Source organism: Capricornis sumatraensis, chromosome 2 (genome assembly GCF_032405125.1).
Source record: "Capricornis sumatraensis isolate serow.1 chromosome 2, serow.2, whole genome shotgun sequence".
Taxonomy (NCBI): Eukaryota; Metazoa; Chordata; class Mammalia; order Artiodactyla; family Bovidae; genus Capricornis; species Capricornis sumatraensis.
Window position 1 is genome coordinate 158224702 of NC_091070.1, and position 576716 is coordinate 158801417.

At 37.6% G+C, this 576716-nt stretch overlaps 2 protein-coding genes and 1 non-coding gene across 5 annotated transcripts in view; all 3 read left to right on the forward strand.

The window, feature by feature from the left end:
* Positions 1-19530: 19530 nt before the first annotated feature.
* TRNAV-CAC (transfer RNA valine (anticodon CAC)) lies at positions 19531-19603 on the forward strand. Its single transcript has one exon. It is a non-coding gene; the product is annotated as a tRNA-Val (tRNA).
* Positions 19604-76125: 56522 nt separating this feature from the next.
* On the forward strand, positions 76126-454260 carry COL24A1 (collagen type XXIV alpha 1 chain). The gene is made up of 59 exons (XM_068961180.1): positions 76126-76297; positions 102715-104066; positions 111672-111725; positions 115803-115856; positions 140356-140409; positions 143680-143733; positions 161356-161400; positions 168969-169022; positions 170207-170251; positions 177947-178000; positions 181457-181501; positions 199760-199813; positions 201841-201885; positions 207811-207864; positions 207941-207985; positions 208229-208282; positions 208537-208590; positions 213366-213419; positions 236576-236629; positions 256446-256499; positions 257696-257740; positions 260698-260751; positions 267158-267202; positions 301301-301354; positions 307568-307621; positions 309182-309235; positions 310438-310491; positions 316507-316560; positions 316827-316871; positions 316990-317034; positions 329452-329505; positions 341859-341912; positions 346416-346469; positions 346987-347040; positions 348336-348389; positions 348551-348658; positions 361256-361309; positions 362929-363036; positions 366576-366629; positions 366874-366927; positions 367824-367880; positions 375153-375206; positions 381790-381843; positions 381954-382007; positions 387144-387197; positions 388336-388443; positions 413513-413620; positions 415255-415362; positions 415458-415511; positions 416176-416238; positions 419139-419192; positions 424082-424117; positions 435279-435314; positions 435421-435447; positions 442707-442772; positions 443401-443569; positions 448455-448564; positions 451156-451371; positions 454114-454260. The coding sequence occupies exons 1-59, from the start codon at positions 76126-76128 to the stop codon at positions 454258-454260; spliced, it is 5178 nt and encodes a 1725-aa protein (XP_068817281.1).
* A 99327-nt stretch (positions 454261-553587) lies between these two features.
* ZNHIT6 (zinc finger HIT-type containing 6) overlaps positions 553588-576716 on the forward strand; it is a 57626-nt gene continuing 34497 nt past the window's right edge. For 2 of the 3 annotated variants that reach the window (XM_068965228.1, XM_068965230.1), the window contains exons 1-5: positions 553588-554275; positions 555397-555462; positions 555548-555654; positions 555743-555828; positions 563379-563482. In XM_068965228.1, the coding sequence (XP_068821329.1) occupies positions 553623-554275; positions 555397-555462; positions 555548-555654; positions 555743-555828; positions 563379-563482 (1016 nt within the window). In that variant the 5' untranslated portion in view covers positions 553588-553622. The remainder of the gene's footprint in view (positions 554276-555396; positions 555463-555547; positions 555655-555742; positions 555829-563378; positions 563483-576716) is intronic. The other variant, XM_068965229.1, reaches the window with a different exon arrangement.

Sequence of the window (576716 nt, forward strand, 5' to 3'; positions counted from 1 at the left end):
TCTCTTTTCACTTTTTGGTCGATTTGGTCTGTTTTTTGGTTTGTTTTGTGGAGGGTTTTTTGGGGTTGAGGGGAATCCAATAAGCTGGTAATGATTTTCGAAAGTAGATTCCTATTTGGTTAATAATGCATGATCATGGCCAAGTTATATTCTAAGAGTTTTGCGAAGAGAACACATTGGTCATAGCAAACACCCTCTTCCAACAACACAAGAGACAGCTCTACACATGGACATCACCAGGTGGTTAATACCAAAATAAGACTGATTTTAATCTTTGCAGTTGAAGTTGGAGAAGGTCTATGCAGCCAGCAAAAAAAGACGGAGCTGACTGTGGCTCAGATCATGAATTCCTTATTGCATAATTCAGACTTAAACTGAGGAAAGTAGGGAAAACCACTAGGCCATTATGTTTGACCTAAATCAAATCCCTTATGATTATACAGTAGAAGTGACAAATAGATTCAAGGGATTAGATCTGATAGACAGTGCCTGAAGAACTACAGGTGGTTTGTGACATTGTATAAAAGGCAGTGATCAAAACTATCCCCAAGAAAAATAACACAAAAAGGCAAAATGGCTGTCTGAGGAGGCCTTACAAATAACTTAGAGAAGAAGAGAAGTGAAAGGCAAAGGAGAAAAGGAAAGATATACCCATCTGAATGCAGAGTTCCAAAGAAAAGCAAGGAGAGATGAGAAAGCTTCCCTCAGTGAACAATGCAAAGAAATAGAGGAAAACAATAGAATGGGAAAGACTAGAGATCTCTTCAAGAAAATAAGAGATACCAAGGGAACATTTCATGCAAAGAAGGGCATAATAAAGAACAGAAATTATACAGACCTAACAGAAGCAGAAGATATTAAGAAGAGGTAGCAAGAACACCCAGAACTACACAACACAAAAAAGATCTTCATGACCCAGATAACCACGATGGTGTGAACACTCATATAGAGCCAGAAATCTTGGAGTGCAAAGTCAAGTGGGCCTTAGGAAGCATCATTGTGAACAAAGCTAGTGGAGGTGACGGAATTCCTGCTGGGCTATTTCAAATCCTAAAAGATGATGCTGTGAAAGTGCTGCATTCAATATGCCAGCAAATTTGGAAAACTCGGCAGTGGCCAGAGAACTGGAAAAGGTCAGTTTTCATTCCACTCCCAAGAAGGACAATGCCAAAGAATGCTCAAACTACTGCACAGTTGCACTCATTTCACACAAAACAAAGTAATGCTCAACATTCTCCAAGACAGGCTTCAATAGTACACGAACGGAGAACTTCCAGATGTTCAAGCTGGATTTAGAAAAGGCAGAGGAACCAGAGATCAAATGGTCAACAACTGTTGGATCATAGAAAAAGCAAGAGAATTCCAGAAAAACATTTACTTCTGCTCCATTGACTATGCTAAAGCCTTTGACTGTGTGGATCATGACAAACTGTGGAAAATTCTTAAAGAGATGGGAATACCAGACCTCCTGAGAAACCTGTATACAGGTCAGGAAGCAACAGTTAGAACCAGACCTGGAACAAAGGACTGTTTCCAAATTGGAAAAGGAATACTTCAAGGCTGTATATTGTCACCCTGCTTATTTAACTTATATGCAAAGTGCAGTATGTGAAATGTTGGGCTGGATGAAGCAGAAGCAAAAATCAAGATTGCCAGGATAAATATCAATAACCTCAGATATGCAGATGACACCAGCCTTATGGAGAAAGCAAAGAGGAACTAAAGTTATAAATCAACCTCTTGATAAAGGTGAAAGAGGAGAGTGAAAAGGCTGGCTTAAAACTCAACATTCATAAAAATGGAGATCATGTCATCTGGTCCCATCAGTTCAGTTCAGTCACTTAGTCGTGTCCAACTCTGCGATCCCATGGACTGCAGCACTCCAGGCTTCCCTGTCCATCACCAACTCCCAGAGCATGCTCAAACTCATGACCATTGAGTTAGTGATGCCATCCAGCTATCTCATCCTCTGTTATCCCCTTCTCCTCCTGCCTTCAATGTTTCCCAGCATCAGGGTGTTTTCAAGTGAGTCAGTTCTTCAGATCAGGTGGCCAAAGTACTGGAGTTTCAGAGTCAGCATCAGTCCTTCCAATGAATATTCAGGGTTGATTTTCTTTAGGATTAACTGCTTGATCTCCTTGCAGTCCAAGGGACTCTGAAGAGGCTTCTCCAACACCACAGTTTTGATTAGATGGACCTTTGTTCGCAAAGTAATGTCTCTGGTCCCATCACTTCATGGCAAATAGATGGGGAAACAATGGAAACAGTGACAGACTTTATTTTCTTGGGCTCCAAAATCATTGCAGATGTTGACTGCAGCCACAAAATTAAAAGATGCTTGATCCTTGGATGAAAAGCTATGACCAACCTAGACAACATATTAAAAAGCAGAGACATTACTTTCCCAACAAACGTTCATATAATCAAAGCTATGGTTTTCCCAGTGGTCATGTATGGATGTGAGTGTTGGACCATAAAGGAGGCTGAGTGCCAAACAATTGATGCTTTTGAAAGGTGGTTTCGGAGAAGACTCTTGAGAGTCCCTTGGACAGCAAGGAGATCCAACCAGTCAATCCTAAAGGAAATCAGTCCTGAATATTCATTGGAAGGACTGATGCTGAAGCTGAAGCTCCAATACTTTGGCCACCTGATGCAAAGAGCTGACTCCTTTGAAAAGACCCTGATGCTGGGAAAGATCAAAGCAGGAGGATAAGGGGACAACAGAGGACAAGACGGTTTTATGGCATCACGAACGCAATGGATATGAGTTTGAGCAAGCTCCAGGAGATGATGAAGGACAGGGAAGCCTAGCATGCTGCAGTCCTTGGCGTTGCAATGAGTCGGACACCACTGTGTGACTGAACAACAAGAAAAAGTTATATTCTCTCTGGACTTCAGCACTAATAATGAATGTATGCAAAGGCACTTACCCACATGATGAGTATCTCTTTTCTTTCTTCGGTTCAGATTCACTGGGAGAAGCAGCATGTTAAGTCACAGGGCTTCCCAAATGGCTCAGTGGTAAAGAATCCACCTGCTAATGCAGGAGGTGCAGGTTCAATCCCTGGGTGAAGAACACCTCTTGGAGAAGGAAATAGCAACCCACTCCAGTACTCTCACCAGGAAAATCCCATGAACAGAGGAGCTGACGAGCTACAGTCCATGGAGTCACAGAAGAGTCGGACATGACCTAATGACTAAACAACAACTCTTGCAGAGCTTCTTTTATTGAACTGAGCATTGGTATAACTAGGTCTAGACTGAGACACGTGGAAGCCATGGGTAAGACAGTCATGTGACACCCCACCAAACCAATGTTTTAAAAGGATATTTTTAATAGTTATTTAGTGAAAAATGATTTCTAATAATGGAAGTAAAATGCAAACGACTTTCTGTTTAAAATAAGGAATTTATAAGATGTATTTATTACATTCACTTTTTGGAATTATACAACTTCTTTGGAAGTATGTTAAATGATTTAACTTGTGAATAAAATAAATCACTCCCTCCCAGTAAATGCACCAAGTCCACAAATTTTTCAGATTTAGAATTTCAGCTTCAAGTTTCTGAGGGATGACTAGTCTCCACTGTAATTGTACTAAAAAACTTACAGCTACCACAAAAGACTAAATTAAACTATAGATAAGGTGTGGTTTTTCACCCAAGGGCAAATTCCCATTTGGTAAGTTTAATTCATTTTTTACCAGATACACCTGAAGTCAAATGTAAAAATCCAAGTCGACTGACACTAAGTTTCCAATTTGTCAAACACAATGTTTTAATGATTCTTGTAAAGTAGTGACCTTGGAAAATGTCTAACAGGCTTGACCCCTTACTTTAGCCCTGGGTGTGATAAATTATAGTATTAGCTATACTGAGACCTGAACCTTATCTTTGTGAGAACTTTTCTAAATGATATTAAACTGTGTCATCTTTGTAGGGACATAAGAGCAATTCCATTTTTGTTTTAATCTATGAATTACTTTTGAGCAATTAGCCTGTTTATACTGTTCAAATACTATGAATTGGGCAATTGATTAGATTTCTCTTTTAGTGCTTATTACTTAAACATTGAGCCAAATTACTAACCTAGTTACATAAAACTCATAGGGCTTTGTGGATAGAAAGAATCCTTTAAGGCCTTATCCCTGGCTTCATTTTACATTTCTACCATTTTTTCTTTTTTTTCCTGCTTTCACTTAAGCTATCTTGCATTATTTTAGGTATCCGCATAAGCAGCCCTTAATCCTTTCTGGAAGGAGAAGAGGTGTATATAAATAAGTCACTGCAGTTGCTAACTTAGTAACGACCTTGTGTATTAAATTTGCAGAGGAGTAGAGTTCTAAATGGCACCCCACTCCAGTACTCTTGCCTGGAAAATCCCATGGACGGAGAAGCCTGGTAGGCTGCAGTCCATGGGGTCGCTAAGAGTCGGCCACGACTGAGCGACTTCACTTTCACTTTTCACTTTCATGCATTGGAGAGGGAAATGGCAACCCACTCCAGTATTCTTGCTTGGAGAATCCCAGGCATGGCGGAGCCTGGAGGGCTGCCGTCTATGGGGTCGTACAGAGTCGGACACGACTAAAGCAACTCAGCAGCAGCAGCAGCAGCAGCAGCAGCAGCAGCAGCAGCAGCAGCAGCAGCAGCAGCAGCAGCAGCAGCAGCAGCAGAGTTCTAAAGGCGGAGAAGGCAATGGCACCCCACTCCAGTACTCTTGCCTGGCAAATCCCATGGGCAGAGGAGCCTGGTAGGCTGCAGTCCATGGGGTCGTTAGGAGTCAGACACGACTGAGCGAGTTCGCTTTCACTTTTTACTTTCATACATTGGAGAGGGAAATGGCAACCCACTCCAGTGTTCTTGCCTGGAGAATCCCAGGGACGGGGAAGCCTGGTGAGCTGCTGTCTCTGGGGCCGCATAGAGTTGGACACAACTGAAGCGACTTAGCAGCAGCAGCAGAGTTCTAAAGGAACAGAATATTATTTCATGAGAGTTGGAGGGAGGCTTCCAGGGAAGCGAGCAATGATTTGGGCTTTTGCTCAGTAGGGAGAAAGGGGGCTGACTGACCGAGTGGAGGGATAAGGACTCTGAAAGTGAAGCTGGCACAGCACAGATGACTAACTTGACCTATGTTACAAGTCTGCAGAGGGCAGGCCCTTGGAGACACAAAGCCATCAGAAACATTAAATTACTGGAACTGCTTGTGGAAAATTGTTGTTTGCCTTAATTCTAGTAGAATCTACTCTTCTGTTCGTTTCTACTGCTCTCCAAGATATACACGTGGGGTTAATTATATCGAATTACTACTAACACAAATGGCTTATGATCCTCCTTGTCTGATATTTCCCTTCCCCCTGATATATTTCCCTTCCCTCTGTTCTGTCTGTCTGCTGAGAGCAGATCAAACCCACTGTGGACCCCTGATCAGATTCTCTGTCCTATGAGGGTAAAGATGGGACGGAGAGGGGCTAGTTGCAGTCTGTTCATTGCCTGAACAAAAATATGTGAGCTGAGAATCTAGTTCTGTCGCAGCTTTGCTTGTCCACAGAGATAGAAAACCAGTCTGTACTGAGAGGCCAGAATAAAAGTGGGCACAAAGAGGAATGGGAAGGATTCCAGTGGAGTTCCAGAGCAGGGTGACTTCCTGATTTTCATCCCATAGGAGGTCCAGCTATGACTCGTGACTCTTGTTTCTTGGTCAGTATTTTCAGCCTTCTGTGGCTGTGGTAGCTTAGGTAACTGACCACCACTCAAAGGTGAATGAACCCCAACTGAGACGTTAGGTGTGAAAAAAAAATGTATCCAGTGGAAATCACCAAGGACATGCTTAGAGATTTAAATGCTACACTCATCCATTCAACATGTATTTGTTGAGGGCTGCTATGCTTATCCTCACTTGAAATAAACCATTGGACTAGGTATATTGAGTTAATTACAGTCTGATAGAGGATAAATTCCTAAAGTTGGTTAAATGGCAATATGGAAACGTGTTTACTGGCAAAAAAAAAAAAAAAAAAAACATGTTCCTAATAAGTAGTTAAGTGAATAAAGGAATTTATAAAACAGTATGTATAATACATTTGCAGAACCGTGTATATGTGTATACATTTAAATACATGTGTATATGTGTGTGTGCTTAATTGCCAACTCTTTGCAACTCCATGGGCTGTAGCCTGCCAGGCACCTCTATCCATGGGGATTTTCCAGGCAGGAATACTGGAGTGAGCTGTCATGCTCTCCTCTAGGGAATCTTCCCAACCCAGAGATTGAACTCAGGTCTCCCACATCACAGTCAGATTCTTTACCATCTGAGCCACCAGGGAAGCCTACATGTGTATATACATATATGTAAATATATTTTTTCTTTTTCAGTCTGTGTGTATATATTTGATATATATATATCATGCACATATAAGGTATGTGTACATGTTGAGAGGAAAAAATGAAAATAATATGAGGGCTTAAAGAATACCAATATGTTAAAAGTAGTTATCACTCTAGTGAGATGATCATGGGTATTTTTATTGCCCTACTTTTTCCTATCTGCATGTATGATTTTGAATAAAAAATATGAATACTTTAGAATGTACTCTTGGAAGTCCTTAAAATAGTATACATTTACCAAAATTTGTCTGCATACATGCAATAAAATCAATAATTAATTCAAATGTATGAGGATGAATACTGGGAAACTCTAGATATAAAAATGTTCTTCATTGTAATATTTTTCCAACCAAATTACGTTGTTAATAAGTATAGATGAGTTTTATTTTGTTGTATCATTTAATAAGCATTTATTGAGCTTTTCCAAGGTGCCAGGCCCTTTTCTAGGCTCTAGTAGCACATCAGAGAATAAAACTGACAAATATTCCTGTTCCTGTGAAACATACATTCTTTTAGTGGCAGTCTTTTTAGAAATGCAGAAACTTTCCTGGAATATGGGAGACATCTCCTTTGAGTGTCAGGTCTCCTGATCCCTCCCTGTCTTCATTTCTATGTATAAGCCACAGTGCTGCCATCATGACAGATTCTTGCACTCAGGCATCTTCCTCTCAGAGAACATACAAGTAAGTAAAGGACAGGGCTTCATATATATGGAAGCAGAGGGCCAATGGGAGTGAATAAATGCCACACCTATTCTGGACTTCATGTTGGAGGTAGTTGATGGCGAGGAAGATGTTGCTGGTTGGAGAAGCTGTCTGAGTGAGACCTGAAATACAAGTGAAGTTATCTAGGTGAAGAGGCTGGAAGAAGGGCATTTCAGGGGGAAATAGGACATGTGTCTGGGAACGCAAGTGACGCAGTGTAGCTGGAACTTAGTTTGCGGAGCTGGAAGAAGCAAGAAATGGAGTCAAACCGGTCAGAGAGACCATATATTGTTTAAGAGGCAATGTTGTATAGTCAAGGGTGTGGCCTATGAAGTCAGACTCTGCCACCGTTTAGTTGCATGACTCAGGGAAAGTTACCTAACAGCTCTGTGGGTCAATTTTCTCACCTGTATAATTGGTTAATGGTATATAAGCTATTGTAAGGACCCCATGAATAGTTCTACATGAAGTGCTTAGACAAGAATTTAGTAGATGGTAACTGCTGATTATGTCACAGGGCCCTAGTGTGCCATGATAGAAAACTTGATGTTCCCCTGGCACCTGGACAGTTTCTCATTCAACTTGATAGCTAAATAGTGCTATGTAAACAGAAGCAACTCTGGGGCTAGCAAAGCCCTAAGAGAAGGTTACATATGTGTATTTGTTATATATGTTATATTTTTCTGAAGTTGCTGAATTTATGTTTTCATATAGATAGAGTCAAGTGTTCTTGTCTCTCCAGGAGGAGATAATTTTGTAAAAGTCATATCTTTTTTCATTAATTAAAAATTGGCTGATTTATTGTATCTGAATATATATGTTGCTCATATAAAATGTTATAACATCTGTTACCATGGTTTTGCTCTGAGAGATAAAGTAAATTAATAAGTCTGTTAGTGACTGAGATCTGACAGAAGGAAGTTACTCATGATCCAGTAGGTCTAGGAGTTAGTCATGCTCTTTGAGAAGAATATAGGTTGCCATAATTCTCTTTGCAATAAAGTGATGTTGTACATTTTGGGTTTTATGTAGCTATAACAGCTTTTTTCTTGTTCTAAAGAAGTATCTGGCAGTGGCCAGTTCAGTGTTACTAATGAAGCATCCTCAAAATATAAATAACTCTTTTCATTAAAGCTGAAAATGGTTTATACAAAGAGCATATGTCCCAACAGTGCAGGAACGAGTCCCTATATAACAATGCAGTCATTCTCATTCATGTCTAGTGAAGCTCCTGTGTATGTGAGGTTCTAGCTAGTTGGCTGGTTTCCTTCATGGGAAAGCTACTTCTCTATTTGCAGCAGGTATCAAGAGTTGACCTCCAGTATCTTCTTGTCTTTAAATTTTAGCTGGGCCTGTGGTTACCTAGTTAGAGACTACATTTTCCAGCCTCCCTTGGAGCTAAGTGTTGCCATATGATTGAGTTCTGCTCCATGGAATGAGAGTGGAAGTCATGGGTGCATTCCCAAGCCACGCCCCTGAGTTCCTCTGAGAATGGACGTGGTTGTAAGAGCCAACTTTGACCAGTAGATGAAGGCTTCACCCTAGGGGATATGAAATCAATCAGACAGAGAAAACCTTGGTCTCTGGGCAACCCAAGTATGAGGTATGACCCTGTTCCATGGACTATAGTCCACCAGGTTCCTCTGTCCATGGGATTTTCTAGGCAAGAATACTGGAATGGGTTGCTATTTTCTTCTGTAGGAGATCTTCCTGATCCAGGGATCAAATCTGTGTTTTCTGCATCTCCTGCATTGCAGGCAGATTCTTTACTGCAGAGCAGCCAGAATACCTTTTTTTTTTTTTTGGTGGTGAGATGAGGACATGACGTAGATGTCACTGATGTAGATGTCACACATACCATGTTAAAAGCAGAATGTTTTCAGAGCAAAGTGATTGGAGGGCCCCCATCAGTGAGCGCTGTCATCTGGAAGAAGTTTTTAGAGCAGAGCTGTGTCTGCCTTTTTATTGCATTCCCGTTATTAGGAGCAGTGCCAGGCATATAGTAGTAGCCCCTCATAGATTATTGCTGAATAAATGAATCACAGATCCAGAGCAAACCAAACAAGACACACCAAACCAGGGTGGAAACTATCTAGTATAAAAGAAATAAAGAAGAAAAGTTATGACCAACCTAGACAGCATATTAAAAAGCAGAGACATTACTTTGCCAACAAAGGGCAGTCTAGTCAAGGCTATGGTTTTTCCAGTGGTCATGTATGGATGTGAGAGTTGGACTATTAAGAAAGCTGAGCACAGAAGAATTGATGCTTTGGAACTGTGGTGTTGGAGAAGACTCTTGAGAGTTCCTTGGACTGCAGGGAGATCCAACCAGTCCATCCTAAAGGAGATCAGTCCTGGGTGTTCATTGGAAGGACTGATGTTGAAGCTGAAACTCCAGTACTTTGGCCACCTGATGCGAAGAGCTGACTCATTGGAAAAGACCCTGATGCTGGGAAAGATTGAGGGCGGGAGGAGAAGGGGATGACAGAGAATGAGATGGTTGGATGGCATCACCGACTCAATGGGCTTGGGTTTGGGTGGACTCCGGGAGTTGGTGATGGACAGGGAGGCCTGGCGTGCTGCGGTTCATGGAGTTACAAAGAGTCAGACACGACTGACCTACTGAACTGAACTGAACTGAGCAATGGAAGCAAAAGAAAGGGAATGCAAATAACAATGTTGGCGTTAATGAGAATTAATGCCTGACACTGTAATAAAAGTTTTCTGCTAATTTTAATCTCCACGAAAGTTCCATGAGGTAAATATTGCCCTCACTTTACAGAAGGGAAAATCAAGACTCGGAGAGGTTGTATCTACAACAGAGCTTAGCCAGGACTTGAACTCAGATCGCTGAACTATGCTACATGCGAATGCACTGAAGTTTATTCCCAAACCCATGACGAACGCGGTTGATACAACCAGTAAAATCTCTTCCTTAGGACTTATAAGGATGAAGTGTTTTATTGAGGACAAGGGGTATTTATGACCATGAATATATGTTTAGGAGTTCAGAGGAGGAATATTATGCTTGAAAGTATGGTGCTCTACAAAAGAAGTCTTTTGTTTATTTGTTTTTTAAATTTATTTGACTGCTCCAGGTTTTAGTTATAGCACATGGGATATTTGATCTTCACTGTGGACTCTGGGCTCTTAGCTGAAGTACATGGGATCTAATTACTTGATCAGGGGTCAAACTCAGGACCCCTGCATTGGGAGCATAGGGTTTTAGCCACTGGACCACCAGGGAAGTCCCTAAAATAAGTTGTAATACAAACTTCCTTAAGTTTTTTTTTTTTTTTTAATATTGAGACAGCATAGGGTATATAAAGCCCAGAATGAGAATAAGGGTTTCAGTTTGACCTTGATAAGGGCTTTACATTTTTTGAGACTTGGCTTTCTTTGCTGTACCTCAAAAGACTAGACCAGCTGGCCCCTCAGGTCACAGTCACTACTAACTCGCTTGGTGCTGGATCTGCAATGACCTTCAGGAGGAAGAACATAAGGGACCCTTAGGTGAGGCTGGGCTTCTTCAGGCATGTATAAGTCATTTGCCCACTTCTATGACTTGTGATGAGAAATTTAGGGGCTTAGACTTGTGGTTAGCTTGAGAAGTCAAGCAAAGTTGATTTAGGTGCTTTCTCAATTATCTTTCGTTTGGCCACCTTCCTAGGTTCCCCCAGATTTCCAGTACCTTTCTCCCACTTGTGTACACTGCAAAATTCTTAGAGTTTATCAGAACATTTTTCCACGATGTCTTCTTTCCCCAGGCAATGCTTGAGCATTCAGGCATTTTCAAATCTATTCCCCAAGCATTTGAGTTTCACTTTCATCATTCCCCAGCTGCAGAAACTAATCGGCCCTGGGCATAATGGTTGGAAATTACCTCATTCCTTCTCATATAACATGGACCCTTCAGAGACAGACTTTGCCCCAAGAGTCTGAAGGGACATGGATAAAGGAGCTTTTGGGGTTTTATTTAAGACCAGATCTGGATGAAAAATGTACATACTGACAGAGAGTTTTCTTCAATTCAAGCCAATGTAACAGATATTAATTAAATGCAACTGTGTGGCAGCCCTTGAAGTTTTTTACTCTTGTGTAAACTCTAGTTCAAATCTTAGGATAGTTCAGAAAAATGTAGGACTCATTTCTAGAAAGGGTTTCTACACTCCTCTGCTGCCTCTTTTCCAAGTTGGATAACCTGGCTAATATAAACTAGATAGAAACCCAAAGTCTTTGTTACTTAGCTCTGTCTTAGATCCAAAGCAAATCCCAAGAGATCAGCCTCCTGCTTCCAGTTCTTCAGGACCCCTCTTAGAGCTGCAGAATCACAAATATTTCCGAAGGGAAAATGCCTCTGACATCAAAGGACAGAAAGGAATAGAGATGAGAAAGTGGCACAGTTGCTTACAGTGTATGTAATAAAGTTACGTATTTCTTTGGAAGTAGGGGATTATAATATGATAAATGTCACACAACATTTATACATTAATTGTCTTGTTGCCACTGACCACAAGGTTTGGAAGTGTTCGCAGAGTTGGTGATTTTGAACTGGGTTTTGAAGACTGAATGGGAGTTTATCAGTTTAAACAGTGAGGACATTCCAGACTCTGGAAAGTGCGTGAGCAAAAGCCCATAGGTGTGAGCATGCAATGAGTGCTCATGAAACATGGAGTGGTGGGGGCTGGATCATAAAATATATGAGACAGTAGGACTTATGTATCTGGGCTGAAGACATTGAATAAATGGGAGTAAATGGGAGTGACTCTTAACATTTTCTGGGACTGCTGCTGCTGCTGCTGCTAAGTTGCTTCAGTCGTGTCCGACTGTGCGCAACCCCATAGACGGCAGCCCACCAGGCTCCCCCGTCCCTGGGATTCTCTAGGCAAGAACAGTGGAGTGGGTTGCCATTTCCTTCTCCAATGCATGAAAGTGAAAAGTGAAAGTGAAGTCATTCAGTCGTGTTGGACTCGTTTGTGACCCCATGGACTGTAGCCCACCAGGCTCCTCCATCCATGGGATTTTCCGGGCAAGAGTACTATATGGGAGCCTAATGGATAATCTTAGAATACTTGGAAAATATAGACTCTGATCCTGGTTTGTCCTAACCAAAGTCATTTAGTGGTGGATTGCTCATCGATGGTGTAGAATCTGGAATAGGTGACCCTCTCTGCCATTCTCCGTTTTAAGGAATGTAACGCATAAGCTAATATCTTTTTGTAATAGTGCTACTTGTGGCTCCAGGATGTGACAAGGTGATTGTTACTGATTTACCATTATTTGTCTCTGCCTGAATCACCTTTAGAGTAGTGACTATTTCATTTTACTTTCTTTTCTAACTCTCCAGGAAACATTGGCCAATTCAAAGTCTTATGCTTCTTTACTGGAAAGCACTGACTGTTTTATTGACGTATATGACCTCGATCCCAAAGTTTTAAGAGAAGTGTGTGTGTATGTGTGTGTGTGTTGTTGTTGTTGTTTAGTTGCTAAGTCATGTCTGACTCTTTGGGACCCTATGGATTGCAGCACACCAGACTTCCCTGTCCTTCACTATCTCCCAGAGTTTGCTTAAACTCATGTCCATTGAGTTGGTGATGCCCTCAAACCGTCTCATCCTTTGTCATCCCATTCTCCCCCTGCCTTCAATCTTTCCCAACATCAGGGTCTTTCCCAGTGACTTGGCTTTTTGTATCAGGTGGCCAAAATATTGAAGCTTCAGCTTCAGCATCAGTCCTTCCAATGAATATTCAGGGTTGATTTCCTTTGGGAGTGACTGATTTGATCTCCTTGCTGTTCAAGGGACTCTCAAGGTCTTCTCCAGCACCACAATTCAAAAAAATCAATTATGCAGCACCCTGCCTTCTCTATGGTCCAGCTCTCACATCTATACATTACTAATGGAAAAACCATAGATTTGACTGTATGACCTTTGTCAGTAAAATGATGCTTCTGCTTTTTAATACACTGTCTAGGTTTGTCATAGCTTTTCTTCCAAGGAGCAAGCATCTTTAATGTGTGTGTGTGTGTGTAGAAACCAACATTATGTCTTCGAGTCACTCGGATAGTTGAGTTAAAGTCCTTCTATAGCCTGGAAATAAGTGTGGGATCTGTTTGGGGTAGGAAGGAATAAAGAGAGGTGCAGTTGGTGGTGCCCTTAACAGACACAATACAACTAGGGCTGTATTAGATGTTTATACAGACACCTTCCTACCATTCTGGAATTGTAACCAAATCCATATGTGAATACCATACTTTACAGAGCAGTCCCTGCCACATAGGGAACTGTGGCAGTCAAGCTGTCTTGAAAGAAAACTCCAGCTTTGCTCATATTAGCTGTGTGATTTGAATAAATTGCTTCACTTTTGAGAGCTTCAGTTTCTTCATCCATAAGATGACTCTTCTTAAGGTTAGTATTAAGATAAAATAGCAGTCAAGTATGTGAAAATGCCTGGCTCATTGCCTAAGTGTCCAGTCAACTTAGAATTATTTCCTCCTACTGAGTCATACATAGCCCTAATACATCTTGCTCAGCTTCTCTTCTTTAGAATAAATCATCCCAGTTCCTTAAACCCTTTGACCGAGCCTTGTTTCCTAGCTTCTTATTATGTCTACAGTTGTCACAGATTTTGCCCTTGGTTCTCCTTTGGTGATGCTTGAGAAGAGCCCAGCCTTAAGGAGCTGACAGCCACAGCTACGTGCAGTTTCTTTCTTACCAATTACACTCCTTCCACTTTCCTTCCCTCCCTCTGGGACAGAGGTTAAGCTGAGAAACTCTTAGCCACCCACCTTCTAAGTGAGGGTGATGACAGGTCTTCATAGCAGTGGCTCCTGAGACAGGCTCTTGGAAAGGCTTCAGCTGCTACTGAGTCTTGAATCCTGCCCCTGAAGTTCCTTACTTTCTGGGGATGATGCTGTCATTAAAAAAAGAGAGACAGTCTCTCAGTTTCAAATCCACCTATAACATTTGTAATACAGCAATGGATAGTGACTCTGGAGAAATTATTTGAGGGTCCAGAATTGACAGCACTGCCAAACAATCCTTCATTAATGCATAACTAATACAAAACGAGTGCATGGCTGGACTGCCAATCCTGGATAGTTATTTCAGCTGGAACTGAACTGAAATACCAGTTGTGCTAACTGCTGAATAATGTAAGAATCTGAGAAAGTTTTCCCCATTATGTAAAAGCAATCACATGTTTGTTTAATATTTTAATTAGACATTCAAGTGCCTATTGTGTGTCACTATGCTGTTGTCACTATGTCAAAATGCTATTCTTAGGGCAGTAATATATGTTAGGGCTTCCCAGGTGGTGTAGTGTTAAAGAATCCACTCGCCAATGCAGGAGATGACAGAGACGCAGGTTCGATTCCTGGGTCAGTAATATCCCCTGGAGTAGGAAATAGCAACCCACTCCAGTATTCTTGCCTGGAAAATTCCATGGGCAGAAGAGCCTGGGGGCTACAGTCCATGGGGTTGCAAAGAGTTGGACACGACTATGCATGCATGTATGGAATGTATGTCATTCCATTAAATGTGAATAGTTGTGATTTGTGTTTAAATCTCTTAGAATATTGTTTATTTTTCACAAATGTCAAAATGGAGGCAACTACATTTTTGCCTTGTCTGGAGTAGAGTCAAATCCCATGAATGGAGTTTTGAGATAAACCTTTTATTTATATGTAGCACCATAGCCTTCATGGATTCCAGGTTAGGGTAATGATCTAATTTCCCAATCAAAAATGTTTTAGAATTACCACCACCATCTAAGTTTCATTAATCCTTATTCTTTCAACTTAACAATATGCTTGAGTGCTAAGAAAGTGCTTGACACATTATTTTGCTAAGTTCTATGTCTTTTCAGAACATTCATAGCATTAAAATGGTGGTGTGGCAGTCATAATGGTAAGATGAGACTCAGAAATGAAACTTTCTGCAATAGATCACTGAAATTTGTCATACGACTAGGAGAGGACCTGCAAACTTAGTTGCTTGGCATATTTCAATCTTTAAGAATAAAGTTAAATTTCACTTGAAAATGTCAGATAAGAAAACTGAATTTGGAAGTCCTTTTTGAGACTGTCCATTGCAAAATTCCAGTTCTCCATTGTATACTATTATTGTGGTTTCCTTGAGTTTGCTTTGTGATTCCTAATGTAATTCAGTTGATAATTGGATTACATTTCAGGTAATGCATTCCATGAGTATTTTAACACGCATTCTAAGTGCAAGGAACTCTTAAGAAACTGAAATGTTTAACTCATATAGTTTTAGACTCCTGACTTTTTTTAGTCCACTTGTTTAATTTTAAATTGGCATGTCTCTGCTCAAAACTATAAATCTTTTAAAAGAATTCTTGTGTTTTCCTTCCTTCCCTCTACCCTGAAAATGAAGCAGTCCAAACAAGCAAACAAAAGTTCTAAAATATTTGTGGAGCTAATGAACAGAAGAACAAGTCCTCTAAACTCTATTCAGGTACCGTGGGGTCGGCATGAGTCACAGCACCAGTTCTGGAGGTCAGTGATTCTGCTAATTTTTCCTTGAGTAAAGAGTCTGTGCTTAGGGGTGGTCCCTCAGTATAGATTATGATGTGACATTTCAACATGAGGACTTGTTTAAAGAAGACTTCTTTACATTTGCAAAAATGTTCATGGTCTCTGAACTAATCCAGGTGATCTCTGGATGGAAATTTAATTCAAGTATGTCCCCTTCAAATGACTAGATAGTTGGACAGTATAAATGGGTTCTCCTTCCTGCTACAGATGCTAATTTGACAAGACTTTTTCTTTCTACTGTTTCCCACCCCCAGAAATAAAATGGTATGTGGCAGTAAAAAGACCCTTCTCACTGTTTCCTTGCTCCCACAGCTTCTCTGTTTAAAAACAACAACAACAAAAAAGCATGTGTGGGGAGGATATTAAGTAGAATATTAAGGAGGATATTAAGTAGCCCAAAGTAGAATTTTATTTTTCACTTCTTCCCCTCTCTGTGTTGAACTAGTTGATTTTTCATTTTCTCCCTAGAGAAGAGAAATTACCAATTTCTCTTTGCTGAAACTGCCAGGCCAATTAATTGACTGATAACCAAAATGGTTTTCTCCTGACATGTTTTGTTTTTTCTCTCTTCTCATTAACCAATCATTTCAACAAAGTATATCTCCAACTGTTAAAAAGTACAGTTCTTATCACAAATGCCACATGACTTCATACACAGAATATGAAAACATAATCTTTGGTTTTCATATCTTATAATTGAGCTGAATGTGGACAAATTTAAATGGCAGAGCCTGAAACTCTGAGATGGATCCATCTGTTGACTTGGCCACCAAGTGTTCGAGTATGCCAAGGGAAGGAATTTTGCAGATATATCAGAGAAACATAGATAGATAGATAGTCTTTAATTTATTTATATATATACACATATATAAATTTATATATACATATATACTTATATGTATATATTTATTTATATACATATATAAATAACAGATATACATGTATATATTTTTGCTTAAAAAATTGACTTGTGCAAATTATTGGGACTGGCAAACTTGACATTTGTAGAGCAGGCCAACAGGCTTGAAACTCAAAAGGGAGTTAATGCCATAGCTGGCAGAATATCTTTTTTTATAGAAAAGCTCAGTTTTTTTCTTTTTCTGCCCTCCACTGATTGGGTGAACCTCACCTATGTTATTGAAGATAATCTTCTTCTACTTAAAGTTCACTAATTGTAGGTGTTAACCACATCTACAAAATATCTTCATGGCAACACCCAGATTAGTGTCTTATTAAATAACTGGATACTATAGCCTACCTTGGTTGCTACATATAACTAACCATATGGCTGCTGCTGCTGCTGCTGCTGCGGCACTTCAGTCATGTCTGACTCTGTGCAACCCCATAGACAGCAGCCCACCAGGCTCCCCTGTCCCTGGGATTCCCCAGGCAAGAACACTGGAGTGGGTTGAACCATATGGCAGGTAGGGTGAAAAACACCTTGGACTCAGATTACACTGCTTCACGCCTCTGTGCTCTTGCAGAAGCTGTAACCATCATCTGGTTGTTACAACAAGCTGTAACCAGCCCTCTCGTGTTGTCTGCTCATTTTCTGAACAAGTTTCCTTGTACTCATTCAGATTTGACCCACTTAGTAAAATATGGGCCATAGAGATGGAAAGAAGTTGGAAGATTTAAGAGTTATTTAGGAGGGAGAATCAATAGGACTTTGTGACTGATGGATTTTGAAAGTGAGATAGGGAAAGAGAATGTGAGATAATAGCCAGGTGCCTGCCTTGGGCAAGGTGACTGGTGGTATTCACTGCTGCAGAAAGTAGAGGAGGAAAATAGATCTGGCTGAGAAAGGATCATTTAAGTTTGGGAACATTAAGTTTGAATTATCTGTGAGTCATGGTGAAAATGTGTAAGTGAAAGATTGTGCTTAGGTCAGAGATCTGAACAAAGCTTACAGATCTGGACTGTGTCTTATGTAAATGAGAGTGGAAACAAGGGGAATGAAAGGGGTCACATAAGAAATTTCATGGAGTGAGAAGAAGACCAAGGGCCAGAATCCTGGAAAAACATTAACACTGTGGAAACAAGTAGAGAGATGGGCCAGTGAAGGAGACTGAGAAAGAATTGTCAAAATAGAAGGAAACCAGAGAATGTAGTAAAGGCAACCAGGCAGGGTCAGATGGAGCAGACACATCACATCAGATGAGGTCAACATGCTATGTATTAGAGTTAACAACAAGAGCATTAGCGATCCTAGAGAGGATATTTTCAGTGAAATGGAGGGGGGGGGGGGGGGGAAGGGGAGGCTAGAGAGCAGCAGGATGAAGACTAGATAGGACGTCAAGACAAGGCAGCAGGAAATGTAGACAAACCTTCCATTGACTAGACCCATTCTCTCTGTATAAATAAAGAGATTAGTTCTTGGATTCTAGCAGTCTGGATTCAACTGGGAGAATGAAGCCGCACAATAATTTAAACAGGGTTCAGTTCAGTTCAGTTCAGTTGCTCAGTCGTGTCCAACTCTTTGTGACCCCATGAATCGCAACACGCCAGGCCTCCCTGTCCATCACCAACTCGCGGAGTTCACCCAAACTCATGTGCATCGAGTCGGTGATGCCATCCAGCCATCTCATCCTCTGTCATCCCCTTCTCCTCCTGCCCTCAATCCCTCCCAGCATCAGGGTCTTTTCCAATGAGTCAACTCTTCTCATGAGGTGGCCAAAGTATTGGAGTTTCAGCCTCAGCATCAGTCCTTCCAGTGAACACCCAGGACTGGTCTCCTTTAGGATGGACTGGTTGGATCTCCTTGCAGTCCAAGGGACTCTCAAAAGTCTTCTCCAACACCACAGTTCAAAAGCATCAATTCTTTGGCGCTCAGCTTTTTTCACAGTCCAACTCTCACATCCATGCATGACCACTGGAAAAACCATAGCCTTGACTAGATGGTCCTTTGTTGGAAAAGTAATGTCTCTGCTTTTCAATATGCTATCTAGGTTGGTCATAACTTTTCTTCCAAGGAGTAAGCGTCTTTTAATTTCATGTTTATCATAAAGAATGATTAATCTGTGATAGTAGAGTAACTTTGTGTATAAGAATACTCTTTATGGTATCCTGAGGCCAAAGGAGATGGACAAACTTGGGGAGGGGGCCCTCTCCCTGAGGCTGCAGTTCATATCTTATTGGAGAAATGTGGTTTTGAACCCACTGGATGGCAGGGAACTTGGCTGATTTGCTGGCCAGAGCTGGTGTTCAGTCAAAGATGAGCAGTAATGGACCCTCTGGAGTGCCAACAGGGTGGGCGAGCTACAACTGGTCACCACTGCATGGGTGTGCTGTGCGGTAGGAGTGGGATGCCTGGCCTCCTGCAGTCCAGGCCGAGACCTGCTGTCCCTGTGGAGGGGATGTGTAGTGGGGAGTAGCAGAGTGTCGAGAGGACTATGGGAAACACGCCTGGGGAGGTGATTGAGTGCAAACAACCAGGGAGTCAGTGCCAACAGGAAGCCCAAAGTCTATATGCAGAGGGCAGCACAGATGACCATCAGGCCACCATGGGGCTACTGTGTCCCTGAGGGACAGTGCTTCTAGGTGAATGTCTAGGGCCAAGTACCACCAGATGTTCTCAGCACACTTCATCCACCATGCCACAGTCAGGGACCACCAGAGAGCGCCTTCCTCCTGCAGTGCTGCTCCAGCACGCTCTAATGAGAGAGCTTAACATCATGTTCACTCCAACAGACAAATGCTTAAAGCAATTCCATCCACTGTCAGAGAGCATCTATTTTAAGGGTGAGTTGCAGCTGAAAGGCAATCAGTTTATAGGGGCACAAACTCCAGGCTCCTTGCTACTTTGTTTACTAAAGACCTTTCTTTCCATCTCCAGTAAAGATGAATGAAATTGATTAGGAAAATGGATCTGGCAGAGAAAGGATCTTCCCTGGTGGTCCAGTGGTTAAGATTCTGCACTCACAATGCAGGGGGCCCAGGTTCGATCCCTTGTAAGGGAACTAGATCCCACATGCTGCAGCTAAGTGTTCGTGTGCCACAACTAAAGATCCTGCATGTTGCAATGAATATTGAAGGTCCCTTGTCCCACAGCTGAGACCCAAAGCAGCCAAATAAACATCTTTTTTTAAAAAGATGAATGAGATTGAATTGAGGAAGCTGAGAGATCACAAATTTTTAACAGTTCCACTTTGCAGAGTGGTTTGCTTTTTCAGCAGTTTTAAGATACTTAAAAGTATAAGATCCTTCAGTATAAGATAGAGAATACAAATAAAATAATGATCTGTATTTGGGTTTTTTCAGGTTGGGGTAATAAGGGAGATAGTGAGCTGTGTACCAGAGTCTTCAATCAGAGAGTGAAACCTGCATGCGTGCTAAGTCACTTCAGTTGTGTCTGACTCTACAACACTATGGCCTGTAGCCCGCCAGACTCCTCTGTCCATGGGAATTCTCCAGGCAAGAATACCAGAGTGGGTTGCCATGCCCATCTCCAGGGGATCTTCCTGACACAGGAATTGAACCTGTGTCTCTTGTGTCTCCTGTGTTGGCATGTGGGTTCTTTACCACTAGTGCCACCTGGGCCTCCAGGAGACAGTAAAGGACATTGCCAAGGAAGGATGGAAAGGGGGCAGTGGAGTAACAGACTCAAGAAGGAGAGACTTTTACTAGAGCGGTTGAGCCTGCAGTTTGGAAACAACTGAGGGAGGCCAGGAGAAGGCCAAGTCCTTCTCTAGATCCAAGGGTTTGAAGAGATTGAAGATGTAAGGGAGTGAGTTAACAATGGAAGAAAGGTCCAGAGACCATAGTCAGGGAAGGGGCTGGTCTCCAGCAGACTGTGCCTGAGTGGAGGCCTTCCACAGGAGTGAGAGTGTGACGGGAGGTTGCCTGCCCTCTCAGTAGGGTGTGTGCATGCGTGCTCGGTCACTCAGTGGTGTCTGCCTCTTTGTGACCCCATGGACTGTAGCCCACCAGGCTCCTCTGTCCATGGAATTCTCCCGGCAAGAATATTGGAGTGGGTTGCCATTTCATACTCCATGGAAGGAAATAGCAACCCACTCCAGTACAGTTGAGATAAAAATGAGATGACAGTGACTCAACTCAAATATCCTCACTTTGTCTCAAGTCTTTTATAAATCAGAAGTAGTCTCAGTGGTGTGATGAGGGTTGCAAGATCACAGAGAGGGTCCCCTTCTGGCAGGGCTTTCTCAGTGTTCAGGGGAGTGGTCAGGGTCCTGATTAAGGATCTAGGATGTTTGTGCATTTTTAAATTAATTATTTGTTTTTACCTTAGTTTTTTTTTCCATGTAAGAATAATATAACTACATTGTAGAAAATTTGGAAAGTAAAAAATAAAGGAAGAAAATAATAATTCCCACCCTAATATAACAATTCAAAATTTCTCCTCTTAGGGTTTTTTTCCCCATGTACATTTAAAAATATTTTTATACTCTTAATGATACACAGTTTTGTATCTTTTTACTGAACAAATCATAAGCATTCTTCATGTGATTGCATGGTCTTCACAAGTATAATTTTAAAGGTTTGCATAATAGCTCATTTGTTAGATGCATTCTCATTAATTTATTTCTCTGTCATTGGACTGGTTTTTTTAGAATTGTTAACAAGTTGCTCAATGACTTATGATTTGTGACTGTGACTGCATATGACTGCTCATTCATTTTTGTGCCAGAGTCAGAACTTCTTAAATTCTGGTTTCAGAATCATAGCTATTCATTAAGTTTCCTAGGCTACATTTTTAATTCAGTATATCTTTGATGACATCATGGTGGAATGTCTTTTGTTTAAGAGGGAGGTACATAACTCTCTCTGATGTTTCTTTGACTCAGCATCAAAGGCTTTTGTGCATTTTTGGTCTTTTATAAATCAGAAGTGAAAGAAGATAAAGGAACTCAATGACTTTAGAAACAATACATTTCTATAGAGGCTATAGATCTGGAAGCTTATTCATTACGAGCATTTCTCACACTACCCCCATGCCTGTTGTCCCCAGTTCAACTGTAACTGCCTCTCTCAGTGATTCAGTTCTCACCTGCATAACTGGATAAAGCACTAGACTAAAATATTAGGCTGTGTGTTTTGGGATGGATTTTAGTTGCCAGCAAGCCAGTCGTTGAGGAGCCTGGCTATTCTTACAGTAGAACAAAAGAAGAAGGCCAGGAACAAGGGTTCAAGGAATCCTGAAGAAATCTGTGCTCAGTCAGTGAACCCTAAAGTGTTTGTTCCCTGGGTCTAGGGACAAGATTAATCTCAGAATCTGAAATGGTGTCATGCTCTAAGATTGGGGTTAAGTGGTCTTACCTGTAAAGGTCAGAGAAATGCAGGGAAATAGAACTAAGTAGCTGCCCTTCCATTATCACTATAAAACCAGAGCTTGGTTGGGGGTGTGCTGGAGCTGACTGGTACGAGTTCCCAAGAGCTGATTGTTCAATTTTTAGGAATTTTGCAGCTGGTTGACTCATGTTGGTAGTTTGAAATCAGTTGTCATAGAAGTATTTACACCATAAAAATGACCATCGCAGAATTAAACTGCAGAAGTGCTATAAATCAGACTCCAGAGATCTAGTGTTAAACACACATCAGCATGTCTCCGATGCTACCTCCATCTTTATCAATAGATAGCTTCACATCTTTTCTTCTGGTTGAAGAGTCAAGCTTTGTGAGCCTCAGTGTTTTCATCTACAAAATGTGAAACCCTGTATTTTTATCTGACAGATTTTAGAAATTATTTACCCAACCTTTTAATTTCACTAATGGTATTAGCTCTGACTAGAAAGTGGTAGATTTTTTTCCTCACAGACAGAAGCCATGGATCCTGGTAGGATAATAGGCATGACCCACTCAGTCTGAAGCAGGACTTTTGGCAGTCAAAGCCGGAAGCGTTGCAGAGATTGTCATGGTGATGGGATAAGCAGCACTCAGAGCCCAGGTGGGCCAGTGGGATCAGAGGAGAGTTAGTCGGTCATTCTAGGAAGAAGCAGGTGAGTTCTTGTGGTTTGATGGATTAGGATGATGTACTGAGGTGGAGAAAGAAAAGGTCCAAACCCAGGCTAAAATCAGGGTGAGACAATCACCTGACAAAGTCCAGGTGGTAGGACAATAGATACCAAAAAAAAAAAAACCACCTGTTTTTCAGAAATTGATGCTTTGGTTCAGGGGGAAAAAAATCTAATCATTGATAGCACTGGAGAATCCAGGCTCTTCTTCAAATTGCCTAGCACACACACTATACACACAATATCAAAGTGTGCCATTTGCCAATATAATCTTCTAGAATGGAAAGTCCACAGTAGACTTTGCCTCGATGAGCTAGAATCTTCATAAATGGTCTTGGTTCCTTGTCCAAAAAGACCCTTGAAAGACATGATAGGAAAAAGTGGGGAGACCTCATTTTCCCCTTAGATTCTTCTCTTCTTTTTATGATGTTAACCTCTCCTTCCACATTTTCTTTATTCCAATAGCTATTGTGGTTACTTTGATTTCAGAAACTCATCTCAGAATTGGCTTGCTGCCTGAAGACCAGACTGTGTAACTGAGTTCACTAGCCTTTCTTTACATGTGAGCTATCAAAACAGCAATTAAACCATGTTTAGACTGAGCAATTAAAAACAATAAATCTCTTGTCATTTAAGTAGAGTTTTCAGGTGAAGGAATAGAACATCATAATCAGATAAGGACCAGCAACAAGCTAGAAATCTGGTCTCTGAGGAACAGGAACTGATGGGGAGACAGTTCACAAGAACTTGATTAGGAGTTAGAGTCACTTAGGGGTCAGCATGAGAGCCCGTTAGTGGGAACTGGAGTTTTAATTTCAGAGCAAGATTCTCCAGTCACCTTAGTAAGAAACAGCATTACTCTAAGAACATAGGGTGAAAATGATTCATCACATAGTGTGGATTTGGGGGAACACCATCAACTATGTTATTGTAGAGGAATTGGTTTAGAATAGTCTTGTTTTTTGGGGTGGTGCTAGTGGTAAAGAAGCCGCCTGTCAATGCAGGAGACATAAGAGATGTGGGGTCCCTGGATCAGGAAGATCCCCTGGAGAAGGGCATGGCAACCCACTCCAGTATTCTTGCCTGGAGAATCCCACGCACAGAGGAGCCTCGGGGGCTACAGTCCATAGGGTCACAGAGTCGGACACGATTGAAGTAGATTAGCACACACACATAGTCTCATGTTTTAGTAACTTAGTAGTGGAAGGGAGGTGTCATGTTCACAGATATCATTAATAATAGCCAATGAATACTATCCTTTCATGAAACAGAAGTCATTTGCCATAGTTTTGTCATTGAAAGTTCTCTAATACTGATGTCAGAAGTCTCCATCTTACAATTTTGACACAAGGAAGCACCCAGAAGTTTCTTTGACATAAAGCTTTTATGTGATTTCTTCCATGTTGGAAGGTTTCATCATCTCAGTTGTTTCCTGATGTATCTTAATTTATCCTAATTTTTGCCAGTGTCACTTTTATTTCCTCTCTGTTGCCAAATTTATAGATCATACATTTATTTGAAACTCCATTAATTTCTGTTTAATAGGGTTAAATTATCTACAGCATGCCAAATTAAGCAGTATCTGCTAAAATTTATACCTAAATATAAATTATATAAATTTATATCTATACCTATATATATATATATTTAGTTTTAGCTTGTATTAGAGGAAATTTGACTTGTTGAACTTTTATGGTATTTGATGAAAATTTATTAGACATTTTATAAGCTAAATCATACATCAACTGCAATTTTTTTTTTTAGAAAACCAATGAGTTTCTCACAATATTTAACCTTTCGGCATTATGAGATACAGGGTGCGTTATGAGACTGCTGATGTCGTGGATTTACATCATCAGCTTTTCCCTGCAGGCTTATCTACTCACATATATGCATGACAGAACATGTTTTCAGCCTATTCAACCATAGAAACATAAAATTTAGATTAGTGAGAGTCCCAGAGAGGATGGTGGAGAAAGGGGTGGACGGGGCCACAAGTTCTATCTTACCATCCACAAAACAATTCTAAATCTGTATGACCAACGTGCTAATTATAAAAGATGCCGTCTGTGATGTTCACTCAAGGAAATAGGATTTGGGTGAACTAATAAAGTTGAGATGAGGACAGGACACAGCCTGCAATTAGGCATGGGGTATTATTAGTCATGGGTGCTAAAGGCAACCAGAAAAAAAGATGTATTAGTGGGGAAGAGGAAGGTACATGGCTAGTGTGGAATACTGCTGGCTACAGAGTGAAAACCATTTGGTCTTAAGAAAGCATATCTTATCAGGTCCTGTGGTTGTTGAGAAATTGGAGAATTGATTGATTACCCTTCACGACCGATGGACTGTGTGGAATGTACCAGATGAGCATTGATGTAAAACAGCTGTTTGTGTATTCCAACGCCAGCATCTAGGAGGCCAAATACAATTAAAATGCTCTGCCATAAAACAAAGACATCATTGTAATCATCAGGATGCTTTTTACACATTGTCCAAAGATCATTGTGTAATTGTCTGACCCTCCTGATAAATTCTTTTCTGCCACTGAGCCAGTTCTTCTGAGAAATTAAACATGATTTAATCCTGAGAGACTGAACGACTTACACGTTAGTAGCCATGCAAGGCAGGCCTCGGTGGCGAAAGAAGGCGTACTGCTCCAGCACTGCAGCTCAGTAGCCTCTCCGTGCCTTCTTCTCTTGTTCAGTGGTATCACAACATCCTCACCACTGTCCCCCAATACCACACTTTAATCCCTGAGGATGTTAGAGAAATTCTAAACTGCTTGTTGTTGTCATTACTTGTGTTTCATAAAAGTTTCTAAGATGTTTCTACAACATCTACATAGTAAATCAGCTAGCTTATAGTCAGCCTCCTTAATTATAGCCCACAGGCAATTGAACAGAAACCTTTTTCAGGAAGAAAGATTCTGCAATAAATTAAGAATAACTGGGTTTATAAAAAAGTCTTGATCAGACTAATCTTGGTTAAACCAACCTAGTCAAATTTTCCTTGCCTTTAAGTGTTTTCACCTTATCTTTTGAAGTTTGAATTCTTCATTAATTAGAGTTAGAGTGGAAATTTAAACTCCAGACCAGATGAATGTATAAGTTCCACATTCTCTAGCAGGCAAAGCACATTTGAACCTTTTATCCTTAATTCAGCTCTCCAACACCTTTTACAGGTTCTGTTGTTTATTTGAAGGTAATAGGAAACTTTCAAAGATATTACCTGGAAAACCATTTGTAAAAATCTGCTGTAAATTTAATATTTAATTCAAAGTATTTCTGTCCTTGGATTTTAAAACTTTTTGTTTAGGAGAAAAATGGGTTACTTTACATTTAAATCATTTTAATTTATTTTTTAAAAAAATAACCGTTTGTCTATGAAGTTTCAGCAAGTGCTAGTGAGGTGTTACTGAAACCAGATTGTCATGTAAAAAACTGACACATCTTTGTACGAGTTTAAGACTTTTTGCAGATCACCTCTCAATCATCTACCACGATAAATAGGAACACTAAAACTCATGGTAATTTCTGCTACTCTCTAGCTGTGTCAGGGAAAGGGTTGCAGTGTTTGTGATGGACAGATGAAGCCCTTTTCTGTAACCAGGAACCAAGAAATTTGGTCACTGTTTGGGGAATGGAAAAAAAGTTGTATCTGGTTGAGAGTAGAGAAGTAAAGGGGAATAAAGCTGTAGAGCTTTATTTATCTTTAAAGCTAAAGGTTCAGTGTTTGGTTTTCACTCGATAGAAAGGTGCAGATTATGGTTTTCTTCTGCAGCTTCAGATCCACTGTAACAATGGACAGGCCTGTGGAGATTTCACCAGCAATTCCTAGGCTGTCATCATGAAATGCAGAATTGGGGTAATATCGGTAAGATGGTTTGACTTAGGGTGGAGAAGTACTGTACAGATGAAGGAATAAGCTCTCCACCCACCCATGTTTTTAACCTAAGTAAATTCTTTAATACTATATGTTACATTCTTTTATCTATGTAATACCATGGTTAGAGGGAATTTTTTTTAATCTTGTATGAATGCTTACTAATTTAGCAGTTCAGTTTCCTAAAATATATGTGTTTTCACCTTATATGCACCTTTAATTGCCTCAGAGCATTTTCCATTGCTTTCAACCCTATCTGTTTCAACTTGAACTTAGATACTATTTTTAACCCAAGTGTTAATTGCCTAATTAATACCAGAGGACTTCTCCAATAGCAATTCATGGCTCCCATGCAGCAATTAATTTATCCTGGCCTTAAGTGAAGAGGAACTAAAAAGCCTCTTGATGAAAGTGATAGTGGAGAGTGAAAAAGTTGGCTTAAAGTTCAACATTCAGAAAACGAAGATCATGGCATCTGGTCCCATCACTTCATGGGAAATAGATGGGGAAATATTGGAAACAGTGTCAGACTTTATTTTTTGGGGCTCCAAAATCACTGCTGATGGTGACTGCAGCCATGAAATTAAAAGATGCTTACTCCCTGGAAGAAAAGTTATGACCAACCTAGATAGCATATTCAAAAGCAGAGACATTACTTTGCCAACAAAGGTCCATCTAGTCAAGGCTATGGTTTTTCCAGTAGTCATGTATGGATGTGAGATTTGGACTGTGAAGAAAGCTGAGCACCGAAGAATTGATGCTTTTGAACTGTGGTGTTGGAGAAGACTCTTGAGAGTCCCTTGGACTGCAAGGAGATCCAACCAGTTCATTCTATAGGAGATCAGCCCTGGGTGTTCTTTGGAAGGAATGATGCTAAAGCTGAAACTCCAGTACTTTGGCCACCTCATGCGAAGAGTTGACTCATTGGAAAAGACTTTGATGCTGGGAGGGAATGGGGGCAGGAGAAGAAGGGGACAATAGAGGATGAGATGGCTGAATGGCATCACTGACTCGATGGACTCGAGTCTGAGTGAACTCTGGAAGTTGGTGATGGACAGGGTGACCTGGAGTGCTGCGATTCATGGGGTCGCAAAGAGTCGGACACGACTGAGCGACTGAACTAACTATCTACCTAATAGTTTCCTCTGGTCCTCTTGCATTCTCCACCTCTCCCTAAAGGAATGACCATGCCTAGCCTCAGCTGCTTTTAATTCTTTCACTTATAGCTGTTCCCCTTGAGTGAGGGTTACACTCACACTTAAAGGACACAGATTCTTATTATTTAGGAAACAATTTTTAAAGGACAATACAAAAATACAAAATACACGATACAAAATCTCATTACATAGTTCAAAAGATGGTGAGTGTGGTGAGGGTGAAAGACAAAGCTCTAACATTTGTGGAGCCCTTACATGCATCAGAAATTCTGCAGAGCACTTGTCATATGCTCTCATATTTAATGTTTACAATACTTACATTATCCCATTTTAGAAAAGAGGAAATAGAGGCACAGGCTCACAACTTATAAGAGGAAAACCTAGGAACTGAGTGGAGATCGCTCAGCACTAAGACTTGCACTGTTAGGAGGTAAAAGAAAGAGGAGATTCAGCATTGAGTGAGAGCAAGATGACTTCTGGACAAAATAGGAAAGAGAGTGGAGCTGATGCTATGTTCATATCTCGGAGCGAGCCTCTGTATTTCATCATTTGTGAGTTCGGTACGGCAGGTTCAAATATTATTTATTGGAAGGCAAAGGTCTATAGGCAAAACAGTGCTATCCCCAAAAAAACTTCCCAAGGCTTTTCTGGAGAACCTCACATTCAGAACAAACAATTGAGGACAAAAATTTAGGCTTGATTGCAGGGATTCCTTAGAATGATATGCTGGACTTTTAAATTTAAAGGACCTTTGATCTCCTTCCCACTTCAGAAAAGCTTTTAAGGCGCCAAAAAGGATTGCTGAAAAAGCAAAGATTTGAGTAAGGTCCGTCCTACTGATTTTTTCATTAATTCTAATGAATCACCCCCGTAAAAACTCAATTCTGTCTCTGCTTTTGATAATTATTTGAGATAAGATTTGTGATCAGATATTTTAAACTAAAGTAAATGGCATTGCTCTTATAAACACACAGTGGATACACTTAATGATCTCATGTACTAATTAAAAAGCTTGAAAAACCTAGACAGGAAAATATGGTTCAACAGAACACTTTGAAAGGTTATTTTAATAATAATGATAATGGCAGCTAATACTTATCAAGGGCTTTCTACATACCAGGGACTTTTTGAACTGGTTCAAGTGTATAATTCTCTTTAATCCTTATAATGTCATACATGATATACATGGTAAGTACTAGTATCCCTACTTAACATATAATAAGTGAAATAAATTCTCCAAAACAAAACTGGGTTCAGATCCAAGAGCCTTCTTAACAACTATGCTATGCAAGAACGCAATTTATTTTTGTGCATTCAGTTAATTAAGTCTTCAGGTTTATAAAGGTCATGGTTTCTCTAATATGGAAAGATATCTAAGCATTCTGACAGAAAAGAAATTTTTAAACAAATTGTCAGAGCCCTAAAACTCCTTGGAAAGAATACCACATGATAGTCTGGAATTCTTCTGTAAAGCAAATATTTTAGGTTTTGTGGGTTACACAGTCTCTATTGCAACCATTTGGTCATTGTAATACAAAAGCAGCTATAGACTGTATGTAAACTAATGACCATGTGTATTCCAAAAAACTTTATTTACAAAGGCAAGCAGTGGGCCATAGGGGACCCAAGTGCCATAGTTAGCCAACTCCTGATCCAGAGGATTGGTTTTCATGGCATGATCAGGAGCATCACAGGGCATGTGTTAGAAATTTGGGACCTTTACTCTAGACCTACTGAATCAGTTACTATGGGGATATGACTTCTATGTTTTAGCAAGCCCTCCAGGTGGTTCTGATTCGTGCTACAGTTTGAGCACCACTGTTCTAGTGAAAGGGAACTAACGTTTGTTGAGTGCATCCTTTGTGCCAGTTGCTTCCAGTATTTTATTCTTGTTGAGTCCTTACAATGATCCTTTCAATTAGGTATTACTCCTTATTTTACAGTTGGTGCCACTAGGGCTCCAATAGGTTAAGTGACTTGGCAAAGATTGAAAAGAAATTAAATAATAGAGCTGAGATTCAAACCAATGGCTGCCCAACTCCAAAACATACCATTGCTAACATAGCTCCAAAATAATTTTGAAGATCAATCCATTCCCACCTGCTGAATTTACAGTTGAAGTTATTATGAAGCAAATGAACTAGAAAGATTTATCCTAGCCTATTACTCATTGTCCCCAGTTCAGTATTTTTTCCTTGAACCATGCTGAAACTTAAAGCAAGCAGAAATCTCCTTTAAATACTAGGCCAAATGTGATTACTCTTGAACAGGCAATGGCTCTGCCTGGAATGATAGCTTCTGCTTCTCCCAAGGAAAGTCTAACAAGTTCTGTGCTGCTAAGGCAGATCCTAGAATTTCCTAGCCATTGCACCATAATTTGGATCTATGAGCATAGTTATAGAGTTTTATCTAGCTTCTTCTCAGTTCCTGCATGTAGAGACAGAGAGGTGATTTCAAATGTGTGTTTAACATACAATGGAGAAGGAAGAAAGGTATTTATTGAACTTCTATGAATGCTAGAAATTATTCTATCCACTGTGTATATTTTAGCTCAAATAATCCTTCAAGAACCAGTGGAGGTAAGAATTATCCTATTATAGAGGTAAATAAACTAAAAGGTAAAATAAATGTAACTGAATTGGCTAATGTCCCTTAACTATCTGCACTTATGTAACTTCAGAGCTCTTTCTTCTTTCTCATGTTGTCTGCTGCCCATATTTTGGATACTCCATAGGGCTTCCCTCGTGGCTCAGACAGTAAAGCATCAGCCTGCAATGCAGAAGACTTGAGTTCAGTCATTGTGTCAGGAAGATCCCCTGGGGAAGGGAATGGCAACCCACTCCAGTGTTCTCGCCTAGGAAATCCAATGGACAGAGGAATCTGGCAGGCTACAGTCCATGGAGTCATAAAGAGTCGGACATGACTGAGCGACTTTCATTCACTCTACTAAATGACCTTAGTTGTGTTTTCATAATGTAGGAAGGTGGTCATGTGTCATCTATCCTAACTAGTACTGTGATATCTTAGAAAGTACTGTGAGTTTTTGAAAGGCTTTGTGCTGAAATTTTGATTTTTATTTTCAAAGGAGATTAAAAAAAAAAAATTAAAACCAACTCTGAAAATGTGAACAAAAGCAATTGATTAGGAATCAATTTGAAGGATGCTTATTAACACTCCTCAGAATTTAGCATTTTATACCTTAATACAAATCACTTTGTTATGACATATTTCCCTTCTCCCAGTTTTAGCATTTTTTCATACATAACACTTAAGAGTCCCAGCCAGAGACCCATAAAGCAATATTTTCCCCCATGTAATGGTTTCCTGCACATAGAGCTCAAAAACCTTGTCTCCTGGAAAACATTATAAAGAACTTCCACAGTATTAGAATATAACTTTCCCTCCTTAAAGATCAGTAATGTTGATCATATCTTGAACATATCCCCATGTTTAAAACACCTCTTCCTGTAGTTGTCTTTCCATAAGTTATAATATCATACCCCTCCAAAATATTTTAAAAGGAAAATGAAGTGTGAAGTTCCTGCCTACAAACCATATATTTTGAACAAAATCCAACTAAGGATATTTTTAAAGCTTTGTTTCACAATGAACTTGAAAAATGAAGAAAATGCCCTCCCCACTTTCTGTAAGTTAATGGGTTAGTTTCCCAAGGTGGCCATAATAAAGTATGGAAAATTATGTGGCTTAAAATGACAGAAATGTCATTAACAAAATGAAAAGACAACCCGCAGTCTGGGAGAATATATTTGCAAGTGATGCTACCAACAAAGGATTAATTTCCAAAATACACAAATAACTCAGAAAGCTTAATATCTAAAAAACAAACCACCCAATCAAAAAATGGGCAGAAGACATAAATAGACATTTCTTCAAAGGGCACATACAGATGGCCAACAGGCACGTGAAAAGATCATCAACATTGCTAATTATTAGAGAATGCAAATCAAAGCTGCAATGAGGTTATCATCTCATACCAGTCAGAATGGCCATCGACAAAAAGTCTACAAAGATTAAATGCTGGAGAGGATGTGGAGAAGGGAAAGCCTCCTACATTGTTGGTGGGAATGTAAATTGGTACAGCCATTATGAAAAACAGTATGGAGATTCCTCAAAAAATATGATCCAGCAATCCCACCCCTGGGCATATATCCAGAGACAATTCTAATTAAAAAAGGTACATGCAGTCCAATGTTCACAGAAGCACTATTTACAACAGCCAAGACATGGAAGCAACCTAAACGTCCATTGGTAGGTGGATGGATAAAGAAGATGTGGTACCTGTATGCAATAGAATATTACTCAGCCATAAAAAAGAATGAAATAGTACTATTTGGAGCAACGGGGATGACCTATATGTTATCATACTAAGTGAAGTCAGTCAGACAGAGAAAGACAAACCTTGTATGATATCACTTTTATGTGAAATCTAAAAAAAATGATTCAAAACGAATAAAAGAGAAATAGACTCACAAACTCAGAAAACAAACTTATGGTTACCAAAGGGGATAGCAGGGAGGAGGGGCGAGATAAATTAGGAGTTTGGGATTAACATATATACACTGCTGCTGCTGCTGCTGCTGCTGCTATACAAAGTAGGTAAATAGCAGGGACCTACTGGAGAGCAAGGCTTCCCTGGTGGTTTAGAGGGTAAAGAGTCTGCCTGCAATGAGGGAGACCCGGGTTGGATCTTTGGGTTGGGAAGATCCCCTGGAGAAGGAAATGGCACCCCACTCCAGTACTCTTGCCTGGAAAATCCCATGGACGGAGGAGTCTGGTCGGCTATAGTCCATGGGGTCGCAAAGAGTCGGACACGACTGAGCGATGACACGTTTGACTGGATAGCATGGACTTCCCTGGTGGCTCAGACGGTAAAGCGTCTGCCTACAATGCAGGAGATCTGGGTTCAATCCCTGGGTCAGGAAGATCTCCTGGAGAAGGAAATGGCAACCCACTCTGGTATTCTTGCCTGGAAAATCCCATGGACAGAGCAGCCTGGTGGGCTACAGTCCATGGGGTCGCAAAGAGTCAGACATGACTGAGCGACTTCACTTTCTTTCTTTCACTGTATAGCATAGGGAACTATACTCATATCTTGTAATGACTTATAATGGAAGAGAATCTTATAAAGAGTTTTATTAACTGAATCACTTTGCTGTATACTTGAAACTAACACAACATTGTAATTAACTATACTTTAAAAATGACAGAAATGTATTCTCTTACAGTTCTGAAGTCTTCAAGTCCAAAATCAAGATGTAGGCAGGCCCATACTCCCTATGTGAAATCCTAGGGAAGAATCTTTGCCTCTCCCCAGCTTCTAGGGGTTTTGCTGTTCCTTGCTTTCAGCTGCAGCACTCTAGTCTCTGCCTCCACCATCACATGCCCTGCTTTGCTGTGTATCTGTCTCTGTATCTGACCATCCCTCTCCTTTTTCATGTACAGACACCAGCCATTCTATTTAGGGCTCACCCTAATATGCTTCATTGTAACTTGATTATATTTGCAAAGACCCCATTTCCAAACAAGGTCACATTCACAGGTACTGGGATCTAGGAATTCACCTAGCCTCTTGGGGAGACACAATTCAGACAACCACAGTTATCAAGTAAATAAATATACGTTCCTTCAGCCATGAGAATACCTCCAAGTACTTCAAAGTCATTGCTTATACAGGAACTAATTTATTATTTTCTAAAAGAAAAACTTGGTCAATAGTCAGATTTTCAGTTAATAACTGACTTAAGGTGTACTTACTGCATCTGGTTGGCATGTATGAAGCTACTGTTTGGCATTTTAAAGCATTATCGTTCCTATTAATTAGTCTCCTTAAAATTGTTCAATAACAACAATAATAGTTTAATAATATCTATAGATTAAAATCTTATGTGCCCAGCACATATGCAATGCTATTATTCTTTTAATTCTTGTGATAATCCTATGAAGTCAGTACAGTTATGACTCATACTTTACAAATGAGAAAACTGAGGCCCTGTGACATTGAGTAGTTTGTCCATAGTCACACAGTGAGTAAACTTATGAGGCCAGGATTCAAGTTTCAACATTGGCTGACATCTGTTTCTTTGGTGAAGAGTACCTGTTTCCTCCCACTGAGGCAGGTGAGCACGCAAGGGCAGTTTGGACTGAAATGATGGGGTGCCAGCAGGGTACCTTTCTGCAGAGTCTCCTGTGCCAAAGTAGCTGGAACAGGTGTGTTTTCCTGGTGTTCATTCAATAGCAGAGGTGTGTTGAGCACACTTTCCATGGGTTAAGTACCAGAAATTGAAGTCAGTCAATCAGTCAATACACAAACAAGTAAATAAAACACAGACTCTAAAGCAATCTACTATCTAATGGTCACCAACCTAGCTAAAAGAATTACGAATTATTTCACCTTTTGCTATAACCTTCAAGGCACATGATAGCACTTTTAAAAACATATGTTCTGTAACCAAAAAGAAAAACTAAAGTAGAACAATGTGGATGGATCACCAAACCAACTGAGCAGGAGACAGGCAAGAGAATATACAGTATATGGTTCCATTTATATGAAGTTCTGGAAAAGGTAAAACTATAGAAATAAAACCAGTGGCTGCCTGGGGCAGGGAAGGGAGGGAAACTGACTGTGGTGGAGCAGGAGAGAATTTTCTAGGGTGATAGAAACATTCTATACCTCTGGGGTAATGGTTTTACAGGAATATGCGTTTGTCGGAAAGGTCAGATGGTATACTTAGAATGGAACATTTAAAAACTTGTCTACGGAATCCATTCTCCTCTGCTTAGTAAGTGGCAAATCCAGGTAGCTTGATCACGGTTCAGTTTCTTTCTAGAATGTTGTACTGATGTGTGTTTTCCTGGTGTTTATTGACCACTTGCACAAGTATTTGTTTATTTAGCTTTTTAGTACATACTGATTACTATTTGCTCATCTTTCATCAGGAAGAAAACTTCTAGGAATCACACAGAGGTGGTTACTAACAAAGAGTTACTAAAGTTTCCCTGTATTTCTGAATTTTTCTCAAGCAAATTTCCATGCACTGGAACCATTTGGCTTATTTCTTAGCAAAGGGAATACTGCAGTGGTTTTTTAAAGTGAAGTTTCATTCCTGAGAAAGTAACTTTTTCCCTAAGTAATGAAGAGAATTGGAGAAATTTATAAATTTTTCGAAATATGATTTCAAATCGTTGTTTTGGCACTTTATGTTTTATTTCAATTGCTTTGGCCATTCTTAAGCAAACATTTGAGGATTCCTGTGAAATACAACATGCTGTGGCTATTTAAAAGTTGATTTTATTACATCATTCTTCTCCTAATCATCTTGGGTTGATGATTTCATATTTGATTTGGAAAATATCCCAGTTTACCCATTTAGATAATAATGTCCAGGCACACTGATATTGATATTTTCTTTTTATTCCCTTAGTAGACTTGCCTACTTATTCTAAAATTCACATACAAGCTTTCACTTATGTATGGTTGGAAACTATTTAATCATGACATTATGACAATTCTGTTTGGAAAATGTTTTTACTTAAAAGTCACACATTGAGTTATGTTTGGAAAATGTCGAAGTTTAATATGAAAAAATACAGTCTATTTTGAAATATTCCTTAAGAGACTGGATTAGGAAAAGGACTTGTTGAGGGACAGCTAGGGTGAGTATTGAGAAAGGAATAGGTGAATAATCTTTAAAATCATTTGAATATAAAAGGAATCCTAGACAGAAGATAAGCTGGGAAGCACAGAGAAAATAAGACATGTGGCAGAAGAAAGGACGCTTTCAGTACATCCTTTCAATACATGCTTTCAGTATGAAGCTCTCCCTTGTAATTTCTTAAGAAGACTGTCATGAGGATAGCTATCCCACTTGAGGAAGGAATCTAATTTGTTATAGGAAACATTACATTTCTGCCAGCATCCATTAAATTCTGAGCACAGCATGCCCAGTTCTCACTGTTACTTATTTCAACGTCACATTCATCTCCCGCAGTGGTCCCATCCCTTGGTGAGCTCTATCTTCTAAAGTCCCATAGCCTGTGCTGTCTGCAGCACTCATGTAGCATGCAAGATGAGTCTTTGTGGTAAACTTTATGGTCTTTGGAGGCCAGCGATGGTGATTTTTCACATTTGTATCCCTGGAACCTAGGATAGTGTTGACATAGAGCAGGTCCTACTCAGAGATGATAAAATGTTATCAATAGACTACAACATCTACAGTGCCCCTACATCTTCCCACCCAGCGGGACAGCACTTCGTCTTTACCGCTCTGTAGGGTAGTGGTTCATTTACAGGGTAGAATTCTGCTCTAGGCTGGAAGATTCTTGAGGGTGGAGATGTTTTATTCACTTCCTTCCTCTCAGTGTCTAGCACATCGTAAGGATCTAAGAAGTATGTATACAAATGTATGAGTGAGGGAGCTGAATTGGGAGAGATGGATTTTGTTAGTCCTCTACAACTGTTTGTTCAAAAATATTGAGCAAATGACCTAACATCTCTGTGTCTCAGTTTCTTTATATATATATATATATATATATATATAATGAAGATATAGGATTTGATAATAATTAATCACTCCTTCCAGCTCAAAAAATATATGATTTGATGATCATGGTAATAGCTTAAAATAGGAAAATGTTCCAATTCAAATACTGTTAGTAAGCTAGATGATATCAGTTCTTAGAAATTGGTTTTCTCCTGGCTGCAAACTTCTCATCACCTGGAACACTAAGGACTCCACACAGATGAACTTGCTGAAGACTTGTGGGATGACACTATATCATATCTGAATGATCTAGAGGTTTTCCCTACTTTCTTTAAGTCTGAATTTGGCAATAAGGAGTTCATGATCTGAGCCACAGTCAGCTCTCGGTCTTGTTTTTTCTGACTGTATAGAGCTTCTCCATCTTTGGCTGCAAAGTATATAATCAATCTAATTTCAGTACTGACCATCTGGTAATGTCCATGTGCAGAGTCTTTTCTTGTGTTGTTGGAAAAGGGTGTTTGCTATGACCAGTGTGTTCTCTTGGCAGAACTCTGGTAGCCTTTGCCCTGCTTCATTCTGTACTCCAAGGTCAAATTTGCCTGTTACTCCAGGTGTTTCTTGACTTCCTACTTTTGGATTCCAGTCCACTATAATGAAGAGGACATCTTTTTTGGGTCTTCGTTCTAGAAGATCTTGTAGGTCTTCAGTGAACTATTCAACTTCAGCTTCTTCAGCATTACTGATCGGAGCATAGACTTGGGTTACTGTTATATTGAAAGGGTTGCCTTTCAATTATACAGTGGAAGTGACGAAGAGATTCAAGGGATTAGATCTGATAGACAGAGTGCCTGAAGAAATATGGACAGAGATTCGTGACACTGTAGAGGAGGCAGTGATCAAGATCATCCTCAAGCAAAAGAAATGCAAAAAGGCAAAATGGTTGTCTGAGGAGGCCTTACAAATAGCTGAGAAAAGAAAAGATGTGAAAGGCAAAGGAGAAAAAGTAAGATATACCCTTTTGAATGCAGAGTTCCAAAGAATAGCAAGGAGAGATAAGAAAGCCTTCTTCAGTGATCAATGCAAAGAAATAGAGGAAAACAATACAATGGCAAAGACCAGAGATGTCTTCAAGAAAATTAGAGATACCAAGGGAATATTTCATGCAAAGATGGGCACAATAAAGGACAGAAACGGTGCAGACCTAACAGAAGCAGAAGATATAAAGAAAAGGTGGCAAGAATACACAGAAGAATTATACAAAAAAGATCTTCATGACCCAGATAATCATGATGGTGTGATTACTTACCTAGAGCCATACATCCTGGAATGCGAAATCAAGTGGGCCTTAGGAAGCATCACTACGAACAAAGTTAGTGGTAGTGATGGAATTCCAATTAAGCTATTTCAAATCCTGAAAGATGATACTGTGAAAGTGCTGCACTCAATGTGCCAGGAAATTTGGAAAACTCAGCAGTGGCCACAGGACTGGAAAAGGTCAGTTTTCATTCCTATCCCAAAGAAAGGCAATGCCAAGGAATGCTCAAACTATTGCACAATTGCACTCATCTCACACGCTAGTAAAGTAATGCTCAAAATTCTCCAAGCCAGGCTTCAGCAATACATGAACCATGAACTTCCAGATGTTCAAGCTGGATTTAGAAAAGACAGAGGAACCAGAGATCAAATTGCCAACATTTGCCAACACTGCCAACTGGATCATCAAAGAAGTGAGAGAGTTCCAGAAAAACATCTATTTCTGCTTTATTGACTATGCCAAAGCCTTTGACTGTGTGGATCATAACAAACTATGAAAAATTCTGAAGGAGATGGGAATACCAGACCACCTGACCTCCCTCCTGAGAAATCTATATGCAGGTCAGGAAGCAATAGTTAGAACTGAACATGGAACAACAGACTGGTTTCAAATCAGGAAAGGAATACATCAAAGCTGCATATTGTCACCCTGCTTATTTAACTTATAGGCAGAGTACATCATGCAAAATACTGGGCTGGATGAAGCACAAACTGGAATCAGGATTGCTGGGAGAAATATCAATAACCTCAGATATGCAGATGACACCACCCTTAAGGCAGAAAGTGAAGAATTAAAGAGCCTCTTGATGCAAGTGAAAGAGGAGAGTGGAAAAGTTGGCTTAAAACTCAACATTCAAAAAATGAAGATTATGCCATCTGGTCCCATCACTTCATGGCAAATAGATGGGGAAACAATGGAAATAGTGAGAGACTTTATTTTCTTTGGCTCCAAAATCACTGCAGATGGTGATTGCAGCCATTAAATTAAAAGATGCTTGCTCCTTGGAAGAAAAGTTATAACCAACCTAGACAGCATATTCAAAAGCAGAGACATTACTTTGCCAACAAAGGTCCATCTAGTCATAGTTATGTTTCTTCCAGTTATCATGTATGGATGTCTGAGTTAGACTATAAAGAAAGCTGAGCGCCAAATAATTGATGCTTTTGAACTGTGGTATTGGAGACTCTCTCTACTCTTGAGAGTCCCTTGGACTGCAAGGAGATCCAATTAGTCAATTCTAAAGGAAATCAGTCCTGATTGGAAAGACTGATGCTGAAGCTGAAACTCCAATACTGTGGCCACCTGATGTGAAGAACTGACTCATATGAAAAGACCTTGATTGGGGGAAAGATTGACGGCTGGAGGAGAAGGCGACAGCAGAGGATAAGATTGTTGGATAACATCACTGACTCGATGGACTTGAATTTGAGTAAGCTCCAGGAATTGGTGATGGAGTGCTGCGGTCCATGGGGTTGCAAAGAGTCGGACACAACTGAACGACTGAACTGAACTGAACTATAAATAGTTCATCATCAGGAAAAGACTAAAGACCCTAAACTCTGGAGAACAGAAATGAGAAGGTAGTTCACTCCAATAGTTCAGCAAATGAAGCAACTTATTTAGACTTTTAACCAAAGGTTAATTTTCTAAGTACCCTCAGTTATCTTTCATTGCCTGCTCAGGAAGAACATTAGTTGGTTTGAGAAATTCTTTAAACTGGTAGGTAGAGAAACCTTGCATATCCTGCATATGTTTGCTAAGCGCTATGTACCCAGACTGTTATAAGCTCTTTGTGTATTATAACTTATTTAATTCTTATAACAGCCTCATTTGACTGAGGCAAAGATAGCCAAGATTACACAGCTAATAAATGAAAGAAAGTGTGAAAGTGTTGTTTGCTCAGTCATGTCCAATTCTTTGTGACCCCATGGACAGTAGTTTGCCATTGGGAATTCCATGACTGCTTTCTCCATGGAATTCTCCAGGCAAGAATACCAGAGTGGACTGCCATTCCCTGCTCCAGCGGATCTTCCCAACCTGGGGATAGAACCCAGGGCTGTGCATTGCAGGCAGATTCTTTACCACCTGAGCCACCAGGGAAGGCAGGGTTCAAATCCTCACTGATCCCAAAAGGATGTTAAAATGATGCAGCTTTTATAGAAATCTCGCTTTCTTAGGTGTGGGTATGGGGGTGTCAAAAATGATTAATTTACACTTTAAGACAACAAGGATTTATCACCTTCATTCCAAACAGCTCTGAATATGAGCAGACTATAAAGATGATTTCCAGACTCTTTGCATTTGTTTGGAAAGCCAGTTACCATTCCTCAGAAACTGACAAGGGGATTGCCCTAACGGATGATCTGAACTTTATCCAGGTATGGCGGGTCCCAGGAGCAGATCTTGTCTGACAGAATGTAGCTGTACTGTCAGTCAGCCTGTTGAGGCAGGGTGGACCCTATTATGAGTTACAGAACTGAGTAAAGGACTTACAGGAGAAGGTCACTCTTTCCTCCAGACAGAAGAGGGAGTATTTATCAAGTGGCTCGTTGGAGAGGTTTTTCTCTATTGCTTTCATTTTCCAGAGATTCTGTAAACCTTATGATTTGGGACAAAGAACAAGAGTAATTATGGTGTATATTCTTATTCATATTTCCTTTATAATATGTTCCCATATTCACATTTAATAACTGTAAATAAAACTATCACACACAGATCGCCTTTCTTTGACATAAGCGGAGTTCTCTTCCAAAGTGCTGGCAAGCCTTCTTACTCCTCTTACTGGAACCAAAGTATTTTGGCCAGTATGTCTGAGTCTTTCAGCAGTATTATTTATAAGAGAATCACATTTATTATTTTGGCTTATATTCCCAAAATATTTGCAGCAGTTTCTGAGTGGGATATGCCTACCCCTTGACTTGGAAGACTAAAAAAGTCTCATGTGTTTCTCCTTAATGAATTCAATCAGTTCTGGAAACCTCAAGTATTAAATAAGTAAAGATCTCCCAGAGTTTTGTTAATTCGTGTTGTTTTCTGATGAAACAGTTGAATTTTCTAGTCATTAAAAAGTATATGTTTGGTATGGAAACCAAATCCTCACCAGGGATTGAATCCCTCCTATGACAGCTAAACAAGCTGTTGTCCAGCTTCTGACAACAGCCACAGGGGCTGGGAACTCATTTTCAAAAGAAGAATTTTTCCCCATTTTTTCGGCCAACTCATTTTTAGGACGTTCTTAAGCTGAATTATTTCCTTAGAGATCTTACCTTCATGAATATTCTTTCTTGCTCTTCTTTGTGGGCTCCTCTTCCTTCACCAAGCTCATAAATTTTGGTGTTTCTCAGAAATCAATATACTTTTCTTATATCACATACTGTCCTTTGACAACCTGTGGTTTCAAGGCTCACCTACATTTTGATAGGTACGTCTCAAGCCCAGCCTTTTATGCTGAGTTCCAGGTCATATCTACCTGGCTAACTCACACTTAGCTTATGTTCATTTTAACCCAAGCTTGTTTTGCTCTTCGTTAGACTTCTGAATTTGGTGAATGATGCTACTACCATCCACTCAGTATTCCTGAGAAGCCAAGAAGTTGTCTTGGATTTCTCTCAGTCACAGTCTATCAATCATATAGCCCTTTTGATTTTTCCATATTAAAGTCTCATATATTTCTCTGTTTCTCCAACTTCACCACCAAAGGTCTTCATTGTTTCTTGACTGATAATTATATTGTCTCTTTGCTTCAGGATTCACCCCTTGAATCTTTCTCCTTAACTTCTTCACCCTAACCTTTAAATTTCTTGACAGCATCGGCTCAGAATTCCTAAATGATTTTATCTTATGAGAGCATAATGCTAAATGCATTTGATGGCATTTACAATCATATAGACATACCCATTGGGATGACTATGTATAATATACTAAGAACTGCTACAACTCCAAAAACAACCAGTCCAATTAAAAAAAAAAAATTAGGCAGATTTGAAAAAATACTTTCCAGAGAAAATATACAAAGAACAAGCAAGGGAAAGATGAAGAAAATCACTAATCATTCAGTTCAGTTCAGTTGCTCAATCATGTCCGACTCTTTGTGACCCCGTGAATCACAGCACACCAGGCCTCCCTGTCCATCACTAACTCCCGGAGTTCACTCAGACTCATGTCCATCAAGTCAGTGATGCCATCCAGCCATCTCATCCTCTGTCGTCCCCTTCTCCTCCTGCCCCCAATCCCTCCCAGCATCAGAGTCTTTTCCAATGACTCAACCCTTCGCATGAGGTGGCCAAAGTACTGGAGTTTCAGCTTCAGCATCATTCCCTCCAAAGAAATCCCAGGGTTGATCTCCTTCAGAATGGACTGGTTGGATCTCCTTGCAGTCTGAGGGACTCTCATGAGTCTTCTCCAACACCACAGTTCAAAACCATCAATTCTTCGGCACTCAGCTTTCTTCACAGTCCAATTCTTGCATCCATACATGACTACTGGAAAAACCACAGCCTTGACTAGATGGACCTTTGTTGGCAAAGTAATGTCTCTGCTTTTGAATATACTATCTAGGTTGGTCATAACTTTTCTTCCAAGGAGTAAGCGTCTTTTAATTTCATGGCTGCAGTCACCATCTGCAGTGATTTTGGAGCCCAAAAAAATAAAGTCTGACACTGTTTCCACTGTTTGCCCATCTGTTTCCCATGAACTGATGGGACCATATGCCATGATCTTCGTTTTCTGAATGTTGAGCTTTAAGCCAACCTTTTCACTCTCCACTTTCACTTTCATCAAGAGGCTTTTTAGTTCCTCTTCACTTTCTGCCATAAGGGTGGTGTCATCTGAGTATCTGAGGTTATTGATATTTCTCCTGGCAATCTTGATTCCAGCTTGTGTTTCTTCCAGCCCAGGGTTTCTTATGATATACTCAGCATATAAGTTAAATAAGCAGGATGACAATATACAGCCTTGATGTACTCCTTTTCCTATTTGGAACCAGTCTGTTGTTCCATGTCCAGTTCTAACTGGGATATAAAATACAGGCCTGATTAGTGGCAAGCCATCAATATTAAGGCTTCCCAGGTGATGCTAGTGGTAAAGAACCTGCCTGCCAGTGCAGGAGATATAACAGACCAGGAGTTTGTTCCCTTGGTTGGGAAGATCCCCTGGAGGAGGAAATGGCAACCCACTCCAGTATTCTTGCCTGGAAAATTCCTATGGACAGAGCAGCCTGGAGTGCTATGGTCCTTAGGGTTGCAAAGAGTCAGACATGACTGAAGTGACTTAGCATAGCACATCAACATTAAAACAGGAATCATTACCATTTGGGGAGGTTTGATGGTAGATGCATCTCAGTTTAAACTGATAGCTTAAGTAATTGCAGCATTTGTTTCGTTTTGTCCTCAGGTAAGAACAGGGCTTGCTAGAGAAGAGAGCTTTTTCTCTCTGTGAGAGGACAGTTTATTCCCTGCCTTCAGTGTAAGCTTCATAGGGTTGTGGATAAGAAGCAAATTTCAAATGTGAGGAAGGAAAGGGGTTAATATTTAATGTATAAAATTAATTGCTGGAATTGAAATCTACAGTCACTCAGTATGTTCAATTCAAGAAACTTTTGCCCTGTTTCTTTACTGTGGTACAATGAATGAATTCAGTTTCCTAATAATGTACACCATTTGTGACGTATGTTTAAGTCTTAGAGTAAAATATCGAAAAACCAATGAGCATGAGAGTCATTATCTAATAATAATAATGTTACTACTATTATTATTATTATCATCATCAGAAACACCTGCAGTCTTAATGTGACTCTGTCAGTCACTGGCTCTGTAACTATAGCTTTATCTTCAAGTCTGTTTCATAATGTATTAAATTGGAATAAACAGTACCTGGACTGCAGATGTCACAGGATGGTTGGGAGGCAGTAACATTTGTTGAGCATGTGCTATGTACCTTTCATAGATTATTTCATTTAATCTTCATAGTGCCCACATGAGCACAAATAGTAGTATTACCCTTATTTTGCAAATAGGAAAACTGAAGCTGAGAGAGATTGTATGTATCTGAGATCCCATGGCTTTTAAGTGGCAAAGCTAGGATTTGATTCCATACTGGGCTAAGTCACTCTACCTGTGGCAAGCACATGTACCTTTTCAGCTATAAGCTGTAGACCTACCTACACAAATATATGTACATGAAAAGAGCATTGATTCTCTCTTTCAGAGAAGAAAGGAGATTTTACAAATTCCTGTGGATTTCCTAAAAAAAAAAAAAAAAAAAAAAAACCTATGTGATTTCACAAGCCAAAAGTAACAGAGTTAGCAGAATCTTTCATACATATCATATAACCAAGGTGAATTCTGTATAATACTAAAACCATCACCCATTATTTCCATAAATGTGCTGAATATCACAACATATTTAAAAGAAGCTTTCCACACAAAGAAGATATTCATTCATGTTATTCAAGTGCTATTCAACTTTCACATAATGGAAACAATGTTTTATACAACCTGGTCCATGAGCTTAAAAATCCTTGCTTTTATATGCCTTCATTTATAAAATGCTGATAGGGGGAAATTCACCTACTGTCATCCAACACTGTTTTGCATTTTATTCAAATGAAGGATTTTTAGCAAGAACATCCATCTTTCCTAGAATTAGCTGGTTATCCTTGAAGACACACTCTAGCTTTTTCCATTTCTTATATTTCCTAAATATTTTCTGTCCGCACATAGTATTTATTTAACCAAAGTAATGCTCCATGCTTTTGTGCTGGCACTAATGAAATTCTAAATACTTTCCCCTTGATTATATATTCTAAAATATACTATCCTGGCCCTAGGCTACAAACATTTTGTTTTACACATTGGAAATAGTGGTAATGAGGGTGGGGAAATTTTAAAAAACTAAATAATCTCTGAGAAGAAAGTGATCAATGATGAGAGTGGGCAGATGCTATTCCAAATCCCTAATTTTGAGACAGTTTAAACATCAAAGTATTTTTACATTTCATTTAGTTTTATTCAGTATTAACACAAACTATTCCATTAATTTAAAGAGCTGTTAGAGCTCTTAAAGAGTTTTTAAATATGACTGAAATTTCCTCTGAGAAGAGAAATGCTTTATATGTGATCCAACTAATGCCTTTCAGTCAATTTATTTCCTAATATTTAAAATGTGGAAATAGCTGAATAGACAGACTTAAATGAAGAGCAGCAATGAAAAGAGAAATTGATTCTTGAGTCTTACCCCTCCCCTCATTCCACACATACACACACACACACACACACACACACACACACACACACAACAGGTGCACAGCAAAAGAATTTAGATTTAATAATCTGTGTGTGAACATGACACAAAATAAGATAGAAGGGAAATAACTCTAATGATTAGTTCATATAATTAGTATAAGCTTTCATGTTTTCTTGAACAAAATAGGAGACATATTATATTACAGTAACTATTAAAGCCTAAGAATTTTATGCCAGGAAAAATAATTCAATAAAGTGCAATTCAAAGGGTAAATTTAGAAAATTTCATCTTGGAATTCTTGCCAACCTGAAACTTGCAATCTTTGAATAAGTAAAAGTGTGACTATGTTAGAAATCTTATTTTAGAGCATAAAAGGGTCAAATATAATCATTTGGTTTCAGTTTTCCTATTGGATGAGAGCCAGTGGAATCAACAGTAGTTATATTGAGTCCTGCTGTTAATCACACCCTCCTCTTACTTTCAGGTTGGCCTGGAAACAGCTTGACAGACAGATAAGGCTGGCACCGAGAGATCAGAAATGAGAGAGCCATTTCCAAGCAAAGACCTAGATGAGCCTCCGAGAAGCAGCCATGGACAAACTGTAGAAGCGTTTGAAGCTAAAAAAACAATGCATTTATTTTTAGCGGGGAAAGAAACAGTCTTTCACAAAGCTCCCTACCATAAGCCTTTGAGTAAATGGTAATTGTTTATGTACTTGCCAACAGATTCTTTAAGCCTAAATCCTAAAATTGTTTTTAAACATCAACAATGTACCTAGGGTAGAGGGAATGTTGATGGAGGGAAGTGGGACACACAAAAACTTAAAAGTACTAATAATGTCATATTTCTTATATGGTACTGTTGGGTTTTTTTGAAAAACTTACATAAGCACATAGTGAGGCTTCCCTGGTAGCTCAGTTGATAAAGAATCACCTGCAGTGCAGGAGACCTGGGTTTGATCCCTGGGTTGGGAAGATCCCCTGAAGGAGGGCGTGGCAACCCACTCTAGTATTCTTGCCTGGAGAATTCCCAAGGACAGAGGAGCCTGGCAGGCTGCAGTCCATGGGGTCACAAAGGGTCAGACACAACTGAACAACAAGCACAGCCCATGCACATGGCACGCTCACTTTCAAGAATATATTTCTTGATAAAATTTCTTAGCATTAAGAGATGCCATTTAGTGTGCTAATATGGTTCTAAGCACCTCAGTTATCTGTTAACATACCTTAAAACTATTATAAGAAGTATTTTATTTATGTACATATAGAGCGGCGTCACACTCTTCTTAAACGATGTAACATTAAGTTATTTTTCCAGCAACTTTAAGACTAGAATTTCATCCTATGAAAAATGAAGGAAATTGCCAGAGGAGAGTCAGGAAAAGTAAATCGGAGTAGAAATTTTCCTTTCCCTCCTGAAACCTGTTATTCCCATTAAATGGCTCCATAACAATAGTTCTGTAAAGAAATTTATGCGGAGATAGACTAAGATGGTTAGAAAATATATCTTTTTATGGAATTCTCCCCCATTTAGTCTCGCTTCTATCTTCAGCATGCTACCAAGTTTGGTATCAGGAGCACATTGTTTGCGGCAATTATTTTTTAATAGAAAGAAGGAAGGGTTGGGGAAGAAATCCCTAAAGTTTTGGAGGCAAATTCCAAAGTTTCCATTTTGATTTAACTTCATATATTCATTTGAAAATTAATGGCTTTCTACTAATGCTGTATCTTTTGGAATTCATTCAGAAAGGCTTTAAAAAATGGAAATACTGGCAGATTGTGAACTTCAATGGCACCAATGGTGCCACTGTAACACTTGATTACATAAAGCAAGTTGCTATTGTAACAGATATCCCCATGGCCATATTTAAAAAAATTTTAAAACTGTGTACACACGCACATACATACCTGTCTGAAGGGCAGACCAAATAAAATATCGAAATACTTAGTGGGACAGTCTATTGTACGTGTGTCCCTTTTATCTTGTCCAGTGTTTGGACTCAGATTATCCTAGTCTCTTAGCTATAACCTTAAAGCTGTTTAAGGTTCCCTGCCAGAAAGAAGTGACTTATCTTTCCAGTGGTAGCTTCCATTTAGTTCACTTTCTCAAAGGACCAATATAGAATCTATGCTCAATAACTAGAATAATGATGAGCCATTACATTGGAGGAGTGAGAAACAGGCACCTGGGATAGCAAAGATAATTCATAATAGACAGTGGGCCCATTTAGGTCTTGGTACTTCCAGGTTGGTTTAAAAAAAAAATTTTTTTTAACAGGAAGCTGGACTACAGGAGATGTGAAATGATCCAATCAGATTAACCTTGAGATTCTGTTCAAAGCGAGTAAGATTGTATGGAATTAGAATGGTGAACTCTTAGTATTATACAAAATGTGTCTAGAGTGTATGTGTTTCTGATTTTAGGTTTAGTCCCAATAAATATATTATATTCCCCACAAAAAGTCAGAATAAAACACTCTTCAGGCACCACATGGCTCAAAGCACCTTGAAGAACCTGGGTATCCACTTGAAAGAACCTATTATGTAGAGCTTACTAGCTTCTGGTCCAGCAAACCAAGAAAGGAAAATCATTCAAGAGTCCCTTGGACTGCTAGGAGGTCCAACCAGTCCATTCTGAAGGAGATCAGCCCTGGAATTTCTTTGGAAGGAATGATGCTAAAGCTGAAGCTCCAATACTTTGGCCACCTCATGTGAAGAGTTGACTCATTGGAAAATACTCTGATGCTGGGAGGGATTGGGGGCAGGAGGAGAAGGGGACGACCGAGGATGAGATGGCTGGGTGGCATCACGGACTCAATGGACGCGAGTCTGAGTGAACTCCGGGAGTTGGTGATGGACAGGGAGGCCTAGTGTGCTGCGATTCATGGGGTCACAAAGAGTCGGACACGACTGAGCGACTGAACTGAACTGAACTGAACTGTATCAAATGCACATTTGAGTAAATTCATGAGATTGAGAATAGGACAAGAACAAAGGAAGAAAAATCCTAGCATAAATAGTCTGGGGAAGGAAACAGTGGCAACAAAAATCAACAAAGTCTGAGTGATAAGAGACAGGAAATCTATACTGGATCAGAACTGAAAAATTTTCTCACCATCCAACCTGTTTTCATCAGTTTCCCTAGTGAGGAGGGATTGAGGATTTTATCATTTGTAATCTATTGTATATAAACATGCATTAGTTAGCTATGTGACAAGTATATATGGTTATCATCCTAAAGTGCTTATTCAGTTACTTTTATGCAACTTTTTGTTGCCTTCTCAAAGTCTGCAGTTAAAGAATCGTTCCAGCTATTAGCCTAGGGCTCCCACCTGGTTATTGCAGCCAGAGTGAACATCCCTATTACCTTAACAGATTCTGTGTCCTTAACTAAGGTGCATCATGTTCTAAACACAAAAGGAAATCAAACTCTAGAACCCATCTTTTAAAGTAATCAAAGTTTATCTCTCAAATATTTTCTCAGTTTCCAAGGAATGATGGCCATTTGCAACAATATAAAAGACACTTCTGGACTAGTGGATAGAGAAGAAAATTAGGCTAAATCCAAGTTCCTGAAAGATGCTCTGTAATCTTTCCAGCCTCATCTCTATATTGTAGCCATTCCAACTGGTCATGCGCCAGAGCCTTTTGTACCTCAGCCTGCATTGTTACTTCCATCCAGACTGGCTTGAACTTCCTTGTCTATTTGGCAAATACTCATTTTTAAAGATTTGAGCTTTACACGTCCCCATTCATTCTCAATAGAATTATGTTTTATCTCCTTTGTGCCTCAGCTACCCTATATCACCAGTTGATTTTTCTTTTTTCTTTTTTTCTATCAACTGTCAGTTGGTTTTTCTTACTAGATTCTATCCCGAGCAGGTTATAAGCTCCTTAAGAGTAGTAATTGTGTCAGATATCTTCATGACCCTTGAAAGTGTTTGTTGCTCAGTCATGTTCAACTCTTTCGTGACCCCATGGACTATAGCCCATCAGGCTCCTCTATCCATGGAATTCTCCAGGCAAGAATACTGAAGTGGGTTGCCATTCCCTTCTCCAGGGGATCTTCTCAACCCAGTGATTGAACCCAGGTCTCCTGCATTGCAGGCAGATAGATCTGAACCACCAGGGAAACCCTCTTGACACTTGGTCTTAGAATATTGCCTAGAATATAGTAGGCATGCCAGCCACTCTTTTATTATTCATTCATTCATTCATTCAATAAATATCTAAACATGGAATTTTAGTTAAGTCATAATTATTCTGTCCAGGTACATATGAATAAGAGCACTTACTCATGGAAAGATTTTACAGGCATTCAATAAGTACTATGTTCAGTAACTAAGTCAAGAATGATTGGACATGGTAACATATGATAATAAGCTTATCTACATCACAACTGTTGGTAAACTTGTTAAAAATTCATATTCCTGAGTCCCACCTCAAACATACTCACAGTCTCTAGACATAAAGTTCAGAAATCTGCAATTATAAAAGGAACTCATGTGACTTATATACATCCTAATATTTGGAATCATTGGATTCCAAAGAGGGCAGATTTCAGAATTTGATGGATCTGAAAAGGGTTCCAGTTCTACAATTTATTAGCTATATAACCTTGAAAAAGTCAATTAGACTCTGTTTTTGTTTTTGAATTCTTTTTATTTTATTTTTTTAATTTAAATTTTATTTTTTTACTTTACAATACTGTATTGGTTTTGCCATACGTTGACATGAATCCACCACAGGTGTACATGAGTCCCCAACCCTGAACCCCCCTCCCACTACCCTCCCCATATCATCTCTCTGGGTCATCCCAGTGCACCACCCCCAAGCATCCTGTATCCTGTATTGAACCTAGACTAGTAATTCATTTCTTACATGATAGTATACATGTTTCAATGCCATTCTCCCAAATCATCCCACCTTCTCCCTCTCCCACAGAGTCCAAAAGTCTGTTCTTTATATCTGTGTCTCTTTTGCTGTCTTGCATATAGAGTTATCATTACCATCTTTCTAAATTCCATATATATGTGTTAGTATACTGTATTGGTGTTTTTCTTTCTGGCTTACTTCACTCTGTATAATCGGCTCCAGTTTTATCCACTTCATTAGAACTGATTCAAATGTATTCTTTTTAATGGCTGAGTAATACTCCATAGTGTATATGTACCACAGCTTTCTTATCCATTCATCTGCTGATGGACATCTAGGTTGCTTCCATGTCCTGGCTATTCTAAACAGTGCTGCGATGAACACTGGGGTACACGTATCTCTTTCAATTCTGGTTTCCTAGGTGTGTGTGTCCAGCAGTGGGATTGCTGGGTCATAAGGCAGTTCTATTTGTAGTTTTTAAAGGAATCTCCACACTGTTCTCCATAGTGGCTGTACTAGTTTGCATTCCCACCAACAATGTAAGAGGATTCCCTTTTCTCCACACCCTCTCCAGCATTTATTGCTTGTGGACTTTTGGATCGCAGCCATTCTGACTGGTGTGAAATGGTACCTCATTGTGGTCTTGATTTGCATTTCTCTGATAATGAGTGATGTTGAGCATCTTTTCATGTGTTTGTTAGCCATCCGTATGTCTTCTCTGGAGAATGTCTATTTAGTTCTTTGGCCCATTTTTTGATTGGGTCATGTATTTTTCTGGAATTGAGCTGCAGGAGTTGCTTGTATATTTTTGAGATTAGTTGTTTGTCAGTTGCTTCATTTGCTATAATTTTCTCCCATTCTGAAGTCTGTCTTTTCACCTTGCTCATAGTTTCATTTTTTGTGCAGAAGCTTTTAACTTTAACTAGATCCCATTTGTTTATTTTTGCTTTTATTTCCAGTATTCTGGGAGGTGGGTCATAGAGGATCCTGCTGTGATTTATGTCGAAAAGTGTTTTGCCTATGTTCTCCTCTAGGAGTTTTATAGTTTCTGGTCTTACATTTAGATCTTTAATCCATTTTGAGTTTATTTTTTTGAATGGTGTTAGAAAGTGTTCTAGTTTCATTCTTTTACAAGTGGTTGACCAGTTTTCCCAGCACCACTTGTTAAAGAGATTGTCTTTAATCCATTGCATATTCTTGCCTCCTTTGTCGAAGATAAGGTGTCCATAGATGTGTGGATTTATCTTGGGGCTTTCTATTTTGTTTCATTGATCTATATTTCTGTCTTTGTGCCAGTACCATACTGTCTTGATGACTGTGGCTTTGTAGTAGAGCCTGAAGTCAGGCAGCTTGATTCCTCCAGTTCCATTCTTCTTTCTCAAGATTGCTTTGGCTATTCGAGGGTTTTTGTATTTCCATACAAATTGTGAAATTATTTGTTCTGGCTCTGTGAAAAATACCGTTGGTAGCTTGATAAGGATTGCATTCAATCTGTAGATTGCTTTGGGTAGTGTACTCATGTTCACTATATTGATTCTTCCAATCCATGAACATGGTACATTTCTCCATCTATTAGTGTCTTCTTTGATTTCTTTCATCAGTGTTTTATAGTTTTCTATATATAGGTCTTTAGTTTCTTTAGGTAGATATATTCCCAAGTATTTTATTCTTTTCATTGCAATGGTGAATGGAATTGTTTCCTTAATTTCTTTTTCTGCTTTCTCAATATTAGTGTATAGGAATGCAAGGGATTTCTGAGTATTGATTTTATATCCTGCAAATTTACTATATTCATTGATTAGCTCTAGTAATTTTCTGGTGGAGTCTTTAGGGTTTTCTATGTAGAGGATCATGTCATCTGCAAACAGGCGAGAGTTGTACTTCTTCTTTTCCAATTTGGATTCCTCTTATTTCTTTTTCTGCTCTGACTGCTGTGGCCAAAACTTCCAGAATTGTGTTGAACAGCAGCGGTGAAAGTGGGCACCGTTGTCTTGTTCCTGATTTTAGCGGAAATGCTTTCAATTTTTCACCATTGAGGATGATTTTGCTGTGGGTTTGTCATATATAGCTTTTATTATGTTGAGGTATGTTCCTTCTATTCCTGCTTTCTGGAGAGTTTTTATCATAAATGGATGTTGAATTTTGTCAAAGGCTTTCTCTGCATCTATTGAGATAATCATATGGCTTTTATTGTTCAATTTGTTAATGTGGTGAATTACATTGATTGATTTGCGGATATTGAAGAATCCTTGCATCCCCGGGACAAAGCCCACTTGGTCATGGTGTATGATCTTTTTAATGTGTTGTTGGATTCTGATTGCTAGAATTTTGTTAAGGATTTTTGCATCTATGTTCATCAGTGATATTGGCCTGTAGTTTTCTTTCCTTGTGGCATCTTTGTCAGGTTTTGGTATTAGGGTGATGGTGGCCTCATAGAATGAGTTTGGAAGTTTCCCTTCCTCTGCAATTTTCTAGAAGAGTTTGAGTAGGATAGGTGTTAGCTCTTCTTGAAATTTTTGATAGAATTCAGCTGTGAAGCCGTCTGGACCTGGGCTTTTGTTTGCTGGAAGATTTCTGATTACAGTTTCAATTTCTGTGCTTGTGATGGGTCTGTTAAGATTTTCTATTTCTTCTTGGTTCAGTTCTGGAAAGTTGTACTTTTCTAAGAATTTGTCCATTTCTTCCACGTTGTCCATTTTATTGACATATAATTGCTGATAGTAGTCTGTTATGATCCTTTGTATTTCTGTGTTGTCTGTTGCGATCTCTCCATTTTCATTTCTAATTTTATTGATTTGATTTTTCTCTCTTTGTTTCTTGATGAGTCTGGCTAATGGTTTGTCAATTTTATTTATCCTTTCAAAAAACCAGCTTTTGGCTTTGTTGATTTTTGCTATGGTCTCTTTTGTTTCTTTTGCATTTATTTCTGCCCTAATTTTTAAGATTTCTTTCCTTAGACTAACCTGGGGTTTTCCATTTCTTCCTTTTCTGCTTGCTTTAGGTGTACAGTTAGGTTATTTATTTGACTTTTTTCTTGTTTCTTGAGGTATGCCTGTATTGCTATGAACTTTCCCCTTAACACTGCTTTTATAGTGTCCCACGGGTTTTTGGTTGTTGTGTTTTCATTTTCATTTGTTTCTATACATATTTTGATTTCTTCTGTGATTTGTTGGTTATTCAGAAGTGTGTTGTTCAGCCTCCATATGTTGGAAGTTTTAATAGTTTTTCTCCTGTATTTGAGATCTAATCTTAATGCATTATGGTCAGAAAAGATGCTTGGAATGATTTCAATTTTTTTGAATTTATCAAGGCTAGATTTATGGCCCAGAATGTGATCTATCCTGGAGAAGGTTCCATGAGCACTTGAGAAAAAGGTGAAATTCATTGTTTTAGGGTGAAATGTCTTATAGATATCAATTAGGTCCAACTGGTCTATTGTATCATTTAAAGTTTGTGTTTCTTTGTTAATTTTCTGTTTAGTTGATCTGTCCATAGGTGTAAGTGGGGCATGAAAGTCTCCCACTATTATTGTGTTGTTGTTAATTTCCCCTTTCATACTTGTTAGCATTTGTCTTACATATTATGGTGCTCCTATGTTGGGTGCATATATATTTATAATTGTTATATCTACTTCTTGGATTGATCCTTTGATCATTATGTAGTGGCCTTCTTTGTCTCTCTTCACAGCCTTTGTTTTAAAGTCTATTTTATCTGATATGAGTATAGCTACTCCTACTTTCTTTTGGTCTCTATTTGCAGGTAATATCTTTTCCCAGCCCTTCATTTTCAGTGTGTATGTGTCCCTTGTTTTGAGGTGGGTCTCTTGTAGACAACATATATAGGGGTCTTGTTTTTGTATCCATTCAGCCAGCCTTTGTCTTTTGGTTGGGGCATTCAACCCATTTACATTTAGGGTAATTATTGATAAGTATGATCCTGTTGCCATTTACTTTATTGTTTTGGGTTCAGGTTTATACACCCTTTTTGTGTTCCTGTCTAGAGAATATCCTTTAGCAATTGTTGGAGAGCTGGTTTGGTGGTGCTGAATTCTGTCAGCTTTTGCTTGTCTGGAAAGCTTTTGATTTCTCCTTCATATTTGAATGAGATCCTTGCTGGGTACAGTAATCTGGGCTGTAGGTTATTTTCTTTCATCACTTTAAGTATGTCAACTAGACTCTCGAGGCCTCAGTTTTCTTACACAAAAAAATAATATAATAACATCTCCTCATTGGGTGATTGAGATACTTATAACATTAGATATGTTAAAGTACCTAGCATTGTGCCCATTACATAGAAGCTCTTGGTAATATTAGTTCCTTTCTTGCCTTCCTACTCCAGTCTCACTTTGCTCCTCAAGGTCTCATCAACAATCAGAATATGTGAAAATAAGCACTATACATGTCCCTAGTCAGCCTCCATGCAGAATCCAAACAATTTTGGCATCATCACAATAATTTTGAATATGACTGCTTGAATTCCATGCATATGCTAAATATTCATTTTGCTTTTTCATCTCATGGATCTCTTTAGACTTTGATGCAGCTTATATTAAATTTTTACTTTGGCAGAAATAGATATCCTCTTTCTAAACTATGCCAAGACTTGCAATCATGTGACAGAAGCTATAGGCATTTGTTGTTGTTGCTGCTGTTTTGTTGCTAAGTCGTGTCCAACTCTTTTGCGACCCCTTGGATTGTAGCCTGCCAGGCTCTTTTATCCATGGGATTGTTCAGGCAAGAATACTGGGATGGATTGTCATTTCCTTCTCCAGGGGATCTTCTTCACCCAGGGATCAATCCCACATCTCCTGCATCAGCAGGGGCAGATTCTTTACCACTGAGCCACCAGGGAAGCCTCATAGGCATTTATTATTTGGGGGACTGGTCTGGCAAATTGACTTTCCTCCACTTCCTTGGAATAACAAATATTTCTGTGATCTTTCATAATATTGCCACGGTTGTTGCAAGAATCTTATTTCACAATATGGAAGAGTCTGTTCTGTTTCTATACCTCAAAAAATACTCTTACCATTAGTTTATTTTGCCTTTTTTAAAAAAAAGTATAGGGGCTGTATCCACTTTTAAATTGTTGAACAAGATAAAATAGATACAATTCAAAATTCCATATTGAATTTTTTAATATCCTTAGTAAGGTAAGAGGAATTTAAACTAAAGGTGCTGAAAGAGAATCCTAAGTGTGAGTTGGAGTTCTAATGTGCTGCTGCAGATGGACAGCTATTCACAATCACTTTTGATGATGGTATTGTATCACTGGTTTCTATAAGTTAGGTTCTCTGTTAAAGTAGCATTTTGTATGAATATTCATGTAAGATACACTAAATATATGATATGAATTGTTAGAAAATTGTACTGCTGACTCTGATGGGGAAAATAAACCTTATTATGCTGCTGCTAAGCTGCTAAGTCACTTCAGTCATGTCCGACTCTGTGTGACCCCATAGACGGCAGCCCACCAGGCTCCCCCGTCCCTGGGATTCTCCAGGCAAGAACACTGGAATGGGTTGCCATTTCCTTCTCCAATGCATGAAAGTAAAAAGTGAAAGTGATGTGTCCGACTCTTAGGGACCCCATGGACTGCAGCCTACCAGGCTCCTCCATCCACGGGATTTTCTAGGCAAGAGTACTGGAGTGGGGTGCCATTGCCTTCTCCGAAACCTTATTATAAGACAACCAAATACATAATGAAATTCAAGAGAAGCAAGGCATTCTATTTGGCCCTTTAATACTTTCAAATGATAGCTATTCAACTAGTTCTAAAGGAAAAGTATATATCATGTCTTGCCTTACATTTAAAATTCAAAGATCTAGATTTTTTTCCTCTACTGTCTTCTTTCCTCAGCTTCTTCACTCTTAAGTTACCTTCTAAATCAGATTCCATCTGTACTCATGCAAACATTTGCCAGTTGCTGTGCAACTATTTCACCTAATTGTGGATTCTCTGTAGTCCGCTTTCATCCAGCCTATCCTTTTCATCAGTAAAATAATGTTTCCCTTTATAGTCACATGATTCTGAGAAAAATAATATCCAGTTAATAGAAAATTGGTCTCAAAAGAACTGAATATGAAAAATGTTTATTTCTGGTTAGAGGCATATACACTTATTTTATAATTTCAAATATAAATTCTACCCTTGCTAGAAGACCATTCCAGTAGAGGGCTCCAACTTGCTTTTACATGTTATAGAGGGAAAATCCCCAAGAGGTTTCTGAAGACTGACTTGCAACATTACACTTAAAGTACAGAGTTTTCTCCTGACATAACTATGCAAGTATGTATCTAAGTACCTGTTTGGTTGTCCTAGAGCCCAGCTCAGTTTAAGGATCTGCCTTTCTCTAGCTACACAAACTCATTTTAATCCATTTATTTCAGCTTTTAGCTTCTTCCCTAGCATATTCTCTAATGTTCATTATTTTAAGCCATCCCTAGTCCAACTATCTCCCTCAATCTTGAAACCTTTATTACTTTTTTCTCTGATTTCTGTTCCAGCTTTCTTGCATGTTTAGCTTATGCTTTGTGAGTGCATTGCTATTTACCCCCATGAAATCACATGTACAACACTCTGCTTTGTAACTGGACTTGTATTATCACGTTTTTCTGTTACCACCCATTTCATATTAGCTGCATGGTTAGTCAGCTTATAATTAAATTAACCGTGAATCATTTTAGTGGCCTGTGAAGTGGTAACTAGTCCATTTTGTGGTCTTTTGACACACTGTTTTTATAATTTGCATCATTGGCTAATTAGTTGATATTTAAAATTCTTTGACGATTTCTCTGTGGTTTCATGCTTGATTTCTTCCCAAATATTTGTAAAAGAACAGTTCTGTATGTTTTCCTTGCTGTTGGAGTTCTCTGATGGTGTGTCTGCTTTCATCATTGGTTTTGATTTCCTGTCGCATCCTGTTGTCTGCTTAGTTGTCCTCAATCCAGACCACCCCCCCACCCCACGCCCTCGAGGCTATAGTTTACCCATCCATCTCCCCTCCCCCATCCCCTCACTTACTCTGGTCATAGCCTTTCTGTGGTCCACAGCGTGTGTCCCCTTAGGATCTGTGTTTTGTCTTCATGTCTCATTAAATGGTGTTTTTCCCCCATAGCAGTAAGTTGAATTGGTGTATCATTATGCAGTTACAGGAGAAGGCAGTGGCAACCCAGTCCAGTACTCTTGCCTGGAAAATCCCATGGACGGAGGAGCCTGGTAGGCTGCAGTCCATGGGGTTGCAGAGTCGGACGCGACTGAAGTGACTTAGCAGTAGCAGCTGATTTATGTAAATAATACATGCTTATTGTAAACAAAGATAAATAGAAAAACAAAAGAAGGACAAAGTTTAATTCATCATTACTGATTTTACCATCCAGATATTATTTATACTACTATTAATCCTTTGGTATACTTCCCTTCAGTCTTTATTCTAAGATATGCAATACATACTATGTACACCAATATATTTTGTATTGTAAATATTTTTGCATCTTGTCTTGAAATATTTCAAGATTTTTTTTGTTAGGAAATACCTTTCAAAACATTATTTTTTCATTATTGTATAATATTACAGTATATGAATGTACCCTAATTTATTGAGAAATAGGATAATACTGTGATGATCATTCTTTTGCATGTGTTTTTGTGGGTGAATGTGATTATTATTTCTTTGGAATACTTTTCTAGAATCAAATCACTGATCAGAAAATATAGTTTTTAAAGGTTCTTAATTCTAATTGGCAAATTTCCTCTAGTTTTACCTAATTTACAACCTTCTAGCTGGTATAAAATTACCAGTTTCACTCTATCTTCATCAACATTGGATGTTATCCTTTCTCTAAAAATCTTTGTCATTTGCTTCCCTCTCCCCCCCGCCCCCCAGTGGGGTCTTAATTACTTTAACATACTTGAATTGAGTTCATTAAATATTTTAATGTGTTTTGGGTCCAACTTTAGCATATTCCCTTTGCCCATTTTTCTACATTTCTATATTTATCTCTTTTCTTGTTAATTATTAAGAATTATTCATGCATCAAAGGTCTCAATATTCTATTTAAGGAGCAACCTAACTTTTTTGAAAGTATGAAGGTCATTAAGTTACCAGCCATGCCAGATTCCCTGGGTCTGAGGTGTTCTTTCAGGACATGACAATTTCAGGGCTAAAAGCAGGAAATGGAAACCAGGGTAAATAGGGATGAATTGGTCACCCTAACTAAGGAGCCGTTCCATGGTAAGGGAGACTGCTGCTGCTGCTGCTGCTGCTGCTAAGTCACTTCAGTCGTGTCCGACTCTATGCAACCTCATAGATGGCAGCCCACCAGGCTCCCTCGTCCCTTGGGATTCTCCAGGCAAGAACACTGGAGTGGGTTGCCATTTCCTTCTCCAGTACATGAAAGTGAAAAGTGAAAGTGAAGTTGCTCAGTCGTGTCTGACTCATGAAACATGTGATCTTGAAGCAGGAAAAATAAAGGTTTACTATCATGTAGAGAGAAAACTGGTGAAACTTGACTGGTCTGTAGATTAAAGAATAATATCATCAAGACAGTATGGTACTGGCACAAAGACAGAAATATAGATCAATGGAATAAAATAGAAAGCCTAGAGATAAATCCACCCACCTATGAACATCTTATCTTTGACAAAGGAAGCAAGAGTATACAATGGAGAAAAGACAATCTCTGTAACAAATGATGCTGGGAAAACTGGTCAACCACTCATAAAAGACTGAAACTGGAACACTCTCTAACACCATTCACAAAAATAAACTCAAAATGGATTAAAGATCTAAACGTAAGACCAGAAACTATAAAACTCCTAGAGGAGAACATAGGCAAAACACTCTCCAACATAAATCACAGCAGGATCCTCTATGACCCACCTCTCAGATTATTGGAAATAAAAGCAAAAATAAACAAATGGGACCTAATTAAAATTAAAAGCTTTTGCACAATGAAGGAAACTATAAGCAAGGTGAAAAGACAGCCTTCAGAATGGGAGAAAATAATAGCAAACAAAGCAAATGACAAAGAATTAATCTCAAAAATATACAAGCAGCTCCTGCAGCTCAATTCTAGAAAAATAAATGACCCAATCAAAACATGGGCCAAAGAACCAAACAGACATTTCTCCAAAGAAGACATACAGATGGCTAACAAACACATGAAAAGATGCTCAACATCACTCATTATCAGAGAAATGCAAATCAAGACCACAGTGAGGTACCATCTCACGCCAGTCAGAATGGCTGCTATCCAAAAGTCTACAAACAATAAAAGCTGGAGAGGGTGTGGAGAAAAGGAAACCCTCTTACACTGTTGGTGGGAATGCAAACTAGTACAGCCACTATGGAGAACAGTGTGGAGAGTCCTTAAAAAAATGGAAATAGAACTGCCATATGACCCAGCAATCCCACTGCTGGGCATACACATCGAGGATACCAGAATTGAAAGAGACACATGTACCCCAATGTTCATCGCAGCCCTGTTTACAATAGCCAGGACATGGAAGCAACCTAGATGTCCATCAGCAGACAAATGGATAAGAAAGCTGTGGTATATATATACAGTGGAGTATTACTCAGCCATTAAAAAGAATGCATTTGAATCAGTTCTAATGAGGTGGGTGAAACTTTAGCCTATTATACAGAGTGAAGTAAGTCAGAAAGAAAAATACCAATACAGTATACTAATGCATATATATGGAATTTAGAAAGATGGTAACAATGACCCTATATGCGAGACAGCAAAAGAGACACAGATGTAAAGAACAGTCTTTTGGATTCTGTGGGAGAAGGCAAGCATGGGAGGGTTTGAGAGGGTGGTGTTGAAACGTGTATATTATCATATGCAAAGCGGATCACTGGGATGACCCTGGGGGATGGGATGGGGAGGGATGTGGGAGGGGGGTTCTGGATGGGAACACATGTGTACCCATGGCTGATTCATGTCAATGTTTGGCAACAACCACTACAATATTGTAAAGTAATTAGCCTCCAATTAAAATAAGTAAATTGATTAAAAAAAAAGAATAATACCATATAAATATTAATTTCCTGATTATGATCATTGCACTGTGGCTATGGAAGAGAATATCTTTGTTTTTAGGAAATACACATTGAAGTGTTTATGGATAAAGAGACATAATGTCTGAAAATTATTCTCAACCAATTGGGGGAGAGAAAGAGAGAGAATATAATAAAGTTAACGTAGTAAAATGCTAGCAATTGGGGAACATAGAGGGAAAGGTATTTGGAAAGTCTTCACACTGTTTTGTAACTTTTTATAAGCCTATAATTATTTCAACATAAAATGCTTTATAAAAAGAGATTAATTGCCTGCTATGCACTACAAATATTTCCCCCAGTTTTTAATTTATATCTTCACTTGTTTATATTGTGTGACATTTGTATTTCTTTTTTACTTTACCGCTCACAGATTTTACATCATACTTCTTTCTGTTTTTCTGAAATACTTCTAGTCCTAGAGAGCAAGCATGAACAGTGTCTGAAACCTCTTGCTGCCCAATAAATAATAAATTAATAAGTTAATTTTACTCACCTCTAAAGAAGATACATTTTTACATATAATTACTTCTAAATCTTCACTGTTAAATATTTTTATAAACCCATTAATGTTATGTATTGGAATTTACTTTGGTTGTACCTCATGAGGTGGAGATGAATTTATTCTCTCCTTAAAACTAGTAGTTTTAACACTATTTGTAAACCAGATCTTATTTATGGAGTTTTGAAATATACTGAATCATATACTGAATTTCATCATATACCACTGTCATCATATACTGAATTTTACATTCTTATGAAAATCTGTAGTAGAAGCTTATATTCTGTTTCAGTAGCCAGTTGTCTTGAAATGGTTTTCTCCTGAGGAGGGAGGGAGGAAGAAAAAATGAAAGGAGAAGGAATTATTGAGAACATCAACTTTATCCAGAGTTGGCATGGTTACATGTTGATTAGCAGTTTTCTGACCAAGCAATTTAACCCTTTCTCTGCATTAATTTTCTCCTCTGTATAAAAAGGATAATAAGTAGTACCTACTTAACAGGACTGATAGAGAATAAAATGAGTTAATACATCTAAAATAATTAGACTGATTCTCATGCAGAATAACGGAGGAAGCAATGGCACCCCACTCCAGGACTCTTGCCTGGAAAATCCCATGGACGGAGGAGCCTGGTAGGCTGCAGTCCATGGGGTCACTACGAGTCAGACACGACCGAAGCAACTTAGCAGCAGCAGCAGCATGCACAGTAAGCACTGTGAAGGATTTGCTACATAATTACTTTTTGAGTTCCTGTGAGTGAGTGTGAATTGCGCAGTCGGTCTGACTCTTTGGGATCCCATGGACTGCAGCCTACCAGGCTCCATGGAGTTCTCCAGGCCAGAATACTAGAGTACGTAGCCTTTCCCTTCTCCAGGGGATCCTCCCAACCCAGGGATTGAACCAGGTCTCCCACATTGCAGGCAGATTCTTTACCAGCTGAGCCACCAGGGAAGCCCCAAGCTCCTGTTCTCTTATTTAATAATGCTCTATGTATTTTATTCTTGCTCCTTCAGTTCCACATTGTTTCCTCCCACTTTCTGTAGTTTCTGTCCTTGACTCTCTGTTCTCCATTAAAATGTTCACATCCTTGAAAACAGACTCTACTGTCAAGGCTTCAAATACCATTTTAGGCAGATGATGAAGATATCTAAAACTCTAGCTCTAACATTTTTCTTCAACTTTAGCTTCAACAGACCTAAGTCTAACTCCAACAGATCTCTGGATAGCTCCAAAACAGGGTCCTACCAAGATCTCAATATAGTGTGTCGCAGATTGAGTTAGTTGTCTTCCTTTTGCCATTGGACAAGTGGCATAATTTATTAATCTTTCAGACTTGAAGTTTCATCTATATCTCCTCCCTTCCCAATCTAAGAAGTTTTTAGATCATCTTGATTTCTTTTAATAACGATTCTCTTATTTATCTTTTCTGTTGTTCCTACCATAGTTCACGATATGCTTATTTCAACACTTAAACCAAACTTCCTCTCGTTCCAATCTTAGCATCTGATGTTGATCAGTCTTCTTAAAATGGGAATTTAAAACATAATCATTTATGTTTAAAATTATTTAATTTGTTTTCTATTACCCACAGATTAAATTTAAATAATAAAACATAATCTCCATGAGGGGAAGAATTTTCAAGCATTTTTTTTGCTGATGTAATTTAGTGTCTAGAAGAGTTCCTGGTACATAGTAGGTGACACAGTAAGTGCTTACTGAATGACTGAGTGAACTTATCCTGGCATTCAGGGACTGTCATAGTTTCCCTCAACCTCGATACAAATGCACAAACCTTAAATCCAAGCTGATGAATCTACTCCTTTCCCCTAAATACAGTTCATGTATCTTCCTCTTGTCCAATTACTGTTGGTCTCCTGTTCTCTATTTCTAAGCATGCTATCTTTCTCTTCTCCACCTATATAAATCCTCTTGACTTTTCAAGGCCCAGCTAAATGCCATGGTCTTCGTTAAGCTATATAGATTAATTAGAAATATGCTAAACTCCAGCATCGTAAAAAGTCTATATCATTGCAGCCTTACATTGTTTATTTTTTACTGGGCAAATGCTTCCTCTCCCACAATCAAATATATTCTATTTGAAGGTATGCATATTCTTTGGATGTTTCTGCAAGGAAAGAACTTTACTAACCCTAACTAACAAATATTTTCTTTTTATACTCAAAAAAATTTAGATACATTTTAATGATAATTCCATTTAATACAGCATTCAAATATTGACTCAACATTGCGAACAAAGAAATATTTTTAATCCTTAAATAATTGAAGGGGAAATAGAGACGCAAATTTTTGACCAGTAGTCAAAAATAGAAATACTATAGGAACAGAATACTGTAGAAATTATTAAAGTTAAGAATGTATATCTTCCCTTGGCACTGGATTTCTAGGAGGTTTCCAGAAGGCTGTGGCTATTTGTTACAAAAGTGAGGAAGGGGGCTAGTTACAATGGCTATTTGGCATATAACATATGAACTAGGTGATCAAAGTTAATATAAATAATAATAAAATATATCAGTGTTATGTTTGCTCAATATGATGCCCCGAGAAAGGCACAATATCATCTCAGTGGTGTTTTAGCTGAATATACAAACTCTGAATCATGAGAATACATAACCCAAAGCCACATTTGGGGAACTTTTACAAAATCACTGGCCAGTGCTCTTTGAACACGGAATGCCACAGATGGCAGGAGACTAAGGAGATATGGCAATTTATTTAATATCTTAGTTGATTAACTATGGTTGTTATTTAGTCGCTCAGTCATGTCCAACTCTTTGAGACCCCATGGATGCAGCATGCCAGACTTCCCTGTCCTTCATTTCCCAAGGCTTGCTTAAACTCATGTCCATTGAGTCAGTGATGCCATCTAACCATCTTGTCCTCTGTCATTCCCCTTCTCATCCTGGGTTCAGTTTTGCCCAGCCATCAGGGTGTTTTCCAATGAGTCAGTACTTCCCATCATATGGCCAAAGTATTGCAGCTTCAGCTTCAGCCATCTGTCCTTCCAATGAATATACAGGACTGGTTTTCTTTAGGATTGACTGATTGCATCTCCTTGCAATCCAAGGGACTCTCAAGAGTCTTCTCTAAGACCACAGTTCAAAAGCATCAATTCTTTGGCACTTAGCTTTCTTTATGGTCCAACTCACATCCATACATGACTACTGGAAAAACCATAGCTTTGACTAGACAGACCTTTGTGAACAAAGTAATGTATCTGCTTTTTAATATGCTGTCTAGGTTTGTCATAGCTTTTCTTCCAAGGAGCAAACATCTTTTAATTTCATGGCTTGCAGTCACCATCTGTGGTGATTTTGCAGAGCCCAAGAAAATCACACAAAAAAGTCTGTCACTGTTTCTATTGTTTGCCCATCTATATGCCATGAAGTGATGGGACCAGATGCCATATTCTTAGTTTTTTGAATGTTCAATTTTATGCTAGCTTTTTCACTTTCCTCTTTCACTTTCATCAAGAGACTCTTTAGTTCCTCTTCACTTTCTGTCACAAAACTGGTATCATCTGCATGTCTGAGATCATTGATATTTCTCCCAGCAATCTTGATGCCAGCTTGTGCTTCATCCAGCCTGGCATTTCACATGATGTAGTCTGCATATAAGCTAAATAAGTTGGGTGACAATATACAGCCTTGACATACTCCTTTCTCAATTTGGAACCAGTCCATTGTTCCATGTCTGGTTCTATCTGTTACTTCTTGACCTGCAAACAGGTTTCTCAGGAGGCAGGTAAGGTAGTCTGGTATTCCCATCTCTTGAAGAATTTTCCATAGTCTTTTGTGGTCCACACAGTCAAGGGTTTTAGTGTAGTCAATGAAACAGATGTTTTTCTGGAAATCTCTTTTGCTTTTTCAATGATCTAAGGGATGCTGACAATTTGATCTCTGGTTCCTCTGCCTTTTCTAAATTCAGCTTGAACATCTGGGAGTTCTCGGTTCATGTACTGTTGAAGTCTAGCTTGGAGAATGTTGAGCATTACTTTGTTAGTGTGTGAAATATGTGAAATGAGTACAATTGTGGGGTAGTTTGAACATTCTTTGGCATTGCCTTTCTTTGGGATTGGAATGAAAACTGAGGTTTCCCAGTCCTGTGGCCACTGCTGGGTTTTCCACATTTGCTGGCATTTTGAGTGGAGCACTTTTACAGCATCATCCTTTAGGCTTTGAAATACCTTAGCTGGAATTCCATCACCTCTACTAGCTTTGTTCATAGTGATGCTTCCTAAGGCCCACTTGACTTCACACTCCAAGATGTCTGGCTCCAGGTAAGTGATGACACCATGGTGGTTATCTGAGTCATGAAGATCTTTTTTGTATATTTCTTCTGTGTATTCTTGCCACTTCTTAATATCTTCTGCTTCTGTTATGTCCACACCATTGCTGTCCTTTATTGTGCTCATTTTTTCAAGAAATGTTCCCTTGGTATCTCTAATTTTCTTGAAGAGATCTCTAGTCTAGTGTTTTCCTCTATTTCTTTGCATTGTTCACTGAGGAAGGCTTTACCTCTCCTTGTTATTCTTAGAAACTCTGCATTTAGATGGGTATCTCTCCTTTTCTCCTTTGTCTTTGCTTCTCTTCTTTTCCCAGCTATTTGTAATGCCTCCTCAGGCAACCATTTTGCCTTTTTATGTTTATTTTTTTGGGGTATGGTTTTTATCACCATCTCCTGTGCAAAGTTACAACCTCAGTCCATAGCTCTTCAGGCACTACGTCTATCAGGTCTAATCCCTTGAATCTATTTGTCACTTCCATTGTATGATTTGATTAATTATTTAATTAACTAACTAAACTATCCTGGATTAGATCTTGGACAAAACAAAGAACATTTGGGAAAACTGACAAAATTTGAGTGAGATCTATAGATTAGTCGTATTGTATTGGTATTAATCTCCTGGTTTTGATAATTTACATGGTTATGTAAGATAACAACATTAGAAGAAGTCAGATGAAGGTTATATAGGAATTCTCTTTACTTTTTAAGCAACTTTTATGTAAATCTAAAATTTCAAAATAAAAAGTTGAAAAATTGAGGAGGATGGATTAAACTCTATGTTCTTAAAGGAAAAACTCTCCCAATTTCCAAGGGCCACATCAATTGTTTCCATCATTAATATAGTCACCTAAGCTCAACATTCAGAAAACGAAGATCATGGCATCCGGTCCCATCACTTCATGGGAAATAGATGGGAAAACAGTAGAAACAGTGTCAGACTATTTTTGGGGGGCTCCAAAATCACTGCAGATGGTGACTGCAGCCATGAAATTAAAAGATGCTTACTCCTCGGAAGAAAAGTTATGACCAACCTAGATAGCATATTCAAAAGCAGAGACATTACTTTGCTGACTAAAGCCCGTCTAGTCAAGGCTATGGTTTTTCCAGTAGTCACATATGGATGTGAGAGTTGGACTGTGAAGAAGGCTGAGCGCCGAAGAACTGATGCTTTTGAACTGTGGTGTTGGAGAAGACTCTTGAGAGTCCCTTGGACTGCAAGGAGATCCAACCAGTCCATTCTGAAGGAGATCAGCCCTGGGATTTCTTTGGAAGGAATGATGCTAAAGCTGAAATTCCAGTACTTTGGCCACCTCATGCGAAGAGTTGACTCATTGTAAAAGACTCTGATGCTGGGAGGGATTTGGGGCAGGAGGAGAAGGGGATGACAGAGGATGAGATGGCTGGATGGCATCACTGACTCGATGGATGTGAGTCTGAGTGAGCTCCAAGAGTTGGTGATGGACAGGGAGGCCTGGCATGCTGCGATTCATGGGGTCGCCAAGAGTCGGACAGGACTGAGCGACTGAACTGAACTGAACTGAAGCCTTTGTAATGTGTGTGTAATGTGAGGTGCCTTTGTGGAAGGGTCATTAGCTGTGGATGGTGTACAGAATAGACAACATCATTTCTCCAAGATATGATATTCACTGTATACAGCAGTCATTCATTAAACAGACATAACAAATAGTATTTGAGATGCTGAAAATACAATGATGAGCAAGATAATAGATCCCTGGCCACCTGGAATTTCCAGTCTTATTTGAGGAAGATAAATCAGAACTTAATTTTTTTTTTTTTTTTGGCAAATCTTGGAAGTAGACTTCTCAATATGAAAAAAGGTGTTGAGAGAATGGGACTTAGGTCAAAAAAGAAACTTGTCACAATCCTTGGAGAAGGTATTCAAATTGGTAAGGGAGTGGTGTGTTCCTGTGCTTTTCATGTGTAACTGCAGACCATTAGTCCATGATTGTATAGGAGAGAAGGGCAGAGGGCAGAAAAGTGGATTACAGGAAAGAAAAATCAGTAGAAAGTAATACGGGGGGCCGATTGAAAGAGTGAAGGTGAGAAAAGGAATTAATGAGAACATTTGCTGTTAGTTTATGATTTAGGCCACAAGCATAGCTGCAAAAAAAAAAAAAAAAGGCAAGAGAACTGGAGGAGAGTGAAGGACTCTGCTGAGTTTTATACGTGATTTTAGAACGTGTGTATGAAGAGGACAGAAAAGGGGGGATGGGAGACAGCAAGAGAGAAAACATCAAATGGGAGAAAACATCAAATTGGAGACTGCTGAAAAAGGAAACGGTACACGGATGCTTGGGAGGAAGGATACTAGTCACCTACAAGCCCGGGAATGCGTGGGAAGCGGGAGTGTCTGGGCGGTGCCAGTGGCTGCGAGCTCGCCCCAGGGCCCGAGAGCTTGAGGACTGGGGCGCCCCAGCTAGGCGCGTGGTAGGGGGAAGGTTGCGGGGTGGAGGGGGAGGTGTGCACTGTGTTTGGTGATGTCATTGCAAGTCAGGGAGCGGTGAAATTTAACACCGGCCGGATTTGCTGGGCTCCTCTTCTTCCAGGGGAAGCAGCCGGCGGCAGTCCACGCCGAGCGCCTGCAGTTGCCACCGGCCAGCTCGCACGGACAAGATTTCCGAAGTGGGTGTGTGTACTTGTCTGACAAATGTTCCAGCGCGGGTTGTTTCCAAGGACTTCCTCCCCCACTTCATCTCCTGCCCTCCCCCCACTCCTTTCTCCTCCCAGGCCCAAAGCGGAGGACTCCACTGGAGTCACGGAGTCGCCTTTGAACCGCAAGTGAACTCGAGGGCTGCGCTCGCAGCCGAGCTCCCGCTGCTGCCGGCGTCCTGCAGCCCGCCAGTGAGGTGTCCCTCCTTGCCCGCCCTCCCAGGGGAGCGCTCCCCCTCACCCACCCCGGGCCTGTCCGCTACCGAGCTGGGGCCCTGGGCAGCCTAGCCGTCTACCCGCCCGGTGCTATTTCTCTGCTCTTCTTCCATCTGTCCCTCCCTTTTTTGGTTATTGTTGAGGTTTTAGAGCATCGTTTTCATGTGATTTTTTTTTCCCCCCTTTTTCATGGACAGTACCTGCACACTTAGCAGTTCGGAGTTGGCTTCTGTTTTCCGTTAGCGCCCCGCTGTAAGGACAAATGCATACAAATGCATTTAGGAGCCCACAGGACAAGGCGTGGACAGGTCTCCCACACGGCAAAATCGTAAGTAGCCCACCCGCGGGGCAGGGGTTAGACCAGCAGCTCTCCCCACCCCCTGGATCCGCTGAGCCAGTTAGAGATTTGCGCCCTAGCTACTTGGCACTTTTTTTTTTTTTTTTTAAGTTGGGAGCCGGCGAACAGCCGCAGCATCCTCCCCTTGTCTCCTCAATTTGTAAAATACCGTGCTTGAAAGGAAGCCTCCTGCCAGCGGGTCTCTCAGACAGTTTATGCTAAAGAGATCCTGCGGCTCGGGAGGAACAGCTCGCTGGCTCACTTCCCGAGGCCGGTGGTAGCGGCTCTTGCAGCCCCGGAGCTGGACTCGTTGACGCCCGCCCGGGCTCCAGCTCCCATTGCCCTCGCATCCTCCTTCCGTTCTCCTCCCTCAGGGTCCTGGCTGAGGTCTTGTTTCCCCTCGGTGCTCCTCTGGCATCCAGCCTGGGAACTGCTGGGGTGCTCGCGGTCCCCCTGAGCTCTGTGCGCGGAGCCTGAACCATGCGGCAGGGTTGCCGAATGGGGGAGAGGGTGCCCACAAAACCTCGGACATCACGGAGCTCCTGGAATCATGAGACACAGAGGCAGTTGCCTCTAGTCGTTAGGAGGCCAATAAACGTGCTGCCCACCTGGGGCCCAGGCTGCCCCCTGCTCACTGGAGTGTCATTGGGGAAGGGGCTGGACCCCGGAGGGGAGGGCGGGGGGCCCCCGGGGCTGCTGCTCCCAGGGAGTGATCTCACCGGCCCTCCCTGGCACTCCATCTGCTCTTCGGGCATTGTACCGGCTCCCACTGCCTCAGTGGGAGAAGAGTGTGGATGAAGGGTAGGGGGCGCGTGGCCTTGGCTGGCTGTCCTGGCGCTTCTTGGAAAATGTCAGTGGGTTATAGAAGTTTGGTTTTGGCCTCAGGGGCAGGAGGGACGAGGGCGGCTGTGGTCATTCTCTGCTACTAGGCTGCAACGGGGAGAGTAGGAAGGAGGAGGACAGGGGGGCAGGACTGAGGGTGCCAGCTAAGGGCAGGCGGAGGCGGAGTGCAGAGAAAGACCGCCTTGTGGCAGTGTTTGTATGAACATGTGCTTCCCAGCCGCTGGCAGCCGAGCCTGGCTGGGGCTCGCGCACTCTCTCCTTCCACCTCTGGAAGCCTGGGCGGGCAGCCGGCTTCCCCACTGACAAGGATGCACATACCCACGAGCCCGCTGCAGAATGAATCAGTGAGCGGGAAAGCTCAAAACCTCAGCCACCACGTGCGTCCATGCAAGGATGTGCCCAGGCCCCCCGGCGCAAGGGGGAGAGCGGGATTCCTGACACTTCTCCTCCAGGGTCCGAGAAGAGGTTAGTCCCTGCGGGCCGCTGGACCCAGAGCTGCTCACGCAGGGCTCATCAGTTTTCCAGACAGGTTTCTCGCCACTTCTCTCGATGAAAGCACCTTGCATGGACCTGCCTTGGAAAGCAGGGTAGGGAGTGCAGCGGATCCTGAGGACCGCTGGACCAGGGTGAGAGGAACGGTAGAATCAGACTTGGGTCTCTGAGGCTCCAGAGCCACCCCGAGAGATTGGATGAGGTCCTCCACTTCCTGTTCCGCCGCTCCAGCGTCCCCCGCCATCCATTGCCCTCCTTGCCCTCCCTGTTCCCCTGCATCCATGTGCCCTTCTTGCCCTCCCTGCCAGCTCCCACCCCTAGGGCTTTCCCTTGGCCCCAACAGGAAGCCCACATTGCTGACTAACATTCCCCTTGGCAGTTGTGACCAACCTCGCAGATTACAGGAGATCTTCAGCTCCTTAGCCCTTGTCTTGTCTGGTTTACAATTCCCTTCCAGACGCTCCCAGAAAAGGTCCTGCATACATTCTTGGGCAGTTTGGGGTTTGTAAATTGGGTCCAGATGATTGGGGGGAGGGAGGCAGAGAAACCAAACAGAATGGATTACTCCGAGGAACTTCTGAGGAAAAGTTAGACTATGAGTAATTAGGGAAAAGAATCTTCCTGGAGAGGCATCAGATGGGTAGACGATCCTGTGTGAAGGTCCTCCTCTCTCCTGTTCTCCAAGCAGCCTCCAGCCAGGGGCCTTGCATACTCCTGTGATATCAAGTTTGTTCCATGACAGTTCCCAGTGAGGGTGAACTGCAGAAAATTGAGGGTAATTCAAGATTATATCAGATTGCAACCCCTCACAGCTTCAGCCACACGCATGTAGAGTGGGGAAACGTAGTTACCAATTGAGCTGAGAAAATTGTTTCTTGAAAAAAATCCAGTTTCCATAAAGAATTCAGAGTTCTTCAGTTTGAAATAAATGCTACCAACCTCATAGGAATAGGGACTTAGGGACAAGCAGCTGATTAGCTGATGATAATGTCAGGCCACTGAATTAAACCTTACAGTGCCTAATGTAACCCCTGAGGTTTTAATTTTCCACCAGATGTTTTGTAAGAGCAGAGGTGGTTTTTTAAAAAATCACAATTCTGATTAGTCACCCAGAAATATTTACAGTTTTAAAAATAAAACTAGATCCTTACAGACATTTTATTTCAGAGAGCTGCTTTTATTTTGATTCACATTCCTAATGTGAATTTGTGGAATTAATGAAAAAAATTAAAACTAGAATGATAAGTACATTGATTTCTGTAAACAAAAGTGTAAACAAAGTTTGGGATATAAAGGTCTATTTCCTAGCTTGCATGAAATTCTGTTTTTAAAGTTGCCTCATTATCTTTGTGTTCAAATAAATGTTTAAAACAAATGGATGTCTTAGGAAGAGGAATTGTAATTTATAGAAAGTAATTTTGAGTTATTTATACATTGTGCTTGATAAACTGTCAAGCTACAGAATGATAAATCATATTATAGGAACTAGAATAGCTGTACTAGTTTTCTAGCCATGCTTTGCAGCTCTGACTTATTTTAGAATTTGTAATTCTGAGTGAGAAGTGAAGATGATTTCATTTTCATTCTCATAAAAGGCTAATGTTCCATCATTCATTCACTTATCATTCATTTACTGATTTATTCAGCAAATGTTCACTGAGTTCACTATGTGTCTAGCATGATTCTAGGCAGAAGGGATACAATGATTGAGTAAGACAGAAGCACACTTGCTGCCTTCCAATGTGCCCAGTTAATATAGGAAACAAAAAATGAAACAAGCAAGTATAAACAATGAAACCAGCAAAAAAATGACATAAGGATATATACAGAAGGACATCTAACTGTCTTGTTAGTTGGGGAAGATAGGGAGGGGTAGTATTGGAAGGAAAGGCTAACCAGAGGAAATGAAATCTAGACTGAGACATAAGTGGAAAATGCATGGAACTTTACAGACAGAACAGTAAAAGGCTCAGAGGTGAGACAGCATGGTGCATTTGAGGGGCCAGAAGAAATGAAGTTGGTTGGAACACACTTTCTAGGGGCAAAGTGGTTGAAGCAGGATCTGGAGAGAGAAACAGAGACTAGATCATGAAAACTCTTTACTTCCTGAGCTAAATAAATGGAGGTTAGATGACCTGACTTCTTGATCTTGGGTTCACCGTGCAGGTGGAAAATGTCAGAGGAGTTATATATCAGTTGAAACTCGAGACAGCTTGATAATTTCATTGACTGAAGATGTGATGCATTCATTCATTTAAAAATCTTTTACTTAACAGTAGTGTCAGTTCAGTTCAGTCGCTCAGTCCTGTCCAACTCTTTGCAACCCCATGGACTGCAGCATGCCAGGTTTCCCTGTCAATCACCAACTCCCAGAGCTTGCTGAAACTCATGTCCATCAAGTCAGTGATGCCATTCAACCATCTCATCCTCTGTCATACCCTTCACCACCTGCCTTCAGTTTTGCCCAGCATTGGAGTCTTTTCCAGTAAGTCAGTACTTTGCATCAGGTGGCCAAAGTATTGGAGCTTCAGCTTCAGCATCAGTCTTTCAAATGAATATTCAGGACTGATTTCCCTTAGGATGGACTGATTTGATCTACTTGCAGTCCAAGGGACTCTCAAGAGTCTTCTCCAACAGTTCAAAAGTTCAAAAGCATCAATTCTTTGGTTAGCTTTCTTTAAGGTCCAACTGTCACATCTATTCATGACTACTGGAAAAACCATAGCTCTGACTATATGGACATTTGTTGGCAAAGTAATGTCCCTGCTTTTTAATATGCTATAAAGGTTTGTCATAGCTTTTCTTCCAAGGAGCAAGCATCTTTTAATTTCATGGCTGCAGTCACCATCTGCAGTGATTTTGGAGCCCAAGAAAAAATGTCTGTCATGGTTTCCATTGTTTCCCCATCTGTTTGCATGAAGTGATGGGATTGGTTGCTATGATCTTAGTTTTTTGAATGTTGAGTTTTAAGCCAGCTTTTTCACTCTTCTCTTTCTCTTTCATCAAGAGGCTCTTTAGTTCCTCTTTGCTTTCTGCCATAAAGGTAGTATCATATGCATAGCTGAGTTTATTAGTATTCCTCCTGGCAATCTTGTTTCCAGCTTGCGCTTCTTGCAGCCCAGCATTTCGCATGATGTACTCTGTGGCTCAGCTGGTAAAGAATTTGCCTGCAATGAGGGAGACTGGATTTAACCCCTGTGTTGGGAAGATCCCCTGGAGAAGCAAAAGGCTACCCACTCCAATATTCTGGCCTGGAGAATTCCATGGACTGTATAGTCTGCAAAGAGTCAGACATGACTGAGTGACTTTCACTTTTCACCCTGCATATAAGTTAAATAAGCAGGGTGACAGTATACAGCCTTGATGTACTCCTTTTCCAATTTGGAACCAGTCCATTTTTTCATGTCTGGGTCTAACTGTTGCTTCTTGACCTGCATGCAGATGTCTCAGGTGGCACATCAGATGGTCTGGTATTTCCATCTCTTGAAGAATTGTTCAAAATTTGTTGTGATCCACACAGTCAAAGGCTTTGCATAGTTAATAAAGGAGAAGTAGATGTTTTTCTGGAATTCTCTTGCTTTTTCTATGATCCAGTGGATGCTGGCAATTTGATCTCTGGTTCTTCTGCCTTTCCTAAATCCAGCTTAAACATCTGGAAGTTCTCGGCTCATGTACTGTTGAAGCCTAACTTGGAGAATTTTGAGCATTACTTTGCTAGTGTGTGTGATGAGTGCAATTGTGCAACAATAGTATGTGCCAGAAACTTTTCCAGGGAGTAATCAGTTTAACAATCTCTGTGGTATTTAAAGGAGAGACTATATATATATGTGTGTGTATTTCTTCCCTGCTACTGACTGGACTCTAGGTATTTTGATCACTTGAAATCCTTAAGCATTTATCTTCTTTCTATTTCAGAAGTTGCCAGTATGTTTGGAATTTAACCAAAAGTTCTAATATGTTTCACACTAGGTTAGGTATACAAGTACTTATTGAGTTGAATTCATTTTGTGTAAGTTACTGACAATATTTTATTCCCTGAATCATCCAGCTTTATCCCCACTGCTGGGATAAGAACTGTTTTTCCATTACTTTGGGAACAAAGGATAGAAATTTTACTATTTCTGGATCTTAGCAGCTAGTAAAGAGCAAAATCTGTAAAGCTGTCATGAGGTGGAGAATTTTTTGGCTTGTAAATGTACTGTGGTGGAAATTGTTGAAATTCTTGATGTATATTACAAGTGTGTGTTTTTCAGATTAGTTTACTTTTTCCAATTGGTTTAAATGAAAATCTCCAATTCACTTTTTACAAAAGTTCCTTATCACAAATTAAACCTGTGTAGGAATGACCATCAGTAGCTTGAAGACATATATCATAAAACCTGGGGGTCTCATGAGTATCCTAAACAAAAGGATGCCTGAAATTCCCCTAAGGTAACTTAGACCCTTCAGATAAAGAGAAAGTTGAATAGCTCTAAGAATTATTTAGGGAAGATGCCTGAAGGTGGATATTAATTCCTTAAATATTCTGAGTATGGTCTTTGGATATCTATTTCCTGCTTGATCTCCTCTAGGACTTCACCCTTCACATGTCTGGTTATGTTTTCACTGTGGCTTATGTCAAACTGAAAATGTGGCTAGCAGACCGGACACACAGAGTATTTCACATTTTGTTAGATATCCTCCAATATTAATATTATGGATTATATTTCTGAACATTTATTGAATATCTCCTACTATATTGTCAATTTTTTTCAGACCTAGTCTGATTTTATTAAATGTGTAAGTACATGTACTTCTGTTACTTTACATTAATGACACTTAGTCCAGACATACAAAACAGTGAACAAAAACAGGCATGATTTGAATATTTGAAAAATATTCATGTTTAATATACTAACTAGACTTTTTGTTCTTGTTGTTGAGTTGCTCAGTCATCTCTGACTCTTTTGCAACCCCATGGACTAGCCCACCAGGATCTTCTGTCCATGGGATAGTCCGGGCAAGATTACTGGAGTGGATTGCTATTTCCTCCTCCAGGAGATATTTACTTCACCTTAAGAAAAAGAAAAAAAAAAAGGGAGACTTTGTTGCTGCTGCTGCTAAGTCGCTTCAGTCGTGTCCGACTCTGTGCGACCCCATAGATGGCAGCCCACCAGGCTCCCCCCGTCCCTGGGATTCTCCAGGCAAAAATACTGGAATGGGTTGCCATTTCCTTCTCCAATGCATGAAAGTGAAAAGTGAAAGTGAAGTCGCCAGTTGTGTCCCACCCTTAGTGACCCCATGGACTACAGCCTACCAGGCTCCTCTGTCCATGGGATTCTCCAGGCAAGAGTACTGGAGTGGGGTGCCATCGCCTTCTCCAGGGGGACTTTGTTAGGGTTAACTAAATATATGAACAAATTAGCAAATTTAGTAGACTATTTTAGGTTACTTAATTAAAAAAAGAATTGGCCAGGACTGTAAGAGGACCTTTTCCCAGTTGTGGCTAAACAATATGCCCTTTGTGTATGATGATTTATAGAACATTTTGCTAAGAGTGTAATTTGATCTTTGTCTTCTATGCCAGAATATTAATAGGAGCCTACCATACACACAAATTTTAGGCTTTTATATTTGGAATTTAAAATATAAAATTTATATTGTCATCACATAATAGATGAGTCAGCTAATACTCAAAACCTTGAAATAATCTACCCAAGCTCACATAATGAGTTTGAAATAGATCTAGGACTAATCTTTTGACTCCTAGTCCATTGTTATTTTCTTATTAACCATGTTATTTTCTCTGCAGTAACTTAATACAGTTTTAGTTTTAACTTATTTAAGGACTCCAGCATGTCTAGTACAATAAGCACAGCACAACAGGGTAGAAGCGCAAAACACTGCTACCCTTGAGAACGCGTATCATTTGCTAATGTGGAAGTGTGATAGTTTTTCTTTATTAAGTAAATGTATTATAAGTGTAAAATCATTGGGGGACAGTGCAAAAGCAAAGAAATAAACAAGTGCAAACTTAACTAGACACAGAAAGCTTGGATTCGTCAAACATCATTTTATTCATTGATAGAGTTGGGCTCTTTATCAAGCTGATTATATCAATTAGGTTTGATCTCTTTGTATTCCCACTTCAAAGATGAGAAAAACAGTTAAAATGAAAAAGAAGCCTTCCATTTACCCTATCACAGAAGATTTTTTTTTTTAATTCTTCTTTCTCTCTTTGGACATCTAACTAAAAGTGCCCCTATTTTACTTAACTTTTCCTAAGTGTTAAAAGAATTAGGTGCATAGGGAAGAACTAAATTCCTCAGTCTTACTATTATTCTGTTCCTGTTTTAACATATCTATTGTGTCAGTTTTATGTAAGAAAATGACAAAAGGTGAAGACCTGTTACTTGCTCAGATCTTTATTACTAATTAATCATAAACGATACAGCACATATAGGCTATACCAAATTTATAATGAAATCATCAAGAGTGCAAAGGGGAGGAAAAGATGCAGTCCTCTCTAGGGATGATGGGAAAAATTCATGGAGCGGGTGTTCACATTAAGCTTTGATGATACTTAAGATTCTGGTAGATGGAGACTGAGATCTTTTCAGTCACTTAACAAAGTTTGTCCATAGAATAGAGAAAAACATGGTGTGGCTGGAGCTTTGGGGTGTCAGATGTAACTGGTCCCTATTTATTACTTTAAAAAAAAAAAAAAAGAGGAGGTTGGAGCTGAATGATAAGGACCCTGAACACCTGGTGAGGAACTTAAACTGTTCCTATTCTTCCTTAGTTGTATGGTTAGGCCATTCAAGATGGCGATCCTCTTGCTCCCTGTCTGTCTTCTGCTCCACCAGCTCCTGCTTCACTCTCATGATTATCGAGTCTTCCTAACTGTAGGACTTAATTAGTAACTGCCTACCTGTTTGCCCCTGCCCCCGGTTTCCCTGGTAACTGATGAGCCAAGCTGACGGCAGTTCTGCCCCATGAATGGCAGCCTTCCCGTCCTCTGGAAGGTTACGGCCGTGTCCTGCTTGCAGTCTGCTGGGCACGGTGGAGGTATTGCTCCAGGACTTTTTTTCCCTTCAGGTTCTTAAGACCCCTTTTCAATAAGCCGTTGATGTCTCTCTCTCTGTTTCTGGGCTCTCGGTTTAGTGGCTGGGCATCTCTAAGGCTTGCAGGCCTCTGGAGTACCACCCAGCAGTTGGCTCTGTTTGGAGCAGAATTAGAAAAAGATAAAGAAAATCTCTTCTATATCATTGATCTCTACTTCTCTGTTAGTCATCAAGTTAGTAAGTAGGTACACTTATATAAGGTGTGACTCAACTGACTTGTCATAATCTCCTAAAATCACCTGGCTAAGGGATGATATTTGATGTGTTCAGGTTTTCCTGCCTCACGCCAGGAATAGACTTGTTAACATGTCTAGAAAGAACTCTTGTCTTCCATTTTTTCTCCCCTGAGGTCACTGGGGAAGTCCATGAGTTGACTGAATTGCCTGGTGAATAGTGCTAGTTGTACTTTAGCTGTATTTGGAATGGAACAGTGCCTTTTCCGTTGTTTCTAAACTCTCAGTGAACTGGATTACTTTGGGCAGGTGAGAAGTGCTTCCTTTCATGTTCCATTTTCTATTAAAACAGCATAATCCTGATATACTCTCCTTCAGTGACTGGAATCCTGAGCTATTTTCTAGTCTTACTGATGCACACGCTGCCAGTTGAAAATACAAATTTGAAAGGAAAAGTTCCTTCTTTTACTCAAATTCTAGAGGACATTATGATTCATCCTGGAGGATCCAAGGAAATCATTTTCATTTCACACTGCTGTCCTCAACTTTCCTCATTAGAATCATCTGCTGCTGCTGCTGCTGCTAAGTCACTTCAGTTGTGTCCGACTCTGTGTGACCCCATAGACCACAGCCCACCAGGCTCCCCCGTCCCTGGGATCCTCCAGGCAAGAACACTGGAGTGGGTTGCCATTTCCTTCTCCAATGCATGAAAGTGAAAAGTGAAAGTGAAGTCGCTCAGTTGTGTCTGACTCTTAGCGACCCCATGGACTGCAGCCTACCAGGCTCCTCCATCCGTGGGATTTTCCAGGCAAGAGTACTGGAGTGGGGTGCCATCTGGGAAGTGTTTAAAAATCCCTGTAACAACAAACTAAAGTCAGAATCTCTGAGGGTGGGGTTGGGGAGGGCAGAACCCAAGTATTAGTAGTTTTTAGAAGTCACCAGGTGAGTCCACTAATCAGCTATGGTAAGAAGCTGAAAAACAAGTAGGCCTCACACCATCTCTTGAGCATCACCTGTTCCAGAACTGTGAGTATGATGCCCCAGATCTGTAGCATCAGCATTGCCCGGGAACTTGTTATAACTGCAAATTCTTGAGCTCCACCCCGACCTACTGAGTCAGAAACTCTCAGGGTGGAGCCCAGAATCTTTTGTTACATGCTCCTGTTTGAAAACCATGATCTGGAGTAGCAGAAAAGAATTTTTTTTTAAAGGTCAAATCTTATTTGTGTCATATTATAAAATTAGATATGTGATTTAAGCAAAGTATTAATATTAGATTATTTTAAGTACAATGTAACTATTAACAGTAAATATTCTAAATTGTGTTTTCTCAGAGTTTGGTACATACACAGTCAGTATTAGATCACTTGGTTAAAAATGTGTACATGCTGAGGATCCACTTCAAATTTATGAAGTCTCTGGGAAGGCCCAGAATCTGGATTTTCCACAAAAACCCAAAAATGTTGGCAGACTAACATTTGAGAAACATCTCATGGATGACACCATATATGGGAAACTATTATAGGCTTCATTAAAATGGATGGTTCAACTATTTGCACCTATCAGTTGAAATTTCTATGATTTAAAATTGATTTGTATAGTTAATAACAGTTAAGTATTTTATCAAAGTCTATTAAAAACTGTTCTGTTCAAATAGTATAATTTTATAGTATACATTTTATATACTGAAGTGAAATCACTCAGTCGTGTCCGACTTATAAATAAATAGTATAATTTTCTATTGGCTCACTTTTTCACATTAACATGTTCCTTATTCTTGTTGACAAACGTAAAAACATAGATTTGGTGATATATAGAAAATGTACCAATTACTGCTAGCCCAGCAGGAACCTAAAAATGATTTTCAAAGGGCTTTGTCATCACTCCTTGCAGAACTGTGTTTTCAGAAATATCATTTGGGGAGTCTGTGGGTTAGACTGAACAGAATCAGAGTCTATATTAGCAAGAAAAACTAGATCATAAAATATTTTCAGCATGCTCATTACTTTTTGAAACTATCTCTGATTTTCAGCTGAGAGGTAGATAAAGCCAATTATGAAGACTAATCAACAAAATCTATGAAAAGTTTGATTAAGCTAAAAAATTGTAAAGTATTTTCTATGTCACTAATCAATGTGAATGAACATTTTGATTTGTAGTTGGTTTGAGTATGGTGTTTACAATTATGCTAATCACAGTGGTCATTGCTGATATCTACAGGTTGTTATATTTTTAGAATCAGTCATGAATCTAGTACAAGTGATTTGAATATAATTTTCACATAGATCTTATGTAAAAATGTTTAAACAAATAACTGATCCCATAAATTTATAATAACTGTAGTTAAGTGACTGTAAGTTGTATTTTGTGCCAATCTGTCAATAATTTTACTTTGTGTAAAATTGCATTTGTGGTGATTTGACATAATATATACCACTTATAATAATTTCACCTGTATTAGTTCACATTTACTGAGTTTTTCCTCTGTGCCAGGTACTGTTTTGGGTACTTGAAATGAAGCTTTTTAGTTAATCTTCAAAAAACCATATGAGATGGATTTAATGAATGGAAACACTAGGGCACAGAGTGATTATTAAATAGGGTGCCCAAGACACATAGTGACAAAACCAAAACTTGAATTCAGGGCTCTTGCTTTTAATCAGTATTAGTGTTAAAATACTGTGTTAATTAAAAATAGCTTCATTCTTAATCCTTTACTAAGGCAATGGCACCCCACTCCAGTCCTCTTGCCTGGAAAATCCCATGGATGGAGAAGCCTGGTAGGCTGCAGTCCGAGGGGTCGCTAAGAGTTGGACACGACTGAGTGACTTCACTTTCACTTTTCACTTTCCTGCACTGGAGAAGGAAATGGAACCCACTCCAGTGTTCTTGCCTGGAGAATCCCAGGGATGGGGGAGCCTGGTGGGCTGCCATCTATGGGGTCGTTCAGTCGGACACGACTGAAGTGACTTAGCAGTAACAGTAGCAGCAGAGTTTATTTCGGGTTTTATAACTTACAGGTCATAAATATCCAACTAAGTTTTCCCCAATTTTTTCTTTATTTTTAGGAAACTGCTTCTTCATTTTATTGTACTATGTGTGTCAGGGGGTACTGTTCATGCACAAGATCAAGGTAAGAATGTTATCTTGTTACTTATTTGTCTATGTAAAAAATTGGATTCCCGAAAGCAAAAGTATATAACTTTAAAGTCATTATAACCTTAAATTCAGCATTAAGGAATAAAAAATTCTTTACAGAGTACAATGAGAATGTAAGGGTGAAAAAACCAATTTTGGGGGAAATATGACCTTTAAGAAATTACTCATATCATCTGTCTGTGAAATTACTTACATTTTTAAGAAAACTCTCTGTAAAAGGGAAGTTTTGTATAGTAAAAAGACTGTTTGTGACTTCATTCTAAGTGGGAGTTATTGGGGGTGGCAAACTGTGACTGAATTACCTTTGCACTTCTTGAAACAACGCAAGCATATGCTAAATGTTCCATCTAGATTTACATCATTAAGAAACAAAATTTTGCATACTAGTGGGCTTGGGATTTCATTTAATTCAAATGGAGAGATTTGGAAAATAGTTCAAATTTTGTTTTTGTTTGGTAGCTAGTTGCTCTGATAGTATGGTGATAGAGTTTCTGGTATCTATGTTTACCCTAATTTATTCATTTATTAAACAGCATTTAAATAATATTTTCTGTTTACCACATAATATCCTGATTGCCAGCGATTGAAATGTGAATAAAATAATGCCTCTGGCTCCAAAGTGAAAAAAAAAAAAAACATGTGCCCTTGTCAAAGGGTAAAAAAAAAAGTGCTCACTTGATAGAACCAACTTTTCAGTGAGCAAGGAGTCACTTGTCAATTTGGTCAATTTATTGAATAATATTAGTAAAATAGCTGTAGGTAGAAAGAGCACAGAGGGGGTGGTACTCTGACCAAACTGATAGGTGGACAAAGGTAAGTATTCTGTCAAGTAACACAAATATGGATTAAAATGTATCACAGAAGGCATTTTCTAATTGTCTTTTACGGGAAGGTCATTAAATCAGGTCACATGTAACTTCATGAAGTGCTATTCTTGACCAAGTCATTTGTTACTTTAGTTTGCTAAACTAAAAGGGAAAGTTTGAAGGCAGGAGGAGAAAGGGACAGCCAAGGATGAGATGGTTGGATGGCATAACCGACTCGATGGACATGAGTTTGAGCAAGCTCTGGGAGTTGGTGATGGACAGGGAAGCCTGGAGTGCTGCAGTCCATGGGGTTGCAAAGAGTCGGACACAGCTGAGCGACTGAACTGAACTGAACTGCAGAGAGAAACTATGTTTCAGTTTCTTGTTTTTATTAGTTAGTTTCTGAGAACTTGTTAAGTACCAGTCACTGTGCTAGCAGGATATATGTTTTCTTTGTCACCACTTCATTGCAGGGTTTTTATAATTACGCCCATGAATTCCTGAGTTCAGGGTTAAGAAGAATAAATAACTACCCCAAGGGTTGCAGGCTAATAATAAATGGGAGAACTAAGATTTGAACTCAGGTACTTAGACTGCAGAGTCTACAGTCTTTAAAATTAAGCCTCTTGGACAACAGAGAAGATAAGAAAAGGAGAATTGTCATTATTAATATCTATTTCATGTGTTGTCCTTTGCTGAAACTTTACATATGCTATTCTAATCCTCATAATGAACCAGTAGGGTGATTATTATAGATGAAGAAACAGGCTCAAGGAAGGTGCTGGTCCAGGCTTATATAGCTAAGATCTGAATCTGGGTCTGTCACAGCTGCACCATTCCTGCCCCCTGCCCCAAATAAAAACAAAAACCAAAACCAAACCAAAAAAAAACACCTCTTTCCAGTATAAATCCCGTTGCTTTACAATTGCCATCTGTTAGTGTTATGAGTTTAATAATTTATAAAATGTGTCATTATCAAAATATTGAAAACCTAAATGAAGAAGGAAAACTGAATATTTATGAATACATTTTTAAAAATTCAGAACCAGTGAAGGGAGTATATGAAAGAAATATCTTTCTTTTAACCTTAAGATTTCATTTATAGAATACAAAATGTGCTGTTTTTTTTCAGGGTGAACACCTTTTAAAATTTCACATATCCGTACCATTTTATTTCGAGTTCTCAACAAAAAGAAAAATATTTTAAAAACTTCTTTGATTTTATAAAATTGAATACTTTTGAGCACAAAAATGAAATGAAAATTGTGGTATGTTATCAGAAACTTAGAAGTACTATTTTCCTAAAATTGTTGTTGAAATAGGATGATACAATGTCTAAGCAGGAGGCTAGAAAAATATTTTCAGAGAAATTGTGATTTGATAATGGTTACAAATATCATTTGTAACCTTAACACTGCTGAAGATGCCTCCTTGAAAGAGATGATCCCAAATTAGAGTTTTCAGAAACAAATATATTTATCGGTGCTTACAGTAGTTTCCAAAACTTAAAGTATCAAAGTATTAGTACAAGTATACAGTTTAAAAATCAAGTTGAGCTGCAAAACATGTAACAGAAAATAATATTCCCTGGCCTTATCTAATCCTGCAATCCTTTACCCAAACTCTTAGCACTTTCTTTTGGCTTTACTATCCATAGTTCTTAATAATATGCTTGTATATTATATTGACTTCCTTTTTTTGATGATGAGTATTTAACATTTTTATACTATCCCATGCCCCTCCTTCATTGACTTAGACAAGGCTGTGGCCCATGTGATCAGACTGGTTAGTTTTCTGTGATTGTGGTTTTCAGTCTGTCTCCCCTCTGATGGAGAGGGATAAGAGGCTTATGGGAGCTTCCTGATGGGAGAGACTGACTGAGAGGGAAACTGGGTCTTGTTCTGATGGGTGGGGCCATGCTCAGTAACTCTTTAATCCAATTTTCTATTGATGGGCAGGCTGTGTTCCCTCCGTTATTTGACTTGAGGCCAAACTATGGTGACGTAATGAAGATAATGGCACCCTCCTTCAAAAGGTCCTTGTAGGCACTACTGCACTCAGGGCCCCAATCCTACAGTAGGCCACCACTGACCCACGCCTCTGCCAGAGACTCCTGGACACTCACAGGCAAGTCTGGGTCAGTCTCTTCTGGGGTCATTGCTCCTTTCTCCTGGGTCCTGGTGCACACAAGGTTTTGTTTGTGCCCTCCAAGAGTCTGTTTCCCCAGTCCTGTGTGAGTTCTGGTGGCTCCATGGTGGGGTTAATGGCGACCTTCCTCCAAGAGGGCTTATGCCACACCCAGGTCTACTGCACCCAGAGCCCCTGCGCCTGCAGCAGTCCACTGTACCTCTACAGGAGACCCTCAAACACAGTTCTGCTTCAGTCTCTGTGGGGTCTCTGGGTCTTGGTATGCACAAGGTTTGTTTGAGCCCTCAGAGTGTCTCTGGCGGGTATGGGGTTTGATTCTAAATGCAATTTCGCCCTTCCTACCATCTTGCTGGGGCTTCTCCTTTGCCCTTGAATGTGGGTTATCTCCTCAGAGCCGCTCCAGTGCCATGCAGATGCCACTCCAGTGCGTACCGTCTTGCTGGGGCTTCTCTGACCTTGGACGTGGGGTATCTCCTCAAAGTCATTCCAGGGCCATGCTCCACTATATAGCTACTAGCTGGCTCCTAATTAGAGAAAGAGAGTGTCTCAAAATTCCCAGGCCCCTCACCCACAACATGCTTTTTGAGATAACATTGGCACAAGGTGAGTTGTCCTGGGAGTACATCAAGGCTGTATATTGTCACCCTGCTTATTTAACTTGTATGCAGAGTACATCATGCAAAATGCTGGACTGGATGAAGCACAGGGTGGAATCAAAATTGCTGGGAGAAATATCAATAACCTCAGATATGCAGATGATACCAAACTTATACTAAATTTATGGCAGAAAGCAGATTAGAACTAAAGAGCCTCTTGATGCAAGTGAAAGAGGAGAGTGGAAAAGTTGGCTTAAAACTCAACATTGAGAAAATGAAGATCATGGCATCTGGTCCCATCACTTCATGGCAAATAGATGGGGAAACAGTGGAAACAGTGGCTGACTTTATTTTCTGGGGCTCCAAAATCACTGCAGATGGTGACTGAAGCCATGAAATTAAAAGATGCTTTCTCCTTGGAAGAAAAGTTATGACCAACTTAGACAGCATATTAAAAAGCAGAGACATTTCTTTGCCAACAAAGGTCTGTCTAGTCAAAGCTATGGTTTTTCCAGTAGTCATGTATGGATGTGAGAGTTAGACTATGAAGAAAGCTGAGTGCTGGAGAATTGATGCTTTTGAACTGTGGTGTTGGAGAAGACTCTTGAGAGTCCCTTGGACTGGAATGAGATCCAACCAGTCCATCCTAAAGGAAATCAGTCCTGAACATTCATTGGAAGGACTGATGCTGACTCTGAAACTCCAATATTTTGGCCACCTGAAAAGGTGACTCATTTGAAAAGACCCTGATGCTGGAAAAGATTGAATGCAGGAGAAGGGGATGACAGAGGATGTGATGGTTGGATGGCATCACTGACTCTATGGACATGAGTTTGAGTAAGCTCCAGGAGTTGGTGATGGACAGGGAAGCCTCGTGTGCTGCAGTCCATGGGGTCACATAGAGTCGGACATGATGGAGTGACTGAACTGAACTAATGCCCCCTCTTCTTCTTCTAGTCTCTCAATTTTCTTGTTTCCTCTTTTTTTTGTTGTTGTTGTTGCTTTGTGTTCTATGGCACTGTCACTAATTCTCAGATATCCCAAAAGAGTTTTAAAACTTCTTTGAAAAATATTTTTTTAAAAATGCACCACATACTCTAATCATTTGATTTTTTTCCCACCCTTGGAGATATTTCTTCTGGAAACTAACATTCTGTTGCAATGGACTGAGAGCTGTCTAATTGTTTGTAGAATTGATGTCTCTCATCTGTGTTAGATCCAGTGTCTTGGAACTCATTTTCCTTTTTCATTGTCCATTACCTAATTTGAGTGGAGCATATCATCTGGTAGCATCCTGAGAATGTGTACTTAGATGGTATACTCCTTGTAACATTGCATTTCTGAGATTTTTTTTTTTTTTTTTTTGATTTTACTCATTTTCTTGACGGGAGTTTGGGTGGGTATAGAATTTTAGGCTATAAATAGTTGTTGGTCGGAATTTTAAACTGTTTTTTGCATCAATTGTCTTTTGGCTTGCAGTTAAGAAATCTGATGTTTTACTAATTCTTGATTTTTTTATATGTTACCTTTTAACTTTCCACTTTAAACCTTAGGATCATGTTTATCCCCAATATTTTACAGTTTTGCGATAATGTGTTTTGGTACAGGTCTTTTTTCAATATATTCTGATGGGTAGTCATTAGGCCTTTTCAATGTAATAGAAACATCTTTCATTTTCTGGGAATTTTCCTGTCTTAGTTTTGTCTCTCTGACATATTTATTTCTTCTCTCTGCAAGTTCTGTTGGTCAGATATTGATCTCCTGGATTGAGTGCCTTATTTTTATTTATTTATTTAGCTCTGATTTTCCATTTTTATTTTCTTTCCATTTTATATCAGATTTTCATTAGTCACTATTCTCAAATATTTAAATTTTTTTACTAATGCTGTATTTAAATTTTTAAGAGATTTCTCACTCTGATTGTGCCTTAAATTTTGTTCTTATTTCTTTGATGCAATATCTACTCAGCTCTCCAAAGATAAAAATAATTTTGTTGAAGTTTTGTTCTGCTCCCTGTATTATCTTTGTTTCCCACAAGTTTTGGTTTTCTTTAATCTGTCTTTTATGTTGGAAAAGTTCTTAAGTCTCTAGTACTTGTGTTTTAATTTAAAAGCAAGGCAATAAAAATATGCTTGGAAACTCATTTTTCATGTGTGGGCTTTTTAACTGGCATATTTTACCTAGAGTGTGAAAAATTAGGAGCTTTGCTGGCCAGCTTGTTGTTGGACTGCAAATGTCTAAGGCTATCCAGTTTGTTCAGAGGAGAATCCTCCAATTTCTTACTTGTAGAATATAATCCTGGTTGCCACTATTATTGGAGTTAAACAATATAAAGAGGTTCTTATGAGGGGAAAAGGGGGTGGTCTCACCATTTACTATGTAGATTTTTACTGAATTCACTTGTTCTCATTATGGTACTTCTCTTCCATCTTCTGCTAGGATTTATGCAGTGTCTCGTACATAAGTAAGCTTTAATCTTCAATTTTACTCTCAAAGCTTCTTATACAGACTCTCAAGCCCTCCCCCTCCCACATATGATGCCTTATGCTGAATTCAGTGATTTGGTGCATTTGGTTCTTGAGCTTTGTCAGGACTTTGCCTTGTGAACTGGCCTGCCTGTTATTATTTATTGCTTCTGTAAGCCCTTAGTGTTCAGTTTTCTCAGCTCTGCTAATTCCTTCCTCTGTTTTTCATTTTTCAAAAATTTGTTGATGTCTCTTACCTGCTGTTGTCTCTTCTACCCTTTCACTTTGCCCATATGGTTTTAAACCACATTTTCTTATTCTCATTTTAGTGAAATTTTAAGACTGAGCAGAGATAAGCATCTGTTATTTTCCAGGTTTTATTATTCATTTACATTTTAGCACAGCTAAGACCATTAAAGTATTATATTAATAAACATAAATCATTTGTTTTATAACCATAGTTTTGGTATAACCAAATGAAAAAATGATTCTATTATACTTCAAAAGAAAATTGTTTAAGATTGAGTCTTCTGAGAATTTGGCAGATAATGATCCCTTTTCTTACATAATACAGTCTACTTTCCTTATGCTGTTGGTGGGTTGGTGGCCAGGGAGATAAGCATAGTTGCAACACCTCTACATAATACGTTACACCATATGGCATGTAAACTAATTGTCAATATACACAGCATTCTCCAGTTCATGATTGCTTGGTGTGCAAACCACATGTGTAGAAATCTGTGTAAAATACTTGTCTCCAAAAGATATTTTCTGTGGAAGTATTAACCCAAAATGTGTCTGTAGGGAGCAGCTCATTCTAGTTGCAGTAACTCCAAGCATTTTCTGTGAAAACCCCGACACTTAACCAAAAATTTTTCACATAGATAGAGCTTCATTGCTCATTTTACAAATTGCTGTTGTTGTTTAGTTGCTAAGTCATGTCTGACTCTTTGCAACCCCAAGGACTGTAACCCACCAGGCTCCTCTGTCCATGGCATTCTCCAGGCAGGAATACTGGAGTGAGCTGGGCTGCCATTTCCTTCTCCAGGGGATCTTCCTGACCCAGGGATTGAACCCAGGTCTCCTGCATTGAAGGCAGATTCTGTACCACTAGTCCACCAAGGAAGCCTGATTTTATAAATAAGTTGCTTTTATTTCTTTACCCAAAATAGGTGTATTTATATTAAGAATACTTTTTAAAGTCACATCTCCTTTTTGAACATACCCAGTGATTGTGGTGCAGGTGCTCTGGAACCAGCAGCCTGGGTCTGTGCCCAGGTTCTAGTGCCTATCAGTTATATGACCTGGATCAAGCTTCTTACATACTTTGAGCCTCGATTTCAGGACTTCAAAATGAAGATGGTAATAATTCTTACCATGTAAGAAGAAGGTCATTGTGTGGATAAGATGAGATAACACATGTAAAGTGCTTAGTGCATAGCTGTTATATATATGATGAGTATATGATAAATTCAGTAGGAAAAAAAATACTCTGAACAACTTCCTTTTTCCATATACCAGTAGTATGAAGAAATTAAAAGTTGGTTTTAAACAATGTCTTTAGTTCCTTAACTCAGTGAGCTGGAATCCAGGAAGCCTATTGTGAAAATTAAGTTTTATATGAGGACTGAAGTCTTGGAGAGACACCATTTTAGACAGCTCTGGGGAACTGCTGCAAAAGAGGCAGGAGGAAGGTCAGTTCAGTTCAGTCGCTCAGTCATGTCTGACTTTTTGCGACCCCATGAGCTGTAGCACACCAGGCCTCCCTGTTCAACACCAACTCCCGGACCCTACCCAAACTCATGTCCATTGAGCAAGTGATGCCATCCAACCATCTCATCCTCTGTCATCCCCTTCTCCTCCTACCCTCAATCTTTCTCAGCATCAGGGTCTTTTCAAATGAGTCAGCTCTTCGTATGAGGTGGCCAAACTATTGGAGTTTTGGCTTCAACATCAGACCTTCCAATGAACACCCAGGACTAATCTCCTATAGGATGGACTGGTTGGCTCTCCTTGCAGTCCCAGGGACTCTCAAGAGTCTTCTCCAACACCACAGTTCAAAAGCATCAATTTTTCGGCACTCAGCTTTCTTTGTAGTCTAACTCTCACATCCATACATGATATATACATAATTTTGATGAAGGGGAAATACATGCAGTCAAGCATATATTTTTTTGCAGAAGGCTTCTGCTAATCATGAACATTTGTTACCATGAAGGACTTTACTGCTTTTCTAGACATGAGGAGATACAAGAATTAGGCTCATAAAATCGGCTTCTGAAAATATCTAGCTATCTGATGACCTGTTCTGCCAGTTTTTCTCAGAGCACAAAAGGGCTCATTTTTGCTCTCCACCCTGAATTCCTTTCAGAGGGTGTTGAAGATCAGCAACTATAGCAGAACATGGTTAAATCCTTGTAAAGGTAGATGGCAAGTGCCCATGGAAAGTGTCAATTTGTAGTTGCACTATCTTTGAGTCTTAATTCTGGCAAGACAATTTGGCTGAGATTATACAGAACAGTAGAAAGTGGGTAGTGGGTGCTTACCTAGTTAATCCAGTCAATTTGGGTAATTTGCCAAGGAAAAGTATATTAAGGCCTGTATTATCTTTCTGATTTACAACTCTGATTTTATTTTAGACAATCAGTTTATTTTTTCATTCTTACAGACGAAAAAAATATAGCTTTGGAGACTTAATTGACCAACATATATGAAAATTTTAAACAGTGAGAACTTGTCAAAATTAAGTGCTTTCCTGGTGACCCAGTTGGTAAAGAATGTGCCTGCAATGTGGGAGGCAGGGGTTGGATCCCTGGGTTAGAAAGATCCCCTGGAAAAGGAAATGGCAAATCTGCTCCAACATTCTTGCCTGGAAAATTCCATGGACAGAGGAGCCTGGTGGACTGTAGTTCATGGGGTCTTGAAGAGTCAGACACAACTGAGCAACTAACACGAGTGCTATTTTATATTAATTAAGTTATTTAATAATGAGTGAATACTGTATTTTATTATACTCCATTAAGTGAAATTACTCATAACTTGTTATCTGAAAATTGGTAACTTTCTTTTAAATCTTTTGTGTTACCAACTTCTAAGAGATGTAAGAATTTCTACATTTTGGAAGATAAACATGATGCTATCCTTGTTCCTCCAGTTTGTGATAGAGTATTGTTGAATGTTGACAGGTGAAAGGTAAAATGGGTCTTTGGCGCTTGTGTACTTGAGATGTAAGCTGTGGGTTCAGTCCCTGGGTTGGGAAGATCCCCTGGAGGACGGCATGGCAACCCACACCAGTATTCTTGCATGGAGAATCCTATGGACAGAGGAGCCTGGTGGGCTCTGGTCCATAAGGTCACAAAGAGTTAGAGGCGACCGAAGTGGCTTAGCACAGCACAGGATTTGAGGAAACAAGTATAGACATTGACTCTCCTTGTCTGTTGGTTTAGACATTATTTTCTACACCATAGAGTCAATTATATAGCCACTGGAGTGAGTTACATGCTTGGGTATGAGTCATAGTTTTAGCATCTACAGAGATGCCATTTCTCCTTTTTTTCTCCCTCCCCCCACTTCCTGTCTATCTCTCTTTTCATCTCTCCCTCATCTTCCCTCTGCCCATAATTCTTTTCTCTTAACTAGTGATAATATCAATACTGCTTATTATACAGGTTTCAAATGAAAGGCAAGTAGGGTTGAAATGTCTGTGTTTATATCTGGCATTAGCCTTGCAGGCTTAGAAGACTGATTTTTATTCAGTCAGTTCATTCACTCAGTTGTGTCCGAATCTCTGCTACCCCATGGACTGCAGCACACCAGGTTTCCATGTCCATCACCAACTCCCGGAGCTTACTCAAACTCACATCCATCAAGTTGGTGATGCCATCTAACCATATCATCCTCTGTCGTCCCCTTCCCCTCTCACCTTCAATCTTTCTCAGCATCAGGGTCTTTTTCATGAGTCAGTTCTTCACATCAGTTGGCCAAAGTATTGGCGTTTCAGAGTCAGCATCAGTCCTTCCAATGAATATTCAGGACTGATTTCCTTTAGGATGGATTGGTTTGATCTCTTTGCAGGCCAAGGGACTCTCAAGAGTCTTCTCCAACACCTCAGTTCAAAGGCATCAATTCTGTGCTCAGCTTTCTTTATAGTCTAACTCTCACATCCATACATGACTACTGGAAAAGTGATAGCTTTGACTAGATGGACCTTTATTGGCAAAGTAATGTCTCTGCTTTTTAATATGCTGTCTAAGTTGGTCATAACTTTTCTTCCAAGGAGCAAGCATCTTTCAATTTCATGGCTGCAGTAACAATCTGCAGTGATTTTGGAGCTCCCCAAAATAAAGCCTGTCCTGTTTCCATTGTTTCCCCATCTGTTGCCATGAAGTGATGGGACTAGATACCATGATATTCATTTTCTGAATGTTGAGTTTTATGCCAAATTTTTCACTCTCCTTTCACCTTCTTCAAGAGGCTCTTTAGTTCTTCTTTGCTTTCTGCCATAAGGTTGACGTCATCTGCATATCTGAGGTTTTTGATATTTCTCCCGGCAGTCTTGATTCCAGCTTGTGCTTCATCTAGCCTGGCATTTCGCATGATGTACTCTGCATATAAATAAGCAGGGTGACTATACAGCCTTGACATACTCCTTTCCCAACTTGGAACCAGTTCATTGTTCCACGTCTGGTTCTAACGGTTGCTTCTTGACCTGCATACAGATTTCTCAGGAGGCAGGTCAGGTGGTCTTGTATTCTCATCTTTTTCATAATTTTCCACAGTTTATTGTGATCCAGACAGTCAAAGGCTTTGGTCAATAAAGCAAAAGTAAATGTTTTTCTGGAGCTCTTTTGCTTTTTTGATGATCCAGTAGATGTTGGCAATTTGATCTCTGGTTCCTCTGCATTTTCTAAATCCAGCTTTAACATCTGGAAGTTCATGGTTCATGTATTGCTGAAGCCTGGCTTGGAGAATTTTAAGCATTACTTTACTAGCGCTGAGATGAGTACAGTTGTGTGATAGTTTCAGCCTTCTTAGGCATTGCCTTTCTCTGGGATTGTAATGAAAACTGACCTTTTCTAGTCCAGTGGCCACTGTTATGTTTTCCAAATTTCCTGGCACACTGAGTACAGCACTTTCACAGCATTATCTTTTAGGATTTGAAACAGCTCAACTGGAATTCCATCACCTCCACTAACTTTGTTCGTAGTGGTGCTTCCTAAGGCCCACTTGACTTCACATTCCAGGATGACTGGCTCTGGGTTGGTGATCACACCATCATTATCTGGGTCATGAAGATCTTTTTTTTATAGTTCTTCTGTACATTCTTACCACCTCTTCTTAATATCTTCTGCTTCTGTTAGGTCCCTACCATTTCTGTCCTATATTGAGCCCATCTTTGCATGAATGTTCCCTTGGCATCTCTAATTTTCTTGAAGAGATCTCTAATCTTTCCCATTCTATTGTTTTCCTCTATTTCTTTGCATTGATTGCTGAGGAAGGCTTTCTTGTTTCTCCTTGCTATTCTTTGGAACTCTGTATTCAGATGCTTATATGTTTCCTTTTCTCCTTTGCTTTTTGCTTCCCTTCTTTTCACAGCTATTTGTAAGGCCTCCTCAGACAGCCATTTTGCTTTTTTTGCATTTCTTTTTCTTGGGCATTGTCTTGATTCCTATCTCCTGTACAATGTCGCAAACCTCTGGCCATAGTTCATCAGGCACTCTATCAGATCTAGTCCCTTAAATCTATTTTTCACTTCCACTGTATAGTCATAAGGGATTTGATTTAGGTCATACCTGAATGGTCTAGTGGTTTTCTCCTCTTTCTTCAATTTCAGTCTGAATTTGGCAATAAATGGACATGGAACAACAGACTGGTTCCAAATAGGAAAAGGAGTCCGTCAAGGCTGTATATTGTCACCCTGCTTATTTAACTTATATGCAGAGTACATCATGAGAAACGCTGTGCTGGAAGAAGCACAGGCTGGAATCAAGATTGCCAGGAGAAATATCGATAACCTCAGATATGCTGATGATACCATGTTTATGGCAGAATGTGAAGAAGAACTAAAGAGCCTCTTGATGAAAGTGAAAAAGGAGAGTGAAAAAGTTGGCTTAAAGTTCAACATTCAGAAAACGAAGATCATGGCATCTGGTCCCATCACTTCATGGGAAATAGATGGGGAAACAGTGGAAATAGTGTCAGACTTTATTTTTTGGGGCTCCAAAATCACTGCAGATGGACTGCAGCCATGAAATTAAAAGACGCTTACTCCATGGAAGGAAAGTTATGACCAACCTAGACAGTGTATTGAAAAGCAGAAACATTACTTTGCCAACAAAGGTCCGTCTAGTCAAGGCTATGGTTTTTCCAGTGGTCATGTATGGATGTGAGAGTTGTGACTATAAAGAAAGCTGAGTGCCAAAGAATTGATGCTTTTGAACTGTGGTGTTGGAGAAGACTCTTGAGAGTCCCTTGGCCTGCAAGGAGATCCAATCAGTTCATATTAAAGGAAATCAGTCTTGTTTGTTCATTGGAAGGATTGATGTTGAAGGTGAAACTCCAATACTTTGGCCACCTGATGCAAAGAGCTGACCCATTTGAAAAGACCCTGATATTGAGAAAGATTGAGGGCAGTAGGAGAAGGGGATGACAGAGGATGAGATGGTTGGATGGCATCACCCAGTCAATGGACATGGGTTTGGTAGCTCCGGGAGTTGGTGATGGACAGGGAGGCCTGATGTGCTGTGGTTCATGGGGTCGCAAGGAGTCAGACACGACTGAGCGACTGAACTGAACTGACTGCATTTTGGACTCTTTTGTTGACTATGATGGCTACTCCATTTTTTCTAAGGGATTCTTGATTCTTGCCCACAGTGGTAGATACAATGGTTATCTGAGTTAAATTCACCCATTCCAGTCCATTTTAGTTCACTGATTCCTAAAATGTTGATGTTCACTCTTGCCATCTCCTGTTGGACCACTTCCAGTTTGCCTTGATTCATGGACCTAACATTCCAGGTTCCTATGCACTATTGCTCTTTACAGCCTCTGACTTTACTTCCATCACCAGTAACATCCACAACTGGATATTGTTTTTGCTGTGGCTCCATCTCTTCATTCTTTCTGGAGTTATTTCTCCACTGATCCCCAGTAGCATATTGGGCCCCTACCCACCTGGGGAGTTCACCTTTCACTGTCCTATCTTTTTGCCTTTTCATACTGTTCATGGGGTTCTCAAGGCAAAAATACTAAAGTGGTTTGCCCTTCCCTTCTCCACTGGACTACATTTTGTCAGAACTCTCCACCATGAGAAAGGGTCTATTTGTCATTATGCAAATCTGTGCTCATACATACACATATGAGTTGTGTCTTGCTCTTTGCTACCCCATGGACTGTAATCCTCCAGGCTCCTCCATCCATGGAGTTTTCCAGGCAAGAATACTGCAGTTGGTTGCCATTTCCTACTACAGAGGATCTTCCTGACCTAGAGATCAAACCACATCTCTTGTCTCTCCTGTGTTGGCAAGTGGGTTCTTTTCCACTAGCGCTACTTGTGAAGCCCCCTATTTGTCATTAGTTTGTAACAAAACAACAACAAACCAAAAATTGCACTGATGCCTAAACAGGAGGTATCATCTGAACTGTCTTGTCAGATGAGTAAATTTGGCATGAAGGGACATTCTTATCAGGACTCTGAAAGAATGCATTTTTTTAAGCTTTGATATAGCAAGAAATTAAAGGAAAGTTAAATGTCAAGGGTAGAAAATATAGAATGAGAAGATAAATCATTGAGAAAAAATGCATAAATTAGTATAAATTAGGGGGCAGTTGCGAAGACCACACTTCCTTTGACACCAACTGCAAATTTGAGGATCCCAAAGACCATTTTCAGTCTCAGCAATGCTCTAGAAGGATTCACAGAACTCAGGGAATTCTTTTATACTCTCAGGTATAGTAGATGTCAGCAAAAGGATACAGATTAAATCAATCTGGAAAAGATACTCAGGGAGAAGAATCTAGGAAAGTCCCATATGTGGTGTGTCCAGTTATCCATTCCTAATAGAATCATGATAGTGCCAACCTCCCCAGCAATAATATGTAGTAATATGCACAGAATATTGCCAAATGATAAAGCTTGCTAGGAGGGTATGAGATGTGAGATTAGAAATGTAGGCAGGAGGTTACATCATTAAGGGCCTGAGGGCTGAACTAAGATGAATGAGTTTTGTACTGAAAGCTAGAAGGACTGCTGATGCATTATAGGAAGGAGTGTCATGAACTAATCTTCGTTTTGTTCTGTACTTTACCAAGCTTTCTGTGGTAGCAGTGTGGATGAGGGGTGGGACAAGGATGTCATACAAGACCAGCTGAGCTACAGGAGAAGTCTAGGAATACTGGAGTAGGTAGCCTATTCCTTTTCCAGGGGATCATCCCAACCCAGGAATTGAACTGGGGTCTCCTACATTGCAGTTGGATTCTTTACCAAATGAGCTATCAGGGAAGTCCTAGAAATCTGTTAGGAGGCTAATGTTAAATCTGGCTAAGTAAAGAGAACTCAGCTAAGGGTTGTGTTGGATGTGGTAATTGAATACAAAATGGATGGGAAGAGAAGTATTAAAGCTAATTACCAGGTTTCTGGGATAGATGATTGGGTTGATTAATTCATTCAAGAAATACTGTGGACCTACTTTTTTTTTAGTCATTGTCCTAAATGTTGGAATATTATGATAAAACAATATGAAGTTCTTCTCTTAGGTACTTACATTTCAGCCAAAGAGCCAAGTAATAGGCAAGTTTATATACACATATATTTTCTCCTAAATTTTCAGTATTACAAAGAAATAATAAAGCTCAGTGAGTCAGTAGAGTTAGAGAATGACTGGGGCAAGGAGGATGACTATTTTATAGTTTATGTAATATGGCTAGGGAAAGCCTCTCTGAACAGGTCATATTTGAGCCTAGATCAGAATGAATTAAGGGTTTAGAGCATTCTAGGCAAAGAGAAAAATGAATGCAAATACTGTGAGTTAAAAATGAATTCAGTGGCTTTAAGCCATAAGAAAAGACCAGCATGGCTTGAGCAGAGGTGGGATGAAATGAAAGGACAGATGAGATAGGCAGGAAGTGACCTGTTGACATAGGTTTCGTGCATCGTGTCAAAGTTTGGATTGCATTTTTAGTATGATGGGAAGCCATTGAATTTTGCTCAGGAGAATAACATGATATAATTTGCACTATGGAAACATTACTCAGACTGATGGTGTGGTGTGGTAGTGGGGATCTTCACTGAGAAAGACACTAATGTAAGAGGAACAGAAGTGGGGTAAAATGTATTGAATTAGAAGTGCTAGTGGGATAGCTAATCTCTAGTGGATAAATTGAGTGGGTAATTAGTTATTCAAACCTCAGAAGAGAATTTTCTGAGTCAGCATATGTGGTTACTGCAACCATGGTTTAGATGAAGTCATTATGTTTGATGTTTACAGTAAAAAGAGCAAAGCATTGTCTTGGAAACACCATAATGTATTTTCTATTTAAGAAGCAAATTGGTGGAGATACAATCAGTTCTGCCATTGGGCCACCACATATGCATTCCTGAAAGTTGTCATGCTAAAAGACTGGCTCCAGAGGACTGCCTGCATTCAAATTCTGCCTCTGAACTTTCTAGTTGGATGACCTTGGGAAAATTTTTTAAATTCTCTGTGACTTGTTTTTATAGCTCTCAGATGGATTAACAGTAGCACATACTTCATTATGTTACAGAAATTACCTGGCTTAATATAGTAAAATTCTTAACATAGTTCTTGGTACATAGAAACAATTTAATTAATGCTGCTATTCTTATTCTTTAAAAAATTTACACCATCTAATGAAGTGCCTGATTGATAATAAATATTCTTTAAATGGTAACTAGTTTCCTAAGTGACACAAACTCGATTGATTTCCTGGTTAGAGTTAACTCATGAAACAAGTAACTTATAGACAACTGAGATTTTTCTTGCTCTATTCATCAGTACCAATTATCTAAATTTAAAATTGCAATTTGGTGGTATCTAGGGCTAGGCATAAATTAATGTAAAAAGTCTGTCCTATGATAGAAATCTTTTTCTTTTTCCTCCTGTTCTCTCCACCCCTCTTGTCTGTGACTTTTTATCCTTAAAAACTCTCTGCAAGCATGCCTCATTTTATTACACTTGGCTTTATCACATTTCTCAGATATTGTGTATTTTACAAGGTGGACATTTGTGGCAACCTTATTTTAATCATGTCTGTCCAGTGCTGTTTTTCCAGCAGCATTTGTTCACTTTCTACCTCTGTGTCACTTGTGGGTAATTCTTGCATATTTCAAACTTTTTCATTTTTATATTTATTATTGTGATCTGTGATCTGTGATCAGTGTTTCTGGTACTGTTGCAAAAAGACTCCAATTCTCTGAAGGCTCAGATGGTGGTTAGCACTTTTAGCAATAAAGTAGTTTTTAATTAAAGTATGTACATTATTTTTTAGACATAATGCTGTTGCATACTAAATAGACTACAGTATAGTATAAACATAAGTTACTATGCACTGGGAAACTAAGCAATTTGTGTAACTCACTTTATTCCAATATTGACTTTATTGTGGTAGTTTGTAACAGAGCCTGTAATATCTCTGAGATATTTCTATATGCTCTCTTTAGGCATCTACTCAAAACATTTGCTAAACATTCACGATGAGATGAGAATGGTTAAAACTAGAATAATAATTAGAGTTCACATCAGATACCAGCTCTGGTGGCTACCTAGAGACTGTTCTCCACTCAGTTTTCTGTTGGGGAAATAATCCTGCCATGATTAGTGAGGCTTTCCAAGGGCAACGAGGTGGTGTGGAGAGCACCGTGGCTAGAAGGCACTGCGGAAGGTAGACGCTGAAGATGTTAGACTCTGAAGTCAGTCTGATTGTGCTCAAATTCATTTCTACCTTTTATCAACTGTATCCTTGACCAAGTTACTTAATCTCTCTGGACCTCATATTCTTCATCTATGAGATGAGTATTGACTTTAGTATAAACTTAAAACTCTAAGATACTTTCTTTTTTCTGTTTCGGAATATCATACAAATGAGATAAGGTGAATGAAATAGTAAAGGAACCCAAAGACTGCATTTCCAGTAAAACTAGGTACTGATATAATCTTCAAACTCCCCAGTTCTGCTGAGAAAAGCAGATGCTCTGTGGAGTAAAGTCAATAGAAAGATTTCAGAAAGTAACCGCAAAAGCCAACTTCCAGAAAGTGAGGAGCACACCTAGAAGTACTTAACCTTTGAAAAGTGAAAGTGTTAGTTGCTTAGTCGTGTCCAACTCTTTGCAACCCCATGGACTGTAGCGAATACTGGGGTGGGTAGCCATTCTTTTCTCCAGGGGATATTCCTAATCTAGGCATCAAACCTGGGTCTCCTGCATTGCAGGCAGATTCTTTACCTTCTGAGCCACCAAGAAAGCCCCGTTGTATCTAACAAGTGCCGCAGGATCTGGGGAGAACCAAGGCTGCCCAGAGGGAAGTACAAGAAAGAAGCACAGGTAAAAGCTAAATGGCTCACTGGGACAGATCTCAAAAAAAAAAAATGTAAAAAATCTACTTCCTAAGGTGAAGGATTCATTCTGAAGCGTATGTCAGTGGGAGTGATTACAGGGAAGGAGAGAGGAGTTGTGCACAGAGCTGGGTGTAGTCCTCCTAGACTAGCTTTGGTTCAGAGAAGGTGGGACTGTATCAAGGAGCCATTTGAGCAGGAAACTCCGATAATGCTGAAACAAAACCTCTGCTTTTGAGATTTGGCAGGAATGGCTCTCCACTTTCTCCCAGCATCCTTCTAAAAATTGCTTGGATGTAAAACCATAAGAAACTAAAATAGAAAAACACAACAAGCTCAAATGTAGGGGAAAACAAGCAAAAATGAGAATGTGCACACAGAAAAACAATCCCTTCTATGGGAGGAAGATCATAAAGCAGAAATAGAAGAGCTCAGATATATTAAAAGGATATGAACTGTGAGCTTGTAGAACTCAAAGGAAGTAGTAAGGGAAAAAACCCTTTTACAAATCAAAATGAAATTGGAACACAAAGAGATTAGACATTATAGGAAGCAGAAGATATGAGAAAATCAAACAAATGGAACTGAAGATAACATTTACGGAGCAATGACATAGAGGACAGCAATGGAGATTCAGCATATTTATAATAGGAGTTTTTGAAGGAGAAAATCGAAACTATAAAATACAATAAACACTCAAGAGAACATAAGATTCGCAAGAACTTAGCAGTAAAAAAAAAAAAAAAGATGAAAACAGGGAAAAGAATCTCTACAACAAATGGGCATACTATGTGCCAGACACAGAGACATTACTTTGCCGAATAAGGTCCATCTAGTCAAGGCTATGGTTTTTCCAGTGGTCATGTATGGATGTGAGAGTTGGACTGTGAAGAAAGCTGAGTGCCGAAGAATTGATGCTTTTGAACTGTGGTATTGGAGAAGACTCTTGAGAGTCCCTTGGACTGCAAAGAGATCCAACCAGTCCATTCTGAAGGAGATCAACCCTGGGACGTCTTTGGAAGGAATGATGCTAAAGCTGAAACTCCAGTACTTTGGCCACCTCATGCGAAGAGCTGACTCATTGGAAAAGACTCTGATGCTGGGAGGGATTGGGGGCAGGAGGAGAAGGGGACGACAGAGGATGAGATGGCTGGATGGCATCACTGACTTGATGGACGCGAGTCTGAGTGAACTCTGGGAGTTGGTGATGGACAGGGAGGCTTGGCGTGCTGTGATTCATGGGGTCGCAAAGAGTCGGACACGACTGAGTGACTGAACTGAACTGAACTGATGTGTCAGACACAGTTATCCAGAATGATCAATATGAAGCCATATCCTAATAAAAAGTCACTGTACTTTGAAGATAAAGAACATAACACATCTTTGGGGTGTACTGGTTTAAAAACAAAAAAATTGAATCACTTAGAAGGAGAAAACTGTTAGCTGGCTTCAGATTTTTTGACCCTAACGTCAACACCTAAGGCCGGTGGAAACATAATTGTAAGATATTCAAAGAAAGAAAATACCAACAAAGAATGTTACATTCAGTGAAACTTAAGGTACAACATTACCAATCATTTAAAAAAGTCAGGAAAGGTTCTCATGAACCCTTCTTAAGGAAACTAATAGAGCATAGACTTCAGCAAAGAGAAATGACTACGAAAGACTGGTTCTATTTAACGGAAGAAGATATGGGAATGAAACAATATGAATAGCATATTAACTGGCAATATAGAACTGATACAGCCACCAAAAAAGGGGGAAGAAAAAGAGGAAAAAAAACCCAGGAAGTAGATTAATTTTGCTGATTGGTTCATCAGAAGCTGAGAATTAAATATTATCTGAAGCAGATAAATTAAATAGAAAACACTGTAAGGATAGTACTTAATGAAAAGGTAAATACTAAGAAAGATTATCCTGTTGACTAATATTAGGTGATAAAGGAAAAAGGGACAAAAAGGAGAAAAAATAAAACATTGTTCACTAAAATTAATAGCTATGTCTAAAATGGACTAGGGACATTGTATGCACTTACAACTTTAAAAGTAAACTTTAAAATAGAGAAACCTTTCTTATCTCAAAAGAACTATATGCAATAGCAAAGGAAACACATAGTGACTTTAAAAATTAAAATGGGAAAGCAAAATATGACAGATTAAGCAAACTATGACATCAATGAATGTAAATAGATTTAATTTTATATTCAAAGAAAAAATTTTCAGACAAACAAGTCAAACTACTTCCACTTAAGACAGTACTTCAAAGTGGATAAAAATAAAGTATATGCAAAGGTTATCAGATAATGCAAACAAAATGTGAGGGCAAAGGGGCTTCATACCAGATAAGGCAGAGGTCATAAACAAGATAGACATTACCCCTTATCATTTGAAAAGGTGCAATACCCAGTAAATATATGAATATTATGACTATCTCTGTATAACAACCATAGCATTAATATTCATAAAGTTAAGGCCACATGAGATAAAAAGCCAAAAAAGATAAAATAGTGATGAGACTTTGTTAATCTTTTACTCCATGATAGATTAACTGTATAAAAAGGAGGGTATAAAGGATATAAAATAAACAATGAGGTTCAGCCAACTGGTTTTAAATTCTGTACCTTGAAAACCGTTGTAAGTACTGATCAAACACTAAAAAATTAACCATTTATTAGGCTAAATTTCAAAAACAAAAAGTGCAACCTAGACACCATTTCTAGTCACAATGCTGTTAGGTTTTACTAAGAAAATCAGAAAATAAAACCTAACTGGAAAATTTTGCATTTCTTCTTAAGTCATTTGGGTCATTGGGAAAAATACAAGTAAAAATTGCATACTTTCTAGAAAACTGCAAAAATGAAAAATCATACAAAATGAAAAGTATACATCAAAAATCTATGGGATACAGCTAAAACAGTATTTAGAAAATGTACTGCTTAGGTACTATGAATAAGTGTTCATCTCTAGAAACTAGAAAAAGAAATCAAATGAAAGTAAGAAAAAATAATAAAGATAGATGCAGAAAATGATATAGAAAGCAGACAGAAAATAATAGAAAGGATAAACAAATACAAGGCTCTACTTTTGAAATAAGCAATAGTTACCCTTAAGAACATAGACCAAAATATTTAAAATTGGAAATTTTAAGAGAGAATCTGAGGTAGGGAAACAAAAATAATTTCAAGGGAATATTATGATGATTTCTGAATAATACATTTGGAGCCTAAAAGGAAGTTATTTCCTAAAAATATAAATTTTAAAAATTGATTCAAGAGATAGTTGAAATTTTGCATAGATTAACTGACATGAAAGAAATTAGGGTGAATGAAGAGCTATCAATGAAAAGGCCAACATGATAACCTTGATTTACAACTGAGTGTTATTTAACTTTTGAGAAAAAAATTTAAAGGAATTTAAACTGTTCTAGGCCATAAAAAATAAAGTCCAACATTATAGTTGTATAAAGATAGTATAAAAATGGAAAAACCACAGACCAGTCTTAATGCAGTATGTCTATATATAAAATACTCAACAATCAGTAAGGTATTAAAAGAATAAAATACAATGATCAAGTAGGTTTTATTTTAGGAATGTAAGGATGGTTCAAAAATTAAATTTTTTTGATTATTAAATGCTTAAAAACATTTGATTTTTACAAAGCCTAGCTATGTGTCATAAAAACTCAGAATGAAAGGAAGTATACATGTATTGTATATTAGAATTGAAGGAGGCATTTATATTATGTGTATATGAATATAAATATTGAAAAGATGTATACTGAAGTTTTAAAATAATACTTTCTCTAGTATTTCATTCTAATAGAATCAGAAATTTGAGGTAGTAGATAGCAGGGGTTAAATACAAAGATTGGTTTTCTCTGGGCAAGTAGCAGCCCTAGATATCATACCACTTAATTCTGACTTTTTGTTTGTGGAAAAGTAGCTGATCTGGCATCATAGAATGATAACTTTCACACACTTTATTATTATATATACTTCAAGCATTGTGACTTTCATATTAGCAGTGTTTCTTCCATAGTTTATTTCTTGAATTGAGAATACCCTTAGAGGCAGTTAGCATTGAGAATACCCAAAGTCACAGATAAGCCCTTATGTTTCAGAATTGTAAATTTTTGTTGAAGATTGGGAATGATCTAGCTGGCAATTCATGTCTTATATTAAAGCAAATAGCCATATTATGGAATAAAATTAAAATCTGTTATGAATTATTTTAAAACATAAGACATCAACATTTTTTTGCATGTTTTTATGGGGCCTCTTTAAAGTATTTCCCCAAATTCCTGGAGATGCATATAATTTATAACTGCTGTCAGGAATATTTTGGTGGACATCTGCTACTGTATTTGCAGTTTGTAATAAACATGAGTTATCAAATATCTACTAATCTCTTATGAAAGGAAAACTAAGATGATGTGTAATCTTGCTGGCTAATCTTCAAAAATCTTAATTTTTCCTCACTTATGGTTATAAATAAATAGTTCTTTAATGTACAGTGATACAACTGGGAAATTTATCACCCAAAGAATAACAAAGATCACATGACTATTTAAGCTGTTCTGTATCTTTGAGAAGATTTATTATTTTTTACAAATGGTATATAATTTTGTTGGACTCTAGGGGTACATGTTACATCTGATCAGATTTGGGTGGGGCAAATTCATTCATTCAGAAGTTATAGAAAAGTTTGAAGAGAAATATAATAGATAATATAATAAGTATAATAAATATTCTAAGCAGACATAGAATCCATCTTCCAAGAGTTTATAATTGGATAAGGGAGATAGGCAATATACTATCAATAATATTACAATGAAAACTAGAAAAATCATAATTATAAAATATATGTAAAACCTATATTTTAATAAAAATTATTAAGAAAGTCTATAAATTACAGGGAGGCCTGGCGTGCTGCGATTCATGGGGTCGCAAGGAGTCGGACACGACTGAGCGACTGAATTGAACTGAACTGATAAATTATTTGGATTAAGAATTACTGTGGAGGACCCAGACAAAATAGAAGAGAGAGGAACATGTAAGGGAGAGAAAAATATACAATGATCAGCAACTGTAAGAATTTCAGTTGTCTTGTCCAGAAGTTTTCAGGGTACTGGGTACTATATGTGTAGCACACACTTAAGGAATTAGGCATAGGGAGGGCTCTTATGTAACTTGCAAATTATTGGAAGGCTAAAGAGAAAACATTCTGAAAAATTATAGTTTAAATGGGTGTGTGAACTTAATTTATAAAATGGTTTCCAAACTTAAAATTTCTTTTTGTAAGTCTGTCTCCAGTTTCTCTTTATCACAGAAGTCATAAAATTTTAAATTCTAAATTAAAGAAGTAAATGACCGTCTGGGAATCTTTGAACATATACATTCATTGGAGTAACAAATAAGTTTCCTAACTGGAAGAATGAAGGAACATTTATTAAACTTTGGGCATAGGGATATTGGGGTGTGTGTGTTTCAGATGATAAAGAGTAACATTTTACTCTCCCTTTCCATACCTCTCATTACCTAGAAATTAGTTATTGATAGAGCATGTTTATTTTAGGGATTACTGTTGATACCTACAAGGAAGATTTTCTTACTCAAACATTTATATGAACACATGAATGCCTAAGCTTCTTTCTCTCTTTCTCTCTCTTTTTAATTTCCAGGCATAGATATTCTTCATCAACTAGGCCTTGGAGGCAAAGATGTAAGACACTCTTCATCAGTGACCGCTGTACCACCATCATCTACACCATTACCTCAGGGGGTCCATGTAACAGAATCAGGTGTCATTTTAACAAACAATTCCTGTATTGAATCACCTCTTATGAAAATTTTACCAGTCAACTTAGAACAGCCATTTACAATATTAATTGGGTTACAGTCACATAGAGTAAACAATGCATTTCTCTTCAGCATTAGAAATAAAAATAGACTGCAATTAGGAGTACAGTTATTACCTAAAAAATTAGTGGTATACCTTGGAGGAAAGCAGTCTGTTTTTTTCAACTACAGCGTTCACGATAAGCGATGGCACTCATTTGCCATTGCTGTTAGCAATCAAGATGTCTCAATGTTTGTTGAATGTGGAAAGAAATATTTTAGCAGAGAGACTCTTTCGGAAGTTCAGACCTTTGATTCTAACAGTGTGTTTACCTTGGGAAGTATGAATAATAATTCTGTCCATTTTGAAGGAGTAGTATGTCAGTTGGATATTATTCCTTCTGCAGAAGCATCTGCAAACTATTGCAGATATGTGAAACAGCAGTGTCGCCCTGAGACAAGCCTTCCTCATACAACTATTGTATCAACTAAGATACCAGAAAACTCTCTCCTGCCCAAAAGATTGGGTGAAAAAGTACTGTCACAGGACACACTTACTGAAAACAAAAGTGTTCTAGATTTCACAAATAATGATTCTGTGGCAGTGAATAAACAACAAGAAAACCAGATATCAAGATCTCAGTTAACTTCTCTTCATTCACAGAATGTCTCTGCTATGGATCTTGTGAACCATGTGATTCAGACCAAAGAATTGATCACTGAGCAACTTATTCAGGCAAATTTAAGCCTGCCAACGTCCCATGGTAGCCTCAATGAGCCAAGGAAAAAAAACAAGGATAAATTTATTTCTCTTCTAAATGCGTCGGACAATATCACACAACATAATGATAAAGTAACTGGTCTGTCACCACTTAAGAAGATATCATCCAGTCTTCCACATATAAAACAAGATGCAGTTAAGAATCTCAAGAAGGCTATCACAGCAAATTTGCATACTAATGAACTTATAGAACTGCAGCATATTTTAAACACAACCTTATACAGAGTGCCAGATGAGCCATCTGTGGATAATCACCTTGATCTAAGGAAGGAAGGTGAATTTGATCCTGATGCTACTTATCCCATCGAAAATAGCTATGAAACTGAGCTTTATGATTATTATTATTATGAGGATCTTAATACGGTGCTCGAAATGGAGAATCTAAGAGGGCCAAAAGGGGACACTGGACCTCCTGTAAGTTATTATTTTTAAAATATGTCTTAATGCACTAATTTACCATCCATTTCAAAAAGAATTCTCTGGGCTGAACAATATAGAACAGATTTGTCTTAAGTATGTAGCCTGGCTTACTGTGAGTGCATTCATGGTTGCTATAATATATCCAACCAGAATGCTACTCTGGCTCAAATGTTGTACTTTTAAAAAATGCTTGGGTGGCTCAGAAGGTTACTTAATTCTGGCAAAGTGGTGAGTAAGCTATGTTATTCTTGTTCAGTTAAAATTCAATCAGGAATTGAGTTGCTAAATACAGATCAGCATTCTATTTTATTGAAAACCTGTAGACTTAATGCATAGTCATGTTAGGAGAGAATATTAAAGTTAGAGTAGACTAAATAAAAATATTTTGAATACATTATTAAATGTATTTTCAGCAAAGTAATATCATATGAATTAGAATATTACCTTTTAGATATAATTTTATAGTGAGTCATTGGGGAAAAGCAAACCCTTATATTATAGAAATTAAAATATTTCACTTAGGATTATAAAGAGTAACATTTCATTATATCTTCCATGATATGACCAATTTACATTTATAAGTTAATAGAAGTTCCATCTACCTCATGCAAAAATAGCCACTCAGCAGTCCATCAGTCCATTCAGTAGGAAAAAAGCCAAGTCACTTCCTTAGTAATTCATTAACAAAGCTATGAGATAATAGATTGATGACTTTAGCTCTGAAATTCTTTTGTCACGTAGGTGCAGTTACTGATGGATGATTTTTTTAAACATTTAACACTCATTTAAAGCTATTTAAAATCACATTAGAGACATGTTTTTACCTTTCATATTTTGAATACCTTTAAACAATAAACATATATCTTTAGAAATCTTTTTTTTAATTGCAAGCAGAATAAAATATATCTTAAGATATTTCTTGATTTGACGGAAGTAAAATTTGAGACATTTGTTTAGTTCCAGAAACCATAGAACAAGAGATGATGCCACTTGCTTAGCTTGTGTTTCTTTCATGGTTATTACTCAAAGTAACCTGATAGATATTGAGCAATGCTTAGAGTGAATGTTTAAAGGATTTAATAAAATCAGAAGAATATATTATAGAGAAATAGTTTTTCAGCTAGTAGTAAAATTGAGCCACTAGGCAGGTCATATTAAACAGTTAAGGAAGCTGTTTAGTTTCTTCAAAAAATGTCAGAGATGACTATTAATCTCTGCTCTAAATCCAGAAACAGTTATTTCGGCAATGGTTGGTGAAGCAATAATAGTCCACAGATACTTCCTTAGTCTCTCCTATGGGCAAAGCAGAAACATAAATTGTGTAAAACAGAGTCACTGCTCAGAAGGAGCTTATGCTGTGGTAATAGCGATACAGAAGTACACTATAACCTGTCTCATGGTCAGGTAAGATACATGACCCTGAGAGATGCAAGTGAAACATGTGGAGTACACATTTTCAAAGGTAAGAAAAATTTTTTGAGGAGAACTCTTTGAAAGATCACTTAAGGCTGAGCTGTTCAGGATCGGTTCTTGTGGGCAAACTTAGAACCTAGACCTCAAATAATGGATAAGATTTTGATAGGTGAAAGAAACTGTTGTATCTTTTATGTAGGAAAACCAGCAAAATAGCTATAATTTATTGAGATTTTTTTACCTGTGGCAGGAACTCTGCCATGCCCCTTATGTTCGTTATCTTAGAAAAACTTGATAAGTTTGGTATTATTACCCTCATTTTTCAGGTGAAGAAACTGAAGCCCAGAGTAATTTGTTTGCTTGCTCATAACCACATGCCAATAAATGATAGACCCAGGATTTTGACCCTAGAGGTAGGTTTTCTGCCTCTAAAGGTCAAACTCGTTCACAATATGAGGCTGAATAATGGTAGATACATGTAAGGCCAGGGTACACCTATACAGGTTGTAGAGGTCTCAATTTGCAAACTAATAGTTCTGACTTTATCTTGTTCTCAGTGGGGAATTTTATAGGTTTCTAAGCAGAGGTATGAATAGGGAAGTCAGTCTGTGGCAGTGCCCAGAACAGACAGGAAATTCCTGTTATCATCTGGATGTTAAAAAACTAGGACATTATCTAGAATGACAGCAGTGAAAATGCAAAGGAAAAGTAGCATTCAGGGGAGATCTTGAGGGAAGGTTTGGTAGAACTAGGAAATTAATTGGACTTAGGGACCAAATGAAAAGAAAGAGGATCAAGGTGGCTCTAAGGTTTTAAGCCTGTGGGTTGAGAGACTGGTGATACCAATATAAAAACCAGTAATTAAGACAGGAAGTTGATTTTAGGAGAAGAAACCAAGTTAAAACATTTAAGGTGCTGTTGGCAAATCAGTAAGCTGTTCAAAGAGTTGAAGAAGGTGAAGTGAAAAGAGAAGTCAAAGTAGGGGGGTATAGATTATGGGAGTTTTCCCATTAGTGTTATAGAGTCAAGAAATTTGCAAGGAAAGGACTTGGCATAGAGTCAAGAGCCAAATTGTAAGGAATGTTTGCTTTGTGGTTATAGAAGGAAAAATAAAAAAGCAGAAATGTGACGGGATAGACAGATGGGACAGAAAAATATAGTTAGCGTTAGTCACTCAGTCGTGTCTGACTCTTTGTAACCCCATGGTAGCCTGCCAGGCTCCTCTGTCCATGGAATTCTCCAGGCAAGAATACTGGCATGGGGAGCCATTCTTTTGTCCAGAGGATCTTCCTGACCCAGGGTCAGGATCAAACTCGGGTCTCTTGCATTGCAGGCAGATTCTTTACCATCTGAGCCACCAGGGAAGCCCATAATACCGTCTCATAAAAGCCAAAGATGAGAGTTTTGATCAGCGGTGCTGAAAGACTGAGATAAAGTAGAGGAAATCCTTTGGATCTTCTGGTGGGAAAGTTGTTATTGAACTTTGATAATGATTTCAGCATAGTGTAGAAGTCTAAAGGTAAATTTTAGAAAGTGTATGAGAGAGTAAATGGTGATGAAATGATGAACTTCATAGAGATTTTGCACTGCTTCTTGAAGTGGATTAAGCCTGAGGACAGCCTGATCTTTCCTACTTGTTGGTGCCTGTCTTTCATCTACATACCCTTGATGTTCTTTTGATATCTTTGAAGTTCATTTCACTAAAGCTATTAGGTTCTGTGTCAGTTTTTTCTGGTACTCTTTTGATCTGAGTGTTTTGTTTTGTTTTGTTTTTTTACTTACTAAAGAAACATCTCTCCTTATATTCTCAGGTATTTTTCTTATCCACTTTTCTATATTCTTCAGGCACACCAGTATACACATTTTAAAAGTCCTTTGTGATGATAGTATTTATTATCTTCTCTACAATGATGTCCATGTGTTTGCTTTTTTTCCGTTTTATTGTATGTAAATTCAGTTAAACTACATCCATATTCCTTGACTGATTTTTTTTCAGTTGTGGTCAGCTATTATTGCTTCTGATGTGGATTTAGTCTATAATTCTTTCTTATTTTGCTGTTTCAATCTTGAAGCTCTTTTGGCTCACATTTCATTACCTTGGTTGTTATTTTTGTCTTTTATGACTCTTCTTGGAGCTTTTTGTAGAAAAACAGCATCTTGAAATTTTTTGGGTTTATAATGAACTCTATGAACTTCTTTCTCTGCATGGAGTAATCCTTTTCTGGTAAGAAATTTTCATTTACTTTAATTTATGTTTCTGTCCTCACACTCCCCCCAGCCCCTCAAAATGTATAGGTCCCTTGCTGGTTTCTTTCTGGTTATCGCTCATTTTTAAAATAGAGACACCACTGTTTGGGCCACTATGTGTTTTAGCATGGTGCAGGGACAGGCAAAAGGGAATAATGTGGAGTAGAACACAGCATCAAATTTAAGTTGCTGCCTTCAATGCCATCTTTCAATATGTATTGTATCCTCTACCTAGAAATGTATCTCCTCTCATTTTCATGTGCATGAAGCCCTCTGTATCGATCTAGAAGTGATTTGATGATTTATGCTCTTGTCTTTTACCTCCTCCCTGCACCAGAAATTTCCTGAGGTTAGGAGGTTTGTTGTAGACCATAAAAATGATGGGTTCTTCCTTTTCAGCTCTGCCTTCCTTGCTCTTGGTTGTTTGAACTGGATCTTTGCAGGGTCATGAATTAGATTCCCTGTGGCTTTACCATTCCCTTGAACTTAGCTATTGTCATTAAAGGATCATTGGCATGAACTTTCTGGACTGATATACTGTTAGATATCTGTAGTCTGTCCCAGGTTTGAGGTCTGAGGAGGGTTTTTTGTTTTTAGTCATCTTTCAGCATCTTTCCTTATTCCAAAATGTCTCACTATTTGAAAGATAATTTTCATATTTTGTGGTTTGTGGTTGTGGTTGTTTCTTTGTTTCATCAGAGAGGTTTTTTTCTTTTGGTATTTTTTGTTGTTTTCAGAGGGTTTTTGAGGGAAGGAGAGTAGCTTTAAAAATGTTCTCATTCTGCTATCTTTTATAGAAATTCTCTAGTGACCCATTTTAGAATGTAAATTAGATCATGTCGTTTATCTGCTTAAGACTCTTCAGTGACAGGAGAGTATAGCAATTAGAATAAATTAAAAAGTCTTTATCATGACCCATGCAGTCATATATCATCTGGCCTCTGTTTTCCTCAGCAACATCATCTTGTTCCACTTTTGCTTACTTCCACTGTTGGCTTTCTTTTAGCTCCTTAATAAGATTGTATTTTTTGTTTGTTTTATTTTACTCATGCTGTCATTCATTTTATTCCTATTTTCAAATTTTATTTTCTCTTCTTTCCTCATTCCTCTTCATTTTTTAGGTCTAATTTAGAGCTTCCTCAGAGACACATTCTCTCATAGAACAATATAAATTATGTGCACTCTGTTGATCTCTCTTGGTTGCTTGTTCTTTTCTTCATGTCACTAAATAAAATGCATATTATATGTTTATTTGTTAGTGGATGTCTTTTTATCTCATTGTCAGCTCCAGGAGGCTTTGATGCTTACTAATGTTTATTGAGTAAGTGAATGAATCAATGAGTGAGTGAACTATAAAAAGAAATTTAGATGCAAGACTTCCAAGATCAACCAGACATTACTCTCTTACAAATATTGGATACATTTACTTCAGTATATTACCTTAGTAATAATAATATTGTACCTAACATTGAGTACTACTTGTGCTCCATGCATACTTTTAAAAAATTGCTCTGTAGTTTATGGTTAATTACTCTATATCAGACGTAGTTACAAGTATTTTATATACAATAACTTTAATATCCACTATAACATCATCAGTGTTATAAAGATGAGGAAACTAAGTCTTAGCAAGAGTAGCTGACTTGTCTAAGGTCATTGATCAAGTAAATGATTGAAGCATGATCTGACTGTAGACTGGATGATTGCCAGGCTTCCCTGGTGGCTCAGACGATAAAGCATCTGCCTACAATACGGGAGACCCAGGTTCGATCCCTGGGTCGGGAAGATCCCGTGGAGAAGGAAATGGCAACCCAATCCAGTACTCTTGCCTGGAAAATCCCATGGATGGAGGAGCCTGGTAGGCTACAGTCTATGGGGTCGCAAAGAGTCAGACATGACTGAGTGACTTCACTTTCACTTTGAATGATTGCCATAGCATTGCTCTTTAACTGAATTATACTTTCTCTTAATAATTGATAATCTGAAAGTTAAAGTGCCTTTTCTAGTACTTCTTTTATAGAAAATAATTCATAAAAAAGTCATATCATATAAAATTGCTTTCCTTCTCTGGTTTCTAGGAAATGCCTATTAATAACTTATTCTCAAAGATATAGAAATAAAAAATTGTGAAGACAAGTTAAAATTTATTTTTACTTATTGCTAATTAATTCAAATATTTTAATCACAGCATAAATATACTTTTTTCCCCCACTTCCACTATCTACTATGAACTGTAATAATTGCTTTTTCAGTGTGAATGTAGTAGTGTTTCTTTTGTCACAAAGTAGCATGATAGGGCAGTAAACCAAACTAGATATTTAATTTTTCATGTAATTTTTTATTTTTAGAGTCTATTTTAGAGGACTTAAAATCATCAGCTGTTAAATTCTGAGGATAAAAGTAGAACCAGAACTAATTTAAAAAGAGTTTTAATTTTTTTTAAAAATAAGTGAAAGTCAAGTTTTGATGGAAGCCAGTGATATAGTAGTAATTCTCAAAATATTTGAATAGTTCAGGATGGAGAATAGAAATATTACTTTTATGTGATTGAAAGAGAAATATTACTTTTTTAATTTTAAGGAATACATGAAAGGTTTTTGTTAAGGGGTATAAAAAGGCAAAATAAAAAGGAAAATGGACAGTTTGAAATATACAAAGAACATTAGAAAACTGAAAAAAAATGAAAGAAAGCATCAATAAAGGAGAACATTTCAAAGAGAAAAATGTTACATGACAATGAAGATCAGTAGGTCATGCTATATGTTAATGGTAGGGCTAATATATTAACTTTGACATGTTTAATATCAAAGTTCATAGTATTTTTACTGGAGTAATGAATGAATGTTTGTAAAACATTGTATATAAATGTAAAACATAGCTATCTGTATGCTCTGAGACATCAGGAATAATGCCATGGCAGCAGAATGCTCAGTAACAATGAAATGAACAGGCAGATGAATGAATGAAAATGTATTAATCATATCCCAAATGAATATTTATTCCTCTACCAGTTGATTGTTAAAATAAGTTAAAAAAAGATAATATAAGGCATTAATATGTGGAAGCAAAGTAGTAGTTTCCTATTTCTTATTTTATATATTTCAAAAATGACATTTAAAGAACTCAGAATACCTTAAAATTGATCTGTTTTTACTTTTTTACTGTTTTTACTTAAAATTGATTTTGTTTTGACAAAACCATTTAACTCTATTGACCTCTTGGTATGCTGCATTTTGTGTAGGGCAGATATATTACTGAATATACTAGCTCAGCTGGTAAAGAATCCATCTGTAATGCAGGAGACCTAGGTTCAATCCCTGGGTTGGGAAGATCCCTGGAGAAGGGAATGGCTACCACTCCAGTATGCTGACCTGGAGAATTCCACGGACTGTGTATAGTCCATGGATTCGGAAAGAGTTGGACACAACTGAGCAACTCACATACTAGAAGGATCTCATTGTAACAGTTTAACACATTACACAGATCTTTGGTATAAGTCTTCTAAAAAAACATAAAATGGTCAATGCTTTACTTTTTCAAGGCAAGTCTTCTTTTGAAAAGTGTTTGGAAAAAAACCAAAAAAACCTGTAGTTGTTGGTCTCCAAACCCTAAATTGAATTCCTCTTTCAGTAGTAAAAGTAAACTTAGGTAAAAAACTACCCACAAAACTACTAGTTATGGTCCCTGTAAAAACCAGATACAGTGGCTATAACCATAAGTCACAGAGTTCCTGATGCCATATCTGACCAGATTAAAGAGGACGTCTGAATTTCAACTCTCCCTCCTGCTGATTGAGGTGAGGGGTTTCATGTTATTTTAAAATCATCATCAGCTAGTAACTGGGGATCAAAAAAGAGCCATGGAGTGAAATCTTCACAAGACTTGTGAGAAACGATGTGTCTATTCTCTTGTCTAATATCTCAGCATTTGTTTTCCAAGGGTCCCCCTGGCCCGGCAGGCACCCCAGGTCCATCAGGAAAGAGAGGTCCACGGGTAAGTGGATGGGCTCCATTTCTCACTTGCTGTTAGAGTTGGTAGCTTTCCTGTATGCTCTTCCTACTGTTGTACAGTCTGTACTTCCTCTGGAAATCCGCCTGGATTGTCAAACTTAGCCTGGCCTTTGCCGATTCAAGAGAAGCTTGGGAACACGTGCCACTTATTTATTTGAGTGTAAACACCCAGCCAAAGCATTCTCTGTGAACATGCCCAAAAAGATAATCAGATTTGTAGATTCGTGATTGTTTTGGTGCTACTTGTAGCGTTATTCTTAGTTATAAAGTGATCTCATCTGTAGTTGATAGTCCAAGGTGGGGATCATTTACTTTGGGAAATGAAGAAGAGTGGGCAGCCTTAAAACAGTGCATTCCTGAATTACATAGTGGAAAATATTGGAATTATAAACTAAAAAAATAATTGTCCAGAGAAAAAAAGCTTCCTCAAGGGTAGCAGTAGTTTTTCACATTAAACAGGTCCAACAAAAGATTTATTGCTGTGTTAGAATTCATTTCTTTCAAACCTCAAAAAAAAAAAAAAGTGAACTTTTACTAGCAGAAATTCTTCAAAGAGCTAGAAAAGGAATTATGATTGTATGTTATAAAGACAAATGTAAATACCATATATAATCCACTTTCATTCCTAATTTTTGCTTATCATATAAACAAATTAATCTAAAACTCACCCTAAAATGCTAATTTAAATGGTCCATATTCACATCAAGCTCTTGCTGATGTGAGGCTCAAGATGAATGCTTACTCTGCTCTAGCTGTTTAACATTTTTTTTCTTTCTCTGTACTTGATGACCTACCACATTCCTCTCAAGAGTGTTTTCTAAACTTCTCCACTCTCCTCCAGCCAGCAAACCATTTCTGTCCTCGCCCTCCTCTGTCAGGAGACCCTGGATTTTGCTTTCTGAGGGACTGAGTCCCCTTTGCATTAATTATATTCCCTCTCCACTGCTAAGGCTGTTCTTCCACAACTTAACCTTTTCTATCCCTAGATTTTATCTTATTTGGCAACAAACAGCAAATTATTATTATTATTTTTTTTTAAGTACGAGATTTCACTGATGCTAATTTTTCCTAAAGTTATTGTCCTTGCTCACTCTTGCACTAATGAGCTCTGTGGAATACTTTATACCCATTGGTCCCACATCTACATCAACAAGTCATTTGTTAATCCTCATAAATTTTCCCACCTACTTTTTTTTTTTTAGTTTTTTTTTAAAATTTTTATGTTTACTTTATTTTACTTTACAATACTGTATTGGTTTTGCCATACATTGACATGAATCCACCACGGGTGTACATGCGATCCCAAACATGAACCCCCCTCCCACCTCCCTCCCCACAACATCCCTCTGGGTCATCCCCATGCACCAGCCCCAAGCATGCTGTATCCTGCTTCAGACATAGACTGGTGATTCGATTCTTACATGATAGTATACATGTTTCAATGCCATTCTCCCAAATCATCCCACCCTCTCCCTCTCCCTCTGAGTCCAAAAGTCTGCTATACACATCTGTGTCTTGTTTGCTGTCTTGCATACAGGGTCATCATTGCCATTTTTCTAAATTCCATATATATGCGTTAGTATACTGTATTGATGTTTTTCTTTCTGGCTTCCTTCACTCTGTATAATCGGCTCCAGTTTCATCCATCTCATCAGAACTGATTCAAATGTATTCTTTTTAACGGCTGAGTAATACTCCATTGTGTATATGTACCACAGCTTTCTTATCCATTCATCTGCTGATGGACATCTAGGTTGTTTCCATGTCCTGGCTATTATAAACAGTGCTGTGATGAACATTGGGGTACATGTGTCTCTTTCAATTCTGGTTTCCTCGGTGTGTATGCCCAGCAGTGGGATTGCTGGGTCATATGGCAGTTCTATTTGCAATTTTTTAAGGAATCTCCACACTGTTTTCCATAGTGGTTGCACTAGTTTGCTACAAAGCCACAGTCATCAAGACAGTATGGTACTGGCACAAATACAGAAATATAGATCAATGGAACAAAATAGAAAGCCCAGAGATAAATCCACACACCTATGGACACCTTATCTTTGACAAAGGAGGCAAGAATATACAATGGAGTAAAGACAATCTCTTTAACAAGTGGTGCTGGGAAAACTGGTCAACCACTTGTAAAAGAATGAAACTAGATCACTTTCTAACACCACACACGAAAATAAACTCAAAATGGATTAAAGATCTAAATGTAAGACCAGAAACTATAAAACTCCTAGAGGAGAACATAGGGAAAACACTCTCCGACATAAATCACAGCAGGATCCTCTATGATCCACCTCCCAGAATTCTGGAAATAAAAGCAAAAATAAACAAATGGGATCTAATTAAAATTAAAAGCTTCCCACCTACTTTATTGAAAAATTTATTTTTGAAGACTACACAAATGAGTGAAAGTGAAAGTGAAGTCACTCAGTTGTATCCAACTCTTTGTGACCCCATGGACCATAACCTACCAGGCTCCCCTGTCCATGGGATTCTCCAGGCAAGAGTACCTGAGTGGGCTGCCGTTTCCTTCTCCAACACAAATGAGAGGTCATGAAATCTAATTTTTTCCCTTAGTTTTCATCTTGCTAGATATACTTCCCATGTTTGTATTGCTATCATTCCTCCCCCTTCTGAAACACAATGCTTTATTAATTCAGAAGTGAAAAAAACCAGATAAATATTAAGTATTTCTATGTTAAGATAGAGGTATAACTGAAGGAAGAGGCTTCCCTCATAGTTCAGTTGGTAAAGAATCTGCATGCAGTGCGGGAGACCGGGTTCAATCCCTGGATCAGGAAGATCCCCTGGAGGAGGAAATGAAAACCCACTCCAGTATTCTTGCCTGGGAAATCCTAGGGACAGAGGAGCCTAGTAGGCTACATTCCATGGGGTCGCAAGAGTTGGACATGACTTAGCAACTAAACCACTACATAGCCAAAGGGTACAGAGGTGGGTTCCAAGCCCAAATGAGTATAGACGCCTTGGAGACCTGAAAGGCTTTCTGGGGATGAATCCTTGTTCTTCTATTTGCTGATTGTATGAACCTAAGTTTACCCATTTGTAAAGGGGAATAAATAACCACCCTGCAGGATTGTTATATGGATTAGTAATAATAATAATAAAATAAAGCAGTAACAGTTCCTTGGATATGGTAGGTATTTAGTAAATAGAAGCAGTTATTGAATTCAAATGGACAAATACCACTTTTTTCTTACATTCCCCACACTGCATGGCTTGTGGGATCTCAGTTCCCCAACCAGGGATTAAAACTGGACCACAGGCACTGAAAGCACCAGATTCTAACCACTGGATCACCAGGGAATTCCCTAAATTGACAGATATTCATTGGGAATCTGATATGTGCTAAGTATTACACTGGTGATATTAAAAACAGCTGCTTTTCAAAGAATTTATAATCCTAGAACTAAACAGCACATGTCATGAAGTTAAAATAGCAATAAAATATTAATAGAATTGTCCCAAGGCAACATATAATTAGTTGCAAATTAATTTTATATGCAGCAGTTTCTGTGGGATTGAGTAGGAAAGAGAAATCACCTCATGCTAGCCAGGATTTAAAGGTGGTATCTCGGTTGACACTTGAACATGATTTGAGCAGGTGTAGGAGAGGCATGGTTAAATGAGGTAAGTCTTAAGGCACGCATCATAGCATAAACAAAACCCAAGTGCAGAAAGGGTTACTGGATGTTGAGAGGAGAGTAAAACAATTGCACTTTGTTATTTTTGGGCTTCTTACTCGGCACAACTTTTAGAAGTAGTGCTGAGCAATGTGGCTGGAGATAAGAGGTGATAAATAAGGGACATAAATACCTCAAAGCAGTGTTTTGAAGCAAAAAACAGAAACCACAGTTCTGTTCTGTAATTGGTGTCTTTTCTAAGACTGAAATATCCAAGACCTCAGAAGAGATAATGAACTTTGTAAAATAACATGTCCATTTTAATGAATCATGTAATATTTATTTGAATGTTATAATAAACACTTACTTGTATCTAGATCTAAGAATGATCTGAATTTTTTTTTTTCTATTTGTAGGGCATACCAGGGCCACATGGAAATCCTGGGTTACCTGGATTACCAGGTCCAAAGGTGAGTGCTTTGAATATCACGTGATTTTCGGCACATTGCTAAAGAAGGTCTTTAACTTTTAAAGTCAACCATGGAATATTAGGGATCTCTGTCATCTCCAGAGCATGAGTCTTCAGCAAGATTGTCATAGGGTGGCAGATGGCCAGGTTCTTTGAGAGCCCACCACGCTTGGATTTATAAATAGCTAGTGGTAAAGGCAAGCATGGCCCTGCTTTGATATTCCAGACTTTGTTGTCAAAATATGATGGCAATATATGGAAACCTCTGCAGTGTACAGATTATGATTTGAGTAACTGACCTTAAGTCAAGACTATTTTAATGTATAAATAAATAGTGAGGAAATAAAACATCATTTATTTCCCTGTTTCATACTTCTCTAATATTTTCACTTGAAAAAGTTCTATGAGGATAATGCTTATAGGATATACTCATATTTTTATGAAAACAACTAACCTGAAAACCTGTAAAAATATGAGCATACATATTTGTGTGATAGTAGTATGACAGATAGTAGGCTGCTGCTGCTGCTGCTGCTGCTGCTAAGTCGCTTCAGTCATGTCTGTTAAACAGATGGAAGTATATATACCAGGCTGGTTACCTTCATAGCAGGTATGGAACTGAAAATATAAGTAAATATACGTATCTATACACACACATGTACATGTGTATGTAAGCATTAGGGTTTTGGTTGCCAGTAACATCATGAATATTTCAGGGTCATTAATAACCACTCTGCTTATTAATTATCTCACTCAAAAGTAATCAAATAGCTGTTACCATGCAGATAAAGATTAAGATAGGATAGAGCTTAAGGACCCAGGTTTTGGAGTCTAACTGATTTGGATTCAAGGTTTAGCCGTCTTGATTAGTATATACTGTGTTTAGTCGTGTCTGACTCTCTGTAACCTCATGGACTGTAGCCCGTCAGGCTCCTCTGTCCATGGAGATTCTCGAGGCAAGAATGCTGTAGTGGGTTCCTGTTTCTTTCTCCAGAGGATCTTCCCAACCCAGGGATTGATCCAGGTCTCCCACATTGCAGGCGAATTCTCTACCATCTGAGCCACCAGGAAAGCCCCTTGATTTGTGTGACTAGAAACAAATTACTTGCTTTGCCCCTTTAAGCTTAATTTTCTTCTCCAAAACAGGGAAAACCATAGTATGTCCTCCTCGGGCTGGAATGAAGGCTAAATAAATTGTGAGCAAAGCCCTTAACAGAGCTAACACGTCATAAGTAATACCATTATTAATAAGTAATAATGACTCCCTCAGTTTCTCATCAATCTCAACAACTTTTTGAGTTTAATGAAATGTCTCAGAAAAAAAGCTTTTAACTACTGGATGTGTACGAGATAAAAGACAAATGCCTTCTCAAGAAATTAGAATTTTGTTTTTAAATTTTTGATTCTCTAGCCCTCCAAGCTTTCTCTGGGGACTTCAAGGATATTTAGACTAGTAGAAGGCTAGTGTAGTTGTAAAGACCCAGCTCTTGTTTCTCCGCAGAGCTCAAGTCCTAGGGGACTTGCCAACCTACTAACAGCCTCATCTCCACAACTCGACGGAAGACAGAATAGAGGTGGGGTTTCCACACGGCTTCTGTCATGCTTCTCTTTTCCTGCCTCAGCCAATAACAAACATATACTTGAAGAAACAAAAAAGATGAAGAATAGGGTGGGGAGAGATGACAGAAATAGTGGAAAGCCTTTGATTTCATTGACTTCTTAAAATGTGTGTACTTACGAGAAAATACTTGAGAAAATGACGTCTGTGTCTAAAAAATTACCTTTGTCCAAAGATTAAAAACTGAGTATTTTTCAGTGTTGACTAATATGAGTGTGTGCCTTCAATAAAATGTTCTAGGAGAGATGAAGTCTTAATCTCAAGATTTCTCTTTAATATCGTACCTAGTAATATAAATATAATTTTGACTATAACTATTTACCAATAACATATTTTATGAACCCCTATATTAGGGATTTTGTAAGCTCTACTTAAAATTTGCAAGCAATTAACTGAACCTCTTGGGAACTTAATCATATAAACCTGAATATTAGTCTTAGTTTATATTTGAATTTAATAATTTGATAACCATCTTTCAAAATAGCCAAAACTGACCATGATTTGTTTTAACTGCACATATTTGTGGGGACAGTAGATTGGACTTCCCTGATGGCTCAGACGGTAAAACGACTGCCTACAATGCAGGAGACCCGGGTTCAATCCCTGGGTCAGGAAGATCTCTTGGAGAAGGAAATGGCAACCCACTCCAGTATTCTTGCCTGGAAAATCCCATGGATGGTGGAACCTGTTAGGCTATAGTCCATGGGGTCACAAAGAGTCGGCCATGACTGAGCGACTTCACTTTCACTTTTCACTTTCAGGCATTGGAGAAGGAAATGGCAACCCACTCCAGTGTTCTTGCTTGGAGAATCCCAGGAACAGGGGAGCCTGGTGGGCTGCCATCTATGGGGTCGCACAGAGTCAGACACGACTGAATTGACTAAGCAGCAGCAGCGGCTTAGCAAAACTAGTAGTGTGGTTTATGAAACCAATTTTCCTAGGTATTTAACATTTTAAAGTAATACACACTTTAAAGTAATCAGGATTAATAGAACATTCAAGTTTTATACTTTGTAATCCTCTCATAGTATTTATTCAAGACAATGCAATAAATATGCAGATTTCATGCTCTCAAGGATAAATTTTGACATGTAATCACAGGATTTATTTTCCTTCGAGAACAAAGATCCCTTTTAGGTTAATGGGTTTTACAGTATTAAGACATTTTCAGAATTTTTCTATTTTCAATTATTATTTAGCAAGAATAACATAGAATTATTGTTCTTTAAGAAAATTGTATAAAAAATCTTGTCACTTGTATAAGAAATTGCACATTTCAAAAGCGGTTACCTGAACCTTTGAAAAGACCAAATTAAGATAATTGCAAGTTTAGAGAGATTTAACTGCAATGGAAAATGCAGTGTATTATGAAATGTTTATATAATCATATTTGGATTAATATATTTTATAAAAATTGTTAGAACTGATACCAACCAGACAGGGTTCTTGGCCTTAACCAGTCAATAGAAATTTCAGATTCCTTATGTGGGGTGAGGAAATGGGTGTGTTCAGGGGTTGGACCAGAGGGTTGGTTTAGATGTTTTCTCACCCCTTTGGTGGTGTTGCGTATAGTGAAAAAGTGAAAGTGAAAGTCCCTCAGTCATGGGCTATACAGTCCTCTTGGACTGTACAGTCCATGGAATTCTCCAGGCCAGAATACTGGAATGGGTGTAGCTGTTCCCTTCTCCAGAGGATCTTCCCAGCCCAAAGATTGAACCCAGGTCTACTGCATTGCAGGTGGATTCTTTATCACTGAGCCACCAGGGAAGCCCAAGAATACTGGAGTAGGTAGCCTATCCCTTTTCCAGGGCATCTTCCTGACCCACAAATTGAACTGGGGTCTCCTGCATTGGAGGTTGCATATAGAGGTATAAGCAATGCATTGCTTTTGCTCTGACCCCCTGTTTTGGCTCTCAGCTCTTCAGAAGTGGCAGTTGGGTGTTGGTTTTTTTTTTTTTTTTTTTTTTTTGGTCTTTTCATTTGTTTGTCCAGAGATGCAACTTTTACTGAAAATATCATATTTATTATTTGTTACATAAAATAAAAAGTCTATGTCTCTTAAGAATGAATATACCTTAAGATAGTATAGAAATATGTTCTATTTATGAGGCTATTTTACAGTTTATAAGAATAAAGCTTATTTTGCAAACATACTCTAGATTGATGCAAAATCTAGCATTTTATTTTCTGTTATACTTTTACAATTAAGTTAGTATTTACCATAAAGGACAAAGAATGTAAACTTATATTTGGTGGTTCTCAACTCTGTTCAAGCAAAATAAGTTTTCACATGTTGTCTTCCTTAATAGATTCTGAGTTATTTGAATGCAGGGGCCAGATCTTATCCCTCTTTGCCTTTGTATCTATCCCAGTGCCTAGCATGTGTTGGGCATTCTATAAATGTTAAACTGAAGTAATAAATAGACAACGTTAGTAATAAGGCACTGGCATCATAAGGGAATGAGAACTAGCACTTACTGAGCATCTAGCATCAGTTGACAGTATTTTACGTTTGCCATCTCATTCAATTCCACTTCAATTAAGAGTACTATTCAGAGCAGGCTTTATTACCTTCTGCTTTCCATAGAAGAAAACATATTCAGAGAAGTAAGCACTTAACCAAGGTAACACAGTTTAACTGGCATCAGAATTAGATCTGTTTTACTCTTTACCGTACACCTATTTGTCTCTACTAGCATAGTGAGTGGTTCACTATGAACCTTGAATGTATGAAACAGCACCTTAAGGAGGAAAGATGAGGGTGGGGTAACCTAGTGTAATTAAAGACTTTCTGAATTCATTTAGTAAGTAATAGTAACAAAATATGTCCATTCCAAGTTTCCAGGTAATCCTTTGGATGCTAATAATATATAAACACCATAAAGAGTGAAACTGAACTCTCATCGCTTAGAACTGTGTTGTTAGATTGCTAAATAGTAGAAGAACAAAATGCCACACAAAAATTTTGTGGGTATATAACATTTTTCAGCAATATTAAGACTAATTTAAAATAGAGGTAAACTATTGAGTTCTTTAGCTGAAATCAGTAGACTTCTTGTAGAAATATTGTCTTTCTAAGAAAAAAAATCTTTCTAAAAAAATATCAAGTGAATTCTGCTTCTCTGTTTGCTAGAGAGAAGGACATTTTTCTTGCCACCAAATACCATCTAGGTCCACAGTTCATCATATTTACTTATTTAATATAAACTTTATTTGCAGGGCGCTGGAAATTCTTATTACTATTAATTAATACATGATCAATTATGCAGTAGATCTTCAGACATGACTCTAAATGAAGAATCTAGATCTTCTACTTACAGTTCTAGTCCAGGCAATCTATTTTTGTCCAGATAATTTCTTTCCCAAAAATGCTTCTTAAAGGCTACTTAAAAACTTTCCATGGATGTTAATTAGTAGCATATATTACTTTAGTCAAATTCAATAGCTTCTTCAAATTTAATCCCGTTCGATGAAAACATCTAACCTTAGTAAGCTGCTATTAACAGTGTCCTGTTAGTATTGGCTTGGCCAAAATGTTCATTTGGGATTTTCTTTTAAGATCTTATGGAAAAATCTGCAAGAAGTTTTTGGCCAACTCAATAATATTAAATGAAATGCAATTAATTAATAATATTAAATATTGAATTCCAAAGAGTATATCTTTGTGCTATACTTTATTTCTGGTTTTGGCCCTCTGTTCCCATGTTTCCGTCATGCTCCCATTTTCCTTGCTTGTGAATTAAATAAATATGTTACGTATAGATGCTGACCCATTCTAAGAACTTTTTTACAGAGTCAGATTGCTATGAAGAGTTTTCAATCCAACATTCTGACAAGGTAAAGTATGATAAAATGTGAAGACTGAGGTGGTCCTGATGTTCTGTACAGCATAAGGACCTTTATGTAAAGGACCAGACAAATATGACAAATACATATAATTTTTTTCCTTCTAGCCATCAAAGACTATTAGGGTCACATCAAAAGGATTCAGAAGGCCATCTGAAAAGCTTCTACTAGTCAAAGATTGGTATAATTTGAATATCATTAAGAATATTAAAAAAAAAGAATATTAACTGTAGTGGATTAAGTCACATCTAATATCTCTAAATCCATGAGTTTACTTTGTAGCTAAGAACAAAGAAGCCCTCATTGGTCACCTTTAGAGGATGCTAGGGAATTGCATCTATGAGATTGTATATTCAACAATTCAGTTCAAATCTGACACTAACTACCCCAAGCTAGTGTCAGACTCCACAGATTTAGGGGCTCCATCCCACATGACTCCCCACATTTGAGATGCTAACGGAACACTTGTGCCTGGCTGACTACGTGTCCAGGGCTTCCCACAATCTCTTCCTTTCCCAGGTTTGATATTTTGCTGGAATAGCTCACAGAACTCAGGAAAACATTTTAATAAGGCTTACCAATTTATTATTAAAAAATAGAACTCAAAATAACTGAAAGGTAGAGATGCATAGAGCAAAATAAGGAGAATAGAAGCCTAGAGCTCCCATGCCCTTTCCCAGGTACATCATGCTCCCAGTGTGTTCACCTACTGGAAGCTCTTGGAATGTCGTTAAGAGTTTTTATACTAAATCTCTACCACCCATTCCTGTCTCTGGAGGTGGGGGAGGAGATGGGGCTAAATTTTACTACCCTCTAATCGCTTGTTTGCCTTTCTGGTGACTAGTTCCCATCCTGAAGCTATCTGGCTCCCTTTCTCCAGTCACCTCATTAGCATAAGCTCAGATCAAAAAGGGCTTGTTATGAATAACAAAAACACTCCTACAACTCAGGAAATTCCAAGGGTTTTAGGATCTTTGTGCCAGGAACCAGGGCCAAAGACAAAATGTATACTTTTAGAATGTGGTCCACTGGAGAAGGGAATGGCAAACCACTTTAGTATGCTTGCCTTGAGGGCCCCATGAACAGTATGAAAGGCAAAAAGATAGGACACTGAAAGATGAACACCCCATGTTGGTAGGTGCCCAATATGCTACTGGAGATCAATGGAGAAATAACTCCAGAAAGAATGAAGAGATGGAGCCAAAGCAAAAAACAATACCCATTTGTGCATGTGACTGGTGATGGAAGCAAAGTCTGATGCTGTAAAGAGCAATATTGCATAGGAACCTGAAACATTAGGTCCGTGAATCAAGGCAAATTGGAAGTGGTCAAATAGAAGATGGCAAGAGTGAGTGAACATTGACATTTTAGGAATCAGTGAACAAAAATGGACTGGAATGGGTGAATTTAACTCAGATGACCATTATATCTACCACTGTGGGCAGGAATCCCTTAGAAGAAATGGAGTAGCCATCATAGTCAACAAAAGAGTCCAAAATGCAGTATTTGGATGAAATCTCAAAAATGACAGAATGATCTCTATTCATTTCCAAGGTAAACCATTCAGTATCACGGTAATTCAAGTCTATGCCACAACCAGTAATGCTGAAGAAGCTGAAGTTGAATGGTTCTATGAAGACCTACAAGACCTTCTAGAACGAACACCCCCAAAAGATGTCCTTTTCATTATAGGGGACTGGAATGCAAAAGTAGGAAGTCAAGAAACACCTGGAGTAACAGGCAAATTTGGCCTTGGAGTACAGAGTGAAGCAGGGCCAAGCCTAACAGAATTTTGCCACAAGAACACACTGGTCATAGCAAACACCCTCTTCCAACAACACAAGAGAAGACTGTACACATGGACATCACCATATGGTCAACACCAAAATCAGACTGATTATATTCTTAGCAGCCAAAGATGGAGAAGCTCTATACAGTCAGCAAAAACAAAACCGGGAGCTGACTGTGGCTCATGAACTCCTTATTACCAAATTCAGACTTAAATTGAAGAAAGTAGGGAAAACTACAGACCATTCAGGTATGACCTAAATCAAATCCCTAACGATTATATCTACTACTGTGGGCAGGAATCCCTTAGAAGAGATGGAGTAGCCGTCATGTTCAACAAAAGAGTCCGAAATGCAGTACTTGGATGCAGTCTCAGAAACGACAGAATGATCTCTATTCGTTTCCAAGGCAAACCATTCAATATCACGGTAATCCAAGCGTATGCCCCAACTAGTAACACTGAAGAAGCTGAAGTTGAACGGTTCTATGAAGGCCTACAAGACCTTCTAGAACTAACATTCCAAAAAGATGTCCTTTTCATTATAGGGGACTGGAATGCAAAAGTAGGAAGTCAAGAAACACCTGGAGTAACAGGCAAATTTGGCCTTGGAGTACAGAATGAAGCAGGGCAAAGGCTAATAGAGTTTTGCCAAGAGAATGCATTGGTCATAGCAAACACCCTTTTCCAACAACACAAGAGAAGACTCTACACATGGACATCACCAGATTGTCAACACCGGAATCAGACTGATTTGCAGCCAAAGATGGAGAAGCTCTATACTGTCAGCAAAAACAAGCCCGGGAGCTAACTGTGGCTCAGATCATGAACTCCTTATTGCCAAATTCAGACTTAAATTGAAGAAAATAGGGAAAAGCATTAGACCATTCAGATATGACCTGAATCAAATCCCTTATGATTATACAGTGGAAGTGAGAAATAGATTTAAGAGGCTAGAACTGATAGACAGAGTGCCTGATGAACTATGAAATGAGGTCCGTGACATTGTACAGGAAACAGGGATCAAGACCATCCCCATGGAAAAGAAATGCAAAAAAGCAAAATGGCTGTCTGGGGAGGCCTTACAAATAGCTGTCAAAAGAAGAGAAGCAAAAAGCCAAGGAGAAAAGGAAAGATAAAAGCATCTGAATGCAGAGTTCCAAAGAATAGCAAGGAGAGATAAGAAAGCCTTCCTCAGCGATCAATACAAAGAAATAGAGGGAAACAACATAATGGGAAAGACCAGAGATCTCTTTAAGAAAATTAGAGATACCAAGGGAACATTAAGATGGGTTCGATAAAGGAAAGAAATGGTATGGACCTAACAGAAGCAGAAGATATTAAGAAGAGGTGGCAAGAATACACAGAAGAACTGTACAAAAAAGATCTTCACAACCCAGATGATCATGATGGTGTGATCACTCACCTAGAGCCAGACATCCTGGAATGTGAAGTCAAGTGGGCCTTAGAAAGCATCACTATGAACAAAGCTAGTGGAGGTGATGGAATTCCAGTGGAGCTATTTCAAATCCTGAAAGATGATGCTGTGAAAGTGCTGCACTCAATATGCCAGCAAATTTGGAAAACTCAGCAGTGGCCACAGGACTGGAAAAGCTCAGTTTTCATTCCAATCCCAAAGAAAAGCAATGCCAAAGAATGCTCAAACTACTGCACAATTGCACTCATCTCACATGCTAGTAAATTAATGCTCAAAGTTCTCCAAGCCAGGCTTCAGCAATATGTGAACCATGAACTTCCAAATGCTCATGCTTGTTTTAGAAAAGGCAGAGGAACCAGAGATCAAATTGCCAACATCTGCTGGATCATGGAAAAAGCAAGAGATTTCCAGAAAAACATCTATTTCTGCTTTATTGACTATGCCAAAGCCTTTGACTGTGTGGATCACAATAAACTGTGGAAAATTCTGACAGAGCTGGGAATACCAGACCACCTGACTTTCCTCTAGAAAAACCTATATGCAGGTCAGGAAGCAACAGTTAGAACTGGACATGGAACAACAGGCTGGTTCCAAATAGGAAAAGGAATACGTCAAGGCTGTATATTCTCATCCTGCTTAAGCTAAGTCACTTCAGTTGTGTCCAACTTTGTGCGACCCCATAGAGGCAGCCCACCAGGCTCCCGTACATCATGAGAAATGCTGGGCTGGATGAAGCACAAGGTGGAATCAAGATTGCTGGGAGGAATGTCAATAACTTCAGATATGCGGATGACACCACCTTTATGGCAGAAAGTGAAGAATAACTAAACAGCCTCTTGATGAATGTGAAAGAGGAGAGTGAAAAAGTCGGCTTAAAGTAATACATTCAGAAAACTAAGATCATGGCCTCTGGTCCTATCATTTCATGGCAAATAGATGGAGAAACCGTGGAAACAGGGGCAGACTTTATTTTTCTGGGCTCCAGAATTACTGCAGATGGTGATTGCAGCCATGAAATTAAAAGACGCTTACTCCTCTGAAAGAAAGTTTTGAACCAACCGGGACAGCATATTAAAAAGCAGACATTACTTTGCCAACAAAGGTCCGTCTAGTCAAGGCTATGGTTTTTCCAGTGGTCATGTATGCATGTGAGAGTTGGACTATAAATAAAGCTGAGTGGTAAAGAATTGATGCTTTTGAACTATGGTATTGGAGAAAACTCTTGAGAGTCCCTTGGATGCAAGGAGATCCAACCAGTCCATCTTATAGGAAATCATTCCTGAGTATTCATTGGAAGGACTGATGTTGAAGGTGAAACTCCAATACTTTGGCCACCTGATGCAAAGAGCTGACTCATTTGAAAAGACCCTGATGCTGGGAAAGATTGAAGGTGTGAGGAAAAGGGGACGACAGAGGATGAGATGGTTGGATGGCGCCATTGACTCGATGGACATGAGTCTGAGTAAACTCCGGGAGTTGATGATGGACAGGGAGGCCTGGTGTGCTGCAGTCATGGCGTCACAAAGAGTTGTACACCACTGAGTGACTGAACTGAACTAGAACTTTTATTATACCACAGTCATTATTTTAAAATATGGTAAACAGAAGAAAAAAAAGAGAAAGAATAAATTTTTGTTATGAAATTGACTTACCTTTCTTAGAATTAAAGCTTAGTTCTGATGCTGAAAACTCAGCTTCTCTGTATACTGGTGCCAAATTTAATCTCAGAGACAGAGTTTTGAGTGATATGGAAAAGGATAGCTTTATTTCTTGCCAGGAAAAGGGGGATACAGTGGGCTCATACTCTTAAAAGCATGTGTCCCAACTTGGGGGAAATAGAGACAAGTTTTATAGTAATTATTCAAAGAGGACAACATGATTAGCTCATGGACATTCTTCTGAAGGGTTAGTGATGAGGTAAGTTAGGAGTCTACATTGTCACCCTTCAGGTCCAACTGGTGTGAGGTCTATATACTTGTGGGTAGCATACCATCATTAATCATTAACTTCTCTCACCTGGGAAGAGTTTCAGTATCTGCAAAATAGCTCAAAGATACTGTTGTGTGTATCCTTTGATGGGGGAAACAAGACCTTGCCCCAAGGCTCCTCTTGACTGTTTTTTTTTCTCCCTGATCTCACATCACCTCCCTTCCCCTAATTTACAATTGCTTGAATCTGCCCTCTGGAACTCGGGGAACATCATGGAGGCTGAAGGAAGTCTGCCTCCTATAATCAAAGAAATGGGGGACACAGAAAGTCCTTGTGCCCAGGAGCCCAACAGGGCCCTGCACAGTATTAGTACAATCAAGTGGTTGATGAAGGGAATTTTCTATTTACAGAAAAATCTAGCAAATTAAGAAAGAATACTAGAATTGAAAATCACCCTTTTTGCCATCCTGATGAAGAAAAGGATAGAAAACAGAAACAACTCAGGAAGTCCAAAGCCCTTGAGGCAGGAGGATGCTTGGCAGGCTTTGAGGAATAGCTGAATGAGATCAGTGGTAGGAGATAGATCAGAGAGGTAGTAGGAGGCAGATTAGTTCAGACCTTACAGGTAAGAATTTTGGTTTAAATTTTACTGTTGTATATTTGTTGGAGAGTTCTAAGTACAGGGAAGCCTGGTGTGCTGCAGTCAATGGGGTTGCAAAGAGTTGGACATGGCTGAGCGACTGAACAAGAACAACAAGTAGAAAGATGGCGTCATGCAATTTATGTTATAGGAGGATGGTTCTGGCTATCACAGAGAATAGACTGGCTAAGGGAAGAGCAGGAATAGGAACACCAGTTTAGAGACCTCTTCATTGGTCTACCCAAGCTCATGCCATGGATGAGGGACGAGAGTGTTAACAACTGTGACAGTGTGAAGTGGTCAAAATCTATACATATTTTGAGGTACAGTCAACATAATTGCTGCTGAGTCACTTATATGGTGTGAGAGAGGAGTCAAAGGTAATCTAAGGCCTAAATAGTTGAACAGCTGGTATTGTGGGAGCTGCCATCTACTGGAATGAGGAGGAACATGATTCTGGGTTTTTATTGGTTTTGTTTTTGCCTGGGATGAAATCAAGGGTTCATCTTCATTAATGTTTTCAAAGAACCAACCTTTGCATTTGTTTATTTTTTCTATGGACCATTTAGTGTTTAGTTGATTTTTAGCTCTATTCTATTTAGAGCTATGAATTCTTTCTAAGGACTGATTTCCCTGGAAAAGAAAATGGCAACCCACTCCAGTTTTAGGGGAATCCCATGGACAGAGAAGCCTGGTGGGATAAAGACCATGGGGTTGCAAAGAGTTGGACACGACTGAAATGACTTAGTGTTGCAGAACCCAGTACTTGAGAAACCAAGCGCCACACTTGGAGAGTAGAAGAACTTGGGTTTATTATGCCAGCGGGCCCAGAGGAATTAATACTCCAAGCTGTGAGCCTTGAACAAAGGGATTACAGAGTTTTTAATAGACAGACTATAGTGGGCAATAGGCTGGTTTAAACTAAGGATTTCACGTGTGTGGGAACAGCAGTCAAGATCGGGAGGGGGATGCCTGACCTTTACACAGACAGGAGTGATTAAGCAGGTTTGCAGAGGCTGGGCAATTGCAAAGAGCAAGACAAGGGTGAGTGAGATAAGCTCCAGTTCCTAGTACTTTCTGAGACTATGTGACCTATGTGATCCAGACTGCAAGGAGCAAGCTGAGATACAGAGGCGGAAGGAGCAAGAGGTTATGTAAAATTTTAACTTTTCCTCTTCGTTAGTATGCACATGTGCACATTTGATGTGTTGTGTTTCCATTAAGTTGAAATAAATGCTTTCATCTTCACTCATGGGTTATTCCGAAGTACATTGTTTTGTTTAATGTTCATCAATCGGAAGCTTTTCTAGTGACCTTATTGTTACTGATTTCTAATTTAGTTCCCTTGTGGTCAGTACACAATGGAAGAATTGAATCTTTTAAAATTTGTTGAGGCATTTTATGGCCCAACAGGTGATCTATCTTGATTAATATTTCACATGAACTTCAGAAGATTGTGTATCTTGTATTTGTTGGGTATCAGTTCAGTTCAGCCACTCAGTCCTGTCCGACTCTTTGCAACCCCACTGACTGAAGCATGGCAGGCTTCCCTGTCCATCACCAACTCCCGGAGCCAACTCAAACTCACGTCCATTGAGTTGGTGATGCCATCCAACGTCTCATCCTCTGTCATCCCCTTCTCTTGCCTTCAATCTTTTCCAGCATCAGGGTCTTTTCAAATGAGTCAGTTCTTCTCATCAGGTGGCCAAGGTATTGGAGTTTTGGCTTTAGCATCAGTCCTTCCAGTGAATATTCAGGACTGATTTCCTTTAGGATGGACTGGTTGGATCTCCTTGAAGTCCAAGAGACTCTCAAGAGTCTTTTCCCAACACCACAGTTCAAAAGCATCAATTCTTTGGCACTCAGCTTTCTTTATGGTCCAACTCTCACATCTACATACCTTGACTAGACGTACCTTTGTCAGCAAAGTAATAATCTCTGCTTTTTAATATGCTGTCTAGGTTGGTCATAGCTTTTCTTCCAAGGAGCAAGAGTCTTTTAATTTCATGGCTGCAGTCACCACTTACAGTGATTTTGGAGCCAAAAAAGTCTCTCACTGTTTCCATTATTTCCCCATCTATTTGCCATAAGTGTGCTATAAATGTCAATTCGATTAGGGTGGTTTGTGGTAGTCAAATTTTCTCTGTCCTTACTAGATTTTTTTGGTCTAGTTGGGGTCAAATTTTCTCTATCCTTACTAGTTGTATTTGTGTTTAGAAAGTGTTTAGTTAGTGTTTGCTCCATGTATTTTGCAGCAGTGTGTGATGCATGGACATATAAGGTTGATTGTTTTCCTGATTATCAGATATTTTTATCATTATCAAGTACGTTTAGTTATTCTCCTCTTTTTGAAGTCTAATGTGTTAGTAATACAGCCATACCAACTTTTTAGTGCTTTTTGTCTGTCTACTATATAAATTTCCTTTCTGTTACCTTTCTATATTTAAATTGCATCTCTTATAGATACTGTATAGTTGGATCTTACAAGTTTATCCAGGCTGATGATCTCTGATTTTTCATTAGAGCATTAAGTTCATTTATACTTGTATAATTTTGGTATGATTGGGTCTTGCTCTTCTGCATTGTCATTTCTTTTCTATTTATCCCATATATTTGGCTCCTTTATTCCTTTTTTCTACCTTTCAAATATTTTTTAGAATTCTATTTAATTTCTCTGTTGGCATTTCAGCTGTATCTCTGATCTTTAGTCATTGCTTTAGGGATTACAATATGCATTATTAATTTATTGTAGTTTACTTGGAATTAATATGGTAATATTTCATGTAGAATGTGGCTCATACAATTATTTACCTGTTATCCTCCCATATTTTGTGTTCTGTTATTTATTTTGCATCTATATCATTATAAACCCAATAGTACAATGCAATAATTTCTGTATTAAGTAATCAGTCTTTTAAGGAAATTAGAAGAAACAAGCAGGGGATTTATTTTCATTTCCAGAGCTCTTTATTCCTTCCTATAGATCTGAGTTTCTATCTGGTGTCACTTCTCATTAGCTAGAAGAAATTCCTTCAATATTCTTGGAGTACAGTTCTACTGGCAATGATTTCTCTAGGTTTTTGTTTACCTGAAATTTGTCTACATTTGTTTGAAGGATAGTTAAAAATTTATTGAGTAAAGAAATCTTGGTTGAGAATGTTTTTTTCACGTACTTTACGCATGTCTGCTATTCTCATCCTTTGGCTTTTACTGTTTCTGATGAGAATTTAGCCAACATTACTTCTTTCAATATGATGTGTAATTTTTCACAGGCTGTCTTAAGGCTTTTGTCTTAATCTGGCTTTTAGTAGCTTTATTATGATATATGAAGGGTTTGTTTCCTTTAGATATTTCTTATTTGGGCTTCACCGAATGCCGTTTAACCTATAAAGATTTTTAAAATAAATCTGGGGCATTTTTGGCCATTACTTTTTCAAATGATCTTTCTGTCCCATTATTTGTTTCTCTCCTTTCCTTCTGGGACTCCATTTACATGTAAGTTAGACTACTCAGTATTGTCCCATAGGTCACTAGATCTCTGTTCATTTTTGCCATGTATTTTTTTCCTCTTCTTCAGATAATTTCTATGGATCTACTTTTAAGTTCACTAAACTTTACTTCTGCCTTCTCTAACATGGTGTTAATACCATCCAGTAAATTTTTATTTTAGATATTTTATCATCAGTTCTAGGTTTTTAGTTGATTTTTTATATAGTTTTCATCTGTCTGTTGATAATTGTTCACTCATTATGATCATCCTTTCCTTTAAGTCCTTGAACATATTTATAGTAATTAATAAAATCCTCAACTGCTAATTCTAACATCAGTCCTCTTGAGGACCTTGACCCCTTTTTGTCTTTGTGTGTGCTTAGTCATGTCCAACTCTTTGCAACCCTTTGGACTGTAGCCCACCAGGTTCCTCTGTCCATGGGATATCCTAGGCAAGAATAGTGAAGTGAATTGCTATTTCCTCCTATGGGGGATCTTCCCAAGCCAGGGATCAAACCCACATCTTTTGTGTCTCCTGCACTGCAGGAGGATTCTTGACCTGCTGAGCCATCAGGGAAACCCTTTTTTGTTCTTTGGAGACTTGATTTTTGTTCTGTAGGCACTGAAATAACTGGCTCATCACCTTAAACTTTTACGGGTTTAGAAACACTTAAAGGGCATATTTCAGTGTTTGCTTGCAGTGTTAGTGCAAGTCCATTAGTCCAAGAATATAGTATTTGCTTCTAAAGTATAACTCTTCCTCAGTTTTAGGGGAAAGGTGTTCAAATATTTACCATGTTCCTCTAAAATGATGTGGATCAAACCCCAAACTTTCCTCTGTAATGACCAGCAGCTGAACTTTGTTAATTCTCTTAGCCCTTTAGTTGTTGCCTTCTGCAAAGCTTTTTGGAATCTCTCTCATGAAAATGCATGTCAGGATCAGCCAAGAATTGAAGAAAGTCTATATTTAAGTTTTTGGGGAAGCTGACTTTCTTTCTAGGACTTTATCCCTTAATTTACAATCATTCTGGTACTCCTACACTCTGTCTTCTGATACCATTAGCCAAAAAGTTTGTTTTTCTGCTTCAATTCCAGCTACTCCATGCAGACTTGGAAATGTCCTTTAGGAGAAAGGGTATATAAATGTGTATTACACCAAGTGTGGATTCTTCTTTCAAAAATTGAATACCCTCCAGCCTTGTTTTTTTTTAATTGTTCTCCTGTGTTTTCGTGTAGTTGTTTTATGTATCTTGTTTTGAGTTCATAGTTATAATCTGCAGGAGGATTAACTGCAGATGTGCAACCCTGACACTGTCAATTCCCAAGAGTTCCTTTTTGATCATACTCTATTTGAGATGACTAACATCCAAGTGGAGATATATAATAAGAGTAAATGGATTTGGAGCTCAGGGAAGATATTGTAGCTAAAAGTATACATTTCAGAGTCATCAATGTATATATGGAATTTAAAGCTATGGAACTGATGAGATCACATGGGGATGAATGTAGACACTGAAGAGAAATGTCCCAGGACTGAGTCTTGGGTTACTTCAGAATTCAATTAGGAAGATGAAGAGGAACTGATAGAGGGAACTGAGAAAGAATGATCAATAAGGTAGGGTAGTAATAGGGACGAAAGCCTGAGTAGAGTAGATCTAAGAAGGAATGGCAGGAGAGGAAGTCGTCTAGTTAACACAGACAACCTTCTAGGAGTTTTCTCTAAAAGGAAACAGTATAATGGAGCAGAGAAGGGAGATATGGGCTCAAGGAAAGTTGTTTTTTAAGATTGGAGAAATTACATTGTGTTTACATGGCAACAGCAATTATCTTAGATGTAAAAATTAAAATAATGTAGGGAAGTTCACCAATGATGTCTTGGGGAGTTTGGTTGTGATGGCAGAGTATTTTGGAACAGATTAAGGAGAGATATAGTGGATTTGGTTACGAGAGCTTATCAAAGCTAAAAGCAAGATAATCAGCTGAGAGTGAAGAGAGAGAAGTTAGGAAATAATCATCTATGAAAAATGGGAAAGTGAATTGACTATGCAACTACTGAACACAGTTCAGTTCAGTTCAGTCACTCACTGTGTCCAACTCTGCAAATCCATGAATCGCAGCACACCAGGCCTCCCTGTCCATCACTAACTCCTGGAGTTCACTCAAACTCACGTCCATCGAGTCAGTGATGCCATCCAGCCATCTCATCCTCTGTCATCCCCTTCTCCTCCTGCCCCCAATCCCTCCCAGCATCAGAGTCTTTTACAATGAGTCAACTCTTCGCATGAGGTGGCCAAAGTACTGGAGTTTCAGCTTTAGCATCATTCCTTCCAAAGAAATCCCAGGGTTGATCTCCTTGCAGTCCAAGGGACTCTCAAGAGTCTTCTCCAACACCACAGTTCAAAACCATCAATTCCTCGGCACCCAGCTTTCTTCATAGTCCAACTCTCACATCCATACATGACTAGTGGAAAAACCATAGCCATATGGCCAGTCCCTGGTGGCTCAGAGGTTAAAACATCTGCCTGTAATGCAGGAGACCTGGGCATGACTAGACATACCTTTGTTGGCAAAGTAATATCTCTGCTTTTCAATATACTATCTATATCTAGGTTGGTCATAACTTTCCTTCCAAGGAGTAAGCGTCTTTTAATTTCAAGGCAGCACTCACCATCTGCAGTGATTTTGGAGCCCCCAAAAATAAAGTCTGACACTGTTTCCACTATTTCCCTATTTATTTCCCATGGAGTGATGGGACCAGATGCCATGATCTTCGTTTTCTGAATGTTGAACTTTAAGCCAACTTCTTCATTCTCCTTTTTCACTTTCATCAAGAGGCTTTTTAGTTCCTCCTCACTTTCTGCCATAAGGGTGGTGTCATCTGCATAACTGAGGTTATTGATATTTCTCCCGGCAATCTTGATTCCAGCTTGTGTTCTTCCAGTCCAGCGTTTCTCATGATGTACTCTGCATATAAGTTAAATAAGCAGGGTGACAATATACAGCCTTGATGTACACCTTTTCCTATTTGGAACCAGTCTGTTGTTCCATGTCCAGTTCTAACTGTTGCTTCCTAACCTGCATACAGATTTCTCAAGAGGCAGGTCAGGTGATCTGGTATTCCCAGCTCTTTCAGAATTTTCCACAGTTTATTGTGATCCACACAGTTAAAGGCTTTGGCATAGTCAATAAAGCAGAAATAGATGTTTTTCTGGAACTCTTTTGTTTTTTCCATAATCCATCGGATGTTGGCAATTTGATCTCTGGTTCCTCTGCCTTTTCTAAAACCAACTTGAACATCTGGAAGTTCACGGTTCACGTATTGCTGAAGCCTGGCTTGGAGAATTTTGAGCATTACTTTACTAGTGTGTGAGATGAGTGCAATTGTGCAGTAGTTTGAGCATTCTTTGGGATTGCCTTTCTTTTGGATTGGAATGAAAACTGACCTTTTCCAGTCCTGTGGCCACTGCTGAGTTTTCCAAATTTGCTGGCATATTGAGTGAAGCACTTTCACAGCATCATCTTTCAGGATTTGAAATAGCTCCACTGGAATTCCATCACCTCCACTAGCTTTGTTCATAGTGATGCTTTCTAAGGCCCACTTGACTTCACATTCCAGGATGTCTGGCTCTAGGTAAGTGTGAGTGATCACACTGTCGTGATTATCTGGGTCATGATCTTTTTTGTACAGTTCTTCTGTGTATTCTTGCCACCTCTTCTTAATATCTTCTGCTTCTGTTAGGTCCATACCATTTCTGTCCTTTATCAAGCCCATCTTTGCATGAAATGTTCCCTTGGTATCTCTAATTTTCTTGAAGAGATCTCTAGTCTTTCCCATTATGTTGTTTTCCTCTATTTCTTTGCATTGATCACTGAGGAAGACTTTCTTATCTCCTTGCTATTCTTTGGAACTCTGCATTCAGATGCTTATATCTTTCCTTTTCTCCTTGGCTTTTTGCTTCTCTTCTTTTGACAGCTATTTGTAAGGCCTCCCCAGACAGCCATTTTGCTTTTTTGCATTTCTTTTCCATGGGGATGGTCTTGATCCCTGTTTCCTGTACAATGTCACGATCCTCTGTCCATAGTTCATCAGGCACTCCGTCTATCAGATCTACACGTGGACATCACCAGACATTCAACACCAAAATCAGACTGATTATATTCTTTGCAGCCAAAGATGGAGAAGCTCTATACAGTCAGCAAAAACAAGACCGGGAGCTGACTGTGGCTCAGATCATGAACTCCTTATTGCCAAATTCAGACTTAAATTGAAGAAAGTGGGGAAAACCACTAGACCATTCAGATATGACTGAAATGGTCATACAGTGGAAGTGAGAAATAGATTTAAGGGACTAGATCTGATAGACAGAGTGCCTGATGAACTGAACACATCAAAAGACAAAACAAGACAAAATCAGTTTAAGTCATGAATTTAATGTGAGATATGTCATCGTGATTGTTTTCTCTTACATTTACCCACTCTGGGTAGGGTTAGAGTAAGTGGAGTTTATATTTAAGATTTTCCAGGTAAACTATGACAGAGAAAGAAACAGGCAGTGGTGTTACTTATGTATGCAAGGAATTAATTTGAGTATAAGACACTGAAATTTAGGCTTTTTAGAGATGGAAAGTGAGGCCACATAGGGGATGAGAGTGAAAATGTAGTGGGAGTACATATTAGTTGTTCCAGTGGGTCAAATCATTGCTAAAGTTATAAGGGCTTAGAGTGAGCTATAAAGAAAAGGTGTTATTACAGAGCATAGGCTTAAAATTGAGATTATAGAGCTTATGTAGTTATTGCTAACATTAAAGCCAAGAATATTCAAGTGGTGCTACCTCAGGATCATGTCATTTAATGTTTTCTTTATGATACTCTCCCAATTTAGCTTATTCATACTCTGAAATTTTACACTCCAAATTATTTTCAGTATTTCTGCTTCATCAGTAATTCACTCAAGTGTTCTCTGCTTTTCAAGATGGCCATAATTGTAAACATTTTTACAATGTTTGTGTTTACCTTGTGTTACAAAAATTGTAAACATTTTTAAATGATTGTATTTACTACTGTTATTTTTAATACTAGTAAACACTATTCTGACATCTTTATGGGCCTAATATCTTAGTTTGATTATTTAATTTATAAACATTATTTTTAGTTCCCAGGAGTTTGTGAAAAGCCAATCAAGTGTGGCTAGAAGTGTTTCAGGAATTGTAGAATAAATACAAAATGAGAGGAAATAAGAAATTTTGGAGTGTTTCCCTTAAATGCAGAAAAGTATGTCCTTCTTCCTTGACATTTCAGACAAAATTTGCATGTTCAATAATTTCTTTCTTATGCATTTTATACTAGGATCAGTGCACAACTGGCCAGGTTAAAAACATTTTCTTCATGCTGACTTAAATTTCTGGTTCTAGAAAGTGTCTTTGTGTGTCAGTAAAAGAGCTTTGACATATCTCTTTAAATATGCTGCCAAGATGTATAAAGCTTACGAATAAGAAAACAGTTTGTTTTTACATCTGGTTTTTATTGCTTAATTGATTACTTTCTTCCACTTTTCAGTGTTTTTTTAATTGGAAGATGAAATGTCAGATTAGAAGATGATGTCAAGAAAGTTGAAAGATAATTATATTAAGGAAGTTGGTATATAATAGAAAATTCAGGGCTTACCTGATAGCCCAGTTGGTAAAGAATCCACCTGCAGTGCAGGAGACCCCGGTTTGATTCCTGTGTTGAGAAGATCCGCTAGAGAAGGGATAGGCCACCAACTCCAGTATTCTTGGGCTTTCCTGGTGGCTCAGCTTGTAAAGAATCTGCCTGCAATGAGGGAGACCTGGGTTCGATCCCTGGGTTAGGAAGATCCCCTGGAGAAGGGAAAGGCTACCCACTCCAGTATTCTGGCCTGGAGAATTCCTTGGACTGTATAGTCCATGGGGTCACAAAGAATCAGACACAACTGAGTGACTTTCACTCTCAGAAAATTCAGATTGGACCTAAAAATAAGAGTTTTTAGTGTTAGAATTAAATGTAGGAACATTGGCCATAGAAAGTTTTATTCAAATTTCTCAAGGACTGTCATTTAAGTTCTTTTTAAATTTTTTGTAAATATTGCCTCAAATCAATTAGTTAGGCTTTATAATAGAAAATTAAAATGTGTAAAAAAAAATCAATACAATTTTACTTTAACAGATATTGTGATAATGAGAAAGAAAATTGACCCAATTTATTGATACTTTTGTAGACAGTCTTAATTCAGTTAATATTTTTGTACTTTTGTACCTTATTGCTTTATCTATAAAGGGATTGACTAGATAAACTCTAAAATTTCATGAGTTCTAAGCTTCTTTTTTTTAGATGAAGAGTTCAGTTCTTAAATACTAAGAAAACCCTAAAGCCATTTCTGAGGTCCTATAATTTTGTAACCAGTGATCTAAAATTTTGTTAGTGGTAGAAGTAGTGATTAGCTATGAAAGGGAATAGGGCAGACTGGAAAACAACTTTTTCCTTAAACTTTTTTTTTTTTTTTTTTGATGCTTAAATGAAAATATTTTACGCTTTTTGGACACTTCTGCCAATGAAGACTTGTTTCTAATCTGTAAAATGAAAGAACTGATTGGAGAACATGAAGGCCTTTTTGTCTTCCTTTTGTTAGTTTGAGTGCTATTTGAAAGCATTCCTCCCTTATCCACTCCCCGCCTCTAACTTTGAGCTGTAGGCCTCACATTTTATTTCAATGAGAAATTAGAAGCAGTCAGATGAGAATTAGCTCTGACATTTTTTCCCATTACCAAGGCTAGTGACCTAGCATTTGTACCCATATATTCTACCTTTAGAATTGTTGTTTGAACTGGATTAATTGTCCCTACTGAAATGTCTCTGCTTGGACCCTGGATCTGTGAGGCATACTCAAGAGAAGTACTTATTTCTCCCAACTTATGCTCAACTTTCCTCTTTCCTAGATCATTCCCATCAACAAAATAGCTTGATATACTAGTTTCCGTGTTAAAAAATTTTGAAAGCCTAAGGCTTCCCTTCGAACTCACATCTTTCTCACAAAATAACGTGTACTCGCCTTTTTTCTCTACTTGTCTTATTAGTCAAAGCTCCTGTCTTACCAGCCATGACTTTCACATATTCTTGACCACTCCACAGCCTTCTTAATGATTAACTCTCACATCCGTACATGACTACTGAATAAACCATAGCTTTGGCTAAACAGACCTTTGTCAGCAACATAATGTCTCTGCTTTTGAATACTCTGTCTAGGTTTGTCATAGCTTTTCTTCCAAGGAGAAAGTGTCCTTTAATTTCATGGCTGCAGTCACCCTCTACCGTGATTTTGGAGCCCAAGAAAATACTTTGTCACTGTTCCCATTTTTTCCCCGTCTATTTGCTGTGAAGTGATGGGACTGGATGCTGTGATCTTCACTTTTTGAATGTTGAGTTTTAAGCTAGCTTTTTCACTCTCCTCTTTCACTATGGTTTCACATACTATTTATATTCTGGTGACTTTTGATTTCCAGACTCAGCATCCAACAGTACACACAGCATCTCCACTTGGAAATCCAAGAGACACCTTGCTTTTAACATGTCCAAGAGAGAACTACAGCTGATATCCAGTCCTACTCTTCTCCGTGATCTTTTCCATTAGTCATTTTCCCATTGTATATGGACTAGATGACATCTGTCTCTTTCACTTCCCATCCTGGGAAAAAAAATTCTGTCAGCTCTGCCTTCAATATGTGTTTTGAATTTGCAACTCCCATAATGTCTCTTCAACACTATAGCCAATGGTATATCAGAAGATAGATCTGAGTAAAAGCCAAGCCACAAATAAGGCCTACTCATTCCTTTTGTGTTCCAGCCCCATTTGTCTCTCTGAAATACACACCTCCCTCTCTCCCCTTTGCTCCTGTTACATTGGGTAGCCTGCTGTTTTTCAGGTAAATCTCAGGCCATTTGCACATACTCTTTTCCTCTGCTGGGGATGCTTTTCATGATCTTCCTCCAGATATATTTACAACTCCCTCCCTTACGTCTTTCAATTCTCTGGTCAGATACCCTTCTTGGGGATGGTTCTGCCCACTGTACACAAGAAGGGAGCCCTCAAAGCCCCTGCTGGTCACAGTTCCCTTCTCCAGCTCCTGCTTTCTCTCTGATGCTTATCTATACAAGAAACTGTATTTTAAACATTTCTTTTATAGATATTTGTTTATTTATTTATTTTTTTTTCTCACAGTGTAGTGTCAACCTAAAGAGGACAGATAATTTACCTGTTTTGTTCAGGAAGTTGTTCAGTAAATATCCGTGGAGTGAAAGAAAAAAAAAAATCCCTGAATATGTGAAGGAAGACATAACAGTTTCCCTGTTTCCCATGGGGTGGAAATAAAATTTAGGAATGGAAAATTATCTATTGTTAGCTGAGAATGGTAGTGAAGACAAAATTTGAATGATAATCTCAATTCTGTATTTTATGAAGAGTGAAATAGAAAAGGAAATATTTTTCCTAGTATGTAATAGTCAAATAGGACTGAGCAACTAAACAATGATGAATAATAAAAAAAAGTTGATTTTACTATTGTACCCCAAATTTTAGATTGGAATATGAAGTTATATTTCGATTGGAATACGAAGTTATATTTCTCTTGAAATATAAAAGATTTCCAGAGTATGAAAAATATCTGTTTTATAAAAATAAAAAGAACTTTGCCAGCTAGAGGGTTTTTTTTTTTTTTTTGGTTTATTTTTTATTGTAAAAGTAATGCATGTACTTTGGGCTTCTCAGGTGTTTCAGTGGTAAAGAATCCACCTGCCAATGCAGGAGCCACAGGGAAAGATCCCCTGGAGGGAAAAATGGCAACCCGCTCCAATATTCTTGCCTCTAAAATTCTATGGACAGAGGAGTGTGGCAGGCCACAGTCCATGGGGTTGCAAAGAATAGGACACAACTTGAGTATGCACACAATGCACGGTACATTGCAAGATTTTGGAGAATATTTAAACTTGGAATGATGTCTTGAAATTTGGAAAATTAGTATAAGCAGTTTTTTTCCCACTAAAAATAACATTTCCCCATGCTAAAAATTATAACTCAATATGTCACAAAGGCCATAAAGAAAGCTGAGCACTGAAGAGTTGATGCTTTTGAACTGTGGAGTTGGAGAAGACTCTTGAGAGTCCCTTGGACTGCAAGAAGATTGAGCCAATCAATCCTAAAGGAAATCAGTCCTGAATATTCATTGGAAGGACTAATGATGAAACCTGATGCAAAAAGCTGACTCATTTGAAAAGACCCTGATGCTGGGAAAGATTGACGGCAAGAGAATGGGATGACAGAGGATGAGATGGTTGGATGGCATCACTGACTCGATGGACATGAGTTTGAGCAAGCTCCGGGAGTTAGTGATGGACAGGGAGGGCTGGCATGCTGTGGTCCATGGGGTCACAAAGAGTCAGATATGACTGAGTGACTGAACTGAACTGATGTCACAATATGTAGTTCTCATAAAGAAATGTTTCAATGATTAGAAAAATTAGCTATATCTGGGAAATTTCTAGGAATTTTCTCAACATTTAAAATTAAGGTTAAATGAAATATACATTAAAAAGATAAGTAATCTATACTCATCTTAATTTAAAATATGTAATTGTATTCAATACCATACAAACTATATATAGTGCATGACATTACATACAACTGAGGAAGTATGATATATGTAATTTATGTTTCATCAAGTGTTTTATAACTATTTTATTTAGGGCCCTAAAGGAGATCCAGGTTTTTCCCCAGATCAAGCTCTTTCTGGAGAAAAGGTAATTACTTGTCCATGAAATAAAATCTTGTTGATATATCTTAAGCATTTAAAAATAACTTTTACTTTTTAAAAAATACAGATTTTACTTGATTTCAAAGTGTGCAATAACTATTGGATTTTAATGAAGAAATATTTGAAGAATCAAGTAAATGGTGTCATCAGCCTAACATATCAGTTAAAATTATATAATTAATCTTACTGAATGTCCATTCTGGCATGCTCTTGTGCTTCCTGCCAACTAGGAACAGATGGGGCAAAAAATTAAAACAAGATGTTTTTGGTCCTAACCTCAAGAATGTGGCTGTTAGTATGGATGGTATTATAAATTTTAATGCCATTTTACACCTTCTTTAGAATGGTTATATGTACTTTATCTTGTTTAAGTCTCACAGTAACAGTGACGGAGGCTGTCGTCATTATTTTTTTTTTCAGTTAAGAAAGAGGATTTATAGAATTTAAATAGTTAGCGAGTGGAAGAATTAATGATATATCTTAAATTTCTAACCTTCAATACAGTATGCTTTTCATTTTTTAATGCTCTTAAACACACACACATATTCCTTTAGGTAAAAAGAAACTAATATTTCAAAGTAACAATAGCAACAAAAATCTGTTTTAGGAGGAAGATACTGTTTTCCTGTGAGAATGAATACAAGTTGAGTATTTAGGAATATATCTGGGAAGCTTTATTTAGTCATGCACTTGATGAATGTGATACAGTTATAGAATGTTTTGTTTATGTGGTATACATTCACAAACTTTTAAAATCCTTGAATAATTTTTGTGGTTCTTGGGTTTTAATCTGATCTTTTAATTGGTTTACAGAAACTCTTGTAAATTTAAGAAAAATTACCTCACATTAATGGACATTATACTAACGAATTATCAAGTTTAATCTAGAGTTGTAAGAATTTCATTGCTGTAATGGAACTGAGTTCACTGACTAAATAAGTTAGAAAAGGAATGGAAGATTATTTTTTTTAAAAAAATAATATTTTATTTATTTATTTGGCTGCACCAAGTCTTATTTGGAGCACATGGGATCTTTTGTTGCAGCATGCGGGATCTAGTTCCCCGACCAGGGATCGAACCTGGGCCTCCTGCCCTGGGAGCACAGAGTCTTAGCCACTGGACCACTAGGGAAGTCCTGGAAGTTTATTATTAAAAACAGTATCTTCATTCATCCCTTAATTATGAGGAAGAAAATTCTTCAATCTGAGAAATATAGATGCCATGTCTAAAAATGTGTAAATATGAGATATTTGATTTCTTAAAATTAAGAAACTAGACATCCACTCTCTTTTGGTGAGTGCATTAAACAATCTCCCCAAATTAAGCATTCAGATTTTATCAAATGCTTATTTTTAACATTCGCTTGTGGCCTCTCTGTATAAAATATAGGGTGGTTCAGTGTATGTACAGTTTCTGTACAAAATATAGGATGATTCAGCCTGTGAGTTGAGACTAGGGAGTATGTCAGTCTTCTTTTTTTTAGTTTTTGAGTTACTCATGTACAAACAGTACTATATAGGAAAAATGTCATAAGATTTAAGACTTCATGTTTTCATTAAGGTTTAAGTGAAATCCAACTTTCAAAATAAAAGATATTTCTAAATTGGTAAAATTTTAAAATTTTTCTTAGAAATCATATTTATATAAAGTTAGGTTCAGTTATATTGAGGAAGCAGGATATTTATACATATACAATATGAATTCAAATAAAATATGAACATTAAATTGGTGTGAGTATAGGGGGACTGGGACCCAATTGAATTTTATCTTTAAACATTTAGCTATTTTTATAATAAATAGTCAATGATGAAACAATATAAGCAATGCCGAGTCTAGTCCTTCAGCATGCAATATCCAGTAAGTAACACCTCTCATAGAACACACATACATATTTAATTCCTTGTGGGACCTTAGTGGCAAACAAATTAGTTTAAATAGTGGCAGCTTTTCCTTTCCCATAAGACAAATGTGATATTATTCTTATTCTCAGCTTTCAGATGGAGGAATTTTGAAGGGAAATCAACTGATCTACCCTTGACCAGAGCTAGTCGGGGATGAGCCTCCAGTCTTCTGTTTCCTAACATAGCTCTCTTTTCCTTCTATCAGAGTAATAAATATAAAAAATATATGTATAAACCCATCACGCCATAACAAATGGATGCCATGTTAATAAAACATTGAACAAGAACATAAAATATTAGAACAAATGGAAAAACACTTGATAGTTAATAATCAGAAACATTCTTTTCTGTTTATTTAACTTGATGACATTAAAGTAGTTAATGCAGTGAAACATTTATGTACTATGAATAGTCATTATGGAATTTATTTAGGATTATTAACTAAGTATTCCTTTCCTTTCAAACAACATACTTTTTTTCCACGCACAATAAATTTGTTACAGCAGAAAGAGGGAAAGGAACAGCGGTAAAGAAAAAGCGTACCTTAAGTTAACTGGTTTAAGATTTTACCCCCATTCCTTTTTGATATGTTTTGTCCTTGTCATTCACACATCATCTGCTGTGTCATTGTCACCTCTACCCACTACAGACACTCCTTGCCCCTCACTGGTGTAATTCCTCCTCCTACCCTGCTCTGCAAGCCCTCATCAAATCTGGGGGAAGGGATGGGGACAGAAGGCCCTAATTTGTTAAGTTGAAGTCTGTGGACCAGCACAGTCGTCCCCAAAATTTTCGCTGCAGTTACTCTGGTTACTACAGTGGAAGGCACCAGGGCAGCCCTGGAAGGGGAAGTGCCCCTTTCCCTGCTCCAGAGTCCTAGTCCTGGACCAGGGAAAGAACCTAGTCCTGCTCCCCATCCCCCAGCTGTTCATTGATGTTCCACGTGGGAGTCCCACCAACCTGTGAGTCGTCACCTAAAAAAGGCAGACCTGAGCCCTCTGCAGCTGTATTATAAAGTGCTGGTAGGATTTTTAAATAGATTTCTTTACATTTTTAAAGCATGGCAAGCCTCGGAAAAGGTGGAAATTTGGGAAGTAAGGGTGTTTCTAGAGAAAAGAACATCAGAGAAAAAGCAGCAGGGCCACGGACAGGATGACGTACTGTCCAGGTAATCAGTACTGAAAGATATAAGGGTTGGGAACCTCAGGAAGTTCTCAGAAAGCAGGTGGAACTTGAGCCAGATTGAGGGGATCAGTAAATAAGATCTTGACAGCCAAGATGAACTCCTACAGCGTGGGAATCATACTTTTCAGTTTTTTCATAATATTAAACCTCCATTTGTGTTTTGTCCTTAGGGTGATCCAGGACTTTCTGGATTAATGGGGCCCCCTGGTATGCAAGGTGTGAAGGTAAGATGTAGTTTTATTTTGACATGTGTGGGTACCATGTGGATCTGGGAGTTCTCCAACTCCTAAGATCTCATTCTGAAGTTAAGCCCAAAGTCAATGTTTTAAATTCCTTTTCTCAGCAATAGGAATTAGGATGCTGTCTTAATCCAAGAAAGTGGTGCCCACCAATGACAGTCTTAAGAAAATATAAGAAAACCCTTCTGATAACAAAAGGGACAAAATTCATATGCAGAAAAAAGTCACTGATAGAATATTGAAGCTTTTCTCTGTTTTTACAATTATATTAGGGCAGTAATCTACTTCTGAAACATTAAAGTCACTTTGTGACTTTTATATGTTCAAAGTGAGGTACCCTTGGATATAGGTAAGATATTTGACTTTTTTATTAAAGAGTTTCTCCTTTTATTAGGAACTAATAACCTCTGCCATGACGTATATACAAACGTGAAGCCTGAAGCTTAAGTAGAGTAGAAGTGAGAGCTGGGGATAGGTAGTAAAAAATAGTAGTCATGTGCATATGAGTAGGCTTTTTCTGAAGTAAAACGAAATAGTAACACTGCTGCTATAATTATTTTTATAAAATATGGTATGCAGTTTCATAAATTAACACAAGTATAAATTCTCCTCTATATAGTCAGCTTGTCTTTTTCCCAAACACTGAGTTCTTGGTTTTCTGCAGGGGATAAAGAAGATACAAAATTTTTGTCTAAGGTAGTAAAGGCACCAGAATATTGGAGAACAGTATTTGAGTTCATGTAAATGTCTGTTGTTCAGTCGCCAAGTTGTGTCCAACTTTTTGTGACCCCATGGACTACAGCATGTCAGATTTCCCTGTCCCTCAGCATCCCCCAGAGTTTGCTCGAGTTCATGTCCATTGAGTTGGTGATGCCATCCAACCATCTCATCCTCTATTGTCCACTTCTTCTACCTTCAGTCTTGCCCAGCATCAGGGTTTTTCCAATGAGTCAGCTGTTTGCAGCAGGTGGCCAAAGTATTAGAGCTTCAGCATCCGTCCTTCCAAAGAGTGTCCAGGGTTGATTTCCTTTAGGATTGGTCGGTTTGATCTCCTTGCTTTCCAAGGGACTCTCGAGTCTTCTCCAGCACCAGGTCAAAAGCATCAATTCTTCAGTGCTCAGCTTTTTTTTTATAGTCCAACTCTCCCATACATGACTACTGGAAAGACCATAGCCTTGACTATACGGTAAAGTGATGACTTTGCTTCTTAACACACTATCTAGGTTTGTCATAACGTTCCTGCCAAGAAGCAATTATCTTCTAATTTCATGGCTGCAGTCACCATCTGCAGTGATTTTAGAGCCCAAGAAGAGGAAATCTGTTGCTGCTTCCACCTTTTCCCCCTCTTTTTGCCATGAAGTGATGGGACTAAATGCCATGATCTTAGTTTTTTAATACTGAGTTTTAAACTGGCTTTTTAACTCTTCTCCTTCACCCTCATCAAGAGGCTCTTTATTTCCTCTTTGCTTTCTCCCATGAGATTGGTATCATCTGTAGATGTCTAAATACATTTAGTATGTATTTATGTATTTAGACACCTATCATCATGTAGATCTCTAAATGTATTTAATAATGAACTGTGTTGGTGTCTTATCCTGTGTTGGTGTATCATATCCCTTTCCTCTTGGGAGATTTGGATTGAAGATGGTATTCTAGGTCTGGTTTAGATCCCCTCTTCCATTTTCTAGGTTTCATCAACCTTGGGCAGGTTACTTAACCTTTCTAGGCCTTAGTTGCCTTATCTGTAAAATGTGAAGATAATACTACCTACTTCATAGGGAGTTGTTGGGAACATGAAATGGGATAATACAGTGTCAGAAAAACAGCAAGCTGTTAATATATCTTAACCATAAGCCGTTTTTCTGGATTTGAAAGGCATACTGACCCCATTTGCTTCCCTCCTAATTGTAAATTGATTAAAAGCATTTTGATCTCTTAGAGTATCTTTCCTTCCATGATCATACCACACCATTATTCTTATGGCTTTTAGACTAGTCTTCATCCTAGATAGTTCTTGAAATCTGACAAGTAGTTTGAGGTTATTGGTTGCTTCCATGAAACTGCAACGTGATCATTTCTACTGAAATTGATCTTATTATACAGTTGGGAGTCTGTTTGATTAACGCTACTTAGTATGCCTTTGACTGCTGAGTAGACCCCTGAGGAAACTGTACTGATGCATAACATCAAAGAAAATCTTATGGAAATTACCGTACTAATTTTACTTACTGTTAAATATACAGTTATTGCATCCTGACAATGACATTGTATATGAGACAAAGTAAACTAATTGTTATTTTCCAAGGTTAATAATGCCTGTGGTTCATGAAATTAGCGTTCCAGAAAGTGAAAAACTATTGATAAAGGGTAAGTAGTTACTATGTAGAGGAGTGTACAAAGAAATACTATATAGAGAAATTTTTAAAAGACTGATTTTAACTGTTAGAGCAGATTATCACTTTTAACTCTGAAGTTTTACTTAAAGCAGAAGATACTATCTTCCAAAGACTTATGCACATATTATGAGTCTTGGCTCATCAGTATTTTAAAATATTAAGAATATGTAACTTTTGGTCTGTATAAGTCTAGTAAAGTGAGATAGTGTGAAGTTAAATTGGATCATGGATTACATATCTTTCACAGACTTCTTTTCTCTTATACAGTTTGTTCAAACTTTAAAAATCTAGCTTGTAATGTTAATTAATAGAAATAGACACTGTAGAAGTTTAGTATCTTGCTATGTTATCAGTTACTAAATTTTCTCTAGAGAAGGTTTAGTTGAAAATATTTAGAAACCAAATTACTTTGTGATAAATGAAGCATCCATAGTTCACTATGTTTTGACAGTAGTTCTAAACAGTGTTGAAATACTTGAGATGATTTTGTAGTTTTTCTGAGAATGCATCCCCTCTCTTCAGAGTATGCCTAATAATGGAAACTGTATACAGACTTTTAAAAAAACAAGTATGCCAGGAAAGGGACATAAGTACTCAATCTAAACCTAAACTAATTCTCCACATAGCAGGCTTGGAACAAGTTTCCATCACACTTTCTATGTGCATGCCTTACTTTAATAGGAATGTGTGATAGAAATACATTCACAGTGAGCTTGGTAGACTGTTCTTGTGGTTTGTATGAAGTAGGAAAGGACCAGACTGAATATTGGGTAGAACATTTAGGTAGGTTATGAGCTGCTTTATGGAATTTACTAATTTGAGTTCATTTTTTTAACGACCTAAGTCATTCTCAGAATTACTTCCTGCAAATAGGATCCATGCTGGGAGAACCTAGAATAACAGTTCATATTTGTTATAACCCAGAATTCCTATTCCTTCATCCTTTCAGTTCTACTGCTAAAAGGCCACAATAATTCTTAAGGTCAAGACAGGAACTTAAGTTATTCATTCTGTGTAAATTTAACCTAAGCCTAGAGAGGAGAAGGAAATGGCAACCCACTCCAGTGTTCTTGCCTGGAGAATCCCAGGGACGGCGGAGCCTGGTGGACTGCTGTCTATGGGGTCACACAGAGCCAGACACGACTGAAGTGACTTAGCAGCAGCAGCAGCAGAGAGGTTAAGAGAATTAATTGTTCAGGGTGACTCAGGATGATAGCAGGATTGAGAGATAAAACTTACTAATACTGAATTCATTGTGCTTTTAACAGTCTATGCTTATTATGAAAGATGAATAAAGTACTTGGGTTTTGATTAGTATGAAGTTTATTACATATTTTATCAAACTATTTTTGAATTATAATTATTATTGTAAATATTAATAGCTCCTTTATTATGTGTAGTGTAGACTTATCTGCTGAATCTTCTTTTTATCTTAAAAACAACACACATTGAGACAGACACTATGTTCAGTATTCATAAATAAGTTAATTGAGTTATAAAATGGTTAAGTCATTTATTCAAGGCCATATGACTACTAATTGACAGGACTCAAATCCAAGTCATGACTTTTCTCTTAATAACTTCAAATACTATTTCCCCATTAATATTATTCATTATACCAATATTTGTTATATGTGTGTTTCACTACTTTTGTCTCAAGCAAAGTAAAATTTTGTTTTTCCTGAAAGCCAAGGAAACAAATATATTTTTTGGTTAACAAATAATAATGAGTTAATTATTCCTTTTCTCTAGAAGTATCTGAAAATATTTCAATCCTTCAAGTAATCTTTGAAGTACCTGCAAGAAAATTGTGTGTAGAAATATACACAGCTCATGAAAATTTGAGATAGAAGATTAGCATAAGATGTTCTGAAAACTAGAAATAATATTGAGACAGAAATAACAAAGCAAGTAAATCAGCAGCAATTTTTCTTCACTCTACTGGAGATTTTTTGGGTTGGTTTCTGCCTTTTCTGCTTTTATCTCTCACCCCTTGACCTTTTATAAACCAGTGTTACACCTTGTTTAACAAGCCGTGTGTTTCCCCAGATTGACTGGTTATATTGCTTCAATTTAGCCACCTTAATATAACTCTTATTTTCCTAGGAGCTGAAGTATGTTTTCACTTCCTGCTAAATGTCTAGGCTTGTGCCAAAAAGCAGATAAGTTACATCGAGAGTGCATGGTGGGTTGGATGGAAGACAAGAGTCATAAATCTGAGCTTAGACTCCAGATGAATTTTTAAACTGGATTTTAATATAGCTGATCAGTTGCTACATTAATAGTGGAAGTCTGCTATTTAAAATTGTAAGAACATTACCAGTGATTTCAATTGAAGTCATTTTTCTAGAATCAGGAGGATAAGTCAGATGGGAGCAGTTAAGCACATCTTAACATGAAGGTATAATTCAGAACAATTGTGAAATATGAGGCACACATTTTAAAACAGATTGTTAGGAATAATGTATGGCAGTATTTTTCTGCATGTCCAAAAATTCGACTACTATGTTTGTAGTAATAATTATAAATCAATGTGCATTCTTAGGAATTAGTTAAGTTACAAAAGATCTTTCCATTGCATCTCTCCCTTTCCAAGTTGGAAAGGCTGAGAGAGCTGAAAACATCAAGTGGACTGCATTATGATTTATCAATCACTCAAAACCTATACAGCTTTTCACAATTATTCAAAGCAAGGACAGTACTAAGGAGGTACAACAATACTGAATTTTGATGAGAACAACAATAAAAAGAAAATCCATGCCTGGAGAGAGAAGTAAGGAGAATTCTTATGTTCCATAGCTTATAGATCATCTCATCTGCCCAGTATTCCTGTACAAATCCGCAGTCACATTTTCACTTTGTGTAGCTTAGCACTGAGAGTCTAATAAAAAAGCTGCTGCCTAGGGGCTCTGCTGTCACCACTTTGGGCATCTCCTCTGTGCTGTGTCTTCCCACTAATGGTAGGGGAAGCTGAGAACAAGGCGACACATACTGAACTCCCCTGCAGGCAAGCCCTGGCCTACCAAGTGGTGTAATTTGTGGCACTTCAGAAATGTTCCTTTGCCCAAAGTTATTTCCCTCTTGTGATTGACATTCTAACATTTGTGATAAATTCATTTGGCTCTAAGTATTTCAGTTTCCAGAAAGTTTAAAGAAAAAAAATTCTGTCTTCAAAAAACAACTGTTGTCAGTCATATAGCAGCGTTCTAAGAGTTAGTTTGTCCTACTCTTTTTCTCCATGAGAACTAGTTGAGAAGGACTACAGCTAGACTTGAAGGGGGCTGAAGTAAAAACTGAGTATTAATGAATGGAGGTTGTTGTTGATGTTTAGTCACTAAGTCACGTCTGACTATTTGTGATCCCATGGACTGCAGCCTGTCAGGCTCCTCTGTCTATAGCATTCTCCAGGCAAGAATACTGGAGTGGGTTGCCATTTCCTTCTCCAGGGGATCTTCCTGTCCCAGGGATTGAACCTGAATCTCCTACATTGCAGGCGGATTCTTTACCACTGCGGCATTGTAGGTCAGTATTGTGAGGAGTTTGGGACAGAGGTGGGCAGGAGTCTATTGTGGGCATGAGGGAAGTATGTTCGAAGAAGGAGAGGAGAGAGGTAGATTAGAGAGGTTTGCACAGTCTTCTTCTTATGATTTGTCTCAATCTCCCCACTGTATAATCATAAGGGATTTGATTTAGGTCATACCTGAATGGTCTAGCGGTTGTCCCTACTTTCTTCAATTTAAGTCTGAATTTGGTAATAAGGAGTTCATGATCTGAGCCACAGTCAGCTCCTGCTCTTGTTTTTGTTGACTGTATACAGATTCTCCATCTTTGGCTGCAGAGAATATAATCAATCTGATTTCGGTGTTGACCATCTGGTGATGTCCATGTGTAGAGTCTTCTCTTGTGTTGTTGGAAGAGGGTGTTTGCTATGACCAGTGTGTTTTCTTGGCAAAACTCTATTAGTCTTTGCCATGCTTCATTCTGCATTCCAAGGCCAAATTTGCCTGTTACTCCAGGTGTTTCTTGACTTCCCACTTTTGCATTCCAGTCCCCTGTAATGAAAAGGACATCTTTTTTGGGTGTTATTTCTAAAAGGTCTTGTAGGTCTTCATAAAACCATTCAACTTCAGCTTCTTCAGCATTACTGGTTGGGGCTAGTGAAGTAATGCTCAAAATTCTCCAAGCCAGGCTTCAGCAATATGTGAAGTGTGAACTTCCTGATGTTCAAGCTGGTTTTAGAAAAGGCAGAGGAACCAGAGATCAAATTGCCAACATCCGCTAGATCATGGAAAAAGCAAGAGAGTTCCAGAAAAACATCTATTTCTGCTTTATTGACTATGCCAAAGCCTTTGACTGTGTGGATCACAATAAACTGTGGAAAATTCTGAAAGAGATGGGGATACCAGACCACCTAACCTGCCTCTTGAGAAATCTGTATGCAGGTTAGGAAGCAACAGTTAGAACTGGACATGGAACAACAGACTGGTTCCAAATAGGAAAAGGTGTACATCAAGGCTGTATATTGTCACCCTGCTTATTTAACTTCTATGCAGAGTACATCATGAGAAGCGCTGGACTGGAAGAAACACAAGCTGGAATCAAGATTGCCGGGAGAAATATCAATCACCTCAGATATGCAGATGACACCACCCTTATGGGAGAAAGTGAAGAGGAACTAAAAAGCCTCTTGATGAAAGTGAAAGAGGAGAGTGAAAAAGTTGGCTTAAAGCTCAACATTCAGAAAACGAAGATCATGGCATCTGGTCCCATCACTTCATGGGAAATAGACGGGGAAACAGTGGAAACAGTGTCAGACTTTATTTTCTGGGGCTTCAAAATCACCACAGATGGTGACTGCAGCCATGAAATTAAAAGACGCTTACTCCTTGGAAGAAAAGTTATGACCAACCTAGATAGTATATTCAAAAGCAGAGACATTACTTTGCCGACTAAGGTCCCTCTAAGTCGAGGCTATGGTTTTTCCTGTGGTCATGTATGGATGTGAGAGTTGGACTGTGAAGACGGCTGAGCACCGAAGAATTGATGCTTTTGAACTGTGGTGTTGGAGAAGACTCTAGAGAGTCCCTTGGACTGCAAGGAGATCCAACCAATCCATTCTGAAGGAGATCAGCCCTGGGATTTCTTTGGAAGGAATGATGCTAAAGCTGAAACTCCAGTACTTTGGCCACCTCATGCGAAGAGTTGACTCATTGGAAAAGACTCTGATGCTGGGAGGGAATGGGGGCAGGAGGAGAAGGGGACGACCGAGGATGAGATGGCTGGATGGCATCATGGACTCGATGGACATGAGTCTGAGTGAACTCCGGGAGATGGTGATGAACAGGGAGGCCTGGCGTGCTGCGATTCATGGGGTCGCAAAGAGTCGGACACGACTGAGTGACTGAACTGAACTGAACTGAACTGAACAATCTCCCCAGTTACCTGGTTTCATTTTTCTATATAATTTTTTGCTTATTCTCAAAACTTCAGGAACATTATTGCCTTACCTCAAGTAGTATCAGGTTGGTGAAAAGGTAATTGCAGTTTCAGATCGTGAGTGTTATATCATTATAACTAGGCTCAAACACATCTTTATTAATCAAAATAAGAACCATTACAATCAACACATTTTTGCCAAAGAGAAATAAGTTTGTTTATTCCTGTAGAGTGAAAATCTGTCCTTCAAGATTTGACAAATTCTTGGAAAGCATTTGCTGCTTCCTGCTTTCTATGGAAGCCTTTTTCCGGCAAAAAGTAGTTGAGATTCTTGAAGAAGTGGTAGTCAGTTGGCAAGAAGTCGGGTGAATATGGTGGATGAGGCAAAACTTTATAGCCCAATTTATTCAACTTTGAAGCGCTGGCTGTGCGACATGTAGTGGGGTATTTTCTGGAGAATTGGGCCCTTTCTCTTGACCAATGCTGGCTGCAGGTGTTGCAACTTTTGTTGCATCTCATCAATTTGCTGAGCCTACTTCTCAGATAACATGGCTTCACTGGGATTCAGAAAGCTGTAGTGGATCAGACCAGCAGCAGACCACCAGTAACGAGGACCTCTTTGGGGGGGCAAATTTAGCTTTGGGAAGTGCTTCCGAACTTCTTCTCAGTCCAGCCACTGAGCTGGTTGTCACTGGTTGTCATATAAGAGCCACTTTTCATTGCATGTCACAGTCTGATCAAGAAAAATGGTTTGTTATTGCATAGAAGAAAAGATGACACTTCAAAATGATGATTTTTTTTTACTTGCAGTCAGCTCATGAAGCACCCATTTAGCTAGCTTTTTCACCTTTCCAATTTGCTTCAAATGCCAAAAGTCGGTAGAATGGTCAGCATTGAGGTCTTTGGCAATGTCTCATGTAGTTGTAAGAGGATCAGTTTTGATGATCCTCTCAGTTGGTCATTCTCAGTTTACGATGCTGACCACCACACTCCTCATCTTCAAGGTTCTCCTCTCCTTTGCAGAACTCCTTGAGCCACTGCACTGTACTGCAAGTTAGCAGTTCCTGGGTCAAATGCATTGCTGATGTTGTGAGCTGTCTCTGCTGCTTTAGGACCCATTTTGAATTCAAATAAGAAAATCACTTGAATTTGCTTTTTGTCTAACATGATTTCCCTAGTCTAAAATAAATGTATAAAAAAGCAAGTAATAAGTCATTAGCAGAAAAAGCAAGAAATGCACATTAAAATGACATATAACATAATCACATTAAAGAATGTATTCCATCATATCAAACTGCAAAGTTCAACAATGCAAAACTGCAATTACTTTTGTACCAACCTAATACATGGTTGTTGATTTTTTTAAAATCTTGTTATGATTTCTTGCTTAAGACTTCTTTTTCAATCAGCTATGGCTGGTTTATCACTATTTCTCATTTTTGCCGTAGGTTTCCCTGATTATTTTGGCCAAACATGGCTATAAACCTTTGTATTCCTCTTGGCATTGCTGACATGAGTCCTGTAGAGTGTGACAAATTATTAGATACTTGGACCTAGTCTGTAGAGGAATGCTATTATATTGTAGAAAATGAAATTTTAATAATGGCCTTCAGATAACAGTGCATTAGGAAATAAAAGGAAATTTATGTGTGATTTAGGGGTCCCTAAGTGCAAGGACTGTGTTTTATTCACTGTGGTATTTCAGCACAGTGAATGCCACTTAGCAGCCATGCTATTAGTGAATGAATGAATGCTGCTTGTAAGTTTTTTAATGGAGCATAGTTGCTTTACAATGTTGCATTGTTTGCTGCTGTACAGCAAAGTGAATCAGCCATATATGTGTGTGTGTGTGTATCTGTGTGTGTGTGTGTCTATGTGTGTGTGTTTATATATCCCCTCAGCAGAGCACTGAGTTTCCTGTGCTATTCTGTAGGTTCTCATTCGTTTTCTGTTTTGTAAACAGTAGTGTGTATATGTCAGTCCCAATCTCCCAATTCCCCCCTCCCTTTCCCACTTAGTGTCCACATGTTTGCTTTCTACAACTGTTTCTCTATTACTGCTTTGAAAATATGTTCATCTGCACCATTTTTCTAGATTCCATATGTGTATGTTAATGTATGATATTTGTTTTTCTGATTTTCCTGTGTGAAAGTCTCTGGGTCTGTCCACGTCTCTGCAAATATCACGGTTTCATTCTCTTTATGGCCGAGTAATATTCCATTGTATGTATGTGCCATGTCTTCTTTATTCACTCATTTGCCGATGCTGTTTATAAGTTTAAGTGACTGTTCCCTTTCACCTAGTTCTTGTGGTTGTCTTCTTCTTGAAAGAGTGCTTCTCAAGTCAGTAACCCTTCTTGCCTGTCTTATTTTCCCCTCAGTCCTCCAAACACCCTCCATCCCATTTAGGTAGAGTGAGTGGAACTAGTTAACCTGCTACTAATATCTCAGTGATGTTGCCTTTCACACGATCATGTATAAGGATAGCCCACCTTTGCCTCAGCTTGCAGAGACTAGACAGAAACAAAAGATAGATACAAGGAAGTTGCTTCAGACAAAAGGGTGTTTTTAAGATAAAGTTTGTCACTAGAATTCTGCAGTTGTTTCAATCACATCATTTTATCCTATAGTTCATTCAGGAAACCAGTATTAGGTAAACAAGATATAGTTCCTGTGTTCAAGTAGTTTACTGTTTAAAAAAGTAAGTAGATACTAAAGTAAATCACAAAGGTATATTAGTCTATAACAAGTACAGTGATGAAGATGTGAAAAAGTTTTTGTAGCAGTGATTGAAGGTTACCTAAACTTCTTAAGATTGTAGGTAGGGAAAGTGTTCAGAGAACACTCTGATGTTGCTCAGAGGCAACATCTGAGCTGCATCTTGAGGATAAACAGAAGTTATCATGATGATACCGTAGTTAGCAGACATGTATGCTATCTACACACAGGTGATGACATAAACCAAGGCTTGGAGGCAAGAAGCAGGTCCTTGTTTGGAGATTATAAAGCATTAGTCAGGGTGTGTCTGAAAATAAGGTGCATTCGGGGGTCAAATCATGAAGGAGCTTGGATACCATGGTAGAGCATTTATCATATGGTAGAGAGCTACTGAAGGGTTTTAAGAAGAGGAATGCCAGAGGCAAATCATTGAGTCACCAGAATTTCCTTGGTGTTTTTGTGGATTCTAGAGAGGAATGCTCCTACTTTTCTAAAACCTAAAGTTTAGGTAAGGAGGCTCAAGATAGGAAAACAGAGTTGATAATGCAGAAGTTGTCTTATACCATAGGGGGTACTTTCTCATATGTAGGAAAAATCTTTATTTTAGTGAATATAAGTCCTTCCTATTTAGTGGAGGAAAAAACTTAAAAAAAAAACCCAGTCATATATAAAGTTGACAACATAGAGATATCATTGAGATTCTTTCTCAATACATATATACAAGCATTCCTCACTTTGTGTGGTTCCGGTATACACAGCTTTCACTTGCCATGGTTTAATTAACACCAGTCTCCAACAACATGGTTCAAATTTCACTTACCACAATATATGAACTCTGATTAGCTGCATAAAGTATAAACTTTGCTACTGGCTCTTCAGCTTACAAGTCTCTGCATAAATAGGAGATATGCATCACGATCAGTGACCAGTCACATCACTTCACTCAGGATCTGTTGGTGATTGTACTGCGCACATCTGTTAGTTACTACATAGACAGCAGAGTGTGTCGCTATGTTGCTTCCTTCTCTCTGTGATGAACTCATGTGACATTTTACACAGATGGATTAAAAAAAAAAAAAAAAGCCTGGTAAAGAAGATGACAGTACAGTGAAATAAAGAAATAGTGATAACAGAAATTGAAATTAGAATTGAATATAGATGGAATTATAGAAGAAATAGCTGATCCTGGAACATTGTTGCCACTTGAGTTAACTAGATATGCAGAGAGAAGAACTTAGTAAAGGTGAATTTTTGACATAAGAGGAAAGGGTTGTGATGAATAGGACAGAGATGTCCAAGAGGAGCTTACAACGGCAAAAAAACAAGAAAGAAAAATCTTCATATAAGAAGAACTCTTGGACCTATTTCATGACACTGAAAGTGCAAAGGATGAAATGTTGGAAGCTGACCTATGCTTAGAAAGAAATGTGACAGTTTGCCAAACCATAGGATATATGTCTGCTCAGTATGGTTCTTTATACAAGAAAAGCACACTATTCAAACTACTCTTCATAAATTTTTGCTAAGAAATGAAACCTTGATTTTCCCTGTTTCTAATGTTTTAAATTACACTGTACTAAATTAATCTTAGTTGAACATTTTTTTCATTTCCCTATACAAGTGTAACTGACAGATTTTTAACACTGACAAAAATTTTCAAAGATCACAGACTTTTCCCCATTATTAATATTTCTTGCATGGTTTCAGCCTATATGCTCAGTTTTATAGATATCTAGTACCATGCAAGGCAAGGATGGTTCTGTATGTAAATGGCTCCACTATTTTCCTTGTGGATAAATATTTTATTTATTTGTCCAAAATTTAGTTACTTGGGGAAGTTCAGGTATACACTTGAAGTTTGTTTCCTTTCCATCCCTTAACATTTCTAATTTTGATTCAGTTGTATCTTTCTTTTTTGTCCTGTGTGGTCATATATTGATAACCTATTTGTTAGGATTCAAATTAGTGTTAAAAGAAGTATTAAAATTAAAATCTCTATATTAAAATTAGATTCTAAGCCCCACTTAATGGAGTTTTTAGCAAGGCAACTTTTCATCACAACAAAAGTCAAGACAACCCTATAACTCTTTACATTGAGTTTTTAAACTGTTTTAAACAATTTGTAAATTTTTCTATTGTTACTTAAGAAATGCTTTCATTTCAGTTTCAGTATATTTATCAGAGAAAAATCATATGTTGTTAGTTACTGGATCTTTTTTTGTTCTTCCTATATGGTTATAGGAAGAACAGTGACTCAAATATTTTCAAAAGACTACGATATAAACAAATTTTTAAAAATAAACTGTCCGGGTCTTAGCTAGGAGCTATGTCAAAATTTGAATTTAGGTATTTTTCCCCAGGAACATTATTTCCTTTATTGTTTAAAAAAATGTTACTGATTAGTATTTAGAAAACAAATGAGGCCTATAGTCACAAATTAAGGAATAGGGAGACTTATACAATAATGGTGCTAACTCCAGTATATTACAGTGGAATAATATTACATTGAAAAATAGCAAAAAAGATATTTTCTCCCACTTAGAACCTTTCATTTCAATATTAAGAGAATTGAAATATCATATTAAATAATACTTAGAATCTATTTTCCCCCAAATAACTTAAATTCCTCTTCGTCTTTACATCAATTCATTTATTCATCCAGATCTTTCCATCAATTAATTGACAAGCACTTACTATGTTCTAGACATTGAGTATACTGTATTAAAATAGTTCAAGAACTTAGGTTTAAACTCTTTAAGGGACTCATATACCATCTCTAACTCCACCCTCAAATCTAATTTATAATCATGTCTCACCTAGACGGTCGTAATAGTCTCCTACCTGATCCAGTCTCTTTCCCTTCCACTCATCCCAGAGTCCCCATCTTTGTTTCAGATCATATGCCCATGGGAACCTGAATCTGGTTTTCCTCTGATACATATATCAGTGTTACTTAAATCCTTCCTATGCCTCAAAACCTGAATTGCCTCTTATAAATGCCTTTGTTTTTCATTCAATGCAGGGTGAAAAGGAGAAAATGAATTTCTTAACAGATTCTAGTAATTGCAGAATCCTAGCAGGTTAAAGGAAATCTAGCAGTAGTTGAATTCAGTGCCGTCATCTCACAGATGAAGACTTTGAAACTCATGATGTAACTAGCTCGTGGCAAAACTGGGTCTAGGGTTCCATGTGCTTGGTCTTTTCATTATTAGTAGCAAATCAAACCAAACCAAACCAAAACATTTTGTGCTTTGCTTAGGCTCTTTTGATTGCAAAGAATGGAGACATAGGCTATCTCAAGGAAGAGAGAATTATTTCAGTCCTCTCTACAGCATTAAGGGAAACCGGAGACCCATGGAATCTAGACATATGTATTGTAATGTGACTTGGTCTCATGGAGACAGGTACTGATTCAAGGCAGCGCTGAGTATCTTAGCAGCATTAGTTTCTCTTTTGCTATACTTTTCTGTTAGTACTTCTGCTCCTCTCCTCTCTCTGCATCTGCCTTTTTGTGTTACCTGGTTTTCTCTCTGACAACTTTCTTTCTCAATATAGTTTCTTTTCACAATAATTTTTTTAAGTTGTACTTTGGCTTTCTTCTCTTTCTCTTATCTTTCCTTTGTCAGTCTTTCTAGCTTTAGCTAAGTACCTAAATGAGTCTTTCCTTCCTTCTATTCCCTCCTTCCTTCCTGTTGAACTTACTTTTAAAAAGATTTTAATTGGCCCAGCTTGACCCTGCTTATGAGAAAGTCTCCATTCCAAGTGTCTTTATAGGCTACTGGCCAGACTTGATATTGGCTTCCCTTAGATTGTGCCATCACCTGTGGCTGAGGTGGAGTAGGAGTGAGCTCATGAAGAAAAGATCATGACTGTTTGGGGATGCCCTCTTATTAAAGGCTGTTGATGACAAATAATCTCTTAGGAGGGAATTGTAGGTTTAGAGGATATTATGGTCAATGTGCCTAGTTCACTGTTATAAACTGCTTCAGGGAAAGTAAGCTAACAAATCAGCACCACTCTTTCACCGGGGCAGAGGAGGAAGAAACAGATAGTGGCCAAAGAAAGGGAAGCATATAGTTAGACTCAGCAGTACACAGAAATAAAAACAAGGAAGTAAATATTTAATACACGTTTTTTGTTTGTTTGTTTGTTTTTAAAGAAAAGGAGCTAGGCCCATGGTAGAGAATTTCTCTATCTATATGCCTCTCACGCCGGCTCCCCATTTGTCATCTTCCTGACAGTCTCCTAGGAACTACATCTTTCTAGAGCTGCTGCCTCATCCGGGGGAGTTGCAGCCACTATTTTAGTGCTGAGGACATTTCTTATTTCTCAGTATTAAAAAAGTGAAAAGGCTAGGTTTGTGGATGTTTTTTATCTATAGAATCTTTAACATTTGAACAGCTGAGAACAGTGTCCCTGTTTTGTATTTAGGCTGGTATTTTGCTGTCTTGATCGCATGTACACCCGTGGTGGATTCATGTCAATGTATGGCAAAACCAATACAGTACTGTAAAGTAAAATAAAGTAAAAATTAAAATTAAAAAAAAAGTATAAACTCAGAGTGAAACTGTGGGTGTATTAGAGGCCATTGGTAAATGTGTAACTTTAATAATTCCTTTTGTTGATTTGATGCTAAAGCTGAAACTCGAGTACTTTGGCCACCTCATGCGAAGAGTTGACTCATTGGAAAAGACTCTGATGCTGGGAGAGACTGGGGGCAGGAGGAGAAGGGGATGACCGGGGATGAGATGGCTGGATGGCATCACTGACTCGATGGATGTGAATCTGAGTGAACTCCGAGAGTTGGTGATAGACAGGGAGGCCTGTCGTGCTGCAATTCATGGGGTCACAAAGAGTCAGACATGACTGAGTGACTGAACGGAACTGAACTTTGTTGATTTGTCTTGGTTATCTACAGTTGAACATTTGATGAGAATGAGACTATCCTACATTTGAGTTTAAAACAAATATAGGCTTATAAAGTAAATAGAAGGGCAGGTTACTAAGCTCATGATGAATCTGTCAAACCAATATGATTCCACTTTACTACCTACATGGCTTTGGTCATATCATTTAATTTCTCAGAGAATTTTCTCATCTGTAAAATTGGAGAAGGAAATGGCAGTCCACTCCAGTATTCTTGCCTGGAGTATCCCATGGACAGAGGAGTCTGGCAGTTTACAGTCCATGGGGTCGCAAAGAGTTGGACTAAAAAGCCTCTTGATGACAGTGAAAGTGGAGAGTGAAAAAGCTGGCTTAAAGCTCAACATTCAGAAAATGAAGATCATGGCATCCAGTCCCATCACTTCATGGGAAATAGATGGGGAACAGTAGAAACAGTGTCAGACTTTATTTTTTGGGCTCCAAAATCACTGCAGATGGTGACTGCAGCCATGAAATTAAAAGACACTTACTCCTTGGAAGAAAAGTTATGACCAACCTAGATAGCATATTCAAAAGCAGAGACATTACTTTGCTGACTAAGGTCCGTCTAGTCAAGGCTATGGTTTTTCCTGTGGTCATGTATGGATGTGAGAGTTGGACTGTGAAGAAGGCTAAGCGCCAAAGAATTGATGCTTTTGAACTGTGGTGTTGGAGAAGACTCTTGAGAGTCCCTTGGACTGCAAGGAGATCCAACCAATCCATTCTGAAGGAGATCAGCCCTGGAATTTCTTTGGAAGGAATGTTGCTAAAGCTGAAACTCCAGTACTTTGGCCACCTCATGCGAAGAGTTGACTCATTGGAAAAGACTCTGATGCTGGGAGGGATTGGGGGCAGGAGGAGAAGGGGACGACAGAGGATGAGATGGCTGGATGGCTAAACTGAACTGAACTGAAGCGTCTTGGCATGGCATAAATGCGGAAGATACCTGCTTCATAGGATTGCTATAGAATTAGCCGCTTCCTTGGTTTTATTAGTTTTATTAGTTCAGTGAAGTTTCTTTGTGCCTTCCTTCCTTCTCCTCCTCTTTTTTCCCGTATTCTTTTTTGTGGCCACTTCTCTGATTTTTAACAGTCTAATCAGGAAAGAACAGAGCTCCCAGAGGACAGGCCATTTCCTCTGCACTCTGGTTTTTTCCTTCTGTGACTCCCTTGTTACTTATATGCTTACATTTACAGATAACACAAAAATTTTGCCTCCAACTTGCTTTCTTACATTTTCTGATCTTCACTCTGGTTCCCAAGAGTCTCTCTACTTAAACATTTACTTATGCTTTAAGTTTATCATCTCAGAAACTGCTTAAATCATTTCCTTATTTTTCAAATAGGCACTTCTTCTAATTTTCCCATTGTCTAACCAGAATATAATTTCCTTCTCTAATTCATGAATTCATGTTCATAAATCCTCAGTGATTAATCCTGAATGACTCTCTTCCCTCTGTTAGTCTATATCCTGAAACCCCAAAAGCATATCAGTTTGCTGTACGTTAATTTGAAGTTTCAGATATTTGTAAACTGATTTATTTCAGATTTTTGAAGTTTGCTTAGCATTCAGAGATTCTTTTAAAAAGGAATTTTCTTTTGTTCTTTTATATACAGCAAAATCGAGTAAATAGCAGGTTGATTTACTGACTGTTAATTAGAGCTGTATAAATATGCTGACTCTTTGTTCCTGTCTTTTTTTTTTTAACCTTCTTTCCTTTTGCTCATAGAATATCTTTCTAACATAAATATTGTTATCTCTTTTATATCTTTGAATGTTGATGATAGAGATTAAAATTTGACTTTGGTTCTTATTTGGAAAATCTTTTTTGTTACTAATGTCTTTTTTTTGTAAACGATGCTGTTTTTTTATTCAATACTATGTAACCATTTTAGTTGCCAACAACAAATCATTCAAATAGCACTCAAAATTGATTAAGAATAATTAATAAGAATTTATTATTTAATAAAATTAAATTTTTATTGAAAGGATAACATTTAATAAGAAATAGATTAGTAATAATTACATTTGCGTTAATGAGAAAACCGGAAGTTGGGGTGAATGACAACTGTGGCTAGTTATTGGACTCACATGGGTTTACTTTTCACAGCGTGTCTTCACCTTTACCGTTGCAGGGTCTCAAAGGGCATCCAGGACTCCCAGGACTCCAAGGGGAACAAGTAAGTATTCTTCCTCTGTCAGACTTGAATCTTCTCCAGTGAAAAAAATACACAGTGGGAAACTCCATTGAGAGATTATTTTTCCACACAACTCTTTCAGTTTTTCTTAATGCTTTTAAGGAAATGCTTTTTTTAATGCTTATTTTTTTCTTAATGCTTTCAATTTTCTTAATGTCTTTTTCCTGTCAATTTTTCTTAATTCTTTAACTCTTTTTAGTACAGGAAAAACTTCTGATTTATTAGCTACTAAATTTTGTTGGTTTTTTCGTATCTTAGACTTACTTTCAACTATCTGCCTAATATGCTTCAGAACGGCTGTTTTAAACTTTTGTTATTCATAAACTCTTGTGAGAATCTTATAAATGTTGTGAACCCTGTCCCCGGATTATCCATGCATATGCACACGTGCACACGCACACACTCTCTCTGATTTTCTTGTATGTTTCAGGGGCTTGCCTGTTCTCCAAAGTCTATTCACAGCTGTTAGTTCCCTACCATTGTGTGAAGGAATGCAAATAAGTTTGATAACAATCCAAATTCGAATGGCAGTATGCTATTTTTTGTTCATTCTATATATACGCACATATGTAAACGTCAAATAGTTTGGGAACTGTTTAGTTTTTGATCATGTTATTTCTTCTTTCTCCCACCAGAAAATAATATATCATATGTCACAGGAAAAAATAAAGTCAAATCTCTTGTTTTCAATACAATGTGTATTAGGCCAGAATGAATAAATCAGTGGACGTGAGTCTGAGTGAACTCCGGGAGCTGGTGATGGACAGGGAGGCCTGGGGTGCTGTGATTCATGGGGTCGCAAAGAGTGGACACGACTGAGCGACTGAAGTGTACTGAACTGACTTAAGGTGGCAAATCATTACTGGAGATTTAGCAAAGAGCCTCAGGAAGTCCTAAGAAGAGCTCCAGAAAGAAAAGTGATGGATTATCCCTGAGGGAAAGACAAAAAAATAAATAAAGCTTTGTTCATTCATGTTAGAGGAACAGTAAGCTCTGTTAGGGAGAAGGTGATGGCACCCCACTCCAGTACTCTTGCCTGGAAGATCCCATGGACGGAGGAGCCTGGTAGGCTGCGGTCCGTGGGGTCGCGAAGAGTCAGACACGACTGAGCGACTTCCCTTTTACTTTTTACTTTCATGCATTGGAGAAGGAAATGGCAACCCGCTCCAGTGTTCTTGCCTGGAGAATCCCAGGGACGGGGGAGCCTGGTGGGCTGCCGTCTATGGGGTCACACAGAGTTGGGCACAACTGAAGTGACTTAGCAGCAGCAGCAAGCTCTATTAGGCTTCCCTGGTGGTTCAGATGGTAAAGCGTCTGCTTGCAATGCAGGAGACTTGGGTTCGATCCCTGGGTGGGGAAGATACCCTGGAGAAGGAAATGGCAACCCACTCTAGTACTCTTGCCTGGAAAATTCCATGGACAGAGGAGCCTTGTAGGCTTCAGTCCATGGGATTGCAAGGAGTCAGATACGACTGAGCCACTTCACTTCATTTCTTCTAAATTCTATTAAGTCCCTGAGGCACAGTTTTTCAAGATTACTAATTACTGGACATGGCAAGAAAAGCGATATATGTATTTGTTGCAAGTACAATCTCAGTTTCTTCAGTACTTAGCAATCTCAAGTACAAGATCAAATGAGTGCTGAAAAGCATTTGAGCATATGTAGAAAAAAAAAAAAAACAACAGAAGGGCAAGAAGGAAAGAAAGATTAGATCCTGGGGAAGGAAAAAAATTCCTAGAATACTGCTTTGGCAGAAATGTGTGGATTCCAATGAAGAAAACCTGCCACATCACAAGTAAGTGAAAAAACTGACCGTTTGTCAATACTGACCAGTTTTCTCATAACTGCTCTATTATCTAGTTCCATTAGTATACATGTCCCTGTTCTGAGGGTGATATGCTTGTGAGAAGAGTCTAAAATCCGTTTTAAAGATGGAACACGTATTATTGGAATCAGTTCTATTTTATGTGATTCCAGAAGAAAAAAGACAAAATTGGTGATAACTGTGAGGAACAACTAAAATCATTTTGCATTTTAACTGTTGGAAACACTGTGAACATTAAGAGGAGCATGACTAATTTGCTAGGAGACATTGCCTTCTGGAAAATTTGTAAATACCTATTAACTGGCCAGAAACATTTAGGAAAGTAATTGTATCATCTGTATAAGCTCTAGTATTAAGAGCTGTCATTTACTGAGTCTTTATTAGTTGCCAAACTGTACTACTGTTAACTGGAACTTCAAGTAGTATAATTGTGTATTGAATATTTCCATATGTTAACTCATTTGATGCTCCACAACACTAAGAATTATTATAGTTACGCCAGCTTTTAAATATGTTTTCCCACATTGTTCTATTTTCTCTACATTATAATCCTGTGACCTAGTATTACCATTGTATTTTACTCATGAATAAATGAAGACATAGGGAGGACCCATGCTGACAGTGCTTGGACTCTCAGTGAAGTCTGACTCAGAGCGTTGGCTTTAATTCTTGAAGTGAGAAGTGGGATTGGGACAGGTTTACTATTCCTGATTTTTCCAGGAGTAGAGGTATAACCCTGTGTCTAAATTACTCCAATCTACAGATTAAAGTGAGCCATTATTTAAATGCAGAATGAGTGAATTACAGTATTTCTTTTGAGTCTTTTGAGCTCTGTGGTTGTCCAAGTGATTTTAGGGTGTGGTTGGCTTAGAGTATGTTTATGCCACATACGACTGCTGAAAGCTTACTTATTGACTTTATTTACTGTTGTTCCAGTAGAGCAGGATTTAGTCATCGAATAGAGTCCTTTTATGTATTTCTCTGTGCAGCTGGAATGTGTTATATCTCTACATGTTGTCTTAACACTCTCTATGACAATCTGTTAAAATCAGATTTCATTTATGTCTTAGATTGCTTTTTAATTGAGGTTGATTAACCTAATTCGGCTAGGAAACTAATGAAAGGGATAGTGGTTGCCATTAACCAGAACATACAGAATTTAAAAAGCGTTTTATCTTTATTTCACTCATTTCTATTGGCATATCCAAATATAAGGTTTTTGTGGATGTCTGGATATAGGCCTGTGTGTTTTAGAATTGGATGGGGAATTGAGGAAGCATTTGTAAATAGACTGAAGCAAATCTCGTAATTAGAGGGCTTTCCTTTGAGTACTACTATAAGTTATTTGCACTTCAAACCTCCACTAGGGAGGCAGCCTTGAATGGTGGTCTCTGGAGTTAGACTTGCTAATTTAAATTCTGGCTTTCTAAATAGCTGAGTGACTTTCCACTGGTGGCAAACACTTTGTGTCTTATTTTTTGCATCTGTAAAATAGGGATTATATCTACCTTATAGGGTTTGGGTAGATAAAATATGATAATACATATAAAATACTTGAAATTGTGCTTGGCATATCAGTGCTCAATAAACATTATAGGGATAAAATATATACTATGTATAATGTTAATAAGGTAATTTCTAGCACATAAATATAGTTTCTGAAATTTTAGGATATAATCTCTACATGTAGATGAGAATTTTCTGTAGTTCTCAGAAGATCGCTCTTTATTCACATTCTATTAAATTGTTCATTGTCATGTGTGTGTGTGTGTGTGCATATACACATGTGACAACTTTTGTCAGATCACCTGGTTTTACATTCAGGCTCTGCTACTTACTATGCCATCTCAGGCACACTTTCATAACTTCTCTGTATCTTTCTTACTTCAAATGTAGAATGAAGAACATAGTATCTATGAAGAACATAGTATCTATCATACTTTATATCACAGATACAGAGTAGCTGTAAATCACATTGCATGGCGATGTGATTAGCACATAAAAACGTGTTGAAGTGAAGTGAAAGTCACTCAGTCCTGTATGTCTCTTTGTGACCCCATGGACTATATAGTCCATGGAATTCTCCAGGTCAGAAGGAGTGAGTAGGCTTTCCCTTCTCCAGGGGATCTTCCCCACCCAGGAATCAAACCTAGGTCTGCTGGATTGCAATTGGATTCTTTACGAGATCAAACCCAGGTCTCCCACATTGCAGGTGGATTTTTTACCACCTAAGCCACAAGGGAAATCTAAGAATACTAGAGTGGGTAGCCTATTCCTTCTCGAGTAGATCCTCCTGACCTTGGAATTGAACCCGGGTCTCCTGCGTTGCAGGCAGATTCTTTACAAACTGAGCTGTGAGGGAAGCCCAATACACAGAAAAATGTTAAGTAAATAGTAATTGTTGAAGCAAGGAAAGGAAGGGGGAGAGAAAAGGGAGAAAACAAAACGAGAAATGTATTCTGAGAAAAGTGCAGAGAAGGACATATTAGGAGAATACAAGTCTAATAGAATGGAAGGGTGAAAACTTTGAACTGTGATCCTTTATTTGCCTCTTCCTTAGACTGTTTTTTCTCTAGATTTTTCAAATTTCAGGAATTTTATAGTGTTTCTATGGTTAAACTAGAGAAATTAGCACAATCTTCTGTATACTTCAGAGCAGAGGGGCAAAGGACTAGTGTCCTTTGTATTAGTATTATTATCTAATACAAACAAACAACAGGAAAATAATTTTTACAGAATAAAGAATCTATGAAAATTATCACTGCTATCATCATTTCAGTTCAGTTCACTTCAGTCAAAGAGTGTCTGACTCTTTGTGACCCCATGGACTGCAGCACACCAGGCTTCCCTGTCCATCACCAACTCCTGGTGCTTGCTCAAATTCATGTCCAAGTCAGTGATGCAATCCAAACAGCTCACCCTTCTCCTCCCGCCTTCAGTCTTTCCCAGCATCAGGGTCTTTTCAAATGAGTCAATTCTTCACATCAAGTGGCCAAAGTAGAGGGGTTTCAGCTTCAGCATCAGTCCTTCCAATGAATATTCAGGACTGATTTCTTTTAGGATTAACTGGTTGGATCTCCTTGCTGTCCAAGGGACTCTCGAGAGTCTTCTCCAACACCACAGATTAAAAGCTTCAATTCTTTGGTGCTCAGCTTTCTTTATAGTCCAACTCTCACATCCATACATGACTACTGGAAAAACCATAGCTTTGACTAGATGGACCTTTGCTGGCAAAGTCTCTGCTTTTTTAGTATGTTGTCTAGGTTGGTCATAGCTTTTCTTCCAAGGAGCAAGTGTCTTTTAATTTCATGGCTGCAGTCACCGTCTGCAGTGATTTTGGAGCCCAAGAAAATAAAGTCTGTAATTGTTCCCATTGTTTCCCGTCTATTTGCCATGAAGTGATGGGACCAAAGGCTATAATCTTAGTTTTCTGAATGTTGAATTTTAAGCCAACATTTTCACTTCTTCCTTTACTTTCAACAAGAGTCTTTTTAGTTTTTCTTTGCTTTCTCCCATAATGGTGGTGTCATCTGCCTATCTGAGGTCATTGATGTTTTTCCCGGCAGTCTTGTTTCCAGCTTGTGCTTCATCCAGCCTGGCATTTCACATGATGTACTCTGCATATGAGTTAAATAAACAGCATGGCAATATACAGCCTTTATGTACTCCTTTCCCAATTTGGAACCAGTCTCTTGTTCTATGTCTGGTTCTAACTGTTGCTTCTTGACCTGTATACAGATTTCTCAGGAGGCAGACCAGGTGGTCTGGTATTCTCATCTCTTTAAGAATTTTCCACAGTTTGTTGTGATCCACAGAGTCAAAGGTTTTGGCACAGTCAATAAAGCAGAAGTAGATGTTTTTCTGGAACTCTCTTGCTTTTTCAGTGATCCAATGGATGTTGGCAATTTGACCTCTGGTTTCTCTGCCTTTTCTAAATCCAGCTTGAACATCTAGAAGTTCACAGTTCACGTACTGTTGAAGCCTGGCTTGAGCATTACTTTGTTAGCGTATGAGATGTGTGCAATTGTGTGGTAGTTTGAACATACTTTGGTATTGCCTTTCTTAAATATTTTTTTGGCATTTCCTTACTTCACAAGTTATGTATTAGACCTAAATGAATAACCTAAATGAGTGAATGAATCATGTATCAGTGGGAGAAAGTAACAACATATGGAGATATTTCTTCTCACTTTTCCACAGGGTTCTGCAGCAAGTTCCCTTTCTTATGTGTTTGAGCCTCCATGTATCAGCCTTCCTTGAGTAAACTGGGTTTTAAATCAGGCACAGAAAGTTGTCAATTCAAAGTGAGTTTCCCATTCAAAGTTGCTGTGTGAATTTTTAGATATACCTATGTCATAATACAGGTATTTAACACTTGATATCCATCTACCTATGTTCTGAAACTTGTGCTCTGAGAGTTAAGGCGAGTTGCAGGATGGCTGAGACAAGGAGTTCAATCTGTAAAGATACTGGTTATTACACAATGTATCAACTCTTTCTCTAATGTAAATGCTTTTTAAAATTCATGTATCACTGAATTTTTTTATCCTATGTTTATCTGCATCTATCCTACATTTAATAATCAGTATCTCATTTAGGTCCCTAATCTAATAGTTGTATTCATTTTTATTTAGCAATTTATCTCATTTTCTTTTTTTTTTTCAATTTGAAAGCAGTCAATGTTACTTAACTGATGAGATTACAAAAATAATCATGGTAGATACCTCAGTTCATCCTTCTATTAAGCCTGTTAATATGGTCTTCCCTGTTGCCAGCATCTCCAGCTTCTACAAAATGCATGGCCCTTTTCTTCGTCTCACCTCACGGAGAAGACAGTTTGAAGGCCCATAAGAAGTTGCTTCTTTGAAATATTTCCCAACAGTGTAGATCTCATGAATCAGATGACCTTCATGCAGATAATGCTGTATTTGCCAAGAGACCAGCGATCAACATATTATCTGTCAGGACAATTTGCTGCTTGTTGATTTTGATCAATTAATTTACTGTCTTCAGGTTTGGGTACCCCCATGCAATGTATTCTTGCCTTGAGAATCCCATGGACAGAGGAGCCTGGCAAGCTACAGTCCATGGGGTTGCAAAAGTCGGACACAGCTTAGCAACTGAACCACATGCTATGTATGGTTCTGCCTTTCTCAGCATGTTAATTGAAACCTTGTTGAGCTTCAGGAGGTGCCATTGAACATCTGACAGAGGCAGAATTGCAAGGCCTTTCAAATCTTTGATACCTCTGTTCCTGATGACAAATGCCAATTTGGGTTCTGTGTGCACATAGAAGTTGCTGGCTTTTCTTCCCATCCTAGCCATTCGAATTTCAGTTCTATATATCTGCTTGTCTTCCTTGTGATAGGGCTTAGCTTTTTCATAGATGAACTTTTTGCCTTTTGAAGCATCTTTTAGGCAAATTATTTCTCAGCACTTGATCTCAAGCTCTGTGCAATTCTTTTGCTTTTTCTTAAGAATTTTTGGCATAGCAGAAACCTTTTATTCCTTCTCTTCTGCACCCTCCATGGTTTCAGCCAGGAAAGAGGCCAATTTCATTTTAAATAGATGACTTCAGACAGATAAGCAACATGCAGGACTCTTCATATTTTTATATAGGAAAAATATTCTTTCCAAACTTGGGTATTATGAATACACCAAGTTTGCTTTCTTGGGCTTCTTTGGACTTTGCTGTATTTTTTATTATTTTATTTTTCATTTTAGGGAATTCCAGGTTTCACTGGTAATATTGGTTCACGTGGTTACCCTGGCAGGCAGGTGAGGTAACTATATTTAAACTTTTCTTTTTATGTCTCTCTTGGTTAAGCATTGTATGTTCCAATTTCAAGACAATATTCAAATGATAATTGGTTTATTTTATTAAATAGTGAATTACTCATAGCAAAATAATTCCAAAAAATTCTAATACCAAAATTGTAAAACTTCTTCAAAAATTTTATTGCAGAAAAATTTTACTTAAAATCAGAGTGGGATTTTTAAATAAGTTTGATATGATATTCATTGGAACTTTTAAAATTAAAATGGCCCAGTAGGCTAATAAAATGTTAACAGTGTTGCCAGTAATTTTACAATATTACCACTGACTAAAATGAAGTAATGATATAAGTTAAACTCTCTTTGATATGCAACATTTTTAATAATGCAATTATGAACACTTGGGACACAGTTGCCAGTGCTACATATACCACTATCTGAATACTTTTTATCTAAATTGGATTCAAGTCTTGGTATACTGTTTCAAAAATTAATTTTAATAATTTCATATTTATTCCCCTCTAATTTCTAGCTTTCTCTAGCTATTTCATATAGGCTAATAAGAGAAAAAATTTTCTTTCTTAGGCTTTCATTAATTACTTACTCTTGAAATTAATTGTTCATTTAGAATACTAGAAAACTTTATTTATATAAAATATCTTTTTTATTCTCTAGAATTAGGGAATTGAAAATGCCAAAAGATAATCTACTGTTAATAAAATTCCATTTTTAAGCCTTTAAAGTATGTGGAGAGTATTACATGAGTCTTACCACCAAGTAAAGTTTTGTGTTTATCTGAAAAACTTATAAATACTTAGACGTATGGAAATTTATTTGAAGTTAAAAAATGTACTTATTTTTTTTAAGTAGGAATATATTTTAGATAAGTGAATTAGAAGTGTTCTAAAAGAGCAGGGTTTTCCAATGAAAAATAAATAATTGTGTCTGACAGTTGTGTTAATCTACTTTATTTAGAAATCTAAAATGTATTTGTGTATAGATTATATACAATGGCTTTTTTGGTTCTGAAATTCTAAAATCCCTAAAATGTATATGGTCTTTACTAAGTATACAGTTCTGAAATTTATACTTGTAAAAATGATACCTTTTATTTGCCCCTTTTTATTAATTATCAGCAACTCTTTAAAAAGTACTAGAGTATAATGGTGATGTCTTGTTTGCACTAGGGTTTAGCTGGACCAGATGGTAATCCAGGACCTAAAGGTGTACGAGTGAGTAAGCATTTTCATCATTTTGTTAAGTATGCTTAAATGTAGTAGAATGATGTATACAAAATACTTATTTTCACACTTCCACACTTCTATTACTTAAATGTGATGCACGTTTAGCCTGGAAAGAAGTATACTTATTTGATATATATCTTTATTGTTAAGGCCACAGAGAGCAATCTTACAGTGGTAGTTCTTGCTCATTCTTTGATAGCTCCTACATATATATTATTTATATTATTTTTCTATCCCCTTGCAAAATGGTATGTTATACCATTTCTGGTATGTTAGAAATACACTCTATAAGCATTTGTAGTATTTTTTATATGTGACTATATGTAGACTTAAGAAGTCATGATGAAAGAAATGTGAAGAGACAAAAAAAATTTCTATTCAAGGCTGAAGTAATAATACAAAAACTGTCTGGACTAAAGAAATAGCTGCAAGAAAGAAACTTACATGTTCAAGAACATCCTTTTGCACTTCTAACCATTAAAGGAGTTGTTAACCACTTTTAATCATAAACGGAGTAAAAAAAAAATTACTATGAAGTGTTATGTAGTGTGCCACAAATTAAAATCAGAGCTGATTCTAGGAAAAATTTATAAAACTAAAATTTTTCTTTTTAAATTCTCTATTTAATAGCCAGTTATTTTCCAGAATCTGTATCTTCTTTATATTACCTAAGATAACTTTTAGAAATAAGGAAAACAAAAAATACATAAACAGTATGTGCTATTGTTGTTATTTAGTTGCTAAGTCATGCTCAGCACTTTGCAAACCCATGAACTGCAGCACACTAGGCTGCCCTGTTCTTCAGTATCTCCCGGAGTTTGCTCAAACTCATGTCCATTGAATCAGTGATGCCATCTAGCCATCTCATCTGCTGTCGCCCCTGTCTCCTCTTGCCCTCAGCCTTTCTTAGCATCAAGGTCTTTTCCAAGGAGTAGAGTCTTCACATTAAGTGGCCAAATTCTTGCAGCTTCAACTTCAGCATCAGTCATTCCAATGAATATTCAGGACTGATTTCCTTTAGGATTGACTGGTTTGATCTCCTTGCTGTCCAAGGGACTCTCAAGAGTCTTCTCCAGCACCATAGTTTTAAAGCAGCAATTCTCTGTTGCTCTGCCTTCTTTATGGTGCAACTCTCACATCCATACATGACTACTGGAAATACCATAGCTTTGACTAGATGGACCTTTGTCAGCAAAGTGATATCTCTGCTTTTTAATACACTGTCTAGGTTGGTCATAGGTTTTCTTCAAAGGAGCAAATGTCTTTTGATTTTGTGGCTGTAGTCACCATTCACAGTGATTTTAGAACCCAAGAAAAGAAAATTTGTCACTGTTTTCCCCTTTTTCTCCATCTATTTGCTATGAAGTGATGGGACAATGATGCCATGATCTTCGTTTTTTGACCACTATGTTTTAAGCCAGCTTTTTACTCTCCTCTTTCCCCTTCATCAAGAGGCTCTTTAGTTCCTCTTTGTTCTCTGCCATGAAATTAGTATCGTCTGCATATCTGAGGTTGTTGATATTTCTCCCAGTAATCTTGTTTCCAGCTTGTGATTCATCCAGCCCGACATTTCACATGATGTACTCTTTGTAGAAGTAAATAAGCAGGGTGACAACATACAGCCTTGATGTACTCCTTTCCTAATTTTGAACCACTCCACCGTTCCATGTCTGGTTCTAAATGTTGCATCTTGTCCTGCATACAGCTTCTCAGGAGAGAGATAAGGTAGTCTGGTGTTCTTGTCTCTTTAAGAATTTTCCATAGTTTGTTGTGATCCACACAGTCAGAGACTTTAGTATAGTCTATGAAGCAGAAGTAGATGTTTTTCTGAAATTCCCTTGCTTTTTCTATGATCCAGCTGATGTTGACGATTTGATCTCTGGTTCCTCTGACTTTTTTAAATAAACCTTGAACATCTGGAAGTTCATGATTCACATACTACATAAGCCTAGCTGAAGAATTTTGAGCATTACTTTGCTAGCATGTGAAATGAGTGCAATTGTACAGTAGTTTGAACATTTTTTGACATTGCCTTCCTTTGGAATTGGAATGAAAATTGACCTTTTCCAGTCCTGTGGCCACTGCTGAGTTTTCCAAATCTGTTGGCATACTGAGTGAAGCACTTTATCAGCATCATTTTTTAGAATTTGAAACAGTTCACTTGGAATTCCATCACCTCCACTAGCTTTATTCGTAGTGATGTTTCCTAGGGCCACTTGACTTCACATTCCAGACTATCTGGCTCTAGGTGAGTGACCACACCATTTTGTGGTTATCTGGGTCATTGCTGTTGCTGCTGCTAAGTCACTTCAGTTGTGTCTGACTCTGTGCAACCCCATAGATGGCAGCCCACCAGGCTCCTCCGTCCCTGGGATTCTCCAGGCAAGAAAACTGGAGTGGGTTGCCATTTCCTTCTCCAATGCATGCATGAATGCTAAGTCGCTTCAGTCATGTCCGACTCTATGCGACGCTATGGACAGCAGCCCACCAGGCTCCTCTGTCCACAGGATTCCCCAGGCAAGAATACTGGAGTGGGTGCCATTTCCTGCTCCATCTGGGTCATTAAGATCTTTTTTTATATAGTTCTTCTGTGTATTCCTGCCACCTCTACTTAATCTCTCTTTGGTCCTTGCTGTTTCTGTCCTTTATTGTGCCCATCTTTGCATAAAGTATTCCCTTGGTATCTACACTTTTCTTGAAGAGATCTCTAGTCTTTCCCATTCTATTGTTTTCTTCTATTTCTTTGCATTGTTCACTTAAGCCTTTCTTATCTTTTCTTGCTGTTTTCTGGAACTCTTCGTTCAGTTGGGTATATCTTTCCCTTTCTGCTTTGCCTTTTTCTTCTCTTCTTTTCTCAGCTGTTTGTAACGCCTCCTCAGACAACCATTTTGCCTTTTGCATTTCTTTTTCTTGGGGATGGTTTTGATCATCCTGAACAATGTTACAGACCTCTATCCATAGTTCTTCTGGCACTCCATCTACTAGACCTAATCCCTTGAATCTGTTTGTCACCTCCACTGTATATTCATACGGGGTTTGATTTAGGTCATACCTGAATGGTCTAGTGGTTTTCCCTACTTTCTTCAATTTAAGTCTGTATTTGCAATAAGGAGCTCATGATCTGAGCCACAGTCATTCCCAGGTTTTGTTTTTGCTGACTGTGTCTAGTTTCTCCATATTCAGCTGCAAAGAATATAGTCAATCTGATTTCAGTATTCACCGTCTGATGACATCTATGTATAGAGTTGTCTCTTGTATTGTTGGAAGACAGTGTTTGCTATGACCAGTGTGTTCTCCTGTCAAAACTCTGTTAGCCTTTGCCCTGCTTCATTTTGTACTCTAAGGCCAAGCTTGCCTGTTATTCCATGTGTCTCTTGGCTTCCTACGTTCGTATTCCAGTCCCCTGTGATGAAAAGGATATCATTTTTTGTTGGTAGTTCTAGAAGGTGTTGTAGGTCTTCACAGAACCATTCTACTTCAACTTCTTTGGCATTAGTGGTTGGGGCATAGACTTGGATTACTGTGATGTTGAATGGTTTGCCTTGGATATGAACAGAGATCATTCTGTCGTTTTTGAGACTGCACCCAAGTACTGCATTTCAGACTCTCTTTTTGACAGCGAGGGCGTCTCCATTTCTTATAAGGTATTCTTACGCACAGTAGAAGATGTTATGATCGTTTGAATTAAATTCGCTCATTCTCGTCTATTTAAGTTCACTGATTCCTAGAATGTCAATGTTCACTCTTGTCATCTCCTACTTGACCACATCCAAGTTACCTTGATTTATGGGCCTAACATTCCAGGTTCCTATGCAGTATTGTTCTTTACAGCATTGGACTTTACTTTAACCACTAGACATATCCACAGCTGAGCCACATTTCTGCTTTTGCCCAGCCTCTTCATTCTTTCTGGAGCTATTTCTCTGCTTTTCCCCAGTTGCCTGTTGGACACCTATCAACCTGGGGGGCTCATCTTCTGGTGTCATATATTTTTGCCTTTTCATTGTGTTCATGGGGTTCTTAAGGCAAGAATACTGAATTGGTTTGCCATTCACTTCTCCAGTGGAGCACGTTTTGTCAGGCCCTGACTAGGAGGTACGTGCCCATCAGTAGCTCCGTGTAGCCAGAAACCATGTGTTTTAATGTATGTGCTATAATGATGCCTTCATTTTTTAAAAATTCTTAAACATTTTCAAATATTTCACGTGTATTTTCTTCTTTAATTTTGCTATCAATCCTGTGAAGTAGGAGAACACATATATTGTCTCCATTTTACAGATGATAAAACAGTAAGCTGTGGAACTGGCATGATTTGATCTAGTCCTGGCAGAACTCAAGCCAACATCTTCTCACCTTTAGCTCTGTACTCTTCCACTATCCTGTGCTGTCTCTACCCTTGCACTAAGTGAAAATATGTATGGAAAATGTATGTATGAAAACATGTATGGAAAAGTGATGTATATTTTATTAAAGCTGCACTGAAAGCACATACCTACTTGGATTTGGAAAGCAAGGAGAGATTACTGGATAAGAACACGGGCTTTGGCGTTAGACAAGACTGCTTCCCTCCCACCACGAACCCCTCGTTTACTGGCTTTGTGACTTTCAATGCCGTTAATCTCTTCTGTGTCTCATTTTGCTTAACTTAGTAAAAGGTGAAAATGAAACTTACCTTTAGGTGCTTATGAGAACTGCCTGAGCTTAATATTCTTAAAGCACAGTGCCTACCACATGGCATGCACTTTCTCTGCAGATTTGATCATTATTCTGGAATTTGGGAGTTACTTGTGTGTGTGAGCTAAAGTTGTAGACCTGTTATTTGGCGCTGTGCAGTTTTCTTTTACTACATTTTCTCATCTTGCGTCTGTGATTCCTTTAACTTTTCTAAGTTCGCCTTTGTGTCATTTTTGTATATTATCTATCCTTTTGTTCCTTTCTTCCCCATTTGTGTTGAAAATTACTCTGTAGGGTATAACTCTTTTTAAGTTTTTTTATGTTTTGATGGCAACTTCATGAAAGCATTAAAAAAAAAAGTAATCCTTTTCTGACTAATAGAATTGATTTAATCCTTTCATTTTCCTTTGCAATTGAGGGAAGAGTCAGCAGAGCCATTTCTCTAGGTTTCATGTTCACTAAGAGTCCAAATGTAAACTTTGATATTATTAATAACTACAAATGTTCAAAAAACAAAATTTGTTCAAAACAAATTTACACTGACAGGATTATATTTTTTATTTAATTTGTGCCCTATTACTGGATAATATCACATGCTATATATTGTAAATTAATGTTTTTATAAATCATGTGATAATTATCTTTTGAGTGTCCCTATTGTTTGGTTGAATTTTTTGGTGTTAAAATAGTTATTTTTAAAATGTAATTGTTTTTCAGCCCTTCTTTGGTATCTGTTTATGTAATAACCGGCCAGGTATCTCAAAAAGTAGAAGTAGGTAGGCCTCTCCTGACGTTTTCATTTGCGCTGATGGTGACAGAATTGCCTCTGTCTTACGCAATACAGAATTGCCTCTATTTGAATATACAAACTTCAATCCAAGAAGCAAAGCCATCTGTATTAGTATTATGTTTTTTATGCTCCTTGTTTCTTTACACCCTAAACTCCAGTTTAGTGGCAGTGTTTTCAGAATGATGACAAGCCCATATGATTTCTTTGTTGGATGCTGCTGACATTTTATTTCTAATTATCATAATAATTATCAAGAAAGTTTTCTGAAACACCTACATAATTATGCATAGCATTATTTCCTTTAAAATCTTTATTTCTAAAATGTTGTGCTGGTTCTGTGCAGACTGTGTTGAGTAGAGGTCTGACTTTTTAGCTCCTGAGTTTTCAGCAGAGTTTTTAGATAAATGTACATCAGTTAGAGTGTTTGTTCTTTTTATTTATTTATTTATTTTTCTTTTTATTTTATTTTATTATTTTTTTTAATTTTAAAATCTTTAATTCTTACATGTGTTCCCAAACATGAACTCCCCTCCCACCTCCCTCCCCATAACATCTCAGTGGGTCATAAGCAAAATTTCAGTTGTGTATGTTAAAGCAACAGTTAACTTTTTTTAACTTGAGGCCATCTGTAGCTGATGATTCTGAAATACATGTAGCTTGCCATCATAATCCTAAATGTTTTAGTAATCAGAAATACTATTGGATGCTTCATTTTTAAAGAAAGTTTCTCCATCCTCCAGATGCTTGACTTTTAAGCAAACAAATTGTAGATAGGTTATCATCATTAAAGTTAAGTAGAAGGAAACCAATTATCTTTTCCTTTATTTATTGCTTGTTCATAAAGGTGTTTTTCCTTGTCAGAGAAAAGTGTTCCTCCTACCATGGTAATGCCCAACTATTTATCACCCTGCTTGGAATGCCTTTCCTTTCCTTCAAGACTCAGCTCAAAAGTTGCCACCTCTATAAAGCTTCCTAACCCTTCCCTGTAGGCAGTATTGGTCATTCTGCCAGTGAAAGTTTCTGTGTGTATTGTGTTTGTCTTATCACCTGTCACATAATCATGTCACAGTTATCTTATGATATGACAGTTATTTGTATGCCTTCTTCCTAATAAACTATCAGCTTCTTGAGGACACTGATTTTCATATTCATTTTTATAATCCCAATTCCTGGCACACAGAGGGCACTAAAATGATGTTTTGTGCATCAGTGACCCAGATTCATGTTCTTTCAAATATGGACCATTGCAGCAGTATTCTAACAAGATTTCCTACATTCAGTGTTTCCTGTCGGGGGTATATTCTGTATTTTGTCAACAGCTTAATATTTTAGAGAAACAGCTTAACATCAGGTCATTACCATACTCCCTCAAAGCCCAGTAATTTACAGTTATCTAAAATGTAAAGTCTAAAATTCTGAGCCTGAAACTTAAGGCTTTCCTTAATCTATTCTCTAAACTACCATATACTTTATTCATTAAATTGATGAAACAGGTTATTATTTGCCACAGGTGAGATGTAACTAAGGTGTGGTAGTACAAAGTAGCTTGTGTTGTTACTTAGATGCACCCCTTGTTTCTCAGACCAGTGGGAACCTCCATGAAGGCAGTGTGGGTCTGCTTTTCTCCAGAGCACCTATGGTTACTCTGTTAACCATTTACAAGCACTCCTGTAGTTCTCCTGTCTTGTCTCTGCTTACTGTGGTTCTGCCTGAAGTGTTCTTGCTCCATTATCTGCTTATCAATATTTCACCTACTCTGTAGGCCTATCTCAAGTGACAGTCTTCCCTGAAATCTTCTTTGATTGTCTTTACCTCTTGCCACAAGAGGTATGGTATGGTATCTTGCCACAAGATTCATTCTTGGAATGAATCTCTCCCTCCTCCATATTTCTTATTCTTGGATACCTCCTTTCTGCCTTACATTTTAGTTAATTGTATCTGTATTTTCTGCCCTTTGTAATATTCACTATAGAAAAGAGCTTGAGCTTGTTGATTTTTATGAGCCTAAATTATACTTTCTAAATTATATTTCCAACTTTTTTTTTTTAATGAAAAGATGGATCTGTAACTCTTAGGAAAAAAAGCAACAAGGTTATTATACTGTTAAGCCTTATAATTCATACTACTATGAATAAATTTTAAGTATCTCTATTTAGAATTATATACTTAATGGTGACTATTTAAATGAAATAATGCAAAGATTGTTTGATTTCTTTCAGGGTTTCATTGGCTCTCCTGGAGAAGTAGGACAATTGGGACCTGAAGGAGAAAGAGTAAGTCTGTTTCCTTCAAATATTATTTCTAATGTGGTATACTAAGGGTAAAGTATAACAGTGCTGATAAACCCAGACTTCAGACAGGTAATCTTACTGAGTGAAACAAACCAGCTTTAGGAAAAATTAGATGATGTTTTCATTCTATCATGCAAAGAATTGAACTGCTTCTTTTTGACCCAAAGGAGTACATGGTTAGTACCCTACCTAGAAAAGCGTGCTGTTCTGTAAATAGAGTTTGTTTATAAATCCAACAGAGTTAGCCTAGGTGCCCAACTAACACAATCAGCTGTATAGTACTGTACTGTAATAGGCTGATAATACTTTTCACACAAATAATACATTAAAACAAACACAAAATAAAAGAGTTTTAATCTTACAGTACTGTACCTTGAAAAATATAGTCATCCAGTACAACAGCTGGTGTACAAGGACTGGCATAGAGTGAACAGGCAAGAAGAATTACTGACTGGGGGAGGGAGAAGAGGGGGGAGATGGTAGAGCTGAAGGGTCATCAGCAATAGGAGATGGAGGGCAAGCTGTAGTTTCTCTCATGACTGATGTTGATGGCATAGGTTTTGGTTCTTTGCTGGAACCAGATGTACATCCACATCTTTGAAGTTTGCAACTTGAAGGTTCATATGTAGGGGACTTACTGTATACAGTTCACATTGTTAATAACTCTCCTGCTTATGATACAGTCCTTTCCATACCTGTTGGCATGAACTTATTTCTAGTAATTGATGTAATAAATAAACCAAAGTTATATGTTCTTGCAAAATGTCATCATCTTGGATTTAAGGATCCCAGTGACACTGACCATCAATAGGCACAATGTCCTATTGCTCACCTTTGAACTCTGTTGTCAGTACAGATATTACATGAGTATTTTTGTCAACCACTGTTCAGTTGAAAGTAAATGGATTACTTCAACCATTGATATCTGCTAACTTATCTGCATATGCAAAAATCCCAAGCTACATAGTTCTGACAGATTTCATAGTCTCAAGGGCTTATAAAAGTGATTTCTCAAGGGGTTATATGAATAAGTATGCTTTAGATTATGAGTGACACAAAATTTCATTTCAAACTGGCTTCAAAATGAGAAGATTTTAAATAAACAATGATAACAGCAAATGATTTATTGTAATGGTTATATATATGTAATTCACTATGTAATATTAACTCATTTAATCTTACAATACCCAATGAGATAGTATTATAATCCTCACTATAAGTGTTAAGTGTTAGTCACTCAGTCGCCCGACTCTTTGCAACCCCATGGACTGCAGCCCATCAGGGTCCTGTGTCCATGAGATTTTCCAGGCAAAGATACTGGAGTGGGTTGCCGTTTCCTTCTCCAGAGGATCTTCCCAACCCAGGGATCGAACCTGGGTCTCCTGCACTGCAGGCAGATTCTTTACCGATTGAGCTACAAGGAAAGCCCCTTGTAGCTATAATTCTCACTGTAGATGAAGAACATGAGGCACACAGAGAGATTTACCTAAGACTATACACAGATACTAGAATGAGGATTTAAACATAGATATTCTGGCTGTAAAAGCTGAGTACTTGAGTACTGTGTCCTGCCACTACTTCTTACGACCAGAAACAACAGGTTAGGTGGAATCTAGGCACAGTGTGATCCTGTGAGCACAGTGAGATCATTGTCTTCTCCACTTGCCTTAACCAATATTGGCTTTATCATGAGCCTGATTTCTCATATGATTGCAAGATTCCCAATGCAAGGGCTAAATATGCCTTTGTTTATGTTCAGCCAGAGAAACAGGGAGACAGGTGGTAATTGTCTGTTGGGTACAGAAAATAAGATTTCTGTTTGTCTGATTGTACCAACTTTGGTTACATACTACCTCTTGACAAATAATTATCACCAGATGAATGGCAGGATCCTATTTGGAAATACAGATGGGATGGATTTCTGAATAAAATCAAGATTTTGTTACGAGGAAAAAAAGGGGCCACTTAAATTAGTATATTGACACTCTTCTAAATATTACTGCAGCTTAAAATATAATGTATTTTTCTCTTTTTCATACTCCATAAATTGATGTTTGAAAAAAATAACTCAGAGATAACTTGATTTGATAAATGTTTATTTTTTTGAAGTATAGCTGATTTACAGTATTTTAGGTACATAGCATCTTGGTTCAATATTTTGATGAATTATGCTCCATTAAAAGTTATCACAAAATAATGGCTATACTTCCCTGTGCCATAGAGTATATTCCCTATTGCTTAGGTATTTTACACATACTAATTTTTATCTCTTAATCCCATAGCCCTATCTTGCCCCTCCCCCTTCCCTCTCTCCATGAATAACCACTAGTTTGTTTTCTGTATCTGTGAGTCTGTTTCTGTTTTGCTATATATATTTATGTGTTTTATTTTTTTAGATTCCACATATAAGTGGAATATTACACTGTATTCATCTTTCTCTGCCTTATTTTACTAATCATAATATTCTCTAAATCCATCCACTGCTGCAGATGTCAGAATTTAATTTTTTATGGCTCTATAATATTATATACACACATACACATATACACACACATAATATATGTGCATTTATACATACATACACACAGATGTATTTATCCATTTATCTGTTGATGGACCCTAGGGTTGCTTCCATGTCTTGGCTATTTTAAATAGTGCTGGTATGAAGGTGTCTTTTCAAATTACTGTTTCCCAGGTTAGTGATTCCCAAACTGCTGAATCATATGTAGTTCTGTTTTTAGTTGTTTGAGAAGCCCCATTACTGTTTTCCATAGTGGCTGTATCAATTTATATTCCCACTGACAGTGTAGAAGTGTTCCCTTTCTTCCATGTCCTCACCAACATTTGTTGCTTGTGTTCTTTTTGTACCAACTTTGGTGGCCATTCTGACAAGTGTGAGGTGATATCTCATGTAGTTTTGATTTGTGTTTCTCTAATAATTAGCAGTATATAGCATCTCTTCATGTGCTTCTTAGCTAACTGTATGTCTTGGATGCTGGGAAAACTGGGCAGCTACATGTAAAAGAATGAAATTAGAACATTTCCTTACACCATTCACAAAAATAAACTCAAAACAGATTAAAAATCTAAATGTAAAACCTGAAACTGTAAAACTCTTAGATGGGTACATAAGTAGAACACTCTTTGTCATAAATCATAGCAATATTTTGGGGGATCTGTCTCCTAAGGCAAAAGAAGTTAAAGCAAAAATAAATGAATGGGACTTAATTAAATGTACAAGCTTTTGATTAGCATAGGAAACCATCAACAGACAGAAAGACAACCTATTGAAAGGGAGATAATATTTTCAAATGATATGACTGACAAGGAGTTAATAATATCTAAAATGTAAAAATGGTTTATGCAACTCAATGTAAAAAGAAACAACCCAATCAAAAAAGGGAATAAGTATTTACTTTTGACTTTTTTACATTCTAGGGTGTTCCTGGGATCCGTGGAAAGAGAGGTCTTAAGGGAAGACAGGTAATTAGATTCTTGTTTTATGAGGTTTGATTTAGAGGAATATAATCTAATTGTATGTATGTTTCTCCCCTGTTAAGCTAGTTGTTGTTCTTGTCATCCATAATCCATCTCATTCAACAGAATTTAAATTTTGCCACTTTAACAGCCTACCCAATAATACCTGAGAATATGAAGAAATATTTAGATTAAAAAGTAACTTGGAATTTAACACTTCTAACCCACTTAATCGGAGAAGGCAATGACACCCCACTCCAGTACTCTTGCCTGGCAAATCCCATGGTCAGAGGAGCCTGGTGAGCTGTAGTCCATGGGGTTGCTAAGAGTCAGACACGACTGAGCAACTTCACTTTCACTTTTCACTTTCATGCATTGGAAAAGGAAATGGCAACCCACTCCGGTGTTCTTGCCTGGAGAATCCCAGGAATGGGGGAGCCTGGTGGGCTGCCGTCTCTGGGGTCGCACAGAATCGGACACAACTGAAGCGACTTAGCAGCAGCAACCCATTTAATATACCAGTGGAAGAGACCTTTATCCTTACAGTGGTGGTTTAGTTGCTAAGTCGTGTCCGACTCTTGAGACCCCATGGGCTTGTAGCCTTCCAAACTCCTCTGTCTATGGGATTTTCCAGGCAAGAATACTGGAGTGGGTTGCCGTTTCCTTCTCCAGGGAATCTTCTGGGCTCAGGAATTGAACCCGAGTCTCCTGGATTGCAGGCAGACTCCTGTATTGCAGATAGATTCTTTACCAACTGAGCTTCGAGGGAAGCCTTATGAGAAGGTCCTAAAATTAAAATGTTACAGAAAATACATGGACAATTTAACATACTAATAACAGCATTACTCACCCTTCTGCTTTAGCGATTTTAAAAATGCCCACTTGAGATGATAGCTCAGAAACTAGGTTCTTATATATTTAGATTTTTTTTTTAAATCAAGTGAATTTTGCTTGATAATATAATTTGAGAGATGGTTAAAAATTGTGACATTATCTAATACCCCTATATTTAACAAGTGAGAAAGTTGTGGTTCAGAAAAGTGTTCTTGGGTTATCCTGGCTGTGTTGGTATAGCTAATTTGTATGTGGTGTTAGTGACTCAGTTGTGTCCGATTCCTTGCGACCACATGGATCCTGCCATGCTCCTCTGTACATGGGATTCTCCAGGCAAGGCTACTGGAGTGGGTTGCCATTCCCTTCTCCATGGAATCTTCCCAACCCAGATACTGAACCCGGGTCTCCTGCATTGCCGACACATTCTTTACCATCTGAGCCATGAGGGAAGTCCAGATAGCTAGGTAGCCACCTGCTTTTCACTTGTGCTGTTTTTGTTACAATTCAGATATTTATTAGGATAAGACATTGTGTGCTACACTGTGCTGTCTACTCTATGAGGAAGAAAATTGTCTGTCATAACACCTTTTCTAAAATTTTGATGTAGAGATTGGGTTGACCCAAAAGTTCATTCAGGTTTTTCTCTACGCTGTTATGGAAAAAATCAAACAAACCTTTAGGCCAACCTAGTAATTAATATCTTACTTGTAATGCTAAACAATTGCAATCTTACCAGAATATTCATTTCCTTTTAAAGTATTTTATTCTTTGAGCTTTGCATTATTTCTTATAGATTAGAATAGGTCAGTATCACCATTATATGGGTGAGGAGAACAAGGCCAGTGATATTAAAAGTCTTGCTCAGGATCACATAGTTATAAGTGGTAAAATAAAGAATTGAACCTCACCCTCTTTGAATATAAATCCAACAGCCTTTTTCTTACTACTTAGATATTTCTACTGTCTATCTTCTAACTCTTACTACTTAGAAGAACACTATTTTTTTATAACATAGGGACAAAATGTGTTAAAGTTTCACTTTAATGAGTTTAATATATTAAGATAAACTTATGAAACTAAGAAATAAAAAGTAAGGCAAACATTTTGTTTTCTTGCAATTACATTCAACATTAAAGCTAATCTTATAACAATTATAACAGCAGAACCTGTACCATAACCATTACCATCATCACCATTTTTTATCTGTAAGCATATTATTTCTTTACAGTTTATTCCTCATACCCATACGTCAACAGAAATACCTCTCATGTGTCAAAATTCTAATCTAAATATGCAGATATATGCTGTCTCAAAATTTGTATTAAGTGAAGTTTATCTTCCTTATTCTTGTCTTCTCTGTTTTATGTCTTATTTTTTTCCCATCCATTCCCTAGCAAAGTATGCTGTCAGTAAAAGAACTAATTAATTTATTTATGCTACTATATTACTTCCAGTGTTTAAACAGTTACCTTACCTATTAATAATTATATTTTAAATATAGTTTAAGGCAAAATAAGTAATCTTTAATGGTGGAATTTTAGATATTGCTGAGAAAATATTTTCTCAGAGTCTCAGTGTTATATCACTTAAGTGGCTACCATCTTTATTAATTTAGCTGGTCTTTTATATATATATATTAACTTTATCTTGACAATATATGAGTATTATTTACTTTCCTCCTCCATAATGAACTGTAAAATTGTCCATGGAAGTTTTTAGATAACTTCTGGTTTCTTACTCCATAGGGAATTATAAAATTATCCAATATGCTATTGAGTTCAAAAGAGGAGTTCAAGAAAATTGTGGAAAAATAGTGAATGGAGTGATCACTGTGTTCTTTTTTTAAAATTGTGCTATTTTTTACATTACAAATTTTTTGAAGTTTTATTGCTTTAAAAATATATGCCTTTTTAAGAGATTCAGATCTTTGGAAAATTGTATTCAAAAAACATATGTATCCCATTTTTCCTAAATGGTATTTATTATAGAAAGTCTGTCTAGTGTTTTACTGTGTCATGTGTGCTTTTTCTTTTGAACCAAAAAAGTGATTTGACTATGTTTATGAGGAAATCTCTGTACTTAAAACTAAGATACAGTTACAACCACAAGTAAAATTATGCCAAGATTGACCTCAGCGACTGTTGCAGAATATTATCCTATGCATAAATGCTCCACTACGTTCTATTTACTTTAAGTAAAATCATCTTCAAATAGCTTTGACATTAAGTAAGGGCAAATATATTAGCATGGGGTATTACGTATCATGGGACACATATTTCAATTTAGATGATTAAAATTCCATGAGAAGAATGGTTACTTATGACAATTTTAATAACAGTAAATGGAAAACATCTTTTGATACCATTTCTGATCTCTTTGATGTGGAAAATATTAGCCATTTTAATACAAACATGGCCATTATCTCTTGGTAATTTATTAAATTATGTATGCTATTTGTTATATGTGAGGTAGATATTCAAATACAGAAGCAGAATTAAATGATCCAGGCCAACATAAAAGCTGACAGAAAGCATACATGTGAAAGAAAATACAAAAACCTGGAAAGGCTGAAGTCTAAAAAGAATCTATATTTAATAAATTTTTGGCTATGCATATTTTAAAGACTGTTATCTCCAATTTTCTGCTGGTTTCATAGCTACTTAGAAGGGTGGATTGATGCTTCATTAAGGTACAGCTATGTTGATCCCATGTTTTTTCATTTACTGTCCTTAAGTATGAATAAGATGTACCTTATTGTACTCACCACTCCCTTCTAATTAATTTAATTAGTCTTGCATTGTAAATGAGCTTGTTTCCTCAAGTTTTATGTAGATACAATTACTCAGTCTTTGCACATAGAATATGATTCAATTTTTTAATTGAAGTATAGTAGATTTACAGTGTTAGTTTCGGGTGTGTAGCAAAATGATTCAGTTATACATATATATCTATATTCTTTTTCATATTCTTTTCCATTATAGGTTATTATAAGATATTCACTATTATAAGATAGTTCCCTACGCTATACACTGCTTCCCTGGTAGCTCAGACGGTAAAGCATCTGCCTACAATGCAGGAGACCTGGGTTCGATCCCTGAGTTGGGAAGATCCCTTATGGAGAAGGAAATGGCAAGATCCCTTCTGGAGAAGGAAATGGCAACCCACTCCAATACTCTTACCTGGAAAATACCATGGACTGAGGAGCCTGGTAGGCTACAGTCCATAGGGTCACAAAGAGTCGGACATGACTGAGCAAATGGAATCATTTGAATATTCAGTGTGTCTATTAATCCCAAACTACTCATTTATCTCTCCTTCCCTTTATCCCTTCCTCCTTCAGTAATTAGTTTGTTTTCTGTGTCTTTGAGTCTTTACTTGTTTTGTAAATAAGTGCATTTGTATCATTCTTTTAGATTGCACATATACGTGATATCATATTTGTCTTTTCTGTCTGACTTTACTTAATATGATAATCTCTAGGTCCATCCATGTTTCTTCAAATGGCATTACCTAATTTTTATGATTGAGTAGTATTCCGTTATATTCATGTATGCATTTGTATATATATATATATATATATATATATATACACAAACACATCCATACATGCATGCATATCATGTCTTTATCCATTCATCTTGTCAGTGGACGTTTAGGTTACTTCCATGTCTTGGCTATTGTAAATAGTGCTGCTATGAACATTGGAGTGCATGTATCTTTTTGAATTAGAGTTTTCATCTTTTTTGGATATATCTCCTGGAGTGGGGTTGCTGGATCATATGGTAACTGTATTTTTGTTTTTTAAAGGAACTTCTATGCTGTTCTCCATAGTGATTGCACTAGTTTACAACAGTGTCGGAAGGTTTTCTTTTCTCCACACTCTCTGCAGCATTTATTGTTTGTGGACTTTTTGATGATGGCCATTCTGACTGGTGTTAGATGATACCTCACTGCAGTTTTGATTTGCATTTCTCTGTTAATTAGCCATTTTGAACATCTTTTCATGTGCCTGTTGGACACGGTTCAGTGTCAAGTAATTATTATAGCATATAATTTGTAGAATAACAGTAACTGTTTTTAGATAATTCCTTAAATTTTGTGTAACATATTACACTTATAGTTTTAGAGTCTTAAAATTACCAGAAACTGGTAAAAATAAATTACATAACTTTTTGTATTATAAAATATGAAACACTCTGATAGTCAAAATAGTAAAGACAGTAGGCATAGAAAACTTCCAAATCCAAGTCCAAGTCACTATAAATATGATCTTTGGATTACTATTTTTTTTAACCTGAATACTAAAGCTCTATGTTTGATATGAGTAATTTTAAAAAGTATGAAAATGTATATGTATTAACATGGCATATATATGTACACCACAGAAATTTATGGAGAAGTAGTAAAAGTTCAGTCCAAAATTGTTAGAATATTGCTAAGCTTAAAGTTTGGGAAGATATTGTCATAAATCATATGCCCATACTGGTTGCCAAAGAATCACTTATTTCCTTGAGTAAACACCAAGTATGGAATTAAGTTGTTGTGAACCAACTTCCTTAGTGATGTCTGTATTATTTTAATGAAATTATAGACTTACAAGTAAGAGATACCTTCTCTTAGATAGTATAAATATTATACGATGCTACTGAAATGGATACATTTTAAAATAACATGTTATTTTGGTTGTTTGAATTATTTATTATTTAGCTTCATATTGGTATTTTAAAATCAGTGTTTCTGTTTAAAATTATTTCATTTTAAATTTTACCAGAAAACTTACTTCACCCAAAATAAAACATTGTATTTTATTCAGTTTGCAGATAGAGTTGATATTTGTAACACAATGTTTTTGGTTTTCAACCAGAAAAGTAAAAAATTGTTTTTTTAAAGGGATTTGGTGTATTTCAGGATCAGGCTGTGTTAAAATTGTTTTATTAAAAAACTCATTTGTTCCTTAGGCTTAGATTGTTGACATTTGAGAAGTGGTTTTCTTCCAAACTACTTTTGATTTCAAGATCTTAGTATTAGGTACTTACTAATCAATTATTTTTAAAGACCTAATGTAATCACTTACATATTAGTCAACATTTGTGTACTCATGCTTTTGGATACTGAGATAATGTAGTTCTTACGTCTTCCTTTTTTTCCCTGCTGCACTCTACAGTGTCACAATTGGATCAAAATCCTTAATGTCAGTTAATATTGGAGATCTTAAAAACAAGATAGTAGACAATCTTTCAGAGAAGGCAGTGGCACCCCACTCCAGCACTCTTGCCTGGAAAATCCCATGGATGGAGGAGCCTGGTGGGCCGCAGTCCATGGGGTCGCTAAGAGTCGGACACGACTGAGCGACTTCACTTTCACTTTTCACTTTCATGCATTGGAGAAGGAAATGGCAACTCACTCCAGTGTTCTTGCCTGGAGAATCCCAGGGATGCAGGAGCCTCATGGGCTGCCATCTATGGGGTCGCACAGAGTCGAACACAACTGAAGCAACTTAGCAGCAGCAGCAGACAATCTTTATTAGCTGAGACTCTTAAACATGATAGGGCTTCCCTGGTGGCTCAGAGGTTAAAGTGCCTGCCTGTAATGTGGGAGACCTGGGTTCGATCCCTGGGTCGGGAAGATCCCCCAGAGAAGGAAATGGCAACCCACTCCAGACAGAGGAGCCTGGTGGGCTACAGTCAGGTCGCAAAGAGGTGGACATGACTGAGTGACTTCACTTTCACTTAAACATGATAGAACTACTGTTCTGTTTTATATGTCTTACTGTTTTTATTTGAGAAGCTTCTTGGAGCATATGATATGATATGATAAAAGCATAACGCTACCCGCTGATTTATAATAGAAAAGAAGAATGCCGTTAAAAAAAAATGAGCAATACAGGGAAAGAGGATTTATGTATATGTGTTAAACTTATTTTATTGTTCTTGTTCAGTCACTAAGTTGTGTCCAACTCTTTGTGACCCCATGGACTGCAGCAAGCCAGGCTCTCCTGCCCTTATCTCCTGAAGTTTGCTCAAATTCATGTCCACTGAGTTGGTGATGGTGTCTAACCACCTCATCTTCTGCTGCCCCCTTCTCCTTTTCCCTTCAATCTTTATCAGCATTAGGGTCTTTTCTAGTGAGTCAGCTGTTGGCATTAAGTGGCCAAAGTATTTGAGCTTCAGCATCAGTCCTTCCAATGAATATTCAGGATTGATTTTCTTTAGGATTGACTGGTTGGGTCTTGTAGTCCAGGGGACTCTCAAGAGTCTTTCTCCAACACCACAATTCAAAAGCATCAATTTTTCAGCACTCTGCTTTCTTTATGGTCCAACTCTCACATCCATACATGACTACTAGAAAAACATAGTTTTGACTATATGGACCTTTGTTGGCAAAGTGATGTCTCTGCAATTTAATATGCTGTCTAGTTTTGTCATAGCTTTTCTCCCAAGGAGCACGTGTCTTTTAATTTCATAGATTCAGTAACTGTCCACAGTGATTTTGGAGTGCAAGAAAATAAGATCTGTCACTGCTTCTACTTTTTCCCCTTCTATTTGCCATGAAATGATGGGACTGGATTTTATATATGTTACTAATTCCAAGTAGCTCTCTTTTTAATGCAGAGTTCCCAAACTTCATTCTGTAGTGCCACAGGAAATTCTACAGCTCCATTAAAAAAAAAATTTTTTTTTTGCAGGGTCACAGTAGTGTCTTACAATGTCTTTATCCATAGTCTCTTACAGTAAGTTGAAGCAAAATTATATAGATCCGTGGCCTAAAATATCTATGCCAAAACTGACTTTTCCAGGATCGAAGATAACATATTGGAGATTGGATTGGCTCTGAACAATACCTAGAAAATAGTTGTCAAAATGTAGAAGTTTTTTTCCTGAGGACTTTTTCAGATCTGATAATAATAGGTTATAAATAATCAAATCATATTATAAGTGAAGTTTGATTAAAAGCAAAAGAGTATTCTGTTTTCTTCCTATGAACATCAAAGTATCACAACCTAGAATAGTGGGGAAAATAACACCCTTAGGCACTGGGACTTCAGAGATGTTTACTTTTCTAAGTATAGAAAATAGTATCTCCTCTTCTGTTCTCAGACATCTTTCTGCTAGAAGAATCTATTTTAAGTAAACTGTATTTTGGCTTCTAACTCCAGTGTTAGAATTTCAGAATATAAAATCTTCTGTTAGACATCTGTTATTAGTTCTTTCTTTAGCCCCAAACAATCTTAAATATGTACTGCAAAGCCATGTTTCAAATACATACATTTTATGGAGAATTGGGAGACAGTGTTTTCTTTGTCCCAGGAAAAGTTTGAGTTAAATTATAGAAAAAGAAAGGACTAGAATTGCTGCTACTGCTAAGTCACTTCAGTCGTGTCTTACTCTGTGAGACCCCATAGACGGCAGCCCACCAGGCTCCCCCGTGCATGGGATTTTCCAGGCAAGAGGACTGGAGCGGGTTGCCATTGCCTTCTCCGAGTATTGCTAGAGCACTACAAAAAATTGTCACTAATTTTTCAGTGATTCTACGTCTTTCAGGAAAACTGTATTTTCTGGATTCTGCTTTACTGGGTTAGGCTGTAGTAAGTAGGTTTGGCTAACTACAGCTTGACAGGAGGGCTTCCTATGTGGCTCAGTGTTCAAAGAATCTCTGCCAATGCATGAGATGCCAAAAACATGAATTCAATCCCTGGGTTGGGAAGATCCCCTGGAAAAGGGAATGGCTACCCACTCCAGTATTCTTGCCTGAAAATCCTAGGGACAGAGGAGCCTGGCAGGCTACAGTCCATGGGTTTGCAAAGAGTTGGGCATGACTTAGTGGTGATAAGCTTGGCAAGAAGAGCTCAGGAGTTTGAATTAAACCTACCTTCAAGGTCAAGTCACTCCCCTGGTGACCCAGACAGTAAAGCATCTGTCTGCGATGTGGGAGACCTGGGTTCGATCCCTGGGTTGGGAAGATCCCTTGGAGAAGAAATGGCAATCCACTCCAGTACTGTTGCCTGGAAAATCCCATGGACAGAGGAGCCTGGTAGGCTACAGTCCATGGGGTCGCGAAGAGTCGGACATGACTGAGCGACTTCACATTCAAGGTCAAGTCAGTTACTGACCAAGAAGAGAGATGCCCAGTGAACACAATTAGTAAATTTGAGGAAATCCAGGCAGAGCATGAATTCATGAGGGTATGACACCAGCAAGTAGAAATTTAGGCAGGCATTTATTTTCAGGGTGAAAAACTTCAGGGAGAACTCGAGAGTCTCTTGTAGGTTATAAAAATGAGGAATGTGAAAATGTGAGTGCAGATATGGAAGTGAGATTTGGCTTGGGTTCATGATCTGTATTCTCCTTGTGGGAAAATTTAAGAATAAGGTTGGCCTTTATGATTGAGGGATAATGTTATGTGTCAAAAATGGTTCTTGAACACAAGAATAAGGCATATTCTTGTTCCTAGAACTAGAATACAAGTGATAACCAGTCTTTAACAACAATACAGGAGCTTCAGTCTGAGAACTGAGGCCCAGGCTGCTAAGTCTCGTCATTCGTGTCCGACTCTGTGTGACCCCATAGACGGCAGCCCAACAGGCTCCCCCGTCCCTGGGATTCTCTAGGCAAGAACACTGGAGTGGGTTGCCATTTCCTTCTCCAATGCATGAAAGTGAAAAGTGAAAGCTGCTGCTGCTGCTGCTAAGTCGCGTCAGTCGTGTCCGACTGTGCGACCCCATAGACGGCAGCCCACCAGGCTCCCCCGTCCCTGGGATTCTCCAGGCAAGAACACTGGAATGGGTTGCCATTTCCTTCTCCAATGCATGAAAGTGAAAAGTTAAGGTGAAAGCTAGGTTAATAATAAAACCTGATTTGATGCTAAATCTCCAAGAATTTGGCTGAAACCCCTTAAATTCTTACCTAAGTTTACAATTAGTTTCAACTGTTACGGAATGGTTTATCATTGAAATGTGGATCAAATTGTCTTACCTATGAGGAAAAGAAAGAGGCAAAGACTGAATTATCACCAAGTACTTTATACTCTAATTTTCCTTACAGTAAAGTGTTTGTCTTTAAAGGACTTTAAACTATCAGGATTTTCTGGTAATATATATTCATGTGTAGAATGTATAAACTTGACCTGTAGGTTTTATTATTTTAGTATATTTAATCCTAGACAATTTGGTGCAGTCTCCTCTTTTTATTTCTTCCTCTTGGAACAAGTTGAATTTCTGTTTTTATTGGTAGTGACTGTTTATCAGTAATACCTGTTTAGTGTATGTATCTTTTATGATAACTTTTATTTATCTCTACTTTAAGTTGAACTTTTTTCTAAACATTTGTTGTTTAGAAAGAGTAAAATGGGTTCACAGTTCATTGTAGTCTTTAATAGAAGAAGTTTGCAATGATTTTATTTTTTTGATTCCATAAGTATAGTCATCAATGATTTTATGGTTTAGTTCTAATCTTTCTCTAGTTGTTTTATATTCAGTATTTTTTAAATGTCTTTGTAGAACTAGGAAAATAATTATCTTCCTAGATTCCAAAAGGGTAAGTTTTCCACTGTTTCATGATACTTAGCTTACTACCAAGTGTAGTCTCTATGTGTAGTCTGTGGTATTAACGCCACATATGTATTCAGGCACACCAAGTCTAGAATACTTCTTTTGTTCTTAATGTTTGATAACTACCATATTTGATAGCAGTAACATCAGACCCAAGCAAGAGAGAAGCTTGATGTGGGTTCTGCATTTTGGAGGACTCTGCACTTCAAAAACAATTAAAATAAATGTATTAAAACACACACACACACACACACGAGTCCCCCATCATTCAGGATCCAGCCTTTAGCACTGGCATTGTATGACCCGTAATCCTAGACATCCATTCATGTTGTTATGTATTAGGTACCTATTGCTTATTCCATGTTAGAGGTGTAAAAAACAATAGATATATAGTATTTCTTATAGTCTCTGTGGGTTAGGAATTTGAGAATGGCTTATTTGGGTGGGTTTAGCTTAGGGTTTTATATGAAGTTATAGTCAACATTTGCTAGCTAGGTAATGCTCAAATCCTTCAAACTAGGCTTCAGCAGGACATCAACTGAGAAATTCCAGATGTATAAGCTGGATTTAGAAAAGGCAGAGGAATCAGAGGTCAAATTACCAACATTTGTTAGATCATAGAAAAGGCAAAGGAATTCCAGAAAAACAACTAATTCTGCTGAAGCTTCAATACTTTGGGCCACCTGATGTGAAGAGCTGACTCATTGGAAAGGAGCCTGGTGAATATTGAGGGCAGGAGGAGAAGGGGCTACAGAAGATGAGACGGTTGGATGGCATCACTGACTCAATGGACATGAGTTTGAGCAAACTCTGGGAGATAGTGAGGGATAGGAAGGTCTGGTGTTCTGCAGTCCATGAGGTCATGAAGAGTTGGACATGACTGAGTACTGAACAGCAAGGAGCCCCTCTACTCACTGTTTTTTAAGGGAATTAAGCATAGGGAGGCTAGGTCACTTGTTCAAGGTCACCCACACCTATAGGGGAGTCAGGATTTGACCATATAGATCTGGCTCCACTGAACTGACTTGTACCCTGAGCATGGATACAAAGTTGTTTGTTGAAATCATTGTAAAATATATTTCAATGAAAATTCCTACCTGATAGTCCAGTCATCTGAAGGCTTGAGTGGGACTGAAGGATCTTATTAAGGTGGCTCGCTTACTGGCTGATGTGAAGTCTCATTCCCTCCCGATGGGGAGCTCTCCACATGGCAATTTGAGTGTCCTTTTTTTTGGTAAATGTTTAATTTTTTTTTTTAATTTTTGGCCGTGCCGAGTCTTCCTTGTTGCACATGGGCTTTGTCTAGTTGTGATAAGTGGGAGCTATCTTTCATTGCAGTGTGTGTGCTTCTCATTGTGGTGGCTTCCCTTGTGGAGCCCAGGCTCTAGGCGCGTGAGCTTCAGTAGTTGTGACCCATAGGCTTACTAGCTGCAGCTCATGGGCTCTAGAGCATGCAGGCTTCCGTAGCTGTGGTATTAGGGCTCCATGGTTGTGGCTCTTGGGCTCTCAAGTGTGGGCTCAGTAGTTGTGGTGCCTAGGCTTACTTGTCCCATGGCATGTGGAATGTTCCTAGACCAGGGACCAAGCCCATTTCTTCTGCGCTGGCTGGCAGATTCTTATCCACTGTGCCAGTAGTGTAAGTCCTGTGTGTCTTTACACCATGGCTGCTAGCTTCCACCAGAGCAAATGGTTAATGAGAACAGGATGAATGGCTAGTGCCTTTTGTGACATATCTTTGGGAGTCACATACTGTCATTTCTATGTTCCGTTAGTCACATAGACCAGTCAGAATTCAAAACAGGAGAGAATACACAAGGGCATTGATACCAGTGAAAACCCTGAGGATCCATCTCTGAGGCTGGCTACCAAGGTATTTTAATAAAATTCAAGCCTAGAGAAATTCTTCTCCACGTATCTTGCCTATAACCTCACATCTGAATACCATAAAGTTTTGTAGATGGTACCACTGCCAAAATGAAACATGGAAACTGCTTGATATTATGATGAAGATTGAGCAGCCAGTAGAAGCACTGAGGTTGAGGAAAGATGAATTAATGTATCTTATTCTCCTTTCAGCATGAATGCAATAGGATCTTGTGTAATGAAGTACTGTTTTGGTAATGCAAACCTTCTATTTTCCTGCTTCTCTTTGTGCTCTGATTTTTGGTTTCAGAGGTAGTAGAATGAGTATAGTATTTATAGTAGTTATACCATTTTGTAGTATTAAATAATTCATATTACTCTTAAATTTGTATTTCATAGGTATAGACACAAAATTCACGAAGCAGGATAAAAATTGTTTACATTGGCAAGTAGATGCATAGGAAATGCTAGAATAATGAAAATTTCAAAATATAGATATTAGATTACATTAAAATTTTAAATAAAATATAAAATTTTAAATTTATTGAACCAGTATTATTATTCATTATTTATAATTTGTATATAATATAATATATTTATAATTTATAATAGAAAATAAAAATCAGTAGAAAATTTTGAAAGAGATTATTTACTTAAATTTTTAAAATCTAGAAATAGTGCAAGTGGTCTTACATTGAGCATTACCATAGAGTAAAATTTGCAATTGGACTATGTACTCTAAAATGTAAATTAAATTACCAGTTTTGTATAAGTTTCCTATCTGTTCCTACATAATAAATACTACAAACGTAGCAGCTTAAAATAATACTCATTTATTATCTCACAGTTTTCGTGGGTCAACCATCCAGATACTACTTATCTAGGTCTTCTGCTGAGGGTCGTGAAGCGGCAGTGTCAGCTGCTGCATTATTACCTGGAGTCTTGGCTGAGCAGAGTTCACTTCCAAGCTCATTCAGGTTGTGAGAAGAATTTTTTTCCTTGAGTTTGTGGAACTGAGGATTCTGGCTTTTTGCTTTTCTTTTTATTTGAGGGGAGTGGGGTAGCCCACCTTCAGGCCCTATGTCCATAGTTCCTTGAGGTCATTCACAGTTCCCTGCAACGTAGGCATCTCCAACACAGCTGCTTGTTTCATCAAGCTCACATGGGAAGATCCTAGCTCCAGACTGCTGCAGTGGACTTGTGTGTGGTATAGCATAATCACATCAGTGACATCCCATCATCTTTACTGTATTCTAGTTGTTAGAAGAAGCAAATCATAGCCCCACCACACTCAAAGGAAGGGTTTGGACAAAGATGTGGACACCAGGAGGTAGGAATCATGAGGCGTCACCTTAAAGTCTGTTCACGCCAGTGATCAAGCAGTGGAAATGAGCAAGAAAATTATTCACAACTTGAAGAGATCAAGTGAAATCCCCTACAAAATAAATCTTTACAAAATAAAATTTTGTAACTGATCAAAACAATAAAAATGTAAGAAAGAGAATTATGTTCACAGAAGCAACAGTGCAACTCTGGTATGCCCATTTAGAAGACGATAAGAAATTGCCATTTATGCTAAAACGCCATAATGCCAACTTGCCATTTGTGAAATTGGCAAGTTGAGCAAAAAGGGCAAAAACGCAAGCTTTCCTATGGATGATAACCTGCAAATCGGCCATTACACCCTTTGGTAGGAAAACTCAATTTGATTAAATTAGTGGTTATAATTTTCCACAAAGTAAATATGAGGGAAATTTTATTTCATTTTGCAATGTATTTTTTCAAGGAGAAAAAGAAACTGTAGAAGCTCCTTTGTATTCTAAGTTCAAAGGCAAAGTGTTTTGTCACTATTGTTCCACATTTCACAATCAATATTTCAGATCTTTTTTTTTTTACAATGAAGATACTATAGCTGCAGACACTTAGGTTCATTTTACTAAAGGAACTCAGAGCTCTTCCTGCATTAGAAAAGAAAGAAAAATGCATGTAGTTGGCAGAATTGAAATAACAACTGAATAAAGGGTGAACAAGCAGGGGCATATGCAACATTATGAAACACTGGCATGATTTTCTTCGAAAGAAAATATACGACCAATATAGCCAAATGATGCTTTTCTGTGACATTAACTGTACTATATTTCATAAAACAAAATGTCTAGATGTAATAGCAATTATTTCAAATATTGGTAACACAGTGGTCAATAAACAAAATGGATAAAAACAATAAATTATCTCTGTCTAGAACAGAAAAATTAAAAATGGAGTGGAATGCTTAATGGGTAGCAAAGTGAGAGGAGAAATAATACATACAAATTTTTAAAGTAGGTATAGTTTCAGTTCAACTAAATTTTTTCAGGGGCAAAGTGACATTGGGCAGCTAATATTTATTATATATATTGTTGAACTACCAGAAGAATAGAAAGTTGAAATTAATAAGTACTTATTCCATTGTTTTTATGCTGTTCGTAGGGAATACAGGCTTTGTGATAAGGGGAGAGCTAGTCACAGGTCTCTGCCTTCTCCCCAGGGAGAAATCGTTAGTTGCGTGGGAGGCTGGACTGGAGAGCAGCCTCCCCCACTGGATGAGAGTAGGGGGCCAATGGGTTTCAAAGATCACATCTTCTAGGCATCCTGAATGATTCCCCAAAAATGATTTTAGCAATCTGGCTTCTTGTTTAGACCAATTGCACTTTAAAAAAAAATCATTAACATATAATTTACATTCATTCGCCCCTTGAAAGTGTGCAATTCGGTTGTTATTAGTATACTCACAGACTTGTGCAGCCATCACACTGTCTAATTTTAGAACATTTTCATTATCTCAGAAAGAAACTATACGATGTCACCCCCCAGTTCTTCACCACATCACAAGCTGCAGGCAATCATTAATCCACTTTCTATCTCTGTAGATTTACTTGTTCTGGACATTTCACATCAGTGGAGTCATGCAGGGTGTCCCCTATTGTGTATTATTTCACTGAGGTTTCTGGAAAACTTACTTAGGATCTGTCTAAAAATATCAATCGTCACTTATACTTCAGATTTATTACAGTTTTTTAATTCTACTCTTTCCATTACCTGTATATCATAAAAACTTTCAAATGTCCATAATAATTCATACTGAATGGAATGATGTACTATAGATTTTTAAGCCTGTTGGCAACAGCATTTGACTTCCAAGGACAATGAAAGCAAATCCCTGCGTGAGCTTCAACTGATTTTAAAGGGGGTATAGCTGCAATATGTTTGACTACACAGATGAATTTTGCATTATCCTCTAATTACAAAATAAGGGAAACTGCTTCTAGTAGGAATTAACTATGTCTTAGAAACTTCTTCCTTTTTTTTCCCCATTCTTAAAACATCTTTGCAATTTAGTCCATTCATGTTTGTATTAGTGAAGCAGTGATTTCTGGCAGTTTGTTAAACATAATATTTAATACTGGCTTGCCTAAGTAAAAGATTATAAAAAATCTAATAATGTGCTTTTATTTTTGTTAGTCTTGCCAGTTTTTATAAATGAATGCTATCAAACTGTTGGAAATAAGTCTTACAAAGCATTTTGTAGTCGTTAAAAAAAATTATTTATCTTTGGTTGCACTAGGTCTTTGTTGTAATGAGACGGCTGTTTCTAGTTGCGGCGAGTAGGGGCTATGCTTTGATGCAGTGTGCAGGCTTCTCATTGTGGTGGCTTCTCTTGTTACAGAGCACAGGTTCCATGCGCGTGGGCTTCAGTAGTGACAGCACTCGGGTTCAGTAGTTGTGGTGCCAGGGTTAGTTGCTCTGAGGCATGTGGAATCCTCCCAGACCAGGGACTGAACACGTGTCCTCTGCATTGGTAGGCAGGTTCTTATCCACTGCACCACTGCAGTGTCCTTGTCGTTGCTGTTGTTCTTGTTGTTCACTCACTCAGTTGTGTCCCAACTTTGTGACCCCATGGACTGCAGCACGCCAGGGCTCCCTGTCCATCACCAACTCCCGCAGTTTACTCAAACTCATGTCCATCGAGTCGGTGATGCCATCCAACCATCTCATCTTCTGTCATCCCCTTCTCCTCCCACCTTCAATCTTTCCCAGCATCATGGTCTTTTCAAATGAGTCAGTTCTTCGCATCAGGTGGCCAAAGTATTGGAACTTCAGCTTCAGCATCAGTCCTTTCAACGTATATTCAGGACTGATTTCCTTTAGGATTGACTGGTTTGATCTCCCTGCAGTCCAAGGGACTCTCAAGAATCTTCTCCAAAACCACAGTTCAAAAGCATCAGTTCTTTGGTGTTCAGCCTTCTTTATAGTCCAACTCTCACATCCATACATGACTACTGGAAAAATCATAGCTTTGACTGGACAAACCTTTGTCAGGAAAATAATGTCTCTGCTTTTTAATATGCTACCTAGGTAGGTCATAGCTTTTCTTCCAAGGAGCAAGCATTAATTTCATGACTGTAGTAACCATCTGCAGTGATTTTGGAGCCCAAAAGAATAAAGTCTCTCATTGTTTCCACTGTTTCCCCATCTATTTGCCATGAAGTAATGGGACTGGATGCCATGTTTTCTTAATGTTGAATTTTAAGCCCACTTTTTCACTCTCCTCTTTCACCTTCTTCAAGAGGCTCTTTAGTTCTTCTTCGCTTTCTGCCATAAGGGTGGTGTCATATGCATATCTGAGATTTTTGATATTTCTCCTGGTAATCTTGATTGCAGCTTGTGCTTCATCCAGCCTGGCATTTTGCATGATGTACTCTGCATATAAATAAGCAGGGTGACAATATACAGCTTTCATGTACTCCTTTCCCAATTTGGAACCAGTCCATTGTTCCATGTCTGGTTCTAACTGTTGCTTCTTGACCGGCATACAGATTTCTCAGGAGGCCGTAAGGTGGTCTGGTATTCCCATCTCTTTAAGAATTTTCCACAGTTTATTGTGTTCAACCCAGTCAAAGCCTTTGGCATAATCCATAAAGCAGAAGTAGATGTTTTTATGGAATTTTCTTGCTTTTTCTATGATCCACCGGATGTTGGCAATTTGATCTCTGGTTCATCTGCCTTTTCTAAATCCAGTTTGTAAATCTGCGCCACTGGAGAAGTCCCGTAAAGTAGTCTTTTTAAAAGCGAGGTTGAAAGTTGATAAACTCAGTGATAAATCACTGGTGAAAACTTTAATATGTAAAGTAAGAGCTAAGTAATTGAGTTATTTCACAATAGAAGTTATAATTAGAAAGTATGTTAATTTACTGCCCTTAATAGTTTTACTCTAAGGAATTCTCAGCAGGCATTTAAGAAGCCTATATTTCAGTGACATCTCATTTTGTATTTGCAATATTTATAGACATTTTTCTTTTTCTTAAATGAGTTCTTACATGTTGTATCATATCTTGAAGTGATGAGTTATAGTATTCATATAGACAGTAAAAAGAGCTCTGCAGTCAAACTATATCCATTCAAATCTTGGTCCCAGCCATTACTAGAAAGTGCAAGTGACTTAACTCTTCTACCCTGTAGTTTCCTCAGCTGCAAAGTAAGGATATTTTACTCACTGATTTGACCTTTTGTGAAGATGGATTGAAGTAGTGTATATGTAACAATGTGCGTAAAGCCTTTTGCACAAGATAAGTGTACTAAGCTTATGCTCAGTATTATTAGCCATTTCATTTTCTGTGGTGGGTATATATGAACAACATGAAATAGTGGATGTAACTAATGGATTGGTCAGTTGGAAATCTTGATTGTATTTCCTCTAATTCAGTGATTCTTTATATAATGATGAACACATTTCTATTTCCTCCAGCTTATCTTTCTGTATATATTTTGTGGTATGTAAAGTAATCTTTATAAAATATAGAAATAATGTACTTAAAAATCAGTGACATTTTATGCAAAACAAATACACATTTTTGTTGCACTACAGTTTATAGATTAGGAAATAAATACTTCCTATTACTAAGTTCCTTACCTGAAAACAAAGCAAAGATGAATTCCTTATTTTGGTCTTAACAGCATTTCTTTCTTTTTCCTTGGGTTAGGGTTTTCCAGGTGACTTTGGAGACAGAGGCCCTGCGGGTCCTGATGGCAGTCCTGTGAGTAAAGAGTGAAGGTCCATCCTTGCATTCTAGCGTCATTTGGATTCCATAGCATCCGTACTTGTCATACTCATTACCACATTCCTGACAAGCACTCTTGACCAGACAGTTGTGATACCACTGAGCACATTCTATTTTGTGATTTTACAACAAGAGAAGTAAAACAAAGTGTTATAATTCTGTCTTGAGATGATCTTTACAATTCAGGATCTTGACTATGTTATACACTACTAAGTAAAATATTAGAAGTATACAATCACAATATTGACTTGTATATTTGGTGGGGGGGGGTGGGCGGACATGGGAAAGAAGCCTTTCATATATACATCAAGGTACTAACAAGCCTCATGTAAAAATTGTGCATTTAGTGATTGTTCTTTGGGACTCAAACCTATCATTGATCTACCTTACTTTTGGGTAATTTATAGAGAAGTCTTTGAGGGCGTCATTTAGATATCTGTGTTCAGATCAGGGAATTAAAATGCTAAAATTAACATATTATAAAAAATGATGAAATGCTGTTTTGCCTGAATTAGGAATAATTCCTATATTTAGACATCTGTAAATAAAATAGTGTTTGAAAATAGTTTCCTTTTATTTCATTTTCTAAGGTATAAACTATATTAGCTTATGCATTGAATTTAACAAAAGTTTTGTTATAAGGCTTGGAAGATAAAATAAGAGTAGAACTGATTTTGAAGAAAATTGTTAAAAAATCGAATCATGTCTTAAATAAAATGTTTGTCGTCTTTTTCTTGCCCATGATTCCGAGCAGCTTCTCATTTCAGGCATAATAACGTTAAACATTATTTATATTTTTATTTTATACCATTTATGTCTTTATACACTTAGTATGAAACCATCTTGTCAAATATACATGAAGTTTGTTAGAGTTGGACTCCTACAGTATTTAACATTTTACCCTTTGAAATTTGCTTTTTATATTTAAATTATACTTTTTGAAGGCATTTTGAATCATCTTTAAAATAAACTGGATATTTTCAATGTATTGGTTTATAATTCTTTAAATTTTATACTACACCTCTGTTTCAAAACAGTGTAAATGCAGAAAAAAAAGGAAGGCTTATTCTTATATTTTGTGCCGTTAAATGATATAACACTGACGTGGTATAGATTAGGAATTATCACAAGGACTGTAATGATGAGGTCAAAAGACTGTCACAAAGGCTCATCAGGAAGCAACTGTAAGAATGATAGTTTAAAGCCTCATACAAATAATTTAACCAAGTTGGTAATTTCTTACATTTGTATAGTGCTTTATGAAAATTTTCAGAGTCTTTTATATAACAGTTTTCATTGTGTTCTTTACAAAATAAAAACAAATATTATTTCTGTTTTATAAATGAGAAATTTAGAAAATTTAAACAAAGTACCTCGAAAGAGCTGACAGTGTTTTAAGTCATCTGAAAATGTTATTCTCCCCCAGCAAGTTGACCACCCTGTCTCTTCTCACTACATATAGGCTAATTAAGGCTTCCCTGGTGGTTCAGTGGTAAAGAATCCAACTGCAATGAAGGAGACGCGGGTGTGATCACTGCTGGGTAGGGAGGATCCCCTGGAATAGAAGTGGCAACTCAGTCCAGTGTTCTTGCCTGGGAAATTCCATGGTCAGAGGAGCCTGGTGGACTACAGTCCATGGGATCACAGAAGGAGCCAGGCACAACTTAGAGATTAAACAACAGCAACAATAGGCTAAACAACAGTAGGCTAATATTATGTCTATAATGCTGGTTATTATGAGACTTACTCACATAACAGACAGAGAAATCTATTATCCCAGGCTAGGTGGTAGTCCTGGCATCCAAAAGCATGGAACCAGGGCTACTTTTATAGAACATTAGCTGCCACCAAAGAGGATGCAAAAGAGTAGGGAAGTTGCAGAAGTTAGCTAGAGGAAGGTAAAATTTGATATATTTTTTCCTAGAAATTTTTGTCTTCACCTTTAGAAAATTCACTTAGTTTGGAATCAAATTTAACCAATTTTGCACATTTCTGTTATATAGGGACTTATAGGTAGCATTGGTCCTCCGGGATTTCCTGGGCTTAGAGTAAGTATCAAATATCATCCTTTAAAATCCTTTTGTATGTATTTATATTTGTTCAGTGTGTTTTACAAAATTTAGAATAAAGAAAATTTTTAGTGTCAATGTTGAATATCAACCTTGCTCACATGTGTTTTCCTGCCAGATATGTGAATTTAATCAGTAATATGAATCTAAAAATGAATTATACTTTATGATAAGCTGAAATAACAAATTTTTACAGGTTAATGTATAAGTGTATTTATCTATTTCATTGAAGGATACTTAATCAAGATTCAGTTTCTCCTGAAGTATGAGACCTAGAACAGCCACTTCTTTTCTTTGAGGTAGTCTTTCATACCATCTGGTCTGGAGAGACAGATAGGGCTAAACAAAAGCACATTGTAACTATAGGCTTTATGAGATAAAATTAAATAAATGACTAGGAAAATTATCCTGAACCAAAGGGAGGAGCCAGACTTCGCCAGTACCACTGAACATTTTCATACCTCATTTATTTATTGTACTTAAAATAATAACTATTATTTGTTCACTTAATTTTTATATGGTAAATTCAACTCTTAAATTTCACTAAAGTTTCTGATGTCATCAAAGTACAGTTTAGTAAAAGAAGTTCTTTCATGGCTAAAACAATCCAGTCCAGATACATGTCTTTCTGATACATTTTTGATTATTAATTTGACTAATCAAACTGTCATATGTATCTTTTGATATGTCTTCTTAAAAATATATTTGTCTTATCCAGACTTCTGGTTCATGACAGGGATATAAGTTACAGATATGGTATATTAATTTAGAGCCATGTGCTTTAACATTGAACTGAACTAAAAGCAAGAATGACATACTTTTATGAAATGTAAGAAGCCTAATGAAAATAGAATCTTAAAGGTAAGCCTATTTCTATTCACATAAAAGTAGGGCATGACCATGGCAGAGGTAGAATTTCCTTTAAAAATCAATTTAGAGCTCGCTCTAGTATGTAAAGTAGGTAATTAAGACTCCAGAGTTTTAGGCCATAAATTATAGCTACAGTATTTTTAGCTTGAACTTGAACACAGGTCTTCTGACTACAAATTTAAAGTTTCTCTCCCATCTTAACTTAACCCATGGCAGAAGGCGGTGGCCTGGCCAAAGGAGTATCTTTCAGAAGTTTAGCTATTGAAACTGTGATAAAAATCAGCATAACAGATTTTAACTTTCCCATATGGGATGTCAGGAAGATAGAACTGAGAGTTAAAAAACTACAGTTAGTCTAAGACCTTTAGACTTTTCTCTTGTATAATATTGTTAGTAATTATAATAAAATTAGCAATAACAGCTCACTTTCATTTAGTATTTTCTATGCACCAGTCACAAAAATCAGGTAATTTAATTCTCAGAACTGCCTAAGACCGTTTAGCTTATAACTGTTGAACTCGGATTTGAAGCCAGGTGATGTACATCCAGAGTTCAGAATTCTCCCCCTTGTGCTATACCATTTCCTTAAAACTTCTACAACCTTAAAATATGTATTGTATCTCTTAAGAGATTTCTTTAGATGTCATGAGAAGCCCTCTGTGAAGATAGAGCCCAAATGACCAGTTTCTTTTCTCAGAACGTAGACTAGGGCTGTACCTGTAAGTGGTAGTCACTGGCCCTACCAGTGGGGAGAGACAGGAAGCAGGGGAGGAGAACTGGACACCAGAGACAGACTTTGTGCATTCTTCATCTGACCTATTAGCATTAAAGTTGGTAACTCCAAAGTTTCCATTATTATGTTTTAAGACCCAGACCAATATTCTTAACATGGCCTAAGATGTCTAGGCTTTTGGTTCCTCTCTGCATCTTGAGAATATACTCTGCGCATAAGCCAAGCTGTTCATTCTTCAGATGCAGCCTCCTTACTACATGGCCTTTGCACTTGTTTGTCTGCCTGAAATAAATAAGCTCTACTTTTCTGCCCAATAGTTAACTGTACTTATCTTTCAGTTCCAGGACTTAGCACAGTGCATGACACATAATAATGCTCGATAAAAATACCTGGGTTTTCTGTCCTTTTTCTTCCTCTGTTCACCCTTTGGTAGGTGGGAAGAGATTCTATAGAAATGAAAATGGCTCATGAAACTAAGAGTCATTTTCATAGTGCTCACTGTTCTGCAGTAATAGAGATGGTATTTTATACTTTTCAAAGTACTTTCTTTCACATGGATCTAATTTTTAAAGTAGATAGAACAGGTGTTATTACTTCCTCTCTTGTACATTTATTGTGCAATTATTACAATTTTAATCAAAAGAGTGGGAGTACCATTATTATTATCATCTAGTTCATGAATGCTGAACTAGATGCCAGGCCTAAAAAGTATATATAAACAAATTAAGATTCCTGCTTCCTGGAAATATTATAATCTAATATGACCTCAAGTCAAGCCACGCCACTGAAAATGGAGCAATTTATCTTAGAAAATCAGAATGGCTTCACAAAGGAGATGTCTTTTAAGCTGTTTTGTTGACTGTATGTGAGTGGGATGAATTGGGAAAGGGGCTCTTGGGCAGAAGAAGGCTGTGTTCAGATGCATAGATGTGGGGGGAAATGGAATGTTTTGGAAATGAAAAGAGGAAGAGTGGGCTTGCGGCCTGGGAAGTATGGGGTAATGGGAGAGGAATGGAAGGGGGTGAGCGCTTCCCTGGTGGCTCAGAGGTTCAAGCATCTGCCTCCAATGCAGGAGACTTGGGTTCAATCCCTGGATTGGGAAGATCCCATGGAGAAGGAAATGGCAACCCACCCCAGTACTCTTGCCTGGAGAATCCCATGGACGGAGGAGCCTGGTAGGCTACAGTCCACGGGGTCACAAAGAGTTGGACACGACTGAGTGACTTCACTTTCACTTTCACTTTTTCAGGAAAGATTATGTGAACTTTGGTGTTCCATATTAAACAGTTTATCTATTTGCCCTGAACTGTTGCTTTTCATGTGTTCCCTTCCAGCAGGGCAGGTATAGCTCCTGTTAAGAAGTGACACTGCTTTCTCTAGATTATTTTTTCCATGCGGTTAATTGTTACTGTCATTTGCCTTCTCAATTAGTAACAGTGATTATTGCCTGGTAGTGTGGCTGGGTATGGTCGAAAAGCCCAATAATGGCATTCACAATCTTTTTGGCGATATGTTCACTCATGAACTATAATTAGCTAGTGGCTGCTACTTTGGTAAGAATCTGCCCTTGAGTCTCTCTATTTCTTTGACTGACTTTGACTCAATCAGAGAAGGCAATGGCACCCCACTCCAGTACTCTTGCCTGCAAAAATCCCATGGATGGAGGAGCCTGGTAGGCTGCAGTCCATGGGATCGCTAAGAGTCCGACACAACTGAGCGACTTCACTTTCATGCATTGGAGAAGGAAATGGCAACCCGCTCCAGTGTTCTTGCCTGGAGAATCCCAGGGATGGTGGAGCCTAATGGGCTGCCGTCTATGGGGTTGCAGAGAGTCATTTGTCACTCTGTGCGGGGCTTTTTTGCTTCTATTGCTATATCCCAGACACCCTCTGCTAAGCCCCAGTGCATGAAATTATTTCTTCTGTCTGCTTCATCTGCTTATGGGAATGAAGTGTGGTAGGTAGGGAGTGTTGAAGGACCTTCAGGTTATCTTTATGGAACTGAAAACTGTTACTAATCTATCATTAATCAATTTCAGAGTATGTAGATTTTTAGGAGTAGGATTTTCCATACAGCCTGTGACATACCACAACATATTTGATGTTTCTTGGAAGTTTCTACACCCATATCATTTTACTTTCAAATTCTTTATTTTACTCAGTCCTTTATAATGACTATGTTTTTTGATACTTCTGAAATTTACTATTTTGTGATTTTTCTTTCAGAGATACTAAAAAGTAAAATAGAATATTGTACATGCAAGGCATATTCATCTGAAGATGCCAGACTATGCACCGTAGTATATTTACTGAAATAAGAATTAAGGATATTGTCAATAGAAAAACAACAGGACAACGAAGAAATATTTGTTTTTTATATTCCTTTCCATTTCTTACATGAATTAGTGCTGTGTAATTTCCAAACAGAGACATTTATTGTATTTTGAATGACTATCAGAAGTTTGAAAACTATGAACTTTGAATAAACTAACCACTGTAATTATAAGAATAATTATTTCCCACCAATGGAATTTGTCAATGATGTATTGATGCTGTGTTTCCATTTGTTAAGTTGGAAAATATTATTCTGCCTCTCACAGTCTCATATTTTTCAGGATTAAAAATGTTGGGAATAATTTATCTTATGTTTCACAGACTATAGGACTCACCCCAAAGTAAAGATGTCATATTTTCCATTCTGAAATCTGTAGTATATAAATGTGGACTCTTAGAAATACACTGTTATGTCAGCACTCTAGAAATCACTGTTTTAAATTTAAAGTTGATTTCTTCCTCCAGTATTCATTCCACACTTCATTTCAAAACTATTATGTGCCAATTATTATGTTGGGCTTGAGATATAAAAAAATGAATAAAACATGCTTCTACACTCACAGAATGCACAGACTAGGAAGACAGGGGAAAAACAAACAAAAAAGGAAACCAACCAAAAAAAAAAAACCAAAACAGTGCAGTATATTTAGTACTGTAGCAGAAGCATATTCCATTAGTGGTTTTCAAAGGCTTGGAGCATGTGAGAAGGGAGAGTATGTTCAGACTAGAAAACAGTTCATTGTGTCCAGAATGTTGGATTTAGAGGAGGGAGAAGGAAAAGGCAAGTAGGAACAACCGGAAGAAGGTGAGATGGAAGGTACTGATGGAAAACTAGTCGTGAGGGTCTGGAATACTGTCCTAAGAAATATGGATTATAACTAAACTGAGCAACATTTTCAGCATTGTCACAAATACACCTTTAACAATTCCTAAACATTTGGGAAGCATAAAAAGAAGGCTGAAAGCAACTCTTTGAGGATGTAGGATGATGTGTTAGCCAGGCACAGAGAGGTAGCAAGAGAAAGAAGGAAAAGAGGTAGTAAGAGAAAGAAAGAGGAAGCAAGAGAAAAGAAACAAGAAGGCATCGCTGACACAAAAATTAAGTGATCTCCAAACAATCAAGAGATTTCCACTATTTTTTTCAAATTTTACTTTCAGAAACTTTTATCGTCGCTATTGTCCTTTGAATTTTAAGATGATGTGCTGAAGTTTTTCTGGGTTTCTTGCAAGAGATTATAGTGGTAGTTAATGTTTTTGAGTAATCTTGCATTGGAGAAGTTAAATTGAAAAGCTTGATATTGGTGACTGTGTCTTTTTCATGTTTGTTTCCTCAACACTACCATGCAACACTACTACAATGTTTGATACATTTTCTGCTCAATAAATGTTAAATGACGAATGAATGAGAGAAACCCAGAAGAGCAGAGCCTTTTATTTACTACTCAATAAAGTAGCTTTTATTTACTACTTTACCGTAAGTTCCCTGAACTTAACGGTAAATTTTGTTATCTGTAAGTTGTAGATCATGAAGTCATTCGAATGCCTAGGACATAGTAACTGCCCAGTAAATATTTGCTGAATAAATAGGTGAAAGAAAAATCTAAGAAAATCAAATGAAGTATTTTTTGAACACTTCTTGGGAACATGGCACTAAAATATTTCCCCTATCGTCAAGATATCTCTCTGGAGAAATATTTCAAAATGAATCCTGTGGATTAACTATTAGAACTCAAGGAAGAGAAGGATCCTAGTAGATTAGATCAGTATGAGTAGGCTTAAGGATGCAGAATAGACCTCACTAAAATTTGAATGATTGGTATGATTTATAAATGTAAAGAGGAAAAGAAATTGTTAGACAACAAGCATGTGTTGGAACTTAGTAAGATGAATTATTTCATTAAGTTTACCATGTTCTCTTTTTAATCCTAGTGGTGCTCAAGGATACCTTTCTTTCTTATTGCTTTCCAGGGCAGTGTTGGCCCTGTGGGACCAATTGGACCTTCTGGAATCCCTGGCCCAATGGTATGGTTCTGTTTCCATAATGGATATTTCACTTTGATTTCTCTATAATGTCACAAAGTATCACTTTCTTTTTTAGGGTCTTTCGGGCAATAAGGGCCTACCTGGAATCAAAGGTGATAAGGTGATTTAAATATTTACATTGTCATAGAGATAATTTTTTTTATCACATTTACTTTTCTTTTGAGTCAACACCACTTATAAAATACTTTTTATTAAAATATGGGATCCAATCTGTAATATCAATTATATAAGTTTTCTCAAAAGTAGGAAAAATAGAGAAATTATTCTCGTATAACTTGTATTTGCCTTCTTATCGCCACATTTGCATTGCTTAAGTGTCTTTGTATGAAACTGTGCTCCCCAGGGTGAACAAGGCATTGCAGGAGAGCAAGGAGAAACAGGGTATACTGGAGACAAGGTACCATTAGTTTTATATAAATACAAAAGAAAAAAACAGTGAAAATGTATGCATTCTTTAAAAAGAAAGGAGTACTCATTATTTCAAATCATGTATTTTTTTAGGATATAGTATCAATTTGATTCTGCATGTCTTGTTTGAAACATTTTCTCAATTTTTTTTTCAATAATTCCATGACTTCTTTTAATTGTTCGTAAGTAGAGGCATATCTGCTTTCTGTGGTGTAATAACTTCTCTCTTTACTGTTCCTTTAGGGTGCTGTGGGTTTTCCTGGACCGCCAGGGATAAGAGGAAAGCCAGGACCTTCAGTAGGTTTGAACTTTTGCTTGTCCTTTCTGACTCATGGAGTGCACACTATGGCATGACTCTTGATACCTGTTGGTGTTCGTGGAGTGTAAGAAGTAGGGTTTAAGTCTACCAGGATGGCATTTTCTCTCCAGTTTTAGAATACAGCTAATCCTTGAAGTTTTCCACTTACATCCCATAGATTATGGGACCTCACCCTCCTTACCTCCTCCATCCCAGTCCAAAGCCAAATTTCCATGAGCCTTAAAGATTTTGGTTAATCTATTATAGATAGAATTTAAACTAAGCAGTAGATTTTAAGCCAGAAAATATAAAGCAACCTTAAATAACACTGTAATTTATCCAAATAGCTGTTTCACTAAGGAAACATTCTGAAGAAAAGATAGCATGTCATTCTCTCTTAGGGGCCCAAATATTCTAGTTCCTTGTCTTTTTAAAATCTTTGAGGATCAATTAATTGAAATAAAAGGATACTATGTATCATAGTTAACCTGAAGCCTGGTAAACTATAAAACTAAAGTTACTGAATAGTTAAAAACATTTAAATAGAGTGGTTAAAACTTGAGTTAATGGTATATATCTACATATTAAAAATCATAGTAATGATTATATCTAAAATTCACAGTGTTTACAAAATGCCAGGCAGCTTCCCTTGTGGCTCAGACGGTAAAGCGTCTGCCTACAATGTGGGAGACCCAGGTTCGATCCCTGGGTCAGGAAGTTCCCCTGGAGAAGGAAATGGCAACCCACTCCAGTATTCTTGCCTGGAAAATCCCATGGACGGAGAAGCCTGGTAGGCTACAGTCCATGGGGTCGCAAAGAGTCAGACACGACTGAACGACTTCATTTCACTTCACTTCAGGCAGTATTCTAAGACCTATGCTTCTAGTTTAATCCTTAAAACAGTCATATGAATTTGGTACTATTCCTATTCCTATTTTACCTATGAGGAAAAGTGAGACACGGAGACTTAAATAACTTGCCCAAGGTCCCATAGTTAGTTGGTAGTCACCCAAGGAGACCTTGGTGACCACAGATGTCAGAGTCCATGTATGTAGCCACTGTGCCATAGTGTTTTATGCTTCAGTGTTTTAAGATTGTTTTAGGGTTTTATGCAACTCTTTGACCATGATTGTAGATCCAAAATGAAGTGAAAGTCGCTCAGTCGTGTCCGACTCTTTGCGACCCCATAGATGATACAGTCCATGGAATGAATTCTCCAGATCCAAAAATTAGATATAAAATTATAATTTAGTAATCTAACATTATAAAAGAGTGTTGTTTTCCTGAGCAATTTCACCATGTTTCTCTAACTCCACCCTCTCATCTTTAGATTGTTTATTTTTGCATCAAAGTAAGCAGCATTAACAGAGAAGGCAATGGACACCCACTCCAGTACTCTTGCCTGGAAAACCCCATGGACTGAAGAGCCTGGTAGGCTGCAGTCCATGGGGTCGCTAAGAATCTGATACGACTGAGCAACTTCACTTTCACTTTTTTTCACTTTCACACATTGGAGAAGGAAATGGCAACCCACTCCACTGTTCTTGCCTGGAGAATCCCAGGGATGGGGTCGGCGGCGGGGGGTGGGGGCGGTGCCTGGTGGGCTGCCGTCTATGGGGTCGCACAGAGTCGGACACGACTGAAGCGACTTAGCAGCAGCAGCTAGCAACATTAACTTACGTAGCATTACGTCACCATTCCTTATGACTTCTAACAGTGACAGCATTTTATATACATTTCCCAGGAATCATTTAATCCAAAGAGCAGTTGTTGGCATCTGTTTATCTAATGATATGTTGATGGTGAGCTTTGCCTTTACTACTTTTCACTCAGTTGACAGTGTACCCAGACTTGTGCCATGGATGTGAATCTCATAAGGGCAGGAGAATGGGTCAAGCTAACAAAAAGCTTCTGTTTTTCAAGGATGATTTGAAACCATGTAAAAGAAGCTTAACTATCTGCAGTGTTAGCAAAATACTTCTTTTGATAATAATGAAATGGTATGACATATTTTCTAAGGCCAGTACTAAGTAATAAATGGCATTATTCTCATGCTTTATAATTAATTACTTGAGAAAACTAGTCATATCATGCTTATATCAGGTAAACCTTTTTAATGCCTTCTTTACTCTTTGATTTAATTTACAATGATTGCATATTTATTGAAATTAGGGAAGGCTGGATAACTGGTCAAAATAACAGAGATGTAGATTTTGGTTCCAGCCTTGACACTGACCTGCTGTGACATTGGATATTTAACCACCATGGTATCTAGTTTCTCATGTTTAAAATGAGTGTCAGACTATATCATATGTAAGGTTCCTTGCAGCTCTGTGACTTTTTAATATTTTCCTCTCTTAGTAATAATGCTTATCAGTGTTTCTCTAGTCCAAGCTAAAGCAAAGACTTCCTGATTCACCTTTAACATGTTGTCTTAAAACCTTTAATTTTTTTCCTTCTGGAGTCACTAGACACTCTAATGTGGTACTTCCAGGCAGTGATTCAGGGAGCATGAAATGATGAGAGTGAGGCTTTTACTTATTCATATTATATGTTTCTGTACTATTCTAACAAAAAATGTTAATATCAGCAGGGATTACTTTGGTCAGAGACAGCTGATTATTTTTTGTTTGTTTTATCAAATCTTGAAAAATATGTACTTTGGACTAAAGATAGGATAAGAGACAGGAATTATTATCTGTGAGACCACCTTGACTTTAGACTCTCCCTTTATCACTTGTTTGTATCTTACTATTATTTAAAAAATTGTAGATGTTTGACTTAGAAACCTTTCCTAGTTATGGAAAGAGACACTTGTTTAATGAAAAATTTCTTACAAAAATCAGCAGCTATATTAAAAATAAATTGTACAAGGTGGTGTCTTTCTAAGGCATTTGCTCCCTATCATGCAACGAATGCCAAAGTCATGAATGTCTTTATTCTTTTATGTCTCCGACTTTTGGTTTTCTGTTATCTACAGTGTTAGTGTCACTGATACTGTTTTCAAATGGATCTAGGTTGTAACATGAAAGAATGTTTTCAAGATAAAAGAATGGTCTGATCTAGGAGGTTTTTAACATTCTGAAATAGGGAAACTTATACTCTGCAAGTATTTAAAAACTAGCGAAAATTACCTATCTGAAGTTAAGAAATATTGTTTTTTTAAAGAGAAAAAACAAAGTCAATTATGTCCTTTTCATATTTTAGGTAGAAGTTGCTACCATTTATAGAAGTTTACTTGGTCATTATTCAGTTCTTTACATTTCTATAAAGGTAAATTGACATTCAAGGAAACTTGCAGTTGAAGTTTTTCAAAATGAAAATTTTTCTGAAGGATAAATAAAATTATCCCACAAGTTCATGTTCTTAAATATCAGGTTGTGGATCAACTTTTCTGATAACAAAGGCCTGCTGTATTCCATTTTTTCCTCAAGCTTGTAAATTTAGCGTCTTGTTTAGATTTTGCCACTAGAGGGCCTCAGTGAAAATGCTGTTTCTATCTGAGGTACTTTTCATTTCAAGAATTTGACTCCCCTAGATATACTCACTATGGAGTATGATTTTGATTATTTAGGGGAACTTAAGTGAACTTCTGCATAAGATTTGACTACTTTTCTCTAGGTTTATTTGTAGGTGTACTGTGTACTGCTTAAGTCCAGAGACTGTAGCACTGTATGAGGAAGAATTTAGTACACATGGAAAACTATGCTTTACTTCTTGGAAACTGGATACACCCATGTACAGAAGAGTTTATTGTTAATAAATTCAAGAAATTTTATATATTCTTTGACCTGTTGTCAGATTTGAAACTCACATAGAAATTTAATATGACAAAAATAATGAATTCAGTTGTTCTGATGAAAACAAGGATATCAGACTATTGGCCGTCCATGTTCTGTAGTTTCACCTCTTGAGAGCATCACCAACCCTCTCCAGGATCAGGCTTTTACTCTTCTTCTCCAGCCCTGATTTCACATTGTTAATCTGAATGTCAGAAAATGGCTGCAGAGATATAGAAATCAAAACTTCAGAAGTTTAATCAAAGGATCAAAGCAGTCTAGGAATTCTAGGTAACACCCAGGAGATGAGCGAGGATGTGAATGGGAGGATTAATAGTCATAAAACTGATCAACATTTAATGAGTCCGTTCTGTGTGCTAAGCACCGTGCTTATCACTTTACATTTGTCTCATCTGTTTCTCACAGTGACTGTAAGACTGTCAGTAACATTATTATTATTCCTGTTTTATTGGTGAGAAAATAGGCTGAGAGAAGTTAAGCTACAGGTGTTTAAACCCAGGTGATTCTTAATTACTAAATCAGGCTCCTTATAGTTACCAAAGGAGAGAGAATTTTTCAAAGGCAATCCTAGAATTCTAATTGTTCATGAAAGCAGTTCCTATCTAGAGTTTCCTACTTTGTTAAATCAAACTTTATTCTCTTATCTTTGGATAACACACACCCACACCACAATTATTTTCCTTCATTTGATTTCCATTAAATTGTATCTCTAATATTTAGAGGTAAATATGTATAGATCTATATATATATATCTTACATATTAAGTTTCATACAATGATGATGATTTTAAGTCTTTCTGAATAGTCATTACAACTTTGAAATAATATATCAACTGCTGTTTGCCAGAAAGTCATTACAACTTTGTGTGACATAATATATTTAGTAGTTTTTACATACTATGTTTCCTTTTTCAATCATATTTATTAAATTAATGTTTATACTTTGATTTCTCTCCCCCAACCTCCACATTGTAGGGCCAAACAGGTGACCCAGGACTCCAGGGGCCATCTGGCCCTCCAGGACCAGAGGTAAAATGTTGGTGGGAATGTAATTTATTTAAATAAATGTCATAGCAATTAAACTTGATTAGTTAAGCCTTTTATATTATAGGCTTAAGCAAGATTCTCTTTAAAGTTTATATCTTTGTAAACAGTTTGGACTAAATGTTTTCTGTTATGTCTGGAGGTATGCAACAGTGATCTCCAGAAAATAGAAAAGGTATAGCCACATAGTCCTGGTTAGATCACAGTTGATTTATTTGTTCTGCACAACAACTACTAGTAACACATAGGTGGGGCTTGCAGTCAAATTTCAGAACATAAATGCCATTGAATTTTTAATGCAGACTGCTTCCAATTTTTTCATGTGTGCATATCATTTGGATCTCATATTCTGAAACAAACATGAGTGAGTCTGTAGTACATGCATAAGATTTGCTTGTATAGTATATTCTTTGAAATTCTTACTTTGGCTTAATCCTTGATGTAGAGGGGCTTTTTCTTTTCTGCAAGACTACATATGACATAAACTTATGAGATGAACATTTAAGTTTTTAAAAAAAATCATTTAATGAGTCAAAGATATACTACATGGAGATAAGTTTCTGAAGCTCACCCTAGTTCAAAAATATAAACCAAAATATAGGCATACATAAATATATAACCCTGTAGTCCATGGGGGAACAAAGAGTTGGAACAACTGAGCGACTAAACAACAAAACATATAAATACACATTCACATCTAATTCAGAGTCACAGATGCAGCAGTAACACTGAGAAAGTAGATTTGGCTTCACAATAAATAAATTAGATCAATAAAGTCTCCATAGTGTCAAAGCAGTAGGCGGAGTTTCTAGGAATAGTGCTATCTTGATGCTTTCTCCTTCTCTTTGTAAACTCTGTTTCTTACTCCACAACTGTCTTTCAGAATTAGCTAATTTCTTTTAGCAAATGTCTATTCTTACTGACTGTCTAATTTAAAAACATATTAGAGGTTAATGGTTCAAAAATCAAAACAATATAATTGCATCTAGTTTTAATAATAGGTAATAGGAGGTAAAATAGAGCAATGTATTGATGTCATAATGCTGGGAGGAATGAAATTGTTTATAGCAATAAAATTTATTATTAACAGACAAAATAGTAATTAACTGATTAATCTATTTATCTTTTTTATGAGCCTGCATGCTTTTAATCATTTGTCATAAAAACATTCCTGGAATGAATCGTATTTACCTGTCTTCATCATACTGAGGATATAGAATCTAACTAATCTTTTATTATCTTTAAAGGTTATTTTTATGAACATGGATTACTGTATTGTAATTTTAGTTACATATGGTATATATCCTAGAAGGAGTGTGTCATCTCCTTGCTATCAGTGTGTTTAGAATTGTTTCCTTTTCTTTATAAAGCCAGGTTAAAGTATGCATGGGCCATGTTTTCACTCATCACTTAATTTTCCAGAAATTATTTTCTCTGTTGCTTTTGAAATTTTATGATTTTCAGTCACCATTCAGAGCATTGCCTAACTGTCTTTGAGTCCTGGTAGGTACTCAGTCCCAACATACACCAGTTCTTCCTCCTTTTGTTGTTCAGTTGCTAAGTCACATCTGATTCTTTGTGACCCTATAGACTTCAGCACGCCGGGCTCCTCTGTCCTTCACTATCTCCCAGAGTTTGCTCAAATTCATGTCCATTGAGTCAGTGATACTATTTAACCATCTTGTCCTTTGCCACCCACTTCTCCTCCTGCCCTCAATCTTTCCCAGCGTTAGGGTCTTTTCTAATGAATCGGCTCTTTGCATCAGGTGGCCAAAGTGTTAGAGCTTCAGCTTTAGCATCAGTCCTTCCAATGAATACTCAGGGTCGATTTCCTTTAGGATTGATTGGTTTGATCTCCTTGAAGTCCAGGGGACTTCCACGAGTCTTCTCCAGCAGCACAGCTAGAAGGCATCAATTCTTTGGTGCTCAGCCTTCTTTATGGAACAACTCTTACATCCATACATGACTACTGGAAAAGCCATAGCTCTGACTATACGGACCTTTGTCGGGTGCTTTTTAATATGCTATCTAGGTTTGTCAAAGCTGCTTTCCTTTCAAGCAGGAAAGGTTAGTCATAGGTTTCCTTTCTTTTAGCTTCATGGCTACAATCACCATCTGCAGTTATTTTGGAGCTCAAGAAAATAAAACCTGTCCCTGCTTCCCTTTTTCCCCCTTCTATTTGCCATGAAGTGATGGGACTGGATGCCATGATCTTAGTTTTTTGAATGTTGAATTCTAGGCCACTCTCCTCCTTCACTCTCCTCTCCATTTTCACTCTCCTCTTTCACCCCCATCAGGAGACTTTCTTTAGTTCCTCCTCACTTTCTGCCATTGGAGTAGTACATCTGTGTATCAGTGGTACATCTGCTATTTCTCCTGGCTGGCAGTCTTGATTCCAGCTTGTGTTTCATCCAGCCACATTTCGCATGATGTATTCTGCATGTAAGTTAGATAAGTAGGGTGACAGCATACTGCCTTATCATATTCCTTTTCCAATTTGGAACTAGTCAGTTGTTCTTGACTGGTTCTGACTACTGCTTCTTGATCCACATACAGGTTTCTCAGGAGGTCATCTGGCATTCCCATCTCTTTACAAATTTTCCACAGTTTGTTGCGATCCACACTGTCAAAAGTGTTAGCGTAGTTGATAAAGCAGAAGTAGGTTATTTTTCTGGAACTCTTTTGCTTTCTCCATAATCCAGTGAATGTTGACAATTTGATCTTTGGTTCCTCTGCCTCTTTGAAGCCCAGCTTGTTTATCTGGAAGTTCTTGGTTCACGTACTGCTAAAGCCTAGCTTGAAGGATTTTGAGCATAACCTTCCTGGCTTGTGAAGAGAGCACAATTATATGGTAGTTTGAACATTCTTTGGAATTGTCCTTTTTGGGGACTGGAATGATAACTGACCTTTTTCCAGTCCTGTGGCCACTGCTTACCTATTTTAAATTGTTTATGAGGCTAAAGATGCAACCTGTGTTCTCTCAATAAGTGGTGCAAGGTTGTTTTGGGAAATGGAGCTAAATCCACAGATCATAATTCCTTCTTGATCATAGAAATATAATATGTAGGATTTCATATATAAGGCAGCACTTCTGTTTAAATCCTTCTTGACATTAGGCTCTTAGTAGAATTGTATGTCCAAGAATTTAAAATAGCATGTTTAACCATATATCAAGCCTGAAAAGTTTCTTGTTGGATAGCAGATGAATTTTCTCAGGTAAACAATCATATATGTTATGCTATATTTAGACTTTATCCTGTAGACAATGATCAAAAAATTTTAACCAAAGGAATACAATTATCAGAAATGTATTTCAATGTGTAAGTGGTAGATGGAACAAAGAAGAGAAGGAGACCGGGAGAGATGATAAGGAGGAGAAAAAGGAGAGGTGGCAAGACTGTGGCTATTTGGGAGGATAATGCAAGGCCAAGGGGCTAATGATGAGGGCCTGTAAAAATAGAGAGGAAAGGACGGCTTCAAGAGATAATTAGGAAATATGATTCACAGCACTTGAATCACAGTCCAGTTCATTCAACTCATGTGAGAAAGGAATAAAAGATGCATGTAATAATTTTGGCTTGAACAGTTGGGGAGAATGTAGATCTTCATTCTAAAAACAGAATAAAAAAGGAGGAAGATATTTAGGGTGAGTGGAGATAATGCTTTGGTTTTAATTTTGTTAGGGCTAAAGTGCCTGTGGGATATACAGGAAATTAATCTTATAAACTTATAGAAAATTGTAGACTTGAAACTCAGAATGAATGAGAATTGAGGAGGTAGCCTGAGTACCTTGAGCAAATTACTTGCTTTGTGTGTGTGTGTGTGTGTGAATATTGCAATATATATGCTTAAGTTTATCTTTTATTAAATGGCTTCTCAGTTGTCCCAGAACCATTTGTTAAGCAATTTGTATTTGCAGCAGTGATTTTAAGATGTCACTGTTATCATATACTAAATTTTCATGGTTTTTGGGTCTATGTCTGAACTTTGTTTTCTGTTCCACTTGAATGGTTGTCTGTTCCTACACACTTGTCATGTTGTTTTAATGATAAGAAGCTCTATGATATTTTGTAACTTCATTGAAAAATAACTGGGAATAATCAGCAAATAAATTATATTTATAAAAGTATACAAAGTGATGACTTGATATACATTGTGGAATTATTATCATGATCAAGATAATTAGTACATCCATCACCTCATGTAGTTCTTTTAAATTAAAAAAAAATTGTTATTGGAGTTTAGTTGACTTACAGTGTTGTGTAAATTTTAAATGTAAAACAAAGTGAATTGGTTTGCATTTACATATATCCACTCTTCTTTAGATTCTTTTCCCATCTAGGTCATTACAGAATATTGAGTAGAATTCCATTGCTACACAGTAGGTCCTTGTCGACCTATTTTATATACAGTAGTATGTATATGTTAATCCCGAATTCCTAATTTATCTCCCTGCTCCTCTCCACTATCCCCTTTTGTAGCCATAAGTTTATTTTCTATGTCTGTAAGTCTATTTCCTTTTAGTAAAATAAGTTCATTGGTATCATTTTTTTTATATTCCACATATAAATGACGTCATATGATGTTTGTCTTTTGCTAACTTCACTTAGCATAAGAAACTATATTCATTTTGCTTCAGATGGCATTATTTCATTCTTTTATGGCTGAGTAATATTCCATTGTATATACATACACCTTTCGTTTGTTGATGGATGTTTCAGTTGCTTCCATGTCTTGGCTGTTGTAAATAGTACTGCAGTGAACTTTGGAGTGCACTTACCTTTTTGAATTATGCTTTTCTCTGAATATATACCCATGAGTAGGATTGTTAGATCATACTGTAGCTTTATTTTTAGTTTTATAAGGAGCTTCCATACTGTTTTTCATAGTGGTTGTACCAATTTATATTGCCACCAACAATGTTGAAGGGTTCTCTTTCCTCTACACTCTCTCCAACATTTATTGTTTGTAGATTTTTTGATGATGACCATTCTGATCAGTGTGAAGTAATACTTCACTGTACTTTTGGTTTGCATTTCTCTAATAATTAATTGTGTTGAACATCTTTTCTTGTGCTTTTTGGCCATCTGTATGTCTTCTTTGAAAAAATGTCTATTTAGATCTTCTGTCCACTTTTTTTTATTGGGCTGTTTGTTTGTTTTTTTTTATGTTGAGTTTCTTTTCATGTGCTGTATCAACACTGATTTTTGGCCTAATAGGTCTGTTTGTTTTAATGGGATGTACTACAGCTGTTGTCGATCCAGTTACATTGGGGCCACAACTGGTACTTATTTCTCCCTCCTTCACTATCCATTTCAAATCCCTTTCACTCTCACCTTCTTCTCAGTAGGTCTTGGTGACTTGTCTAGTGGCTAACCTGAACCGAGGGCATGAGCTTTTGTTTGGAGTTCCATTGTATCACCTGTATTCCACATAAATCCCTTCCTGCCTCTTTGGGATGAAGCAGTCTTTCCTCCTGTTTCTCCTGTTTTTCAGTCAATTAACCATGCCAAGTTGGTGACCTCTCTTTTTGTTTGCTTATATCTTGTCATAAAAAATCTAAAGTGCAGTGGTAGAAGCCATAATTTTTAGCTTAAGAGCTTTGCTGTGTCTCCTGTCAAGGGAGAGCCCCTTTGGGTATCAGGATCTCCATCCCTGTGAAGTCCAAGATTGTGGGGACAGAAAGCAAAAATTATCCTGTTTTACTAGAAGTGATGGCAGATAGGACCACACACACTTCTACTTCTTGGTTTCCAAACTTGTGTATCCTTCTTATTAGAGACAAAACATCCTCTGGGCTGGTTCTTCAGTTATAACTTTAGAAGGCAGTTCCAATGTTCCATGAGACTGGCTACCTCTAGATGGTACAAGGTGGATTAAGACAAATGGATCGTATCGTGGGGGTCACTTTTATATTTCCTTCAATGTAGAGATGCTGTGCTCTGTGGGCATCCATGCCTGTGGGTCAGGTATTCTGTAATTCCCTGGACAGTGGTGCTAGTTAAACCTATAAAGGGAGGAGAGGCACACTTAACTAAAATACCTGTCTCTGTAAAGATGAACTGCTAATACTTCTAGATTGAAAGGGGCCCACATGAATGTAAACTACCTTTCAATCTCTTAAAAATCATAAATGAAAAGGGTGCATTTGCCAGATCAGTGATTACACACCATGTGAAGGGGGTCTCAATCATCTGCTTGGGTAATAATATTATTCAATACATCTGACACAGCAGCTGCAACTGGGGCTGTGGTGGTCTACAGTCATTCTCCAGAATAAAACTGATCTCTGTAGGGGCTAGTCTGACAAATTAAACCATGCTCTAATAGAGAGCACAAACCCTACATGTTTTAGATCTTGAATGATGGTACTAATCTCGGACATTCTCTCCACATACAATTTTATTGGCACTTACGTGGATGTGTATTGTTGTTTAGTTGCTAAATCACATCTGACTCTTGTGACCGCATATACTATAGCATTCCAAGCTCTTCTGTCCATGGAATTTCGCAGACAAGAATACTGGAGTGCATTGCCATTTTTTCCTCCAGGGGATCTTCCTGACCCAAGGATCGAACCCACATCTCCTGCATTGGGAGGTAGATTGTTGACCACTGAGCCATCAGGGAACCCCATATAGATATTAGTGACTGGCTGATCCTTAGAACCAAAGGTCCATGTAACTATAGGAGTATCCTTGCCTTTCTGGCTCCTCTTTAAGAGAAAATCCAAATAAGTTACTAATTTTCACAGATCCTTTAGAGATGCCTACTTTTAGTTTATTTTATTTGTTTGGCTGCGCTGACTCTTCTTCGCTGCTCGCGGGCTTTCTCTGGTTGCAGAGAGCGGGGGCTACTCTGGTGTAGTGTGTGGGCTTCTCACCTTGATGGCTCCTTTTGTTGAGGAGCACAGGCTCCAGGCACTAGAGCTTCAGTAGTTGCAGCTCACTGGCTCGGTGGCTGTGGCACTCAGGCTTAGCTGCTCCATTGTAGGTGGAATCTTCCTGGACCAAGGATCAAACCCATGTCCCCTGCATTGCAAGGTGGATTCTTCATCCACTGTACCCCCAGGGAAGTCCTAGAGATACCTATTTTATGTTAATCACTAAAACAAACAAAAAAAATGGTGAATTAGATTAGGTCTTAACTTCAAAGAGCTTGAACCTGAGTTTGAGCAAGCTCCAGGAGTTGATGGACAAGGGAAGTCTGACATGCTGCAGTCCATGGGGTGGCAAAGGGTCGGACACAACTGAGCGGCTGAACTGAATACTAAATTCAGACTGTGTAAAGCCCCCACTGTCTCTTTTTCCCAAACATCAAGATTAATTAGGTTTGATAAAAATAGAAAATCAGGTCATTCTTTAATAGTCTAGGATCAGTGTAGTTCTCAGAGAAAATTAAGAAATAGCCAAAGAATTTCTTTCCTGAGGCCTCTGGTCTCTCCTGTGTATATTGTTTCCCTCTTGGGCATGAGTTCTTATCTATTTCAAACAACCAGTGTATCTTTTTCCTTCCATAATTTACCCTTCTTGTCAAAGCCTAGTTTTAGAGAAAGACCTGATAAATATATCTCACTTCCATCATTAACTGATTAACAGCTAAGGGCAATATAATTCCCTCTCAAGGATATTTACATTTCAACACTAAACAGAAAGCTGAAACTAACACAATGAATTTTGAGTTGTAGAATTTGACATTGGCATTGAAAAAACTATTCATCATTAAAGATCATCTGAACAAATGTCACTTCAAACTACTTAAGTTTTTTTCTTGCTTCTTAGCATTTTGCTTATTCCAGGTGAATTATTAAATTTCTGTAACGAAGTAAATATACCTGTGCATTCAGCTTTTTACAGAATTATAAATATTAGAGGTATCTCAAAACATGTACTTTTAAAACATAGTTGTTTTTTCTTTCCTTTGTTTTTTTTTTAATACTTTATTTTACTTTACAATACTGTATTGGTTTTGCCATACATTGACATGAATCCACCACAGGTGTACATGCGTTCCCAAACATGAACCCCCCTCCCACCTCCCTCCCCATAACATCTCTCTGGGTCAAATTTTTTCCATAATAGTTCTTTGTCTTTTATAAAAATATATGGAAAATACTATGCCAGACTGTTTTCTTTTTCTTTAACCATAATAATATCAGTTTTGAGCACTGACCTTATGCTTCCTCCCAGTTCTGGCAGTGAACCACCTTCAAATTTGGTAGCAGGATAGTTAGAATGTTTGTTTATTCAGCTGTTAACCTCCCTGGGCTACAGCGATTTCCAAGTAGTTGAATTTTGGATGATGTTCTTGGTAAATGAAGCCAGTTGTTTACAGCACAAGTGACCACTAATCACAGAGATACCAGAAGTGGACATGAAGTGGGCCCTCTTTTTCTACCAGGGTGGTCTTTATTAGAGACCAAAACTGAAGTTCATTTGGAGACTCTGCTCATATAAAGTCAAGCTGTGCTTCTAAATGTCTGTTTTAGCACTTTAGTGAACTTAACCAGAATAAGGCCGCCTGTGGCCAGCTATATGAGTTGAATAGAACTTAGTGCTTATGAATTCCCATCATTTAAACCAACTAGATCTTTGGCGTCTTTTACCACCTGGGTTTTGTTGGGTTAATTTGGTGTTCCTAGTTGTTACTCAGAAGGTAATGCTGAAAGAAAATGTGATTAAATCAGTCAATAAAAAAATTATTTCTTGAGTTCCTACGGTGGGCATGGTTGTGCCTGGTGAACACAGTAGGATATATTTGAAAATGTATGTATTATCCATAATTTGGGGAAATTTACAGCCTGCTTGAGAAAGACAAGATATGTACATATACTGTTACATAATGATAATGGCATCATGTGAGAATTAGAATAGTTAGTATAGTTCAGTGTTAGTAGAAAGAGATTAACACGAGATAGGATAATTAGGGAAGAGTTCATGGAAATGATGAATCTTGAATTAGATTGTTGATGAATAAGGGCAGGAAAGCAGGAGGGCGGTACAGACAGGGTAAATCGCACGAGCAGAGATGGACATCTAGGTACTGAACCATATTCATGGTGGATGTACGGACAGTGCTTAAAACTGGCTAGCTGATACAGAGTCCTTGTGTTGGTACAGAGTGACAGATAAAATTGTAAAAAGTAGATTGGTGCCAGTTGAATAAGGCCTTTGATTCCAAGCTGTGTCAGAAACAGTATTCAGTAGCCAGCCAATCCTAATGTCAGTGGTATTGTGGAAAAAAATATGGAACCTTCCCCCTTATCTCCCAGGTAAACCAGTGATAGTTGTATTGATTTGCCTGCTTTCTGCCCATTGGTCAGTTCGGTCGCTCAGTAGTGCCTGACTCTTTGCGACCCCATGGAGTGCAGCACATCAGGCCTCCCTGTCCATCACCAACTCCTGGAGCGTACTCAAACTCATGTCCATCGTGTTGGTGATACCATCTAACCATCTCATCCTCTGTTGTTTCCTTCTCCTCCCTCCTTCAATCTTTCCCAGCATCAGAGTCTTTTCTAGTGAGTCAGTTCTTCACATCAGGTGGCTAAAGTATTGGCGTTTCAGCTACAGCATCAGTCCTTCCAATGAATATTCAGGACTGATTTCCTTTAGGATTGACTGGTCTGACCTCCTAGTCTTCTCCAACACCACAGTTTGAAGTATCAATTCTTCCGTGCTCAGCTTTCTATATAGTCCAACTCTCACATCCATACATGACTACTGGAAAAATCATAGCTTTGACTCGATGGACCTTTGTTGGTAAAGTAATGTCTCTACCTTTTAATATGCTGTCTAGGTTGGTCGTAGCTTTTCTTCCAAGAAGCAAGCGTCTTTTAATTTCATGGCTACAATCACCATCTGCAGTGATTTTGGAGCCCCCCAAATTAAAGTCTCTCACTGTTTCCATTGTTTCCCCATCTATTTCCAATGAAGTGATAGGACCAGATGCCATGATCTTAGTTTTCTGAATGTTGAGTGTTACGCCAAGTTTTTCACTCTCCTCTTTCACTTTCATCAAGAGGCTCTTTAGCTTTTCTTCACTTTCTGCCATAAGGGTGGTGTCATCTGCATATCTGAGGTTATTGATATTTCTCCCGACAATCTTGATTCCAGCTTGGACTTCATCCAGCCTGGCATTTTGCATGATGTACTCTACATATATGTTAAATAAGCAGGGTGACAATATACAGCCTTGACGTACTCCTTTCCTGATTTGGAACCAGTCTGTTGTTCCATGTCCAATTCTAACTATTGCTTCTTGACCTGCATACAGATTTCTCAGGAGGCAGGTAAGGTGGTCTGGTATTCCCATCTCTTGAAGAATTTTCCACAGTTTGTTGTGATCCACACAGTCAAAGGCTTTGGCATAGTCTATAAAGCAAAAGTAGATACTTTTCTGGAACTCTCTTGCTTTTTCGATCCCATTAATGTTCACAAATTTCTATCTTTTCATACTCAGTTTAGATGGTAGTCCATGAATGGAATTTTCTGCCAATCTAGGATAAATCTTATCAGTTACTGTTAATAATAGTACTGTTGTCACAGTGAGTTAGACCTGAGGCTACTCAACAGATTAATGAGGATATCTTTCCACCCAAATAAGAGTTAACAACAACTAAGTCAACTGTCTCTGAAGGTGCTTCCTACTCCCAGTACTTGGTCTATAGCCATCTTTCCCAGTTCCTCCTCTTAGCAGGTGGTATAGTTGGGGACAACTTATTGCCTGGCTGACTGTACAGTTTGGTCATGTTCACTGGCAGTTCCCATGAATTCTTCCCATATCCCATCCTGTTATCATTTCTGGTGAAGCCCTCATACTTTCTCTTCCAGAAAGCTCTCTCTCCACCAGTATTCCATTCCCATCCCTAGAATCATCAGGGACTGTGAAGGATCTGATATTTTATCCTATTGGCAAGACAACAAGTTAGCTTAACCACTTCATAGATTCTAGGAGAACACACAAGGCTCCTGGGACAGAGACAAAGGATCATTTATTACTCTCAGCAGTAGTAGTTGCTGGAGTATCAACATTTTTTCACTGACTCAGTGATCTTCATTTCTCAGAGGGTGATGTGAAGAGAGCTGGGTGCTATTTGCATATGCAGTGGGTTGCATTATATAAGAGGAACTTTGAGCTGAGGTAACCTAGATCTTTTATAATGGGCAGCTATAAAAGATAATGGGTTCCAGAGAAAGACATTATTATCTGGACAGTAAGTATTGCTGCCTGTTACTGTAGGGGAAGACATTGTCTCTTTACTATGAAAAATTCCCTGAAGAGAGACTTGTAAGAGGAAAGCCAAGTACCTCATTTGTGTAAGGTGCAAAATTCGAGACTATGGAGCATTGTCTTCAGCAACATATTAAGTTAAATGTTGGAGGTATAAAGATGAGTGAGAGACATTCATTTCCCTCCCTCAGCTCACATATTGGAATAAAGAAACACATCCAAATTATAATATAGTGCATTAAGTACTAAAAAGTCATGTTAATAGTTATGTAGGAATATAAAGGAACAATGTTGGTGATTTTGACTAAGAGGAACTATGATAAGCTTCACAGATCATGATATAATTGAGTTGGTAACAAATTGTGTGATGAAGGAACCTGGGGCAGGGAGGTAAGACAGACTTCCAAGAAGATTGGCTGATGAAGAAATAGTAGCAACTTAACCAAATGCAAACATAGGGTAAGGATATTCCAGAACAGGTATATGATGAAGCTGTGTGTATTTAGAGAACTGCAGATAGTTCAGTGTTTTAGTCAGATCTATTTCCATTAAAAATGACAGAAACCTAACTCAAACAATTTTCAGCCAATTTTCAGGACTGGCTGAAGTAGTCAGGAAGTCCAGCAGTGCATGTGCCAAGAGGTTTCACTAGATACAGGAACTAGAGGAATATAACCAAGTTACCCTCATCTCCTAGTCTTAACTTATCTCTATTGGCTTCATTCACAACATGCTGTGGCAACAGTGGATTTTGGCAACTCTGGGATTATGTTGCTCTCAGAGTGATCGATTTTAGCAAAAGGAAAGCGCTCTTCTTTCTGCTTAGCTCTAGCAGAAATTCTAAAATGGACTGCGGCCAATCTGACTGGGATTAGGTCATCTTTAAATCAATCACAACATCCATTGGAACGGGAATACTGTAATTGGCAGGATTTGGATCATTTACCTACCCCTAAATACTGCGATGGGGACCAGAAGCACACACACTACAGATTGGGGAAGAGGGTCGTTTCCCAAAGAGATGGTGAGCAGATAAAAAGAAATGTCCTCTACATTTTATGCCTTTGGTTCCCTATATACCCTTCTTCCCACTTACATAGTTTTTCAAATGCCTTTGGTAATATGCTGCAGCCATCCACATAACTGAAAATACATTCCTTTTTCTCCAAAGAAAAATAACCCAACCTATTGGTCAGTTGTTGCTTTGAGCTCCAAGGCCAGGTTCTTTGGGTGAGGTGGATTCTCAGTGAGGCACAGATGTAAGTCTACATCTTAACTAGTCGGTATATGATATTAGAGAAAAGCAAGATGGCCACAATATTCATTCCATTTGGAAAACAAGAGAATGAGAAAAACATAGACTGCCCCAGGCCCATGGGTGAGTGTGAGTGTGTGTGTATGTGTGTGTGTGTGTGTGTGTGTGTGTGTGTGTGTGTGTGTGTGTGTGCGCTCAGTCATGTCTGATTCTTTGCAACCCTGTGGACTGTAGCTCACCAGGCCCCTCTGTTCATGGGATTCTCCAGGCAAGAATACTATAGTGGGTTGCCATTTCCTTCTCCAGGGGATCTTCCCCACCCAGGGATCAAACCCACGTCTCCTACATTGGCAGGCGAATTCTTTACCATTGAGCCACCTGAGAAGCCCCTGGCCCATAGTTATGTATTTAGAACAAATATGGGCAATTGATATAAACCAGTTCCCAGTAACAATATAAATCGAGTTTTTAAATCACCCAGCTTCTCACTCCCTACCACAAATTTACAATGAAATGAGAATCTAAGGTGAAGAGTCTTCAAAATATACATTCTATGAAACCAGGGAATATCTTCCTTCTCTAGTACATGTTCAGTACCAAGAACAATGCCTGACACATAGTAACTATGTGTTGAAGGAATGACTAGATACTCTTTAAGGTGCTCATAAGAATTCTAAATGAGTTAAATACATAGACAGTGAGTACCCACAATGATATTTATCTAAAGGTAAGTATTAAATCACAGTCATGTTATTATCTCCAAAACATTCTGAAGTCTGAGTTTCGCTGATTTTTATTTGAGTACAAATTTTCTGAGGTTCTTTGAATGGTTGACAGCTATTGTTTACCAAAAAAAAAAAAGGTGGTTATATAAAATATTGCTTTTTGTTTTACAGTTTTATTGAAGTATAATTTATATACAGCAAAGCTGCATATAGTTAAATTGTATAATTTGATAATTCTTGACATATGTTTACCTTGTAAAACAGTCACCAAAATCAAAATAGTGAACTTACTCATCAAACCCCAAAATTTCTTTGTTCACCTTTGTAATCTTTCCATTTTGCCCTTCATGTTCCTCCCTTCCCGAGTCTACTACAGAACTGCTCTTTGTCACTATAGGTTATCCAAACTTAAGTATCAAATAATGATCAAAATAATTTATTTAAAATTATAAGTTTAGTGATAGTTTTCTATAGCTTTCTGTAGAATAAAAGACTTGCAGCTGACTTTGAAGGGTTTATTTCGTGTGTGTGTCTTCAAACACTCTGTAAATACTATTTAAGCAAAGTTTTATTCAGGAGACAGTGTATGCTATCTTGTAAGGCATTTTATCATCTTTGTGGATTTTCTCTGCTGAGTTTTTAGAATATTAAATATAAATGGAATTTAGAGTTCAGCTGTGCTATTTTTACTGCTTAAATGTACAGAGTTGCAAAAGGGAAAAATATAAATAGCAATAATCATTTGCAAAGATTTTCATCAGTATCATAATGAAAAAAATCTGGTTTTGATGGATTTTTAGATCTAAAACAGCAAGAAAATGAAAGCGAGCCAGATACTTGGATGAATTCTTTATTCTGCATTTCTTTTTCCAGAAGCTCATGCTTTCTGTTTGTGGTTTTCTCAGAAGACAGAGCAGTTTCTTAATTTGCAGTTACACACTGTGTTACAGTTTAGTTTCTATAATTTACTGAGAAACTGATTTTTTTACTTTTGTCCTATCCAATATTTTTCTTGGCATTAACTTTTGGATGGATTATCCTCACTCAGAAAAGATCATTTTAATCTTCTTTTATTACTTTCGTACTTGGACTCAGTATATTCCTTGACATGGCATGTACTTCCACAAATGCTAAAGAACAAAATCTTATGATTGTTTTTTGGATCCATTTCTCAAACCAGATTACCCCCTTTCAGAATCTCTCTCCCTCTGAATGCATTCATTTCTTGTTTGCATATGTAAAATTTAAACCTATTTATAGAATATATACTAATTGGTGATTTTTTCAAAGGGTAACTTTAGAAACTGCATAATTGAAAATATAATTATTCAAATAGAATTTGTTTTTAATGTGTTCATCAATTCCAGCCATCAAATATTTATTTATTGTACTGTGTGCCCAGCACCAGATGAGGATTTGCATAACTTTGCCCTCTACTACTACTAAGTCGCTTCAGTCGTGTCTGACTCTGTGCCACCCCGTAGATGGCAGCCCACCAGGCTCTGCCGTTCCTGGGATTCTCCAGGCAAGAATACTGGAGTGGGTTGCCATTTCCTTCTCCAATGCATGAAAGTGAAAAGTGAAAGTGAAGTCGCTCAGTCGTGTCCGACTCTTAGCGACCCCATGGACTGCAGCCTACCAGGCTTCTCCGTCCATGGGATTTTCCAGGCAAGAGTACTGGAGTGGGGCGCCATTGCCTTCTCCACTTTGCCCTCTAGGAGTTCATAATTTGTATGTTACCCTATTTTAAGTGATTTTTTTATTTTATCTTTTCTCAACATGACTATTTTTCAAAGCAATGCCTTCCTCTTTGTTTAGACTTATAAACTACCCAGAAGATAAATTTAAGCCAAATCACATTGTATTATGTATGTAATGCACAATGTATATAGAAATCAATGAAAAAATCTTGACAGTTAAATGACATAAATGTCACTCATCTGTAATAACAGAGTATCTAAAGTAACATTACAAAAAAATTATTTGTATCCCTGGAAATGCTTAGGCACCATGTTAAAGAGAAGTGAATAAATGAGCCCCAAATTCGCCCCAAAATTATTTAAAAAATAAATAAAAAATAAAGCTATATTATAAAATAACATAAAAGTGGAAATTTCCCCAAATATATGCTTTATTTTTAATCTATTATAATTGAATGTGCTATTACTTCCAAAACTATTCAAATTCTGAATTTGACAAATTTTATCTGGGGCCGGGTTCAATGAATAAATTCTGTTTTCTTTCTTTCAAATCATAACAAACTGTTGCTCACCAAAGAGCAAATGATTTTCTAAAACACCCAATACCAATTAGCTTTTATTTGTATAGCTTTATATAGGTATAATCGAGGTGTATATTTATCATATGAAAAGTGAAAGTGAGAGTCCCTCAGTTGACGTCTGGCTCTTGGCATCCCCATGAATGGTAGCCCACCAAGCTCCTCTGTGAATGGAATCCTCCAGGCAAGAATACTGGAGTGGGTTGTTGTTCAGTCCTTCAGTCATGTCTGACTCTTTGTGACCCCATGAACTGCAGTATGCCAAACTTCTCTGTCGTTCACTCTCTCCTAGAGTTTGCTCAAATTCCTGTCCATTGAGTTGATGATGCCATCCAGCTATCTCATCCTCTGGTGTTCCCTTTTCCTTCTGTCTTCAATCTTTCCCAGCATCAGGGTATTTTCTAATGAGTCAGTTCTTCCCATCAGGTGGCCAGAGTATTGGAGCTTCAGCTTCAACATCAGTCCTTTTAATGAATATTAAGGTATTTCCTTTCGATTGACTGGTTTGATTTCCTTGCAGTCCAAGGGACTCTCAAGAGTTTTCTCCAACACTACAGTTCAAAAGCATCAATTCTTTGTGCTCATCCTTCTTTATGGTCCAACTCTCACATCCATACATGACTACTGGAAAAGCCATAGCTTTGACTAGAGGGACCTTTGTCAGCAAAGTGATATCTCTGCTTTTTATTACGTTGTCTGTTTCTCATAGCTTTTCTTCCAAAGATCAAGTGTCTTTTAATTTCATGGCTGCAGTCACTGTTTGCCCTGATTTTGGAGCCCAAGAAAATAAATTCTCTCACTGTTTCCATTGTTTCCCCATCTATTTACCATGAAGTGATTGGACCAGATGTCATGATCTTAGTTTTTCAGATGTTGCATTTTCAGCCAGCTCTTTCACTCTCCTCTTTCACTTTCATCAAGAGGCTCTTTAGTTCCTCTTCACTTTCTGCCATAAGGGTGGTGTCATCTGCATATCTGAGGTTATTGATATTTCCCCTGGCAATCTTGCTTCCAGCTTGGGCTTCATCTAGCCCAGCATTTCGCATAATGTACTCTGCATATATACAGCCTCAGTGTACTTCTTTTCCAATTTTGAACCAGTCTGTTGTTCCATGTCCAGTTCTAAATGTTGCTTTTTGATCTACATACAGGTTTCTTAGGAGGCAGATCAGGTGGTCTGGTAGTCCCAATTTTTTAAAGAATTTTCCACAGTTTGCTGTGATCCACACAGTACTGAGTTATACAAATAACCTTTTCTATCTTCATCTGGTGATGGTTTCACAGGTTACACATATGTGAAAAATTATGAAGTTGCACAATTGAAAATATACACCATAGCTCAGATGGTAACGAATCAGCCTACAATGTGGGGGACCTGGGTTCAACCCCTAGATTGGGAATATCCCTTGGAAAAGGAAATGGCTACCCACTGGAAACTCCATTATTTCTCTTAGTATTTGAGATTTTGATGTTTCCCCTAAAAATAAATCTTACTTCCAGAATCTTCCATTTTTCCCTAGTTTTCATCTTCTGACATAAGGCTGCTTCTGCACTTTTTCCCTACTCGGTCCCTGTAAATTGGCCTTACCAAGGAGGTAGAAAACATTTATTGCTGTTTATTGACTAACCTGGTAAGAAGTGCTCCAGAATATCTCCATGTGCCTAACTATTGTAAAATATAAATGAAAGATAGATAGCCATTCCCTTCACCAGAGAGTTTTCTCAACCCAGGAATGGAACCCAGGTCTCCTGCATTGCAGGCAGATTTACCATCTGAGCCACGGTGTATATTTTAAATTGTGTAATTTCATAATTTTTCATTTATGTGCCACCTGTGAAACCATCACCAAGATCAAGATAGAAAAGGTATTTATCAAACTCAACACTTTCTCACATTTTGTAATCCCTCATTTTGTTTTCCTGCCCCAGTTCTTCCCAGGCTACCACTGATCTGCTTTTTGCATTTTAGATGAATTTGCATTTTTCCAAAGTTGTATGTAAATGAATTCACACAGTATGTACTCTTGTTTGGTCTGACTTCTTTTACTTAGCATAATGTATTTGAGATTAATCCAGGCTGCCACATCCAGGTTGTTTCATTTACCAATATACCATAATTAGTTTATCCATTGAATTAATTATTGTGGATTATTTATCCATTTACCATTTTAAACTTTTTTTTTAACCTAGAAGAACTATATATTTCAAAATAAAACAGACTTACTACTCCTATTAAAGAGGTACTAATGTGCTCAATGGATACCATAGAACATTATATTTATCCTATTAGGACACTTTGCCAGAGTAGTAAAGACAATGTTTTACTTTTATGACTTAGGAAACTAATGGAATCTGTTAGTGCTTTAATTTTCATGCTTTGCTTTAAAAATGGATGTGAATTAGGCTCCAGCTTTTAGTGATCAGAGAATAATAAAACATTGTTTTTACTGGAGAGAATGCTGAATCACTCTTCTCAGTACAGTAAACAAATGTTAGAAGTCCAAAAATAGAAGACACATTTTACTTATTATTTTTAAAGCTTCTTGACTTTTCTGCTTCTTGATAAAAAATGGTGATTAAACTATTTCTATTAAAGAGGCACCAGATGCAAAATACAAAATCAAGATACAAAAAATCAGTTTTCTTTTTTTTTTTCAGTTGTCTCAATACACTAATATCAGAATGAGACCTTAAAACAATCCCATTTGCCTCAAAACAAAACAAAACAAAAACCTAGGAATGAATTTAATCATGGAGCTGAAAGACATGTATACTGAAAACTGTAAGACATTGATGAAAGAAACTGAAGGAGACACAAATAAATGAGAAGATATTCCATGTTCATTGACTGGAAGAATTATTAATATTGTTAAAATGTCCATACTTGTCTAAGTGATCTACAGATTCAGTGCAATCCTTATCAAAACTCCAGTGGCATCTTTCACAAAAATGGAACAAACCATCCGACTCTTTGTGACCCCACGGACTGTAGCCTACCAGGCTTCTCCATCCATGGGATTCTCCAGGCAAGAATACTGGAGTGGGTTGCCATTTCCTTCTCCAGTATGGAATCATAAGTGATAACAAATAGCCAAAGCAACCTTGAGAAAGAAGAAAGAAGTTGGAAGCATTATACCTCCTAGTTTTAAACTACATTACAAAGGTTTAGTAATTAAAATAGTATGATATTGGTATAAAAACAGACACATAGATTAGTGGAACAAAATAGAAAGGAAAAAAAGAAAGATCAGAAATAAACCCATCCACATATGGTCGGTTAATCTATGACAGAGGAGCCAAGAGTATATACAGTGAGGGAAAGGACAGTGCATATAGTAATGGTTTGGGGAAAATTGAACAGCACATGCAAAAAAAATAAAATAAAATAAATTTGACCTCTATCTTACATTATTCACAAAAATTAACTCAAATTGGGTATAAAGCTTGATTGGACTACCTGAACCATAAAACTCATAGAAGACAACACTGGCAGAAGCTCCCTGACATTAGTCTTGGTGATGACTTTCTTTTTCTTTTACTCTTTGACACCAGAAGCACAGACAACAAAGGCTAAAATAAACCAGTAAGTAAGTAAGTCATAGGAATGTAATGTATAACATGGTGGGATAGTTAATGATACTGTATTGTATATTTGAAAGTTGCTAAGAGAGTACATATAAAAAGTTATCACATACACAATTATAACGATGGTGATGGATGTTAGCTAGACTTATTGTAATAATCATTTCTATGTATATACAGGTGTTTTACCCTGAAAGTAATATGTTATATATCAATTATATCACAGTCTTTTTTTAAAGAAATCTCCAGAAATCAAACTCCTAGTCCTTTTCCTCAGTAAGGTGTTATGTTTTCAGTTGTGATGTGACCATAGAGATAGTGAAGTGCATTGTGGAAGAAACCATTTTGACTTTTCAATATTTACCAAAATATTTTAAATGAAAAAATCAGAATTAGAGCGTTTTATTATATTTTTAAATTTTCTTTCTATATAGTTTCATGCCAGTATAGTTTTTTAAAATGAAAGTTATAGACGCTGAACAGTGTATTTTTAAATCTTTCAATTTCTAAGCTCTTTGAAATTTTGCTACTTGGCAATGGTAGCCGTGTCCTGTCATTTGATTAACAATTTCAACAGTAAATTTGAAAGTTAAAGGATATCTTTTATAGATATATATTATCGTTAAAATACAGTTGACCAAGGTTAACTCTGATTTTTATATTTTAAATATATTATTATTTAAAAGGTAAGATCTTTACCTGATGGTAACCCAATCCATACCAAAAATTCAGGTATGGAATTTTTTATATAATAAAAATATTCTCTGGCCAAGTTTCTGAGGTATACTATTTGAAGAGCATTCCCCCCCATGCCCTCTTTTTAATAACTAAATTGATGTGCTTCTGAACTTTTAAATAAAGTTTTAATTTTAAAATAGTCAACTTAAATGGCTATAATATAGGATCCAATTTTTTGACATCTTTTGTCTCTTATTCCCTCATCTTTGGTACTTTTGTCTTTTTCACATTCCTTTACTATAATTTTCATGTTTAAAAGGAGCCGATGTTCATGTATATACTCCATAGTCCAAGTTAACCCAGAAGCACAATACCGTTTTTTTTTTTTTTACTGTTCTATTGAACATAAATTTCAGCCACTGAAAACTATATAAAACAAATGTACAGCACAGGCATTTATAAGACAAATGCTCTTACAACTAATACAAAGTTTAGGAATGAGACTGCCGGTTATCCCCAGAAACTTTTATCGATACCAACCCAGCCACGAGCCTCTTTTCTCCTTCCGAAAGTAAGCAGTTCCTCTTTTATAGTTTATCACTCAAGTGCACATCTTTTAAAACTATTGTTTAGTCTTTTTTTTTTAAGTCTTGTTTCTTTCAGTTTAAAAGTTCTTTTTCCATTGTTTTTTCCCCACTTTATAATCGTTGAAGATCCCCTGTCATTTAACGTGTAGAGTTTCCAACAGCATGGGTTTTGCTGATTATAGTCTCATGATGCAGATAAGCACGTTTTCTCCCTCCTCTGTATTTCCTGCAAATTAGTAGTCACATATAGAGGCCTGACCAAAGTCTGTTTTGCTTGTTTGTTTTTGGCAAGACTGTGGGTGATATTGTGTTCTTTCATCAGGAAGCACAAATCAGTAACAGTTGTGATGCTTCAATTCCCTATATATTAATACATTAGATCATGTAGGGTATTGCAAAATGGTGATATTCTTGCTCTCTCTCTCTGGGTTTTTTTTTTTTTTTTGGTTTATTGGCTTGACTACATCCCCTAATCTGCTCTTTGGTTAGTTATAGTGTGTATAGAAAAGGTAGAATAAACATTTGATTCTTCACCTTTGTTTACCAGTTTTGGAAATGAGTTGGCTCTCTTTCAGCTTCTAAATGTGAATAATTTTTTGTTACTGTATCATTTTGAACTTTTTAATTTAAACATATTTGACATGTTTCATTCCATTGCAATTTTTATCCTTATTGAAGTTCATATTATCTCATATCTGGCTGGTGAGATCCTTTTCAGACTCCCAGAGTTCTTTTAACATGACAAATTTTATACCTTTTACAGCTTTCTTTCAAGTATAAGATGGTGTTCTAGGCTTATCTTTTGAATGGATGAGAATTATGAATTTATCCATGAGGACGCTGTGAACCAGTGGTTGTAAACTGGTACCAAGGGGCCAAAAGTAGCCACTAGCCATGTTGTCATCTTTTTTTTGGCAAAAAAACCCAAACACGTCATTGTTCAACAACAACAAAAAACAAATAAAAACTTTTTAACATTTATTATGTGCCAGGTGTTTTACTAGTTTCTGGGAATATGGTGGTTAGTAGAGATAAAATTGCCCTCCAGGAATTTATTATATATGTAACATACATAATTTATTATACATACCTGTGTTATAATCTGATGAGGAATAGCAAACCAGCCAGGGTTAAGTCACCTTGTAGGACCCTAGGATGGTGTGAGGGTCTTAGATGGGACCTAACTCAGGGTACTGGAGGTCAAAGAAAGATTTTCAAGTAATATATTATTTAATCTCTTATTTAAAATGTAAGTGTTGCAGATGAAGATAGATAAAGAAAAATTACTCAAGGCAGAGAAGGGGTGTGTGTGTATGCATGCTCATGTGCGCACGCTCAGTTGTGTCCAACTCTTTGCGATCCCATGGACTGTAGCCTGCCAGACTCCTCTGTCCAAGAGATTTCCCAGGCAAGAATACTGGAGTGGGTTGCTATTTCCTCCTCCAGGGAGAGAAGGTATAGGTAACCCTGATTTCCCTTAGAAAAGCAATGGGCATGTCTGAATCGAATGTGTTCTGTTCCAAAGCTTCCAGAAATCTGACCTTGTGTCCAGTCTTTCTGTTACCACTGCCTTTTCTCTTGGCAGAAACATCCACAAGTAATATTTTCTCCACAGAACCCAAGTTTAAATTGGAATCAAGACATTTCTTTCCTAAGCCATACCGGATGAATTGGTATCACTTAATTTCGATTTTTTTTTTCCCTAAAATGAGTTTTCCAGAATCAACCTTGCTAGTCTATCTTATTAGTTGGCACAAATTATCATATTTATCCCTCCACTGAACTGTCTTTTCTAGCTGATATTCATACTTAATTGCAGCCTTCTTAACTTTTAAAGATATGATTTTTCTACTTGTCTTGCTTTTTATTGCTTTTTCCATGTCAAAAGAAAACACTAAAATAACTATCTGTGACAAAATATAAGGAAAGTATAATTATTAGCTTATTATCAATATTGAAACTGATCCTGATGAATTTCATTCTAATGTATTATTTGAGAAAGAATATTGCTCTAACATTTTAGAGCAACATTCTTGGCTTTATCTCAGCATAGACTTATTTAACACTGGTCCATTTTTCTTGAAACAACTGTTTTAGACTGCTAAAGTATAATTTCGAATAAGGTAATATTATGATTTTCAGGCAAATATTAAGTAAACATAGGTCAAAGATTTTATTCAATCATTAACTAATGATAGAACCAGTAAAATGTCAAAATAAATTCAAAGAACATTTGATCTATTTATAGACAGTTGAATATGGGAATATTAGAATAAGATAGTTGAGTTTAATGTAAAACTAATTAGTATCCTGTATATTAAGCTGTAACCTGTGGGTTGTTTTTTTTTTTTTTCTTTTCTACCAAACAGAAGAATTCATGTGTAGTTAGTAAACAATGAGTCTAACAAAGTACATTCTCTTAATTATTGGGTGACTCTGTGTCCCATATGACACTTAAAAGACCTGTTACATATATTTTTGTCTTCTTTTTCAAGTTTTGAATGATTCTGAATATGATTTTTAAAATTTCTTGGACTAGATTAGAGAATTTTCTTTGGGTCTAAGGATTGTTTGTGAATAATTGATGAAGTAAGCTTTATTTTAGTATACTTTATAAGTTTTGCATTCCAGTATCAGACAACTGCCTAACAATCTTTAATATTGAAAGGTATTAAATTAATTAATTTTGAGGAGAATAAATCATTTTAACTGGACTTCAAAGAAAGGCAAAAGGAATTTTTGTATGCTTAATAAATTTAAAGTAATTTTCTATGGAATAAACTCCCTATATTATTTGTGTTCCCTAGGGTTTTCCTGGAGATATTGGGATTCCTGGACAAAATGGCCCTGAAGGATCAAAGGTAAAGAAAAAAACAAAAAGAAAGGAAAAAAAGAAGAGCATGGTATCTGTAGTTTTCTACTCTCAAATCTCCATGAATGGGTAAAAAATACTTTAGAAATATCAAAACATTTCTGGATATTTTTGAGCTGTCTCGAGTGCATTTTAAAAAACCTTTTAGATCATATTTCAAAATAATCAGGAAGTAGTTTGCGTGTCTGGTTGTTTTTTTGGTGTCAAAAGACATACTCCTAGAGTAGAAGTATGTTTATACAGTCTCTTGGGTTCAGGTTATTGGAAATGATTTTCCTGGTTTGGTCTAGGCTTAGATTAGGGTGACAGTATTTGCAAAGCTCACAAGTAACTGAAAATGGATTTCTTTTAAGAGGTGAAAAAATTTTAAAAAGCCAGAAATCTATAGCATACACAAAATAGGTGAGAGTATTCTGACCACTAAAACCAGGGAAGTATTTAGGGCCTGTAAAATATCCACTGATTAAAATAAAGAAAGCCTATGCAGTTCGAGAATTTATACATAGCACAAACTACCAGAAAAACCTGGTCATTTCTAACTTCCTTTACTGTTACTGTGTATATATACTAGATATTATCCATAGCAAAACTTTAAATGCCAGGCTTTCCAAGCAGGCTGACATAGAATGAGCATTGTAAACAAATAAAGCATTGCGAATAAATACACAGAATGATGAAACAGCCAGAAGTTTGGAGAACTGGCATGTTTTGAAGTATAGCTGCTGCAGAAGGTTATTAGTGTGAGTAGAGAAGAAGTGTTAGGGAATGAAGCTGGAAAGGATATTAATATAGCTATATTTGTTAGTGTACTATAGTGGCAAGTCCTAAAGTTCTATAGTAAATGTTTTGGAGACACCTCCTTTAATCTTCACAGCAGTTTTATGAGGTAGATATTACCCCTATTTTATATATAGTTAACTTATTCCCTCACAGTCACATAACTTTTCAAGTGACTAAGACAGGATTCTAATCCAGACATGATTTCAAAGTCAGAGCTCTTAACCACTTAGTTTGGGGATTAAATTGTGGGAAAGATTTAAGACCATGTTGAAGAGTCTCTCCTTCTTCCATGGGTATCATGAAGTAATCAACAATTTTTAAGGAGCAAAGCATTGTAGGTGATTTATGTTTTATAAAGATACCTCTTATGTCGCCATGGAGAATGATTTAACAGGAGAGAAAATGAAAGCAAAGAGATGAGCTAGAAAAAGCTGGAAAAGAAGTTATGAAGATCTGAAGTGTAATAAAACATTCATTCAATCAACAAATATATACTGACTGCCTCTTACATGACATCCATTGTGCTAGATGAGGGCTACAAAAGTGAAAAGTCCTGCTCCCTGTTTTCAAGAAACTTATAATCTAGAGGAGTATAAGTAGGAAATCCTTTATTATAACCATGTAAATAGCATATAATATGTGATACTGTGTGAGTACAGGGTTAGGGGACTCAGATTGCACTTTGTAGAGAAGGTAGCACTTGAGCTGACATAATGAATGAATAGGAATTTGCAGACAAGTATGCATGCATGGCATTATATATAAGAGATGTATGGCATTCAAGAAAAGGAAACTTGTGAGAATATGAAAGTACAGTATTTGAAACATATTGTATTTAAAAGTTATTCACTGTTTATGTGAAGTTCAGATTAACTGGACATGCCGTGTGTTATCTGGCAACACTACTGGCTACCTGTCAACTCCCCCCATATATACACAACCATATTTCCTCCTCCCTTTCTGTCTCCATAGAAGAGGTATTCCTCCCCTTCCTCAGTATTCAAGTTTCATACACGTTTTGTATCAAACCCTCTCCTGGCTCCTGAATGACTTCATACCATCAATTATCACCTTTATCCTGATCTCTACTATGACTCAAATTTCCCCACTTTGCCCTTGAAGCCATTTTCATTGCTAATGTTTTAGTTTAGGTTCTATTTATTCTTCACCAGGACTACTGTAGTTCAGTTCAGTCACTCAGTCGTGTCCAAATCTTTGTGACCTCATGGACTGCAGCACACCAGGCTTCCCAGCTTGCTCAAACTCATGTCCATCGACTTGGTGTTGCCATCCAACCATCTCACCCTCTGTTTTCCCCTTCTCCTCCTGTCTTCAATCTTTCCCAAATTCAGGGTCTTTTCCAATGAGTCAGATCTTTGCATCAGGTGGCCAAAGTATTGGAGCTTCAGCATCAGTCCTTCCAAAGAATATTCAGGTCTGATCTCCTTTAGGATTGACTGGTTTGATCTCCTTGCAGTTCAAGGGACTCTCAAGCGTCTTCTCCAACACCACAGTTCAAAAGCATCAATTCTTCGGCACTCAGCTTTCTTTATGGTCCAACTTACACATCCATATGTGGCTTCTGGGAAAACCATAGCTTTGACTAGACAGACATTTGTCAGGAAAGTAATGTCTAATTTTTAACATGCTGTCTAGGTTGGTCATAGCTTTTCTTCTAGGGAGCAAGTTTCTTTTAATTTCATGGCTGCAGTCACCATCTGCAGTGATTTTGGAGCCCAGGAAAATAGTCTGTCACTGTTTCTGTTGTTTCCCCATCAATTGCCATGAAGTGGTGGGACCAAATGCCATGATCTTAGTTTTTTGAATGTTGAGTTTTAAGTCAGCTTTTTCACTTTCCTCTTTCACGTTCAGCAAGAGGCTCTTATATTTTTTTTTTTTTGAGGCTCTTATATTTTAAATATAGCAGTGCATACTTGTCTGTCCCAAACTCACAATCTATGCTTCCACCACACCTTTCCCCTCTGGTAACCATAAGTTCATTCTCTAAACTTGTGAGTCTGTTTCTGTTTTGTAAATAAGTGCATTTGTATCATTTTATTAGATTCCACATATAACTGATATCATATGATATTTGCCTTTCTCTGACTTACTTCATTTAGTATGATAGTCTCCACGTCCATCCATGTTGCTGCAATTTGGATTATCTCATTCTTTTCAGTGGCTGAGTCATATTCCACTGTATATACATACCACCTCTCCTATATTATCTGGACTTCCCTGATAGCTCAGTTGGTAAAGAATCCATGTGCAATACAGGAGACCCTGGTTAAATTCCTGGGTCGGGAAGATCTGCTGGAGAAGGGATAGGCTATTCACTCCAGTTTTCTTGGGCTTCCCTTGTGGCTCAGCTGGTAAAGAATCTGCCCTCAATGAAGCAGACCTGGGTTCGATCACTGGGTTGGTAAGATTCCCCTGGAGACGGGAAAGGCTATTTACTCCAGTATTCTGGCCTGGAGAATTCCATGGAGTCCATGGGATCGCAGAGGTGGACACAACTGAGTGACTTTCGTTCCATGGACATTTAGGTTGCTTCTATGTCCTTGCTATTTTTTTAAAATTTATGTATTTTTGGTTGAAGGATAATTGCTTTACAGTATTGTGTTGATTTCTACCAAACATTAACATGAATCAGCCATAGGTATACCCATGTCCCCTCCTCCCTGAAAACATGTCCTGGCTATTGTATGCTGCAGTGAACATTGGGGCACATATGTCTTTTTGAATTATGATTTTCTCCAGATATGTACCCAGGAGTGGGATTGCTGGATCATGTAGTAGCTCTATTTTTAATTTCTTCGGGAACTGTCATACTGTTCTCCACAGTGGCTGGAACAATTTACATTACCAAACTCTGTAGAAGGATTCCCTTTTCTACACACCTTCTCCAACATTGTTTGCAGACTCGATGGACGTGAGTCTGAGTGGACTCGATGGTCCTTCTGACTGGTGGGAGGTATTGTCTCATTGTAGTTTTGATTTGCATTTCTCTAATAATTAACAATATTGAATATATTTTCATGTGTCTTGGCCATCTGTATGTCTCGTTTGGTTAAATGTCTGTTTAGATCTTCTGTCCATCTTTTGATTTTTTTTTTTTTAATTGAGCTGCATGTGTTGTTTGTAAATTTTAGCGGTTAATCACTTGTTGGTCTCTTTCTTTGCAAATATTTTCTCACATTCTGTGGGTTTTCTTTTGGTTTTATGGTTTCCTTTGCTTGTGTAAAAGTTTTTGAATTTAATTAGGTCTCACTTGTTTATTTTTGTTTTTATTTACATTACTCTAGGAGACAAATAAATATGCTACTGAAATTTATGTCAAAGAATACTCTCCTTATGTTCTAAGAGTTTTATAGTATCCAATCTTACATTTAGGTCTTTAATCCATTTTGAGTTTATTTTTTTGCATGGTGGCAAAGAATGTTCTAATTTCACATTTTTTACACATAGCTGTCCTACTTTTCCAATACCACTTATTGAAGATACTGTCTTTTCTCCATTGTATATTCTTGCCTCCTTTGTTGTAGATTAGATGACCATAGGTGTGTGGGTTTATTTCTGGACTTTCTACCCTGTTCTGTCAATGGATGTTTCTGTTCTGGTGACTGTAGCTGTATTGTATGGTCTGAAGTCAGGGAATGTGATTCTTCCAGCTCTGTTTTTCTTTCTCAAGACTGCTTTGACTATTCAGGGGGTTCTGTGTCTCCCTACAGATTTTAAGATTTTTGTTCTAGTTCTGTGAAAAATGCCATTGGTAATTTAATAGGGATTGCACTGAATCTGTAGATTGCCTTGATAGTATAGTAATTTGACAATGTTGATTCTTCCAGTCCAAAAACATTTATATTTTTTCCATCTGTTTGTGTCATCTTCACTTTCATCAGCATCTTACAGTTTTTGGAGTACAGGTCTTTTGCCTCCTTATATGGGTTTATTCCTAGGTATTTTATCCTTTTTGTTGCAGTGGTAAGTGGGGTTGTTTTATTAATTTTTCTTTCTGATTCTTCATTGTTAGGGTATAGAAATACACGAGATTTCTGTGTATTATTTTTGTATACTGCAACTTTGCCAAATTCATTGATGAGCTCTAGTAGTTTTCTGGTAGTATCTTTAGGATTTTCTGTGTAGTATTACGTCATCCACAAACAATGACCATTTTACTTCTTCTTTTCTAATTTAGATTACCTTCATTTTTTTCCTTCAGTAATGGCTATGGCTAGTACTTCCAAAACTAAGTTGGTTAAAAGTGGTAAGTGTGGAAATCCTTGTCTTGTTCCTGATTTTAGAGGAAATGCTTTCAGCTTTTCACAGCTGAGTATGATTTATCTGCAGTTTTGTCATATGTGGCCTTTATTATGTTGAGGGATGGTCTCTTTATGCCCACTTTCTAGAGAGGTTTTTTTAAAATCATAAATGGATGTTGAATTTTGTCAAAGGCTTTTTCTGCATCTATTGAGATGGTCATATGGTGTTGCAATTTGTTGATGTGGTGTATCATACTGATTGATTTGCACATATTGAAAAATCCTTGCACCCCTGGGATAAATCTAAGTTGATCATGGTGTATGATCCTTTTAATGTAGCACTTTTTATTTTTTTATACATAGTAGTTTGTACCTCTTAATTCCCACTCCACCTTGCCCTCAACTCCTTAATTTAATGTTTTAAATTATGCATATCATACTAGGTGAAGAACACAGGATAACTTTGTAAATCCTCTTCAGTTTGTAAATTGTGTTTCTCTTAAATTTTCATTAAGAAAAATGTCAGAACTGAAGAAAGCCAGTTGACGTCCTGAATACTATTATAATACTAATATTTAACTTCCTTGTTGTTACTTTCTTCAGTTTTAAAATTACAATATTTAAAAGTGTGACACAGACCTGAAGGCAAGACATTTTAATGAATATTAATGGTTGAATTTCCAGTGAGTAGTAATTACTTTTTGGATAACTTTATCTAATTTTTTTCAATAATATGACTTATGGCCTCATTAGCACCAACATTATGAAACTAACTGTTTTTCTACACATCACTGAATTTTAATATCTTAGATGATTTAATCAAGAGAACCAGAAAATTTTAAAAGAAGAGGAGTATGATTTTATGTTTTCTAGGTTGGGAAGGGTCTGTTTTTGTCTCGTTTTTTCATCTTTCCTATTTGCCTTGAAATTCTTCCAGAAATTCTAAAATTGGAAAAATAGAGCCATACATATTGACCCTATTCACATGATGTGTTTCTTAGGTTGTATACATTATGTCATGGAAACATCTTAAAACTTTTTATTTTCATATATATATCTTATTTGGAAAGTGAGGACAGTGTAAATTAGTTCTGTTTAGGCTATATAAATTAGTCATCAAGAAAACTATGTGCACTCTATTTGAAATACGTGGTTATCCTATTTGCAAACAAAATGTGTTCCTTCCAGAGCAATTTGGCACAGCTCTAAAAGAAGCCTTTTATTTTCTCCTCATTTTCTGCCAGTTGAATAAGAACCTCAAACTAACATTGGAAACTTGTGTTAATTATGGTTCCATCCATTGTGGGATTGTGTGTGTATGTATGTGTGTATATAGTTACAAAACATACTTCAGCAAGCCTTCTTGAGAGCTTCCCAATTTGGCAACTGCTTTCATGCATTCCATAACGTTAGCAAAACCACATCCCTTGCTGCTTACTGCAGAAAGTGAGTACCCAGTAACTATTCTGTGTTCTTCAGTAAAGAGAGGAATGACTTATTTGTTGCCATAATGGTTTGTGTTGTTGCTTTGGCTATGGAATTAAAGGTGCTAGCAACAGGCTGTTCTTGTCTGTTGTATAATATCCCTGTTAAGTTTTTAGAAGAGTCCTATTTGTGAGGTTATGTTACAGAATATATGGAAATAATTTTTTACACTGAATTATTAAAGTATGTTATATGCTTACCTGTATATAGGTGAGCTAACTTGCATTCCTAAAAAGTTCTCTGAGATCACAGCAACCCCACCCTGAATAGGCACATGCCAAAGTCAAGATTTTGTACATGGACTTCCTATCTTAACCACTTGATTTTCCAGGCAGCATTTAGTCAGCTGAGAAGTATTTATTGAGTTTGTACAATAGGCAATGGACTTTGTTAAGCAATTACTTGAAAATAAGATGGCAGAAAGTGAAGAGGAGGTAAAAAGCCTCTTAATGAAAGTTAAAGAGGAGAGCGAAAAAGTTGGCTTAAAGCTCAATATTCAGAAAACGAAGATCATGGCATCTGGTCCCATCACTTCATGGGAAATAGATGGGGAAACAGTAGAAACAGTATCAGACTTTATTTTTGGGGGCTCTAAAATCACTGCAGATGATGACTGCAGCCATGAAATTAAAAGACTCTTACTCCTTGGAAGAAAAGTTATAACCAATATAGATAGTATATTCAAAAGCAGAGACATTACTTTGCTGACTAAGGTCCATCTAGTCAAGGCTATGGTGTTTCCTGTGGTCATGTATGGATGTGAGAGTTGGACTGTGAAGAAGGCTGAGTGCTGAAGAATTGATGCGTTTGAACTGTGGTGTTGGAGAAGACTCTTGAGAGTCCCTTGGACTGCAAGGAGATCCAACCAGTCCATTCTGAAGGAGATCATCCCTAGGATTTCTTTGGAAGGAATGATGCTAAAGCTGAAGCTCCAGTATTTTGGCCACCTCATGTGAAGAGTTGACTCATTGGAAAAGACTCTGATGCTGGGAGGGATTGGGGGCAGGAGGAGAAGGGGACGACAGAGGATGAGATGGCTGGATGGCATCACTGACCTGATGGACGTGAGTCTGAGTGAACTCTGGGAGATGGTGATGGACAGGGAGGCCTGGCGTGCTGCGATTCATGGGGTTGCAAAGAGTCAGACACGACTGAGTGACTGAACTGAACTGAAGATAAAAACTAAAAATAAAATCTATGACAAATCTAGACACCATATTAAAAAGTAGAGACATTACATTGTGCCAAAGGCATATAGTCAAAGCTATAGTTTTTCCAGTACTCATGTAGAGATGTGAGAGTTGGACCAAAAAGAAAGCTGAGAACCAAAGAACTGATGCTTTTGAACTATGGTGTTGGAGAAGACTCTTGAGAGTGCCTTGGACAACAAGGAGATCCAGCCAGTCCCTCCTAAAGGAAATCAGTCCTGAATATTTATTGGAATGACTGATGCTTAAGCTGAAGCTCCAATACTTTGTCCACCTAATGCAAAGAGCTGACTCATTGGAAAAAACCCTGATGCTGGGAAAGATTGAAGGTGGAAGAAGAAGGGCACAACAGAGGATGACATAGTTGGATGGCATCACTGACTCGATGGACATGAGTTTGAGCAAGCACCGGGAGTTGGTGATGGACAGGGATTTTTAAGTATGTAGTACAATATTAACTGTATGCATATTTTGGCACAGCAGATCTCTAGAATGTTTTCACCTTGCACCACTGAAACTTTGTACCCATTTAATAGCAACTCCAATTTCCACCTCCCACAATCCCTACAACCATCATTCTTTCTGCTTCTATTAGTCTAAGTGGGCATCCCTGGGGGCTCAGACAATAAAAAATCCACTTTAGATACTTCATATAATTAGAATTATGCAATATTTGTCTCTCTGGGACTGGCATATTTCACTTAGCATAATTTCTTCAGGGTTCATCCATATTATGGCCTATGTCAGAATTTCACTCTTTCTGAAAGCTGCATGAGAATAGTCCCTTATACAATAGTTTAAAAATCCATATTTTATCTATCCATTCATACATCAATGAACATTAACATTGTTCCACTTATGGGCATCAGTTGGACTGCAGCACACCAGGCTTCCCTGTCCATCACCAATTTCTGGGGCTTGCTCAAACTCATGTCTATTGAGTCAGTGATGCCATCCAACCATCTCATCCTTTATCATCCCCTTCTCCTGCCTTTAATCCTTCCTAGATTCAGAGTCTTTTCCAATGAGTCAGTTCTTCATATCAGGTGGCCAAAGTATTGGAATTTGAGCTACAGCATCAGTCCTTCCAATGAATATTCAGAACTAATTTCCTTTAGGATTCACTGGTTTGATCCCCTTGCAGTCCAAGGGACTCTCAAGAGTCTTCTCCAAAACCACAATTCAGAAACATCAATTCTTCGGTGCTCAGCTTTCTTTATGGTCCAACTCTCACATCCATACATTACTACTGAAAAAACCATAATTTTGACTAGACAGACCTTAGTTGGCAAAGTAATGTCTCTGCTTTTTAAATGCTATCTAGGTTTATCATGGGCTTCCCTGGTGGCTCAGTCAGTAAAGCGTCTGCCTGCAATGTGGGAGACCTGGGTTTGATCCCTGGGTCAGGAAGATCCCCTGGAGAAGGAAATGGCAACCCACTCTAGTGCTCTTGCCTGGAAAATTTCCATGGACTGAGGAGCCTGGTGGGCTACAGTCCATGGGGTCGCAAAGAGCCGGGATATGACTGAGCGACTTCACTTTCACTAGGTTTATCATAGATGTTCTTCCAAGGAACAAGTGTGTTTTAATTTCATGACTGGAGTTGCCATCTGCAGTGATTTTAGAGCACAAAAAAAATAAAGTCTGAAAAAAAAGAGTCTGTCGCTGTTTCCATTGTTTCCTCATCTACTTGCCATGAAATGATGGGACCAGATGCCATGATCTTCGTTTTTTGAATGTTGAGTCTTAAGACAACTTTTTCACTCTCCTCTTTCACTTTCATCAAGAGGCTCTTTAGTTCTTCTTCGCTTTCTTCCATAAGGGTGGTGTCATTTGCATATCTGAGGTTGATATTTCTCCCAGCAATCTTGATTCTAGCTTGTGCTTCATCCAGCCTGGCATTTTGCATAATGTACTCTGCATATACGTTAAATAAGCTGGATGACAGTATACAGCCTTGATATAATCCTTTCCCTATTTGGAACCAGTCTGTTGTTCCATGTCCTGTTCTAACTATTGCTTCTTGACCGACATACAGATGTCTCAGGAGACAGGTAAGGTGGTCTGGTATTCCCACCTCTTTCAGAGTTTTCCAGTTTGTTGTGATCCACACAGTCAAAGGCTTTGGCATAGTCAATAAAGCAGAAGTAGATGCTTTTCTGATGATCCAGTGGGCATTGGCAATTTGATTTCTGTTTCCTCTGCCTTTTCTAAATTCAGCTTGAACATCTGGAAGTTCACAGTTCACGTACTGATAAAGCCTGTCTTGGAGAAATTGAGCATTACTTTGCTAGCCTGTGAGAAGAGTGCAATTGTGCAGTAGTTTGAATGTTCTTTGGCATTGCCTTTCTTTGGGGTTGGACCCTTTCCAGTCCTGTGGCCACTGCTCAGTTGTCCAAATTTGCTGGCATGTTGAGTGCAGCACTTTTACAGCATCACCTTTTAGGATTTAAAATTGCTCAGCTGGAATTCCATCACCTCCAATGGCTTTGTTCGTAGTAATCGTTCCTGAGGCCCACTTGAATTCACATTCCAGGATGCCTGGTTCTAGGTGAGTGATCACACCATTGTGGTTATCTGGGTCATGAAGATCTTTTTTGTATAGTTCTTTTGTGTATTCTTGCCACCTCTTAATATCTTCTGCTTGTGGTAGGTCCATACCATTTCTGTCCTTTATTGAGCCCATCTTTGCATGAAATAGTCCCTTGGTATCTCTGATTTTCTTGAAGAGATCTCTACCGTTTCCCATTCTGTTATTTTCTTCTATTTCTTTGCATTGATCACTGAGGAAGGCCTTGTTATCTCTCCTTGCTATTCTTTTGAACTCTGCATTCAAATGGGTATATCTTTTCTCCTTTGCCTTTCGCTTCTTTTCTTTTTGTAGCTGTTTGTAGGACCTCCTCAGACAACCATTTTGCCTTTTTCCATTTCTTTTTCTTGCAGATGGTCTTGATCACTTCCTCCTATACAGTGTCATAAATCTCCGTCCATACTTCTTCAGGCATTCTGTCTATCAGATCTAATCCCTTGAATCTGTTTGTCACTTCTACTGCATAATCGTAAGGGATTTGATTTAGGTCTTACCTGCATGGTCTAGTGGTTTTCCCTACTTTCTTCAATTTAAGTCTATATTTGGCAATAAGGAGTTCATGATCTGAGCCACAGTCAGCTCCCAGTCTTGTTTTTGCTGACAGTGTAGAGCTTCTCCATCTTTGACTGAAAAGAATATAATCAATCTGATTTCAGTATTCGCCATCTGATGACATCCATGTATAGAATCTTCTCTTGTATTGTTGGAAGAGAGTGTTTGCTATGACCAGTGCGTTCTCTTGGCAAAACTTTATTAGCCTTTACCCTGCTTCATTTTCTACTCCAAAGCCAAACTTGCTTGTTACTTCAGGTATCTCTTGACTTCTTACTTTTGCATTCCAGTCCCCTGTAAGGAAAAGGACATCTTTTTTGGGTGTTAGTTCTAGAAAGTTTTGTAGGTCTTCTTAGAACCATTCAACTTCAGCTTCTTCAGCATTGGTGGTTGGGGCATAGTCTTAGATTACTGTGATGTTGAATGATTTGCCTTGGAAGTGAACCAAGGTTATTCTGTCATTTTTGAGATTGTACCCAAGTCCTGCATTATGAACTTTCTTTTGTTGACCATGAGGGCTACTCCATTTCTTCTAAGGGATTTGTGCCCAAATAGTAGATATAATGGTCATCTGAATTAAATCCACCCATTCTAGTCCATTTTAGTTCCCTGATTCCTAAAATGTTCACTCTTGCCATCCCTGTTTGACCACTTCCAGTTTACTGTGATTCATGGACCTAACATTCCAGGTTCCTATGTACTATTGTTCTTACAGCATTGGACTTTACTTCCATCACCAGTCACATCCACAACTGGGTGTTGTTTTTACTTTGGCTCTGTCTCTTCATTCTTTCTGGATGAAAGCTACTCTTCATGTGGTTTTCCAGACAAGAATACTTGGTATTGATCTATATCTCTGTTTTTTGCTCATATTAAACTGTTTGGATTATTTTAGCTTGGTAATATGTTTTAAAATCAAGAAATGTAAGGCCTTCAGCTTTGTTACTGTTCCTCAGAGTTGTTGTAGATAGTCACAGTCCTTTTTAGTTCCATATGAATTACAGAATTTTTTTTCTACCTACATAAAATTCCACTAGGATTGCTTTGAATCTGTTGGTTGGATGATACAGACACTTTAAAAATTTTAAGCCTTCCAATCCATGAGTATGGAAAGTCCTTTCAATGTTTGTGTCTTCTTAAATTTCTGTCAGTAATGTTTTGTAGTGGACTCTCTTTCCATTTATTTTTGTCCTTTTAAATTTCTTTCATCAGTGTATTTTCAGTGGATAGGTCTTTGACCTTGCTGATTAAATTTATTCCTATGTGTTTTATTCTTTTGGGGTGCAATTGTAAATGGGATTGTTTTGTTCATTTCACTGCTTTTTGGTTTATATAGAATTGCAGCAGATATCTGTTTTTTGGTTTGTAATGTATAGAATTGAAGCAGATATCTGTGTATTGATTTTGCATCCTGCAACTCTACTGAATTCATCTATTAATTCTAACTATTCTGGTGGAGTCTTTTTGAATTTATATATATGATAATCATGCTGTGCTTAGTCACTCAGTCATGTCTGACTCTTTGAAACCCCATGGACTATAGCCCAACAGGCTCATCTGTCCATGGAAATTCTCCAGACAAGAATACAGGAGTGTTGCCATGCCCTCCTCCAGGGGATCTTCCCAACCCAGGGATCGAACCCAGGTTTCCTGCATTGCAGGCAGATTCTTTACCATCTGAGCCACCAGGCAGCCCTATTATCTGCAAATAGTGACAGTTTTATTTTTTCATTTCTAATTTGGATGCCTTTTATTTATTTCTATTTTTTGGCTAATTGCTGTGGCTCAGACTTTCAATTCTATGTTGATTAGAAGTGGTAGAAATGGGCATCTTTAATTGTTTCTAATCTTAGAAAAACATCTTTCAGCTTTTCACTGTTGCTTATGAAGGTAGCTGTATATTTGTCATATATGGATTTTTATGTTGAGGTACATTCTCTCTATACTCACTTGTTTCTTTTTTTTAATCATAAGTGGATTTTAATTTTGTCAAATGCTTTTTTACATCTATTGAGATGAGCATGTGAGTTTTATGTTTCATTTTGTTAATGTAGTTTGATTGTAGATTGATTTCATGCAGAAATGTTGAATCATTCTTATATCCCTGGAATAAATCCCACCTGATCTTTGTGTATGATACTTTTAATGTGCTTTTTTTTAAAAAATAAATTACAATACTGTGCTTTAGGGAAGCTGTGTCTGTGTGTACCCACTTGTGTTATAAAGGTGTAGGGAAATTTCAAAAATGGTGCTCATCAGCACCTCGGTCCCAAAGTCCCAACTCATACCTGCCTCACTAGCAGTCACTTTGAGATTAGTAAATCAGTCTCCTTCACACATGGCCCATGCACTTCTCTAACTACTGCTTTTGCAGTGAGTCCTAGAAAGTGTGAGACCATGCATGAGTCCTTCAAAAGGAGTATATCAGATTCCACAGCCCCTAGTTCCCTTGGATTAAGCCCCATTGAGTTTTGAAAGCCAGATTTTGGGGACCCTTATTTTTTTAGTGCAGCTATTGAGGTTTGGTATAAACCCCTTGTATCTCAGGGAGTAGCCCCAAACCATGAGATCTTCCCTTAAGGGGGTTGCTTATTGGAGGTGAAATTTTTGATGAAACCATGTCTACCTCTCCTACTTATCTCAGTGAGGCTTTTTTAATCCTTTGTTGTTGGGGGGTGGGGGTGCTGTGTAGCTTGTTCTTTTTCAGTGGTAATTGTTCTATATGTAGTTGTAGATTTGGTATGTCCATGGAAGGAGGTGCCATCTTGGACTACCCCACAATTGCTAGTTTTTTTCAAGGACTTTCACATCTATTTTCATTAAAGATATTGGCCACTAATTTTATGTTCTAGTAATATCTTTATTTGATTTGGTATCAGGGTAACACTGGCCTCATAAAATGACTTTGAAAATATTCCCTCTTCAACTTTTCTGGAAGAGTTTCAGAAGGATTTACATTAATTCTTTTTTAAATGTTTGGTAGACTTCTCCAGAGAAACCATCCTAGGTTTTTTATTTCCTGGGAGGTTTTGGATTAATGATTCAGTCTCCTTGCTAGTTATAGTTATGTAAAGATTTTCTCTTTCTTTATGATTCAGTTTTGGTAGGTTGTGTATTTCTAGGAATTTTACCTGTTTCTTCTAGGTTATCCGATTTGTTACTGGAATTAGTCTCTTGTGATCCTTTTTATTTGTCACATAGTCAGTGATGCGGAAGTAGATAATTTTTTGGAATTCCATTACTTTTTCTATGATCCAACTTATGTCGGCAATTTGATCTCTGATTCCTCTGCTTTTTAAAAATTCAGTTTGTACATTTGCAAGTTCTTAGTTCACATACTATTGAAGCCTGGCTTGGAGAATTTTGAGCATTACTTTGCTAGCATGTGAGATGAGTGCAATTGTGTGGTAGTTTGAACATTCTTTGGCGTTGACTTTCTTTGGGGTTGGAATGAAAACTGACCTTTTCCAGTCCTATGGATACTGCTGCCCTTTCCAAAATTGTTGGCATATTGAGTGCAGCACTTTCACAGCATCATCTTTTAGCATTTGAAATAGTTCAGCAGGAATTCCATCACCTCCACTAGCTTTGTTCACTACCTTTGCTTCCTAAGGCCCACTTGAGTGCATACTCCAGGATGTCTGGTTCTAGGCACACCATCGTGGTTATCTGGGTCATTAACACCTTTTTCATGTAGTTCTCTCTGTATTCTTGCCACTTCTTAATCTATTCTGCTTCTGTTAGGTCCTTGTTGATTCTGTCCTTTATTGTGCCCATCTTTACATGAAAATATGCAATTTTCATGAAGAGATTGCTAGTCTTCCCCATTGTAATGTTTTCCTCTATTTCTTTGCATTGTTCACTTAAGATTTTTTTATCTCTTCTTGCTATTCTCTGACTCTACATTCAGTTGGGTATATTCTTCCTTTCTTGTTTTGCTTCTCCTCTTTTCTCACCTATCTGTAAGGCCTCCTCAGATGGCTACTTTGCATTCTTCCATTACTTTTTCTTGAGGATGGTTTTGGTCACCACTATCTGTGTACCGAAATGTTACAAATCTCTGTCCATAGTTCTTCAAGGCACTCCATCTACCAGATCTAATCCCTTTAATCTATTTGTCACCTCCACTATATAAGGGATTTGATTTAGGTCGTACCCGAATGTAGGCATGTAATCATGTATGGTTATGAGAGTTGGACCATAAGGGAGACAGAACACCAAAGAATTGATGGTTTTGTACTGTGGTGCTAGAAAAGACTCTTGTGAGTCCCTTGGACAGCAAGGAGATCAAACCAGACAATTCTAAAGGAAATCAACCCTGAATACTCATTGGAAGGACTAATGCTGAAGCTGAAGCTCTAATACTTTGGCCAGCTGATGGAAAGAGCTGACTTATTGGAAAAGCCCCTGATGCTGGGAAATATTGAAGGCAGAAGGAGAAGAGGGCTACAGAGGATGAGATGGGTGAATGTATGACTGATTCAGTGGACAGGAACTTGGATGGGGATGGGGAGGCCTGGTGTCCTGCAGTCCATGTGGTTGCAGAGAGTTGCACATGACTTGGTGACTGAGCAACAACAACAGCAATACCTGAATGGCCTAGTGATTTTCCCTTCTTTCTTCAATTTAAACTTTAATTTTGCATTGAGGAGCTGATGATCTCAGCACAGTCACAGTCAGCTCCAGGTCTTGCTTTTGGTGAATGAATAGAGCTTCTCCATCTTCGAATGCCAAGAATATAGTCAATCTGATTTTGGTGTTGACCATCTGGTGATGTCCATATGTGGAGTTGCCTCTTTTATTATTGGAAGAGAGTGTTTGCTATGACCGGTGTATTTTCTTGGCAAAACTCTGTGAGCCTTTGCCCTGCTTCATTTTGCACTCCAAAGCCAAACTTGCTTGTCACTCCTGGTATCTCTTGACTTCCTACTTTTTCATTCTAGTCCCCTATAATGAAAAGGACATCTTTTTTTGGTGTTAGTTCTAGAAGATCTGGTAGGTCTTCATAGAACCGTTCAGCTTCTTTGGCATTAGTGGTTAGGGCATAGTCTTAGATTACTGTGATGTCACATGATTTGCCTTGGAAGTGAAATGAGATCATTCTGTTGTTTTTGAGGTTGCACCCAGGTCCTGCATTATGAACTTTGTTTTATTGGCCATGAGGGCTATTCAATTTCTTCTAGGGATTCTTGCCCATGGTAGTAGATGTAAAGGTCATCTGAATTAAATTTGCCCATTCCTGTCCATTTTAGTTGACAGATTCCTAAGATTTTGTTCACTTTCGCCATCTCCTGTTTGACCTTATCTAATTTACCTTGATTCATAGATCTAACATTCCAGGTTCCTATGTGATACTGTTCTTTACAGAATGGGACTTTACTTTCACTACCAGACACATCCACATCTTAGTGTTATTTACACTTTGGGTCAGCCTCTTCATTCTTTCTGGAACTATTTCTCCTGTCTTCCCTAGCAGCCTATTGGACACCTATCCGCCTGAGTGGGGGCGGGGAATGGGTGGGGGTCTCATCTTCCAGTGTTATATCTTTTTTCCTCTTCATGCTGTTTGCGGGGTTCTCCAGGCAAGAATGCTGAAGTACTTTGCCATTCCTTCCTCCAGTAGACCATATTTTGTCAGAACTCTTGACCATGACCCATCTGTCTTGGGTGGCTCTGCATGGCATGCCTCGTACCTTCATTGAGTTATACAAGGCTGTGATCCGTGTTATTATCACATGGTTATTGGTTAGCTTTCTGTGATTGTGGTTTTCATTCTGGAGACTGTGGGATTATAGTTTTTGCTTCTTCTGTCTACCCTCTGATGAATGAGAATAAGAGGCTTATGCAAGCTTTCTGATTGGAGAGACTGGCTGTGAGGAAAACTGGGTCTTCCTCTGGTGGGCAGGGCATGCTCAGTAAATCTTTAATCTGATTGTCTACTGATGGGTGAGGCTTTGTTCTCTCCCTGTCACCATCTATGTTTATACTCATAATATTTATTTTGCTTGTTTTCAAAATCAATATAAAGGAAATCAAACTACATGCATACTTCAGTAACTTAATTTCTGGAAGAGACGTGTTAAAATTTCCCTAATAGTGGATTCCTCAATTCATCTTTATCAGTTTTATTGTCTATATTTAGAAGTTGTGTTCCTCAATGCATAAAAATTTTCTGGTTTTTCTCTTCCTAATGAACATAGGCTTTGATTATTATCAAATGACCATCTTAATGCTAATAATCTGTTTTACCCTAAAATCTGTTAGCTCTTGAGTTCAAAGTGTTAGTCATTCAGCTATGTCTGACTCTTTGTGACCCCATGGACTGTAGCCCACCAGGCACCTCTGTCCAAGGAATTCTTCAGCAAGAATACTATGATGGGTTACCATTTCCTTTTCCAGGGGATCTTCCCAACCCAGGGATGAACCCCCATCTCTTGCATTGCAGGCAGATTCTTTACCATCTGAGCCACCTACTTCAGCTATTTTGTGGCTGGTAAATTGCTTTGCATAAATCCTCCTATTTTTTAAATTTAATTTTCCTCATTTTTATGTTTTAGAGGTGTTTCCTATAAACAGCCTGTAACTAATTGTTCCCCTTTAATTCAACTTTTATTCCTTTAAGATTATAAATTAATCTTGGAAGAGGAGGGAAAAAGGAACCTGGGCTTATTTGCCTCCCTGAAAGGGTTTTTTGGGGGGTTTTCATCAGGGGTGCCACTTTCACAGGCTAAATAGCTGCAGTGAGAGAATAGCAAAATCGAGTTCTCTTGGATCACTTAGCCCCTCTTCTGGGTTTGGAGCTAAGTTTTTTTAATATATTCTCCAATGTAAAATGTATCTTCATCAATGCCTTTTGAGACTGCACACTTGTTGGTAAGTTTTTGGTGTGAACTTATTTTTAGATACATGTTTTTATTAACCAATCGTAATTCAATACAAAGTTATTTGCACATCCTAAAAAATTCATGATCCTCCCAGAAAAGTTTTTTCTCCTTCATCTAAGTCCCCTTTTCCACTTTGCTATTACTTCTATTCCATTGCAACTCTTATTCTAGTTTTTATTTTAAATTGCCTTCTCCCATAGTAAATTATTAATTCATTGAGAATAAAGACTCTATATATTATTAATATTTGTATAGTTCAGGACTACTATTGTGCTTTTTATTGGACCTTACACATAGTAGAAAATTAATAAAATGTCTGTTGAAAAAATGAACATATGAATAAATAACTAAACATTAGCTATCCTGTGATGGAATTTAAATATCACAACATTCTGACCTTTAGTCTGAACATTAAAACCTTAGAGTTCTAGAAGACCATTTTAGATACTAAGAGTTAGAAGTCACAGTATCAGTCAGGATTTTTTGATTGTAAACAATGAAAACTCAGCTAAAATATGATTGTATATGAGAAATTTAGGAATTCAAACACAGCTATACCCAGACCCCCAAAGATATCCTAAAACCCAATCACTTCATTTATTCACTGATTTCATTCTCAGATTCTCTCCCCTTCTTGGTTTCCTTCTGTTTAGGTTTACATCATCCTTAATGCTATTCTGTCTTCCCAGTTGTTCCACTGTAAGCCAAAAATTTCTTTAGTTGGACTAACTTGGGTTTCTGACTCATTACTGAACCAACCACTGTTTCTAGGCATGTGGATTATGCTGATTTAGGTCCTTGTCACATATCCATCCTTAAATTTAGTCAAGGGTACAGACACCTCCCCTCAAACTACATGAAGAAAGACTGCTTCATTAAGCAAAATAGGGATGCTTTTGCCTGAAAAAAAGATGAATATATAGAACAGTATACGTTCATTTCAATAATCCATCTCTTCCTATTAAAAATAAGAAAGCTGAGCAAAACAGCTAGGTTATTGCCTAAACTCATGCAGTTTCTTAAATAGTGCTTATGTACAAAATAAGTCTGTGATAATATATTGCAGACTTTTAAGCTTGAACAGTTTTTCATTTTTTGATTGTGTTTAGAACACAGCAATTATAAACCAGGATATATCATGAAGGAAAGATTCTCATGCAGTCTATCACTCTGCTCCATTCCAAACCAAAAACCAGTCATGTAGGTAGATCTACTATTTGGCATAGTTATTGTTACAGCTAAAAATAAGATTAAACCTTTAATGGTTATAAACTTACTAAAAGCAATAATACAAAATGTAGCTTTTAAAAAAGAGTTACTTAAAGCTCTGGCTTATTGCCTAGTTAGAGGTACAGAACAAAACAAGAAAAATGTTGCCATGTTAAATAAGAGATATATAATATTTGCCAAAATAGGAAGATTTTTGTTTTAGTTACTGGATGAATTGCTATTCAAAGAGCATTTGACTTTTAATAGCATGCATTTAGATGAACAAAAGACGTATTTTAATCTTAAAATTGATGACTGTGTTCAGATAGTTGCTTTCTTCTGTAAATTGTTCCTTTTTTACTAGCTTGTATCAAGAAAGGAAGTAAGTTGAAGAACATTTCATATAAATAATGTGCTCCAGACTTTGCTAGTCTCTAAACAGATGTTAAAACACTATGTATCTTCTCCATCTGTTTTCAGACTTTGTGGACACTCTATTATCCATCAGTATTTACTGTACTAGTATCAGATTAACAATTAGGCCTATTGCTTTAATTCTAGTACATTTTATGAAAAATGGTCCAGTTGAAGAGTTGACATACTGAGCAGATTATATGAATATTAACATATTGTTTAAAAATAAGTTTATCAGATGTTTTCCAAGTTTTTGGATGACATGCAGTTTTTTGCTTATCTATCCTCTACATCGTTTTGATAATTTCCCAATGAGAAATGATTGGTATTAAATATTATTGCACATCTGAGACTAATGCCTAATGAAAAAGTATTAACAGAGCTAAAAATGTTACTTTGTGTCCTTGTATTACTTTTACAGGGATTCATTGGAAACAGAGGGCCTTCTGGACCTCCTGGTCTCAAGGGAACTCAGGTATGGAGAAAATAAATATGCAGTCAGCAATTCTTTAAATTCAGATTTTTCTATTTTATTTTTTATGGGACTTTAGTTTTGGCTCAAAGAAAACTGCATTAGATGGACAATTTTTTACCACTGAGGATTTCAAGTTACCGTTTTGTATTGGCAGTTATGGGATGGAATTTAAAATCATTTTAATGTTCTGAATTCACTAAATGATTTATGAAGTGGTCTCTACAAAATGGCTGAAGAATCTGCACCCATAACCTCCCTCATATGGACCAGAATTTACATTTACGTCTATTTTATATTTCCAACCCATAAACTATTTTTAATTAAATTATGGACTGAGTAAAATGTTTTTAAATAAATATGATATATGATTTAAGAGGTCTGTAAGTGTTCAGATGTGGTAAATATGAACTGTTTAAGATAAAAAAAATCAGTATGTTTAGTAAATATGTTAAATAGAATCAATACATTTATTATTTTAATTTTCTTAGAGAATCAAGTATAAAAATTATTTGTTTTATGTTTCTCTGTTTTGTCTACTCATACAATATTTAATCCTTAGACGAATGCACAAAGTTTTATATTTTATGACATTGTAGCTGATTTGATCTCAAAAATGTTGGATCTGCAAGTTAAATATAAAGAAATTCTAAACATTGAGCTCCATTTGTATAGGATGTGATATATCTTTATCTCTAAGGCTTAAGAAAGAACTGAGACTCAAAAACATTTGTTGAATAATTAAGAATCAGAATGTGCCAAGAGCAAACAGATTCTGTACCAATAATTTTTTAATAAAACAATTTGTACTGAAATCCATCTAATTATATCAGAGATATAGAGTCCAAGAAAGTCAAGTCTGTCCTCATTTCACAATCTCAGTGATTCCTAATGCTGATTTTTCTAATGCCCTAATCACTTTCACTCTTATCTATTCTCAATTTTCTATGTTTATCTTATATCATCTACCAATTTAAAAATAATCCAAAAGTACATATCCTTCTTAATGTGATATGGGGTTGTCAGACAAAAAGTTTAAATGTTATGGGGTTGACATAGTTCTAAAATATAAGAAAATCACAGAATTATTTTTATTACATTTCAGAAAGAGCTTCAGACTTCAGAATAAATGGAATAAGGGTTTACATTTTTAAATACTCATCTCATGAGGTCATGACATGTTCTGATCTTTGTTTAAGGGAGAAGAAGGACCAACTGGATCCTTTGGAGAACTGGGGCCAAGAGTAGGTACCACATAAATAATTTTCAAAGAACGCTTCTCTTAAAACAATGGTTTTGTGTTTTTTAATAACACCAAAGTTTGTTTATAGCAAAGGGCAAAGATTAAAACAAACTATAGTGGTTTATGAAGTGGTCTCCATGGTCTATAGCCATACAACCCCTTCAAATAAAATACTATTGTAACTAAAATTTTCCAAGGATATTTTAAATTATATCATGCCTACTACATATTTGTGACACCATGGACTAGAGCCCATCAGGCTCCTCTGTCCATGGGATTTCCCTGGCAAGAATATTGGAGTGGGTTGCTGTTTTCTTCTTCAGGGATCTTCCTAACGCAGGGATTGAGCCCCAGTCTCCTACACTGCAGTATTCTTTACCAACTGAGCTACCAGGGAAGCCCTACAACTGAAAATTCCCAGGGATATTTTAAATGATATTACACCTACTATATATTTACCTATTCCTTCAATTCATCCAGTCTCACGGTCTTAGTAATCTGTGCAAGTTATTTATCAAGTTTCTCAAAATGTCATACAAACCTAAATACATTAACTATTTAGTAATGCTTTGGAAATTTCTATTTTCTGAGTTTGTTAGTAAATTTATGGAAGGCAAATAAGATATTTCCTGGCCAACTATTTTTTCAGATAGTATTGTGTGGTAATATGTGAATTACTTGTTTTCATGTTCTAAAAATGAATTTTTTAAAGAATTTGGGGATACATGATGAAAGTTTACAGTATCATAAAATAATTAAGGTGTGTACAACACATATATTTTAAGTCATTATTAGTCTCGCAGGAAATACTCCTCATTTTTTTCTTGAGAAGATCATAATATATGATGTTCATCATTGGTTGAGATATAATGATCTCCTTAATCAAATCTTGTGTAATCAGACATCAGTTATTTGATATTAGAAACCACGTCCTATAGATTACTCCAGGATATTGACTTTCTCTCCTCCAAGGATCTCATCCTCTTATATCCTTCAGCTACTTACCGCTATGGACAAACCCTTGACCTTATCATTCCAGTTACAGAAACCTCTTAATTTTTAATTTTAAACTTTTCATTCTCCAACCATCACCTCCTTATTTTCTGTTGCATTCTCTCTTGTGGCCCAATCCAACAGTCCCAATAGAAATTTCAGGTCATTGATTCTAATATTCCATACTTCTTATCTCCCTCATGACCACGCATCTCTTCTAAATTTTAGGATGCCCTTTGGATTGATTTGTAGATGTCTCTTTTCTTTATACACTTACTGCCTGGATGAACTGGTCCATTCTTATGGATTTAAATGCCATCAAATGCTAGTGATTTCCAAAATTATACATTTAGATCAGAACCTTCTACCCCTTAGCTCCGTACTTGTATTAACTACCACAAGATCCCTCCCCTTAGAGGTCTAAGAAAACTATCAAATGGAAATGTCCAAAACTGAGCCTTTAATTTACCCTTCAAACTTGTTCTCCCACAGTCTACCTTGTTTCATTTGTCCTTTACACAGATTAAAAATGAATGAACTCTTTCTTGAATTCAGTCTTGACTCTTTCCCTCACATTCTGCACATGACCTGCCCACAATTCCTGGAAGCTCTACTTTCAAACTATATACAGAATCTTACCACTTTCCACAGCCTCTTCTGATGTTATTTTAGGCACTAAGTCATGTAGACTCTTTTGCAACCCAATGGAACATAGCCCACCAGTCTCCTCTGTTCAAGGAATTTCCCATGCAAGAATACTGGAGTGGGTTGCTATTTTCTTCTCCAGGGAATATTCCCAACTCAGGGATCAAACCTGCATCTTCTGCATTGGGAGGTGGATTCTTTACCACTGAACCAGCCACGAGGGAAGCCCACCTCCTCTGTTACCATCCTGCTTATGCCACTGTCATCTCTCACATGGATTATTGCAGATGACTCCTCTTTGGACTCCCTGCTTCTGCTCTGACATCAGAGTGATCCTGTGAAGACACAGATCCTGGCACTTCTCAAAGCTTGCTAAGGCTTCCTGTCTTGCTTAGTTAAAACCAAAGCCCTTACTATAATATCCAGGCCCTTGTGACCTGGCTTCCTTTCCCGTATTCCCTTTTCATCCCTCATCTTCTTACTGATCTCCTCTCTTATGCCCTCCAGCTACATTCTTGCCTCAGGGCCTTTATACTGCTCTTTGCCTCTGCTTAGAATGCTCTTCCCCCAAGTATCCATATAACTTTTCCCTTTTAAAAAGTCTTTACTCTGTTGCCACCTTCTCATTGGGGTCTTTTTTGTTAGTCTTACCAAAATTTTAAAGAAACTGCCACAAGAGTTTATATCTCCTGTCCTGATTAATTTGATGCTCTTCAAGTTTGCCACTACCTAGTATACCATGTATTTCACTTATTTTTTTAAAATTATGTCATCCTCCATAGAATAAGCTCTATAAAATTGAAAGTGAAAGCCACTCAGTCATGTTCCACTCTTTGTGACAGTCCATGGAATTCTCCAGGCCAGAATACTGGAGTGGGTAGCCTTTCCCTTCTCCAGTGATCTTCCCAATCCAGGGACTGAACTCAGGTCTCCCATACTGTGGGCAGATTCTTTACCAGCTGAGCCCCCAGGGAAGCCCAGGAATCCTGGAGTGGTAGCCTATCCCTTCTCCAGCGGATCTTCCTGACCCAGAAATCAAACTGGAGTCTCCTGCATTGCAGGCAGATTCTTTACCAACTGAGCTATCAGGGAAGCCCTAAAGGCAAGTATATTTACTGCATTCCTCAATCCTCAGTTCCTAAAACAGTGCATGGCAAGTAGACAGACATGGTAGAATGAATGGCTCAGTTTGATAAAATGCATTTATCAAGTAATTTTGAAGTGTTTCATCTCATAGGATAGTCTGAATTTCATAAATTAGCAAACTTTCTGAAAGAAGAAGGATTAAACATATCTTTTTTCCCCCTGTTCCCTTCTAAGGGAAAACCAGGTCCAAAGGGGTATGCCGGTGAACCAGGACCAGAAGGCTTGAAGGTAAAGCAACTGATTTTCTTACCAGTTACATATTATAATTTACAAAAGATAAATTTATGACTTTCAGAACAATATAAAATGAACACATATCAAAGATTTTATTCAACCCCCTTAATTGAGGGAACCAGTTATATGTTAAAGCTGGTTCAAATAGCATTTGAAATACTGTATGTCTTTATATCTTTATCTACATCTAGATATGTCTGTAAATATCTATGACTATGACTTTGTGTATGTCTGTAATTAGATGTGCATTCGATCCCTGGGTTGGGAAGATCCCCTAAAGGAGAGCATGGCAACCCACTCAAGTAGTCTTGCTGAAGAATCCCATGGACAGAGGATTCTGGCAGGCTACAGTCCACAGGGTCGCAATGAGTCGGACACGACTGAAGCGACTTAGCATGCATGTGCATAGGATAATAAACTATAACTTTATTTCTTAAATCTGTTCCACTGGTAGAAAGCTACAAGTTAAAAATCTATAATGTTTAAATCTACATTTAAAAAACGTGTCTGTGTATCTTCTCTAAGTCTGGGTCCTTTAACTGAAAGTGTACAGTGAGTCTAAGTACATACTCTGGATCATCATTGGGTACTTTTAAGATTTTATGACATTTAAAAAAGGTACTACCAACCAACATTTTTGCTTTGTGTTGTAGTTTTATCCAACAAATATAAAGTAATGCAGTGGTTTTTCATGTATAGCATTAAGTAAGGTCTGAAAGAAACTAACTTATGAGAATTGGTGATCAGTACAAATTTAAAATTTAATTAAAAATTGAATTGTATCACAGATTTATTGCTTAATTTCTTAAATCTGGAGTTCAGAGCTCATTATTTATATTAAACTCTTCATTTTTATTATACTGGAGATTAAGGGAAAAACAACCAACACTCTTTGAGGCCAAAAATAAATATGAGCTAAAATACATTTTACTGTATCAGCATGTGTGGGATTTATCTATACCTGACTCTCAAGTTACATAGAAAAACTCCCAGAAAATAGATGCATGGTATTTATAAATAGAAGTCTTAGTTCTCTTTCCTGTAATCAATCCCGGTACTACCAAGCAACTAGAAAATTCACCATGAGCTACCATCCAGTCAAACTGGCAGGAGACTAATCTCAGTCATTACTGACATCCTGCCTCCTCCCTGGAGTTACATCAGCATTGGGTGGCATCCGTGCTACCTAGAAGTGAAGGTACTGGTCAATCCTCATACTTGTCCCTGCAGTTTCTTCTTTGGAATATCATATAGCTATTTCCTAGACCTGGCACTCCCTTGGGGGAATCTGGAACTCTGGGGGAGCACTTTGGAGATTGTTAAGAGCCACCACCTTTCACAGAACCCTAGGATCTCTGTTCTTGCCATAGGCCTGGAGGAATTATTCCTCTCTCTCTTTGCATCCTCAAAGATAACTCACCTCCTACATTCAGGCTGTCTGAAAACTGAAGCAGAAATGTAGGTAATCTGCAAGCAACTTTTGCTTTCTGCCTGTTAACACAGACCTCCCTTAAGATTATGTATCATAAAGGGTTCATCTCCCTAATTGGAATTTGAGAGGACCATTAAGTAGGAGAAGTTTTTTTTTTAAATTATATCTATATATGCATACACATATATATACACACATATATATTGTGTATATAAATATAAAATCAAATCCTGCCACAAATTTTCTATAAAAACTGTCTAATGAACTATTTTTTTTCTAGTGGGATAATTAATTAATTAATTTTTAATTAATTTATTTTATACTTGAAGGATAACTGCTTAACAGAATTTTGTTGTTTTCTGTCAAACCTCAACATGAATCAGCCATAGGTATACATATGTCCCCTCCCTCTTGAACCTCCTTCCCATCTCCCTCCCCCTCCCACCCTTCTAGGTTGATACAGAGCTGTTGCTTGAGTTTTCTGAGACAAACAGCAAATTCCCATTGGCTATCTATTTTACATATGGTAATGTAAGTTTCCACGTTACTCTATCCATACATGTCACCTTCTCCTCCTCTCTCCCTGTGTTCATAAGTCTGTTCTCTTTGTCTGTTTCTCCATTCAATTCAGTCACTCAGTCGTGTCCAACTCTTTGTGACCCCATGAATCACAGCATGCCACGCCTCCCTGTCCATCACCAACTCCCGGAGTTCACTCAGATTCACGTCCATCGAGTCAGTGATGCCATCCAGCCATCTCATCCTCTGTCATCCCCTTCTCCTCCTGCCCCCAATACCTCCTAGCAACAGAGATTTTTCCAATGACTCAACTCTTTGCATGAGGTGGCCAAAGTACTGGAGTTTCAGCTTTAGCATCATTCCCTCCAAAGAAATCCCAGGGTTGATCTCCTTCAGAATGGACTGGTTGGATCCCCTTGCAGTCCAAGTGACTCTCAAGAGTCTTCTCCAACACCACAGTTCAAACACATCAATTCTTCGGCTCTCAGTCTTCTTCACAGTCCAACTCTCACATCCATACGTGACTACTGGAAACACCATAGCCTTGACTGGATGGACCTTTGTTGGCAAAGTAATGTCTCTGCTTTTCAATATGCTATCTAGGTTGGTCATAACTTTCCTTCCAAGGAGTAAGCGTCTTTTAATTTCATGGCTGCAGTCACCATCTGCAGTGATTTTGGAGCCCCCCAAAATAAAGTCTGACACTGTTTCCACTGTTTCCCCATCTATTTCCCATGAAGTGATGGGACCAAGTGCCATGATCTTCGTTTCCTGAATGTTGAGCTTTAAGCCAACTTTTTCACTCTCCTCTTTCACTTTCATCAAGAGGCTTTTTAGTTCTCTTCACTTTCTGCCATAAGGGTGGTGTCATCTGCATATCTGAGGTTATTGATATTTCTCCCGGCAATCTTGATTCCAGCTTGTGTTTCTTCCAGCCCAGTGTTTCTCATGATGTACTCTGCATAGAAGTTAAATAAGCAGGGTGACATATACAGCCTTGACGTACTCCTTTTCCTATTTGGAACTGGTCTGTTGTTCCATGTCCAGTTCTAGCTGTTGCTTCCTGACCTGCATACAGATTTCTCAAGAGGCTGGTCAGGTGGTCTGATATTCCCGTCTCTTTCAGAATCTTCCACAGTTTATTGTGATGCACACAGTCAAAGGCTTTGGCATAGTCAATAAAGCAGAAATAGATGTTTTTCTGGAACTCTCTTGCTTTTTCCACGATCCAGCGGATGTTGGCAATTTGATCTCTGGTTCCTCTGCCTTTTCTAAAACCAGCTTGAACATCAGGAAGTTCACGGTTCATGTATTGCTGAAATCTGGCTTGGAGAATTTTGAGCATTACTTTACTAGCATGTGAGATGAGTGCAATTGTGCGGTAGTTTGAGCATTCTTTGGCATTGCCTTTCTTTGGGATTGGAATGAAAACTGAGCTTTTCCAGTCCTGTGCCCACTGCTGAGTTTTCCAAATTTGCTGGCATATTGAGTGCAGCACTTTCACAGCGTCATCTTTCAGGATTTGAAATAGCTCTACTGGAATTCCATCACCTCCACTAGCTTTGTTTGTAGTGATGCTTTCTAAGGCCCACTTGACTTCACATTCCAGGATGTCTGGCTCTAGATGAGTGATCACACCATCATGATTATCTGGGTCACGAAGATCTTTTTTGTACAGTTCTTCTGTGTATTCTTTGCTGCCCTGCAAATAAATTATTCCATACCATATTTCTAGATTCCCTATATAAGCATTAGTATATGATATTTATCTTTCTCTTTCTGACTTAACTTCACTCTGGTTCATCCACCTCATTAGAACTGACTCAAATGCACACACATATACATACACACATATATATTGTATATATAAATATAAAGTCCTGCCACAAATTTTCTATAAAAGCCATCTAATGAACTCTTAAAATGTAGAATTTTCAACATACTACTACAATGCTTTATTCAATGCTTTATTTATTTATACAATGCTTTATTTATTTGCTATTTATCTGAATGTATATGGAAATAGAAAAGCAAGTTTTTGTAGTCTTTGAAAGCTTACTTCAAACTGATTACCTATATTAGTATTAGGTTTCAGTACTGAAAATCAGCACCATCCAATAGAGTATAAAATATGAATTATGGATGTACAGCTACAATAAAAAGGTGGAAAGAAATAGGAGAGATTAACTTTAGTAATATATTTTGTGTAACCCAAGATATAAAAATATTATCATTTCAACATGTTATCAGTATTAAAGTTATTAATGAGATTTTTGTACAAAGTCTTTGAAATACAGTGTGTATATTATATTTACATCACACTTCAGTTTAGACCAGTTAATTTCAAGTGCTGAGTAGCTATATATCATGAGTAACTACCATATTGTTTGGTGAGTTTAACGGTCCCACACTGCAAAATAATTATTACTTTTCAGATAGCAGGTAATTGTTTAATCTCCTTTCTCTGGTATAAATAAAATGTGCGTTCTTGTCAGATTAATTATACGTGGCACCCTAAACTGCTTTTCACTAGTCTGTGCTTTTGTTCGGGCTTTGCTCATGCCATTCATCACCACTGAAAGTGATCCTTTCTCATGACCAGTGTAAAAGTCATCCAGGGCCCAACTCATATAGTTTGAAATACAGTTATGAAATACAGTTTCATAATTTATTATTAGAAGCGACTGATGTTTGGATTTTTATCAATTTATTTTTAACTGGACGGTAATTGCTTACAATTTTGTATTGATTTCTGCCATACAACATGAATCCTCCATAAATATGCTTACATCATTTATACATACATACATAAATATAAACCTCCCTCCCAGCCCCACCTGACCCCACTTCCCTAGGTTATCACAGAGCACTAAGTTGAGCTATCTGTGTTATCGAGCAACTTTAACTAGCTCTCTGTTTGACATATAGTAAGGTATATGCTTCAGTGCTACTCTCTCAATTCATCCCGCCCTCTCCTTCCCCAACTGTGTCTACAAGTCTGTTCTCTATGTCTGCATCTCTACTCTCACCCTGTAAATAGGGTTCATCAGTACCATTTTTCTGCATTCCATATATATGTGTTAATATACACTGTTTCTCTCTTTCTGACTTATTTCACTCTATAACAAGTTCTAGGCTCACCTGCCTCACTGGAACTGACTCAATTTGTTCCTTTGTATGACTGAGTAGTGTTCAGTTGTATATATGTGTAATACCACAACTTGTTTATCCATTCATCTGTCAGTGGTTGAACATCTGGGTTTCTTCCGTGTCCTAGCTATTGTAATTAGTGCTGCAGTGAATATTGGGGTATGTGTGTCTTTTTGAAATGCAATTTTCTCAATGCATATTCTCAGTTGTGGGATTGCTGGGTCATATGGTAATTTTATTGCTAGTATTTTAAGGAATCTCCATACTCTTCTCCATAGTGGCTATATCAGTTTACATTTCCATCAACAGTGTAAGAGGGTTCTCTTTTCTTCATCATCTGTTTGTAGATTTTTTGATGATGTAGATTTTTGTAGATTTCTTGATGATGGCTGTTCTGATCAGTGTAAGATGATTTTGATTTGCATTTCTTTAATAATGAAAGATGTTGAGCATTTTTTCACAGGTTTATTGGCCACCTGTATGTCTTCTTTGGAGAAATGTTTGTTTAGTTCTTCTGCCCATTTTTTTATTGGGTCATTTGTTTTTCTGATAAGGTAGTATGGTATATGTACTATATCTTAACACTGCCAGCAGGCTATGGGATAGCAAAACCATAATTAGACACATTGGTATTTCTGTGGTGAAATGTAGGGATGTTCAAATTAATCAAACTAACTTTCTCTAACTTGGGTCAGGCAAAAGCATTGCTACCAAATAAACACAGGTTAGGTCAAGTTTGCCACCAAGTGTGTTGTGAAAAACTTTGGATTTTCAGAGCTTTACAGATGGCAGAATTGTGGTTAAAGTTATGAACACGTGTTACTTCTGCAGTGAAGTCAGCTCTAGCTGCACCCACCCACAGGGTGCTGCTCCTATGAACTCCTTTGCTACTTCCTGTGGGTTCTGTTCTGTTTGCTTGTTCTGCTCAAAGTCATGAGATACTTTATCTACTGAAGCAAAGAGTGTCCCTGTGGACAAGGGCTTAATTTTCACTCATCTTAATATCTTCTGCAGCACCTACCACTCTACCTTTTATAGAGCATACCTCAGTAGATATTTTATTTTTTAAATTTTATTTGTAAAAGTATCTTAAAAGGGATTAAAATTCAGATATAGAAGAATGTAATTTAAGAAAACAGGTTACTAGTATTTGAATGAAAAGAGAGCAAAGACTGTATCCCACACAAATATTGTAACAGAGTTTTGATAAACTACATTAAAATGAAAACAGGAGCAATGTTGAGAGTATTCTTATTTGAAAATTAATGTTTTTTTCAACTTTATATTCTTTATTAACAGGGAGAAGTAGGAGATCAAGGAAACATTGGGAAGATTGGCGAAACAGTAAGCTTATTTTATGCTCTTATTTTCACATTTTAAATCCTCTCATGAGCATTTTTAGGAACCATGTTAGCCATGATCTATGCTTATAAACTTCAGAATGCAAAATACTTATCCACTATAAATATAAAGTCATTTGTTATGTGGCAAATAAAACCTAATATACAAAAAAGAAATGAGGGAAAACACAGATACTATTTTCATCCAATATAAATTACATTTGTGATCTCAGGAACCTTTTTGTTTCTAATATTGGGTCTTTACCTTTAGTTCTGATCATTTCAAGCTACATTTGATTGTAACATTTTTCATAATTAAAAAGCTACAAATTTTCAAGCCATTAAATATTATAATAGGTGGAAAATGTTTTCTTTATATTTGGAAGGTTGGCATTAACTGTGAGATAATTCAATGAAAGACATAATTTATTTTCTCAAAAAGTTTAACTTGTTTAAATTAACATTATTGTAGAAGTAGGCAGCTCATGTTGCTTTTGAAACAGATACGTTAGGGGTAATATATATATATATTTTTTGCTATGGGAAAAGCCAACTATAATATTCTCTAAGAAATGAACCTACATAACATATAAAATGGTAAGTTAAATTAATAAGAGGCAAATGAAATTATGTACAGAGTGTGCTAGGTTGTCACAAAGAAAGTGATACTGTTTAATATCAATATTTATTTAGTAGGTTAGATGAGCAAATACAATGTTCTGTAACCTATCTTACAACTTAAAGATAAAATTGTCTAAAAAATTATTTTGTAAGCTTAAATAATTAAATATATTTTCTAGTCTGATAGTAAAACAACAATACATTTTGATACTCTTAATTTTTATCATGAATTATTATTAAAAATAAGGAGATGATCACTTAGTCTTAAAAGATCATTGTTATACCATTTAATCTTGAGCTGCTAGAAGGTGAATATTTTGTTCCTTTTTTTAACCAAAAAGGGAAATTTCAATGGAGTATTTATATCAATTCAATTATTTAAGGCACCTCATCAAAAATGGATGTGATTGGTATTTCCTTGTCATTCAGATTTTTAAAAATTCAATTTAAAGAAATGAAATTCTGCATTTCTGGGTGACAAATTGCATAAAAATATATAAACTAGAATTTATAGCCAAACTTAAAATACCAATGAAAAACATATTTTCTTCAAATAACATGTATCAGACTTCTAAGTTTTATTTAGTTTAAAATGTTGGGCTGGTTCCACATAGTATAGGAACCTATCACCAGTGGTATCCAAAGAGGAAATGGACTATCTTGGCAGGTGGTAAATTTCTGTTATTGGAGGGAAATTAACAATTATGGATTATTCGCTATGTGCCAGGGATAATGCTAAATGATATTTTATATTGTGGCATTCATTTGATTCTCAAACAATTTTTAAAGGCACATTTTGTTATTCTGATTTTTGAAATGAATAAACTGAAGCACAGTAAGTAATCTGTTCAAAGTTGTGTAGCTTATCAGTAGCTGAACTAAGATTTAAACTCATAGCTCAAAATTCAAAGCTTTATACCTTACTGGGGACTTTTTTCCCAGCTTTATTGAGGTTTAATTGACTAACGAAATTTAAGATATTTAAAGTGTATATAATGATTTGATATGCATATATGATGCAGAAAGATCCTCCCACTCTCATCAAGTTAGTTAACAAAGCTGGGGATATTTTAATGTTAGCTGAAAGCCACTTGGCCTAGATTTTATAGGGCAGTTTAGGCATCAAATAAGTTATGAAACAAAAATATCTTTCCAACTTTGAGATTCCATCTTCTCATTAAGGATAGGATATAAAGTGTTTTGAAAAACTTTAGTGGCTATATTGAATTAACATATAAGAGAAATATCAATAACCTCAGATATGCAGATGACACCACCCTTATGGCAGAAAGTGAAGAGAACTAAAAAGCCTCTTGATGAAAGTGAAAGAGGAGAGTGAAAAAGTTGGCTTAAAGCTCAACATTCAGAAAATGAAGATCATGGCATCTGGTCCCATCACTTCATGGGAAATAGATGGGGAAACAGTGGAAACAGTGTCAGACTTTATTTTGGGGGGCTCCAAAATCACTGCAGATGGTGATTGCAGCCATGAAATTACAAGACGCTTACTCCTTGGAAGGAAAGTTATGACCAACCTAGACAGCATATTGAAAAGCAGAGATATTGCTTTGCCAGCAAAAGTCCATCTAGTCAAGGCTATGGTTTTTCCAGTAGTCAAGTATGGATATGAGAGTTGGACTGTGAAGAAAGCTGAGTGCCAAAGAATTGATGCTTTTGAACTGTGGTGTTGGAGAAGACTCTTGAGAGTCCCTTGGACTGCAAGGAGATCCAACCAGTCCATTCTGAAGGAAACCAGTCCTGGGTGTTTATTGGAAGGACTGATGCTAATGCTGAAACTTCAATGCTTTGGCCACCTCATGCGAAGAGTTGACTCATTGGAAAAGACTCTGATGCTGGGAGGGATTGGGGGCAGGAGGAGAAGGGGACGACAGAGGATGAGATGGCTGGATGGCATCACCGACTCGATGGACATGAGTATGAGTGAACTCCGGGAGTTGGTGATGGACAGGGAGGCCTGGTGTGCTGAGATTCATGGGGTCACAAAGAGTCGGACACGACTGAGCAACTGAACTGAACTGAACTGATATATAAAATGCCTAAAGAATTATTTATGGTTCTTGGTAATTCCCAACTTTTTTTTTCTGTATTAACTTCAAAATCTTAGAAATATAGTTCATCTAATCCAAAGTTCAGTAAAATTCTCAAGAGATGTGGGAAAATACAGTTGTACTTCACAATGTCAGTCTAGTAATTTGAGGATATCTAAGGAGAAGGCAGTGACACCCTACTCCAGTACTCCTGCCTGGAAAATCCCATGGATGGAGGAGCCTGGCAGGCTGCAGTCCATGGGGTCACTAAGAGTCAGACATGACTGAACGACTTCACTTTCACGTTTCACTTTGATGCATTGGAGAAGGAAATGACAATCCACTCCAGTGTTCTTGCCTGGAGAATCCTAGGGACGGGGGAGTCTGGTGGGCTGCCATCTACGGGGTTGCACAGAGACGGACACGACTGAAGCAACTTAGCAGCAGCAGCAGCAGCAAGGTTAGTTGTAATTGCATAGCTAATTACTTTTCCCAAACCTTCTGAATGGTCATTTAATTGGATCTCCTCCAGTTTTGTTTCTTTCTAGATGTATACAAATTAGAACCCAGTTTGTGATAGAGAGTGCCAAACAGAGTAGTCCCATCTATATTACATGTCTGTATATGTGTTACATTTATTTACTATAGGCAAAGAATTAATTTCTATAGATATGCCCTAAATAAGTCTCTAATTTTAAAAGATACCTCCTTGTCCTCTGCATTCTAACTTTTTGTTATGAATAAACCTGGAATTATCTCACATTAATTGCTAGTTCTGTGTGTCTTTAACTCTCCAGGCTGAAAGTATTTGAAGAACTACAAAAGAGAAGACAATATACTTTTTCAGTATTGGTCAAGAGAACAGAATTAAAATAGTATACAGTCCTTATAAAGGAACAGACATTATAAGACATAGGCATTAAAAGGAACAAACTTTCTTTGTAAACAAGAATATTTTAATAGGATTTCTAACACTCAGATTCTTCCATAGAGTGATTCAACATCTCATTCTTAGATTTGAATGATTCAGCAGATATTTTATTCAGGAATATTTATTGAACATTTGATCCTTGCCGTCATGAAATTTATAGTCTATGAGAGGTTAGACAGACATTAAAAATCATATCCTAAAATTATATAATCATAACTGTGATCCATTCTAGAGAGGAAAATTTTAAGGGACTGTGACAGTTGCCAAATTTAGATCTGGAGATGAGAGAAGACTTTCCTGAGGAAATACCATATGATCTGTGACCATAAAGAATGGTATGAGTTGGCTGTGGAAGAGTGGGGAGAAAACCTGTTCCTGGAATGTGCAATATAACATACTTCCCACACATATAATGCACTTAAAGCATTTAGTGCAGAGCTGGTCACATAGTGAAAACATGATAAAATGTTAGCTGTAATGGTTGTGGTGGTGGTTATTCTTATATTTATGGTTCTATGTGGGAAAGCATTCAACTTTTAAGGAACTGAAGAAAGCTGGTGTGGAAAGACTTGGTGAGCCAAAGAAAAAGCAATATTAGGTGGTAGCAGTGAGGGAGGCAGGAGCCAAGCACTCAGGGCTGTGTTTATTATTTTGGAATTGATCCTAAAGTAGATGGAAAATCACTGAAGTAGTCTAAGTAAGCCAATGACATGATTTAATTTGTGCTAAGATCCCTCTGTAGTAATGGATTGGGAAGTTGGAACTTGGTTGTGAGGAGCAGAAGTGTAAGAGGGTAACCGTTTAGAAAGCTATTGCATTAGATTAATTGAAAAAGAACAATGATGGGCCAGATGATGGCAGTGGAGATAAGTGGATGTGTTTGAGATGTATTTAAGGTGATATTTGGACAAAGGCTGCAGCAAAAAGGAATGATTCTGGTTAGTCTCCAGCATGTGATAGACTTTTGATAACTCAGCTAGTTATGATTCATCAGGAATATTCTGAAAGCATAAGGAATTAGTATATATGATGTCTAAGGATAATTCCAGTCCTAAGAATCTATGACTCTCTTCTAAGAATTGTAATGTTTTCTATTCTTCCCTTACCTGCCAATTTGGCTGCTTTTCTCTGGCTGTCCTCCAGTTTCATTATGTCTTTCTGGAGTTGAAACAAATACCTCCAGTTTTATTATGCCTTTCTGGAGTTGAGACAAATAGAACTAAAACTAAACATTTTAGTCAGTGGCTCTACAACCTTCTTTAGGAGTGAGATAACTTCTTATTTTTTCTTTATTATTGATGATACTATGTGGGCATTTTTCAAAAACAGGAAACTAGTTTGTCTTTGGAAAATGATCAGCAGTCACTCTCCAGATCTTTTTCTAGTCTGTTATTTTAAAGATAGAATTTGGAATTTTTTTCATAAAGTAACCTTGATTACATTAAATTTACATGTCATTTTTCTGCTCACTTGAAGAGCTTCTCATGGTTGTCCTGTAGGCTGACCACAGACTCTCTTTATATGTCTTAAAATCCAACTATTTGATTTCACCTCATTTACTCTTTAATTTATTGATTTTTGTAATAGTTCATAAGCAATCTACTGTGTCCTCTATGTTTTTTGGCCTGTCCTCTAGTGTGGTAGTGTTTAATAGTAAAAGACTGATGAACAGAAGGGAAGAGAAAAGGCCATGGATAATCCTCAAAAGCAAGTTCTCATTCTAAAAGCTTTAGAGTCATAGAACTTCTGATGGCTGATTCTAAGGTGGATTATAACTAATTCATTCAAGTCCAAGTAGAGGTGGAGTCAGAGGAAGAAATGAAAAGAAATCTAATTTTTGAAGGCCTATTATCTCATTTAATCTTAAAACAATCCTTGTAAGATAAATCTTGTTGCCATTCTTTAAGTGAGGAAATTGAAATTTTTGAAGTCATCTGATATGTTTCACTTCATACCACTAGTAAGCAAATGTGAATTTTCTAATTCCAGTTCTGAGGTTCTTTTCTCTGTGTCAAGCAATCATCAGTTTGTCCTATTTTCATTTTTTTTGTGTTCCCCAAATTACATCTATTTATATTTATATGCATAGGTATTTATAATCTTTTAAAAATTAAAATTTTAATTTTAATCTTTTAAAGATTAAAATTCTGAACCTCCCTCCCACCTTCCTCCCCATACCATCCCTCTGCTGCTGCTGCTGCTAAGTCACTTCAGTCGTGTCCACCTCTGTGTGACCCCATAGACAGCAGCCCACCAGGCTCCCCTGTCCCTGGGATTCTCCAGGCAAGAACACCGGAGTGGGTTGCCATTTCCTTCTCCGCTGGGTCACCCCAATGTACCAGCCCAAAGCATCCTGTATCCTGCATTGAACCTGGACTGGCGATTCATTTCTTATATGATATTATACATGTTTCAATGCCATTCTCCCAAATCATCCCACCCTCTTCCTCTCCCACAGAGTCCAAAAGACTGTTCTATGCATCCGTGTCTCTTTTGCTGTCTTGCATACAGGGTTATCATTACCATCTTTCTAAATTCCATATATATGTGTTAGTATACTGTATTGGTGTTTTTCTTTCTGGCTTACTTCACTCTGTATAATAGGCTCCAGTTTCATCCACCTCATTAGAACTGATTTAAATGAATTCTTTTTAATGGCTGAGTGATACTCCATTGTGTATATGTACCACAGCTTTCTTATCCATTTGTCTGCTGATGGACATCTAGACTGTTTCCATGTCCTGGCTATTATAAACAGTGCTGCGATGAACACTGGGGTATACGTGTCTCTTTCAATTCTGGTTTCCTCAGTGTGTATGTCCAGCAGTGGGATTGCTGGGTCATAAGGTAGCTCTATTTCCAGTTTTTTAAGGCATGTCCACACTGTTCTCTGTAGTGGCTGTACTAGTTTGCATTCCCACCAACAATGTAAGAGGGTTCCCTTTTCTCCACACCCTCTGCAGCATTTATTGCTTGTAGACTTTTGGATCACAGCCATTCTGACTGGCGTGAAATGGTACCTCATTGTGGTTTTGATTTGCATTTCTCTGATAATGAGTGATATTGAGGATCTTTTCATGCGTTTGTCTGTATGTCTTCTTTGGAGAAATGTCTGTTTAGTTCTTTGGCCCGTTTTTTGATTGGGTCGTTTATTTTTCTGGAATTGAGCTGCAGGAGTTGCTTGTATATTTTTGAGATTAGTTGTTTGTCAGTTGCTTCATTTGCTATTATTTTCTCCCATTCTGAAGGCTGTCTTTTCACCTTGCTTATAGTTTCCTTTGTTGTGCAGAAGCTTTTAAGTTTAATTAGATCCCATTTGTTTGTTTTTGCTTTTATTTCTAATATTCTGGGAGGTGGGTCATAGAGGATCCTGCTGTGATTTATGTCAGAGAGTGTTTTGCCTATGTTTTCCTCTAAGAGTTTTATAGTTTCTGGTCTTACGTTTAGATCTTTAATCCATTTTGAGTTTATTTTTGTGTATGGTGTTAGAAAGTGTTCTAGTTTCATTTTTTTACAAGTGGTTGACCAGTTTTCCCAGCACCATTTGTTAAAGAGATTGTCTTTTCTCCATTGTATATTCTTGCCTCCTTTGTCAAAGATAAGGTGTCCATAGGTGTGTGGAGTTATCTCTGGGCTTTCTGTTTTGTTCCATTGATCTATATTTCTGTCTTTGTGCCAGTCCCATACTGTCTTGATGACTATGACTTTGTAGTAGAGCCTGAAGTCAGGCAGGTTGATTCTTCCAGTTCCATTCTTCTTTCTCAAGATTGCTTTGGCTATTCGAAGTTTTTAATGGAACCTCAAAGTGCATCCTTTGTGAATCAGTGGTTAGAGAAGCTTAGACAAGGACAAAATAAAATTTTACTATGTAATCTCATAGTTCAAGCTGGCAAATAAAGTATTATCAAATACTATTGGTTTCTGAGAAGTACTGAAATGTAATTTAATGTATTTACAATGGAATTATTAAAGATTTGAAGGATCTGGAAGAAAATATTTTAGAAGTCCTCAACACAAACTCTCATTTGATATAGTAGTTAGTTTTTCTGCTTTCTGGTAGCATTACTGTAAAATTATTATCAGAGTTAATACAAATTGATTTTACTTAATGAGTTCCATTCTTTCTTTCATTAAGAAGAAAATGGTAGCTTTAAATGGACATGGTGTGTTCTCAGTCATGCCTTTGCAACCCTATGGCCTGAACATACTTAAATCATAAAAAACGACTCATATTTCCCTGAGGAAAAGTGCCAGAGCTGATGGCACCGTTTAGTCAAGAAAGAATAAAGTCAAATTCTATTATTTAATAATTGCCCTTCTGTAGGGCCTCTGTAAACTCAATGTGTTTATCTTAAAAAATGTCTTCTACTCCCTTCTGCTTCCAAGCCGCACATACCTGTAGCACAAGAGCAAGCCTGTGTATATCTCCTGCATCACAGGGCATGGTAATTTTTCTCAGCGAATGGAAAATTATATGAAGTATCTATCCATGATACATCCCATCACAAGAAGGATGATTACCTGAATATGATAAAAAATAGCTACAATTTATTCAAAATTTATGATTTGCCATACATTATACCTTTTAATCCTTACAAGACCCTGGGAAATAATAATTCTGTTTTGTAGAAAAGAAAACTTTTTTATTTCAGAAAAGTTAAACTTGTCCAAGGTCAGATAGCAAAGTAGCAGACCTAAGATTACAAAGAAATGATGACTGACTTCTCCACATCATCCTGCTTCCTCAAGGTGAAGATTCTAATTGGCTTTCTAATGAATACATCCTATTATTACAGTTTGAAGCTGAAAAGTATGGGATACCAAGAACCATATTGTGACTTGACTAGTGTCTCAAAGACATGGATGTGTTAAAATTTTTATGACTTAGGATCATTTATTTGACATTTATCATCTTGGAAATGTTTTAATAGCATCACTTACTCAATTAAGTGAATTAATTTCACTATACCATTAAGTCTGTGAAAGTGTAGAAAAGTAGCAAAAAGTATAAGTCGGTGAAATTAAAAGAGAAGAAACATGAAAGAGTGTGGATATATTAGTGGATATGAACAGAGAAGATATAGAAAGTTACAATTTCAGATCAATTAAAGGGAAGTGAATGAAAATAAACATTTCTACTAACCCTGCCATTCTCTAAAAACCAGGTGCAGGTAACTCCGGAGAAGGCAGTGGCACCCCACTCCAGCACTCTTGCCTGGAAAATCCCATGGACGGAGGAGCCTGGTGGGCTGCAGTCCATGGGGTCGCTAAGAGTTGGACACAACTGAGCGACTTCACTTTCACTTTTCACTTTCATGCATTGGAGAAGGAGATGGCAACCCACTCCAGTGTTCTTGCCTGGAGAATCCCAGGGACGGGGGTGCCTGGTGGGCTGCCGTCTATGGGGTCACACGGAGTCGGACACGACTGAAGTGACTTAGCAGCAGCAGCAGGGAACTCCAAGTTAAACTATTACTTTAGAAATGAGATGTCAATAGCTTTTAAATCTCAAACATTAGAAATTTAAGAAACTGGAGTCAATAAATTTCTAGGAACAGTTGAAAGTGAAAGTGAAGTCACTCAGTCATGTCTGACTCTTTGCGACCCCATAGACTATAGCTTACCAGACACCTCTGTCCATGGGAGTTTCCAGGCAAGAATACTGGAGTGGGTTGCCATTTCCTTCTCAGGAGATCTTCCCAACCCAGGGATTGAACCTGGGTCTCCCGCATTGTAGGCAGATGCTTTACTGTGTGAGCTAGCAGGGAACAGTTGAGGTGCTTACAAAGGTGGAAGGATTTTGAGTCTTTGTGGCTATAAAGTATGTTATTTTCTTGACATTTATGACATCTCTTTGTACAAAGCAAAGTAAATACTAGGAAAATAGCAAATACTATCTTAAATGTAGAACGTTTTTCTACAGCTATGAAAGTTAAAATGTATGGGAAAAATGAAGACTGTAGAAGATCGTTTATATCACAAAACCAAATGTCATCAGGGGTACACAAAGATTAAATCACATGTAAGTGGTTATTAAGGATAAACCAACAAAAATGTTTAAAAATTCACATGATTATAATATAAAAGCTTAAAGGCCAAAGTTTCTATCTATGGTGAAATGAATGATACGCATGATCTATGTTAAAAGCTAAAAACACAGAAGTTAGTGAAAGGCAAGAATATAAGGGTTTGTGTACTTTATATTATGTTTATTTTTCTTTTATCCTTATTAAATGTACATTAAGTGACTATTAAAAAGTAAAATCTTCTGAGAAAAGGAATAAGATCCAACATATATGGAGTAATATATGGAACAAGGTATTTAACATGCATATTATATTAAAAGTAATAAACAAAAGTACTCTTCTTAGTCTAATAAAGTTTCTCAGATTGCCCAAATTAGGAAAAAACTGATTCAAAGGACTCATATAAGAGAGAAATTTAAATGGGACTTTGTGCCTTCAAATACCAACAGAAGTGTCCCTCATTTTCAGATGTAAACATTCAGTGTGTATACTGCCTGGAGCACTAAGCCTATTAGCCTTCTAAGAAAATATAAATTTGATAACTTTACTTATTTTAGAATTGATTAAAAAAGAAGCATTTTTTGGTTTCCTTTGGCTTTCAAGGATTTACTCTTAAGGAATTGTTTAAAACGCTTAAAATATAATTTTGTATTTGAATCTAGGACAGGAAGATTCAGAATTCTAATAGATTTAAAAACTAATATCCTATGATTTGAAGGAAATTAGTTGTCTACAAATATGTGTAACTCATATGTTCACCATGTACTGTGTTCTAGAAGCATATTGTGATTTCTTATAGCCCCCCAAAAATGAAAGACACTAGTAAACTTTCACTTATTCTATCATTAAAAAATACTTATTGAACACTTCTTGTGTGCTAGATATACAACTAAATAAGACTTAATCCTTAAGTGATTTAAATTCTAGAAAATGAGTAAAGAATTCTACACACAGTTGCACTCAAATGCTAGTTCTGTTATGTAAGGTACTCTAAGACAGGGAAGTAAAACTTGTTTGACAACTATCAAAAAGATATATATGTTGATAGAGAAAATATGGCTTTGTTTGACTAGAATTGTATTCCTATTCCTTTAGGTAGGGATGCTGTAATAAAGTGGTAATCACCACTTTTGAAGAAATGGAAACTAAATTTTATATAGAAGGAATGTAGAGGTGGTACTTTGGTTGGAAGAGGGACTTCCCTTGGATCTGTGTTTACGTAGAAACTACACTGTTTTCTTTTCTTAGTAGTGCACTATCTACTTTTAATTTAGATATTAATGCATAAAATAGCAAATATCTAGTGATGTTTTTATGTTCAGGATTTATAAGATGGATAATACCTCAATCTTATATCAAAAAATAGGATGGACTAATGGAAGTAGTGATAGAGACCAGGGTTAAGGTACTGCCACTCCTAGAGAAGGTAGATGCAGAATTATAATCTGAGAATAAGTCTAGTGAAAAGTCTTTGTGGTTCTGACTTTTAAAAAAGTAAGATCTACATAATCAGTGTAACTACCTTTTCAAATTTAAGGTTAAAATTTATCCTAGAACAAGAATCAGAAACTTTTCTATAAAAGACCAGACCAAATATTATCTATGTTAGGCTTGAGATCATACAATTTCTGTCACCATGTTTCAAGTCTGCTGTTGGAGTGCAAAAGCAGTCATCAGTTCAGTCACTCAGTCATGTCCGACTCTTTGCAACACCATGAACAATGGTACACCAGGCCTCCATGTCCATCACCAACTCCCAGAGTTCACTCAAACTCATGTCCATCGAGTCAGTGATGCCATCCAGCCATCTCATCCTCTGTCGTCCCCTTCTCCTTCTGCTCTCAATCTTTCCCAGCATCAGGGTCTTTTCAAATGAGTCAGCTCTTCGCATCAGGTGGCCAAAGTATTGGAGTTTCAGCTTCAACATCAGTCCTTCCAATGAACACCCAGGACTGATCTCCTTTAGGATGGAATGGTTGGATCTCCTTGCAGTCCAAGGGACTCTCAAGACTCTTCTCCAACACCACAGTTCAAAAGCATCAATTCTTCTGTGCTCAGCCCTCTTTATAGTCCAGCTCTCACATCCATACATGACTCCTAGAAAAACCATAGCCTTGACTAGACAGACCTTTATTGGCAAAGTAATGTCTCTGCTTTTTAATACACTGTCTAGGTTGGTCAAACCTTTCCTTCCAAGGAGTATGTGTCTTTTAATTTCATGGCTGCATTCACCATCTGCAGTGATTCGGAGCCCAGAAAAATATAGTCAGCCACTATTTCCACTGTTTCCCCATCTATTTGCCATGAAGTGATGGGACTGGATGCCATGATCTTAGTTTTCTGAATGTTGAGCTTTAAGCCAACTTTTTTAGTCTCCTCTTTCACTTTCATCAAGAGGCTCTTTAGCTCTTCTTCACTTTTGCCATAAGGGTGGTGTCGTCTGCATATCTGAGGTTATTGATATTTCTTCCAGCAATCTTGATTCCAGCTTGTGATTCCTCCAGCCCAGCGTTTCTCATGATGTACTCTGCACTGAAGTTAAATAACCAGGGTGACAATATACAGGCTTGACGTACTCCTTTTCCTATTTGGAACCAGTCTGTTGTTCCATGTCTATTTCTAACTGTTGCTTCCTGACCTGCATATAGGTTTCTCAAGAGGCAGGTCAGGTGGTCTGGTATTCCCATCTCTTTCAGAATTTTCTAGTTTATTGTGATCCACACAGTCAAAGGCTTTGGCATAGTCAATAAAGCAGAAATAGACGTTTTTCTGGAACTCTCTTGCTTTTTGATGATCCAGCGCATGTTGGCAATTTGATCTCTGGTTCCTCTGCCTTTTCTAAAACCAGTTTGAACATCTGGAAGTTCACGGTTCACGTATTGCTGAAGCCTGGCTTGGAGAATTTTGAGCATTACTTTACTAGCCTGTGAGATGAGTGCAATTGTGCGGTAGTTTGCACATTCTTTGAGATTGCCTTTCTTTGGGATTGGAATGAAAACTGACCTTTCCTAGTTCTGTGGCCACTGCTGCGTTTTCCAAATTTGCTGTCATAGACAACAAGGAAATGAATGAGTCTGGCTTTGTTCCGAATAAAACTTTACATACAAAAACAGACAGTGGTCAGGATTTGGCTGACAAGCTTTAATTGCCCTTTCCTTTTCTAGAATTTTATTTGGAATGTATCCATTTGATTATATCAATCTGCCATTTGCAATTCTGCTTTATTAGTCGTTTATTCTTAAACAAACAAACAAAAAATCCCTAAACACTAATATGTTTTCAAATTAGAAAACATATTCAGATTGCTAACAGGCATTGATTTTGTATATTATGTGTGAACATAGTGAATTAATTTACATTTATATAGAGCACATGTACATCTAAAGTAACCTACTGAGATTTATAGTTTGTTTTCCTTAACAGATGCTTAAAGAATCTTAAAAGGAAATATTTTCTAAGAACGATGAAATCTATTCTTTATATGCACGTGTTCACTAGAAACATTTTTCTGAACATTATGCATTGTTTTTTGAAGTCCTGTTTTAATGGTCAAAGGATTTCCACATATTAAGTTTTCATGAATTTTTCTTTCATTACTTTGGAAAAAAATTCCAAGGGAATGTCATTAAACCTGTATTCCCCATTAGAATGAGATTTTTTCATTTTCACTCTATCTTCTGTTTTTGAAACATCTTTTTTTTTCCCATCAATTCAACATAGCATCCTAATGGAGAGTATCACAGCATTTTTGCTCATAAATATGTATGGAACCGTTAATGCTCTTTTTTTTATAGCAAAAATAAATGAAATCTGGATTTTATTCCAACCATAAATACAGCCAGCTTTGTGTTTTATAGAAAACTTTGTGTAAGAAAACTTTCATTTCTTCAGTTCCAGATACCAAGATAGTTGCTGGAATATAGAGCTCAGTTTCGGGGGGAGGGTTCTAATTAATGCGTTTTGGAAAAACTGCGTGACAAAATCTATATTTTTCTGGTATAGTCATTAAAATCAGGAAAGACCTAGATAATGCAAGCTTCTCCAGAAATACCAGGGGGACAGAACATAGCATATTATAATGGGGGGCAGGGCAGGCAGGAATCAGTCTATAAAAGGCCTAAGAAGATAGGCTATAAGAATTTCTCACCCTGACTTTAAAAACCTTCCACAGTGTATACCTCACTTAACTTTATCATTATTTCTCACACTTCCCAACTTACTAGGCCAAACCAGAGCATTCAACATACCTTAAATGTAACCCTCTTATTTACGGCATTGTTTCTATCACCTGTGACGACCGTCACTTTCCTACTCCTATTGTCGGCCTAGCATCAACTTCTGAGACCCATCTTAAATCATCTGCTCAAATTTGAAGTCTTTCCTGCTCTCCCTACCCAATTAGATTCAATTGTTTCCTCCGTTAAGCCTTTATCTTCAGAATTGTGGTTCTTAATTTATTGCTTCATACCACAGTTATTATTTTATTTGAACTATCTCAACAGAAAACTATCTCACAAAGCAATAAGTAAATGCCTTTTATATTATATATTTTCAATAAGTTTATGTTATATATGATGAACTGAGATAAAGTAAGAAAAGGTAACTTTCTAATTTATTGATATTTGCTACTGTTTCCTAAAAGGATTTTAGTGTGCTTAAGCTAATTCAGAAAATATGACATATTCTTGTGAGATAGTCAGAATATGGAAGGACATTTCATTGGGAACAGCAAGAACACAAAATATATGGAGGCATGAAAGACTGGGAGTGTTTTTAGAACTGTATCATAAGCGGTTCAGAACAGCTGGCTGCTGCTAAGTCGCTTCAGTCGTGTCCAACTCTGTGTGACCCCATAGACAGCAGCCCACCAGGCTCATAGTATGTCACAGCTCATCTGGCTCTTGTTACTTCCTATAATGTCCTTCCTATCTTTTCTGGATTACAAATACTACCTACTCTTCTTCCACAAGTCAGCCCAAGTATCGCTTCCTTTAAACCTGATCTTGGATTCCTTCTTTCTCATTTGTAAAACTTAGGTAAGATATCTTTTTATGTTTATTGTCAGGGTTGGAAAATAACTGCCTGAGATGAAGTATGCTCGCAGGAGGTGTTTAATAAATGGCAATGGTTGTATTAGTTGTTGTTATTGTATAAACAGAAGGATAACAAGGAAGTTCTATTTTTTAAAGTAAGAGCTATGAGAAGTCACTACGTTTACTTTCTAGAGCTGTTGTCAGTAAATAGTTTCTTTGGTCATACTGAAGCTCCAGAATGCTAGACATACCCTCCTCACCATGAAATAAAAATACTCCAGGGTTTTGTTTTTTATTACATCTTTCTCACCTGTTCAAAAGATTTAAAATACCTAGAGTTTTTTCTCTTCTTTTTTAAAATTTTAGTTGGAGGAAAATTGTTCTACAATAGTGTGTTGGTTTCTGCCATACATCAACATGAATCAACCATAGGTACACATATGTCCTCTCCCTCCTGCTTCCTCCTCCTCTTTATATTTCAGTTATAGAATTTTGGAACTGGAAAGTGTACAAGACATTATCTAGTTTATCCCGTTTGTTTTTTAGAATTGGCGAATGAGACACAATCTGGTCACATGACTTTCTTCAGAGTTGAAGATCTAATCTGAAACTCAAGTCTTTATAGATTAGCACATGGAAATATTAATATCATCATGTTATTTTTCTCATTTTTAGATGTAGACATTGATGGGAGGCATAAGACAATAGATATTCTGACTCTAGTTTTATCCTCAGATAGAGTCTACGGAAAACACAATCCCTATGGGGTCTGCCCTGGTGGCTCAGAGGTTAAAGCATCTGCCTGCAATACAGGAAACGTCAGTTTGATCCCTGGGTCCAGAAGATCCCCTGGAGAAGGAAATGGCAACCCATTCCAGTATTCTTGCCTGGAGAATCCCATGGATGGAGGAGCTTGGTGGGCTATAGTCCATGGGGTCACAAAGAGTAGGACACAACTGAACGACTTCACTTTTCTTTCACTTTATGGGGTCTACATAAAAAAATAATGATAATACAGAACTGATTTAATGCTTTGTGTGTGAAAAAAATAGATACTATGATTATAAACACATATTCTTTGCTGTGAATGATCCTAGTGAATTTCACTCTAAAACTCTAGTTATTAGAGTTTTAGGAAGAGCTAGCAATTCAAGTGTTGTGCCACACAAGTATCATAGTAGGATAATTCCTCTTATTTTTTATCCAACTTACATTTTTTAAGAAAAACTAATAATCTGTGCTGATATTCACTGTATCGCCTTTGATTTATTGCCAAGAGACTCATTCAAAAGAGCAGAATACATGAACGACATTGCCAGATGATTCAGTGCAGGAAGGACAGAACCAGTTGCCTTTCTAGTCTCAAGATTCCTATAACATAAGCATGAGTAAAAGCATCTGTTAAGTAGACATTCCAGGCATATTCTTTTAATCATTGCCAGACCTTCTCTAGGCAAAACTTCATTCTGAACTTTTTTTCATGACTGCATGTATGATCCAAGGGAATACAAGTCAAATAGTTGTCAGGGAAATTTCAGAGACTGAATTCCCTATTTGGATACTGAGCAGACCAGCTGTATCTTTTAGGAAACTTGTATATCCAAATGTCAAGAGTCTGAAGTAGAAGAACTGTGATACCCAAATAAATTGTTGTCTAATCAGGAACCTCTTAAATAATCAAGTGCTTATCCTATATTCCACATTTAACTGACTATGTGAAATATTCCACATTATTCATCAATGTCTGGCATATATTCTCAAATAATGTTGACTAAATGAATTTATTTTATGACACTTCTTTATGTCATAAATTTATTTTATGATACTTTTTAAAGCTTGAGTGAATGCAGACTTTCATGGATGAGCTTTAGTGCTTTTCTAGTAGCATCTTTAGGATTTTCTATGTAAGGAATCATGTCATCTGCAAACAGTGAAAGTTTTACCTCTTCTTTTCCAATTTGGATTTCTTTTATTTCTTTTTCTTCTGATTGCCCTGGATAGGACTTCCAAAGTTATGTTGACTAAAATGATGCGAGTGAACATCCTTGTCTTGTTCCTGATCTTAAAAGAAATACTTTCAGCTCTTCACCATTGAGTGTGATGATAGCTGTGGGTTTGTCATGTGTGGCTTTTATTATGTTAAGCCCCACTTTCTGGAGGATTTTTATCATACATTGTTGAATTTTGTCAGAAAGCTTTTTCTGCATCCATTGAGATGATTGTGTAGTTTTTATTCTTCAATTTGGTAATGTGTATCACACTGATTGATTTGTAGATATTGAAAAATCCTGGCATCCTTGGGATAAATCCCACCTAATCATTATGTCTGATCCTTTTAATGTATTGTTGAATTCAGTTGTTAGTGTTTTTGTTGAGGATTTTTGTGTCTATGTTCATGAGTGATGTTGGCCTATAATTTTGTGTGTGTGTGTGGTATCTTTGTCTGATTTTGTATTTAGGGTGATGGTGACCTCATAGTATGATTTTGGAGTGTTCCTTCCCCTGCAATTTTTGGAATAGTATCAGAAGGATAGGTGTTAACTCTTCTCTAAATGTTTGATAGAATTCACCTGTGAAGCCACCTTTTCCTGGACTTGTTTGTTGGAAGTTTTTAAATTTCAGTTTCAATTTCACTGCTTGTGATTGGTCTCTTCATATGTTCTATTTCTTTCTGATCCAGTATTGGAAGATCGTACCTAAGAATCTGTCCATTTCTTCTAGGGCATCCATTTTATTGTCACACAGTCATAAAGTTGCTTGTAGTAGTCTTATGATCCTCTATATTTTCTGTGGTGTTAATTGTAACTTCTTCTTTTTCATTTTTAATTTTATTGATTTGGGTCCTCTCTCTCTTTTTCTTGATGAGTCTGGCTAAAGATTTAACAGGTTTTTTTTTTCATCTTTTCCAAAAAATCGCTTTTTGTTTCACTGATCTACAGTTTCCTTTGTCTCTGTTTCATTTATTTCTGTTCTGATCTTTATGATTTCTTTTCTGCTACTAACTTTGGATTTTAGTTTTTCTTCTTTCTCTAGTTGCTTTAGCTGTAAAGTTATGTGGTTTGAATTCTTTTTCTTTCTTTCTTTTTTCTTTGCTTACTGAGATAAGCTTGTATTGCTATAAAACTCCCTCTTAGAACTGCTTTTGCTGCATCTCTTAGGTTTTGGATCATCCTGATTTCATTTTCATTTGTCTCTATGTATTTATTTCCTCTTTGTTTCATAACATATTGCTTAGCCTCCACATGTTTGGGTTTTTGTGTGTGTGTGTGGTTGTTTTCTAATCTCATAGCATCATGATTGGAAAAGATGCTTGATATGATTTCAGTTTTCTTAAATTTACTGAGGCTTATTTTGTGGCCCAGCATGGGATCTATCCTGGAGAATGTTCCATGTGAACTTGAGAAGAACATGTATTCTGCTGCTTTTGAATGAAATAGTCTATAAATATCAGTTAAGTTAATCTGATCTAACATATTATTTAAGACCTATGTTTCCTTATTGATGTTCTATCTAAATGACCTATCCATTGATGTAAGTGGGGTATGGAAGTCCACTATTATTATGTTACTGTTAATTTCTCCTTTTGTGGCTGTTATCATTTGCCTTTTATTTTGAGGTGCTCCTATGTTGAGTGCTTATACATTTACAATTGTTATATCTTTTTGGATTGATCCTTTGATCATTATATAGTGTCCTTCTCTGTATTTGTAATAGTCTTTATTTTAAAGTCTATTTTGTCAGATATGAGTATCGCTGCTCCAGCTTTCTTTTGATTTCCATTTGCATGGAACACCTATTCCCACCCCCACACTTACAGTTTGTATGTGTCCCTACATCTGAAATGGGTCTCTTTGAGATAATATGTATATGGGTCTTGTTTTTGTATTCATTCAGTTAGTCTGTGTCTTTTGGTTGGAGCATTTAATCCATTTACATTAAAGGTAATTACCTATATATGTCCTTACTGCCATTTTAATTGTTTTGGATTTGTTTTTGTAGGTCCTTTGGCTTCCCTTCCTCTTTTATTCTCTTCTCTTGTGATTTGATGACTATCTATAGTGTCGTACTTGAATTGCTTTTTCTATTTAGTGTTTTTATATATTGTAGATTTTTGCTTTGCTATTACCTTGAGGTTTTAATATAGCCATCTATATATAAATATATAAAAGATTGCTTTAAGTTTCTGGCCTCTTAATTTCAAATGCATTTCCAGTATTCTGCACTTGTTCTCTCCTCTTCTCATGATTGCTGGGTTTAATATCATATTGTGTGTGGATGATTCCCCACCTTTACTTTATGTTTGCCTTTCCTGGTGAGCTTTTCCATTCATAATTTTCTTGTTTCTAGTTGTGGGCTTTTCTTGTCTACCTAGAAGTTTTCCTTAGCATTTGCTGTACGACTGGTTTTGTGGTGCTGAATTCTCTTAATTTTTGCTTGTCTGTTAACCTTTGATTTCTCTGTCAAATCTGAATGAGAGCCTTGCTGGGTGGGATATTTCTTGGTTGTAGATTTTTCCTTCCATCACTTTAAACATATGATTATTCCATTTTGGCCTACAGAATTTCTACTGAAAAATCAGCTGATAACCATATAGGGATTCCATTGTATGTTATTTTTTACTTTTCCCTTGTTACTTTTAATATTTTTTCTTTGTCTTTAATTTTTGTCAATTTGATTAAAATGTGCCTCAGCATGTTCCTTCTTGGATTTATCATTTATAGGACTCTGTGCTTCTTGGACTTGGGTGGCTGTTTCCATTCCCATTGTTGTTGTTTACTCACAAAGTTATGTTCAACTCTTTGCAATGCCATGAACTGCAGCATGCCCAGCTTCCCTGTCCTTCATTATCTCCCAGAGTTTGCTCAAGCTATGTCCATTGAGATGGTGATGCCATCCAGCCATCTCATCCTCTCTCACCACCTCCTCCTGCCCTCAATCTTTCGCAGCATCAGGGGCTTTTCCAATAAGCCAGCTCTTTGCATCAGGTAGCCAAAGTATTGGAACTTCAGCTTCAGCATTAGTCCTTCCATGAATATTCAGGGTTGATTTCCTTTAGGATTGACCGGTTTGATATCCCTGCTGTCCAAAAGAGTCTCAAGAGTCTTCTCCAGCATCACAATTCAAAGGCATCAATTCTTTGCTGCTCAGCCTTCTTTATGATCCAACTGTCACATCTGTACACGACTACTGGAAAAACCATAGCTTTGACTCTATGGACCTTTGTCAGCAAAGTGATGTCTCTGCTTTTTAATGCTCTGTCTGGTTTGTCATAGCTTTTCTTTCAAGGAGCTGCTGCTGCTGCTGCTAAGTCTCTTCAGTCATGTCCAACTCTGTGCGACCCCATAGATGGCAGCCCACCAGGCTCCTCCATCCCTGAGATTCTCCAGGCAAGAACACTGGACTGGATTGCCATTTCTTTCTCCAATACATGAAAGTGAAAAGTGAAAGTGAAGTCACTCAGTTGTATCCGACTCTTAGCGACCTCAGGAACTGCAGCCTGCCAGGCTCCTCCGTCCATGGGATTTTCCAGGCAAGAGTACTAGAGTGGGTTGCCATTGCCTTCTCCGTCCAAGGAGCTAGTGTCTTTTAATTTCATGGCTGCAGTTACCATCCACAGTCATTTTTGGAGCCCAGTAAAATAAAATATGTCACTGTTTCCACTTTTCCCCTATCAGTTGCCATGAAGTGATGGCACCAAATGCCTTGATCTTAGTTTTTTGAATGTGAAGTTTTAAGCCAGCTTTTTCACTCTCCTCTTTAACCCTCATCAAAAGGTGTTTCAGTTCCTCTCTGCTTTCTGCCATTAGAGTGGTATCATCTGCATATTTGTGCTTGTTGATGTTTCTCCCAGTAATCTTGATCCAGCTTGTGAGTCATTCAGCCCAGTATTTCACAGAGTATATAAGTTAAATAAGCTCAGTAGTTTTCAGCTATTATCTCCTCAAATATTTTCTCAGACCCTTTTTCACTTTTCATTCTGGGAACCCAGTAATGTGACTGTTGATACATTTAATATTGTCCCAGAAGTCCCTTAGACTGTCCTTGTTCCTTTTCATTATTTTTTCTTTATTTTGTTTCTTGGCAGTGATTTCCATGATTCTGTCTTCCAGTTCACTTCTTCTGCCTCAGTTATTCTGCTGTTGATTCCTCCTAGTGTATTTTTCATTTTGGTTGTTGTATTGTTCAGCTCTGTTTTTTTTTTTTTCATTTTTTAAGTCTCCTAGCTCTTTGGTAAACATTTCTTGTATCTTCTCAGTCTGTGGCATCATTCTTTTTTTTGAGATCTTGTGTCATCTTTACTATCGTTACACTGAATTCTTTTTCAGATACATTGCCTGTCCCCACTTCCCTTAGTTGTTGTTCTGATTTTTTTATCCTGTTCCTTTAGGTGGAATGTATTTCTCTGCCATCTCATTTTGTTTACCTTTCTCTGTTTGTGGTCTCCATTCTGCAGACTGCAGGACTGTAGTTCCTCTTGCTTCTGTTGTCTGTCCCCTGATGGGTGAGGTTGGTCTTGGGACTTGTGTAGGCTTCCTGGTGGGAGAGATGGGTACCTACTCACTGGTGGGTAGAGTTGTATTAGAGCTGGATCCGATCCCTCTGGTGGAGAGTGCTGTGTCAAGGGGTGTGTTTATAGGTGGCTGTGGGATCAGGAATACTTTAAGCAGCCTGTCTGCTCATGGGTGGGCCTGTGTTCCTAACCTTTTTGTTGTTTATACTAAGATATCCCAGCACTGGACCCTGCAGGCTGTTGAGTGGGGCCAGTCTCTGCCAAAATGTTTATCCCAGGAGAGCTCATACTAATGAGTATTTCCTGAACTCTCCACCATCAGTGTCCTTGTCCCTACAGTGAGCCATAGCCACCCCCTGCCTCCCTAGGAGACTTCCCAGGTCCCATAGGTAGGTGTGGCCCAGGGTTCTGTGCAGTCACTGCTTTGCTTTGGGTCCCAGTGCCCATGAAATCTTGTGTGCACCCTCCAGGAGTGGAGTTTCTGTTTCCCCTAGTCCTACACTAAAGCCCCACTAGCCTTCAAAACCAGATGCCCTAGGAACTCCTCTTCCCTATTGCAAACCCCCAGACTGGAGAGCCTGATGTGGGGCCGATCTCTGAGTCCTGTGGGAGAAGATCTATGATAGATTATTTTCCAGTTTGTGGGTCACCTACCCAGGGTGTATGGTATTTGATTTTATGATGAATGCACCCCTTCCTACCATTTCGTTGTGGTTTCTACTTTGTCTTTTAATGTAAAGTATCTTTTTTTGGTTGGTTCCGGTCTTTTTTGTTGATGGTTATTTAACAGTTATTTGTGATTTTGACATTTTTGTGAAAGCAACTGAGCTCAAGTCCTACTCTTCTGTCTTACCCTTGTCTTGTGGCCCTTTCTGAGATTCCTGAAGCACCTGGCTCCCCCGTACTCAGTAAAGCTGCTTATCCTGTGAAAGCTCATGCTGGGCCTGAGAGTAAACCCACAGATCAAGATCTTAAAAGATTGTGTGTGCAGCTCATCTCTGTTTCTACTGCCACTGCTCTATCTAATTTATTCACTCTTTCATTCCAGATATATTATCTTATGTATTCCAGGCAGTATGTTAGACATAAGAGATTCAGTATCAGACAGGACATCATCTTGGCTTTATAGAACATACAAACTGATAAAGTCACATCTTCCCTAAATTGTGAAAGATAAGGCACAGTGAGCTAAAGTAGCTTATTCCAAGTCACAAGAAGTATATCCTTAGCTTACAGATTTTGTTTAAAAATAGGAGTAAAGTGGCCCAGAGATTACCTATTTGGAAATAGTGATGTATGTACAAATCAATAGAAAGTATTTGTTCATTCTTGTAAAGTCATAAAATTACCCCCAAATGAAAAGGTCTAAAGAAATATTATGGATGGTAAATAAATAGACAATATCCTCCTTTTGACAGTATACTTTCTTTTTAAAAAAATTTTTTTGAACTTTTTATTTTGAATTAGAGTATAGCCAATTAACAACGTTGTGATAGTTCTCAGATGAACAGCAAAGGGACTCATCCATACATATACATGTTTCCATTCTCCCCCAAATCCTCCTCTCATCCAGACTGGCACGTAACAATGAGCAGGGTTCCATGTGCTATACAATAGGTCTTGGTTGGTTACTCATTTTAAATATAGCTGTGTCAGTACACTTCCTTTTTATATATAGGACATTTCTGTAAGTTTCCTTTTTTTCATCTTCCTCTCTAAATGCTACTGGTCTTAGCCTTTTATTTTTCTCAGTGTATTTACTTTCTTTGGTGACTCATTTACTCTCTAGGTCTTTACTATTTGCTGATGATTCACAAATATCTTTTAGCTCTAGACCCTCTTACACAATTGTATATCAAGTATTCCTACCAAAGTGTTTCATGTATGCCTCATATTGCTTATATCTAAAAAGGAAGTCCTCTTTCTTGTCCAAACATGTTATATACCCTTTCTTTCCACTTTGCTACATCTTCCCTTTTTCTGTCTCAACTGACAAGTGTCTGTATTGTTCTCTCCTTGGACAAAAGTATGAGAAGTTGAGATAGAGAAATAATCGCTTGTAATAAAAACGCATTTTTGCATGTAGTGTTTGAAGTGATTTCCTCATGTCTAACGGATCTTCTGTTTCTCCTGTCTTCCAAGTTTGTACCATTTTTAAGGTTAAAATGTAGTAGTAGTCAAATATCAGCAATTGCATATGGCACTACCAATTACTACTTTTATTGTGGTAAGATGACTACTAAAATTCTCTTAAACAAAGAATACACACAATAGTATCAGTGTAAACACTGAAGTTAATGTGTTTCTAAGATAAAACAGAGCTAAATTATAGGGAATTAGCCTTGTATATTGTATTTTCAAGTGAATTTGAAGTGTTTGGGTGTCTGAAATTTTTTATCCTTGTAAGTATGATTGTTTTTTACATTGAATAGAAATTTTGAAACAATACAGAATAGTTCCGCAGTTAAGGCACAATGATTTTTTTAAAAAGATAATTGTCAAATCTAAGAACTTCATATAAAATTTTTTTTAACATTTTGGCTTTAACTAGGAAATATCCTAATTTTATTTTCAGTAAGATGTGGTTACTTTTAAAAAAATTCAACTTGAGTATTTTAGAGTTTTACTGACTTTGGGGGAAAAAATAGTATTTCTTTTCAATTGTAGCAAGTTATTTAATATACATAAGGCCTTTTGGTCTTCTGAGTTTCCACTAGCACTAACAAAATGTTTACATAGATTACTACATATCCCATTTTGAAAAAGTGAAATGTTTTCAATTATTATAGAGTTATCTAGCTCTTGACAGATAGCATGTCATGTTCTGGCTGTACGCTTTGTTTGTTTGTTTTTAATGTGTATTAGAGGTGGTATAGGTGTTTTGAAACATTTTTAATGAAAATTCTTTATCAAAAAGGTGTAAGTTGCTGATAATTCTTTTAAGTTGAGGCTATGGCTTCAACAACTACTTTTCATTTCCCTTAAATACCTAACAGAAATGGTTTGGGTTTTGTGGGCCATACAATTTCCGTCCCAACCATTCAGTTCTGCCTTCATAGGATGAAAGCAGTCATAGACAATAAGGTAAATAAATGGTCATGGCTGTGTTCCAACAAAAGTTTATTTACAAAAACAGGCAGCCAGTTCTCAGGGTCATGGATTGCTGACTCCTCCTTTATCTGATGCTCTACAGTGATTTATCTTATTGTAACTTTTATTATCAACTTTATATTTTAGTTATTAATTGACTAGTATAATGTCTTATATATGATACATAATCATAAGTAATGAAATAAGAATGAAAGTTTATGCATTTCATCTTTGGGAAAATGTACATCATTCTAAAACTACTTAGAATATTTCTACTGAAGTGTCTAACTTAATAGATGTGAAAAAGTGGAGGAAATTATTAGAAGGAATCAAGTCTTAATAAAACATCAAGTCAAGAATAAAATTAGTCATTGTGATAGTTTTAAAATATGTCTACAAATTCTTTGATGTTCCTCTTTTCCGGAAGACAATCTTATTTCACTCTCTGAGTGTGTAGTGGACTTAGTGACTCACTTCTTATGAATAGGCGACAGCAGAAGCAGCAGTGTGTAACTAGGTCATAAAAGACATTGCAGCTTCTTCCTTGCTCACTCTTTCTCTTAGATTATTCTTTCTCTTGGATTAGTCTCTCTTTTGAATTATTCACTCTGGCTGCTACATAATCAAACTGTGCAGAGGCCTACATAGCAAGAAACTGAGGCCTCCAGCTAATAACCTTCTTGGAAATGAATTCCCTATTCTCAGTCACATCTTCAGATGACTACAGCCCATGTCAAATCTTAACTGCAACCACATGAAAAGCTCTGAGCCAGAATCACCCAAGCTAAGCTACTCTGAATTCTTGAATGATGGAAACTGTGAGATAATCAGTGTCTGTTTTGTGTGTGTTTGTGTGTGTGTGTGTGTGTGTGTGTGTGTGTGTGTGTCTGTTGTTTTAAAGCCACTGACTTTGGGGTAATTTGTTCTGCAGCAAGACATAGCTAGTACAATTGTGTGAACAATTTCAACGTTTGTTTTGAAATGAAGAAGAATGAATTGAAAGGAACAGAAAAGGAAACCATATTTTTACTCTGAGGGTCCACAGATTAAAAATATGGATAAATTGTGTGCATTTTCACATACTCATAATTTGCATTTGAGCACTTTAAAATTGAATGTATAATTTTCTGTCTTTGGCTCTCATTGGCATATGTGGCGCTTAAGGTTTCATGGGTTAAAATTAGAGCAAGTCTTGGCAGCTTAATCTGTCCTTTTAAACAGTGCTTTCTTCAATAAAGAAGAGGTTATAGAGAACCTTTACTTAGCACATGTCTCTGCTTTGAGTTCTGTAACTCACAAGGCATTCACAGGGCAAGGAAGCTATGTAGAGATAACTTCTGGGACCTTATCTAGAGATAACTCACAGACTTTGAGAACCTATAAAACCTGCTAATATCTTCTCTCTGATACAAATGTGTTGGAATAAGCCATAATATTAGCCTGTTTTTTTTTTTTAACTCATCTTGTGAAATAGAGCAAAAAATAGGTTTTGAGTATAATTTCCTTCTCTTCAGAAGAGTATTTTTCTATTGTAGATAAGTTTATTTTATTTGGCAGAGAATAAAATTTAGAGTCTAAATAAAATAATTTTATTTTTAAACTATGTCCTCATGCAGTTATTGTGCCTCTTCCTTTTTGTTATCACACTTCTTAAAATAATAAACCACCCAACTTTTTCCCACTTTCGCTTTGGCAAAATTATATTCAAACATACAAGATACTTAAATTGTTCTTAAAGATCATGACCAGGCTTCTAATTGCCAAATCCTATGACTGTCTCAGTATTCATCTTTTTCAACCCTTCTCACATAATACCAATTTTTCTCTATCTAAAAATTTTCCCTTCTTGAACATTTTTTTGCACATTCCTGGTTCCCCTCCTCTCTGACGCTTCCCTTTTTTTCTCTCTATCTCTTGCTTCCAAAGAATCTTCATTAAAATTCTCTCCTGTTTTTGTTCTATTACTGTATGTACTGCATTATTCTTATGATTTCAGGATTGATTTTTCTATGGACTCACAAATTAATATTTCAGAATAAACTCTCTAAGAGCCATAATTGTCCCATGACTTAATTCATCTTTCCTCTGACACTGGCCTCTCCCCTGAGCTGCTGTTCCAAGTCATGTTACCGTTGTCATAAGAGTTATTACAGTTAACCTGTACTATTACAATAACTTCTAACTCTTCACACCATTTTCTGTTTTGTTTTCCCATTTCCACACATTGAACATAATGTTGTGAAATTACTATCCTTTCAGTACAGATATGATTATATTCCTCCTTTACTCAAACCAACAATGATTCTTTTACAAACACAAATTCTTCTGCAGGCACCACAAATACAAATGTCTCACTTGACAGTCAAAGCCCTCAATAGTACATCCCCATATATCTGTTCAAGTCTCTTTCCTACACATATCCTGTGCTCCAGACAATCTGGATTTACCTTATCTTTGACGAATGTTTCATCATTTGCTACCTCCTACTTTCTGTTCAAATCATTCCCTCTACTCTGAATATACTTTCATCATTTATCTTGTCAACAGTTAGCCATACCTCAAATAGTGTGTTCTCTGTAAAGCTTTTCCTTATGTTCTCAACCAAATACAATATCCCCTGTCTTTACATTATTTAGATTTTATTTTTCTTCCTTAACTTACAGAAAATATGCTTTTCTTCATCCAGTTTACTAGATTATTCATTCTTATTAAATTTTACTCACCTTTATATCCTGTACCACTCTTAGCATATAGCTTATTACATGAGTAAATAAATATGCATTCGATTTTATTTTCTTCAGATCATTTTGTACTTACTGAATAAATTGATTGCAGTCAAAACCAGAGATTGGTTCAGTGCACTCTATGCCATCTTTATAGAATCATTTCTGTGAGACTACCTTTTGAATAAGCCAACTGAACTGAGTTACAAAGCTTGACAATTTTATGTCAACATATGTTAATTCACTACATTTTTAGGGGAATATTAACAGCTATGACAAATAAACCTAGTATTTTTATAGGCTTCACTTGATAAGAAGCTGTTTTTGCTCATGTTAATAGTCCAGTGCAGGTATTACCAAGTAGCTCTCCCATACAAGGTGACTTAGAATCCCCACTTCCTTTTTCCTTACAGTTCCACCACCACTTAGGGCCTTTAGTATGTGGGTTAGAAGAAAGTGAAGGAAAAACACCTGTTTTTCAAATAAATAAATGCCAGAGTTCATCAGTTTTGAAACACACATTGCATCAGTCACATTAGGCTTAAGTTTTGCTGCAGAAAGAAACAATCTCAAAATATCAGTGGCTTACAACAACAAAAGCTTGCCTGTTAATGAGCAAGCAAATTAAAATAACAATGAGCTATCAGTCTATATACATAGACATAAATCATTACTCTGAAGTTGTGTATGTAATTTCCATGTATTTTACATCAGTAACAAATTATGCTATTATTATATTTATTTTAAAATTTTGCATAAAATGTTTTCATAATGATATATCCTTTGTTGGCTTCCCTAGTGGCTCAGTGGTAAAGAATCAGCCTGCCAGTGCAGGAGACACAGGTTTGATCTGTGAATCAGGAAGATCCCTGGGAAAGGGAATGGCAACCCACTTCAGCATTTTTGCCTGGGAAATCCCATAGAGAATGTTGGCAGGCGACAGTCTATCAGATGGCCAAGAGTCAGACACGACTTAATAACTGAATGACAAAACAACAATGAAATCCTTTTGAAAAGGATGTATAATTTTTTCTCACTCAACATTATTGTCTTAGAATATTTATTTATATTGATCAGTTCAATTCAGTTCAGTTCAGTCGTTCAGTCGTGTCCGACTCTTTGCGACCCCATGAATCGCAGCACACCAGGCCTCCCTGTCCATCACCAACTCCTGGAGTTCACCCAAACATGTCCATCGAGTCATTGATGCCATCTACCCATCTCATCCTCTGTCATCCCCTTCTCCTCCTGCCCCCAATCCCTCCCAGCATCAAAGTCTTTTCCAATGAGTCAACTCTTCACATCAGGTGGCCAAAGTACTGGAGTCTCAGCTTTAGTTAGCATCATTCCTTCCAAAGAAATCCCAGGGCTGATCTCCTTCAGAATGGACTGGTTGGATCTCCTTGCAGTCCAAGGGACTCTCCAGAGTCTTCTCCAACATCACTGTTCAAAAGCATCAATTCTTCGGCGCTCAGCCTTCTTCACAGTCCAACTCTCACATCCATACGTGACTACTGGAAACACCATAGCCTTGACTAGATGGACCTTAGTCAGCAAAGTAATGTCTCTGCTTTTGAATATGCTATCTAGCTAGGTCATAACTTTTCTTTCAAGGAGTCAGCATCTTTTAATTTCATGGCTGTGGTCACCATCTGCAGTGATTTTGGAGCCCCCCAAAATAAAGTCTGACACTGTTTCCACTGTTTCCCCATTTATTTGCCATGAAGTGATGGGACCAGATGCCATGATCTTCATTTTCTGAATGTTGAGCTTTAAGCCGACTTTTTCACTCTCCACTTTCACTTTCATCAAGAGGCTTTTTAGTTCCTCTTCACTTTCTGCCATCAGGGTGGTGTCATCTGCATATCTGAGGTTATTGATTTTTCTCCTGGCAATCTTGATTCCAGCTTGTGTTTCTTCCAGTCCAGCATTTCTCATGATGTACTCTGCATATAAGTTAAATAAGCAGGGTGACAATATCCAGCCTTGACGTACTCCTTTTCCTATTTGGAACCAGTCTGTTGTTCCATGTCCAGTTCTAGCTGTTGCTTCCTGACCTGCATACAGGTTTCTCAAGAGGCATGTCAGGTGGTCTGGTATTCCCATCTCTCTCAGAATCTTCCACAGTTTATTGTGATGCACACAGTCAAAGGCTTTGGCATAGTCAATAAAGCAGAAATAGATATTTTTCTGGAACTCTCTTGCTTTTTCCATGATCCAGCGGATGTTGGCAATTTGATCTCTGATTCCTCTGCCTTTTCTAAAACCAGCTTGAACATCAGGAAATTCATGGTTCACGTGTTGCTGAAGCCTGGCTTGGAGAATTTTGAGCATTACTTTACTAGCATGTGAAAGAGTATATAGTAAAACAGAAGATGCATCTAATCCATAGCCTAGCACTTTCATTTCTAACTGGACACCTGGGTTTCCACTCACACATACATGCACTAGGAGATACACAGAAAATGTCCATGGTGGCATTATTTAAGTAGAAAAGTAGAATCATCTGAACTCAGTTCAGTTCAGTTCAGTTCAGTCGCTCAGTTGTGTCCGACTCTTTGCAACCCCATGAATCGCAGCACGCCAGGCCTCCCTGTCCATCTGAATTATTGGCCTGTAAACAGATAAACTGAAATGTAGTCATACACTGGAAAAACTCGACAGCAAGTAAAATTAATGGAGATCTGATCTCCATTAATCATGGTCAGTGCATGAATGGAGATCTGGTCCATTAATTTTAATTGCTGTCGAGTTTTTCCAGTGTATGACTACATTTCAGTTTATCTGTTTACAGGCCAATAATTCAGATGATTCTACTTTTCTGTTTAAATAATGCCACCATGAACATTTTCTGTGTATCTCCTAGTGCATGTATGTGTGAGTGGAAACCCAGGTGTCCAGTTAGAAATGAAAGTGCTAGGCTATGGATTAGATGCATCCTCTGTTTTACTATATTCTCTCTTATAACATACTCTACATACAATTGCTCTCCAGAGTAATGTACCAGTGATATAAACTGGTTACGTAGAGTTCTGTCCCCACTTTATACGCCAAAACTTGAGTGTTATCAGATTTAATATGTTTGTATTAGACTTTTGGGGTCCTGCAATAGTCTAAGGAAACCATTTTACATCTGTTCTCTAGCTAAGTTTCATTAAAGATTCCCTGTGGAAATGGATATAATCCTAGGAGTTATTTGTCTTTCCAATAAGAACTTATCTCTTCCAATTATGCCCTTTTGATGGACTGCACCTTCTTATACTGACATCAGGAGTGACAAACTCAAATACCCTATTGGGATCAGGCAGGTAGTATAAATAGTGAAATGGTTAGGTATGAGATGAGCGATTGACAGGGACTCTGGTTAACTGAAGAGTGCTCATCCAATATTTGTCTTTGAGAATACACTAGCCTAGCATACACTATGCTAGTCATCTGAAGCCAGGCATCTTATAAATCTTTATATATAAAACTTTTAATATAAAACCTCCAGACTGATAAATCTTAGCACTTTATTCAGCTTTTTAAAATTAGTATGTGTGAACTGTGGGCTAAGTAAAACATTTTTGTAGGTAATATTACTCTGGTATGCATGGTCAGTATCCAGTTCAGTTCAGTCGCTCAGTCGTGTCCGACTCTTTGTGACCCCATGAATCACAGCATGCCAGGCCTCCCTGTCCATCACCAACTCCCAGAGTTCACCCAAACTCATGTCCATCGAGTCGGTGATGCCATCCAGCCATCTCATCCTCTGTCGTCCCCTTCTCCTCCTGCCCCCAATCCCTCCCAGCATCAAAGTCTTTTCCAATGAGTCAACTCTTCGCATGAGATGGCCAAAGTACTGGAGTTTCAGCTTTAGCATCAGTCCTTCCAAAGAATACCCAGGATTGATCTCCTTTAGAATGGACTAGTTAGATCTCCTTGCAGTCCAAGGGACTCTAAAGAGTCTTCTCCAACACCACAGTTCAAAAGCATCAATTCTTCGGTGCTCAGATTTCTTCACAGTCCAACTCTCATATCCATACATGACCACAGGAAAAACCATAGCCTTGACTAGACGGACCTTTGTTGGCAAAGTAATGTCTCTGCTTTTGAATATGCTATCTAGGTTGGTCATAACTTTCCTTCCAATAAGTAAGCATCTTTTAATTTCATGGCTGCAGTCACCATCTGCAGTGATTTTGGAGCCCTAAAAAATAAAGTCTGACACTGTTTCCACTGTTTGGATAAGCTAAATGATCCCTACTCCATTCATTCATTTAAATTTGACGTGTTAGGAAAAGGAGTCCCCCCACCCCCCGCTTCAGTTAACTAGTCTGTGTTTAGAAAAGTGTTAGTCACTCAGTTGTGTGTGACTCAGACCCCACAAACAGTAGCCATCCAGGCTTCTCTGTCTGTGGGATTCTCCAAACAAGAATACTGGAAAGGACTGCCATTCCCTTCTCCACAGGATCTTCCTGACCCAGGGATCAAGCCCAAGTCTCCTGCACTGCAGGCAGATTCTTTACCATTTGAGCTATAAGTCAGTTCTTAGGTTCTGCTGTTTTGGTTATTGTCTCAATTTCATTGTTCACAATTTCATTCTCACAATTTCTCTCAATTTCATTGTTTCTACTCTGATTTGATTAACTGACTATTGATCATTGATTGTTTCAGAATGAAAGCCTTCACTCCCTTAAATTTAAAGAACCATAGAAATAAATTATTAGGTCCCTTTCATCTGGATATAACTACTAATATTAGCATGTTGTTTAAAAATATGGATTAGTATTATCCAACAGAAATATGATATAAGTCACAAATTAAATTAAAATTTCCCAGTAGCCACATTTAGAAATGTAAAAAAATAGTGAAATTGATTTTATTAATATTTATTTCAACTAATATATCCAAAGCATTATCATTTTATTATGTAATCAATGTAAATAGTCATTAATTAGATATTTTGCATTCTTTTTGTAATTCAGTTCAGTTCAGTCGCTCAGTTGTGTACAGCTCTTTGCGACCCCATAAACCGCAGAACGCCAGGCCTCCCTATCCATCACCAACTCCCAGAGTTTACCCAAACCCATGTCCATTGAGTTGGTGATGCCATCCAACCATCTCATCCTCTGTCGTCCCCTTTTCCTCCTGCCCTCAATCTTTCCCAGCATCAGGGTCTTTTCAAATAAGTCAGCTCTTCGCATCAGGTGGCCAAAGTATTGGTATTTCAGCTTCAACATCAGTCCTTCCAGTGAACAGTCAGGACTGATCTCTTTACAATGGACCAGTTAGATCTCCTTGCAGTCCAAGGGACTCTCAAGAGTCTTCTCCAACACCACAGTTCAAAAGCATCAATTCTTCTGCATTCAGCTTTCTTTATATATATATACGTGTGTAGATAAAAACATGCCCCTATATATTAACTTCAGTTAATTTCAACACAGCAAGCCGTTTTTCATGGTTCAGGTATCTTCTAAGGCTTATATGTATTATTATATGATAATCTGTTGAAGTAGTATCTTTGATAGCTATTAGAAAAGACAATGTTTCATACATTAAAAAAATAATTTGATTTATTTATTTATTGGCTATTCTGGGTCTTTGTTGCTGTGCATGGGCTTTTTTCTAGTTGTGACGAGCAAGCGCTATTCTTTAGTTGCGGTGCCAGGGCTGCTCACTGTGGTCACTTCTCTTGCTGCTGAGTGTCCTAGGGCATGCAGGCTTCAGGAGTTGTGGTTCCTGGGCTCTAGAGTGCGGGCTCCATGGTACTCAGTGGTACTCTGTGGTACGCAGGCTTAGTTGCTCCATGGCATGAGGGCTCTTCTCAGGCCAGGGATTGAGCCTGTGTCTCCTGCCTTGGCAGGAAGATTCTTTACCACTGACCCACCAGGGAAACCCATTTCATACATTTTTAAATAAATGAAAGTAACTTCATAATTGAAGACAGTCAGGAGAAGGCAATGGCAGCCCACTCCAGTATTCTTGCCTGGAAAATCCCGTGGACTGAGGAGCCGGGTGGGCTGCAGTCCATGGGGTCGCTAAGTCGGACATGACTGAGCAACTTCACTTTCCCTTTTCACTTTCATGCATTGGAGAAGGAAATGGCAACCAACTCCAGTGTTCTTGCCTTGAGAATCCCAGGGACTGGGGAGCCTGGTGGGCTGCTGTCTATGGGGTCGCACAGAGTCGGACATGACTGAAGTGACTTAGCAGCAGCAGCAGCAGGAGAAGGATTATACTCTTGTGAAACTTGTTCTGTGTTACCATTTTTGCTTTCTACACTGCTTGAAGCAGAATCCATAGAGACAGAATCCATAAAGATAGATGCACCATGAACCTTGTTCACTCTGAAACAGTGTTACTGATTGCCTTCTTTCACTTCTGCCAAATTCATCTTTACTCAAGCTATTTTCTCTGCCTAGAAAGCTCTTCCTCCTTTCTTCCCTTGGTTGGCTGGCCTCTTCTTATTCTTGAACTTTCAGCTTAAATATTAGGTCTCAGATTTACCCTGACCATCTTTTGCAAAAATATGTCTTTTATCCTCCACCTCAGCATCACAGGTGTTTCCTTTGTGAACCTCTTATCATAATTTATAATTATTCACTTTTTGATTTAGTTTTTCTTATTTCTATAGGACTTTTTGCCTCATCAGGGCAGGTTCTAGGTCTCCATTGCTTACTAATGAAATTCAGCAACTAGCATAGGGCAAGGCACAAAGTAGGCACCTGATATTTTTTGAGTGAATTAATATGCTATTCCCTCATATACTGAGGAGCTTTCAAAGAAGGAAGTCACAGAAATGATTTAAGCTAGTGTATCCACATCAAGAATCTGTAAAAATTGCAGGTGTTTTTATTACATCTACTGACCTGTTCTGCAAGGACAATTAAAGCTCCATGCCTCCCAGCACAGGGCCTGTCACAAATTAGACATTCATATATATTTGGTGATTGACTGAATAATTAATTCTGATGTGAAATCTTAGGCAAGACATCTATACTAGGAACAATTTTACTCTAAGACAATTTAGAATTTAGAACGAGTTAAAAAGAAACATAGTGTTTACAGATTTAAAACCAGGATGCTATAATGGCAATACAATATATATGTATTTTCTATTATACTCTTTTTTAAAAGGGACCTGTTGGTTCACCTGGAGAAGTTGGGGTGACTGGAAGCATTGGTGAAAAGGTAATTTCTTTCATTTTTTTGTTCAATAGTGAGGATTCTAAGGTAAACTCAAAGGAGGGATACTCATATGATATTTTATGAATTAGAAATCACTCACAACTTAAAATGCATTACCTATACTGAATCTCTTAAATATACTGAAATGTAGCTGATAGTGTACATGTTTCTAAATTTTAAAGAGTAGAGTACTCTTTTGGTTATAATTATGTGCTTGGAAGGGAAAAGATGAAATAGATGGTCTAGGTATATGACTAGAAAATATTTAAATCTACTTTATGAGAACAAGTCCCTAAAGGAAACAGTTTTGAAAGTGAAGAATAAGTTATCGCTTTGCCTGATCCAAGTTTTAGTCACAATCTCTTTATATCCTCTTGGATTCCAGTATGAAGTTATTCATGGATCTTTTTGGCTATTGTGATGGAAATTTAAAACTTAAAAATTTCCTAGAAATCATTATCTTGGGAGTGATTTTCCATATTTAGTTTCAAGTTTAAGAAAGTCATTTTTGAAAAAAATCAGAAGTATTTCTTTATTTGAAACCAACAAAGACATTTTCTTGAATTGTTTTTAATTGACTCATTATCACTAGAAAATTTTGGACTTTGACTGAAACCTGACTTGCTGAATGTAATATGGAAGCATGGTAATCTAATGCAGGGCTACTCTTTGTGAATAAATAAGTAGAGCCAGGATTAGAAGTAAATTAGATAGTGTTTCAGTTATTTCCATCTGAAATTGTTGATTTAAGTTAAACAATATATTTAAAATTCATCCTCCCCCCCCACATCCAAAGTGTTCTCTTCCCAATTTTCTCATTTCTATTGGTCTGCGTTATACCTATCTCTGTTCTCCCAGTGTTCCAGATAGAGTGAACCAATCTTTGCATTTCCCTCTTCTTCCATTGTGTTGTCCAGTCACTAAATCATGTCTGACTCTGGGACCCCATGGACTTCAGCATGCCAGGCTCCTCTGTCCTCCACTATCTCCTTGTGAAGTGAAGTGAAGTTGCTCAGTCGTGTCCGACTCTGTGACCCCATGGACGGTAGACTACCAAGCTCCAGTGTCCATGGGATTTTCCAGGCAACAGTCCTGGAGTGGATTGCCATTGTCCCTTGAGTTATCTAATCAAATTCATGTCCCTTGCTTATCTAATCATCTCATTCTCTATGCTTAATCTTTTTGTCTCCAAGGCAAACCATTCAATATCACAGTTATCCAAGTCTATGCCCCAACCAGTAACACTGAAGAAGCTGAAGTTGAACGGTTTTATGAAGACCTACAAGACGTTTTAGAACTAACACCCAAAAAAGATGCCCTTTTCATTATAGGGGACTGGAATGCAAAAGTATGAAGTCAAAAAACACCTGGAGTAACAGGCAAATTTGACCTTGGAATGTGGAATGAAGCAGGGCAAAGACTAATAGAGTTTTGCCAAGAAAATGCACCGGTCATAGCAAACACCCTCTTCCAACAACACAAGAGAAGACTCTACACATGGACATCACCAGATGGTTAACACCGAAATCAGATTGATTATATTCTTTGCAGCCAAAGATGGAGAAGCTCTATTCAGTCAACAAAAACAAGACCAGGAGCTGACTGTGGCTCAGATCATGAACTCCTTATTACCAAATTCAGACTCAAATTGAAGAAAGTAGGGAAAACCACTAGACCATTCAGGTATGACCTAAATCAAATCCCTTATGATTATACAGTGGAAGTGAGAAATAGATTTAAGGGCCTAGATCTGATAGATAGAGTGCCTGATGAACTATGGAATGAGGTTCGTGACATTGTACAGGAGACAGGGATCAAGACCATCCTATGGAAAAGAAATGCAAAAAAGCAAAATGGCTGTCTGGAGAGGACTTACAAACAGCTGTGAAAAGAAGAGAGGCAAAAAGCAAAGGAGAAAAGGAAAGGTATAAGCATCTGAATGCAGAGTTCCAGAGAATAGCAAGGAGAGATAAGAAAGCCTTCTTCAGTGATCAATGCAAAGAAATAGAGGAAAACAACAAAATGGGAAAGACTAGAGATCTCTTCAAGAAAATTAGAGATACCAAGGGAACATTTCATGCAAACATGGGCTCAATAAAGGACAGAAGTGGTCTGGACCTAACAGAAGCAGAAGATATTAAGAAGAGGTGGCAAGAATACACAGAAGAACTGTACAAAAAAGATCTTCATGACCCAGATAATCACGACGGTGTGATCACTCATCTAGAGCCAGACATCTTGGAATGTGAAGTCAAGTGGGCCTTAGAAAGCATCACTACGAACAAAGCTAGTGGAGGTGATAGAATTCCAGTTTCAAATCCTGAAAGATGATGCTGTGAAAGTGCTGCACTCAATATGCCAGCAAATTTGGAAAACTAAGCATTGGCCACAGGACTGGAAAAGGTCAGTTTTCATTCCAATTCCAAAGAAAGGCAATACCAAAGAATGCTCAAACTACCACACAGTTGTACTCATCTCACATGCTAGTAAAGTAATGCTCAAAATTCTCCAAGCCAGGCTTCAGCAATACGTGAACCATGAACTTCCAGATGTTCAAGCTGGTTTTAGAAAAGGCAGAGGAACCAGAGATCAAATTGCCAACATCCGCTGGATCATGGAAAAAGCAAGAGAGTTCCAGAAAAATATCTATTTCTGCTTTATTGACTATGCCAAAGCCTTTGACTGTGTGCATCACAATAAACTGTGGAAGATTCTGAAAGAGGCGGGAATACCAGAACACCTGACCCGCCTCTTGAGAAATCTGTATGCAGGTCAGGAAGCAACAGCTAGAACTGGACATGGAACAACAGACTGGTTCCAAATAGGAAAAGGAGTACGTCAAGGCTGTATATTGTCACCCTGCTTATTTAACTTATATGCAGAGTACATCATGAGAAACACTGGGCTGGAAGAAACACAAGCTGGAATCAAGATTGCCGGGAGAAAAATCAATAACCTCAGATATGCAGATGACACCACCCTTACGGCAGAAAGTGAAGAGGAACTAAAAAGCCTCTTGATGAAAGTGAAAGTGGAGAGTGAAAAAGTCGGCTTAAAGCTCAACATTCAGAAAACGAAGATCATGGCATCCAGTCCCATCACTCCATGGGAAATAGATGGGGAAACAGTGGAAACAGTGTCAGACTTTATTTTTTTGAACTCCAAAATCAATGCAGATGGTGATTGCAGCCATGAAATTAAAAGACGCTTACTCCTTGGAAGAAAAGTTATGACCAACCTAGATAGTATATTCAAAAGCAGAGACATTACTTTGCCAACAGAGGTCTGTCTAGTCAAGGCTATGGTGTTTCCTGTGGTCATGTATGAATGTGAGAGTTGGGTTGTGAAGAAGGCTGAGTGCCGAAGAATTGATGCTTTTGAACTGTGGTGTTGGAGAAGACTCTTGAGAGTCCCTTGGACTGCAAGGAGATCCAACCAGTCCATTCTGAAGGAGATCAACCCTGGGATTTCTTTGGAAGGAATGATGCTAAAGCTGAAGCTCCAGTACTTTGGCCACCTCATGTGAAGAGTTGACTCATTGGAAAAGACTCTGATGCTGGGAGGGAATGGGGGCAGGAGGAGAAGGGGACGACAGAGGATGAGATGGCTGGATGGCATCACGGACTCGATGGACGTGAGTCTGAGTGAACTCCGGTAGTTGGTGATGGACAGGGAGGCCTGGTGTGCTGCGATTCATGGGGTCGCAAAAAGTCGGACAGGACTAAGCAACTGAACTGAACTGAATCTTTTTAGTAGGTCTTAGAGTTTTTTCTTAACAGTTTATCTTTTCTAATAATCAATCTAGGCTATCCAATCAGACATAATCTTATTAGTTTTTCTTAAATTTACTCTCTTCCCTGGTAGCTCAGATGGTAAAGCCTCTGCCTCCAATGCTGGAGACGTGGGTTCAATTACTGGATTGGAAAATCCCCTGGAGAAGGAAATGGCAACCCACTCCTGGACTCTGTACTCTTGCCTGGAAAATCTCATGGACGGAGGAGCCTGGTAGGCTACAGTCCATGGGGTTGCAAAGAGTCAGACACGACTGAGTGACTTCACTTTCTTTCTTTTCACTTTCCCTTTCCATCCTCTAATCCAGCCTACATATTACTAGTGGAACACTTTTTTTGATGGGTCAGGATAAAGCATATTGAGAAACCTTCATTAACTCCCTATGTGTTTGTGCTAAGTCACTTCAGTCATGTCCAACTCTTTGCGACCCCATGGACTGTAGCCCACCAAGCTCCTCTGTCCATGGGGATTCTCCAGGCAAGAATACTAGAATGGGTTGTCATGCCCTCCTCCACAGGATTGTCCCAACCGAGGGATTGAACCTTGGCCCCGCATATTGAAGGCAGATTCTTTACTGTCAGAGCCATCATGCTTAAGCCTATTAATAGCTCTACTTTGCTGTCAAGGTACTACATGATTTTGGCTTAATCAGTTCATGTAACAAATTTTCTAATATTCACAGTATAAACCTTTCTTGCTCCCCTGCATCATATTTTATGCTTGTTCCTATTATTATTCTTACTAATTTCTTGGTTTAGAGTATTCTCTTCCTTTACCTGTATTTATTCAAAGCCAAACTATAGTACTCAGTGAAGTTCTGTCTCCTCCATAAAGTCTTCCCAGATTATTCTATTCCTTCTTGATTTCTTCCTTTCCTGGATGTAGAATAAGTACCACACAATTTAATTGATTCATCTTTCTTAATGACATGTTTATAATTACTTGAGGGTAGAGTCTAAGTCAAATTTCTGTTATATCTCCCCAACACTCAGTACATTAAAAGTGATTTTAAAATATTTACTGATTTTTATTAACAATACAAAAATATAAAATGACCTCAGTTCAGAAAAATTTAGATAGTTATAAAACTGTCTAAAAGTATAAACTTTTCCATTGTGATTTAGTTACTTCTGTGTTAAGTTGTCTTCTACACTAACATGCTGAAAATCTTTGGAATTTTAATGTGAATCAGCTTAGACCTTTAATCTATTGTGGCATATTTGATTATCATAATTATGGTTAATTGTGTTAAAAGTTTACAGAAAGATAATTTTATTCAATGGTTATACACGTCAGTTAATTTTTACAGTTTGCTTTCATACTTTTACTATCTTCATATTTTATATGTCTACAATTATGAGAATTTCTACTTATAAAACTTTAGCATATGATATATGCTCAATTTTAACTCTTGTTTATTCATAATTTATATTTTTTCATTTAAATACACTTCATATTTTATCCCTTGAAAAGTATCTTAAGAGAACTTTAATAATAGTAAAACTCTAGCAACTTTAGGGTAAAACTGCAAAATTTGTAAATTTAAAACTTACTGAAAATTAGAATGAGTTTATGGTCCAAGCTTAGCTCATTCTTGACTAATTTTTTTAATGATTTGGAAGTAGTTTTTAGTTTTCTGTGCACTGCATTTTTATTTCCATTTTAATGTAAGTATTTCACATTTTATAAACTTTGAACTAATGATATTTCATTGTTTCATACCTTAGTTCATTACTGCCAAGAGAAAATATTATGTAATATTATTGATTATAGCAGTATGATCAGTAATATTGCTGAAATAAAAGAATAAATGAGGAAACAAAATATTTTTTGAGATAAATATATAGCACTTTAAGAGATTTTTATATACTATATTACATGGTTAAACATGGACAGTCCATCATCAGAATAGAAGCAATAATAACTAAATTCAGTTTTTTCTTAAATATTTTGCCAACTCTTAATAATATAAAATAGTTTTTTAGATTATTTGTTTTGTCATTGTACAAGTGTATTCAAAAAAGTAGAATAGACTGTATTATAAGTGCATGGTATTAATGGTTTGCTATTAAACCACTTTGTCTTCCAAGTTTCTCTACTGTGTCCCGGAGAACATTGTTATAACTAATTTGATATTTGGCTTGCTAATATGTACTTGTTATTTCATTCACATCTTATATAAATGAGATAAGTGTATGTCTCATGGTTTGTGTGTGCAGGTCTATCCTGACATCTGTAGAATCTAGAATGAGAGTATAAATGGAGGCCCTGGGGTCAGAGTATAATTAGAAGCCCACATACCATATGCCTAAACATTTAAACATTGTAAACCAAACTAATGAGTCAATAAATAATACGTAGTCTATTCTACCTTTTCACGACTAATCAACATGCTTCAACATGCTTTTTTCTTTTTTTCTAAAGGGAGAGCGTGGAAGTCCAGGTCCAGTAGGTCCCCAGGGGGAAAAGGGTGCAATGGTAAGAACTCAGTAATCTGAAAGATATGTATCCAAAGAACATAGTGAAGTTATGGCATTCCAGAGATAGAATTGCTTTGAATGAAATTCAAGTAAGTGAAAAATGCTATTTTGTAGTAAGTTTGCATTAGAAGTTTTCTTCTAAACTGTTTACCATTCGGAATGCTGATTTGCACTCAAAAGCATGCAAATCAGATGGCTTAGCCAAAGGAGCCTATAGTTTTAAGAGAAGAATTAACCATCCTAAATTAGCATATGTGGATGAAGAAGAAAATTCAATTAGGAGTCTACTTTGATTTGATAACTTATAGTTTATATGACACATATCATCATTGCCACCTTTCCATAAGTTTGTGGTCACAGTGTAATTCTTTTATGTATGAAAATCTGGAATTCATCTTATGGTCTTATGTCTTTAATATAGAAATAGCTGATAAATTTTATATCTAGATTGCAGTTTTTCATTTATTGAAGTTTCTAAATGTGATAGAAAATAGAATTAAGAATTATTTTCAGCTAAAGAATCTTGCTTTCAGAAATGCATTGTAATGGATCTGGTGTACCTAATATTATCTGCAAATTCATTTTACATAAATTTTTCTTCACTTTGACTTCTGTATTATTAGTAAAACTGTAAGATTACTTTTACTTATCTCCAATTGCTGTTAACTAGGAAATTTAATATACCTTTTAAGGCTAATTAATTTCAGAAATGATTGCCTCCTAAGATATTCTTTGAAGCATCTGAATATGGTTAATACCACTAAGGGTGTGAAGTGAAGTGAAGTCGCTCAGTCATGTCCAACTCTTTGCGACCCCATAGACTGTAGCCTTCCAGGCTCCTCTGTCCATGGGATTTCCCAGGCAATAGTACTGGAAGTGAGTGACGTGAAGTGACTCAGTTGTGTCCGACTCTTTACAACCCCATGGACTGTAGCCTACCAGGCTCCTCCCTCCATGGGATTCTCCAGGCAAGAGTACTGGAGTGGGTTGCCATTTCCTTCGCCAGAATAGTACTGGAGTGGATTGCTATTTCCTTCTCCAGGGGATCTTCCCAACCCAGGGCTCAAACCCGGGTCTCCCACATTGTAGACAGACACTTTACCATCTGAGCCACCAGGGAAGTCCACTAAGGGTGTGGTCCTTGTAAAATTTGATAGGCTAGAGTATTTGTTCACAATCGCATTTCTTAATTTCTGAATTCCCTGACATTGAAAAGGATATGGTTTCACAATCTGTATGTATTTAACATAATGAACATTTATTCACAGCATAACATAACCTAGAGAAAGATGAGATGAATATTCTCCTCTCAGTAGGTTATAATATGTGATTCTGGGCAAAGAGTTTCTAATAAAAGGACACACAGCTTCTCTGTAAACATTTTTGTTTCTGTTGTCTATCTCTGGAACATTTCCTGTGGCCTCATGTCTTGGATAGAGATGGAGAGTTTATCAAATTATCATTTTTAATTACTATTTATCATTTACTGGTTTGTCTTCAGTGAAAATAATTAGATATAATGGAGAATTCATATCATATATTTTTTCTTAAATTATAGGGATATCCAGGTCCTCCTGGGGTTCCGGGACCAACGGGTGCCCTGGGACTGCCTGTAAGTACAGAAAAGACTTCTCTTCCCAATCACTAGAAAACACTCTAGAATATAACATGGTGTCTTTCACTTCCTTGCTTCTACTTGTTCTGTTATTTACTGCTCACTTCTAATAGTACAGCTCTGCAACCAATAGCCATATATAAAAAAATAGCCAATAATTAAGTTTTGAAGTAAGACCAATTAGACAAATCACAAGCACAAGTTCCAACATACTGTTCTTAGAAATTTGCTAATATTCTCCAACTGAAAAAAATCCTTAGAAAAATTTAGTATTCAAAAATTGAGTTTTGAAAAATTTCATTTGTGTTTACAGGAAAATAATGAAGTCTTGTCTCTAAAGAGAAAGTTTGCTGATTAAAGATTGAAAGTTATTGTGTACTTAAATGTGAAAAATATGAGCCTTTGTGATCCCCTAAGTAGAACTATTATCAAAAAGGGTTTATGCTGTTTTGTGAAGGTTCTGTTTTGAAGATAAGCCCAATTTTCCAGCATACTGATAGATGTGTATTGACTTGCAAATGAGGAAGACTGATCTAGGGCACGGTTGCTAATTTTTTTAGTCGTGTAAGATAAAAAATAGATTTTAGTTCCTGTGAAAGTTCACTGTTTTCATTTTCATCTACCTACGTTATACAGATAAATAAAATTTGCTTTCTAAGCAAGTCTTCATTGAAGACTATTAGGTATAAAAAGAGCTCATTGTAATTGACTGAATAATAATGCAATCTTCACTGAAGACTATTTTTGTAGCATATTAATTTGGAAAAATTTGTGGCATTTTTCATGGTAACAGAAAAAATCCATTTTTATGTGATGGGATTATCATAAACATCGAGAGGAATGAGAAAGAAATCTTGGAAAAGTAGCCATTGCTTCTTTGACGGACCAGGCAGGTTAGACTGGTCACATTTGTTAAGAGCATATCTCCCTCCACTACCAGTCCATATGTGTTTATCATAAAAACCATGTGGTCAGTGAATATTAAGTACTTCTCATTCTTTTCAGGGTATAAACACTTAGAAATTAAATTTCTCCAAATAGTAGGATATGTCAAAGGCAGAGTATTGGGAAAGGCCAATATGATGTTTGTTTTTTAAGAATTCCCAGTGAGAATTGCACGTCATAAGAATGGTTATAGCTACTATTCTTGTAATATTCCTGTGAATTCTGTAACTGATTTTTAAATTTTCAACATGTAGGGTCATGTGGGGGCAAGAGGACCACCTGGGATTCCAGGTCCTAAAGGACGAAGAGTAAGTTACCAGATCAAGGAAGTACATTAACCTAAAAAATAAATGTAAATAGTGATGTGTTCAGCAAAAATAGCTTATATTAGATGGAAACATTAATTGCAGTGTAATTTATAATCATTTGTACTTATAAAACCATACCTTTCCATTTTGTGTTTTAGAAATTTTACTTACTGAAGAATTCTCTCTTATTCCCAACTTCCAGTTTCATCCACTGGGGGAATTGTGAATGTGAAGATGTTTAAATCAATTATTTTTGAACTCACAAAGAGACTTATATAGCAAGAGATAGTAACAGCATGATAAAGAGTGATAGGAAATAGAATGAGGATACAGAAGATGACTAAGAGTTTATTCACTGTAAATAAGAGGTAATATAATCATTGTCTAATAATTAAGCTTAAGAAAATTAAGTTAAAAACATTTCATTCCTTAAGTCTTTTAAACGTTTAGATCTTTTTTTTTTTCTTTAAAGAAATAAGAACCACCATTTATTACATGCCTGTCATGTGCCAAGCCCTTTTACATATACTAATACTCAAAACCACTCTAAAAGGGAGAGGCATTTATCTCAGATATTATAGTTGAAGAAAATGGGGCTCCAAGAGTTTAAGCATATGAACTGTTGCATAGGTCTAGGGCACAACCAGGATTCAAACCTTAGAGTGTCTAACTTCAAAGCCTATGGTTTTTCAATACTGCATTGAATATTAGAGTATTTTTCCTTGATTAATTTGAATATGTAGGCTCTAAGAACTCTGTTTTCTTCCTTGGCTTTACCTTGACTTTTACAGCTAGAGGAGAAAATATTTTAAAATGCTAAACTAATGGCCTCCAAATAACAAAGACTTAAAAAAAAATAAAAAAAAAAAAACCCACCCTCCCATTTTCCAGTTGGCAAGTGCAAGAAAGGTGCTTAGTTTAAAATAACAACTTTAAGAACTCATTGGCAATACAATGATATGAATTCGGCACATTCACTGTTGTGGCTTGGTTTCAATCCCTGATCAGGGAGCTAAGAGCCTACAAGCTGCACAGCGTGGCCAAAAAATAAGCCCAAAGAAGTAATGACCTTAATTTCATGTGCTGTGTTTTAGGTGAGGATTAAAGAAAAAGAGCAAATTTTTCTGTATCATCACTTCTTTTCTGAAAACCTATTTTCCTTTCTGGGTTATGGATTTACAGTCTATAAATGATACTGATGGCCACATCTATTTTAGCCCAAATGAGATTTAGAATAATAAAAAATCATGGAAGATGATCTGTACTCTGTCATTTTAGTGGTCTGTACCCTGCCAACATTCAGTACTTGGTCAGGTCAAATGTGTTTATTTAGCGCTGTATTACTCACAGTGGTAAAGTTCAACTAACTTTGTGACAGATAGAAAAAAAAGAAAACTTTATTTGGTTAGCTAAATAATTGAGATATTATTGGTTATCCAGGCATACATAAGCCATATACTTAAGCAAGATATGTTTCTGAATCACTTGTGCTATCTCATGTCATATGGAAAGTTTATTTATCTGTAGTTTTTTAACTTCCCTGTGATCCCTGGGCAAATTATCACTCTTTTCTGATTTGACACTTTGTCTTCATCTCTCCCCTCCTCAGAGGTCTCTCTCATCCTCCAGATACATTTTACTGATATATTTCCAGATGACTCCTCATTATTTAAAGTGCACCCAATATTTCTTAAGCAAAGTTTTAGTTTAGAAATAAGGGCTTTATTTAGTACAAAAGTGCTCCCTTTACAGGAGAATATTTCATGTAATCAGTCAACATTGGGAATACAAAAAGAACTGAAGACCAGAATGTTAAGGAAAAAATATAGTATTATGAAGTTCCATTCTAGTTCTCCCCTAGTATCTTCTTCTGCCGTCAACCTATTTTCTCATCTATTCTCCACTATAGATGTGATCATAATGCATATCATTTCAAATGTTTTTCACTCACAAAAATTTGAGAATTTCTGTCCAGCCTACAAGGATTAATGCAAGTTATTTGGATGGAGATGCCTGTGCCCGAGCCTTTCCTTGCTACTCCAAAGACTGAAGAGGTCAATATTTCCAGCACACCTGTAACACTTTATGACACACAACTGTGTCACAGTACATTGGAGGGGAAGCTAGGCACATTTTCATGGAGACTATACAAAAAACTCTCAGTATGAAACTACTGCTTATACGCCCTTGCTGTTCTGCCTGTGATTTGTGCTTTTATCATATGTGACTATGTGAACATCATGAATGGTAGAACTGCAAGCCAAGGATTCTGCTTCTCCATTTGATTCTCTGCTATCCATCCATCTGCCATTTATCTGTCTAATATTTGCTGATTTAATACAATCTGTCAAACTCTCCTACTATCTTGGGGAATTCAAGGTTAACTATTCCTTAGATATAAGCCACATGATTTCATGGTTTAATGACTTACAATCAGTGGCTTTTAAAGTATCATACAATATTGACAGAGAATAGCAAAAGCTCAGGCAAGCAACAATACCTGCCATCTCAGGAAACAACCTAAACAACTTAGTATCATGAAAACTTTTCTAACTTGCTTTGTGAAGATTATATAATCCTGCCCTTTATGAAAAAGATAACAGGATTGACTGAAAATGTTCATGTAGTTTGAGATTGTTAGATGGGAGAGTTACCTGTAGCCTGTAGTGACTTATTTTCCTTTCTTGGGCTCTGACATCACTGTGGATGTGCAACCATGAAATTAAAAGATGCTTGCTCCTTGGAAGAAAAGCTATGATAAACATAGATAGCATATTAAAAAGCAGAGACATCACTTTGCTAACAAAGGTCCATACAATCAAAGCTATGGTTTTTCCAGTAGTCACGTACAGATGTAAGAGTTGGACCATAAGGAGGGCTGAGCGCCGAAGAACTGAAGCTTTTGAATTGTGATTCTGGAGAAGACTCTTCAGAGTCCTTTAGACAGCAAGATCAACCTGTCAATTCTAAAGGAGATAGACCCTGAATATTCATTGGAAGGACTGATGCTAAAGTTGCAATACTTTAGCCACCTGATTCAAAGAGCTGACTCATTGGAAAAGACCCTGATGCTGGGAAAGATTGAAGGCAGGAGGAGAAGGGTGCAACAGAGGATGAGATGATTGGGTGGAATCACTGACACTATGGACATGAATTGGAGCAAACTCTGGGAGACAGGGAAGCCTGGTGTGCAGTCCATGAGTTCGCAAAGAGCCGGACACAATCTAGAGACTGAACACAGCAAACCTGTAGCCGACTTTTAACTTTTCCAAAAGAGGACAAAAAAAAGATTAGATTTTTTTTTTTTTTTTTTTTACTTAGCCAGAATACATTCTTCAAGAGCTTTATATTATAGCTAGTCAGATATTTTAAGGCAAGTACTAGAAAGAATAACTTTATACCCAGTTAGGTACCTATTATAATACTGCTTGTCTAATCTTAGAACTTGACCTGAAGCTTGTTGTCTCAGGAGTCAGAGAAGGCATATACAGTAACCCAGGGATAACGTCTACAACCAATATCAAAGTAAAAGTTATAAATGTTGATAAAGCTAAGCTTTAGTTAATTAACCAACCCTTAACTGAAACATCGGGAGGACCAGACTTTTCAAGAGTTCTGCCAGTCTTAACATGGAGTCAGAATTTTTATCTTCTCCCCACTACCCGCTTTCTGCCACAAGCAAACTTACATTTCCAATTTGATTTTATATTAATGCTGTCATAATTCTACTGGCTAATATTAGCAAAATACCCAAGAAAGTCAGAAATTTCATGTTACAAAAGAGTTAAATGCCTGGTTACCAGTGGACACACTTCTAAATCATACTTGTTTCCTGTGGTATTTTAGAATGATAACTACTCATTTCTTCTCATACTTTCTCAGCCATGTTCTATTACGACTCCAAAAAATTTTTGAAAGTGTTTTCCTAAAGAGAAGAAAAAGGGAAAAGGGCATAGAAGGTGCTAGGGAAAGAATCAATATAGGCTACTGAATTTTTAAGGTAAAGGTAATTATAAAACAAGGTCCTGTGAGATTGCACTTGAAACTTCAGTCATCCTTTAAGTTTGGTTTTTCTTCTATCTTCAGTTACTTAGCTGTCAAACATTCCAAGGAAGGCCCACCTCAGGACCTTTGCAGTTTCTATTGCTCCTACCAGAATGATATTTCCCAAGTTATTTGTATACCCTCAGTCTCATCTCCTTCAGGTCTAGCCACATGTCCCTTGAGAGCTTTCTGAAACACCCCTCTAAAGTAGCTCCCCTCCCCACCTTAGATTCTTTCTAGTCTCTTAACCTTTATTTTTCTTCATTATACCTGACTACCAATAGTCATTTTATATTATAATTTTGTATATATATTTGCTGTTTTATAAATTCAGGGATTTGTCTCTTCTCCCAGTTGGTCCTCTATAAATGTTTGTTAAGTGAATAGCACTTTGAAAGTCACATAGCTATTAAGTCCATATTCCTCAATCTGACTTTCAGGGTCCTATACATTCAGAGTTTAACTTAGTTTTGCAGTCTTTTATGGGAAAATAGGGTCAAATGTAAGCTGGGGACATGTCATGGAGTGCCTTAAATACAGACTGAGAAATTGTAGTGTTTTGGCTCTGGCATGCCCAGTGGAGCTATGCAGCCTCATGGAGCGTGAGTCTTCTCTGCAATCCCATGAATGTTCCCAACAGGATCAGGGTATGCAGTTACCCCAAGAGCACCCAGGAAGAGCATCCTATTACAGTAAGCAGCTTTATAAACAGTATAGTATAAACTAAGTTGACCTCAGATGGGATACAGTAGAAGGTGCTGAAGCCTGTGGGGCTCCTTCAAATCATTATGTTATATTAGGAAATTTGTATCACTGTTTTGCATAGAAATCTTCAGTGCCTCCTCATTGTTTATTGATTCAACTATAAACTCCAGTCCTTTACCTTTTAAATCCAAGTATTTCTACAATTATTTATTAATATAGAAATACTAGAAAATGCTCAGTGTAATCAATAACTCAGGTTAAACGAACTACATTTTTTGTTCTTGCATATCTTCTTTTCTGCCTCTGTATCCTTTTCTCATACTATCCCTCTATTTAGAATTTCTTCCAGAGCATGATCTCTGACTGTCAAAATAATACCTCCAATCCCTTTACAACCTGTGAAAGCTCTCTCCCTCCTTTAAATCACTTTACCCCTAAACACACCTTATCTCTGCCTATATTATAGTTGCTTTTGTAATTTACCTTATATCATAATATGGATGCCCATAACATTTAATGCAGCGCCTTTTTCACAGTTAGTGTTCAGTTAATGGTTGTAGAATTTGATTAATTCTCTTTAAAAGGACTTTAAGATCTTCCAAGGACAGTTATAATTTTGTCAAGGAATGTATACCATCTTTCATTAGAGAATGACTTTTGCAACTAATATTCACAGCTAATTACTCATTTAGTATCAATAGCAACACAGCTCAGAAATTTTAAACATACATGAACATTCTCAGCAGCATTTTCTGTTCCTTTTCTGTGCCCATGGCCATCTTTCAGTGGTCAAGCAGGTGCATGGTAGAGAACATGCAGTCAGCATTCATTTCCTAATAAAGTGGTGAGAAGAGCGCCATTCCAAAAATATAAAACAAGAAGACTGTTTGGACAAACTAGCTACTTTAAAGTTACTTTACAGTTGTTTTTAGGATAAATTCTGGATTTCTGTAGAGTAAATGATAAGGTAAACAAAATCTTAAATAACAAATCTATATTACAGCTGCCTGCCTCAACAACTCAATCAGCTGTTTTTATGGTTATCTGATTTACAATTTTGCATTAAATCTTGAAAACACTGGCCTGATTCTCCTATGCAAATAAGTTCACCCATATACCAAGCTGTATTCTTTACTGTATTCCTGGCCCAGAAACAAGCAAAAGGAGTTTGTCAACTATTGAGGGCAATGTCTCCATTTGTATGGATGCATAACAGTGCAAAAGAAACATGTAAAATTAACAACAGGATACTTGTTTCATCTCTAGGGACCAAGAGGACCAGATGGTCCCTTAGGAGAACAGGGTATACAAGGTACCAAGGTAATCATTTATTTTCTTATTTCATATGCAGTTAAATATTTTTGAGCCTATATTTCCTACCTGTCTAAACACTGATGTATTTTCTTATAAAAGTATGTTTCTAATTTTTAAGTCTAATTATGAAACATACATAAGTTTTTACTATACTCACAGAAATGTGTTTTTGAAGTATGTATTTAATGTCTTACTTTTTTGGTATGTGAGTGTATGTGTGTAAGACCATAATACCCATTCTTATTAACTCACTTGTTATTGATTCTTGTTAGGGTGAAACCGGAGATCAAGGAAAAAGAGGGACTCGTGGTCTTACTGTGAGTACTAAAATATTTCACATTAACAAGAAATATATAAAATCTTCCATTTTTCTTGATCTGTGATTCATATTTGAGGGGGGAGCTGCTTAACCCAGGCATTTTCTTTCTCGTGTAGGGTAAGACTGGAAACCCTGGAGAGAGAGGAGTTCAAGGAAAACCAGTAAGTAATTAAAAATAATCAAACCATAAATATATTTTACCCACTTTATCCTCTGATACAACTCTTGTTTAGTACTCAGTATGTTAGACCAAGAGAGTGTAAGTTATTTTCCTCCTTTAATCCTTAGGTCATTCTTTCATTGGGGCAAATTGCTCACTCATTCTGGGCCTTTTCTGTACCTATAAACTGATAGTGGCTACTGACACTTTAACTTCATCTGATTATGATAGTTTTTCTGTAAAACCCATTTCAAGATAAAGTAGTGTGATATATAAATATAATGGAACGTTATGAAGCTAATGTAAGAAACTTCTTTGAGGCCTCATGCCTAGTTTCATGTTGTTTGGACCCTTAGCGTGTAGAGCTGTGTGTGTCTTTATATTTCCCATGGCCCTACTCTAAGAGTTTTTAATATCATATAATGTTAAATATTTTCCTAACCATCAAAAATCTCAGAATTATACAATTTTTTTCTCTAGGACATAAGTTCTGTGGTTATCAATATTAATTGAAGGGAAGAAAATATGTTTTTAAAAAGAGAAATATATTCACATACATAATTTTGAATACACGAGCTTAAACCTATGGGTTTTTTATTTCATTTTGAGCATAGTTTTTAATGTCATTTTGATTTGTTATATACATATATGTATAATTTAAAGTTATACAGTTTAAATATGCAGCAACTGAATAGTCAGAAAAGGATAGGACAAAATTATTTTAGCTGCTGTAGCAGTTATCACTAATGTCCTGGATTCACTTGTTCGTCTGTGAAATCTGCTGCCCCCTGCCTGTTGTTTCCCATAATAGCATTACAGTTGACAATGGTCAAACCTACAGTAGAAGAGACTTAAAAGAGAAAAACGGTTGTATCCAGGGAAAGAACTTGTTTGTGAGAATATATTATTAATTGAAGTCACCCTGGAAGACTATTTCTGAGTATTAATATTCATCATCTGAGTTTCTTTTATATCAATGTAAACAGTGTTTCTGGAGATTCTTCCATGTTGCTGCACTGTACACAAAATTAACATTTGTGATGAATGGAAACATTGGGAATTTTTCAAGCCTGTTCTTCTTATTTTAGAAAAATGAAACCAGGAGAAGTTAAATTACTTACACATATTGTACATTGTTGACATTCCTTAGATTTTACCTTCATGTTCAGCTTATCACATATGCCTGGATAAACGTAAAATTAGATATCTGGTTTCCTCAATCAAAAATGGTTGAGGAAACCAAATGGTTCTTACTAGAACCATTTTGTAACTAACTGACAGCAAACAAGTCTCATAGATTATTGTAAGAGCCCGGTGGGCTGCCGTCTCTGGGGTCGCACAGAGTTGGACACGACTGAAGCAACTTAGCAGCAGCAGCAGCAAAGTTACATTAGCAGATGACAGTACAAAATGAGTTAATACTAACTGTTGAGGTTTACTTAGATTTGTACATACATCATCCCCTTGGTCTTGATTGAACTAAAAGAGACTTGAGATCTGAAGAAAGCTAGCATCAATCAATCCAACAAATCCAGATGCCCCCCCAAATACATTTGATCCTGCAGAGTAGTCTCAGTGTCTCTAGTCATTTTTTCACTGTCAACAATCAGACAGTGCTTATAATAGAAAGATGCACTGGAGTTCAGATTGACCTTTGTTTTAGTGCATGCTGCTAATAATGTATAGTCTTGGCTAGGTTGGTTAGCTTTTCAGATCATATTTTCTTTATATGTAAAATAGACATCTCGAAATTGTCATGGAATTGATGCCTTTGAACTGTGGTGTTGGAGAAGACTCTTGAGAGTCCCTTGAACAGCAAGGAGATCCAACCAGTCCATCCTAAAGGAAATCAGTCCTGAATATTCATTAGAAGGACTGATGCTGAAGCTGAAACTCCAATACTTTGGCCACCCGATGCAAGGAACTGACTCATTTGAAAAGACCCTGATGCTGGGAATGATTGAAGGCAGGAGGAGAAGGGCACAACAGAGGATGAGATGGTTGGATGGCATCACCAACTCAATGGACATGAGTGTGAGTAAGCTCCAGGAGTTGCTGATGGACAGGGAAGCCTGGCGTGCTGCAGTCCATGGGGTCGCAAAAAGTCAGACACCACTGAGCAGCTGAACTGAACTGACTGACATTGTCATAATGCTAAAACTAGGTATTAAATGAAAATTGCTAGCACATATAATTCTTGGCTAGTCCAAATAAACAGAAGTATAATTGTTATGTAGTTGTTCAGTTGCTCAGTCATGTCCGACTCTTTGCAACCCCATGGACTATAGCATACCAGACTTCCTTGTCCTTCACTGTCTCTCAGTGCTCAAGCTCATGTCCATTGATTCAATGATGCTATCTAACCACCTCATTCTCTACTGCCATCTTCTCCGTTTGCCTTCCATCTTTCCCAGCATGAGGATCTTTTCCAATGAGTCAGCTCTTCGTATCAGGTGGTCAAAGTATTGGAGCTTCAGCTCTAGTATCAGTCCTTCTAGTGAATATTCAGGATTGATTTCATTTAGAATTGACTGGTTTGATTACCTTGCAGTCCAAGGGATTCTCAAGAGTCTTCTCCAGAACCACAATTCAAAAGCATCAATTCTTCAGCATTCAGCTTTCTTTATGGTCCAACTGTCACATCTGTGCATCACTACGGAAAAGCCATAGCTTTGACTATATAGACCTTTGTTGGCAAAGTGATGTCTCTGCTTTTTAATGCACTGTCCAGGTTTGTCATAGCCTTTCTTCAAAGGAGGAAGCATATTTTACTTTCATGGCTACAGTCACCACCTGCAGTGATTTTAGAACTCAAGGAAATAAAATCTGCTACTGTTTTAACTTTTTCCCTATCTATTTGCCATGAAATGATGGGACCAGATCCCATGATCTTAGTTTTTTGAATGTTGAGTTTCAAGCCAGCTTTTTAACTCTCCTCTTTCACCATCAAGAGGCTTTTTATTTCCTCTTCACTTTATGCCATTAGGGTGGTATCATCTGCATATCTGAGGTTATTGATACTTCTCCTGGGAATCTTGATTCCAGCTTGTGCTTCATCCGGCCCAGCATTTTGCATGATGTACTCTGCATACAAGTTAAATAAGTAGGGTGACAATATATAGCCTTGATGTACTCCTTTCCTAATTGGGAACTAATCCCTTATTCCATGTCTGGTTCTAACTGTTGCTTCCTGACCTGCCTACACGTTTCTCAGGAGACAGGTAAAGTGGCTGGTGTTCCTATCTCTTTAAGAGTTTTCCACAGTTTGTTGTGAGTCAAGGGCCTTAGCATAGTCAATGAAGCAGAAGTAGATGTTTTTCTGGAATTCCCTTGCATTTTCTATGATCTAATAGATGTTGGCAATTTGATCTCTGGTTCCTCTGTCTTTTCTAAATCCAACTTGTACGTTTGGAAGTTCTCAGTTCACATACTGTTGAAACCTAGCTTGGAGAATTTTGAGCATTAACTTGATTGCTTGTGAAATGAGTGTAATTGTGCAGGAGTTTGAGCATTCTTTGATATTGCTCTTCTTTGGAATTGGATGAAAACTGACATTGTCTGTGGCCATACTTGTCTGTGGGCCAATGTTATTTCCTATACTGTTCTTCTATTCATGTGTATATCTGACTCAAAGAGAGAATCAAGAAGAAAGGACACAATGCATTGTGTTATTAAGGTGATAAAGTCCTCATAACTTATTAGTTTTCTAAATCTTATAAAAGAAACTATTAACAGTTCATTCAGCATTGATTTTTATATAGATACTCTTTCAGTTGATGAGATAGGGGTAGTAAATTCTCTACCTTCGGTTTTTGTATTTGTCTATGACTCTAATTCTTTCAGATTTTGCTTTATACATTTTGAAACTATTTTTAGAGTATTTACATATGGTTATTATGTCTTCCCAATCAACAGACCCTTTTATTATTACAAAATGTTCCTCTTTCTTTCTGGTAATACTTTTTATTTTGAAATCTACTTTATTTGATATGAGTCTCTCTAGCTGTTTGCATGGCATATGTTTTTCATTCATTTATTTTCAAGCTATCTGTGCCTAGATGTTTAAAGTGAGTGTCTTAAAGTTACATGTTGCCTTTTAATTCATCCTGACAACCTCTGCCTTTTAATTAGTGTTGGCTCCATTTCCACCTAATGTAGTTATTGATGCAGCTGCATTTAGGCCTACCATTTTATGACAGTTTTTGACATTTTATGACAGTTTTTCCTTTGTCATGGTGGTGGTGTTCAGTGCCTTCTTTGTTGTTCAGTTGCTCAGGAGCATCCAATTCTTTGTGACCCCGTGGACTGCAGCACACCAGGCTTCCCTGTCTTTCACCATCTCCCTGAGTGCCTTCTTTAGGCAATGGATAACTTTGAGAACTCCATTTTAATTCAGCTCTTGACTTTTTAGCTATACTTCTTTTCATTATTGCTTTTAAGTGGTTATTCTAGGTCAGAAGTCAATGAACCATCTCTGTAAAGAGCCACAGACTATTTAAGCCTTTGTGGCCATGTGGTCTCTGGTGCAACTACTCAGCTCTAGTGTCATAGTGTGAAAGAAACCATATACAGTATATAAAGAATGAGCATGATTGTTCAAAAAATTATTTACAAAATCAGGTGATAGTTTAAATTTGGCACTCCGACTGTAGTTTGCAAAAACTGATTTAGGGGTCACAGTCTAAGGTTCTAATGTCTACTTAGAGTTAATGTAGTAATAATACTTAACATAATAGTAAGAAACTTGTGGCCATGTAAACTTGTTTACCAGCATCCTGTCTTACATGCTATACTTGTTTTATGTATTACATTTCTATATATGTTATAAACCCCATATCTCAAAGTTAAAATTCTACTTTAATATAAATAGAATACTTTTTGTCTTACTATAAATGAAATACATGTTTTAGAGATATTTAGAAGGAAAGTAGTGATTTGTAAATGTATCCATGCATTTACTCTTTCGGGTGCTCTTAATTCTTTCTATATATGCACATTTCTAAGAGGTATATTTCCCTGAAGGCTGTAGAACTTCCTTTAGATTTCTTATAGTCAAGCTCTTTTACTGATGAAGTCTCTTAGTTTTTCTTTATTTCACCTTTATTCTTTTTTTTTCTTTTTTTTTTTTACTTTACAATATTGTATTGGTTTTGCCATACATCAACATGAATCCACCACAGATGTACACATGTTCCCAGTCCTGAACTGCCCTCCCACCTTCCTCCCCATTCCATCCCTCTGGGTCATCCCAATGCAACAGCCCCAAGCATCCTGTATCATGCATCGAACCTAGACTGGTGATTCGTTTCTTATATGATATTATACATGTTTCAATGCCATTCTCCCAAATCATTCCACCCTCCCCCTCTCCCATAGAGTCCAAAAGACTGTTCTATGCATCTGTGTCTCTTTTGCTGTCTCGCATACAGGGTTATCGTTACCATCTTTCTAAATTCCATATATATGCATTAGTATACTGTATTGGTGGTTTTTTTTTTTTTTCCTGGCTTACTTCACTGTGTATAATCGGCTCCAGTTTCATCCACCTCATTAGAACTGATTCAAATGTATTCTTTTTAATGGCTGAGTAATACTCCATTGTGTATATGTACCACAGCTTTCTTATCCATTCATCTGCTGATGGACATCTAGGTTGCTTCCATGTCCTGGCTATTCTAAACAGTGCTGTGATGAGCATTGGGGTACACATGTCTCTTTCAATTCTGGTTTCCTTGGTGTGTATGCCCAGCAGTGGGATTGCTGGGTCATAAGGCAGTTCTATTTCCAGTTTTTTTAAGGAATCTCCACACTGTTCTCCAAAGTGGCTGTACTAGTTTGCATTGCCACCAACAATGTAAGAGGGTTCCCTTTTCTCCACACCCTCTCCAGCATTTATTGCTTGTAGACTTTTGGATCACAGCCATTCTGACTGGCATGAAATGGTACCTCACTGTGGTTTTGATTTGCATTTCTCTGATAATGAGTGATGTTGAGCATCTTTTCATGTGTTTATTAGCCATCTGTATATCTTCTTTGGAGAAATGTCTGTTTAATTCTTTGGCCCATTTTTTGATTGGGTTGTTTACTTTTCTAGAATTGAGCTGCAGGAGTTGCTTGTATATTTTTGAGATTAGTTCTTTGTCAGTTTCTTCATTTGCTATTATTTTCTCCCATTCTGAAAGCAGTCTTTTCACCTTGCTTATAGTTTCCTTTGTTGTACAGAAGCTTTTAATTTTAATTAGATCCCATTTGTTCATTTTTGCTTTTATTTCCAATATTCTGTGAGGTGGATCATAGAGGATCCTGCTGTGATTTATGTCAGAGAGTGTTTTGCCTATGTTCTCCTCTAGGAGTTTTATAGTTTCTGGTCTTACGTTTAAATCTTTAATCCATTTTGAGTTTATTTTTGTGTATGGTGTTAGAAAGTGTTCTAGTTTCATTCTTTTACAAGTGGTTGACCAGTTTTTCCAGCACCACTTGTTAAAGAGATTGTCTTTTCTCCATTGTATATTCTTGCCTCCTTTGTCAAAGATAAGGTGTCCATAGGTGTGTGGATTTATCTCGGGGCTTTCTATTTTGTTCCATTGATCTATATTTCTGTCTTTGTGCCAGTACCATACTGTCTTGATGACTGTGGCTTTGTAGTAGAGCCTGAAGTCAGGCAGGTTGATTCTTCCAGTTCCATTCTTCTTTCTCAAGATTGATTTGGCAATTTGAGTTTTTTTGTATTTCCATACAAATTGTGAAATTATTTGTTCTAGCTCTGTGAAAAATACCGCTGGGAGCTTGATAGGGATTGCATTGAATCTATAGATTGCTTTGGGTAGTATACTCATTTTCACTATATTGATTCTTCTGATCCATGAACATGGTATATTTCTCCATCTATTAGTGTCCTCTTTGATTTCTTTCACCAGTGTTTTATAGTTTTCTATATATAAGTCTTAAGTTTCTTTCAGTTCAGTTCAGTCGCTCAGTCGTGTCCGACTCTTTGCGACCCCATGAATCACAGCATGCCAGGCCTCCCTGTCCATCACCAACTCCTGGAGTTCACCTAGACTCTAAGTATTTTATTCTTTTCATTGCAATCATGAATGGAATTGTTTCCTTAATTTCTTTTTATATTTTCTCATTATTAGTGTATAGGAATGCAAGGGATTTCTGTGTGTTGATTTTATATCCTGCAACTTTACTATATTCATTGATTAGCTCTAGTAATTTTCTGGTAGAGTCTTTAGGGTTTTCTATGTAGAGGATCATGTCATCTGCAAACAGTGAGAGTTTTGCTTCTTCTTTTCCAATTTAGATTCCTTTTATTTCTTTTCCTGCTCTGATTGCTGTGGCCAAAACTTCCAGAACTATGTTGAATAGTAGTGGTGAAAGTGGGCACCCTTATCTTGTTCCTGACTTTAGGGGAAATGTTTTCAACTTTTCACCGTTGAAGACAATGTTTGCTGTGGGTTTGTCATATATAGCTTTTATTATGTTGAGGTATGTTCCTTCTATTCCTGCTTTCTGGAGGGTTTTTATCATAAATGGATGTTGATTTTGTCAAAGGCTTTCTCTGCATCTATTGAGATAATCATATGGCCTTTATTTTTCAGTTTGTTAATGTGGTGTATTCTTGAAGGATATTTTCACTGATTACAGAATTCTGGGTCAACAAAGTTTTTTTTTTTTTTTTTTTCTCCTTCCATTCAGTACTGATTCCATTCAGTGCTGTAAAAATGACATGCCATTTATTTTTGGCCTGCATCGCTTCTGAAGAGTGGTCTACACTTATCTTTATCATTATTCCCCTGCATCTCTGTATCTTTGGTTTTCAGTAGTTTGATTGTGGGAGAAGACAATGGCACCCTACTCCAGTACTCTTGCCTGGAAAATCCCATGGGCAGAGGAGCCTTGCAGGCTGCAGTCCATGTGGTCGCGAAGAGTTGGACACGACTGAGCGACTTCACTTTCACTTTTCACTTTCATGCATTGGAGAGGGAAATGGCAACCCACTCCACTGTTCTTGCCTGGAGAATCGCAGGGATGGGGGAGCCTGGTGGGCTGCTGTCTATGGGGTCACACAGAGTCGGACATGACTGAAGTGACTTAGCAGCAGCAGCAGTTTGATTGTGATGTGCCTAGATGAATTTTCTTCACATTTATCCAGCTTGAGGTTTGCTGAGTTTTTTTCATGTGTAAATTATCTTTCACTAAATTTGGAAATTGAAAAAATGTTTTTTTTTATTTTTTCTACCCCATTTTCTCTCTTCTTTCTTTCTTGTATTCTAGTTAAATATATGTTAGTCATTCTGATTACCTTAGATCCCTGGGGCCCTATCATTCCTAATTCAGTCTTTCTTCTTCCTGTTTTGTTTTGTTTTGTTTTTAACTGGATAACCTAATCCTATGTTCCCTAAGCCCTCTTAATTTTATTCTTGATATTTTATTTTAAACTTTTATTTGGATATTTACTTTTCAGTTCTATACTTGTCATTGTTTCTTTTTATAGACACTTTTTATTCTGAGATTTCCTGTTTATTTATCATAAGTATATTATTATTTACATGAGTGAGCATTTTTATATTAACTACTTTAAAAATGTAATGTGATACTACTAAAATCTGTATTATCTTGAGTCTGGTTTCCATTAATTGCCTTTTCTTATAAATATGGGAAATTTTCCCTGTCAAGTAATTTTAAGCTATATCTTGAATATTTTGACTTATTCATTGTGGAGACTCTAAAGTCTATTATATTTCTTTGAAAAGCATTGTTTGTTTTTTAATTTGGTAGGCATTTAATTCAGTGATCAAATTCCAAGTTTTCTCTCTTTTGTGAGTAGATGGCTGCTGAAATCTCTGTTAAGTGCTTTTAACCTTGTCTGGTCAACTTAGAGTCTGACATACCAATACAAACCTACACATGATTATTTAAAATAGAAGGGCACTGAATTCATGGAAATCAGTAAAAAGCAGTTTAGTATAGTGAAAGAGCTTGACATTGGAATCAGACAGATTCAGTCAGATTCTGGTTCTTCCACTTACAGCTGTTTTGACTTAGTACAAATTATTTGACCCTTCTGAACTTCAGTTTGCCTATCAGGAAAATGAGATACATTTATAGTTATAAAAAAAATCATGCTCATTATGTTCCTAGCACAGGCCCTCAATAAATAGCAACCACTATAGTCATTAGCCTCCTGGTCATCACTGGCATCATTGCTGATATGCATCATGGAGCAAGGAGTTGTACTACAGATAAGGTATTTCAGTAGCCTTATAGCCTTAAAGGGAATCTGAAAAGCCTTAAAAGGAATTTTTACTTTGTGCCAGCTTGTTCTTTTCATCTCTGATAAAAATAATTAGGGTCCATTTAGATCATTTCATAGCTTTGCCAAACAGCATTTATGCAGCATTAACAGTATTAAAAGTACATATTGAGCTTAATATTGTGTGCAGGCACACTTTACAAAGCAAATTGGGCAAGTATTATTTAAGATTCTAAGTGCTTTATGTTTCAAATGGTATATCAGGCATAGAGGGATCCCTTATATTGATCTGGTCTTAATTTAGGAGTATATGGGTAACGAGATTTTCATAACTGAAATATGGCCTTAGATGAGAGTCCACAAGATTTTACAAATCTGCCTTTCTCTAATCGCTTCACCAGTGGCTCAGCAGTAAAGAATCCACCTGCAATGCAGGATGCAGGTTCAGTTCCTGGGTTGGGAAGATCTCCTGGAGAAGGAAATGGCAACTCTCTCCAGTATTCTTGCTTGAAAAATCCGATGGACAGAGACGCCTGGCAGACTACAGTCCACGGGGTCACAAAAGAGTCAGACACAACTGAGCAGCCAAACAACAGCAGCTGCTTTCTCTAATCAGACAATCATATGTGACTAAACATAGCATTGATGACTATAGCTTAGATTCTTTGTTCCTGGAGATTTTTAATATCTTCCAATTTAATATCAATTTTTAGATTTTAAATTTAAGATAAAAGGATAATTGTGATCTGCTATATAATTGCCAAACTTCCCAAAGGCAATAATTTAGAAGAGTAGGAGTAGCAAATTGCAAATAGATAAGGTCAGTATTTTATATATCATTAGTAATCATCAGTATCTGGTACACAGTAGATGCTCAGTTATACTTTGAATGGAAGGATCAAAGAGGACCTGGAATTTGATTTAGAGTTTTATAGCCCTGGTGGCTCAGACAATAAAGAATCCTCCTGCAATATAGGAGACCTGGGTTTGATTCATGGGTTGGGAGGATGCCCTGGAGAAGGAAATGGCTACCCCCTCCAGTGTTCTTGCCTGGAGAATTCCATGGACAGAGGAGCCAGACAGGCTACAGTTCATGGGGTCGCAAAGAGTAGGATATGACAGAGCAATTTTCAATTTATGTACCATTTTAGAATATACCTCCATGTCTAAGATTCTATTTTATGTTACCATGGATAGCATGGTGTAAAAATGGGGTAAAATAAAGAACACTGGAGAGGTCCAATTTGATCATTTCTGATCATTAGGTTCTGAGACCCTTGTGCCTTCCCAGGCTATGAGAGCATAAGTCACAGTCCTTTATTTCTTGCCTGGAAAATCCCACGGACAGAAGAGCCTGGCAGTCTACAGTCCATGATCACAAAGAGCTGGGTATGAGTAACTGAGTGACTGAGCATACACACAGATATAAAGAACTCCTATGACTCATTGACAGAATAATAAACAACAATGGCAAAATGAGCAAAAGGACTTGAGTAACCATTCCTCTAAAGAAGATATATAAATGGCCAAGAAATACATAAAAAGATTCTCAGTATCACTGGTCTTTCAGTTCAGTTCAGATCAGTCGCTCAGTCATGTCCGACTCTTTGCAACTCCATGAATCGCAGCACGCCAGGCCTCCCTGTCCATCACCAACTCCCAGAGTTCACTCAGACTCACGTCCATCGAGTCCGTGATGCCATCCAGCCATCTTATCCTCTGTCGTCCCCTTCTCCTCCTGTCTCCAATCCCTCCCAGCATCATAGTCTTTTCCAATGAGTCAACTCTTCGCATAAGGTGGCCAAAGTACTGGAGTTTCAGCTTTAGCATCATTTCTTCCAAAGAAATCGGGAAATGCAAATCAAGACCACACTGAGATACCACTTCCCACCCAGGTTAACTATTATCACACACACACACACACACACACACACACACACACCCCTACACCTATATATGAAGAAAAAATAATCAGTGCTGACAAGGATGTGGAGAAATAGGAATTGTGCCATGCTGGTGGGAATATAAAATGGTGGGGCTGCTGTGGAAAGCAGTTTGCCCAGCTTCTCAAATTGTTGAACATAGAATTGTATATTATCCATCAACCCATATAACTCACTTCTAGGTGCCCCAAAGAATGTAAAGTACAGATACAAACAAATACTTATATATTAATGTTTATAGGAGTGTTAGATATAACCAAAGTGTAGAAAACCTGAATTGTTTATTGATGATTAATGGATAAAGAAAATGTGGTATATACATACAGCAGAATATTATTCAACATTAAAAAGGAAAGAAGTCCATTCTTTCATGTATACTATCATGTAAGAATTGAGTCGCCAGTCTATGTCTGACGCAGGATACAGCATGCTTGGGGTTGGTGCATGGGGATGACCCACTGAGATGTTATGGGGAGGGACGTGGGAGGGGGGTTCATGTTTGGGGAACACATGTAAGAATTAAAGATTTTAAAATTTAAAAAAATAAATAAAAATTAAAAAAAAAAAGGAAAGAAGTCTTGACACATTTTACAAATGGATGGATCTTTATGCTACATGAAATAAGCCAGACACAAAAGAAGAAATATTGTATGATTCCATGTATATAAGACCCTTTAATTACCTACTTTGACTGCTGCTGCTGCTGTTAAGTTGCTTCAGTCATGTCAACTGTGCAACCCCATAGATGGCAGCCCACCAGGCTCCTCTGCCCATGGATTTTCCAGGCAAGAGTACTGGAGTGGGTTGCCATTGCCTTCTTCACCTACTTTGACTACTTTAAGTCAAATTCATTGAGACAGAAAGTAGAATTGTGGTTGCCAGGGGAGGCGGGTGGGGGACAGGGAGCTATTTAATGGGTACAGAATTTCAGTTTGGGAATATAAAAAATTCTGAAAGTGGATGGTGGTAATAATGGTGAACACAACAATGTGAATATACTTAATGCCACAGTATGCTAAATTTACACATACTGTACACTTTAAAATTATTAAAATGGTGGATTATATGTGATGCGTATTTTACCATAAAATAAAAAATAAAGAATGGATAAAGATAGAAAAATTAGATAGGAGGATCCTAAAAGAAAGCTGAGGTATGAAAACTAAAACATTTTCAAACATCATTTTTTCTCTAAGCTTTACCTTTGTTTATTCAGGGTTTACAAGGGCCCCCAGGGAGTACTGGAGACAGGGGACGTACAGGAGAACCGGTAAGTATATTTTTATGTGTTTCTAATTGTGTTTTTCTCATAATGTATTTTACCTATCTCTTATTATTCCTCTGTGGTTCTGTGGCTGGTATGTTTTTGAAACCAGCATTTATCATGGGCAGTTAATTATAAGAATGAATATTTTGCTGTGAAGATAATTTATAGTGCCTTCCTGGTTTCATAAAGTCAAATTTGGTTCTGTTTATCTGGAACCATTAACACTGCATGTATTTCTATTTTCAACAAATAGAATTCTGTTTTATTGACTCTCAGAATTTTTTTCTTAACAGCCTGCTGTTTATATAATAATTATTATACTCCCCCCACACATGCACACACACAAAATCACACTTATGAAGGCAACTCTATAATAAAAGACCGTATAGAGAAGCCAGACTCTACACGTAATGGGCCAAAATATGGAAACTTGACAGAAATGGTAGTAGGTCAATAATTCAGAAACTTACATCACATTTTCATACATAGGACTCAGTTATAGATTTTCCATGGAAAATGAACTGTGAAAATGAAATACCTTGCCACACCTTCTTTCTCACAATATATTCTTTATTGCCTATGAAGTCATTCTTCTGGCTAATGGTATCAGATGTAATGTGCAGTAACATGCTCCTAAGATTTACAATACAAATGTTTTTAAAACTACTGTGTGGTTGATCTTATCCATCACATGACACAAAAGTTTATAAGTGGTTTTTGCACAGTTCATTTAGCTAGTATGAAGGGGAAAATTCTAATAGTCAAAGAACTATTCTTATCCATCTGTGTTCATTTCCTGCTTTATACATTTAACCTGTGGTATAAGCTCTTCAAACAATAAGTAAAGATTTGACTATGTGTGTAATTTTTCCAAATATAGAATCTTAAATGTGATATTGATTTTTATCAAACTAAATTCTTCTCAGTTTTCTCTGGTTTGTATCTCTTAACCCGCCATCCCACTTCTAATATTTGTTTGATCAAAAATCATGCAAATATCTAAATATCTCTTTCTTCTAAAGAAACTATAGCTCCTTGAAGTCAGAGACCATTTTTTTTCATCTTTGCCATCATCTTTCTTAGTACAGTATCTGGCATATTTATCTATCTAGTGCATGTTTGTTAAATAGCACTAACCAAAAAGTCATATACCCATGATGTAATCATTTAGCTGGTAATATTAGCTGAAGTGAAACAACATTAAAACTAATCTTAATAAAGAATGCATTTAAGTCACAATAAGCGTATCAACAGAGCTATGACAACAACAGAGATAATACCAAGTTTTATACAAAAAAAGATTTACTGTTGTAACTGTAAATGACTAAATGGCTGAAAAAGCTTAAAAATTGACATTCAGGTCCCAGGGTCAGTGGCTCTGGTAAATAAAATATAAATCAATTTGTAATGGGTGTGATGGGCTTTGTTTCACATATTTGAGCTACCTAGTAAAATCTAAGGGAATGTATAACAAAATAAACCATCTGAATTTAGGGTTAGGGAAACTTCCAGAAGAGGAGAATTTGTGCTGTGAACTGAAGGATGAAGAGTGGGTTACTTAAGCAAATATGGGGAAAAGTCATGCCAGAGAGAAGTCATGACCTGGGAGAAAGCCTTATATATTAAACTGAAGATCTAAAAGAAGGCCAGTGTGACTGTAACACAGGGAATCGAGTGGGAAGTAAGTATAAGATGAGGATGGAAAGGGAGGCAGGGGACGAAACACATGCAACTCTAAAAGCCCCATTCCCAAGGATATGTATTTTTAGCATAAGAACAAAGAGATATCTTTGAAGGCATAGGGCTAGTTTTATGATTGTCTTATTGTTTCATAAAGCTCACCCAAACCAAATAGGAATGGACCAAGAAAGCCTTTCTGTTACAACAGTCCAGATGAGATACAGTAGAACATTTTTGATTAGCAGAGAAAAAAAAGTAGGTATAAAATATTCCAAATGAGATAAAATCAACAGGAGAAAGATGTAAAGTATGTGAAATATCTGAAGTATGGTTTCTAAGGTTGTGGCTTGAAGTATCAATAGGTTATCTCTCATTAAAACAAAAAAAAATCAGCAGCAATTTATGTTTGAGAATGGAAGATTAAATTTAGCTATGTTGATCTGAGGTGTCTTTGAGAAATATGAAGATGGCAGTTGATTGTGGCATTCAAAACAGAAAGAAGTGAAAACTGAAGTGTTAGTCGCTCAGTCATGTCCAACTCTTTGCGAGTCCATGGACGGCAGCCCACCAGGCTTCTCTGTCCATGTGATTCTCCAGGCAAGAATACTGTTGTGAGTTGCCATTCTGTTCTGCAAGGGATCTTCCCAACGCTGGGAGTGAATCCAGGTCTCCTGCATTGCAGGCAGGCTCTTTATCATCTGAGCCACCAGAATAATATCCTGAAATTTAAATTATTGGGGCTGTTGGTCTAAGGAGAACATATAGGAAAGAGAAAAAGATATTAGGATGAACTTTGAAGAAATTCCACATATAATAAATGTTGATAGAAGGGAATGAAACTGCTGAAAAGATTGAAAGAGGCAAGAAGAAAATCAGACATATAAGTTAGGAGTTCGGCACTAACCATACCCATCTTAAAATCTTCATGACAATCTTAAATTGCTTTAGAAGTATGTAAGCAAAAATAATACATCTATATTAAAGTAGAAGTGAAATTTATATGCCAAAATAAGAGAGAAAATGGAATCAAAAGTCTTAATGTCATTGAAAAAGTAAGAGAATTCCAGAAAAACATCTATTTCTGCTTTATTCACTATGCCAAAGCCTTTGACTGTGTGGATCACAATAAACTGTGGAAAATTCTGAAAGAGTTGGGAATACCAGACCACCTGACCTGCCTCTTGAGAAACCTGTATCCAGGTCAGGAAGCAACAGTTAGAACTGGACATGGAACAACAGACTGGTTCCAAATAGGAAAAGGAGTACGTCAAGGCTGTATATTGTCACCCTGCTTATTTAACTTATATGCAGAGTACATCATGAGAAAGGCTGGGCTGAAAGAAGCACAAGCTGGAATCAAGATTGAAAGGAGAAAAATCAATAACCTCAGATATGCAGATGACACCACCCTTATGGCAGAAAGTGAAGGAGAACTAAAGAGCCTCTTGAAGAAAGTGAAAGAGGAGAGTGAAAAAGTTGGCTTAAAGCTCAACATTCAGAAAACGAAAATCATGGCATCTGGTCCCATCACTTCATGGGAAATAGATGGGGAAATAGTGGAAACAGTGTCAGACCTTATTTTTCTGGGCTTGAAAATCCCTGCAGATGGTGATTGCAGCCATGAAATTAAAAGACACTTATCATGGAAGGAAAGTTATGACTAACCTAGACAGCATATTGAAAAGCAGAGATATTACTTTGCCAACAAAGATTCATCTAGTCAAGGCTATGGTTTTTCCAGTGATCATGTATGGATGTGAGAGTTGGACTGTGAAGAAAGCTGAGCGCCGAAGAATTGATGCTTTTGAACTGTGGTGTTGGAGAAGACTCTTGAGAGTCCCTTAGACTGCAAGGAGATCCAACCAGTCCATCCTAGAGGAGATCAGTCCTAGGTGTTCATTGGAAGGAATGATGTGGAAGCTGAAGCTCCAATACTTTGGCCACCTGATGCGAAGAGCTGGCTCATTGGAAAAGACCCTGATGCTGGGAAGGATTGAGGGCGGGAGGAGAAAGGGACGACAGAGGATGAGATGGTTGGATGGCATCATCAACTCAATGGATGTGAGTTTGGGTGGACTCCGGGAGTTGGTTAAGGACAGGGAGGCCTGGTGTGCTCTGGTTCATGGGGTTGCAAAGAGTCGGATATGACTAAGTGACTGAACTGAACTGAAAGAATGGAAACTAAAAAAAGAAAGAAGAAGAGTAGCAAATAGAAAATGGTAATAAACATAGTAAGTCTTACGGCTGTATTAGTTATCACTGAAATGTCAATGTTCTAAGAAACAGAGAGAGTAGAAAGAAAAATGAGACCTAACTATATGTTGTCTTCAAGGAACCTACTTTAAATATAAAGACACAGATATATTAAAAGTAAAGGGATGGACAAAATGGACTAAGATATGCTAACACTAACCAAAGGACAACTGTAGTAGTTATATTAATTTCAAACAAAATACACTGTAGATCAAGGATAATTATGAGGGATAAATGGGGATACTATATAGTGATAAGGGTATCAATTCTCCAAGAAGATATCATTGTGCTTAATGTATATGAATCTAACAGGAGAGCATCAGATTACATGAAGCAAAAACTGATAGAACTCCGAGGATAAATAGACAAATTTATTATTTCAGTTGGAGACTTTAGCACTTATCTGTTTATCAATTATTGAGAGATCCAGCAAGCAGATAATCAGTAAGATTATAGTTGAACTGAACATCACCGTTAGAAAACTGAATCTATCGACATTTATGAAAGTGAAAGTAAAAGTGAAGTCACTCAGTCATGTCCTACTCTGTCAACCCCGTGGACTGTAGCCTACCAGGCTTCAGTCCATCCATGGGATTTCCCAGGCAAGAATACTGGAGTGGGTTGCTATTTCTTCTCCAGGGAATCTTCCTGACACAGGGATTAAACTCAGGTCTCCTGCGTTGCAGGCAGACATTTTACCCTCTGAGCCACCAGGGAAGCCCATTTATAGATGACTTAATCCAATAACAGCAGAATATATATTCTTTTTAAGCTAACATGGAATATTCACCAAGATCAACTGTGTTCTGGGTCATAAAACACACCTTAACAAATTTCAAAGAGATGTCATATAAAATATATTCTCTATTCATAATGGAATTAAACTAGATTTCAGTAAGAGAAACATAACTGAAAAATATTTAAACTACACACTTCTAAATAACACTGGTTCAAAGAAGAAGTCTCAAGAGAAAATTTGACAATATTTTCAACTAAATGAAAATGAAAATATAACTTATCAAACTTTGTAGAATGCAGTAAAAACAGTGCTTAGAGGCAAATTTGTAGTATTAAATGCATATATTAGAGAAAAAGAAAGATCTAAAATCACTAATCCAAGCTTCCACTTTAGGAAACTAGGAAAAGAATAGAAAATTAAATACAAAGTAAACAGAAAAACGTAAGTGATAAAAAAATTAGAGCAGATGGCCAGTTCAGTGGACATGGGTTTGATTCCTGGTCCAGGAAGATTCCACGTGGCCTGGGGGCGACTAAGCCCATGGGCCACAACTGCTGAGCCCACGTGCTGCAACTGCTGAAGCCCATGCATGCTGGAGCTTCTGCGCTGCGACAAGAGAAGCCATCCTACAGAGAAGCTTGTGCACCACAACTAGAGAGTAGCACCTGCTTGCCACATCTACAGAATGCTTGGACGCAGCAACAAGGACACCAAACAGCCTAAAAATAAATGGGTTAGAAAAAAAGTCAGAGCAGAAATCAATTACATTAAAAACAGGAAAATAGAGAAAATCAATGAAACAAAAAATATATTCTTTGAAAAGACCAATAAAATTGGTGAAACCTTAGGCAGGATTATCAAGAAAAAAAAAAGAGACGAGTTTAATTACTAATAGTAAAAATGAAAAAAGGCCTTCACTACAGATCCCAAAGTCATTAAAAAGACAATATAGGAATATTATGAATAACTCTTTGCTCGCGAATTTGATAACCTAGGTGTAATGGACAAATTCCTTGAGAGACATAATCCACCAAAACTTAGACAAGGAAACTTTGATAACCTGAATAGTTTTATTTTGATTAAGGAAACTGAATCAATACAACTGTATCAGTTTGCTGTGTACCTGAAAGTAACACAACATTGTAAATCAATGATACTCCAATGTAAAATAAAAAAACTTTTAAACTTAATAATTAGTAACCTTCCAAAACAGAAAGCACTGGGCCTGGATGGTCTTACTAGTGAATTCTTTCAGAGATTTAAGGTATCATGAAATGACACCCATTTTCTACAATGATCTTGTTTTCAGATACAAGAAAATATGATACATGAATGAAAATTTTGATAGGTTGGACTTCATTAAAATCTAAAAACTTCTATCCTTGGACATGTTCGGAGAATGAAGACATATCATGTAGCAGGGAAAAAATATTTGCAAGACAGATATCTGTTAAAGGACTTATATCCAAAGATACAGAAAGAACTCTTAAAATTCAACAATAAGAAAACAAACAGTTCAATTAAAAAAATACAGAAAAGGTTTGAACAGACATAAGATGGCAAGAAGCAAATTAAGATCTGCACAGCAGCATGTGTCATTAGAGAACTGCTAATTAAAACAATGGCATGCCGTTACACATCTTTAAGAATGGGTAAAATCCAAAACACTGACAATACCAAATGCTAAAAAAGATGTGGAACGAAAGGAATTCTCATTCATTGTTGGTGGAAAGCAACTTTGGAATATAATTTGGCAGCTTCCTTCAAAGCTAAACATACTCTTACCAAATGATACAGCAATCATACTCCTTGGTGTTTACTAAAATAAGTATAAACCTGTGTCTGCCCAAAATCTGCACATAAATGTTCATAGCAGCTTTATTCATAGGTGCTAAAAATTAGAAGCAACAAGTAATGTCCTTCAAAGGGTAAATGGTTAAAAAATCTATGGTACACCCATACAATGAAATATTGTTCAGCAATAAAGAGGAATGAGGTATTAGTCCACAGAAAGATATAGAGTAACTTTTCAATACATGCTAAATGAAAAACACCAATCTTAAAAGTATAAATACCATGTGATTCCAACTACATGACATTCTGGAAAAGACAAAACTTTAGAGACAGTAAAGAAGAATGATGGTTGCCAGGGATTGGGGGGAAGCCGCCAAGAGATGAATCAGTGGAGAAAAGGGGAATTTTAGGGCAATGAAACTATTTTGTATAATACTGTGAAAGTGGATATCTGATATTATGCATATCTCAAAACTGTACAACACAGAGTGAACCCTGTGTAAACTATGGACTTCACATGAGGAAACACATTCAGGCATGAAACAGCCTGATATTTTCAGGAAAACTAATCAGTTGCATTCACTACAGTATCATGTGAAAGGTAGAAAACCTATGACCAACCTAGACATTATATTAAAAAGCAGAGACATTACTTTGCCAACAAAGGTCCATACAGTCAAAGCTATGGTTTTTCCAGTAGTCATATATGGATTTGAGAGTTGGACCATAAAGAAAGCTGAGCGTCGAATAATTGATGCTTTTGAACTGTAGCATTGGAGAAGACTCTAGAGAGTCCACTGGACTGCAAGGAAATCAAACCAGTTAATTCTAAAGAAAATTAGTCCTGAATATTCATTGGAAGGACTGATGCTGAAGCTGAAGCTCCAATACTTTGGTCACCTAATGCAAATAACTCATTGGAAAAGATCCTGATGCTGAGAAAGATTAAGGGCAGGAGAAGGGGATGACAGAAGATGAGATGGTTGGATGGCATCACTGACTCAATGGACATGAGTTTGAGCAAGCTCCAGGAGTTGGTGATGGACAGAGAAGCATGGCGTGCTGCAGTCCATGGGGTCGCAAAGAGTCGGACACAACTGAGTGACTAAACTGAGGATGTATTGCTATTTGGTTAAAAGTTTGTTTTGATTCTTACCTCATACTGTACATCAAAACAATGGTTTAAATAGATATGTATTTTAAAACCATGATTAACAAAAGAGTAGATGAAATTTTTTTAATGGAAATGTTTTAAACTTAAATATGATGGAAAAATCATAAAAGACTTAGATTTAAGTACATGAAAATTTTAAATTTCTTCCAGCCCAATTTTTTGTTTTAAATGGTATAAGATTTAAGGAGAGGACTTCTCTGGTGGCACACTGAATAAGAGTTCACCAGCCAATGCAGGGAACATGAATTCAATCCATGGTTCAGGAAGATTCCACATGCTGCAGAGCAATTAAGGCCATGAACCACAACTACTGAAACTCGTGTGCCTAGAGCCTGTGCTTTGTAACAAGAGAAGTCACCACAATGAGAAGCCAACATACCACAATGAAGAGTAGCCCTCACTTGCTGCAACTAGAGAAAGCCCACATGTAGCAGCAAAGGCCCAGTGCAACCAAAAATAAATAAATACAATTATAAAAAACAAAATTTAGGAGATACACTAAATGTTAAAAGGGTTAAATGGTGGTTTGGGGTAATTTTTACTTTTATGTATTTTCAAGTATTCTATAGTGAACATATTTGGGGGGAAAGTTATCTTTAACATTATATTTTTAAAATAAAATGCCATGTCACAAACTGGGCAAATGTTAGCAATAAAACAGGAAAGGAAAGAGTTCATGTCCACAACATATAAAGAACTCTACAGAATTTTTTAAATGACTCCCAAAATACATGGGCAAAGAGCATAATCAGGCAACATGTAGAATATTTCAAAAATCTGATAAACAAATGACAGAATATTCAACCTCACTGGTAATCAAACATAAAATTTTAAGATACTAGTTGGTCTGTCAAAAATGAAGAACTTAAAAAATAACTTACTGATAAAATAATATTCTATGCTGGTATGAATTTAATGAAATAGATTCTAATTTTATACATTGTGGAACATTAATTTTTGCAACCTTTCTGAAAGTTGACTTGATGTTATGAGCAAATAATGCTATCGTGTTTCTCTCAGTGTGTTTCTGCTAGGATAAAACAACATTCTGAGGAGAATCCATAAATTTTGAATTACTGTGCATAACATGTAACAAACCATAATTGAAAAATATTAGTGACTTCTTAAAACCTTAAATGGCTGTGCTGTTGAGTAAGAAAATTTGTGATACCTACATACCAACCTTTTAATTCTAATTCAAATATTTATCTCAACTATTTGGCAATATTTTCTGATGTAACAGATTTAACATTCACTTACACTCTAACTTGTATATAATAAAAGCAAACTTTTATTGTAAATAAGAATTAAAAACAATATAACTGTCTAGCATTAAGAAAATTATTAAATCATAGTACTGCAGAATGTTAAATAGAATATAATATTATATAGATATTGAACAATTTTGTTGTGAAATATTTATAATATGATGAAATATTTGCCTTTATAATAGACTCTTAAACATTAAACAGATACAGTTATTTATAAATATGCTCCCACAAAAGAACAAGAAGGAAATATGCAAGTATATTTACAGCGTCATCTCTGTATGACAGAATTACAGATGATTTACTTTATCTGTTTCTTTTTGTAGTTTCCATACTTTTTGAATATTTTAAATGAACATTAATACAACTTAGAAAAACATTTTAAGATAACCAACCATGTCACAACTTTTTCCCTATTAATACATTTTTTTAAAGTGAAGCGTGTACAAAATTGTGATGGACTGTAAGCTCATAATAGAGAAGGCAATGGCACCCCACTCCAGTACTTTTGCCTGGAAAATCCCATGGATGGAAGAGCCTGGTAGACTGCAGTCCATAGGGTCACAAAGAGTCGGACACGACTGAGCGACTTCACTTTCACTTTTCACTTTCACTTTTCACTTTCATGCATTGGAGAAGGAAATGGCAACCCACTCCAGTGTTCTTGCCTGGAGAATCCCAGGGATGGGGAAGCCTGGTAGGCTGCCGTCTATGGGTCGCACAGAGTCGAACATGACTGAAGCGACTTAGCAGTAGCATAAGCTCATAGAATTTTAACTATCTTATAATTTTCTGAATCTAAAAGTCATCTTCTTTGTACTATCTTTCAGAAAGACCAAAAACTGCAAACACTTTCTTTGGGTGGCTGGAAACATAGCATTAAGTGTTCTGGAGAAGGAAATTGCACCCCTCTCTATTCTTCTCTGGGTAATCCCATGGAGAAAGGAGCCTGGCGGGCTACAGTCCATAGGGTTGCAAACAGTCAGACACAACTGAGTGACTAATATTTACTGAACAAGTGTTCATCTATCTAAAGTAATTTTAGATTGGACTGGAAAAGGTCAGTTTTCATTCCAATTCAAGGAAGGCACTGCCAAAGAATGCTCAAATTACCGCACGATTGCACTCATCTCACACACTAGTAAAGTAATGCTCAAAATTCTCCAAGCCAGGCTTCAGCAATACGTGAACCATGAACTTCCTGATGTTCAAGCTGGTTTTAGAAAAGGCAGAGGAACCAGAGATCAAATTGCCAACATCCGCTGGATCGTGGAAAAAGCAAGAGAGTTCCAGAAAAACATCTATTTCTGCTTTATTGACTATGCCAAAGCCTTTGACTGTGTGGATCACAATAAACTGTGATCCACTGTGGAAAATTCTGAAAGAGATGGGAACACCAGACCACCTGACCTGCCTCTTGAGAAATTTGTATGCAGGTCAGGAAGCAACAGTTAGAATTGGACACAACAGACTGGTTCCAAACAGGAAAAGGAGTATGTCAAGGCTGTATATTGTCACCCTGCTTATTTAACTCATATGCAGAGTACATCATGAGAAACGCTGGACTGGAAGAAACACAAGCTGGAATCAAGATTGCCGGGAGAAATATCAATAACCTCAGATATGCAGATGACACCACCCTTATGGGAGAAAGTGAAGAGGAACTAAAAAGCCTCTTGATGAAAGTGAAAGAGGAGAGTGAAAAAGTTGGCTCATGGCATCTGGTCCCATCACTTCCTGGGAAATAGATGGGGAAACAGTGGAAACAGTGTCAGACTTCATTTTTTTGGGCTCCAAAATCACTGCAGGTGATGACTGCATCCATGAAATTAAAAGATGCTTACTCCTTGGAAGAAAAGTTATGACCAACCTAGATAATATATTCAAAAGCAGAGACATTACTTTGCCAACTAAGGTCCATCTAGTCAAGGCTATGGTTTTTCCTGTGGTCATGTATGAATGTGAGAGTTGGACTGTGAAGAAGGCTGAGCGCTGAAGAATTGATGCTTTTGAACTGTGGTGTTGGAGAAGACTCTTGAGAGTCCCTTGGACTGCAAGGAGATCCAACCAGTCCATTCTAAAGGAGATCAGTCCTGGGTGTTCTTTGGACGGAATGATGCTAAAGCTGAAACTCCAGTACCTTGGCCACCTCATGTGAAGAGTTGACTCATTGGGAAAGACTCTGAGGCTGGGAGGGATTAGGGGCAGGAGGAGAAGGGGACGACAGAGGATGAGATGGCTGGATGGCATCACTGACTCGATGGACGTCAGTCTAAGTGAACTCCGGGAGATGGTGATGGACAGGGAGGCCTGGTGTGCTGCAGTCCATGGGGTCACAAAGAGTCGGACACGACTGAGCAACTGAACTGAACTGAAATGGCTTCACACGCTAATTATTTAGTGTTTATTTACTTATATATACTATTAAGTATTATAGGGGAAAAGATCTCCATAAATGTCCCACATGCATTTTATTGCAGCCTAGTGATTATCCCATGTAAACATTGTTACAGTTATTCATATGAAATAGAAGAATTGTTCAACTGGACTCACTACTGTGATAAAATGTATCACCTAGCAAACTCAAGCATATTTTTATTTTGTTGGAGACCATATATTTGCTTCTTTAAAAGTGCTACTTTGTCTGCCATGTATTTTTCAGGAATATTAAGTAGATCTATGATTATTGTGGGAGGTTCCCAAGTAGTGCAGTTGGTAAAGAATCGGTCTGCTCAATGCAAGAGACGCAAGAGACATGGGATCAATCCCTGGGTCAGGAAGATCCTCTGGAGGAGGAAATGGCAACCCACTCAATACTCTTGTCTGGAAAATCCCATGGGCAGAGGAGCCTGGTGGGCTACAGATCATGGGTCGCAAAGAGCTGACACCACTAATCGTGCACACATGCACATGATTGTTATACTCATTAAATAAGATAATTCTGAAAGCCCTAGGCACTATATTAAATGTTTGTTGAATGAATGAGTGATTTAGGGAATGAAAAAATGAAAGGCGCCATCCTTTCTTTCCTTTTGAATGCAAACAAAGCTTAATATTATTAACAAAAAAAGATGAATCAAGTAAAGATTTAATTTTGTTTATATAGAGTAAGGGACTTCCCTGGTTGCTCAGATGGTAAAGCATCTGTCTACAGTACAGGAGACCTGGGTTCGATCCCTGGGTCAGGAAGATCCTCTGGAGAAGGAAATACAACCCACTCCAATACTCTTGCCTGGAAAATCCCATGGATGGAGGAGCCTGGTAGGCTGCAGTCCATGGGGTCGCAAAGAGTCGGACATGATTGAACGACTCACTTCACTATACAGAGTAAAATAATACATTGATAAATGTATTATGTGTTGTTACATATGATATAATTATATGCACATATTAATTGAAATATAGAGTGAACTTTATTTCTCACATCTTAAATTTTGTTTTAATATAGGGATCACGAGGACCACAAGGTGATGCTGGACCTCCTGGAGAAATGGGTGCTGAGGTAACTTTTCTTGGGGTTGTTTCTTGTTGGTTCATCAGTACTCAGTATTTTTTGTGAGACTTTTCAAAGCTAAAGTTGATATCTTAGATATATATTTTGAAGAATAATTTTATAGTACTTTAATATTCAGAAAATAAAATCTAAAGTTCTATTAAAAGCAGGGATAACTGTTCTGTGAGCCTAATTTTATACATGTAACTTTCTCTTAACAGTTCATTTAAATAACAGAACAAAAAGTAAATATAACTTTCTCTTTACTGATTTAGAGTTAATGTTGATAGCCCTTCACTCCATTATAGAAAAATACTGAAAAGTGACTCATTCAAGATATATTTTAGAATAATAAGCTCTCAGCTAGATAGCTCTAACCGAGGCCTCTCCCTTTGGCTTTAATTATTGATTTCCTATTGTCTTCTATATACGCACCTAGATAGCCTACAAACTTCTCAAATTCAAAATATCTAAAGCAAACCCATCACTTTTGCACTGTTATTCTTTTTATTCTCATCTCACTGAAAGATGCCTCTTATGTCCAGGAACCTGAAACTGAGAGCTTTCCCAGACTCCTCTTCCTCTTTCATCCTGTCCAATCTGCTGTGCTTTCCCTTTAATAAGCTCCCACCAGTGTCTCAACTCTCATTTTCTTTGTGTTCCTATTGCCAGTGCTCCTTATTCCATGTCTCCTTCAGCTGCTATTATTCCTTAGCTATTTGTTGCCAGTGTATTTTTGTCGTATCTTCCTTGTCCTTGAAATTTTGTATCAGCTCTCAGTCTTTAATAAATTGCCAATTACTTAACATGTGTAACAGTGTTCTGCATTGTCTAACCTCTGCAGACCTGCTCAGCCACATTCCAGTAAAACTTTTCTCCTCCTCTAATCCCATGATTATGCAATGCCTTTTTGCTATGCACTGTGCATTCACTGAAAATCCAAGTGTGGCTGAGATACGATCCCTGACTCCGTTAGCAGTTTATAATCTATTCCAGAAGATAATCATGTAAAAGATGATTATACTTCAATCTGTTAGACCCAATGATGGGGACATTCACAGGACTTTATGAGAGTACAGTAGTGGGTACATAGCCATAACTGGATAAGGGGGAAAAGACTTGTCTCTGTTGAGATAAGGGGAGGGTAATGAGTTTTAAGGAATGAATATGAGTTTACTGTTTAGGTACTGAGTCATGTTTGACTCTTTTGCAACCCCATTGACTGTAGCCTGCCAGGCTCCTCTGTCCCTGAGAATTTCCAGGCAAGAATACTGAAGTGGGTTACCATTTCCTTCTCCAGGGGATCTTCTTCAGTTCCTGAACCCCCATCTCCTGTTTTGGCAGGCGAGTTCTTTACTACTGAGCCACCAGAGAAGCCCGAGTATGAGTTAACCATATGAAAAGAGAGAATAAGGGTACACAGCATAGTATGAGGAGGAACATGCAAACATGAGGCAGTAGAGATTCTTAAAGTCAAAATAAGGAGTAAGGATAGATGAAATTATAGAGAAATGATTGGGTCAAATAAAAAAATCTTACATACTCATGAAGAGGCTTGAACATTTATCTTTTTCCTAAATATTTATTTGGCTGTGCCGGGTCTTCATTGCAGCATGTGGGATCTTTAGTTCTGGCATGCGGGCTCTTAGTTGCAGCATGAGGGATCTAGTTTTCTGACCAGAGATTGAACCTAAGCACCCTGCATTGAGAGTGCAGAGTCCTAGCCACTGGACCACCAGGGAAGTCCCTAAACTTTTTTACCTTATGGGCTATAGTAAGTAACCATAAGGGCACTGGGCAGTGATAAAGTCTTGTGTATCTTTGGAAGATCATTTTAGCAGCCTCAAGGAGGATATATTTAAGAAGTCAAGAATGCAGACATGTATACCTTCTAAAAAGCTGTTGCATTGAACTAGGTAAGAAATGATAGCGGTCTGAACTATGTGAGAAGGAGACGGATTTGAGAAATGTTTGTTGTATAAATTCTGGAGAAACTGCATATTTGTGGGATATGAAAAGCAAAGGGAAAAGAGAAGTCAAAAATTATTTCCAGATTTCTAGGTGCAACAGAATGGGTGGCAATATTCTTTCCTGAGACAAGTAAGAAGAATGTTCATCATAGTCTACTACTTTGCCCAAGGTAAATGGTTAACAAGTAGCAGACATTGGTTTTGAATCCAAACCTGATTCAAAAGCCACTGCTGATAACATATACTATGCTACATCCTCTGAACCTAAAGAAAGCAGAGAAAAGTCATAGCTCATAACTTGAAGTGTTGTTGTTGTTGTTGTTGTTTTTAACAGAGTAGGAGATGATTCTGTTGTGATATAAAGTAGGGATTGAGTAGATCCATTGAGGAAAATGTGCCAGAACAGTGATTGAAGGAACTTTCCTGGTAGTCCAGTGGTTAAGACTTCATACTTCCAATGCAGGGGGTATGGATTTGATCCCTGGTCAGAAACAAAGATGGCACATGCCATGGTGTGGCAAAAAAAAACAACAAAACAATAGTGGTTGAGGAAAGTGGTTAAAGACATGTAAAAGCAAGTATACCTTACTAAAAGTCAAGCTGAAGTGGGAGACTTTGAATTTGCATTAGATTAATAATGATGTTGTTAATAATAGGTAGCAATTTCAGAGAAATTTCTATTTGCCTAGCATTATCTATGTGCTGTATCATATTAATAAATTCTTACAATACTCAGTGAGGTAATACAGTTATTCTCATTCTACAAATGAGGAAATTGAGACATGAAATGGTTAAGCAACTTGTTCAAGAGCAATAAGTAGTAGTAGTGGCAGAGCCCACATTCACATTTAGGGAACCCAGTCTCTTAGTCACTATACCTCTCAATATGTAATGATGCCACTTTGCACAGGAGTATAATTTTCCCATTGATACTCAACTAGGAATGGAAATAGAGAAGGCAATTCAAAGTGCTAATCCAAGATTGGCATAAGAAAGGAGGTACCACTGAGATCAGAAGATCAACCATTGGATTTAGCCTAAGAATAAAAAAGCCAAGGCGTGCTGACAGATTGGGTGAAACTGGGGACTAGATGAGGTCTAGGAGATTAAGAGCAATTTTGATATGGAAGAAATCTGAAGAGAGTTGGAATTCTCTCTTGAGAGAGAATTTTAACCTTAGGATAGAATATTAAATCCTATAATTTTTGAAGCAGAGCAGAAGCTCAGGCAGCCTCACTTCATGGTCCTTCCTCTTAAGTTCTGTAATACACTGTCTCTTGTAACAGTAAAGTCACAAAGGTAACCAGTGGAAAATTTTAAATAATATAATTATTCCAAAAATTGGTGAAATCATGGTAAAAGGGAGAGAGTTTTAAGGGAACTAATCTTTTAGCAAGGTAATACATCAATAAGTAGAGGAATATTTCTTGATTATTAAGAAAACAAAAAGGAAAAATTGTTTTGTAAAGTAGTTGCCTCTGAGGAGTGGGTCTGGGGCAGTTCATTATAACTTCATCTGTACTATTGTGCACTCTAGCTTTTATTTTCAAAAAAGCAAAGTGAATATGGATTGTGGAAGCTGAGTCAAGATAGAAAACAACTTCTCCTCTAAAATACTATAACAGCATAAGAGACATTTTAATCTCTAATAATTATAAGGAGGTTTATCACCCATGGATCAGGGAATTCCTGAAGACAAAAAGGAAGCAGAAAACTTCTGATCAAACTGTATTAGTATCATAGGTTAATGCTTTAAACCACCCCTGTTCTCTGAAAATATGGGGATATAGAATGCATATGTATGTGTTCGTAATTGTACATACAAATACACATAGACTGAGAGAAAAGAGAAGAAAAAGAGTGAGGAAGAAGAGAAAGCAGAGGCATGCACAGGATGCTCAAAAACAAGATAAATATCTCCAAGAGACAAAAATACAACAGTAATTACAGGAGCACCACACTTATAAATAACTAGAGATTACAAATTATATGTTTTCAAGATAAAAGCTTCAATCAAAAGCTTCCCAATGAACCCACCTGTGAAAGGAGAATGGGAAAACAATGCCATACATATGTATATATGTAATTCATATCTTCTTTGTGTGATATATTTTATAAAACCAATAAAGAAAGTGAATTGTTTTTCAGGAAGTATATTCCAAGAGGGATGAAAATAAATGGAGGGAAGAATACAAAGTGAAAAACATAGAGACTAATAAGGATATGAGGGTAGAAATTAAAGAGGAAATGGGAAGTGGTTTTCGCAACCAAAGATTAAAGGGTAAGAGGAAGGATTAGGAGAAACTGATCTAAGAAGTCCTGATTTCTGGTGATACTGTTTTAGCACTTGAACTCTTCAAAGTCCCAGAAATTATCTTGTCTTATGCCGTGAAGTTTATAAAGGGACAACAAGAATCCTTTCCTGGATATAGACATTCCATCCTTGGGCTGAAGATTACTACCATCTTCTTAGGAGGTTGTTACTGACTTTGTATCGGTGAAGGAATGTGCACAAACAATGTGCCAAATCATTCTCTTCCAGGGACCACCAGGCACTGAAGGGGAATCTGGTCTGCAAGGCGAGCCAGGCACAAAGGTAACATCCCTTAACAGTCAAGGAGAGGGTCTCAAACCTTTCACAACTGACCACTATGTTTCCCATATTTTGGTGAACACCCACCATCTTGGAAGCAGGTAAAGAATAGTAGATAAAAATAGAAAGTGTTCTCAAATGAGTCAAAAATATTATTTACTCATCTATATGTATGCATATGTATGTGTGTGTGTATATATATACAAACACATGTATATATGAGAAGGAATACAAATGAAATGGAGAAGGAAATGGCAACCCACTCCAGGATCCTTGCCTGGAGAATCCCATGGACACAGGAGCCTGGCGGACTGCAGTCCATGGGATCACGGAGAGTTGGACATGACCAAGGTGACTGAGCATGCACGAGCACAAATGAAAAAGCAAAATTATTATAAATAATCTGAAGAAAAGGAACGAACATTGTTTTGGAACCCCTATCTTCATAATATGCCCTCCATAATTATTAGACATGCAGTTTTAATAGAAAGGAGTGTAATCTTCCCCTTTGTTTCTTCAGGGAGATGTTGGACCTGTGGGCAGTGTTGGAGCTGCTGGGGAGCCAGGGTTACGGGTAAGTGCCTACTAGAAACCATTTTGATGCACTGGCCCACCTATCTTAGAGATTGAAAACTCAGTGTAAAGACTTAAACGATTGTATAGGAAACTTCTCTTCTATTATAGAAAATGTTTGTCTTTATTTCATAATTTGAAAAGCTGCATGCTAAACTCTTCACATTATTATTTAATAGCATTGAGAGCCCTAACTTCACACATTCTTTTCGCAGAATCAGGTGTACTCAGCAGAGTCCTTGCCAAATGTGTGGGATCACTGTGCATGTCACTGCTGTTAGCATGAAGAAGAAATGCACAAATACTAATGATCAGCTCTCATGCTATTTCTTGACCTAGCAAGACAGATAAGGCATTGAAACATAATTTGTGTTTAGAAAAACAAAAAACTAAAGGCATGCAAAGTTAATAAGTTTCAAAGAAATAACTAGATAATTATAATGAGATAGCTTACATTCTAATATAGACAGTGGTTCATTTAAGCTGTGGTAAGGTTTTTCCCAAGATAATAGGGGCCAAGATAATTTTAAGAGACTTTCTTTGTTTTCTTTTTTACTAAGAGGTAAAGTTGGGAGATGTTTTTTGCATCCAATTCCTTTCTTGTTCATTTTTCCTCTTTTTTTCAGGGGCACAGGCAGTATGAGGTGAGGGTAATGGAAGTATCAGCAGTGGGAGCAATGGGCAGCTGTGAAGACACTGATTAATTTATTTTTAAATGGTTCAGGTGGCTGGAGAATTAGCACTTCTTTAATCACTTCATAAAGTGTAGCTCTACATTCACTTCTGCAAGTTCTAAGCTAGGAAGACAGCTTCCAAATATACCAGGGCTTGCTCTGAATGTTGCTTCTCCTGTGTAAGAGAGAAAACACAGACCTAAAAATCTGGTACACTGATTTCAACTGAATTAAGTTGCATTAATCCATGTAAATTCAGAAAAGCAAGCTACTACAATTTTATGAGATTCAGTATTTACATTCTTTAAGAAATGTGGATGTAGGTGTCTGTTTCCAAAGCTACCAAATGAATATATATTACCCTTAATTATCTTAAAGTTGTAAATATTCCAGGATGCTCTTATTTGAATTTACAGTGCTATAACTCTTTACATCATCTTCAGAGTTATTCCAGGCAAATTAAATCATGTTTATTATATTGTCAGGTACTCCTTATAGATAAAGTAGAACTAGGAATAAATGTTCATGAAACTGCTGCATCTATGGATATGAGGAGCAAAAAATAAAAATTAGGATAAATGATTTAACAACATAATAGATATTATTTTCTGCTGCCAAATAGGGTGAACCAGGAGCTCCTGGAGAAGAAGGTCTCCACGGTAAAGATGGATTGAAGGTAAATTATGCTTTTAACATTATGATTAAGGTAGATGTTTTTGAGAAATCTTTAAAATATTATATTGTATTTAATTTTCTGTGAGCCAGCAAAAATCTCCTTATTGCATGGTATAATTATTTCACACTTTCTTTTTCTTAAAATTTTTTTCTGGGTTATAGGGGAACCCAGGAGGAAGGGGACTTCCTGGAGAGGATGGAGAAAAAGGAGAGACAGGCTTACCAGGGACCACAGGGCCTTTGGGTGGACCAGGTCTGATGGGCCCTCCGGTGAGTACCTCTGGGTCCAATACTCAGTGAACTCAGCCTTCTACACACACACACACACACACACACACACACGTGTGAATCATATACACACATTCTTGACCCCCTTATATGTCCATTTGGTGTTTGAAGGTGTAGAATTATGGCTTGAGTGAGGGACAAACCGGGCACTGATTATCAGCCTTCCTAACAGCCAAGGAAAAAAGATACTTTTCCCATATGTCACACAGGCTATTGAACTTCTTAATTTTTTCTCTCATTTTGAGATATAATTGACATATATAAGTTTATAGTACATGACATGTTGATTTGATATACATAAATATTGCTAAATGATTACAATGGTACATTGTTTAATTTCAGCTTCAAGAATGCCCTTTAACATTTTTTTGTAAGGCAGGTTTAGCGGTGATGAACTCTTCAGTTTTGGGTTGTTTGGGCAACTCTTTATCACTCCTTTATTCCTGAAGGACAGTTCTGGGTATAGTGTTCTTCATTAAGAGGGTTTCGTTTTTCTTCCCATATTTTAAAGATGTTATCTCATTCACTTCCAGTCTGTAAAATATGTACTGAGAAACCTACTTATAGTATTATTTGGGTTGTTATATGTGATGAGTCACATTTCTCTTGCTACTTTTAAAGTTCTCTCTTTGCTTTGACGGTATAATTACAGTCATCCCTCAGTTTCCATGGGAGATTGGTTCCAGGACTGCCACAGATACCAAACTCTGCAGATGCTTGAGTCCCTTACATAAAATGGCATAGTATTTGCATATAACTTACCTACATTCTCCTGTATACTTTAAATCACCTCTAGATTACTTATATACCTAGTAAAATAAATACTATGCAAATATGTTGTAAATATAGTATAGATGCTTTGTAAACCATTGTCATTGCATGGCAAATTCAAGTTTTGTAACTTTCTGGAATTTTTTTAATATTTTTATTTAATATTTTGATAATATTAATAAAAGTATTGATATTATTAATATTTTGGTTGTTTGACTCTGCAGTTGTGAAACCTGCAGGTACTGAGTGTTGACTATAATGTATCTCAAAGTAGCCCTTTTTGGATTCAACCTATTTGGGATCCTTTGAGTCTCAAAAATCTGGACAACAATTTCTCTCCCCAAGTTTGGGATGTTGTCAGCCATTATATCTTTAAATATTCTTTCTGCTCTTTTCTTTTTTTATTCTCCTGGTATTTGCACAATGCTGTCCTACTTGATGCTTTCCCATAAAGTATCCTAGTCTTTTTTCTTTTTTCTCTTTGGGATAATTGAAAATCACTTATCTTTGAGTTCATTGATTCTTCTGCTTGGTCAGATCTGCTGTTGAAACTGTTGAATTCTTCAGTTCAGTCACGGTATTTATCTCTAAGATTTTTGTTTTGTTTATTCTCATGATTTCTATTTCTGTGTTGAACTTCTCATGCATTGTTTTCCTAATTTCATTTAGTTATCTGTCTATGTATTCTTGAAGTTCACTGCACTTTTCTAAGAGGAATAGTCTTGCCTGGTGTGTTGCAGTCCATGGGGTTGCAAAGAGTTGAACACAACTTAGCAGCTAAACTACAACAATTCTTCCCTGGAGAATTCCATGGACGGAGGAGCCTGGAGGGTTTCAGGCCATGGGGTCACAAAGAGTCAGGCACAACTAACACACTCTTCTCAATTCTTTATTAGACAGTTCACAGACTTCCATTTCAATTATTGAAGTATTTTATGTTTCTTTTGATTTTATTATGTTTACCTGTTTTTTTTATGATCATAATATCCTTGCATTGATGTTTGCACATTTGAGTGAGTGATCTCCTCTTCCAGATTTTATAGATTTGTTTTGGCAGAGAAAGACCTTCACCAGTCTCTTTGCTTGAGGGAACTGGATGGGTCTGCTTATAGTGTTTGTGGGCAGGCACAGCTTGCTACTGAGGTCTGCAGGTTGGTGAGGTCCCTACCCATATTGTGAGGCAACAGGAGAGTTTCCACTGGCTGGTCTCTGCAGTTGGGTTGGCCACCTGGCTGGTCTCCACATAGTAGTGGGGCCACTAAATAGGCACCCTGGTGGGGTAGGTATGCTGGCTGGGTTCCATGGTCAGATGGGGCCATTAGCTGGCTTCTGAAGTTACCTCTGGTAGGGTATGATCTAGGCTATGTTCCCTGGAAAGACAGTAGCACTTGTTGGATCCTACAATTAGGCAAGGCCTCATGTTATACAGTCTAACTGGATGTGGCCCTGGTAGAGCCCCATATTCACGCAGAACTGCAAACATGGCTCCACAGTTGAATGGAGCTACAGGCTGTGCCCCAGGTTTGAACAGAGTTGCTTTGTGATCAGTTAGAGCACTGGTTATGCTTCTCTGTTGGATGAGGTCACTTGCCAGGCTCTCTGATTAAGTGGAGCCTCCAGCTACATCTCACAGATAATACTCCATGGTAGGATGGAGTTACATTGCCAGGGTGAGGCTACAGGCTGTTTTTATAGTTGGACAGGCTGTAGGTGAAACTGTTGCTGAGTAGGGCTGTTAGCTGGACCCGCAGCTGGGAAGTATTTAACTTAGACTGGACTCCAAGCCTGCCCAGGACACTGCTCAGAGTCCCTGCTCTGCTGGCTTGGCTCCCTGCCTGAGCAAGGCTGTAGTATGGACTCTACAGCTGCCTAAGTTCTCAGACGAGGCTTTCTGGTCAAGAAGGATGGGAGCCCATGCTTAGCTATTGAGCAGTGTTGTAGAATTACTCACCTGCCCAGGCAGGGCCATATAACAGGCTCAAGAGCAGGTATGAACATTTGACTGGGGACACACACCAGTCCATTATTCTGGCCTGGAGAATTTCATGGACTATATAATCCATTACTTTGCCAACAAAGGTCCGTCTAGTCAAGGCTATGGTTTTTCCAGTAGTCATGTATGGATGTGAGAGTTGGACTATAAAGAAAGCTGAGTACAGAATTGATGCTTTCGAACTGTGGTGTTGGAGAAAACTCTTGCAGAGTCCCTTGGACTGCAAGGAGATCCAACCAGTTCATCCTAAAGGAAATCAGTCCTGAGTGTTCACTGGAAGGACTAATGTTGAAGCTGAAACTCCAATACTTTGGCCACCTGATGCAAAGAGCTGACTCATTAGAAAAGTCCCTGATGCTGGGAAAGATTGAGGGCAGGAGGAGAAGGGGATGATAGAAGATGAGATGGTTGGATGGCATCACCAACTCAGTGAACACAAGTTTGGGTAAACTCCTGAAGTTGGTGACGGACAGGGAGGCCTGGCTTGCTGCAGTCCATGGGGTCGCAAAGAGTCGGACACAACTGAATGATTTTCACTTTCACTTTCCAAATCATGCAGAACTTCAGCCAAGCTCCCTGATCAGACAATGCCACCAGCTAAGTTCCGCAGATAGGCAGACCACTGGCTGGGATCTCTGTTCAGGTGCTGCTACAAGCAGAGATGGAGTCCAATAATGCTTTAGTGCTGGTTACTGTAAGTCTTGCCGCTTTGCCCATCTTTTATCTTTTCCCCAGTTGTCAGGACCTCAAGTTCCCCAAATGATCCTCATGCAGACCTGACTGGGCCACTCTGGAAACATCTTGCAACAGTAGATGGGCTGAATATCCACTTTGGGTTCTCTTTTTCCCCACAGGAGAAGCTATAGATCAAATGGGTTCACTCTGCAGTGCTATGTTGGCCTGGGGAAAAGACAGTGCAACCCAGATGAAACCTTTCCTTCAGCTTCTAATGTGGCTATTCTGTCTCTGTGATTCAAGAACCTGCTTCAGCCTCACCCTCAGGTTCCAAGCCATACTTCTTGAGACTTGGGTTTCTAGGATTCTTGATAGTTTTAATTTTTTTAGAGGATTCATCAGAACTGGACCCAAAGAGAAGCCAAATAAGTACTGAGTAAATGTGGTTATCTTCCTGAGAAGTTTTCTCAAATTTGTTTTTATATAAGAAAGTCATTAATAATTATTAATATTTTAGCATAGATTTTTTTTTTCAGACAACTGGCCTAATTCCCTAAGAAAATACTAAAGTTATTTGGAGTGGTGGCGGGGAGGGTGGCAGGACACAGGACTAACAAAAAGAAAGGTCTAATCATGCCATAGGACAACACAGCCAGGAATCCCAGAGGGATGATGCAGCATGACAAATGGTGATGGGCAGAGCAGAGATGAAAAAGGGGCTCAAAACAAGACATGGGAAAATGATAAACACAGACTTCATCTGCTTCATAACTTTTCCCAGGAATAATCCTGCCTTGTACACATCTTTGGTGCCTTTTTTAGTAACAACACATGTGCATTTCTTTTTTTCTTTTTGTTGTTCTTCTTGGAATTTTAAATGCCTTTTAGCTCATAAGCTCAATAAAAATACCATGGCATATTTTTTCAAAAGAATTTTATGATCCAAGGAGCTATTGCTTAATCAGGCAGCCTGATGTTCAATTTATTTTTGCTCTTCAAAATAATTCTTCCTTAGGCAATGTCACAAAGATGCTACCTTAAAAATTCTTTAAACAAAATAAGAAAGAGAGTGAAAAAAGAAATTAATTTTTTTCAAGTAACGAGATGTTCTTTTTACTTTCTAAAAGATTGGAAAATGAAATCTGGATAGAAAAATAAGGCAAGGGAAACATCGGTAACAAATTCCCAAATCCAACATGTAAGCTCTTTGAACAAAGGAAAACATATTGTATTTCATGCTTGAAATCTACTCTAAAATAGACAATTCAGTTGTCTAAATGCATAACTCTGCATGAGAAAAAGAGCTTGAAAGCTTCTGTGAAGAAACATCTGCCATCATTCATTTCTTAAAAAGTGTATTGCCCTGGTATTTATGATCTAAACAGATGTGAAGCTATATACTCTAAAGCTGAGTAGGTATAAATGAAATTATCTTGTTTTATTCCTTTACAAGAAAACTTGGTTGGATTTATTGAAGTTTAATTTTCCCATCTGTGTAGGGTGGTATGATATTAGGTAGAAGTGAATATCTTAAGAGAATCTGAAATTAAATAATGCATACTTTTCAAAGAAGCGTTTCCAGTAGAATCTTAAAAGTGTAGTCAAAAAGACGAGAGGAATAGTTAGAAATATTTAGTTAGAAATAGTTGGAAAAGAATGAGGTATACATGACCCTTGTTTCTAAGACAATTTCCTTGGAAACCCTGAAAAGTAATCACTTTAGAAATCTGAAGTCAGTGGCATTAAGGAGTAAAAGGTTATCTAAATCCTTATCTTCTGAATGATTCATATAACTCTGGTTTTAGACTTACGTGTTCTGAACTGTTGTGTTGTAAAGCAACACACAATAGAAAGAACCATGCACTGTCTACTCTGCAAGAATTGTCCAAACCCCTCGTCTATTACTAAAGTGCTGTACATTCTGGAGAGAGTCGTCCTTTGGCTTCTCAGTTTACACATTACACATAATAACGGGGTTCAAGCTCTGCAGAACTCCTATGATGATTGTGTCAAGGAGGATGCTGAACTGGAAGGACTTTGTTTATTCTTTATCTGCTTGAATCAGAGAAGATTCTTCCATGTCTGGTTAACATATTAGCTTCTATACAGGGGTTTTTTGAGAAGAAAGGGTTACATAGCCTTAAAAAAAAATTAGCTTGGATGTTTCTAAATATTTGTTAGCTTTACAAACTGTGACTCTGTAAAAATTTTCTAAATTTTTAGAAATTAAAATTTTTTTAATTCTCTGAATTTTTATATAGTTTCTAAATTTTTGTTAGCTTTACAAACTGTGACTCTAAAATTTTTCCATTCACTAATTCAGTGAAGTTTATGAGTTCCTTGGATGAGCCAAGAACTCTGCTAAACTTTGGGAATACCAAGGGGAACAAGATGAGAAAGGTTCCTGATCTCAGATTTGACGGTATCATGGAGAAGACTGAGTAGGCAAGATCACTGCAGGTGGTGGTTAATGTAGTGATGAAGATAAACAGGATGATGATAAAGGACAACTGGTTAAGGGAAGGGAAAGCCAACTAGTTAAGAGAAGAGAAGCTGTTTACACTAAGGCAGTGAGGAAAGGCTTCTCTAGATAGGGGAGGATTGAACTGAGACCTGAAGAGTGAAGAGGAGCCAGTGAATGAAAGAACTTTGAGAGACCCTTCAAGGTAGGTCAAATAGCAATGGAATACCAAGGACCAAGATGGGGAAGTAAGAATGATCTAGGTATTTTTGGAAAACTAAAAGGAGTTTGTTACAGCAGAGTGAATAGTGAAAAGTTGTTTGAGATGAGCTTGAGGAAATAGGTAGGTAGCAAATCATGAAGGAGATTTTAAACCACAGTAAAAAATTGGGGCTTATTTAAAATATAATAAGAAGCCACTGAAAGGTTTTAAGCAGAAGAAAAATATAGTCTCTAATGGGAACATTCTCTGTAATTTTCAAACTTATTTTAACAATGTCTAGTGTTATTGGTTATCTCAAGGGATGAATTAATTTCCAGGGAAAAAAAATAAACAAGATAAATTTGAATTACAAAAGCATGTGATGTACTGAGAAAATTTAATGAGGGAAAGAATGATCTTTTCAACAAATGTTGCTAAAACTACTGGATACCCACACACTAAAGAATTAATTTGGATCTTTCCTTATGCTACACACAAAATTAACTCAATCTGGGTCATAGATCTAAATTTAAGAGCTAAAACTATAAATGTCTTGGAGGACAACATAGAAGGAAATCTTCTTGACCTTGGGTTATGCAAAGCCTTCTTAGATAACACCAAAATTACAAAAAAAAAAACAAAGAAAAACAGATATATTGGACTGCATTAAAGTGAAAAGTTTTAGAACTTCAAAGAACACCATCAAGAAAGTGAAAAGACACCATAGAATGAGATAAAATATTTGTAAATTGTATGTGATAAGGGACTAGTATCCAAAAATATATGAAGAACTCTTACAACTCAATAATAAAAAGATAATTCAATTGAAAAGTAAAAAGTCTTTAAACAGATATTTCTCCAAAGAAGATATATATAGTTGGCAAATAAGCACATGAAAGATACTCAACATCATTAACTATTAGGAAAATGCAAATAAAGCCACAATGAGATACCGCTTCACATCCACTAGAGGAAAACAAAAAACAAAAAAAAACAGAAAATAATAAGTGTTGATGAGAATGTAAAGAAATTGGAACTCTTATATATCATTGGTTGGATGCAAAATGGTGCAGCTACTTGGTAAATCAATTTGGGAGTTTCTCAAAATGTTAAAAACAGAGTTACCATATCACCCATCAGTTCTTGGCATATACCCAAAATAATTGAAAACAGAATTCAAACAAAAATTTTTACATGAATGCTCATAGCAGCATTATTTATGATAGCCAAAAAGAAATAACACAAAATGGTCATCAATTAATAAATGCTTATTAATTAAAGTAGTATGTTCATACAATGGAATATTATTTGGCAATAAAAAATATACTGATCCATGCAAAAAAAAATATTGATTCATGCTGCAACCTTGATGAACTTTGAAAGCATTATGCCTGGCAGTCAGTCATAAGAGACCACATAATACAGGTAATATCCCAAATAGGCAGATCTCTAGAGACAGTGAATTAGGGTTGCCTAAGGCTGGGGCTTGGGAGGAAACTGGAAATCACTGCCAGTGGGTACAGGATTCTTTATGGGGTGGTGGAAATTGATTCTAAAATTATGGTGATGGTTGCACAACACTATAAAAACCATTGAATCATACACTTCAAATCAGGAGCCCCCATCCCCCAGGCTGTGGACCGATAGTGGTCCAGGCCTATTAGGGACCAGGCCACACAGACGGTGAGCAAGCAGAGCTTCATCTATGTTTACAAGCATTCTCATTACTATGTGAGCTCTGCCTCCTGTCAGATCAGAGATGACATAATAAATGTAATGTACTTAAATCATCCTGAAACCATACTTATCTCCCCCATCCATGGAAAAATTGTCCTCCATGAAACCAGTCTCTGGTGCCAGAATGATTGGGGGTCACTCCTTTAAATAGATTCATAATATGGTATGTGAATTATATCTCAAAAACCATTGTTTTTAAAAATGGATGTGATGTGTTGCTTCTGAGACTACAGCTACTCTCACAAAGTTAAATCAGTAGGGAATCCCAAATCCGTTCTCTGTGGTGTAAGTAGGCTGAACATCAAGGCAGCTATTCTCTGTCAACATGACATTTGTTTAAAAGCATTCTTATTTGTGTAATCATTGAAGAAGTCTATTAAAACATGCACATTGAGAAGTGATTGCTTTTTTCTACTCTGCCCTGCAAGTCTCTAAATACACAAATAGGTTGTAGTGGGTCATGTAAACTTTTAAAAGCCAACATTTTGGAGAAAATTATCACTGATGCATTTCAGAACAAACACACAAAAAAAAAACAGCCTAATATCAGTGGAAGTTTACCACTGCCACTCCCCAAAAAGAAAAACAAGCTATCTTTAAATAGAAAAAAAGTGAATGAAAGGACCAGGAGAGATCTTTCTGATTATAATGACAGAAGAAAATACAATATAGAACGGGCAATGTCTTTTCTCACATATAATGAGCTCTTCAAATATGTTTGAAAGTTTACTGTGCAGAAGATTTATTTCCATTTGTTCTATTTCCTAGAAGCTAAAAAGTAAAAAAAATGTCACTATCCTTTGCCTTTTACTCATGAATTTTGGTTTTAATTCCAGCAGATGGTAAATTTTTTAAGGTGTTATTTCTTTACAAATAGATATCTAGTAGACCAGCTACTGTCTGATTCAGTTCAGTTCAATTCAGTCGCTCAGTCGTGTCCAACTCTTTGCGACCCCATGAATTGCAGCACGTCAGGCCTCCCTGTCTATCACCAACTTCCGGAGTTCACTCACACTCAAGTCCATCGAGTCCATGATGCCATCCAGCCATCTCATCCTCTGTCGTCCCCTTTTCCTCCTGCCCCCAATCCCTCCCAGCTTCAGAGTCTTTTCCAATAAGTCAACTTTTCGCATGAGGTGGCCAAAGTACATGGGCATGTATTCTATCATTCATTTATTAAATATTTATTAAGCATCAATTATATATGAGACAGAGTTCTGGACACTGTTACAACAATGAACAAAACAGATAAGATCTCTGCTGTCATGGAACATGCAGTGTAGAAGGACAGTGTGAACAAGAATAATAATTTCTGATAGTTATTTCCTATGAGGAAAATAAACCATGGTAATGGGATTTTGAATGCCCTGATAAAGGGGCTACTTTAATTGGGATGGCCACAGAAGGACCACCTGAAGTTACATTGAGCTAGATGCCTAAAGATAAAAAGGAGCCAATCATGTGGCTATCTGAAAAGGAGCATTCTAGGCAGAGGAAACATCTAATGCAAATGCCCCAAGGTAGAAAGGGTATTTATTAAATGCCCTATTTTTAAAAAGGAAGGGTCCAAGTAGTAAATAACTGGAAAACATGATGTCAGAGAAATGTGAGGTGGCAGATCACATAGGGGACTATAGACCATGATAAGAGGTTTGAAAATTATTCTGATTGGGCTGGGGAGCCATTTGGAAGGTTTTACATAAGGAGAGATGTTTGATTAAAATTATTCATGATCATTTGGGTTACTCTGAAGAAATGGAATATAAGGGTAAACATGGACCAAATTACTTAGAAGGCTGTGGCTGTCATGTAGACGAAAAAATGATAGAGTGACTTGGAATGCAGGGGAGCAATAGAGACAGTAAATACTAACCAGATTCAAGACATGTTGGAGATATAGTTGACTGGATTTGCTCATGGTTTGGATGTTGAGAAAGAGGGAAAGCATAATAAAGAATAAATCTGATTTTTAGGTGAGCAACTGAGTTGTTGCTCATTACAATTAAGTGTGTAACAGGGTTACAGATTGGCACTTTGACATGTGCAAATATAACATTTATTTTTGGCTAATCTGGTTTTCCTCACAAGCCCTAATTTAGATTGGGGAGGAGTGATTGGGGAATTGAAGGAGAAAGAAAGGAAACTTTTGCATCCAATTCAGTTAAAAGCTTAATCTGTTCCTATAATTTAGTAGTCTCTTTGAGTAAAGCTCAGACTCTTATGATGCTTAGTCTCAGATGTATCAATCTTCCACCTCCCTCTTTCCTTACTTCCTAATACTGACTCTGTGTTTGCAGTGGTGGCAAGGATGAAGAGGCCTTGGATCTAGAATACTGGACAAAAGATGGGAACTAGTGATTCACATATAAATGCTGAATTATTGTATGAAGAGAGATTCATCTTCCTTTATAATCAGGAATATGTGAATTGAAATCCCTAATAATATATCATTTTGCTCCCTTGAGATGGACAAATTTTAAGTCTGATAGTACCAAACATGTAAGATATGGAGTAACTGGAACTCTTAAATGTTACTTTTAAGGATGTAAATAGGCTAAAACTCTGGAGAACAAGTTGCCAAAATCTTATGTACTGAAAGGTACATGTATCCTGCAAGGAATTCGATTCCAGAGTATACACCCTCACCCAAAAAACTCTTGATGTAGGTATATAGAGGTAGGTGCAAGAGTGTTTATTGAAGGACTGTTTGTAGCATAAAAAAAAAAAACAAAGCAAAACAAACAAACAAACAAAAACTACCAAAAGCTCATCACTAGGGAAATGGCTGAGTTAATTGTGGTTTGATTACAAAGTGGAATCCTACTATTTAATGTTGTAGCTCAGTAGGTAAAGAATCTGGAATGTGGGAGACCCAGGTTTGATCCCTGGGTCTGGAAGATCCCCTGGAGATGGAAATGGCAACCCACTCCAGCATTGTTGCATAGGAAATCCTATGGACAGAGGAGCCTAGCAGGCTACAGTCCATAGGGTCACAAGAGTCGGACACAACTTAAGTGACTAAACCACAACCACCACCACTACAAAATGTAAGTAGAGTAGAGACACTAAATAATTTCAAAAACAAAATATTGTTCTAAAAAAATTTTCAAAAGCATGTATAAAGTATGATACTGCTTATTGAAAGTTTCAAAAGACACAAAATAAGCATATAATGCTTGGGAATATATACAAATGGAGTAAAAGTGTAAATAAATGCACGGGGATGATAAATTGAAGACAATGGTTGCACCTGAGTGAGGAGAGAAGGTGATATGTTTGCAAATATAAGTGCATATATGGGACTTCAGTCTTGTGTGTATTTGTGAATGTGTGTGTATAGCTTCTATTTCTTAAAGTGGGTGGTAAATACTTGGGTGTTTATTATACCTTTTATTAATCTTTTATATATAGTTAATTATTACATAATACCCTTTGAAAAGGCAACAGAAATTAATGAGAACTGACATTTCTTGAGCTCTTCAAGTAGAAGTCAAGTCCTTTCTCATTCAATCTTAGTAACTCTGAAGAAGTATAAATATACCCCTGCTATATAACAGGAAACAGGCTGTTAGAGGTAAAATAATCCACCTATAGCCATACAGCTGTTAGGTGACAGAGCCAAAATATGAAACTGGAGCAGTCTGGCTTAAATGCTCACGCCGTTAACCTCTGTAAATGTTAATCACCCTCTCTTAAAAAGGCCACGTTAACCGCAAAGAAGTCTCCCGTTAGTGCAACGATCATTTCAACCTCTGGATGCAGCTGGAACTACAGCAATAGAACTTAACCGCCTTGGCCTCTAAATTCAGCGGATTTTCTGAGGCTAGAAGAACATTTGCTCAGGAGCACAGGGCATGAGTCATTTCCTTAGGTATCTGTTTATTCGTTTAACAAATATTTATCAAGAGCCTCCGTAGCACAGTGGTAAACCACAATTTATTTCTTGTCTACATCATTTTTGCCTTTTGCCAAGTTTTGGGACACAAATTTGAAATTTCCATTTTCATTTCCAACTAATGCAAGGAATGCTGTGATTAATTATTGGCTATTTTTGAATCTGAAGCCCGGCTTACTGTGGATCTCATTTAAGCCTAACCATTGTTGACCTGCAAATTCATATGACATTAAAATATTTTAACCACTTCTTACTTTAAAAAAAGTGTTTATTGAAAACTTTTAGTCTACTTTTGTATAAATAAAATACTGATTGAAATAAAAATATTGTTTTAAACAGTTTAATATGACTACCTCCTTTCTCTCAGTGTGTTTCCCCTTTCTCCTTTTTTTTCCCCCCACAGATAAAAGAGTATTTGCTTAATCATACCCTTCAGTGGAGATTTTGAGATTCTCCCTGACAATGTATTAGATATATTTTATAATCCTGTTCATTCAACAAGATGTTGAACCCAAAGTAGCTCATACAACTGCTGACATGGATGCATTTAGGTTAACTTTAATTGCTTTCTCACTGGCTGTGCTAAAACCAAGTTATTTTCCCTCTGTGATTAAGAATGGTTTCATTTTGTCTTCTTGACTAGTTTGTATATGTGAACTTTACTCACTATTAACAGCTGGGCCTCTAACTCATCATGACCTCTTTTTAAATAGTTATATGAGCATAATAATGTTGAGAAGTAGCCCACATTTTTATTTAGTGTTCAAGTCAGTGATTATGTGATATAAGTATTTAAGCATTCTATCTAGTTGTATCTCTAATAATTTATTTCCTTTTTTATTCAGGGACCTGAAGGAATTATGGGAATTCCAGGACAAAGAGGTCGTCCAGGAAAGAAGGTAAATTTTTTTTTATATCTGTTTATGTTGGTTTTCTTTATCCTGATGTGCACATAGCTCCATAGCATACTGTGATGTTTTTATTTGTACTAGAAATAAAGCATTAAAGAGCCATAAATTTGACTTAAAAGGCACAATTGTATAAATTAATATTTAATTCCACATAGGAGTACTTTTTACCTTAATTATATGAAGTCAAATTTTTCACTTTGTCATTTCTGAAAAGATCTTTGCCTTTTCTTCTCATCTTTACCAGAAATTCTTTAGTAGACCATGGGCATGAAAAGAGAGAAAAGGAAAAATGCTATACCATTTGTGCCATTTAATAACAACTTTAGTAAGATATTTAGGGGAGAGAAGTATTATTAGAATTGTTTCTGGCTGGTTTGAATATATTTTTCCAAAATGAAAAGGTTAGTATTGATTTTATCTTCCCTGTATATTAACTAAGAGACACAAAACAATATGTGTTATTTGCTTCCTTTTACTAGGAAAATGTGATGTGTTTGTAAAATTTAGTACTTTATAATAAATAATTCATACTTGGATAGAGTCAATAATTTTTTCAAGTATTGGTGAAACATAAAAATTATTTTCCCATTGTAATACAATAAATCTAAATATATTTACTATAATTAAGTACAAATCACACCATATTCTAGTTCCCAAAATTGAATTATATCATTTCTGTGAATATGCACCTAATCCATTTTTCTTATAACTTGGGGGCAGTATAAGAAATAATAGAAGATACAAGTGAATGAGGTATATTTTAGTTACCATTCTCAGTCATGAAATAATGCCCAATATTGAAGTCTCTTTTCAATGTACTTTCTAAATGGTTTTACAAGTAGGGCAGTGCAGATCCATACAGCAACCTGTGAATTATTATGAATCACCAAAAATCTCCTGACTATGATCACAGTTTAGTTTTTCTTTGTGTCTACTTGATTATCAATAATAGAACTGAGTTACCACATGTAGAGAATAAATTATAACATTTACTATTTAAAAGCAGCTGTACTTTGATATTACAGAATGATCAGTTAGCCTGTTGGAAAACAAAAGAATTGGTATTCAGATGGATGTAAAATCATGTAAAAATGTTACAGATTTTTTAAGACAAATTCCAACCAAGTGATGATGTTGAGTATACAGAACTGCCCACTAGAGCCTTTATGCATTAAATGTATCTTTGGGGCACTGAAATTCTCTGTAGAAACAGGCTTGTCATAGGGCCTGTGTTTTCTCAGGACATGAACAAACATATGTGTGCATGCATTTGTACATAAATATATAACAAGCTTCATGAATAAAACACTTAGTTGTTATTTGTAATTCAGCATGAACGCCAGACTTCCCTGCTTATTTGCGCAAAAATTTTTCTATTCTTTTTTCCAAAATTACTTTTAATTACATTTTTAAGGTAACCCAGGTGGTGATGGTATGTTGTTATTGTCAGTGGTGGTCTGTAGTACTAGTAAGTTAAAACAAAGTTACTATTTATAGAATTTTGCCTACAGAATATCCTCTGGAGCCATTCAGGTATATGATGTGGTTGATTAATTTAAGTATAAGGTTTTTTTCTTACTTTTCTCTCTCACTAATGGCATCCACAGGGTGATAAAGGACAAATGGGGCCTGCAGGAGAAATTGGAAGCAGAGGTGCTCCTGGACAAATTGGGGAAAGTGGTCTTAAGGGTGCCAGAGGAACTAGAGGTGCTGTGGTCAGTATTTGATTTGTCTCCAAAACTGAGTTCACTGCGGATGGAAAGAAATGTATCCATGTCTAAAAGCTTCATCTCTTGATTAATTTTACAGAGAAAGCAAAAGTTCCATTGAAAATAATCTACCTCCATGGAATATGGAGAATTGTAAGCATTCCACAGTACTTAAATGGCTTAGTGGCTTCTGGACATGAAAAAGGAAAGGGGAAAAAAAATCTCAAAATGGAAATTAAATATGAAATCAGATTTTTAAAAATCAGATTATAACTCCCAACCTAAGTAGGAAAGTTTGTAAAGTTGTACTTTAAATCAGGATTTAATATCTGTATAAAATTATGCTGTCGTGGTTGACAAATTGCTTTGAAAATTACTCAAAAATGGGTTTTCTTTATATGCTTAGACTCTCATGCTTATCTAGAGATTATTTCTTTATAACCATCTGTGATAAGTCTCCAAAACAGCTACTGATTTTTAATCTTTTCGTATGAATTTTACATGATATTGGAAGCAAAGATAGCATGATACTTTTGAAACTAATATCGAAATTATGTTGCTAACATATTTGAACTTGTTCAAAAAGTCACAGAAGAAAGAGATGCAAAATATTTAAGATATTATCCAATTTAGTCTTTTGAGTATTTCATAAACTTATATATCAAATCCATATGTATTTCCTAGTCACCATTAAAATGTCACAAGTGGCTTTTCACCAAGTCCTTTGGAGAGCATTGAATAATCTGTTGTTTGAAGAAGGTTTCCCTTGGCCTCATTTTAGGGGAAAATCTTATGAAGGGATGTATTGTTTAGACTGGAGTATCAAAAAGCAGTCTCTGATGGGCAACTCTTTTAGTTGAAGCTCTCTGATGTTCTAAATGCGATTACTCTATCCGTTATCTCCTCCTCCATCCCTTACTCTCACTTGTAAGACTCCTCAGCCTCATTTTAAGTGTTCCATTCTTACTAAGTCAGGTAGTATGTACTTCCTTTTATTTAAATTGATAATATTTTTCTTCTATGCCCTATGAATTCAAAAATGGTATATAATGTGCTACCCAAGAGTAGAATTGCTAGATCATATGGTGTTTTGTTTTTAATTTTAATTTTTTGAGGAGTCTGCATAATGTTTTCCATAATGGCTGCAACAATTTATATTCCTCCCAACAGTGAACAAGGGTTCCCTTTTCTCCACATCCTTTCCAACACTTGATATTTGTTGTCTTTTTGGTAATAGCCATTCTAATAGGTATGAGGTGATATCTCATTGTGGTTTTGATTTGCATTTCCCTGATGATTAGTGATGTTGAGCATCTTTCCATGTGCCTGTTGGCTATCTTGGGAAAATATCTGTTTAGATACTCTGCCCATTTTTAAATTGGGATGTCTGTCTTTTTGATGTTGAGTTGTATGAATTCTTTTTATATTTAGATATTAACTCCTTATCAGATTCATTGTTTGCAAATATCTTCTCCTATTCAATAGGTGACCTTTTTGCTTAATTGATAGTTTCTTTGACTGTGTAAAAGCTATTTTGTTTGATATTGTCTACTGATTTTTCCTTTTGTTTATTTTACCTGAGGAGAGATATAAAATAAAAGTATTTCCAAGACCAATATCAAAAAGCATACAGTCTGTGTTTTCTTCTAGAAATTTATGGTTTCAAGTCTTACATTTGAGACTTTTATGGGAATACTTCATATTAATCCTTTTGATGTTTGCAAATCTGATAAATGAAAAAGCGTGTCTCATTTTCTTTCTTACATTTTCTTACTTGCAACTAAATAAATTGCCTGTTCTGAAAAGTTGCCTGTTCATATGTACTTTAAATTTTTTTCTATTAGACTATTTTCTTTTTCTTAATTGTAAGAACACCTTATATAGTTTAGATAATATATTTTTGTTAAATATGTTACAAATATATTACAAATATATTTTCCCTTTCTATCATTTATCTTGTTTATACTATCTTTCACTGGACAAAGGTTTTAATTATTACAATCAAATTTGTCAGTCTTTCTGTTAATTAGAAATGACTTCTTTACATAAAGTATATAAAAATATTCTTCCATATCCTATTCCTAATATTGTTACCCTTAGCCCTGTTAAAGCATATGGAGTTTATTTTGCTATAAGTTGTGAAGGACTAATTTCTTTTTTCCATCTTCTTAGCCAGTTGTCTCAATACTATTTAATAAATCTATTTCCCAGTTTTCTGAAATGCTACCCTTACTGTAAGCTACTCTCAAATAATGGTCTGTTTTCATTTTCTCTATTTTCTCAATTTTTTAGTTTATTACTAGGTACCACACCATTTAAATTGTTACATCATTACAGTATCTTTTGAGATCTAGAAGGGCAAATACTTCATAATTTATTTTTCTGAAAAGCTCAGCTCTTACTATGATTTCGTCTGTTTTTTGTTTGAACTTTAAAATACAATTCTGCAAGTTCTTTTAATATTGAATCATTCATAGAAATAGAATTACCATATTCATTCTATGAATGATTAACATATGTCTTTTTATTTACTTATATCTTCTATATTCTTCAATAAAGCTTTGTTATTTCCTTTATCTCTGTTCTTACACCTTTCTTATTATGTGTATTGTTAGTTTTTTACACATTTTGTTGTTTTTAGGGTAGTCCCTTTTCTAGTTCATCTTCTTACTGGTCTTTGTAAGAAATCTTTTTTTAAAACTTTATATTTGTTTCAGTGAATTTTAATAATTCTAAGGATTCCTTACGTAAATAATTTTATCACCTCCTCATATTTATTATTTATTATCCTTAGTTATTTCGTTGGTTAGAACTTCTGGCTGATGTGGCATTTGGCTGTACCTTAATTTCCTTTTCTCCTATTTATTTTGAGACTCAAATAGAAGAGTTGGTGTGAAAACTTTTTAATAATATAAAAGGAAGGGACATTTTTAAGAGTGTTATTTTTGCTTTTTTTCAGTTGTCTGTTATCTTTTCAGTAGTTTAGGAATATTTACTGATTTGCCTTTAACTTATGATTTCTTCATCTATGTAAATTGATAATAATTGTAAATAATAGAGATGAATATTATACATAAGTTGTCAATCAATTCTCTTTTAACAGCTTTGACCAGAGTTGAAATCATGTTCATCAAAGCACCTGAGGCTATGAATGAGCACAGAGTTCTCAATCCTATCACGACAATACTAAAAACTATCAGAATTCACTCCCTAATATTTAGTGATGTGCAAATACCACAAACTTTGACAAATGCAAACTACATTTCCAAGAATTTGCTGGAAATTTACAGCATTCTGGAAACTGAAAGTATTTCTTTTAATATGATTAAAGATATTCATACCAGAACTAAACCAAAGAAACATATTTGTGTGGGACTTACATGGTTCCGAAGTAAAATAAGATGCAAGTTGGAGAATTACTTTTTGTTTTCCTGTTTCAGACTAGGTAGAATTTCATACTTTGAAAAATCTAAGTTAACAAAAATGCAGGTTTAACAATTTAAACAATTGTCTGTTTTCCTTCTAATGTTTGATTTGTTTTTTAGGGACATTTAGGATTGATGGGACCTGCTGGAGAGCCTGGAATTCTAGGATATAGGGTAAGCATTTCTAATTGGAAATAAGAAATGTATATTTGCATAAAAAGATGTCATCCCAAATATACAAATTCAGATGAAATCTCCTGATAATACTTTCTAGCATATTTAGACATCAGGCTCCTATACAGTGAATCCTATTTTTCTTTCAGAATTAATGTAATATCTAATGGCATAGCCATGATAGTATTATGTAGAGCACATACTAATGATAAGGAGATTGTCTACTTATTTGTCCTTCTCTTAGGGCCATGAAGGTCAACCGGGACTTTCTGGGTTGCCAGGACCTAAAGGAGAAAAGGTGTGTATGTTTATATTGACTTTTTAATCCTAAAAGTAAACACTGAATTCATGTGTTCTTTCTGAAAGTATGCTGGAAACATTTTCAAAGAATAAAATAAGTACTTTTCAACCTGGGAAGTATTGTAGATTCTAGAAGAAAAATAAATATAAAGGGAGAAATATTTAAAATAATTAAGAAGTCTTTGATAGTTTCAGATTGAGGTGAAATGATATGTTACAATACTTTGCAATCTGTAAAACTAATGTTAATTTGCTTATTGAAAGAGATTGTGAGACTGTAGATTAAATGACTAAATATAGTACATTTATGGTAAAATTTTTATGAATTAAGAATAACTACAATGGTACTTCTTTTGATTGATAATATTGTTGGAAAACTGCTGCTGCTGCTAAGTCACTTCAGTCGTGTCCGACTCTGTGCGACCCCATAGACGGCAACCCAACCAGGCTCCGCCGTCCCTGGGATTCTCTAGGCAAGAACACTGGAGTGGGTTGCCATTTTCTTCACCAGTGCATGAGAGTGAAAAGTGAAAGTAAAGTCGCTCAGTCATGTCCGACTCTTCGCGATCCCATGGACTGCAGCCTACCAGGCTCCTCCCTCCATGGGAGTTTCCAGCCAAGAGTACTGGAGTAGGGTGCCATTGCCTTCTACACTGAGAAAATTAGTAAGCTGCTTTTTATGTAACTAAAGGAGATTGACACTTCCAAAGAGAGCTATAGATGATTTATAACTGTGTATAAAGTATCATATGCTAGGTTTTGTAGATAAAGCTTTTTCATTTAAAAAAGATAAAACCAGATTGCATATTTTATAAACTATTAGAAATATTAGGCTTAATTTTTTAAAATTTATTTCATTAATTTAACTTTATTTATAAATCATCTTCATTGTAGGGTTATCCAGGAGAAGATAATACAATCCTAGGACCACCTGGGCCTCGGGGTGAACCAGTAAGTTTTTTTCTAAAATTATTTTGATGTTTTAAGATAAAATGCAGTTAGTACAATAGATTCATAACACCAATTACATCTTTTTAAGAACTTTTTTTTTGTTTTTAGTTTTATAACATGGTTTTATATGACAGCAGTACTTGCAGTCACATAATCTAAATGGTAAAACTGTTTATATACAGATCAAGATCCTTGGCATTATATAGAAGTTTAATATAGGAACTTTCAAATCTAATTTCCAGCATTAAATTCATGAGAACAACTTTTTACAAAGATTATCAAAATATTACATACTCTAGGCATTTAGGGCAGATATTTATACATCAAAGTCAGATTTATTTCTAAAGTATGTTTAAAAATCTGATCTATATCCTGTTTATAGTAGTTTATACACAGTTACCAAATGATTTCAAAATTCATCTAACTAGTTATTAGAGCCAATATTCTTTAAAGATTATTAATCTGTAACCTTCTAATTAAGCATTTTAAAGACTAGCTGTAACCAAGATTTGTTTAAAGTAGCTCTTCTATCTTTGATTATTTGAATAACTGTCTGTATGTTCATACTTAATTAAAACATTATGCAGGATATATGTAAATTAAATGAATAGTGCAAAAATGCCTGGTTCACAGAAATAAATATAATTGGTTAAATTTTCCATATTTCACATGATATCATATAAGATGAAAGAATCCTAAAACAGAAGAATCAGAATATACAGTCACTCCCAATATTTTGACCTGACTCTTTGGAAATGATTGAAAAGTATACTCTGTTTTAGAAGTAGGAAAAATTCTAGAGTTTTTCTGAGTAAATCAAACCAATCTCACACAGAGGCAAACTCATCTATAAGAATATATAAAATTCTTTATCAGAAATCAACAAAAAATGAAAAGACACCTACTGAACGGAAGAAAATTCTTGCAAATGATATGACCACTAAGGGGTTAATATCCAAAATATATAAACATTTCATACATTTTATAAACATTTCAATAGCAAAAAAAAAAAAAAATCCAATTTAAAAAATGGGCAGAAGACCTGTATAGACATTTTTCCAAAGAAAACATACAGATGGCCAGCCAGGCACATGAAGATACACGACATTGTTAATCATCAGAGAAATGCAAATTAAAACCACAATGAGATAATCACCTCACACCTAGATGGCTATCATCAAAAAGACCACAAATTACAAATGTTGACGAGGTGATGGAGAAAAGGGAACCCTGTGCACTGTTGGTGGAAATATAAATTGGTGCATCTATATGCAAAACACTATGAGGTTTTCCAAACAGCTAAAAATAGAACTGCCATAAGACCCATCAATTCCATTCCTGGGTACATATTCAAAAAACAAAAACAGTAATCTGGAAAGATATATGCACCCCAATTCCATAGCAGCAATGTTTGCAATTACCAAGATATGAAATAAGCTTAAATGTCCATCCACAAATTAATGAATGAAGAAGATGTAGTCATATATATATGTATATATACATATACCCTGAGCTTCCCTGGTGGCTCAGATGGTAAAGCGTCTGGCTGCAATGTGGGAGACCTGGGTTCAATCCCTGGGTCAGGAAGATCCCCTGGAGAAGGAAACGGCAACCCACTCCAGTACTGTTGCCTGGAAAATTCCATGGATGGAGGAGCCTGGTAGGCTACAGTCTATGGGGTCACAAAGAGTCAGACACGACTGAGCGACTTCACTTTCACTTTCATACATATACCCAAAAATATATACAATACTACTCATTTACCACAATGTGGGTAGACTTGAGATAATTTTGTGAAGTGAAATAAATAAGACAGAGAAAAAAAAATACTATGTCATAGCACACATATATGGAATCTAAAAAATGAGGCAGATAGTAAATGTAACCAAAAAACAGACTCACAGATATAGAGAACAAATTAGTGGTTAACACTGCAGAGGGAGAATGAGAGAGAGGCAAGATAAGGTTAAAAGACTAACAGTTTACTGATGGGAGATATACTAATACATGTTTTGATCAGGTCAGTTCAGTTCAGTTGCTCAGTCCTGTCCGATTCTTTGCAACCCCATGGACTGTAACACACCCAGGCCTCCCTGTCCATCACCAACTCCCGCAGTTTACTCAAATTCATGTCCATCGAGTCAGTGATGCCATCTAACCATCTCATCCTCTGTCATCCCCTTCTCCTCCTGCCTTCAATCTTTCCCAGCATCAGGGTCTTTTCAAATGAGTCAGTTCTTCAGATCAGGTGGCCAAAGTATTGGAGTTTCAGCTTCAACATCAGTCCTTCCAGTGAACATTCACGACTAATTTCCTTTAGAACGGACTGGTTGGAGCTCCTGGAAGTCCAAGGGACTCTCAAGAGTCTTCTCCAACACCACAGTTCAAAAGCATCAATTCTGCCCTCACCTTTCTTTATAGTCCAACTCTCACACCCATACATGACTACTGGAAAAACCAAAGCTTTGACTAGATGGACCTTTGTCAGCAAAGCAATGTCTTTGCTTTTTAATATGCTGTCTAGGTTGGTCATAACTTTTCTTCCAAAGAGCAAGCGTCTTTTAATTTCATGGCTTCAGTAATCATCTGCAGTGATTTTAGAGCCCCCCAAAATAAAGTCTGACACTGTTTCCACTGTTTCCCCATCTATTTGCCATGAAGTGGTGGCATTCATTCTCTGAATGTTGAGTTTAAGCCAACTTTTTCACTCTCCACTTTCACTTTCATTGAGAGGCTCTTTAGTTCTTCTTTGCTTTCTGCCATAAGGGTGGTATCATCTGTGAATCTGCGGTTATTGATATTTCTCCTGTCAGTCTTGATTCCAGCTTGTGCTTCATCCAGTCCGGCATTTCTCATGATGTACTCTGCATATAAGTTAAATAAGCAGGGTGACAATATATAGCCTTGACATAATCCTTTCTGGATTTGGAACCAGTCTGTTGTTCCATGTCCAGTTCTAACTGTTGCTTCTTGACCTGCATACATATTTCTCATGAGGCAGGCCTGTCAAGTGGTCTGGTATTCCCATCTCTTTCAGAATTTTCCACAGTTTATTGTGATCCACACAGTCAAAGGCTTTGACATAGACAATAAAGCAGAAATAGATGTTTTTCTGGAACTCACTTGCTTTTTCAATGATCCAACGGATGTTGGCAATTTGACCTCTGGTCCCTTTGCCTTTTCTAAATCCAGCTTGAACATCTGCAAGTTCACAGTTCATCTACTGTTGAAGCCTGGCTTGGAGAATTTTGAGCATTGCTTTGCTAGCATGTGAGATAAGTGCAATTGGGCAGTAGTTTGAACATTCTTTGGCAATGTCTTTCTTTGGGATTAGAATGAAAACTGACCTTTTCCAGCCCTGTGGCCACTGCTGAGTTTTCCAAACTTGCTGGCATACTGAGTATAGCACTTTTACAGCATCGTCTTTTAGGATTTGAAATAGCTCAACTGAATATCCATCACCTCCAGTAGCTTTATTTGCAGTGATGCTTCCGAATGCCCATTTGACTTCACATTCCAGGATGTCTGGTTCTAGGTGAGTGATCACACCATTGTGATTATCTGGGCTGTGAAAATTTTTTTGTATAGTTCTTCTGTATATTCTTGCAACCTCTTCTTAATATCTTCTGCTTCTGTTAGGTCCATAACATTTCTGTCCTTTATTGTGCCCATCTTTGCATGAAAAGTTTTCTTGATATCTCTAATTTTCTGGAAGAGATCTCTAGTCTTTCCCATTCTATTGTTTTCTCTCTTTCTTTGTGCTGGTCACTGAGCAAGGCTTTCTTATTTTTCCTTGCTCTTCTTTGGAACTCTGCATTCAAATGGGTATATCTTTCCTTTTCTCCTTTGCCTTTTGCTTCTCTTCTTTTCACAGGTATTTATAAGGCCTCCTCAGACAATCATTTTGCCTTTTTATATTTCTTTTCTAGGGGATGGTGTTGATCACTGCCTACTGTACAATGTCATGAACCTCCTTCCATAGTTCTTCAGGTACTCTGTCTATCAGATCTAATCCCTTGAGTCTATTCATCATTCCCACTATATAATCATAAGGGATTTGATTTAGGTCATATCTGAATGGTCTAGTGGTTTTCCCTACTTTCTTCAATTTAAGTCTGAATTTGGCAGTAAGGAGTTCATGATCTGAGCCACAGTCAGCTCCCAGTCTTGTTTTTGCTGACTCTATAGAGCTTCTCCACCTTTGGCTGCAAAGAATATAATCAATCTGACTTCAGTATTGACCATCTGGTGATGTCCATTTGTAGAGTCTTCTCTTGTATTGTTGGAAGAGGGTGTTTGCTATGACCAGTGCATTCTTCTGGAAAAACTCTATTAGCCTTTGCCCTGCTTCACTCTGTACTCCAATGCCAATTTGCCTGTTACTCCAGGTATTTCTTGACTTCTTACTTTTGCATTCCAGTGCCCTATAATGAAAAGGACATCTTTTGGGGGTGTTTATTTTAGAAAGTCTTGTAGATCTTCATAGAACCATTCAGTCTTCAGCTTCTTCAGCATTACTCTTCGGGGCATAGACTTGGATTACTGTGATACTGAATGGTTTGCCTTGGAAACGAACAGAGATCATTCTGTCATTTTTGAGACAGCATCCAAATACTGCATTTTGGATTCTTTTGTTGACTATGATGGCTACTCCATTTCTTCTAAGGTATTCTTGCCCACAATAGTAGATACAATGGTCATCTGAATTAAATTCACCCATTCCAGTCCATTTTAGTTTGCTGGTTTCTAAAATGTCGACATTCACTTTTGCCATCTCCTGTTTGACCACTTCCAATTTGCCTTGATTCATAAATGTAACGTTCCAGATGCCTATGCAATACTGCTCTTTACAGCATCAGACTTTACTTCCATCACCAGTCACATCCACAACTGGGTGTTGTTTTTGCTTTGGCTCCATCTCCTCATTGTTTCTGGAATTTTTTCTCCACTCATGTCCCGTAGCATGTTGGGCCCTTACCGACTGGGGAGTTCTTCTTTCAGTGTCCTATCTTTTTGCCTTTTCATACTTTTCATGGGGTTCTCAAGGCAAGAATACTGAAGTGGTTTGCCATTCCCTTCTCCAGTGGGCCACGTTTTGTCAGAACTCTCCACCATCACCCATCCGTCTTGGGTGGCCCTACATGACATAGATCATGGTTTCATCGAGTTAGAAAAGGCTGTGGTACATGTGATCAGATTGGTTAGTTTTCTGTGATTGTGGTTTTCAATCTGTCTGCTCCCTGATGGAGAAGGATAAGAGGCTTATGGAAGCTTCCTGATGGGAGAGAGTGACTGAGTGGGAAACTGGGTCTTGTTTGATTGGTGGGGCCATGCTCAGAAAACCTTTAATCATCTTTTGTTACCTGAACATTATTGACCTGATACCTTTCAGTATTCACAGGTATTAGTTTCTGCAAAGATCCCCTGGTTGATAAAAGATACAAACTACTGTGTATTAAATAAGCTACAAGGATATATTGTACAACACAGGGAATATAGTCAGCGTTTTAACAGTAAATAAAGTACAACCTTTTAAAAATTGTGAATCACTATGTCGTGCACCTAAAAACTTACATAGTATTGTAAATAAACTATACCTCAATTGAAAAAAAAGGAATCCAAGTTACCCCATACCTTATATAAATTTAAGGAGTAAATCATTAAGAAACAGAATGATATCTTTAAAAATCCTGTATCAAATGCATTCTAAATGTCTCTAAACCTCTGAGAGACACAAATACGGAAACAATACAGAAATTTAAAAGTACAAAGAAAAATATGGGCAAGAAGAATAGAGTAGTGCCTTTTCTCCAGATTCACCTATTCCATGTTCAAAGAATGTCACTGAAATATAATAAATTTATTACACAGCTAGTATAATAATGGTCATTTTATTAGTAGACTTGAGACAGGTGTGAAAATTGAACCAAGAATATTCTAAATAATTAAATCAAAGTCAGAGATTTGTGTCTTTACATTATGTCAAATATCTTTATTCACAGAAGTAAGCTAGTTATCCATAATAAATTTTATGGTTCTGGTGAGAATTTCTTTTGAGTTTCTTTTGGGATAGTTGGTCCTGATATGTGATAATTGGTTTTCAAGTGCCTTTTAGAATAGGTAGTTTGAACTGCTTATCATATCAAAGGATTTTATATTAGAAATGTTTAGAAAAAGTTAAAAGTAGGCATTCCCTGATAGCTCAGTTGGTAAAGAACCCACCTGCAATGCAGGAGACCCCGGTTCGATTCCTGAGTGAGGAAGATCCACTGGAGAAGGGGTGGGCTACCGACTCCAGTATTCTCGGGCTTCCCTTGTGGCTCAGCTGGTAAAGAATCCGCCTGCAATGTGGGAGAGCTGGGTTCAGTCCCTGGGTTGGGAAGATCCCGTGGAGAAGGGTCTAGCTACCCACTCTAGTATTCTGGCCTGGAGAATTCCATGGACTGTATAGTCCATGGGGTCACAAAGAGTCAGACACGACTGAGTGACTTTCACAAGTTTATTAGTTTCTGCCTCAAGAATTAAAATGAGTAAGTGTAACTTCTTATTAGGTCAATTTATATCTTAATATTTAAGATTTTTCAGATTAAAGAATACACAATATAATTTCTAATAAAGAATGATAAAGTAAAATTAGCTGTTAGATACTTTTAAAAAGGTGATTAAATATAATATTTTCTAATTAATGCAATTGGTTAAGTGCATTAATCACTTAATTAATGGCTGAGTGGTCCTGCTTAAATTGTTTTCAGTCATTTTAATATTCAGTACAAATGCAAGTTATTTTGATATCTTTTATAACATACTTTACTCACCTGAAAATTCACATTGTTTACTTGGACTTCATTTTGTCAGTATTTTTTCTAGCAGAATAATTATGAGATTGTCTTTGAATAATCAGTGTTTATGGTGTTCTTGGTGTTGTTGAAATTCAATCCTTTGAAATTATCTGAAGGTGAAAGTGAAAGATGTTAGTCACTCAGTCATGTCTGACTCTTTGTGATCCCATGGACTGTAGCCCACCAGGCTCCTCTGTCCATGGAATTCTCCAGGCAAGGAGCCATTCCCTTCTCCAGGAGATCTTCCCAACCCAGGGATTGAACTTGGGTCTCCCACGTTGCTGACAGATTCTTTACTGTCTGACAGTGGAACTAAACAAATTATTGTACATTTGATTTCATATTTTTCATAAAAAATATTCCACATTAACTATTTCATCTGTGTTCTCAAATACTTAGATACATTGATTGTTTCTGCCTATGGTCTCTTTAGGGTCCAATGGGAGAACAAGGAGAGAGAGGAGAGCCTGGAGCAGAGGGATATAAGGTAATTCCTATAAATTTCACACCTTTCTTCTAAATTTGAATAGTTTTCTCTGTGGTTCTTCTCAGTTGCAAATGAAAATAAGCATCATTGATATAATTAGGAATATCTCACGTTTTTGATCCTAGAAGCTCTTTGTATTTTCTGTTCCTTCTCTCTAAAATTATCTTCATCTCCGTCCATTGCTCCTTTGTCTCATCATTCAGATCTCAACTGAAATGCTACTTTTGAGAGGGCTTCTCTAACTGCCCTTTCTATCCACCACTTTATATCTTATTACTCTATTTATTTTATGACATTTAATGTTATCCAAATTATCTTACCACCTTTTTATACATTCATTTTTTGTTTATTGTCTACATCCCCTGAGAAAATATAATATCCATGAGAATAAGACTGTCATGTTTTTCATCATTATATCCCCAATTTCTAGAACACAAATTTCCTACTATATAGTAGAAATTCATTAAAGACTTGTCAAATGGATAAACACCATTATATTCTTATGTCAATTCTTATCCTCTTTTATTCTTAAAAGGATTTTCAGAGACAAGCTGTATTGCTCAAATTATATTAGACTATGGAGAGAATTTATTCAGTGTCATTATTTATTAGCATATCTGTGTTGAGGATGTTCTGTATTCCTGCCCTATATCTCTTCCATTTCTGTTTATAATGTCATATACTAAATAAAATGGTCATTTGTTAACTCTCTCCCTATATCTCCTATCTTTTTCCTTTGCTCACAACATTGTCTGCTTGCTCACAAAATTACATAATCTTTACTTACATAAATCCTGTTTACCCTTTATAATCTAATTCATACCGCCTTTTCTACTGTCTAGCAGCAAGCTTTCCCTCTAATCTAGTCCTATAGTATTTATTGGTTATAGAAGTCATTCAATACAAATATTTTAAAATCCTCTGCTACTATCATTTTTCTAATTGTTTTTAATGTGTAGATATTTTAGCTCCTCAATTTAAATATGACTTCTTTCTTTCTTGTTCAATGTCTGTTTTAAGCCCTGTACATAATAGTATATAATATTTTGTTGTTTGGTCATAAATCATGTCCAACTTTCTGAGACCCCCGTGGACTGCAGCACACCGGGCTTCCCTGTCCTTCACTACCTCCCAGAGTTTGCTCAAACTCATGTCCATTGAGTCAGCGATGCCATCCAACCATCTCATCCTCTGTCACCCACTTCTCCTTTACTTGAAATTAACTTTTCTTTGCCAACTCACGGCTTTCAGCATAATTTGAGAAGCTTCTTAAACTTCTTTGACTGTTTCTGTGCTAACTTCTCTACCCGTTCTTCAGAAAATTGGGTTCTTATAATGTCTTCTTTTGACTTCTACCATGGCATCTGGTCCCATCACTTCATGAGAAATAGATGGGGAAACAGTGGAAACAGTGTCAGACTTTATTTTGGGGGGCTCCAGAATCACTGCAGATGGTGACTGCAGCCATGAAATTAAAAGACGCTTACTCCTTGGAAGAAAAGTTATGACCAACCTAGATAGCATATTGAAAAGCAGAGACATTACTTTGCCGACTAAGGTCCGTCTAGTCAAGGCTATGGTCATGTATGGATGTGAGAGTTGGACTGTGAAGAAGGCTGAGCGCCAAAGAATTGATGCATTTGAACTGTGGTGTTGGAGAAGACTCTGGAGAGTCCCTTGGACTGCAAGGAGATCCAACCAGTCCATTCTGAAGGAGATCAGTCCTGGGTATTCTTTGGAAGGACTGATGCTAAAGCTGAAACTCCAGTACTTTGGCCACCTCATGTGAAGAGTTGACTCATTGGAAAAAACTGTGATGCTGGGAGGGATTGGGGGCAGGAGGAGAAGGGGACGACCGAGGATGAGATGGCTGGATGGCATCACGGACTCGATGGACATGAGTTTGGGTGAACTCCAGGAGTTGGTGATGGACAGGGAGGCCTGGCGTGCTGCAATTCATGGTGTCACAAACAGTCGGACACAACTGAGTGACTGAACTGAGCCGAACTGAACTACAACCAGTAGCTATATCAGCATGGCAAACAAACAGCTAATTATTCTGTTAGAAGGGAAAGAATCTCTTCCTCACCTGTCCGGGAGAAGAAAAATCCTGCCCCTGTTTTTCTGGATAGTCCCTACATTCTTCAGAAATCCTTCATCAGAGGAAAGTTTTTCACTAGGATGGCTGTAGAATCTGGTTCTCCTTTAGTCCATATAGTGCTGATAAAGTCTTCAGTCATGGATGTTTTATCACCAAATGTGATATACATTTTCTTCTTTGTCTTATTCCATCTTGTTTCTTAGGCTTTAAGAGTCATTTTATCATTTGTTGATGGATCTATTTGAAAAAGCCCTTTAGTGTCAGACAGTCACAATAACTTCATTGCTTAGACATCTCTAAGTCATGAAATACCCACACTTGTACCCTGCCACATTTTTCCAAGCACACGTTCGATTCAAATAGTGGAACCATGCTTTATTCAGAGTGAGATTATTCTGTTATACCCTTACATGATACTTTTAAATGATTGCTTTTCTATATGGGCATTGTAGACATGACCATTTCACTCTAGTAAACAGATGGTCAGAATTATTATAAGCTTTCTAAAATTGTGCTCAAATGCACATAGCATAAAATTTACCATTTTAGCCATTTTAAAATGATACAATTTAGAGACATTTAATATATTGGCAATATTGTACGATCATCACACACTGCCTAGAACATTTTCATCACCCCAAAAAAGAAGCCCTGTGCTTGTTAAACAGTCATTCTACTTCTCCCAACCTCTGGAAACCAATACTCTGCTTTCTACCTCTACCAAATTCTCTATTCTGTATCTTTCATATAATTGGGATCGTACAATATATAGCCTTTTGTGTCTGGCTTCTTTCACTTTACACAGTATTTTCAAGATTCATCCATGCTGTAAAATATGTCAGTACTTCATTCCTTTTTATGGTTGAATAATCACCAAGCTTTTAAAAACACTTTTATATTTACAAATATTCTTAAAGATTTTCCTGTTGGAGAAAAAAATATGGAATGGATAATGAATACTTTGCTTTCATCTGGCTATGAACAACTGAAAGACATTTTGAAACCCTTATCACCATCCTTTGTTCTTTTTTTCCTTTTGAAGAAACTGAGAATCACAAAAGTCGAGTATCTTGTTCATTATCATCAGTAAACATATACTAGTCATCGCTGTATGTGATATGTTTTATGTGCTGCTGCTGCTGCTGCTGCTAAGTCGCTTCAGTCATGTGTGACTCTGTGCGACCCCAAAGATGGCAGCCCACCAGGCTCCCCTGTCCCTGGGATTCTCCAGGCAAGAACACTGGAGTGGGTGTATGTGTTACATATAATTAAATCTCTTCTCATTCAGCATTTATTTTAGTGTCTTCCATGGACCAGGAAGGAGCCTTGAATGTAACATGGAGCACTCAACACACAGTCTTTGACTCCCTGGACATCACATATTAAAAACAAGACTATTTAGTCAGTATAAAAGCGGATATAGTAAAATATTTGCCATCCAGAAAACTACACATCATGTATGTCAAGACAAATTTGAGGCTTGATAGAGAGCCGGAGGACATGTTATGAATAAGAACACTATACTGTTAATATTCACTTTTTTAAAGTGTGAGCAGAAACACATAAATACCTAAGATTAAGTCAACCTAAACTTATATGGGACAAAGCCCTAGAAATAAGTTGAATAAAGTATGCTCTACCTTAAACTCCTTTTTACTTTGGTTAGGCAAAGGCCATAGCATTTTTTGCATACAATAAAATAACTACTAATCCTATCTTCACTTGGCCTTCAGTCCTTAGCATTAGATATACACATCCAAATAGCTACTAGACATCATCACAGGTGCCTCAGACTCAGCATGTCCCAGTCCAAATCTGACCCTCCTCTTTTTATGTCTTTAATTCAGTGAATAGTACCAGCAGACATCCAGGTGTCTAGTAAACTAATCCTCCCTCTTTCTATCTCTCTCTCTTTTTCGCTCTCTGTCTCTCTTTCTTTCTCTTTTCTCTCACCTCTCCCTTCTCATTCTCCCCTTTCTCTATCCTCTCATCTCTCAACTTCAATGGGCCACTTCTTTTAACCTTTTATGTATCTCTGGAGTCTATCCACTTTGCCCTACTTGAGGGTTTCATCATTTTTTGCCTGAATTCTTTTAATAGCTCACTAACTAGACTCACTATCAACAGTCATAGCCCTTTGAAATCCATTCTCCACTTAACATGTTGTGTTAGATGAATCTCCATTCATTCTCCTATGCTATTCCTCTGCAGAATGCCTTCCTTTTTCTTTACCACCTGGAAAACTCATCCTTTAAACTTCAGCTTCCAATATAAAATCATCACTTATGATTTTGTAATCATCATCATATATAATCATCACTCTGCATATAAAGTCCTCTCCAGGCTCCCTTTGATCATCCAACCCCTCCCACTACTAACATCACCAGAAAAAAAATCAATCACTTCCTGTAATCTTGCCCACATAACTTCATAATAATATTTACTGCAGCATATTTAATTCTCACCATTGTAGAAAATAATTTGTCAGTTTTTATTGGGATGGAAAGAGCCAAAGGATCTATAGTGGAGCTCCTAGTAAACAAGTTTGTTTTTCCTAGGGTTTGCATCCAAACATCACAAACCTATAAGAGGCAGTTGGCTCTTCTATGATCATTCTGAAAAGGTCTCTGTAAAACTGCAGCTAGAACGGTGACAAAACCGTAATAGACCATGATGGTTTGGAGTTTTGTAGTTGACTCAGTATGGTTACTCTCACTTAGTTCACTTTGTAACCCCAACTTTTCACCAGTTGCCTCTCTCTTGAGCTGGCTTTTTACATGAATGAAGCTCCCTCATGGTTGACCTGATTCTGTTACTTGCTGATCCTGGTCATGTTTTGTTGGTAAGAGTCATGTTGTTTGTTGGTAGTCATCCTTTTCTCTTTAGTTATGACTGTGTGCTATTTATAGAAAGCTTTCCAAATTAGCCTTTATCTCTTGCAACTGTTCTCTCCCTTAAACAGGATTTGTTTACTTTATCAGGAAGTTGAATCTTAAAACCATAAACATTTATGCTGCAGAATGCAAACAAAAAAGACTTCAAATGATCTTGCAGGAGAATAAATCATTAGCCTTAAGTAATCCCTTCTTCTCCTAGCCCAGAAAGGAGATGAGCCTGATAACTGTCCTTCCTATGGCATCCTTTCTGTAATATACAGGAAGAAAGGAATCTGAAGTGGACAGTGGGGAAGGGGATAAAAGAGATTACAGGTGGAATTCTTTCTGCATAACTGTTACCTGACATGCCCCTAGGTTGTTGTTAGTTTCTGTTTGCACACTTGAAATATGTGGTAGGTCAGCATTCCTTTCTAGGAGAACTGGGCTGATGATAGATTGCTAGAGTCAGAGTCACTTGATGTCTTGGCATATGCAGTAACGACTACCAGTCTTCAACTCAGTAAATTTACTATCTAAATGGCTGTGACCTTCATTTGTAAAAGTGGAGACCATAGGACACTGGAAAAAAGATTGAAAAAAGGCATTTGCTTTCAAACTCTTTATTCACTAGTTATTTACTATGTTAGTTTCCTGAGCCTGCCGTAACAAATTACCGCAAACCAGGTGGCTTAAGACAACAGAAATTTATTCTCTCGTGATCCTGGAAGCCAGAAATCCAAAAGCAAGATATGAACAGGGCTGGGCTCCCATCACTGGCTTTAGGAAAGAGCCTTTCTTGCTTCTTCCAGCTTCTGGTAGCTAACAACATCCCTTGTGGCTGCATTACTCCATCCTCTGCTCATCTTCACATGACCTTTGTATCCTTCTCTTTCTCTGTGTGTCTTACAAGGAAACCTGTCAGTGGATTTGGGGCCCACCTGGATAATCCAGAGAACTTCCCAGGTGGTGCTACAGTAAAGAACCCACCTGCTAATGCAGGAGACATGAGAGACACAGGTTTGATCCCTGGGTTGGGAAGATCTCCTAGAGGAGGAAATGGCAACCCACTCCAGGATTCTTGCGTGGATAATCCCATGGACAGAAGGGCCTGGAGGGCTACAATCCAGAGGGTCACAAAGAGTCCAGGATAATTTTCTTCTAAAATACTTAACTTGATGATATCTGCAAAGACCCTTTTCTCCAAATAAGATCACATTCACAGGTTTTGAGGATTAGGGCAAAGACATCTTTTGGCAGACCTATATTAACCCATATGGAAAAAACCTCTATACTCTTTCTCAGTCATCATTATATGCAAGTGGCTGTTATGTTCTATACTGTTTCTAAGAGAGAATCATTATCTCTATAATGTTTAAATTGAAATTTGCAACATTCTGCTACCACTTTAAGTGATACTTGGAGAAGGAAATGGCAACCCACTCCAGTATTCTTGCCTGGAAAATCCCACGGACAGAGCAGTGTAGCGGGTTTACAGTCCATGGCGTTGCAAAGAGTCAGACATGACTGAGCGACTTCACGTCCACCTTAAGTGATACTACTCTATCCTCTTTGTGTATTCTAATAATATATCCTTTTCTCTTCATAGGGCCATGTGGGTATACCAGGACCAAGAGGTGCCACTGGACAGCAAGGGCCCCCAGTATGTTTTGAAAGCATTCTTTGTAATGCTGGCCTTTAAAAACATTAATGTTAACACATCTTATTTGGTCTCTGCTTTATATGTGATTTCTGTTTTGATTCCTGTTAAAGGGTGAGCCAGGTGACCAGGGTGAACAAGGACTAAAAGGAGAGAGAGGATCTGAAGTAAGTTGAAATCATTTAAGACAATTTGAAATGTATTGCTGGTTTGAGAAAGCAAAGACACAGGGAGTTGCTGTTCATTATAACTTAAATGATCATTCACCCTTTCAGAACAAGAATCACCATGGGTCTCTAAACAATGTGTTTGTCAATAATTGTGCTGCTGCTGCTGCTGCTAAGTAGCTTCAGTAGTGTCCGACTCTGTGCGATCCCAGAGATGGCAGGCCACCAGGCTCCCCCGTCCCTGGGATTCTCCAGGCAAGAACACTGGAGTGGGTTGTGCTAAAGCATCATTATTGATTAATTTATGTGTTTTGACTGCCCTCCAAATTTCCCTTTACCAGCAGACTACTCTGGCTTTTAGAAAATTGCCTAGACTTATCCCAAACTAATTGTCCTTCTTTGGGGTTTCAGGTAGAAATAACAACTAGCCTTAAAACCAGTATTGCCAAGAGAAAATTTAGCAGTCATGCTTATATAGTTGCTGTAGTAAAGTAGGGGTATAAATCTTTGGATTATATGACACAGAGTCAAAATTGGCTTAAAAGATGTTTTTTCCCATAGCAAAAGTCAATTATTTGTTATCAACAAACTAAAAATATATTATTACTGAATTTAGCCATCTCCTTCCCTGTATCAGAATAGATGTTGCTTCAACCTAACATATGGAGAAGGAAATGGCAACCCATTCCAGTATTCTTGCCTAGAAAATCCCATGGACAGAGCAGCCTGGCTCGTTCCAGTTCATGGAGTCATAAGAGCTGGACACCACTGAGCAACTGAGCACACACACACAACCTTAAGTAACAACTGGATCTGTAATTTGTAGCATCAGTTCATTGCTACCCAATTTTTCATTCAGCCTTATTTAAAAAATGCGGAGAAAGAATACAGCTGTCTCATGCACTTAGAATTTGTAATACCCAAATTGAAAAAAGCAGTGGAAAAATCTGTGAACCTAGAACACTACTAATGCTTTCATGTGACTTACTTATGCTTGTTTTAAATGGCTAAGGATGAAATGCTCTCCCAAGGTTTGATCCTAAAATTTTGAATCCTTTTCAGTGCTTTCATTTTCTTGGTGTTTTCGTTTTGCTTTTTGACATATCTCAGAAAGAAGAATTTGTGTTTTTTTTGCTGTTTCTTCATATCTGTTACAATTATACCAATGAAAATAAAATATTCTTACTAGATCACTGCACCTCCAGCCTATATAGTCAGCTGTTCCCAGGTATTAGAACTGAAAAGTGCTGAGGATCCATGGTTTAAATTCTGTATAATCCATGAGAACTAGTTCTTTTCCCACTATGGGCGATGCTGGCATACATTCCGAGGTTACACTAAAAACCTTTATACAATTTCAGATAGGAACGGTTGTTACCAGAATATCACTGACTGTGTTACTCACTAGGGTCACTTTGAATAGCCAGATGGATACTGTGGAATAGCCGTCATCTTATTTCTATAAAGCTTTAAATGTGTTTTTTAGATTTGGAAAGGGCCCTTTAAAATCATCTGGACAGCCCTCTCATCTTTCAAATGAAGTAGTTCAGGTCCCAAAGAGATTATGAGTTACTAAGATCAAAAAACTGGTTACAACAAAACCAACATTAGAAACTTTATTTCTTGACTCCCATTATTACACAGATGCCTTCTTTTATAGATTAAATTAAATATTAATTTTACTTAACCAACTGATTCATTTATTAGTCTCTCAGATATGAAACTGTGGACAACTATTGAAAAAAACTGGAGCAAGTCAAGTGAAAACCAATTGCAAACCACTACATTTTTAGAGACTTTCATAATGCAGATGTAGTGAACTGTCCCATAATGGCTTTCAAATACAGAGACTCAAGCCAAAATTTTATTTTCTTCCCAAAACAAAATTCCAGATTTTAGTGGGTTGAAATTTCTTGGTTAAAAAGAGTATGAGTCTTACCTCTCTAGTTCTATGTTTGTATTTTAAAGCTACCCTCTCTAAAAAAGTTAGAACTAGCAAAGTATTCAGATGACTAATTTTCAGCTTCATTTAAATAAACAACAAATGAGTGTTTGTATAGTAATGGCGCATTTAAAATTTTCTGTTATCTAAAGAATTAGATTACCTACTTTCGTAGTGTGTAAAGTGGTGCAATTCCAATGAATTGAAAGTGGTTTCAAATGGATCTGATTTCAGGAGGGTCATTCTATTTTTCAAAGCTAAGCAGACAAAAGAGCACAATTCTGCATATACTCTAAAGACTATATATGAATTCATTCACCTTTCCTATTATGGGAACAGGAAAGTCTGTTTGATTTATGAGATACTTAAATTTAAATAAAATAATATGAGTAAGTTGTTTGAAAAGAGTGTAGAATGCTTCTAGCTTTATTATGTTTGAATTTTGGGCATTGGTGGAAGAGTGACATTTCTCTCCCTTTTTATGACACCAACTCAATTAATCACCTGCTAACACCTTCTGTTTTTTCTTTGTCTTTGGCCCAGTCTTTAATTTCCTACTGAACAGACCACCTCTGTGTAGGATTAATATTTAGTAATATTTGGCTCTTAATTTAGTTATAAGAATACCTAGCAATTCCAAATTCAAGGCTTTTTAATGCACAAATTCAAAAAAATATCAGTCTTTTACACTTTGTTGACATTTATGTATTTTAAACCTCCATTGGAAGTCTGTGGTTTCTCTAACTGACATACTTCATTTTAGTTATGATGACAATAATTGTCATAAGGAAATTGTCCGTGAATTGAGCATCTAAAAACAGCAGAGACTATTTTGTTATTTTTAATACACTTTATGTTCAGTAGGTAGGTTTCTGCCACAATTTTACCATTAAAAGTGACAAAAGTATTCTTTAAAAATAATCTGCACACAAAACAAATAATAATAATCTGCACAGCCATAATTTTCCTTTAGTGTTATTCTGTTGGGAGCTACTTCCTCATACCTATCCAAGTATTAATAACTAATATTCACAATGATCTAATTTTCATAATGATAGACCCATATATGTAGGTTTTAGAGTACAATATTTACCTGTTCTGAAATAATTCCCAACATAATAGTTACCCCAAAACATAATTGATTTGTGCTGGTACATGAATGTCTTTGTTTTTATTTTGTTATTGGAATGTTTGGAATAAAGCACTTATATATATGTATAGCATATCTGAACCTTAAGTCATAAACTCAGGTACACTAAAAGTATAACTTTATGTTCTTTGTAATGGAACTTAATTTCTGTTCTGAGTGCCCTTCCTGGCCTGTGGTAGAAACCTAATTCATGGAAATTTAGTCAATGGATTGCCTTTAACTCTGTCCACTCAGATGTCTTGCATTTGATTTAGAGAGTTTTTCCCATTAATTTTATTATGGGGAAAATTTTATTATAGGGATCATATGTTCCAGAAATTGTATTTACTTCAAGTAAACCCAGTTCACCAACTATCCCATTTTCTTACCTTTAGGAGGAATTTACATTAGTGACTTTTTGAAGCAAGTAAAATAGCTTTTGAACCTGGAGGTATAACCCTTGATTAATATAGTTCCCTTTCATCAAATTCTAGCAAAATGGGATTTCTATTTCTTACAGAAAAGCCCTTTTTCTCTGTTACCACATACACTATCTTTTCTTAAAACATTTAAGCTCATTTTCAGAGTATGTAACATCTTTTGAAATTTTTTATCTTGCTATTATTGTCAAATTGACTTTTTAGCACAACTATCTTCAGATTTTAGTAACTTAACATCCCATTTTGGTGAAGTTATCTTGTTTCTGAGAACTTCTGACTTCTGAAAAATAGTCTGGTAATGGCAATATGCTTCTTTTTTTTAAATTTCTGAACTAGGTCACTCTCTTCCACATTTTTCTTCTTAAGATAATTTTAGGATAGTATGAGAATAATGGCATGATTTGCAAGGGCAAATTTCTAACTATCCTGGCAGACCATTACAGCTGAATCAATTATAATTTAAAACATCTCACACACTGAAAAACAAGCAGCTCTGTAAGAAATAAATATCTTTTCTTTGATTCACAAGTATGTTCTTCTCTGTACTTCCAGATAGCACATTTTAAGTGAGTGGTTCATATCCCTCACTCTGCTTTACCTGCCTTGGGAACAAGAGCTTTAATTTTGCATCTTCAATGTATAACAAAGTCCCTGATACCTCATAGTCAATGAATGTTGCTGTTATTTTGTCAATAGATAGCAAAGTCCACTGTAGTCCACCAGTCTCCTCTGTCCATGGGATTTTCCAGGCAAGAATACTGGAGTGGGTTGCATTTCCTTCTCCAGAGGATCTTCCCAGCCCAGGGATAGAGCCCGCATCCCCTGTGTTGCAGTGGATGCTTTACCGCTAAGCCACTGGGGAAGCCCCAGCGAATGTTCACTGAATTAATTAAATAGGTACTTAACCAATTTCAATAGGGAGACAAAGGCCTTGCCTACAAGTGGGGACTTTTGCTTAAATAATCAGTTTCTTTTTAGAACTATGGGGGCTTCCCCATGGCTCAGACGGTAAAGCGTCTGCCTGCAATGCGGGAGACCTGGGTTCGATCTCTGGGTCGGGAAAATTCCCTGGAGAAGGAAATGGCAACCCCCTCCAGTATTCTTGCCTGGAAAATTCTTTGAACAGAGGAGCCTGGTGGGCTACAGTCCATGGAGTCGCAAAGAGTTGGACACGACTAAGTGACTTCACTTTCACTTTTTATAAATCTTTGACAGTTAATTGCTTAGTCATGTCTGACTCTGCAACACCATGGACTGTAGACCACCAAGCTCCTCCGTCTATGGAATTTTCCAGGCAAGAATACTGGAGTGAGGTGCCATTTCCTTCTCCAGGGGATCTTCCTGACCCAGGGATCAAATCCGGGTCTCCTGCATTGCAGGCAGATTCTTTACCATCCTGAGCCACCAAGGATAGTTCTTTGTGGAGGCCAGGTGGAAATTCGTTTATCTAGTCAAATTATCTCATTTACACATGAAAAAAATGACTCCCAGGAAAGTTAAATGGCAGTCCCAATGATAACCAACTAGTGAGTGTAAGGACTTGCTTGTAGCATCCAGGTCTTAGAGTTCTTTTCTATGCCTTCTGTTTATTGCAATCAATTGACAGCAGTGCTTCACATTTTTAGGGTCCTAAAGGGAAAAAAGGAGCTCCTGGTCCTCCTGGGAAACCTGGGATTCCTGTAAGTAACAGGCTGTCTTCATCTTTATTATTTTTCTAAATAGAATTGGCAACTTTAGCAAGCAGAATAGTTTGGAGCCAATTATGACAAGTGTTGGATAAATCATTGTCTTTAAAAAATGTTTAAACCCGTGCTGGAACACAGAGGGAACAAAATATGACCATTAGCTCAAAACCAAGCTTGGTGTTGAAATAGAAGTCACTGCAGTTGAAGGATGTTATTTTCCAGTGTATGGAGACCTGTCTGTGAATTCATGCTACTACTGTCTGATGATGAGCCACTGAAAAACAGGGAACTTGGAGTCTTGACTAAATGAATGGTGACAAAGGTCAGAGATTTCCAAGCATGATTAAAAGGACATGACCTGGATTTTAGTGAGAGAACTCTACCTCTCATTTTCCTGGGAAATAGAACAGAAAATCTTAGGAAAAAAAAAACCAACTTCAAATCCTTTCATCATAAAACAAAGTTTAATTTTACCTTAGCCATTCATTTCCTCTTTGGCCAGGCAAGTATGTGTTGACTAGCTTATTAGCAAAGGCTTCCTGCTGGTCTCCCCTAGCCAAGGGCCTGATTTGAGTGGCCTGTGTTGGTTCAAGAAAAGTAAAGAAGTGAATATAAATTATAAGCACATTGAGATCAGAGATCCCTGTAGATTAAATCTTGTTCCTCAAGAATAGAAACAAAAATGTTCAGACCTTTATTCAGTCGTATATTTATCTAATTCAAAGCGGCAATTAAAGAGACATAATTTATTTCTTGGGGAAAAATACAGTATGAAGTTTTAGAGATGATGAGTGTCAGCCTGTATTCTATGCTGACAGGTGCACATGGCTGATCTTTTCTCCACAGCTGGATAAACCATGGGCTGACACAACAAGAATTACTAGAAAAGTACACTAAAGCAGAAAAGGGTACCAAGTAAATTGCTGATTAGCTTGGCATTTTGTTTAGGGTACAGTTGACTGATCTGTTGTATCCAAATAGTAAATTATTAAGGAATACAGGAAATAGGAAAATTTGTCCGGGGACAGGGTATTAAAAATGTAACCCCCTATCTTAATAAGTATAAAAGTATTTGTCATTTAAATATCTGTGTAGCATCTCTCTATAATCCAAGTACTTTTTAATTATCAAGGGACTTCCAGGACTACCTGGGCCAAAAGGCATGCAAGGATACCATGGAGCAGAAGGCATTTCAGGAAACCCTGGAAAAATTGGGCTACCAGGAAAACACGGACTTCCTGTGAGTAGATTGAATGTTCTTTGCACTTTATTTCTTATGCATAAGTTTCTCTTTACAAGATCATAGATATTTTGGCTGTCTTTCTTAGCTTTGACATTCGCTCTGATTAAGCCAATCATTGCTATAATAATTATTTTGAAATTGTGTTTATGATTTTCAGGGAAGGTCAATGAGTACATTCTGTTGATATTTTATATATAACAACCCATATTATTAATAATTTATATCATTCTTAGTACATATAAAAACTAGTAAATAGGAACCATAAAGAAGTAATGTTTTAAAGGCTATACAAGCTGACTGTTTTGAGTTCATCAAATGTCTTAAGCCACCTTTGGAACATTTCAGGCTTAGCAATAACTCAAGGTAAGCTCTGCCAAAATCATTTTCCCTTTACTTTTATAGCCACACTATTTTATAAGAATTATGTCAATATTTTCTCTGTGTTCATCCATTGGTGATGCAATGAGCAATGATATATTCTTATTTTTATGCAAATTTCTATCTTATTTATTTGATCAGAAACTTAAAATGATACTTTTGTCTTCATTTATCCATTTTCCCTTTTTCCTTCCTAAGGTCATTATAATCTGGATATTTATTGTTATCCCATGTTGTGCTTCCACTTGAAATATGAGAATAATTAATCACATATTTCAGTAATCCAGTAAACCCAGTAAAATTTATCCTTTTACTTTTCTACTATTTGGATATGGTTATATATTAATCTGTTTTTCTTTTCTTAAATAAATCTGTCCTAGTTGTTTATTCATATGAACTGTGGCACTGTACCAAAACCAAACCCAAATTAATATTCTTCTTTCACTGTAATGAATTATATCATTTGTTTAAAAAAAATCTATTCAATTATAACCAGCAAATTTAACTATTTAAGAAATAAATATCTAGCCAGATTCTATCTGGAAAGGTGAATATTTTTAAGGAGGCTTAGCTTGGTTTATATTTGTTTTGGAGACAGTGTATCTGAACATCAGAGCATCAGGTTAAGGCCTAGAAAACTTTGAAAGTCAAGCTGATGTTTTTAATTAAAATATGTACTTTATAAACTTCTGCCGTTAACATCAGTCTCGTTAAAAGAGGACTTTGATCTGAGATCTCAGTCTTAAAGGGAGCTCATGCCCTGGGCCTTCATTTAGACGCTACATTCTAGGCTCACCATGTAATAGTCTTAAAATGAGGTTGTGGATTTTAAAAAATACAATATCAAAAGCTTAAGAGTTGGTCTGAGTCTCTGTTTAAGTTTTACCTAAAAATGTTATAATGAATCTTATTTTATTGCTTTGAATGAGATTTTGAGGGTTGAAACAAGGAAAACCACATTTCAAAATATGTCATATATTTTGCTGTGAACACAAGTTTAATCATGGATTTGGTATGTATGTGGATGTGCCCAGTAATCTATAAGGCTAATAACTGAGTTGTAAATACTAATAATAGCAAATAGATTGATTTAATTACAGGAAGAGGAACTCATTTGTTTTCTAACTAAAATACCAGTAACCCAGACACTTATTCCAGATATGGATAATACAGATCAGTATCTTATGTATATGTGCTTAATAGGAATTTCAGATATTCAGCATATAAGATATTTATCAGACACTAGTGACAGGTCAAAGTCATCCATTACTTTTTATATCAGGTCACTTCATACTTCATTGTCAAAACTTCTTTCTGGCAATATGTGACACCTGCAGGTCCCCCTGCAAAGGATTGAAAATTGGGAAATGGAATGAATACACTGATTTGGACTTAGAAAATATGAACCATTTTCTCTTGCATAAAAACAGCAATATGGCACGTGACTATTATCTGCTGCTAGTTTCTAGAATGAAAACAGATATTTTCTAATTACATCCTTCTTCAATAGGATAGTACTTCAAGGACAGTAATATAATGACTGAGAGAAAGCTAATACAGAAAACAATCGATGCAAATAAGATAGTAATTTCATTTTAATTCTAAGTTATATTCTAGAATCTGGTACACTGCTTTTATTGACAGTGTGGGTGAAGGCTAAGGCATGAAACCACATCACTAGCTCAATATAGGATAGACCAGAATGAAGGGGACTGAAAGGCAGATGCTGAGGCCACACTCAGGGCTATTGCAAAACCCAGTTAGAACTCCAGAGCATATTGACAGGGCTTCTTTGGTTACAAACACCAAGCATGGCTATATGGATTGCCCATATATATGGGTTTGCCCAAGCTCTGCCCACTGGGAAGAGTTTCTTTCAGTGATGTCTTTCACAGTTCAATGCAGCAGCAATCCCTTGTAAATGGTGGTGAAATTCAGTGCAGATTTACCTATGAAACAGGCTGGAGCTTTCTTCTCCCTTACTAACGGGTTAAGAGAATTCTCTGAGAAGGCTGAAGGAGCAGTGGTAAAGCAGTAGAACAAGCACCATGGACGTCTCGGTTGCATGATTGCAAATTTCATTTGTGATTTTTGGACTACTAGGGCCCAATACTATTTCTATTTAGATGTGAATGCTGCTGTACACAGCAGTTTTATGATTCAGTGTATCAGATATCACTCTATCAAAATGAGCAGTTCAGGACACATAGTTATTTGATAATTCAGTTTCAACTAGACAAAATCCAGAACTCCTTTCCAAATGGGAGATTACATTTGGCAAAGAAGGCATGACTCACCTACAAAGCCTTATGGGTATAAGCTCTGATTCTCTTATTGGGATTATCAAAGGGTGCATATAGCATCTCTATCAGCTACAGACCCTTCTCATATTATTGGATCTGCTCAGTCATACATTCAAATAACAAGGTGTTTACATGGCATCTTGAATCTGCTGCAGAGACTTTTCCTCAGGGCCCACAAAAACTAGCAAGTTGGCAAAGGACTTGAATGTATATTTCTTCAAATAAGATACACAAATGACCTGTGATCACAAGGAAAGGTGCTCAGCATCACTAATCATTAGGGACAATGCAAATCAAAACCACTATTAGACACCACTTTGGGCTTCCCTGGTGGCTCAGCGGTAAAGAAAGCACCTGCTAGTACAGGAGACGTGAGTTTGACCTCTGGGTTGGGAAGATCCCCTGGAGGAGGAAATGGCAACCCACTCCAGGATTCCTGCTTGGGAAATCCCATGGACAGAGGAGCCTGGTGGGCTATAGTCCATGGGAGCTCAAAGACTCAGACATGACTTAGCAACTAAACAACAAGAACAACAACAAATTACTCCCACTAAGATAGCTATTACCTACCCACCCCCCACAAAAAAAGAAAGAAAATTATAAAATAAGAAAATTGTTGGTAAGTTTGTAAAGAAATTGGAACCCTTGTGCACTGCTAATAGGAATGTAAAATGATGTAGCCACTGTGGAAAACAGTATGGCAGGTCCTGAAAAATTAAACATTGGATTACCATATGATCCAACAGTTCCTCCCCTGGGTGTATACCCCAAAGAACTGAAAGCAGAAACTTGAACAGAAATTTTCCCAGTGTTCATAATAGCACTACTCTACTCACAGTCATCAATAGATGCAAACAACCCCACATGAATGTCAACAGTGAAACAGATAAGTGTGTTATATACATATTAATACAGTGGAATATTATTGTCTTAAAAAGGAAGGAAGTTCTGACACATTCTACAACATGGATAAACCTTGAAGACATTATCCTAAGCCAGACACAAATGTAAAGATATTATACGATTCCATTTATATAAGGTACCTAAAGTGGTCAAATTCATAGAAAGTAGAATGGAAGGACTGGGAGGAGAAAGAAATGGAGAAGTTTAATGGGTACAGAGTTTCATTTTGGCAACAGAAAAGGTTCTGCAGATGGATGATGGTGATGGTTACACACCAGTGTGAATGTACTGAATGCCTCTGGACTATATATCTAAAACTGGTTAAAATGGTAAATATATGCTATATATATTTTGCCACAATAAAGTGAGTAAGTGGGTTGTAACAGCATACCCAAAGGTGGTATAAATGGACTCCAAAGTCTGGAGAGGTTCACCAAGCATCATGCCTCTTTTATTGTTTTGAGCAATGCAAAGTACTTGCCTCTTAGAGAGGGAATCCTGATATACCCCCAAACCTAGGAACTTCTTCCATCTACCAAGTGTCGTGAACTTTTTACTTCTATCCTCTGACATATCTTTGGGCTTCCCTTGTGGCTCAGCTGGTAAAAAATCCGCCTGCCATGCAGGAGACTTGGGTTTGATCCCTGGGTTGGAAAGATCCCCTGGAGAAGATAAAGGCTGCCCACTCCAGTATTCTGGCCTAGAGAATTCCATGGACCATATAGTCCATGGGGTTGCAAAGAGTCAGACATGACTGAGCAACTTTCACTTTTCCAGCATATCTTTAGGGCACTTATTCGGTCCACGTTGCACAGTGTCCTCAGTTTAATGGACCTGCATGATATTTTGTGAGCTACCAAGACTGTTAAGCTATCCCACTGGTCTGTTTTATTAGAGGAAACTGAGCTGACATAACACTGAGATAAGGCATTGAAGGGATACAGCTCTCTCTGCCTTGTGAAAGCAAGCAAACCGCTTCTGATTATCTTTACATTGATAAGAAGTATTTCACTAGGCCAGTAACTGCTGTTGCTAATGGCTATCCTGTTTAGTAAAGACACCATTCAGAAACTGCAGTGGTGACTGCAATCAACACACAATTAATTTTGTAAGTTTAAGTGTTGGAGTTATCTGGTGTTTGCATCAAACAGTTGAGTTAAATGGATGTAAAATATTGTAGAATCACTGCTCCTGCATCTTTTGGCAATAGTATTTACAATTTTCCACAGGGACATGGTGGTTAATGTGCACAGTTTTCTGCACGGATGTGCTGTTAACTTAGGTATACTACTGTGGGGAAAGGGGTAGGAAGAGATAGGAAGGGGTGGGAAGCAAAGGCTTCCATGTGTCTCTTCCCTTTCTACTACAGTAGCCTTTACTTTATGAGTTAGGAATTTTCACTATTCTCTGAGATTGGAGAAAAAAAATACAAAAATGACAACTGGGCTCATAACTCTCCTGAAACTACTTGGAAAAGATATCAGGCCAAAACTGCATTTATCACTATTTATCACTTAGCCTTCATAAACTTTCCACTCTGACCAGAGTGCCATGACGATATTTTGGATTTCCAAGGTTTATTATCAGTTCAAGTACCATATCTAACAGCCCCAGAAAGGTTGAGACTTTCCCTTTTCCCAGTGTTCAGTCACCTGGTAAATGAACACAAGTCCCTCTGAAGATGGCTTAGGGCAAGAGTCGCTGTGTACACCTATGACCACATTGCAGGTTCTTCTTCAAAGAGAACCTGCCTCCCCTTCAGTCAAAAGGTTCTGGTCTAGGAACTGGCTTGAGACTGGGAACTTAGTGAGAGGTCCTAAGTCCCAAGTATGCTGCTGCTGCTGCTGCTAAGTCGCTTCAGTCGTGTCCGACTCTGTGTGACCCCATAGACAGCAGCCCACCAGGCTCCTCCGTCCCTGGGATTCTCCAGGCAAGAACGCTGGAGTGGGTTGCCATTTCCTTCTCCAATGCGTGAAAGTGAAAAGTGAAAGTGAAGTCGCTCAGTCGTGTCCAACTCGTAGCGACCCCATGGACTGCAGCCTTCCAGTCTCCTCTGCCCATGGGATTTTCCAGGCAAGAGTACTGGAGTGGGGTGCCATCGCCTTCTCTGAATCCCAAGTATAGTGACTTAAATTAGGATTATGCAGACCTACCCATATATCAGTATATTGGCATATTGTATGTTTAATTTCTTGGCTCTTTGATCAACTAACAATCACCACAGATCTCTGTGGCCAGAACATCTGGTTCTGCTCCATCCTGTGGCTTATTGTCATGACTGCTTCTACCTTTTCTCTGTTAGTAAAGCCCTGTCACCTAGACTCTGCCACTCAGAGTCCAGTGAAGTGAAGTGAAGCAAAGTGAAGTCGCTCAGTCATGTCCAGCTCTTTGCAACCCCGTGGACTATAGCCTACCAGGCTCCTCCATCCATGGGATTCTCCAGGCATGAATACTGGAGTGCGTTGCCATTTCCTTCTCCACGGGATCTTCCCAACCCAGGGATCGAACTGAGGTCTCCCACATTGCAGTCAGATGCTTTACCCTCTAAGCCACCACAGAAGGCCCCTATTTAAATAAGGGAAACGTATACTGAGATTTCTTAACACCTTGGTAAAGAATGTCCTTTGATCCCTTTCAGGGGTCATCGTTAGAGGGTGATTGATCAGATCGCACATGATAAATACATTTCCACATTTCTATCTTCCTGAGCCTTTGGACCCTTCCTATGCAGTATGCTAGGGAGAAGGCGATGGCACCCCACTCCAGTACTCTTGCCTGGAAAATCCCATGGACAGAGGAGCCTGGTAGGCTGCAGTCCATGGAGTTGCAAAGAGTCAGACATGACTGAGTGACTTCCCTTTCACTTTTCACTTCCATGCATTGGAGAAGGAAATGGCAACCCACTCCAGTGTTCTTGCCTGGAGAATCCTAGGGACAGGGAGGCCTGGTGGGCTGCTGTCTATGGGGTCACACCCCACAGACATGGTCTGTTGGATGGCAGACCATATGCTACAGAGACTAAGTGCCATTGTCGTCACCTCAAGTCAAACATAATATTATCGACGTGCCATCATCTCGATATTGACTTTGGTCACCTGCCTTGGCATTCATGTTCCTCAGGCATCTCCACTGCGAAGTTACTCTTTACTCGGACATGACTGAAGTGACTTAGCAGCAGCAGCCAGGAAGTTATAGCACTTCAACCTCATTGACTGTAGGCCACAGATGAGTCAAGGCTTCAAATTGCCAGTCCTTCAGCCTGTTAATTGTGCTTCCAGATGCTTGAGCAGGGTGGCTATCTCCACAAGCAAGGAAGACTAAGAGGGACTGAAGGTTCACAGTTCTTGGTCTTGCCCATGTCTGTTGGTCTTGCCCATGTCTGGTCAGATATCCCTATCCCTTGTCCTAGAGTTCTACTCTTTCTCCACCTAGTGCCCTTATTTAGCTCTAAGTTCAGTTCAGTTCAGTCGCTCAGTCATGTCCAACTCTTTGCAACCCCATGGACTGCAGCATGCCAGGCTTCCCTGTCCACCACTAACTCCCAGAGCTTACTCAAATCATGTCCATTGAGTCGGTGATGCCATCCAACCATCTCATCATCTGTCATCCCCTTCTTGTCTTGCCCTCAATCTTTCCCAGCATCAGGGTCTTTTCAAATGAGTCAATTCTTCACATCAGGTGGCCAAAGTATTGGAGTTTCAGCTTCAGTATCAGTCCGTCCAATGAATAATCAGGACTAATTTCCTTTAGGATGGACTAGTTGGATCTCCTTACAGTCCAAGGGACTCTCAAGAGTCTTCTCCAATACCACAGTTCAAAAGCATCAGTTCTTCTGCACTCAGCTTTGTTTGTAGTCCAACTCTCACATCCATACATAACCACTGGAAAAACCATAGCTTTGACTAGATGGACCTTTGTCAGTAAAGTAATGTTTCTGCTTTTTAATTTGCTATCTAGGTTTGTCATAGCTTTTCTTCCAAGGAGCAAGTGTCTTTTAATTTCATGGCCGCACTCACCATCTGTAGCAGTTTTGAAGCCCAAGAAAATAAAGTCTGTCACTGTTTTGATTGTTTCCCCATCTATTTGCCATGAAGTGATGGGACCAGATGCCATGATCTTCATTTTTTGAAACTTGAGTTTTAAGCCAACTTTTTCACTCTTCTCTTTCACTTTCATCAACAGGCTCTTTACTTCCTCTTCACTTTCTGCCAGAAGGGTAGTGTCATCTGCATATCTGAGGTTATTGATATTTCTCCCGGCAATCTTGATTCCAGCTTATGCTTCATCCAGCCTGGCATTTCACATAATGTACTATGCATAAAAGTTAAATAAGCAAGATGACAATATACAGTCTTGTATACCTTGTATCCCAATATACTCCTTTCCCAATTTGGTACTTGTCTTTTGTTCCATGTCTGGTTTTTAACTGTTGCTTCCTGACCTGCATACAGGTTTCTCAGGAGGCCAGTAAGGTGGCCCGCTATTCTCATCTCTTTCAGAATTTTCCACAGTTTGTTGTGACCCACACAGTGAAAGCCTTTGGCATAGCCAATGAAGCAGATGTTTTTCTGGAACTCCCTTGCTTTTTCTATGATCCAACATATATTGGCAATTTGATCTCTGGTTCCTCTGACTTTTCTAAATCCAGCTTGAACATCTGCAAGTTGCAGTTCACATACTGTTGAAGCCTAACTTGGAGAATTTTGAGCATTACCTTGCTAATGTGTGAGTTTAGTGCAATTGTGCAGTAGTTTGAATATTCTTTGGCATTGCCTTTCTTTGGGATTGGAATGAAAACTGACCTTTTCCAGTCCTGTGGCCACTGCTGAGTTTTCCAAATTTGCTGGCATATTGAGTACACCACTTTCACAGCATCATCATTTTAGGATTTAAAATAGCTTAGATGGAATTTCATCACCTCCACAAGCTTTGTTCATAGTGATGCTTCCTAAGGCCCACTTGACTTCCCACTCCAGGATGTCTGGCTCTAGCAGAGTGAGTGATCACACTATCATGGTTATCTGGGTCATTAAGATCTTTTTTATATAGTTCTTCTATGTATTCTTGCCACCTCTTTTTAATTTTTTCTGTTTCTGTTAGGTCCATACTATTTCTGTCCTTTATTGTGCCCATCTTTGCATGAAATGTTCCCTTGGTATCTCTGATTTTCTTGAAGAGATCTCTAGTCTTTCCCATTCTATTGTTTTCCTCTATTTCTTTGCATTGATCACTTAGGAAGGCTTTCTTATCTCTCCTTGCTACTCTGGAAACTCTGCATTCAGATGGACATATCTTTCCTTTACTGATTTACACTATATTCTATACAATTGGATTTTTTATTTCTAATAATTTGCTATTGTGATCCTATTGGGGCTTTAGGTGGTAATATTTTCAAACACTGGCAACTTTAACTCTTAAACTCAATTATTTTTTCTTCTTTCAACACAGGCTGATAGGGACTCCCACTACTATTTGAAAATGTAGCAGTAATAGTAGACATTCTACCACTGCTAATAATAGCAGAAATCCTATTACATCCTACTATTAGTCTTAGAGAGACTGTGTCTAAGTTCCTCTATTAAGAATATTTTGCCATCTTTGTTCTTAGTTTCTCTGTCCTATACTATCTTTTGGGGCATTTGTTTCTCTTTTTCTTATTTTCTAATTTTCATTGTATTGATTGAATTCTCTTCTGCTGGTTTAAATGTTACTTATTCTCTTTCAGCTGGTGTTCTGGTAGAAGTTGCCCTGAATTTAAGAACCAGATGTGTATTTATTTAGCTCTAGTTATTTTTTTAATATGTCACTAATTGTATCTTCCCTCTAACAAAACAAATATTTTATTTGCTCTCATGCCCTTTTGTTTCCATAAGCCATCCTTTCCGTTCATCATTTTTTAAATATAAGGTTGAATTTTGACTTAATCCTCATGTATTTACTTCTCTATATCCTTTGTTTCTTTTCTAACAGAGTAGTAAATGCAACTATTCAGTCACTGTTACTTTCAGTATTTCTTGTAGAATCTTCTGAATTTGTTTCTATTATTATTTGAATACTTCTCCAAGAAGTATTCAGATATGTTTATTATTCTCTTACATTTACATGAGACATTCAGCACTGTCAGTGTTTCTAGTCAGTAAAAGAAAAAGGAAGAGCCACCAGATTGGACTGAAAGAAATAAAACTGTCTTTATTCACAGATGACATTATCATCTATATAGAAAATCCTTCAGAATCTACAAAAAAATATTAATTTAGCAAGGCTGCAGGGTGCAATATCAATATGCGAAAATGAAATGTATTTCTATATACTGTATTCCTGAGCAATCGGAAATTGACATTTAAAAAACAATATTTACTGTAGTTAAAATCGGATAATCTGACCCCGCTAAAATATGCAACTTGATACTGAAAACTGTATGACATTGCTGACAGAAATTAAAGAAGACTCAAATAAATGATGTATACACTATATTCACAAATCAAAGGACTCAATACTATTAAGATGTCAATTATCCAATACACTGGCCTTATCTTAAAATTTTAAAGGTACACCTGGCTTATGAACCAGCCATTCTGAACTTGCCTAGAGAAATAAAAGCATATGTCCACACAAAAACTTGCACATGAATATTTGTTGCAGTTTTCTTTGCAATAGCCCCGAATTGGAAACAATCCATGTGTCCATCAAAAGGTAAATGGCTAAACAAATTGTGGTACATATATATAATGAAATATTATTCTGCAATAAAAGAATGAGCAATTATGGCAGAAAGTGAAAAGGAACTAAAAAGCCTCTTGATGAAAGTGAAAGAGGAGAGTGAAAAAGTTGCCTTAAAGCTCAACATTCAGAAAATGAAAATCATGGCATCCGGTCCCATCACTTCATGGGAAATAGATGGGGAAACAGTGGAAACAGTGTCAGACTTTATTTTAGGGGGCTCCAAAATCGCTGCAGATGGTGACTGCAGCCATGAAATTAAAAGACACTTACTCCTTGGAAGAAAAGTTATGACCAACTTATATAGCATATTCAAAAGCAGAGACATTACTTTGCCAACTAAGGTCCGTCTAGTCAAGGCTATGGTTTTTCCAGTAGTCATGTATGGATGTGAGAGTTGGACTGTGAAGAAGGCTGAGCACCGAAGAACTGATGCTTTTGAACTGTGGTGTTGGAGAAGACTCTGGAGAGTCCCGTGGACTGCAAGGAGATACAACCAGTCCATTCTGAAGGAGATCAACCCTGGGATTTCTTTGGAAGGAAACTCCAGTACTTTGGCCACCTTATGTGAAGAGTTGACTCATTGGAAAAGACTTTGATGCTGGGAGGGATTGGGGGCAGGAGGAGAAGGGGACGACAGAGGATGAGATGGCTGGATGGCATCACTGACTCAAGGGACGTGAGTCTGAGCGAACTCCGGGATTTGGTGATGGACAGGGAGGCCTGGTGTGCTGTGATTCATGGGGTCACAAAGAGTTGGACACGACTGAACGACTGAACTGAACTGAACAATATGAATATATCTCAAAATAATTATTCTGAATGGGGAAAAAGGCACAGCAAAGAGGACATATGTATACTGCCACCTATATAAAATTCTAGACCCTGGAAACTAATCTGTAGAGACAGAAAGCAAGTCATTGTTTTCCTGGAGAGCAAAGTGTGTGTGAGGATGACTTACAGAGGGAGAGGGGGGAACATTTTGGAAGTGGTAGATATGTTACCTTCATTTTAATGTACTTTTTCACAGATGTATTCTTTATGTCAATTTATCAGGCTCTAGATTTTGAAATTTATGTCAACTATACCTCAGGAAAGTGGTTTTATATAAAGGTATAGGGAGAGAGAGATGACATTGAACTATAAGCAGGAGTAAATTGGGAATCATAATGGGGAGTGGAGAAAGCAGAAAAGAAATATTCTAGGCAGAAACAATAGCATATACAATGCTAGGAAGAACAGTATGATTGAAGACGAAGAGGAAGAAGGTCAGTTGTGGCTAAAGTTTAGTGAGCAAAGTGTAGAATGATAACGGTTTGGTGCTGTTGAGGTTAGCAAGAGCAGCATCATGGTGGATCATGAAAGAATTATCAGGGATACTGAGCATTATCTAGACAGTGGGATCCCATTGAATATTAAATGTAGGGGGAATATTATTATGGCTCCAGTGTGAAAAATGGATGGGAAGGGGCAGGAGTAGATGCAGAAGACTAAAAAGACTATTTACTGCAATATTCCAGGCTATATATATGCATGGTTTGTACTAGACTGATGAAGTGGAAATGGAAAGAAATGGATGGATTTAGGCAGTATTTAAGAAATAGCTTTAATGTGACTTCAATGCTTGATTATGGACAGTGCAGGAGGAAGGGAGATGTCAAGGATAACTTCTAAATTTCTAACTTGTTCAAGTTTCTAATTCAATGCATTGTAGTACCCATCACTAAAAAAGCAAATGTTGAAGGGGGCCCAAATTTTGTGGGAGAGGTTCTGACATTCAAGCAGAGGTGGTAAGTGAGCAATTAGATATTTGGGGCTAGGGCTCAGAGAGGAAGTCAAATATAAATTTAAAGTACCAACCTAGTAAAATGTACTAGAGTCCTGTTTTGAAGTAGATGGAATACTCAGCTGGAATTTTGAAGAGACTAATTATAGAAGTGTGGTCAGGGTTAAGTCATTCACTAAATGATGTTGGGTAAACTCAGAGCCTATCAACAGTAGGAAGCAGTTAACCACCCTGAGAGCTGAAAGGTTAAAGGAAAGAAAGAATGTCAGGTTGAGAGTCAAGTTGAGACCCAGAGCTATTAGAAAAGGATAATCTTACAGGAGCTATAGTTGAAAGTAACCCAGTCACTTACAGAATGCCCAAGTTGGGAGGAGATGGGAGAAAACATATATTATCTCTTTCTTCTGGTAACTTGGTGTCCTAGTGGTTCATCCCATTGGCCAACCACAACTGGAAGTCAGACCACAAGAGAATCAGAGGAAGCAGTCCATAAAGGTGAGACTCCTAGGAAAATTAACAACATAGAGGATAGGCAGTGGGGGGATATGGGGAGCAAATGAAGAAAAAACACAAATATTAGGTTAACAGTAGAAAGAAGGTCTAGAACCAAGTGGTGATGAATTTTATCCTTTGTAAGTCATGTAAAGAAGAGGGGACTACAAAGGAGCCTAAGAGAGTGGTCATAATAGAAAAAGAATGCCTTGTCTTGCAAGCTTAAAAATATTTCAAGGGAGAGATTCATCAGCTGCATCTAATAATCATGAGAGACTGTGTTGGACATGTTTTATTCTGTTTTTGGTTTGGTTTTTTGGCTACTCGGTGTCTCAATCCCATTTTTATGTTCAGAAATTTTTGTGTTTTCTCTCTTTTTGAGTCTTAACGGGAAGCCACCTTTTACTACAGAAGTCAAAAATTTCACACCTTCACCTTGCAGTCCCTCTTTGAAACAGGGATGCTGGCCCATGACCCAGGCCTAAGCAATCAAGTATATTCACCTACACTTTGAATTGAGAAGTTAATAATGCACAGAACCGGGGATAACGAGACTCTTTTCTGGTGGCAGTAGCAATAATTTCAGTGGCACTCAGTCTCCAGGGATGACTGGCATCAACATTCAAGAGCTAGGGTGGTGCTGACTATAGTGTCCAAATTCTGGCTGCCTAGTCTTTTAATTTTATCCACTTTCCAAACCTGGTTTTCTAGATTTTTCTGTGATTATATGAGCTACTCCATGTCTTTACAGTAAACTTTTTGCTTAATTGTTTTCTGATGTTTGCAAATAAGGACCCCCCCCCCTGACTAATACAGAAATCTAGTAAGATATCATTATAATTGTTGCATATTAGTATATGGAAATCATTGGTAACTTGAGCAAGTAAATAGTTATTTGATTAGTGGAGGCAGAAACAGGACTTAGTGCTTGAGAGTGACAGTAAATGCCTGAGTAGTGAGGAAATCAAAATATACAGACAGTTAAATGAAGAAATTCAGCTCTAAAGGAGAAGGTAGGAAAATAACTAGAGAAGAAACTGAGTCTAAGGTCGAAAGTTATTCTTAAATTAGAGAACCTTAACCATATTTAAATGCTAGAAGAACTTAGAATAGATGGAGATGCTGAATACTTGAAATCAAGGGATTAGTCAGACAACAAAACGTGCATATTCTAGCTCCACTTAGAAAGTTATCCTACTTCTAATTGAGGGTCATTTAAAAAAATCGATTCTGCGCCACATATCCCTTTATATTTGAATAAAAAACTCATTGAATTTTGCGATGAAAAGATGAAATGAATTACAATAATATTGAATACTGTACAATATACCTCCCAGAGCCATGAAATTGAGCAGCATCTGGTATTTCTATTAGTAAGCAATTAGGTATCAGATCATAACTCATTGTCTCCTACTTTTTAGTGTTTTCAAAAAATGTTAGGAAGAAAAATTACATGCATACTTAGAATATCAGGAGGTTAAAAGTACTGAAGTATTTTGTAACCTTTGAAATAACAGCAAAATAACTTTCCCTTAAGGAGTCCCCTTTTAACCCCAAGGTCTACACATGCTATTGGTATTTATGGATATAGAAGCATTCTTTACAAATGTCTCTGCCCCCTGTAGAATATTTGTTATGAAACTAGAATTATAATGCTTAATAAGGGACTAGTCTGTTCTGTGAAACTAGGTACAGTGGCTAAACTAGTCATTAGGAAATGTGATTTTGAAGGGAATTATTTCTAAAAGCTACTATGGTGATAGAAAAACTATTTAAGAGAAAGCAGTATAATTTCTAAATACTAGCAAGTTACCTGGAATATTTTCAACAAAGGATAAGGACATCATTCTATTGGTCTTTTGTGTGTGTGTGTGTTTTTCCTTTTTTTATTTTCTTCTTTTCAAATCATGGCACCATGGTGTTTTTTGGCTTGCCGTTAAAGACTGCTGGATTTTTCCACTGAGAAAAATATTTATTCTGGGATTTCTAGGATTATGCAAGTGCCTGATTTTCCTAAACAATGTTCTTTCTCTTTTTGATGTGGCCAAAAGAGTTAAAGAATTTTTGGCATACTCACACTGCAGTTTCAGTGTTTCTTCAAGGTCATGTGATTACAACTGAAGGATGGTATTGGGGAAGCTCACAGTTGACTGTGTGAATTTTCTTCTGTATAAATGAGTGGTTTGAGACTAGTCAACTTAGCACATCTGCAGTAAATGAGTCTACCATGCTGTTTTCATTGAGCTGGACTTCTGTATTAGCATAATACCTGAGTCATTTATGAAAAAGGAAAACAACTTTTTCCCTGAAAAGACCGTAAATCTATTTGTCATCAAGATGAAGGCTTACCCGTCTTTATTTTTCATTGCTGCAACTAATAACATTGGTTATTGAAAAAGAGGGAAAGAAACAAACTAACGACTTGGGACCAATCCAAGTGTTTCAATCTTGACTTTGAACTTCATCAGATAAACACAGGCTTAAGTGTTGTCAAAAATGAGATGCTTGTCTTTGAAGAAAGTTGAAAGTCTTGCATTTTTCCACCTGTGGATTGTGTCCACGTAGTCTAAGTCTAAGAAGGAAAAACACACTTCATCAGCCACTCATAATCCTAGCATAGAGTAGCAGGACCACCATGGAAGCCTCTGTTAGGAACACCAGCAGTCCCAGCACCCCTCTGGGTGGTGTATTCCCTAGTTTATGAGCTGGTCACCCCAAAGAAACTTGTTTCTAACAAGATATATTTCTTTTTTCTTAGTATTTTGGAGGAAGAAACATACCAGCATGGGCCAGATCTGCATTCATCAAATCCTGTCACCTCTTGATTATTAAGGGGTTGACTATCCAGTTAGGCTTTATCCTGATTGCTACTTTCTCCCTCTTCTCCACCCTTCTGCTTGTTTTGGCCCATTTACTGCTCATTAGGAACTCTTCCAAAACAGACAGAACTCAGCCTATTGGGCTGCTTATTAGCAACAAAATGAAAGATTTGCTAGAGGATGTAACTTTCCTAGTTGACTCTTCAGTGACTCCAAATCCAGTAAAGTCTGTACTCTTTGTGCAATATTGTTTCTTTATGATCTGGCCTCAGTCTTATATTCTACCTTTCTTTTTTAGTCTAACAATTATTAAATGCTATGTGCAAGGTGCTGAATATATATGAAGTTTATTCTCACCAAAACTCCATGAAGTAAGTATAGCTATTGTCTTCAGTTTACAGAAAAGGAAGCTGAGACTCAGACTAAGTAAATTGCTCAAGATCACACACACAATAAATAATAGAGCCAGGATTCAAAATCACACAGTCTAGATTCAGAGCCTGTATTCTTAACCATTGTGCTATGCTTTTTCAATCGTGCTTAATTTATTAGACATTCCTCCAAATTCTGTATATTTCCCCCACTTTCATGCCTTTGTACATGTAATATATTCCCTCTGCTTTGAAGACTCTTCCATCTTTAACCTTAGGAAGAAAAACTTCTTAATATTTCAGGATTGAACTTAATTGAACAGTTATTTCTTTCAGGCGCCCTTCCTTGGACTAGTCAAAGCTAAGCATGCCTGCTCTGAACTTCTGTACACTCTGTGCACTAATTCCATCAGAGCATGGATCATTTGGGCACTAATTAATGATCTTAGTGTCTTTCTCCCTCAGGCATTTGTAAACTGCTATAGTACTGGTGTTCTGTTTTGTTTTTGTATCTCTAGTACTTAGCATCGTGTCAGGTCCATTTAGAAGAAACTCAATAAATATTTGAAGAAAAAATGTTCTGTGCGTAATAATTATGACTTGAGACGGAGTTTAAAATTAAGATGTGCTTGCTACTTAAGAATCATCTATAAAATAGATACAGTAATATCTAATTCGTATAGTTTTTATGAGGATCAAATGAGATGTTGTATGTGAGGTGCTTACTAGGCTGCATGCACTTATTGAGTTATTGTTTTTTCATAATAATTTTCATGGCTAGGCTAACATTCAGTAACCAAATATTTGTTTAGTACTTAACAGTGTTATTGAACCAAACTTGGGTCCACTCGCCTACACAGTAAAGCCAATTCACTGACACCAAGCTGTGGTGAAGGAAAGTGCAGTGTTTATTGTAAGTCACCATGCAAGGAGTCCTAGACAGCTAGTGCTCAAAATGCCCCAAACTCTCCGATGAGTTTCAGCAAAGCATTCTGACAGGCACAGTTAAGAAGGGCTATCACAGGATATGTGTTTGGCTCATAAACAATTCTCTGGTTCATTGTGAGGTTACAGGATGGTCAGAAGGGTTAACATTGTCAATCCTTAGCTGCCAGTGGGACTGGGGGGCCACATACCCCTAGCTATCAGGTAGTTAATTTCTTCCATTTGGTGAGGGTTTTAGTGGCTCAGACAGTAAAAAATCCACCTGCAATTTGGAAGACCTGGGTTCAATCCATGGGTCAAGAAGATCCTCTGAAGAATGGAATGGCAACCCACTCCAGTATTCTTGCCTGGAGAATTCCATGGACAGAGGAGCCTGGTAGGATACAGACCTTGGGATTGCAAAGAGTCAGACATGACTGAGTGACTTTCACTTCTTGAATGTGTGTGAAACAACTCAAGACATGTTCATCAGATATTACAGTGTAGATACTTCAGAGGGGAGCTAAAGCAGAGGATATGGGGGGATGGGCCTGTCCTAGGGAAGACCCCGTAGGGTCCTGCTCAGTTGCAGTATGAGCCTGGAGTTAGGAAAGATCGCAGTGAACAAGATGGGCAAAGAACTGCCCTCCTGGAACATACATGGAACAGCAAGAAATTGCTGACATTTAACCATTTTCTTACCTTAAAAATAAAATCACAATTTAATGTGAAACAACTTAATGATTGAGTAGTAGTCTATAAACAAATCAAGTAATTCTAAATGGTTGGAAGAGCTATGCAAGAAAGAAAGCATAATGGTCAATAGACTTTAAGATAGATTGTAGACTGCAGAGGACTCACTGAGAAGGCTTACACTTGAGCTAAGGACTGAAGGTAAGAGTAAACCAATTGTTTAAAGAATGAGGGAAGAACTTGCCATATGAAAGACCCAAATGAAAAGACCTGCAGTCAGGACAAAGTTTGGCATGTTAACAGGATTACCTGAGGATCAAGTAAGATGGTATGGATATAGACATTATTTTTTAAATAAATGATAGATTTTCATTTCTTCATAGTGGTATGACTGCCTAGTCATGCTAAAAGTGAAAGACCTAGGTGAAATATCCTCCTTCATTCCCCCCCCATTAGTCTCATGATTATAGGCTGAGGCCTGGGTAAAGGAGATTTCATAGCATACAGTAATGTTGTCCAATATTATAGTGGCATTTGAAACACTGTTTTGCAAGAACGATAAACCATCAATTGTTCTATGAATGAGTAATTCATTTCTGTGAGGTAATACAATGTTGAAATGCCTGTATCTATTAAAACTGAACAAGAGTCAGTTGTGTATGCTCTTGAGAACAGACCTAGTCAGGCAGGCTTGTCTCCACTACCTTAAGACATGCCTCAGTTCAGTCCCACTCTGAGTTCCATAGGCTTTAACAGGTTTAGCAATTCAAAACTAAAGTTACCTCCTAATTTTAGTATATAGCTCATTCATAAATCTGATTTCTAACATTTGGCCACATTATTTATGATTGCCCCTGCAAGAAAATGTCATAAATACTACAATATTTATGCATAATATAGCCCTGCACATAATCACCTAATAATTGCTATCCCACATATTTTTAAACAGCCAGTTTTTTCCGAAGAGGGATATATTTAGTAAGCCAAATAAAATGAGAAATTCCTACTTAAACAGAAGTGATTTCAGTTGCTTGGAGTAAAGGAAACAAAGTATTATTTTGTAACCCATTGGTTTGCTGGCTTTAAAAATATGGTACTTTTACGGTATATGCATGTGTGTGTATGTGTGTGTGTGTATATATACACATATATATATGTATATACTATTGTGCTCAGTCACTCAGTTGTGTCCAACTTTGCAGCCCCATGGACTGTAGCCTGCCAGGCTCCTCTCGGTCCATAGGATTCTTCAGGCAAGAATATTGGAGTGGGTTGCCATGCCCTCTTCCAGGGGATCTTCCTAACCCAGGGATTGAATCAGCATCTCCTGTGGCTCCTGCATTACAAGTGGATTCTTTACCACTGACCCACTGGGGAAAACCCACTTATGTTACCTAATATTATGCCAAAAAAAAAATTATTAGGTCATCATATTTATTTTTTTGTACTATAGAAATTACATTAGTTTTAATTACTGTTTTCTCATACAACAGGTAACTATATAAACATATGATTGAGCACAAAGGAGTGTTCTTGGCAGCAGGGAAAAGATAAAACTCTTTTCCTAGTTAATTTTACTTTAGATAAAAACATCATAACCAATTTGAAGTTCTGTGTAGTTTAAAATTTATCAATCTACTGTTGAAAAATCAATGAAATTAACATCAAAAATTTCTCATCTTACTCAAAACTTTAAAGATAGTATTCATTTGCTAATCTTCCTTAAAATGTGGGTTTTTATATGAAAGTCATTCAGTCGTGTCCAACTCTTTGCAACCTCATGGACTATACAGTTCACGGAATTCTCTAGGCCAGAATGCTGGAGTGGGTAGTCTTTCCCTTATCCAGGGCATCTTCCCCAACTCTAGGATCATACCCACATCTCCCACATTGCAGGCAGCTGAGCCACAAGGGAAGCCCAACCTTTATTTAACACATTCTTTTTCTTAATATGTTTGTTTCCATTCTAATAAGAATAAGACAGCTAAACCAAGGGGCATTCAAACAGCAGTGGTATATTTCACTATGTCATCATTGTTCCAAAATTTTTCTCTGTGCCTATCCTCTGATATGTACGGATAGCCCCATTTTCATTACCAGATCTTTACATTTAGTTTCAGGATGACTGCATATTTATACTTAAGCGACTCCTTCCTTTCCCTGCAGAGAAGTCAAAATGAAAAGCAACTTCATTTTCTTTTCATAACTGACATCAGATTAGATAAAACAACACAACCATATTGCTATTACAGATACATAGACGACTGTCCACAGAAGTAACTCTTGTGGTGGTGGTTGATCCTGTCATTATTGATCCAAGTACTTGCTTCCTTGGAGATGCAAGTCTTAAAGTGGCCATTAGCTTCAGTCCTGTCAAAACTGACACTTTCCTACAGAGTCAAAACCCTTCTCAGCAGGGAGGCTAGCTTCTATCTGAGGATAATGGAGGTTTCTGGCCATGAGACATCATGTCCTTTTACCATTTTATTAACATTTCTAAGACTTGGGTAAAATGTTGATTGGTCTCAGCATCTCTGAACAAATTAATGGTAATTTTGATTTTATTTGCTTTTTAAAATTTGCTTACAGTGACTTATCCTTTGCTGATTGGTTTTAGACAAATCATTTAGAAGACACTGGAAAGAATTCCTAGGGATTAGCATCTGTTTCTCTTGAACACAGAATCACTCATCCATCTGTGTATTCATAATAAGAAATGTTTGTTCTCTACTTGTATGAAACATTGCTTGGAACTCTGTACAGAACACTCTGCTACTTTCCTCAGATTTTTCTCTAAGAAACCAATGTGAACAGTAAATGATTTGGAACACATTTTTTGTGCTGTGTGAAATATCTGATAGTACTGCAAGTAAAATTAAGTTCCTAGTGTACAGTTAACCCTGTGGACTAGGCATATGGCCTTTATTATTCTCACTAAAAATACTTACTGACTTCAGGAGTGTTTGGCAGTCTCTGACTGTCCATGGTTCATGTGTCATCCAAAAGATACATTGTTTTTTTCTGTTTGAGCATAAAGATTTTTTTTTTCCAATACCTAAATTACAAATAAAGTAAGGTGAAGTGGTACTATTTTAGAATTGTAGGATGTTGTGATGCTCTAAAATCATCTAGAGCGATCTTTCATGTGTTATGTGTTCTCTCCATCTGGAATCCATTACTTCAATACATCCAGACATCGGATACACACAGTCTTGAAAGACAACCCACTATTTAGAAAAAATGAAAAATTATGCTGATCCATAGTTTACAACTTTTCAGCTAGTTTAATTCTGAAGCTGCTCTGGTGGTCTGCTGTAGTTGTTTTCTTCCTTCCTTTCATCTTTTGTTTATGACTTTGTAAAATCAGCTTTCTCTTCAGGCCATTGGTTTCTTCAGGTTTTTAACCTCTTTTTACTGGGAAGAGCATTGTTCACCCAAACTTTGTTTTTGAAACTGGATTTTCCTGTAGTCATATTTGCATCAGAATCCTGGCCATTGATATAAGACTTAGGTCTTTCCTAAACATTTCTGAAATTCTGTATCCTAGAATTTCAAATGACTATGAATAGATTTGCTTTCATTTGTAATGATGAGCTCTTAAATGGCATTATCTCCTGTCTCCACGGTTCTCATCATTCATATGGAATGTACACTACCAGATAATCTACCCCGAGGTATGGAACCAAAAGGCTCACAGACCAAATTAAATCAATGTAAAACACATTGTAAGAAGAAAAGGGAGGGATTTCCATGAAGGTACAGTGGTTAAGATTCTGTGCTTCTAGTTCTCAGTGCAGGGAACATGGGTTAGATCCCTGATCCAGAACCAAGATTGCACATGCCTTGGAGAAGGAAATGGCAACCCACTCCAATGTTCTTGCCTGGAGAATCCCAGGGAAGGGGGAGCCTGGTGGGCTGCCGTCTGTGGGGTTGCACAGAGTCGGACACGACTGAAGTGACTTAGCAGCAGCAGCAGCAGCAGCCAAAAGGCAAAAAAAAAAAAAAATCAAAGGGAAAGAGCTTGCATTGACTAGCTTAGGATAAGGTGCAAGCAAACTTGAAGAACCACACCACGTGAATCCTAAATCCACAATGTGGATCTCTCTCCCTCCCTACCTCCCGCCCTCATTCGCCTTCCCTCTATCAAGATTTTACCCTCATAAAGGTTCCTTACAAATATTGAGCCACCAATATAGATAAGTGGTGAGAGAGAAAATGGTTGATGTAGATTGGGACAAAGAAAGATGTGAAGGTCAAGCTAAGGAATGAGAGTCTATATCCTTAAGCACCAAGTGTAGTACATGGCACCTAGTGATGTAATATACAATTTTATTCTTATTTTAGTGTTTTATGATCATGAGGAAAATCTACTTTGAAAAGGTAATTTTTTAAGTATATTGAACTATTTTTTGCCATTAGTAAAAGAATAAAAAGATACAAGATGATTTGGAGATTTTCTTTTTTAAAGGAAAAATGCTTTAGCATTAAATTCAAAATTGGCTTTACTTTTTAAATCCTATTCTGCCAGCCAGGCTCTCCACAGAAATGACTCTAGCCTATCTTGAGCCAGTCATTTCTCCTACCACTTTTATAACTTTTAGGGGAATATCTTTACCTTATATTCCAGTTAAGCCTACCTTCTCAGTAATTCCTTTTCTGATTAGTGCCAGAGGTAACTACCCCTCTTCAGAACCTCTCTATTATTTACTTTAAATCTCTTTTCTCATGTTTTTTTTTTTTAATTTCTGCCTTTATTAGAACTATTTATATATTACAGTCTTTCTCACTTAATTTTAGGCTTCTTAAAAATTAAAACTATATCTTGTTTATGTTTTTCACAGGGCTTCCCATGGCACCTTTCTTATACATAGATGATATTCAGCAAATGTTGTTCAATGCATAGAACGACTATTGTGCAACCCAATTTAGTATCCCAGGAATCAACTCAGAAAGTAACAATAATCTCCTAAAATAGGGGTCAGAAAAATTTTTCTGTAAATATTAATAACTGTTTTTGAGTTTGCAAGGCAAAAAGCAAAATCAGGAGTATTGCTTAAGAACTTATGTAACAAGAAAGAAAATAAATTTTTATGGATTTTAAATATTAGCATAATTTTTGTGATACAAGTCTACTAATGAGAAAAATGGAATTCTTTTGCATGGGAGATAACCTTTAGCTTATTACAATTTCTTGTCATTAATATTTCATTTGTTAATGCTGACATAATGATATTTGCATGTCTTACATATTTCATCTTTGAACATTCTTTTCACATAGACATGTACTGCCAAATATTGCAGTTCATGAGCATATGATTTTAATCTAGCGTATTCATTGCTTGGAAAGAATTTATAAAATTCTGCTAGGTTCTTCTCTTGATAGTTGCCTTTTAGGCATGTCATTATGTTGTACATTAGTTATTTCCAGTTGAAGTTTCAGTTGAAACTCCTCAGATAGTTAAATTCATTTTGAAATAGAGAAATTCCATGCATCTAGATCTGAAAAATACTACTGAAAGTGTTTGAGTTCAGAATATCTACCCACCAAAAATTTTTGTGGAAATGGAGATCTCACTTGTTTCAATTTTTCAGAGGAAGTATATAAAGCTGTTTGAACTACTTGTGATTCAAATATTAGTTGCCATCAAAATGATTTTATCACACTATGTTTCACATGTAAGCATTATTTTGCCTTGCAGTTTGGGGTTGAATTCACAGATAAACATTAAATAAATCTGCAGCAAAATTTAATTTCTAAAACCACATATCATTAGTAATAGAGGTTGAGGGCAGTTCTTATACGAAAAAAACCTTGAGTCATAACCTCAAAAAGCCAATAAAGCTTCATTCCTGCAAAACCATCAAACTGCTGCATGTTAGAGTCAGGAAATTCAGTTTCTATTTTGACAAAAAAAAATTCACAGAACCACTGAAAGTTAAATTTACAAGAGTCAATGGAGTTCACTCTTGATAGTACTGGCACAATAACGTATTGTAGATTCAAGTATTTTCCTCAGAGTACCTGGTGAATAAAATACAATGAATAATCATAGCTCTAAATATCTTAACTTTTTCACAAGTTTTTTAAATTTGTCTAGTTCATCTTTTTCTGATCTGTTGCTATCAATCTTATCACATTTTAGCAGATTCCACATCAGTCTGTACTGATTTAGTTTTATAACTTACTTGAAGTTACTCTTACCTATAATTACTCCAGCAACTATTCATAGAGGTTAACTTTGCAGGCACTTCAAACTCAGCATTGATTCCTCAAACAAATAGTAGTATTACTAACATCTATCGATTGACCAAGAGGCAAGTAAAACCACTTGGAAATATTTGCCTTGATTTTTAATTGACTATTGATAGTACTCCAATGTCCTTGACATTTCAAGCAACTGTTCTTGCCAAAAGGCTAACAAACAAGTTTATTTTTGCTGCATGATTTAATTGTCTATCAATAAGTGACTTTCATTGTTGGACTAACAAATGAACCACTTATAAACTTCACTTTAGTTACAACTCCATTTCAAATTTTTGTGAAGAATTTTTTATTGTGATGAGATACTCCATTTTAGTTTTCCTAATTTTTCTGTTACATTTCTGTGAAGTGGGAATATTGTGTCAAGTGCTTGGTATAATAGTGTCGATGTATATAGTATTTTTTTAAGCACAGCTGTAGTGTCATCACATAATAAACACAAAACTTTGACATCTAGCTTGATCACAAAATAATCCACATTCCAGTGTACCTTAAAAATACAACATTCAAAGTTGACTTTTTTCTTTTTTTGTTTTGATACAATGGATATGCAGTGATAATAAAATCTCACAGCAAGTCAATATATGTTCTGCTCGAAGCACTTGTCAATTTATAATCGCATCACAGGAATTTGCAGTGCAACAGTCAGAGGTGGGAAGCAATACGTGCCTTTGAGCCTCTGCTACAACTACTGAACTCTACCATTTTAGCACAAAACAGTCACAGACAGTATACAAATGAATGAGCTTTGTTTATAGATTTTTGATTTTTTAAACATATGAAAATGTAATAACTATCCCTCACTTACAAGCTCTACAAAAATCCTTGTTTTAGGATTTGGCTTTGAGGAAATATTGTTTACTTACCTAACTTTATTTCTAATTAAGCTATTTGAAGCAAATTTTCTGAAATCATGTGATTGAAAAAGAATATTATTTTTTAATGAAATGTTAATATAATATTATATAAGTTTCAAGTGTACAATATAGTGATTTGGTATTTGTATATATTGAGAAATAATGACCACAATAAGAAGAAAATCCTTCTTAAGGATACATTAATCAGTTATTAGATTTGTCATGCACACCAGAGTATAATACAAAAAGTTAGAATAGAACAAACATGCTTCATATCTAGGCTCTTTAGTCAGGAGATACTGGTGGACTTTGTACTACCTAGGTATTTTTATTTTAAAAACCCAAGACCATTACATTAACTATAATTAGAGATTTCAAGTAAGCCAAAACATCATTTAAGCATTTTGTTTATTTGTGAAAGAAGCCCAGGATAACTCCCAAACCGGGGCAGTGTATCAATAGCAGCCTTTTAGCACACCAACCCTTCCCTTACTTATTGAGTCTCTGGATGGATATCCTAAGAACTACCCCAGTCCTCATTTCTTATCTGTTTTTTAGGGCATCAGAGGCAGCCCAGGAAGAACAGGACTGACTGGATCTCTAGGTCCTCAAGGAGCAAAGGGTTCATCAGGCCCACCAGGAAGCCCAGGAGTTCAAGGTCCAAAGGTACTTCCATGTTTGTTCAGATGGATGACCAGCATCTTTCCTGGCCCTGAGTTATTGACTAGATCACAAGATGGTAAGACTGACAGCTTGTAATTAAATTTGGCCAATAATAAAAAACACATGAGGAAAAAAGAAGAGTGCATAGCCTTGACATAGCCATCTCCCATGACAGCCACAGTGCATGTAATTTGCTGGAACAACTTATTAACCCAGGATTAGTGATACACTATAAAAATGCTGTTTTACTCATTTTATCTCTCCTTCCTTTTCTGTCATCTGTCTTCTCCTCCAAAACAGAAAAATCGTATTTACTTCCAGTTACATACTTTCTCAGGTATACTTCCTGTTCCACTAAGTCTGAATCTAACCAACTAATTAACAAATATGATAAGCACACAGATTATTTCTTAAAGTCAAAGTGGTAGTAACTGTCTTGCATTAATCTTCATTGCAAGGAGTGTTGTCACATGTAAATAGGCTTTCCCTACAAAACCTCTCTTAGAAATATCTCAATGTATTGTAGATTTGACCCAGACAACCAAGAGATTAGACCAATATCTAATGCAGTTTCATTAAAGACCAGGATTAAGACATTGACACCCTCATCATTATTATCTCTTAATTTGATTTTCAAGACTTAACATCTAAAAAATTTTGAGGTTTTCTGAAAATGATGACTCAGCAACTTATTGTTTCCAATTTGAGCCTGTTAATGTTTATACCATGAATATCCCTTTCCACTAAAAAAAGATAGCTGAGCAAATGCTAAAATTGAAAAAAGAAATAATATCCCTACCTCTTTTGTGTGAATCTGGGGGGGAAAAAAAAGGATCCAATTTGTCAAGTCCCAAAGCTATATCTTTATCTCAAGACAGTGGAGGATAATTTGCTAATCTGAAAGCTTTAGTCAGAGTTTACCAAGCATCATTTTTCATTACCTTATCTACAAACTGAACATGATTTCTAAGCTTATTTTTAGAAATTGTAAAAGCTATTGCAACTCATTTCAAAAACAAAATAAAAATATATTTAAAAATACTTGACTTTTAAAAACAAAATAACAATAATTATATCTCTAAAAGGAACTTTTATGAGATAAAGAGGCTTGGTATCAAAGGAATCTTGGGAAACAGATAATGGAAATTTCTTAATGATGGAATTGAAAAAAATAATCATGGCAAAAACCAGGGTTCACATTTCAAGAGATTCTGCTCTGTTTGTGGTATCAGCTGAATCATCTCTGTATGGTAAAGAAAACACAGCAAAATAATTTCCCTTCAAATAAAACACAAGCTCCATCACATACAAACACCCCCACACATACCACACCCTCTCTGTAGCCCCACTATCCTCCTCCCACATTTGCAGGCCCCCCTCTCCCCTCCTTTTTCAATAGTCATGACCACAATCTCTGGAATTCTCTTTCCCTACTGCCACGTTTCTTGTTCATTGTGATCAAATATTATGTATGTGGAGAATATTGGTGGGGAGAATGATCATGCAGATTTTGACTTCACCAGTGCTTTGTACTATGATTGAGGATGGGCCAGAATTTAGGTTTCATTTTAAAATAATATGTTTAAAAGTTCTAAAGTCAAGATTACCTTTTTTTTTTTTTTTTTTTTTGTCCATAGGGTGAACAAGGGCTACCTGGTCAACCCGGAATTCCAGGTAAAAGAGGTCACCAAGGAGCACAAGGTGATCAAGGACCATGTGGAGAGTCTGGCATGAAAGGGGAACCTGTAGGTGCCAACTCAGAAATTCACTGAGCACCTCTTATTCTACATACCAGGCCACCATCATACAATAATGATAATCATTTCTATTCACATTACAGGGAGAACATGGTATCCAAGGTTTGACGGGTTTCCAAGGATTCCCAGGTCCCAAAGTATGTTTACAGATTTTCTACTGGTCTCTGAGAATCCCAGGCAAGGGGGAGCCTGGTGGGCTGCCGTCTGTGGGGTCGCACAGAGTCAGACACGACTGAAGCGACTTAGCAGCAGCAGCAGCGAGTTATCTAGAAAAAACAAAAGGTGTTGAAATACCAATATTTAGTCTCTGACATGAGCTTCTGTTTTTTTTAATCGGCAAAATTTCAGTTGGTATAGAATTATATAATTGAGTTGTGAATGTTAATTTTTAAACTTATGTAACTATATATTTTCCTAGCAGTTTTATTAAATAATTTGCTTCTGCATCTTCTCATTCTGTTTTCCCAAACATTTTACTATGGAAATTTTCAAACATACCATAAAGTTAAGAGAATGAGTTAACATGCATATACCTATTACCTAGATTCTACAATAACATTTTACTCACTTTATTATGTAACCATCCTACCAACTATTCCTATCTCCCTCTATCTCAATCCAGTTTTGATGTATTTCAAAGTCAGTTGTAGACCTCAGGACAATTCCTCCAAAATACTTCAGCCTGTACATCATTAACTATCATGTTCTATTTTTTAAGGGCCAGTTCTTAATAGATTGGTACAAGGTTATTTCAAGTGTAAAATGTTCATATTTTGGCTTTTTTTAAAATCATGCTTCTAGGGTCCCGATGGAGATGCTGGCATTGTTGGAATATCAGGTCCTAAAGGCCCTGTTGGACAGAGGGTAAATATGAAGTCATTCTGCCTTCCCATATATTGTGTTTCTTTGCTCATTACAGGAATTAGGGTTAAAAATTCTACAAATAATATACTTCAAATTAATAACTTAATAAAATTACTTTAAAAATAGAAATTCCTTAGAGTACATGCAAAGAGGTTCTCAACCTCTGTTAGTTCATATATTAGTTTGAGTGAAAGACCCTGCAGACCACCCATGCTTCTTGGTTCTTACTTAAAAAAAAAAAAAGGAATTAATATGACTACTGGATAATGTATTTATTAACTTACACCAGAAACAAAAACATAAAGTGATTTCATGTTATAAGCATTAATATGACCAGGAACTAGAGACCACCCTCATGCACTACCTGGAGGAGACTTGTCTGTGACCTGAATTCTTCAGACAACACTCTGAAGAATGGTTCCCAATCGCTCTGCTCAGGGGTGGGTATCCCTAGAGAGTGATGAGGAATTAATTAAAGAGTTGGAAAGATCAGGGCTCAGAAGAACTCCAATTAGCTGTTTAGAGCCTGAAATTGTAAACTGTAAAGAACATAAATATTAATAGCAGAGATAAGTCACCAGCAGTTATTGGTTATTGTTTTGTTTGCTTGCTTTCTTAGTTTTGTTTTTATTAACCACACTCTCCTAACTGATGAGATGATCTATAAAACTATAGAGAAAGAAAGGTGAAAAAAAAATGAAGCATTGGTTTGAATGTAGTAGTAGCTCCTCTATGGCTAATGCAGGGAGCTTCTTTACTGTCTGAGCCACCAGGGAAACCCCTCTATGACTAATAGCAGCTGCTAAAGCAGGGGTGGGGAGAGTTGAGAAGAGGAAGGTGAGCAGTTCAGACATAGGAGGACTGAATCTTGAAGAACTTAACAACTGAAAAACACTGTCTTTTGCAAATATTAAATGAAAAGCCAATTTTAGAAACCGTACACCCCTTCCCTAACTGTTCCAATAAATTGTTTTCCATAATACAAAGAGCAGTGTTGTCATGGGAAATGTTTATTTACAGACCCCTCTCAACATTTCTCCAGGTGCAAATAAGTTCTCAGGTAATTAAATATTTTATTGATATTGTCAAAGAGAAGTTGGCTGCTTGCCTAGCCTCTCTCCTAAGCACTGTGTCTCTGTAAGCCAGGATCTAAGCCTATACTGCTTTGCAGTTCCAGAAATCTTATCAGCTCTAAAATAATAAAGTTTTGGTAACCAGCTCACAAGTAAATTATAATTGTAAATATTCCTTTATTAAGTCATTATAGAGACAAGTGAAAAGCCTTGCTAGATTAATATTTAGCAAAAAACTATTATGTACAAAATACTGATATTCAGTTTATGTCCTTATATCGTTTATTCCTTATAAAAATCCCATGAGAGAAGCTATTATCTCTACTTTTCTGATAAGGAAACTAAATCTCCACAAGGTAATTCGCTGAAAGCCATATATGGCTAGTATGTAAAGGAGTCATTATTTGAATCCACATCTGATTGACTGAATAATATGTTAGAGGTTGCTTGCTAGTTGCATGATTGGAAAGTAGAATGACTATTAAGTGACCTAGTGCCTAGTTCTTGCTCAATAACCAATATTTGGTGGTTAAATTAAGGTAGGAAATCTAGATTAATTCTTATCCATTTCAAAGTTATGTTTAGGTAGTTAATACCATAGCACCTCATCTTTTGAACACATTTAGATAAAAATAAACAGTATTTTGCTCTTTGCTCTACTCTTTCTAGAGTTTATGTATACCTCTGAATTTTTAAAAAATAAATCATTGTTTCAGATAGATCATGGTCAAATTTATTCGATTAAAGCTTTACTGACTTTTTTTTTCAGTAATAAGCCAGTATCGAGGATATATTTGATTAGGTTAAGAAATCAAGCCTCTTGATTGTAAATCTTGGAGATTTGTGTACCATCTTATAAAAGTATCACTTAAATGTGATAAATGTTTAAATGTGATGTGATTACATTTTAAATGTGATTTCATTACATTTACTTTTTAGAGTATCAGATAATTTCTGTCATTCTAAGCCAACATAACGTTAAAGTTTTTATCAGTAGACTGCATAGCATTATAATTACCTCCATTGACAGTATTTTCTATACCTTGGCAGGAAAAAGAGATGGACAAAGAGAAAGCCTGTTAGATATTCACATTTATATATTCCAGGTCAAGTGGAGCTAGAAACACTGAAATTTGCAGCCATTGGGAGTGGGAATAGGGGTTGAGGAAAAATAGCTAAAGTATTTGTATTCATTAAGAAATGATAGGCTCCATCTTTGGGAGGAATTAACTAGACATACAGCTTATTCAAAGTTATCTTCATAATCCAGTAGCAGCTTACACTTTCAAACTTGTTTTTCACATTTAATTCTTACAATGGCCCTGTGAATTAGGCATTCTTATTTCTGACGAAGGAATCAGAAGTTTAATTGGGCATAAGGATGCCCTATGGTCCTTTCCCATAATTTCTGTCAGTTCCACTCAAACAATTGCTCCTTCAACATCTGTAAATAAATTTATTTAAAATTATATACATGACCTTCTGTACTCTTTTTCTTAAAGTAATTGCATTTGTTATGCAATGACATACATATAAAATGGGATCATTGAAACTATCACCAAATAAAAATTGTAATACTGATTTACCAGTTTGTTAGAAATTATAGGTTAATTCTCCTCATGGAAAATTATAATAATATACAGAATTTAATCAGATCAAAATTACTATGATTTCTGCTAACACCATAAGATTTTGTAATAAAAACTGGAATTATGTGGACATGGACAATTTTGCTATTGTGCAAGACATTTTCTAGAATTTTTCTGAAATACTGGGAATGAAACTGACTTGTTTTCTTTTCTTTTCTTTTTTTTTTTATCTCAACAGGGAAACACTGGCCCCTTTGGCAGAGAAGGTATAATAGGTCCAACAGGTAGAACTGTAAGTTCGTTGCAATAAAGGTCTTTTTTTTTTTTTCCATTTTCTTTTTTTTTTTTTTTCCTTTAATTTAATTCTATTCTAGAGTAATCCACAAGGAATCACTCTGGGTATTTGAGAAGCAAGGGCAAAAATGTACATTTTCATCTAGAAAGTTCTTCCTGAGAATTTAGAGATCAAATGTAATGAAGAAGATACATATAGTGAGGTAGGCACTTAAAACTAATTGAGAAAGGAAAATAGAACTGGGTAGGGGAGGAGGGGTTGAGCATCATAATCAGGAAAGCAATAAAAAGAATTTATTTTCTGAAAGAGAAAGCATAAGAAAAGATAGACAGACAGCCAAGATTTGAGTCTTTAAAAGCACTCACTCTTATAACAGAAAGAAATAGTTGGCGGAAATAACAGAAAACCCAGAAAAGCACAAGATTAAGGTCAGTTTCCAGAAAGGAGTAGCTAACAGTGATCTTTAAGAGGATAAATTGCAGGAGAAGATGGAGTACAGCTTGCACTGAGGAAGGAAGTAAATCAAAGTATGTGATAATAACTTTTCTCAAATTCTTAAGCAGAGTTTGGAGCATGTATGGTTATTTGCATTCAAGACAGGAGTAAAGAGATGAAGTTTATGAAGGTTCACTTAGTTATTTAAGATGAAACAGGTAGTAAATAGCATAGATAATATTTCTTACTTCAAGAGCAGTGCTCTTTCTACTCCATTCAAGCAATGTCTGGAGAGGAAATTGAGACAGTTAATATATGCCATTGCCTTAGGGAATCTTGCTATGAAATAAAATAGGAAAATAAGACAGTGAATGGTGAGGTAGTCATGGGAGGGTTTTGCAACACTAAATAGTGTAAATATACAAGAGGAAAATTGAGACTTGGAAAGGAAATATTCATTCTCTGCAAGGAATCAATATTTTGAACCATTTGAAAGTGTGGTATATAGAGAGACCAGAGTTTAAAAATATAAAACAGAATCCTTCAAATATTGTCAGTATTCTTATTGATAAATTTAGAGAAGAATTCACCACCAAGTTATTGGCTTTTCGATTTTTAAAAAAATGAAATGTGTAACTCACTATTTCTTTAGATTTGCAGCATTTACCACTCAGAGCTATACAGTCTAAGTGGGACGTTGTTAAGTGGGAGAATTCTCATATTTCAGTGGGTGGTTCTTCTGCAAGCTAAGGAACACATACTGTTCTGATTATGGAATGATTGTTCTCTTCCATCAAAAATGTGAAGTATTAATTGGTCAAGGAAAATATGATAAAGAAGTGGCTCTATTAAAATATCTTACTGTGTTTTGTTTATAGATAGTTCTTAAAGGCCCTTACAATGTTCAGCATGCACATCAAATTTTTTCCATCTTCTATTTTTTCTATTCTCAGAAGAAACTTATAAGGAAAGTTCATTATGAAAGAATAAGCATTTGAGAATGGTCAAAATACATAGTGGAAAAATATAGTGGTGGGGGATGGGACTTGCTCTTCCAAATAAGAAAACATTATTTCAAAGTCTTTGTAAATGAAACTATGTGCTAGTACAAACAATAGATCATTGTAGCAGTTTAGAGCCCAGAATTAGATCTCAGACTACATGGGAATTTAATTATAAGGAAAATGGTATATCAGTATGATTTGGGCTGCAAGTAATAGGAACCCTGAATCAAACCGCCTTTAACAATAAGGAAACTTATATCTTACTATGGGAATCTCAGAGTTAGGAAGGGCTTCAGATTTGGTGTATTTGGTGACTTAATCTTGTTATCTGAGACTATTTCCATATCTCTATTCTACCATTCTAAATGTTATCTTCATAATTAGGTTTAGGGCAAATGACCACAATATCTCAGTTATCACATCTAGATATAATCATCCAAAGTGAAAAAGTGACCTATATCCCTGTCTTGGGAAAAATAAAACTTGTCTAGAAGTCTCCCTTTTTTTTTTCATGTCTTTTGATCAGCCACACACCCATTCCTACCCCAGAGATAGGCAAGGAGGACAGAGTTCCTTTTAGTCTTACTACTGCTGTAAGAAATTGGAACCCTATTGCACTCAATTTTTCAAAAATCTCTGATGAACATTTTTAGGAAAGAAAAGAAACAATTAAAAATCTTAGAAAAAGTAGGAAGCTAAAGTATAGCTTAAGGATTGAGGAGACCTTTATTTGTTGTTCAGTGACTAAGTTGTGTCCCACTCTTGTGACCCCATGAACTGAAGCACAACAGGCTTCCCTGTCCTTCACTATCTCCTGGAGTTTGCTCAAACTCATGTCCACCGAGTCAGTGATGCTATCTAACTTCTCAACGTCTGCCACTTCATCTGAAAACTATGAAAGAACAGAAAACATATTTGAATACTTTAAATTTTTTAAATTTTGTATGGGAAAAGATTCCATAAATAAAACTAATACAATTGGGAAAAAGTAATTGCAAAGCAAACAATGTATAATGGGTTAATATATAAGCTTTATAAATTGGTATAAAAAAGAAAACTTAGAGAAATGAACAAATCAAAAGGTCAGTAACTATCTGAAAAGGTACTCTCCTAACTTTTAGTCAGAGAAACATAAATTGAAGTAATAATGAGATATGGCATCTAACCTCTCAGAAAAGGCTGCAGGGAGAGTAGTATTTTTGTTAGAAATGTGAATTACAGCCTTTATGAAAAGATATTTGTTAAAATAAATGTACATATATGTGAAGACCAAGAAGTTCCCCTTTGAGGAATTTGTCCCATAGAGATAAAAGTACTCAATACACTAAGGAAAATTAACAAAGAGGTGTTTTTTCTTTGTTTTGTTTTGCTTTTCCCCCACAACACCATTTTTACTGGGGGGAAAAAAAGTATGAAATAACATGAATGCTCATCTGTAGAAGAATGGTTGAGTAAACTGTGATCTAGCCACTTTGTGGAATATTATGAAACTATTAGAATTTATATCTAGTTTGGCTGACTGTTGTTTCATGATGTATTATTTAGCATGAAATGTATCATACATAAAAGAGTATATGATATCAGCATTATAAAATATGACCAATCACTCCATCCACATATAAACACATTTGTCAATATTTGATTAGAAAAAAATATAGATATATACCAAGTCAATACTTGATTAGAAGTGGGAGAGAGTGTAAAAAGAAGTTCTGTAAAGCTAGCTTAAAAATCAGCTTTTTAAAGTTGCTCATGTTTAGTCGCTAAGTCATGTCCAACTCTTTGCGACCCTATGAACTGTAGCCCACTAGACTCCTCTATCTATGGAATTCTTCAGGCAAGAATACTGGAGTGGTTTTGTTGCCATTTCCTTCTCCAGAGGATCTTCTTGACCCAAGGACTGAACCTGGTTCACCTGCTTGGCAAGATGATTCTTTACCACTGAGCCACCAGAGAAGCCCCCTTTAAAATTTAATACCTAGTTTAAAATGAATTAAATACAAGATAGGAAACACAAAATAAGTAATATAAATTGTGATTAGATAACGATATGGTATTTTTAGCCTGCAGGATTAACAAAAAGTAATAGTACATTAGAGCATGTGTCAGAAAAAAAAAAAAAATACATACACTCCTGTATATTGCAAGTATAAGTGCAATTTCAAATGAACTTTCTGGAGGACAATTTTTATAAAAAAAATTTTAAGAGTACCAGAATATTCATCACAGTGTTGTCTATCATGACAAAAATTTAAAAAAGAAATATATAATAGGCAATTTATTTAAAATATTATTATATGGTTTTCAGTTCAGTTCAGTTCAGTTGCTCAGTCATGTCCAACTCTTTGCGACCCCATGAATCGCAGCACGCCAGGCCTCCCAGTCCATCACCAACTCCCGGAGTTCACTCAAAGTCACGCCCGTCGAGTCAGTGATACCATCCAGCCATCTCATCCTCTGTCGTCCCCTTCTCCTCCTGCCCCCAATCCCTCCCAGCATCAGAGTCTTTTCCAATGAGTCAACTCTTCTCATGAGGTGGCCAAAGTACTACTGGTAAACATTATAGTTATGTGGGAATTGTGGGTTGATACAGAAAAGCATTAATATTTTGAGGGTGCATATTCATGTTACAGAAAACATGAATAGTATTATTTCATTTTCTAATTAAAAAATACATAACAATTTCCACAAGGATGAACATGAAAATAGTAACAGAAATAACAGTAGTTCCAGCAACAGCACTCATGTGCACATGGAACATTTACTGAAATAAACCATATTTTAGACCATAAAACAAATTTTATTACACTTAAAAGAATAGAAGCCATATAAGGTATGTTCTCTGGCCATAATGGAATTAAACTAAGAATTAGTAAACTAGAAAGATAATAAGAAAAGCACCAAACACTTGAAAATTAAGCATCACACTTATAAACAGTTCATGGACTCAAGTGTCTCAGAGAAAGTTAGAAAATATTTTGAACTCAATGAAAGTATATACAACATTTCAAAATCTGTAGGATGTAGCTCAGAAGGAGGATTTAAAAAAAGAGGATAGAAGAGAAGGAGGAAACCACTCTGGAAGCAAGGTTTTAAAAGGCTGAGGGAAATAGATATTAGAAGAAATTAATTTGTTAATTTCCTTTTTAAATTATTTTGCATTTGATTATCAGATCAGCTGCTTTAACTTAATTGAAAGAATGAGTAGCATAACATCTCACTTTAAGGTAAAACTAGGAATAGCAAAACATATGATGAATCAATACAGTGTATTTGTTTTTGTTTTGCTTCGCTTAACATAAGAAAATAAAACTAGAATTTGTGTAAATTTAGCTAAACAAGTCTTGCTAGATAGGGAAAAGAAAAAGCCCATTAATTATCATGTTCTGTATACAGCCTCAAGTACATTTGATAAAAAATAAACTAACGTTTTCTTTTGTCTTTCAGGGACCCAGAGGTGAAAAAGGCTTTAGAGGTGAAACTGTAAGTTTATCTAAATATGTGGTTATAGTATCACTTTGTCACTAAGTTTTAAGCTCCATGAAAGCAAGGACTTCTTTTGACTTTTTCATTATTCTCTCTCTGATACTTGTGGAGTGAAGATAAAATTATAATTTTCAGGAAGTAGAGCTAACCTGTATTGTGTATTGCAGTGAAACTTGGCAAGCCCTAATGTTTAAGAACCTGCCAGTCACATTCTTTCCAAATCACTGTGTGAAATGGAATATATGCCTTGTCACGCATCAGGAGAGGAGGTGTAAGCTTTCTACACTGGTGCCAGAACAGGAGGACTGTTGAGTCACTTTAGATATATGCCGCTAGACTCAGCCAGAACCCTAGAGGGCTGCAAAGCAGAAGCAGCTCATTAGTTGTATTGTACTGGAATTCCATAACCGTCTGACAGGAAAACCCAAACAGACTTTTTGTTCAACCCAATATATTTCAGCCACCTGAAAACAACGGTGAGAGCAAAAGGTACACAGCATTTTCACACTAGGTGACTTACACTGGCACTGTTGCCGACTTTTTTAGGATGTCAGTTCTTCCAAGTTAAAGACAATACTTTGCAAAGGGGCCACTTTTACAGCAGAACTTATTAAAGCAGCGGCATAAACAGAGGACAGGCATGGAGTGAAGTAAGGGGTATTGAAACCAAGTACAGAAGGCACATAGGAATAAACTGGAAGATAGCAGTAAAGCCTTGCTTATAAGGTAATGAGATTATATAGTGACAGCTGAGATTTTTTGTTTTTCACCATAGGGGTATGCTTGGGGCTCAGACTAAGCAAACTGTAGTTATATTAGTTTGCTGGAAAATGGAACTTATGTGATTTTTAGATAGCTGAAGAATTCTCAAAGGGCATTAAAATAGATGTATTTAATTTGTCCCTCCTATTTTCTCAGCAGACTTACTGTAGCAGGAAGCAAGGGTGTTCGTACACAGTAAAGCTATATATGCCAGGAGCAGTGGAAAGGAGAAAGAAAAAGCAAGGAGGCTTGACAGAGACAGGCCATTTTCCATACCTGCCTCCAACCGCCTCCCTGATCTATCCTCTCCTATTACTGTGGTTACAGCATAAGCTCTGTCAAGAGTAGGACTCCTCGAGGACCTATGACAGTGATTGTCATTGGCATTTCATGTGCAAAAAAATTCAGTGGCTCTGACGGATTACCATATATATATAGTCCAAATTCAATGGACTATGCCTGAAATTGCTGATTGCACTAATAGAGATATGGCATCTAGAATAAAGCAGATAATGATACCAGTCATTCCCAAAGAGGAACATGGACAAAATTAAAGCACACTCAGAGAAGGATTTTCTCAGATCAGTGATGTAACTAGGAGCCCAGTCATTCCCTGTCCTTGTTCTTTTTGCTCTCTCTTCACTTCCTAAGTTTTGCACCTGCTTTGTCTTGCCCAATTCTTTACCCCTGTAGTTCCTACTCATCTTCAGGTTGCAGTTTAATTTGCTGAAGGTAGATTTGCTGATTTTAGCCTCACCCAGTTGCCACCCATGGACATAAAGCTAGTCCCCAGGACCTAGTGCAATGCCTGGCAACTGTTCCTTACTTAAATGTTCTCTCATCAGAGAGGCTCTTCCAGACCAACCCTATGTAAAACAGCAATGCCTCTACCTGCCTGAGATTCCTTATCTTTCCTTAACCTGTTGCCTTAAAACCTGACATACTGCATATCTATTTCATTTTCTGCTTATTGCATTTCCCCACCCTAGAATACAGATGAGGGGAGACACAATATTTGAATTTTAAATATTTGAAAGGAAGAAAGAATATATATAATGAGTAACTCTAGAGGATAAAATTTAAATGATTTATTCATTGAATTTTCAATGTCTGTGTTTAGCTCTCTGAGAGACAGTGAGTTCCCTGAGAGCATGAAATGTATTTGATACCATCTAATTCCCAATGTGTCATAATACCCAGCACATAATTATCACAAGACAGATATAGATTGACTGAATGAATGGAATGCTGGAGTGAATTTCATCTCAGTATAATATTGAGCTGCTTTAAGACAAGAGAGTTTTGTGAAATAGTGAGTGTGTCACAAGCGGTCTAGTGACTCTCTCTCTGAGTTTCCTGCACTGGTATTCCTGCACTGAGTAGGGAATTAGAATATGTACCTTTAAACTCCTTCCAGCTCTCAGTTTACAATTCTAACAAAAAGAAAATTAATAAGCCCATCATACAGCACATGTTAGTTCCAGTCAGATCAGATTTCTATTTAGAATCCTTCCACTTCATTCTTCATCACTGGCACCCTTTTTTTTTTTTCATTTCATATATGACATTGTACATGTTTCAATGCCATTCACCCAAATCATCCCACCCTCTCCCTCTCCCACAGAGTCCAAAAGACTGTTCACTACATCTGTGTCTCTTTTGCTGTCTCGCATACAGGGTTATCGTTACCATCTTTCTAAATTCCATATATATGCGTTAGTATACTGTATTGGTGTTTTTCTTTCTGGCTTACTCCACTGTGTATAATAAGCTCCAGTTTCATCCACCTCATTAGAACTGATTCAAATGTATTCTTTTTAATGGCTGAGTGATAATCCATTGTGTATATGTACCACAGCTTTCTTATCCATTCATCTGCTGATGGACATCTAGGTTGCTTCCATGTCCTGGCTATTATAAATAGTGCTATGATGAACATTGGGGTACACATGTCTCTTTCAATTTTGGTTTCCTCGGTGTGTATGCCCAGCAGTGGGATTGCTGGGTCATAAGGCAGTTCTATTTCCAGTTTTTTAAGGAATCTCCACACTGTTCTCCATAGTGGCTGTACTAGTTTGCATTGCCACCAACAGTGTAAGAGGGTTCCCTTTTCTCCACACCCTCTCCAGCATTTATTGCTTGTAGACTTTTGGATCACAGCCATTCTGACTGGCGTGAAATGGTACCTCATTGTGGTTTTGATTTGCATTTCTCTGATAATGAGTGATGTTGAGCATCTTTTCATGTGTTTGTTAACCATCTGTATGTCTTCTTTGGAGAAATGTCTGTTTAGTTCTTTGGCCCATTTTTTGATTGGGTCGTTTATTTTTCTGGAATTGAGCTGCAGGAGTTGCTTGTATATTTTTGAGATTAATTCTTAGTTGCTTCATTTGCTATTATTTTCTCCCATTCTGAAGGCTGTTTTTTTTTACCTTGCTTACAGTTTCCTTTGTTGTGCAGAAGCTTTTAAGTTTAATTAGGTCCCATTTGTTTAATTTTGCTTTTATTTCCAATATTCTGGGAGGTGGGTCACAGAGGATCCTGCTGTGATCCTGTCGGAGAGTGTTCTGCCTGTGTTCTCCTCTAGGAGTTTTATAGTTTCTGGTCTTCCATTGAGATCTTTGATCCATTTCAAGTTTATTTTCATCACTGGCACCCTTGTCCACATCTCCTTAGAGTCCCCCCTGGACTCCTGGCTTCTTTCCGCTCCCTCCACTTTTCTTCATTTTAATACATTCTCTACATAGAAGTTAGAGTGATAACATTGAAGCATAAATCAGACTATATCAGTTCCCTCTTTGAAACCTCCTTGGTACTCTTCCTTGTACTAGAATAAATCTAAATTCCTCACTGTGGCCTACAGTGCCCTGCGTGGACTAGACCCTACTTGCCTCTCCCAGCTCAAGATGCACCACTTTCTCCTTACCAGTTCCACTGACCTTATCTCTCTTCTTTGGAACATGGTTGCTTTTTATCTAGAGAATTCTTTCACCTGCTCTTTAAATGACTGGTTCTTATCTCACTATTCAGGTCTGTGCTCAAATATCCTCTTAGGGAAGCCTTCCATGGCCATGTGGCCTTGTTACTCCTGGTCATTCTCTTTCACAATTTTCCTGTTTTGTTTTATTGATAGCAGTTAGTGCTATTTGAAATTATTCATTTTCTATCTCCTCTGCTAGAATATGAACTTCTTGAGAGCAGAGAACTTTGATACACTGGTTATCAGTGTCTGGAATAAAACCTACCACATAGCAGATAGCGTTTGAGAAATGAACTGATAAATAAATAAATGCTATTCTCTAAAATTAAAAAGTTAACAAGTACTTCCAGGTCTAGCTGGTTAAAGTAACATTTCCTGAATTAACATACTTCTTATATCTTTTGCTCTGTGGGTTATCATGCATGTGTCTGTGCTAAGTCGCTTCAGTCATGTCCACTCTTTTCCATCCTCTGAACTGGAGCCTAGCAGGCTCCTTTGTCCATGGGATTCTCCATGCAAGAATACTGGAGTGGGCTGCCACGTCCTCCTCCAGGGGCTCTTCCCGACCCAGGGATCGAACCACGTGTCCTGCACTGGCAGGCAGATTCTTTACCCCTAGCACCACCTGGGAAGCCTGTGGTTACCATAGTTCTCCCCAGAAACAGTATAAACTCAGTCCCAAAGTGGGGGACACAGTGACACAGTGTAGGTAGCAAAATTAGCTGCTGAAAAATAGGGTTAATTAGCACATTAGAATTGTTAGTTTATTCTATTTTCATTGTTGAATAAACTGGTATTAAATATCTTTTCATCACCTCTTTTCCTTTGATTCCATTATGATTTAAGGAGCTTTATAGAAATAATCTTTTAATTCCTAGAGACCATCTGCAATTAACTTAATACATAAAACCTTTACTTAAACCCTTTTCTGCTTTCATCCTATGGAAAAGCTTAGTTACATTTCTTATACTCTCCTTAGGACTTTTTCAGTATATGCTATAGGTTTGTTTTCTTAAAGGGAATGGTTTAAATAATTGACTTTCTAAAGATTCCTAATGAGCTACTGTGTTTCAGAATGTAATACCATTGAGGGGGTCAGCCAGAAATAATACTAGTACGTGGAGCATTTGGGGAAAGAATTTCATTAACCAAGACCTATTTTATTGGGACAAATATGACACTCTTTGTACAAAGATCAGAATCACAACAGTCTATTGGTTTTATAAATCTTATTTTTAGTTAAGCTGGCATAAGAATTTATAAAGCTATGCTGTTCTTACCAAGTCTTGTACCAAGACCAAATCATGATTCAGTGCCTGAAAAAAGAGGTGGGGAGCTCATTACACAACATATGAAAAGTATACCTGTTAGTGTGAATTTGAATTTCCTAGTTAGGAAGCTTTATATCTTCTACAGTTTAACACTGTTAACTATAGTAATGATCCCAAATAAGTCCTTCACCACTAAGAGAACTATTTCTGTATTCCTTTACATGAAAGACTTACTTTTCTATTCTATATTTGTCTTATGTCTCTTTCCCCGTGGACTATTTTAAAATAAGTCCCTGGATTCATAAATACATGCTAAACTGAGTCAGAGTTTGATGACATCCTGAGAAAACTCCCTAGTCGGTAGCGCTACAATTCCCCCCTCTCCCTCTGCTTCAGAACTATCATGTTAATAGCAAATTAATCTTGAAAGCTTACAAAAATCTCTTGATTTTCATGAGAGCCTCAACCACATTTAGAACATGATTGAGTAAAATTTGATAAGTAAATAATGCAAAGAAGATTGCTGGAAATATTGGGATAAATTATTTTAAAAGTTTAACTCATACTAGAAATAATATACTAGTGTTAGTCATCCGAATCTGAAACATTTGACTTAAAGCCACAGAAGCGGAAAAAAATGAAAAGCATCCAGCATGAATTTTTAGATTAGCTGCTTCATTTTCATATTGTATTGTTTAATGAAAATTAGTAAAATGTAGGAGAGTTTCTGCCGGGGTCCAGCCCCGGTGGATCCAGGGAATTCGAAGGGTGGATGGAGTCGGCGAGGAAAACTTATTTATTTATTAATATAAGATTAGATTAGGAAGAAATAGTATAGTAAGAAAATTAAGTGGAGAGAAGAGGCTGATTAACTTGGGTTACGTGGAAAACCAATAAAGTTCCAGACAAGGAGCTTGCACCATCTACGTTAGGCTGCCGGCGCCCGTTTGAATATCGGAGAGTGCCCCGCCTTGGGCTCTCTCTCTTACGGATCTTAAAAGCCGGACAACTAAGTAGACATAGTGAGCCTCCACGTCCCAGATGGGAATTCAGCCTGAAATTAGAGTAAAGAGGAGACACGGGGGAAACCAGTCCAGCGACTGGCTCTCCTTCTATTGTCCTTCAAGGCCTTTTATACTTTTGATTATACATAGAGATCAATGGGTAATACAAAATTATGTAGCGTTCGCAGCCCAGACTCTTTCTGTATATCTTTTTGTATACAAAAGGTCTCAGGTGATTTACATTATCTTCTGGCCAAGAGGCTTGTTAACACTTTTTGGCTCTCTTCCTTAATGAATGTTAATTTCATTTCCCCTGAAGTGTTTTTCTTTAATCTGCATCTCCTTAAAGCATTAAAGTTACATCTCTATAGAACAAAGGTGCAGTGGGTTATAACAAAGAAGGTACTTAACTCAAAGATCTAATGTTGCTAATACCAGGTCTACTACTTGTTTTTCTATATACCAACTATATCTAAAAATAAAGGATATGAAAATTTGGCAGCAAGTATTGGCTCAACAAATGAACTTTTAATCAGTCCTAATGATTTTGACTCCTTGGAAGCCCCTACATTCCTAGGATGTTTTAAGCTTCCTGTGCCTCCTGTGGTCAGGAGGCCTCAAACAATCACATACGAAGCTGTAGGAGTCCTGCAGGCAGGCTAAAAAGCCATCAGAGGGGTTTTTGGATTGAAACACCCTTTCAAATGCAGAAGACAAAAGCCCTGAATTGACTTTTTCCAGAGAATGTCAGAAGAGTGGAAAAGCAGGCAGATTCTTATTTTTGGCGGGGGGGTGGATGCTCAGGAAATTCCAGGGGGAAAACCTGAGGTCTGATTAGCCTTGCCATCAGCCTTGCCACATGACCTTGTCACAGGTGGAATTCCTCACGCTGGCTCCCGGCAAGTTTCATTAACACTTTTTCAAATATTACGTCGAAATGTTTCACAATTCTTGATTAGCAGAATTTTCTTACCCCCAGTTTGAAAGACAAGAGGATGTTTGAAGCATTATAAGGAAAAAATAAGTCAGTGGGAAATATGTCGTAAATATTAAAAAATTAAGAATTTGAACATTGTTGACCTTCAGTTGCACAGTGGTGGCCAACTCTGTGACCCCGTGGACTGCAGCATGCCAGGCTTTCCCGTCCATCACCAACTCCCAGGGCTTGCTCAAACTCATGTCCATTGGGTCGGTGATGCCATCCAACTATCTCTTCATCTGTTTTCCCCTTCTCCTCCTGCCTTCAATCTTTCCCAGGCCCGGGGTCTTTTCTAATAAGTCGGCTCTTCACATTAAGTGGCCAAAGTATTGAAGCTTCAGTTCAGCCTCAGTCCTTCCAATGAATATTCAGGATTGATTTCCTTCAGGATTGGCTGGTTTGATCTCCTTACAGTCCATGGGACTTTCAAGAATCTTCTCCAACACCACAGTTCAAAAGCATCAGTTCTTCAGCACTCAGCCTTCTTTATGGTCCAATCTCACATCCATACGTGACAACTGGGAAAATCATAGCTTTGACTGTACAGACCTTTGTTGGCAAAGTAATGTCTATTTTTTAATATGTTGTCTAGATTTTTTCATACCTTTTCTTACAGGGAGCAAGCATCTTTTAATTTCATGGCTGCAATCACCATCTGCAGTGATTTTGAAGCCCAGGAAAATAAAGTCAGCCACTATGTCCACTGTTTCCCCATTTATTTACCATGAAGTGATGGGACTGGATGCCCTGACCTTAGTTTTCTGAATGTGTAGCTTTAAGCCAACTTTTTCACTCTCCTCTTTCACTTTCATCAAGAGGCTCTTTAGTTCTTCCTCACTTTCTGCCATAAGGTGGTGTCATCTGCATATCTGAGGTTATTGATATTTCTCCTGGCAATCTTGATTCCAGCTTGTGGGATTAAATGGAGAGCAAATTTATTTGCAAAGGTAGTGCTTTCACTATAGCCAAATAACGTCCATAATTATTCACATTAATTTGGTTTCTCTTATAGGAAATTAACATAGACAATTATAGTTTTATTATAAACTGTATGATAACCTTTACATGCTTGTTTATATAATATCTAGAGAAAGTGAGTCACTTTTCCTTAGTAGTGGGTTAGGTAAAAGAATGAAAAAAACTAATAAATATTTTATTGTTGGAATAATAATTTGTTTTACTTGGCTTTATTCTATGCACTTATTTCATTGGGGTTGTCCTGCCCTGTCTTGTTTAGTTTGAATTTATTTCATTTTGTCATATTTGTGGTGATCTAACTTGTTCTGGATAACAAGCTCAGTAAAAATAGTTTCTTCTTTCTATGACAAAAAGCTTTTTCAAAGATAAGATAGATATTTTGTACTAAACCTTCAGTGCAATTTTCCTAAAAATATGCTACATAGGGTAAAAAGTTTATTTTTACGATGTTGATCCAAAATGGAGAAACTTACACAGCCAGTTTCACTCTGAGCCTTTGTATATTTAAAAGGATATGTCCAACACGAAATTTCTCTAACTTATCATGCAGCTTCTGGGGCAAAAGTTTTATGCATTTTCTGCTTTAAGTTATAACCATAAACCATGCAAACTAAGAAACGTCCAACGGACATGGTGTTGGAGTACTCTATCCTTTTTAAGTTACTATGTGTTGTTGTTCTTATCACAGTATATTTAGAATCAGCAGCTTTGGCATAAAAGATACTTAATCAAGCTTAGCATCAGGATTATCCAAAACTCAGTTGAGGATAAATTTTGCTTTGTCACCTTTTAACCATAATCTGAATTTGAATCAATGTAGTTTTAATGTTCAGTTGACCGTCGAGTAAGTTAAATTTTGAGCATTCTTAACAGTGATTACTATTGTTCATTTTGGAAAAAGTCAGCATAACTTTTCATATTTTACTATATACCAAACTATATTAGTTTAGAAAATAGAATACTTAAATGTTTAACTATTTTTAATTTCTAAACTAATACTAGTTAATTTTAACATCATTCATTAACAATATTTGAACATCTACTGTGTATCAGGCACTGTTCCTGTTCTAGAAAATTAAAGAGTGACTAAGACACTTTTAAAATCACTGCAGATGGTGATTACAGCCATGAAATTAAAAGATATTTACTCCTTGGAAGGAAAGTTATGACCAACCTAGACAGCATATTAAAAGCAGAGACATTACTTTGCCAACAAAAGTCCATCTAGTCAAGGCTATGGTTTTTCCAGTAGTCATGTATGGATGTGAGAGTTGGACTGTAAAGAAAACTGAGCACAGAAGAATTGATGCTTTTGAATTGTGATGTTGGAGAAGACTCTTGAGAGTCCCTTGGAGATCCGACCAGCCCATCCTAAAAGAAATCAGTCCTGGGTGTCCGTTGGAAGGACTAATGTTGAAACTGAAACTCCAATCTTTGTGGCCACCTGATGCGAAGAGCTGACTCATTTGAAAAGACCCTGATTGAGGGAAGGATTGAGGGCAGGAGGAGAAGGGGACAACAGAGGATAAGATGGTTGGATGGCATTACCAACTCAATGGACATGAGTTTGGGTAAACTCCAGGAGTTGGTGATTGACAGGGAGGCCTGGCATGCTGTGGTTCACGAGGTTGCAAAGAGTCGGACACAACTGAGTGACTGAACTGAACTGAAGACACTTTTAGAGGTCCACAGGAATGCATAAGTGGTTAGTTGAAGAGGAGGAAAGTGTCAAGGTGGGTAGAGAGTTTTAAACAAGTATTGGAAGAATAATGGGGATTAAATAGAAAAGGGAAGGAGGAGCATTCCTGATCAAGAAAATAGTACATGCAAAAGAATGTGTGATAGAACTTGGGTGATTCAGAGATCCACAAGTAGTTGGTTATATATGGAGTTTAGGATGTGTTGAGGAGAGTAAGTGGAAATAAGTTCCAGAAAAAATAAGTTTTTGAAAAGGCAGGGGTGCACATTGACTAAGAATATATACTTTTGTATTTAACTGATAAGAAATTTATACTTTATTCACTAAGCAGCAAAAAGCCATGGGATAATTTTAATTAAACAATGATATATTTAGATTTCTATTTTATAAATAGAATGTAGTTAGCATAGTAGAAAGGAAAAAGTCAGTAAGTCAAACTAGTCACATGATTTTAGCTAGGGCTTCTATAACTAATTGCCATGGACTAGATGGCTTAAACAACAAACATTATTTTTCATTGTTCTGGAGACTGGGAAATCCAAGATCAAGGTGCTAACAGATTCAGTGTCTAGTGAGGGTTCTCCACCTGGTTTGCAGATAGCTGCCTTCTTACTACAACCTCACATGTAGAGAAAGATCATCTCTCCATTTTCTCTCTTTATAAGGGCACTGCAATTCATAGAGGCTCCACATGATTTAATTAGCTCCAAAAGACCCCTATCCTGGAGACTAGGGCTTCAGTATATGAATGTCGGAGGGGACACAAACATAGTCCATAGTGTGATCAGCACTAAACTAAGACATTTACTATAAGGATGGAGCAGTAGTATTTGGGAAAGATTTGGAGGTCAGATCAAGAGTAATGGGTAACCAAATTATAGTTAGATGTTGAAGGAAAAGATGTTTAAGGATACTGGACTTCCCTGGTGGCTCAGACAGTAAAGAATCTGCCTACAATGCAGGAGACCCAGGTTCAATTCCTGGGTTGGGGAGATCCCCTGCAGAAGGGAATGACTACCCACTCCAGTATTCTTATCTGGAGAATTCCATTGACAGATGAGCCTGGTGGGCTACAGTCCATGGGGTCGCAAAGAGTCAGACATGACTGAGCAACTAACACTTTCACTTTTTCACAAGAACATTGAAGTTTCCTTTTTTTTACCATTAGGTGAATGGTAGATAGAAATAACAGGGAAAACATACTTATAATTAACATTTTTAAATTTTACATTTTTCAGCTTAAAATTAATAAATTTGGTTTCTAGTGATATCAACAAAATATGAGATTATATATACAGCTTGTTCATGAATGTGGGTGATAGCTGAATTCAAGAACATACAACCTCAAAATACTAAAATAACTTTGAATCTTATCACTTGCCTTGTACAAAAAGGCAATGATATCAGTTGAATCTTAATAGTTTTGTTTATACCAAATCAAAACTATAATGTATACATACTGTGCTTTGTCTCCATTTCTCCTAGGGTCCCCAAGGACCAAGAGGTCAACCAGGGCCTCCAGTGAGTTTATTCACATTTATATCTGTTTACCATTGATGCTTATGCACCTGCTTGGTTTGAGATATCTACTAAGTACTTAAATTTTTTTTTTTTTTTTGTATTATAGGGTCCACCTGGAGCACCTGGCCCAAGAGTAAGTCTTCTTGATTTTGTTCATTTTACCTTAGTATAATTTTTTTTTTAAGCTTCTTCTATTAACTCTCTGTTAAAGGTATCCCTTTTGCCTACCTCTGTTCTTTTTGTTAATCTGATATAGGGTCTTCACAACTCTAATAGAACTTTAAATCTGGGCTTCAGACTTTTTGTCTATAAAATAGGATGATATCTCCTACTTTTTTGGATGGATTTGAGTTTTAAATAAGTAAAGCGCTCAGCACAATGTCTGACATAATTAGTACTCACAAAGAACTCCCTCCATTTCTTCCTGTTTCAGAATGCTAGCTCTCCTTCTTCAAATGTTATTTTTAGTCAACCAGAGTTCTCCATGTTTTTAAGATTTGCATGAATCCTTCTCAGCTGCTGGTGGCTGTGGAAGCCCTTGGACTTCTCATGTATCAGTATTTGCTTGTTATTTATTATAAACTTGCTAATCCGATCTTTGAGGCGATACTTCTGTTGCTTCATTATCAGCTATCATCTCCTGGCCTCAGTGTTTCAGATTGATTTCTGTTGTATGTTGTATCCACTGTCCTACTTGGTAAGATTTTTGCTTTCCCACTTCTTACAAGAGGTTTCCTATCTTCAACCTCACCCATGCCCCATTTCTACAGAATTCTGGTCAAATGCAGCAGTCTTTGGTCTGATTTCCTGCCTAACCAAGATTCACTAATGGCTACACAGTTCAGACAAATGGCCAGTCCCATGCCTTCCAAGTCTTACTTACATGCTTCTCTGCTTTGGATCTTTGAAATTTCAGGCTGGTGGATCACTGGGAGTGCAATCCACTCCCGGCAGGTCAGGAACTCTTCATTTCCCTCAGCTTTTCTTCAGGACAAGGAAAAACTTTCAAGCAAAGTGCCACAGGAAGATTGTCTCCTTGGAAACAAGAGATCTATTTCTCTAAGATTTTTTTAAAAAAATTATTCCCCCTTTCTGTCTGATGGGGATTGAAACCTTCCCTGGCATGAACATCAGTGCAAATGTCTTTTTAAAAAAAATCTCTACTCTCCGCTTCTCTGTTCTTCCTTTCCTCCTCAATCATCACACTGCATAGGTTAGAAAAACCCTGATCAGTTGCCTTGTCACTTTATAATGACTTTGATATATCATAGGTGCCTTCCTAATAAAGAACAAGTTGTAGAAAGATTATACATCATTGGTAAATTAAATGTGTTTAGTGAAAATGTTTACGTTAAAGTGCCAGATTTGTGGTCACCATTTCCCTCTCTCTCTTGGAAAATATTTGTGTTCCTATACAGCCAAAATGAATTAGGACTCGTGAGAGAGTTTTGCTCTGAGAACAATGTGGATAAGAATATGTAACTTTGAGGAATCAGTAACAGTATTAAATGAAAAAATATGTGTGCTGTATACTGTGTCATTACCTTCAGTTCAGTTCAGTTCAGTCGCTCAGTCGTGTCCGACTCTTTGCGACCCCATGAATTGCAGCACGCCAGGCCTCCCTGTCCATCACCAACTTCTGGAGTTCACTCAGACTCACGTCCATTGAGTCAGTGATGCCATCCAGCCATCTCATCCTCTGTCGTCCCCTTCTCCTCCTGCTCCCAATCCCTCCCAGCATCAGAGTCTTTTCCAATGAGTCAACTTTTTGCATGAGGTGGCCAAAGTATTGGAGTTTCAGCTTCAGCATCATTCCTTCCAAAGAAATTCCAGGGCTCATCTCCTTCAGAATGGACTGGTTGGATCTCCTTGCAGTCCAAGGGACTCTCAAGAGTCTTATCCAACACCACAGTTCAAAAGCATCAATTCTTTGGTGCTCAGCTTTCTTCACAGACCAATTCTTACATCCATACATGACCACTGGAACCTTAGCTTTGGTTTTATCTACAAGAAATCAGTGCCAAATCCAATATCATGAAGCATTTCCCATATATTTTCTTCTAAGAGTTTTAGAGTTTTAGCTCTTACCTTTAATTATCTGACCCATTTTGAGTAAATTTTTGTTTATAAGTAAGAGTCTAACTTCATTGGGTTTCATGTGGATATCAAGTTTTTCCAGCACTATTTGTTGACAGACTGGTCTTCATAGGGAATGGCCTTCACAACTTTCTCAAAAACTATTTAACCATATGTGTAAGGATTTATTCCTGCACTCTGTTTCATTGATCTATGTGTCCATCTGTATGCCCGTACCACACTGTTTTGATTATTGTTAACTTTGTAGTAAGTTTTGAAATTAAAGTATGAAACCTCCGACTTTCTTGTCCTTCTTCAAAATTGTTTGGGATATATACTCTCTTTTATACTTACTAGCATAGTTATCTTTACCAGTGATATTTATTTCTTCATGTGGATTCAAACTTCTGTCTTGTATCCTTTATCTCTGTCCAAAGGACTCCCTTTATTGTTTTTCTAGGAAGGGTTTGCTAGTGATAAATTACCTCAGCTTTCATTTAAATAGGCATGTCTTTATTTTTCCTTCTTCTTGAAGGATAGTTTTACTGGATATAGAATTCTTGGTTGACAGTCTTTTTCTTTCAGCACTCCAAATATGTCATCCTACTGCTTTCTCACCTTTATGGTTTTTGATGAAAAATCCCATCCCTTGGATATGATGAGTCCTTCTCTCTGCAATCAAGATTCTCTATTTTTAGCTTTCAACAGTTTGATTATGAGGTATCTAGGGGAATTCACGGAGAAGGCAATGGCACCCCACTCCAGTACTCTTGCCTGGAAAATCCCATGGATGGAGGATCCTGGTAGGCTGCAGACCATGGGGTCTCGAAGAGTCGGACACGACTGAGCAACTTCACTTTCACTTTCATGCATTGGAGAAGGAAATGGCAACCCACTCCAGTGTTCTTGCCTGGAGAATCCCAGGGACGGGGGAGCCTGGTGGGCTGCCGTCTATGGTGTCGCACAGAGTCGAACACGACTGAAGCGACTTAGCAGTAGTAGCAGCAGGGGAATTCAATGAGCTTCTTGGATGCAGAGATTAATATTTTTCATCAAATTTGGGAAATTTTCAGCAATTATTTCTTGAAATATTCTTTCTGCCCCCTTTTTTCTGAGACTCCCATCATGCATACATTGGTATGTTTTATGGTTTCTGTAGTTCTGTGAGTCTATTTATTTTCTGCATTAATTTTTCTTTTTACTCCTCTGACTGGATAATCTCAATAAACTGTTTTCAAGCTCACTGATTCTTTGTTGTCTACTGAAATCTACAGTTGAACCTCTCAAGTAAATTTTCATTTCAGTTACTGTTAACGTTCAACTGCAAAACTTATACTTGGTTCTTTTCTAAAATTTCTATCTCCTTACATTTTTTATTTGGTAAGACATTTTTTCATGCTTTAGTTCTGTAGACATGATTTCCTTTAGTTCTTTGAATATATCTAAAATAGCTAATCAAAGTTTTGTCTACTACATTCAACATGTAGGCTTCCACAGGGACAATTTCCATTGATTGCTTGATTTTTTTCCCATGTATAAGAGTCACACTTTAATGTTACTTAGCATGGCTTGTCACTTTTTCTTGAAAACTGGACATTTTAAATAATATAGAGTGGCATTTCTGAAAGTCAAATTATTCACCCCAACCTTAGTGTTTAGTGTTGTTATTTGTTGTTTTTATTATTTAGTGACTTTTCCTAATAAAGTCTGTGTTCTTTGACATATGGGAACACTAAAGTCTCTACTCAGTTAGTTTAGTGGTCAACTAAGGGTTGAGGAGAGGTTTCCTTAAATGCCAGAACTAATGTTTCCCAGTTTTTGCCAAGGGTCTCTGTGAGCATGTTAGAGCATCCCTTCAGTTCTCAGCCAGGCAACTGACAAATTCCTATTTTCACAGAGCCTGAAGATGAGCCAGAGGAGAGAGCTTAGGACCTTCTTGTGTTTTTCTGATCATGTGCCCAGCCCTATGCATTTCCAGGAATATGTCACACCAGAGCATTTCAGAATTTCTAAGGACGTCTCATTCCCTGATTTTTGCCTGTTTGCCCCAACTGTCTTCTAATGTTTCTAGCAGCCACAAAGTTAAACAATTCCATCTAAAATTTTTTTAATGTTCCTTAGGAAAGACTTTCTTCACTGAGTGAGCTCTGAGTCAGGTAAAATAAAGACAGCCTTGCAAGTGGTGGCTTTAAGGGAACCACCAGACAGGTCAAATAACAACATTTCACTGGAAAGGAGGCTTTGAAGCAACTCTCAGCCCCATTCTACTCCCTCCTGTGGTTTCCAGGCTTCTTGTTTTCACTGCAATTGCAGGCTGTTGGTTTTCAAAACTACCACATAGTTGGAAAGAGAGGCATGGGAATAGGGCAAATTAAAGCTTTACAGATCTCGCTGCCCTTCCTAAAATTCAACTATTTTTCTGAAGTGAATGCTCCCCGGATTTACAGCAAGCATTTTGTTAATTTCTGTAATTCTGAAATACTTCATTCTGACATTCTTTTTTCCAGTTTTCTCATTGCTTTTATAGAAGAGAGAATTCTGGAGGTCATTAGTCCACCATTTTTCCTGCCCCCTAAGACTCTGATCTTCAGCACACATTTTTTAAATATTCCGTGTGATAAAGTGGAAGAGCATATAGATCAGTTCTGCTGCACTGAAGTACAATGGTTGACTCAAAAGTGCTTGTGGAATTCAGTTGCAAGCTGAACTAGCTGCTTTTTTCATGGAACACCATTTTTAATTGTCAGAATGACAGTTGTTTAAACATGAGGATTTGGCAGATATTTTCTTGAAAATGAATTAAGTGAGCCTGTCATTTTAAGGAGAACAACTGACAACTTGATACCAATAATAAATTTCAAGCTTTCAAGCAACAGTAACAATTGAAAGCTTGTATGTATTACAAGTTTGAAAACTTCCCAATAGTTATGTTTTTATGATGGGATTGGTGGTGATGTTAATGAATGTAATCCTTTGATACAACATAATAAAACATGTATTTGGAAGGACTGCATTATCTCATTAACCATTTTCCAAGTAATTGAATCATGAATTTTTTTAAATCATGATTTTTAACAAAGTAGGTAAATGATTTTTTTTTAGAATCCATCTTTTAAGTTTAATAGATTAATATATTTTAATATAAGTATAAAATTTATAGATAAGTTTTCAACTAACACTTAATTAACTCCCACTTGTCTAGTTGCAGTATATATCAAAGAAGAATATCCACAATTATTTGAAAAGGCTACTAAAATATTTTCTTGCCAACTGCAGATCTTCTTTTAGGCCGGATTTTCTTCATATAGTTCATATAGTTCTTCATATAGTTCAGCTAAAATAACATTTTAACAGATTGAAAATAGAAGCAAATATGAGAATCTAGCTATTTCCTATTAATTCAGACATTAAAGAGAATGCATAAGTATAAAACAGTGCTATTCTTCTTACAAATTTTTTAGTTTTCAAAAGTTAATTTTTTATTAAAAATATTTATATTAACATGTAATAGGTTTATTTAAAGTAATTAACACATTTTTAAATTTTATATTTTAATTGATACTATGGTAAATATCAAAAGCTATAATTCACATAAATAAAAGTTCTTTAAAGCCCTTTACATTTATTTATTTAAAAGTACAGCAGGGTCCTGAGTCAGAAGAACCTGAGAACTGCTCATTGCTAGTTTTTCTATGATCAAAGCTCTAATGACAAATAAAGATGGCTGTTGTTTCCTACTTAAGTCATGTCTGACTCTTTGCGACCCTGTGAACTGTAGCCCACCACACTCCTCTGTCCATGGGATTCTCCAGGCAAGAATACTAGAGTGGGTTGCCATTTCCTTCTCCAGGGGACCTTCCCGACCCAAGGATCGAACTCAGGTCTCCCACATTGCAGGCAGACACTTTTAACCTCTGAGCCACCAGGGAAGCCCATCCTACTTAAGTCAATTGCCTATATTTAGTGCCAATATTTTTTTTGTGACCCATGTCCAAAATCTGCCAGTTCTCACAAACATGATGGTCAGAATTAACTTGCACAGAATTTTTAATGCTAAAGACTTTCTTCTTGAGTAGGCCATGCTTCTCTATCTCCAGGCCTTTGTGTTGGCACCTCTGCCTAGAAAACTCTCCACCCATTCTCCTAACAATTCATATTTATTCTTCAGATCTCAGTTCAAATAGAAGCCTATGCAGATCTATACCTTCCAAGTCTCTTATATCCTCCAAATTTGATTAAATAAGACCATAATTTCTCTTATAGGTCCATGCACTTTTCTTTAATAGCACATATCCCAATTTGTAAATGTGTTATGTTTTAGATTATTTGATTGATGCCTTTTTTGACCTCTAAACTTTAGCTCTACAAGGGCAAGGTTGTTTTGTTTTGTATTATTTGCTTACCATTTTATCCTCAATATGTGTTTGGCGGCATACATATGCAAATATTTTCCAACATGAAAACCACATGTTGAGGCAAAGATGAGTATATTTTGTTGACTGTCCCATCATTTTAAATAGTTTTCCAAATTATCAACCATGAGTTATGGGAGATGTTGAAAAGAGTTTCTATTATATGGACTTGCAAGTAAAAAGATATCTCAGCAGTATAATCATTCTGAAAGAAATCAGATGCTTGATTTGCTCACACAAATGCCATTTCACAGAATTTTCTCCCAACTTATGCTTCTTAGTTTCCAAGCTTTTTTAAAAATAAAATACGAAAAGACTTTTTACTAATGGTTATTCTGGGTCTTTCTCTAAAAATATCTTTTATTAAATTCTGGAGGAGATTGTATTTATGTTGTATTATTTCTTTTGGGACTTGACACATTTTCCAACTTCAGAAATTGTTTTTAAGACCACAGAAGTATCAGATTAAACTAATGTGGTGACTACCTCAAGACAGTAATATTTTATTCTACTTCTTCCAAGAATGTAACTGTTAAAAATTACTACAGTTATTTATTCTTCACTTTACAATTTATTAATGGAGGGGATCATATTTCATTCTTCTTCCATGTAAGTAACTTTTGTGTGTGTTTTCAGGCAGCAGAGACAAATAGTTTTTCATTTGCGAACTCTGGACTTTGGTCCTGTTTTAATTAGGAGACTTTTGAAATTTGGATGAAGGCAGCATATTGTCCTTTCAGATAGCTAGGCAATATTTGTGAGACCAGTCTAACCATAAGAGTTACAAATTCAGATAATAAGTCTAGTATGCTTTAACAGCAGTGCTTTCAGAATTTATAGCCTTTACTTTAGAGCACTCAGTGTTGATCTTATTGCTAATCGCAAATGGTTTTGTTTTACACAGAAACAAATGGATATCAATGCTGCTATTCAAGCCTTGATTGAATCACATACTGCCCTACAGATGGAGGTAATATATCTGCCTTTATTTACATTGGCACATTCAATCTACAAATTAAACAAATATTTTTTCAGAGGCCAAAATGTGACTTTATCTCAAGGCCTGTATTTACAGGAGATTAAAAGTAATGAAACCATTTTTAAGGACAAAGAAAACAATTTTAATAAACAGAAATACATGTATAAGATTTTTAAGGAAAACATTTAAAACAAAAATATTGTCAAAGGATTTTCAAAATAAGAATTTGGTATTACAGAAGAAAATAGTTAAATGAAGTTAGCCATTTCTTAAAATGGCATCTATCTAGCATCATTATTCATTTTTCTTAAGCTCTATTTATTCATTGTATATAGGGGTTCTTTTTAATTATGCTGTAGGGATAGTAATTGTTCAGTTTTAGGTCAGCTTGAAAAGTAGACTTTTGAGTGTGAATTTAACCTCTTGTTAGCATCAAGATTAACAAAACACAAATACTTATAGTTAAATATAAACTGTTCTTTGCATCGTACTCTCAACTCTGCACACAATAGGAGTACACTTTTCTTCTGTCTTGATCTTTGTTGATCACTTGGGTTACATACTGGTAATGACTACTCTATGCTTCTTTGCTAATATGATTTTCATGATGACTTGGCAGAGCTACCAGAATACTGAAGTAACTTTAATTGACCACAGTGCAGAGATCTTCAAAACCTTGAACTATCTTGGCAATTTACTACACAGCATCAAGCATCCTCTTGGCACACGAGATAATCCAGCACAGATCTGCAAAGATTTGCTTAACTGTGAACACAAAGTATCAGACGGTAAGTTATTGGTTTCCTTAAACTGTGATATTTCATTTCATCATTTCAGTGTGTTTGAGATTTCTAGTGTATTTATGCCAAATCTTATGATTTTTGATTAAACCATGGCAGAGGCATTTTAAGGTCATCAAGAACCAAATACGTACTTCTTAAGGTAAATATGGTTTCTGATATCAAAGTATTATTTTTTTAAGGGTTTGCTTTATAAAGATCTTCTACTACAAAATCTGACATATCCCCAGATTTTCTTACCCCATCTATGTCACTCACTTATACTCTGTGCTTAGAATACATGTTAAAAATAAAAAATAGGAAAGGTTAACTTTTGAACTAACAGACAATATTATCTGTCAGGACCACCAGAGTTGGCAACATGAAGAAAGAGATCATAGTTCCCCCCTCTATTACACTCCCTAAAATTAATTTTTACATAAAATGGGACTTAAATGCCTCATTTTGGAATCTGTCTGTAAAGATGGAGGCTTGTCATGCTTGGAATCATCTCATCCTCACATTGATACCTCAAAATCCATTAGCCAGAATGGCAAAAATAGAGCCATCAAGCAAAAGGTTTAAAGCAATTGGAGGAGCCATTACTATCTGATGATCAACAGGGAAACCCTGTCTGCTACAATATGTCATTTAATTTTAATTTTGATGGGGTCTATATAGTCAGCTATACAATCAATATGAGTAGTTATTTTTGGTAAAAACTCTAGTCCTAACATACAATGATACATATGCTGATTTGACAATAAGTTACTTAATTCTGTAGGATGGACAGTAGTTCATATTTCATTTTTTATACACATGTGTTTACATGCAAATATACATGTATAAATATATATTTGTCTAAGAGCATCTTCCATTCTAGAAGTGTAGCAAAAATAATTGTTTTATTTATATTAATAAAATTTTTAACTTCTATAGATGTCTCCTACCTTAGATTATCACAAAAACAAATAATATTTCTAGTTATAGCTTCCCATCATAATCAAATTTGACTCTTTCCTATATTTGAGGGTATAAAAATATATTTCTATAGAACTGAAAGGAACAAAGACATTATAGGGCATACCAATTACTAAAATCTAATTCAAGGTCTGCCTTCTTCATAGGAGAAATAGCTAAGTTGTATGGCTTGCAAGGTATTAGGAAATTATTTATGCCCAAAAATACTTTCATCACTAGGAGATTGTAAGTGCAGTAGAAAAACCCAAAACAACAGGGCAGGGGGAATGTGATAGAAAGTAGGGTTGAGGGTGAAGTTTTAAATAGAGTAGGTAGATAAATCATCTCTGAGAAAGTGACATTTGAGCAATATCAGGAGGAGGTAAGGGAAGAAGCCACAGGGAATCTGGGGGAAAGAGCTTTCCAGGAAGAAAGAACAAATGCAAAGACCCTGAACCTGTGTTTAGCATGTCCTATTAGCAAGAAGGTTAAGGTGACTGGAAGAGGTGCGTAAGGAGAAGAATGGTAGGAAATGAAGTCAGAAAGATGTCAAGAAACCAGATTATATAGGATATTATAGGCTAATCAAAAGACTCCAGCTCTTACTCTGAATAGGATGGAAAGTTTTAGAAGAGTTAGAGCAAAGGAATGACAAGACTTGACTTAAATTTTGAAAATGTTACTCTTGGTGATGTATTGCAAATATAATGAGGACAGGGTAGAAGGAGCCATTGAGAAAGCTACAAAATTAATCCAATAAGGGATGATGAAGTTCTGGACTAGAGTTAGTGGTGGGAAAGTGGTAAGAAATGGTTAAATCTTTAGATAAGCTTTAAGGTAGAGCCAACAGGTTTTTTTGTTGATAATTCAGATATGGATTTTGAGAGACACAGAATGATTAAGAATGACGCTAAGAGTTTTGACTAAAGGACTGCTAAGTCGCTTCAGTCGTATCCGACTCTGTGTGACCCTATGGACTGCAGCCTACCAGGCTCCTCCGTCCATGGGAGTTTCCAGGCTAGAGTACTGGAGTGGAACTAGAAGTGTGGAATTGCTGTCTATACAGATAGAGAAGCAAGTTTGTAATCAAGATGAGGAGTTCAGTTTGGGATGTATTTGAGATGTCTGTTAGACATTCAAGGAAGTATTTCAAGTAGGTAGTGTCTATTCAGGAGAGAGGTCAGGAGAGAGGCCCTGGTTATGGATAAAATATATAAAGTAATTTGCATATAAATAGCACCTAGTGCCCTGAAACTCTCTAGGACTACCCTAAAGAGTAGATTTTTTTAAAGTTCTAAGAACTGTGCCTTAGAACTCTTCCATGTTTAGAGATCAGGCAGTTGAGAAGGAACTAGCAAAGAAAACTAAGAAGCTATCTCTGAGATAGGAGAAAAAGTAGGTGAACGTGAAGAAAATGTTTGCCTGAAGAGGCAGGGATCTACTGGGCCAATGTCAAGTTAGGTGAAGACTGAAAAAGGCTACTAGATTTAGTAATGGGAAGTTCTTTGATGCTCTTTGCAAAAGCAGTTTAGAGGCATGGTAGCAGTTAAAACTGTCAGGTTTTAAGAGAAAATGGTGGAGCTGGAGAGTTTCCACTCTCAGTTAGGAAGCAGGTAATTCAATTTGCCTAACTAAATTTTTAAAAAGTTAAAAACATAAAATACTGACAAAGTAGAAAGGATTTTGAAGAACACAGCAGAGATGGGCACACACTTACAGCTGCTTTTGCCCTGGGTGTGTCCAGCAACTGAGTAGTGTAATAGGGGATCGAAGGTTGGAATCCGAAGCCCACAGATGGTGGGCATTCAGGCTTTCAAAGGTCTATACTCTGGGAGTAAAAATGATGGGATCAAAGAATGATTGGAGTCAGGACACTAGAGGGAATGAGCCAAAATGAGAAGAGAGGTGAAATCATGGAGGAGATCTAGCTGTAGGTAATAAACCTAAAAAAAGACTAGGGCATGGCCTTGGGAGTTAATGATGAAAGTAAGCAGAACAGGAGAAGAGTACAAAAAAATTGGTGGGAAAGAATTGGAGGAACTGAGTAGAGGTCAGAATATTACAAATATCAACAACATGGATGTAAAATCACCTTGAATTAGGTTATAAAGAGCTAGCCAAAGGCTAAAATCAAAGAAATAAAGCTGATGATGGCAACAGGAACAGGTGACAGGCGATAGAGTGCAATGACAAAAATTTTACCATGGAGTGTTCTCAGACTGAACGCAGGGATAATGGTCTGAAAGTGGCAACAAGGAGCAAGAAAGACCCCTTCCTGACTCAGGCACAATGCTGTAGAGGCTGTGGCAGAAAGGGCTTGCATGGAAGCAGTGTTCTCAGGAGAGAGCCAATTTTGAGTTCAAGCATTTAGGCCTACAAAAGATGTATTATGGTATAATGCTTATATCCTAAAAAAATATGAAGCCCCCTACCAATTCACCAGTGAATAACAATGCCTGAGTTCAAAGCACTCCAACCCATATAAGAATGAGATCTTGCTTGATAGAAAACCTTTTATAAAGCTTATATGTCCGCTCACATAGTCGAGGAAACTATTTCTTGAATGAGAGGAGATGATGAGTCAAGATATATGTCTACCTCTTTAGTTAAGACTGTAAGCCTGCATCAGATCCTGGTTTTTAAAAAGCCAGCTGTAATTTCTACAAACTACAAAATGTCCAACATTCTGAGGAAATCGGAGCAGGGAGAAATGGGATACAGAGGTGCTATTAGGACTTTTTCACCCTTTTCTTCCATATTTCAATACAGATCAGTGATTCTCCAAATATCATCCATGAACTAGAATTAGATGCAGGTTCTCAAGCCCCATCCCAAATGTAATGGAGTGGGGCCCAGCTGTTTTAACAGCGTCAACAGTCTGAAAACCACTGCAATAGAGATAGTCCCCTACTCTTGGAAGTAACAATTCAAGTTTTCATTTTGTAGGATTAGAAGAATAGTAGAGGGGAGATGGTCGAGAATGTGTGTAAATCTACAATGGCAGACCAGGGGAAGCCCAGAATGAGCAAGAGAAATCTTTGCTATGGGAAACAAATGAAACAAACAAGGGGTTTCTACCTATTATAGAAAATGGCCTTTAACAAATACTATTTATTTTTTCTTGCCTTTTTAATGCAAGAAGGCAGGACCATCTCATTCAAAAATTCCTACTCTTTGCATTTAGAATAAGGTGCTGTTTGAGTATTCTAAGCCTGTTATTCCAGAATTAAGATGCTACCCCAGTACTTTTCAGTTTGAATATATTCTAAAGTCCAACTTTACGCCCCATTTGATTCTCCTGGACACTCAATGGATGCAAAGGTTGGCAGGCTTACACTGGCTATAGAGACTTCAGTCTTTTCCACTCACAAATCTGAAAAGAAAGCACAAAAATAACCATTTAATTGTATACTTTTCTTCTGGGAACAAAAATGGTTATTCTTTTTAATTATCAGTTAAACAAAGGTATATTTTTCCTCAGGGAGACTGAAGAGGTTTCTATTTTTAAAATATATATATTCATTTTTAAGCTCTGTAATGACATAGTACAAAAATAGACACATATCCTACATTAATTTCAACTTCTCTATTAACTTTGTAACTGTAGACAATTCACTTAAGTTGCTGAGTTCATTTTATCTATAGCATGAAGCAACAGGTATAGCCATTCAATTATTTTTTATTAAAATTATGAAATGGCCTTAAATTGATAGGTATGTGAAAAATATAGTATTTTCACTATCAGTTTAACATAATGCTTGCAGCTTTTATTTTTTCACTAAATGTATTGGTTTAAATGTATGATCTTTATAAACTTCTAAGTTTTTTAACAGGAAAAAGTGTGAAAAAATATGTTGAAAGTATGATACTTTTTAAGGATTGTTCAGAAATATTTTAGCATGTCGTTTAAATATTTTTGTTTCACAATAAATAGGAAAATATTGGATTGATCCAAATCTTGGATGCCCTTCAGATGCCATTGAGGTTTTCTGCAATTTCAGTGCTGGTGGTCAGACATGTTTATCTCCTATCTCTGTGACAAAGGTAAATTCTGAATTTAGCATATATACTGGTACTTGCCCACTATCAGTAAATAGTGAGATTTTAAAAATCTTCCACTTTAAATAATTATGAATTTTATGAGTGGAAGCAAGATATTCTCTACCATATATGAGAAAGAAACTTTTTGGTTTTTAAAACTAATCCTGTTAATTCTTGACATTTTGATTACGTGTTTTTATGACTGGCTTAGTTTGGCTTACTCTACTGACTATGCTTTTTAAATCCCTTTTAAAAATGTAAAACATATGTTTTTATGCTCATGCATTCATTAGGAAATTCCAAAACAGCTGCAGTGTTTGTATTCAGTAATCAGTTACCTAAGGTTTTTACTGAAAATGACATCATCATCATTAAAAGAAGAATTCTGCCACAAAACTTGCTATTTTGGGTGACTGGGAACAAAAATAACCTCCCTGAAATATCCACTGGGTAGTATTTAAAACATATGTATAATTCTATAAACTAAATGTTTAGAATGAACAAAAGTTAGTTTGGTATAACACTGGGTATTGTAACAAGCGTTTCTCAGTCCTAAAGCTTGCTGCTGCTGCTGCTGCTGCTGCTAAGTCACTTCAGTCATGTCCGGCTCTGTGCGACCCCATAGACGGCAGCCTACCAGGCTCCCCCATCCCTGGGATTCTCCAGGCAAGAACACTGGAGTGGGTTGCCATTTCCTTCTCCAATGCATGAAAGTGAAAAGTGAAAGTAAAATTGTTCAGTTGTATCCGACTCTTTGCAACCCCATGGACTGCAGCCTACCAGGCTCCTCCGTCCATGGGATCTACCTATAACATACATCAAAGAAACCAAAACTGCATTTCTTTCTTTTTCTGGTTAACACCTTGGCCTTCTCAAGAACTAATTTTTCGTGGACAAAGAAGTGATACATGGACCTACTGTGTGTTTTTTCCACCATAAGAAGGCATCAGCTAAAAAGTACAGTGTTGTCAGTGTCTCCAACTGCTTAGAATTAGACTGTCCTTTTCTCCTGAAACGCTCCCCCTCATTAACCAGGGTGTTTCATCCACTTATCTTATTAGGCATTCACCACTGTTACCCAAAGCAGAACAGGGGAGGACTCTTCTATTTCTGTGGAATATGTATAATGCTAATGAGGAGCAGTAAGATCGCCTTACTTCCAAACTAACCACATAATCACCCTCATGCCCCTGCTTTTAGCCCAGGATTTTTATTTGGGTTATCATGGAAGAAAAGGGAAGAGGGGAGTACAAAGAAGATAAAATCAGTGAAGGAGCCATATTCCAGTTCTTTCCTTGGCTGAATTAATTCCCCCATTTCTCCCATCCATAAATTCAACCTTAGAAAGACTGCACAGGTAATGGAAAGAATAGTAGACTTGGAATCAGGGACCTGGATTCTAATTTCTGTTCCTCTGAAAACCTGGGAAATGATACTGTGACCCACCAGAAAGCCCACTCCTTGCCAGGCACTGTGCTAACTAAATGACACTTGACAACTCACATCCTTGTAACAATCCTGTATTGGTGTTATACCCAAACTTGCTAGTAAGGACACTGGGCTTAGAAAGGCTCCATATTTCACAGGTTTGTAGTTCTCATCTACAGAATCAAAGAATTTGAACTGCTTTAGCTCTAATGTTCCTCATGGTGATCCTCCCATGTTTTCATCCTTATGCCCCTCCCCTCCGCCCACCGTTCCTTTTCTTCTCTTTCCCTACAGTTTTTTTTTTGTTGTTCTATTACCTTATAACTGATATTCTGATTTGGTGACTGGAGATTAGTATAAATTCCTCAGTAGGAACCACTTCTACTCATTTATGTTATGACCATACCCCTGTTTGAATAATGCTAAAATGATGATGATGTCTAAAGCTACAGAAAAATCTGCTTCCTTGTCCAAATCTAGAAACTTCTTGCTCCGGTACTATCCTACATTGTCCACTTTATTAGTTATTATTTGTTCATGCATTCATTCATGCAATAAACAGCTTATTGACGACTCACTGTATGACCAAAACTGCATTAGGGGTTGGCTAACACAAAGATTAAGATTCTTTGTCTTTGTCTTTAAAGGCTCCATAATTAAAATAATTCAACCAATTAATTATCACAACTTTTAACTTATCATTGAAAACTAAAAAAATAAATCTTCAAATGAAATCACAGACAGAATTTCAGATTTTTATGAAAGAAATTTTAAGCAATAATCCACAAGTTATTAATGCATCTTAAATGACATTATACAAACATTTTTTTTAGTCATATTTAGTTGCCTAGTGATATGCTAAAGCCAGCTTATACTGCTCAGGAGAGCCTATTTATTTTAAGATCTCTTGCGAATTCCATGTTAAGTGACACCACCTTGATAGCCTAAAATCAGCCATGGTAGGAGTATTTACAACATGGAAATTCAGAATTGCCCTTGCAGGGGTGGTGGTTCAGCATTACCAGTACACCACTGACTAGCACTTAAATGTCCTAAAAATTAGCTTTCTCAAGCCTGCCTTTTAAGGACTTTGTTCAAGTTTCTCCAAACTATAAATTTTTCAGTTGCCATATCTCATAACTCACATATTGTTTCAACGACATTAGTTGGAGTTTGGAATCGGGAAAGTCCAGATGAACTTCCTTCATTTACTGAGCTCAGAAGCCACCCATATCATCACCATTCATTGTCTAAACACTCCAGTGTGGACAAGTCCTCAGACAAGTGGCTCAGGATTGACTCTTGGTTTCAAGGGATGGAATGGTCAGATTTTTGAAGAAAACACTCTACTTGAACCTAAAGTGCTTTCAAATGACTGCAAGGTAAGGGAATGGCATGTTTAGATTTATTCAATATAACTAACTTAAAATTGATTAGACTATATATAATTAACATAAGAGTAAAACTATATAATTAATATGAGAGTAAGACATTGCAAATTGAAGCTACAGAAGAAGTTTTAATGTGCCTAATGTATAATAACCATACATTTTTCATAATCAATTATTCATTTATATCAACTTTTGCCACACCCATTGGTCATCCATAGAGTTTTATATGCAAAATGAGTGTTATTAATGTATTAATTTTTATTCCCCATATGAAATAATTATAGATGATAGCAGATGGAGCATAAGGGCCTATAGACAAATGTTTTCTTTTGTATATTTTTGCTGCTGTGATTCTGCATCTCATTACTTCATGAAAAACAGATTATAGAGGCAAGTCAGGTTTATTTCATATTTTGTCAGTCCCCATAACCTGATGCTAAATAATGGGCAAAATGGCAGTTTGACTCTACAAATCAATATCTGACATAGCCCATTTTTCCTATTAAAATTAAATAATAATGAAGAGTTTATAATTTTAAAACATTGTATTGTAGAGCAGATGTTGGCAAACTACAATCCACAGACCAAATCTAGCCCAGCATTCACTTTACTAAATATATGTTACTGAAACACAGCCACGCTTGTTCATCTCTTTATTATCTAGGGCTGTTAAGTCAAGTATATATGACCCACAAAACTAAAAGATTTATTTCTAACCCTTTACAGAAGAGTTTGCTGATCCCTATTATAGAGTTATCCACTTACATATCATTAACTTCTTTAAGGAGCTTGGTTTCCTGCTCTTGTGTATCATGAAGCCCATGATTTAACATGTCTTATATTTTGAGTGCTTTAGTTTTTCCCAACTAGAGTGCTTTACTTTTTCACATTTCACTTTCAGATAAACTACACTTGCATATTTGAAAAATCATAAAATAAATAGTTATAAATATATGGCTCACTCTCTGTAGGTGAAGAAATCAGCATTACCAACAAAATTAACTTTCACAATTTTGTCCAGAAACTTTTAGTGACCCATTACTATTTCTGAGACACAATCAAAACTTACCAGCAGTTAGAATAGTCAGGCCCCAACCTATTTTTCAAGCTTGGGCTTTCACTGACTGCGTACCCTGAACTCTGGTCAAACTGATCTATTTATAATAATATCAACAACAATTCCGACTACTAATTGTTGGGGACTTATTAGATGACAGGTACTGTGTATTACATACATTATTTAACTATAACAGCTCTATGAAGAAGTTACTATTAGTATCATTTTATAGGTAAGAAAAACTGAAGGCACAGAGGTTAAGTAACTTGTTCAAGGTACAGCAGAGCAAGAAATCAACCCTAAGTGTATACAGTTCCAAAGTCCACACTATATTGCCAGGGACTTTTAACAGAAATCTCACTTAATCCTCACTAATTCACATTCTATATGTGAGAATACCTATACCTGGGTGTCTATCAAAATCTGTGCACTTAAACCCCATGCTAGGCTTATTTTCACAGCCACTTTCTATCTTTCCAACTGTTTTGTTTTTTCCTATTCATGTCATTCCCCTTCTCTGAAATGCTGTTCTCTACCCCTCTAACCAAGTGGAAATTGTAGGCATACTTCAAGGCCTATCTTCAGTTCTGAATATACAAGGCTTTTCCCTGACTGTTCTAGTTGGAAATGAGGAACTCAGCATTCACTCTCTCTATTCGTTATGATGCATGTCATATATGGCCTTATATTACGGCCTAAATTTATAAGCTGCAAGAACTCAGAAGCCAGAATTTACTCATCTTTGTATTTCTCAAGAACTGTAAGAAACTGGAGGATTACATTTTATTCAACTGTGCCAAAAATACTTAGTCTTCAACAAATATTGTTTGAGACTTAATGAAGTTACAGAGAATTCTAGCCTAGTTATTACCTCAAGGTTATGACTTTGGTAATTTATTTTCTGTGAGCTTCTATGCCTTAACTTAAAATGGAATTTATAGATTGAATAATCTCCAAAGTTCCTTCAAATTCTAAAATTTATACCATGATAATTCTGTGAATGAGTAAATGAATAAACTTCTGTATAAAAATCTTCACAAAGCTAGATAACTGTTTCTCTATTTTGTTTTCCTGAAACTTAATCAGAGCATAGTTTTTATTTTATAATAGAATTTACCCTCCAAAAAAGAGCATACAGTAATAAAAGGAAACAGAAAGGCCTAGAAAGAAAGGAGGAATGAAACTATATAAACAGTAACTACGGAATGGAAAAAAAGAAACCTAAAACATAATTCAACATAATTATAATTTACTTGTACTGAAGGGATTCTGCATATTTCCTGCCTAGAGTTCAGAGAGGGTAAGCGCACTCATTCCCTTTCATCCAAGACAAGTTTCCATTCCTGAATCATCAGTCCCAAATAAAGGAAAACAAAATGGTTACTACTCACATTAGAAGCAGGGCATATCTGGTCCAGTGATCCACAGACAACAGAAACAGGAAGCCTCAAGAAAAATCAGAACACACAATGCCATCTAGAAAATGGAATAAGCATATATGTTCATTTACTCATAGTAACTGTTACCCATTCATTGAGCATTTACTCTGTGCCAGGCATTATCTAGGTACTTTCTATTCATTATTTCTAATCCTTAAATCTACACTGTCTATGAAAAGACATTGTCTGCTGCTAATGGAAAATTACAGATCAAAGCATTTTGTTCTTATTTTTCAGATTCAAGATGGCAGCTGGCATAAGGCAAAATTCCTTTTTCACACCCAGGACCCTAATCAACTTCCAGTAATAGAAGTACAAAAACTTCCTCATCTCAAAACCGAACGGAAGTACTACATTGAAAGCAGTTCCGTATGCTTTCTCTAAGGTCTCTGAATTAGTTCAGAATGCATGCTGTTGGCCAGGTAATTGTTGCAGAGGGAAAAATATAGACAGCAAGTTACTATTGGATATCATGAAATGCATGGAATAAAGCATTGGCTAAATTTTAAAGAATCTCAGGAAGAAAAGACTTCCTCCTAAGAAGGAGACAAGGCATTTTTTAAAGGACTATAACTGATAAAGTATTTAATTCTTTGAAAAATTATATTGATCTGAGCTTTAGAGAATTCCCTAGAACTGAACATTTATAAACATGGAATTCTTCAGGGTATTCTGTATTTTTTGACTGTCTGAGAGCAAAGTACCCATTAGACAGCTGGAGATGCAAAGCACTATGGAGCAATACTGGCTAATGCTCCCAAATGTGCAATGCTTCTGTCTAAAAACTGCAAGCCACAGTCTAATATGTCTTCTTTTCCCAAATACTAAGCTGTATTCAGGTCCCCAGTGGGCATATACATCTTAGCCGGTGGTACACTACCTCTTATGTGTTGCCTTTTTGTGTTGCTTGGTGCTCTTTCTAAAACAAGGTGCTTGTGGCTTTCATAAACTATTTTATTTCTTTATTCGTCTTTGTCATTCTTTAAGAGTGTATGTACTGGTTACATCAATATATGTTTTGATTGTTAGTACTTATTTTAATTTGTTTGGTCATATACTTAATAACAAGTAAAACATTATTTATGTGAAGTTCTTATTTTAAAATTCTCTTTGTGGATATAAAATCAAAGCTAGCACATTGTAACCTGTGCTTAAACACAAGAGAATTGGGAGGGGATTTTATTGTTTATGTTTTAAATTGCTGTAAAAAATATTATAGGCCAGCTACATCCAGTAGTAGGTTTGGGTTAGAGTTTAGGGGTTGTGATATACTATTTTAAAAAATCCATGATCATCTGGAATGATATTTTGTGTATATATATTTTGTAAAGTTGTAATTCAGCAAATCTTTTGAAATTGCTGCTGTTTTAAATTATAAAAACTTTGTTTCTGTTTCATAGAAATTACATGTGTTTTAATAATTCATTGATTTTCTTTCACCATTCTTAAATTTAATGTGTTGGGACCTAAAGAATTCAATTTACCAGTCGTTAAAGCAACATTCAAGAAAACAAATACAGTCATTTGCCATTTAAAATAGGCTAAGTTCAGACTTTCCTTGAAAGAGAAATGTTAAGCATTAAAAATATGATACCTTTTGGTATATTGAAAAGCATGTACATCTATTATAAACATACCATCAAACCACACTTACCTATCTGTAATAAAAATGTGCTTTAATATCTTTTTTGGTGCTTTTTTTTTTAACCATACCCTTTTATTATGTAGGACAGCCTCTTTCGCTTAGACCTTCCGTACTGTGTATACTGCACTACTAGAAAATATCTATTATACACCTATAAAAGGATTATAGGGCCTATTTCCTACTTAAAATTAGGTCATGGAATAGAAACTCTCTCTCATATGGTCAACTGATTTCTAACAAGGATGCCAAGACCATTCAATGGAAGAAGGACAGTTTTTCCAACAAATAGTTTTGGGAAAACTGGATATCCATAATGCAAAAGAATGAAGTTGGACCTTTATCTTACATGATATACAAAAATTGATTCAAAATGATGAAAACTATTACTGTAAACAACATTTGGGATAATATCAAAAATTTTAAAAGTAACATAAAATGTATCAAAGTCCTAAATGTAAGAGCTAAAACTATAAAACTCTTTAAACTTAGGTGAAAGGCTTCATAACATTAGATTTAGCAATTAATTCCTGGATAGGGCACCAAAAGCACAGTTGACAAAAGAGAACAATAAATTGGACTATAGCAAAACTTAAAATTTCTGTGCCAGGGACACTATCAAAATAGTAAAAAGACATCCCACTGAATGGGAGAAAATATTTGGGCATTATATGTTCGATAAGGGATTTCTATCCAAAGTATATGAAGAACTCTTAAAACCCCAAACCAAAAAACAACAAAATACCCTCAAGAAACCCAAAGTAAAAATGAGCAAAAGACTTAACAGGCATTTATCTGAAGATACACAAATGGCCAACAAATGAAAAGATGCTCAACATCACTAGTCATTCGGTGCAAATCAAAACCATAGTTAAATACTATTTTGTACAAATTAAGATGGTTATTACTGTCCCCCCAAAATAGGAAAATAACAAGTGTTGGTGAAGATATGAAGAAACTGTAACCCTTATAAATTGCTGGTGGGAACATAAAATGGCACAACTGCTGTGGAAAATAATTTGGCAGTTCCTCAAAAGTTACATGTAGAATTACCATATATGATACAGTAATTCTACTTCACATATATACCTAAAAGAACTGAAAGAAGGCATCAACATATTTTTACACCAGTGTTCATAGAAGTATTATATAGAATAGCCAAAAGATGGAAATAACCCCAGTGTGTATCAATAGATGAACTGATGAACAAAATGTGGTATGTACATACATTGGACTATTATTAAGCCTTGAAAATGAAATTCTGACATATGCTCAAACATTGATGTACCTTGAAAACTTTATGCTACATGAAGAAAGGCAGACAAAAAAGGGTAAATATTGTATGATTCCATTCATATGAACTACCTAAAAATTCCTAAACAGAAAATATAACAGAGGTTTATCAGAGGCTAAATGAGGTAAAAATAAATTATTTTTTAATGAATAGAGTTTCTGTTTGAAATAATGACAAATTTCTGGAGATGGGTGGTAATGACAGCTGTACAGCAATATGAATATACTTAATGCAACTGAATTATACACTTTAAATTGGTTGTTTTAATCATTTTATGTTATATATTTTACCACAATTTTTCAAAATGGGGCTATGGCAAAGATGTCAGATTTCCTGCTTGAGAAATAGAAATGTTTTTAAAAGAGCCAAGACTGATTCTCAGCTGGCTTAGACGGTAAAGAGTCTGCCTGTAATGCAGGAGACCCATGTTCAATCCCTGGGTTGGGAAGTTTCCCTGGAGAAGGAAATGGCAACCCACTCCAGTATTCTTGCCTGGAAAATCTTATGGAGGGAGAAGCCTGGCACGCTACAATTCATAGCGTTGCAGAGTCAGACAGGACTGAGCAACTTCACTTTCACTTTTGCTTTCAAGACTGATTCTAAATGTAAGAACCCACAGTTTATACTCTGGTTTCAGTTTATATCCTATACCTTCTGTTCTCTCCCTACACACAAAAAAACTTTATATCAGAGGCATAAGTGATTTTCCTAGATCTCATTTCAGAAATATATATAAAATAGAAATACCTTAACTTTGTATTCATGATTTGTTCCTGAAATATTAAATTTAAAGCAAATTTTAATCAACTTAATTATAGGTGGTATAGTCTGGTAGTTAAGAATACTCTGAGGATTAGCTATGGACTTTGGGTATATTATTTATTCTTCATTGTCCCAATTTCTTCACTATAAAATGGGGATTATAAAAGTAAAAATCAGTATTAAGGTTTTCCAGAGAAACATATAGTAGGAGAGATAGACAGATGAAAGGTAACAGATAAATTGATGATAGATGACTATAAAGATATAAATATATATATTTAATATACATAGGGCTTTCCTGGTGACTCAGCAGTAAAGAACCCACCTGCCAATGCAGGAGACATGGTTTTGATCACTGGGTCTGGAAGATCACTGGAAAAGGAAATAGCAACCTACTCCAGTATTCTTGCTTGGGAAATCCTATGGACAGAGCAGCCTGGTGGGCTACAATCCATGGGGTCACAAATTACCCTAACTGTAAATGGATTAAAGGAACCAACTAAAAGACACAGACTGGCTGGGTGGTTACAAAAATAAGACCTGTACATATGTTGTCTACAAGAGACTCACTTCAAACCTAGGGGCACTTACAGACTGAAAGTAAGGAGATGGGAGAAGGTGTTCCACGCAAATGGAAATCATAAGAAAGCTGGAATAGCAATACTCATATCAGACAAAATAGATGTTGAAACAAAGACTGTTTTAAAAGACAAAGAAGGCCACTACCTAATGATCAAAGGTTCAATCCAAGAAGAAGATAATATATATATGCTGGATGCATAGTTATATATGCATCCAGCATAGGAGCCCCTCAATGTCAGGTAAATACTAACAACCATAAAGGGAGAAAATGACAGTATTAAAGTAATAGGAGACTTTTAATACCCCCCTTTTGTCAGTGGACAGATCATTTGGACAGAAATTAATAAGAAAACACAGGCCTTAAATGACACTTTAGACAAGTTGGACTTAATATTTATAGAGCATTCCATCCAAAAGCAGCAGACTACACATTCTTAATCAAGTGCACATGGAACATTCTCCAGGATTGACCACATGCTGCACCACAAGGTGAGCCTTGGGAAGTCTAAGAAAACTGAAAACATATCCAGTATCTTTTCTGACCACAACACTGAAGTAAAAAACGACAAGAAAAAAACCTCTAAAAAACACAAACACGTGGCAGCTAAAGAATATGCTACTAAACAACTAGTGGATCACTGAAGAAATCAAAGAGGAAATTTAAAAATACCTGAAGACAAATGAAAATCAAAGCACAGTGGGATGCAGCAAAATCAGTTCTAAGAGGGGAGTTTGCAGCAATACCTCAAGAAGTACTTTTACAGCCTTACCTCGAGAAACAAGAAAAATCTCAAATAAATAACCTAACCTTACACCTAAAACAACTAGAGAAAGGACAACCAAAACCTAAAGTTAGTAGGAGGAAATAAATCATAAAGATCAGAGCAGAAATAAAACAGAGACAAAGAAAACAACTGTAAAGATCAATGAAACTAAAAGCCAGCTCTTGGAAAAGATAAACAAAAGAGTAAAAGAGGGGGAGGACTCAAATGAATTAGAAATGAAAAAAAAGAAGCTACCATTGACTCCACAGGCATACCAAGGATTGTTAAGAGACTACTATGAACAATTGTATGCCCATAAAATGTCAATGGGGAGGAAATGGACAAATTCTTAGAAAGGAACCACAAAGAAATGGAAAATTTGAACAGACCAATCACAAGTGCTAAAATTGAAACTGTGATTAGAAACTTCCTAAGTAACAAAGGATGTCACCATTAACCCCACCATAGAGCTGCCAGATCTTACACAGGACTGGGAAATAGACTCTTGGAGGGCACAAACAGAACCTTGTGTATACCATGACCCAGGACAAAAGATCAGTGACCCCACAAGAGACTGACCCAGACTTGCCCAGGAATGTCCAGAAGTCTCCAGCAGCGGCATGGGTCAGTGGTGGCCTGCTGCAGGGTTGGGGGTACTGAGGGTATAAGTACATGCATGGGGTCTTCTGAAGGAGGTCACCATTATCTTCATTACCTCCACCATAGTTTGGCCCCAGGTAAATAGCAGGGAGGGAACACAGCTCCACCCATCAATAGAAAATTAGACTAAAGATTTACTGAGCAAGTATGGCCCCGCCATCAGAACAAGACCCAATTTCCCCCTCAGTCAGTCTCTCCCTTCAGGAGCTTCCATTAGCTTCTTATCCCCATCCATCAGAGGGCAGACAGACTGAAAACCACAATCACAGAAAACTAACCAATCTAATCACATGGCCCACAGCCTTGTCTAACTCAATGAAACTATGAGCCATGCCTTATAGAGCCACCCAAAATGGACTCATGGGGGAGAGTTCTGACAAAATGTGGTCCACTGGAAAAGGGAATGGAAAACCACTTCAGTATTCTTACTTTGAGAACTCTATGAATAGTATGAAAAGGCAAAAAGATAGGACACTGAAAGATGAACTCCCCATGTTGGTAGTTGCCCAATATGCTACTGGAGAAGAATAGAGAAATAACTCCAGAAAGAATGATGACGGAGCCAAAGCAAAAACAACACCCAGTTGTGGATGTGACTGGTGATGCAAGTAAAATCTGATGCTGTAAAGAGCAATATTACGTAGGAACCTAGATGTTAGGTCCATCAATCAAGGTAAATTGGAAGTGGTCAAACAGGAGATGGCAAGAGTGAACACTGACATTTTAGGAATCAGCGAACTAAAATGGACTAGAATGGGTGAATTTAACTCAAATGACCATTATACCTACTACTGTGGGGAAAAAATCCCTTAGAAGAAATGGAGTAGCCATCATAGTCAACAAAACAGTCCAAAATGCAGTACTTGGGTGCAGTCTCAAAAACGACAGAATGATCTCTGTTTGTTTCCAAGGCAAACCATTCAATATCATGGTAATCCAAGTCTAAGCTCCGACCAGTAATGCTGAGGAAGCTGAAGTTGAAAGGATCTATGAAGATCTACAACACCTTCTAGAACTAACACCCCCAAAAGATGTCCTTTTCATTATAGGGATTGGAATGCAAAAGTAGGAAGTCAAGAAGTACCTGGTTCAGTTCAGTCACTCAGTCGTGTCCTATTCTTTGCGACCCCATGAATCGCAGCATGCCAGGACTCTCCCTGTCCATCGCCAACTCCCGGAGTTCACTCAGACTCATGTCCATCGAGTCAGTGATGCCATCCAGCCATCTCATCCTCTGTCATCCCCTTCTCCTCCTGCCCCCAATCCCTCCCAGGCCCTGGAGTAACAGGTAAATTCAAGCCTTTGACTGAACTATGGAAAATTCTAAAAGAGATGGTAACACTAGACCACCTGACCTTCTTGAGAAACCTATATGCACGTCAGGAAGCAACAGTTAGAACTGGACATGGAACAACAGATTGGTTCCAAATAGGAAAAGGAGTACATCAAGGCTGTATATTGTCACCCAGCTTATTTAACTTGTATGCAGGGTACATCATGAGAAACGCTGGGCTGAAAGAAGCATAAGCTGGAATCAAGATTGCCAGGAGAAATATCAATAACCTCAGATATGCAGATGACACCACCCTTATGGCAGAAAGTGAAGAGGAACTAAAAAGCCTTTTGATGAAAGTGAATGAGGAGAGTGAAAAAGTTGGCTTAAAGCTCAACATTCAGAAAACGAAGATCATGGCATCTGGTCCCATCACTTCATGGGAATTAGATGGGGAAACAGTAGAAACCATGTCAGACTATTTTTGGGGGGGGGTGGGCTCCAAAATCACTGCCAATGGTGATTTCAGCCATGAAATTAAAAAATGCTTACTCCTTGGAAGGAAAGTTATGACCAACCTATATAGCATATTGAAAAGCAGAGACATTACTTTGCCAACAAAGGTCCATCTAGTCAAGGCTATGATTTTTCCAGTGGTCATGTAGGCAGGTGAGAGTTGGACTGTGAAGAAAGCTGAACACCGAAGAACTGATGCTTTTGAACTGTGGTGTTGGAGAAGACTCTTGAGAGTCCCTTGGACTGCAAGGAGATCCAACCAGTTCATTCTAAAGGAGATCAGTCCTGGGTGTTCTTTGGAAGGACTGATGCTAAAACTGAAACTCCAATACTTTGGTCACCTGATGTGAAGAGTTGACTCGTTGGAAAAGACTCTGATGCTAGGAGGGATTGGGGACAGGAGGAGAAGGGGACGACAGAGGATGAGATGGCTGGATGGCATCACTGACTCGATGGAAATGAGTTTGGATGAACTCTGGGGGTTGGTGATGGACAGGGAGGCCTGGCATGCTGCAATACATGGGGTCACAGAGTTGGACACGACTGAGTGACTGAACTGAACTGAACTGAACTGAACAGGTAAATTTGGCCTTGGTGTACAGAATGAAGCAGTGCAAAGGCTAATAGAGTTCTGCCAAGAGAACACACTGGTCATAGCAAACAACCTCTTTCAACAACACAAGAGAAGACTATATACATGGACATCACCAGATGGTGAACACTGAAATCAGATTGATTATATTCTTTGCAGCCAAAGATGGAGAAGCTCTACAGTCAACAAAAACAAGACTGGGAGCTGACTGTAGCTCAGACCATGAACTCCTTATTGCCAAATTCAGACTTAAATTGAAGAAAGTAGGGAAGTCCACTAGACCATTCAGGTATGACCTAAATCAAATCCCCTACAATTATACAGTGGAAGTGACAAATAGATTCAAAGGATTAGATCAGATAGACAGAGTGCCTCATGAACTATGGATGGAGGTTCATGACATTGTACAGGAGACAGGAATCAAGACCACCCCCAAGAAAAAGAAATGCAAAAAAGCAAAATGGCTGTCTGAGGAGGCCTTACAAATAGCTGTGAAATGAAGAGAAGTGAAAAGCAAAGGAGAAAAGGAAAGATATACCCAGCTGAATGCAGAGTTCCAAAGAATAGCAAGGAGAGATAAGAGAGCATTCCTCAGTGATCAGTGCAAAGAAATAGAGGAAAACAATAGAATGGGAAAGACTAGAGATCTCTTCAAGAAAATTAGAGACACCAGGGGAACATTTCATGCAAAGCTGGGCACAATAAAGGACAGAAATGATACTGACCTAACAGAAGCAGAAGATATTAAGAAGAGGTGGCAAGAATACACAGAGAACTATACAAAAAAGATCTTCATGACCCAGATAATCATGAGGGTATGATCACTCACCTAGAGCCAGACATCCTGGAATGTGAAATCAAGTGGGCCTTAGGAAGCATCACTACAAACAAAGCTAGAGGAGGTGATGAAATTCCAGGGGAGCTATTTCAAATCCTAACAGATGATGCTATGAAAGTGCCACACTCAATATGCCAGCAAATTTGGAAAACTCATCAGTGGCCAGAGGACTGGAAAAGGTCAGTTTTCATTCCAATCCCAAAGAAAGGCAATGCCAAAAATGCTCAAGTAAGTGAAGTCACTCAGTCATGTCCAACTCTTTGTGATGCCATGGACTGTAGGCCTACCAGGCTCCTCCATCCATGGGATTTTGCAGGCAAGAATACTGGAGTGGGTTGCCATTTCCTTCTCCTGGAGATCTTCCTGACTCAGGGATTGAGCCTGGGTGTCCCACATTATAGGCAGACGCTTTACCGTCTGAGCCACCAAGGAAGTCCAAACTACTGCACAATTGCACTCATCTCACACAGGAGCAAAGTAATGCTCAAAATTAGCCAACCCAGGCTTCAACAGTATGTGAACCGTGAACTTCCACATGTTCAAGCTGGTTTTAGAAAAGGCAGAGGAACCAGAGATCAAATTGCCAACATCCACTGGATCATCAAAAAAGCAAGTGAGTTCCAGAAAAACATCTATTTCTGCTTTATTGACTATGCCAAAGCCTTTGACTGTGTGGATCACAATAAACTGTGGAAAATTCTGAGAGAGATGGGAATAACAGACCACCTGACCTGCTTCTTGAGAAATCTGCATGCACGTCAGGAAGCAACAGTGAGAACTGGACATGGAACAATGGAATGGCTCCAAATTGGGAAAGGAGTACGTCAAGGCTGTATATTGTCACCCTGCTTATTTAACTTACATGCAGAGTACATCATGAGAAATGCTGAGCTGGATGAAGCACAAGCTGGAATCAAGATTGCCAGGAGAAATATCAATAATCTCAGATATGCAGATGACACCACCCTTATGGCAGAAAGTGAAGAGGAACTAAAAAGCCTCTTGATGAAAGTGAAAGAGGAGAGTGAAGAAGTTGGCTTAAAGCTCAACATTCAGAAAACGAAGATCATGGCATCTGGTCCCATCACTTCATGGCAAATAGATGGGGAAACAGTGGAAACAGTGACAGACTTTATTTTGGAGGGCTCCAAAATCGCTGCCAATGGTGATTGCAGCCATGAAACTAAAAGACGTTTACTCCTTGGAAGGAAAGTTATGACCAATCTATATAGCATATTCAAAAGCAGAGACATTACTTTGCCAACAAAGGTCCGTCTAGTTAAGGCTATTGTTTTTTCCAGTAGTCACGTATGGATTGAAAGTTGGACTATAAAGAAAGCTGAGTTTCGAAGAACTGATGCTTTTAAACTGTGGTGATGAGAAGACTCTTGAGAGTCCCTCGGACTGCAAGAAGATCCATCCAGTCCATCCTAAAGGAAATCAGTCCTGGGTGTTCATTGGAAGGACTGATGCTGAAGCTGAAACTCCAATACTTTGGCCACCTGACATGAAGAAATGACTCATCTGAAAAGACCCTGATGCTGGAAATGATTGAAGGCAGGAGGAGAAGGGGTCAACAGAGGATGAGATGGTTGGATGGCATTACTGACTGAAGGACATGAGTTTGGGTAAACCCCGGGAGTTGGTGATGAACAGGGAGGCCTGACATGCTGCATTCCATGGGGTCGCAAAGATTCGGACACAACTGAGTGCCTGAACTGAACTGAAGAAATGAAAGTCCAGGACATGATAGCTTCACAGTCAAATTTTATCACACATTTAGAGAAGACATATCCTACTTAATGTGTTTCAAAAACTGCAGAAGAAGAAAAACTTCCGAATTCCTTTATAAGGCCACCACCACCCTAATACCAAAACCACACAAAGACTCCACAAAAGAATGAAATTACAAGCCAATATCACCGATGAACATAGTTGCAAAAATCCTCAACAAAATACTAGCCATTCATATCCAACAATGTATTAAAAAGATCATACACCATTATCAATTGTGATTCATCCCAGGGATGCAAGGATTTTCAGCATCTGCAATATGGAGTACACCACATCAACAAACTGAAGAATAAAAACCATATGACCATCTCAGATGGTAGATGCAGAAAAAGGTTTTGACAAAATTCAGCACCCATTTATCATAAAAACCCTCCAGAAATTGGACAGAAGGGTTTATACCTCAACATAATAAAGGCCATATATGACAAACCTACAACTAGCATCATATACTCAATGGTGAAAAGCTGAAAGCATTCCCTTTAAGATCAGGAACAAGCAAAGGATGTCCACTCTACCCACTTTTATTTAACATAGTTTTGGAAGTCATAGCTACAGCAATCAGACAAGAAAAAGAAATAAAGGGAGTTCAAATTGGAAAAGAAATTAAACAGTCACTGTTTGAAGATGACATGATACTTTACATAGAAGATCCTAAAGATGCTGCCAGAAAACTACTAGAACTCAATGAATTTGGTAAAGTTGCAGCTTATAAAATTAATATATAGAAATATGTTGCATTTCTATAGACTAACAATGAAATATCAGAAAGAGAAATTCAATAAACAATTCCATTTACCATGACATCAGAAAGAATAAAATACCTAAGAATAAACCTACCTAAGGAGACAAAAAGACCTTTACTCCAAAAACTATAAAATGCTGATGAAAGAAATTGAAGAAGACCTAAGTGGATGGGAAGATATAGCAGGTTCGTGGATTAGAAGATCAATATTATCAAAATGACTACACTACCCAAGAGACTCTACAGATTCAATGCAATCCCTATCAAATTAACAATGGCATTTTTCACAGTAAAAAAATCTCAAAATTTGTATGGAGACACAAAAGACCCTGAATAGCCAAAACAATTCTGAGAAAGAAAAACAGAGCTGGAGGAATCAGGCTTATTGATTTCAGACTATACTGTAAAGCTACAGTCATCAAAGCAATATGATACTGGCACAAAAAATAGGAATACAGATCAATGGATAGAAAACCCCAGAAATAAGCCCATGTGTGTATGGTCAATTAATCATCTATCACAAAGGAGGCAAGACTACACAATGTTGGAAAGACAGTCTTCAACAAATGGTTTTGGGAAAACTGGGCAGCCACATGTAAAAACATGAAATTAGATCATTCTTTAACTCCATATACAGAAGTAAACTCAAAATGGATTAAAGATCTAAATGTGAGCCTGGATGCTATAAAACCAGTGGAAAACATAAATCACAGCAACTTTTTTTTTGATCCATTTCCCAGAAAAATGGAAATAACAACAATAAACAAATGGGACCTACCCAAACTCAAAAGTTTTTTCACAGAAATAAATAAAAAGAAAAGATAACCCACAGATTGGGAGAAAACATTTGCAAATGATGTGACCAATAAGGGATTAGTTTCCAAAATTGGCAGACAGCTCATGATGCTTAGCGACATCTAAACAAACAACCCTCTCAAAACATGTACAGGAGACCTAATAAGACATTTCTCCAAAGAAGACATAGAGATGGCCAATAGGCACATGAAAGGATGTTCAGCATCACTATTTATTTGAGAACTGCACATCAAAATTATAATGAGATATCACCTCACACCAGCCAGAATGGCTATTATCAAAAAAATCCACAAACAATAAATGCTACAAAGGGTGTGGAGAGAAGGAAACTCTCCTATACTGTTTGTGGGAATGTAAATTGGTACAGCCACTATGAAGAACAGTATGGAAGTTCCTTAAAAAACTAAAAATAAAGCTACCATATGACCCTGCAATCCTACTCCTGGGCATAGATCCAGAGAAAAACATGATCTAAAAGGATATATACACTTCACTGCAGCACTATTTACAATAGCCAAGACATGAAAGAAACATAAAAATCCATCAACAGAGGAATGATAAAGAAGATATGTACTTACATATTTCTCAGGCATTAAAAAGGGTGAAATAATGCCATCTGCAGCAAAATGGATGAACATAGAGAGTGTCATACTGACTGAAGTCAGTCATTCAAAGGAGAAATATCAAATGGCATCCCTTATATGTGGAATGTAAAAACAAATGATACAAATGAACTTACTTACAAAACACAGAGACTCACAGACTTAGAAAATGAAGTTATGATTGCCAGGTAGAAGGGACATTTGAGGAGTTTGGGACAGTCATGTACACAATGCTATACTTAAAATAGATAACCAAGGAGGATCTATTATATAGCACTAAGAACTCTATTCAATGTTTGTGGCAGTCTGGACGGAAAAGGGGTTTAGGGGAGAATGGATACATGTGTATGTATGGCTGAGTCCCTTCACTGTTCACCTGAAACTATTACATTGTTAACTGGCTATCAGTTCATTTCAGTTCAGTCGCTCAGTTGTGTCCGACTCTTTGAGACCCCATGAATCACAGCACGCCAGGCCTCCCTGTCCATCACCAACTCCCGGAGTTCACTCAGACTCACGTCCATCGAGTCAGTGATGCCATCCAGCCATCTCATCCTCTGTCGTCCCCTTCTCCTCCTGCCCCCAATCCCTTCCAGCATCAGAGTCCTTTCCAATGAGCCAACTCTTTGCATGAGGTGCCCAAAGTACTGGAGTTTCAGCTTTAGCATCCGTCCTTCCAATGAACACCCAGGACTGATCTCCTTTAGGATGGACTGGTTGGACCTCCTTGCAGTCCAAGGAACTCTCAAGAGTCTTCTCCCAATACAAAATAAAAAGTTCAAAAAAAAAATTCAGACATGATTTACCAACTAAACATATACAATAATGTACATATAACAACACATTATAAAACACTATATATAAACATTTTAAATATATACTATAATATCAGTGTTGTGTATTAAAATTATAAAATATTAAAATATTAACAATATATCATGTGTTTATTTATAATAAATCATCATAGATTTATTATGATGAATAAGCTTACATTATGGAAACTGAAATGTTCCACACCTGCAAACTGCAAACCCAGGAAAGGCAATGGTATAATTCAGTTAAGTCTGAAGGGCTCAGAACCAAGTCAGCCAATGGTTTAAAACCCATCCTAGGGTCTAGTAGGTGAAATGTCCCAACTCAAGAATTCAGAAACAAAGCAAAAATGGGGAAATTCCTCCTTCCCTCTGCGTTTTCTATGCAGGCCCTCAAAGAACTGGATAATGCCTACACACATGGAGGAGGCAGATTACTTTACTGAGTCCACTGGTTTAAATGCTATCCCCATCCAGACACAGTGCCACGCCGCAAGTACCAGAGACCTTCCCTTTGCCCTGTTGACTCTTCACCTTCTGGGAGGAAATGAACAAGACCAGACAGGTGGCAGAGTAAAAGGATATACACTCACTTTCTCCTGTAAGAACACCAAAGTCATAACTAGATGCTGATCAATCATCAATAGGAGAATGATGGAACTCACTAAAAAAAGATACTCCACATCCAAGGACAAAGGAGAAGCTGCAACAAGATGGTAGGAGGGGTGCAATCACTTTAAAATCAAACCTCATAGCCACCAGAGACTCTTGGAGGGGACAAACAAACTTGTGTTCCCAGGACTCAGCGAAAGGAGCAGTGACCCCCCTACAAGAGACTGAGCCTGACCTGCCTGTGAATGTTTGAGGGTCTCCTGCAGATGTATAGGCCAGCAGCAGCCTGCCACAGAGATGGGCACTAGAAGCAGCAGTCCTGGAAGGCATGGCAGGTGGAAGAGGTCTTGCAAGATGTCACTTTTAGACCCACCACAGAGCCACTGAGTGGCAATCCACAAACTGGAGAACAGTTATACCAAAGAGGTTCTAGCACTGTTGAGCAGCTCTAGGCCCCACAACAGATTTCTCAAGCTTGGGATCCTGAAAGGAACTGGGAATCCTCCAAATCTGACTTTGAAGGTCAGTAGAATTGGATTACAGAACTTGCTCAGGGCTGGTTAAAGAGACTATTGGAAGAACAAACAAAACCTTGTGTGCACCAGGACCTAGGAGAAAGAAGCAGAGATACCACAAGAGACTGAGGCAGACTTGCCTGTGAGCATTTGGAGGTCTAGGGTGAACACATGGGTCAACAGTGGCCTGCTGTAAGGTTAGGGCAACTGGCAGCAGTAATCCTCGGAGGTGTGGTGTGCTGGTGTAAGTCCTCCTGGAGGAGGTAGCCTTTACCCCTACCATAGAGCCTATAGCCTATCATAGAGAATACAGATTCTGGGACTGGGCCTCCTCAGTTGAAACTACAGGAAGGGAGCAGAGCTGCACCCATCAGCAGAAAATTGCATTAATGATTTACTGAGCATGGCCCTGCCCACCAGAGCAAGACCCAGTTTTCCCCATAGACAGACCTTCCCATCAGGAAGCTTGCACAAGCCTCTTATCCTCATCCACTAGAGGGCAGACAGAATGAAAAACACAATCACAGAAAACAAACCAAAATTATCACATGGATCACAGCCTTTCGGAACTCAATTAAACTGAGTCCTGCTGTGTAGGGGTACCCAAGATGGACGGGTCATGGTGGAGAGGTCTGAAAAAACATGGTCTACTGGAGAAGGGAATGGCAATCACTTCAGCATTCTTGCCTTGAGAACCCCATGAACACTATGAAAAGGAAAAAAGATATATGACTCTAAAAGATGAACCCCCCCAGGGAAGTAGGTGTACAATATGCTACTGGAGGAATCCAGAAGGAATGAAGAGTCTGAGCCAAAGCAGAAATTACACCCAGTTATGGATGTGCATGGTGGTGAAAGTAAATTCCAATGCTATAAAGAACAACATTGCTTAGGAAACTATAATGTTAGATTTATGAATCAAGGTAAGTTAGAAGTGGTCAAACAGGAGATGGCAAAAGGGAAAATCAACATTTTAGGAGTCAGTGAACTTAATGGACAGAAATGGACGAGTTTATTTTAGATGACCAATATATATACTACCGCGGGCAAGAATCCCTTGGAAGAAATGGAGCAGCCCTCATGATCAACAAAAGAGCCAGAAATGTATTACATGGGTGCAGTCTCAAAAAGGATAGAATGATCTCAGTTCATTTACAAGGCAAACTGTTCAACATCACAGCAATCCAATTCTATGCCCCAGCCACTAATGCCAAAGAAGTAAAACAGTTCTATGAAGATGTACAAGCCCTTCTAGTATTCACACCAAAGAATCATGTCCTTTTCATCATAGGGGACTGGAAAGCAAAATTAGGAAGTCAAGAAATACCTGGAGTAACAGGCAACTTTGGCCTTGGAGTAAAAAATGAAGCAGGGCAAAGGCTAACACAGTTTTGCCAAGAGAACGCACTGGTCAAAACAAACACCTTCTTCCAACAACAAAAGTTCAGACTCTATACATGGACATCACCAGAGGGTCAACACCAAAATCAAATTGATTATATTCTTTGCAGCCAAAGATGCAGAAGCTCTATACAGTCAGCAAAAACAAGACCAGGGGCTGACTATAGTTCAGATCATGATTATTGCAAAATTCACACTTTAAGTAGGGAAAACCACTAGGTCACTCAGGTATGCATGTATGCATGCTAAGTCACTTCAGTTGTGTCCAACTCTTTGTGACCCTATGGAATGTAATCCACCAGGCTCCTCTGTCCATGGGATTCTCCAGGCAAGAATACTGGAGTAGGTTGCCATGCCATTCTCCAGAGGATCTTCCCAACCCAAGGATTGAACTCACCTCTAGTAAGTCTCCTGCATTTGTAGGTGGGTTCTTTACCACTAGTACCATCTAGGAAGCCCAGGACACTCAGGTATAACCTAAATTAAATTCCGTATGATTATACAGTGGAAGTGACAAATAGATTCAAAGGATCAGATCTGATAGAGTGCCTGAAGAACTATGGACAAAAGTTGATAACACTGTACAGGAGGTGGTGAACAAAACTATCACCAATTAAAAGAAATGCAACAAAGCACTATGGTTGTCTGAGGAGGCCTTACAAATAGCTGAGAAAAGAAGAGAAGCAAAAGTCAAAGGAGAGAATAAAAGATATACCAATCTGAATGCAGAGTTCCAAAGAATACCAACAAGAGATAAGAAAGCCTTCTTAACTGAAGACTTTGCATTATTCACAATGCAAAAAAATAGAGGAAAACAATAGAATGTGATAGACAAGATCTCTTCACAAAATTAGAGATACCAAGGGAAAATTTTATGCAAAGATAGGCACCATAAAGGACAGAAGCAGAAGAGATTTAAAAAAAAAAAGGTGGCAAGAATACACAGAACTGTACAAGAAAGGTCTTAATGACACACATAACCATGCCGGTGTGATCACTCATCTAGAGCCAGATGTCCTCAAATGTGAAGTGGGCTTTTAGAAGCATTACTACAAACAAAGCTAGCGGAGGTGATGAAATTCCAGTGGAGCTATTTCAAATCCTAAAAGAAGATGCTGTTAAAATGCTGCACTCAATATGACAACAAATTTGGAAAACTCAGCCACGGCAACAGACCTGAAAAGGGTTCGTTTTCATTCTAGTCTCAAAGAAAGGCAATGCCAAAGAATGTTGAACTACCAAACAATTACACTCATTCACATGCCAGAAAGGTAATTCTCAAAATCCTTCAAGCAAGGCTTTAAAAGTATCTGAACTGAGAGCATCTAGATATACAAGCTGGATATAGAAGAAGCAGAGGAACCAGAGATTAAATTGCCAACATCCATCACTGGAAAAGCAAAGAAATCCCAGAAAACCATCTGCTTCACTGAATACACTAAAGCCTTTGACTTTGTGGATCACAACAAGCTGCAGAAAATTCTTCAAGAGGTGGGCATACCAGACTACATTATCTGCCTCCCACGAAACCTGTATGCAGGTCAAGAAGCAACAGTTAGAACCAGATATAGAACAATGGACTAGTTCAAAATTGGGAAAGGAGTACATCAAGGCTATATATTGTCACCCTGCTTATTTGACTTACATGCAGAGTACATCATGAGAAATGCTGGGCTGGATGAAGCACAAGATGGAATCAATACTGCCAAGAAAAATATAAATAAGCTCAGATATGCAGATGACAACACTCCAGTGGCAGAAAGTGAAGAGGAACTAAAGAGCCTTTTGATGAAGGATAAAGAGGACAGTGAAAAAACTGATTTAAAACTGAACATTCAAAAAACTAAGATTATGACATTCAGTCCCATCAATTCATGGCAAATAGAAGGGGGAAAATGGAAACAGTGACAGAATTTGTTTTCCTGGGTTCCAAAATCACTGTGATGGCAACTGCAACCATAAAATAAAAAGACATTTGCTCCTTGGAGGGAAAGCTATGACAAAACCTATACAGTATATTAAAAAGCAGAGACAGCACTTTGCCAACAAAGGTTCACATAGTCAAAGCTATGGTCTTTCCAGCAGTCATGTAGAGAGTTGGACCATAAAGAAGGTTGAGTCCAAAGAATTGATGCTTTTGAATTGTGGTTCTGGAAAAGATTCTTGAGAGTCCTTTGGGTAGCAAGGAGATCAAACCAGTCAATCCTAAAGGAAATCAAACCTGGATATTCATTGTAAAGCTCCAATACTTTGGCCACTGATGCAAAGAGCCAATTCATTGGAAAAGACCCTGATGCTGGGAAAGATTGAAGACAAAAAGAGAAGGAGACGGCAGAGGATGAGATGATTAGATAGCATCACCAACTCAATGGACATGAATTGAGCAAACTGCAGGAGATAGTGGAGGATAGAGTAACCTGGCTGCTACAGTCCATGGGGTCACAAAGAGTCTGACGTGGCTTACAACTAAACAACAATATTTTAAACTAACAATATTTAGTTTTATCCACCTATTTACACTTTCTTATGCCTCTCATCCCCTCATTATAATGCTTTCATCTGGAGTAATTTTTCTTTGGCTAGTGAAATCCCTTAAATGTATTTTAAATAAATTATCTCAGTTTTTTGTTTGTCTAAACACTTTGTCTATAAGACAGTTTTACTGGGTATAGAATTCCAGATGGTCATTTTCTTTTTTAAAAATACATTGTTATATTATTCTATAGTTTCCATAATTTTACAGAAAAGTCAGTTGTCAGCTTGAGGTCTGCTCATTTGAAGGTTTTTTAAATTTTTCATATGAAGGTGTTTTCCTCTTAAGATGTGTCTTTGGTCTTTAACTGTTTTTTACTATACTATGCTTAAGGTGGATTTCTGTTTAATTATTTCCTTGGGATTTAAACAACTTCTGATTCTGTGACTTGATCTCATTAGTCAGTTTTAGAAAACTTGTGGCCAGAGTTTCTTCAAATATTACTACTGCCCATTATACAGTTCTCTCTTTCTGGAATTCTAATTACACATATTTTAGGCATATTTACTATATCATATAAAAGTATATATCTCTCATACTTTTCTCTGTATTTCTGTCTTTTCTCTTTATGCTTTGGTTTATATAGATTTCATTGATCTGATTATATACCCTATTTTTACTGTGTCTAATTCGCTTCTGAAAGGAAAGTCTGGCATGCTGCAGTCCATGGGGTTGCAAAGAGTCAGACACAACTCAGCAACTGAACAACTACCTCTGAGTTCTTAATTTTAGAAATGGTATTTTTCAGTTCTAATGTGTTTATTTAAATTTTTATAGATTACAGTTCCTTGGGGAAATCTTTTGTTTTGTCATTATCACTTATTGAGTATATTAATAAGTGTTGTCTTGAAGTCCATATCTGATTATTCCAGTATCTGCATGCCTTAAGGTATTTGGGGGTGGCGGGAGGGGGCTTCCTTCATAGCTCAGTTAATAAAGAATCTGCCTGCAATGCAGAAGACCCTGATTTGATTCCTGGGTTGGGAAGGTCCCCTGGAGAATGAATAGGCTACCCACTCCAATATTCTTGGGCTTCCCTTGTGGCTCAACTGGTAAAGAATCTGCCTGCAATGTGAGAGACCTGGGTTTGATCCCTAGGTTGGGAGGATCCTCTAGAAAAGGGAAAGGCTATCCATTCCAGTATTCTGGCCTAGAGAATTTCATGGACTGTATAGTCCATGGGGTCATGAAGAGTCGGACACATCTGAGCAACTTTCACTTTCACTAAGGTATTTTGTATTATATTGTCTGTTTTTTCCTTTCATTTCTAGCCATCTGGTCTTGTCTCCTGGCACATATCAGTACAATAATTTATTAAATGGTATATATTATGTGTGAAAAACTTCAGAAACCCTGAATTACAATAGCCCAGTATTGAGAGAATTTAATTCACTTTTAGCAGGCAGTTGGAATCAATCAGTGATTGAGATAGTTCAAGATTGGGCTTTACACTTTTTGAGATTCCAGATTCCAGATTTTGGTCTGTCTCTAGATTTCCATTACTCCTAAGATGTAGCCCTTGAGGTGTCTCAACTGAAAACCTATGTGTAAGGATCCTATTCTCCTTTGTCAATCCTGAACTCCAGGTTTCATCTCACTCTCTTCCCTACTCTCCTACCCCTTCAGTTTTGAACACTGTCAGAAGCTCTCAGACATTATTTTCCTGCTCAACAATTTCTCCCAAGGAAAAACATGATGGGAAAATGTCACTTTTATGTATTTCCTTCTTTGGATGATCATTGATACTGTCACATCTGTAATTTATTATTATCCAGATTTTGCAGTTGGTCTTAGCAACAGGTTTGGTATGATGTGAGAGATTCCATCATAGCCAGGAGCAGATGTTTTCTTACATATAATAAGGGAGGAAAGGTGAGAGAGAACAAGATGGTGGAGGAGTAGGTGGCATGAAGTATATGTCTCTCTCCATTGATACATCAGGAATACCCCCTAAGACACAAAAGATATTGCAGAACACCAGCTGAGAGGAGGCAAGAGTACCTGGTCACCAGAAAAGAAAATATAGAACCACACAAAACTTGGTAGGATGAAGGAAGGAGAGGGAAAATGAAGAGAGTGAGCAGAACTAGACTAGCACCTGGGGGATGGGAGGAACTAAAGCAGGGGTCAGAGCCCCACATCAGGGCAATGGTTTGGGACAAAAGAGAAGTACCTGAGAATGTTGGAGAGTGAAGCAGCTGATCTGTGACAATCTAAATGGAATAAGAATCACACAGAGAATCCTTGTCACAGCCGTACATACCCCTGATGGGGACACAAGTCCCCTAGAAATCACAGCAGCTGGTATCTCGAGTATAGGGACTGGAGAGCAATCCCAGAGCTAGGTCTGCTGTTAATTGTGAGGAGACAGCCTGAGGGGACATAAGAGAGGAGATTCCAGTCAAAAATGCCTGTGGAGGAAAACCAGGCAGTCCTGGAAGCAAGGCAATACTGCTGACTCATGAGCAAGGAGCAGAGCCAACATTGTAGCCTCTCTCTCCACACACACCAGCACCAGCAGCTGAACGGTAATAAAAAAACACCCCAGAGAGGGTGGCTCTTTAAGCACCTCACATGCCAAGCAACAGAGAAGGACCCCAGACAGAGGGGGCCTGTAAGTGCCTAAATGAGCCAAGCAACAGAGAAGGACCAGCCAAAGAGGACCTTGATTGCCAGCTACCAGAGGATAGAAAGAGACTCCAATAGGGCCATGGCTCCTGCAGCTAAGGCAGTGGGTGTGCCAGCATACTTGGTGCCACCCAGGTCCCGTGCCTCCACTTATATATAAGACCCAGCATTACCTTGCTGGCAGTGCCCAGTGCAGGATGCCTCACCTAAACAACAAACAAGACCAAAACACAAACCAAATCATCAGCAGATAGGATTACCACCTCACACAGCCCTGCCCATATTGGGGGTGGGGGTGGGGGGGTGCGGGGGAATAAACTCACTTCCTCCCACCAATGCAAGCACAAGTCAAACCCAACATGAAGCCTACACAAACAGCTGGACCAACCATACCCACCGAGGGCAGAAACCAAAAGGTAGAAAGAATTTGACCTTGAAGCCTGGGAAAAGGAGACCTCAAACACAATGAGATTTTTAAAATAAATAAATAAATTGAAAAGGTAGAGAAGTGCACAAATGAAGGAAAAAGTTAGAAACACAGAAGACCAAATAAAGAGAAAACAGGCGAAGTACCAGAAAAAGAATTCAGACTAATGATAGTAAAGATGATCCAAAACCTCAAAATTACAATAGATGAAATGCAAGAATCAACACATGCAGGTAACAAGGATCTAGAAGAAATAAAGAATAAACAAACAGAGACAAACAACACAATTACTGAAATTAAAAATACTCTAGAAGGAATCAAAGCAGAATATCTGAAACAGAAGAATGGGTAAGTGAGCTGGAAAATAGAACAAGGGGAAATAACTGCCAAAGAGCAGAATAAAGTTTAAAAAATGAAAAGAACTATGGATAGTCTCAGAGACCTCTGGGACAATATTAAATGCATAAACATTCAAATTATAGGGGTTGCAGAAGAAGAGAAAAAGAAAGGATCTGAGAAAATTTTTGAAGAGATCATAGTCAAAATTTTCCCCAACATGGGAAAGGAAACAGTCAATCTGGCCCAAGAAGGGCAGAGAGACTCATACAGGATAAACCCAAGGAGAAACACGCTGAGACACATACTAATCAAATGAATAAAGATTAAACACAAAGAATCTTGAAAGCAGCAAGAGAAAAGCAATAAGTAACATACAAGGGAAACCCCAAAGGACTAACAGCTTATCTTTTGGCAGAAACTCTGCAGGCCAGAAGGGAATGGCAGGATATATTTAAAGTACTGAAAGGTAAAAATCTATAACCAAGATTACTCTAGCCAACAAGGATCTCATTCAAAGTTGATGGAGAAATCAAAAGCTTTACAGACAAGTGAAAGTTAAAGAGAATTTAGTATCACTAAACCAGCAACCCAGGGATCGAACTCAGGTCTCTCACATTGTAGACAGATGCTTCACCATCTGAGCCACCAGGGAAGTCCACAACAAATATTAAAGGGACTTATATAGACAGGAAACACAAGAGAAGGAAGAGACCTACTAAATCAAACCCCAAAGAATTAAGAAAATGGCAACGGAAACATATGTAGCAATAATTACTTTAAATGTAAATGGATTAAATGCTCCAACCAAAACTCACAGACTGGCTGAATGGAAACAACAAGACCCATATATATGCTGTCTACAAGAGACCAACTTCAGAACTAGAGACACATATAGACTGAAAGAGAGAGGAAAATGATATTCCATGTAAATGGAAATCAAAAGAAACCCAAAGTAGCAATACCCATATCCAACAAAATAGACCTTAAAATAAAGAATATTACAAGAAATAAGGAACAACACTACATGATGATCAAGGGATCAATCCAAGAGGAAGACATAATAATTATAAATATTCATGCACCCAACAAAGGAGCACTTTAATACATAAGACAAATACTAACAGACATAAAGGGGAAACTTACAGTAACACAATAATAGTAGGGTACTTTAACACCCCCCACTTACACCAGTGGACAGATAATCAAAACAGAAAAATAATAAGGAAACACAAACTTGAAATGACACAGTAGACCAGATGAATCTAACTGATACATTCAGCACATTCCATCCAAATGCAGAAACAGTTTCTTCTCAAGTGCACATGAAACATTCCCCTGGACAGACCCACATCTTGGGTCACATATCAAACCTCAGTAAATTTAAGAAAACTGTATTAAGCATCTTTTCTTACCACAACACCATGAGACTGGATATCAATTACAGGAAAAAAACTAAAAATCACAAACACATGGAGATTAAATAATACATTTCTAAATAATGAACTGGTTACTGAAGAAATTTAAAAAGAAATCAAAATATTTCTAGAAACAAATAACAACAAAACATGACAACTTAAAACCTATGGGATGCTGCAAAAGTAGTTCTAAGAATGAAGCTTATAGCAGTATAATCCTACCTCAAGAAATAAGAAAAACATCAAAAAAGCAACCTAACTTTACACCTAAAACAATAGATGAAAGAACAACAACAACAACAAACCACCAAAGTTAGAAGAAATTAAGATGAGAGCAGAAATTAATGAAAAAGAAATGAAAGAAACAATCATAAAGAATAATAAAACTAAAAGCTGGTTCTTCAGTTGGTAAACAAAATGGACAAATCATTAGCCAGACTCCAAGAAAAAAAGAGAAGAATCAAGTCAACAAAATTAGAAATAGAAAAGGAGAGGATACAACAGACAACACAAAAATACAAAGGATCATAAGAGAATATTACGAGCAACTATGTGCCAATAAAACGGGCAAAACAGAAGAAATGGACAGATTCTTTAAAAAGTTCAACCTTCCAAGACTGATCAGGAAGAAAAAGAAATTGTGAACAAACCATTGACAAGCACTGAAACTGAAACTGTGATCAAAAATCTCCCAAAAAACCAAAAGCCCAGGCAGGGCCAGATGGCTTCATGGGTGAATTCTATCAAACATTTCAGTCAGTTTAGTTGCTCAGTCATGTCTGACCCTTTGCAACCCCATGGACTGCAGCACACCAGGCTTCCCTGTACTTCACCAACTCCCAGAGCTTGCTCAAACTCATGTCTATTGAGTGGGTGATGCCATCCAACCAGCTCATCCTCTGTCCTCCCCTTCTCCTGCCTTCAGTCTATCCCAGCATTAGGGTCTTTTCAAATAAGTCAGTTCTTCACATCATGTGACCAAAGTATTGGAGTTTCAGCTTCAGCATCAGTCCTTCTAATGAATATTCAAGACTGATTTCCTTTAGGATAGACTGGTTGAATTTCCTGGCAGTCCAAGGGACTCTCAAGAGTCTTTTCCAACACCACAGTTCAAAAGCATCAATTCTTGGGTGCCCAGCTTTGTTTATGGTCCAACTCTCACATCCATACATGACTACTGGAAAAACCATAGCATTGACTAGACAGACCTTTGTCGGCAAAGTAATGTCTGGGATTTTTAATGTGCTGTCTAGGTTTGTCAAAGCTTTTCTTCCAAGGACCAAGCATCTGTCACATTTCATGGCTGCAGTGACCATCTGCAGTGATTTTGGAGCCCAAGAAAATAAAGTCTGTCACTGTTTCCATTGTTTCCCAATCTATTTGCCATGAAGTAATGGGACTGGATGCCATGATCTTAGTTTTTTGAATGTTGAATTTTAAGCCATCATACATTTAGAGAAGAGCTAATGCCTATCCTTCTAAAACTCTTTCAAAATATTGCAGAGGAAAGAACACTCCCAAACTCATTCTATGAGGCCACCATCACCCTGATACCAAAACCAAAGACAACACAAAAAAAGAAAACTACACACCAATATCACTGATGAACATAGATGCAAAAATCCTCAACAAAATTCTAGCAGACAGAATTCAACAACACATTAAAAAGGTCATACATGATGATCAAATTGGGATTATCCCAAGGATGCAGGGATTCTTCAATATATGTAAGTCAAACAATGTGATACACCATATTAACAAATTGAAATATAAAAACCATGTGATAATCTCAATAGATGCAGAAAAAGCCATTGAAAAAATTCAGCACCCATTTATGATAAAAATTCTTCAAAAACTAGGCATAGAAAAGGAACCACCTCAATATAATAAAGGCCATATATGACAAAGCAAATATTTATTCTCAATTGTAGAAAACTGAAAATATTCTGAGATCAGGAACAAGAAGGGTGCCCACTCTCCTTACTATTAGTCAACATAATTCTGGAAGTCCTAGCTAAAACAAAATTTAAAAAATAGGGAATTTGCTGTTACTCAGGAAACTCAAACCCAGGCACTGTAGCAACCTAAAGTGGTAATATGGGAAGGGAGGTGAGAGGGAGGTTCAAGAGAGAAGAGACATGGATATACCTATGACTGAGTCATGTTGATGTTTGGCAGAAACCAACACAATATTGTAGAGCAATTATCCTTCAATTAAAAATAAATAAATTTAATTACGAAAAAAGTGTTACAAACCATGCCCTTTGTTCTGTTTTTTAGTAGTTTCTCTAGGAATTACAGTATTAAATTCTAATTTATCACTTGGAGCTAATACTGAACTATTTAAAGTAAAATATAGGAATCCTGCAACAGTATTCATTTCAGTTCAGTTCAGTCGCTCAGTCATGTCTGATTCTTTGTGACCCCATGAATCACAGCACGCCAGGCCTCCCTGTCCATCACCAACTCCAGGAGTTCACTCAAACTCATGTCCATCGAGTCAGTGATGCCATCCAGCCATCTCATCCTCTGTCGTCCCCTTCTCCCCCAATCCCTCCCAGCATCAGAGTCTTTTCCAATGAGTCAACTCTTCACATGAGGTGGACAAAGTATTGGAGTTTCAGCTTTAGCATCAGTCCTTCCAATGAACACCCAGGACTGATCTCCTTTAGGATAGACTGGTTGGATCTCCTTGCAGTTCAAGGGACTCTCAAGAGTCTTCTCCAACACCACAGTTCAAAAACATCAATTCTTCGGTGCTCAGCTTTCTTCACAGTCCAACTCTCACATCCATACATGACCACTGGAAAAACCATAGCCTTGACTAGATGGACCTTTGTTGCAACAGTATATTTCTACTTAGTCCCCTCATTGTTTGTGCTATTGTTGTCATACATAGTATATATGTATATATTATAAATCCAACAATATAGTATGGTAATTTTTACTCTAAACATTTATATATTTTAATTATGAGAATAAATTTAAATATGTAAGTGTTTCTGTAGATCCAAGTTACCATCTGGTGTCATTTCCCTTCGTCTGAAGAATTTCCTTTACCATAACCTGTGTAGGTTGTCTGGCGATCGATTCTGTTTTTTGTCTTTCTTTCACCATTATTTTTGAAATGTATTTTTCTCTAGGTATGGGATTATTGATTGCACTTTCTCTTCAGTGGTTTGGATATGTCAGTCCTTGTTCTCTATTCTTTGCAAAGAGAAGCTCACCATCCTTTATATTCTTGTTCCCAATTTGTAATATGTCACCTTTCTTTTGCTTCTTCAAGAGATCTCTTTATATTTCTTTTGCTTTCCGAAATGTATCTTCATATACTTAGGTATTTCTATTTATCCTACTTGGGGTTTGTTGAGTTCAGGCCTAAAAGGCACTATGTCATCACAGTACAATATTTTCCACCTATAATTTCCTGTTATATGAATTTTCATATAATAAAGAGCATGAATATCCAAACCAAAACACTTATGAACATAGAGACAGGTAACCATAAATCAAAAATCTTTCAGTTCACAAATTACAATGTAAAAATATTTTCCTATTGGTGAAATAGTTTAGCACATTAAGCTAAAGTGTAAAAGTAACAGCTTATTAATTTAAAATGCTCTATCAAGTTTATCTAAAATAAGCTTTCTATAGAGGCAGGGTTACTGTAAAACTAGTAAACTAAAGCTTTAGGTCCTGAAGTGGCCTTCAAAATGTTTATACATGGGCATTCACATTTGTAAAGTTTGCAAAAACACAATAATTTTTAACTCTTTTCCATAAAGAAGACCCTACACTGTGAGTTTTAGGCCTCATGAAACCCAGATCCATCCCTGCTTTTTACCTGTAATGAAACAAAAATGAAGTTCTTTCTGTAGGAAGCAAAAAGATTCTGTTTTCTCACTTGATAACTTTGCAATAAACAAAGACAGGGAATGCCAGTAGTGGCAAAGAAACGATTTGAACTGTGGAAACTCTTATCTGGCAGCAGGCACTCTGGCAAACCTCACTTTTTGACCAAAATGTATGAGTCTGGCCTCCACTGAAGACCAGCAGTTTCAAACATAAGTGTAAGCTAAGCCTTCAATGTACAGTGCTCTGTCCTATTAAGGCATAACTTTTCACTGTGACCTATATAGTCATTGGCTATGATGAGTATGATGAAGTCATTGTCATCTAAGCCTGGGTGCACAGTTATGCAATTTTTGTGCTCTGAGGTCAGAGTCCTGGTATAATTCAAAGCCAGATTAGAAAAGCAACACTTCTGTAGAGAAGAGCACCTGGTGGGGCGTGTGAATTATCATCTTGGTTGTACTTAGCAGGGAAATTTTATGACTGCACACAACTACAAAAAATGGCTCAGTAATAAGCCATTAAAAATAAGTTGATTTTGAATAATTTCATGAAAAATACATTCTTCATGAAGGGATAAAGTTTTCCCTTATCCATTACAAAAGAAAAACTTCAGGGGTTCAAGATAGTAGAAGAGTAGAATGGGGAACACACCTCCTCCCACATATACATATCAAAATACATCTAAAAATGAAACAATTGTCACAGAACACCTACTGAACACTAGTAGAAGACCTTCAACACCTGAAAAGATAAGAAAGAAATCCATACAATCAGGTAGGACAAAAGGGGGGGGGGTGGGGAAAGATGAGGAAGCAGATGGGACCTACACACCTGAGAGGGAGCTGAAAAGAAGAACATAGGTTCCTGCACACTCACTGTCAGGGAGATGAGCCAGGACAGAAAAGGAAACTTACAGGCTCAAAGGAGAATGCCACAAGAGGCTTATGGCAGGCAGAAGACAAGAGAGACCTGTACACCACCCTGTACACCCCAGCCTGAGATTCAGATCTGCTAGTGTGGGCACTGGTTGAGTGCTGGACCTTGGGGTTTGGAGAACAGACCCAGGGAGAGGACCAGTTTTGGCTGTGCAGAAACAGCCTGAAGGGACCAGAGTGTGGTAAGGCTGCAACTGGGAGTGTTCAAAGAAGCTGCCCTGTGGCCACAGAAGCAAAGCTCCTGGGAGGGGTAGGGTGCAAAGGGAGGGTTGGGACTGCCATTACAGTCTCTTTCTCCATGCGCCAGTCCTGCCTCAGCCAGCTCCCGTGTCACCCGCCACCTCGACAGGCCCAGGGAACAGATGCCAGTGGTCTGCCCACTCACACACTGAGCTTGGAAACACAGCTGGGCCCCAGGGAATACGCAACTTAGGAAGTAAGGGTGAAATCTCTCCCTGCAGCTACAAGAACTGTGGATTTACACTCCTGCCCCTGGCTTTGTAAACTCAGCCCTTCAGGACATCTAAACAGAAAATGGGTGCTTGCACAGATGGGTCAGGCCTGGCCTTAGCAGCTGTGGACTCTGTAGGCATGTGCACGCAGAGGCGGGGCCAGGTCAGGGTCTCAGCTGTCTTCACAGCTCCCAGTGTGGGTCGAGGTGCACAAGTACTGCAGTTCAGGCTGGGACCAGACTTCAGTGGATCTGTGTTGGTGGACTTGTGAAAACAACGTCTGAGAGACACCAGGGCAGATAGCTGGTATTCCCATGGTTGAGGAGGCAAGGGGAGTGCCAACAATAGTGTCCACTGTAAGCCCACACAACAGGTGATAGGGAACACAACAGAACACCCTCATCAGTGAACAGTTGTGGCAGAGGAATACTCAGCAGCTCCACCCTCAGTGGGAGTACTCCAATCCTGCCTCCTAAACCTGCAACTCAGAAACACAGCTCACAAATATATCTGGAGGCTTCTACTCCAACAGCTACAGAGCAGACCAAGTCTCTAACAGGGCAGTGACAACCACAGAGCAAAGAGGAAGTCCCACTCAATATCCAGGGCTGTCTCTGGTCACCAAAACACCAGACACATCTCTTATGGAGGAGATAACAGCCAGCAAATGCTCAGAAAAAGGTTGCAGGCATCCATATTAAAAATAGCCCTCTCTGGGTTTCTGGATCAACATGGCAGAGTCAAAGGACATGTGCTCATTTTCTCCTGTGAGAGCAGCATCTAGCTATTGAACAACCGTTGACAGGAGGATACTGGAACCCAGCAAAAAAAAGATAGCCCACAACAAAGACAAAGAAGAAGCCACAGTGAGATGGTAAGAGGGATGCAATCATGTTAAAATTAAATCCAATACCTGCCAGGTGGGTGACCCACAGACTAGAGAACAATATACCAAAGAAGTATTGTGAAGGTTCTGAACTACACATCAGGCTTCCCAGCCTGGGGACCTGACAAAGGGACTGGGAACCCCCAGGGAATATGGCCTTGAAAGCCATCAGGATTTGATTACAAGACTTCCACAGGACTGGGGGAAACAGAGACTCCAGTCTTGGAGGACACAAACAAAATCTTGCATGCACCAAGACCCAGAGGAGATAATGCTCAGGAAAGAGGCGGCACAGTGACCCCACAGGAGACTGAACCAAAACTACATGATAATGTTGGAGGGTCTCCTGTGGAGGCATGGGTTGGCAGGGGCACCCAGCAGTAGGCTGGGAAGGGCCCCTCTTGGAGTTCACCATTAACCCTACCATAGAGCCCATAGACCCCAGGGTTGGGATGCCTCAGGTCAAACAACTGCCAGGGTGGGAGTACAACCCCATCATCAGCAGATAATTAAAGGCTTACTGAGCAAGGCCCAGCCAACCAGAGCAAGACTCGGTTTTTTCCATTGCCAGTCCCTCCCATCAGGAAGCTTACACAAGCCTCTTAGCCTCATCCACCAGAGAGCTGACAAAAGAAGCAAGAAGAACCACAATCTCACAGCAGCTAAAACAAAATCCATATTACAGAAAGTTAATCAGCATGACAAAGCAGAAAGTTATGTCCCAGATGAACGGACAAGATACATCCCCAGAAAAACAACTAAATGAAGTGGAGACAGGCAAACGTCCAGAAAAAGAATTCAGAATAATGACAGTGAAGATGATCTAGCATCTAGGAAAAAGAATTAACAAATTGCAAGAAATGTTTACCAAGGACCTAGAAGAACTAAAGAACAGAGATGAATAATACACTAAAAGAAATCAATAGCAATATAACTGAGGCAAAAGAATAGATAAATGACCTGGAGGACAGAATGGTGGAAATCATTGCCACAAAACATAATATACAAAAAAGAATTAAATGAAGACAGTCTAAGAGACCTCTGGGACAATATTAAATGCACCAACAGTCATGTTATAGGGTTCCCAGATGCAGAAAATAGAGAGAAAGGACCTGAGAAAATATTTGAAGAGATAACAGCTGGAAACTTCCCTAATATGGGAAAGAAAATAGTCAACCAAGTCTAAGAAGCACAGAGTCCCAGGCAGGATAAACCCAAGGAAGAACACACGAAGACACATAATAACCAAATGGAAAAAATTAAAGACAAAGATAAAATATTAGAAGCAACAAGGGAAAAACGACAAATAACATACAAGGTATTCCCATAAGGTTATCAGCTGACTTAACAGAAACTCTACAAGCCATAGGAAATGGCATGATGAAATATTTAAAATGTTGAAAGGGAAGAGCCAACAGCCAAGAATACTCTACCCAGCAAGACTCTCATTCAGATTTAATGGACAAATCAAAAGCTTTCTAGACAAGGAAAAGTTAACAGAATTCAGCACCATCAAACCAACTTCACGACAAACGCTAAAGGAACTTCTCTAGGCAGGAAACCACAAGAGAAGGAAAAGACCAGGAAATAAACTCAAAACAATTAAGAAAATGGTAACAGGATCATACATATTGATAATAACCTTAAATGTATACGGTTTAAATGGATGAAACAAAAGACATAGACTGGCTGGGCAGATGAAAACATGTATATGTATGCACTTTCATTTACATCACTTGGCTTGAGCCCCCAAACTGCATTTTATATTAAGTTAATCATGTTTCCATTATGGCTTGCAATTGTAATTATCTTTAATTTTTTGTCTGACTACTGGTAGTGAAAACTGTGATTATGTAACCATTATTCACTTAATAACATTGTATCATGACTGGTCAACAAAAATAATATAACTCTACATCAACAAAACTGGGATTTAATAGAAAAAAGTGTAAAAATTTTGAAAATCCAGATGCATATCAAAATTATCTTGGGATTTTTTGAAAATTACAAATGCCCAGATACTGATTTTTTTTTCCAGTGCTCCAGATATACTTCTGAGCAGTCATGTTTAAAAACAACTGGACTATTTGATGATTTTTTACTTTTATCTAGCTTGTTTCACTTTTCCTATTTCACATACAGTGCTCCCATTTCACTTAGTTTGTTTTTAAATTTCTCCATCTCTTTTTTTTTTTTGATGTTCTTTCTCAAGCCTTTATCAAGCACAGTAGAAAAGCTTCTGTGTGTATGTGTATATATATATATATTTATATAATGTATATATTTTAGAAAACATGAATTTTTTGCATAACTAAAAAATGTATGACAGTTTGATTTCCTTTGTTTGACTTAGGATGATTAGGATGTAACATTTCTAATTTAAAGAATAGATATGCAACAAGCAACAAAGGTTAACTGTATAGTACAGGGAACTATAGTCAATATCTTACAATAACCTATAATGCAAAATAATATATGCATATATGTATAACTGAATTATTTTGCTGTGCACCTGAAACATTCTAAGTCAACTATACTTCAATAAAATATATATATTAAGGAAAAATTTTTTAAATAAATAAAAATAGCCCTCTCACAAAAAATTTAAAACCAACACAAGTTACACAGAGACGTTCTGAAAAATAGCCCCCCAAGACCACTGGAGAAGGGAATGGCAAACCATTTCAGCCTTGAGAATCCCATGAACAGTATGAAACAGCAAAAATAACTGACCCTGAAAGATGAGCCCCTCAGTCACTGCTGCTGCTACTACTGATGCTTAGTCGCTTCAGTAGTGTCCAACTCTGTGCGACCCCAGAGACAGCAGCCCACCAGGCTCCCTGGTCCCTGGGATTCTCCAGACAAGAACACTGGAGTGGGTTGCCATTTCCTTCTCCAATGCATGAAAGTGAAAAGTGAGAGTGAAGTCGCTCAGTCGTGTCTGACTCCTAGCGACCCCATGGACTGCAGCCCACCAGGCTCCTCCATCCATGGGATTTGCCAGGAAAGAGTACTGGAGTGGGGTGCCATTCCTCAGTCACTAGGTGTCCATTATGCTACAGGGGAAGAGCAGAGAAATAGCTCCAAAAGAATAAAAAAGATAAGCCAAAAAAGAATTGACACCCACTTGTGGATGTGTCTGGCCATGAAAGTAAAATCCGATGATGTAAAGAACAGTATCGCACAGGAGCCGGGAACATTAGGTCTGTGAATCAAGGTAAACTGGATGTGGTCAAACAGGAGATGGAAAGAGTGAAGATCAACATTTTAGGAATCAGTGAACTAAATGGACAGGAATGGGTGAATTTAATTCAGATGCCCATGATATCTACTACTGTGGGCAAGAATCCCTTGGAAGATACGAAGTTGCCCTCATAATAAACCAGAGTCTGAAATGCAGTACATGGGCATAATCTCAAAAAGCACAGAATGATCTCAGTTCATTTACAAGGCAAGCTGTTCAACATCACAGCAATCCAATGCCCCAGCCATTAATGCCAAAGAAGTAAAATAGTTCTATGAAGACGTACAAGACCTTCTAAAATTGACACCAAAAGAAACATGTCCTTTTCATAATCGAGGATAGAAAAGCAAAAGTACAAAGTCAAAAGATAGAGTAACAGGCAAGTTTGGCCTTGGAGTGCAAATGCTGAAAAGGCTACAAAGTGTACCAATTTTTCCAAGAAAATAGCAAACACCCTCTTCCAACAACACAGGAGAAGACTCTACACATGGACATCACCAGATGGTCAGTACAGAAATCAGATTGATTATATTCTTTGCAGCCAAAGATGGAAAAGCTCTATACAGTGAGCAAAAACAATCCCTGGATCTGACTGTAGCTGAAATCATGAGTTCTTTATTACAAAATTCAGACATAAATTGAAGAAAGTAGGGAAAACCACTAAGCCATCCGTGTATGACCTAAATCAAACTCCTTATAATTATACGTGAAGGTCACAAATAGATTCAAGGAATCAGATATGATAGACAGAGTGACTGAAGAACTATGGACAGTGGTTTGTAACACTGTACAAGAGGTGGTGATCAAAACCATTCCTAAGAAAAAGAAATGCAACAGGTAAAATGGTTGTCTGAGGAGGTCATGCAAATAGCTGAGAAAAGAAGACAAATGAAAGGCAAAGGAGAAAAGAAAAGATATATCCAATTAAATGCAGTGTTCCAAAGGATAGCATGGAGAGATAAGAAAACTTTAATGACAATCCAAAGAACTAGGGGTTTCTCCAGTGGCTCAGAGGTAAAGAATCAGCCTGCAATGCAGGAGCTGCAAAAGACATAGGTTCGATCCCTGGATATGGAAGATGCTCTGGAGAGGCAATGGCAACCCACTCCAGTACTCTTGCCTGGTGAATTCCATAGTCAGAGGAACCTGGTCTACAGGGTCCTACAGAGGAACCTACAGTCTACAGGGTCACAAAGAGTCGGGCGCAACTGTAGTGACATAACACACACACATGCAAAGAATGACTAGGGATCCCTTCCAGAAAATCAGAGATACCAAAGGGAACATTTCATGCAAAGATGGGCACAATAAAGGACAGAAACAGTATGGACCTAACAGAAGCAGAAGAGATTAAGAAGAGGTGGCAAGAAAACAAAAAAGAACTGTATAAAAGAGGTCTTCATGACCCAAATAACCACAATGGTGTGATCACTCACCTAGAGCCAGATATCCTGGACTGTGAAGTCAAGTGGGCCTTAGGAAGCATTACTACAAATGAAGCTAGTGCAGGTGATAGAATTCCAGATGAGCTATTTCAAATCCTAAAAAATGATGTTGTTAAAATATTGCATTCAATATACCAGCAAATTTGGAAAAACTCAGCAGTAGTCACAGGACTGGAAAAGGTTTTCATTCCAATCCCAAAGAAAGCCAATGCCAAAGAATGTTCAAACTATCGCACAATTGTGCTCACTGCACACGCTAAAAAGGTAATGTTCAAAATCCTTCAAGCTAGGTTTCAGCAGAATGTGAACTGAGAACTTGCAGATGTGCAAGCTGGATTTAGAAAAGGCAGAAGAGCCAGAGATCAAATTGCCAACATCCACTGGATCAAAGAAAAAGAGAATTCCAGAAAAATATCTATTTCTGCTTCATTCACTATGCTAAAGCCTTTGACTGTGTGGATCACAACAAACTGTGGACAATTCTTAAAGAGATGGGAATACGAGACCACTTTACCTGCCTCCAGAGAAACCTATATGCAGGTCAAGAAGCAACAGTTAAAACTGGACATGGAACAATGGAGGTTCAAAATTGGGAATGGAGTAGGTCAAGGCTGTATATTGTTACCCAGAGAAGAGCAAGGAGAGATAATAAGTTCTTCTTAAATGAACAATGCAAAGAAATAGAGGAAGACAATAGAATGGGAAAGACTAGATATTTCTTCAAGAAAACTGGAGAGATTAAAGGAATATTTCATGCAAGCATGGGCACATTAAGGAGAGAAACTTTATTTCTATCCACAATAAGGACCTAATGAAAGCAGAAAAGATTTAAGAGGAGGTGGCAAGAATACACAGAAGAACTACACAAAAGAGGCCTTGATGAACCAGATAACCATGATGCTGTGGTCACTCAACCTAGAGTCAGACATCCTGGAGTATGAACCAAAGTGAGCCTTAGGAAGCATTTCTATGAACAAAGCTAGTGGAAGTGACAAATTTCTACCTCACCTTTGAAAAATTCTAAAAGATGATGCTGTTAAAGTGCTTCATTCAATGTGACAGCAAATTTGGAAAACTCAGCAGTGGCCACAAGTTTTGGAAATGTGGAAAACTCACAGTGGTCCTGCAGAGTCCCGAACTCTGCATTCAGTTGGGTATATCTTTCCCTTTCTTCCTTGCCTTTCACTTCTCTTCTTTCCTCACCTATTTGTAAGGCCTCTTCAGACAACCACTTTGCCTTCTCACATTTCTTTTTCTTGGGAATGGTTATGGTCACTGCTTCCTGTACAATGTTATGAACCTCTGTCCATAGTTTTTCAGGCACTCCGTCTACCAGATCTGATCCCTTGAATCTAGTTGTCACCTCCAGTGTATAATCATATGGGATTTGATTTAGGTCACATCGGCGGCCTAGTGGTTTTCCCTGCTTTCTTCAGTTGAAGCCTACCTTTTGCAAATTGATTCGAAGGTCAATTTTCATTCAAAATTTCAAAGAAGGGTAATACCAAAACATATTCAAAGTACAAAACAACTGCGCTCATTTCAAATGCAAGTAGGGCAATGCTCAAAATCCTTCAAGCTAGGCTTCAGCAGTATGTGAGCAAAGAATTTCCAGATGTACAAGCTGTGTTTCAAAGAGGCAAAGGAACTAGAAATCAAATTGCAACAGCCACTGTATCTATCCATTGGACAAAGAAAGCAAGGGAATTCCAAAAAAACCTTCTGCTGCATTGAATACTACACTAAAGCCTTTGACCATGTGGATCACAACAAACTGTGGAAATTTCTGAAAGAGATAGGAATATCAGACTACCTTACCTGTCTGGGAGAAACCTGTATGCAGGACAAGAAGCAACAGTTAGAACCAGACATGGAACAACACACTGGTTCAAAATTGGGAAAGGAGTACGACAAGGCTAGATATTATTATCCGTCTCATTTAACTTCTATGTAGAGAACATCATGTGAAATACCAGGCTGGATGACTCATAAGCTGGAATCAAGATTGCCAAGAGAAATACCAGCAACCTCAGATATGCAGATGATACCACTCTAATGTCAGAAAGTAATGAGGAACTAAAGAGTCTCTTGATAAGGATACAAGAGAGTGAAGAAGCTGGCTTAAGACTCAACATTAAAAAAAAACTAAGATCATGGCATCGGGTCGCAATACCTCATGGCAAATAGAAGGGTAAAAGTGGAAAGAGTGACAGATTTTATTTTCTTAGCCTTCAAAAATCACTGCGGATGGTGACTATAGCCATGAAATTTTAAAAATGCTTGCTGCTTAGAAGAAAAGCTATAACAAACCTAGACAACATATTAAAAGCAGAGACATCACTTTGCTGACAAAAGTTCTTAGTCAAAGCTATGGTTTTTCTGGCAGTCATGAATGGATGTGAGAGTTGGACCATAAAGAAGGATAAGTGCTAAAGAATTGATGGTTTTTAAATGTGGAGCTGGAGAAGACTCTTGAGAGCCCCTTGGAGAGAAAAGAGAACAAACAGGTCAATGCTAAAGGAAATCAACTGTGACTATTCACTGGAAGGACTGTGTTGAAGTTCCAATACTTTGGCCACATGATGCAAAGAGCCAGCTCAATGGAAAAACCCCTGATGCTGGGAAAGATGGAGGGCAGGAAGAAAGGGGATGACAGAGGATGAAATGGCTGGATGGCTTCATCAACACAATGGACATGAGTTTCAGCAAACTCCAGAATATAGTGAAGGACAGAGAAGCTTGGCAAGCTGCAGTCCATGGGATCACAGAGTTTGACTTGACTGAGTGAATGAACAGCAACCAAAGAACACAGCAGATAAATTTTCTCTTAAAATCATAGGCTAGCAACAGAAATACAAGTAAAATGAAGAGGCAGATGAACCATTCCCAATTAAAAGACCAAAAGAATTCCCATAAAACAACAAAAATGAAACAGGCCTCTTCCTTCTAATAGACACAGTTTTAAAAAGGAGATAATGAAAATGAGGAATTAAGAAAGGCTATCAAAAGAAATGCTAATTATGGAAAAAGAAAACTAGAAACTATAAGGTGGAGTCAATAAAATTATAAAATTCATTTGCAGAGATGAAAGGTAAACTAAAGACAATGAGTACGAAAATTAATAAATGGAGAACAGAGGCGGTCCTAAGATGGTGGAGGAATAGGACGGGGAGACCACTTTCTCCCCCATAAATTCATCAAAAGAACGTTTAAACGCTGAGTAAATTCCACAAAACAACTTCTGAATGCCGACAGAGGACATCAGGCACCCATTGTCTTCAAAAGGAGCATCCCTCCCTCCCCACAGCGTGACTGAACAGTGAGCCTAAAAACGTGTCCACCACCGCCCCCTTGTGTCAGGGCAGAAATCAGACACTAAACAGACCAGTGCACAGAAGACGCTAAAACAGAGGAAACTGCCTTGGAAGTGACAGGTGCAATAGATTAAAACCCTGTAGTTAGTACCAACTACATAGGAAGGGGCCTACAGATCTTGAGAAATATAAGCCAGACCAAGGAACTATCTGAAAATGAACTGACCCCACACTGCCCACAACAACACCAGAGAATGTCCCAGATATATTTTTACTATTTTTACTATCATTCTCTTTTTTTTATATTTTTTAAAAAATTTTAAGTCCTCTATTACTTCTTTAATTTTCATTTTTACAATCTACCATTAATTTTAAAAAAAAGAGAGACCCTATTTTTTAAAGCAAACTTCATATATATTTATTTTATAATTTTTGTGATTTTTTTCTATTCTTTTCTTTAATATTGTATTTTTGAAACTCCAACCTCTACTCTAGATTTTTAATCTTTGCTTTTTCATATTTGTTATCAATTTTGTACCTTTAAGAACCAAATCTTCAGTACCCATTTTTACCTGGGAGTGAGATTACTGGCTTGACTGCTCGCTTCCTCTTTGGACTCTCCTTTTTCTCTACCAGGTCGCCTCTATCTCCTCCCTTCCCATTCTCTTCTCAACACAACTCTGTGAATCTCTTTATGTGTTCCAGATGGTGGAGAACATTTCAGTTCAGTTCAGTTCAGTTCAGTCGCTCAGTCATGTCCGAATCTTTGCAACCACTCCAAAGTGGTCCAAAGCCTCCACTCCAGGCCTCCCTATCCATCACCAACTCCCGGAGTTCACTGAGATTCACGTTCATCGAGTCCATAATGCCATCCAGCCATCTCATCCTCTGTCGTCCCCTTCTCCTCCTGCCCCCAATCCCTCCCAGCATCAGAGTCTTTTCCAATGAGTCAACTCTTCACATGAGGTGGACAAAGTATTGGAGTTTCAGCTTTAGCATCATTCCTTCCAAAGAAATCCCAGGGCTGATCTCCTTCAGAATGGACTGGTTGGATCTCCTTGCAGTCCAAGGGACTCTCAAGAGTCTTCTCCAACACCACACTTCAAAAGCATCAATTCTTCAGCACTCAGCCTTCTTCACAGTCCAACTCTCACATCCATATATGACCACGGGAAAAACCATAGCCTTGACTAGACAGACCTTAGTCGGCAAAGTAATGTCTCTGTTTTTGAATATGTGATCTAGGTTGATCATAGCTTTCCTTCCAAGCAGTAAGCGTCTTTTAATTTCATGGCTGCAATCACCATCTGCAGTGATTTTGGAGCCCAAAAAAATAAAGTCTGACACTGTTTCCACTGTTTCCCATTCTATTTCCCATGAAGTGATGGGACAGGATGCCATGATCTTAACTTTTCTGAATGTTGAGCTTTAAGCCAACTTTTTCACTCTCTTCTTTCACTTTCATCAAAAGGCTTTTTAGTTCCTCTTCATTTTCTGCCATAAGGGTGGTGTCATCTGCATATCTGAGGTTATTGATATTTCTCCCAGCAATCTTGATTCCAGCTTGTTTCTTCCAGTCCAGTGTTTCTCATAATGTACTCTGCATATAAGTTAAATAAGCAGGGTGACAATATACAGCCTTGACGTACTCCTTTTCCTATTTGGAACCAGTCTGTTGTTCCATGTCCAGTTCTAACTGTTGCTTCCTGACCTGCATAAAGATTTCTCAAGAGGCAGGTCAGGTGGTCTGGTATTCCCATCTCTCTCAGAATTTTCCACAGATTATTTTGATCCATACCGTCAAAGCTTTGGCATAGTCAATTTTCTGGAACTCTTGTGCTTTTTCTATGATCCAGCGGATGTTGGCAATTTGATCTCTGGTTCCTCTGCCTTTTCTAAAACCAGCTTGAACATCAGGAAGTTCACGGTTCATGTATTGCTGAAGCGTGGCTTGGAGAATTTTGAGCATTACTTTACTAGCTTGTGAGATGAGTGCAATTGTGCAATAGTTGGAGCATTCTTTGGCATTGCCTTTCTTTGGGATTGGAATGAAAACTGACCTTTTCCAGTCCTGTGGCCACTGCTGAATTGTCCAAATTTGCTGGCATATTAAGTGCAGCACTTTCACAGCGTCATCTTTCAGGATTTGAAATAGCTCAACTGGAATTCCATCACCTCCACTAGCTTTGTTCATAGTAATGCTTTCTAAGTCCCACTTGACTTCACATTCCAGGATGTCTGGCTTTAGATTAGTGATCACACCATCGTGATTATCCGGGTCATGAAGATCTTTTTTGTACAGTTCTTCTGTGTATTCTTGCCACCTCTTTTCAATATCTTCTGCTTCTGTTAGGTCCATACCATTTCTGTCCTTTATCAAGACCATCTTTGCATGAAATGTTCCCTTGGTATCTCTAATTTTCCTGAAGAGATCTCTAGTCTTTCCCATTGTGTTGTTTTCCTCTATTTCTTTGCATTGATCACTGAAGAAGGCTTTCTTATCTCTCCTTGCTCTTCTTCGGCAACTCTTCATTCAAATGGGTATATCTTTCCTTTTCTCCTTTGCTTTTCACTTCTCTTCTTTTCACAGCTATTTGTAAGGCTTCCCCAGACAGCCATTTTGCTTTATTGCATTTCTTTTCCATGGGGATGGTCTTGATCCCTGTCTCCTGTACAATGTCAAGAACCTCATTCCATAGTTCATCAGGCACTCTATCTACCAGATCTAGGCCCTTAAATCAATTTCTCACTTCCACTGTATAATCAGAAGGGATTTGATTTAGGTCATACCTGAGTAGTGTAGAGTTTTTCCCTACTTTCTTCAATTTGAGTTTGAATTTGGTAATAAGGAGTTCATGATCTGAGCCGCAGTCAGCTCCTGGTCTTGTTTTTGTTGACTGTATACAGCTTCTCCATCTTTGGCTGCAAAGAATATAATCAATCTGATTTCGGTGTTAACCATCTGGTGATGTCCATGTGTAGAGTCTTCTCTTGTGTTGTTGGAAGAGGATGTTTGCTATGACCAGTGCATTTTCTTGGCAAAACTCTATTAGTCTTGCCCTGCTTCATTCTGCATTCCAAGGCCAAATTTGCCTGTTGCTCCAGGTGTTTCTTGACTTCCTACTTTTGCATTCCAGTCCCCTATAATGAAAAGGACATCTTTTGGGGGTGTTAGTTCTAAAAGGTCTTGTAGGTCTTCATAGAACCGCTCAACTTCAGCTTCTTCAGTGTTACTGGTTGGGGCATAGACTTGGATTACCGTGATATTGAATGGTTTGCCTTGGAGATGAACAGAGATCATTCTGTCATTTTTAAGATTGCATCCAAGTACTGCATTTCAGACTCTTTTGTTGACCATGATGGCTACTCCATTTCTTCTGAGGGATTCCTGCCCGCAGTCATAGATAGAATGGCCATCTGAGTTAAATTCCCCATTCCAGCCCATTTTAGTTCGCTGATTCCTCAAATGTCGACGTTCACCCTTGCCATCTCCTGTTTGACCACTTCCAATTTGCCTTGATTCATGGACCTGACATTCCAGGTTCCTATGCAATATTGCTCTTTCCAGCATCGGACCTTGCTTCTATCACCAGTCACATCCACAGCTGGGTATTGTTTTTGCTTTGGCTCCTTCCCTTCATTCTTTCTAGAGTTATTTCTCCACTGATCTCCAGTAGCATATTGGGCACCTACTGACCTGGGGAGTTCCTCTTTCAGTATCCTGCATTTTGCCTTTTCATGGGGTTCTCAAGGCAAGAATACTGAAGTGGTTTGCCATTCCCTTCTCCAGTGGACCACATTCTGTCAGACCTCTCTCCACCATGACCTGCCCATCTTGGGCTGCCCCACGGGCATGGCTTAGTTTCTTTGAGTTAGACAAGGCTGTGGTCCTAGTGTGATTAGATTGACTAGTTTTCTGTGAGTATGGTTTCAGTGTGTCTGCCCTCTGATGCCCTCTTGCAATACCTACCATCTTACTTGGGTTTCTCTTACCTTGGGTGTGGGGTATCTCTTCACGGCTGTTCCAGCAAAGCACAGCCACTGCTCCTTCCCTTGGATGAGGGGTATCTCCTCACTGCCACCCTTCCTGACCTTCAATGTGGGATGGCTCCTCTAGGCCCTCCTGCACCTGCGCAGCCACTGCTCCTTGGATGTGGGGTTGCTCCTCCCAGCTGCCATCCCTGGCCTCGAGTGTGGGGTTGCTCCTCCTGGTTGCTGCCCCTGGCCTCGGACGCAGGGTGGCTCCTCCTGGCCACCATCCCTGGCTTTGGATGTGGGGTAGCTCCTCTCGGCCACCACTCATGACCTCGGACACGGGGTAGCTCCTCTCAGCCGTTCCTACGCTGTCGCAGCCTGGCACTCTAGGCCACTGCCCGTGACCTCAGACATGGGGTAGCTCCTCTCAGCCACGCTTAGTGCACCGGCTGCAGCTGCCTGTGCTTAGGGAACTGATTACTGGCTGGGTCTGTCTTGCTCCTTTTGATTCTGCCCTTTATCCTCCTGGCCAGCTCTGTCTCCTTACTCCCTCTTCTCTTCTCTATATAACTCCGTGAACATCTCTGAGCAGTCCAGACTGTGGAGTGCACATAAGGAAGTGATTACTGGCTAGCTTGCTCTCTATTCTTTTGATTCCACCTATCTCATTCGGGTCACCTCTAACTCCCTCCTCCCTCTTCTCTTCTCCATGTAACTCTGTGAATCTCTCTGGGTTTCCCTCACTGTGGAGAAACTTTTCATCTTTAACCTAGATGTTTCATCAACTGTGCTGTATAGATGGAGAAGTCTTGAGGCTACTGTAAAAATAAGACTGAAAACCAGAAACAGGAGGCTTATGTCCCAATCCTGAGAACACCAGAGAACTCCTGACTCCAGGGAACATTAATTGACAGGAGCTCATCAAACGCCTCCATACCTACACTGAAACCAAGCACCACCCAAGGGCCAACAAGTTCCAGAGCGAGACATACCACACAAGTTCTCCAGCAACACAGGAACACAGCCCTGAGATTCGGTATACAGGCTGCCCAAAGTCATTCCAAACCCATTGCCATCTCATAACTCATTATTGGACACTTCATTGCATTACAGAGAGAAAAAATCCAGCTCCATCCACCAGAACATCGACACAAGTTTCCCTAACCAGGAAACCTTGACAAGCCACCTGTATAACCCCACCCACAGCAAGGAAACTCCACAATAAAGAGAACTCCACAAACTGCCAAAATACAGAAAGGCCACCCCAAACACAGCAATATAAACAAGATGAAGAGACAGAGGAATACCCAGCAGGTAAAGGAACAGGATAAATGCCCACCAAACCAAACAAAACATGAAGAGATAGGTAATCTACCTGAAAAAGAATTCTGAATAATGATAGTGAAAATGATCCAAAATCTTGAAATCAAAATGGAATCACAGATAAACAGCCTGGAAACAAGGATTGAGAAGATGCAAGAAAGGTTTAACAAGGACCTATAAGAAATAAAAAGAGTCAATATATAATGAATAATGCAATAAATGAGATAAAAAACACTCTGGAGTAGTAGAATAGTAGAATAGTTGAATAATGGAGGCAGAAGATAGGATTAGTGAAGTAGAAGATGGAATGGTAGAGATATAAGAATCAGAGAGGAAAAAAGAAAAACGAATTAAAAGAAATGAGGACAATCTCAGAGACCTCCAGGACAATGTTAAATGCCCTAACATTTGAATCATAGGAGTCCCAGAAGAAGAAGACAAAAAGAAAGACCATGAGAAAATACTTGAGGAGATAATAGTTGAAAACTTTCCTAAAATGGAGAAGGAAATAATCACCCAAGTCCAGAAACCCAGAGAATCCCAAACAGAATAAACCCAAGGTGAAACACCCCAAGACACATATTAATCAAATTAACAAAGATCAAACACAAAGAACAAATATTAAAAGCAGCAAGGGAAAAACAATAAATAACACACAAGGGGATCCCCATAAGGATAACAGCTGATCTTTCAATAGAAACTCTTCAGGCCAGGAGGGAATGGCAAGACATACTTAAAATGATGAAAGAAAATAACCTACAGCCCAGATTACTGTACCCAGCAAGGATCTCATTCAAATATGAAGGAGAAATCAAAAGCTTTACAGACAAGCAAAAGCTGAGAGAATTCAGCACCACCAAACCAGCTCTCCAACAAATGCTAAAGGATCTTCTCTAGACAGGAAACACAAAACAATAAAGTAAATGGTGACGGGATCATACTTATCAATAATTACTGTAAACATAAATGGGTTGAATGCCCCAACCAAAAGACAAAGACTGGCTGAATGGATACAAAAACAAGACCCCTATATATGCTGCTACAAGAGACCCACCTCAAAACAAGGGACACAAACAGACTGAAAGTGAAGGGCTGGAAAGAGATATTCCATGCAAGTAGAGACCAAAAGAAAGCAAGAGTAGCAATACTCATATCAGATAAAACAGATTTTAAAACAAAGGCTGTGAAAAAAGACAAAGAAGGACACTCAGTTCAGTTCAGTTCAGTTCAGTCACTCAGTCGTGTCCGACTTTTTGCGACCCCATGAATCGCAGCACACCAGGCCATAATGATAAAAGGATTAATCCAAGAAGAAGATATAACAATTATAAATATATATGCACCCAACATAGGAGCACCGCAATATGTAAGACAAATGCTAACAAGTATGAAATTGGAAATTAACAATAACACAATAATAGTGGGAGTCTTTAATACCCCACTCACACCTATGGATAGATCAACTAAACAGAAAATTAACAAGGAAACACAAACTTTAAATGATACAAAAGACCAGTTAGACTTAAGTGATATCTATAGGACATTTCTCCCCAAAACAATGAATTTCACCTTTTTCTCAAGCACACACAGAAATTTCTCCAGGATAGATCACATCCTGGGCCATAAATCTAGCCTTGGTAAATTCAAAAAATTGAACTCATTCCAACCATCTTTTCTGACCACAGTGCAGTAAGATCAGATCTCAATTACAGGAGAAAAACTACTAAAAATTCCAACATATGGAGGCTGAACAACAAACTGCTGAATAACCAACAAATCACAGAAGAAATCAAAATATGCATAGAAATGAAAGAAAATGAAAACACAACAACCCAAAACCTGTGGGACACTGTAAAAGCAGTGCTAAGGGGAAGGTTCATAGCAATACAGGCATACCTCAAGAAACAAGAAAAAAGTCAAATAAATAACCTAACTCTACACCTAAAGTAACTAGAAACAGAAGAAATAAAGAACCCCAGGGTTAGTAGAAGGAAAGAAATCTTAAAAACTAGGGCAGAAATAAATGCAAAAGAAACACAAGAGACCATAGCAAAAATCAACAAAGCCAAAAGCTGGTTCTTTGAAAGGATAAATAAAATTGACAAACCATTAGCCAGACTCATCAAGAAACCAAGGGAGAAAAATCAAATCAATAAAACTAGAAGTGAAATTGGAGAGATCACAACAGACAACACAGAAATACAAAGGATCATAAGAGACATTATATGCCAATAAAATGGACAACTTGGAAGAAATGGAAAAATTCTTATTAAAGTACAGCTTTCCAAAACTGAACCAGAAAGAAATAGAAAATCTTAACAGACCCATCACAAGCACGGAAATTGAAACTGTAATCAGAAATCTTCCAGCAAACAAAAATCCAGGTCCAGATGGCTTCACAGCTGAATTCTACCAAAAATTTCAAGAAGAGCTAACACCTATCCTATTCAAACTCTTCCAGAATACTGCAAAGGAAGGTAAACTTCCAAACTCATTCTATGAGGCCACCATCACCCTAATACCAAAACCTGACAAAGATGCCACAAAAAAAGAAAACTACAGGCCAATATCACTGATGAACATAGATGCAAAAATCCTTAACAAAATTCTAGCAATCAGAATCCAACAACACATTAAAAAAATCATATACCATGACCAAGTGGGCTTTATCCCAGGGATCCAAGGATTCTTCAATATCTGCATATCAATGAATGCAATACACCACATTAACAAATTGAAAAATAAAAGCCATATGATCATCTCAATAGATGCAGAGAAAGCCTTTGACAAAATCCAACATCCATCTATGATAAAAACTCTCCAGAAAGCAGGAATAGAAGGAACATACCTCAACATAATAAAAGCTATATATGACAAACCCACAGCAAACATGGTGAAAAATTGAAAGCATTTCCCTTAAAGTCAGGAACAAGACAAGGGTGCCCACTTTCACCACTACTATTCAACTTAGTTTTGGAAGTTTTGGCCGCAGCAATCAGAGCAGAAAAAGAAATAAAAGGAATCCAAATTGGAAAAGAAGTAAAACTCTCACTGTTTGCAGATGACTTGATCCTCTACATAGAAAAACCTAAAGACTCATCCAGAAAATTACTAGAGCTAATCAATGAATATAGTAAAGTTGCAGGATATAAAATCAACACACAGAAATCCCTTGCATTCCTATACACTAATAATGAGAAAATAGAAAGAGAAATTAAGGAAATAATTCCATTCACCATTGCAATGAAAAAAATAAAATACTTAGGAATATATCTACCTAGAGAAACTAAAGACCTATATATAGAAAACTATAAAACACTGGTGAAAGAAATCAAAGAGAACAGTAATAGATGGAGAAATATGCCATGTTCATGGATTGGAAGAATCAATATAGTGAAAATCAGTATAATTCCCAAAGCAATCTATAGATTCAATGCAATCCCTATCAAGCTACCAATGGTATTTTTCACAGAGCTAGAACAAATAATTTCACAATTTGTATGGAAATACAAAAAACCTTGAATAGCCTAAGCAATTTTGAGAAAGAAGAATGGAACTGGAAGAATCAACCTGCCTGACTTCAAGCTCTACTACAAAGCCACAGTCATCAAGACAGTATGGTACTGGCACAAAGACAGAAATATAGATTAATGGAGCAAAATAGAAAGCTCAGAGATAAATCCACGCACCTATGGACACCTTATCTTTGACAAAGAAGGCAAGAATATACAATGGAGAAAAGACAATCTCTTTAACAAGTGATGCTGGGAAAACTGGTCAACCACTTGTAAAAGAATGAAACTAAAACACTTTCTAACACCATACACAAAAATAAACTCAAATGGATTAAAGATCTAAATGTAAGACCAGAAACTGTAAAACTCCTAGAGGAGAACATAGGCAAAACACTCTCTGACATAAATCACAGCAGGATCCTCTATGACCCACCTCCCAGAATATTGGAAATAAAGGCAAAAATAAACAAATGGGACCTAATTAAACTTAAAAGCTTCTTCACAACAAAGGAAACTATAAGCAAGGTGAAAAGACAGCCTTCTGAATGGGAGAAAATAATAGCAAATGAAGCAACTGAAAAACAACTAATCTCAAAAATATACAAGCAACTCCTGCAGCTCAATTCCAGAAAAATACGTGACCCAATCAAAAAATGGGCCAAAGAACTAAATAGGCATTTCTCCAAAGAAGACATACGGATGGCTAACAAACACATGAAAAGATGCTCAACATCACTCATTATCAGAGAAATGCAAATCAAGACCACGAGGTACCATTTCACACCAGTCAGAATGGCTGCGATCCAAAAGTCTACAAGCAATAAATGCTGGAGAGGGTGTGGAGAAAAGGGAATCCTCTTACACTGTTGGTGGGAATGCAAACTAGTACAGCCACTATGGAGAACAGTGTGGAGATTCCTTAAAAAACTGGAAATAGAACTGCCATATGACCCAGCAATCCCACTGCTGGGCATACACACCATGGAAACCAGAACTGAAAGAGACATGTGTACCCCAATGTTCATCGCACCACTGTTTATAATAGCCAGGACATGGAAACAACCTAGATGTCCATCAGCAGATGAATGGATAAGAAAGCTGTGGTACATATACATAATGGAGTATTATTCAGCCATCAAAAAGAATACATTTGAATCAGTTCTAATGAGGTGATGAAACTGGAGCTATTATACAGAGCAAAGTAAGCCAGAAAGAAAAACACCAATACAGTATCAGTTCAGTTCAGTTCAGTTCAGTCGCTCAGTCATGTCCGACTGTTTGTGGCCCCATGAATTTCAGCACGCCAGGCCTCCCTGTCCATCACCATCTCCCGGAGTTCACCCAGACTCACGTCCATCGAGTCCATGATCCATTCAGCCATCTCATCCTCGGTCGTCCCCTTCTCCTCCTGCCCCCAATCCCTCCCAGCATCAGAGTTTTTTCCAGTGAATCAACTCTTCGCATGAGGTGGCCAAAGTACTGGAGTTTCAGCTTTAGCATCATTCTCTCCAAAGAACACATATATACGAAATTTAGAAAGATGGTAATGATAACCCTGTATGCAAGACAGCAAAAGAGACACAGATGTATAAAACAGTCTTTTGGACTTGGTGGGAGAGGGAGAGAGTGGTATGATTTGGGAGAATGGCATTGAAACCTGTATAATATCATATAAGAAACAAATTGCCAGTCCAGGTTCAATGCAGGATACAGGATGCTTGGGGCTGGTGCACTGGGATGACCCAGAGAGATGGTACGGGAAGGGAGGTGGGAGGGGGGTTCAGGATGGGGAACACATGTATACCTGTGGCGGATTTATGTTGATATACTGCAAAACCAATACAATATTGTAAAGTAATTAGCCTTCAATTAAAATAAATAAATTTTTTAAAAAGCAAAAATGATACCAAATAGATTCACATCAAAACATATAATAATAATGGCAAAGTTAAAGTTACAAAGAAGATTCTAAAGGCAGCAAGAGAAAAACAGTTAATTACAAGGGAACCTCAATAAATCTATCATCTGACTTCTCTACAGAATTGCTGCAGGCCAGAAAGGGTTGGGAAAACACACTTAACATCTTGTAAGGGAAAAATCTGCAATCTAGAGTACTCTATCCAGCAAGACTATAATTTAGAATAGAAAGAGAGATAAAGAATTTCTCAAGAAAGCAAAAAATCAAAACTATAAAAAAAAATACAGCAATATTATACCAATCCTAAAAGAAATATTGAAAGGCTTTCTCTAATAGTAAAGAAGAATATATAAGAAAGAAAAAAATCACAATTTAAAGTCAATCACCTAAACACACCAGAATAGAGATCAAAAAAGGAAAAAAAAAATCTATTTGTAAAAGCAAAGATAAACACAAGGAACAGCAAAAGAATGAAAAGAAGATATAAAACAGGGTACCAAAATCACAAAATATGGGGTAGGAGAGTAAGGAATAGTAGATTCTTTTTTTATTTGGAATGTGTTTGAATCTAAAGCAAATAGATATAGGAAAGGGTTAACACACTTTAAAAACATACAAAGAAGAACTTAACCAAGCCAAACTTTTCCCAAAAGACTTTTTTTCCCAAAAAGTTCCAGAAGAAGAAACACTCCCAAAGACATTCTATGAAGGCAACATCGCCCTGATACCAAAACCAAACAAAAATGCCACCAATAAAGAAAATCACAGGCAATATCTTGATGAATACAGATACAAACATTCTAAACAAACTACTAGTAAAGTGAATATAAAACAATACGTTTAAAAGATCATGCATCATGACTAAGTTGGATTCATCCCAGGGACACAAATCTTGTTAAAAAAATACTCCCAGCAATCAATGTGCTATACAATGAAACAACACATCCAGAAAATACAAAACCACACAACCACTGCAACAGATACAGAATAAACATTCAATAAAATTCAACATCCATTCATGGAAAAAACTCTTACCAAAGTGGATATAGAGGGAATATATCTCAACATAATAAAATCTATTTACAGCAAATCCACAGCCTATAACATACTCAATGGTGAAAAGCTGAAAACTTTCCAGCTAAAATCTATAACAAGACAAGGATGCAACTCTCACCCGTTCTCTTCAACACAGTTTTGGAAGTCCTAGCCACAGCAATCAGACAACAAAATAAATAAATATATTCAAAGTGGTAGGAAAGATATAAAATTGTCATTATATGCAGATAACATGATCCTATATATAGAAAATCCTAGACTCCACACACACAAAAAAAAAACAACTAGAAATGATAAATGAATTCAGCAAAGTAAAAGGATAAAGAGGTTAACATACATAAATCAGTTGCATTTCTTTACACTAACATTTCTGCTAAATGAAACAGCAGATATCAAGTGTAAACAAATAATCCCCTTTAAAATGCATCAAAAAAGAAACCTTGAGAATAAACCTCACCAAGATGGTGAAAGATTTATGTGACAAGAACTATAAACATTAATAAAGAAAACTGAAGATGAATAAAAGAAATGGGAAGATATCTCAGGCTCCTGGATTGCAAACATTGGTATTATTAAAATGGCAATACTACCCAAAGCAATCTACAGATTGAATGCAAACCATATCAAATACCCACGACATTTTTCACAGAACTAGACCAAACAATCCTAAAGTGTATCTGAAAAACAAAAAAAAAAAATTGCCAAAACAAGTCTGAGAAAATGGAACAAAGCAGGAGGCATAAACCTCCCAGACTTCAGATAACACTACAAAGATACAGTAATCAGAACACTGTGGTATCTGCGTGGATCACATGGATCATGGATCACAGTCTTGTTGTGGTGAAGGGGCTTGCATAACTCAATGAAGCTGTGAGCCACGCCATGTAGGGCCACCCGAGATGGACGAGTCATAGTGAAGAGTTCTGAGGAAAAATGGTCCACTGGAGGAGGGAATGGCAAATCGCTCTGTATTCTTGTCATGAGAAACCCATGAACAGTTTGAAAAAGCAAAAAGATATGACACCAAAGATGAGCACCCCAGGTTGGAAGTTGTTCAATAGGCTACTGGGGAAGAGCAGAGGGCAATTATTTATACTTCCAGAATGTATAAAGCAACTGGGAGAAAATGGAAACAACGCTCAGTTGTAGATTTCTCTGGTGATGAAAGTCTGATGCTGCAAACAATAATACTGCATAGGAACCTAGAATGTTAGGTCCATGAATAAAAGGAAATTGGATATGGCCAAGCATGAGATGGCAAGACTGAACATCAACATCTTATAAATCAGTGAAATAAAATGGATGGGAAGGGGTAAATTTCATTCAGATGACCATTATATTAATATCCACCACTGTGAGCAAGAACTCCTTAGAAAAAATGGAGTGGCCCTCATAGTCAGGAGAGTCTGTAATGCAGTATTTGGGTGCAATCTCAAAAACGACAGAATGATCTCAGTTCATTTCCCAGGCAAACCATTCAACATCACAGTAATCCAAGTCTCTGCCCCAACCACTAATGCCAAAGAGCTGATGCTGATTGGTTCCATGAAGACCTACAAGACCTTCAGGACTATAACAAGAAAAAAAGATGTCCTTTTCATCATAGGGAATTGGATTGAAAAAGTCAAGCAATACTTAAAGTAACAGGCAAGTTTGGCCTTTAAGTACAAAATGAAGCCGGACAAAGGCTAACAGTTTAATCAAGAGAACATTCAGGTAATAACAAACACCCTTTTTCAACAAGACAAGAGATGATTCTACACATGGACATCACCTAATGGTTAATCTCGAAATCAAACTGATTATTTTCATTGCATCCAAAGATGGAGAAGCCCTATACAGTGAGCAGAAACAAGACCTGGAGTCGACTGTAGCTCAAATCACTGTGTCTGACTATTTGCCACCCCATGGACTATACCCCGCCAGATTCCTCTGTCCATGGACTTCTCCAGGCAAGAATACTGGAATGAGTATTCTCCAGGGATTAAACCTGGGTCTCCTGCATTGCAAGCAGATTCTTTACATCTGAGCCATCAAGGAAGCCTCCTTATTACAAAATTTAGGCTTAAATTGAAAAAAGTAGGGGAAACCTCTAGGCCATATAGGTATGACCTAAATCAAATCCCTTATAATTATACAGTTGGGGTGATGAATAGATTCAAGCAATTAGATCTGGTAGACAGAGTGCCTGAAGAAATATGGAGGGAGGTTTGTAATATTGTACAGGAAGCAGTGACCAAAACCATCCCCAAGAAAAAGAAATACAAGAACACAAAGTGGTTGTCTAAAGAGGCTTTAGAAATAGCTGAGGAAAGAAGAGAAGGAAAAGACAAAGTAGAAAGGGAAAGATATACCCAACTGAATGCAGAGTTCCAGAGAATAGCAAGGAGATAGGAAGTCCTTTTTAAATTAACAATGCAAATAAATAGAGGAAGACGACAGAATGGGAAAGACTAGAGATCTCTTTATGAAAATTGAAGAGATCAGGGAAATTTTCATGCAAGGATGTACACGATAAAGGACAGAAACTTGTGAAGACCTAACAGAAGCAGAAGAGATTCTAAAGTGGCAAGAATACACATAAGAACTACAAAAAAAGGTCTTAATGACTCAGATAACCTAACCACAATGCACAAAGACATCAGAGGATGAGATGGCTGGATGGCATCACTAATGCAATGGACACAAACTTGGACAAACTTCAGGAGATGGTAAGGTACAGGGAGGCCTGGAGTGCTGCAGTCCATGGGGTCGCAAAGAGTTGGACACAACTGTCAACTGAACAACAACAACCATGACGCTGTGGTCACTCACCTAGAGTGAGACATCCTGGAGTGTGAAATCAAGTGGGCCTTATGAAGCATTACTACAAGCAAAGCCAGTGAAAGTGACAAATTCCACCTGAGCTAGTCATAATCCTAAAAGATGATGCTGTTAAAGTGCTGCACTCAATATTCAAGCAAATTTGTAAAACTCAGCAGTGGCCACAGGACTGGAAAAGGTCAATTTTCATTTCAATTCCAAAGAAGGGCAGTGCCAAAGCATGTTCAAACTATGGAATAACTGCGTTCATTTCACATGCTAGTAGGGTAATTGCTCAAAATCCTTCAAGCTGGCTTCATATGTGAACAAAGAACATCCAGATGTACAAGCTGGATACAGAAAAGACAGAGGAACCAGAGATCAAAATGCCAACATCCACTGGATCTATCCATTGAACAGAGAAAGGAAGGGAATTCCAGAAAAACTTCTGCTTCATTGAGTACTACAATAAAGCCTTTGACTGTGTGGATCACAACAAACTGTGGAAAAGTCTTAAAGAGATGGCAATACCAGATCACCTTACCTGCCTCCGAAGAAACCTGTATGCAGGTGAAGAAGCAATAGTTAGAACCAGACATGGAACAATGGGACTGGTTCAAAATTGGGAAAAGGGTACAACAAGGCTGGATATTGTTACCCTGCTTATTTAACTGCTATGCAAAGTACATCATTTGAAATGCCAAGCTGGATGACTCACAAGTTGGAGTCAGAATTGCTGGGGAAAATATCAGCAACCTCAGATATACAGATGATACCACTTTAACGGCAGACAGAGAAGAAGAACTAAAAAGCCTCTTGATAAGGATGCAAGAGGAGAGTGAAAAAGGTTGGCTTATAACTCAACATTAAAAAACTAAGATCATGGCACTGGGTCCTATCACCTCATGGAAAATAGAAGGGGGAAAGTGGAAACAGTGATAGATAGTCAAAGCTATGGTTTTTCCAGTAGTCATGTACAGATATGAAAGTTGGACCATAAAAAAGGCTGACCTCCAACAACTGATGCTTTTGAGTTGTGGTGCTGGAGAAGACTCTTGAGGGTCCCTCGATCTGCAAGGGGATCAAACTGGTCAATCCTAAAGGAAATCAACAGTGAGTATTCAATTAGGATTGTTGTTGAGTTCTAATACTTTGATCACTTAATATGAAGAGCCAACTCACTAGAAATAACCCTGATGCTGGGGAAGATTGAAGTCTTTTAAAAGGAGAAGGGAGTGTCAGGGGATAAGATGGTTAAGTAACATCACCAACTCATTGAACATGGATTTGAGCAAACTCCAGGAAATAGTGAAAGACATGGGAGCCTGGTGTGCTGCAGTCCATGGGGTCTCAGAGTTGGACACAACTTAATGACTGAACAACAAAACATAGATCAACAGAACAGAGAGCCCAGAAATAAACCCAACACCTATGAACAATTAATGGGGAGAAGACAGTCTCTTCATCTAGTGGTGCTGGAAAAGTTAGAAAGCTGCATGTAAATCAATGAACTCAGAACACAACCTGACACTGCACAAAATAAACTCAAAACCACTTGAAGATTTAAGTATAAGACGCCATTAAATCCTAGAAGAGAACATAGGCAAAACTTTCTCTGACATGAATCATACCAATATTTTCTTAAGTCAGTCTCTCCAGGCAACAGAAATAAAGCAAAAATAAACAAATGGGAAACAATCAAATTCATCAGCCTTGGCACAGCAAAGGAAGACAGAAACAAAAAGCCAACTTACATATGGGGAGAAAATATTGCAAATGACGCTATCAACAATGCCCTTAATTTCCAAAATATACAGACAACTTTCATAATTCAATAACAAAAAAACAAACACCCCAGTCATAAAGTGGGCAAAAGACCTAAATAGACATTTCTTCAAAGGAGACATACAGATGGCCCGTAAGCACACGAAAAGATACTCATCATCACTAATTACTAGAGAAATGAAACTGCAATAAACTATCACCTCACACCAGTCAGAATGGTCATCATTAAAAAGTCTACAAGTTGTGAAGGAATGAAACTCTAACACTTTCTAACACCACACATAAAAATAAACTCAAAATGGATTAAAGACTTAAATTTAAGACCAGATACTATAAAACTCTTAGAGGAGAACCTAGGCAGAACACTCTTGACATAAATCACAGCAAGATTCTCTATGACCCACCTCCCAGAGTAATGGAAATAAAAACAAAAACAGACAAACGAGACCTAATTAAACTTAAAAGCTTTTGCACAACAGAACAAGGTGAAAGGGTAGCCTTCAGAATGGGACAAAATAATAGCAAATGAAACAAGTGACAAAGAATTAATCTCCAAAATACACAAGCAGCTCATGCAGCTCAACACCAGAAAAATAAACGACCCAATAAAAAAGTGGGCCAAAGAACTAAACAGACATTTTTCCAAAGAAGACATACAGATGACTATCAAAAACATGAAAAGATGCTCAACATCACTCATTATCAGAGAAATGCAAATCAAAACCACAACAAGGTACCATCTCAGCTGGTCAGAATGGCTGCCATCAAAAAGTCTACAAACAATAAATGCTGGAGAGGGTGTGGAGAAAAGGGAACCCTCTTAAACTGTTGGTGGGAATGTACAGACACTATGGAAAACAGTGTGGAGATTCCTTAAAAAACTGAAAATAGAACTGCCATATGACCCAGCAATCCCACTGCTGGGCATATACACTGAGGAAATCAGAATTGAAAGAGACACATGTACCCCAATGTTCATTACAGCACTGTTTAGCTACAACAGGGAAGCAATCTAGATGTCCAATGGTAGATGAATGGATAGGGAAGTTTTGGTACTTATACACAACAGAATATTACTCAGCTATAAAAAAGAACACATTTGATTCAGTTCTAAAGAGATGGATGAAACTGGAGCCTATTATACAGAGTGAAGTAAGTCAGAAAGAGAAATACAAATACAATATACTAATGCATATATATGGAATTTAGAAAGACGGTACTGATGACCCTATATGCAAGACAGCAAAAGAGGCACGGATGTAAAGAACAGGCTTTTGGACTATGTGGGAGAAGGCAAGGGTGGGATGATTTGAGAGCACAGCATCGAAATATGTATGTGAAACAGATGACCAGTGCATATGTAAATGGAGAAGGAAATGGCAACCCACTCCAGTATTCTTGCTTAGAGAATCCTGTGGTCAGAGGAGCCTGGTGGGCTGCCATCTATGGGGTTGCACAGAGTTGGACACGACTGAAGTGACTTAGCAGCAGCAGCAGCGTATGTAAAATAGATGACTAGGGCAAGTTCGATGCATGAAGCAGAGCACTCAAAGCCAGTGCTCTGGGACAACCGAGAGGGATGGGGTGGGGAGGGAGGCAGGAAAGGAGTTCAGGATGGGGGGACACATGTACATCAATGGCTGATTCATGTCGACGTATGGCAAAAACCACCGCAACACTGTAAAGTAATTAGCCTCCAATTAAAATAGATAAATTAATTTTTAAAAAGTCTACAAGTAACAAATGCTGGAGATGCTGAAAAAAAGGGAACCCTCTTACACTTCTTACACTGTTGGTAGGAACGTCAATTGGTACAGCCATGATGGAAAACTGTATGGTGGTTTCTCAAAAAAACTAAAAATAGAGTTGCCATGTGATCTGGCAATCCCATTCCTCAGCATGCAACCAGACAAAACCATAATTCAAAAAGATACATGCAGTCCTATGTTCATAGCAGCACTATACACAATAGTCAAGACATGGAAACAACTTACATGTCCATTGACAGATGCATAGATAAAGAAGATATGGTACATATATACAATGGAATATTAGCTATAAAAAAGAACAAAATAATGCCATTTGCAGCAAAACGGGTGCAACTAGAGATTATCATGCAAACTGAAATATGTCAAAGAGAAAGACAAATACCATAGAATATCACTTATGTGTGGAATCTAAAATACAACACAGCATACCTATGAAACAAAAACAGACCCACAGATACAGAGAACAGATCTGTGGCTCCAAGGGTGAGAGGAGTAGGGAAGAGAAGGATTGGGAGTTTGGAATTAGCAGATACAAACTATTATATATAGAATGGATGAACAACAAGGTCCTACTACTCTATAACATCAGGAACTATATTATATATCCTGTGATAAACCACAATGGATAAGAATATGAAAAAGTATATAAATATATTCTTTACATATACAAAAAAATTATGTATGTATAACTGAGTCACTTGTTGCACAGCAGAAATTAACACTACATTGTAAATGAACTATACTGCAGTACAATTAAAACAAAATAAAGGGAACCAAAATTTTTAAAAAACAATAATAATCATTAATGATTTACTTATGTTATGTTAGGTATTTTCATCATGTGAGGAACTGTACTAAAAGCTTTCATGCATTAAATCCTAAAATAAATTGACATATGAAGAACTGAGATTTTGCCCAAGGTCAAATGGCAGAAAACTTGCAGAGATATAATTTTAACCTAGCTCTCTGTGATGTCACTGCTTCTCCTCTGTAACCAGGATAACTTATTTCATCCATGTATGTTCCATTATTATTCTATAAATAACTTGCATTAGTTAAAAAAACCCAGATAATAGCCCTATTTTTTCTATTTCAATTTGCTGCCATGTAATTGGTATGAATGATACCTATTTCAAAATATTAATTGTAATATTTTCATTAAAGGGAGTAATTCATTTAAAAAGGAAAACTTTATGGATTTTATATTTCGTTTTTCTCAGTGACATGTTTTGGATTTGTAAAAGAGATTAAGCCATTTAACAATAAATACAAGTGCTGAGATGCTATAAAAAAAATTCAGTTAAAGTAATATCTAGTTGTCCCTTACTATTTCGTATATAATTCAAAATACCACAGAAAAACTTTCAAGTTTTCCTACAATGAAAAGTTTAAAACTTTGTAAAAAATGTAATTAGTAAACCCAAACAAGTCTTTGGTTTAACAGTTGGAAGTGAGAAATTAAAACAAGCAGAATTTGTTTAGTTTGGTTTCAAAACTAAGTATTACTCTGGCTAGTAAAAAATTGCTGTTTTTAGGCTTTAGGTATTAAAAATATAAAAATTAAAATTTTAGATTTTTTTTTCAGAAAACTTTAAAATCATTTTAGGAACCTATTCCACATTCTTCTTTGCAGCAAACACAATGCCTTGTGTATGAGGTCCTAGATTCCTCTAATAACAATGACCCAATTACTGGATCCTTCTAAAGTCTCATCAATTATGACTAAACCCCCCTGAATCATGATTTATTTATTAGATCCTTATCATGCTTTTGCCAATAACAGATCCAGCCAATTCTTTGGGAACTGTTACTTGTGTTGTAATAACAAGCCCATCCAAATCACAGAATGTCATGTTCCCCTGCTAAAGAATAATCAAACCCAGAATCAACCAGCGGTTTCTTCCCTGACCACTTGCTTCTGTGTCCCAACCTAAGAACACAGCCTCAGGAAATGAATCTGGCTCCTGACTGCCTAGGAAATGAAGACATACAAGCTTCTCTCCAAGGCCTATTGGGCCTTGAAGACCTGGCCTCTGATCACTTGTCAATCTTCTCTCCCTCCTTTCTAATCAGAGTCATTATACTCCAGTAGTTCACAACTAACTTATCTGCTGTTCCCTAAACATGGTACACTTTTTCATTCCTCTTTCTAGAAAGCTTTCCCACCTTGACCTCCTGGCCAATTCCTGCTCATTCTTCAAGTCATCTCCTTAGGAAGGCTCTCCCAACTTTCCCTACAAAGGAATGCAGGCTTCCCCCTCTTTATAGCACATTTTATCCTCTATACTCATTTCACTTTATTGTTACTGCTTTTCACATGTTTGTCTTCCTTCACTTAACTGTGACCCCCCTGAAGACAGTATAGATTTTAATGTTGATAATCACACAGAACAGCCTGGTGCATGATGCAAACAGGTGCTCAAGTCCTTCAAGTCTTCTTGTGTGTTGCAAACTAGACCCAAGTTGGCAATTTAAAATGAACAAAAGGGCAAAGTCCCTGTGCTTAATGAACTCACTATCTGGAGAGAAACTAGTGTTAATAAAATGATAATATTCATGAATATATTATTACAATTTGAAAGAAACACACAGAAATTCTACTGAGGCTGGAGCAGAAGGAGGAGCAGTAGCTAAGGAAGGCTTCCCTAGGAAAGTAGTGCTTACTGGCCATCTAGAGGATGAATACTTAGAAATGAGGCTGAGTGCTGGGGTCCAGCCCTGGTGGATCCAGGGAATTCAAAGTGGGGATGGAGTCGGCATCTTAGGAAAGGATTATTTAATTAGAGATATAAAGAGAGATTAGGAAAAGATAGTGTAGTAGGAAAATTAGTGGAGAAAAGAGGCTGATATTCCTTGGTTTACACGGAAAGCTAATAAAATCTCAAGACAAGAAACTTGCACCATCTACATTAGGCCACAGACGCCCGCTTGAATAGCGGAGGGTTCCCCGCCTTGGGCTCCCTCTCTCGTGGGTCTTAGAAGCCCAGGCAAATAAGTAGACAGGAGAGCCTCCGTCTTCTAAGGGATCAGCCTGAAAAAGAGAGGGAGGGAGAGAGAGAAAGAGAGAGAGAGAGAGTCGACACGGGGGGAGCCAGATTTCCAAGAAACTAGTTTGAGAAACTGGTCCATCCTTTATTTTCCAGGAAAGCTTTTTATATTTTCGGTTGTACATAGAGATCAATGGATAATACAAAGTTATGTAGGGTCAGCGGCCCTGACCCTTATCAAGACCAGGCTTTCTTTCTGCAAATCTTTCCATATACAAAGGGTCTCAGATGATTTACATTATCTTCTGGCCAAAAGGCCTGTTAACATTTTATGGCTCTCTTCCTTAATGAATGTTAATCTCATTTTCCCTGTAGTGTTTTTCTTTAATCTGCATCACCTTTAAAGTACTAAATAAAGTTACATCCCTATAGAACAAAGGTGCAGTGGGTTATAACAAAGAAGGTACTTAACTCAAAGATCTATGTTGCTACTTGTTTTTTCTATATACCAACTATATCAACAAATAAAAGATATGAAAATTTGGCAGCAAGTATTGGCTCAACAATGAAGCCCTTAATCAGTCCTATTCTAATGATTTTGACTCCTCAGAAGCCCCTACATTCCTAGGATGTTTTAAGTTTCCTGTCCCTCTCGCGGTCGGGAGGCTGCAAACAATCACATGTGCAGCTGTAAAAATCCTGTAGGCAAGCTAGAAAGCCATCAGAGGGGGTTTTGGATTGAAACACTCGTATTATGCCCAGGAGACTTATTATCTAAAAGCTCTAAATTAACTTTTTCCAGAAAAAGGTGGTGGGGGGCACAGCCCCCTGTTAATGTCAGGAAAGTAGGTGAAAAGCACAATGCAGTAAGGCAGGCAGACTCTGGTTTTAAGGCAGATGCACGAGCAGATTCAGTGAGGCTCCCTTAAGGCCAGACTCGCCTTTGCCTGTTGGACCCCTTAACCTCATGACCTTTGCCACGGGCGGGAATCCTCGTGCTGGCTCCCGGCATCTGAGGAGAAGCTATGGGTCAGAATATAAGGGGACTTTGCAAGCCCATAATAAGGATTTAGCTCTTTTGTCCTTAGAGCAACATTATGCATTCAAGAGTTTTAAGGCATTGACTGACATTATCAGACTTGTGTTTCACAAAGATGCTCAAGCAGCAGTCTGGAAAGTACACTGAAGAAACAAATATTTATTGACTGAATTAACAAATTAATAAGTGAACTAACACACTTAGCTAATTCTTGATTATTCACATTACGTTGCTGCTGCTGCTGCTAAGTTGCTTCTGCTGCTGCTGCTGCTAAGTCGTGTCAGTCGTGTCCAACTCTGTGTGACCCCATAGACAGTAGCCCACAGGCTCCTCTGTCCCTGGGATTCTCCAGGCAGGAATACTGGAGTGGGTTGCCCGTTCCTTCTCCAATGCATGCATCCATTCTAAGTCACATCAGTGGTGTCCAACTCTGTGCGACCCCATGGACAGCAGCCCACCAGGCTCCTCTGTCCACAGGACTCTCTAGGTGAGAATACTGCTGCTGCTGCTGCTGCTGCTAAGTCACTTTAGTCATGTCTGACTCTGTGCGACCCCATAGACGGCAGCCCATCAGGCTCCCCCATCCCTGAGATTCTCCAGGCAAGAACACTGGAGTGAGTTGCCATTTCCTTCTCCAAGGCTAGAATACTAGGCCCATCTAATTAGAATTTAAATTTTAATAGTATCTTCTTGGTCCATTGGTCCAGCATTGTCCAATGAAAATTTAATGTGAGCCACATACATAATCTAAAATTTTCAAGTACCTACATTTTAAAAAGTAAAATGAAACAAGTGAAAATAATTTTAATAATGTATTATACATAGCCCACTGTATCTAAAATACTATTTCAACATGTATTCAATATGAAAGTTATTAAATTTTAATACTAAATCTTTGTAATCCAATGTATTTCACATTTATACTACATGTAATCCAACGTAAATATTTCACACTTATACTACATCTCAACTTGGATCAGTACATTTCAAGTGGTCAATAGCCACTTTGCCCCGTGGTACCATACTGGACAGTGGCAGCTGTAATGCCTTCCCCAAGTGGTTTCCAAATCTGATTATACATCAGAAGTATGCACAAAGACACCTGTTAAAAAGATTTCCTAATAGATCTCTCCATTTTGATTACCTCTAGAAAGAGGCCCAGAAATCTATTTTTGATCAAGTACACAAAGTGACAGTGATGCAACAGACCATGAACAAACATATGGGAATTTCTGCATTGCCTCAAGGTTGGGAATATAAAGAAACCTTTGGGAATATAATGAAATGTTTTGCATCCTTGAAAAATTTGAGCAATGTCACAGGAAGCCCAGTAGGAAGGATCTCTGACTTACCTTTAAAGTAATTTCAGAAATTCATTATCATGACTACCTCCTAAAAGTTCAATCTGTAGAATTCAGTTCCTGAAAAGAAATGAACAGAGGGACCCAAATCTAATCCTTGAGATGTCATGTAAGTGAGAGGGTGATGATGGATCTTGGAGAATAACTCAGAAACTCTTAAGAAACCCCTGGGAGATGAAAGGGAGTTGGGTACCATTGTTGTGGGAAAAGGAAAGCCTGGCATCACAGATAGACACTGGTTTAGGTAAGGAGTAGAATGGAGAGATGGGCTCTCTGATTATGCCCTTTTCTAATCATATAATCCTGAAGTTGTCACAGCACACCCCAACTCAAGGTGGGCATGAAAACAGCAGGTCCAGTCCAGCACCTATCCAAGCAGGCAGAGTTACATAGGGAAGCTGATAATTACACATACAGGTAGGCTTGAAATAGTTCTCTCCTTTACTTCCCTCCACCCTGGGGTCTAAATGATGCCACAGAATACAGCAGCTAATGGAGAAGGGGTAGTAAATGCAGGATACTGGGGAAAAACCTAGGGGCATGTTCTCTTCAAGGAAAGGTAGAATGGAACTAGCAGAATCCAGATTGTAACACAAACGGCTTTTCACCCTGAGGTTCCTCTTTTCTGTACCATCTCAAAAAAAAAGAAAGAAAGAAAGAAAGAAAATTGCATCCGAGGAATCACAGTCCAAGTCTCCGATTTTTGATCCTCCCTTTCAAGTATGAATTACAGCTGAAGTTGCTGATAGTCCCAAGAGAATGTGAGATCATAGGGAAAATATTACAGTTGAAGAGTATAAATCCACAAAAGAAATTTTTTAAAAAAAACTGGACAATTTGTCCTAGAGGAGCAGAATTACTAGACCAAAACTAGTAAGAAATCTTAAATGAGTAAAAGAAATGCCACCAAAAAGATAAGGAAGAATATTAGCAATATGAAGCACTAATAAGTTTCTGGCTTCCAGTTATTTCCCTGGTTATGAAAAATACAGTCATTGAAACAAACTGAGCCCATAGATTGCCGAAGATTAGATACCATAAAATAACAAATTAGTAAGGTAGAAATTAGTTGGGGATATCTGCCAGAAATGTATCTAGAAGCAATGAAAAGATGGGAAACATAAAATTTAAGAGAGAAGGAAAAAACCCTGAAGACAAAACTTGATCACATTTCAAGAAAAGAAAGCTATAGACAAATATCCCTCATTAACATACATGGAAACATAGAAACAGAATACAGCAAAGCCAATCAGATATACATTTTATATAACATATGTAATAAAATAAACAAATTTAGAAAGGTTTGAGGATATGAAATCAACATAAAAAATCAATTGTATATCTATATGCTAGCAATGACATCCAAAATTTAACCTAATCCCTTTCAAAATCACATTAAAAAGAACACTTAGGAATACATTTAGCAAAAGACATACAAAAAATCTTACACTAAAAACTACAAAGGATTGTTAAATGAAACTAAAAGACAATCTAAATAAATGAGTAACATTCCATTTTCATGGACTGTAATAAAACACACCAGAAGAGCCTGGCAGGCTACAGTACATGGGGTTGCAAAAGAGTCAGACACAACTTGGAGACTAAACAACCACAATAAAACATTACCATTAAGGTGCCAGTTCTCTCCCAAATGATTTGTCAGTTCTACACAATCTTTGTCAAAATACCAGCAAGCTCTTTTGTAGAAACTGATAAACTGATCCTAAAATTTATATGAATATGCAAAAGACCTGGAATAGCCAAGATATTTTTACAAAATTAGAAGGACTTAATTATCTGATTTTAAAACTTAAAGTTATGGTAATCAAGAGACAAACCTAGACAGTATATTAAAAAGCAGAGATTATTACTTTGCTGACAAAGGTCTGTATAGTCAAAGCTGTGGTTTTTCCAGTAGTCATGTACTGATGTGACAGTTGAACTATAGAGAAGGCTGAGTGCCAAAGAATTGATGTTTTCGAATTGTGGTGTTGGAGAAGACTCTTGAGAGTCCCTTGGACTGCAAGGAGATCAAACCAGTCAATCCTAAAGGAAATCAACTCTGAATATTCATTGGAAGGACTGATGCTGAAACTGAAGCTTCAAAACTTTGGCTACCTGTTGTGAAGAGCTGACTCAGTGGAAAAGATGAGTGAGTTTCCCTGATGCTGGGAAAGATAGAAAGCAGGGGGAGAAAGAGAAAACAGTGGATGAGATGGTTGAATGACATCACTGACTCAATGGACAAGTTTGAGCAAGCTCTGGGAGATGGTGAAGGACAGGGAAGTCTGGAGTGCTGCAGTCCATAGGGTCACAAAGAGTTGGACATGACTGAGCAACTGTACAACAACAAATCAAGAGAGTGTGGTATTGGTGCAAAGACAGACCTACAGATCAAGGAAAGAGGATAGAAAGTCCAGTAATAAATTCTTACGTCTGTGGTCACTTGGTTCGTTATAAAATGTCAAGGCAATTCAAAAGGGAAGGATAATAATTTTAACAAATGATACTAAAACAATAAATCACTCAGTTCAGTCACTCAGTTGTGTCCGACTTTTTGCAACCCCATGAACTGCAGCACACCACACCTCCCTGTCCATCACCAACTGCCGGAGTCCACCCAAACCCACGTCCATTGAGTCGGTGATGCTATCCAACTATCTTATCCTTTGTTGTCCCCTTCTCCTCCTGCCTTCAATCTTTCCCAACATCAGGGTCTTTTCAAATGAGTCAGCTCTTTGCATTAGGTGGCCAAATTATTGGTGTTTCAGCTTCAACATCAGTCCTTCCAGTGAACACCCAGGACTGATCTCCTTTAGGATGGACTGGTTGGATCTCCTTGCAGTCCAAGGGACTCTCAAGACTATTCTCCAACACCATAGTTCAAAAGCATCAATTCTTCAGTGCTCAGCTTTCTTTATAGTCCAACTCTCACATCCATACATGACTACTGGAAAAACCATAGCCTTGACTAGATGGACCTTTGTTGAAAAAGTAATGTCTCTGCTTTTTAATATGCTATCTAGGTTGGACATAACTTTTCTTCCAAGGAGTAAGTGTCTTTTAATTTCATGGCTGCAATCACCATCTGCAGTGATTTTAGAGCCCCACAAAATAAAGTCTGTCACTGTTTCCATTGTTTCCCCACCTATTTGCCATGAAATGATGGGACCAGATGCCATGATCTTCATTTTCTGAATGTTGACCTTTAAGTCAAGTTTTCACTCTCCTCTTTCACTTTTATCAAGAGGCTTTCTAGTTCTTCTTTGCTTTCTGCCATAAGGGTGGTGTCATTTGCATATCTGAGGTTATTGATATTTCTCCTAGCAATCTTGATTCCAGCTTGTGCTTCATCCAGCCCAGCATTTCTCAGGATGTACTCTGCATATAAGTTAAATAACCATGGAAAAAAAGAAGTTAAACCATTACTTTGTAGTATTAATATATATTAAAAAACAACTCAAAATGGGTCAGAGACCTAAATGTAAGAGCTAAAATTATCAAAGCTTCTAGGAAACATAGGAAAACAATCTTTGGGATATTGGCCTAGGCAAACATTTATTGTGTGTGCTGGTCACTCAGTTATGTCCAACTCTTTGTGACCCCATAGACTGTAGCCCATTAGGTTCCTCTCTGACCATGGAACCCAGGTAAGAATACTCGAGTGGGTAGCCATTCTCTTCTCCAGGGAATCTTCCCAACCCAGGGATGGAACCCAGGTCTCCTGCATGCAAGCACATTCTTTACCTACTGAGTCACCAGGGAAAATTTATTACTGTGACACAAAAAGCATAATTCATTTAAAAAAATGATTTAAAAAAAGCAATCACTTCACTGAAATGTTTAACGTTTACTCTTTAAAAGACACATTAGGAAAATTAAAAATAAGTATGGGGAGAAATATTTGCAAACCATACACAATCTTGTCATTAATTATCTATTGCTGTGTAACAATTGCCTGGAAAGTTAGTAGTTTAAAACATCAAATATTTATTATTTCACACAATGTTTTAATCTGAGGACTATGAGTGCAGCTGTCAGTCACGGCTGTAGTCATGTCAAGACTCTGATTAGTAGTAGAGAATGTGGGCCTCCCTGGTGGCTCAGTGGTAAAGAATCCATCTGCCACTGCAGGAGAGATGGGTTTGATCCCTGGTACAGGAGGATCCCACATGCCTCAGAGTGCCACAGCTATTGAGCCTGTGCTCTAGAGCCTGAAAGCCATTCCTATAGAGTCCAGGTGCCAAAAGTACTGAAGCCTGAGTGCCCTAGAGCCTCGCTCTGCAACAAAAGCAGCACTACTCTGAAAGGCCTGCACACCATAACAAACAGTAGCCCCTGCTCTCCACAAATAGAAAAAAGCCAGCGCAGCAATGAAGACCCAGCACAGCCAAAAACAAGTAATTAAAATTATATATTTAAAAAAACACTAGAGAAAGTGTTTCCAAGCTCACTCACATGGCTGTTATGAAGCCTCAGATCCTTGCTATTTGTTACTCAGCATATTAGTTTACTAGGACTGCTATAACAAACTGAGTGGCTTAAATAATAGATGCTTATTTCCCAAAACTTCTGGAGGCTAGAAATCCAAGACCAGGGTGTCAGCAGATCTTGCTCCTTCTGAGTTGAGACCTCTCTCCTCAGGTTGCAGATGACATTGCTATGTCTTCTCATGGTTTTTCTCTGTGTGTATATATCCCTGATAGCTCCTTTTGTGTCCAAATTTCCTCTTCTTAGAAGAATTGGATAGGACCCAACTGAATGAGGTCATCTCACATGCTAGTAAAGTAATGCTCAAAATTCTACAAGCCAGGATTCAGCAGTACATGAACCATGAACTTCCAGATGTTCAAGCTGGTTTCTAGAAAAGGCAGAGGAACCAGAGATCAAATTGCCAACATCCGCTGGATCATGGAGAAAGCAAGAGAGTTCCAGAAAAATATCTATTTCTGCTTTATTGACTATGCCAAAGCCTTTGACTGTGTGGATCACAATAAACTGTGGAAAATTCTGAAAGAGATGGGAATACCAGACCACCTGACCTGCCTCTTGAGAAACCTATATGCAGCTCAGGAAGCAACAGTTAGAACTGGACATGGAACAACAGACTGGTTCCAAATAGGAAAAGGAGTACGTCAAGGCTGTATACTGTCACCCTGCTTATTTAACTTAAATGCAGAGTACATCATGAGAAACGCTGGACTGGATGAAGCACAAGCTGGAATCAAGATTGCTAGGAGAAATATCAATAACCTCAGATATGCAGATAACACCACCCTTATGGCAGAAAGTGAAGAAGAACTTAAGAGCCTCTTGATGAAAGTGCAAGTGGAGAGTGAAAAAGTTGGCTTAAAGCTCAACATTCAGAAAACTAAGATCATGGCATCTGGTCCCATTACTTCATGGCAAATAGATGGGAAAACAATGGAAAGAGTGGCTGACTTTATTTTGGGGGGCTCCAAAATCACTGCAGATGGTGATTGCAGCCATGAAATTAAAAGATGTTTACTCCTTGGAAGGAAAGCTATAACCAACCTAGACAGCATATTAAAAAGCAGAGACATTACTTTTTCAACAAAGGTCCATCTAGTCAAGGCTATGGTTTTTCCAGTAGTCATGTATGGATGTGAGAGTTGGACTATAAAGAAAGCTGAGCACCGAAGAATTGATGCTTTTGAACTGTGGTGTTGGAGAAGAGTCTTGAGAGTCCCTTGGACTGCAAGGAGATCCAACCAGTCCATCCTAAAGGAGATCAGTCCTGGGTGTTCACTGGAAGGACTGATGTTGAAGCTGAAACTTCAATACTTTGGCCACTTGATGCGAAGAGCTGACTCATTTGAAAAGACCCTGATGTTAGGAAAGATTGAGGGCTGGAGGAGAAGGGGACAACAGAGGATGAGATGGTTGGATAGCATCACGGACTCAATGGACATGGGTTTGGGTGGACTCTGGCAGTTGGTGATGGACGAGGAGGCCTGGCATGCTGCTGTTCATGGGGTTGCAAAGAGTCAGACACGACTGAGCAACTGAACTGAGCAACTGAATGGCCTCATTTTAATTTCACCTCTTGAAAGGCCCAATCTCCAAACAACCACATTTGGAGATACTAAGGATTAGGGTTTCAGCATCTGAATTTGTTAACAGAAATTCCACTTCCCTGACACATGGGCCTCCCTATAGAGCTACTCAAAACATGGCAACTTACTTTCCCCAGATTTGGTGATCTAGGAAAGACAGTAAGAAAGCAATTGCCTGAGACAGAAACCACAGCCTTTTTCCAAACCTAACTTAGGGAGTAAAATATTACTGCTTCTGTACACTATTGGTAATATAGACCTATCTTGGAACAATTTGGAAAGGTTCTTCACATTCAGAATCTACATAACCCTGAATATTCACTGGAAGGACTGATGCTGAAGCTCCAATACTTTGGCTATTTGATGCAAAGAGCTGACTCACTGGAGAAGACCCTGATGCTGGGAAAGATTGAGGACAAGAGGAGAAACAGGCAACAAAGGATGAGATGGTTAGATGGCATCACTAACTCAATGAAAATGAATTTGAGCAAATTCTGGGAGTCAGTGAAGGACAGGGGAATCTGGTGTGCTATCATTAGGGAACACTTTGGTAACTATGTAAGGAAGACTTTTATCCATAATATACAAAGAACTACTACAATTTGATAATAAAACAAATAGCAAATAAAAATAGGCAAAAGATTGTCTTTTCACTTTGTTGATTTCCTTTGCTGTTCAAAACCTTTTAACTAGGTCCCAATAATTTATGTCAGCTTTTATTTTTTTTTTTACTTTAAGAAATGGATCCGAAAAAATATATTACTGTAATTTAAGTCAGAGAGTGTTTGACCTATTTTTTCTCTAGGAGTTTTATAGTATCTGATTTCACATTTAGGTCTTTAATCCATTTTGAGTTAATTTTTGTATACATTGTTAGCGAATGTTCTAATTTCATTCTTTTACATGTAACTGTCTCATTTTCCCAGCACCACATATAGAAGAGACTGTCTTTCCTCAAATGTTGACTGTTGCCTCCTTTGTCATAGCATAATTGAACCTAAATGTGTAGGCTTATTTCTGGACTCTATCCTGTTTCATTGTTCTGTGTCTGTGTCTCTGTTTTTGTGCCAGTACCACACTGGTTTGATTACTGTAGCTTTGTAGCATGATCTAAAGTCAGGAAGCATGATTCTTCAAGTTCTGTTCTTCTTTCTCAAGATATGACCAGAATGAATTAATCTCCAAAATATACAAACAACTCATACAGCTCAATATTTTTTAAAAAATCAAAAAAGACCTAAATAGACATTATACAAATGGCTAGCAGGCAAATGAAAAGATGCTTAGTATCACTAATTACCAGAGAAATGAAAATCAAAGCTACAATAAGGTCACCTCACAGCAGTCAGAATGGCCATCATTTAAAAAGTCTACAAATATTAAATGCCAGAGAGGGTGGAGAGGAAAAGGAACCCTCTTACATTATTGCTGGGAATGTAAATTGGTGCAGCTACTACAGAGAACAGTATTGAGGTTTCTTAAGTGTCGGACATGACTGAGCCACCTCACTTTCACTTTTCACTTTCATGCGTTGGAGAAGGAAATGGCAACCCACTCCAGTATTCTTGTCTGGAGAATCCCAGGGATGGGAAAGCCTGGTGGGCTGCTGTCTACGGGGTAGCACAGAGTTGGACATGACTGAAGCGACTTAGCAGCAGGAGCAGCAGCAAGAAACTAAAAACAGAACTATCATATGACCCAGCATTTCCATTCCTGGGCATATAACTGGAGAAAAATCTGATTGAAAAAGATGCACACTCCCCAATAGTCACTGCAGCACTACAGCAAGTCCCCTACATACAAACCTTCAAGTTTCGAACTTTCAAAGATGCAAATATTCAGTTGCATGTCCAATCATTTGTCTGGAATACATTGTGATGTATGTTCATCCTCAACAAGTAGTTGTGCTTTTGTTCACTGTATAGTACTGTATAGAGTACAGTAGTACAAGCCCAGGATGTCCAGAAGCAAGCTTAAAAGCAGCAGTGATGTAGCTGATACTGCTAAGAAGCACCAGGAACTGGAGGACCAGAGAAATGATGCAGACAAGATGAAGACAAAATAACTGGAGAACTGTATACATTCATAACACAGGAAATTACAAGGGGGTGTTCCTTATTTGAGAAAACACTTGAGTTTTTGAGGCCTAAGACTCAAATGTAAAACAGTATGCAAAGGTTGCAGCAGCTGTTCAGAATGCGATCCAGTGCTACCATGTCATCTATGGTGAGAAAAAAGAGCTACTTCCCAAAGATCACTGGATCATTTATTTTAAGAGGGTAGATAGAATTAAATCCAGCAAGGAATTATAACCTGTGCCTCTGAGTGAAACTGCAGCTTGCCCTCCATTTCCTATTGCTGGTGACCCTTCAGCTCTACCATCTCCCACATCCTCTCCCTCCTCTCGTCAGTAACTCTTCTTGTCAGTTCAGTTGATGCCAGCCCCTATATGCCAGATGTATTACTGTATTACTATACTTTAGAATGCAGTATTATAAGATTTAAAATGTTTCCTTTATTCTTTGTGTTTCTTTGTTTTTTATATATTATTTGTGTGAAAAGTATTATAAAGCCGTTATAATATTTGTTGGATACTTAGGCTAGTTTTGCTGGATTTAAATGAGTTGGCCTTAATAAACTTGCTCTCAGAATGGAACACATTCATATACAGGGGACTTACTGTATTTACAATAGCCAAGACATAGAAGCAACCTAAACGTCCATCAACAGATGACTGGATACATGGCTGCTTTTCCACGGAAAAAGTGTAACTTCATAGAAGCCTGGACCAGACCTACCTGTGGGTATTGGAGGGTCTCCTGGAGAGGTGGGGGTGGGGTGCAGCTTTAAGTCAATGTGCCCACAAGAAACTGGTGGCAAAGGTTCAGTTCAGTTCAGTTCAGTCGCTCAGTCTTATCCGACTCTACAACCCCATGAATCGCAGCACGCCAGGCCTCCCTGTCCATCACCAACTCCTGGAGTTCACTCAGACTCATGTCCATTGAGTCCGTGATGCCATCCAGCCATCTCATCCTCTGTCGTCCCCTTCTCCTCCTGCCCCCATTCCCTCCCAGCATCAGAGTCTTTTCCAATGAGTCAACTCTTCGCATGAGGTGGCCAAAGTACTGGAGTTTCAGCTTTAGCATCATTCCTTCCAAAGAAATCCCCAGGTTGATCTCCTTCAGAATGGACTGGTTGGATCTCCTTGCAGTCCAAGGGACTCTCAAGAGTCTTCTCCAACACCACAGTTCAAAAGCATCAATTCTTCGGTGCTCAGCCTTCTTCACAGTCCAGCTCTCACATCCATACATGACCACAGGAAAAACCATAGCCTTGACTAGACAGACCTTAGTCGGCAAAGTAATGTCTCTGCTTTTGAATATGCTATCTAGGTTGGTCATAACTTTTCTTCCAAGGAGTAAGTGTCTTTTAATTTCATGGCTGCAATCACCATCTGCAATGATTTTGGAACCTAAAAAAATAAAGTCTGACACTGTTTCCACTGTTTCCCCATCTATTTCCCATGAAGTGATGGGACAGGATGCCATGATCTTAAGTTTTCTGAATGTTGAGCTTTAAGCCAACTTTTTCACTCTCCACTTGCATTTTCATCAAGAGGCTTTTTAGCTCCTCTTCACTTTCTGCCATAAGGGTGGTGTCATTTGCATATCTGAGGTTATTGATATTTCTCCCAGCAATCTTGATTCCAGCTTGTGTTTCTTCCAGTCCAGTGTTTCTCATGATGTACTCTGCATATAAGTTAAATAAGCAGAGTGACAATATACAGCCTTGACGTACTCCTTTTCCTATTTGGAACCAGTCTGTTGTTCCATGTCCAGTTCTAACTGTTGCTTCCTGACCTGCATACAGATTTCTCAAGAGGCAGGTTAGGTGGTCTGGTATTCCCATCTCTTTCAGAATTTTCCACAGTTTATCGTGATCCACACAGTCAAAGGCTTTGGCATAGTCATTAGGTGCCCAATATGCTACCAGAGATCAGTGGAGAAATAAATCCAGAAAGAATGAAGGGATGGAGCCAAAGCAAAAACAATACCCAGTTGTGGACATGACTGGTGATGGAAGCAAGATCCAATGCTGTAAAGAGCAATATTACACAGGTGAGAGCTCTTCTTGAGACAGCCATTTTGACACCAACACCTGGTCCCACCCAAGAAAACATACAGATGAAAAACAAATACATGAAAAGACACTCAACATCAATAATTATTAGAGAAATTAAAATCAAAACTACACTGAGGTATCACATTACACTGGTAAATGGCCATCATAAAAAAAAAAAATCTACGAACAAATGCAATCTTTATCAAAATACCAATGGTATTTTTCACAGAACTAGAAAAAATTTTTCACAATTTGTACGGAAATACAAAAGACCCCGAAGAACTAAAGCAATCTTGAGAAAAAAAACATGGAGCTGGAGGAATCAACATGTTTGACTTTAGACTATACTACAAAGCTACAGCCACCAAGACAGTATAGTACTGGTATGAAATAGAAATACAGAAGAACGGAACAAGATAGAAAGCCCAGAGATAAACCTATACACCAAAGGGCACCTTATCTTTGATAAATGAAGCAATAATATACAATGGAGAAAAGATGTGTGAAAGGAGAACACTTCCTAATATCATACACAAAAATAAACTCAAAATGGATTAAAGACATAAATGTAAGACCAGAAACTATAAAATTTTTAAAGAAAAACAGAATACTCTGAAATAAATCACAACAAGATCCTCTATGACCCATCTGCTACGGTAATGGAAATAAAAACAAAAATAAACAAATGACATGAAATTAAACTTAAGCTTTAACACAGCAAAGCAAACTATAAATAAGGTGATAATACAACCCTCAAATAAGAGAAAATAACTCCAAATGAAACAACTGACAAAGGATTAATCTCCAAAATACACAAGCAGCTCATTCAGCTCAATCCCAGGAAAACAATCAAATCAAATAAAAAATGGGGCATTAAAGTCTCCCACTATTATTGTGTTATTGTTAATTTCCACTTTCATACTTGTTAGCATTTGTCTTACATATTGCAGTGCTCCTATGTTGGGTGCATATATATTTATAATTGTTATATCTTCTTCTTGGATTGATCCTTTGATCATTATGTAGTGGCCTTCTTTGTCTCTTTTCACAGCCTTAGTTTTAAAGTCTATTTTATCTGATATGATTATTGCTACTCCTGCTTTCTTTTGGTCTCCATCTGCGTGGAATATCTTTTTCCAGCCCTTCACTTTCAGTCTGTATGTGTCCCTTGTTTTGAGGTAGGTCTCTTGTAGACAACATATATAGGGATCTTGTTTTTGCATCCATTCAGCCAGTCTTTGTCTTTTGGTTGGGACATTCAATCCATTTATGTTTAAGGTAATTATTGATAAGGATGGTCCCATTGCCATTTACTTTATTGTTTTGGGTTTGGGTTTATACACTTTTTTTGTGTTTCCTGTCTAGAGAATATCCTTTAGGATTTGTTGGAGAGCTGGTTTGGTGGTGCTGAATTCTCTCAGCTTTTGCTTGTCTGTAAAGCATTTGATTTCTCCTTCATATTTGAATGAGATTCTTGCTGGGTACAGTAACCTGGGCTGTAGGTTATTTTCTTTCATCACTTTAAGTATGTCTTGTCATTCCCTCCTGGTCTGAAGGGTTTCTATTGAAAGATCAGCTGTTATCCTTACGGGAATCCCCTTGTGTGTTATTTGTTGTTTTTCCCTTGCTGTTTTTAATATTTGTTCTTTGTGTTTGATCTTTGTTAATTTGATTAATATGTGTCTTGGAGTGTTTCACCTTGGGTTTATCCTGTTTGGGACTCTCTGGGTGTCTTGGACTTGGGTGATTATTTCCTTCCCCATTTTAGGGAAGTTTTCAACTATTATCTCCTCAAGTATTTTCTCATGGTCTTTCTTTTGGTCTTCTTCTTCTGGGACTCCTATAATTCAAATGTTGGAACGTTTCATATTGTCCTGGAATTTTTCACAGAGCTAGAACAAATAATTTCACAATTTGTATGGAAATACAAAAAACCTCGAATAGCCAAAGCAATCTTGAGAATGAAGAATGGAACTGGAAGAATCAATCTACCTGACTTCAGGCTCTACTACAAAGCCACAGTCATCAAGACAGTATGGGACTGGCACAAAGACAGAAATATAGATCAATGCAACAAAATAGAAAGCCCAGAGATAAATCCACACACATATGGACACCTTATCTTTGACAAAGGAGGCAAGAATATACAATGGATTAAAGACAGTCTCCTTAACAAGTGGTGCTGAGAAAACTGGTCAACCACTTGTAAAAGAATGAAACTAGAACACTTTCTAACACCATACACAAAAATAAACTGAAAATGGATTAAAGATCTAAACATAAGACCAGAAACTATAAAACTCCTAGAGGAGAACATAGGCAAAACACTCTCCGACATAAATCACAGCAGGATCCTCTATGATCCACCTCCTAGAATATTGGAACTAAAAGCAAAAATAAACAAATGGGACCTAATTAAACTTAAAAGCTTCTGCACAACAAAGGAAACTATAAGCAAGGTGAAAAGACAGCCTTCTGAATGGGAGAAAATAATAGCAAATGAAGCAACTGAAAAACAACTAATCTCAAAAATATACAAGCAACTCCTGCAGCTCAATTCCAGAAAAATACGTGACCCAATCAAAAAATGGGCCAAAGAACTAAATAGACATTTCTCCAAAGAAGACATACAGATGGCTAACAAACACATGAAAAGATGCTCAACATCACTCGTTATCAGAGAAATGCAAATCAAGACCACAATGAGGTACCATTTCACACCAGTCAGAATGGCTGTGATCCAGAAGTCTACAAGCAATAAATGCTGGAGAGGGTGTGGAGAAAAGGGAATCCTCTTACACTGTTGGTGGGAATGCAAACTAGTACAGCCACTATGGAGAACAGTGTGGAGATTCCTTAAAAAACTGGAAATAGAACTGCCTTATGACCCAGCAATCCCACTGCTGGGCATACACAGAGGAAACCAAAATTGAAAGAGACACATGTACTCCAGTGTTCATTGCAGCACTGTTTAGAATAGCCAGGACATGGAAGCACCTAGATGTCCATCAGCAGATGAATGGATAAGAAAGCTGTGGTACATATACACAATGGAGTATTACTCAGCCATCAAAAAGAATACACTTGAATCAGTTCTAATGAGGTGGATGAAACTGGAGCCGATTATACAGAGTGAAGTAAGCTAGAAAGAAAAACACCAATATAGTATACTAACACATATATATATGGAATTTAGAAAGATGGTAACGATAACCTTGTATGCGAGACAGCAAAAGAGATGCAGATGTACAGAACAGACTTTTTGACTCTGTGGGAGAGGGAGAGGGCAGGGTGATTTGGGAGAATGGCATTGAAGCATGTATAATATCATATAAGAAGCGAATCGCCAGTCTAGGTTCGATGCAGGATACAGGATGCTTGGGGCTGGTTCATTGGGATAACCCAGAGGGATGGTATGGGGAGGCAGGTAGGAGGGGTATTCAGGAGTGGGAACTTATGTACACCGGTGGTAGATTCATATTGATGTAAGGCAAAACCAATACAGTATTGTAAAGTAAAAAAAGAAAAAAGAATATACTATACAACATGGGGAATATGGCTTATTTTTATAACTGTAAATGAAATATAACCTTTAAAAATTGTATAAAATATAAAATTAAATTCAAAATTAAAAAAAATAAAAGGAGATTAAAAAATGGGGCAAAAAACCTAAACAGACATTTCTCCAAAGAAGACACACAGATGGCTATTAAACATGAAAAGATACTCAACGCGACAGTTAAAACTGGACATGGAACAACAGACTGGTTCCAAATAGGAAAAAGAGTACATCAAGGCTGTATATTGTCACCCTGCTTATTTAACTTATATGCAGAGTACATCATGAGAAATGCTGGACTGGAAGAAACACAAGCTGGAATCAAGATTGCTGGGAGAAATATCAATAACCTCAGATATGCAAATGACACCACCCTTATGGCAGAAAGTGAAGAGGAGCTAAAAAGCCTCTTGATGAAAGTGAAAGAGGAGAGTGGAAAAGTTGGCTTAAAGCTCAACATTCAGAAAACAAAGGTCATGGCATCTGGTCCCATCACTTCATGGGAAATAGATGGGGAAACAGTGGAAACAGTGTCAGACTTTACTTTGTGGGGCTCCAAAATCACTGCAGATGGTGATTGCAGCCATGAATTTAAAAGACGCTTACTCCTTGGAAGAAAAGTTAAGGAAAACCTAGATAGCATATTCAAAAGCAGAGACATTACTTTGCCGACTAAGGTCCATCTAGTCAAGGCTATGGTTTTTCCAGTGGTCATGTATGGATGTGAGAGTTGGACTGTGAAGAAGGCTGAGCGCTGAAGAATTGATGCTTTTGAACTGTGGTGTTGGATAAGACTCTTGAGAGTCCCTTGGACTGCAAGGGAGATCTAACCAACCCATTCTGAAGGATATCAGCCCTGGGACTTCTTTGGAAGGAATAATGCTAAAGCTGAAACTCCAGTACTTTGGCCACCTCACGCGAAAAGTTGACTCATTGGAAAAGACTCTGATGCTGGGAGGGAATGGGGGCAGGAGGAGAAGGGGACGACAGAGGATGAGATGGTTGGATGGCATCACTGACTCGAAGGACATGAATCTGAGTGAACTCCGGGAGTTGGTGATGGACAGGGAGGCCTGGCGTGCTGCGATTCATGGGGTAGCAAAGAGTCGGACACAACTGAGCAACTGAACTGAACTGAACTGTTCATTATAAGAAAAATGCAAATCGAAACCACGATGAGATATCACCTCACACTAGACAAAATGGCCATCATCAAAAAATCTACAAACCATAAAAGCTGCAGAGGATGTGAAGAAAGGGAACCCCCTTGCACTGTTGGCAGGAAGGTAAATTAATACAGCCACCATGGAGAACAATATGAAGACTCCTTTAAAAACTAGGAATAAAAGTACCATATGATCCAACAATCCTACTACTGGGCATAGACCCTGAGGAAACAATAACGGAAAAAAACACATGTACATCAAAGTTCATTGCAGCATGTATACAACAGCTAGGACATGGAAGCAACCTAGATGTCCATCTATAGATAAGTGGGTAAAGAAACTGTGGTACATACACACAATGAATATTCAGTTCAGTTCAGTTGCTCAGTTGTGTTCAACTCTTTGTGACCCCATGGACTGCAGCACGTCAGGCCTCCCTATCCATCACCAACTCCCAGGGTTTACCCAAACTCATGTCTGTTGAGTCAGTGATGCCATCCAACCATCTCATCCCCTGTCAACCCCTTCTCCTCCTGTCCTCAATCTTTCTTAGCATCAGGGTCTTTTCAAACGAGTCAGCTCTTCGCATCAGTTGGCCAAAGTATTGGAGTTTCAGCTTCAACATCAGTCCTTCCAATGAACACTCAGGGCTGATCTCCCTTAGGATGGACTGGTTGGATCTCCTTGCAGTCCAAGGGACTCTCAAGAAATCTTCTGTAACACCACAGTTCAAAAGCATCAATTCTTTGGCACTCAACTTTCTTTATAGTCCAACTCTCACATCCATACATGACTACTGGAAAAACCATAGCCTTTGACTAGATGGACCTTTGTTGACAAAGTAATGCTTTTGCTTTTTAATATGCTGTCTAGGTTGGTCATAACTTTCCTTCCAAGGAGTAAACATCTTTTAATTTCATGGCTGCAATCACCATCTGCAGTGATTTTGGAGCCCAAAAAAATAAAGTCTGACACTGTTTCTACTGTTTCCCCATCTATTTGCCATGAAGTGTTGGGACTGGATGCCATGATCTTAGTTTTCTGAATGTTGAGCTTTAAGCCAACTTTTCACTCTCCTCTTTCACTTTCATCAAGAGGCTCTTGAGTTCTTCTTCACTTGCTGCCATATGGGTGGTGTCATATGCATATTTGAGGTTACTAATATTTCTCTCAGCAATCATGATTCTAGCTTGTGCTTCATCCAGCCCAGTGTTTCACATGATGTACTCTGCATATAAATTAAATAAGCAGGGTGACAATATACAGCCTTGTCATACTCCCTTCCCAATTTGGAACAATGAATATTATTCATCCATAAAAAGAAACACATTTGACTCAGTTCTAACAAGGTGGATGAACACAGAGCCTATTATACAAAGTGAAATAACTCAGAAAGAGAAAAACAAATATCACAGAGAGCACACAGTGTCTTAGGTGTACAAAGATCCACAGAAAAAGCAGTAACTTTATAGAAGCCTGGCCCAGGCCCACCACACATATATAAGTAATCTAGAAAGAAGGTGCTTATGAATCTATCTGCAGGGAAGCAATGGAGACACAGACATAGAGAACAGACTTATGGACACAGTGGGGGAAGGGAATGGTGGGAATAATTCAGAGAGTAGCATGAGAATATATACGTTACCATATGTAAAATTATATATCCAGTGGAAATTTCTTGTATGTTGCAGGGAGCTCAAATCCAGTGCTCCCGGACAACCGAGAAGGGTGGGATGGGGTGGGATGTGGGCGGGAGGCCCAAGAGGAAGGGGAGATACATATATCCATGACTGATTTATGTTGCTATATGACAGAAACCCACAGGCTGTCTCTCCCATCAGGAAGCTTGCACAAGCCTCTTATCCTCATCCATCAGAGGGCAGACAGAATGAAAATCACAATACTAGAGAACTAACCAAAATGATCACATGGATAACAGTCTTGTGTAACTCTGTGAAACTATGAGCCATGCCCTGACATGCTTCCTAAGACAAATGGGTGTTTGGGAGAGCTCCAACAAAATGTGGTCTACTGGAGAAGGGCATGGCAAACTATTTCAGAATTCTTGCCTTGAGAACCCCATAAACATATGAAAAGGCAAAAAGGTATAACACTGAAAGATGAACCTCTCCAGGTTGATAGGTGTCCAATACACTACTGGAGAAGAGTAGAGAAATAAATACAGAAGGAATGAAGAGGCTGAGCCATAGTGGAAATGACACCCAGCTGTGTATCTGTCTGGTGGTGAAAGTAAAGTCTGATGCTATAAAGAACAGTACTGCATAGGAACCTGGAAAGTTAGGTTCATGAATGAAGGTAATCTACTTCTGCTTCATTGACTATGCTAAACCCTTTGACTGTGTGGATCACAAAAATCTGTAGAAAATTCTTAAAGAGATGAGAATACCTAACCAACTTACCTGCCTCCTGAGAAACCTGTATGTAGGTCAAGAAGCAACAGTTAGAAGCAGACACAAAACATCAGACTGGTTCCAAATTGGGAAAGGAGTACATCAAAGCTGTATATTGTCACCCTGCTCATTTAACTTATATGCAGAGTACATCATGAGAAATGCCAGGCTGGATGAAGCACAAGCTGGAGTTAAGATTTCCCTGAGAAATATCAAGAACCTCACAAATGCAGATGATACCACTCTAATAGCAGAAAATGAAGAGGAACTAAAGACCCTCTTGATGAAAGTAAAACAGGAGAGTGAAAAAGCTGGCTTAAAATTCAACATTCAAAAAACTAAGATCATGTCACCCAGTTCCATCACTTCATGGCAAATAGATGGGGAAATAATGGAAACAGTGACAGACTTTATTTTCTTAGGCTCCAAAATCACTGCAGATGGTGACTGCAGCCACAAAATTAAAACACTTCCTCCTTGGAAGAAAAGCTATGACAAACCCAGACAGAATATTAAAAAGCAGAGACATTACTTTGCTGCCAAAGGTTCATATAGTCAAAGCTATAGTTTTTCCAGTAGTCATGTATGGATGTGAGAGTTGGACCATAAAGAGGGCTGAGCACCAAAGAATTGATGCTTCTGAACTGTGGTGTTAGAGAAGTGTGTTGGAGAAGATTCTTGAGAGTCCCTTGGACAGCAAGGAGATCAAACTGGTCAATCCTAAAGGAAATCAGCCCTGAATATTCATTAGAAGGACTGACACTGAAACTGAAGCTCCAATACTTTGGCCACCTAATGTGAAGAGCCGACTCACAAGGGCTCTTGATGTTTGGAAAGACTGAAGGCAGGAGAAGAGGACAAGACATGGCTGACATGGCAAACCAGACATGGCAAAGTAAACACTGACATTTTATAAATCAGTGGACTAAAATGGACAGGAATGGGTGAATTTTCATTCAAATGACCATTATATCTACTACTGTGGGCAAGAATCCTTTAGAAGAAATGAAGTAGCCCTCATAGTCAACAAAAGAGTCCAAAATGCAGTACTTGGGTGCAATCTTAAAAACAGAATGATCTCAGTTCGTTTCCAAGGCAAGCCATTCAACAGGAAGTCTATGGCCCAACCACTCATGATGAAGAAGTTGAATTTGACTGGTTCTCTGAAGACCTATAAGACCTTCTGGAACCAACACACACACCAAAAAAGACATCTTTTTCATCATAGGGGACTGGAATGCAAAAGTCAAGAGATGCCTGTAGTAACAGGTAAGTTTGGTTTATAGTACAAATGAAGCAGGACAAAGGCTAACAGAGTTTTGTCAAGAGAATGCACTGATCATAGCAAACACCCTCTTCTAACAGCACAAGAGACGACTCTACATATGGACATCACCAAATGGTCAATACCAAAATCAGATTTGTCATATTCTTTGTATCCAAACATGGAGAAGTTCTATACAGTCAGCAAAAGAAAAAAGATTGGGAGGTGATTATGGCTCAGATTATGAGCTTCTTATTGCAAAATGCAGACTTAAATTGAAGAAAGTAGGGAAAACTACTAGGCCACTCAGGTATGACCTAAATCAAATCCCTTATAGTTATACAGTGGGAGGGACAAATTTAAGGTATTAGATCTGGTAGACAGAATGCCTGAGAACAGAGGTTCATAACATTGTACAGGAGATCAACTCTGTATAATTCATTGCACAGGACAGAGGTTCATAACACTACAGGAAATCAACCCTGAATATTCATTGGAAGGACTGATGCTGAAGTTCCAATACTTTGGCCACTTGATGTGAAGAGTCCAGTCATTGGAAAAGACTCTGATGCTGGGAACAATTAAGTGTAGCAGGAGAAGAAGGTGACAGAAGATGAGATGATTGGATGGCATCATCGACCCAATGGGCTTGAATTTGAGCAAACTCTGGGAGACAGTGAAGGACAGAGAAGTCTCGCATACTACTGCCCATGGTGTTAACAAAGAGTCAGATGCAGCAGCTGAGCAACTGAACAATAATAAAGGCAGAAACCAACACAATACTGTAAAGCAATTATCCTCCAATTAAACAACTTAACTTTTAAAACTCTATGAACAATAAACTCTGGAGATGATGTGGAGAAAAGAGAATCCTTTAGAACTTCTGGTGGGAATGTAAATTGATACAGTCACTACGGAGAACAGTATGGAGATTCCTTAAAAATAAACAGGAATAAAACTACCATATGACCCAACAACCCCATTACTTGGACCATAACCATAAAAAAACATAATTCAAAAAGACACATATTCCCCAATGTTCACTGCAGCACTATTTAAACAGCCAGGACATGGAAGCAACCTAGATATCCATCAAAAGATGAATGGATAAAGAGTTGTGGCATTATACATATATAAAATGGAGTATTACTTAGTCAGAAAGGGAAACAAATTTGAGTCAGTTCTAACTGAGGTGGGTGAATCTATAGCCTGTTATACAGAGTGAAGTAAGTCAGAAAGAGAAAAACAAATACTGCATATGTGTGTATATATTATATATATATATATATATATATATATATATGGAATCTAGGAAAATGGTACTGATGAACCTATGCGTAGGGTAAGAATAGAGACACAGACATAGAGAACAGACTTGTGGGCACAGTGGGGGAAGGCGAGGGTGGGATGAATTAAGAGTATCATTGAAACATATACATTACTCTGTGTAAAAAAGATAGCTAGTGGGAAGTGGGTGTATAATGCAGTAAGCTCAACCTGGTGCTCTGTGACAACCGAGAGGGGTAGGATGTGGTGGGGGTGCAAAGGATGTTCAAGAGGGAGGGAGATTTATGTATACTTATGGCTGATTCACACTGTTGTATGGCAGAAACCAATACGTTATGAAGCAATTATCCTCCAATTAAAAATTTTAAAATCTACAGCAATAAATGCTAGAGAGGGTGTAGAGAAAAGGAAATTCTCTTAAACTGTTGGTAGGAGTAAATTGATATAGCCACTATGGAGAACAGGATGGAGGTTCCCTAAAAAATTCAAAATAGAACTATTATATGACCTAGTTGGGAGAAGACAATGGCAACCCACTCCAGTACTCTTGCCTGGAAAATCCCATGGATGGAAGAGCCTGGTGGGCCGCAGTCCATGCGGTCGTTAAGAGTCGGACACGATTGAGCGACTTCACTTTCACTTTTCACTTTCATGCATTGGAGAAGGAAACGGCAACCCACTCCAGTGTTCTTGCCTGGAGAATCCAAGGGACAGAGGAGCCTGGTGGGCTGCCATCTATGGGGTCGCAGAGTTGGACACTACTGAAGTGACTTAGCAGCAGTAGCAGCATGACCCAGTTATCTCACTCCTGAGCATATACCCAAAGAAAATCATAATTCCAAAAGATACATGTGCCCCATGTTCACTGCAGCACTATTTGCAACAGCCAAAACATGGAAACAACCTAGATGTCCATCAACAGAAGAACAGACAAAAGAAGATATGGTACATCTCTACAATGGACTATTAGTCAGCCATTAAAAAGGAACAAAATTGTGCCATTCAGAGAGTCATGGATGGACCTAGAGGCTGTCATATAGAGTGAAGTAAGTCAGAAACAGAAAAACAAATATTATATAATGTCACTAATATGTGGAATTTAGAAAAAATGGTACAGATGAAATTATGTGCAGAACAGAAATAGATACATAGATGCAGAGAACAAAGATATATATACCAAGGAGGAAAGGGGGTGTGGGATGAATTAGGAGATTGTGATTGACATAAAGAGTACTAAATATAAAATAGATACCTAATGCTGCTGCTACTGCTGCTAAGTCACTTCAGTCGTGTCCAACTTTTAGCGACCCCATGGACTGCAGCCTACCTCCATCCATGGGATTTTCCAGGCAAGAGTACTGGAGTGGGTTGCCACTGCCTTCTCAGATACCTAATAAGAACCTATTATATAGCACAGGGAACTCTACTCAGTGCTCCGTGGTGACCTAAATGAGAAGGAAATCTAAAAAAGATGGGATATATGTATATATATATAGCTGACTCACTTTGCTGTACAGCAGAAACTAACACAACATTGTAAAGCAACTCTACTCCAATTAGAAAAAAAAGAAAAGACTTGGCCATACCCAGGGATACCTCAGGCCAAACAACCAACAAGGTGGGAATGCATTTCTACTCATCAGCAGACAGAATGCTTAGTCTTCCTCAGCCTAGAGACACCTCCAAACACCCCTTGACATGGCCCTGCCCACAAGAAGAACAAGACCCAGCTCCACCCATCAGCAGGCAGGTACCACTCCCTCCCAACCAGAAACCTTTACAAGCCTCTAGACCAGCCTCACCCATGAGGGGGCAGACACCAGAAGCAAGGTGAGCTACAACCCTGCAACCTGCAGAACAGAGACTGAGAAGAAATACAAAATGAGATGACATAGGAATGTGTTCCAGAAGGAGTAACAAGACAAAGCCCAAGAAAATAACAACTAAGTGAGGTAGAGACAGGCCACCTACTGAAGACAGAATTCAGAGTAATGATAGTAAAGATGATCCAAATCTCCGAAAAATAATGGAGGTAAAGACTGAGAAGATACAAGAAACATTTACCAAGGAGCTAGAAGATTTAAAGAATACACAGAGTTGGACTAAAACTGAAATAAATTATACACTAGAAGGAATCAGTAGCAGAATAACTGATGCAGAAAACTGGTAAGTAACCTGGAAGAGAGAATAGTGAAACTCGCTGCTGCAGAACAGAAGAAAGAAGAAGTAATGAAAAGAATTGAGGACAATTTTAAGAGCCCTCTAAGACATTAAATACACCAACATTTGCACTCTAGAGGGGTCCCAGAAAGAAAAGAAAGAAAGAGCCTGAGAAAATATTTGAAGAGAGAATAGCTGAAAACTTCCCTAAGATAGACAAAGAAATAGTCACCCAAGTTCAGGAATCGCAGCAAGTGCCATACAGGATAAACCCAAGGAGGAAGATGCTGAGACACACATTAATCAAATTGATAACAACTAAAAACAGAGGCAATATTAAAAGCAACAAAGAACATACAAGAAGTTACCTATAACATTATTAGTTTATTTTTCAGCAGGAACTCTGCAGGCCAGAAGGGAGTGGCACAATATATTTAAAGGGATAAAAGAGAAAAACCTACAACCAAGAATACTGTACCCAGAAAGGCTCTCATTCAGATTCAACAGAGAAATCAAAAGCTTTACAGACAAGCAAAAGCTAAGACAATTCATCACCACCGGCAGTTTTACAACAAATGCTAAAGGAACTTCTCTAGGTGAAAAAAAAGAAAAGCCTACAACTAGGAACAAGAAAATTGCAAATGGGAAAATTCACTAATAAAGGCAAACATATAGTAAAGGTATGGGCTTTCTTGATGGGTCAGTGGGTAAAGAATCCCCCTGTAATGCAGGAGACTGGCAGGAGACCTGTGTTTGATCCCTGAGTCCGGAAGATCCCCTGGAGTAGGAAATAGCAACCCACTCCAGTATTCTGGCCCAAGAAATCCTATGGACAGAGAAGCCTGGTGGGCTAAAATCCATGGGGTCACAAAGAATCAAACATGACCAAGTGACTAAGTACATATAGTAAAGGCAGGAAATCATCCTCATGCAAATATATCAAAACCAGCAATCATGAGAACAGGAGGGTACAAATGCAGGACACTGGGAATACATCTGAAACTAAGAGACCAACAGGTTTAAAACAATCTTTATAAATGTGGACTGCTAGATCAAAACTTCATGATAACCACAAACCAAAAATCTACAATAGAGATACAGACAAAAAATAAATAGGAGTCCAAACACAACACTAAAGTGTGTCAAAGCACAACAGAACAAAAGAGGAAGGGAAGGAAAAGGGTCTACAAAAACAAATTTAAAACAATTAACAAAATGGCAATAAGAACATACACACCAATAATCATCTTTAATGTAAGTGGATTAAATGCTCCAACCAAAAGACAAATAGTGGCTGAATGAACACAAAAATAAGATCCATATATATTCTTTCTACAAGAGATCCACTTCAGATATAGGGACACACACAGATTCAAAGTGAGGGGATGGATAAAGGTATTCTATGCAAATGAAAATCAAAAGAAAGCTGGGATAACAACACATACATCAGACAAAATTGACTTTAAAGACTGTTACAAGAGACAAAGATGGACACTACATAATGATCAAGGGACCAATTCAAGAAGAAAATATAGTAATGCTAAATATATATGCACCCAACATAAGAGCACCTCAACATATAAGGCAAATGCTAACAGCCATAAAAGGAGAAATTATCAGTAAGACATTAATAGTGGGGGGATGTCAACATTCCATGTATATCAATGGACAGATGATCCAGACAGAAAATCAATAGGGAAACAAAGGCCTTAAATAACACATTAGATGAGATGGAATTAATTGATATTTATAGAGCATTCCATGCAAAAGCAGTAGAGTACACATTCTTTTCAAGTGCAGATGGAACATTCTCCAGGATAGATCACATGCTGGGCCAGAAAGTAAGCTTCCATAAATTTGAGAAAACTGAAATCATATCAAGCATCTTTTATGAGATTAGAAATCAACTACAAGGTAGAAAAAACATAAGAAACACAAATGTGTGGAGGCTAAACAATATGCTACTAAACAATCAATGGAACATTGAAGAAATCAAAGGGAAAATCAAAAAGTACCTAGAGACAAATGAAAGTGAAAAATGATCCAAAATCTATGGCATACAACAAAAGCAGTTCTAAGAAGGATGTTTATAACAATAAAATCTTACTTCATGAAATAAGAAAAATTTCAAATAAACAACCTAACCTTGGACCTAAAGCAACCAGAGAAAGAAGAGCAAACAAAATCCAAAGTTAGTATACAAGGAAAGAAGTCATAAATACCAGAGCAGAAATAAATGAAATAAACACAATGATAACAATAGAAAAGATCAGTGAAACTAAAAGCTGGTTCTTTGAAAAGATAAAATTGCTAAGCCTTTGACCAGACTCACCAGGAAAAAAAGGGAGAGGTGTCAATAAAATTTGAAATGAAAAAAAGAGAGGTTACTACAGGAATCATAGAAATACAAAGGATCGTGAGAGACTACTACAAGGAACTATATGCTAATAAAATGGGACAACCTAGAAGTAATGGACAAATTCTTAGAAAGGTACAATCTTCCAAGACTGAACCAGGAAGAAAATAGAAAATAGGAACAGACCAATCACATACTGAAATTGAAACTGATATTTGAAAGCTCACAACAAAAGTCCAGGACCAGATGGCTTCACAGGTGAATTCTATCAAACATTTAGAGAAGAAGGAACACCTATCCTTCTGAAAATATTCCCAAAAATTGCAGAGGAAGAACTCCCAAACTCATTCTATGAGGCCACTATCATTCTGATACCAACATCAAAGAGAGTCCTCCCTAACCCACCTGCACACACACACACACAAAATTACAGGCTAATATCACTGATGAACAGATGCAAAAATCCTCAACAAAACACTAGAAAATTGAATCAAAGATACATTAAAATGATCATACACCAAGATCAAGTGGGATTTCTCCTAAGGATTCAAGAATTTTTCAATATCCTCAAATCAATCAGTTCGACACATCACATCAACAAACCAAGGAATAAACACCATATGATCATCTCAATAAATGGAGAAAAACCTTTTGACAAAATTCAACACCCATTTATGATAAAAACTCAATAAAGCAGGCATAGAGGGAATGAACCTATCTCAACATAATAAAGGCCACATATGTCCTACAGCTAACATCATGCTCAACTATCATACAAATGGTGAAAATTCTCAAGCCAGGCTTCAACAGTATGTGAACCATGAACTTCCAGATGTTCAAGCTGGATTTAAAAACAGCAGAGGAACTAGAGATCAAATTGCCAACATCCGTTGGATCATACAAAAAGCAAGAGAATTCCAGAAAAACATCTACTTTTGCTTTATTGATTATGCAAAAGCCTTTGACTGTATAGATCACAACAAACTGGAAAATTCTTTGAGAGATGGGAATACCAGACCATCTTACCTGCCTCCTGAGAAATCTGTATGCAGGTCAAGAAGCAAAAGTTAGAACCAGACATGGAACAACAGACTGGTTCCAAATGGGGAAAGGAGTAAGTCAAGGCTGTATATCGTCACCCTGCCCATTTAACTTATATGCAGAGTACATCATGTGAAATGCCAGGCTGGATGAAGCACAAGCTGGTACCAAAACTGCCGGGAGAAATATCAATAACCTCAGATACTCAGATGATGCCCCCATTATGGCAAAAAAATGAAGAGGAACTAAAGAGCCTCTTAATGAAAGTGAAAGAGGAGAGTGAAAAGGCTGGCTTAAAATTCAACATTCAAAAAACTAAGATCATGGCATCTGGTCCCATCACTTCATGGCAAATAGATGGGGAAACAATCAAAACAGTGACAGACTTTATTTTCTTGGGCTCCAAGATCACTGAAGATGGTGACTGCAGCCATGAAATTAAAAGATGCTTACTCCTTGCAAGAAAAGCTATGACCAACCTAGACAACATATTAAAAAGCAGAGACATTAATTTGCCAACAAAGGTCTGTCTAGTCAAAGCTATGGTTTTTCCTGTAGTCATGTATGGATGTGAGAGTTGGACTATAAATGAAGCCAAGCACCAAAGAATTGATGCTTTTGCACTGTGGTGTTGGAGAAGACTCTTGAGAGTCCCTTGGACTGCAAGGAGATCCAACCAGTCCATCCTAAAGGAGATCGGTCCTGGGTGTTCACTGGAAGGACTGATGTTGAAGCTGAAACTCCAATATTTTGGCCACCTGATGTGAAGAACTGACTCACTGGAAAAGACCCTAATGCTGGGAAAGATTGAAGGCAGGAGGAAAAGGGAATGACAGAGGATGAGATGGTTGAAAGCATCACCAACTCGATGGACATGAGTTTGAGCAAGTTCTGGGAATTGGTGATGAACAGGGAGGCCTGGTGTGCTACAAGCAATTGACTGAACTGAATGGTGAAAAGCTGAAAATATTTCCACTAAGATCAGAAGCAAGACAAGGATGTTGATTCTCCCCACATTTATTCAACATAGTTTTGGAAATCCTAGCCAGAGCAATCAGAAGGAAATTAAATTAAATGAATCCAAACTGGAAAAGGAGAAACAAAGCTGTTACTGTTTCCTGATAACATGATACTTTATATTAAAAAATCCTAAAGATTCTACCAGAAAACTACTAGAGCTCAATGAATTCAGTAAATTTGCAGGTTACAAAATATACAGAATTCTGTTACATTTCTATTACAAGGAAGGGGAAAAACTCCTTTTACTATCATATCAGAAAGAATAAAATAACTAGGAATAAACCTACCTGAAGAGGCAAATGACCTATACTCATAAAACTATAGACAGTGAAGAAAGAAACTAAAGATGAGATGAACACATGGAAATATGTTCCTGGACTGGAAGAATCTATATTGTCCGAATGACTATACCACCCAAGGCAATCTACAGATTCAATGCAATCTCTATCAAATTACTGATGGCATTTTTTACAGATCTAGAAGAAAAAAAAAATCTTAAAATGTATATGCAAACACGAAAGAGCCCAAACAGGCAAAGCAATCTGCTGCTGCTGCTACTAAGTCGCTTCAGTCGTGTCCGACTCTGTGCTACCCCATAGATGGCAGCCCACCAGGCTCCCCCGTCCCTGGGATTCTCCAGGCAAGGACACTGGAGTGGGTTGCCATTTCCTTCTCCAATGCATGCAAGTGAAAAGTGAAAGTGATGTCGCTCAATCGTGTCTGACTCTTTGTGACCCCATGGACTGCAGCCTACCAGGCTCCTCCATCCATGGGATTTTCCAGGCAAGGGTACTGGAGTGGGTTGCCATTGCCTTCTCCCTCTAATACCTTACCCCAAAATAAACTCAAAACAGAAACAAAGAACTAAATGGAAGGCTGGATGCTATAAATCTCTTTGAGGAAAACAGGCAGGACACTCTGCATAAATCAGACATAAATTGCAATAATATCTTTTGGGACCCACCTGCTAGAGTAATGAAAATAAAAACAAAGATAAACAAATGAGACCTAATTAACCTTCAAAGCTTTTGCATGGCAAAGGAAATCATAAAACAAAAAGCCAACTCACAGAATGGGAGATAATATTTGCAAACAAAGAGACTGTCAAGCAATCAATCTCCAATATCTACAAATAGCTCATGCAGCTCAATATAAAAAAACAACAACAAACAACCCAATTAAAAAATGGGTAGAAGATCTAACTAGCTATTTGTCCAAAGAAGACATACAGATGGCCAAAAAGTATATGAAAAGATGCTCAACGTCAGATGGTAAAGAATCTCCCTGCAATGCAGGAGACCTGGGTTTGATCCCTGGGTCAGCAAAATTCCCAGGAGAAGGAAATGGCAACCCACTCCAGTTTCTTGCCTGGAGAATCCCATGGACAGAGAAGTCTGGCAGTCTACAGTGCATAGGGTCACAAAGAGTCAGACATGACTAAGCAAATAATAATTAGAGAAATGCAAATCAAAACTACAATGCAGTATCACCTCACAGCAGTCAGAACGGTCACCATCAAAAAGTCTATAAGCATTAAAAGCTGGACAGGGTGTGGAGAAAAAAACACTCCCACACTGTTGGGAGAAATGTAAACTGGTACAACCACTATGGAGAACAGTTCAGGTTTCTTACAAAACTAAAAATAGAGCTACCATACAATCCACCAATCCCACTTGGGGGCATATATTTGAAGAAAACCACACTTAGAAAAATACATGCACCCCAATATTCATTGCAGCACTATTTACAGTAGACAAGACATGGAGGCAACCTAAATGTACATCAGCACATGAATGGATAAATATGTGGTACATATATACAATGGAATATTGCTCAGCCATTAAAAAGAATGAAATACCATTTGCAGCAACATGGATGGACCTAGAGATTATCATACTAAGTGATATAAATCAGACAAAGTCAAATATCATATAATATCACTTATATATAGAATCAAAAAAAATGATATGAAATAACTATTACACAGCACAGACTCACAGACATAGAAGACTTCTATTTACCAAATGGAAATGGTGGGAGAAGGGATAAATTAGGAATTCTAGATTAACATATATATACCATATATTTTTATATATAAAATATAAATTAAATATATAATTTTAAATTTAAATATATATTTTTATATATAATTTTTATTATATATAAAATTGATACTCTATAAAGTCCTAGTATATAGTGCAGGGAACTCTACTCAATATTCTCTAATAATGTATATGGGAAAAGAATCTGGAAAACAGAATATATATGTATAACTGAATCATTTTGCTGTACACCTGAAACACAACATTGTACATCAACTGTACTCCAATAAAAATAATTTTTAAAAATAATAAAAACAATATGTGAAACAAACTTTAGCTTGATTCAAAGTATTCCAGAAGATAAATTAAAAAAAAAAATTTATAAAACCTATCTTTAAACAATAGCATCAAGAAAAGTAAGTATATGCAATCCCTATGTGACTACTTAGAAGGATAATATTAATTTGGATAAATATATCTAAAAATAAGTAGTTTTAATACACTATGGTAATATAATTCATATGCTCTAATAAGCCAAAAGACAAAGTCTCACTTTATTTCATTAGAAAAAACTACTCTGAACTCTGGTAACCCATAGCATTTCAAGAAACTCCAAGAATTTCAGTGTTTTTACCTTCTCCTGGCTCAAAACTTTATGCATTAGTACTTTATGATTAAGTAAAAAAATCCAGAGATAGAGACCGATTGAGAATGAGAAAAGAAAAACCATAACAATAAGGCTCTAAATAGCCTTGAATTTTAGGCATAAGTTTCATATCTTTCTTGGAAAAATTCTCCCAATTCTAAATTCATTCAATTAAAACCAAGCAGTTCAAAACAACAACAAAAACAAAGCAGCCTGTGTACACAGTTGATGGGAATGTTAACTAGTGAAGTTGCTGTAGAAAACAGTATGGAGGTTTCTCAGAAAGACTACAAATATAACTGAAAATAGAATGCCAATTGGATTTCTGGGTATATGTCTGAAGAAAACAAAACAATTTGAAAAAATACATGCACCCCACGGTTAATAGCAGCATTATTTACAATCACCAAGACATGAAAGCAACTTAAGTGTTCCTCAGCAGATAAATAGATACAGAAGAAGTGGTATGTCTAGATGATGGAATACTACTCAGCCATGAAAAGAACAAAAGTTTGCCCTCTAGGAATTTGGAGGGCATTATGCTAAGCAAAATAAGCCAAACAGATAATGTATGATACCATTTCTATGTGAAATCTAGAAAACACAACAGACTAGTGAATATAAATGTTACGGAATGAATACAAATCCATGCGCCCAACCCAAAGTGAGACCAAATAATACAAATGGTCAGAGTTTAGAGCAGAGAAGGTTTAGTGAAGAACCATGCAAGGAGATGGTTACTCATGCCTTAAAAACCTCAAACTCGCTGAGGACTTTCAGCATAGCCTTTTATAAGAAAGGTGAGGAAGGGGCATGATTAGCTGTTGCAAACTTCTTGGTGTCAGATCCTTTGTTCCTGAAGTGAAGTCAGGTCATAACATTCCTGTAAACCTCCACTGAAAGAAATGTATTCTCTGTTCTGAAAAGCAAAGACAAGTTCCAAGGCTCAATTTTTGCCCTCAGAGGTTCAGGCCCTGGGTAAAAGGAGGGGGAGATCCCTATAAGGACTGGTTACCCTGCCCAAGAGCTTTCTTCCAATACCCAGTCTGGATCCTCTTGCCAATGTCCAGGCCCAGCTAAAAAGGCATATCCCAGCTGGCAGTGCCCTCAGGGTGAGGTTCCCAGACCCTGCCCAGCTGTCATCACTGAGGGAACCAGGCACCCAGGACTCAGCTGGCCCTCAGATTCCTCAGGCCACCCAAATGGGTGCCGAGTTTCCCCGACTGCAACCGAAGGATACTGCCACCACAATAGGTCACAGAGGTAGGGAAAGGGAAAAGGATTGCTGCTGCTGCTGAAGAACCAGGTCTGGACAGTGGGCAGCCATGGTGAGGGCTCTGGAGCTTTGCAGGACACAGCCCTCAGCCTGTCCCACCTCCACTCCCAGCTCACTCACCAGCCCAAGGTTAGAGGGCCTGGAGGGCCCTGGGGAGATCAGCTTCTTACCTCACTCTCTGTGCCGAGAATGACTGATAGCAGACTACTGGTGGAGTAGTACTTCTAACCCACAAGTGCTAATGGTTAGGCCCTAATAGCCTCACGCTAATGGCTGCATACTGTATGCCAAGTCGCTTCAGTTGAGTCCAACTCCTTTGGACCCTATGGACTGTAGCCCTCCAGGCTCCTCTGTCCATGGGATTCTCCAAGCAAGAACACTGGAGTGAGCTGCCATGCCCTCTCCAAGGGATCTTCCTGACCCAGGGATAGAACTCACGATTCTTATACGTCCTGCATTGGCAGGCAGTATACCACTTTACCACTAGCACCACCTGGGAAGCCCTACCACTAGCCCTACCACTGCACACTAGCCCTACAACTAATACATAATAACAAAATAAATCAGACTCACAGACAGAGAACAAACTACTGGTAACCAGTGAGGATGCAGGGGGCAGGGCAATACAAGAGTAGGGGAGTGAGAGGTACCAACTATTGACTGTGAGGTAAGCTCAAGCATATTATACAACACAGGTAATACAGCCAAGACTTTGTAATAACTAAATGGAAAGTAACTTTTTAAAATTGTATTAAAATTTTAATTTGAAAAATAAAAAATAACATTAAAAAACAGGCAAAAAATCTGAATAAATGTTTTACTAATAAACATTTCACATACAAATGACCAGTAAGCACATGAAAAGATACTCAATATCATTACTAGTGATTCAGTTCAGTTCAGTTCAGTTCAGTTCAGGCGCTCAGTCGTGTCCGACTTTTTGCGACCCCATGAATCACTGCATGCCAGGCCTCCCTGTCCATCACCAACTCCTGGAGTTCACTCAGACTCACGTCCATCGAGTCGGTGATGCCATCCAGCCATCTCATCCTCTGTTGTCCCCTTCTCCTCCTGCCCCCAATCCCTCGCAGCATCAGAGTCTTTTCCAATGAGTCAACTCTCCCCATGAGGTGGCCAAAGTACTGGAGTTTCAACTTTATTGTCATTCCTTCCAAAGAACACCCAGGGCTGATCTCCTTTAGATGATTAAGAAAATGCAAGTGAAATTCACAATGAGATATTACTATATATGCCCATGCATGCTCAGTTGTGTCTGACTCTTGCAAGCCCATGAACTGCAGCCCACCAGACTCCTCAGTTCATAGAATTTTCCAGGCAAGAACACCAATTTGGGTTACCATTTCCTTCTCCAGGGGATCTTCCCAACACAGGGATCAAACCTGTGTCTCTTGCACTGGCAGGAGAATTCTTTACCACTAAGCCACCTTGGTAGCCCCTATATACACATAATCAAAAAGATTGACCATACCAAATTTTAGTAAGGATGTAGAGAAATTAGAACCTCAATACATTATTACTGGGAATGTAAAATGGCATAGCCTCTTTGGGAAACAGTTTGACCATTAAAAAATTAAACACAAACTTTACACATGGCCCAGAAATTCCACTCCCAGGTTCCTATCCACCAAAGGGAAGTGAAAATATATGTATACACAAAGATTTACATGTGAATATGGAAGCAAAATCATTCATAATACCAAATCTGGAAATAATCCAAATGTCCATCAACTAGCAAAGGAATGAACAAAATGCGATATATTGATACAATGGAATATTATTCAGCAATAAAAAGGAACAAACTACTGACACATGCTACAACATAGATAAGCCTCAAAAACTTTATGCTAAATAACAGAAGCCAAACTCAAAAGATCATGTATTATATGATTTCATATGAAACTTCCAAAAAATCTCGAGAGATAGAAAGCAGATCAATGGTTGCCTGGGGCTAGGCCTAGGAACAGGGATTGACTGCAAACAGAAACAAGGGAATTTAAGGAGAAAATTAAAATGTTCTAAAACTGGATAGTGGTGATTGAACAACTCTAAAAATGTAAAGTTACTGAACTGTAAGTTTATTGTGGGTGTATTTTTTAACAGGTATATTTTTATGTAAACTATACTTCAATGAGGGGCTTCCCAGGTGGCGCAGTGGTAAAAAATCCTCCTGCCAATGCAGGAGACGTGGGTTGGGAAGATCCCCTGGAGAAGGAAATGGCAACCCACTCCAATATCCTTGCCTGGGAAATTCTATGGATAGATGAGCCTGGTAGGCTACAATCTATCGTGCTACAAAAAGTTCGACATGACTGAGCACACACATGCATATCTCAACGAAGTTGTTAAAAAATGGCACACGATAAAACAATACTATGTACTTCACAAAGACATGTGTTTATGTAAAGAATCATATCAAATGCATGAGAGTGAGAGGAAGGGTAATGACAGTGGTGGCGTACAAATGGTCAAAACAGAGAGGCTTGTCGCAAATGGTGAGAATGTGCCAAGAACTAGTGAACGTGATTATCTCAGCTTTGTCCTCCAGTCTGAGAAAACAAGTAAGCTGTCACCATTGGGAGATTTCAAAATTACTAGTAGAATGAGGAAAATAATAGTTATAACTGCTTTTACTGTTCAAAAGCTCACATACATTTTCTCATTTAATTCTCAAAATAGCTTTGTGAAATAGGCATACCTATCTCCATTTTAAGAAAGAAGAACCAAGCAAATTCAATGACAAAAGGCCCCATGACCACCAAGGCGAATACAAATTCACACTGTGATAGCCATGGAGAACCACCACCTAGATCTCCCTTCAAAGAACTTGTTACCCAGCTTGTTACTTGTTACAAGAAGGGCAGTCATCAGCCTCCCGCTGTGACCTCCAGCTGCAGGGAAGCCCATTGCCCAAGATGATTCCCTTTCTGGGACAGGACCCATCAGGAGACTGAGTGCGGTTAGATATAAAGTATGGGGCAGCTCTGTCCTGATGGGGGACACTCGAGAAGAAAATGCTTTCTCAGCAACACCCTGCAGGTTGGCCAAGGATTTGTCAGGTCTGCATTACAACTTAATTTTTTTTTTCTTTGGCCAGTCCTGCTTCATCCTCCTTCCTTTTATAAGCATTGAACCTAATAACTCCTATCAGCATCTGTTTCTCAGTAACCCAACCTGCAATACATCACAACACATGGGCACAAGGTAAAATTCAGGCTTTCCGGCTCCTGCTTCTCATGTGGACACAGCCGCACTTACATTCCCCAGCCTTTGTCTTAACCAGACTCAAGTGTGAATAAAAGGCTCTGACCAGATCATTTTCTACTTCAGTATTGCCACCAATAGACACATAACACTGAGCAAAGCCTTGTCTTTCCATGGGTCTCCATTTCCTTATCTGTCCATTGAGTGGTCAGGAAAAAACACTCCTAATTTCACTCTATAGTCAACTAGACAGTTGACTACCCACAGTGCCTGCTGAGCCGCCAAAATGGCTTTAACCATCCCTACTATACACTCTCTCATGGTATTTCAGTCTGAGCTAAAATGCTTTCATAGAAAGCATTCCCAGCTTCCTAGCTGTTAAATTGAACCAACTATGATTTCAGCAAAGCGCCAGCTGCCAAAGTGAGGAAGACAGCGCACCGTGATGCCTTGTGCAGGGATGGTAGACAGAGACGACAGGGACAGCATGAAGTTTCAATCCTATACTGAAGGAGCTAGGCTTGTCCTTCTACTCCATTGAAGCAAAAAAAGGGAGGGGGAAGAGTCTGAGGAACTGGATAGGAATTCGATGAGAGCCTCACAAATAACTTCTCCCTCCCCCCAACCCAGAATCCCTGCCATGTCTGTCCTAGACATAGCAGGTTGCTCTATGCTCAGACAACCCAAAGTTCTAGGGTTGTCTGGACCACTCAAGTCCCCCTCCTCCTTCAAAACTGCCCTTTAACAATATCATCACAACCTCTGCATGCATGCATGCATGCATGCTCAGTCACTTCAGTCATGTCTGACTCTTTGCGACCCTATAGACTGAAGCCTGCCAGGTTCCTCTGTCCATGTGATTCTCCAGGCAAGAATCCTGAAGTGGGTTGCCATTCCCTCCTTAAGGGGATCTTTCCCCCTCAGGAATCAAACCTGCATTTCCTGCATTGTAGGCAGATTCTTTATCCCTGAGCCACCAAGGAAGCCCCATAACCTCTGATACCTCCATTAAAACTAGTCTTACAGCGTTAATTGTTTAACTCAGGTAAGTGATTAGCTGTGATGCTCTCAAGAATCCTTACTGGTTTAACAATTTTCCCTCCAATGACCGTTAAAAAACACACAGAGATTACAAGAACAAATGTAGGAAAACGACAAATATCCAAAATACTCCAAAGTGTTTTTACTTCTGGTGTCTGATTTGTAGTTTCACAACTTGCCCTGTAATCTTAAATGGAAATCCAGATGGTTTTATTCTCTTGAGGATAAACACATCCTCCTGTTACTATCTTCCCCCATATTTTGTCTTTAGCAAGGCCACGTGGATTCCTTGTTATTTAGCACGATTCCTAGCATAAACATGTAATCCGGCCTGCAAATCTGAGACAGGCTGGGCCGTGAGACCTGTGACCCTTTGCTGCAGTGCTTGCACCTGGACAAAAGTCTCCTCCAGCAACAAAATACAAAGAAACCATAAGGGACTAAAAATATAACTGCCTGCATGGGCAGCTGGGGCAAATTATGAACAAGAGAAAAAAAGACCAAAAACCCAACTACCACTTCTAAAGAGTCTGGAACAAAAGCAGGGAACTGTGCACACATCCGGCACACAGCACCACAAAGGGGTGAGGCAGACCAACTAAGCCACCCTTTAATCCCAGAACCCTAGACCCACCCCTACCCTCACCCCATACAAGGAACCAGCTTGCCCTGGAGCACCCCTCCCCCATTCCAAGCAGTGAGCAAAATCATCTGTTCCTTGCTTTCCCTCCCAATAAAGCCATGCTTGATTTTCTTGCCTGGTCTCTCAGCAATTTCTATTGATTAAGGAGTCCAACAAACCTGATCGCTAACAGGGTTACCAGTAAGGCTCTTTGACTCTATGGGCAGCTGGTACCTCTAAGTATCTCAAAAAACACTGTCAGGACTTCTCTGTAAGCCTCTTTACCTTAACCCATAAGAAAATTTCACAAAACTTTCCCAACATACTTCAATGCTACTTCCAGTGCTGCTCAATCAGTGCAGCCTCAACTAAAGTTTCAAAATATCCTCATTCTTCTCACCCACTCCTTCATCAAGTGTGAATGAGTGATAACAGCTGAGCATCCTGCAAACCATAACAGAATTTGAGGGAGTAAAAGAAAGCAGCCCACAGCTAAAAATCCATTTCTGTGAAGTCTCCTTACGCACAGAGAAAAATAGTGTATCTCATAGACACTATGCAAACATTAAGTGAAAACTCTTAATGCCCAGTACATGACCAGTTCAGTTCAGTCGCTCAGTCGCTCAGTCGTGTCCGACTGTTTATGACTCCATGAATCGCAGCACACCAGGCCTCCCTGTCCATCACCAACTCCCGGAGTTTACCCAAACTCATGTCCATCGAGACAGTGATGCCATCCAGCCATCTCATCCTCTGTCGTCCCCTTCTCCTCCTGCCCACAATCCCTCCCAGCATCAAGGTCTTTTCCAATGAGTCAATTCTTCGCATGTGGTGGCCAAAGTACTGGAGTTTCAGCTTCAGCATCAGTCCTTCCAATGAACACCCAGGACTGATCTCCTTTAGAATGAACTGGTTGGATCTCCTTGCAGTCCAAGGGACTCTCAAGAGTCTTCTCCAACACCACAGTTTAAAAGCATCAATTCTTCAGTGCTCAGCTTTCTTCACAGTCCAACTCTCACATCCATACCTGACCACCTGAAAAACCATAGCCTTGACGAGACGGACCTTAGTCGGCAGTAATGTCTCTGGTTTTCAATATGCTATCTAGGTTGGTCATAACTTTCCCTCCAAGGAGTAAGCATCTTTTAATTTCATGGCTGCAGTTACCATCTGCAGTAATTTTGGAGCCCAAAAAAGTAAAGTCTAGCACTGTTTCCACTGTTTCCCCATCTATTTCCCATGAAGTGATGGGACCAGATGCCATGATCTTAGTTTTCTGAATGTTGAGCTTTAAGTCAATTTTTTTCACTCTCCACTTTCACTTTCATCAGGAGGCTTTTTAGTTCCTCTTCACTTTCTGCCATAAGGGTGGTGTCATCTGCATATCTGAGGTTATTGATATTTCTCCCAGCAATCTTGATTCAAGCTTGTGCTTCTTCCACCCCAGGCTTTCTCATGATGTACTCTGCATATAAGTTAAATAAGCAGGGTGACAATATACAGCCTTGATGTACTCCTTTTCCTATTTGGAACCAGTCTGTTGTTCCATGTCCAGTTCTAACTGTTGCTTCCTGATCTGCATATAGGTTTCTCAAGAGGCAGGTCAGGTGGTCTGGTATTCCCATCTCTCTCAGAATTTTCCAGTTTATCGTAATCCACACAGTTAAAGGATTTGGCATAGTCAATAAAGCAAAAATAGAGGTTTTTCTGGAACTCTCTTGCTTTTTCCATGATCCAGCGGATGTTGGCAATTTGATCTCTGGTTTCTCTGCCTTTTCTAAAACCAACTTGAACATCTGAAAGGTCACGGTTCACATATTGCTGAAGCCTGGCTTGGAGCATTTTGAGCATTACTTCACTAGCATGTGAGATGAGTGCAATTGTGCAGTGGTTTGAGCATTCTTTGGCATTGCCTTTCTTTGGCATTAAAATGAAAACTGACCTTTTCCAGTCCTGTGGCCACTGCTAAGTTTTCCAAATTTGCTGGCATATTGAGTGTAGCACTTTCACAGCATCATCTTTTAGAATCTGAAATAGCTCAACTGGAATTCCATCACCTCCACTAGCTTTGTTCCTAGTGATGCTTTCTAAGGCCCACTTGACTTCACATTTCAGGATATCTGGCTCTAGGTAAGTGATCATACCATCATGGTTATCAGTACATGATAACAATCTTTAAAAGTAACTGGTGGCTCAGTGGTAAAAATCCACTTGCAATGCAAACACGCTGGAGATACGAGTTCAACTCCTGGGTAGGGAAGATTCCCTAGAGAAGAAAATGGCAACCAATTTCAGTACTCTTCCCTAGAGTACAGAGGAGGAGCCTGGTGGACTTGCAAAAGAGTTGGAAATGACTTAGCAACTCAACAACACAACAACAACAAAAGTAACTGAAATGGATGCCAGGAAAATTTTCATTTATTGAGGGTTGTTTTGGGTTTTTTCCCCTATAAGTTCTAGGAAATCCTGGAGACTGATTTTTTGACCCAGTCTTTAAATATATGCTGTAAATAGGGAACTGGCTGATGCCGGCTGTTATTGACAAATAACTGAAAGAATAAAAATAATGCCTTCTTTCTACCTGAAACCTCCCGGTAATAACAGAGACGATATGTTGTTTGTTTTATCACTGCTAGCTTATTTCCATACATTATTACACGTAACATCAAACTAAACTAAGAGATTTATAATACCATCGTCTCTGGAGTACTGCTTAAGAAACTCAAGCATAGAGAATAGTGCTATTAGGTATTTCTTCCATCTTCATGCAAGCTTAGAACAGAGTAGGGTAGGTCTTCACATTCGAATGTAGCTAGGATTTCGCCTCTCTCCCTTATCCTGAACTCCTCCGGTCTCTTAAAGCGGAAGCATGTGGCCCCGTGCAGAAAGCACCGCCTCTCCAAGGGAAGGGTTTGATGAAACCCCGCCCCGCAGGCGGGATCGAAGTGGGCGTGGTCTCAGACGGATCCCGGGAAGATCTGTGCGGGACAGCCGCAGAGCCGTAAAGAGCTCCATGAGTCGTGAAAGGGCACGGCGCGGAAGCGTTGCTTTACGACCGTTGGGACAGGCGCGCCGGGTCGGCGTTCACTGCTTGCTACTTCTCTGTTATGCACGTGGGCAGCTCTTCGTGTTTTTGCATGTAACTCAGCCCTCTTGGCGTGAACCAAACACATTGAAGGACGGAGTGGCAACGGAGGTCAAGGATCTTGAGCTGATGGATTTTGCTGCTGAAAGTGAAGAGATGTCGGGAGGAGGTCTCCAGAGTGAAGCTGAGGGGGCGCGGCTAAGTCTCGAGTCAGATCAAGAGAGAGGAAGGACGGAGTCCGGCGATGGTGGGGCGGAGAATGGTCTGACCGGAATGGAGAAGACAGAGGCAGGGGAAGAAGAAAGTAGACGAAGAGCAGAGGAGATGCGAATAGACCTAACGGTTGTGAAGCAAGAAGTAATGGACTGGTCAGAAATGGTAGAAGGTACGCTGAATGGCCAGTGGGTAAAGCAGGAGGAGGACGGACATGAGGTGAAAGAGGAAAAACCAGCCACATTGGAGGTGAAGCAGGAGATGGATAGTAGTTTGATGGTCAAAGAAGAAAAGGTGGAAGAAACAGAGATAAAGGAAGAGAAAGTGAAGGTGAAGGAAGAAGTGATGGACTGGCTGGAAGTGAAGGAAGAGAAGAAAGATAGCTTGGATATTAAACGTGAGGAAGTGTCTCTTGATCAGAATATTAAAAAGGAGGAAATAATGGATGAAGTGTATGTAAAAGAAGAGAAGTATTTCCCCAAAGAAGAAATGATGGATGATACAAGGGTGAAAGAAGAGCCTCAAATAAATCCCTCAGTGGGCTCCAAGCGGAAACTGGCCATGTCAAGGTAGGGCAGAGCTGTGAAGGTCCTTTGTTATCTAGGTTGAAAGAAACTACACGATCAGTAAGGTGTGGAATAATGAAAAATAAGCGCGAGTTTGGGCCGGGAGTCTGAGTGGTGGAGGGAGGGGCGATTAGGAAAGGAGGGTTTTGTCTGATAACAGCAAATTCTGTGGAAATATGTGAGGTTGGTACTAGTGTCCAGTGGCCAAGTTAGGAAGTGAAAATTATTGGGACCGGAAAACCCGTGGACCAGAATCTGGCTTGACTTTGTATGCCCTTTGCTCAGTATTCCTTTGAGAGAGGATAGGTGTGAGGAACAGTCTAATAAAACCAACAAGGAAAAGTGGAGTAAGTTAAAATTAGGCAAAATACATTGTGACTCGCTCACTTGGCTAGTTTCTCTATGGGTACTGTGAGCATTTCTTGCTTTTGATTTAATTTCTTTATAGTGTGATCATGTGGCATGAGAGTAGTCAGATTCTTGGGACCATTTCTGTCTCGAATACAGTGAACCAACATGTAGTTTGCTTGTCTGTTTGTAGTTTGATTGTCATTGTACACTGTCACTCAAGTGAAAGATCAGTTGGAGACAGATGATGGGTAGTAGTATTTCTAGAGGGTTTTGGTGCCCATTCTCAGTTGGGTGAGGAACTGAGGAAAAAAGATGCAACTGCTGCTCTTTAAATTTGCCTGGGTCTTCTTTTTCTGAATGTGTCTGCCTTTAAGATATATACACAGCTCATGGATTGGACTTCTGGGTATGTGCACACACACAGTTGTTAACAGTGTCAGGAGTTACAAAGTTAAAATATCAATAAACGATCTCACTGTCTGATTATTTAGAAAAGGAAGTCTCAGTGAGATAATTTTTTAAATGTAATACATGTTTTCTTGAATTACCTATCATTAAACAACATTGTAAATGTAGTGTCATTTAGAGATGGTTTCCTAGAGGAGAATTTTCTAATAATGTTTGACAGCTGTCCATTATTTCATTAGAGTTACTTGCATCTACTTTATTCACTGTGACTGCATGTCTGTGAATTGTGATGGATTAAAAGTTTATAAATAAATATATAGAATTAATATTTGATAATTTATTAAGTTTCTTGTGGGCTTTTGTAGATGTGAAACTTGTGGTACAGAAGAAGCAAAGTACAGATGTCCACGTTGTTTGCGGTATTCCTGCAGGTATATATGTAATTTCTACCTTATTATCTCTGCGTGTACCCTTTTTATCTCAAAGGGTAAAAGTTCCTTCTCTTTGTCCCTTCAGTTTGCCCTGTGTAAAGAAACACAAAGCAGAACTAACATGTAATGGAGTTCGAGATAAAACTGCGTATGTTTCAATACAACAGTTTACAGAAATGAATCTCCTAAGTGGTAAGCCATCTTATGTATAGCAGACTGATGCTTCTTGGCCATAGGCATATATCATTTATTTATTTTTCTGTTTTTTTGAAATTTGTAGATTATCGATTTTTAGAAGATGTGGCAAGAACAGCAGACCATATTTCTAGAGATGCTTTCTTGAAAAGACCAATCAGCAATAAACATGTAAGTATTTCTTCTGTTCTTTCCCAGTTAGAATTTCTTCTAGTCAAATAGATTCTTTTTTTTCTCTTTGCACTCAACAAATAGTATATTAAGTGGCTACTATGATCCAGGGCTATTCCACTTGCTAGGGATACAGCAGTGACCAAAACTAAGTCCTTCCCCTCATGGAACTTGTAGCGGGAGAGACAGGGGATGAGTACAGGAACAAATATAATTTCAGATAGAGTTAAGTGCATCTGAAAGATAGAGGACAACAGTAGGTTTAGTTCAGTTTAGTTCAGTTCAGTCACTCAGTCGTGTCTGACTCTTCGCAACCCCATGAATCGCAGCACGGCAGGCCTCCCTGTCCATCACCAACTCCCGGAATTCACTCAGACTCACGTCCATCAAGTCAGTGATACCATCCAGCCATCTCATCCTCTCTCGTCCCCTTCTCCTCCTGCCCCCAATCCCTCCCAGCATCAGTCTTTTCCAATGAGTCAATTCTTCGCATGAGGTGGCCAGAGTATTGGAGTTTCAGCTTTAGCATCATTCCTTCCACAGAAATCCCAGGGCTGATATCCTTAGAAAATCAAAACGGTGTTTGTGGGGGAAGGGGGTTCTGAGAGTAGTCAGGAGAGTCTTCTCGAAGAGATGACATCAAGCAGCAATGTGAATGATGAGAAAGAGGCAGTCACGTGATCGTTTGAAGGAAGACTTTACAGACAGAGACAAAAGCAGAAGTATAGAATGAATCAGGGTCAGAGTTAGTGTGTTTGAGGGCTTAAAAGAGGAGTCCAGTGACTGTTGCATAGTTGAGTGAGGAGCATGCTGAACGGTGAGGTTAAAGAAACTGATGAAGTCTCCTAATGTATTCAAAGTAAAAATGGAGGCCATGGGAGGCAATTGAGCATGTTTGCTTTTTGAAAGATCACTCTTGAGGCTCTCTGGAAAGTGGACTTGAATAGGCAAGAGTGGAAGATTGGAAGCTGGGAGATCAGTTACAGAGCTGTTGTTGTGGTTCTGATCACAGAATTATTGGGAAGTGATTAGATGTGTTTTTTTAAATTGAAGTATAGTTGCTTTACAATGTTATATTAGTTTCTGTTGTACAGCAGAGTGAATCAGCAACATGTATAAATGTATATCCTCTCTTCCTTAGATTGCCTTCCATTTAGATCACCACAAGCACTGAGTTCCCTGTGCTATACAGGGGAAGTGATTAGATTTGAATTTTGAAAGAAGGGCTAATAAGACTTGCTATTTTAATAAACTTGTTATACTCTTTAATTTCTTTTTCATTCCTTAAGCACTGTGCACAATTAAAAGCTTACATATTGGAAATATTTTCCAACTGCTGTTCTAAAAATTATTTAATATTACTTAATCACATCATGGAATTATCTTTGTTTTTCAGAGACCATAGTGGTATTGGAGTTGCAGAATTTTAATACTCTTTAAACAGTTTTATTTTATTGGTATTATTGGTACAGACATGACATTACACATGTCTGAAAGAAAAATTACCATACATCAAGTTTTTTTTCCTCGAGCTTAATTAAACATCATTAAGTTATATACTTACTTCCCTGGTGGCTCACACTGTAAAGCATCTGTCTACAATGTGAGAGACCTGGGTTCGATCTCTGGTTGGGAAGATTCCCTGGAGAAGGAAATGGCAACCCACTCTAGTACTCTTGCCTTGAAAATCCCATGGACGGAGGAGCTTGGTGCAGGCTACTATCCATGGGGTTGCAAAAAGGATAAACTGCTTTTTAAATTTTTCTTTTTATGAAATATGGCATCCATATAAAAAGCATAAAACAGAAATATACCATTTAGTAATAATTATGGAGTGAGCATCCATGTAGCTACCACGTAGATCTAGAATGAGAACATAACCAGCTTCTCAAGAATTCCTACTGCCATGTTATGCCCATCCCTGAACCATTCTTATTTCTGGGTTTTCTGTAATAAATTTTATGAACAAAGCTATAGCGAACACTTTTGTTTAGGAATTGTGGTTTGCTTATGCATATGTTTTTCTGGAGTTCATACCTAGGAGTGAAATTGCTTTGTTGTGGAGTATGCATATCTTCAATTTGACTGTATGTTACCAAAATATTTTCCAAAGTGGTGATGCCAGTTTATACTCACAGTATTTAAGTATACCTGTTGTTACATCCTCTCCAGATTCTTGACTTGGTCATTGTTTTTAAGCTTTTGTCAGTTTGATGGCTCTGTTACTTTATTATGATTTTTAATCTACAGTTGTCCAATTCTTAATGAGATTGAAAGTGACAGTAAAAGTCGCTCAGTTGTGTCCGACTCTTTGCGACCCCATGGACTATACGGTCCATGGAATTCTCCAGGGCAGAATACTGGAGTGGGTCGCCTTACCCTTCTCCAGGGGATCTTCCCAACCCAGGGATAGAACCCAGGTCTCCTGCATTGCAGGCGGATTCTTTACCAGCTGAGCCACAAGAGAAGCCCAAGAATACTGGAGTGGATAGCTTATCCCTTCTCCAGTGGATCTTCTCGACCCAGGAGTTGAACCGGGATCTCCTGCATTGCAGGTGGATTCTTTACCAACTGAGCTATCAAGGAAGCCTCTTAGTGAGATTGGGCACCTTTCAAATATTTTCGTGGTCTTTGGATATTCCCCTTTGTGGTGTATGCCTGTTAAGTCTTTGCTCATCTTGTCTTTGGTCTGTTGTTTTTTCCTACTGGTTTTCTTTGTATTTTTAGATGCTGATGTTGATTGTGTATGTTATAAATCCTTCATTCTGTGGCTTGTGTTTGTACTGTTTTTCATGTCTTACGGTAAACAGCTTTTCTAAAATTTAATGTAGTGGAAATTGTCTTGTGTTTCCTTTATAGTTAATAGTTTTATGTGTTTTTAAAGAAATCCTTCCCACCTTGAGGTTATGAAGGTTCTCTCCTGTAATGATTTTCTGAAAGCTTTGTAGTATCACGTCTCCCATTTATGTCTGTAAACATGGAACTGATTTTTGTCTATCATGTGAAGTAGAGGTCCTATTTAATTTTCCAAATGAATAATCTCCTTTTTCTAGCACCAGTTATTGAAAACTTCATCCTTTCTCCCCTGCTTTGCAGGACCATCTCTGTCATATTATCAGGCATCCACATATGCTTGGCCTGTTTGTTTCTGGCCTGTCTGTTCTATTCTGTTACACCTCTTGTCTCTTGCAACTATTATAGTCTTTCCTGAACTCACTGAAGAAGTAAATCTTCTCACTTTGTTCATTGTTTAGATTAGACCATAGCCATTTTTCTAGACTGTTTTCTAGAGTATTGTCTGAAATACAGATCTGGCTCTTTGCAACTTTATACAGATGTGAAAAATCAGCCAACTGATTTATAGTCCTACCTTCCCCACTTGGGTATTTTGATTGGATTTGCGTTTATTTTGTAGAGTTACTTGGGTGATTGGATTTTATGGCATTGAATATTTAAATCCTTGATTGTTGTATCTCTGCATTTATTTGGGTCTTTAACACCTCTGTCATTTTCTCAGTGAAGGTCTTGCACATTTTTTGTTAGACTTACTCTTGAGTACTTTATGTTTTCATAGTATTTTAAATAGTATTTTCTTTTAAATTTTTTTATTATCTTTTTGTTGGTATTCAGGAATGAAAGTGTTTGTTGTTGTCCATTTTATGGTAGTAGCCATATTAAAATCTATTCCAATACCTTATCTATAGATTTTTTGAGGTTTTCTCTGTAAACAGTTCATCACAATTTGTTTCTAGCTTTCTGTCCTTATTCTTTTATCTCTTTTTCTTACCTTATTAGAATAGTAAGAACTTCCGATAATGTGAAATAGTAGTGATGATAGTAGATATTTCAAGTCCACTCCTGAGTTTGATGATTTGCTCGAGGGGTTCACAGGATGCAACATACAATGGAACTCATGGCTAAAGTTTATTACAGTCAAAGGATACAGAGCAAACTTTGCAAAAGGAAAATGTATATGGGGCCAAGCCTGTAGGAATCCAGCCACAAGCTTCCCAAATTCCTCTCCTATTGGAGTCATACAATACACAGTTAATTTCCTCCGGCAACGGGTTGTGATAACTAATGTTTAAAGTTTGTTGTCTACCAGGGAAACTCATTAGAGACTCAGTGCCCAAGGTTTTTATGGGGACTGGTTGCAGAAACACCCTTAGCCTAGCATTTGCCAAGTTCCATACATGCAGAAGGAAAGCAGATAAAAACCACATTTTTGTACAATTTCAGCATAATGAAGCAGAACCTACCATTTTTCCTACCATTTTAGGAGAAATTTTTTGTCAGTTTAGGTTCCATTTACCAGTCAGTCAAATTACCAGACATCAGCCAAGAGCAAACGTTGCCAACAGAGCTTTCTAAGGAAAAGTTTCAGGCCTCGTATGTTAGCTCTTTTCTATATCTTTGTTTTATAACCCTGATCATAGAGGGAAAAGTTTTAAGATTTCACCATGTTTACTTTTCAGTTTGTAGCTATAGTTTGATACGTAGATTAAAGAAATTCTGTTCCCAGTTTGCTAACACATGTTAACATGAATGGTGGTTATATTTTATCAAATGTTTTTTCTATATTTTATTATTTTAATATATAATATTCTAATAAGAATATGAATAATCTTTTAGCTGATTTTCTATTTTAAGCTAAACTGGCATGGTGTATTATCATATCATGCTTTTTATACTTTGCAGAATTCAGTTGTGTTATATATGTGAAGACATTATCCTTTCATTCATTTTGCATTTCTGTTCATGAATGAGATAACTTCTAATTTTCCTTTTTGGTATTCTTAAGTTTCTCTATTGATGTGATTCCAGTTTCATAAAATTATTTGATGATGTTCCCATTTTGTTCTTAAATACATTAACATTGGGATTATTTCTTCCTTGGGAGTTTGATATAATTTTTTAATAGGTTGCAGAAGTTTATTCTTTATTATTAATGGGACTGTTCAGGTTTTCTCTGTCTCACGTCATTATTCTGTCTTAAGACTTCATTTTCCTAAGAATTTGTTCATTTTACCTAAATTTTCCAATGTATTGACATAAAGTTCTTCATAACATTTTCCTTAATGTGTCTGTAGGAATTGTAGTATTATCAGTTGTGATATTGCTTACTTGTGTCTTTTTTTCTAGATCAGTTGCTATTACGGATTCCTTTTCTATTTAGTTACTGTGTCCTGTTATATCCTTTTTTATTTTTAGCTTAATTGCATTATGGTCAAAGAACATATTTTTTTCTGAGTTCATTTTTTAAAAAATGTGTTAAGACTTGTGTTTATGTCCCAGCATATAGTCAAATTTTGTAACGTTCCCTGTTTTCTTGGGGGAGCAGGGTAAATATTCTGCAATTGCTAAATATCTTATTCTAAACATATTCCTTTTAGGTCAGGTTTGTTAAATACGTTGTTCAAATTATAACATTTCTGATTTTTTGTTTGTTGGTTTCTTTCTTTCTTTCTTCTACCAGTTACTGAGAGACATATGTTAATACTTCCCAGTAGATAAAATCAGAAGGATTTGTGTGTTTTTCCTTGTGGTTCAGTTAGCTTTGCTTCATATGCTTTAAGGGTACGTTATTAGATGCATACTTCAGGAAATTATTGGTGTATTTAACCTTTGGCCCTATGTTGTAACCCTTTTTGTCTCTAGCTTTTTGTGTATTTGTCTGTTATTAAACTATTTCACTCCTTTGGTGTATTTTGTCACTGACTTTTACTTAAGGCCTTTTTGTATCCTTATGTTCTGTGTGTGTCTTTAAAGTACCATATAGTTCTAGTTTTTCTCCATTCTGACAATCTGTAACTCTTAACTGAATCTCTTTTTCTCTTTTGGTTCCTGTATACTGAGGCTTACTTTCTTCTTTATTTTTTTTTCACTGTGGTGGCTTCTGTTGTTGCAGAGCTCAGACTCTACAGTGCATCAGCTTTAGTGGTTGCAGCATACAGCTCAGCACCTGTGGCACTTGGGCTTAGTTGCCCTTTGGCATATAGGATCTTAGTCCCCTAACCAGGGATCAAACCTGCATTGGCAGGTGGATTCTTAATCACTAGACCACCAGGGAAGACCCTCTTATTTTCTTATATTGGTTATGCTTGTTTATTTTTTATTGAGTACTCCTTTTATTTTTTCCTTTAAAAATTACTTATGAGAATTGTTTGAAGGCTGGAATAAATAAAAAGGCCTTCTTTTATTCTACCAGATACCTAGAAGCATTGCAGATCTAGACTGTCTTAAACCAGGTTGAAGGCTTAAGATTACAGTAATCCCAAAGCAAGGCAAATCATTTCCAGTTTGAGCATGGACTGCCATGGCCAGGCTAGACAATTTCTAATGGATTTTTCTTTTTCCCCCTGTTCCAGTCAGACTAATAAAAAAATTCCTAGTATGCTCTGGTGACCCTTATCCTGAGGGTGTATTATTCTGTGACTCAGTTTCATTTCATTTGAGAAATGAAATGTTATGTTCCACAAACATAACTGGATCTCAACTGTCTTGCTGAGGAGGCTCTAGAAAGGGGAAGCCTATATTTGCCATAATTAGCAAAAGTGGCTTCAGTGCTTTTTGCTTCTCTGAGTTTAACTTTTCATTAAATATTGGCCTGTAGTTTCTTGTTTCTGTCAGCTCTTCAGTGCTTTTAAGGTGATCTTTAAAAATATTTACACACACACATATATATATACACACAAATATATATAGCATTCTTAGATGTTTTTAGTAGGAGAGTTGGGTCCTTATAATCACTGTCATTACTGAAACCAAAGTTCCATGCACTGTGAAATTGCATGTAATTTCTTAAGTCATTTTTTACGCACCCTCCCTTCCTCTTGACTTATGACTTGATTGTCTAACTCTGTACATTGCAAAGTCTACATGCCACTCACTTTAAAAGTTGCATTTATATTTTGCCACTTCTTTGAGTGATCTTTCTTCTTCCTTGATGATATTACTTCCTTCAGTACTCTCTGGAGTTGACTAATTCAGCTCAACCAACCTACGTGGTCAGTGGAATAATACATGTCAGAGCTAGAATTCTCGTACCTCATTTTGTACATCCTACATCAGTGGCTACTTTTAAATTAAGCCTTATACTAGGCAGCGCCATAGTTCCTTCCCTGAATGACCTACCTGCAGAGTAAATAGAAGCAGGCATATATATAGCTAACTATGGTATGAAACCATCAGTAAAAAAGAAGGAAAAAAACTGTATCGGTAATCCCTGTGATTGCTAAAACCTGTATTTTTTTAAAATCCTCATGAAATTCTTCTTTTGGCTTATAAGATACATGGTTAAAAGCACAGACTGCAATTAGACAGACCTAAATTTAAATGTAGACTTTACATCTCTGAAATAGCAGAAATGAGGGTAATAATAGTACCGGCTTCATAATATTGTGAGGATTAAATGATATATTGCTGTTTAGTGTAGTTTGTGAAGCGTAAGTATTCGATAAATCTTAACTTATGTTTTAAACATTGTTTTATGTGCTTTTGGAATTTAAGCTATTTGAAAATTAATTTGTCTATTTGTTTTTGTTTGTTAGATGTACTTTATGAAAAATCGTGCTCGAAAGCAAGGTATTAATTTAAAACTTCTACCCAATGGATTCACAAAAAGAAAAGAAAATTCAACATTTTTTGATAAGAAGTAAGTTTCTGACTTCTTTTTTAGTATATTAGATGTTCTGATTTGATGAGGAGCATCTTTTAAGGTTTGGTTTGCTTGGAACATCGCTCCTCAAAGTGTGGCCTGTGAGATGTTTGTCATTGATTGGTAGAGGACAAGATGACTGCAGAAACTGGACTTAAGCATTTAGGAACTTATGCAAGTTTTATGTCATGTGACTTGAACGTTTTTGGTTTGCTCCCTGTGTGTTTGAGAGAGAGAGAGAGAGAGAGAGAAGGTAGCCTGTAGTGTATATGTATGTATCTTTCTCTCTGAGGCCTAAAATATCATGAAAGTATTTCAGAAGCTTCAAGGACAAAACAAGAAGTCAAAGCAGAATTTCTGCATATTTTAATGAGAGGAGCTTGACTTTTATACTCCTTTCTACTTTGGAATTCCAAATAGTAATTCATTTGAGAGTCAGTGATGGAGAAGAAGGGGAACTTGGAAAACATTTACTCTTACTCTATAGAAAATCTGAATAGAAATAATACATTAGAGATTAGTTTTTTGCTCTCTGAAATTGCTAGGTCAAAAAGGCCCCATTCGTAGAGGAGAACAGGATCCCAAAGTACTGTAAGTAGCCCGTTAAATTATAAGATAATACCTTTACAAAGTCAAGATTCAGGTTTTAGAGTCAAAAAGCCTGAGTCCCTCCCTCTTTAGCCTCTTAGTAACTGCAAGGCCTTGAGCAAATTACTTCCTTTCTCCAGGCTCTATCTGTATAATGGTGGGGGTTGAACTAGGTAACGCTAATTTTATTACGTAAATTAAAAAAACAGAACCATCAGAATTATCATTATTCTAAAAATCTTCCACCTTTTCAACATGTTATATTTTTAGAGAATGGTGTTATCCAGTTATGTATTTCAAAACAAATAGTTATAAAGGTGGTTTTTTCTTTTTTTGGTTGGTTTCCAAGATTATAGTAATATTATGCATTTATCAGACTTCCCTGGTGGCTTAGGCCATAGTCTGCCTGCAGTGCGGGAGACCAGGCTTGATCCCTGGGTTGGGAAGATCCCCTGGAGAAGGAAATAGCAACCCACTACAGTATTCTGGCAGGCTATATAGTCCATGGGGTCGCAAAGAGTCAGACACGACTGAGCGACTTCATTTCACTTTGCATTTATCAAATATGAGATAATTCTTTTGTGTGTTTTGAAACTGACATAGAAATTGACATGATTTGTTTGAAATTTAAAGTAACTGGTTTGTGCCTTCTGAAATATAAAGTATATTCCTGTTTTGTGAAAGAAAACATTCAGAGCCTCAAATGTAAAACTTTGAGGTCTTTAGATACATAAATGTTTGTGGGAAGTTTTTTCCAAGACTACTACATTCAGTGTATTTTCTGGGTTTAGATTACAAATTTATGCTGTTATTTTGGAATTCCTCATCTGTGAGGTAGCAAATCAGACTCTTCTTGCATTATGCCTTTTACTCATGAATTTACAATGACTTGGGCTTGATGTTTTTATATTTTTAGTGTCTTGCCATGAAGAGATTAGCAACATAGAACACAATAGACTTTAATTAGTTTTTCAGCTGTTTTCACCTCTGTAAAACAGAGCTAATGATAGCTACTGTGTAGTCCTGACCTTAGTGTGTTAATTTACCTAGACACTAACTTGAGGGTAGGAAGAAAGCACCATATAGTAGCAATTGTGAAAGTAATAAACCCTCAGCATAAAGAGTTTAAAGGAAAAATAGCAACTGTAATTCCACTATGTAGAGATAACCAATGATAATATTTCATGTTTCTTTCTCATGTTTGCTGCTGTTTTTTCAATTAATAAAATAAAATATAATATTAAATCATTACATAAAAGTATAAAAATTTGCTTGACTCTCAAGTTAAGCATTACTTCATAAATAAACGTACACTTTTTTCTACAGCTAGCTTTTCCCTGTTTAGCAACATATTATGAACTTCATGCTTGTTAATGCAGTCTGCTTTGTTTTAAGTAGTATATTTAAACTATGACTACTGTATCCTAATTTATTTATTACCAGATTCACGAACAGTTGCTTAATTTCTGGTTTTTAATTATTACAAATAACGCTGTTGTAAACATCCTTGAACAGATTGTTTTGCATGCTTATGTGACTTTTCTGTAGATCGATTCCTGATAAGTGGCATTACTGGGTCACAGATTACATGCATTTAAACTGTTGAGAGAAACTCCAAATTGTCCTCTCAAAAAAAAATACCACTTTGTAGCTTTTACAGAAATGTATGAGTACCTATTTTAGTTATACTGTGCTTTAACTGAATATTATTAAACTTCTTTGCCTATCTGATTAGAGGTTGAATTCTTCAACTTTTTCATTCAGATATGCGTGTTTTTATCTCATCTTGATCAGTTGCATGCATTGTAAATGTTTTTACCATCTTTCCATGCTTAATTGGCCTTCTGGTCATTTTTGATGCATTTTAAAGAATTGCTAAAAAGAGGAAAGGTTCTATAAAACATAAAGATAGTAAAGTGGAGTGATTAAGAACACAAACTGGAGCTAGGCTGCCTGGGTTCAAATTTCTGACCTTCCTCTTCTAGCCATGTGATACTAAGCTAAGCCACCTAACTTCCTTGTGCTTCAGTTCCTTATCTATAAAGTAGGGCCAGTAATAATAAACTAGGGATAAGCCAGTTTTTATTTCCATTTACAGTAACTTAGAAATCCTATTTAAACATTTCAGTAGCACTGAATTGTCTCTTTTTTAATATTTGTTGCTATTTTGGAAGGTGGAAATTGTTTTAATTTGCTTTTACTTAATTGCTACATAGATATGGAGTATTTGCCCATGTGTTTCAAAGCAATATTTTAAAATTCAAATGTGAAGTCTGACTTAATCTAATCTGTGGTAGTAAGATGATCTTAGAACTGTTTTGGTAAAATAAGTAATTCAGATCTGTGGGACAGAATTTTTCCATTTGTTCTTACTTAAATTGCCCATTATTATTTCTAAATGGAAAATAATCATGCCACAAACTGAATTTAAAACGTCTGTATTTGGATGTTCCTTGAATAATAAAGCATGAAGGTGAGTTCCCATTTAGTTGATAGCCATGCTTAGTCAATAGTCTGCTCAGTTGGTTAATAGCTTGGAAGTCTTTTGAGTGTGTCCTTATACTTTGTTCATTTTTCAGCATTTTCATCAGTGATTTAGGTCATGATTTCTTATCTTGGTGCTGCTAACATATTTAACCACAGAGCTCCTATTGTGAGTGTGCCCTTTAGGATGTTTAGCAGCATCCCTGGCCTCTACCCACTGGATATTGGTAACAAACACACAAAGGAATTCTTTGTGATGCCTGTGGTTTCACAGACATTTGTATGAAAATGGTAAAAACTTTTGATGATCATAATGTTATTTGCTGGAAGGAAGGAAGAAGGGGATACTACCTCTTATCAAAGAATTATTTTTACCTCCCATATCTCCGATATTCTGTTTTTAAGAGAATTGTTTATAATGCTTTTTTAAACTTTAAGAAGTGGTTAAAGTTTTGACTGAGATAAACGTGAATTTGAATATTGTTTCTACACTTGGTATATGTTAGGTGTCCTTGGGCAAAAGTGAATTTGCTAGATTGTTGATGGGAATAAATGAAATAATATTAAAATAATACCCAGCACTTAGTAGATAATGTGCAGCAATAAAAGATCTGCATTTTCGTACTAGAAATCTTTGGGAATACATTTGCTATATTATATTCATTCCTAGTAGGTCTAGGGCAGCATTATAATCAAACAATACTATTTCTCCAGTTAAACCTCCAAATGTTTAAATTAAAATGGGAAAATAATGAGTATAAATGAGCTCAGTCAGTTCTTTGCTGCTGGAGGAGTTATGAAAATCTTTCAGCTTCAGAGATTCAGGGCTTGGAATTGTTCCCATGTGATTTTGGTCCTGTACTAAGATTATTGTAATTACTCCCTAGGCATTAAATTGGTCTTTTGCTTATTTAAGCAGCTTGAGCTACAATATATACAAAAACTCAAATTGAAGTTACTTAAAATTGAATGTTCCAGTGGTAACTTTTGAGCAATCTGAGTGAAGAATTCTTTGTGGTATTTTTGTAACTTTTCTTTAAAGTTTGAAATTATTTGAAAATAAGAGGGTTTAAAAAAAAATTAAATACCTACACCCCCCCCCCGCCCCTGTCTCCATGAAGTGTGACTAATGTACATTGTGCCTAAATTACCTCTGTAGGACTAATAGCAAGTTATATAGTAGCAAGTGCATTAATACCTTAGAATCATAGGTTCATTTTAAGCCAGGCATTCTTTATGGTAGAAGTTTTTGACCAGTATGACTTCAAATTTCCAAAATCATATGCAAAATTATGTGATATATAAAATTTTCTAAGACTAGGAACCATAATTTTCATTTTATAGTTGAAGTATGATATAACATTAACCAGCCTGTGATGTCAAAAGTATATTTAATAGCTGTAAATTTTAAAGGACTGGTGAATTTGCTGGAATGTCATAATGGATAACTTTAATGAACAAAGAAAAGTTAAGAGATGCTTATGTTAAGAATAACTTGAGCCAATACAAAATAGACATTCTCTGTTAAAAATAGAGGAGCTTGGTAAGAAAATGGTATAAGGCTCCCCTACTTATTTTAGTCATTGTTATTCAGCCACTATGTCATGTCCAACTATTTGCAACGCCATGGACTTCAGCACGCAGATTTCGCTGTCTTTCAGTATCTCATGGAGTTTGCTCAGAATCATGTCTATTCAGTCGGTGATGCCATCCAACCATCTCATCCTCTGTCGCCCTGTTCTCCTGCCTTCACTCTTTCCCGGCATCAGGGTCTTTTCCAGTGAATTGGCTCTTTGCATCAGTTGGCCAACATTTAGAGTGAACCCCAAACTACTTCTTTTAAATAGTGACTCTTTCAGAGGTAAATGCTCTGCCTCAGCTTTTTGTATGGCATATAACTTTATATTTATTCTCACCCAGGGCTAATCAGAAACTGTTGAAAGAATAGGAAAGATCTGTACGAAGAAAACTTAAATTCTACTGAATGGCTTAAAAAAAGTCAAGCAAATGGGGGAAAAGGACCTTGTTATTACCTGACTCAATATTACAGAAATAACATTTATTTCTTAAATGAATGATCTTTAAATCTGATATGGTCCTAATGAAATCACTAATGAAATTCTGTTTGTTTTTTATTTTGGAAATTTTTTTCCGGGGGGAGAAGGAAAGGATCCATAAAATGATTTTAGTTTATTCTGAAAAATAAACATGGGAGAAGCACTAGGAAAAACCAGGGGGGGAAAAAGAGGAATAAGGCTAGACTCATTAAAATGTATGAAATTATAGTAAAGTTTTATGGTATTGATGTAGAAATCTGCAGTGAGATTATAGAAAATAGACATGAGGCTATTTGGCATTCTAGTATATGATCAGATAGAGATAGCATTTCAGATTAGTATAGATAATGACTTATTCAATAAATGCAATTGAGACAGCCTGCCATTTGACAGTTTTGTTTTTTTTTTTTTGCTAGAATGTCCAGTCAGTTCAATTTCTCAGTTGTGTCCAACTCTTTGCAACCCCGTGAACCACAGCACACCAGGCCTCCCTCTCCATCACCAACTGCTGGAGTCTACCCAAACCCATGTCCATTGAGTCGGTGATGCCATCCAGCCATCTCATCCTCAATTGTCCCCTTCTCCTCCTGCCCTCAATCTTTCCCAGCATCAGGGTCTTTTCAAATGAGTCAGCTCTTCGCATCAGGTGGCCAAAGTATTGGAGTTTCAGCTTGAACATCAGTCCTTCCAATGAACACTCAGGACTGATCTCCTTTAGGATGGACTGGTTGGATTTCCTTGCAGTCCAAGAGACTCTCAAGAGTCTTCTCCAACACCACAGTTCAAAAGCATCAATTCTTCAGCACTCAACTTTCTTCACAGTCCAACTCTCACATCCATACATGACCACTGGAAAAACCATAGCCTTGACTAGACGGACCTTTGTTGGCAAAGTAATGTCTCTGCTTTTTAATATGCTGTCTAGGTTGATCATAACTTTCCTTCCAAAGAGTAAGCGTCTTTTAATTTCATGGCTGCAATCACCATTTGCAGTGATTTTGGAGCCCCCAAAAATGAAGTCAGCCACTGTTTCCACTGTTTCCCCAGCTATTTCCCATGAAGTGATGGGACCGGATGCCATGATCTTCGTTTTCTGAATGTTGAGCTTTAAGCCAACTTTTTCACTCTCCTCTTTCACTTTCATCAAGAGGCTCTTTAGTTCGTCACTTTCTGCCATAAGGGTGGTGTCATCTACATATCTGAGGTTATTGATATTTCTCCTGGCAATCTTGATTCAAGCTTGTGCTTCCTCCAGCCCAGCGTTTCTCATGATGTACTCTGCATATAAGTTAAATAAGCAAGGTGGCAATATATAGCCTTGACGTAGTCCTTTCCTATTTGGAACCAGTCTGTTGTTCCATGTCCTGTTCTAACTGTTGCTCCCTGACCTGCATACAGGTTTCTCAGGAGGCAGGTCAGGTAGTCTGGTTTCCCATCTCTTTCAGAATTGTCCACAGTTCATTGTGATACACACAGTGGAAGGCTTTGGCATAGTCAATAAAGCAGAAATAGATGTTTTTCTGGAACTCTCTTGCTTTTTTGATGATCCAGAGGATGTTGGCAATTTGATCTCTGGTTCCTCTGCCTTTTCTAAAACCAAGTTGCACATCTGGAAGTTCTTGGTTCACGTATTGATGAAGCCTGGTTTGGAGAATTTTGAGCATTACTTTACTAGCGTGTGAGATGAGTGCAATTGTGTGGTTGAACATCTTTGGCATTGCCTTTCTTTGTGATTGGAGAAAACTGACTTTTTCCAGTCCTGTGACCACTGCTGAGTTGTCCAAATTTGCTGGCATATTGAGTGCAGCACTTTCATAGCATCATCTTTTAGGATTTGAAATAGCTCAACTGGAATTCCATCATCTCCACTAGCTTTGTTCTTAGTGATGCTTCTTAAGGCCCACTTGACTTCACATTCCAGGATGTCTGGCTCTAGGTGAGTGTGAGTGATCACACCATGGTGATTATCTGGATCATGAAGTTCTTTTTTGTACAGTTTTGTATATTCTTGCCACCTCTTCTTATTATCTTCTGTTAGATCCATACCATTTCTGTCCTTTATTGTGCTCATCTTTGCATGAAATGTTCCCTTGATATCTCTTATTTTCTTGAAGAGATCTCTAGTCTTTACAATTATATTATTTTCCTCTATATCTTTGCATTGATCCCTGAGGAAGGCTTTCTTATCTCTCTCTCTTATCTCTCCTAGCTATTCTTTGGAACTCTGCATTCAGATGGGTATATCTTTCCTTTTCTCCTTTGCCTTTCACTTCTCTTCCTTTCTAAGCTATTTGTAAAGCCTCCTCAGACAGCCATTTTGCCTTTTTGCATTTCTTTTTCTTGGAGATGATCTTGAAATCTGCCTCCTGTACAGTGTCGCAACCTCCATCCATAGTTCTTCAGGCACTCTATCAGACCTAATCCCTTGAATCTGTTTGTCACTTCCACTGTAAAATAGTAAGGGATTTGATTTAGGTCATACCTAAATGGTCTAGTGGTTTTCCCTGCTGTTGCTGCTGCTGCTGCTAAGTCGCTTCAGTCGTGTCCAACTCTTTGCGACTCCATAGACGGCAGCCCACCAGGCTCCTCCGTCCCTGGGATTCTCCAGGCAAGAACACTGGAGTGGGTTGCCATTTCCTTCTCCAATGCATGAAAGTGAAAAGTGAAAGTGAAGTCACTCAGTCGTGTCCAACTCTTTGCGACCCCATGGATTGCAGCCTACCAGGCTCCTCCGCCCATGGGATTTTCCAGGCAAGAGTACTGGAGTGGGGTGCTATTGCCTTCTCCGGGTTTTCCCTACTTTCTTCAATTTAAGTCTGAATTTGGCAGTAAGAAATTCATGGTCTGAGCCAAAGTCAGCTCCCAGTCTTGTTTTTGCTGACTTTATAGAGCTTCTCCATCTTTGGTTGCAAAGAATATAATCAGTCTGATTTCGGTGTTGACCATCTGGTGGTGTCCTTGTGTAGAGTCTTCACTTGTGTTGTTGGAAAAGGGTGTTTACTATGACCAGTGCCTTCTCTTGACAAAACTCTATAGCCTTTGCCATGTTTCATTTTGTACTCCAAGGCCAAAATTTGCCTGTTACTCCAGGTAGCTCCTGATTTCCTACTTTTGCATTCCAGTCCCCTATAATGAAAAGATCATCTTTTTTGGGTGTTAGTTCTATAAGGTCTTGTAGGTCTTCATAGAACCGTTCAACTTCAGCTTCTTCAGCATTACTGGTCAGAACATAGACTTGGATTACTGTGATATTGAATGTTTTGCCTTAGAAACAGAGATCATTCTGTTGTTTTTGAGATTGCATCCAAGTACTGCATTTCAGACTCTTGTTGACTATGATGGCTACTCCATTTCTTCTAAGGGATTCTTGCCCACAGTAGTAGATATAATGGTCATCTAAGTTAAATTCACCCATTCCAGTCCATTTTAGTTCGCTGATTCCTAAAATGTCAATGTTCACTCTTGCCATCTCCTGTTTGACCACTTCCAATTTGCCTTTTTTCATGGACTTAACATTCCAGGTTCCTATGCAATATTGCTCTTTACAGCATTGGACTTTACTTCCATCACCAGTCATATCCACAGCTGGGTATTGTTTTTGCTTTGGCTCCGTCTCTTCATTCTTTCTGGGGTTATTTCTCCACTCTTCTCCAGTAGCATATTGGGCACCTACCGACCTGGGGAGTTCATCTTTCAGTGTCATACCTTTTTGCCTTTTCCATACTGTTCATTGGGTTCTCAAGGCAAGAATACTGAACTGGTTTGCCATTCCCTTCTCCAGTGGACCACGTTTTGTCAGAACCCTCTGCCATGACCCATCCATCGTTGGTGCCCTACAAGGCATGGCTCATAGTTTCACTGAGCTAGTCAAGGCTGTGGTCCATGTGATCAGTTTGGTTAATTTTCTGTGATTGTGGTTTTCATGCTGTCTGCCTTCTGATGGATGGGGATAAGAGGCTTATGGAAGCTTCCTGAAGGGAGAGACTGACTGAGGGGGAAACTGGGTCTTCTGATGGGTGGGGCCGTGTTCAGTAAATCTTTAAATCCAATTTTCTGTTGATAGGGGAGGCTGTGTTCCCTCCCTGTTGCTTGACCTGCTTGACCTGAGGCCGAACTATGGTGGAGGTAATGAAAATAATGGTGACCTCTTGAAACGGTCCCATGCACGCACTGCTGCACTCAGTGCCTCTGACCCTGTCGCAGTCCACCTCTGACCCGCACCTCCACTGGAGACTTCCGGACACTCATAGGCATATCTGGGTCAGTCTCTTGTGGGGTCACTGCTCCTTTCTCCTGGGTCCTGGTGCACACAAGGTGTTGCCCTCCCTGGTGGCTCATGGTAAAGCTGCAATGCAGGAGACCTGGGTTCAATGCTTGAGTCAGGAAAATCCCCTGGAGAAGGAAATGGCAACCCACTCCAGTACTCTTGCCTGGAAAATCCCATGGATAGAGAAGCCTGGTAGACTACAGTCCATGGGATCGTAAAGAGTCGGACATGACTGAGCAACTTCACTTTCACTTCCAGGAGTTTGTTTCCCCAGTTCTGTGTAAGTTCTGGAAGTTCTATGGTGGGGTTAATGGCAACCTCCTCCAAGAGAGCTTATGCCATACCCAGGTCTGCTGCACCCAGAGCCCCTGCCCCTGCGGCAGGCCACTGCTGACCCGTACTTTTACAGACACTCAGACACAGTTCTGGCTCAGTTTCTGTGGGTTGGGCATGTGTTTTGTGCCCTTCCCTGGTCTGAACAGCTCAGGTGACCAGGTGCTTGGCCAGCGCACTGTCTCAGGTGGGCTGTACACCTTAATCACCTTCCGGGTCCTGTCTGCGCAGTAAAAGCATGTGTGTCATGTGTCTCCGCTGGAGAGCTGATCTCAGGCTGCGACCCTCCTGGCAGATGTCAGCCATCCAGGATCTCAGGAAGAAATGGTTAGCACCTGGGAGCCTGCTCACAGTTTGGTGGAAGATGCCCTCTCCAGGACTAAGATGCCCTCTCTGCGGCTAGGAGCCCCTTGCCTTCAGGCTCTGGCTGTGTCAAGGCTGCCTCTTTGCCTCTGGGTGGGGAGGGGCTGGTACATGCTAGCTCTTCTTTGGTATTTGCTCAGTCCTTTGTGCTGTGATCAGGCCAGGCTGCATGTTAGGTTGTTAGGTCAGAGCCTTTCCAGGAAAGTTCTCTTTTCCACAGTTGCGGTTAGGCGTGTATTCTCTGGGCTTTTTTTTTTTTCCCCCCTCTAGGTTATGTTGCCTTCTGAGATTCCAGAACTCCCCACAGACCCGCCTGTGAGAGGGTTTCTTATTGTGTGGAAACTTCTCCTTCACGACTCCCCAGGACAGGTCTCCATCCCTAACTCTTTTGCCTCTCTTCTTGTCTTTTATATTTTGTCCTACCTCCTTTCGAAGAGAATGGGCTGCCTTTCTGGGTGCCTGGTGTCCTCCACCAGTGTTCAGAAGTTGTTTTGTGAAAGTTGCTCAGCATTCAAATGATCTTTTGATGAAGGTCCAGGTGGAATTAATTGAGATATAATTGACGTATAGCTCTGTGTAAGGTGTACAGCCCAATGATTTGATTTACTAACATCATGAAGTGATTATCATAATAAATTTAGTAAACATCCCTCATCTCATAGAGAAAAAATTAAAGAAATAGAAAAGGTTTTCTTGTGATGAGAATGCTTAGGATTTACTCTCTGAGCAACTTTCATTGATTATATTTATCATTTTGTTTTTTTATCTCCTTAGTGCTTATCTGTCTTATAACTGGAAGTTTGTACTTTTTGACTACCCTTCTCCAGTTCCCTTTCCTTCTCCCTTCTCTCCAGTAACCAGAAATCTGATCTCATTTTCTATGAATGAGTAAATTTATTTTTGAAGTCTAAGTGACCTACAGCATCATGTTAGTAAAATCTAAAACTTGAAATAAAAATATGGAAATATTTTCATAATTTTGAAGAGAGAAGCATCCCATCCAAAGACATTAAGGGAAAATAACTAAATTTACATAGCTTTAAAAAAAAAAAATTGTATAGCCTGAAAAGACCGTAATAAAATCAAGACCCCCCCCTCCAAAAAAATCTTTGACATATATGACAGAATGTTTACGCTTTGATAAGAAAAAAGGCTAGTAACTAAGAAAGAGGACAAAGGGTAAGAATAGATGGTCATAGAAAGATGTGCATGTATGTGTGTGTGTGTGTACACACAGAGTACGTGTCTGACAAGCATATATTAATAAAATCTAATACAGTGAACGTGTGAGCTACCCAGACCATTTTCTTCTTTCACTGTTCTTGAGAGTAAAAACTTAGGAGTCATTTTAGAAGGCAGTATTTCTAAAAATGTTATGCATGCCTCTTCAAGGAATTTAGCCTACACATGTATTAGTACAGTTCACAGAGATATGTACATATTTATCTAGTGCAGTACTGTTTTTAATAACTCAAAACCTGGAAACAACTTTGAGTATCCCTGGGTACTGGACTGAGCTAAGTTAATAATAATGATGCCTTCATACAGTGGAATTCTATGCAACCATTAAATTAGATATAGAAGTATTGTCATGCCATGACATCCATGATAAATATCCAGTGAAAAAATAATGTTGGAGTTTAGTTGTCTGAAAGATAAGAAGCTAACTTTTACTATTGTTGTGAAATTTACATGCAGTGAAATACACAAATCTTAAGTGTATATTTGTTGAGTTTTGACAAATGCATATATACCTGTATAACCCAGTCCCTGTAAATAGGTAAAACACTATCATCACCCAAAAGATTTTTCCTAGTTATCTCATTTCCTCCCCAGACAACCTATTCTAATTTTTCCCCTGAAGATGAATTTTGCCTGTTTTAAAATTTCATATGTATGAATCCTATAGCTCCACCCTTGCTTTTGAACAATAGTTTACCTGAATATGAAGTTTCTCAGGGTCACATTTTAGTACTTCAGTTTAATTATTCGTTACACTGTCTTCTCACTTCTTTTGCCACTATTGAGCACATTGTTGTTTTATATAGTCTTTCTATGTCAATTGCTTTTAAGTTCTTCATTTTTGTCTTTGGGTGATTTATCTTCCTTCGGTGGTGGTATGCTTTCTGGGTAATTCTGGAAAATTCTAATATGGTACCTTAACTTTTTGCTTCTTTGTTCATCTTTGCTACATTCTGGGCAATTAATTCAGCTGTATCAACCAAGTCACTTTTCCCTCCTTGTTGTGTCTAATTAATCTGACCTTTAGCCCATGCACTGGATGGGTTTTTTTTGTTTCAGTTACATTTTTCATGTCTAGGAGTTATGTTCCTTTTTCAAATGTATCTGGTCTTTTAAGAAGAATGGGTCCCTTCTCAGGTTTTAACCTCCCTTTTTATTAAATAATTTAATACATCTGTTATCTGCATAAATAATTCTGTCTGAATTTCTCGGAAATTTGCTACAGCTATCTGCTGTTTCTGCTGATTCTTCATTATGATGGCTTATTTCCTTGTTTTTTTCTAAAATGTAATTGTGAAGTCAAGTTCATGTAGAAGGTGGTATGCGATTGCTTATGCCAGATACCCCAATGCACCAGTCCAGGACCCTCCTTAATTTCTTAGTTTGAATTTTATCAGACTATACTATGGTAATGATTTGAACTCCAGCCCCATTTGAGGATTTCATAGTTATTCATTCTCAATTGAAACCTTTCCCCCAACCCCTGATCCTTTCTCTCTCCCTCAGGCTTAAACTGAGATGAACTTGTTTCTTCATCTGCCTTTGCTGGTAGGCACAATTTTTCTGGTTTACCCTTTCATTAGTTTTATGCAGTGGTCTCAATTTAAGGTCTTCGCCTTATGTGATACCAGTATCTTGTCTCATGTTACCCAGTGGCTGTTGAAACATAAGCCTTTTAATTACTAAGCCTCTTGGTTACTCAGAGGCAAAGGCCTCCAGAGCAGTGTAGTTTCCTCATTCCACTATGGTTTTTAGTTCCTGCTTCCTTTTGGCTCCTGAAGATTTTTCTTACTTTTTGATGAGCTCAATATGTTTGCTGTATTTGTCCAGGATTTCTTATTGCGTGCTTTGAGAGGATTTTCAGATGATCTTCTTTACCATTTTGCACTAATGGCTT

Excerpts from the sequence above, each read along its gene's own strand:
- COL24A1 (XM_068961180.1), top strand. The coding sequence starts at position 76,126 with ATGTCTCTCTCTCTGTTTCTGGGCTCTCGGTTTAGTGGCTGGGCATCT. Across the intron at positions 76,298-102,714 it reads CTCTGTTAGTCATCAAGTTA|GCATAGATATTCTTCATCAA; the intron begins GTAAGTAGGTAC and ends TTTAATTTCCAG. Across the intron at positions 236,630-256,445 it reads ATGGCCCTGAAGGATCAAAG|GGATTCATTGGAAACAGAGG; the intron begins GTAAAGAAAAAA and ends TTACTTTTACAG.